Here is a 576716-nt window from a genome sequence, read left to right as displayed (position 1 = left end):
TCCGTGGCTGGTCCATCAAAGGCATTGTGGCTTCCACCTCGGTTTCTTAGATCACTTGTTCTGGGGGAGGTCAGCTGCCTTACTGTGAGTGCACCCAAGCAGACATGTGGAGGAGCCCACATGGTGAGATACTAAGGCTACCCACCAACAGTCGCACTAACTTGCCAGCTATGTGACTGCATCATTTTGGAAGTAAATCGTCCAGACTCAGTCAAACCTTCCAATGACTGCAGCCCATTGCCCACCCAAGCCACGGTGATAGGAGGTATTTATTATAGTTTAAACTACCAAGTTTGGGGATAATTTGTTATCCAGGAACAAATAACTAATATAGAACATCTCTAAAAAACTCCACATGTATGTTCTCCAGTTAGTGGATAGCATTTGAACACCGAAGAGGTTGCATTTAGAGAATCACAGTTGCAGCTGGAAAGAGGCCTTAGGAATATTTAGCCCTGAGTTCCCAAACCCTGGCTCACAGATCTTCATCTGAATCTTTTTGGGAACTTGTGAAAATACATATTTTTCTGGTTCTTATCCAGGGAAGTTTGTATTCATGAGGTCTGGAATCCAGGAATTGACATTTTTTTAAGCTCCCCAGGAGTTTCTGATGAACCTGAGAGTTTGGAAGCCAGACCAACATCCTCATTTTACAGATCAGGAAACTGAGGCACTGAGATGGGAAGTGACAACAGTCAAAGGCACAGAGCAAGGCAGGGGCACTAAACGTAAGTCTCCTTCTCCAAGTTCACAGCTTTCTGAGTGGAGTTCAGAAGCCAAAAGAGGAAGGCAGCTAGGGAACAATTTATCTCAGGTGTGGAGACACAGGGCTATTTCCTCTCAGGATGTGCTGGGTGGGCCGGCAGGCTGGAAGGCAGGCAGACTGGCTCCTTGGCCTCTGGCTGGGCTAATCACACTCATCTCTGCACCAATGCCAGGTAATGGCATTATAATGATCCTGCTGTGCTTTTAAGTTTGCACTGAACACGGCATTTGAGTGAAGATGGCAGCTGCGTTGAGGATGGACTCCCATCTGCCAGTCCCAGCCAAATGCTGCAATAACAATTGGGATTGCTGTGGCCATGTTTACATAAGTATGTGGGTGAATGTGCATCTGAGATAATGCATGCGTGTGAGGAAAGGCCTACCTGTGGGCCCAAAGGCATGGTTGTGTGCCTATGAAAAACGTGAGCACACACATCTGTGTGTGTGTTTGTTCACTGTTACCATCGCTTCCTGTGCTCCAGAAAGCACGCATGATTTGCAAACCAAGGAAATGTCTTTGATGTTGTGCATGCTTTTTGTCCTTTCTCGGCGCCACACATGGTGATTTACAAAGCCGACATCCCATATTTGATCTGAGCGAGACCTAACATGGAGCCATCAACCCGGTGGCTTTGTAAATATTTTCAGTGCTCCAGTCAAAACTGGCACTGAGCGCTCTGGAGAGATCAAAGGCCTCACCTCTTCCGTACTTGTAAGAGGAACTGATGCAGTCACGTAGGTGTGAGGGTGTGCGAAGGAACAATGTTAAGGAAGGGTGGGGGGACAGAGAAGATTGCCTTCCAAGATTCCCCTCCTCCTTGCTCTCATCCCCCCAGCTTTGGCTTTAACCATCTACCTGTGGGCCGCTTTCCAACTGAAGTAGGGAAGGGTGATTTTAAGGTGCTCTCTGCAGTGCTTGGCAGCTCGGGTACTCATTAGTCTCTGATTTTAATGTCCTAGTTCTAACAACTAATTGCTGGTGATGCCAGCAACTGCTCTTCTCTTGCTCTTCCTGAGGCTTTTGATATATATGCTTCTGTGAGAGTTATTTATCATGCTGTATTACAGAAATTTGTTAATGTGCCTGACTCTCCTGTCTCCTCCAAGTCCTGGAGCTCTGAGGACAGTGACTTTAGCTTGTCCACTGCTGTACCCTTAGCCCCCAGCTCAGCGCCTGAAATCCAAGTGATGGTCTGTCAAGACTGGCAGAAAAGATTCTGAATTGGGGCCTTGTTCCTACAGTCAACCTTTTCCTTGAATCCTAGAGCTTCCATATCCAGATCTCTGTCTTAGAACCTCACCTCAACCCATGCTGGATTCCCTGCTCAGTGACATGTCTGGGAGTTTTCCTTCCGGGTACCAGACAGTGTCCTCCCTTTTTCTTGCCAGTTCCCGCAGAGGCTGAGGTTCTGTCCTGCCTTCTAACCTATGCCACGCAGCAAACCCTGAGTGCCAAAGTAGGGTGCCACCTAGGAACTGCACTGTGCAAGGGGCATGGGGCCAGGTCTGGGGTCACTGCCCTCTAGATGCCTGTCTGGTGTCTCAATGGTCATAGCTGATTGCAAGTTCTTAGCCCTCCAAGTGCCGATGAAGTGCTGAGGTCCTGTGCCAATAAAGGTAATAATTAAATTATAGTAATAGCACAGAATTATAATGCTGCAGTATATTTGGTGCAAAGTGTTTTTCAAACTCAGTTTAATTCTCACAGAGAAGGTCCTATAACTCTCACTCTATAGATGAGGAAACTGAGGATCAGAGGGGTTAATAATTTGTTCAAGGTCACACAGATTCTGAAGTTAAGACCAATGAGGGAGGTACAGTGAGGATGAAGGGACAGGGGCTCTGATTTACCCTGGATAATGCACTTGAGCCCCCTGGAGCCTTATCTATAGAATAAGGAAAACAGTAGCTCACTTGCTGGGTTATTATGGCAACCCAATGAGTTGGGTCCGCAAAGGGTCTAGCACGGAGTTTGACACTTAGTAGGTACTCAGTAAGTGTTCATTGCCACCTGTCCTCTTCTTGGTCTCTTCTGATTCCACCTTGAGTTCAAGGGCCCTGATAAAGAGAAAACACATTAATGTAATTTCTGATCAGACCTGTCAGAATGCCACTTTCCTCTTGTCACCTCTTTATTCCTTTGTCTCTAGTGGGACATAACAAGAAAACTGGTATTCAGCAGCCTTTAAAAAATTTTCCCCATGACAGTAAATGTATGTGTCACCCCCCTCAATATTAGATCATTGTGAATGTGACTAGAGAGAGTCTTAGGGAGAAGCAATTATCCTGAGCAAATGAATTCCACACGGATTGAAAGGGAAAGATTACAATGAGAACAGAGACGTACATTATTAGGAAATTAAAGTGGAAACCAAATAAGGATTAGGAACCCTGAGTCTCAAATATTTAATTGTCATAATTGCCTAATTAAAATTGGTTTTCAAGCACTCCTCCCCCTCGCCCACGAGTGCTAGAAGGGCTTTATTGCCAGGAAGACAATTGCAGTACTTACACTTATCATAATATGAAGGCTGACCCCTGGCAAACCTTTTTGCTGAAAGAAAAGTTATGCTGCCTATTCATTCATGCCTTCATTTAGCAAACACACCAAGGAGTGACTACTGTCACTGTTCCATAGGCTGCCTCGGGCCCCTTTGGGGGTGGGGGGAAGTCTCCAGGACCCAGCTGAACTGACTGGCACTGCCTTAAAGACTGTTCATCGTTTAGTCAAGTCAGGAGGAGCCTGTATGTGAAACTGGGGAGTGGCCAGGTGGTAGGTCAGACGGGATGGACCAAGAGGACCATAAACTGAAATGAGTCAAGAAGCACAGCAGAGAAAGCTGAAAGAATGGAATAGATGAGTAGGGGGGTAATGGGACAGTCGAGAGCTGAATATGCAAATGCAGATATTCCGCAGGACATGCTTATGCTGTTTGTCTTCCCCAACCAGACCAAGACCCCTCTGAGGGCAAAATTGTGCCCATCTGATTTGCTGTACCCCCAGTGTCAGCACATAGTATGGGCTTTAAAATGTATTCTTTAATTTAATTTGTTTGTTTCAATTACTTTGAATTAATGTGAATTTTAATTAATTGAGTTTGATTAAATTAATTGAATTCCTCTGATGTAGACTTTATGCACTTCAGGAGGACAAGTGTCCTTGAAGAAGTTGAGCCAAGATAGACACCTACTATGCCTGTCACATAGTAGATGGTCATTAAAAGTGTTAAGTGAATGAATGCATGAATAAATGAATGTCAAGCACTGTTCTAGACACTGGAATAGAATAATGATTAGTATATGGCTCTCACCCTTGAATAGCTCTTAGATGAATGAGGGATGACACAGATTTGGGGCCAGTTAATGAGAACTCAACCTAATCTGACATGAGTCATATCATTTATCAAGTATGAAAACAGGCATCTCATTTTCTTTAGTCTGGGGACTGCTGCTAGAATAATTTTTGTAGGTCTACAGAGTATATCCTCAACTTGAGTGGAAACTTTTTGAAAACAGAGATTTGAATCATAGTAGCCAATCATATTATATGTACTGGATGAAGGCATGAATGAAAAGGGAGAGCAATCTTCCTTCAGTGGGAAAGTTTTCCTGGGGCTGCTTCCATATCATATTTACTCTCATTGTCTTCTTGAACAAATCCTATGCATTGCATCCAAGTTTGCCTCCTTGCTTAACAAGTATTTTTTCTCGGATATTCCAGACACCTCTAAAAATTGGGTTGGAGTGCTAGCAATAAATTTACTTTAGACACTATGTTAGAGACTAAGGGGAGAAGCAAGGAAACATAGGGTTTAATCTCTGCCTTAAAAGGTTTATACTTTGGAAGCACCAAAAAGGTTATGTTAGCAGGACCCAGGTAGAGAAAATGAGATGCCAGACAGCCCATGTGAGATATTATGACCTGTACTCTGCCCCCCATGCACTTTGCCTACCTCACCATCCCCACACTTAAGTACTGCTGCCCTGCTAATAAGTAGGCTAGAAACATTGATTTATTGGAATAAACCTACATTTCCATCACCCTGTGTTAAAAATAAAAAGTCTTGGGAGCTAGGACTGTCACAAAAGACCTCAGGGCAGAATGGGAGGCCCCATGAGATGTGTAATAACTGATGCTGTAGGATGTCAGAGGCAGGTCAGGAAACACTTTAGCAGGGAAGGGTATTTGAACTGTGTCTTGAAGGACAGATAGAATTCTATATGGGGAAAAAGTGTGAGCTCATGGGGAAAAGAGAGGAATTATTTTTAGACACAGTGCTATGATTTGACGTGCATGCATTATCTTAGTTACCGTTATACATGAACAACAGTCACTACAACCACCTTTTTGCATTTGAGGAAGCTGCAGGTCAGCATGTTGATGCACTTGTTCTCAGACACACTGCTCAAAAGTAGTCAAGTCCGGCTGGGAAGCCAGTTGTATGTCTTCGAAGCCCACTCTCCTTCCCATATGCAGGGGAACTGGGGATGATAAAATTGGAAAGTAAGTTTGAATTCACTGAAAGCAATAAGCTAGAGTTTATAAAAGTAGAAATGGAACCCTTTTCTAATTTACTATCCCTTTCATTTGCTTTCATTTGACTGAGTTGTATAGTTATTTTTGCCTTCACTTTGAAAGTAAAATCTCTGCAGGTTGGGGAAGCAGTCATATGACAGACAACTCCAGTTGCATTCACACTCCATGTCAGCTATTTTCCATTTCTGACTTCTGAAAGAAAACCACCTCCTTTTAGGCAAAATTAAGAGAATGTGGTAGAAGCTGGGAAACAGGGAGAAAAGGGAATGGGGTCACAGGAACATATGATAAACATTATTTTCATTTTCTGCATTCATGTCAGTCATTCACAGAGAATTTCCTGCAAAAACTGGGAGTGTGTGATCTCTGTCATTTTCTTAAGAGGAGCTCAAGTGACAGACAACCCAAAGAATTGCTCCAAGTGCCCAGAATGAAGGTCTGTGAGTAGAGCTAGAAACAAGGCTCAAATGAAATAGCCATGATAGTTTTCAGAGTAGATACAGAGATGTTTAATAATTTACTTCATTGCAGGAGCCGATGTAACACTTGAAAGCTTCAATAAATAATCATAATGGGCTCCCTTTAAAAATGTATTGGTTGGCAATTTATTTACTCATGTATATGCATCTTATGGTATGTGACATGCCGCCCTTCCTCTCTTCGAGGAAAAGTACTTCATAGGAGCTTTAATTAGTGCTGGCAGCTAAAGCCAGAAACTCTTTCTTTCCATACTTATTTTCTCTCATTTGAAAGTCTTCTATGTCTATCTTTCCTTCTCACTTTTAGTTTCTTCTTTTTTCCCTCCCTCCCTCCTTCCCTTCCTTCCTCTCTTTCTCTCTTACTTTTTCTGTCTGTCTTTCTTTTCTCTTTCTTTTTCTATCACTCATTCATTCATTTATTCATTCATTCATTCACTCTTCAACAAATTTCAACAAATTTGGTCCCAAGATCTCACAATACCTGGGGAAAACATACAGGAAAAGTACAACATTGTGTTATTGTAGTATAAACAATGTTTGTAGGAGGTGCATGCATTAGGGTCAGGCAAAATCCCAAGCACACAACTAATATAGAAGTAAAAATTAGTACAAACTTCCTGACTAGCAATTTGAAGATATATAGCCAGAGCTTATTGGAATTGTCCTGCATGACATTGCAATGATGGATACAGGCCATTATATATTTTGTCATAATCTACAAAATTGTATGGGATAGAGTGTAAACTGGAATGTAAACTATACTCCACAGTTAGTAGCAATGCTTCAATATGCATTCATCAATTGTAACAAATGTACCACACTAATGAAGGATGTTGTTAATGTGGGGAAATGTGGGATGGTAAGGGAGTGGGGCATATATTTTTAATGTAGCATTTATGTAATCAAAGTTTCTTTAAAAATAAAAATTAAAAAATGACAGACTCACTGAACCAGTAATTTCACTTTTGGAAATCTATCCTAAATGAGGGGAGAAAATAAATCCCTGGACATCAAGAAAGCTTTATACAAAAGATTTTTTTCATGATTTCATTATTTATTACTAAAACAAAAACCTCCAAACTTAGGAGCAACCTAAATTGTTTAAAAAATAATGGGGAAGCGGATGTGGCTCAACTGATAGAGTGTCGGTCTACCATAGGGAGGGTCCAGGGTTTGATCCCCAGGGCCTCCTGACCCATATGGTGAGCTGACCCACGTGCAGTGCTGTTGTGTGCAAGGAGTGCCATGTCATGCAGGAGCACCCCTGCATAGGAGTGCCCCACATGCAAGGCATGTACCCCACAAGGAGAGTGGCCTCATGTGAAAAAAGCATAGCACACCCAGGAGTGGCACTACACACATGGAGAGCTGATGCAGCAAGATGACGAAACAAAAAGAAACATGGTTTCCCAGTGCCACCAGATAATGTAAATAGATGCAGAAGAACACACAGTGAATGGACACAGAGAGCAGACAATGGGGGGGGGGGGGGGGGAAGGGGAGAAAAATAAATAAAGCTAAAATAAATAATAATGGTGCAGGAGCAGATGTGGTTCAAGCAATTGAGCTCCTGCCTCTCACACAGAAGGACCCGGGGTTCAGTTCCCAATGCCTCCCCGGGGAGGGGGGGCGGAGCAGCAAGTAAAACAAATGGAAAAACTAATTCAGGAAAGCTGATGTGGCTCAGTGATTGAGCTCCAGCTTCTCACATATGAGGTCCCAGGTTCAATCCAGCCCCCTGTATCTCAAAAAAAAAAAGTGCATATACTTACGCAGGTCAGTTTTATCTGAGGTAGTGGTGGCAGATGGTTCTGGAAATGCTTCCTGGAAGAGTTGACAAGTAAGCAAAGTCTTCAGTCAATAAACACATGGTTACTCAGAAATAGTCAACAAATAATTTTGTGCAACTGCCAAGTGACATGCAATTGCTAGGTGTTTTGACCTATTTGTATTTTACTATCCTTTACTGAACACCTATACTAGTGGCTAGTAGTTGGTTAGATTTTTAATTTGTGCTTTGACATATATATTATTTAAACCTCCCAAGATTTCTGAAAGATTGGTATCAGTATCCTTTTTATAAATGTCATGAAAATAAAGATCAGAGAAGGGAAACAACTTACCCAAAGTCTAAAACAAATAAAACTGGGATGTATGCACAGGTATTTTTTTTCAAAGCTTGTTGCTCATTTCATGAGGCCTTTGCTAACCTGACAGAGATTTATATATTGGCACATAAAGTATGCAAAAATCAAAGCCACCTACATATATGGAAGTGAGGCTGGGTTTGTTCCTCAGCCACTGTGTTAATTTGTTTCCCAAATGGGAAAAGGCTGTGTACCTTTCTTCGGAAAGCCCAAAATTAAGAGAATGGTTACTCAAATCATGAAGTCAAGGCAATGGTTGCTTGCTGCAGTTAGTCTGAAATCCTAGTCAAGGCCACAATGTACTGATAATCTTAGTTAAACTGTGTGTCCACAGTTTGTACCATGGGCAGGCTTGGCTGTAAGAAGGGTCATGTTTAAAATACCATCCCTGACTCCAGATGCCATTTGGCTGAATCAGATGCTCCCATCAAAGCAAAATGACCGCAATGGTATCTCATGTGGCAATTTCCAAAACATGTCCACATACATTTTAATTCTCACAATCATTGCATGAGGTAGACTGATCAAACTCTAGTATCGTTATTTAACAGATGAGGAAACTGATATCGGGTGAATGCAAATGCTTTGACAGTGCTGGAAATTGGTTCAATCACTTTGGAAAGCAATTTGAGCAAACATACAGAGCAACTTAAAACTACTCATTCTCTTTAAGCTCAGTAACCGTTTTGGATAAACTATCCTAAGGAAAGAAGCAAAAAATATATAAAAAGCTGTCTGCCTGAAGGTGTTTATGGCAATATTATTTAAAATAACCATATATTGGAAACCACCGCCATGTCCAGACTAAGGTAAAGATGAAGAAAACTGTGGTAATTCACTCCATAGACTGTGATAGAGCAAATAAATTGGTCTTTTACCAAAAAGGTCTTTAAATAAATGGGATAATGATACCTTATATTGCCAAACTAATAAATAAGTTATATATATACCAGAAGTGTGATCACAACTATGTGTAATTACTGAAAGGAATATTTCAAAGTATTAATGGGGATTGCTTTAGGGTATAGGATAGTAATTTCTTAACAATAATAATAATTTTAAACTAGCATCTGGAATAATTATGTCAGGCACTGTTCTAGCTGATATATACATATACATTTCTTTAATTCTCATATCGCTGTGAGACAGGGACCGTTATTACAGATGAAGCTAAGGCACAGAGAGATTAAATAACTGCCCACTGTGTCACAGCAGGTGCTAGAATCTGGCTGCAAACCTGGGAATTTCAGCCTCTGAGTCCATAGTCACCACAATGCTTTGCTGCCTCTGACTAATAGCTAATGTACATAGAGTACTTAATAGGTTCCAGTTCTAGATCTTCTCATTTTATCTTCCCATTATCCCTATGAAGAATAAATCATATTATTTCTATTTTACAGATTAAGAAACTGACTTTTGAAGCAATGAAGTGACTTGCTCAAGGTTCCACAGCTCTGACCCAGGCAGACTGGCTCCAGAGTCTTTGTCCTTGACCACTGCAAAAAACTTCCTGCTGCTTATTATTATTCTGTCATTTCCCCAACATTCTGCAATGAAGAAACTTTGTATTTGTGATGTAAGTCAAGAGTTACCTAACCATGCCCCTCAGGTCCAGTCTGCTGCTTATTTTTGTAAATAAAGTCTTACTTTATAGCCCCACTACTGGGTTGTTTTTTTTTTTTTAATTTTTTTAAATTTTTTTATTTTTTTATTTTTTTTAAATTTATTGACTTTGTAATAATATTACATTAAAAATATATATGTGAGGTCCCATTCACCCCCACCCCCCACCCCCCCTCTCCCCCCCCCAACAACACTCGTTCCCATCATCATGACACATCCATTGGATTTGGTAAGTACATCTTTGGGCACCTCTGCACCTCATAGACAATGGTTCACATCATGGCCCATACTCTCCTCCATTCCATCCAGTGGGCCCTGTGAGGATTTACAATGTCCGGTGATTACCTCTGAAGCACCATCCAGGGCAGCTCCATGTCCCAAAGACGCCTCCACCTCTCATCTCTTCCTGCCTTTCCCCATACCCATCGTCCACCATGTCCACTTTTCCCAATCCAATGCCACCTCTTCTATGTGGACATTGGATTGGTTGTGTCCATTGCACCTCTATGTCAAGAGGAGGCTCAGATTCCACATGGATGCTGGATGCAATCCTCCCATTTTCAGTTGTAATCACTCTAGGCTCCATGGTGTGGTGGTTGTCCTTCTTCAACTCCATCTTAGCTGAGTGTGGTAAGTCCAATAGGTCAGATTGTAGGTGCTGGAGTCTGTTGAGGCTCAGGACCTGGCTATCACATTGTCAGTCCAGAGATTCAAATCCCCTAAATATATCTTAAACCCCAACATTAACTGCACCTCCAGCACATTAGCATGAAAGTCTTATGAAGGAAGATCCCATCTGAGTCCAGATTCATCACACATAAACACCATTTCCAAAGAGGGGCCATCTGACCTGGTAGTTAACCCCATCGGCCATGTCCATAACTCCCATGGGTCTCTTTAGCCCTCAAAGGAACCAATATCTGGGGGTTGTATCTGCTTTATCTGTCTCTCTGACTCTGCTCAGTTTAATTGTCTGTGGCTGTTTTTGCTGCAACAGCAGAGTTGAGTAGCTGACACAGAGATCCTCAAAAATTTTCTATCTGGCCCTTTACAGAAAATGTTTGCTGACCCCTGCTTTAAGGGAACTAGAATCTCAGGTCTTCTAAGTATCAATTGGTAGGAATAGATAGGAAGGGATATTAGGAAGCATGCATCTCTATACATTTGTAGGTATGCTATGGTCTTGCTCCAAATCTGCAACTAGCCTTCTCTCTTCTCAGAACAGGTCAGACTAGCAAAATCTAGAGCTAGTGGTACCAGCACCTCGCTTTCACTCTTAGAGCACTCCATGGAAAGCCAAGACAGTCATAAAAGTAGCAGTGAAGGACTCCAGGAACCTTCGTAAATTGCCAGCATTAAAACCACTTTGCAAGGTTTGGGTGTACTCAAAGGATAAAAAATTTGGGCAGACAAGTGAGAATTGAGAATGTTTTTAAAGAAAATTCCTGTCATTTAGAAGTTCCCCATCTAAGGAGAAAGGCAGTAAATGGACAGACACACCCTTCAGAACTAAAAGAGTCTTTCTGCCACAGTGGGCTTTGGGGGTATTCTAGATTTGAAGAGGGGAGGAATAATAACACTGTCTGCAGTTCAAGTATGGTGTCTGGGGGGCTAAGGGACAGACTATGCAGCCTTGGGACAGGAGCTCAGCTATAAGTGTCTAGAAAATTATAGCCAAGTTAGGTTTTGTGCTGGGTAAACATCTACCTCCTTGGGCTAGTGATGTTCTCATAACTACAGAATTCTAGAGTTTAAGGAGATCTAAAGGAGAGAGAGAGCAAAAGTGGGGGGGGGGAGCAGGAGGGAGAGAGAGAGGGAGAAACATTTATTGAATTCTACTGTGTATGTTTTACATACTATATCACATTTTTCCATGCAGTATCACACAACCTATTTAGTGCTATCTCCAATTTACAGGTGATGAAACTATGGCTCAGAGAGACTAAAAATCTTGTTTCACATTCAATAATAGCAAGACTTACAAAGTGCTGCACAGTATAGTGACTTTTGAGGATGGATTCAGAAGCCAAGTCTACTGGGTTGGCATCTCTACACTGCCACTTACCCTGGGTAACTCAACTTTTCTGCAGCTCATTTTCTTCACCTGTAGAGTCAGGATAACAAATATACCAACCTCCTAGAGATGACATGAGAAGTAAAAGTTAATATTTGTACAGTGCATGTTATCCTAATAACAACTCTCTGAGAGATGTACTCCTCCCAACGTATAAATGAAAAAGCCGGATGTCCTGAACAAATAAGCAAACTTCTCAGTTGGTAGAACCAAGGGTCAAATACAAATAGCCTAACTCCAAAGCTGGTGCTCTTAACTATGTCACCATACACCTGAAGAGTGGTAGAGGTCTCTGTTTCTGATGCTCACGGGCTAGATGTTTTATGACTTGTCACTCTCCAGGGTGCTGCAGCTGCTTGGACAAATGCTCCCTCATGGAAGATCCAAAATGGCCCCCAAGCCTCGGAGTCTGGCTCACCTTCCAGGTTACCTTCTGTCTCCTGTCTGGGTTTACCCTATGTCTGGATGTTATTGTTCAGTCAAAAATCCAGAAGGCTCTCTGTTTTTGTCATCTCTTAGAAGTTGTGTACCATTTCTGCAGGGACAGTGAGAACCTTGCTCAGAATAGTTTCCATTTAGGGCTTTTTAATGTCTTGAACATTCTCTGAGAAGAGAATAGTCCAGGAAGGAAACTAGGTAGGAGACTGTATAGTAAGTGGGAGAGAACATTGTAATTGGAATCTAAATACGAGGCTCAAGACCAAATTCTACCACTTTACAGTTGTATGACTTTGGACTAGATATATAATTGCTCCAGTCTTTATTTTTGCTAACCCTATAAAATGAAACAAGAATAAGGCTTATCTTGCTGGATGTTTGTGAAAATCAAAGGTGACTCTAAAGTACTATACCAACATTTGGACCTGCAAGTTTATCTTGCCTCCCAAGATTATAAAACAAAAAGGGATGATGGTAAACAAACTTGGAAACTCTAATTTTGATTATTGTGCTTTTTTAAAAAAATCAGAAAGTTGGGGGAGGCATCAGAATACAGAAGTGTCTGGAATAGAGGACATAGAAAGAATAGTTGAATAAGCCATGATATTTAGTCTGAAGAAAAAAACGATGGTAGGGGCAATGGTGAGACTTGTCTTAAAATATTTGTTTACTAACAGCATTTTTCACTGAACTGGAAAAACTAACTATGAAATTTATTTGGAAGGGAAAAAGGCCTTGAATAGTCAAAGACATATTGAAAAAGAAAAATGAAATTGAAGGAATCACGCTACCTGACTTTAAAATATACTACAAAGCTATAGTGGTCAAAATGCATGATATTGGCACAAGGATAGACATACTGACCAATGGAACCAAACTAAGAGTTTGGATATAGATCCTTACATATACAGACATCTTACATTTGACAAGGCCACAAAGCCACTCAACTGGGAGAGAACATCCTCTTCAACAAATGGTGCTTGGAGAACTGGATATCCATATGCAAAAGAAGGAGAGAGATTACCATCTCATACCTTATAAAAAATCAACTCCTGATGAAGCAAAGATCTAAATATAAGAGCCAAAACCATAAAGACCTTGGAAGACAGTGTAGGGAAGCATCTACAGGACCTTGTAATAGGAAACGGCTTCATGAACTTCACACCCAAAGCATGAGCAGTGAAAGAAAAAAATAGATAAATGGGATCTCCTCAAAATTAAAACCTTTTGCACCTCAAAGAAGTTTATCAATAAAGTGAAAAGACAGTCTACCCAATGGGAAAAAATATTTGGATATTCTGACAGGAGCCAAATATCCAGTATATATAAAGAAATCCTATATCTCAAAAATAAAAAGACGAACAACCAATTTTAAACATGGGCAAGAGATTTGAACAGATGCTTCTCTGAAGAAGAATACAAATGGCTAAAAAGCACATAGAAGATGCTCACTAGCTATGGGATAACATGGATGAATCTTGAGGACCTTATGTTGAGCAAAGCAAGAAAAGCATTAAAGGACAAATACTACATGACCTCTCTGATAAGAATTAAGCAAATCAAACTGTCTCAGAGAGCCAGAGACTAGAAGATAGGCTTATAGGAAATGGGGGGTGAGGAGAGGAAGGATGTGAACCAGGGCCCAAACAGGTGAAATCTATGATAAAGTGGAGGTAAGTAGTTGTGCAGTGAAGGGAGAAGATGGGGGCATAGGAATACTATTGAGTTGGGTTTTGCAGGCTTGAAGGGGGCTAGGGTTGTGAGGATGGGTCAGATGGTCCATAGAATTGGAGGGAGGGTTATGGGGAGCGGGTGAACACAGGAAATTGTTGGGTATGTGGTTGAAACTATAATGTTGAGGAAACAGGTTAGAAAATATACCAAGGAAGGGATACTGGTTTAAGGTGTTTGATGGGGGGCATCCGGCACAGAGTGCACATGGGACAGAATTCTAGGGACTGTGTAGTGCTCATCATGTCATAGTGTGTTATATCAGTGGGTGGAGACCCATACAATGAGTGGGAAGGTGTTATACCCCCATCCCAGGGAGGCCTGATATTCTCAAATAGAGGGGAGAGTGTGTCATGAGAGCATGGGTGACTCTCAATGGGGAAGGACAGACTAGTGTGTTAATCCCTCAGCATTGTCGCAAGTATCTAGGAATCTTGTCCCTCAAGCAGTGAAGACTGGTTGTCACTGTGGGTCCTGAAGGGAGGGGGTGAGAGGAATAGAATAGTTGGAAGAGCGGGTAAATGTGGGGGGAGGGTACAATGTAGGTGTTCTACATGATCCTGCAATGATGGATACAAGCCATTTTAAACTTCACCAAAAATTTCTAAGAGTGTATAGTCTAAAATGTAAACCATAATGTAAACCATAATGTAACTAAAAATTTATAGAAAGTGTACAGTCTAAAATGTAAACCATAATGGAACCATGATTGGTAGCTATGTTTCAATATTTGTATTTCAGTTGCAGTAAATGTAACATCCACATGTAAAAAGATCATTGCTGGGGAAGGGGGAAAAGCATTTGATGTTGGGTATATGGGACTTCTCTATACTCTATGTGTGACTGTACTGTGACCTAAAACATTTTTTTCAAGATTTATTTACTTGTTCCAACCCCACCCCCCACCCCCATTGTCTGCTCTCTGTGTTCAGTTGCTTTGTGTTCTTCTTTGTCTGCTTGTATTCTCATTAGGTGGCTCTGGGAACCCATCCTGGGACCTTCCGGAGTGGGAAAGGGGCGATTACTCTCTTATGCCACCTCAGCTCCCTGTTCTGCCACATCTTCTTATTTCCTCTCCTCTGTATCTCTTGTTGCATCATCTTGCTGCGGCAGCTCTCTGCATCAACCAGCACTCCTGGGCAGGGTGGCATTCCTGAGCCAGGTGGCACTCCCACGTGGGTGGCATTCCCACACAGGCCAGCACTCTGTGTGGGCCAGCTTGCCTTCACCAGGAGGCCCTGCCCATCAAATCCTGGACATCCTATATGGTAGATGGAAGCCCAACTGATTGAGTCAAATCAGTTTCCCCCAAAACTTTTTAGAAGACATAAAAAAAAGGAATGTAGACACTGAGGAAGAAATAGAAGAGACTACCTTGCCACTGTACATACAGGACAACATATATTACAGTGAGGAAAGGTAAAACATCAAAATAATTTTTGATATTTTTCATTTTTTAATACCCTAATTTATTTTTTACTTTATTTTAGTTTTTCTAAATTATTATATATTCTATTTCTAATCTTTAAACCTATCATTACTATTTCATTTTCCTATCAGTTGAATTCAGCAATATATTAGACTTGATTTTTGAAGAAGTTTTGGATCACAGAGGAGTTCACTATGGCAGGGGAGGAGCACTGATGGGGGAGTGTCATTGATGGGAGATGCATGGGTGAGAGGGAGTTCTCCGGAGCATGCATATCGGGTATATAGATATGTTCAGATGTTCGTTGGGTATTGACATAATGGGTAGAGTTTCACATGACAACTGAGTGAGTGCTGTGTTCCCATTCTGGGGAATTCTGTTGCACTCCCCAATGGAGCAGCAACAATCACTCCAGTGCAAGGGCAAAGACCAATGAAGAAGGATGGTCCAATGATGAGCCCTTGATACTGATGACTATGCTCAGGAGCCTGTGTGCTTGAAATTTCAACTAGGCCTAGAGCTGCAGGGTGCCTAAGAGTTACCTCCTGAGAGCCTCCATGTTGTTCCAATGTGGCCACTCTCTAAGACAAATGCAGCATTTAAATGCATTACCTTCCCTTAGCATGTGGCATGACTCCTAGGGATAAGCTTCCCTGGTGCCCAGGAATTTCTACCAAGCACCAGCTAGTGATGCAACTAGAAAAAGACATCGAATAAAAGGAGGAAACAGTAAAGTCAAATGAGTTTATATGGCTAAAAGAGTTCAAAGTGAGTTGAGAGGTCATTAGAGGGGTTGCACTTACACACATCTCAGAGACAGCCAAAGTAGATACAATCCCAAGTAGTGGTCCTCCTGAGGGCTATGGAGACACCCAGGCCCTATGGTCATGACAGATGGCTCTAGAGTTCAGTGCCTGGCCAATGGGCCCTACTTTGGAATGTGTGCTCCTGAGTGTGATGGAGTTGGACTCAGATGTGACCTCTCTACTTATGCCTCTTCTGTCACTTTCATTGAACCTGTGGTTGATACTGGGGTTGGTGTATGCTCAGGAGACATGCATCTGTAGACTGACTGTGTTCCAGCTAGGCCCAGAACCTCAATGGAATTGCAGCACCTACTCTTCATATCATTGTACTTGCCCAGGTCAGATAACAGGGAGGTGGGGATGGTCAACCACTACACCAGGGAACCAAGAGAGTCTACATCTGAAAGCAGGAGAATTCCATCTATCAGTCATGTGGGATCTAAGCTCCCTCTTGATTTAGTGGTAGAGTGGACATCACCATCCCAGGGTCCTCAGGATGGAGGAATAAAATATGGATTAGAGTGGACTTAATGGTAATCTACTATAGAATTATTATGACTCCAGCAATGGAAGAAATTGTATCATTGATGAGGAGACAGTGGTCATGGGAGTTGCTGAGGGCAGGGAGAGGGAAGAAGAGGTGCGATATGGGGACATTTTCAGAACTTGGAGGTGTCCTGAATTATATTGCAGGGACAGATGCAGGACATAATATATCCTGCCATAAATCACTGAATGGACTGGGAGAGAGTGTAAACTACAATGTAAACTATAATTCATGCTGTGTAGCAGTGCTCCAAAATGTATTCATCAAATGCAATAAATGTAGCACACTAATGAGAGAAGTTGTTGATGTAGGAGGAGTGGGGGGTGTGGTGAGTGGAGTATATGGGAAGCTCTTATATTTTTAAATGTAACATTTTGTGTGATTTACGTTCTTTAAAAAAAGATAATAATAAAAAATATTTTTTTTAAAAAGCTGAGAATAGAATTTCTGTTTTAAAGGAAATGCAATTACAGATGAAATGTTGTTGTGTTCCAGAAAAGTTTTCCCACAGTAGTCTTCTTTGAAAGCTGTGTCTTGGTATCTGGGTAGTGAAAAGAGATGTCTAGAATATTCATGATGTCACAGCCTCCATGGGACCAAATGTGTCAGAACTCGATCACATGGGCTGACACACTGGACATATGTATGCAAAGTATGTTTGTAAACTAATCTACTAGTTTGTAATGTTTGTAATGTTTGTAAACTAATCTATTCCTCTGGGTGTGATACCCTTTGATTGTAATAGATTCAGCTGAGATGTCTTTGATTGAATTGTATTATGATTGGGGCTTTGATTCAACCATATCAGTAGTGCATGACTCTGGTTGAGTCCCTGTCCCCTTGGTGGGCTGATATAAATGGACACTCACTCAAGAAGACACAGGGAAGAGAAGAGAGCTTAGCCATTTGCCTGATAGTTTGTAGCTGAGCAGCTGGGAAGTCCTGGAAAGAAACAAGCCCTATGCCAAACTGATATAAGAAGCTCTGAGAGATGATCTCTATGCTAGCCTACAGCTGAGTTCGGAAGAAGCTGGGCCCATGGACCCTTGAGAGAGAGAAGGAAAGAGAGATCAGGCAGAGACCACCTGCCATCTTGCTTCAACACGTGGCAACTGACATTGGTGAGAGATGAGCCTTGAGCTGGACTCTTTAGGGTCTTGTAACTATAAGCTTTTATTCCAAATAAATACCCTTTATGAAAGCCAGCAGATTTCTGGTACTTTGCACCAGCACCCCTTTGGCTGATTAATACAAGAGGAAAGATCCAATGATAAAAAATTATAGGAAGGGAAACTTTGGCCCAATAAGGAGAGGAGTTTCTAATAGTGAATTCAAGTTGAGGTAATGAGTTTCCTGTCTCAAAAAGTATAAGAGCCTCAGAAGAGGTGCTTTTTTGAGCAACTGCTCTTCCAAACACATCACAAATAGAGGATGAGAGAGGGTCCTGAATTGCATGAGAGGTTGAAAGAACGGTCCCTGAAGTCTCTGTAATTTGAGATTCTTCTCCCTTAGACTTACAAGGAGGAAAACGCGCACAAGCAAATTTTAATGAAGGCATATTATAAGAAAATGGGGATTCTCATTGCAACTTAGGACAAAAAGTATAAATGTCTCAAAAAGAACTGGGACTGGAAACCACAAAGTTTTCAGGATAGAAGTTACCCACATTTCGTCTTTTTCACTATGGATGGCTCACAAAAGACGCCCTTAGCCTAAGACTCCAATTCAATTTTCAGGGCCTGCAAACTCAGCTACTCAACTAGAACTTCTGATTTTCAACTCCAAAGGGACTCAGTTTGAGTAAGATACCCACACTTCATTGAATGAACCATGGCAAGGGCAGGCTGAGTAGAGGGCTCACATGGTTCAGGAATCCATGGTGACACACCCTTAGAGAAGTGAGTCAAAGCTTTCAGAGCATAAAACATGGGTTTGGTGGCTCCCCAAAATCGTATTTGGCATCAAAATTTCTAAAAAATCTAGGTAGATATTTTCCAGCCCCACTCTATCTCAGAGACTCTGATTCAGTAATTATTACATGGAGGTTAGATGAATCCCAGTACTACACTGTGATTCTGTACTTCATGTTGTTAACTTTCCCATTTCTCCATCAAAACACACCCTTTGTCTCATAGGAATGCTTATATCACTCATATGACATGTATCAAACTACACCCATTCTACTTTTGTCTTATATCCTCAACTCAGTTACATGGGCCAGGATCACAGGGATTATTTCTTCATCTTGCCAACTTCTACAGCCTACCATAGGGCCTGGCACAGCGTTGCTTTCCCATAGAACCAATATGGCTCTGAGAACATACAGAAATAGGATCTTTTCCACCTCTCTGACCCAGGCAGGGGAATCCACTCAGAAAATTCCTAATTGCTCTGTGATTTGACATAGCAGGGTGGTCAGGCTGAGATGAGGGTGATGAATTACAGGCAGCACCTGTGCTGCCCGAGAGGCTGGTAGTCTATGTTACACAGTCAATTAGCTACCCGACACAGCCCTGTAGGTTGTTATTTATGACTGGGTATATCTGAGCAGTGAATCTTGTGAGGCAGAGAACAAGTGAGGGGATCCGTTACAGTGAGCCTCCAGGCAGAAAAATGAGCGAACATGGAGATGCACCTGGGACCTCTGAGCAGGTTCCAAGTCCTCCCACCTACAGCTCTCAACACACAAGGTGAGGAGGAGCTAAACAAATTCAGTTCAACCAGGGTGTGCAAGGCATCAGGGAGCCCCGAGGTAGACAGCACAGAATATAATAAGATCTGTGCATGAGAAATTTATGAGCTTGTGGTTGAGGAAAAAAGAATAAACTAAAGAAAAGGGAGATCACAATAAAAGCTCCAAAGAGTTTTATCTGGCCACAGAAGATCAGAAAACAAAAGGAAGCTCAGGAGTGGTGTGAAACTTTGTTGTGGGAAGGTCAAGGGGATGTCAATGTGGACAAGGGTGGTCTGGTGGGAGGTAGGACATCATCCAAACCTTGAGGGTAAAGGAGAGGGGATTGCAGAAAAGAAGGAAACAAGGCAAACTTAAGCATTGGAGACATCTCCTCTCAGACATTGTGCAAATATTGTGAGAGGCATGGTGGAAGCAGTATGGATATTGGGGCAGATTAACCCTGATATTGAAAATTCTGGTTCTTCCAGTTACCTTGGGCAATTTTTTAAAAACCCATCTGCGGTTGTCTCTTAATCTTTAAAGTGGGAAGGGGGGATATATTTATCTCAATGTGTGGTCCTTAAGACGGATTGAGATCATCATGCATGTGGAACACCTGACAGGTCCTTAAAAAGTGGTAGCTCATATTAATATCATTTTTGTTCAAAACAGACTCACAAAACTGGCTTTTCCTTTCTGCAGATGAAAAATACCAAGGCTTTGAAAAATGATGGAATTTATCCAAGATTACCCATCTGGTAAGCGGTAAAGTCAGAATTTAAACTCATGATATTGATTCCATGTACATGCATTTTCCAGTACATCTTGAAAAGAATGGGGCAATGTAGAATATATTTAACAAAGAATGAGAGCAACATTTTGTGGGGAAGTGAGAATTCATTGTGGGGTTGCCTTTGCTCATGCTAACAAATTGGTCCACGATGACAGTCATTACTGGTTTTAATAACTTTATATGTTCTGCCTACCTCTTTCCACCTCTGCTGCACCCTCTGACCCATGGCTTCCTCTGGTCTTTGCTAATCTGAACAGCTTTGCTTCCATTGGCTTCTATTGGCCCCTACCATTCTCATGTCCATAGTTTTTGCATGGTCACGAGGAGATCAGGACAACTTGGCAGGACCTTGGGTAATTTTCCTTCCTTCATAATAAGGAAGAACATCATAGTATTATCTCCTAGGTCTCAGAGATTAGAAACACAGATCTGTCACGTGACACTTGGCTCTTTACTGCACAAGAGGATCCTACACAAGTGGAGAAGCAGGAAGAATAGATTTAATAGATTTATAGAATTCAGAACTATGGCTCCTCTGCAATCCTCAAGCCCTGTAGCAAAGTCCAGCTCCCTAGACTAGACTCCTGTCATTGTGACAAATTGTCTTTCAGGTGTCCAATCATGAGCAATTGCAATTTTTCTCCAGAAACCTCTCCCATCACCACCCCCATATGAAAACTATGCCTACTTGTGTTTGACTCCGAAGGTTTTCCTCTCTAGGATGCTCTTCATTTTAGAAAATTATCACAAATAGATATCATGGCAAGGTGATTAGGTAGGTCCACTTCCTAGTCATCTCTGAACGTAGGTTCCAGCATAGCTGTTTCCCCTGTTGCAATATTACTACTGTTGTTACTTTTTTAGTTGCCAGCAGCACAAGCTGGTTTTCTTGGCCAGGAAGCCAGGGTTCAATTTTTTTTTTTAATAGATGGTTGTATTCCTGAGTCTCCCAAAGATAAATTCCTGCCATTTCCTTCAACATGATAATGACTAATATGGAGATAAACGTTCAATCCCTAAACCAACACTTGGAAAAAACTTAGAATTAAACTTCTGCGAGGCCCACTGTGATCGTTAATTTCATGTGTCAACTTGGCTAGGTTGTGGTATCCTGTTGTTTGGTCAAGCATGCATGGCCTGATTATTACTGTGAGGGTATTTGGTAGATGAATTAGCATCTATAGTCAATTGATTGCATCTACAGTTGATTATATTTACAATCAACAAAGGAGATTGCCCTCAGCAATTAAGGAGTCTGCTCATCCAATCAGTTGGAAGTCTTAAAGCAAGGATTGAGGATTTCAGAAGTCAGAAAGAATTCCTTTCTGCCTATCAGCTAGCTAGCTTCTCCTAGGGAATTCCACCTCACTTTCACTGGAGTTTCCAACTTGTGGCCTGCACTATTGAATTTGAATTTGTCAATCCCTGTGATTGTGTGAGTCAATTCCTTATAATAAATCTCAATACTTACATATTTAGTATATACATATTCTGGTTCTGCCACCCATCTAGGCAGAAACATATTTTGGACCTTGAGGAATCTTACATGGGGTGATGGTTGTAGAATCTTCTGATAGACCTGTAGTTCTCAAAGTCAAGTGTGCATCTGAATTACCCAGAATTTCTGATTCCATAGATTTAGGACTAGGTCCAGGAATTTGCATTTCTACCAAGTTTTTCAGGGATACTGCTGCTGCTGGTTGGGGGACCACTTTGAGAACCACTCTATCAAAAGACTTCAGTACTTCTGCATTGTTGAAATCTAGCCAGCTGTAATAGGACCCACACTTCTACCTTCTGCTGTTAATTAGGACCAGGAATGGCTTCTAGTGGGCTTTTCCTCAAATGGCTGATACACTCTCCCTTTGGGCACAACTTAAATGGTACCATAGAATGACCCAAAAATAGCTGACTTCTCAAACTGAAAATTTCCTTTAGGTTCAATAGTCAGGGGAATGCAAAGTGTGTAAATTATAAGCAAGTCTTGGCCAACAGAGTGTCAATATGGAAATACTATTAGCGATGTTGTGTTGCTTTTTCCTTTGGGTTCTGATATTAAAAAGGGGGACTTTAACTTACTTTGCCAATTCATATTTATTGTTTAACAACCTCCTCTCTTGTGCTTTATTTGTGTATGAGTGAGTGCACATGGCCAGGGGCCAGATGCATACTCTCCTTACCAAATGATCTAGCATAGTCATCTTTTAAAATTGAGCTAGGAATTCTGACTTGCATAGGAAAAGAGCGAGCTGGGAAGGAAAAAAGATTTCCCCCCAAATGGACACAGAACCTAAGGTGAGACAAAAATTGATTCTTTTTCTGTAGGAATCAATCTAGAAGTTATTTCCCTTGAGCAGGATTTTACATTCATTACCTAGAGCCCGGGGTAACACTGGGCAGTTCAAGGCCCTGAGACAGTGTTTTCCATCACAAGGTGCACAGGAAGATGTGAACAGGTACTCAGTGGGAAAAGGGTCTCAGAGTCAGATATGTTTGGGAAAGTCCAAGTTAAATAGTTCAACAGGCTTGTTAAATACAGAACTTCTCAAGCCTTTACCTTGATTGTGTTCATTGTAGATCTCTTAGAGCAAGGATAATTCTGTACAAATCTTTTATAAATTTAATTTTTGAATACATAATACAGTCACATGGCTCAAAATTCAAAAGGTATAAAAGGGTATACACGAAAGAATTCCTCTCCTTTAATCCCCAATCATCCTTTACCTTACCACAGGCAATATTGTTATTGTTTTCTTTGTATCCTTCCAGAAATATTTTATTCATGTGTAAGTAAATACATATATTTTCTTTCCACTTCTAAACAAATGATAGCATATTATAAACATTAGTGTGCACATAATTTTTTCTCTTCAAAATATTTTTCCATGTTATTACTTAAAAAAGCATCTTTTTAAAATGACATCATATTATTCCATTTCATGGATGTACTATTTCTTTTGAGGATATTTAATTGTTTTCTAATTTTCAAGCTATTAAAAGCATTGCTGCCATACATAAATAATCTCATGCATACATAGTTTTACACAGGTGGGAGAAACTCCCAGAAGCAGAATCCCTGCATAGAGAGTATATGCTTTTGTTACTTGAGAGACATTGCCATTCCCTCCCAGAGTATAAGAAAGTGCCATACCAAATTTTTGGAGCTGTGTCAACAATGACAGGAAAAATATGTTTTTTTTCAGTGTAGCAATAATTTGCATTTTTCTTATGTATGAGATTGAACATTCTTTCATAATTTAGAACTATTTATATATCGTTTTCTATTTGTGAACTTTGTCCTCTTCCCATTAGGTTGTTAGTTTTGTTTTCATTGATTTGTAGGAGCTCTTTATGTATTAGATAAATTAGCCCTTTATTTTATATGAGTTGCCTATATTTTTCCCAATTTGTTCTTAGTCTTTCATACTTGATTATGGTGGTTTATTTTATTTTATTTTATTTTATTTTTTGCCATTCAGAATTTTTTACCTACTCAAAATGATTAATACTTTCTTTTAGGCATGTAGATTTTGCATCATAATTAGAGAGGTTGTTCCTCATTTTCATACTTAAATATTACACTTAAATATTTTATTCTTTTGAAATGTATAATATGGCAAGGTGTGGTTTATACATCCATTTTTCCCAGATGATTAACCAGTTAGACCAGCAACCATTATTATAATTCATTTTGTTTCCAATTATTTGAAGTACCACTTTCATTGCATATTAAGTTCCCATATGTAATTAGGCCTATTTCCAAACTTTTAATTATGTGACATGGATCATTTCCTATTATGCGCCAATAGCACACCATTTTAATATCTAAGACTTTAGAGTATGCTTAATATTTGGTAGGTCATGTCTCCCTTCTCACTCTCTCAGAATCTTCCTGGCTCTATAAAACAAAAAGTTTATTTTTCCAATCTTCAGAACTAGCTTGTATGGCTCCAAATGGAATAAAATTTTACAATTGGTGTATTTATGGGATTATATTAATCTTATAGATTATCTACTGAGAACTGACATCTTTTAAAGGTTGAGGCTTCTTTTCAAAAGGTATAGATTGCTTTTTCATTTGCTCACATCTTTTTGAATCCCTCAGAATTTTCAAATTTTCAACATATAGATTTCATACATTTCTTGTCAAATTTATTTTTATGTATTTCATCTGTTGCTATTGTAAATGAGGTCTTTTCTGCTATGATATAAAGCTTTTTTGAGTGTCTGTAAAAGGAATCTTATGGTACTTGTGGTATGTGGGTCCACTTTGGGAAATTCTACTCTGCTTTGAACATCTCTTGTACTCTAAAAAGAATGGGAGTGGTCATCAAGAATTGGCAGTATGGAAGGGGAAATGACATTTCAGAGCACCCAGAAACTGTGGGAGAAAGGGGACAAAAAAGACCACCCTTTTACTTGGTGCAGCTTGGAAGACTTAGATTTATTTAGCATCATTCCATGTTGTGTAGGAGCACTCATAAGAACAGCTGAACTGGAAGGTCACTAAAAGAGGAAAAAACAAATGATTGAAGAGGGAAAATGACCTGCTAAGGGTGGGGAGAGCCTGGACTCTGGTCAAAATCTGTAGATGTCCTGAGCTTCTTGTAGCTGAGCTTCCTTGCCACCAATAGAAGCAACTTCTCCTATTCTGTATTGAATTTCCTGAATTTCCTGGAGTGAGTTTATCCAACATCTATTTTGCCATTGCCATGTGCTAAATAGTATTTCACCTACCATATATATACTGGTCTTAATGACATTGCACACCTTCATCTCCTTGCCATGGTCCGTGTTGGTAAAGCTATCCCAGCAGGACCCTTATTTCTTTTCTAGACCCAGACAAATGTTAGAGTTATTTTGTGACCATACCTGCTATCAGAGTTGGTTATCTGGGTGTGTGTGAACCATAGGTGAGGTGAAACAGGGTTGAGAAAAGAACTCACCTACATAAAGAGGCTCAGAAATTTAGGCACTGCCTGAGTTCTCCGATTACTGCCTACCTTGGCCAAACTTCTGGAGTAGCTGCTCTAACTGAATAGGGGTGGGGTTTAGATCCTCACCTACTCTGTCTCTTCCTTGGTACCTTAACCCCTCCAAGTTCAGATAAAAGATGTTCAACCATGGACTTTCTGTAATCTTGATTTAGAGTTATAGTCTCCTTCCCTCTCCTCTTTCCAATTATTTTTCTGAAGCAGGAGTTGACTGAAATTTACCATAAATATCTTTTAGTGCAATAATCATGTTAACAAGTTTTTTTTCCCATACAATCTAGTGGAGGGAGTACTGACTTGGAGATTCAAAAGGTCTGGGATGAAGTCTTGCTCTGTTGGTTCCCAGTTGCATGACCTGAGGATGGTCACCTAACCTCTCCAGACCTTTTCCTCCTTTATACAATGGGAATATATTAGGTTGAAATATGAAAATCCCATATTTTGGATACCAGCAATTTTTTACCGGCCCTGTCTACCTCATATAGAATTGTGAGGTGCAAAGAAAATAATGGGCATGAAAGTCTGGTTTGAAATGCTTTGAAAATAATCCACAAATATATGGGATTACTATTTATACCCTTCCCAGGGTCATTAATAGTAGAATTTCAAGTAGATTTAAAATTAAATGTTCATGTATACTCTTTATGATAAACCTCTCCAAATATGTGCACATGCCCACCCACAGAGCCTTATATGGCAAGAGGATCTTTGTAAATGTCATTAAGTTAATGAACTTGAAATGGGGAGATTTTCCTGGATTACCTGGGTGGGACCAGTTTAATCATAATGATCCTTATATGAGGAAGGAAGGAAGAATGAGAGGAAGAGAAATAGACATTGTGATGATGGAAGCAGTTGTCTTGCTTTTTAGTGTCCTTCATCTTGAGCAGTTTCTCAGTCTGTCTTTGATTTTCATGGCCTTTACACTTTTGAAGATTATAGGAGAGTTATTTCATAAAATGTCCCTCAATGTAGGTTTGTCTGATGTTTTTCTCATGATTGTATTTAAGTTATGCATCTTTGGCAAAAATATCCTAGAAGCAATGCTGTGTTCTTTTTGTTGTGTCATATCAGGCACATGGTCTTGATTTGTCTCATGATTGATGAAGTTCAATTTGATCTCTTGATTAAGGAGGTATCTTCCAAGCTTCTCTTGATGAAATTATCCTTTTTCCCACTAGCAATATAAAAACAAGTAAAAAATAGTGTGTCCAAAGATTATAAACACTATAATACCCTCTTATCAAGTTAAAAGTGACCAAAGTTTTAAAAAAAATTCCTTTTAGGAATTCGTATAGATGAGATAAAAACCATATAAAAAGGAAAGTAAAAGACTATTGAACACAGAATTCAAGTTGGTGACCACTTTGAGTTGAGGGAGGTGGGAAGATGGGAGTGCAAGTTATTGGTGTGGGTGGTGGATTCAGGGATGCTTATTAAATTGTTAAAGACAAAAAAAGTAAGAAATCAAAGAAGGTCATGCTTGGACTAACAATGAAAATGAGTCATGAAACATGGATAATGATTAATCCAATTCAATGCACTTCAGGTGCAATTTTAAAAATTAAAAAATAAAAACTTTTAAAAATTCTTTTATCACAGATATTGAGGGGTAGAGAGAAGAACTTCCAGGGCCCACTTCAATAACCACTTACCCCATCTCCAACCACAGTGATATATTTTGTGTTTCTATAAGGGACCCATGTGACTATTTGCCGAAAACTCAACATCCTTTTTCTACATAGCCATAGCCAACTGGTGCAAGCCCAGAGAACAGACAGGAAAGTTATTAAAACTTAGAACATTTTGATAATCAAATATAGGAGAATCCATCTCCTTCCTGGGGCAATTTTGCATTCCCACAACATTTACATTTTCCAGCTGCATTTCCCTTTTGCAAGAGCATGTACAAATTTGCCAGTCCTCTACCTCCCCCAGGCCCTGGCTCTCCCATGCATGATTTTTGCACAGTCAGCAGAGAGAGGCTGTTATGGAAAAAGTCCTGGGTTCTAATCCCAATTGTGTGTTTAATTCCTGAGTGGCCTGAGGTAAATTATTTCCTTTCCATGTGCTTCAATTTACCCACCTAGGATTATGTATCTTCATTTTTTTTTTCTCCTAGAAACTCTGATTTGGTATTTCTGTTGGAGCTCAGGCAAGTATATTTTGAAAAAGAAAAAAAGCTGAGACAGGAATCATTATACTTAATGGCCTTTAAGTCTGTTCATACTCTAATGCTCATACTCTAATTCTTTGATGCTATTGTCTTTCTGGGTGTTCCATTCCATGTGGTTGCCTTTTGGGTCGAGTTTATCTCTGAGAAATGACCGCACATTCCAGAAGTGGGCAGCCGGATTCTTGCCTTATGACCCTACCCTTAGTTGTAGCCAATTAGTGTAGGGGAGATCACCGGGCTTAAAATAGGTCAATCAGTCTTTTCTGGGAATTTGGAATTGGGGCAAATCAGTTCTAGTCTCCATCTTGGCCACTCTCTTGAGTCTCAGAGGAGATTTCTACATTATAAGATGGGGTAACAGAAAGAAGAATGAAGCTGAAACACCGGAAGGAGACGAGCATGGAAGATGAGAAAAATGCAAATTGTGATCTCAGTTGTTTTCCATTTCTTGGTTCCAGTCTCTCTGAATGTCTGAATTCCTTCCTATTCTTGGGTAATGAGGGATGAGATAATAAAGTCTCTTTTGATTAAGTTGCCTCTTTAGAAACAATTTGCGTAGTACATGCTATCTCCTCTCTACTCCCCAGCTAGTTCTCTTCCATCCTAGACTGGAAAAACTTGTTTGGGTTGATTGACTCTAAACTCCTGAACTGGGTGTAGGAGTCAGGGAATCAGAGGGATGTGAAAGTGTACTAGAGTTCTTACTTTGTCAGAGAGTAGTAGATACTTACTGCATCTAGACATTAGAAAAATATGCTGGAATATGTGTGTTTAAAATTTCAGGGTAATGACTGGAGGAATGGATATTTATCTTTCAAATAAGTTATGGGAGAACAAAATGGAAAGAGCAAATTTTAGACCTTTTGGTATTATGGAGATCCTCTTTAGAAAAACAGAAATCAGAAGTCTCTTTCAATGAAAAGCAGCATTGGTATTAAAACAATAATGAGATACAACTTTTGACACACCAAATTGACAAACGAACAAAATTGTAATATCTAGTATTGTCTAGGGTGTGGAGAAATGAAATCTCTGTTCAGCTTCTGCTGTAAATATATATTGCGAAAATCTTAGAAGGAAATTTGGCAACATATGCTAATAGCCTTGATTTATGTCTCTGACTTTTAACCCAGAAATTCCCCTTCTAGGAATATATCCTGAGGAAATAATTAAGAATATAAATACAACTATTCATTCTAGCATGGTTTGTAATAGTGAAAATATTAAAATTGCCTAAATGTCCAAAATTATGGCATTATTATAATAAATCATGGCCCTGCCATACTTCAGAATAGTATGCAGCCATTATCAATTATAGTGCAGTTCAGTATATATTGGCACAAAATGGAAAGACTTTCACTAGAGTTTTTGAAGTTAGAAATAGCAGGACACAAAGCAGTATGTACTGAGGTTTTTAAAATATATTTTTATTTAAGTATATCATTCATACATGAACATGCATAAACAATAAGTGTATAGTAAAGGTTGTGAACTTATAAAATAAACATGAATAACATCATAAAGGGGTCCCATATATCACCCCTCCACCAATACCTTGCATTGTTGTGAAACATTTGTTACAAACTAGGTAGTAATTATTACAGAGGCTGTGAACTTACAAAACAATCATGTGCATGTGTAGAATTTCCATACAACATCCTTTCACCAACACACCACACCATTGTGGAGCGTTTATTAAAGATTATGAGATAATATCATCAAATTATTATTAGCAACCATGGTCCATAGCATACATTTGGCACACTTTTTCCATACCCCTCCCCCATTATCAACACAATACATCCTTGGCATTGATGCAAGAATATTAAAGTATTGTTGTTAACCATAGTCCATAGGTCACACCAGTTGTATTTTTCCCATCTTTCTCCACATTCCCACCACCCTGAAATAGTGATATACATCTGCTCTAGCTCACAGAAGGACACTCTTGCATCTGTACCATCAACCACAATTCTCATTCACCTCTGGGTTCACTGTGCTATTCAGTCCCTATATTGTTCTCTAGTTTTCTTTCAAATGACATTCACTTCCCCAGACTACCCTTTCCTGCCACAATCCCATTTACAAAATAGCTGCTACTTGCTATAATGTGTTACCATCAACTATATCCATTCCCACACTTTTACAGTTAATTAAAACTTCTACATACATTAAGCATCAATAGTTCTTCTCAACCCTTCTCTTTTCTCCTAATAACCTAAACTCTAGGTTTTAACTCCATATGCTTATTCTTTGTATTTAGTTTATATTAATGAGACCATGCAATATTTGTCCTTTTGTGTCTGGCTTACCTTACCTAGCATATCTTCAAAATTCATCCATGTTATCATATGTGTCTCAATTTCATTTCTTCTTACTGCAGCATAGCATTCTATTGTATGTATATACCACATTTTGTTTGGCCATCTGTTGGTTGATGGACACTTGAGTTGTTTCCATCTTTTGGCAATTGTGAATAATGCCACTATGAACATCAGTGTGCAGATGTCTGTTTGTGTCATAGTTTTTAGTTTTTCTAGATATATTTCTAGTAGACAAATTGCTGGCTCATATGGCAGTTCTATATTTAGGTTCCTGAGGAACCATCAAACTATTTTCCACAGAGGCTGCACCATTTTATAATCCCACCAACAGTTTGGGAGTTTTCCTATTTCTCCACATCTATATCTCCAGCACTTCCTGTTGTTTGTTTTTTAAATAATGGCCATTCTATGCAGTGTTAGATAATATCTCATTGTTGTTTTGATTTGCATTTCCCTAATAGCTAGTGATATGGAACATTTTTTCAGGTGCTTTTTTGCCATTTGTATTTCCTCTTTGGAGAAATGTCTATTTAAATCTTTTGCCCATTTTTTAAATTGGATTGTTTGCTCTTTTATTGTTGAATTATATGATCTATTTTGTTTTATTTTATTTTACTTTATTCTTCCCTCACCCCCATGTTGTTTTGCACTTTCTGTGTTTGTTTGTCTTCTTTGTTTCTTAGGAGGCACCAGGAACTGAACCCGGGACCTCTGATATAGGAGGGAGGTGCCTAATTGCTTGAACCACTTCTGCTCCCTTGTATGATCTCTTTTTTTTTTTAAGATTTATTTTATTTATTTCTTCCCCTGAATTCCCCCCATTGTCTGTTCTCTGTGTCCATTTGCTATGTGTTCTTCTGTGTCTGCTTGTATTCTCATTAGGCAGCTCCAGGTGTTCTTCTACGTCTGCTTGTATTCTCATTAGGCGGTTCCCCGAACTTCCAAAGTGAAAGAGAGGCAATTACTCTCTTGTGCCACCTCAGCTCCCCTGTTCTGCTATGTCTTCTTATTTTCTCTCCTCTGTGTCTCTTGTTGCATCATTTTGCTGCACCAGCTCTCCATATCGGCTGGCATTCCTGCATGTGGTGGCTTTCCTACACAGGGTGGCATTCCCACACAAGGCAGCACTCCTGCATGGGGTTGCATTCCTGTGTGGGCTGGAACTCTATGTGGGCCAGCTTACTCTCACCCAGAGGCTCTGGACTCAAACCCTGGATCTCCTATATGGTAGGCAGGAGTCCAATTGGTTGAGTCACATCCATTTCCCTAATCTCTTCATATAGAATGGAAATCAAACTCTTATTGGATGTGTGCTTTCCAAATATTTTCTCCCATTGAGTGGGCTGCCTTTTCACTTTCTTGATTAATTCCTTTGAATCACAGAAATGTTTAAGTCTAAGGAAGTCCCATTTATCCATGTTTTCTTTTGTTGGTCGTGCTTTTGGTGTAAAGTTTAAGAATCCATCACTTACCACAAGGTCTTGAAAATGTTTCCCTACATTTTCTTCTAGGAGCTTTATGGTTCTAGCTTTTATATTTAGGTCTTTCATCCATTTTGGGTTAATTTTTTTATAAGGTGTGAGATGGGGTCTTCTTTCTTTCTTTTGACTATGGATATCCAGTTCTCCCAGCACGATTTATTGAATAGACTGTTTTGCCCCAGCTGGGTGGGTTTGACAGGCTTGTCAAAAATCACTTGGCCATAGAGTGATGGTCTGTTTCTGAACCATCAGTTTGGTTCCATTGGTCTATGTATCTATCTTTATGCCAATATCATGCTGATTTTAACCCTGTATCTAGGTAATATGATTTAAAGTCTGAAAGTGAGGATCCTCCAGCCTCACTTTTCCTTTTAAAGATGTTTCTGACTATTTGGGGCCTCTTACCCTTCCAGATAAATTTGACAATTGTGTTTTCCATTTGTTTCAAAAATGCTGGTGGAATTTTTATTGGAATTGCTTTGAATCTGTATGTCAATTTGGGTAGAATTGACATCTTAATGATATTTAGTCCTCTAATCCATGAGCATGGAATGTCCTTCCAATTATTTAGGTCTTTTTAAAATATTTCTTTTAGCAATGCATTGTAGCTTTCTGAATACAAGTGCTTTACATCCTTGGTTAACTTTATTCCTTAATATTTGATTCTTGTAGTGCTATTGTAAATGGAATTTTTTCTTTGGCTTCCTCCTCAGATGGTTTTTGCGTATTGATCTTGTATCTTGACACTCTCTTTAAATAGTTTGTTAGTTCTAGCAGCTTTGTTGTAGATTTTTTGGGACTTTCTAGATATAGGATCATATCTACAAATAATGAAAGTTTTACTTTTTCCTTTCAATTTGGATTCCTTTTATTTCTTTTATTGCCTGATTGCTCTAGCTAGAACCTCTAGCATTACATTGAACAACAGTGGTGACAGTGGGCATCCTTGTTTTGCCCCTGATCTTAACAGGAAAGCTTTCAGTCTTTCACCATTGTGTACAATGTTAAGTGTGGGTTTTTCACATATGGCCTTTATCATGTTCAGAAAGTTTCCTTCAATTCCTATTTTGTAGTATTTTTATCAAGAAAGGATGCTGTATTTTGTCAAATGCCTTTTCTGCATCAATCACTTAGATCATGTGATTATTATTCTTTGATTTATTAATGTGGTGTATTAAGTTGATTGATTTTCTTGTGTTGAACCACCTTCGCGTGCCTGGTATAAAACCCACTTGATTATAATGAATAATTCTTTTAATGTGTTGATGAATTTTATTAGCAAGTACTTTATTGAAGATTTTTGCATCTGTATTCATAAGAGAAATTGGTCTGTAATTTTCTTTTTTCATAATATCTTTATCTGACTTTGGTTATTAGGGTGATATTGACTTACAGAATGAGTTTGGCAGCATTCCTTCTTGTTCAGTTTTTTGGAAGAACTTGAGTAAGACTGGTATTAAATCTTCTTTGAATGCTTAGTAGAACTCACCTGTAAAACCACTGGGTCCTGGCCTTTCTTTTGGGGGTACTGTTTGATGACTTATTTCAATCTCTTTACTTGTGATTCATTTGTTGATGTATTCTTTTTTTTTTTTTAAGATTTATTTTATTTATTTCTCTCCTCTTTCCCCCTCCCACCCAAGTTGTCTTTCTCTGTGTCTATTTGCTGCATGTTCTTCTTTGTCAGCTTCTGTTGCTGTCAGTGGCACCGGAATCTGTGTTTCTTTTTGTTGTGCCATCTTGCTATGTCAGCTCTCTGTGTGTGAGGTGCCATTCCTGGGCAGGCTGTATTTTCTTTCATGCTGGGTGGCTCTCCTTATGGGACGCACTCCTTGCACGTGGGGCTCCCCTACATGGGGACAACCCTGCGTGGCACGGCACTCCTTGCACACATCAGCACTGCGCATGGGCCAGCTCCACACAGGTCAAGGAGGCCTGGAGTTTACCTGTGGACCTCCCATATGGTAGACAGATGCCCTAACCACTAAGCCAAGTCCGCTTCCTGTTGAGGTCTTCTATTTCTTCTAGTGTCAGTGTAGGTTGTTTGTACATTCCTAGGAATTTTTCCATTTCATCTATATTGTCTAGTTTTTTGGCATGAAGTTGTTCATAATATCCTCTTCTGACCTCTCTTATTTCTGTGGGGTCAGTAGTAATGCTCCTGTTTTCATTTTTTATTTCATTTATTTGCATCTTCTCTCTTTTTTTTCTTAGTCAGTCTAGCTAAGGGTTTGTCAGTTTTGTTAATCTTCTTGAAGAACCAACTTTTGGTTTTGTTAATTCTCTGTATTTTTTTTTCCCCAATTTAATTAATTTCTGCTCAGATTTTTGTTATTTCATTCCTTCTACTTGCTCTGGGATTAGTTTGCTTTTCTTTTTCTAGTTCTTCAGCTACGTAGTTAGGTCATTGATTTTAGCTCTTTCTTCTTTTTTAATGTAAGCATTGAGGACTATAAATTTCCCTCTCAGCACTGCCTTCATTGAGTTCCATAGTTTCTGATATGTTGTGTTCTTGTTTTAATTTGTGTTGAGATATTTATTGATTTCTCTTGAAATTTCTTCTTTAACCCACCGATTATTTAAGAGTGTTGTTTAATCTCAATATATGTGTGAATTTTCCCTTTTTCTGCCTCTTGTTGATTTACAGCTTTATTCCGTTATGATTACAGAAAGTGTTTTGTATAATTTGATCTTGCTGAATTTATCGAGTTCTGTTTTGTGACCCAACTTATGGTCTATCCTGGAGAAAGATCCATGAGCACTTGAAAAGAATGCATATCCTGCTGTTTTGGGGTGCAATGTTCTGTATAGGTCTACTAGGTTTAGTCCATTTATCATATTATTCAATGGACTAATAATAATAAATTCTCTGTTTCTTTATTGATCCTCTGCCCAGATGTGCTATCCAATGCTGAGGGTGGTGTATTAAAGTCTCCAACTATTATTGTAGAAATGTCTATTTCTCCCTTCAGTTTTGCCAGTGTTTGCTCATGTATCTTGGTGCATCCTGATTAGGTGCATATACATTTATGATTGTTATTTCTTCTGGGTGAATCATTCCTTTTATTATTATGTAATATCCTTCCTTACCTCTAATAAAAGTTTGGTTTTTTAAATCTATTTAATCTGATATAAATATAACTACCTCAGTTCTTTTTGATTACTGCATGGAGTTTTCCAACCTTTCACTTTCAATCTATTGGTATCATTGGGTCTAAGGTGAGTCTCTTGCAGACGGCATATACATGGCTCATATTTTCTTTTCCATTCCATCAGTCTGTGTCTTTTGATTGGGTAGTTTAATCTACTCACATTCAATGTTATTATTGTAAAGGCACTCTTATTTCATCCATTTTGACCTTCAGATTTTATCTGTCATTTTATTTTCACCACACTTTTGACACTTTTTTTTACTATTACTGATAAAACCATCATTTGAGATTCTCTTCCAAGCCTCTCTCTCCTATCTTTTCTTTTCAGGCTGTAGCAGTCCCTTTAGTAATTCCTAAAAAGCTGGCCTTTTTGTTATAAACACTCTCATTTTCAGTTATCTGTAAATATTATAAACTTGCCCTCATTTTTGAGAGATAATCTTGCCAGATATAAAATTCTTGGCTGGAAGCTTTTCTCTTGCTGTATCTTAAATATTTCATACCACTGCCTTATTACCTCCATGGTTTCTGATGAGAAATTGGCACTTAATCTTATTGGATATTCCATATATGTTATGCATTGCTTTTCTCTTGCTGCACTCAGACTTCTCTCTTTGTCTTTGGCATTTAACATTCTGATTAGTATGTGTCTCAGAGTTGGTTTATTTGGGTTTATTTGGATGGAAGTATGAGGTGCTTCTTGGACATGGATATCTATGTCCTTCAATAGGGTTAGGAAATATCCTACCATTAATTTTTCAAATATTCATTTGGTCCCTTTTCCCTTTTTTTTCCTTCTGAGATACCCATGAAATGTATGTTTGCATGTCTCTAGCTTCCATTTAGTTCCTTGAAATCCTTTTCAACTTTTTTCATTCTTTCCTTCATCTATTTTTTTGTATGTTCACTTTCAGAGGCCATGTCTTCAATCTCACTGATCCTTTCTTCTTCCTCCTCAAATCTGCTGTTACATGCCTCCAGTGTATTTTTAATTGCATTTATTGCACCTTTCATTCCCATGAGATCTGCTATTTTTCTGTGTATGCGTTCAAATTCTTCTTTGTGCTCACCCAGTGTCTTCTTAATATCCTTAATCTCTTTAGCCATCTCAATGAATTTATTAAAAAGTTTTATCTGAGTATCTATGATTAGTTGTCTCAATTCCTTTATGTCATTTTCAGGCTTATCTTGTTCCTTTATTTGGACCATATCTTCCTGTTTCTTGGAATAGATTGTTTTTTTTGTTTTTTTTTTTTGGTTTTTTTTATTGGTGTCTTCACATCTGGCTTACTAGATGTATTTATTTTGGATTCAGTTTCTCCCTTTATTTTAGGACTTTCTTGTCTTTCACCCTTGCTGGTTGTGTAGGAGGAGCTGAGGATGTAGTTGGTGCTGTAAGCTATGGAAGCTGAAGCTACCCATGTTGCCTCAGGAATTGATGAAGCTTCTCCCACCTCTCTCCACTGCCTGGAGTAGGGAAAGAGCTGAAGCCATGTGTAATAATCCAAGGTGTGCAGGACAAGACAGTCTGTAGTTGCCAGGAGAGACTGATGAAGCTTCACAACCCTTTCTCCCCTACTTGGGGCAGCAAGAGAGCTGCAGTTGTGGGCAGAATCTATGCCATGTGGGTCCAAAATGACCATAGTTGCCCAGGTAAATTGACATAGCACTAGCCCCTCCTCTCTGCTGGTGGTGGGGACGGACCCTCTACAGTGCTTAACAATCTAATCTGTGTGTGCTGAATAAGCCTGCAGTTGCCCCGAGAGGCTGAGAGATTACTGTCCCTTATGCCCTTTAGGGGTTGGGAATAGAAACACGGACACCCAACAGTTCAGTCCCTGTAGGCCAAAATTATCTACCATTGCCTGGAGAGCTGAGGAAACACTAGCCCCCTCCTATCCTATTGAGTGGTGGGGGAGGATCCACAGGCATCCAACAGTCCAGTCTGTGCAGGCTGAAAGTGCCTACCTTTCAGAAAGGCTGAAGAAACACCAGCCCCCTCCTTTCCTCTTGGGGTATGGGGGTGGATCCACAAGTACCCACCAGTCCAGGGTATGTGGGTCAAAAGCACCTGCAGTTATCTAGAGATGCCGGGCAAACATATTCTGTCTCTTGTCCTATTGGGGGTGGTGGTAGAGCCACAGGTACCTGACAGTTGAGTTTGTACAGGTCAAAAGCACCTGCAGTTGCCCTGAGAAGCTGAGGGAACACCAACCCCCTCCTATCCTATGGAGCAGCAGAGGTGGAGATGGACTTGAAGGCACTAAACAAACCAGTTCGTGTGGGTTGAAAATGCCTGCAGTTGCCAAGGAAACCCAGCTCCTCTCCTATCCTACTGGGATGGGGGAATGAAGCACCAGGTATCCAACTATTCAGTCTATGCTAGCCCAAAGCACTTACAGTTGCCTGGAGAGCCTGGTGCAGGTCCTGCCAGCTTCCTCCCTCCTGGAGTTGGGGCTAGAGCCTAGGCTAGGCTGCAGTCTGATCTGGGTGGAAAGAAGCCAGTCCCTAACTTCACTGAGATTTTTAATCAGCATGGCTTCTCTCATGCCAGGAGAGAAGTCAAAATGGTGGCTACTGTCCTCTTTCCAATTTGGACAGGTTCAAACCCTAACTGTTCCTAGGATTATACTTTTGCCAGCCAAGTCCACCAATCAGTAGCTGAGGTCAGTGGACAATCGTCGCTTCCTCTCCCATTTATGGGAAATGGAGTTCCTAACTCCAGTCACAGAACAGTTCCTGAGGTGACTTACACTGCTAGAGGAGGGGCGTCGGCGTCCATGGCGTGGCTTGCAGCTTCCCAGAGAACTGGTGCAGGTCCCCCAGCTTCCTCCCTGCTGGAGAAGGGACTGGAGTTTAGGCTAGAGCTGCAATCTGATCTGGATGGAAAAAAGCCTATCCCTACCAGTTTATTTTCAATCAGCCCTGCTTCCCTTCATGTGGGGGGTGGAATTAAAATGGTGGCTACTGGCCTCTTCCTGTTGGACAGGTTCAAAGTTTAGCTATTCTTAGGATTATACTTTAGCCCACCAAATTTACTAATGAGTAGCTGAAGTCAGTGCCACACTGTTTCTTCCTTCCCCATTTTGGCCTAATGGGGTTTCCAACTCTAGCCACAGAATAGTTGCTGAGGCAGCTTGTACCATGGGCACTGGCCTCCTTGGCATGGTGGGCTCCACCAAGAATTTTCTCTGCAGATAAGCAGTCTCCTCCTTCCATATTTTCAAGGATGTTGCAGGATGCTTTTCTGGTCTCCTGGGGCCCCAAGTTGCTTTAGATAACTCTGGGTGATGACTAACTAACTGTATGTAGGATGAGCTGACTCTAGGAACTCCTTACTCTGCTGCCATCTTGGCTTCCTCTGTATACTTTTTTTATGTACTGAGTTTTTAAAAAATTAATATGTACCTCTATATGCATAGGAAAATGTTGGGAAGGGTTCATACCACAGTATTAACTAATGTGTTTTTCTTTAAGTAATACACTTGAATGTTCCTTTTCTTCTTTTTGCCTGTCTTCTACAGTAGTGCCTTTTATAATAATAATACCCTTTTTGATAATTATTTAAAGAGTTTGCCCAGTATTTTCATATGCACAATTCCATTTGAGCCACATAATAGCCCAGGGAGTTCAAGGAAAATATTATCACCATCTACTTTTAATCACATATACCCACAAATAGACATAGCTAGTAAGGGGTATAACTGACATTAATCCTCAGCACTTCTTCTGAGACCAGTTGTCTTTTCACTGCACTGTAAGAGAATGGCAAAAAGAAGTGACTAAACATTTGAAACTTGGTTAAGCAAATTGAAAAATCAATAAAATGTAGTATGATATGGATTAAATGTGCATGGAACTGTAGACATGGCAGGAAAGGATACTAAGATCACAAAAAAACCAAAAAGTATGTGCATATAAAAAGTAGCTATGTAAAAGTATGAACATGTGTATATACACACATGTGTATTTATACGCGGGTGTGTATGTATATATATATGTGCATGTATATGGGTTTGTACACACATATATAAAATCACCTTGGGAGTATATTTATAGGGATATTAGGAAAGTTTGGAATTTTCTGCATAGTATTTGGCAAGTACAAGGACAAGCCAGGGTACAAGAAGTTGGACAAAGTTAAGTAGAAAGAAGGGCAATTGCTTGGGATGAAAAATGGAGGGTAGGATGACCAATCATATCAGTTTGCCCTGGACAGAGAGGCTTCCCAGGCCCAGGGACTTTCAATGCTAAAAAGGGAAAGCTGTGGACAAAACAGGATGAGCTGGTCCCCTTAGCACTGGCAGGAAATTGGAAGGGGTTAAGGCAGAGCTCAAAAATCCAGAAAGCTACAAAAACAGTAAGCAGAGCAGAAAGCATGGCAGAGGCTGTATCGCCGTGTTAGCCTCCTTTAACTGAGTATGCAAACGTTTGCTGTTGTTCATTGGTTGTTAGTAGGAGAGAGGACATGCATGAATACAGCTAGTCTATAATTATGGTAGGGTGAGAGGAGGGACTTGGCTAGGATTTTTGAAAGGTCTTTTATTTCATAACTGGGCTCCAGCCTCAATTTACAGTAAAGCTGTTGACTTGGGTGCTTGATGCCCTGGGTTTACAACTTGGCTCTACTGCTATCTGGCTCTGTGACCTAGAGCAAGTTACCTAACCTCTCTTTGCTTCAATTTCCTCATCTTTAGAATGGGGATAATCATAATCCCACTTGATAAGATTGTAATAAGGTTCCAATGAGATAATACTCGTAAGTGTAATGCTTCACATATTTGATGCTCCCCAAATGTTGGCTATTGCTATTAACACAGTCATGCTCAATATGGAAACAACAGGAGGCCCAGAGGAGTCCGTGGGCATTTGTATTTATTGTCCAGGCACCAAAGTCATTCCATGCCGAAAACAGTCTCCTAATTTCCACTTCCCATTCCAACTTCTTATGATCGTATTCATGCTTTGTTTCTAACTCTCCTCCACCCTCTCAGCCAGGATCTTTCTTTGTACTTTGCCCCTTAAAAGTCCTCAAGCTCCATTCTGTTAAGTGACGTCCCCATTTCATCCCTCTCCCCCAGGTAAAGGAAAATAAAAAACGAAAAACCCACCAGTTCCAAGGAACATGTTTGTATTAGTAGGGAATTTATAGGGGAAAAACATGTCTTTATTGAAAGAAGCTGTTGAGTTTTGCAAGTAAACTTTTGAAGACCTTCCACTGATAACCTAGGCTTCTCCACTCTTAATCCCATGGAACCTGGGAGGAAGGTTGGTCCTGCTTATTTAGCCTCGGACTTGGTCTTCGGGTGGCCAAGAGATAACGAACAAACATAACTGGGTTAAATCTGAATTGGGAATGCATTAGCAATTACACATAGCCCAAGAGGGGAGGTGCAGGGAAGGAGGAATGAAGGTGATTTTTTGACCTGACCTCAGGGAAACTCAACTCACAGATGATTTTTAAGTCTTTGGAAATTCTCTAACCTCAGTTGCAAATGTTATTTCCAGTGGAAAATAAACAAGTGAAAAATAAATGGCCATGTGGATTTTGTTGTAGAAGATGGATTGCCTTCAGGGCTATATGGGGGCATTTCCAGAGAATTTCCTGTGAACATTAGTCAGACAAATACCAATGGTTGGAAAATGCTAAAGCCGTCTAATACAAGTAGGAAACAGGATGAGATCTCTCTGGTCTTACTTGGTGTTGAAACAAATTTGACTGAGCATTATTTTAAAGAGGCATTTCCCTGCCAAGTCTAGGTCTTCTCTATGAGAATTTGACAACAATACCCAAAGCATTCCAGACTTTGCTTGACTTTCCAAAGGGCTCTTATTCAATCATTTGTTCATTCACCAAACATTTATTGAAGTACTGGATTGGCAACGGGGATACAGGAATCAATGAGACACTGTTCTCCTCTTGAGAAGCTCACAATCTAATGTGGGAGACAGATAAGTAATCAGATAATTCTTATTAAAACTCTATAAAGAAGATCTGGCAACACATGAGGAGAGTATGGTAGCCTGAAAGGGGTACACATTGGGATTTCAAGGGATGTTTTTCAGAAAGGAGAACATTGCATCCAACTTCAAATTGGAGTCTGTCAATTTAGACAGGGATGCTAGTGAAGGTTTGATGTTGTAATTGGAAGTGTCTTTTAGAAAGACACCGAATATGAAATTCATGGAGTAAGAACAAGGCATGTGTGGGAAAGATACGTGTAGAGATTGGAATGGAATATGTAGGGTTATGTAAGACCAGCAAAGTACTGTGTACTTTATTCTACAGGTGGTGGAGAGCCATTGAAGGATATTATACAGAACCAATTCCTTTTAAGAAATTCACTCTGTTAACATTGTGGAAGATGAGTTTTATGGGAGTAGAAATGGAATTAAGATCTGTTATGAGTCTCTTGTAATAGTTAAGAATAATGATGGCCTAAACTATGGCAATGTCAGGGGCAAGAAGAGGGGTCTAATTTGAAAATATATAATTATCATCATCATAATAGCAAACAATTTTATAACATTTACTGTAAGTAAGACACTGTTCTAGTGCTAAAAACAAACCTGTGACGTAGGTGTTATTATTATAAGGTGTTATTATTTATATGTATCTTAAAGACAATGAAACTAAGACCAAAGAGGTTGCAAAATTTGCTCTAGGTCATTTGTTACTGCATAGATTAGCCTAAGTGGCCTAGGGTCAGGAGGCAGGGATGGAATTGTACCTGCAGTCAAAACTTCATCATCTTTGCGTGAATTAACCAGTTTAGGAGACTACGGGGATCTGAAATGAGCGCACCTCCCCAGTAAAGCTCAAAATACTAGGCTTCTGCCTAGATTATCCAGGTAGAGGTAGTCCATCAGCTGTTGAATATAGAAAACTAGTTTGAAAAATAAGTCTGGGCTAGAAGGATAGGTTTAGTTATCAGCAAACAGGTGATAATTGAAGTCTTATGAGTAAAAGCGATTATCTAGAGAAAAGGAATAGAAAAAAGATGAGACAAAGACGAACTGGAAGAGGGTTGATGGTTCCACGGAAGATCAAAATTTAAGGATCTGATAGAGGAAGAAGAATCCATAAAGCAAGCACTCAGAGAGGAAAGGAGGCTGCTTTTAGAGTGAGAGTTGATGGAAGCCTAAAATAGGAGACCTTTAGGAAGAAGGGAGAGGACATCTGTGTCAGAGGCTGCAAAGATACAAAATAAGAGTAAAACTGAAGTGTTCATCAGTTTTAACAACAAAAAAACCCAACCAAACCAAAGGAAAAAAAAAAAACTTTGGACCAGGTGCAGGAGTTAGATTTCAATGGACTTAAGAATGACTTGAAGGCAAAATCTTGGAGGCAGGGAGTGCAGACCACAATTTGAAGAAAGGTATATTAGACAGGGTTCAGTCAGGAAAACAGAGTCACTGCATGAAAATTAGGGACTCATATAGGGTTTAGTCTTTTATAAAGCTGGGAGCAGATGGGGAAGGAAAAGTCCAGAGAGAAGGGGCAGGAAGATCAGAGAAACAATCACTAACCAAACTACCACAAAGGAGAGCTCATGGGAAGATCTGTGGAAACTTCTGACTCTTGGGGCAGTTGTTACCTATGTGTAGCTACAGCCTCTGTGGGTCTAGTGGAGGGCCTGAGGCAGCTGTAAGTCAGCAGGGCTAACAGTCTTAAAGATGAGCTAGATGAAATAGAGGAGTACTAGAACAAGCTGCAGTCTGTTGGGTCCCTTTTTTTTTTTTTTTAAGATTTCATCTTGTTGTGTCAGCTCTCTGTGTGGGCGGCGCCATTCCTGGGCAGGCTGCACTTTCTTTCGTGCTGGGCGGCTCTCCTTACGGGGCGCACTCCTTGCGCATGGGGCTCCCCTACGCGGGGGACACCCCTGCATGGCGCGGCACTCCTTGCGCGCATCAGCACTGCACGTGAGCCAGCTCTCCACGGGTCAAGGAGTCCTGGGGTTTGAACACGGCCCTCCCAGGTGGTAGACAGACGCCCTAACCACTGGGCCAAGTCCACTGCCCTTTTGGGTCCTTTGTCATCTTGTCCAACCAGGGTGACTTTCTGAAAGTAATGCCTTCTACTTCACCTCTGCCTTTAATCTCATGCCAGTTCCTTTATTGACAATCACCCAAGCTATGCACAGAAAAGCATCCTGGGAAATATGGCCCTCAGCCTTAATCAAGTTGACAAAACACAGTTCATCATGGAAGAGGAGGAGAAAGAGTGTAGCTTTGCTCTAATTGGAGGATCCTAGGGAATGTTGCAGAGGGTAAAGTTACGGCATTAAGGCGATGACTCCAAAGAGATAGGAAGCGGTACAATCCAGGACATCTGTGGAAGGATTAAGTTATTCTAGGAGAAAGGACTTTGAACTCTGAAAGAAAAAAGGGAAGATGGCAAGGATGTATGTGGTCTTTGGCACCTGCATTGGAGGAAAGGAGGGTAGAAATTACAGAGCCCCCATTGAAAGGGGGAAAGGAGTAAATGAAATCCAGCATGGAGAATAGAGTGACTCGTAAGTAAAGCTAAGACATTGGAATTTTTGTGGAGGCCAGGATGAATAATGGTGGACTTAAGTGTGGCTCCAAGAGTACATTACTGCAGACTAATTGGGAGTTTATTTGGTAAGAGCTTTGTGGGCAAGGGAAAACACAGTGTCCACTGATCTGGGAAGAAGAGTTTTTGCCAGACAAGGTGTGAATCAGTGCAGGAAAGGAACTGCATCTCTGTCATTTCTGTGTCCTGCACAGTGGTCTATTTGTTTTACATGAATTGAAGTGAAAGGACAGCAATAAGGAACTATGAACCACAGAGATCCTCCAATAGACCACTCTCATGAATTGATAACAACAATTAGACAAATATTTAGAGCATTGTTTCTAAACCTCAGCACTACTGACTTTTTTGGCTGGACAATTCTTAGTTGTGGGAGCTGTCCAGTGCATTTGAGGATAGTTAGCACCGTCTGGTCTCTACCCGCTAGACTGCAGTTGTGACCCTTCAGACATGGCATGGAGAGCAACATTTCCCCTGGAAAGTAAAATCACCCCAGTTGAAAACTACTGGCCTACGGGAGGTTTAGGGTGAAGATCAAAAGGTCGTTCCTGAAAATAGGAAACAAGACCTAAATTCCAATAGATGATTGGCCAAATTAACAATGGTATATCTATACAATGAAATATTATGCAGCCATTAAGATAATAGGATAAAAATATATTAACATGGAAATATGCTCCAAATTATATGAAGAAAACATGTATGTACAGATGTGTATAAATTTGGCTTAAAGGAAAAAGGTATGAAAGAATATACATCAAAATGTTAACAGGAAAAATCTTAACTGGGGGTGGGGCAGAGCTTTTCTTCCTCTTTTGTTTCTGTGTTTTCTATAAGCATACACAATATTTTTAATGCAATAATTATTATTGCAAACTGTGTTTTAAAGAAATTGTTTCCATAATATTCAATTAAAAAAAATAAGCAACAAATTTCTTATTCATAACTCACTCTACCACAAAATCCAGAACGACAAATCAGGTTAAATAAAACATCAGTTGGAAATGGCTAAATAGGTTTAAATGAAATGCCTGTACAATAAATTGTAGAAAATGAACTTAGTCTGCTTATATTTGCATCTCTTTATATAACATGATATTTGTATAACTACCTTCCTAAGATATAATATTTAGCATCAATTGTCAGTGGGTTTTCATTTAGGTTTTGATTACTTCATTCTTTAAAATATATGGACTGTGAGCACGTACTTTAGTCTCTATAAGACACCCAAAATATATTATCTATATACATATGGCAGTATGAGCACATTCATTCTTTGGCCGAAGTTGGCTGGAGGCCTCTCCCTGCAATAGTCGCTCATAGAACTTCATGCATGTCTTTAATTACCTGCCGGCTCCAGCAATCAGCTCTTTCTCTTCCCTAGAGGCCAGAACCCTGAGGAGGCAAAGCCTACAGGCTTAGTGAGTCAGCCTGATAGGGCCAGCAAGGAACTGGATGGGGGGTGGGGGGAGGCTGCTCTGGGGGCCCCTGGACTCCTGAAGCCAGCTAGGCTGTCAGCAGCCAGGAAGTATGTACCTCTTCAGCAGGGCCTTTTGTTGAAGGGGCTCAGAGTGGAGGCCAGCAGGGAGGTAGAGGAAATGAGGAGCATTCTCAAAAGCTACAGAAGTGATTTCTTCATGTGTATTTATAAGGGCAAAGATTTTAAAAGTGAGATTTATTTGATGGTGAGTCAAACCCAACATTTGATGGATATGATTCAGATGACCTTCCCTGACAGCATATTCTGAAAATACAGGCTAAAGTTTCCTGATTTTTCAGAAACCCTCAAAGAGTTCTAAAAAGCAGAATCATCAGCTTGGGTTTTTTTGGGTTTTTTTTGTCTTTATATTTTTAATATTACATTCAAAAGGTATGAGGTCCCCATATACCCCCTACTCCCCTCCTCCCCCCATAACAACAATCTCCTACTTCATCATGAGACATTCATTGCATTTGGTGAATACATCTCTGAGCACCACTGCTTGGTTTTCAATCAACCATATTTTTGCTGTTGTTGATAGGTTCAAAGCAAATAATAATCTCCTGACTTTTCTGGAAGAAAGGGATACTAGCCATACTTAAGCTGCTATAAGATGCAGGGCAGAGAAATATTGTTGAATTCAAAGACCTAAATTCTAAACCCCATCTACCAATAATAACCACTGGGGTGATCTTGAGTAAGACACTACCCCCCAGGTTTTTGTTTGAGGGTAGAGTTGGATGACAGTGTCAAGGTCCTACCAGACTTCCTTGATAGCTCAAAACTCATCTATGTTAAGTATCCATCTTCTGTGCAACCTTAGTGTCTTGTGTTTATCACTGAAATAACACTTATTACAGACTATTGCCATGTCCTTGTTATACTACAGACAGAATCTCTACCTTGCTCACCACCATCTCCCCAATCCTAACTTGACATATTGTCTATATATAGCAGGTAGTCAATAGATATTTGTTGAATGAAAGCATGCCACTTTCCAGCCTCCAGTCTCAGTCTTTCACCTATTATTTCTCCTGCCATCTCATTGGGTCTAGAAAAAAAAATTTCCACCAAGCTTTGGGCAACCTGTGAACTGCTTTGGGTAATCAGCTACACTAGACACCTTTTGGGTGTTCACCTTGTTCTCAGCGACCATTGTTGCCATCCAGCCACAGAGTATAATCAACCCAGGAGCTAAGCTGCCGAGCTCAATGGATTGCCATGTTTATTCCAAGGCCACTCTTTCCAAGGACTGCTTCCAGCCCATAACTGAGCACAGCAGGGATACTAAAGCAAGTGCATTCCTGGTAGACACAGGGTTCCTCTCCTGGGCAACTTTGGCTTGAGGACTTCCTGATGTCCTTGCTGAAGTCTCCTTAGAACTTATTTGGAATCAGTCTAAAAACAGTTCCACACAGCCCTCCTTCCTTCTTTCTCTCTTTCCTTCTCTTGGGGTCAGATTTACATTGTGGTCTGATGACTCTCTTGGCTCCCTTCCCCATTCTATCCTGTAGTCATTTCTCTTAATACATTTAATTCACATTTAATCCTGTCTTGGCATCTGCTTCTTGGAAGACCTGGACTAATACAATCACTTTCTCTGAGACTTTTCTCTATTCCCACTGGGAGGTCCCCCCAAGTCTTCTTTTTGTCCTTTGCCCCCACCACTAGCAATTTGAAGCAGAGATAGGCCAGTCCCATTTTCTATTTAAGGAATTTATAATTAGGAGTCATAGATAATAAGTTAAACTTTGTCTGCAACTGATGGAAACAAAAAATTTTTTTTTTTTTTTTTTTTTTTTTAAAGATTTATTTTTATTTATTTAATTCCCCTCCCCTTCCCCGGTTGTCTGTTTTCTGTGTCTTTTTGCTGCGTCTTGTTTCTTTGTCCGCTTCTGTTGTCAGCCACACGGGAAGTGTGGGCGGCGCCATTCCTGGGCAGGCTGCTCCCTCCTTCGTGCTGGGCAGCTCTCCTTATGGGCGCACTCCTTGCGCGTGGGGCTCCCCTACGCGGGGGACACCCCTGCGTGGCAGGGCACTCCTTGCGCGCATCAGCACTGCGCACGGGCCAGCTCCACACGGGTCAAGGAGGCCCGGGGCTTGAACCGCGGACCTCCCATGTGGTAGACCGACGCCCTAACCACTGGGCCAAAGTCCGAAACAAAAAATTGTAATCATGTGGCAACCAACTTCTGACCATCATAGGATTGGAAAAGCAGAGAAAGCCAGTCTAGAAAGAAAGAAAATGGCATAAAACTCAGAAACCTAGAAACTGTAGTGCTTGGGAAACTGACAGCATTACTGTCCCTTTTCCAGGCCTCCAGAAACCTAGCTTCCCTTAATTTTTTCAAGGTACTTTGCGCACCTTTGCAATACATCCCCTTTGGGGCTTACGCTAATTTAATTGAATTCTGTTTGCACAAATCAGAAGAGGCTAGACTGAGTCAGCATTCAGGTCTAATGCAAGTTCCAACAACAAAGTAAGCCCATTGTTAGCATGAAATGACAGGAGGTGTTGGAAGCTCCCTTTCCAGGGAGAAGCCATATGCCCTATTGTGAGAGTGGCCATATAATTTATCATCCAAACAGCAACACTTCTGAGAGTGAAAGGAAGTGCTGTTCATACCTCATTGGAACCAGAGACTTAAACTGGTAAGGTCCTGGACAATTGAGGATGTCTTATAGCCACACTACTTCTATAAGGAGAGTTAGCTGACAGAAGAATTAATGGGGCTGGACACAATTGTGGTAAAACTCCTTCTAGTATCTTATTGAAATTCCAGTTGTCTCTGACAAAAGAACTTTTGAGATTATTTTGTCCATGCCTTCAATTTGTAGGTGAGGAATCTGAGGTCCAGAAAGAAGTGATAAGCTCAAGTTTATCACTTAAGTAGAAGAGCTGGACTCAAACCCACATCTCCAGTCCCCAAGTCCAGTGTGCTCTTTCCTCCATTCAATAGCCCTCAGAAGTGTTGACTTCCTTTCAGGGTGAGCTGAATGCTCTCCCTGCCTGGAATACCAACTTCATTTTGAGCACATATTCTGAAGAATATATTCTGAAAACATTCTTTGGGAGTGAGTCCTCTTTGTGCCAGTGTGACAGATTATATTTTCCAAAGATGGTCACAGTGGTATCTGCAGTCCCACATTCTTTACTACAGTGGATTCTTGCACCTTCCCCATCAAGAAGCACAGCTTATTTTTCTATCACTTTGAATGTGGGTGAATCCTTTAATTGTTTTGGCCAATAAAATGTGTTGCAAGTGATGCTGATATGGTGTGACTTCCTTGCAATTTCTGCCTGGACTGCTTAGAATGCTTATTCTTAGGAAGTTCCGTTTTGGAACCCAGTCACTATGTTGTGAGATGCCCAAGCCACCTGGAGAGGCTCTGGTCTATAGCCTAACTGAGCTTTCAGTAAACAGCTAGCATCAACTCCCAGCCATATGAGTAACCATCTAGGACACCCAGTCCCACTGAGCCCTCAGATGTCTATAGCTCAGCCAACATATAATTGCAGTCTCATGAAAGTCACCAAGTGAGGATCACCCAGCTAAGCCCAGTCAACCCATGGAACCATGACGCATGAAAATAAATTTTTGTTTTAAGTTATCAAGTTTCAGGCATGGTTTGTTAGGTGGCAATATATAACCAGAACATCCAGAATCCCCTCTTGAACTCCAAACCAGGTTCAAAATAGGGAAGGGCCTCCCTTTTGGGATAAAGTACTCGATCCTTAATTACAGCCATTGTAGAGAATTTGCTGTTTGTCAAGAGAATTCTTTTTTCATTTTTTCTTCATTTTTAAAGAAGTTTTAGATTACAGAAAGGTTACATCAAAAATATAGGTGATTCTCATATACCCCACACCCTTCCTTTCTCACATTTCCCTTATTAATAACATTGTTAATTAGTGTGGTACATTTGTTACAATTAATGAACAAATATTGAAGCACTGATACCAACCATAGTCTATATAGTTTACATTATGGTTTACACTTGGCACTGTACAATTTTATCAGTTTTGGCAAAATTTATAATGACCTTTATCTATCATTGCAATATCATGCAGAACAATTCCAATGTCCCGAAAAATGCCCTATTTTACATCTAATCTTCCCGAAAGAACTCTTTATGGAGAGCCTGAGGTACCATTCATCTGAGATTTTAATACCTGATATTGGAATTCTGAGTTTCATTGAGATTTTACCAAGGTAAAATCCAAGAATGTCTGGTACTTCATCTGCAACTTGGCCCTCAACTTACCTGCCTCATCCCCTAAACTCTGTGCTATGACCTGGCATTGCCTCATGGCCTGTAGTTCCTCACTGACAGCTGACTGTGCTTGTGTAGTGGCCCCACTCTGGAATTCCAATCCTACCTTGATTCACTTCAATCTGACTCATCCTTGGTATAATATGACACTTTGATATTTTCTCCTTCTCTCAATGAAGTCTCCTTGAATACTTTGCATTTGTCTATCAAAGCAGGTAATATATTTGATTGGAATTATGTTTTTATGTGTCCAACTTCTCAGGAGAGATTTAATCCCCTGGGCAACAGGACAGTCTTTATCTATCTATCAATATCTGTCTATCTGTCTATCTATCTATCTATCTATCTATCTATCTATCTATCTATCTATCTATCTATCATCAATTATTTCTTTTTAAGTTTGGCCAGAGGGAAGTGGATGTGACTCAAGAGATTGGGCTCCCACCTACCACATGGGAAGTCTATGGTTTAATACTTAGTGCCTCCTAAAGAAGTCAGCAAGCTGGTGCAACAGGCAGGAGTGGGAAGCATTATGCAACAAGATGACACAAGAGACACAAGAAGAAAAATGTAATGAGAGATACAATAAAGCAGGGAACAGAGGTGGCTCAAGCGATTAGGTGCCTCCCTCCGACATTGGAGGTCCCAGGTTTGGTTTGCAGTGCCTCCTAAGGAAACAATGAGGGGGTGGGGAGAAATAAATAAAATAAAATGAATCTTAAAATAAAGTTTGGCTAGACACAGATCTAAAAATGTTTGATGAAGTAGCGGTGGACTTGGCCCAGTGGTTAGGGCATCCATCTACCACATGGGAGGTCCGCAGTTCAAACCCTGGGCTTCCTTGACCCGTGTGGAGCTGGGCCACGTGCAGTGCTGATGTGCGCAAGGAGTGCCCTGCCACGCAGGGGTGTCCCCCCCGTGTAGGGGAGCCTCACGCGCAAGGAGTGCACCCCATAAGGAGAGCCGCCCAGCGCTAAAGAAAGTGCAGCCTGCCCAGGAATGGCGCTGCACACACAGAGAGCTGACACAAGAAGATGACGCAACAAAAAGAAACACAGATTCCCGTGCTGCTGACAACAACAGAAGCAGACAAAGAAGACGCAGCAAATAGACACAGAGAACAGACAACCAGGATGGGGGCGGGGGAGGGGAGAGAAATAAATAAATAAATCTTTAAAAAAATAAAAAAAATAAAAATGTTTGATGAAGTAAAACCAAGAAGATTCAAAGAAAACAAATGGAAAGTTTTCAAAGAATGCCTTCTCTTTTAACCAGTCCCTCTGGTCAGCAACTGCTTTATCCACCTATAACAATAACAGCAACAAATGCAAATATTATAAAGCATTTACTTTGTGCCAGGAACTCCTCTAAGTGTTGGACATACATGATTCATACGATACTCACAACCTTGTAAGGTGGATATTATTATCCCCATTTTAGAGATGAGGAAACCGAGTCTTAGTGAGATGAAATAACTTGCCCAAGAACCCATGTTGTAAGCAAGGTAGGGAGTAGGGTTGGGTTTTGAACCTACAAACCCAGGTTCTAAAGCCTGAGTTCTTACATATCCTTCAGCACTGCTTCCCTGGCACTAATATCCATGGCCTGAATCCCTGGGAGTGCTTGGGGTTAATCTTCCCTGGTTCTGCTCTGCTGTGCTCTGGCTAGGGCAAGTGCTAGTAATACTGCTTTCCCATAGGGAGGTGTGGTTAACGAAAGAGGAGAAAAGACAGATAAATAATTTACCTCAAGCACTAAGAAGAGATTTTTTTGGATTAAGAGTCGGGAAATTCAAGACACAATTTAGACAATAAGGTAATAAATGACACAATTATTACCCAATTGATGGCAAGCTCTGGAGTCTATATATCACCTGATGTGCCTGCTGCTTTTGCCCCTCCCACATAATCCCTCTGCAAATAGAGGCAGATTTCCTCCCCCCACTCTATCAAAATGAATTTGCCTGTATAGCCCGAATCCTATATTTTTAAAGGAATGAATTTCCTAAGTTATTATGTGATGAGCTAGTGGGAATAGGAGCAGAATGGGGGGCTAGAGAGAGAGAAAAAGAGGAAGAAAGCAGAAAGACTTCAAGGGATCAGCAGAGGGAGAAAGAAAGAATCAGTGACAGAAAGAGACAGAGACACAGAGATATCATGCTGCTGTTTAATATCACTTCTTGCTGGGCTGGGTACTCACCTCACGGGGGTCACTCAGGAACTGTGACAAGTAGGCAATAGATTTGTTGAAGAACTCAGACAACTTCCAAAACAAAATGGAAACCCCATTTCTTACTGTCTAGTAATAGAATAGGAATTATTCTTACTGTTTCTTTGTACCAGCTGGTGGGGAGGGAACACTGAGTAGAATGAGAGTGTGGGCTTCAGACCAGCTTGTCTGGCCATGCTGCTCGCTAACTGTGGGAGTTGGGGTAGGTTTCCTAATCTTTCTGTGCCTCATTTTTCTCTTTTGTAAGGCGACGTTAAGAACAGCACCTAATTCAGGGGTGTTGTGATAAGCATGTGTGTAAACACTTAGAGCAGTACCTGGACACTGGAAGTACTTGATAAATATTAACAACGGGGAAAACAATCAGTTTTAACAACATATATGAGACCTAGAGTTCATCTCATCCTTAATGAGCCAAGGTTGTTTCTCTCTGCTGCCAAAGGTTATGGTTCAGGGAGGAGGGTCCCACCTGATGGAGTGGAAATCAGGGGAAAAGAATTGATGAGGCTAGAGGGTCATCACTTGGACCATTATTCACCCATATATCTAGCCGCTTATTTATTAAATACAAGTAATTATTGCATTCTTAGCAAGGCCTGTGCCAGGAGCTAAGGGCGAGGCTTAAATAGTCTTCAATGAGAAAATTCACATAAGGTGCTTAACAAAGAGCTTGGCACATTTACACACTCAATAATGACAGCTTTGAAAGAAAAGTGATTACAATAAAGTATGACTAAAGAGCTACGGAAACAAAAAGAGGAGTATAGGTGTTAATCTCATGGTGGAGTAAGAGAAGGTGGGCTGAGTGGGAGAGTCTACAGAGAAGAGGGACTATTGGAACTGGTTCTTTAAAAAAATGATTAGGATCTTATTCAGGGAGAAAAGAGAGTCATTCCATGTAGAGGGAATGGCAGAAACAAAGGTACAGAGAAGAGAAAGGGGATGGCAGGTTCAAAGAAGGGAAACTCATGGAGACATGGAAGGGAAAGAGTGGTCAGTGATGATATGGGAAGATAAATCAGGCCAGATCATAAAGGAGACCTTGTTTAACAAAATATGGAGTTCAAACTTTATGCTGTAGGCCAACGTTTTCTAAGATCTGTTCTGTGAAACAAGATGTTAACAGTCTTTATGTCAATGAGGTCTGCACTCCCATAAATTTTGGAAGTGCTGGGTTGAACTAAGGTGAAGTCTTTATTCCCAGATTCCCTAGTATCTTTAATATCCTAAGTAGCCTCTCCCCTAGGGAAAAGGAAGGGTATTTCCTGTAAACGTTTGTCCGCATTTAATCAGATCATGTTGGCAGCAGTTTGAAGAATGGATTGGAGGTGGCAAGCCTGGAGGTGGGAAGACTAGCAAGGCTAGTTCAATGGTGCCTGTGACAGAAGTTGATGCTCCAGGGCAATGTCGGTGTCAAAAGGGAGTAGCAGTAGACTATGGATTCTGCAACCAAACTACCTTAGTGTGAATCCCAGTTTTGTCTATAATTAGTGAATGGCCTTGGACAAATGACTTCACCTCTCTGTACCTTAGTCTTCTCCTTTGTAAAATGAGAGCAATAATATGCTCATAGGGAGATTATGAGTATTGAATAGGAATCGAATGAGGTAATATTTATAAAGCACTTAGAGTAGTGCCTGGCACATATTAACACTGCAAGAGCATTCTGTTAATTAAACGGAGAGGACAGGATAGAATTCTCAGAGGGGTTTTGTTGGCACAAGCTAGAAGGAGAATGTGTGCTGTAGAAAGCACAACTCTCCTCTCTTGTTCCATGCTGATTCCTTTTGTATTTCTCAGGGCTCCCTTTCTCCCTTCCTAGTTCTGTTTTTAGACCACAGCAGTCAAACCTGCTTTCCAAAAAAGCAAACTGGGGCTTCAGATAGGCATTTAACTCATATGAATTAAAATAAAATAATTTAAATAGTGATAAACACATATGCTATATAAATCCATTGTATATGACTATAAAATATGTAATAAAAATAACTGCATTATAAAAAGAAATTAAGTGCTATAGGCCATTCTGCCCACCATTGCAATCCATGATCTACCGTGGGGGCTGTGACTCTGCTGTTGGCTCAGCAGATCTCGCTTCCCATGTGCTGCTCAGAAAGGAACACCTCGCCAAGATGAGGATGAGTCTATGGTTTGGAGCTAAGCATTTTTCTTATGACATATCTCTTAAATGCAAGCCAACTTGGTCTGATGCTCAATTTGGAGAAATAAAGATATGTTTCTAGAAGAAACACTGACTATGTTGATTTCATCTTTATAAAGAGTTTCAAGGGTAATTCTGATCATGTATTATTTTTGTCTAACACACTGAAGAACATCACTGCCATGTAAGTTGAGACTCTCTTGGAATGTACAACTGGGATTATGACCTCAGTCTTCTTAACTCCAATGTTCTTGCTTTTTCAACTCCACAGACCTTTCCAGACATGGCTTGTGATTCACCCACTCATTAATTCAGGATCTACTGATTGGGCACATGCAACAAACCAGGAGCTGTGCCAAATGTTGGGGATAGCATGGAGAATAAGCCAGGTACAGTCCCTGTTTTCATGGGGCTTCTAGACTATGAGGAATGTGCTATGGGAGAAGTGAGCTAATGCAGGGCAAGATGTTGAGAAAGACTGATCCACTCATATGGCACTCACAGCACTCTGTACTAACCTGTTTAGGAAACCAAGACCTAAGTTAGGGTCCTGGATGTCATAATGATATCAAATCAAAACCATGGCTAACTCTTGGAATTTTAGGGTCTCTGGAAGCAAGACTTAACCCAGTGATCTTCAACCCTGCTGCCCATTAGAATCATCTGGTTTAATATTCTCAGGTCCCATCCCAAATAAATGTAATAAAATATCTGTTTAAGATAAAGACTAAGAGACTTACAGCTGACCCAAAGCCTGAGTAGATGCTTGGCATCCACACACATCTTCCCTTTTACTCCTGCACAAATGCCCAATATTTTGGAGACAGTGTAGAGATACTCTTAAACACTATGGAATAGAGGTGATTCATACCAACTCTGGAATTCTAGCTCTGCTCTTTGCTGCCTATGTGGTCATGGGCATGATATATAACCTCTTTGGGTTCCATGTTACAATTAAGAAGAGTAAATAAATATATAGATGTAAACCTCTTAAAACAGAAAATGATGTATAGCAAATGATACCTGTTAGTTCTTGTTATTTCTCTCACTATGAGAAAATCCCTCAAATCTACATGAAGCCCTGGAGATGAGTCATTAAATTTCTCTTTTCTTGAGCTGTTTGTATGTCCCTTCTTCTCTGGTTTAGATCTTCTCATTATTTGAGTCTCCTTTCATTGGGTTTTCTAAATTACCACATTCTGTATGCTAATATATCTTTTATTTTTGTCTTTATTTATTTTTTGATGTTACATTAAAAAAATATGAGGTCCCCATATACCCCTCTTCCCCCTCACCCCACCCCTCTGCCCATAACAACAACCTCCTCCATCATCATGAGACATTCATTACATTTGGTGAATACATCTCTCAGCACTGCTGCACCTCATGGGCAATGGTCCACACCATAGCCCACACTCTCCCACAGTCCACCCAGTGGGTCATGGGAGGACATATAATGTCTGATAACTGTCCCTGCAGCACCACTCAGGATAATCCCAACCCCCGAAAATGCCCCCACATCACATCTCTTTCTCCCACCCCCAGCAGCCACCATGGCCACTTTCTCCACACCAATGTCACATTTTCTTCGATTACTAATCACAATAGTTCATGAATAGAATATCAGTAAGTCCACTCTAATCCATACTCTATTCCTCCATCCTGTGGACCCTAGAATGGCTGTGTCCACTCCATATCTATATCAAGAGGGGGCTTAGATTCCACATGGATGCTGGATGCAATTCTCCTGTTGCTCAAATGTGACCAGTCTCGAAGCCAAACTCAGCATGTAAATGTGTTGCCTTCCCCCCAGTGTGGGACATGACTCCCGGGGATGAGCCTCCCTGGTGCCAAGGTATTACCACCAAATACCAGCTGATGATGTAACTAGAAAATGACCTTGAATAAAAGGATCAACTTGGACCAGCAGAATATCTCAGTCTACATGTAATCCCAGGAGTTAAAAATGCCTTTTGACCTGAATAAAAGGGGGAAATGGAAAGGACAAATGAGTTTATATGGCTATGAGTCTCCAAAAAGAGCCAGGAGGTTATCAGAGGGGTTGCTCTTATGCACACCTCAGCAGAGTCCCAGAGACAGATAAAAGTAGATGCAACCCCAGGTATTGGATCTTCTGAGGGCTGCAGAGACCCACAGGTTCTGTGGTCATGGCAGACGGACTTCAGTGCCATGTCAGTTGGCCCTACTTTGGAGTTTGTGTTTCTGTGAGATGGAGCTGGACTGAGATGTGATCTTTGTCCACAAGCCTCTCCTGTTACTTTTACTGGATCTGTAGTTGGTGCTGGGGTTTAATGTATACCCAGGGGACCTGAATCTCTGGACTGACCATGTGAGAGCCAGGCCCTGGGCCTCAACAGACTTGCAGCTCCTACACTCTGGTTTATTGGACTTACCCCACTCAGCTAACATGGAGGTGAAGAAGGTCAACCACGACACCAGGGAGCCAAGAGTGCCTACAACTGAAAGCTAATATATCTTTTAATAGATACTCTACTCGTTCTTTGGCTTGGGGGTATTGTGGTAAATTAAAAATGGCTTCAGATTCTTTTCTACTCATCCTATTGAGGAGTAGAGTCATGAATCTGGGTTGACCTTAGTGTCTTGCTTGATCAAAGGAATGCTGTGGAAATGACTTCCTAAAATTCTCATGCTAGGTGATAAGCTTTGCATCTTCTGCATGGGTATCTTTGAACATTCACTCTGGGGAAGCCAGTTGCCATGTAAAAAGTTCACCCATCCTAAGGCCACCATGCTGGAAAGAGCCATGGCAAGACCACAGGGAGAAGTCCTTAGACTGCATGAGGAAAGGGAGGCATCTGACCAGCCAGAGGTGCTCCAAGCCCCAGCCATTCTTTCAGTGAATGCCGTAGAATTTATGGAGCAAGGTGATCCAACCACTATCAACCGCAGATTCATGAACAAAGAAATCATTCAGGTTTATGGTGGTTTAATCTGTAGCAATAGATAACTGGAATGGGAATTTATAAACTCAGATTCTGGGAGCGGCTTCTTTGGCAGAATGGGACTGGGTATGAGGCATGACATGGGATGTCATAATGAAGAGACAATACACATCCTGTGATGCTGAGGAAGGCTGGTCTCTGAAACTCTGTTGGGCACCTATATATTGCTTATCTAACTAGAGATGAACCTCAAGATTTTTCCCACTGCTGTAAAATTTGCTCTTGCCTTCTCTACAGTTAAAAACACATCCTGGAAGAGGGATGCTGAGGATAACTGAGAGGCAGAGCTGATTCACAAAGCTGAGGCTAAAAAAGGAAATGATTCATATGTTAAGGATGTGAAATTCCATTCAACAAAACTTTATTGAGATGAATTCTCCATGGGTGCATGGCTGGGGGTGGGACATACAAACCAATAATTCTCTTCCATCCTGTTAAGGCCTATACCAGAGGCTACGTGCCGGTCACAGTCGGGACCAAAAGAGGATATGACACAGTTCCTGGCCCTATCACCATTAGTTTTGTGAACTAGGACAAATTGACTTCTCTGAGCCTCAGTTCATTTTTTATAAATAGGAGCAACAATATTGGTTGTTCTGAAGATTAAAAGAGTTAAAACATATGACACTTAAAATAACATCTAGTGTTTTGTAAGAACTCAGTAAATATTGACTCAAATGGAGGAAATGGCATATGCAAAAATATAGAGACAAGAATAAGCATGGCAGGGTGGGTGAACTGCTAGCATTTCACAATGACTAACAAAGGAATTCATGGCGGCACAAGGAGTGAGGTCGACAGGAACCAGATTAGGAAAAACTTTGTATGCAATGGATGGATTTTATCTACTAGGGCAGTTATTATTCACCATGATATGCCCCTAGAAATAAATTTCGGAGTTGTTGTTTGGGCAGTACATTTTTAAAAAGCATTTTCAATATTATAAAGCCCTATTGCATTTTTCACCTATGTAAAATAAAGGTATGCAGACTCTGCTTGACACACAGGTCTATCTTTAAGTAACTGGTAAACTGCCACTTCATAGAAAGGAAAGAGGAGGCCACACTATGGAGTAGATCCAAATCTTGACAGGAATAGGTTTTTTAAAAGTTGCTGGTATGAGGAGCTGGGTATCAAAAGCCTGAGAACACTGTGGTGAGAAATATGGAGTTATTGAACTATCATCAGATGAGAATCATGATTAGTCTTGCATTTTAGAAATATCACTTTGGTGGCAGTTTGAAGGAAAGTTTGGGACAGTGGAGGAAGCTGGTAAATGCTGGAAGCAGATAGATGAATTAGGCAAATAATGCAATGGTCCAGGCTATGGAAGCAAAGGGCTTTAATTTTTAAAAGGAGTAGTTAAAGGAAGTGGATTTGGTCCAGTGGTTAGGGCGTTCGTCTACCACATGGGAGGTCCGCGGTTCAAACCCCGGGCCTCCTTGACCTGTGTGGAGCTGGTCCACATTCAGTGCTGATGTGCGCAAGGAGTGCCGTGCCACACAGGGGTGTCCCCCGCGTAGGGGAGCCCCACGCACAAGGAGTGCATCCCTTAAGGAATGCCTCCCAGAGCAAAAGAAAGTGCAGTCTGCCCAGGAATGGTGCCACACACATGGAGAGATGACACAAGATGACGCAACAAAAAGAAACACAGATTCCTGTGATGCTGACAACAACAGATGTGGTCAAAGAAAAAGATGCAGCAAAGAGACACAGAGAACAGACAACTGGGGTGGGGAGAAGGAGAGAGAAATAAATAAAAATAAATCTTTAAAAAAATAAATAAATAAAAGGAGTAGTTAAGATGCAGAGGAGAGGGCATAGCCTTTAGAATGGGGTAGTTGGAGAGGTATGTTATAAAAACCCCCAAACAGCTGGGTATTCATGGATTCCTCAACCCATATAGGGCCTACTGGCCCTTATGGTGACCATCTCCCTTTGTCTCTCAGACCAGCTGGACGGATTCCTTCTTTGAATTCATCTTTCCCAAGTGAGTACCTGCAACATGGCAGGCCTTATGCAAGGCAGTAAAAGGGAAGATTAAAACTGTTCTCCCTAGACCACAAATAATCTCTACCCACTAATTTGTGGGTTTTGTCAGCTGAGAGACAACGACAGGAAGGTCATTTTTTAAAATCTATAAGCAGGCAAATTTCCCTTAGGCAGTTTTTGGCAACCAGGTGCAAGACTGATTTCTGAATCCTACCTGACTCAGGAACCCTGCCTTCACTGTAAAGCAGAGATGTGAGGGAAGTGGAGGGCAGCCAAATCCATTCTGTCTTCACACGCGAATCTCTGTGGATTAGACTCATCATCATATTGTGACTGGAAGCTTCTGACACGAAAAGCCAAGACATAAATCCCCTCCATTGTAAAACCACGTGGGAAGTACGCCAGCCTATGTTTGAGAGCCTCATTCACAAAATCTCTCTGATCTCCAGGAGTTTCACTCAGCTACGTGATGTCTGTGGTTTCCCACCTATAAAACCATTGGCACGGCCTGCTTGATGCCGCTCTCTTCTTCCCAGGGGAAGAGGAAGATGCTTCTAGCATCTTGAACTCTGAGCTCATTAGTAGAGGATTCTTGGAAACATGTCTTGTGGTGAAATAAACAATTCCTTTTTCATAACTTTCATTTTTACAATGATCAAGAAGATCATGCCATTAGTCCACACAGGCCAAGGATAAAAAGGAGGTTGGGCAGGGGGTAAAAAGGGAAAACAGAGTATTGATGATGAATTTCCCTTCATGAAAAGAGGAGGCTGAGGGTCTAGGTTCCTGGCAATGTTTGAGAATCTGACAGGGGCAAAGGGTTTGGAAGGAGGTTTCAGAAGGGGGCATCATTTGCTTGTTGCCTCCATCCAATTCATGGAACTGCTCAAGCAGTAAACAGAGAGGGAGGGTGGGAGGGAGATGAGAAAACCAGTTCAGAGTAAGAAAATTTGAAACAAAAGATGTGAAGCCTGGATAAACTCTCTCTGAACTATATAACTTCATGACAAAGGCCCTGAGCATGTCCAGTAAAAGAGCTATATGAGTACAAGACTTGCATAGATACCGGGATCTGACCCTAGATGCCCCCATCCACCTGAGCAATTAAGGAACCAGAGTTCAGAATTAATTCCTCCACTTTACAGATGAGAAAACTGAGGTTCATGAAGATGAAGCACATTGCCCAAGATCCCACATCTACTGAGTAACAGAGCCAGGATTTAAATCCAGGACATGTGCCAAAATATCATGTCCTTTCCACTGCACCAAATGCTTTACAAACGTCTGAAGAGGGATGGGAAATTTTAGTACCCAGATTCAAAAATACATGTGAACCAATCAGACAGATAATAAAGTTTGCAAGTAGATGCCAATAACTGGAAATGGGTTGGAAACAGGAAGTTATTAAAGATTTTGAAAGGGATTACAGAGCTGTAGAAGACAGGGGTATAAGCTGGAATCTCTAAGATATGCAGATGTAGGAGATTGGGTGAAAGATTTTGAAAGTAGAATGGATACAGAAAAGGAGCCAACCTCTGAGAGATGTCACAGGACTACAAAGACAGATAAGCACTTGCCTAATAGCCAGGGACATAATATGAATGGCTGACTCTATAATTTGAGGGTCACAGTGCAAAATGAAAATCTGGATCCCCTTGTCCACAAATCACAAAAAGGTGCCAATAAAGGTAATAACATATAACACTCTCTCAATTTGTCATGGTGGTTTTGTTAAACTTTTTTTAGGGCAGTCGTAGGTTTACAGAAAAATCATGCAGAAAGTGCAGAGTTCCTATATACCTCCTCATGCAGTTTTCCATATTATTTACACTTTGCATCAGTGTACCTTTGTTACAATTTATGAAACAATATATTATTATAGCTATATTATTAACTATAGTCCATAGTTTACATTAAGGTTCACCCTTTACATTGTACAGTTCTATGGGATTTTTAAAAAATTTGCATTCTGGTGACATGTATACACCCTAAAATTTCCCATTTTAACCACTTTCAAGTATGCAATTCAGTGGTGTTAATCACATTTACAATACTGTGCTACTATCACCATTGTCATGGTACTTTCTGGTTTGCTATTTAACATTACACTCACTCAGGCACGGGGATTCTCGCCAGCTGTGTGCAGCCTGTTTCAGGTGCCTGGGCCTCACTCTGCAACTTGTCAGGCAAATGAGCAGTCCACCAGCTGCTGAGTTTATCCTCCTGTCAGTCAGTGGGTCGATGCACAGTGCCCTGGCAGGAGTAGGGAAGTCAGTCTTCCCTTCCCACTGTCCAGCTCACAGCACAGGGCCAGTCCCCGAAGGGATTGCGACCTCCATGCCAGGACAAGCTTGGTACCTATGTCAGAGGTGGCCATGGTACTATTAGCCTGCTGCCACTGTGCCTTGCCCCAACTCAAACCTGTACCCAGGCACTCACTAGAGGCACAGGGTAACAGCAGTCCCTGGGCAGGGATGGGAAAAAGGAGGCCAGGCAGCTTGATGTTGGGGAACAAGGACATACTCAGCAGCCATCTCCTACCTTGCCTGTCCCCCTCCTTTCCCCCTCATGCTTCTTTTTGTGCAGGTGTTTGTAATATTTCCACTTGTGTTTGTTTGCATACAGATGTTTGCTATGTTCCCATTTGTGCTTATTTGTGTGCAGGTGCTTGGTATATTTCTATTTCAAAAGAGACTGCAGGTAGCCAGGGGAGCCAATGAATCTTATTCAGCTCCAGCTTTTTGCCAAGGCTCAAAGGTTACTCATTGTCAGAGCCCCTTCCCCCCCTGGAGTGTATAAAAGCACAGCACTCACTCAGTGCAGGTGTCCCTCATCCTGATGCAGAGAGGCATGGAGAGCTGCCAAGAATTTGGCCTCCCTGGGGGATCAGCCCCTAATTGGTCCCTTATTTCCTACTTGAAGAGAGGTGGGCAGTTACCATCCACTGATCCTGATCTGAGCAGTTGGCCTACAAGGGGGACCAATCAAGGTGGGATCTTTTCTCCTATTCTTTTGGGACCCTTTGTGCTGTGCAAGCAATAAAGCAGTCATTTTCTGGGATTCTCTGTTTTGCCTGAGCCTGTGTTCCCATGACACACTGTATAGGAACTTGCTCCACAACTGGCTCCTGGGCCTGGGGATTTGGTGACTGAGAACGCCCTGAGAAGGTGGGAAGGCAGAGGATGGTAGAACACACTTGAGGTGAAACTCTAAGTCCCTTGAGCAAGCTCTACTCTTCAATCAGACTCCACTTAAAAATACAATAAAATATTAAATTAAGAATTTCAAGACGGCAACCAGGGAGCATTAAACCCCAATGCTCTGGTTACATGCTTATAAAGCTGGTCCTGCAAATATGCAAGCTCCAACAGCATGGTCTTTTAAAAAAAACTTTATTTCTAAAGATGCTTTAGATTACATACACGTTACATAAACAATAAAAGGGATTCCCATATGCCCCACTCCCTCCCCACACTTTCCCACGTTAGCAGCATCCCTCATTAGTGCGGTGCATTTATTACAACTGATGAACCCATATTGAAGCATTGCTACTAACCATGGACTATAGTTTACATTATAGTCTACACACCGTCCTGCAAAATTTGGTAGGTTATGACAAAATATATGACGACCTGTATCCGTCACTGTAGTGTCATGCAGGACAACTCCAGTGTCCCCCAAACGGCCCCATATTACACTTATTCTTCCCTCTCCCATCCCTCAGAACCTCTGGTGGCCACTGCCTTTACATCAATGATAAGAATTGAGGATTTGGGGATGGTGATACCCACTCCCAACAGCATGGCCTTAAACTGCCAGTAACACCCAGTAATCTGAAGAGTGTTATGGTCTTCCAAGCCTTCTAACATCCCCACTGCCTATGTCCAGATGGCTTCCATGATGCCCTTGGTAGACATCAAAATTTCCTTCTGTTGTCACTGTTTCTACCGTCTTCTATGTAGATGCTAGTGTCACTTCTACTATTGCTGCCTCCCTCACCAAAATAAGGAAGGGCTCTTTCCATGCCAGTGTTTATGTGTCACTTATTTTGTTCTAGAAACTGCAGTCTGGCTTTCGCCATTTCTATTATGCCCTTCTTGGGAAAAGTCTGCTAGAGCAAATGTGCCTATCTAATTAACTTATCCTCCCTGCCCAACATGGAAGAGTTTAATTAATAATTACACTAGGACAACAGAAGTAAATGACATTGTTTCAGTCAAAGTAAAACATATGGGTCTGAATAGGATGATATTTAATTGGCTTTATACACAGGCACACTGAAAAATTCTGATGTTGCTACCTCAAACTAATTTGAGATGAAAATATTTCAATTCTTTTCCTCTTCAGGGGAGCTTCCCAGTCCTTTCAAGAAAAGGGTAAGCTTTCCCATACTCCACCTCTATTCCCAATTAATATTTTTACTCTCAGTGTCTATGAATCTAAATGACAGTCACAAAGTCCCCTATGTTCTTTTTCTCCCAGGAAACCTAAAAGGTTATTATTCTAGTTGATTCCTAGTGGGCTGTCTTGAAATTCCAGCATTTGGGGGGTGGCTATGAAAGTGTTTCCTTGCTGAGTCTGTGAATGGACTGATTTTTCTCTACTTTCCAACAGCTATTGGGAGGTATTGAGCTCCACACATACTTGTTTCCTGATGCTTTTTCAGTGTCGGAGGATTGCTGTCACTGGTAAGAAATCCTAATTGGCCTTAAATAGCGTCTTTCAGAGTGCAGAGGCATTTGGTTAATGATTTGATTCTAAAGGTAGAGTCACTGTTGCTTAACTTTTGATGTAAAGGTAATTGCTCAACCCAAACTATTTTTCTAAGAGGGTGAAATTATTTTTAACCTTTTTGAAGAGACTATTGATAACAGAGAGATTTACTTTATACTTCTACATCCCACTTTTTTCTCAGACTCTACTCTCCTTTATGGGAATGTAGTAAAAGAAAGTCAATTCATTAGGTCTCCCATTTGGCATCTGAACTTGTTTCTATATTCATAATATTTCCTTAAACAAGAAACACCTTTTTGGGGAGTGCTATTAATGCCATGAAATACAAATACAACCTTTTTGGTTCCTTCTTGGGAAAAAAAAAAAACTGCAAAGAGATGAAACTTCAGTATTGTCAGTCCTTAGCACTTGGGAATTTTCTGGTTTAGAAAATAGGGTTCTCCAAATCTTCCCTTACAATGGGATAATAATGGAAATCTTATTCTTGAGGTTTCAAGAACTAAATAATAGGGTACCCAGAATCTTGACACAAACAAATAAGATGTTTATCATCACTTAATAATTTCATTTGAAAGTTTGCCATTCAACCATTTTCTCACTCTTCTTCCCTCCAACCCCAGACTCCCTTATTGTTATCTTTTTTCTTTTCAAAATTAAGCTATAATCCATAGAGTGGAGGCAAATATTTTGTTTTGTTTTTTCTTTTTTTTTTTTAGTTGTATTTTTTGAAGATACATATCATGAAAAATGTTACATTAAAAAATATTAAAGTTTCCCACATAACCCACACCCTACCCCACCCCCACTCCTCCCACATCAACAACCTCTTTCATTATTGTGGCACATTCATTGCATTTGGTGACTACATTTTGGAGTACTACTGCACCATATGGATTATAGTTTACATTGTACTTTACACTCTCCCCCAGTACATTCGGTGGTTATGGCAGGATATATAATGTTCAGCATCTGTCCCTGCAATATCATTTAGAACATTCCAAGTACCAAAAATGTCCCCATATCACATCACTTCTTCCCTCTCCCTGCCCTCAGCAAATACCCTGGCTACTTTCTCCACATCAGTGCTACAATTTCTTCCATTACTAGTCACAATAGTCCATAGTAGACTATCATTAAGTCCACTCTAATCCATATTTTATTCTTCCAAACTGTGGACCCTGGGATGGTAATGCCCACTCCACCTCTATATTTGGAGGGGGCTTAGACCCACATGGTTGGTGGATGTGATTCTCCTGCTTGGAGCTGTAGGCATTCTCAGTTCCCTGGTGTGGTGGTTGACCATCTTCACCTCCCTGTTAGCTGACCTGGGTCAGTCCAACGAACCAGAGAGTAGGAGTTGCAACTCTGCTGAAGCTCAGGGCCCAGCTGGCACATGGTCAGTCCAGAGATTCAAGTTTCCTGGGTATACACCAACCCCATGTTCAGAAAAGGTGACAGAAGAGGCATGTATAGAAAGGTCACATCTGAGTCCTACTCCATCTCACTCAGGAACGCAAATTCCAAAGTAGGGCACTGACAAGGCACTGAACTCCAGAGCCAACTACCATGACTGTAGAATCTGTGTGTCTCCATTACCCTCAGGAATACCAGTACCTGGTGTGGTATCTACTTTGGTTGTCTCTGGGATCCTGCTGAGGCGCATAAGTGTGACCTCTCTGATGACCTCCTGACTCTTTTTTGAAGACTCTTAGCCATATAAACTCATCTGTGCTTACCGTTTCCCCCTTTTATTCAAGGTCTTTTTCTAGTTGCATCACCAGTTAGCGATTGGTAGTAATCCCTTGGTGCCAGGGAAGCTCATCCCCAGGAGTCATGTCCCATGCTGGAGGAAAGGTAAAACATTTGTATGCTGAGTTTGGCTTAGAGAGTGGTCTCAGAGACTCTCAGGAGGTAACTCTTAGGCACTCTGCATCTCTAGGCCTAGTTCAAATTTGAGGTACACAAGCTCATAAGCATAGTCATCAGTATCAAGGGCTCATCATTGGAACATCCTCCTTAACTGGTCTTTGCCCTTGCATTTGGGGGATTGTTGCTAGTCCATTGGGAAATATGACATAGCTCCCCTGGCTAGGAAGCACTCCCTCAGTTGTCATTTGTAACTGTAACTATTATGAAAATACCCAATGAATATATGAATGTTTTTATATACTCTATATACATGCCCTGGAGAACTTCCTCCTAACCATGTGCCTCCCTTCAAAAACACCCCACACCAGTGTTCCTCCCCTGCCATAGTTGTGTCCCTCTGTGGTCCAAAACTTCTTCAAAAATGAAGCCTAATATATTGCCAAATTCAATTAGTAGGAAGATGAAATAGTAATGATAGGTTTCAAGTTTAGAAATAGAATACATACTAATTTAGAAAAACTAAAATAAAAATAAATTGAGCTATTAAAAAATAAAAAATATCATAAAAGTTTTTTTGACATTTTGCCTTTCATCACTGTAATAGGTATTGCCCTGTAAGTACAGTGGCAAGGCAATTTCTTTCATTTCTTCCTCAGTGTCTACATCTTTTTTTTTCTTTTAATTTTTAATTTCTTCTTCAAAAATGTTTTAGATCACAGTAAAGTTACATATACTATATAGGGGACTCCCATATGTACAATATCAAATCCATTTCCCCCTTCCCCAGCAAAGATTTTTTTCTCTTTATTTTTTTAATGTTACATTAAAAAAATATGAGGTCCCCATATACCCCCACCCCCCTCACCCCACTCCTCCGCTCATAACAACCTCCTCCATCATCATGAGACATTCATTGCATTTGGTGAATACATCTCTGAGCACTGCTGCACCTCATGGTCAATGGTCCACACCATAGCCCACACTCTCCCACGTTCCACCCAGTGGGCCATGGGAGGAAATACAATGTCCAGTAACTGTCCCTGTAGCACCACCCAGGACAACTCCAACCCCCGAAAATGCCCCCACATCACATCTCTTCCTCCCACTCCCTACCCCCAGCAGCTACCATGGCCACTTTCTCCACACCAAAGCCACGTTTTCTTCGATTACTAATCACAATAGTTCCTGAATAGAATATCAGTAAGTCCACTCTAATCCATACTCTATTCCTCCATCCTGTGGACCCTAGAATGGCCATGTCCACTCCACATCTATATCAAGAGGGGGCTTATATTCCCCAGCAATGATTTTTTACATGTTCATGTTATATTTGCTGCAGCTGATGTATAGATATTGAAACATAGCTACCAAACATTTTGGTTTACCTTATGGTTTATATTTTAGATCGTACAACTTTCTAAATTTTTAGTTACATTATGGTTTACATTTTAGTCTATAGACTTTTACATATTTTTGGTGAAATTTAACATGTCCTATATCCATCATTGCATGATCTTGTGGAACACTTCTATTGCCCCCATTACCCTGCTTCCATCTATTCTATTCCTCTCCCCCTCCCCTCAGGACCCATAGTGACCACCAAGCTTCACTGCCTGAAGGACCAGATTCACACATAATTGCAGCAATGCTGAGGGCTTGACATACTAGACTGTCCTCCCCCATTGGGAGCCACCAATTGTCTCGAGAGACACAATTCCCTCTATTTGAGACCCACAAATTGTATGGGTCTCCACCCGTGATATAACATGCTATGACAATATGACCACTCTCACACTCCCTAGAAGCCTGCCCCTGTGCCAGATGCTCCCCCTTAAGCACCTTAAACAAGTAATCCTTCCTTATAATATTTTCTAAGGAGTTTTCTCAACATTTTAGTTTCAACCACATACCCAACAATCTCCCATGTTCAACTGTTTCCCCCAACCCTCCCCCCAATTCCTTGGGCCATCTGACCCATCCTCCCAATCTTAGCCATCCTCAAGCCTGCAAAGCCCAACCCAACAGTATCCCTATGACACTGTCTTATCCCTTCCCTGTATCAGTACTTACCTCCACTTTGAGAGTCCTGAGGCACTCCAGATGAGCCTCACCAAAATTACATGCTTTTAAAAATCAACTTTATTGAAAGATAATTTGCCTACAATAAAATTGTACCTATTTAAGTGTGTTTGTTTTGAAAAATGTATATACCACATCAAAATAAAAAACATTTCCTCTAACCATAAAAGTTTTTCCATGCCCATTTGCAGTCAATCCCTACTCCCCAACTCCAGGCAAAACCCAATCTGCTTTCTGTTACAATAGAGGTATTTTACCAGTTCTGGAATTGCATATGAACAGAATCACACAGTACATGCTCTTGTATCTTGTTTCTTTCTCTCAGCATGTTTTTGAGACTCATCCATCTTATTGTATGTATCAGTATTTTGTTCCTTTTTATTGCTGAATTTTATTCAGTTGTATGAATAAACACATTATTTATTCATTCACCTGGTGATGGGCATTTGGGTTATTTCCAGTTTTTAGCTAATATGAATAGAGCTGCTACGTACATTCATGTGTAAGTTTTTGCGCAGATATCTATTTTTACTTCTCTTGAGTAAATAATTAGGAGTACAATTGCTGGGTTGAATGGTAAATATGTGCTTAAATTATTAGAAGGAGTGGAAAGAGGAAAGGAAAAGAGGAAAGGAAAGAAAAAGGAAAGAAGGAAAGAATGGAGGAAAGGATAGAGGAAAGGAAAGGAGGAAAAGAAAGAAAAGAGAAAAACCTCCCCAACTTTTTTCCCCAGAGTTTATTCTATTTTACTTTCCCACCAATAATAAATGAGAATACCCTTGTATTGTCAGATGTTTTGTTTTATTTTAATTTTAGCCATTCCAACAGTAATATAGTGATCTCTCATGTGGGTTTTTTGTTTGTTTGAAGCAGGTACTCAACCACTGAGCAACACCCACTCCACTCTCATGTGGTTTTAATTTGAATTTTCTCAGATGACTAATGATGTTGAACATCTTTTCATGTGCTTATTATCTGCTTGTTTATCTCTTTGGAGAAATATCTGATATAATCTTTTCTCATTTTTAATTGGATAATTTATTATTGAGTTGCAAGTGTTCTTTATATATTCTGGGTACAAGTCCCTTGTCTGATACATGTATTGATATGTTTTCTCAGTATATAGCTTACCTTTAAAAAAAAAAAGATTTATTTTTAATTTATTTATTTCTGCTGCCCCCCTCACCCACTACCTTGTTTGTGCTTACCGTCTGCTCTCTGTGTCCATTCGTTGTGTGCTCATCTTCTTTTTAGGAGGCACTGGGAACCGAAACCAGGACCTCCCAAGTGTTAGGGAGGTACCCATTGGCTTTAGGCACCTCTGCTCCCTGCTTATTGAATCTCTCGTGTTTCCTCATTGTGTTTCCTCATTGTGTCTCTTCGTTGTTGTCATCTTTTGCATCAGCTCACCGTACCAACCCACTGCACCAGTTCCTTGTCTTGCTTGTCTTCTTTAGGAGGCACTTGAACCAAACTCGGGATTTCCCATGTGGTATGTGGGCACCCAACTTCTTGAGCCCCATGTGCTTCCCATAGCTTACCTTTTGTTCTCCCTAGTGGTGGCTCTTTTATTTTTTCATGTATCACAGTGTTTATTAGTAGATACAGTTATATAAAATCAGGGCATAAACGACTTGATAAATTAGACTTAATTTCAATATTATAATAAGAATAAATTCAAATTCTCACAATTTGTTTCACAACCACCAAAACCACTTCAAGGGCATTAATGGTCTCTCAAAACTGATCAAATTTATGTAAGAGTAAACTATGTTTCTTTTAAAAAGGCTGAGTACTTTCCCAGGCTCAAGGATATTAAAATCTAGCACATAAAGCTCATTACTAGAGGTAGAAATACAGGCAATATACTATTATGGCAACAACTATCAATTAAAATTGAGAATCTTTCTGTAGCAATCGAATGATAATCAAATATCGCAACAATTCAAATAATGCTGAGCAAAGTGTATTTCTACAGCATTCATTGTTGCTATTCAGTTACAAACTAAAAACAGCCTATAACAGGCAGCAAAGGTCCCTGCAATAGACTGCCTCTGCTTGAAGAATTATGATATAATTACTGCATGCTGCTAATATACTCTCTAAACATTAAAGATCTCCTAAAATACTTGATGTTAGAGTATGATTAAGACATTACAACACACACACACACAACCTTATGCATAAGGAAATCCTACTGATGTGCTTCTGTTTTAATTACTGTGAAAACATTACAGTGGAATATGATTTTTCCCAGTGGTTAGGTCAAATGCAGTTAGTGGTGGATTTTGATAAGCAAGCTATAATTTTAGTGAAGAACATATTTACCAATTTTCCCTTTAATAATTAGTGACTTATATGTCCTAAAAAATCCCCAAATTTTCTCCTATGTTTTTTTCCTTAAAGTTTTGGAGTTTTAGTTTTTACATTCAGGTTTATGATTAATTTGAAGTTATTTTTTTGTGTGTAATATGAGGTAAGAGTCATGGTTGTTTTTGTGTGTGCACGTTGTAAGGACTTTTCTTTTCCCATTGAATTACCTTGGTACCTTTGTCAAAATTAACCCCATTGTGTGGATCTATTTTTGGACTCTTGTACCATTGTTCTATATGTCTATCATTATGTCAATATCACACTGACTTAATTAATATAACTTTATAAAAAGACTCAAAATCAGATCGTTGAAGTCCAACTTTATTCTATTTCAAAATCATTTTGGCTATTCTAGATCCTTTACATTTCCATATACATTTTATTTATTTATTTATTATTTATTTATTTCTCCCCACCCCTTGTTGTGTGCTCATCTTCTTTTTAGGAGGCACTGGGAACCAAACCTGGGACATCCCATGTGGAAGGGAAGCACCTAACTTCTTGAGTCACCTCCATTACCTGCTTTTTTGTGTGTCTCTTATTATGTTTTCCTTCTTGTGTCTCTTGTGTTATTTTGTTGTATCATCTTATTGTGTCATCTCACTATACCAGCCCATCATGTCAGTTTGCTGTCTTGCTCCTCTTCTTTAGGAGGCACTAGGAACCAAACCTGGGACCACCCATGTGGTAAGTAGGAGCTCTGTCACTTGAGCCACATCTGCTCCCCCATATAAATTTTTTAATTAGCTGGTCGATTCCCCAAAAGCCTGCTAGAATTTTGATTGATATTGTGTTGAATCTATGGATCAATTTGGGGAGAATGGACATTTTAATAACAATGAATCTTTGAATGCATGAACATGATTTTTCTTTCTGATTATTTCAGTGTTAATCTCTCAGTGACATATTTTAGTTTTTACTATAAAGGTCTTGTACATATTTTGTTAAAATTATCCTGTCTTTAATATTTGCTGATGTATTATAAGTAATATTTTTAAACTTTTATTTCCCAACTGTTTGTTGCTAGTATATAGAATTACAATTGAGTTTTATATGTTGACCTGTTTTCTGAAGCCTTGTTAAAACCCTGATTATTTCTAATAGCTCTGCTGTACATTCTCTGGATTGTCTATGCACCCAATCATGTTGTTTGTGAATAAAGGCAGTTTTACTTCCACCTCTCCAATCTGTATGTCTTTTATTTCTTTTTATTACCGATTGCACATGCTAGGACTTCTCGTGCAACACTGAATAGTATTTGTGAGAGGAGAACTTCATGCTTTGTTCTTGTCCTTAGTGTGAAAGCATTCATTGTTTTGACATTACTTTGATGTTAGATTAAGGTTTCACAGATGTCCTTTATTAGGTCGAGGAAATTTCCTTCTATTCCTAGTTTGCTATGACTTTTATCATGAATAGGTGTTGGATTTTGTCAAATGCCTTTTGACATCTATTGAGATGAAATGTATTTTTTTCCCTATAATTTTTAAAAATGTGGTGAATAAAAATTGATTGCTTTTCAAATACTAAATCAAACTTGAATTTCTTAGATAAACATACTTAATCAACAGGTATTATATTTGAGGTGATATTTGATTTGCTAATATTTTTTATTCATTTAAAGCAATAAATTTTCCTAAATGTTACTTTAGCTACATCCCACAATTTTTGATATGTTGCATCTTAAGCTTCATTCACTTCAAAATACTTTCTAATTTCCCTTGACTTTTTTGATCCAATGGGTTATTAAAATATATTACTTAATTTCCATGTATTTAGAGATTTTCTTGATATATTTTTGTTATTGACTTCTAATTTAATAATATTATGGTAGAAAAATATATTCCATATGATTTCAACCCAATTCTCAGAGCCCACAAAGGGCTGGGAGAAGTGTAAGTTCTAATCAAGCAGAGTAGAGAATCTTTGTATAAATACAGATAGATTTATAGCTTAGTACAACTAACTAGTCCTAGAATAAAGATTATTTTACACTTGCTGTTTGTTACACAGCTTAAAAACAAAATCTTAAAAGATATATCTAAACCACAGTATCTTATCTTCTTTCAAGAAAAAACATCCCAAAATTTCAAAGATAACAAAAACTAAAATTGAAAATGAAAATTTCACATTGTCTAGAGTACAGTTAAGATTTATTAGACATGCAAATTGGCAAATAAAAAATGTGATACATAAGTAGTGGAAAAACTATCCAGTAGGAACAGACCCAGAAATGACGCAGATGGTGTAATTATCAAACAAGGACTTTAAAAGAGTTATTACACATTTGTTCAAAACTTTACAGTAATATGTGAATGAGGAGATAAATGGCAGATACAAGGAAAGGATCAAATGAAATCTCTAGAACAGAAATATATATCTGAAATTTCAAAAATTCATTAGTTGGGATTAACAATGAAAAGATCAATGAACTTGAAGACATGGTGATAGTAACTATCCAAACTAAGCACAGAAAGAAAAAAGACAAGGTAACAACAACAGCAGCCTCAGCGACAGGGAAGCTTCATGCTATGACTAGAGTCCAGTTATCATTTTATGCCCTTTAGTTCCTATCCACCCTTTTACATCCTTCTCTCTGATGGTGTGACCAAGATGCTGCAAACTGTGTTCCCAGACTCTTATGCCAGTTAGCTTCCTTTTAGATTTTGCCCAAAGGGGGTATTAGAGGGAGACTGTAAGACAGGGAAGAGGGAAGGGACTTGTTTTATTTCACTTTTTCTTGTTCTCATCAAGTTTGCTCTAGTAGTGGCAGTTGGTTCCAACTTCCAACCTCTCTTGACAATTCCAGACCAGCCTTTTGTTGCCCCCTCAGAAGTACCAGCAAAAGTTGAATTGAGACTCTTTCTCAGAGGTTTGAGCATCAGCTCTGCAGGACCCTTCCTCATAAGTATGCAGGCCCTTCTGAGAGGCCTGAGAACCAAGTATTCAGGATCAATCTTCTGAACAACTCGTTTCTGGTAATCCCACCTTCTCCTTTTCTCATCCCAGCCCTAGGGCTCATGGTGCCTTCATAAAATAATGGTTTCTCAATGTTATAAATGACTTAAAAGATCATTTAGTGTAACCTATCAGCCAATGAATAATCCTTACTACTATATCTCAGTTAAATGGTGTCATAGTTTGAAGCTTTATATATCATAGAAAAATATGTTCTTAAATGTAATCCATTCTTATGGGTGTGAACCCATTGTATGTAGGACATTTTGATGAGGGTGCTTCAGTTAAGGTGTGGCCCACTTCATTCAAGATGGGTCTTAATCCAGTGGCTGAAGTTCTTTATAAGCAGAGTGAAATTCAAACAAACAGATAGCCACAGGAAGCATGAGGCTGGATATTGACAGAAACCAGAAGTGAAGGGAGAAACCAGGAGATGCTGCCATGTGCCTTGCCATATGGCAGAGGATCCATGGATCACTGGCCGACAGTCTTTGAGAAGGAAATATTGCTTTGATGATGCCTTGATTTGGACATTGTCTTGGCCTCAAACTGTAAGCTAATAAATTCCAATGTTTAAGCCAACCCATTTCATGGTTCTGCTTTCTGCTGCCTAGGAAACTAAAATAAATGGTCATCCATCCTTGGCTCAAAGTCACCTGGAACTGGGAACTTAGTACAACTACTTCCTTGAATAAAAATAAGAAAATCAAGCAGATTAAGAGAAGGTGCTATGTGCTTTCCTGGCTAGTGCACAATTTAATCTATTTCAATGTTTTTTAAGTTGGGGGTTGCAAACTCCCATGGACATATACCCATTATTTCTTTATAGAAATAAAAAATGTTCTATTTTTGTCTCATGTGGCAAGAATGTCATATTACTTACCAATTATATATATTCCACTGTACTTTCTTACTTGAGAAAAAAATTTTGGACAGAAAAGCTTTATGACATTTTCCTTGCTTGTAAGTCATTGACATATATTTATAAATAGACACTAAGTTTATCAAAGAGTATATTCTTATGTGAATTGTGATATTTCATCATTTGCCTTTTGCCCTTTGCCAATATTTCTCACTGGGATTTTGAGAAGAGAGTTTGAATTAAGGGAGACCTGTAGTAAAACAATAAAATCTAGATTTGGATAAAAAAAGTAATATAGGCATATCCTGAATCACAATGACCACCTTTTAACAGCACTGTCAGACATTTTCAATGCCCATGTTCACTTTGTGTTCATATTTGAGAGACCATTATTGTTTAAGAACAATGACCCTGAATTCAGAATGCCTGGGTTGGAAATCCAGCTCAGCACCTTGTTCTGTGTATCACTTTGGGCAACTTACTTTGTCTTTCTGTGCCTTAGTTCCCTCATTTGTAAAATGATGATAATTAAATTATTTCATTCATAAAGTAGTGTGATGATTAAATTAATTAATATATTAGAATGATGCCAGGCACATAATAAGTAAATGCTATATAAATGTTTGGTAGTGTCATTAAATAGTGCTAATTTAATTATTTCCAGCTATTAACAGAGACAGACTTAATATGTAAATAATCATTACGCACCAAGTAAAAACTAAATAACATCACAGCATATCATACAAAGGATTCATACTACTAGTAATAGGTAAAAGTGGTGCAAGAATTAAGTGATTATAAGACATACAGTAGTGTAAGTATATTCTGAAACAGAGATTAGCCATTTAGGTTCATCATTTGTCACATTACTGTTTTTCATTTAAATTTTACTACATTTATGGTTTACTTATATTTAGTTTTAAATTGGTTTTCTATATATAGTGTCATGACTAGAAACATATGCAGTTTATGCTTAGTTTCATATCGTATCTATTAAATACATGCTACTAAAAATAATTTGTCCACATTGAAAGTCCATGAGATAACTTTTCCCTTTAAAGTAGGTACATACATTACTCAAATTTGAGAAACACTGATACAGTGTTCTAGCAGAACACTACCCCAGGGGTAATCCTAAGTGGGTAAAACATGAGACAGGCCATTTCTGGCTAAGGCCAGCCACAAGGGGTATAGTGGTGGGCATTATGAAACTTCTGAAGCAAAGAGGCTCAGTCACCATATTTAGGATTTGAGGTATGAATTTAGGAGAAAGATACATTTAGAAGAGCCAAAGTACTGGTGATGGGAGAAAACTGAAGAGCCAGGGGGGGATGGGAAACTAACAAATGTTTGAATGCCTTTAAGTGCCAGGTACCATCTTCATAACAATTCTGGAAATTGATGGCCTTATTCTCTACTTGCCAGATAAGGAAAATGTGATTCAGGGATGTTAATAACTTGGTTAAGGTCACATAACTAGAAAGCAGCAGAGGCTGTTGCTATGTCCCTGAAGACTGCAAGCAAGCCGGGAAGAGAAGACCTATGACCAGAACTCCTGCTCAGGAATTCCAGAATGCAAATCTTTTTGGAACTGAAAGACCAGAAGGGCGCCTCTGAGCATTCCTCAGCTTCTCATACACAAAGGGAAGAGATCTACAGGCCTCTGGCAGAGGCAGGTAGAGCAGGCTGGCTCTCAGCATCCTGAAAATTCTAGCTGCAGCCCAAGCTGGGTGAGCATCAGCATCCCTACCAGACGCTTCTTCTCTTCCCTTAGTCAAACTGCATTAGGAACTACTGGCCATTTATCTTTACAAGTAGGTTCATGACCCTAAACAGTTAGAGATACACATATGCCTGGGAAAAATAAACTTTCCCTTCCTCAGTTTACAGTCATTTCTGCTAAGAAAATGAAGGTGTCTGTGTCTTAATGCTGGAGAATCCTTTGCTCTTAGAATAGAGTGGATGCTGGAAAAATCATGGAGGCCAGTGCCTCCCCCCTCCATCCAAACTTTTGCAGTTTTCTTCTCTTTTGGAAAGTTACATGCTAAACCTTTCATCTTCAAATGTTTAGTTACTAGAGTCCAAACACTCCCAGATCATCAAGATTCAGAAAGCTCAATACAGAGGTTACTTAAGTGAAATTGTTTTCAGTTTATTTCTCCTCTATGGTTGCAGCTTCCCCTTGGGGGTTCCAGAGATATTTGAAAGCCAAGTTCCCCAGGCCAAAGCTCCGGGGTTCCTCTACTATCCTGTGTAATGGGCACATGGCATTTCTGCTGTGGCTTTACTCTATTGTTAAGGGCAGAAGTGGTTTTTATGGAATACAGTTAATAAAAATTTTTTAAATTGTTGTCTGCTTAGAAGAGTTTCTTTCAGCTTTGCAACTCATTGTAGGTACTGTCTTATAAATTTTTAAAATTACCAAATGTAGACAAAATTTTTATCAAGCTGTAAAATTTAGAAAGGTTTTCTACAGACCGGCTCCTGGCTATGACTTGGAAGGGGCCAATGCAAATCAGGGGTCCTGAAGCTAACACTTCATTAGTTTCAGAAGTTTCTGCCATGTATTTTGAGTGTATGGATTTCTTACTCTTCAAAGTCCATTTCTCTTTAGTATTCATTGTGTCTTTAAAGATGTCTAAGATATTTTTTATTTTTTTCATTTCTGTACCAGATGGCCTTCTCAGGTTGTTGAGAAGAAGAATTAGGCATTTAATTATTATTTAAATAATTAATCCCTGCTGCAGTTTACCTTGATGCATGTTACAGTGTTGTCCATAGAAGAAGCAGCAATTTGAAAGGTATGCGTTTGTGTTTTCAATTTGGGACCTAAATTTCAAACTGAGGTCTGTTATCTCTGACCATGACGTCTCAATATCTGGAGTATATCTTGGTTTGGCAATAGTATAGACCCCATGTGCCTCAGTTTCAGCTGCTCAGGAGGTTACTGCCCATCTCTTTGATGTGTCCCTGAGATCATACCTCCCCAAAGTGAATTTTATGCACAATAAACATTGCTTGTACAGTTATCTCTTCCACATTGTGGGGGTGTGGCAGTTTGAGATTATTTATGAATTCCAAAAAGAGAGATTATATTTGTAAATGGGTCTGTTCCTTTGGATATGATACCCTTTGATGGTATTAGACTGAGCTGAGATGTCTTTGATTAAATTATGTTAAGATTAGGGCTTTGCAAACTGATTTACAAATTTGACACAATTCCAAAACAATTACCACAGCATTTTTTTCTGAATTGGGAAAACTAACTATGAAATTTATTTGGAAGGGCAAGGGGTCCTGAACTGCCAAAGACATTGAAAAAGAAAAATGAAATCAGGGGAATCACACTATCTGACTTTAAAACATACTACAAAGCTATAGTGGTCAAAACTGCATGGTATTGGCACAGGATAGACATACTGACCAATGGAACCAAATTGAGAGTTCTGATATACTCCTTGCATATACAGTCAACTGATATTTAACAAGGCTGCCAAGCCCACTTAACTAGGAGAGAAGGTCCTCTTCAACAAATGGTGCTTGGAGAATTGGATATCCACATCCAAAAGAATGAGAGCAGAACACTATCTCATACTTTATACAAAAATTAACTCAAGATGGATCAAAGATCTAAATATAAGACTTAAGACAATAAAGATCTTGGAAGAAAATGTAGGGAAGCATTTACAGGATCTCGTATTAGGGAATGGTTTCATGAACTTAACACCCAAAGCATGAGCAATGGGAAAAAACACACACATAAGTGGAACCAAACTCAGCGTATAAATATAATACCTTCCGCCTGGCTTGGGATATGACTCCTGGGGATGAACCTCCCTGGCACCAAGGGATTACTACCAAGCACCAACTAGCAATGCAACTGGAAAAAGACCTTGGCCAAAATGGAAAAAGGGTAAAGACAAATTAGTTTTTATGGTTAAGAGACTTCAAAGTGAGTCAGGAGATCATTCTGTCAAGAATGCACATCTCAGCAGGATCTCATTGACTGCCAAAGTAAATATTGTCTCAAATAACAGGGCTCTTGGTGGAACTGAAGACATCCAGACACTATAGGCAGGTTAGACAGCTCAGGAGTTTGGCACCCTACCAGTGGTCCTTACTTTGGAATTTATGCTTCCTAGTGTGACAGTTGGCCTCAGTTGTGGTTTCTCTACACATGGCTCTCTGTCCCTTCTATTTGAACCTATAGTTAGTACTAGAGTTGATAAGTATATGTCCAAGAGAACTTAAATCTTTGGATTGTCCATGTACCAGTTGGGCCCTGAATCTCAACAGAATTGCAACACCTACTCTCCAGTTCACTGGACTCACCCAGAACAACTAACAAGGGGATGATGATGGACAACAACCATCCCAAGGAATGGAGAGAATCTGCAACTGCAAGCAAAAAGGTCCCAACCACCTGCCCCATGGGATCTAAGCCCTTCTCAATTAGAGGTGGAGTTGGCATCACCATGCCACAATCCTCAGGATTGGGGAATGGGCAATGGAGTAGAGCAGACTTATTGTCATTCTATTATAGACTTATTGTGATTCAAGCAATGGAAGAACTTTTATCATTGATGTGGAGGCAGTGGCCACCAGAGGTTCTGAAGGGAGGGAAAGAGAAAAACAGGTGTAATGTGGGGACATTTTTGGGACATTAGAATTGTTCTAAATGATGTTGCAATGGCAGATACAGGCCATTATATATCTTGTCATAGCTTACAAAATTGTTCATGGGAGGGTATAAACTACAACATAAATTATAATCCATACTTAGTGGCAATGCTCCAAAATGTATTCAGCAATTGTAATAAGTGTACCACACTAATGAAGGATGTTGTTAATGTGGGAAAATGTGGGAGGGGTAGGGAGTGGGGCATACAAGAATCCCCTATATTTTTATATAATATTTATATAATCTAAATATCTTTTCTAAAAAATAAATATATATATATATATAAAAACAAAAACTGCAATGAGATGCCATTTCAAACCCACCAGAATGACTATTATTTAAAAATACTGAAAATAATGAGCATGGGAAAGGATGTGCATAAATAGGATCACTGGTTCATTGTTAATGGGAATGTAAAATGGAGCAGTTGCTGTGGAAAGCAGTTTGGCAGTTCCTTCTGTAAGTATATATAGAATTACCATATGACCCAGCAATCCCACTTCTAGGTATATATTCAAAAGAATATTAAGCAAGGACTCATGCAGATATTTGCAAAATATTGTTCAAGTGTCCATTGACATATTAATAAACAAAATGTGATATATACATACAACAGAACATTGTTAAGACATAAAAAAGATTGACCATTTCATACAAGTGACAACATGGATGAACTTGAAGACATGTTTGAATGAAATTAGGCAGACACAAAAAGGGCAAAAATTGTATAATCTCACTGATATGAAATAATTAGAATGTGCTAATAATAGAGTAAGAAACTAGAGTATACGTTACCAGGGAATGGAATGGATTAGTGGTAGGAATGGGGAATTAATGCTGAATTGGTACAGTCTTTCTGTTCAGAATGATGGAAAAGTTTTGATATTGGATGATGGTGAAGGTAGCACAGTATTGTGAATATAATCAAAACCAGTAAATTGCATATTTGAATGTGTTTAAAGGGGGGATTTTATTATATATATTATATATTTAATAACATTTTAAAAATAAAAACAAAAAAAGATTAGGACTTTGATTTGACCACATCAGTAGAATGTAACTCAGTTTGAGTCCCTGCCCTCCTTTGTGGGCTATATAAATGGACACTCAATCAAGAGACACACAGAAGTAGATAGAGAAGATGCACAGAGGAATAGAGAGAACTCCATAGACACCAAAGAGAAGAGAACTTGTCAGTTATGATTCTGTGGCCCTGGGAAAGAGATGAGCCATTCACCTAATAGTTTGCAGCTGAAGAGACCAAAGCCCTGAGCTGCTGAGCAGGCCGGGAAGAAATGAGTCCTCCAGCCTACAGCTGAGATTGGAAGAAGCTGGAACCACAGAGCTTTAAGAGGAAAGAGGACTGACCCTCACAGATGTCACCTGCCATCTTGCATTGACACATGGCAATAGACTTGGGTGAGGAACTAACCTTGAGTTGAACAATTTAGGACCTTATAACAGTAAGTGTTTAATACCAAATAAATACCTTTTATAAAAGCCAACATATTTCTGGTACTTTGCATCAGCACCTCTTTTGGCTGACTAATACAGAATTTGGTACCAAGAAGTGGGTGGTACTTTTGCAATTACCAAAATGCTGGAATGGTTTTATAAAAGGGTAAGGTTTTTGTGTTTTATTTTGTTTTTTTCTTTGGAGGAATTGTGAGATGTTGATGGAAAAGGTCTAGATCACTTTGAAGAGACTGTTGATAGGAATGTGGAGCCTAAAATTATTACCAATAAAGCCTTAGAAGGAAATGATGAAAGTATTATTGCAAACTGGAGGAAAAGTAATACATGTTTTAATGTTTTAAGTTGCAGAGAACTTAACAAGATTGAGTCCTGATGTTATATGGAAGGCAAAATTTGAAAACTATGAGATTGGACCTTTAGCCAAGGAGATTTCCAAATTAAATGTGGAAAATGCAGCCTGGTTTCTCCTTGCAGCTTACAGAAAAATGTTAGAGGAAAGAGATAAGCTGATAAGAGAATTGTTGGGCAGAAAGAAAACAGAAACTGATTCAGGAAATTCCAATCCTCTGGAAATCAAGCCCCAGATGACATTGCCCCATTTAAGAAATTAACTAAACTTGGAACTTGTAAGTCAAGATTGAAAATGCAGCTATCCAGGAAAGACTTGTGAAATGTTTTACTGTTGGATGGCTTGTACCCCTGCTTCCTGCATGCTAAACCAACAAGCTTTTTGAGAGAGCTGTATGAACAAAACCACTGTCATCCTGAACTAAAAGGCACATGGAAGGGAGAGATACAAGGGAAAAATGGCCTTAAGAGGAAAACCATGTAAGTTGAGTTCTGGAGTTAAGACATCTCCTTGGGCCAAGAGAGGAACCCCACCCACACGTACAAAGAAGTTGAGTTTGCCCCTTCAGTTGAAGAGGGTGGATGTTCCAGCCTACTGTTCAGGGATAGTTTTGCTGCCCCAGACTATAGAGAGGGTAGAGCACATTCCCCAAGGGTTGGGGAGAGTTGAGGTCAATGCCCCATAGGTCTGAGTGGTGTGTCTGTCCCTCATAAATTAGGTAAGTGAAGTCCTGGTCACCAACTCATTGCTCTGAGTGCGTTGGGCTTGTATGCCAGAGATTATGGAAAATGTTGCCTCCACTTCATTGTACTAAGGGGGTTGAGACTCTATCCCAGAGATTGGGTAAAGTGTGGCTATCAACCCAGTGTTCTTGGAGGGTGAGGTCTGAATCTCAGTCACCACCAGATATTTGATAAGCATGGAACCAAGAAAACAGCCATTGGGCAAGACTGTTGAAAGGGTGGGTCCCAGGGAGAAGAAACTATCATCTCAAGAATGACTCTCAGACTTTGAAATCTAATGAAGTATGCTCTGCAGGTTTTTGGAATTGTAGGGACCCAGTGACCCATGTTTCCCTCCAAAATTCTCCTTATGGTAATGCAAATGTTTATCCTTTGTCTGTCCTTTGTATATTGGAAGCAGATAAATGGTTTTGTAAATTTCAGAGGTCTACAGTCAAACAGGATTTGCCCCAAGACAAACTGTATTTCTATAAAGTGATTATGATATGACTTTCTATTTAGCATTGTTAACTGAAAGGATTTAAGGCTTTTTGAATATTGTAATATCTTTTTGGAATTCAGAGGTTGGAGTGTGACAGTTTGAGATTACTTATGAATAATGCAGGAGGTTAGGTGTGTGATACCCCTGTGATTTGGAAAGTCTGCATAAAATTTTTTGGCTCTCTCATCATACCAGAGAAGAAGTTGGAATTTTTTCTTTTCCTTTTATGGGGTATTTATAGTAAAAATTGGGTTAAGTATTTGATCATAGGCAATATACAACACTCTACATATCCATTTCTGAGTTTCTAAACTTTTTCTTTGTTGTCTGCTAGACTTCATGCATCATCTGTGGTTTCCAGAAAACTCCCCCAAAATTCCCATTTAATTTGTTATGCTGACCCATGATATATCAAAACAACAAAGGGGCAAGTTGCAATGTGGAAGGCACAACTGCATTTTAGGTCGTACAGTCCCAAACCTCCAAACTTGGTGTTTTCACAGGATGTGTTTACAAACCAGAACCACACTTTTATTTCCATGGTTTTGTACCCTATATAATTCCCTAAAGAATTTGAGGCAGTTGATGATTATACATGTTTTTTATACTTTTTCCTTTATAAACAGAACAGAAAGAATGAAAAATAAATAAATATGAGAGGAGAAGGATGGTCAGAACAGAAGGTTTATACATAGATGTGCTGAGCTGCAAGCATTTTGACCACATCTGGGTTACTAAATCAACTCTGAGTTTCTTTGTGAATAAAGTAAAAGGAAAACATGATTATTTACAAGATGCAAATGTTCAAAATATCAAACCATCACTGCTTTTCAGAAGCTCTCCTTTTCCTTACTCAGATTTAAAAAAAACTTCTCTCCCAAGTCTTCCATAAAGATTGTCCTGTGTAATATTGGGTCGTGGCTCTGCAAACTAGCTGTTCTACAGATTTGCTTGGGAAGTGAATGAAAAAATTCCTGAGTCTTACTTCTGGATAATCTGATTCAGTAGTGATGAGGTGGGACCCATCACTACTAAAATCCCAGCTTATTGGATAGTACCTGGCAATTAGTAAACACTCATTATGTATATATTTGTTGGAAAAATCAATAAATGAAATGAATGTTTGCTTCCTCTAATAACTTAAAAGTTATTTAAAGACCTGTTCTATGCCTCATTCATCTTTACATTCCCCAAAGCAATTACAATGATCCATTCATTCATTCATTTATTCAACAAGTATTTATTGATGACCAATTATATACAAAGCATTGTTCTAAATGTTAGGAATATTGTAATGAACAAAATATTTTGGTGAGAAGATAAAAGACAAGACTACTGATATATATATATATATATATACATACACACACACATATACATACACCATATATTAAAAATATTAGATGTATATAAGATATATATAGACATAGATGTATATAATATATTAGATGGCAAGAGTGAGTACTCGTTAAGTATAGTGAGCATATGCTTGAATTTTTGTATGAATTCCGAAAGCAACCCCATTCTCCAGAAAACCCTAATATAACAACAGAGTCTGTGGAATGGCTTCACTGGAGGCCTTAGAATGGACCCTAGATTTTTATTTTATTTATTTATTTTTTTATTGACTTTGTAATAATATTACATTAAAAATATATATGTGAGGTCCCATTCAACCCCATCCCCCCACCCCACCTCTCCCCCCCCAGCAACACTCGTTCCCATCATCATGACACATCCATTGGATTTGGTAAGTACATCTTTGGGCACCTCTGCACCTCATAGTCAATGGGGAATGGACCCTAGATTTTGTGACTGGTATCCCTTTTGAAAACTCTTAAAGGTCGTAGTGGAAATCCTTGGAGCCCATATGCTCTCTTGGGAAACACTGTCCTTAAATTAAGTAATGAAAGCCTAAACTAAAAGCAATTTTAGAAACAGAATCTTCTTGGAGACCATTTATAGCACTGAACCATTCCGCTTCCTACTAAGGGAACGCCCAGAGATGGAGCTGCCCCACCCAGCCAAGCACAGTTATTAGCCCCCTGGCAAATGTTCCTCCCTCCTCTTCTTTGGCTCTCCTGCAGGATACAGAGACTGCTCCAGCATCCCTGTTATTTGCAGCGCTAAGAAAACTAAGAGGCTTGTGACAGCTGGAGCCGTAGGGCCCGCACTGAAGCTGCCTGATTGCCAGGGATCATTAACCTCCTCTTCCAGCTCATTGTTTTACAAGTGGTCATCAGCACCTCACCGCCCAGCCAGAAGCAAGTATCAGCTTTATAGCCTACTTACAGAAAGTGGCTCAGCACTTAGGCATTTTCTGGTGCCCTGGGGTTCAAAGTGAAATTAATTTCCATTACCTCCCGTAATAAATCACCTCACCCAGCACATGTATGAAATTCCATTCAGGAGACTCAAGTCGTTCTGGGGCCACACAGAAAAGCATACACACTTCAGCTGCACTTAGTTAATTTCCCTGCTTGGGATAGAGGTGACGGGGCCCTTCAAACAGGTTCCAAAAGAGCCAATGGAATGTGACACTGCCTTAAAATGCTCGGACAGAAGCTGGCCTAATGATCCTGAGTTTATTTCCAAGAGGAGGGGGAGTTCATTCCCTTGGAATGAATGCTCTTTGGTGGTCTAACTCTCTCTGGGGCCTTTCTTGCCATAGGCACAGATACACAGAGCCTGAGACTAGAACCCGCAGTAGCCCACTCTGTTTGACTTCAGAATCTGGCCTGGATGGAAATGTTTTGGGGCCTTTGGGGGCATGCGTGTGGCTAGTCATTCTACTTCTCAATCTTTTACAAAAGAAGTCCTGAATGATCATAAGTACAGCACACAGTTCAATAATGAAGGAAGTAAATCACAAGGTATGTGGTCACTGAGACAAACCCACAGAGGTTGACAGGACAGTGAGTGTGACTCACCCCCAGGGAATCATGCCTGAGGAATTCAAGCAAGAGAGGCAGAGGCAGAGAGAGGGAGAGAGGCCCAGAACCTTCAAGCTGGACAGGGTCTTAATAGTCCTGACTGCAATCCCCACAGATTACAAAGAGAGAAGCAGAGACACTAGATTGTAATAGTAACCACTACTGTGCATTGGGTACCCACTTTGTGCTAATAAGGTGCTAATTTGTAATATTTGTGTTGCAAAATCTCAGAGAAACACATCAGGTAGGTTGTTTTTTGTTGTTATTGTTGGTAATAGATTTTGTTTTTTAGAACAGATTTAGATTTACAGAAAAAATTGATAGTGCAGTGTTCACATATACCATATCCAGTTTCTCCTATTATTAATATCTTATATTACACAGTGTACATTTGTTACAATTGAACCATATTAATGCATTATTATTAACTAAAGTCCATAGTTTATTCAGATTTCCTTAGATTTTACCTCTTTTGTTTGTTCCTGAGCTGTTTTTTGTTTTATTTTGTTTTTACCTCATTTTGTCCTTTGTCTAGTCCAGGATCCTATCCAGGACCCACACTATGTTTAGTAGCCATGTCTCCTTAGTCACCTCTGGTCTGTGACAGTTACTCAGAATTTCCTTATTCTTTGGTGACCTTGAGGATTAAGTACTGGTCAGTATGTTGTAGGATGCTCTTCTATTGGAATTTGTCTGTTTATCTCCTGATTAAACAGAAAAGCACTATGGGTTTGGGGGAGGTAAGGTAAGTATTTTTATCTTCATTTGCAAATAAGAAAACCCAAGACACAGTGCAATAAGGGTAATCACCCTAAGTTATGCCACCAATAAGTGATGAAGTTGGGAACGTGGGTCTTTCTGAATCTAGAGATCATGTTCACACTGCTTCCTGGTAATCCAATGAGTTGGAAGCCCAAATGTAACTTAAACCTGAAGCCCAAACTGGTATTCTTCCACAGAGATGGATAGAATGATGGAGAGATAGATAGGTAGATAGATAGAAACCTTATAATTGCATTCTGATGAAAAAAGTAACTAGTCTCACTATAAAATACTCAAGCATTATGGGATACGTATGAAGAGAGAGTGTCCCTGAAATAACTGCAGTTGTTGGAAAGCCTCCCAATATTTTTCTATGCTTATGCCATAAATTATGCCAACATATATTTTATAAAAATGAAAGCACATTATACATAATTTCCTGCAATTTGTTTTTTCCTTAGGAATGTATCACACACAATTTTATGAGTCATGTATTATAGCTTCATCTCAAACTATTTACCAACTCTTAATTAGCCAGCTCCTTATAGATGCACAGTAAGTTTCTCAATAGCTGATGCTCTTTCCGTTAGCATGGTGGGTCTACAATTTCTGTGTGCATAAGCACAGTGTAGAGAGTTTATTAAAATGCAGATTCCTGGGCACACTAAGACCAGAGGTTCTCATTCAAATGGTCTGAAACAGAACCCAGGAATTTTGATTTTTAGTAAACACAACCTCCTCCTCCAGGGGATGATAGATGCAAGTGATCAAGAGATCATATTTTGAAAAAACATTTAATCCCCTTTTGTATTTTAGGAGTATAAATTAGGAAAGTGGTAATGTATGCAGGTATTCAAACTTCAGCTACTCCAACTGACTGTCTAGAGTGAAATAACTCTAAATATATGACTTTGAAAAATATATACTGTCTTCAAAAACTTTCATGTATCAACTATACCTACAAAGAAAGTGTTTCTTAATTTTGCTCTGAATGGACTTGCTTTAATGGCTAGCCAGATATTATAGGGGGTTTAAAGGAGATGGTTTCTTTACATTTCTGTCTCATTTGAACCTTCCAACAATTTAAGGGGTAAGCAGAACAGGTGTCTTGTGGCATTTTTGTATAAAGTGCTTGAGGCTCAGAGGGGCTTGTCAAAGTCACAAAGGCAGTAGTCCAACAATAAGGGTATCAGACCATGTTGACTTTGAGTTGTGACTCAGTCCGTCTTTTGTTAAATGACTTGAATGACTCAAGTAACCAACCTATAAGAAGAATTTGACCAAGTCCATCGCTGCCGAGACACTCACTCATTACAGAAGGCATTTTTCCACACGGTGAGAAATCTGTCTATTGGTAACTTCAATCTTATATCTGCGGTATTGTGAGGTAGAGAAAAGTTCTTCCACCCAGTTTTAGTATTAAAAAAAAATCCAACAGAATGATTCTGATTGGTGACATGCATCTAGATATATGCATCTAGACCCAGCTCTATAGCCAAGGGGGTAAAGAAGTACATTACCAGATCTGGATCACGAGTCTTAAAAAGAAGCCCCACTAAGATAACAGGTAGAAGAGAAGGTGATGCTGGTCCCTTCAGCAAGGGCATGGTAATCAAATCTGGGCACAGTTACCACAAGAAGGGGGAAAAGGTGCTGGCCAGACCCAAACGGCCCATGTCCATCATAGTTTCTCTCCACATAGCACTTTGCATTTGTAGAATGGGGTCATTTTCAAGACACTTTTATTGTCCTGTATGTAGAGTGACATTTTCTTTCATTTATTCCCCAGTGTCTTACTTATTTTCATTTTGCTTTCAAAGAAGTTTTAGGTCACAATAATGTCACATACAGAATACAGGGAACTCCTATATGTCCAACATCTTCCCCCTTTGCCCCTTTCCCATGTTAATACCTTTTTATATGTGGATGGTACCTTTGTTACAACTGATATACAAACAGTGAAACATAGCTACTAACCATGTTCAGTGGTTTACATTATGGTTTAGACCATATACTTTTATAAATTTTGATGATATTTAACATGGCCTGTAGCCATGTTCATTGCAAGATCATGTAGGACACTTCCACTGCCCACTGAATACCCCCTGTTCCATCCATTCTATTTCTTCCTTCTCCTTCCTTCAGGGCCCACAGGGACCCCTCCCCCCCCACCCCCCACCCCCGCCCCAGCTTCACTCCTTGGATGATAAGATTCACAGTTACTTGCAACAACACTGAGGTCTTGACACACTGGTGTTTCTTCCCCTGTTAGGAACCGTTCATGCTCTCAGGAGACTCCCACCCCTCTGATTGTGAACATATTGATCCTCCCCAGGATGGGAGTCCAACTCCTTTCTGCTCATTATGTGGGGCCCCACCCATTGATACAACACAATATGACAAAATGATCATTCACATACTCTCTAGAAGCCTGTTCCAGGAATGCCCCCCTCCCATCCAACACCCTAAACCAGTAACACTTACTTGTCATATTGCCATAAGAGCATGCCCAACTTCATACTTTCAACCACATGCCTGCCCAATCCCCAGCGTTCACCTGGTCCCTCTCCCAACCTTTCCCCAGTTCCATGGACCTTTAAACCTACCCTCCCCAATCTACCCACCTACCACACAGGACAATAGCTATTACAGTGATGAAAGGCAAAACATAAAAATTTTTTTTAACATTTTCATTATTTTTTAATATCCCAATCTTTTAATTTAATTTTATTTCTAGTTTTTAAAAATTTTTATGTATTTTATTTCTTATATTTAAATCTATCATTATTATTTCATTTTCCTATTAGTTATATTTGGCTATTTTATTGGCTTTATTTTTGAAGATGCTTTGGATCACAGAAGGAGTACAACTGGAGCAGGGGAGGATCATTGATGTGGGGTGTCAGTGAAGGGAGATACATGGGAAGAAGTTCACCTGGGCATACATATAAAATTATATACGTTTAAATGTTCATGGAACATTGTTACAGTGGGTGTAGACTCACATGGTAACTGAGAGAATACTGAATTCCAATCCTGGAGAGCTCTTCCTCATTCTCTAATGGAGCAGCAAAGTTCCCCAAGGGGGCAATGACTGGAGAAGGAGAATGGTTCATTGATGGGCCATTGATATTGACAACTATGCTTGTGAGTCTTTGCTCTTGAAATTGAAACTTAGCCTTAGTGTTGTGGGGTGCCTAAGAATTGCCTCCTGAGAGCCCCCTTGTTGCTCAAATGTGGCCTCTCTCTAAGCCAAACTCAACATATAAATGCATTGCCTTTCCCCCAGCATGGGACATGCCTCCTGAGGATGAGCCTCCCTGGCACTGAGGATTACTACCAAGCACTGACTAGCAATGCATCTGGAAAAAGACCTTGAATAAAAGAAGGAAAAGGTAAAGACAAATTAGTTTATATGGCTAAGAGACTTCAAAGTGAGTCAGGAACTCATCCAGAGGTAATGCTCTTGCACATCTCAGCAGGATCTCATAGACTGCCAAAGTGGATACTACCCACAGTAGTGGTGCTCCAGAGGGCTCTGGAGACACCTGGGTCCTACAGTCAAGGCAGATAGCTCCAGAATTTGGTGCCTTGCCAGTCAGCCCTACTTTGGAGTTTGTGCTCCTGAGAGTGACAGAGTTGGACTCAGTTATGGCTTCCCTACATATAGCTCATCTTTTCCTTCTACTTAAATTTATAAATGGTGCTGGAGTTTATAGGGGTATGTCCAAGAGACTGGAATCTTTGGGCTGTCTATGTGTCAACTGTGCCCTGAGCCTCAGTGGAGTTGCAGCACCTACTCTCTTGTTCATTGGACTCACTTAGAACAACTAACAAGGAGGTAAGTAAGGGTTGACAAACATCATACCAAGGAAACAAGAGAGCCTACAACTGCAAGCAAGAGAGTCCCATCCATCAGCTATATGGAATCAAAGCCCCCTTTCAATTAGAGGTGGAAAGGACATCACCATCCCAGAATCCTCAGGATTGGGAATGAACTATGAACTAGAGTGGACTCACTGGCATTTTACTACAGACTTATTGTGATTCTAGCAATAGAAGAAATTACAACATTGAGGTGGAAGGAGTGGCCACTGGAGGCTCTGAAGGCAGGGAGAGGGAAAAACAGGTATAATATAGGGGTTCTTCCAGGACTTGAGAATCATCCTGAAGGACATTGCAGCAACAGATATAGGCCATTTTATATCTTCTCATAATGTGTAGAATTGTGTGGGAGAGAGTGTAAATTACAATGTGAACTATGGTCCATGCTCAGTGGCAATGCTCCAGGATGCATTTATCAATTGCACTGAATGTACCACACTAATGAAGCATGTTGTTTATGTAGGAGGGTGTGGAAGGTATGTGGAGTGGGGCATATGGGAATCCCTGTATATTCTGTGTAACATTTATATAAGCTAAGTATCTTTTTAAAAATAATACATATATATGTTTTTTTAAAAGTCAGTTTTACATGTAATCTCACGATAAAAATCCATTGTTAGTTAGCAATACCTATTGGCATTAAAACAAAAATTTAGTAAGTTTGGTTTTTTAAAGAAGGTTGCTTAAACTACATCCACATTTCCCAATATCTTTCATAGTCAAGTGAGCATTATGTGTTGATTTACTCTTGGAGATATGCACTTAAGACTAGTGTATTAAAGCCTCTGAGAAGTCCTGCAGTAAAGAAATCTGTTTTGCTGACTTATCCAATTGTTTCCCAAAGTAATTTGACTATGGATTTTTCATTCTTTGAATTCCACTATAAATTCACTTGGAACTTGAGTTCTACAGAAATAATTGAAGGAAATGCTGTACCATTTGACTCATCAGCAAAATCTCCTTTATGAGCAATTAGTGGTTAACTTCAGTCAAATCAAACTATAACAATTTTTCTTAGATACATTCTCTTCAGTAATGTTTTACTGCAGACAACAAGATTTTGCAATTAGCTTCACTATGTCAGAGCATTCCAAATCTATCAGACAGAATGACTCCTTTCTATAAATGATACAACACTCTCTTTATTATCCTAAAAGGAAATTCATAGGTAATGTAGCCTACTTTTACTAAGATTTCACCAAAGATCAATATGATGCCCTAACTGTAATACAACAGTAATTAAAAGAAAGTAATTTAGAATAAATGAACATCTATCTCAATGCTTTAAGACTACACTAAAAGATCCACTGGAGTAATCAGAGGCTTGCACTAAGATATGGAATCCTAGGAAGGAGACAGCTACAGATGCGAATGGCAAGGAGGTATTGTATTGGTAACTCTGATTGATAACTGATACCCTGAATAATGTGATTTTTCTCAAAGGATGAACTACTCTTGGTAAAGTTCTCAGAGGATCAAGTAAAGCCTTCACCCTATTTCCATGGTAGCTGCCTTGCTGGGAAATTCAAAGCATGCTTTGTGTGAATATGTGAAAGTCAGGTAAATTGAAAGCTCAAATAATTATAAACAGATTGTTTATAGTGGAGTATGGTCGCAGATATTATCCCAACCAAGAGAGGAAATGAGGACCTTGTTTTATTTTTCTATATGAAAGCCTAGTGGAACATTAAAAAGTCATGCAGAACAGGGAACAATTCTTCACAGGTGTAACTAGCCACTCATTGAAGATATTTAGAATCCCTGGCCCCACACACTAAATGCCAGTAATGCCCCCCAGTAATGTGACAAACAAACACCCTCAAATGCCTTCCAGGAGAAGGAACTACCTTGACTGAGAAGCAAGTTGTTCTTTGCAGATAGAAAGGAAAACTGCAGATAGAAAAATCTCTTGCCCCCAAAATATGTTTCCAAATATTTTATGAGGAGGGAATAAGGCCGTTATTTTCTATCTGGAAAACAAGTTGATTTGGAGTTGGATCTTGTGCCCTATGAGAAACACCAGCCTTCCTTTTAATTCTGTACAAAATCCTAGCCTCAGCAATGAGATAGAAATATGCAAAGAGCAGGGCAGGAATCAGTAGTTATGGCTTGCTCCCTGCATGACAGCAAAGTACACTATATTTCTTGTCTCTTTAAAGGAACTTTGTCAGGAAGGCATAAATATCCCCTTTTATGGTGAGGTTACCGATGCTACTGCATCTGATAAATTTGGCTTAATGCCAAAACCTGTGCTGTTTCTCTTCAGCAGTGAGGAAACAGTGAAACACCAAGGATATACGTGGGGTTCTAATCCTGATTCCTCCACTACATGAAGATGGGACACGTACTTAATCTCTCTCTGCCTCAGTTTACTAATCTGTAAAATGGGAGTGACAATAATACCTATTTTCGTAGGGTTGTTATGACTATTAAATAGGGGGAAACTCTTAAAACTGGATTTGGTATATACTAAGTCCTATAATAGCAAATATGTTTCTTTTTCAATGGTCTTTGACAGCTTTGAAATTTCTACCCCTGGGCCCAAGCTCCTCTGTTGGGGTCCACATTTCTTCTCTTGTTCAGGATAATGTCTGCCACTACACCCCACTATAAATCATGACCTAGGGCATTTCATAATTCTGACATAGCTTCTGACTTCCCCCATCCACTAGTCCTTGAGAAAAGAGAGAAAGAGTTCCCAGCTCTGTCTCAAACTTGCTGGATGACCTTGAGCAAGTCACCTAACTTCTTCAGGCCCCTACTCATGCACTTGTAAAGCCCAGTGTCCTCTAAGATACTTTTAGGCACTCTCCTTCACTACTTCAACAAGAGAGAATTCCAGAACCGGACAAAAGAGGTACTCAGAAGCTTTTGTGGGCTGCTCATTCATGCAGCCTCAGGTATTTAAGTGGCCTCAGTACCCTCAGAACTTAATGTTTATCAGCCTATTAATTTGATCCCCAGTCAGGAAAAATGACTGCTTGAAATGCAGAGACGCACTTGCTAAAAGCGGAAAGCAGGCCATTCTAACAGCCAAACTCACTGTTTGAAGCAGTCACTAATTATCCTTTTTATTTGCACAATGTTCTGTCTTTTGCATACACACACACACACACATACACACACACACACACACACATGACTGGCCATCTTTTGAGGGAAAGACGGTCAGAAATTATCATCCCAAATTTGCAAACGAAAAGACTGAGGCCCAGGGAGGTTACATGGCTCACACAATGTCCCCGAGTCAGATTTTGTCAGAACTCAGGTCTGCTGACAGCTAGTCAGGTTCTCTTTGCATCAATAAGAGTAAGCACATCTAGAGTTCACAGTCATTACTTCTGATGTATTATATTATTCAATATTCACAATTGCCTTAGAAAGAAAGTATTAATACCCTATTTTATAAACAGACTCAGAACCACACTAGATTTAAAATTCCTTTGGGGCAGGGAACCACGTCATATTTATCTGAAAACTCACCCAAATTTACCTAGCTTGAAAGTGGCAGAGCTGAGACCAAAAGCCAGTCTCTGTTCAATAAATACTTATGGAGTCCCAACACTAAGACTGGAAGGATTGATTTGTGTGCAAACTAAGCAGCCACCTGTGTGGTGGGCTTTGGAAGGGGCAGGGGCTGCAGAAAGGGTAGAAGAGGAAGAAATGGTTTCATTGATCACCTACTACATGCCAGGGGCTTCATGTCCATTACTGCATAATCTCCATGAGAACTGATCCCTCTGGAGCTCCTTAATAATGGAGTCATCTAATTTTTATATGTTAATTGATACATTAAATGGGAGGACTCATATTCTTCCCTCCAGTCAAAATCTGAGTTAGGACAATATATAAGGGATAACTTTTTGGGAAAAGGTACCATGAATTGCCCACACCTGAAGAAGATCCAGGTTGGAATGGAGAAAGTTTAGAGACTGGTTGTAGATGGATCTCAGTTCAGATCAAGCATCATCAAATTCAATAAACCTCCACACAGTACTGCCGCTGTGGCATGTCCACATTAAGCACTAGCAAGACTGCCACTGCCCTCAGTCTAATAGGGGGGATGGATATGAAGACGTGTAGGTTGTGGAGGCAGCATACCACGTGGGCTCTAGAGCCAGATGGCCTGGGTAGAATCCTTGTTCCAGCCTTTACAGTCTGAATGAGCTTGGGAAAATTTCCTAACTCTCTGTGCTTTAGTTGCTTCATCTGTAAAAAAGGAGGGATGATAGTAGTGCCAACCTTATTAGAATTGGTGCAAGGATTAGTGTGAAGGGTTTAGAATAATGCCTCGCCCATCATAAGTGCCACCAGGAAACCATTACAAGATAGGGTGAGAAGTACAGAGACAGAGCTAAATCCAAGGCATGAAGGAGGGGAGGGTAAACTCTTTCCACGGTCAATGGGGGTCAGGAATGGGTTTCCTTGGTTTGGACGGATGATTAATAATTTTCCTCAGAGATGGCAGAAAAAGTACAGATGATACTATTACTGCCACTCAGAAAAAATACAGCTCTCTCTATTGAGCACTTACTGTTTGCAGGCCCTATCCTGGTGCATTACATGAATTACCTTATTTAATCCTTTCAGTAGTAACCCCATGTAATTGATACTATCACTATTCCCACTAGACAGATGAGGAAACAGAGACCCAAAGAGGTTATATAACTCAGAGGACCACATAGATTATGGATAAAAGAAGTAGATGTTGAGCTGCTGACTTGATGTCAGAATAAACTTTCTTAACCATTAAGCATTGTTTCAGCGGCCCTCTACCACACCCACAATTACTGAAAACTATTTTCCTTCCATCAGGGTTTGCCTTCTAGAACCTGAGGCCCACCCATCCGTAGCCTGTCAGTCTGTCTCTACTTGCCCAGTTTCTCACATTGGCTGAGTCTCACTATTTGAAAGGCAGAGCTCTCAGAGGGCAAGAAAGAGGAGAACAGGAAGAGGGCTGACAGGAGAGCCTTCCAACTTTCCTCCCAGCCTCTTTGACAGGCACCGCCTTCCCTCCACCCTTTCTCTGAGCGACCCTGTGACGCCTGATGAAATTAAACCTGCTCCAAAAGGAGCAAGCTATGGGCGTCTGGTTCCCTAGCACTTTTAGTCTAATTGCTGCCCAATGAGTATCATAGCTCCCTGACTATCTTTTCAGCAACACAGGCTTCTGAAGCCATTCAGAAAGGGCTGAACACCAATACACTCACTCTACTGTTTGAGGCTTGAAATCCAATATCACTCAGACGGTCCTATTTTACAACTTAGTTCATCTCAACAGGGTCCCTTAGTCTCAGGTTTACTGTCCAGTTGCTAGACAGGAGCAATCTGTGACATCCTCCTAACCTCTCTTCTGCTTCTCATGTCCCAGGGCTACTGAATTCAGGATAGGATCACAGGATTACTTTTCAGGCTGAGAACAGGAGCTGCAAACTCCAGCTGAAACTTACTGTGTTGAGCTGTTACCTATTGACCTTGAAGAAGCAACGGGCTCAAATTGTTTGAGGTTCAAGTTTGGAAACCAGATGGAGGCTTTGGCTAATTAGTTGGGTCTCCTAGAGCAGTTGGCAAGCATGGATCTAACATTGGAATATGCCTTCAGGTAGCTGCCTCTCTTTGCCCTAGATCAGGCAAGGAGCCAAGAGAAAACTCAGCTCCTGATACCTAAATCTTAGATACCACAGTGCTTTGGTTGTCAGTTACAGGGACACAAAACCAACCACTCCAAAATGTAGTGGTTTAAAACAGTAGCTATTTTGTTATCTTGCACACTTATGTGGGTTCACTGGGCTCAGCAGGGCAGTTCAACTGTTATCTCACTTGGCATCTCTCATACAGTTGAAATCAACTGAAGGCTGGGTCTGCAGTCATCTGGAATGTCCAAGGTTACTCACTTCTATGCCCAACACCTTGGTAGGGATGGTGGGAAAGCCATGGTCAGATGGGACCTGAGACAGAAAGACCTCTCTCTCCATAAAGTCTCAGAGCCTCTTTCTCTTTCTATATATCTCTCCAACTGGGTAGCCAGACTTCTTATGTGGTGACCTGAGGTACCCCAAAGTAGAAGCTGTTAGTCCTGAAAGCTGAGGGCCAGAACTGGCACAGTGTCACTTCTGCTCTATCCTGTAAATTTAAGTTACAGGACCTTCCCATAGTCAGAGAGGAGACCACACAAGGGTGTGAATACCAGCAGATGTGGCTCAATGGAAGCCTTCTCTGGAGACTACCTAGTACACTAAGTTATACATTCATCACTATAAACAAGGACCAGATCATATTCTCTTATATAGGTGGACTTCCATCTTAACTAGCTACCATTTTTTAAAGCAAAGTGGGTTATATCATCTTCTCTTTTATATTTCCCAAAACTGAGAGAGCAGGATATTAATATCAACCTGTAACAAATGAACAAAGAAAGACTCAGAGTGGTTGAGAACACATTCTAAAATTACCATAGCTAGTAAATGGTGATGTTAAGATACAATCTAAAATCTATATGCCTGAAAATTCTATTTATATATATACAGACACAAATGACAGCAGTATCTCTTCTTATCATTCTGGTACATTAAAAAAGTAGCCACAGCCAGCCAAGTTGAGACTATTGTTCTTTTGCTTGGGAGTCCAAGGGTTTTGAGAAAAATGTGGCTACATGCTCAGAAGCTCATTGTTTCATGGCTTGCCAGGCATCCCTCCCACCACAGGGTTCCTCCTAGCTTTGCTGTGTGGGCTCTAGGTGAGCTCTGGCCCCAGGCAGGCATGTAGCTCTGGTCAGCTCCTCTTGTTGGACCTGTGAACTCAGTTTCTTAGCTAGGTCCTGACCTCTTATTGCCCAAACTCTGCCTAAGTTTTTTATCTCTCTCATCTTTGGCTGGATCCCTCATTCTTGCCATTGGTCCTTCCCATGTCTTGGACATTCCTGCTCAGGCCTAATCTAGGTGTCTACCCTTCCTTGCTTTACCTGACCTTGATGATTTCTTTTTAAAATTTTCTTTGCTTCATTTTAAAAAAATATATTTTTATTAAAGAAGTTGTAAGCTTACACAACAATCATGCACATGTGTAGAATTCCCCTTCTCCCACATGACATCCTGTGGTAGAATATTTGTTATAGATTATGAAATAACATCATCAGACAATTACCACCAACCATTAAACTTGATGAATTTGATGAATGCCCATCTAGCCAGACTCCTGTTTCTAGTCTACTTTGATCTGTTCCTTCATTCAGTCTTTTATTCAGTCAGTCCATAGTTATTTATTGAGGTCCCATCATGCCCCAGGTTCTATTCTAGGAACTGGGATGTGATGGAGACCAAGAATGATATGCTTTCTGCCCTCATGGACCTAAAACTCTGGTCTGGAAGATAATTAATAGAGAAGCAAATAAGCACAATGAAGATTGCTTGTGCTAAGGAAATAAACAAGGATGGGCAAGAAGAAGAAACTGTTCTCTTTGAGGCAGTTGGGGAGGCCTTCTCTGAGGAGAGGATATTGAAGCAGAGGCCTGGGTAAGAAAGAGCCAACCAGTAGGAGGTCGGGAAAGTGGTCATTTTAGGCAAAGGGACCAGCAAGAGCAGAGGAAAAGAACTTGGCCTGTTAATGTCCTAAAGGTCAGTGAGGCTTAGAAAAATAAGGAAGGAAGAGAATTATCACACTTTGCTGAGTCCAATATCCTTATCTTTGATCCTAAATTTCATTAAGATGAAAGTTGTCCACAACAGAGAACACAGAAGGAAAGCTGAGAACTTCCAGGTTGGGTGGGGTGCCCTCGCTATGTGATTTCACTTTCTGTGTTTCCCAATTTATTGCCCTTACACATTTTGATGTTTCCTATTTGTCTGTCTCTCTTATTAAATTGTGAATTATTTCCTCTCTTTATAGAAAGGCTATCACAGTGTCTATTCAGTAAATATGTGTTGATGAAAGGAGGGAAGGATGGAAGAAAGGATGAAAGGAAAGAAGGAACGAAGGAAGAAAGGGAGGGAGGTAGTGAGGGAGGGAGGGAAGAAATCTTACAGAAACTGGTTGGTGATGAATTGCTCATTCATTCATTCACTCATTCATGTTAAGTATATGCCCCTTGTCATCTTTTGTCTCTTGGACTTCTAGTTTCTGTTCCAGTATTTCTTCAATCATTTTATCATGGTCACTGTGTGGGCAGACAGCTATAAAAGAACTTTCTGAGAAATTTTTCTAATGCAATCTCCATGGCTTTATACTTTACTCATCAAAGAACTTTGAAAAAAATGTAACTTCCATTAGTCACAGAGAAATTCTTAGAATTCGAGAAGGTAAAAGTGGGGAGAACAAAATTCTGAGTGTGTACCTCTTTAAACATCTGCAAACCAAGACCAATACAGATGTCATCAGTGTAATTCATCTTCTGAAACTGAACTATGACTTTCTCATTATCTTTACATAGGGTCAACCAGACAATTACTATAAGTTTATGTCAGAAAAACTAAAATTTCCAAGAAGTATTCTTTCACTGAAGAATTTCAATGTTTTCATTCTTCCTTTCTTTCTTGAATCATATATTTACTGAGCATGTACTATGTGCCAAGACTAGACACTGGAGATACAGTAGTGAATAAAACAAAGTCACTGCCCACATGGACCCAACAATTTAGTGGAGGAAAGGGACAATAAACAATTAAGTGGTGCTAAGTGCCATAGATAAAAAATAAACTAGGGAAAGGATCATAAAGACCCTAAGTTTGGTTAGGGAAGGTCTTTTAATAAGGCTTAAAAAATGAGGGAGGGGAAAAAGGCATGCAGATTCTGGGACAATAGCATACCAGGCAAAGGAAATAGAAAGAGCAAAGGTTTTGAGGCAGAATCCCCCTTGGAATGTACATAGAATCACAAGGAGTCTAATGTGACTACAGAGTGTAAGAGATAAGAGAATTAAGAGATGCTAAGACATGGGAGGGCAGGGGGCAGTAATGTAGGGCCTTGTAGGCCATGGTAAAGACTTTTACTTTAAGACAGGGTGAGATGGAAAGCAGTTGGTGCAAAGAAGTGGTATGATCTAACTTAGGTTTTAGAAGAATGACTCGGGCTACTGTATTGAAGACAGAATTGGTGATAAGGGCAGCTCAAGAATAGAAGCAAAGACCTCAGCAGCTATTTCAATATTCTAGGTGAGAAATAACTATTTGGCCAAGGTTGGTAGCAATGGTAGTAGTGAGGAGTGGTCAGCTTCTAGCTATATTCTTTTTTTTTTTTTTTAAAGATTTATTTTATTTATTTCTCCCCTTCTCCCCCCCACCCCAGTTATCTGTTCTCTGTGTCTATTTGCTGCGTGTTCTTCTTTGTCCACTTCTGTTGTTGTCAATGGCACGGGAAACTGTGTTTCTTTTTGTTGCGTCATCTTGTTGTGTCAGCTCTCTGTGTGTGCAGCGCCATTCCTGGGCAGGCTGCACTTTCTTTCGGCTCTCCTTACGGGGCGCACTCCTTGCACGTGGGGCTCCCCCATGCGGGGACACCCCTGCTTGGCACAGCACTTCTTGTGTGCATCAGCACTGAGCGTGGGCCAGCTCCACACAGGTCAAGGAGGCCCGGGGTTTGAATCGTGGACCTCCCATGTAGTAGACAGATGCCCTAACCGCTGGGCCAAGTCCGCTTCCCATCTGGCTATATTCTTGAAGGAAAAGAGGACAGGATTTGCTATTGGATTAGATAAGAAGGAAAGGAGTCAAACTGGGCCTGGGTTTTCCATCCTGAGCAAATGAAAGAATGAAGTTTTCATTTACTGAGATGGGAAAATCTAAGACATGTTAAGTTAAAAATGTCTATTAGAAAAATTTAGAAAGATTAAAAAAATGTCTATTAGACATTCAGGTTCAAATATCAAGTTGTATATATGAGTCAAGATTACAAGGAAGAAAACAGGTTGGTAATTTATATGTTGGTGAGAGGAAGGCATCATCTAACTTATAAAGTGAACTGGATTCCACACTAGGATGTTTATAATAGTTTTCACCATGCATTATAAAAAGTTTTTTGGAAATGAACAGAATATTGTAGAAAAAGGAAGTTTTTCAGCAGAGTTAAAAGTAGTTTCTTATACTATGACACTCAGAACTTGATGATTATTTCACATAAATGAGAACTGGTATTCTAATAATATTAGCTCAGAATTGACCCAAATATATTTTTCTAACCTTAGGCAAGGTTTTTGACTAAGTCCCAGTACTGGGGATTGGACCCAAGACTTCATATGTGGGAAGTAGGCACTCAACCACTTGTTACATCTGCTCCCCAGTTCATTCCATTTTATTCCACTGCATAAATGTGTCAGGAATTATCAGGGACTATACAAAGATGAAATTTATAATTATGCTTCAAGGAAATAACAGCCAAGTAGCTGTGACTGATACAATATCCCAGCTAGAGGGCACTTCTTGATGAAGTCAGTTCTTAAGAAGTTCAAAGGGGTCTTCAAGTAGGGTTTGTGTCTACTGAGGGCCCAGCAGGGGAAATGTTTCTCTTTATGATATTCAAATAAATAAAAAGTAAAGTAACTCAGAGATACTATTTTAGATTCATTAAGTTAGCAAGAAGAAAATATCAGTACTGCTAACACCTAGTGCTGTTGAGGTTGTGGGAAAATGCAACATTTGTGAATATGGTTGAAAAGCAACTTGGTGCAATTTTTGGTAAGTACATATTTGGGTTTTGGATTGTTGTTTTTTGTTTTTGTTTTTTTCTTTTTTTTGGAGTGTTTTTTTTTACACAGTATTTTTGAAGTACTAGCCAACCGGTATACATATCAAGAGCCATTAACTATGTTAATATTCTTTGATTCTCCAAATACACCTTGAGAGCATGTTCAGATAAATTCACATGTGTAACAGTCAACATAGGTTATATTATCCTACCATGGCATACAGGCCTTCACTCAAAAACAGTGTATATCTTATTCATGTAAATCAGATATTAGAAAACAGTTCTAATGTATTCAGAGGCAGACATTCTGAATCTGAGTAATGTCTACCCATAGCATACAGTTGTAGCAGTAAGGGGTCAACTACCTAGACAATCATAGGAGTAGAATAATGATAACAATCAGAGGGCTAACAGATTTCAAATCATTCTCATTTGACATAGCAATTCTTCTGTATATTTAGCCTAAGGAAATAATTTAACAGAATAAAACATTTTTTCAAAACTGTCAATTAACCTGTTATTTATACTTATACCTATAATAGTAGCAGAATTAGAAGCAACCTATTTGTCCAACTAAAGGGGAATAGAGAAGTCAATTATGGTTCATATGGGATCAAAAAAGATATTTACAGCCTAAGATCAGGGAAAATGTAGAATAAAAGTTACTAAAGTACGATTTTTAATTTTAAAAAATATTCATGTAAATGAACAAAGTCTAGAAGAAATATAACATAAGAAAAAAATACAGGTATTATCAGTCAGTTATTTTTCCTTTAAAAAACCTTTAACCATATTTTATGCTGTTATAGTAAAAACAGAATGACTCTCAATAAACATCCTTCAGTGCTGCTTATCTGGGGAGCAACTAGTTAGAAAATACATTTGCTGTGGAAGGCTAGCCTCCTGGAGAAATGAGATAGTACCCATTTAAACATCTTAAGGGTATCAGATGCTAAGGTGTAGTAACTTGCAATCAATACCTGTAACTTGATGAATAGGTAACCAAATCCATCCACCTGAATCCAATCATTTTTTTCACCATAGACTATACCAAAAAAAAATAAGTTCTTAATTTGTCAATTCAGCTGAAATACAGAATTTGATCTTTGATAAACCTTAAACCACAATCTATACAAAAAAAGAGATCATTTGCCCAGAAAGTGAGCAACCCAACTACTGAACCAGGACATCTCCCCAGGGCAAGAGCCAACAGAGACGAGGACGTTCTTACACGTTCAACACCATTCAGCAACCTTCCCCTCCCCGCGGCTCCTAGATCAAGAGCTAAGTTTCCACCTCCCAGATGGGTTATTACAAAACCACAGGTACATTTTTCTTTTTTTTTTTTTTAAAGCTTTCTATTGTGAAATATATAAACTCAAAATTTGATAAGTTAAGGTCAGTGATTTGGAGAAAAATTCAGAAAGACCCAATATATCTAAACATTATCTGTTATTTTTCAATGTTCTACAAAAGGATATAAAAATTGAACTGGATTTTTCAGAACTGTAAACAAGGGAATTCTTAATTGCTGGTGTCCTGAGAGATGTGCTGATTTCTCAACTTTTTTTTTTTTTTTTCCAGAATAGGCTTTCATTCATTCACCACCAAAAACAATCCATATTCAGTATCTAATTTATGCTAGAAACTAGAGACATGGTAGGAAACAAGGCTGACAAAATCCCTACATTTATGGAGCTTACAGTCTAGTTAGAAAATACAGATTAACTATGTTCTTTCTTTCACATCTTAACTAGGAAAACCATAAGAGGTGAACATCCAAAGTAAATGTTCATATTGATTCTAAAGAATGATGATGAATGAATTCTCTGTCTGTAGCACCTAGAAATATAGTTATTATTTAGTCTCAAATATCCTATTATCAGTCAATTATATAAACTCACTCTGTCCAGAGAAGAGGGCAATTCATATATGAAAATTTCGGGATCCTTCTAAAGAACCGATCATGTATGGATTGAATCGAGGTTCAGAATCTAATATTCTCTCTCTCTCATATTTGTACCAGGAACTATGCTGACACAAATTCTTTTCCAGTTCAATCCTTACCACTAATCTGTCAGGTAGGTATTTTATCCCATTGTACAAAGACAAACAGAAGTGCTGATGACTACCTGAAAATGGGACAATAGATATTGTTGAATTCAAAGCTCAAATTCTGCCTCCTGCCGAAGACTCTGCCCTCCCGACAACTTGACGCTCATATATTTTGTGGTTAAAATAGGTGAGGGACTTTGGATAAATTGTATGCTTATTAACATGTATCAATAAAATTGACTTGTTAAAAAATACAATCATAGGGTTAGAGCAGGATCTGGCCCATTTAAAAAAAAAAAAGAAAAGTGAGGAAACTTCTGGGGAGAAAAAAGAAAAGATAGGAGATGATTCTGAAAATAATCATACCTAAAGGTTTTGTTTATGTGGCTGGGTTGGCTGGGCATTTTCATACTGTGCAGCTTGATACAAGGGAGAGTGTGAGGCTTCGCGATCAGCTCCTCCAGTTTCTAGTATTACCTGTGACCTTGGAAAAGTTGCCTTATGCGATGGAGTCCATTTTCCTTTATCCAGTGGTGATGATATTTAACTTCCCAGACTTTGGGGGAGGATCAAATGAAATAATGTTTGTAAAGCAACTATTAGAGTGCTTGGCATGTAAGTTATAAAGTAACTAATTAATTTAACAAATATCTTTCCCAATTCTCTTTCCTACATCTGTCTTTCAGGTAGCTTAAATTTTTAAAGAAGTTTGTTTGTAAGGCCAAAAAGGCATTTCCTGATAAAAGATAATTTCCCATTCCTCATTAACATGAAGTGGAACCTCTAAGATTATCTGTTTGTTTATGTGATAATTTTTGTTTGTCAAATTGTGATCTGGATCTCAAATGATAAAATTTACATGTATTTCTTTAAAATGCGCCTTGGCAATCCTTGCACACCTGCCCCTCAAGACCTAGGCACCTGAAGGCTCTCTAGATTAAGAAGGAGACAAAGACTTTTAAATGAGTACCAGGTGGCTGGTTTTATTTTAAACTCTATTTTGTGGATGAGAAAACTTCCCATGGATAATAAAGTAATGAAAGGTAAAACTGAGAAATATAAGCTATCTGACTCCAGACTCAAACACTACCACATCAACTACCTCCTCAGCATGTCAGATATCACCAATTCATAAAGCTGTTTTTATTGTGGACTGGATATTCTATGTTTGCCCCTCCAGAGCCATTCGCCATCCTGCTTTGTGCTCAGGGAGACTGGTCTCCAGAAACAGATTCATCAAGGCTCTCCTGCACTCTGATTTACATTTTGGTTTGTCCAATGGGAGGCACCCACATGAGACTGGGAGGGTGTAGTGGAGGGAGAGTAGAGTGAGGTTGGAATGCTCATCCCCCAGTTTCCATTTCATCGGGTCATGAGTCGGCAAGGGCCAAGTTCCCCTACCAACACGATGGCTGTTATCATAGGGTCACTTCTGGAGTTACAGCTTGCTCCATGTACCAGTAACCACCCCCATTCCTTGCTGCTTTGGGCCTGGGGCTGGTAATGGCTCCTGGACCCTAGTTGTTATTAATACTAGTTGCTTCACATCCCTTGTTGGTTTTCGTCATCCTGCCCACACCGTTCTAATAGTCCCTTTATTAAATGCTTCTAAATTACCCCATTTGAGTTGCCATCTGTTTTGTTTTGGGACCTTGATTGATAAAGTCTAGAGAAATGGAACCTACGAGCTAGGTGGGCAGTTATTTCCTCTAAAACAAAATTAACTTACGTGGCACAGACCAACCCTAAATGGAGCCCTTCATATACTCAGAGCAGAAAATCTCTTTAACTCTTCTATTTTCATTTCTCCCTGAAGGTGGAATATATCTCCCATTGTCTTCCAGCATTACCAGGGAGACAAAATTATTTTACTCATTCAGGGTATTTTCACTTTAAGTTTGGTATTTCATCATCTAAAAGTTTGAAAAGTTCAATAAAGCCAAAGACTAGAACAGATGTTAACATTTTAGTATTAAACCTTAATGTAATCCCTTTTGGTGTTACTAATGATGCCTGATTGCCTTAAGTTTGAGAGTAAAATAAAAATCAGTTTGACTTCACTTTAGAATGATGGAACATATTGAGGTCACATACTATTATTTCAAAAGAGGCTACCAGTAGAAGAGATAGGCAGAAGTTAGTAAGAAAAGTTACCACTAGTATCCCCAGTCAACCATCTTAATAATAAAAAATGGTCTGCTTAGGAAGTCAATTAAAACCTCCTTCATTCTCCTTTATTGACCAGAATTAGATGTTTTTTTAAGCCAGTCCATGTACTGATATTCTTATTCAGTTGGAAAAAGGAAATATTCCCCCAGAAAAAATACACCAAAATTTCTCTGTATTACAAAAGTACATTCCAAATGCAGCATTTGACTCTGACTTCACCTCTCCACCACTGCCACTGCTTTACTTCCACAGTTTCCTAATAGGTCTCTCTGCCTGTATTTTTGTTCCTCTTCCATGCTTCAACCAGAAAGTTCTTTCTAGAAAGTGAGTCTGACCACCTCTTCCTGTGTCAAACCTTCAGATGGCATCCTATGGTCTACAGAATAAAACAAATTCCTTTTTTAAAAAAAGCAACCTAGGTTTGCCTACTTCTCTAGTTTCACCTGCCTTGTCTCTCCTCCCCTCTGGCCCCCAGGACCTAGGCTTTAATCACTTTGAATGCAAGCCTCCTTCTCTTTTCTGTGCACAGCTTGCTCTATCTTTCTTCCTGTGTCTTGCCCATGCTAGTCCCTCTACTTAGAAGGTTCATTCCCATCATCTACTGTAAGCCTCCTGAATTCCTTCTCATTCTTGTGAGACCAAGTTAAATGTCTCCTGCTGGCTATTCCCCAAATACCTCCCCACAAGAAAACAACTTTCTATCACCATTCATTTCCTTCTTGAAGTTTTTTTGTTTTATTTTTTAATATACTGAGGTTCTTATACCCTTGTTCAGAATCATATCCTTTCACAGATAGGGAAAATTACTAATTACTAATTCTCTTTTATAATACCATGTCCTTCCAAGTCAATGAATTCTAATTATATATTTAGAAAGATAAGGCATTTGAGTGCCTACTATATATTTGGCATTGTAACATATACTTTCTTTACACATACAATTTAATTTAATCCTAACAGCATTATATAGAGAAGCCCTATTATCCCATTTTGTAGATAAGGAAACTAAGTCTAAAAAAATGAGAAAATTGGGGAGCTGATATAACTCAAAGGGTAAAAGCCTGCACCTGTTTCCCATATCCTGGGTTAGATCCCTGATTCCTCTAAGACCAAAAACAAAAAAACAAGTAAACAAACAAAAAAGCCAGCTCAGGGGAGCTGATGTAGCTTCATGATGCCTGCTTCCCACATATGAGGTCCTGGGTTCAATCTCTGGCCCTGGTTCCATAAAAAAAAAGCCCAAGAAAATTCCTCAAGGCCAAATAGCTTGGAGTGGGGAATCCAGAATTTTGAACCCGGCTTTCTATCTGTCTCAAAATTCATGCCTTTTCCAATTTACCACATTTTTCCCATGGAAAAAATTGTATTAATTCGACTCTTATTTGCATAGCACTCTACAGTTCACAAAGTACTTTCACCAGCTTTATCTTATTTAATCACCAAATAAACCTTCCAGGTAGTTAAGGTGAGTTGAGGGGCTTCACTTTATAGATGGAAGGGTCAGAGAGAGTGAATGAATCTCTCAAGATCATTAAACTGAAAAATGGAGGGACCGAGACTAGAAATGTCTTCTAAGTCAGTATTCTTTCTATAAAACACCATCTTCTCCATCACTGATATATTTATTCCTGGCAGGAAAGAGAATTTGGATCTTCAGATCAATTATATTCTCTGCAGAGTTTCCAACGAATCCTCCGCACATCTTGATCTTTTGTCCATCTTAGCTACCTACCACTCAAGCTCAGACCTTACTAGTAGAATTGCCTCAGATAAGCTCTAACCCTGGGGTTACAATGTGGCAAGCCAGTAGCCAACTCTGACCTCAGATGTGTGTGTGTGTGGGGGGGGGGGGGGGGAGTGGACTGTTGCTGTATACAGTAATTTTTAAAAATGTAATTAGTTCCTAATCTTTAAAAATCAGGAGCTTTCAAAAACAGAAGAAAAAGATGAACTGTCTAGCTTCTCTTAAAAATACTATATCCAGTACTCCCTCATGGCCACAATCATCCAGATTTGAGGATGAGATGAGATAAGCATTCTCCATTTCGCTCCATATGTACCTGCTGGCCCTGGTATGCTTCTGAGTTTCCAGCACAGGTCTCTCCTCTGAAGCATACCTTTGACTTTAAATGGTACGAGAGTGCTTGCAGGAGCATTGGCCATAAACTAGTCACCTTTTCCAGCTTTCTTTTCAAAGTTTAGCTCAAAGCACTGCCTTCCTGGAATGATTCCTTTCTCCCTAGCACTGAAGAACATCCTCTACGAAGACAAACTCTATCCTCTGTGAAGAAATAATGATATTGGATATCACCTACTTCTGCTGGTGACCCTTTATGAAATCTTATTCCACCTGGATGGTAACTACTCTGCTCTAAGTGCTCAAGGGAAGAGGGGCATTTGTGAGTGAAAGAGAATTTCTCATGTCAGGAGCTGAGAACTTACTTCTGTCTACTAGGCGTCTGCTCTTTGTCTCATCTTCTCTGTTTTTGAATGAGGTTCAAGAATTCTGAAGATACAGTAGCATAATACAATTGGCAAAAAATAATCCTTATTTGTCCCTCTGAACTTCAGTTTCCTCATCTGTAATATCAGGGTGTTGGATCCTTCTCTAAAGGTCCTTCCAGATCTAAAATCCTCTGGTGCCATTGGAGAGCCATCTTGAATGTTTTTGGCATAACAGTGTTTAACTTCCCAAGTTATAATTAAATATGTACTCCAATTTTCAGACAGCAAAGCAGCTTGATGAACTAACAATACTTTGGTTGCCCACTGTTGGGGAATGAATCATACCCACACCCCCCAACATGTTCAGGTCCCAACCCTTGGTCCTGTAGACTGTGAACCCATTTGTAAATAGGACCTTTGAAGATGTTATTAGCTAAGGTGTGCCCACATTGAATGAAAGTGGGCCTTAGTCCAATTGGATACAGAAGAAAAGGTCATGGGGAGCAGTCAGAAGCTGGAAGTCAATGGAAGCCAGAAAGAAAGGGGAAGACACTGTCGTATGCATTGCCAAGTGATAGAAAAGCACTTAACTAAGGTTTGCCAGCAGCCAGCCCCAGAATGCCACAATCTTTAGGAAGAAAGCATCACCTTGCAGACATCATCTCAATTTGGGCTTCACCTGGTCTCAAAACCATAAGCTAATAAATTCCCATTCTTTAAATCAACCCATTGTATGCTATTTATTTTAAAAGCTAGGATACTAAGATACCCACAAAGACAGGGTACTTCTTGGACATATATGAGGCCCTATGGTTTAATAGGAATAGCCCCAGGCTAAAAGCCAGGAGACCCTGGCTATGTCACTTACTTCCTATGTGATCTCCCTTTTTCTCGGGGAAAACTACCCCATTTAATGGTGGATTGAATTCAACAAATCTATGGTTTTGGATGTAAGAAATACATATTTGATGAACTTCAGTAGCAGTGGTAGTGGATAAAACACTGGATAGAAAGTCAGGATACCTGGGTACTATTAATAATTCACCTACTAACAGCTTTGTGACTTAGGGGGATTCATGCACACTCTGGACCTAAATCCTAATTATGTGTCACTTTTGGGCTGTGTTTGCTTGTGTGTTTGTTTTTAATCTGGCCATCACCATTCATTTTCCCAACTGGATTCTATAGGCATCTGAGTTCACTATCCAGTTCCCACTCTGGAGTTACCTTCATTCAGCTATAGTCATATCTTGGTATTTGACTGTTTTAAACTTGTTGAATTTGGTACTGGATGCATTTTGTCCCGGTACTCATCATTTGTTTGGTACTCAACACACAAGTTAGAACTAGTCAGTGTCGGTTACACTTTCCAGCTGAAACAAAAGGTCATGCATTCGTCATGCTGTAGTTCTTGCCCTGTACACATCCCATTGTGATTTTATCTTAGTTTCTGTGGTCGTTTTGTGTATTTTTGCTTTTTTTTTTTTTTTCAATTCAGCGATAGTGCTGAGCAGAAAAGAAAATTACCTCACACCACCATTGAGGAAAAAAAAAGAAATAATAGGTAAATATGAGAACTGTATTCACATTACTGATCTTACTAGGGAATATGGTATGCCTAGAATAGTCTCCACCATCCTTAAGAATAAAGAAGCAATAAAATAGGCTGATGTTGTGAAGGGAGTTAAAGTAGTAACAAAGCAGCATTCCCAAACACTTGAAGAAGTTGAAAGCTGTTATTAATTTGGGTAAATCAGAAGCAGTTAGTGGGTAACAGTATGTTGGAAGTCATGATATGTGCGAAAGTGAAAGTGTTGCATGTCGATCTTTTGAAAAACAAACTGGAACTGAGTGATGAGAGTGTTGAAGTTTTTAAGGCCAGCCACCGCTGGTTTGATAATTTAAAAAAGGGAACCAACCAACATCCATAGTGTTGTGAGGCACGGCGAGGCAGTGAGTGCTAATAAAAAGGCTGGTGATGAATTCATCAGTGAATTTCAAGACTACATAGAGGCTGAAGGTTTTTTCCCACACCAGCTTTGTAGCTGTGATGAGACCCAAGTTTTTTGGAAAGAAGTGCCAAGGAGAACAAAAGAGGAGATGGTGGGAAACGGACTTTGGCCCAGTGGTTAGGGCGTCCGTCTACCATATGGGAGGTCCGCGGTTCAAACCCCGCGCCTCCTCGACCTGTGTGGAGCTGGCCATGCGCAGTGCTGATGCGCGCAAGGAGTGCCGTGCCACGCAAGGGTGTCCCCCGCGTGGGGGAGCCCCACTCGCAAGGAGTGCGCCCATGAGGAGAGCCGCCCAGTGTGAAAAGAAAGTACAGCCTGCCCAGGAATGGCGCCGCCCACACTTCCTGTGCCGCTGACGACAACAGAAGCGGACAAAGAAACAAAAGCAGACAAAGAAACAAGACGCAACAAATAGACACCAAGAACAGACAACCAGGGGAGGGGGGTGAAATTAAATAAATAAATAAATCTTTAAAAAAAAAAAAAAAAAGAGGAGATGGCATTACCAGGCCAGAATTTGTGGCCAGAAGCTGTGATTCAGAGAGACTTCAAAAGGTTTAAGGCTGACCCCATGCCTAAAGGTGGAGAGGGTACAGTTGTGCAGGATATTGTATCTTTGGGCCAGTCCATGGGTCTGGAGGTTGATGCTACTGATGTTGATGAGTTAGTGGAGGAACATCATGAAGAGTTCAGCACTGAGGAGCTGCAGGATCTACAGATGGAGCAACAACAAGAGGTGGTTGAAGAGATTTCTTCAGGTGAGGAAGAAATAAGGCAGGATGTCCCCAGTTCCTTGATAAAAGAAATGTGTGCAAAAGGGGCAGAAGTTCAAAACTTTGTGGAGAAGCACCATCTGGACAAAGCTCTGACAAGCAAAAATGTGAATTTATTGAATGACCAGACATTTTCACACTTTCAAGGAATTCTGAAAAGACGACAGAATCAGTGCTCATTGCATAAGTTTTTAGTGAAGGTAACAAAGAGTGTGACAGAGCTCATGGTGCAAGTTGAAAAAAGGCAGAAAAGAGAAAGAACTCCTGGAGTTCAAGTGCCTGATGTTCTGTTGGAGGTAGACTCTCCTTCCAAGCAACACTCCAAGTAAACTTTCCTCCTCATCACTCTTCTCCCACCCTCTCATTAGGTCAACGATCCTTTTCAGTGCAAGTAAAGTGAAGTCTTTATTTAATTTAATCTAAATATTTATTAGTTTTTAGGTTATTTCTCATGTCAAGTAATGATATACAACCCTATCTTTTTACATATTGCCTTAAAATGTGCATTGTCTTTGGTTTGGGAACACAAATTTATTTACATTATTCCTTATGGGAAAAATATGTTTGTTACTCGTCATTTTTGGTACTCGTGGTGCCACCCAGAACCAATTAACAACGAGTACTAGGTACCACTACAAATGTTTACTGAGCCTCTCTTGGAGTGCCAGGCCTTTTTGAAGAATTGGTGATATAGACAGCTGTGAAACTGAACTTCTGGTAAAGCCTGAGAGTGTACCTAGCACATACAACAAGAAGTCTGGCTGCTTTTCTTTATACCTTCTTACCTTCCCCTTCAACACTGTATCCTCATCCCCTACTCTTGTCTCCACCCAGTGGTCTGTAAAGCCCTCATGTCCTTTCCACTGTGCATGCTGCCTGCACTCACACCAGTCCTTACATACCGCCACCCCCCACAAACAGCCAATGAAAGCAAGCATCTGAGTAAATACTAAAAGTAAGTGCACACGATTCGATAATCCTTCATTCCAAAGTAATGACGTGAGCAAGGGCTCTGGACTCAAGAAATCATGCATTCAAACTGCTTTGAAGCTAGTTACTAGCTGTGGGACTTTGGTCAAATTACTTAAACCTTTCTGAGTTTCAGCTTCCTCATCTGTAAAATGGGGATAACAATAGTACCCACCACACAGAGGTTTTGTTAATGGTTCAGTAAGATAATGCATGTAAGTGTTTAGCACAGTGTCTGACCTGGCAGATTTTAAAGACTCAGCACATGGTTGCTGCTATGACCACGTGAGATCCAGAGAATGGTGCTTGTGGTCAGACTGATGCCAGAGATATTATGGGAGAAGATGAGACCTTCCCACGACTCCTAAACTCATGCAAGGGCAGCACAAACACAGCCTCATTTTAGCCCATCACCCTCAGTGAGACTGCTCAGGTTGAGAGACTCAGCATCAAGCTTGCAATCCCACCCCCATACACTCAGCATGGGAAGGAAGCCCTTTGCTAGTCCTAGAGGCAACTTGGCATTCCCCATACACATGGTTTTGACTTCTAGTGCCAAAACACAAGACTCTACACAAAACCCTTGTTTCTCTGCCGACACATTTTTCAGGGGTCTTGTTTTGTAGAGAATCGATTTACAAAGATGCCTGTTCTTCTTTTCTGGCACCTTGAAAGGAGAGAATCCCTGAATAGGAAGAAGGATCAAGTGGCTGCTTAGCACATACAGCATCTCTTGCCTACAGATTGAACCACAGTGTTGGAGGCTAGGTTTCCATAATTACACAGTGCCAATTCACAATTACCCACAATTAGGCTAATTATATAAATACACTATGATTATCTGAAAGATAACATTAAATAACACACAATTAGGATGGATGCCTCTGAGGTAAACCTGAGGGGACTCCGAAGGGAGTTAATGGCAGTTTGAATGGGATGGCAGCACCGCACACCAGAGGAAAGGTGCCAGCTTCCCTGCCCTAGCCTCCCCTCCTCCTCATGTTGGACCAAGACCTTTCCATGGCTTTAGTGGGCTGTTCTCCCTGCAGGTAAGGTCAGAACCCTCCTTTTCTCATCTCTGTCTGCTACCATAACAAATCATAAAGGGCAATTGGATTGGAAACAATATCTAAATTTCAGGCCAACATCACAACCACACTGCTGACATTTAAAGACAAGCTGTGGGTGCATTCCATATTTCCACAAGTTACTGAGGGGCTTCTCATTCTCAGATGGTCAGGCCAGAGCAATTAAGCAAAGGTTGACACATCATAAAAGCTATGGCTGACTGACAGAGGGTCAGTTCCAGAACCTCTGGCCTGCTCTGAATATTGGCTGCCAACTTAACGTTTTCATAGATGCACGTTGAGCTCTGGAGGAAAAGTCAACTTCCCAATTACACACAAACAATATTTTAGGTTAGTATACCTGGTGTTTACTTTCTACTCTCCTGCATCAGGAAACTCAATATCTGTTCAACATTTACTGAACACTGATTTTTTGCTAGTCTCTAAATTAGATGCTGGGTGTAGAGTAAGGAACAAAAAAAATATAATCCTTGCCTACCAGGAGTTAATATACCTGCTATGAGGAGAGCTGAAAGTTGTGCTTTCAAATGGACTTGCTCTTGTTGTAATTATGGAGGACTGACTTATTGTTCACCCCTCCCTCTATCCATGCTCTTTGTCATGTTACTTGGCAATTCTTCTCCCTAGATATAGGTTAGTTCTGTTGTGGCATCGAGGAGGAGTCTATGATCATGGTATTGAAAGCCAGGACTCGAGACCTTCATGGGAAGGAAGTTTATTACAGCCATCCAGGCCCAGCAGACTTCAGTCCAAAATCAGAGCCCTGAGCCAGTCTTTAGGTTGCTTTTATTCAGAGAGTAGGGGAGGGGTGGAGTTAAGAAGCATTTGGTACGAAAGGTTTAAGTTTTGGTTTCTTGGGACCTGAGGACTTTCCAGAAACTAGGTAAGTTTGAATACACACACAGCCCATATCATTCTTGAATACACATACAGCCCGTATCATTTCCCCATTTGATGCCTGCTTAAACTCAGTAAGCTTCAGCGTCACTATTGTTGGAGTTCTCCTGGACTGGCAGGTATGTATACAGGGCCATGAGATGGGCAGCTGTTTGTGTTTTTACCATACTATTTATTAGGGTTTATACCCTGTTTATGATGAGGGAGAGGAGACAAGGGGGTATGGTGCATCCTCCAATGAGGAAGGCAACTATCCCTGCTAGAAATTTGAAGTTTTCTACTATTGACTGCCACCCCCTAAAGAGATTACCTGGGTTCCATTCCAAGCTTGCCCCAGAACATGGGCAACCTTTACCATTTTGTCTGTGATCTCTTCAATAACTTTTCCAGTGCTATCTAGTTTGAGGCAGTAGTTAGAGAGATTAAATTTTCCACAGATCCCTTCTCCAGTTGCCGAAAGAAAGTCTAGGGTGAGGCAGTTTTGATAGATGGCATTCCTGAATTTGGTTTGTTGCTGGAACAGCAAGGTTAGAGCACAGACAGTTTCATTAGTTATTGTTTCTACTACTGCTTGTAGGTGAATGATATGGTTTAGCAGGTAAATGGGGATATGTAGCCCCACAAGCCGTCTTCTGCCCATGTGGCTGGCCCGTAATATTGGATTATACATTCAGGGGGCCATTCATTACCTGCTCAGGAGGTAACGGCTCTTTTTCCCCTTTTTATTCCTTGGTACACAGGTTAGCTTAACATTTCTTCCTCCTTTAAGGGAATTAGGAAGAAGGAAGTCTTTATCGTACCAAGCATGCACATGCTACACCAGTTTTGGGGAAGGTCTCAGAATTCACCCTTCCCACAAATCCAGTGCAGACTGTTTGGGGAGGTAAGGGGCCTCTTGCAGTGGAGTTCCATACTGCAATTAATTTGGGGAAAGTACAGTTTATGAGAATGAGGTCAGATTCAATCCACTTCCCCCGGGCCTCGGGTCCATTGGTAGTGTGATCTTGAAACCTTCCTCCTGTACATGTTAGGTTTCTGACAGATATAGAGGAGTTTAGGCATACCCTTGAAGCACAATATCTTCCTATGACAGAAGTTTGCAAGGGCCATACACCATCTTGAGGGACTGCTGGGAGGCCAATTTTGTTATGTGGTTGGCTGTAGTTGTATTCTTTTGTCTCCCAGGGCCATTGGTCTCCCATGTTAGTATCCCCACACACATAGCATAAGGAGACATTTAGGGTTGCTCCTGTAGTTTCAGCTAAGCTTATGAAGAGGTTTTTTGCTACCTGCAGAATGGCAAAGGGCCTTTCTATCTCTTCATAGAAGGAGTGGAACACAGAGTGGGCTTGTGAGGGAGTGTTCCTGGTACCCAACCAGATGTAGACTCCTGGGTCTATTCCTTTACCATAAATCGGTCTGCCAGGATTCAGGGTCTAGGATGGTGAGGTTTAAGAGGTTACATTGACTGAGTGGACAGTTGGTTAGGGCCATTCCTTTGGTGAGGATGGGTGTCTGTCCAGGTTTGATTGTATCCCAGGTTGTCCTGGTGACACAGGCCCAGTAGGAGCAATAGTACCAGCCTAGGTGGTGACAGTCACCATGCAGGTGATGGCTGACACTGCTTGGATGACACAAATACTTATCGTTTTAAGTATATTCCTGCTCCCACTTGAGCCCTCCATAAGAGCTCCATGTGCTGGAGTTTATGACCTGACAGGCATCAAGCAGGAGGGACACTCATTGATTCCATCTAGTGACTGGGGTGGAGTTAAGTTGCTTGCCATTTTGATCAGACACTCTTACTTCCCACTGATAGGAGACTGCTGGGACTTTGGGGTCAAAGCAAGTTATTTGGCCAGATATGTTACAGACATTATAGGAGACTCTCTGAACCTGGCACATGGTCTCATGGCCCTCACAGGTGTAATGGCTATGGTATATTAATGTATTATTGCCATGGGCTCCCATTTGCACCTGTTGGATACATGTCCCACACTCTGTGGTGTCCACGCAGGACTAAGGGAGGGCCAGGGCCAGAATTAGAGGAGCAGGTGATGGGGCATTTTTATCCAAGGTTGGACTGGTTTCCTGATTTTTGGCTGTGTGTAGACCAATCAGCTTCCGGGGTGTGACTGGAGCAGGGCTTGGCATCTTGTCCTTTAGCAAGATGAGTTTGGTTGAGCTGTGAGTATTCAGAATACAGGTCCAAGACTCTGCGGCAGCTCGTTTGACCCAGCTTTGGTGTATTCATGGGGTGATCTCTGCCACCTTAACTGCAGCAGGGATAGGTAGAATGACAAGATAGGGTCCTCACTGTTGAGGGGTTAGGGGGGGTAGCTTTCCAGCCTTTGACCCAGACTGCATCTCCTGGTTGGTACGGGTGTATGAAGCTGCTTAGGCTATTATGGGCCCTTTCTTGGACACAATGATGTAAGTTTTGTAGGGTTTTTCCTAAGCTGGTCATTTGCTGAGCTATTGATAAATTCCCTCTTTCTTGGAGGTCCTTTTCTATATTTTGGATTAAGGTAGGGGGCCTCCCAAAGAGGATTTCATAAGGGGTTAGGCCTAGCTTTCAACTTGGGCTGGCTTGAACTTGGAGGAGGGCACTCAGGAGCACTTGTACCCATGTTAGTCCAGTTTCTTGGCAGATTTTGGCAATATAAGTCTTTATTGTACAGTTCATTTGCTCTACTTTTCCTGAGCTTTGAGGATGGTAAGTGGTGTGCAGTTTCCTTTGGATGCAAAGTGCTTTGGCAATCTTTTTGGTGATCTTGGAGATGAAGGTGGGTCCATTGTTGAAACCAACTGAGAGGGATGGCCCGTAGCAAGGAATGATTTCCCTGAGCAGAACTTTGGCCACTTCCTCAGCCTTCTTGGTTCGAGTGGGGAAGGTATCCACCCAGCTGGAAAAGGTGCAAATGAGGACTAGGAGGTATTTGTAGCCTCTGGATCAAGGCATTTTGGTGAAATCAACTACTAGATCTTCAAGAGGCATGTTACTGATTCACTGGATTTCTGGGGCTCGCTTGGGTCCTGGGCAAGTATTATTTTTTGTATGTATCATGCACCGCTGGCATACAACATGGGTGATAGCGGCCAAACTTGGGGTGTAAAAGAATCTTTCCAATATTAGGATGAGCTTTTCCTAAGTGTAAGCCTTTGTGGTAGTCTTGTACCAGACAGTAATATCTGAGGCATGACTATTCTGTGATTCGGTGGTGTCCACCATCCTTCCATTTCCTGGGTTCCGCCCTTAGAGAACATCCATTCTTTTTCAGCTTGAGTGTACTGCAGTTGCCAGTGATTAAGGGCTTGGGGAATGAGGGCAGTTTGTGTATACTGAAGTTTCTGGTAATTTAGAGGTTGGGGATGAGGGCAGCAATTAGGCCTTTGGTTGGTCTCTATACATGCGCTGCTTTCTTTGCCTCACCATCTGCTCTTCAGTTTCTTTGGATCACCAGACCATGGCCCATCTGGTATCCTCTACAGTGAATCACAGCAACCTCGGCAGGTTCCCAAACTGCTTCCAGCAAATCAAGAATTTGTGCACCATGTTTAACATCTTTACCTCCCGAGTCAATGGGCATACTTGGAGTCTGTATAGATGTTGACCCTGGCTCTAATCACAAGTTGTAGGACCCAGGTGAGGGTGACAAGCTTAGCCTTCTGCACTGAGGTGTTGTCTGGGAGATGCTGAACTTCTACTGTAGACTTGGAGGTTACTACAGGATAGCCCACTCATTAGTTATTCCGTTGTTCAAAGCTACTCCCATCTGTGAAGAATTCCATGCCAGGGTTGGATAATGGCTGATCCTCAAGATCCAGCCTGCTGGAATACACTTCTTGCAATGTTTTGAGACAGCTATGGGTAGGAGTTTCTGGGTCGACAGGTGGGAGAGTAGCAGGGTTCAAGGTCTTCATGAGTTCCATTTGAACAGATGAATTTTCACATGGTAACGTTTGGTATTTGGCCAGGCAGCTGTTGGTGAGCCAATGTGTTCCTTTGGCTTCTAAGATTGTGACCACTGCATGTGGAACTCGAAAAGTCATGGGTTGCCCAAGAGTTAATTTCATGGCTTTCATTATTAGCACTGCTGCAGCACTTACAGCTTGTAGGCATGAGGACCATCCTTGGGCTACAATGTCCAATTGTTTGGACAGGTAGGCTACAGGTATTTCCCAGGAACCCAAGTACTGAGTGAATACCACGACTGCGATACCCTGGCGATTACCGACACAGAGATAGAATGGTTTACTGAGATCTGGAAGCCCGAGGCTCGGCACTTCCATTAGGGCCTGCTTGAGAGTGGTGAAAGCATCTTTCTGTGGGCTCTCCCAGAGTAGGGGCATGATCTCCCCCCTTTGTGGCCTCATACAAAAGGTGTGTGATGACCAAAATTAGGGATCCAAAGGCGGCAGAATTCAGCTGCTCTGAGGAATTCTTGTAGCTTTTGGTGAATGCTGGGTTCAGGGAGGCTGCAGAATGCCCCCTTTCTTTTAGGTCCCAATTCGCAGAGCCCCTGTGCTATCCTGTAACCCAGATATATGATTTGAGACAGGCAGATTTGGGCCTTCTTTTTGGACACTAGGTAATCCTTTTATTGCAGGTGCTCTAAGAGGGCATGGGTTCCACTGGCACAGTCTTGGTAGGTGGGACATCTGAGGATGAGATCATCTAAATATTGGAGAGGGAAACAACTATGGCTTTTCAGTTCAAAGGACTTAAAATCATTGGACAGGGTTTGTCCAAAAATAGTCCTTTTAATCCTTGAGGGAGCTATGTCTAGGTGAGTTGTTTCTTTTTGCCAGAGCTCAGATTGTGCCATGTAAAGGTGAAGATTGGTTGACTTCAGGGTGCCACCCGAATGCAGAAGAAAGCATCCTTGAGGTCCAGGCATGAAAAGTAGGCTGCCAGTGAAGATATCAAGCTGAGGAGACTGTAAGGGTTGGAGACTGCTGGATGTAGGGTCACTACCACTGAGTTGACCTCTCAGGTCCCGAACCCGGTGATAATCCCTGTCGGCCTTTTTAACTGGGAAGAGCGGGGTATTCCATGGGGACTGGCATGGCCTCAGTATGCCTTTGTGCAGCAACCTTTGAATATGTAATTGAATTTTTTCTTGTGCTTCACATGGAATGGAATGTTTTATGCTTACTGGGCTGGCAGTGGGCTTTATTTCAACAACAATTAGGAGAATGACATGTGCAATCCCCATTGTGTTGCTTTCTGCCCATACTTCGGGCACATTTTCACAGGGGAGCAAAATGGATGTGGATTGGCCAGCTTCAGTGAGGCAGAACAGTATCCATTCTTCCTGCACAGGGAGGGTTAGTACCACTGTTGGAGACTTTGGTGGTCTGAGTGTTAGCATGGATTGGCCTGTGGCATCAAAGGTAATCTGAGCTCGTAGTTTAGACAGCAGGTGCTGACCCAGAAGGGGGACTGGGAATTCTGGGAGATACAGGAACTCTTGAGTGACTTTTTTACCCCCAATGTTACAGGTTCTGGCGTGGAGGAAGGGCTGCTGGGTGCTTTTACCAGTTGCCTCTATGATAGTGGCCTGTCTTTTTGATAATGGCCCAACTAGCCTGGTCACCACAAAGTGTTGGGCTCCAGTATCGACCATCATATGTATGGTGCAGCCCCCAATTCAGACTCTGACCACGGGCTCCACAGGGCCAAGAGATTAGGAGCCCAGTCTGTCCTAATAGTCCTCATCAGAGTCCTCTATTCCTGCAACTCTGATGAGTTGATTTGCAGGCTTTCCTTCTGAATTTATGCAAGCCTAGGGTTGAGTTTGCTGTGCCTCATTTGCTTTCCTGGCCAATGTTTTGGCCACCATCTTGGAAGCAATGGGGTCGAGCAGTATGTTGGGACACTCCTGCTTCCAGCCCTTCCTCCTTGCAGTATGTACATTGATTTCATCCTAAGGGTTGGTGGCCCCTCCTTGGTACATGGGCATCCTGGTTCACACTTCTTGGTCCAAGATTGCTTCTTTTGACTGTTTCTGCTGCAAGAAGGTCTGCTTTCTTTTTCATTTTCTGGTTTTCCTCCCTCTTTGTCTCTACATCGTGGTTGACATAGACCTTGGTGGCCACCTCCATGAGCTGGGAGATGTTCATACCATCCAACGTTTATAGTTTTCTTCAGATGTCAGCCTGTGATTGGGTGACAAATGCCACATTGACCATCATTTGGCTCTCAGAGGCATATGGGTTGAAAGGTGTGTATAACATGAAATGTCTCATATAACCACTTATAGAACTGAGCAGAACTTTCATCAAGAGTCTGTAGGACATGGGTGGTCTTGGCTATGTTATCTGCTTTTTGGCTCCCAACCCTGAACCCTTTGACTAAGGTCCTGTGGAAGGTTTCTAGTCGATTGAGTTCAGTAGCGTCTTTGGGATCCCATCAGGTGTCCTCATCTGGGAACTGTGTATGGACATATTCATCACTGTCCAGGGTTCTCACAGGTGGGTGCTCTTTGAGCCAAGTCTCCTTGTTTGACCCACATTCTCTCCTTGAAGTTGAGTAAGGTAATGAGGAGTTGTTTGTAGTCAGCCCAGGTGGGTCTGTGGGTTTGTATGATGGACTGGAAGAGATCTGTCATGGCCTGAGACTTCTCCAAGTATGATGGGGTGTGACTTTTCCAGTTAAAAAGGTCAGTTAGGTAGTGAAGGGTTGGTGAACAAACATTCAGTTTCCTCCTTGGACCTGGCCATTGGCATCGTAATAAATTGGAGATCAGATTTCATGGAGAGATAGATATAGGGCACCTTCCTCTCTGATGCACCTGTTTCTAGGGCTCCCTGTGGTCTGAGTTGTCATCTTCCAGGGGCTCTTTCCTGACTGCCTGCTGGTGCTTGTGCCTGGGAGGATGACACTATGCCTCTGGGGGACAAGATTTGTGGAGACAGTGGCTGTGGCGGTGATGAGGCTGTGCTATTTGGAGAAGGCACCACATCCTCATTCCTTGGCACTGGCATGGTAGGGGTAACTGCATAAGGCAGTGGGAGGTCATCTTTATCTGGCCCCTTCAGAATGGGTGGGTCAGGACTAGATTTTGAACTCACTTTTTCTAGACTTTTCGTAAGGCACTTGTTTGACCTAGTTCCCTGGATAGCACCCCTGGGCCTTTGTATCAGGCAAATCCTGGCTTCTTTTTTTTTTTTTTTCTTTATTTTTTTTTTTTAATGTTACATTAAAAAATATGAGGTCCGCATGGACCCCCTACCCCCCTTCCCCTACTCCTCCCCCCATAAAAACAACCTCCTTCATCATCATGAGACATTCATTGCACTGGTGAATACAGCTCTGAGCACCCCTGCACCTCATGGTCAGTGGTCCACACCATAGCCCACACTCTCCCACAGTCCACCCAGTGGGCCATGGGAGGACATACAATGTCCACTAACTGTCCCTGAAGCACCACCCAGGACAACTCCAACTCCCAAAAACGCCCCCACATCACATCTCTTCCTCCCACTCCTTACCCCCAGCAGCCACCATGGCCACTTCCTCCACACCAATGCCACATTTTCTTTGATTACTAATCACAATAGTTCCTGAATAGAATATAAGTAAGTCCACTCTAATCCATACTCTATTCCTCCATCCCGTGGACCTTAGAATGGTTGTGTCCACTCTACATCTATATCAAGAGGGGGCTTAGATTCCACACGGATGCTGGATGCAATTCTCCTGCTTTCAGTTGTAGGCACTCTTGGTTCCCTAGTATGGTTGTTGACCTTCTTCACCTCCATGTTAGCTGAGTGGGGTAAGTCCAATAAGCCAGAGTGTAGGAGTTGCAAGTCTGTTGAGGCCCAGGGCCTGGCTATCATATGGTCAGTCCAGAGATTCAAGTTCCCTGGGTATACATTAAACCCCAGCGCCAACTACAGATCCAGTAAAAGTAACAGGAGAGGCTTGTGGTCAAAGACCACATCTGAGTCCAGCTCTATCACACAGAAACACAAACTCCAAAGTAGGGCCAACTGATATGGCACTGAAGTCCATCTGCCATGACCATAGAACCTGTGGGTCTCTGTAGCCCTCAGAAGAACCAATACCTGAGGTTGTATCTACTTTATCTGTTTCTGGGACTCTGCTGAGGTGTGCATAAGGGCAACCCCTTTGATAACCTCCTGGTTCTTTTTGGAGACTCATAGCCATATAAACTCATTTGTCCTTCCCATTTCTCCCTTTTATTCAGGTCAAAAAGCATTTTTAACTCCTGCTTTTATATGTAGATTGAGATATTTTGCTGGTCTTTTATTCAAGGTCATTTTCTAGTTACATCATCAGCTGGTACTTGGTAGTAATCCCTCAGTGCCAGGGAGGCTCATCCCCGGGAGTCATGTCCCATGCTGGGGGGAAGGCAATGCATTTACATGCTGAGTTTGACTTTGAGACTGGCCACATTTGAGCAACATGGAGGCTCTCAGGAGGTAACTCTTAGGCACCCTGCAGCTCTAGGCCTTGTTCTTATTTCAGGTGCACAGGCTTACAAGTATAGTCATTAGTATCAAGGGCTCATTGCTGGACCTTCCTTCTTTTTTGATCTTTGCTGTTGCACTTGGGGGATTGTTGCTGTGGGAATGTGGGGAATGTGATAGAGCTTCCCTGGCTAGGAACTCAGCACTCCCTCAGTTGTTGTTTTTAATTGTAACCACTATGAAAATACCCAAATATTTTTATGTACCCTGGATATCTGCCCTGGACAACTCCCTGCCAACCATGTATCCTCCATCAATAACACCCCATACCAGTATTCCTCCCCTGCCATTGTTGAACCTCTGTGATCCAAAACTTCTTCAAAAATGAAGCCTAATATATTGCCAGATTCCATTAATAGTAAAATGGAATATAGTGATGAGTTAAAAGGTTAGATATAGAATACATATTAATTTAAAAAAATTAAGGTAAAAATAAATTGGGGTATCAAAAAATTTAAAAATGCAAAAGCTTTGTTTTTGATGTTTTGCCTTCCATCCCTGCAATTAGTGTTGCCCTGTATGCAAATTGACAAGGCAACTTCTTCCATCTTTTCCTCAGTGTCTACATCCTTTCTTTTTCTTTTTTCCTAATTATTAAGCTTGTCTTCACAAAAGTTTTAGATCACAGTAATTCATATATACAATATACAGTACTCCCACATATCCAACATAAAACCTTTTCCCTTCCACAGAAATAATCTTTTTACATATTCATACTATATTTACTGAAACTGATGTACAGATATTGAGACAATAGCTTTCAAACAAGGTAACATTTGGGTTTACATTGTAGTTTATATTTTAGGCTATACAATTTTCTAAATTTTTAGTTATCTTATGTTTTACATTATGATTTACATTTTAGTCTATCAGTCCCTATACATTATTGGTGTAATTTAACATGTCTTATATCCATCCTTGCATAATCTTGTGGAACACTTCTATTGCTCACACAGTTACATTGATTCCATCTATTCAATACCTCTTTCCCCTCCCCTCAGGGCCCACAGTGACAGTCAAGCTTCATTGATTGAAGGACCATGTTCAGAGATACTTGCAACAATGCTGAGGGCTTGACAAATTCTTGCTTCTTTAGTCATACATTTCTTCAAACAGGGCAGATTTTGACCCACAGTGTCCTGCCAGGCATCAATGTATGGGGACTGGTCAAGGTACCCCAGTTTTCTCGTCACCACATTGTAGACCTTATGGATGATCTGAGGGTCCAAGGTGCCCACCGGGGACCAGTCCACACTGAGAACTGGCCATTCTAGCTCACAAAGGGTTCTGAGTCTTCCTGGTTGGAACCTTATGCCATATGCATCCCTGTTGAACACTTGGGGGAAGTTTTTCAGCATGCAACCTAATGGGGTCCTACTTTTTGTGTTTCCCATGTTCCTGCCCTGTGTCAGCACTGTGCAACACATGTTTAACCTTTTGCTTTGTCTCTGGCTGCTCCCCTCGCAGGGACTTAGAGCCTCTTAGTATGGCTGGACAGTATAAGCCCCCATCTTGGATGAAGGGCCCTTAACAAAGCCCCTCCATTGCCACTCACCATATGAGGTTGCTACAGAACCACGGATTAGGACTCTGCACTCGCCCTGCAAAGGTTCTTTGTGTCTTACATGTTCTCACTTCTCAATCACATGCATATAACTATCCTTCTTCCCTTCCTTTCTCATATCGGGAGAAGATGGTTTCCTCCCCTCCTGGGAGTATTCGGGTCTTCCTGGTAGGTGATCAGGCTCTCTTTCTGACTTCTAGTGTCAGGCTTTCCCTACACTATGCCCCTGGGGGACTTACCTGTCTGACATGCAGAGTTTCTCTACTTTGTTCACAGGATCTCCTCCAGACATTTGGGTGCCCCCGGTTCCCTGGGAGTTCCTCAGCACAGTCTGCTACCTTCTACTAGACTAAGAGAGTCCAGAGATGCCTTGGGCAGGGGGATTCACCTGGGTCCTCCTGGTCTCAGCAGTGGTTCCAAGAGGAACAACTAAATGTTACCATCTCTGACTTTCTCAGGGGTCCTAGACAAGTCCCCAGAAATGTTGCAGCATTAAGGAGGATTCTATGATTATAGAACTGAAAGCCAGGACTTGAGACCTTCATGGGAAGGAATTTTATTACAGCTGGCTAAGCCTGCTGGACTCGAGTCCAAAAACCTAGCCCCGAGCCAGTCTTTTAGCTTGCTTTTATACAGAGTATGGGAGGGGTGGGATTAAGAAGCATTTGGCACCAAAGTTTTAAGTTTCATTTTCTCAGGACCTGGGATCTTTCCAGAAAATAGGTAAGCTTGAACACACACACAGCCCATATCATTGTTGTTGGTTTTTTTTAAAGATTTATTTATTTATTTATTTCTCTCCCCTTCCCCCCCACCCTGGTTGTCTGTTCTCTGTGTCTATTTGCTGCATCTTCTTTGTCGGCTTCTGTTGTTGTCAGTGGCATGGGAATCTGTGTTTCTTTTTGCTGTGTCATCCTGTTGTGTCATTTCTCCATGTGGGAGGCACCATTCTTAGGCAGGCTGCACTTTCTTTCGCACTGGGCGGCTCTCCTTATGGGATGCACTCCTTGCATGTGGGGCTCCCCTACGTGGGGGACAGCCTTGCGTGGCATGGCACTCCTTGCGTGCATCAGCACTGCACATGGGCCAGCTCCACACAGGTCAAGGAGGCCCAGGGTTTGAACTGCAGACCTCCCATATGGTAGACAGATGCCCTAACCACTGGGCCAAGTCTGCCGCCCCATATCATTGTTGAATGCACATACAGCCCATATCACTCCCACCCCATTGATGTTGGGCTTAGTCAAATACTTGGTTTTGGATGATGGAATATGTGCCGAATGACAGTGAGCCAGTCCCATGTTTCCACTCATCTCCTAGGAAATTTCCAACTCTGCCATGAAAAGAACATGCCCCAAGTGCTCTGCTAGTCCCAAGAGAATGAAAAACACATGGAGCAGACCTGAACTGACCTGGAGCCAAGTCCAATAATGTGGAGCAGACCCAAAGGGAACCTGCTACCTGGAGCCCAGCATAGGCAAAGGTACCCTGACATCAGCAGAGCCACCCCAGCTTCCCTCAGAGGTATGAGTGAGAAATAAATGCTAACGGTTGGGTCACTGAGATTTTGTGTTTGTTCTGTTATGCAGCATTTTTATGACTACAGTTGACTGATACAAAGACTTTTTGAAGTTCCACATAAGAACGCCAGTACACCTAAAAAGATGAAGAAAAATTTCTGGAAGTTTATACAACAGACCAAGCTATTAACAGTGCTTTCCTATAACAAGAAGTTTGGGGAAAGAGGTTTGAGATATGCTTTTTAGTCTATATTCGTTGACACTCTTTAAATTTCAGCAACTACCGTTATGATCTTTGTAATTTAAAAAGAAGTGCATTTTTAAAAAGTTAAAAAAGGGAAATTGGGGAGAAGTCCAGCATATATCAAACCCTTACTTTGTTCTAGCACTGTGCTATAACTTCATATACATTATCTCATTTAACTTTCACAACAGCCTTGTGAGGTAGTGCCCCAATTTAGACATGTTGTTAATCACAGAGGGTATAAACTAATTATAAATAGGAGCTCCTAAAGATGTCATTCTAGTTATGGTGTGACCCAACTCAATAATAGAGGCCCTTAATTCAGATTACTAAAGTCTTTTGTAAGCAGAAGAAATTCAGATATAGTCTGAGAAAACCACAGGGAGGAGACAGGAGTCAATGGAACCTGGAGAGGACACTGCCATGTGATGACAGGAAACAGAGATACAAGCCAAGGAACTCCAACAATCATCCGCAGCCAGCAGCATGTTACAGACTTTGGGGAGAAAGCCTCATCTTGCTTGTTCCTTGATTTTAGCCTTCTCCTAGCTTCAAACCTGTGAGCCAATAAATTCTCATTCTTTAAGCCAACCCATTGTTTGGCATTGCCATAGCGGCTAGGAAACTAAGACAGCTAGATAACATTATCCCTATTTTTAAAATGAGGAACCTGGACTCTAAAACTTCTAAGTGCTTGCTTAAACCCAAATAGCTATAATGCTGGGAAGAGATCTTTTGAACTCAAGGCTACAAGTCTCAAAACTGATACCCTTTCTCTCATATCATATAGTTGCATGATACTAGAGATGAATAAATATTTAGGGCCTTGGTTTCCTCACCTGCACAGAGGTATGGATCCCATCATTTCTAATGTTCCTGAGTCTGTGATTCTATGAGTAAGAATTCACATTATGCAATGAAGATTCTTTACTTTCAGAGGAATACAATAAAATTTTCCCTAAGTAGAGTGCTCCCCTAGCTCACATAAGTGCTTATTATTTCCAGATCATTAACTGTTTGACATAGAGACTTGGCTGAGAAACTTGAAGCTCAAGTGTTAGAGGCCTTTGCCAATTGAAGATCAGTCAAATGTGGCTAATGGCTTCTGTTACTATAATGCAAGTCTACAGGAAAAATTGATTCAATTTATAAAAATTCTATCAAATGCCGCTTTTCAGAAATTCATCTGTTGGGTACAAGGTACATCTGTGCTATATTATCCAAATAAGTTCCACCTGGCAGACAGATGATGGTAAAGACTTAAATAGGAAATAGAAATAAATAAATAAAGGACTTTTAAACAAAGTATTTCCATCTCTGTTCACTCTATTTTAACTTATTTGAGTCTATTTCAACCTCATTTCTAGGGAAAGCAGAGTCATTAAATTTGGCCAAGCAATGGATGATGCATTTTCATTAGTAGACAGAATTGATTTGGTCATGAGAAAATCCTTTCAAATGTCATTCTACAATATGGAAAATTGGGAAGGGGAAGATAGGAAAAATTCAAGATCCCATTCTTTGTCTAACCAGCTTTGCTTGTGACAAAATTAATAAAGTGATCATGGAAGCTGTAATATGAGTCTCCTGAGGCTTGCTCTACCTCCTGCTAAAATCAAGGGTTCTAAGAATGCCAAAGGAAAACAAGCCATTAACAAAGCTCACAGTCACTTTAGGACATTATGAAGATCAAGGCATGTTATTTGGCTGTCTGGGAAAGTTGGACTTGAAAAATACTGTCCAGGTTAATATGATTTAATGCACAGGATCCTTATTGTAGTCAGTATTCTGCCTTAGGTGACAACATTTTAACTTTCAGCAGGAGATCCCCTTCCCCTTTCCCTGTCCCCTGCTCATTTTTCCTCTTAGTCTCTGTGGTTTCACACAAGACAATGTCATCCATTCTTATTTGGGCCTTTGTAAACCCAAATGCCTTCAGACTAAGGTTAGCCTCAAGAGCCAGACATCGATTTCATTTTGAATATGTCTAGACATAAAAGGGGTCACTCAGCACTGCTTCCCATGATCCTGGGGGCGCCATAGCAAAGGCAGACCAGCACAAGACAGGCACACATGCCCCATCCACACCACCCCAAGCCCTGACTAGCTTTAGCAGACTCTATCTGCAAAAGAAGTAAACTAGGAAATAAGGAGGCTTCTTGGTTGATAGATCTAACAGTGCCATGCACAAAGAATGCTTTTATCTCCTGAGTTTGTGGTTTCCCTTCTAAAACTGGGTGCTTTCCTATTTTTCAGGGAAGTCTGACTCGTTCAGCCTAGTTAGTACTTGGATTCATGATCAAACGAGCAAATGGAAGATGTTGGTTGAACGATTATTCGTCCACAATTGGAACTCTTGTAGAATCTTGATCCATAAATGAAGTGTGGAAATATAATTTTCTGGGAGCTCATAAAGCTCCCTCTCTCCATCCCTTCTACAAAATGGTAGACCACCTAGTGTTGGTAAACACCGCATAAAGGCTGTAGGGCAGAGAATCAAGTCCTTTGCCTCTGGACAAAAGTTTTCTCAAGAGAAGTTTTCATTTTCATCTACTTTGTTACTGAGATCTCCAGAACAACTTCTCAGTCTTTTAATTTGCATATTCACAGAAACAGCCTCCTTAAAATATATTTTTTCTACTCTTTTTTTCTTGAGGAGACTGAGCTATAACTATCAATACTCAAACTAGATTTTAGATATGATGTTAATGAAAATAAGACTTGGAAAAAATACATAATACCCAAATTAATCTTGTTTCCTTCAAAGTTATCCCATTGGGTGGCTACGTGCTAATTTTTTTTTCGAGGCTTCCATTGCTCCTAGCCCCCTTAAGTCATGCAGAAAAATTAATCTAAATACCTCAGAATATTTTTAAAGCCAAAAAATTACATTTCCTATGTTGTTCTACATTTACGTGAGATTTGGCACCTAAAGATGCTTTAATATATCCAAGTGTCAAATCCACCATCAAAAAATTGTTTGCATCTATTCAGGGCACTCCAAATAATGTGACACAGTCCTTTCTTTAAGGTCATCCCAAAGGTTTGAACAAGGTAGTATTTTGGGATTAAGTATGCAACTACAGAAGTGACTATTTAAGGAAGGCTCTGTTCGTTTGATGCTTATGTTCGGATCACCGCTCAACTTGATGGCAGAGGGTTCCAGTCTCATTGTATTCTATGTAAATAGCACCCCTTGGAATTCTGTAACACAGTAGTGCACATCTTGCTCTGTTTGGGAAAATGTAGCTCTATCTCTTCATATGCACTCTCCTACTCTTTAGGAAGAATCCTTTTCATCAGTCAAAGCCAGAATATCATATCCATGAGGGTTACAGTTTGTTTGTTTTTTTCTCTCTTTAAATTTATTTAGTCTTGTGGAATTACTGACAAAATCTCTTCTTTATTGTTAATTATTCTTTGTCATGTTTAGGAGACTTTCAAAGTAATAGGCACTGCCTTCTGGAGATGGTTAGGTTTTGTATATTTTTACATCACACTGTAATTTTTATATGACAAACATGGCAAGGTTAGAAATATTTCTATCTTGAATTTAGAGAGACAGTCTAGATTAATATTAGTCAAAAGGCTTGGAATTTAAGCCTCAGATGTGGTTGAGAACTTTACTGCTGGTATAATTTCCCTTTAATCTTTTCATAAACCAAAAAACCACCAAGAAGCAAACAAACACCATTAAAAGAGAGTGTAAAAAATGATGAAAAATCTCTTTAAAAATCCAGGAATAGGAATTGGTCATTGGCCCCACTTAACCAGTTAAGTTTATAGGTCACATTAATCAATATTTGGTTTCACAGCAGATGTGGAGGAAGTGAAAAGTCTGGATTCCAAAAGAACCCAAAAACACTGAAAAGTATCACATTTCACACACATGGAAAAAATGGAGAGGGAAAACAGATTTATGTTCTGAAAGCAATATCTGAAAGCAATAAGGATGAAAAAAATACAACTCAAACCATCAAAATCACCGTTGAGCAACAACTTTTGAACGCTGCTTAGAATTTTCTTAACCAAATTTCAACATCACAAAGCCAGGAATAAAAAGTACACAACTTAGCAGAATGCCATGTGGTGTCTCACCGTGCAGCAGAGCACTTTAAAATCATACATATAAATACCTGCACAAAGGCATGTATTTCTCTCCCTCCCTCTTTCTCTCTCTTTCCCTCTCTATTACGAAACATTCAAAATTTAGCCTCCTGTATCTTTGGCAGAAGGTCTTTTGCATCTTTTGTACATTTAACCAACATTTCCTGAACCCCCTCTGAGAGCCAGCCTCTCCAGTAGGTGCAACAAGAAATAAAAAGAGGAGTTTGACAATGGGAATAAAGAAACCCAAATGATGAAATATATTAAAAATATTGGCAGGGTCTTAAAAAGGATTTTTTAGGGAGGGAAAACACTTGCTTCCTTCCTGGCATTCACTCAAGTCAGATGTATTTAATAATGCCTATTGTGTACTAGGCTCACTCTAGGCGCCCAGGGGAGCACAAGGAGAGCAAGACTAAGTAACACGCCTGAGGTCCGACAGCTGACAGACAGTGGAGCTTGTGCCTGACACCAGGGTTTACAGCTTTCCATCAAACTTCGGTTATCATCAACCTTGAACACAACTTCTCAAGTTTGGTGACCATGTTCTTTCCAAGAAACTGATTCTTGCATTCGCCCAATCACACAGCTGGATGCTAGGATCCATGTCTGTTCATTTCCAACTAGATTGACTATTTAATGCAATTACAGATATCCTACTAATAACTTGAATCAGTTGTTTACCAGTGCAGTTATTTTAAGGCTGGCATGTGACTGCTGCTGGAAGTTTGGTGAGCAGATGAAAACAGGAAATGAACTCAATCATTTATTAATATTGAAAATGACAAATTGAAAGGTGTTAGGTCCTGGGTTAAATAGCACATGGCTGCTGCAAATGAGGGAAGGGGAATTTTCCAAATAAAGCACTTACTGAAAGAATTTTTCCAAAATTTGGCTTTGGTGTCATGGAAAAACACTGATTTTTAAATTTTAGGTTTTTTTCATTTTAAAAAATTTTATTGAAGTATATCATTCATACATGAGCATACTTAACCAAAAGTGTATAGTAAAAGTTGTGAACTTACAAAACAAACATGCATATCTTCATACAGGACTCCCGTATGTTACCCCACCACCAACACCTTGCATTGTTGTGAAACATTTGATACAAACAATGAAAGAGCACTGTCAAAATATTACTGCTAACTATAGTCTACAGGGCCTTTTCTTTCCTTCTTTTTTGTTTTCTTTCAAAAAATTTGTAGAAATATTCACTGTAAGAGTCAGGTTTTACTGAATCTTTATTTTATGTGAACCGGTATACTAGTGTTTTACATCAATACCCTAATTTTAACCTCACAATCAATGGGGCAGGTATTACTATTACTCCTATTATCAGTTGAGGAAATGGCAACTTGGAAAACTTAAGTGCTTGCTCGGTGTCACCTTTCTATTAAGTGGACAAAATTGGTTTGGTCTATGGCCGTTTTGTTTGTTTGTTTGTTGTTTTTTTAAAGAAGCTTTAAATTACATAAATGTTACATAGAAAATACAGGGGATTCCCATATACCCCACCCCCTTCCTCTCTCACACTTTCCTCATTAACAACATCTTTCATTAGTATGGTGTATTTTTTACAACTGATGAACACACACTGAAATATTGCTAATAACTATGATCTATAGTTTACATTATGGTTTATACTTTGCACCACATGATTTTATAGGTTTTGACAGAATGTATAATGGCCTGTATCTGTCATTGTAATGTCATGCAGAACTCTTCCAATGTCCCCACAAGGCCCTATGTTATACCTATTCTTCCCTCTCCCTCCCCTCAGAACCTCTGGAGATGACTGCTTTTATATCAATGACACAAGGTCTTCATTACTAGAATAATAATAAGTCTACGTTAGTCCAAAGTTGCATTCCCCTCTTATATTCATTCCTCAATCTTGAGGATTTTGGGATGGTGATGCCCATTCTCTTCCATTTGAGACTTAGATCCCTTGGGGGAAATGGATGTAACTGTCTTGCTTGTAGTTGTAGATATTCTCTGTTTTGGGGAATTGGCATTGTTCATTATCAACCTTTTGTTAGTTGTCCTGAGAGAGTCTGATGAACTGAAGAGTAGGTATTGGCTGCAACTCTGCTGAGATTCAGGTCTCAACTGACATATGAACAGCAGGAAGATCTCTGGGACACATATTTCATGGGTATAGTGCTAATTATAGGTTCAAATAAAAGGGACATAAGAACCCTGTGTAGGAAAATTATAAATAAGTCCAACTTGGAAACATTGGAGGGGATAGGTTATCATATATTCCAAGGTAAGGACCACTGACAGGGTGCTGAATTCTTGCAGTTATCTGCCTTGCCTATAGTGTCTAGATGTCTCTAGAACCCTCGGAGCCCCCCTGCTTGAGGCACTGTTTACTGTGGCAATCTGTGAGATTTTCGAGATATTCATAAGTGTAACCTCTTAAATGACCTTCTGACTCACTTTGGAATCTCTTAGCCAAAAACTCACTTGTATTTAATATTTCTCCCTTTTGGTCAAGGTATTTTTCCAAATGCATTATTAGTTGGAGCTTGGTAATAATTTCTTGGTGCCAGGGAAGCCCATCCCTGGGAGTCATGTCCAACATCAGGGAGGAGGTAGTGAGATTAAATGCTGAGTTTGGCTTAGAGAGAGACCACATTTGAGCAACTAGGAGGCTTTCAGGAGGTAATTCTTAGCTGATATATAATACTAAGCTAATTTACAATTCATAAGAACCAGGTTCATAAATTCAAGCATCAACATCAGGGGCCTCTAGCGATTCCTGCCGCTATTAGAGAATGTAGAAGGACTCCCAGACTGGGAATTCATTATTTTTCTGGTTATTGTATGGCTCTCCACCCACTGAGAAAATACCCACATTCATATTCCATAGAAACATGCCGCCCAGGTGTTCCCTATCTGAACCAGTAACCCTCACCTGCCATATTTGCCAAAGAACATTCCCACCATTGTAGTTTTTTTTTAAAGATTTATTTATTTAGTTATTTCTCTCCCCTCCCCCCCCATTGTCTGTTCTCTGTGTCTATTGTAATCTGTGTTTCTTTTTGTTGCATCATCTTATTGTGTCAGCTCTCTGTGTGTGCGGTGCCATTCCTGGGCAGGCTGCACTTTCTTTTGCGCTAGGTGGCTTTCCTTATGGGGCGTACTCCTTGCAGGTGAGGCTCCCTTACGCGGGGGACACACCTGCATGGCAGGGCACTCCTTGCACACATTAGCACTGCACATGGGCCAGCTCCACAAGGGTCAAGGAAGCCCGGAGTTTGAACTACGGACCTCCCAAGTGGTAGACAGATGCCCTAACCACTGGGCCCAGTCCGCTTCCCCCACCATTGTAGTTTTAACCACCAACCTACAAATCTCCAGAGTTCACCTGTTTTTTCCTCCAGCCCTTCCCCCAGTTTCATGAACTCAGCCTCCACCACACCCTTCTCACCCTCACATTCCAGCACCATTGACCCCATTCACATCCCTGCCCCACTATCTCCCACTTCCACTGCTAAACCACCCCTTCCAATTTATCATAAGTTTTGCCCATATTGAGCATCAGCTCACCACACTCTACTCCCTTTCTGTCTCTTGATAACTTATCTTTTCCATTCTCTAGCTCTGTGAGAACACTCAATTTATTTCAATCCTATCAGTGAGGTCAAGTAATTTTATCCTTTAATGACTGGCTTACTGCATTCAGCATAAGGTCTTCATGATTAATCCATGTTGGCATGTGTGTCAATACTTCATTCTTACACCTGAGTAATATCCCATTGTATGTATATACCATTATTTGCTAATCCATTCAACCACTGATGGACACTTGTGTTGCTCCCAACTTTTGGCAATGGTGAACAATGCTGCTGTGAACATTGGTCTGCATGTGTATTAGTCAGCCAAAAGGGTGCTGATGCAAAATACCAGAAATTGGTTGGTTTTTATAAAAGGTATTTATTTGGGGTAGGAGCTTACAGATATCAGGCCAGAAAGCATAAGTTACTTCCCTCACCAAAGTCTATTTGGAGCAAGATGGCTACCATTGTCTCTGAGGGTTCCAGCTTCCTGGGTTCCTACATTCCTGGGGCTTGCTTTTCTCCGGGTTCAAGGTTCCTTCCTTCCTGGTGCTGGCTTCTCTTTCCTCTTCATGTTGACTTTCCAGAGCTCCAGCTTAAGTCTTCAGCATCAAACCCCCAACATCAAAATGCCAAGATCAGAAAACCTCAACTCTGTTCTTTGCCACGCCTTTTATCTGGTCCCCTTGGTGGGTGGGGACTCAACACCCTAATCATAACTCAATCATGTCCAGGTACAGATAAGATTACAAGCATAATCCAATATTTCTTTTTGTAATTCATCAATAATATCAAATTGCCCAGCAGTGGGATTACCGGATCATATGGCAGTTCTATATTTAGCTTCCTGAGGAATTGCCAAACTGTCTTCAACAATGGCTGCCCCATTCCACATTCCCATTAGCACTGGATGAGGGTTCCCTTAACCCACATCCTCTCCAACATTTGTAGTTCTCTGTTATTTTAATAGCCAACAGTCTAAAAGCTGTAAGATGATATCTCATCATAGTTTTGATTTGCATTTCCCTAAGCTAGTGATGTTGAACATCTCTTCATGTGCTTTTTAACCATTGTATTTCTTCTTTGTGTCTATTCAAATCTCTTGCCCATTTTTTAAATGGGTTGAAAACACTGATTTTGAACTAATTTTGCTGTTTGCTGGACTTGTCATCAAGAATACAAGTACTTATTAAGAACTATGACATGAATAGGATCATTCAACATTACTGCAGGCTTTATGTCCTTATGCAAGTCTCACTTTCTGAATAAGGGCTTCCCTGACTGCTCCTATTTAAAATTTCAACCTTCCAGTGCTCTCTATCCTTTCCCCTGCTTTCTTCTTCTCCATAGTGTCTATATCCATTTCACATATCATATAATCTTCCTATTTATTCTCTTTGCTGTCTATCTCCCTCATTAGACAAGAAGCCTCATGCAGGCAAGTCTTTTGTCTTTTTGACTGTCTTCCCAGCTGTAAACCCAGCAATTAGAAAAGGATAGATGAGTGACAATACCAACATACAAAACTGTCACCACATTATTACATTTCACCCATGTTCCAGCTCTATGAGGAAGGTGAAAATAGTGATTATTAAGAAAATGAGGCCTAGAGGTATTAAGTGATCTTCTCTAGATCAGAATAATCATAATGGTGATCTTTCCCTAGACTAAGCATCTTCCAAGTTTTTGTTTTTGTTTTTGTTTTTTTACATAACCCTCACAATAATCTGACAAGATAGATTAGGTCATTACTTACCTTTTAAAAGTGAGACTAATACATGCTAAAGACTAATTATTTCATTCATTCAACAAGTAATTGCTGAACTCCATCTAAGACCAGCACTGTACAGAATAGAATACTAAGCAAGACAGATGAAATTCCTTTCCTCATAAAACTTACACATCAGTGAGGACTAGGGAAGTGTATCAGATGACTCTGATGCCTCCTCACAACTCCACAGCCATACCTCTGAGTCCAGCTGCTTCCTGAAGGTTTTATTTATTATTATTTTTTAAACATTTATTTTATTTTATTTTATTTTTTCTCCTCACCCCCTTGTTGTTTGCACTTGCTGTGTCTGTTCATCTTTTTTTTATTTGTTTCTTTAGGAGGCACCGGGAACTGAACCCAGGACGTCTGATGTGGGAGGGAGGCACCTAATCATTTAAGCCACTTCCATTCTCTGCTTTGTTGTGTCTTTCCTTATGTTCTTCCTCCTGTCTCTCTTGTTGTGTCATGTTGTGTCAGCATGTCACACCTGCCTGTCACATCAACTGGCTGTCTTGCCTGACTTCTTTAGGAAGCACTGGGAACCTCTGCTCTATGCTTTGCTGTCTCTTATCATGTTTTTCTTCTTGTGTCTCTTGCCATGTCATCTTGTTGTATCACCTTGCCTCCCCTGCCATGCCACCTCACAGTCTTCTTTGGGAGGCACCAGGAACCAAACTATGGACCTCCCATGTGGTAGGCAGGAACTCAACTGTTTGAGCCATATCCACTCCCTTCCCTGAAGGTTTTAATCACTTGGCACTGATAACATCTCAATAGCCTCTTCATTTTCTGACCCTGGAAGCAGCTTGGCCCACAGCAGCTTAGAACTGGGCAAGGAGTTAACACTCCTGGATGCAACCTTTATTCAACAGAGGATGAGTGCTGATGGAAAAAACTTCTAATTCCCATTTTTAGGCAGACAATTCTGGGAGGCAAAGAATCAGAGAATCAGAGCAGAAGTATAAATGCCATAAAGAATGCAAGGCAAGATGAAGGGATAGAGTGATTCACTATTATTCCCTAGGGAAAGGGGAGGCCCTACTTGAGATCAGGTGGTCAGAGGGGACCTCTCTGTGGACCACAAACTAAGATCTGATGACAAGGAGCTAGTTCTTAAAGATCTGGGCGTGGTAATGGGTAGGAGTGTTTCAGGCAGGTAAAACAGCAGGTGCAAGTGTCCTAATAAGGAAACAAATGTGGTTGAGCATAATATGAGAAGTGGAAGCTAAAAGGAGTCAGAGCAGAAGGAGTGTTGTTGGTCTCGTAAGGAAGTTAGAAATTATTTTCATTGCCGTGGCAGAATTTGGAGGACTGAAGAGACATCCAGTGGGCTGAGACATCATCCAGCATGCCTTGAGGAATGTAATATGATATGAGGTTGGAATGATGAGTTGGGGCCAGCTGGCTACAGCCTGAAATCCCTCCCTGAAGTGTTTTTACTTTATTCTGCAGGTGTTGAGGTGTCATGGGTTTGTGAAATGGGGAATGACTGGATCTTATTTTTGTTTTAGGGCAATTATTCTGGCAGTGTTGTGAATTGGGTGGGGAGAGATTGCTTAGAGGATGATTAGACCCCACCCACCCACCCACCTTTGGAAATGTTTGCCCCTGAGCCTGTCAACCGTTCACTTTTCACACTGATAGCTCCTCTCCGGAGCTTCCCAGAATGTCGTGGACTTTCTGGAATTTGAAGACCTTCACTGCTGTAAATATGAATCATTCTGAACATGGAGCATGGAGAGCTTGGAAAGAACAAAAGCATCCCATTTAACGCCTAGGGAATACGGCACCTATAGGTATTTTTCACAGCCCTTAGGCAAAGATGTGGCCTTGGGCAACTTCTCTACTTTAGCTCATAAAAAGGCAGAGCCCAAGGAATTGCCAAGTCATCAAGTCCAGTTATGAATCCATGGCTCACAGAGGTGAGGTGATTGCCCAGTTCACAGAGATTCAGGACAAGAACCTAATAAATAAGGTATGCTTCTCATTTCAGTGCTTTATGCAACAGCCCAAATCATAAAAGGTCTTCCTCACACAATAGAGTCTCATACTTATAATAATTTGGTCCAAACTCTTGGGCTAGAGTAGACCAGGAAAAATTAACAGATATTGTTTCTAGTAGCTACCCCAAAACACAAAGCACATATTTTTCAGAACTAATGATATTTGATCTCAGCACATTTCTAGTCAAATTACAAAATCATTGAGTCTCTGTCAGGGACTTTAAACGTCATCTTGTCCAATTATACAATTTCCAGAATTCTGTAATTTGGCTTTTATGAAAGGCATAAGGACTTGAAAAGATTTTTTTCTTTGGTTAAGAATAAAAATGTATTTGCTGCATCATTCATTCAGTCAACAAGGGAGGGTGTCAAAATAAGTCCTACCCTCAAGTTGCTTATAGTCCAGAAAAATAATTTAAGTAATGTATATTTAGTTAATTCTTAACTTTATTGCCCTCAAAATCCTTGTTGATTTGGCCTGCTTGGAAATTTTTAATACTTTTTTCCTGGATTTATTCAACAGCCTGAATATGACTTTAGGCAGAAGTAAAAGGAACTCAATAGATGTTTCTCAGCTGCCTTTCTCCCACCCCAAAGCTTGCAACCCACCAAGCACAAACATCTGTTGAGGCTGGAGTTTTTGCTTTGTTGGCTGTGTTTGCTGGAGAGACTCCAGCAGGGACCAGTAATCATTGACAGGCAATACGGAGACCCTTGACAGGGCCTGGAAATAAATTGTCCCCGTGAAAACCACACCAAACCTTAGCCATAAATTACCCTGACAGTGGCAATTGGAAAAAGGCTGGCTCAATAAAGATGTATTTGCTCCATGTTGGAAACTCACATCTTCCTGAGGCGAAACCCCTGGAGTGAGACCAGCATTGTTGTCACTTGAGACTTTTGACTCTTTGAGGGCCATTCACTCTTTAAGTGCGGACTGGCTGGGTCAATGTATAAACTCCAAAGATAGAAACAGCAGTGGTAATAATAGCAATAAACTTGGACAAAACACTTTGTTGCTCACAAAGTCCTTTCTTTTTTATGTATCTTAAAGTGAAGGGTAGGAGATCGATGGCAGTTGAGGCTGGGATGTAATAGAGGTATGTCTTCCTCCCTTCTGCCATGTAATGCCAATGTTTCAATTGCACAGTGCAAGTCTTACATATCATTAGTGCTTGGTGCACAAAAAGTTGTGTGCAGAGCTATTCAGCCTAGAGAAATACAAGCTTCTTGGGATCTGTAGCCCCACAGCTGTCTTGTCAGGTACAGTAGCCTCTAGCACATGTGGATCCTGGCCATTTGAAATGGGCTTAGTCTGGATTGAGAGGTACTGGAAATGTGAAATACACACGAGATTCTGAAAACTTAGCATGAAAAAGAATACAAAATTACTCATTAATCCTTTCTTATATTGATTGCATGTTATACTATTTTTGGTAGATTGGGTTAGATAAAATTTACAATTAAAATTAATTCCACCTGTTTCTTTTTGCATTTAAAACTGTGTCTACAAGATCATTTAAAGTTAGACATGTGCCTTGCATTGTATTTCTATTGAACAGCGTTATTCTAAAATAAGTCTGGGAATGAGCTCGTTTTAACCTCCCTAACCCCTCATCAGTTATATGAGCTGGGGCACCAGGGATTTGCTCTCCCTATCATGACAGTATTGGGAACACTTTAAGAGGATCCAGTCAATAGACTGGAGTTGTCCAGATAAATACCTTATTCCTCACTTTCCCCAGCCCCAGGAAAGGAGTCTGGTTTGGGGTCTCTGCCCTGAGGAAAAAAGCCACAGAAGAGGTGTTAATGACTCTCTGAGTCTTCAGTAAATACATGGTGGCCCCTTATAACCATGAGCTGAGGATGGATGGGCAGGGAAGGCAGCCATCTCTGTGGTCACCAGGATGCCTAGGAGTCTCACTCTAGACCAGAAAATTTTGCAACCTGGAAAATTAAGAGGGAGTCATCTTCTCATCAGCTTCATGCTGTGACAGTCTTCACTGGTCAGCTCAGATGTGACCATTCACAGTGTGGTCCTTGGCACTTGTTCCTGTTTAACTGCATGGCTCTGTAGGTCTTCCTTCATAAATTGGGTCTTCCTGCTTCTAACCTTGCCCCAGTCAGAGTATTCCTTTTAAATGTAAGCCCAATAAAGTCACTCTTCTACTCAGAACCTCCCTGAAGCTCCATATTAGTCTCAGAGGAAAAGCCATGTCACCTGGCTCCTCATCTCCACCCTGACCTCATCACCTACTCCTGCCCCCAGCTCATCTAACTCCTGGCTAGACTCCTGGCTTTCCCCTCTGTTTGGTGATAAACTTCTCTCAATAGCTAATTTCCTTGTCTCTGTTAAGCCTTGCTCAGATTTCACTTTCTCAGCAAGACCTCTCTGACCACCCATTTAAAATTGCAACCTGCCCCACTCCCATATAGATACTGCATGCCAATTTCCCTTATCATCTTCTAATTTTTCCTTTTCCCATAGCACTTATCTTCTAACATACTTTAAAATCTACTTATCCTTCCACTTAAATATAAACATCCCAAGAGCACAGACTTTTTTTAATCTTTTTTTTTTTGTTATTGATATACCCCTAAGCATCCAGAATAGTGGCAGGTACTTGTTTTAGCTTGTTGCTAAATCAAATACAATGCAATGAGTTGGCTTAAAAAATGGGAATTTATTGACTCACGGTTTCGAGGCTAGGAGAAGTCCAAATCAAGGCATCATCAAGTCCATGTTTTGTCCTGAACGCTGGCATTCTGGTGCTGGCTGCCAGTGATTCTTGGTCCTGGACTTTTCTGTCACATAGCAATGCTCATGGTAGCCTCATCTGGCCTCTCCCTTCTCTTCTGAGTTTCATTGACCTTCAGCTTCTTGCTTCCCATTACTTTCTCTCTCTTTCTCTCTGAGTCTGAATTTCATTCTTTTTATAAAACACTCCAGCAGTAGGATTAAGACCCATCCTGATTGATTTGGGCCACACCTTAACTGAAGTAACATCATCAAAAGGTCCTACCTACAATGGGTTCATATCCACAAGAATGGATTAATTTTAAGAACATGCTTCTCTGGGGCATATAGCTCCAAACAATTATAGTAATTTATTCAATATATTCAATAAATATACATTGAACAAATTAATGAAAGTACATAATGTTCATCATTATTTTCATTTCTGTGGCTAACTTTTTAGGGCAAACCATATCATCTGATGCTGAGAAAAACTCAGTAGTATCTCACTTTATCTTTCTGGCATATAGGACTTTCTAGGTCCCTTTCAGCCTAGATTCCTTCCAGACCTTCCTTAACAAATCCATTAGATACTTGCCAATAGCCAATTAGCCTTTGGCAAGTGCTGGACAATGGTTAGTTTATGATGGAATTCTCTAACAAATCTCTGAGGTATAGCTTTTCTACTATAGAATATTTAGTTTTAAACCTGTAGGTAATGGAGAATCATTGAAACCATTTTAGTAAGACAGAGGTGTGATCAAAATGGTGCTTGACTATTCATTCCTTTGGGTCTTCACAGCAATTTTCTCAGAATCAATTTTGATAGTCATAAACTAATTGATTCTGAGTCTCTCTGTCTCCCTCTACATCAGACCTAGCAAGAGGGTGGAGACTCAACATAAATCAGGCCCCACTAACATATTCCAGTTAAATGGATCTCACACCCACAGGAATGGATTAGTTTAAAACACAATATTTCTCTTTTTGAAATTCATAAAAATAATTTCAAACTGCCGCAAGAGCTCAAGAAAATTGTAGTGTACTTATCCCTAAGCTGTAACTTTCTACAGGAAAAGGGAAATTTCTTATACTTCTTTGTCATTCCCCAGTGCAGAGCATGAGACTGTACATACATACAGCTGATGCTCAATAATTGTCCAAGCAGTGATGAAAGTAGAAGTCAGTAGAGCCTGTAGCACTCGTCCACCTATTGCAGTTATCACCAGTCACCTATGGCTGACCAAATATGGCCGTCTGGTCTTCTTATAAAATATCAGCACTATACATGACTCTTTCAGAAATCCCATAAATATGGGGCTTTTGACATGACTTTCTGCATATATTCAAGCTGGCAAGAACTTGTACTCCTGAAACCTCTTGGAGGTTTGTAAAATTCGTAACTATTCTTATGTTTCTTTGCAAAGTTGATTTGGAAGTTATATTTCTCTTTCTCTCTCACACACACACATGCACATACACTCACATATACACATATACGCACTGAGAAACATCTAAAAACATAAATGCCAAACTGTTAACATTATTTATTTTTCAGTGGTGGAATTAGGTATCTTTCTTACTTTCTCTTTTTTGCTCAACTGAATATTCTAATTTTTCCACAAAAAATAAAAAAATTAATAAAATGTATTTTACTGAGAAAATGAATGAGGAAAGAGAGATTGGAAAGGATTGAATATTGAAATTTGAATTCAATTTTTTTACCTAATAGATTTTCTCTGAAGTCCTTGAAATGCTGTCATCTACAGCTCTCTGTGTCCTTAGTTTACCTCCTGCCAAATGAGGATATTTGTACCTTCTCTGCATCCCTGGAAGACAGGTATGGTAAGTCAATGGCAATGACATGCTTTAAGAATTACAAAGCAGTCTTGCAAAAGCTTTCATGTCCTTCATAAACAAGCCCCTGAAAAGTTGCAAATCTGAAGTCTGAGGATTTTGCATATTATTTTCATTTGGACCTTACCATTTTTTTTTTAAACAACGGAGTCATTGAATTTTGGAACAGAGATGCAGAAAAGAGAATTTCACTCCATCCCCTCACCCTAAGGCAAGTGAGGTTTAGAGGTGGACACGATTGGCCCAAGACAATCTATCTCTTCCAGTAAGAGACTGTTCTCCAACCCTTCTTGGCTTCCTAACTAAATCATTACAGTTCTGTATTCTCAGTTTTCCCTTTAACTGGTTTTAGGAGCTGTACTTTTACTATATTTTCTAGGTAAATAAGACCAAAAGCAAAAAATACTTTGGAAACCAAGCTGTATCACATTTCTACTGCCTTGGCTCCTTTGCTTAATGACCTAAATGTGTCATCACTTTGGTTAGTATATTGATTTATCAAAGAAGAGGGTATTATGCATGCAGGGAGACATTGTTCAGAACATGATCCCAGCCCAGGGGATGGGGAGAGGTGGAGGGGAGTGGCAGACAGAAGTTGTGGAAAAACAAAGGACTTTTCTATATTTAAGACACTGAAAGGAAAAATTACAGTCATCGATCTGCTCAGTTCACCAAGGCTGTCTGCATTAGGCCAAGGGTTGTCATTGGAACTTCTTGCTTTTGAAACAAATTCCAGCCACACTGTTCCAACAGATAAGGCTTGAGCTGCTAAACTGTTTTTGCACTGATTTTGATGAAGGGGAGCAATGGGCATGCTTCCTTAATTGAAAAGAGGGCAATGTCCAATTGGAATGATTAAGTGTTGCAACTTTGGCATTGATTCATGAGCCAGAGCTCCTGAAGACAGGACAATGAAGGGAATACTCAGGACATTTATGAGAAGGTGAGTAAGCCTGTAATGGCTGCAAGGTTTAGGCAAACTGATGGAGTGAACAGGGGAGTTGCCTTTGTCAGTAGTTTCTAAGGTACACAGACATCTCAAGAGAAGAGTGGGTTGTTGGAAGTCCAAGAAGGCCCAGGGAATCGAGGAACTTGAGCTCCCTAGTAGAATTTTTGAATTGGATGGGATCAACTGCTCCCATGAGAACTCTTGCCTAGGTTTGCCGACTGCCATTCTATCTCTCTTAAGTATCCTTGCAATTGCCTGAAAAAGCCACTGTGCTAATCCATTAGAGCCAGGATTGCAAATTAAAAGAACTACAGAGGCCAACAGATAAGAGAAATAAATGAGCTGGGCATAGAATTCTGGAAGTCCTTAAATTCTCAATAGCTTAACTGACCCTGGGCCTCATGCTGCTGAAGCTTAAAGGAATGTTAGGGATTGTATCAAACCAGAGCACATTCCACATCTGCAACTGTGAGGCACTTGGCTAGAACAACCTGATGCTATTGTGTGTGTTTTACACTGCATAAGGGCATTGGCTAAGGAGGAAGGTGGGTGAAATCCAGCCTGCTCTCCTCTCACCAAGCCTTGGACCTGTTGCCCTTCACCAGCTTTCTGGGGCATATTACCACAAACTTAATGGTTTAAAACAACATAAATTTATTTACAGTTCTGGAGGCCAGAAATCTGAAATCAAAATGTTGGTAAGGCCACATTCCCTCTGAAACCTCTAGGGATCAATCCTTCTTTGCCTCTTTCTAGCTTCTGGTGGTTTGCTGGCAATCCTTGCTTTCTTTTGCAGATGCAGCATTTCAATCTTTGCTTCTGTTTTCACATAGTATTCTCCCCTCTCATGCCTATCTGTTTGTCTTCTCCCCTTCTTATTAGGATTTCAGTCAGATCAGATCAGGATGCACCCTAATCCAGTTTGGGCTCAATTTAACTAACTTGGTCAACTTAACATCTTCAAACACAACATCTTAACATCTTCAAAGACCCTATTTCCAAATAAGGTCACATTCATGGGGCTGGGGGCTAGGCATGAACATATCTTTTGGAGGGTTACAGTTCAACCCGTAACAGGCAATTTTTTTTCTGATTTGTGCAAAGGTGTAGCCTAGGCAGGCAGCAACCCTGGCTCTAGCTCCTTGTTGCCAGGCTAGAATGTAGGTTCAACATTTCTAGAACTTTTGATTTTTGAAGAGAATCTAGAAACCTGCATCTTTATGTGTAATCTCCTAATTTTTAAATGTTGCTTCTAATGTTGAATCTGTGTCAGCAAGCTCTGTACTCCCAATGTGTGACTCTCTTGGAATAGGAATGAGGGAGGTGGCTCAACTTTGCTGTCAAAGGGTCACAGCTAGGTTATTTACAACCCCTATCTCCTAGAGGAATGCAAGGTGAATCATGTTAGCCAGTGTCTTAGTGGAGAGAGAGGTGCTGGCTTTGTCCCAGCCCCTAATATCAAAGCACCCTCTTTGAATGCCTTGTGAACATGAATGACTATGTGAATGCCTGTGAATTACCAGCTATGTTATGCTGGGCAAGTCCCTTAACTTTTCTGGTCCTTTGTTTCAGCATCTGAGTCAGGTGTCTCCCAAGCTTCTTACAATGATTGAATGAGATAGTTTGTGAAGTTCCTGGGACATGACTGTTTCAATACATGATAGCAGCTATTGTTTTCAAGATTTGGTTCTTCATCAGGAAGGGCTGGAACTGTATCCCTACTCTTGTCCCCATCAGATTGCCTGTTTGAGAAACAATGCCTAATAACCCTACCCATAATCATTACATTACACAACTGAGGGGATCAGAAATACATGACCTAGTATTTACGAGGATAACATAAAATAGCTATATTCAGTCAAATGAAAGGACCTGAGAGCTGATCTACTTCAATTTCCTCCTTTGCCAGATTTAGAGTAAGAGAAATATCTATGGCCACAAAGCTAAATATCAACAGAGCATAAACTATAGTTTATATTTTCGTTTTGATTTTGAACTTGAAAGAACATTATGCTTTTAATTGAAACCAAACATTGCAGGTATTATTTTGAACAATGTTAAGCAATAAATATGCTCTTGATTGATTTGGCAATAAAATACAAATATTAAAGTTCAAAGTATTAATAAAATGTCAAAATAAAAATATATTGTTCAAACCCCACCTTGATCCTCTACTACCTTCTTGAAGGGAATAGATTATATTCTTGCATTGGAAAGCAACAAAAGGTGTATTTAGTGTTTTTTTCAAGAGTAGGCTTTGCTTTGATTTCTTTTATGGAGACCCGGGGAGCAGCATGCTGGGAACGTATGGAGTGGGTAAGAATATTGGGGCAGGGCTCACCGCTGGATATGTGTTGAGTACATGTGTGTGCATGGTATGGTGCTTTTGAGCAGTGTGTGTGTGTATAGTAAGTGTATGTATGTGTGTTATGGTGTAGAGTGTGAGATGTGTGTGTGGTATGGGGGACTATGTGTGGGGGTGGTGTGGGGGGTGTGGGGGTGGTATGTGTCTAGGATACATGTAGTATGTATGTGGGTGGGGTGTGTATATGGTATGGAGTGTGGGCTGTGGGGGGGTGTGGGAACTTGTGTGTGTGTGCATGTGTGGTGTGTGTGCTATATATGGTTTGTGTGTGTGTAGGAATGAAGGTGACTGATTTTGAAAGGGAAGCAAGTCCATTGGGTGAAGAGGAGTTTGAAGACAGGGAAGGCAGAAGAGATGTTAGAACTCTGTTCTTTCAACCTTGTTAGGGAGCTAGGAGGAAGTAAAGTTAAGGGCAAACACACTCCTTTCCTTCCCTTATGTTCTATTAGAAAAAATTATAAGTGTAATAGCTAAGAAAATGGGCTCTGGCATCAGGCTGTCTAAGCTGAATCCTAGCTCTGCTTCTTACTATTAATTTCATCACCTGTAAACTAGGAATAATAAAAGTACCCTATATAGAAATACTGTGAGGATTAAATGATCAGTGCCTGGTACCTCATTAGTCCTTGATAAAATCATAGTTCTGAACCCCCTCTTTCACCTCCTCACATACTGTACCTATGCCCCATTCCTTGCCAGAGAAGAAACATGGACACTATGCTTTTACACTGCACTGTGAGCATTTTGGGACCACATCTGTCTTTCATTTTGGAATAGATCTGGAGACTAATACAGGACATGTCACAATGAACATACTCAGTAAAAGTTTGACAAGTTCATTGATTATTATATTCCATTCAACTGTAAGAATTCAGGTTGCACCCAGAGCACAAATTCATTTGCATATTTGTTTTTATGCCTATACCCCACTGTGGCAGTTTGAGATTATTTTATGAATCTCCAAAAGAGAAAAACTATGTATGTAAATAAATCTATTTCCCTGGGTGTGTTACCATTTGATGGCATTAAATTCAGTTAAGGGACCTTTGATTAGATTGCCTTTTAAGACTGATTTAGGGCTTTTGATTGGGCTACGTCAGTGGGAGTGTCTCAGGTTGAGTCCCCACCCACTTGCTGGGTCTGATATAAAAGGACACTCACAGAGACAGGCACAGGAAGAGAGAACTGTCATTTTTTATCCTGCCATGTGACAGAAAGGAGAAGTCTCAAACAGCTGAGGCCCTGGAGAGAGATGGACCATTTTTCCTGATAGCTTACAGCTGAAATTGGGAAAAGAGAAGTCAAGACTGATATAGAAGGCCTGGAAAGAAACAAGCCCTATGGCAGGAGAGAGAGGACTAAAGGATCATTTAAGCATGAAGCTTCAAGAAGCTGGGTCCATGGAGCTCAAGAGGAAGAGGAAACCTGGAGCGGAAGAAGAGACCAGGCAGAGATTGTCTGCCATCTTGCTTCAATATGTGGCAGCTGACTTTGAGAGAAAGCACCTCTTATGGTGCCTTGAGCTGGGGTTTCCATGGCTCTGGGGCTGTAAACTCTTACCCCAAATAAATACCCTTTAGAAAAGCCAATAAATTTCTGGTCCTTTGGATTGGGACCCGTTTGGCAAACTAATACATGCACCATGTACTATAAAGTGTTTAAGACTATACAAACTAATAACATAAAAATGATTCCAAGAGAACTTGAGTTGTTTAAATTAAAACCCAGAATAAAAAAACAAGTATTTATTCTGGAGATAACTACCTCCATGAATTCTGAGGACTGGTGGCTTCTCTCAGAAGGTAGTCATCAAATGATGACTTAAGGTCATGGCCTGGAGATTACAAGTAAGGAGTCTGGGGATAGTCAAAGTTCTCCAGGTCTTCCTCAGTACAATGAAGGTAAGTGTTCCCTGAATCATAATTAGGTTCCTTGGAGAAGCATAGGTTTCAGTGGTGGCTTGTTTTAAATGTTGTTCCCTCTTCCAGATAGCATATCTCTCATGACCAGTATGTGTTTAACCAATCATTGGGAATGTGTGTTCTCATTCAGGCTCTACCAACCAGACAGAGCAATGAAGATATGTTTTTGTTAATAGGGCTTTTCCAGAAAAAGAGATACCAGAGGAGAATTTTTCCAATGAAGCCAATTGGAGGTATGATGATAGGCAACACATCTCTGCAGATGACAGCAGAGACAGGTGATGATTGAGAACCAGGTACCACTTCTGATGCCATGATACCCCATAAGCTCCTTCAGAACATAGGTGAAACCTCTGAACTGACTGATTTGCCCTTAGTTGACCAAAATTAAGTTTCCTGTCACAAAGGGGAATGAAAAACATTACATATAAATTAAGCTCAGTGTGATAGTTAAGTTCATATGTGAACTTGGCCAGGTTATAATGTCCAGTTGTTTGGTCAAACAAGTGCTGGCTTAATTATTACTTTGAGGGTATTTCAGGGATTTACATAATCATGTAGTTAATTGCATTGTATAGCTGATTGCATCTACGATCAACTGAGGATATTGACTTCAACAATGAGAAAAGTCTCATCCAATCAGTTGAAAGCCTTAAAAGGAGAACTGATGATTTTAGGAGTCAGAACAGAGAATTTCCATCTCTACGTCAGTCATCCAGATTCTCCGGAAGAATTATTGAAGTTCCCAGCTTACAACCTGCCTATGGAATTTGGATTTGCCCATCCCCATAGTTGTATGAATCAATTCCTATTTTAAAAAACTCATATTTACATATTATATCTATATGTGTGTGTGTGTACATATATACCATCTGATGGCTCTGTTTCCCTAGAGAACCCTGACTAGGATCAGCAAGAAATATCTGTCAATAGTATGTGATTTTATAAGAGTCTCTCGCGTGACGGTGGGGATGCACAAGTCCAGGTTCTGCAGGCAGGCTGCAACCAGGGGCTCCGATGAAAATCCAGCAAAGGTTCTTGATGAGTTCTGGGAGATGTTGGCTGTTCAAAGACAAGCTGGGAAATCCTCACTGAATGCTGGAATCACTTCCCCTTTTAAGGCATTCAACTGACTAGATAAAGCATCACTCATTGCTGATGGCAATCTCCCTGATTGATGTAACTGTAATCAGCTATCTATGATTTACCACTGCAGTAAAGTTAATGGTGACTAGAGTCCATAAATGCCCTTGTTGTTGTTGTTTTTTTAAAGATTTATTTCTTTATTTCTCCCCCCACCCCCCCGCCCACCACCGTTGTCTGTTCTTTGTGTCTATTTGCTGCGTCTTCTTCTTTGTCAGTTTCTGTAGTCAGTGGCATGGGAATCTGTGTTTCTTTTTGTTGCATTATCTTGTTGTGTCAGCTCTCAGTGTGTGCGGCACCATTCCTGGGCAGGCTGCACTTTCTTTTGCGCTGGGTGGCTCTCCTTACGGAGCACAAGCCTTACGCGTGGGGCTCCCCTACGTGGGGGACACCCCTGCGTGGCAGGGCATTCCTTACGTGCATCAGCACTGCGCATGGGCCGGCTCCACAGGGGTCAAGGAAGCCCGGGGTTTGAACCGCAGACCTCCCATGTGGTAGACGGATGACCTAACCACTGGGCTAAGTCCGCGTCCCCATAAATGCCCTTGTATTACAGTTAGCCCAGTGCTAGCTCGACCAAACAACTGGGCATAATTACCTGGCCAAGTTGACACATTAGCTTAACCATCACACCTGACTAACACACTTAGTTCTAGAAAAGGTGCATGTTGTGCACCTGAAATTATAGCTTGAAATTTACATCAGCTACATACATGTAGATGGATGTAAACCTTTATTTTTTCTGATTTTTATAGTGACACGTTCATTATGAAAAAAAATAACTCATATTTACACAGAAATTTATCATTTAAAAGTATTTTTCACATTTTAATATTTCATTTAGTACTCATAAAAACTAAGTTAGGAATCTAGTGCCACATCATCGACAAGGAAACTGAGGTTTATGAAGAGTTTATAAATTACCTGGGATCAATAGCTAAAAATGGACGGAGACAGAATCAAGCCCAGTGCCACCTTTTTTTGTTTTCTTCTTTTCTTTAGCTCAGTTGCCTTCTTTCCTATAGCTCTTTGTGACATAGCCTCACCTTTATTTCACAGGGAAGGTTACTTGTTTCTCTTATGACAAATAAGACAATAGATAGAAAAGGACTTTGGGAAAAGTGAAAGGAATCCCAAATATTATCATTCTTGCACTGACACTCCCCAAATTTGATGAAGTCATTTTTCCCCCTGAAACAACTGATACCTACAAATTCTTTAGGATTAAGTCTTATAACATAATCCCCCTGGAGTAAATTACTCATTTACTCCAGGCCTTTTGCCCATGTCTTCTCAAGAGCCCAATTTACTAAAGGACATCAGGTAACAAGAGGATTGATGAGAAGTCCAAAGGCCACATATGGGTCAATGAACAGAAAGAAACAGATACCATTTCCCCTACACAAGAATTTTAAATTCATTCACTTCCCCAATCCAAGGGTAAAATCTCAAGTTTATCATTGGAACTCATATGACAATTCTTCTTCCATTTATTTATTTACATATTTACCATTTATTGAACACTAGCTATGCACCAGACACTTGATGCAGAGCATTTAAAAATGAATAGAACTGGGAAGTGGACTTGGCCCAGTGGTTACGGCATCCGTCTACCACATGGGAGGTCCGCTTGCTCAAACCCCGGGCCTCCTTGGCCCATGTGGAGATGGCCCACGTGCAGTGCTGATGCACGCAAGGAGTGCCCCTTCTAACCATTCTCCTTCATTGAAGGGTTTAGAAGCCTGGAAACAACATTTCTTGGAATCCTTGCAAGCAGAGGCCAAACTTAGATTTCACCAAAGTACTAGTGTCTAAGGCTAAAAGGTAGAAGAAAAGTGCAAGTTATATTTTTGCTTCATGGGCAGTGGCAGAGGCACATGCTCCTTAAGACACATTAAATTTTATAGTGGCTTCCAGATATTTTACTATGAATCATCCACTTTGGTACTGTGGTTCCTGCATCTTCCCAGATCCCTAAAAGCTAGCAGCAAACCCAGGAGTTAAAGCATTTGTTGTTTCTTCTACTGGGGATGCTCCTCTCATAGTTTATTGTGTTTAGGTGCTTAGGCTTCTGCCCAAATGCTGCTTCCTTTGCTGACCACTTTCTATAAAATTGCACCCTCCTCCCATGTCAATCTGTATCTCCATATCTTTTTGTATTATTCTTCATAGTGCATATTCCATTTTAAAAATTACGTTTTTATCAATCTTCTCCCACTTGAATGGCAGCTCCAGGAGAGCAGGAACTTTGTTTTTTGCTCACTATCCTCAGCTCTTAGAGCAGTGCCTGGAACATTAAAGGTACTCAGTAAATATTTGTTGAGTGAATGAATGAATAAATGAATGATTGAATACAGGAATATGTAACAAATTAGTTAATAATGATAATAAGAGCTAACAACTATAAGCATATCTATATGCCAGCACTGTGCTAAGTATTGACATATATCATCCCGTATAATCCTTCCAACAACTCTATGGTATAGGTAGCATTATGGTTTATCTCCCAGCATCCAATTCTCCTTGACACAGGCTTTGGTTTAGGGGTAAAAGTGACATCACCAAAGGGAAGCCCAGAATCTTTGTTTGATGGCTAAAGGGGAGACTTCTCTCTTATGGATAAAAAGAAAGAGGCATGTGATACAGGATACTGCAGTAGTCATTCTACTCTCACAAGCAGAGTCAGTCTAGGGACAAAGCCAATATGACAGAAGGCAAAGGAAAGAGAAGAAAAGAATTGGGTCATTGGAGCTATCACTGAGCTGCTGGATCAAACCTTACCTGAAGTTTACCCTACTTCTTTCAGTTTTATAAACCAATAACTTCCCTTGGTTTTTTAATCCAGCTTGAGGGATTTTGTTGTTTGCAGTGGAAAGCATCTTAACAAATTCCCTAAGAAACTATTGAGTAGATGTGATCTAAGGCAAGTTCTTGAGCCTCCCTCTACTTCTGTTCCCTCACCGTAGAATAAGGAAAAAAGTAGAATTTAGTTCTAGATTTGCAGTGGGAATTAGAGACAATGTAAAGTAAAGCACTGAGCTCAGAGTAAGAAATTGATACAAATGGGCTAATATTACTTCAAGAAATTTTCCAATAAAAGGAGGAATGGAGGACTATAACTGCTTTTAATTAGATGAGAGAAACCTGACCATATTTATGCCCATGGCAAATTTTAGATGCCTATGTTCTCATAAAAATATACTTTGGTATTTTGTTTACTTATCAACCCCTTAAATTACACAGTAAGCTTCTCAAATCTAGAGGGAAAGACAATGTCTTGGTGTTCTTTGCATCTGTCCTAGTGTCCAGTGTTGTGTCAGGTATATGGCAGACATTTAATTGGCATTTATTGGATTAAAGAATCAAGTTGTGAGAAAGAAATCTAGAGAAGGAGAGAGATCAGGTGGCAAGTGAGAAAGGATGTAATTGGGAACATGTTTAAAGAGATAGGGGAGGTGGGAGCCAGAGCACAGGCAGAGGAAGTAGCCTCAGAAAGGGAGAATGTTAACAATGAGTGGGATACGATTTCTGTCCCCGAATGACTATCATCATCTTTCTTTTAGGGCTGCACACAGCCAGGCACTATATATTGCCCAGTGATTATTACCAAGGAAAGGCCTGGGAAAAACATTTGCAACAGAAAAAATATATCACAGGGAAATTTCCTCTGAGAGGGCTGGGACCATTGAATCTGTGTTTATGTTACAGACTAAACTGAATACAACTTTTTAAAAGAGAATTTTAATATTTTCACACAATATTAATCTTCACTACATCCAATACAATATTAATATTGTGAGACTGGAACAGCTCCAACAGAAATGAGGTCCCAAGTTACAAGAATAATAGCAGGAATAAATATATTTACTCTATCTGGCAGTATTTTTAGAAATATTTCATTTTTTCTTCACTAAAACTTATGTTGGGAGGAACAAGGCATATATTGTTACTTCCCTCCAAACATGGAATCTTTTGCAGTAGATCAAATTCAACAAAACCATTGTTTATGAATTAAGCAGTCCCAAAAATATTCCAGGACATGGCTATCCCTGAGGCTACAGAGATAAATGAGGTATGAAACTTACCCTTACAGAAATTACCTTTTAAAAATCTGAAACCCAACTAATTGGAACTTGTACGCACTCAAGTTTAAGCAGAAAATAAAACACAAATAAGATAATGATAAGGTCAATTTGAGGATTCTACATTTTTTAAAATAGAGGGAAACCTGGGGCTAGTCCACAGAGAGCCCAATCCTCCACGCAGTTAGCTAACATTTTCAGTTTCACTGATGGACCATGGTTCCCATAAAACCCTCCCAGACTGCACTCGTGGGCATATTTTCCCCTCAACCCCATCCTCAGAGACTAGAAATGCATGTATAAACCAAAAAGTGTCATGGAAATACCTGTTAACCTCTCCTGAGCATAGGTAATTGGTGCATATATTTTTTCATCCTGGTTTCTATGTATTGAAGGATCTATTTCTAATTTGGACCCTGAGCAAGAAGTGGCTTGTATTGCCAGAGGGAATTTAGATGTTCTTTTCCAACTTCTTCCACAAGTGCTCTCTGATAGCCAAGGCTCCAGCAGAAAAGAGCTTTTCCATTAGAGAGAAACCAAGCTGCAGCATTTTTTCAGAGCGAGAGAGAAGGAAAAAGGCTTTTCCTCAGTGAATAAAGCTCTAGAATGTAAATGTGCACCTTAAGTGCAAACTTTGGGCAATTGCATCAACAAAACACGTATCAATAGAAAGATTCTGTGAATAAAAGGGGGAAATGGTAAAGACAAATGAGTTTATATGGCTAAGAGACTTCAAAATGAGTCGGGAGGTCATCAGAGGGGTCCTGCTTAAGTATGTCTCAGCAGGATCCCAGAGAAAACCAAAGTAAATACAACCCCAGGTACTGGTGCTCCTGAGGGCTACGGAGACCCACAGGTTCTATGGTCATGACAATGGCTCTGGAGTTCAGTGCCTAGCCAGTGGACCCTACTTTGGAATTTGTGCTCTTGCTTGTGATGGAGTTGGACTCAGATGTGACTTCTCTACACATGCCTCTTTTGTCACTTTTACCAAACCTGTGACTGGTGCTGGGGTTGGTGTATACTTAGGGGACTTGAATCTCTGGACTTTCCATGTGCCAGCTGGGCCCTGAGCTTCAGCAGAGTTGCAACACCTACTTTCCGGTTCATTGGATGAACCCAGGTCAGTTGACAGGGAGGCAAGAATGGTCAACTACAACACCAGGGTACTGCGAGTGTCTACAACTGCAAGCAGAGAATTGCATCCATTAGTCTTGTGGGATCTAAGTCCCCTCTCGATTTAGAGGTGGAGTGGACATCACCATCCCAGGGTCCACAAAATGGAGGAATATAATATGGATTGGAGTGGATTGCTGGTATTCTATTATAGAATGGTTGTGACTCAAGCAATGGAAGAAATTGTATTGTTGATATCGAGATGGTGGCCACAGGAATTGCTGAGGACTGGGGGAGAAAGAGTGTACTATGGAGCATTTTTGGGACTTGGAGTTGTCCTGAATGATATTGAAGGGACAGATGGAGAACATTGTTTATCCTGCCATAACCCACTGGATGAACTGGGGTCGAGTGTGAACTACAATGTAAACTATATGATCCATGTGGTGTGGCAGTGCTCCAGGGTGTATTAACCAAATGCAATGAATGTGCCTTACTGATGAAAGGGAATGTTGATGTGGGAGGAGCTGGGGATGGTGGGGAGTGGGGTATAAGAGAATCTCTCTTTTTTTTTAATATTGGATACTTGACTTTTTAAAAAAAATTTTCTCCCCTTCCCCCCTCTGCCCTCATTGTCTGCTCTCTGTGTCCATTCACTGTGTGTTCTTCTGTGTCTGCTTGCATTCTTGTCAGGCAGCACCGGGAATCTGAATCTGTGTCTCTTTTTGTTGTATCATCTTGCTGTGTCAGCTCTCCATGTGTGCGGTGCCACTCCTGGGCAGGCTAATTAACTTTAATTTCGTCTTTATAAATGGATTTATATTTACATTTTATATAAATGGAATCATTCAATATGTAGTACTCTGTGTCTGGTCTCCTTCATTTAGTATAATGTGTTTTTTTGGTCTGATATTAACATTTTGTAGCATTAACCTACATTTGTTCAACTTTAAAGCAAAATGGTCTTATATATGCAATTATACCCATATTCATATTTCACATAATATATTTATATTTCACATAATATATTTAGTTCATAGTAGTGCAATCATACAGTATTTGTGCTTTTGTGTCTGGCTTGCTTTAAGGACAGACAGTATGACCAATGGAAAGGAGTCAAGAACTCCGAGGTCGACCCTCGCATCTGCAACCACGTGATTTTTGACAGAACCGTTAAGCCCACCCAGCTGGGCCAGAACCGTCTACTCAACAATTAGTGCTAGGAGAGCTGGATAACCAAATCCAAAAGAAAGAGGAAGGATCCCTATCTAACACCTTGTACAGGAACTGACTCAAGATGGATCAAGGACTTAGATATAAAAACAACAACCACGGGGTTTCTGGAAGAGAATTAGGAGGGCATCTTTGGGATCTTGTGGTGGGCAGTAGTTTCTTGAACATTGCACCCAAGGCATGAGCAACAAGGGAAAGAATAGATAAATGGGATCTCTTTGGAATTCAGCACTTTGGTGCGGTCACCCCTCGGGCTCAAGTGTGGTTTGCTGGCCTGGCGGGGGAGCAGCTGCAGTAGGCCTAATTCCGATGCCCCCATAATAGGGTGGCTGGTCAGACTCACCGCCACCCCCGAAGGAAGCTCGGCATGGGCGCAGAGTGCCCTCGGGTCTCCCCTTCTCGGCAGCCATGCTTCCGCGGCCGCTCCTCCTCCCGGATGGCGCCACACGATGCCTGTGGGGCGGCACCTTTCTTCTTCTTTCTCCCTGCGCAGGCGCAGGGCGGAAAATTTCCCCTCCCCCGACAGCAGCAACAGCCAGGCGTGGGCGGAAAAATCCAGTCTGCCCTTTTCCCTCCCCCTGACAGCAGCAACAGCCAGGCGTGGGCGGGAAACTCCAGTCTGCCCTCTACCCCAGCAACAGCAGCCACCAATCACTAAACCCTGCCACTTCCCCCAGCAACAGCAACAGCCAATCCCTAATCACCACCCCTCCCCCGTCCAGTACCGCCCACTGACCTTTCTCCGCAACCAATCAGAACAGGGTGTGGCTTCGACCAATCAGCCTTCCCCAGCCCCTATAAAACTGTTGCCTCTCCCTCAATAAAGTGGACTTGCGTGTTTACCTTGTCTCCGCGGTAGTTCTTCTGCCGTGCGCCCTCCAGTCCTGAGAGTCCCCGACAAGGGCCTGGCCTCCCTTGTCCCCAGTTCGTTGCCTGCTTCTCCGGGCGACCCCTTCGTCGCCGGCTTCGCCGGGCGACCCCGTCAGCCGAACCGCGCAACCCCTGTGAGACCGACCCCTCGTCTGCTGCCGGACCGACCCCTCGTCCTGGGCTGGACTGACCCCTCGTCTGCAGCCAGACCCCACCTCTACCGACCGAGCAAGCCGCCGCACTTTGGCACCTCAAAGGACTTTGTGGGGGTGGGCAGCAGACTCAATGGGGGAAAGTGTTTGGTGGTCACTTATCTGATAAGGGTTTAATATCCATTATATATAAGGAGATTGTACAGCTCAATAATAAAAGGGCAAACTATTCAATTGGAAAATGGGCAGAAGACAAAAAGACAACCATCCAGGGAAGAAATACAGGTGGCTAAGAAGCACATGAAGAAATTTTCAACATCACTAGCAAACGGGGAAAATGCAAATCAAAACTATGGTGAGATATCATTTCACACCTATTAGAATGGCCAATATTAAAAAGTTGGAAAACTGTACATGTTGGAGAGAATGTGGAGAGATAGGAACACTTATTCACTGTTGGTGGGAATGTAGAATGGTACAGCCACCATGGAGGACTGTGTGGCAGTTCCTAAGGAGGTTGAATATAGACTTGCCATGGGACCCAGCAATGCCATTGCTAGGTATATACCCAGAAGATCTGAGAACAGTGACACGAATAGACATCTGCACACCAATATTCACAGCAGCATTATTCATGATAGTCAAAAGTTGGAAACAACCCAGGTACCCAACAACTGAGGAGTGGTAAACAAATTGTGGAATATACATACAATAGAATATTATGCAGTGGTAGTACTGTGCTCACTTACTCCACATCAATGCAATAATTTCTTTTATTACTAGTCACAATAGTTTTATAGTAGAATATCAGTAAGTCCATTCTAATCCATATTTTATTCCTCCATTCTGTGGACCCTGGGATGGTGATGTCCACTCCATCTTTATATCAATACGGGTCTTAGATTGCATATGGATAATAAATGCAATTCTTCTGCTTTCAGTTGTAGGCACTCTTCGTTTCCTGGTGTGGTAGTTGACCATCTTTACCTCCCTGTTACTGACCAAGTCCAACAAACCTGAGAGTAGGAGTTGCAACTTTGCTGAGGCTCAGGGCCCTGCAGGAAGCACTGCGATCCAAACCCGAGACTGCCCATGTGGTAGACGGGAGCTCAATCTCTTGAGCCACATCCACTTCCTGGCATTTCTAACTAATACAATATGTGCAAGCAATCAAGACCTGGTTATTTTCTAAGACATTATCAAGTATTTGTAATAATGGTTAATAAAACTGCAGAACAGATTTTCTATTATTAAGTTTAACTTGTAAAATGGGAGGAAGGGGTGTAACTTTATTGATTTCAAAAACAGAACAAGAATCAGTGGACCAAAATTTTAGTGGGACAGGTTTTGGTTCAACCTTAATTAGAATTTTCTAACAATTGTAGTATTCCATTAATGGAGGGTGCTGTCTTGCAAAGAGATACATTTCCTACCCATTAAAATATTCAAAAAGAGGCAAGAAAGTTAGATGAGAAAAAGTACAGTTCAAATTTTTCAATAGGAGTCAAAATGAAAGAGGCTTTTCCTTCATTAAAATTGTTACACCCTAAATTCAAATAACAGAGCACTCCCGTTCCTCAATTCCAGTTGAGATTATACCGGGTAATTAGAGATAATGGTAGTTTTATCAGATTCCCATTAGTGAAAATGAAACATTTTACTTACATATAAAATATGATTATATTTTCTTTCTTCGAAGAGTCAATAGGCAAAGGTATATGGGACTATAGTACAAAACCTGGACTTTTAAAAATATTGAAAGGGTAAATTTGCACAAGATTAATGAAAGCTGCCTACTAGAAAATAATTCTTTACTTTTAAATACCCTGTAAACAAGTAAAGTTATAATTCTAGGTGATTATTTAATAATCTTCACATTATAGGAGAGTCCAATATGTTTTCTTAAATTTCAACAAAAGTTATGATTTTTAAAAAACCCAATACTATGTTTAGGGATAAAATGAGAGCATTGTCAAGAATGGCAGAGCCACACATCCCTCTGCCCACACAGAGGGGAAAAATGGCTCACATCTCTCAAGTTTTATGACTCACTCATTACCTGAAAGATATAGAACATATGACCCAGGCCACTCTGGAGGAGTCAGAATATATTTTACAAGATAATTGTAAGAAATAAATCACTTTTTTTTTATTGCTGGTTAAAAAAAAAAATCACTGTGCCATTTTTATAGCCTAGGATTGTGTTTCACTAAATTCAGCCATTTGTTTCTCTCTGGAAATGCCAAACATGAAGCATAATAAGGTTCCCTTTTAGATTTCCTGAAAACAGGACAACAGAACCAGGTACTGTGCTAGGTACTGGAGTACAAGGGGGAACAGGAGCAACATGATCTTGGATTTCATAGAGCTTAGTCTTGTTGCCATGAACATCACACAACTAAAATGCACTGAAATCTGAAATTAGACTCACTCCCAAGAAATGCGAGCTTATCCTCAAATGAGCCAATGGGTTCTGCCCAATATTTATGACTACACAGATCTATTAGACTATTGGCTCTGATTTTACCTAAGCAAAATAAACATAGCAGGCACTTTTGAGTTCTATGTATATAAATTAATTTTATAAACCAATTCTAAGTTTTCAAAGGTTGATTGCCTCACAAATATTTACAATGGGTATTTTTCTATTATGCTTCTTGTTCTTGTCTGAAGTATAGGTGGTTGTGTGTTTGAATCAATGATTTATTTTTCATTTACCTTGACATTTCAACCACTTATGAGTGCTTCTCAATGTTGTACACCTGTGGATAAGGCTGATTGGTCCCTTTACATATGGTATATTTGAGTACAAAAGGTTCATTTTGGTACAGGTGGGTAAGTAATGCTACAACTGGCTTCAGCAATATAATGGACTGGAAAATTGGTTATTCAGGAAACGGTTTCCTTCCTCCCCTAATCCTTGCATTTTTCTTTTTAATGACATTTCTAATTGAAAAATATTCAAAATCTAAGCTGCTTGCATTGCTGAGTCAAGCTAAGTTATGCAATATTACATTACATTCCATCTGGCATTTTAGCTAAATAATAAGATATGATGTAGGATCCTGAATTTTTACTTAAATATATACTTCAGGTATAAGTACACTTCAAGTTGCTACATATAATTCAGGATTTATCTTGCAAATGTGTTCTACAGATAGCCTTTATGACGGCTACTAAAATGTAAACATTTTAAATATTCATTGCACCAAATGTGCTTTTGCTATCCAAATGTTAAAAATTATTGGCATTCATTTGAAGAACTTGTTAAGCATCTAAAATTTTGTACCAGTAAGTATCTGGACTATGCCTTGAAGCAACTACTGTTTATAGACAAAGTCTGTAAGATCTCCAAATACCACTGGGATGTGTTTACAGTTTATAAAAGAATTAAATATCAAGTCTTTTTGGGTGCACATTTCCAAATAAGCATGAAATGAATTGGAGGGTGGGGTCTAGAAAATTTTCATATCTGGAGCATGTCAAATAAACTATTGGATTCATCTTCCCTTTACAGGTTACTTTTGGTTAATGAAGGACTTTCTCTAATGGTCATTAAGGTCATTGCTAGGAATTAGTTTACTTTTGTAAATGAATTTCACCTGGAAATGTCATTTCTATGCAACCAACTGTATCAATGTAGGTCTGTGAGCTATTATGCTGAACTATTGACAGATGGAGAATTTTGAAATGAGTTTCAACTAATTCTGACAGCCATCACTTCTCACCACCCCTTAAAAATTAACTTCCAACGGTGTGAAGAAAGATGATGAAATCTACCAAATACCTGCAAAAGATATTTAACATCACAAATTGTCATCATAATTTCTTTTTTAGGGGGAGGGAGAATAAGTGAATCTAGGGAGTTAAGATGACTACTAAATAAAATTAAAAGTGCATTATACCATACCTCCTGTGAAGTTAAACTTATAGGCATGAGGTAGCAGCCTCCTGAGGAAGGTCACAGGAATAAAAAAGTATTGTGTTGATCAAAAAGTAAAAACTTACCTGCAGTTTATCTAGTTCAGTTTTTTTAGATTCCAAAACACTGTAATGAGCACTCAGAACAAATACTATGCATAAAAAAAGTACAACACAATTAAAAACAAAACAAAACCCCCCAAAAACCAGTCCACCAAGAATGAATTTCTTTTCAAAATTTAGTTCAGCTAGTTTTTAAGGTTTGTCTTTTAAATCTTTCCATGAAATGGAGAAGTGCAATGGTGCATTTCTTCAAAAACCAAGACCAAAATATTCAAAATATTTAAAAGAACACTTTTGGCTGGCTGGGCACTACAAAGAGCTAATTAGGCTTAGTCACTGCTTTAAAATAGAAAAGGTAAAGGATAGAAAAGCCTCTATTATTATAGGGTCTGAAAATGAGTTAGGATCATGGACATTTAGCCTTGAATGCTTATTCTAGACTCAGGGACATTTTTTAAAAATCAATTTAAAAGCTAAATAGATGACTTTAGCAGAAGTATTAACTTGGAATTAAGTACTAATTTTGGAAAAGTCTATGTGAAAGATGGTCAGGATACACAAACCTATGCCGTTATAATTACCAATGGGCTTTCTGCCTTTCCCACTACTCACAGCTTTCTTTGATTCCTTCTTTTTCCTTCTGGATCTGTTACTGATGTGCCAGTGATGGCGAACTAGGGATACCAATCTTGAATTCGATTAGGTTATTAGGAAAGGATAAAAGAACACTTTGTGAGGGAGAACTCGTGGAATTTTGTAAGATAAATAAGTGAAGAACAGTAATATGTAAACAAAAATGGCATCACTGATCATTTTGATGAGTGTGTTTGTGCTGGGATAGAAACTTGAGGATAGATACTCTGTAGATGGAGTCATGTGAAATTGAATTACATAGTTTTGGGACATTTGTGCATGGGAAGTGACTTAATACCTAAACTTGGGAGACAGTGTTTGGAGTCTTTCTGTGTGTGTATGTGTGTGTATACATAGAGAGAGAGAGAAGAGAGGAGGTAAGGAAGGAGGGGAGAGGGAAGAGATTAGAGTTCAAGGGAAAGTCCTAATACAATAACAAATTTCGGTTTAATAATGGAAAACAAACTTAAATATGGCAATATCTTTGAGGTCATGTAGTACATGTAAGCATTAGATCAGAGTGGGAGTAGTAACACAGTATAGGGCATTCTACTACTTTCCCCAAATTTAGATCTTGGAATTCTTACCCACTAGCCCTATGAAGGCACATACCTACTCAACGCCCTTGGAACACAAACTAGCAAGAGTGGAAATGTAGAGAGGACAGTGGGGCTCTTGGCCTTTGTCCTGACCCTGGCTATGCAGGGCATGAAAGTCAAGCAGAGCTTCAATAGAATGTAGCAAGAGGCCAGGCCACAACTGTAATGACATTCTACACTTTAATCTGACCCAACAGAGAAATGTGGAAAAACAGATGTTGGGATTCTACTATCTCAGATTGGATAAATTAACTGTCTTCAGGAAAGAAAGAAAAATAAGATGGAGAAAAAAAGCAGGCACTTCTCTAGTTCTTCTCACAGAGGAAATGTTGGAAAAAGTTCCTAGTTCATGGGAAAATGAAGGAATGTGTAAAGATGAAGAAAAATGTTCTTTCACACTCTTTTGGCATTTTTCTGTGTGTAATATTTAAAGTTTTCAGTTGCAAGTGGCAGATAATTAAAAGTAGTTCAACACATAAAAACCTGTACATTAATGCTTTAGAGAAGCTTTATTTATAATAGTCCAAGATTTGAAAGAACCAAAACAGCCTTCAACAGGCAGATGGTTATACATTTTGGTACACCCATAAGATGAGATTTATTCAGCAAAAAAAAAGGAATGAACGATTGATGGTGTTGGGGATTGAATCATCCCCAAAAAGACAAGCTAAAGTCTTTTTTTTTTAAGATTCATTTTATTTTTAAGGAAGCTTTAGATTACATAAACGTTACATTGAAAGTAAAGGGGATCCCCATATACCTCACCTCCTCCCCTTCCCACACGTTTCCCAATTAACATCTTTCATTAGTGTGGTCCATTTGTAACAATTGATAGAATACATATTGAAGTATTACTAACTATGGCTTATAGTTTATATTATGGTTTACACGTTGTGCCACATGTTAAAGTCTTAATCTGCATTCTTGTGAGTGTGAACCCATTTATAAATAGGACCTTTGAAGAAGTTATTATTAGTTAAGGTACAATGAGGTCCTTGAAGATCCTATTTAGAAGAGGCCAAACTGAATTGAGGTGGGCCTTAATCCACATCACTGGAGTCCTTATAAACAAAAGGAATTTGACGGTCAGAAGCTGGAAGTTAGCAGAAAGCAGAACAGAACAAGGAGAGAGATTGCCATGTGATGGAGGACTGCTAGAATCTACAGACTGTGAGAAAAATAAGCCCTGCCAATACCTTGATGTTGAACTTCTAACCTCCAAAACCATGAGACAATAAATTGGGTTTAAGCCAACCCATTTTGTGGTATTTGTCAGAGTAGCCCTGGCAAACTAAGACAGATGGATTTTAAGAACATTAAGCTGAGTAAACAAGGCCAATCTCAAAAAGTCACTGTTGAGGGAAACTGGCTTACCTGTTCCCTATTTGTTGCACTTATCCCCAATTATTGTAAATGTTGCTGTGCTGATGAGGAACAGCTGCTTTGGAGTTCCTAATAAATATAATGTGGAAACTAGGGTCGAGGCTCTCAGTTCCTGAAGCTGAGTCCCCTTGTCCTATCTTTGTTTCCTTTCTTGTGTCCTTCTCTCTGTCCTTTATTTCTTTAAGTTCTACATTGCCTTTCCTTCAAGCCAACCTATAGCTGAGCTGGTTCTCAGCAACTGGCGCGCAACATGGACCTGAAGGGAAGCTCAACAACTGGCTGCTGAACAGGGACCTGAAGGGAAGCAGCAACTGGCACCCAGGGTGGGCCTCGAAGGGAAGAAGGTTCACAGCAGGCCACATACTGTATGATTTCATTTATATAACATTCTTGAAATGAAAAAATTAGAGAAATGAACAACAGATTAATGATTGCCAAGGGTAAAGATGATGGGGGGAGGAGGTTGGTGTGATAATAAAGGGTAGTACAAGGGAGGTTTTGTTGTGATAGAATAGTTCTACATCGCAATTGTGCTGGTGGTTACATTAATCTACATGATGCAATGGCACAGAACTATACACATACATTTTACCAATGTCAATTTCCTGGTTGTGATAGTTACTGTAATTACATGAGAACAACAGTGAGAGTACACAAGCTCTCTGTACTATTTTTTCAACTTTGTGTGAATCTATAATTATCTCAAAATAAAAAGCTAAAAAAAAAGTGGCTCAAGTGAAAAAGGAAATTCAATGGTTTATGGACTCGAGACCTCCTGGAGTTGAATCTAGCTATCTTCAGACAAACCTGGATTCAGGGGCTCAAGCAATGTCATCATGAGCTTTCCTTTTTTTTCTAAATTCTCCTTGGCTTTCTTGCTGACTTCATTTCTGCAGACAGATTTCTCCATGAAGATGGAGAAGACTCTAGAGATCTAAGCTTAAATAATCCTTATACCTCATAACGCAGAAGGGAGACAAATTCTTCTCCAGTGTTAGGGAGGACACATCAAATCAAATGTCCTCTTGAACCAATGACTATTGCCTGGAGGACTGGCCATGATGAGCTGGGAAACAGGGAGTGCAGGATCAGCTCCATTAGGTTCTCACTGAGGACAGGAGTGTTTTCCCCAAGAAAAAGTGAGACATTTTCATCAAACTTAGGTGAGCTGGGCAAGACAGCAGAGATCTACTAAAATGTCACAACAATTCTGCTGATATATGTAAATACTTGACAATCTAATTTGTCAAACATTTGGTTGTTGCTATAATGTAACAAGGAGTAGGTACAATTGCCATCCATGCCAATATTTTAAAATATCCACTTATGCACTTACACCTGGACCTGATACTTTTTTTTCATAAGCAAAAAAGTACAATGAGATTAGTTCCTATAATGTTCGGTGGTAGCTGGGGACTTTTTTCTGAGTTGGAGCCATGTTAGGTAGTATTCTGCAGGGCAAGAGAGTTGTTGGTTGCCAGGGATGCACTTGAGTGAGATTTCTCTTCAACCTGTACAGGCCAAAGTATGAACTAACTAGGGACAAGTAAAAGTTCAGCTGCCTTGAACTTGCATAAGTGGAACACACAGGTAGACTTATTTGGAGAAAGCCAAGGAAGCAGATAGAAAGAACAAATAATAAGAGCAATCTTTCAGACTTAGTTTGAGTAGATTATATTTTTAATTAGATATGAAGAATTCAGGGAGCAATGCACTTGGGATGTAAGAGGCTTCTGAGTATTTTGAGCATTTTGAACTGCGTAAAATATTTGGCGGAAGATGGAACCTAAATTAAAAATTGCTATTGGGATGACTAGGAAAGAATAATAATTAAAACTATGATTCTGAAAAAGCCTCATAAAGTGGATAATGGGAAAGGGGTATGTGCAGAAGGTGGTGGGGTTAGGAAGGCCATGCAAAATTTATTTGAGAAGTGACTGAGGAATGAAAAATGAGGCTGAGGATGTAGTATTTTTGTCCAAAGTTCTGATCACAGAACTTCTTTCTTTTCATGTCTACTAACCATAATTATACCAAACAGATATCTTTCACCTTCCATCTGGTTTGGATATATGAGCATGAACTACTTTTAAAAATTGTGACTTCTGGGAAATTTTGTCTTCTATCTGCTTTAGCTATCTGTCAACTAGTACCTTTTGGGGGAAGTTGGAGTGATAAATTCAGTACTCAACATATATAATCCAGACAAACAATGATTTTACAACATATTTTACCTTGGGTGGTTGCCAACAACTTATGAGCAAGCTGTGAATATGCAAAACATAATGTGCATATGATATTTTGATTATAAAAGGAACAGAACACCCCTTGCAAGATCAACCCAAAGGATATGTGAATGCCTTCAGTGATGCTAAAGACTTTTCTACATGTACTAACATTTTAAATTATTTTTTTTACATAAACAATTTACACTAAATATATTTTGTTATAAATATTATAAAATGTATTGCATAAATCTTTCCAGCAAATCTGGGGTGCAATCAATTTGCTGACCTTCATTCACAAATTAAAATGACCAAATCACAGGTGAACATATGTAGAAGAGATGATTTTGTACAGTTATTCATAATGCATGATGTTAGGCACAGTGTAAATGGAGTCAGTGTATAGTCTAGAAACAAGAATAGCAACTTTTACTACTAATCTGAGTTCAAAATTCCAACTTCGTTGTTTCCTATCTGTGGTTCTAAGTTGCTGCTGCTTCTTTTTAAAATTAGTAAAATAAATATATATCATCTAAAAACTGTTACCTGACACCCCTTTTGGGTGGATATGATGGAACTCAGTCTTTTTTTTTCAGAAAGGCAATATGGGGCAAATGCTGTATTAATGTAATACCCCCAGTGGAGTCTGGGGGTATTACATTAATATAACCAAACACTAACACTTCTACAGCAAAACCTTTGAATGTTTACACTAAGTGGGATAAAGACTATCAATAGTCTCACATTAGCAGTCAGGTTTTACTACCAAAAACAAAATATTTTCAAAATCCTTTGGAATTTTGTAATTATTAATGGGGATTGTGGGTTTGTGCTATCTACTTTATAGGCTTGTGAGAAGTGAAAAATTCATTTAAGACACATCACATGATAAGAGTTCAAGAATTTGTGGCTATTATGTACTCATTAAGAGCTTCTGACTGATGGCCTCTTCACAAATGATGGGACATTATAAACTCATAAGGCCATGTCTAGAAAAGTCTCTCTCAAGGTAACTTGGAACTCCATTTATACCAAAGCTCTTATTGAACAGAGTTATCTTAGATATTGCCAAATTATTTAAATATGAAGGAACCAAAGGAGAGTTTAAAATAAGACCTTTTCTTATGAATACTAATCCCTATGCAGATTCTTAAGCATAAATTCAATATATATGTACAATCAATTCTGCTGTAACTTTTGTTCCAGTGCCATTGATATATTAGGGAACAATTTGAACATAATGTGAATGTTAATTTTGCTTATTCAAGATTTCATCTGCATGAAATACTATGTGAACACAGAAAATGACACAAAGTTGAACTCAGTTGTGTAGGAATATGCAAAATACTCACCACTCATAGGGACAGGGAGCCAAACCCATGCACATCTGGTTATACATTTCCATCCTATTTTAGATAATGGATTCTTTCTATCACTGCAAAATAACTCAACAAGCTGCACAACTTATGATGACCACTTCCACAAGCAAATTTTGGGTCTTTTTCAAGGTAGAGTGTCATAATTATTGCGGCACTTTTTTTCTTTGCCATTTAACATGTGTAAAACTGTGCTGCTGTCTTTATTAGGCTTCTCTCTTTTCTTTTTTAATGTGTCACTGACAAAAGTTTTTGAGTGCTGTACCCCAATCCCATTTCACCCCGTAAGTTCTTTGGTTTTATTACATGATTTTGTATAGCATGGTGACTTTCAGGAACACACGTACTGAACTACAGCAGCGCTGTTTTTCATGGTGTTAGTCTTCTATACCTACTTGGGGCATGTAAGGCAAGTCCAGGCATATAAGAACCTGTTCTCCAGTTAATTTTAAAAACTAAGAAAGCATAACATAAATTTACTTTTAAAAATGTTACTCTACAAAAAAATTTTGCTTTAATTAGGTCTTAATAAAAATGAATGAGAAAGAGGGGTGGAGTTAGTGGTAATATGTTGAAAACCAATTATTTCAACCTGGTAAATAAAAGGACTCTCTTGAATATATTCCACTACATCTCTACCATTATAAGTAATCTTCTATTAATTATGTAGCCACTAATAATCTAGAACATTATTCAAAGTGTGTTCTTAGGGATATTATATATATGTTTTTAAGATTTATTTATTTATTTATTTCTCTCCCCTCCCCCCCACCCCGGTTGTCTGTTCTTTTTTTTTTTTTTTTAGATCACATTTTTTTTTTATTGACTTTGTAATAATATTACATTAAAAATATATATGTGAGGTCCCATTCAACCCCACCCCCCCCACCCCCCCTCTCCCCCCCCCCCCCCCAACAACACTCGTTCCCATCATCATGACACATCCATTGGATTTGGTAAGTACATCTTTGGGCACCTCTGCACCTCATAGACAATGGTTCACATCATGGCCCATACTCTCCTCCATTCCATCCAGTGGGCCGTGTGAGGATTTACAATGTCCGGTGATTACCTCTGAAGCACCATCCAGGGCAGCTCCATGTCCCAAAGACGCCTCCACCTCTCATCTCTTCCTGCCTTTCCCCATACCCATCGTCCACCATGTCCACTTTTCCCAATCCAATGCCACCTCTTCTATGTGGACATTGGATTGGTTGTGTCCATTGCACCTCTATGTCAAGAGGAGGCTCAGATTCCACCTGGATGCTGGATGCAATCCTCCCATTTTCAGTTGTAATCACTCTAGGCTCCATGGTGTGGTGGGTGTCCTTCTTCAACTCCATCTTAGCTGAGTGTGGTAAGTCCAATAGATCAGATTGTAGGTGCTGGAGTCTGTTGAGGCTCAGGACCTGGCTATCACATTGTCAGTCCAGAGATTCAAATCCCCTAAATATATCTTAAACCCCAACATTAACTGCACCTCCAGCACATTAGCATGAAAGTCTTATGAAGGGAGATCCCATCTGAGTCCAGATTCATCACACATAAACCCGGTTGTCTGTTCTCTGCGTCTATTTTGCTGAGTTTTCTTTGTCTGCTTCTGTCGTCAGCGGTACAGGAATCTGTGTTTCTTTTTGTTGCATCATCTCCTTGTGTCAGCTCACCGTGTGGGCAGCGCCAGTCCAGCAGGCTGCACTTTCTTTTGCGCTGGGTGTCTCTCCTTATGGGGCGCACTCCTTGCGCGTGGGGCTCCCCTACGCGGGGGACACCCCTGCGTGGCAGGGCACTCCTTGCGCGCATCAGCACTGCGCATGGCCAGCTCCACACGGGTCAAGGAGGCCCGGGGTTTGAACCGCAGACCTCCCATGTGGTAGACGGACGCCCTAACCACTGGGCCAAGTCCGCCGCCCTAGGGATATTATTAGGACCTCTTTGATGCAAGCATTTTTTTGTATTAAATAAGAAAATGGCATATTTTTTAGAGATGCATAAATAAATGTGTAGGGATGAAATGAAATGAAATCTGGGGTTTGCTTTAAAATACTCCAGCAAAGAAGAAATGAATAAATTAAACAAAAAAACAGATACTTCAGGCAAATGTGGCAAAATTTTGATAATTGGGTTCTGGTTACATTAGGGTTTATTATCTTCCTTATTTTGATGTATGTTTGTAAATTTTCCTAATCTAAACTTTTTTTTTCAAAGGAATTTGGGAATTACTGGGATAAATTAAGCAAGATTCTTGACTGCAAGACTTCAGGGGCTTATAGGTCAATGTATATCAGTCACTCAATATACTGTGTTTCCCAATCTTCTTTGACATGGAACCCTTTCTTGGCCAAGTATCCCTGTTAAGTCAGATTCTGTGGAACACACTTTGGACACAATGATGTAGAAATAATAATGTATATTACAAAGCATTCTCAGAAATGTTGTAAAGTATTTGTCAAAAGAGACTGTCTCCCTGAGTACATGGGCAGTGCCTAATGAAAGAGGAGAGACCAATATGTGAGACCCTTGATACTAATGGTTGTACTTACACACTTTTTTCTTGTGAAATTGAAACTTAGCCTAGTATTAAATGTTTGCCTAAGAGTTACCTCCTGTAAGCCTCCTTGTGGCTTGAATGTGGTCTCTAAGCCAAACTCATCATATAAACATACTACCATCCCCCCCGCATGGGGACATGACAACCTAGTCCTGAGGATAAGCCTTACCAAGCACCAACTAGTAATGCACTTGGAAAAAGACCTTGACCAAGGGGGGAATAGTAAAGATAAATGAGTTTTAATGGCCAAAGTGAATTGGAGGTCATTTGAGAGATTATACTTACATATGCCTTAGGAGGATCTGCCACAGTAAAAATGCCTCAAGCAAGGCTGCTCGTGAGGGCTTTAGAGACCCCTACACACTATATGGCAGATAATCTCAGGAATTTGACACCCTGTCAGTTGGCCCTTGGAATGTAAGCTCCCCAATGTAACAGAGTTAGACTCATTTATAATTTCCCTACATGTGGCTCTTCTGCCCCTTTTATTTGAACCATATATAGCACTATACTCATTAAATATATGTCCCAGAGACTTAAGTCTTTGGTCTGTTCATATGTTCTTTCCCCCCATTTCTCAATAAATTCTTTTTACTGGCCTAAATATGCCACCTTATACATATATATTTAACAACAACAAAAAAGATTCTGTCATCTAGGTTTCTCTCTGATTTCATTTGCCATGTAAAAATTATACTGGGAAGTGGAGGTGGCTCAAGCAACTGGGCTCCCGTCTACCATATGGGAGGTCCAGGGTTTAATTCCCGGGGCCTTCTGGTGAAGGCAAACTGGACTGAGCAGAGTGCTGCCCTGTGTGGAGGGCTGGCCCACACAGAAGTACTGGCCCACAGGGAGAGCCAGCCCGCGCAGCAGTGCTTGCCCATGCAGAGTGCTAGTGTAGCAAGATGACACAACAAAAGGAGACACAGAGGAGAGACAATAAGAGAAGCAGAGACCAGGAAGCTAAGGTGGCACAAGAGATTGTGTGCTTCTTTCCCACTCAGGAAGGTCCCATGATCGGTTCCTGGTGTCACCTAAAGAGAAGACAAGCAGTCACAGAAGAACACACAGTGAACGGACAGAAAAAGCAGACAGTGAGAGCAAAACAACGAGGGGTGGGGGGAGAAATAAATAAATCTTAAAAAAAAAATTATACTAAGATTCATCAACTTGCAATAGCAGTATTTATAAAATTCACATTTAAAAATTTTACAAAGATGTCCATACTTTAAATGTGAATAAAAATGCAAGTTACAGAGTAATATAAATAGTATGATCCAATTTTTATATTAAAAGAAAAAAAAAAGAACCCAAAACAAAACAAAAAACCCACAAGAAGCATATATGTGTGTATATGAATAAGATAAATGACTTGGCAAGGTACCCAAAGTATTAACAATGCTTATATCTGGGAGTGATATTGGCAAGGGGTGAGGAGGAAGCACATTTTTACTTCATACAATTTTGTATCATTTTTTAAAAGAATAAGATATTGTTTCTTTAATAAAAATTAAGGTAAATTGCTAGATGTCAGGATAGTGGTTATCTTTGTGGGAAGTGGTTACTAGAAGAGGCACAGAACTGCTGCTGGTATAGTGGTAATTTTCTATTTCTTGATCTGAGTGTTAGGTGGGTGGGTTTATGAAAATTCATTGAGCTATATACTTATCATTGGTCCACTTTTTAGATAAAGTGCATTTAACAAAAATTTGTTGCATTTAATAAATAAAGAAGCCAAACAAGGCAGCAAGTTTACATAACTAAGTTGCAGCTCCATGTACTTCCTTCCCGTAGTAGCTGGAATGAATAAGACATTTTCTCACTATCATTAAAGAAGTAAAGATTATTTTTAGATTTGGCTGTGGTATCACGTATCTTGCTCTAATATGAAATACAAATCTACAAAGTTTATATCCTATATAAAATAAGAGTTTAAGTTATATAAGGGATATTAAAGGGACAAGAAACCAAGCACTTCAAAATCTACATCTTTAATATATCAAGTGTCAAGGAACAATATTAGTATTTTATTCATCATGACTATTTAAATAATATTTATGACAACTTTACAGGCACATATATCTATCTACATTTGTACATCAAAATATTTTTGGAAAGGGAAGCCATATGTATGATTAAAACATTGTACAGAAACAATAGAAGACCAAATATATCCTAGGCCATAATTATATCATGTCTCAATTCTCATTTTATAAAAATAATAAGAATATAACTCACTATTGTTTTCTAATTAATTTGTTGCAACATAGTAAAACAAACTTTCACAATGCCGATTTAAGCATTTTAAAGGATAACAAATATTTTAGGCATTCAAACTCTTCTCTGTTTAAAGTTAATACTTGTTCAAAATACAAAAATGGAGAACACAACAGAGTTTTACTTTCTGTTGTTTAAGGTATTTGTGTGAACCAGCTTTAAGGCAGTGTTTCTTTCAAATATCCTAAAATAAGTTTCTAAAAAGGCACAGACAATAAATACTTTTAAAACCAGACTTGATCAAATTCATTTTTTTGATTTTGAAGTAACTTATCTTAGATTTTCTTTTGAAGTGCTTCTTCCAAATTTTCTAACCATGTTTGCATTTATGTTATGGATGTTTCTTTTATATTCTAGAGAACAAATAAAAAGATATATAAGCATAATTCAAAAAAATTTTCACCATTTATTCAACTTATAAAAATTTGTTGAAAATTATAGCCCTAAAAAGGAAAACTTATTCTTGAGATTCATAGTTAATAACATGAGTTTTAAACTAACAACAATAAAGAAACATCTTCCTTTCCTCATTTTCCTGAGATCATTTCCTCAGGTCTTTTAAACCTCAATCTTGTACTTCTTCAAGTGATGATCTTGCTCTCAAAACCCCTTTTCCTTTCACTGTCACTTTTAAATGTGTTCTTTCGGTTCTTCATCAGCTTTCATAAGGATTCTCAACTAAACAAAATACTCTTACAACAAGGTGAGATTGAGCTCTTCTTGGATCAGTTTAATCTCTTACCCATTTTCTTGATCTCATAAGGATTTAATTTTAAGGACCATTTTCTCTTGATATTATTTCTTACTTCTCTAACTTCTCTGGTAACAACAGTACCTTCTTTTCCACTGTTGGCCCTGTAGATTTTTTATTTCTCTACTGTTAATTGGAGAATTTACTTGAATACACTCCAAATAAGGTAGGACCAATTCTCTACTACTTTTCCAGTAATTCCTGATGTCTGTTAGGGCATCTTCACCTGAATGCCCTAATGTACATAAAATATTGTCTTCCTTTACAGACTAATACCTTTTTGTAAGCACTCCATTATTTCTAAAACATGTAATCTTTTAGCTTTAGCTCTTTTTCCTCTTTGGCAAGCACTGTGGTTTAGTATCAACTCCCACTTTTTTCTCCATTGTAAATTTTTAATTCACCTTTCTTTATCCACGAGATTGCTGATGCATTTTATACTATGCTAGAAAAATAAGCAATTAGGAAAACTGAATATCTATGTTTTAAGAGTTTTCATAAATTTTTATTATTTGTTTTTCAGAATTATGACTTCTTGGAAAAGCTTTTCAGGAGATTATTAGGGTAGTACATATCTACAATAAGTAGACACTCATTAGGTATTATTAAATGTGGCATATCAAACCAAATAATCACAGTAAATTTTACTTTTCAGGACATTATTGTTTGATTGTTTAAAATGCATGAAAGCCATTACCATTGAACTTAAGGTATAACAACTGCCACTGTCTACCACAGGGAGTAAATATTAATCAACAGCATGGCAAAGCTATTGAAATATTTTATATTACTCTAATGAAAGAGCACTGACAGAAAGAAATAAAAGTTTTCATTTTATTCTTAGAAACACTCTTCATCTCAAGAGACTCTTGAATTCCAAGTACTGTTGTAAGTTCCTTTAAAGAATAAACCAAAACTAGGTCTTATTGACCTTTGAATTCATCACAGAACCTAGTACATGGTAAGAACTTAGACAATAAACACTTTTTGAATGCAGTCTTAGGAAATGTGGTATGAGATGAGACCCAAAGATCTCAACACCAAGGCCTTGAACCTTGTTGGTGCTATATACCTCTAGTTTTACTGAAGATATGGTTTTGTTATCATGGATTTACTCATGTTACCTTCTTTTATGATTGAGAGAATGTAGCTACCCCTTTCAGCATCTTTTTAAACTTATCAATGGGCCACAGAAATGGGAGTATATGATTCCAACAAGGTATAGAAACTAGAAATTGGAACAAATAAGTTAGAGGCCAAATTATTAAAAATAAAAAGGCAAGTGCCAAAGCAAAACATCCCATGTTCTTGCCTTCTTCCACCCTGCCTGGAACAGCATGCAAGTAAACTTGGGCATTTGTGATCTGTAAGGGGGAACTGTAGTCTGTAAATCAGCCCTCTTTATCACTTGCCAGCCTTTTCCTCTCTACCTGGGACCTTTAATTTGTGATTTTCTCCCATTTCTCTTTCCTCCCTTCCTTAATAAATTACTGGCCTAACTAATCTGAAAAAAAAAAAAAAAAAAGTAGGCTAAGAGCAGAGTAGGCGTAGCTCAGTGGTTGAGCACTTGCTTTGCATGTATGAGGTCCCAGGTTCAATTCATGGTACCTCTTAAAAAAAAATGGCTAAGAGAAAAACTTCAAGAGGACATAATATTAAGGGTGAATCTAAAACCCATTAAGTAATACATTCAGCTAATTGTTCTAGATATTAGCTAAATTATTTACCAAATTCTACTGTAATCTGGGGAGTAGGGTATAATGAAAAGGGTTGGGAATGTGGAGTTGGGAGATCAAGTTCAAAGTTCTGGCTCCACCACAAAATATTTGTGTGATCGTGGGTATGTGCTTTACATTTTACAACTCAAGTTTCCTTATTTGTAACATATGGATAAAAGCACTTGTTCAACCATGTAATAATGGTGATGAGTAGATAAAAGGAGATGCTTACAAAAACACTATAAAATATGTCAAGTATGACTATGTATGTTTAGGTAATCATGTAATTAAATATCAGAATAGGAGTTGAGACATACCAATTGTTGGTCTGTTTTCTTGAAAATGCTTATCATTTGAATTATCTTGTCGAACACGTTTGGCAAATCCAGAATTTACTGCAGCAGTTAACGGAGTACTTGATGCAGAACTACAGGGGAAAAAGTTTCATTTAAGTAAAGTATTTTTTACTCTGTAAGTTGTAACATGTATTCTACATGCAACAAAGATTAAAGAAGTAAAATACTAAAATATTAAGTTATGATATCCCATACAAGTAATTGGAGGTACTAAATGCACTGTTGGTCCACAGACAAATTTAGCTGTGTGCGATTTTAATGATGATTATTCAAACTGTATATTATGATTGTAGGTATATATAACAATTCTGGAGCAAGACACTTCCAGGTGTTCTGCTAGAATACAAATTATTTCAATATACTCAAAGTGTAGAGATAAGTCCTACATAATCACAAGAGGTAAAAAACGGCTCATATTATAAATCTAGAGCAAGCACCCCAATCTGGGATGGGGGGTGGGTGCCTAAACAAGTGAGATATTTTGTAAACCTTGTTCTTAAATTACAGAATGATAAAGATACTGAAAATCTCTCACTGATTACTGCAATTACAGAAACTGAAATGGAAAAAAATGACACTTTCATTTTGTTCTATCTTCAAAAATTTTTATTGATCTCACATGGTTAATGGGTCAGGTTTCTAACTTGACTTGAGTGGACATATTAAGAAATACCTATTATGGTCTCGTGCTACAAGATGTACAAATGAGCAAGCCACAAACAATATGCTTTGAAAGCTTATTGAACAGATATACAGTGCAGATAGGGAAAAATAAGACAAATACACAAAATAATACAAGACAGAATAAAGAATAGTGCTACAAGTTTTCACACTACAAGGATCTATACTGAGTTTAGGGGATGGGAGAAATGGAAGATTTTGTGGAGATGAGTTAGATTTGGGCCCTGAAAAACAGTAACTCTCCCTAATCCTACAGAGGAGTGAATTTTAATTTTTTTTCTATGCCTAAACTGATTCAAATAAGCTAATTATCAAGGAATTTCTAGCTATTAAAGTTACTAATAGCATTTTACAAGTAGCTACTAATTTGATTGTTAGATTAACAATTGGAGGCTTCCCTTTTATGGCAGCAACTTGTTCTTCTGGTAATCCAAACTATGCAGTAAACTGGTGTGGGTGTATGGTGTTTGTGGGAAAAGGGAAAATGGGCTGGTGGTATACTCATTTAAGCAGTCAGAGAGGACAATATGATAGATAAGGAAATCAGGCATGAGTACACTACATGCAGGGAAAAATAACTCAGCAGATACACTTCAATTTACCAGAGTCCCTGAGACAAATGACTATGGTGTTCATAATGGTGATCATACCTAATCTGTTCAAGAATGCAAATGATACCTACTCAAAATGCTTATAATAAAGTACTAGAGTTATAGAAGTAAACAAATTTAGCTGTACAAATTTTTCATTCCTAAATAGTGCTAAATAAATTATTATTGTTGTTTTGGTAATGTATATATCAGCTGGCCAAGGGAGAAATTCTTTTTCAGTTATTTGGTGATTTTATTCTTCAAGGATAGACATCAATACCATTGGCTACTTTTGAAAAACACTTTTTCCCTACAACTTATCTTAAAGTTGCCTTTATTATTTCATATGATTTTTCACTTTGGTTAGTTCCAGGATCTTAATTTCTATTTATCGCATGTTCTCACTTGAAAATTAGTTTCAATAAATCCATGAATAAAGCTCATATTTCTAGGAATGAAAGCCTAATCAAATAAGTTGTATATTTACATAAATGCAAATGTACAAAAACATTTTTAGGATTGAGATAAAGTAGTCCGCTGATGAAATCAGATGATAAAAAGATATAAAATTGATAGGAGTGCAAATTCAAATTATGCTAAAGACTATATTGAGGAGATATCTGAAAATTCTGCCAACTCTGTAATAATTATATTTCCACAATCATTAATAAAAGTTAAAAACTAACCTTTTGTTCCCTTAAACAAATAAGAATATTTCTGCTTACTAAAAACAATATATCTCGTATTCTTTCAGTTAAGTTAATTTCTAGTTGGAATAATTAAACATATTTAAAAACAAACTAAAAATGTATGGTGAGTGTGAGACCATTTTTGGGTGCCAAGAAAGATTGTGGAAAAAACAAACAGAACAAACAAATAAACATCCAATCAAATAAACACAAAACAAACATCCAAAACTTTGATGAATATAACATATAAATAAAACCATATATATATGTATAAATAAAAATTTACACACACACACATAAATATATAAACCAATCTACCAAATACATACTCTCTAGAGAGAGTATATTTGGTATTTTTGTTATTTAGTAAAAAATCTGGTACAGTGATATTAAATAAACTGATAAGATTAAAAATCTAACGCTTCCAATTTAAGTAATAAGTAAAAATTTAGTTTGGTAAGTTTTTCAAACATCTAGTGCTTTTGGATTCTAATATTTTTCAGAGAGAAAAATTGATGCAAAATAAATAACATATATATACATTGAGTCTTCCTATATTAATTTTAAAAACCATATTAGAATATATAGACACCTGAGGATGTATATGAAACTGCTAAGTGGAAAATACCAGAGCTTCTTATTCTCAAGTTCATGCAGATTTAATTAGGGAAAAGGAAGATAAAAAAAAGTAATTATGTACATTTCTAGCATTAATCTTTTTTAACTTTAGTTAATGGCAGGATCTAATTATTGGTATCAAAGGGAATGTAATAGAACAATTAATAGGCTATGAGAAATCAAGTTACTTTCTTTACTTGTTCTTTAATATTATTTCACAATATTAATTGCTTGCATGAAGTCCTTTAACTTAAACCACTCCAAATACACCAATTCACATACCTGGATATTTTCTGAAAAATAATATGATTTTGTCTATGGTTACATTTAACAATTACTCTTAGCTATAAACTTCAGACACATCTTACTTAACACAACAGAGTGTACTATCAGTGAAGGACTAGAAAACTCACCAACATTAATTAATGAAAGGAATGAAACAATTGACACAATGAAAATTAGTAATAAAAAATTGATGAAACAGATGATGGTGGTTAGCTAGGCTTGCTCATTAAGTGACTCACTCCCATACATGAGCCTAATTGCACAATTAAAATTTGTGCTTTAGCAAAATACAAATTTTTAAATGTCATGGATAGAGAAATTCAGGAAAAATGAACCTGTGAATTTCTCTACTACACATTACAAGGCTCTGCTGTACTTTCTTTTGGAGGGATAAGGATAGATCTAAAATTCACTTATGTAAGATTCCTTATGTGGCACAAATAAGTGAGCTATTTGTAGATTTGTTTCCTTTAGCCCAAATGATAACAGGTCCATGGTGAAAAATACAGGATTAAAAACAATTATCTTAAGGTCTGTACTCTTCTCCCCATAATCACATGGCAAAGAAAAAAAGGAAAGTAAGTCAGATCCACTTTACATTCATTGAATACATCCTGTTGCATTCAATGCTGTAGGATTACAAAAAATGTATAATGGACTTAATGTCATAACTCAGTATATTTAAGATTTTCTCTGTCTTTGGTCTTTAGCTATTTTGTTATCATGTACCTAGGTAAGTTTCTCTTTCAAATAATCCCACATGTGGTTTTCAGTACTTCTTGAATCTGTGATTTGATGTCTTTTGACAGATTTGGAAAACTGTCAGCCAGCATCTCTTCAAATACTATTACACCCCACTCTTTATCTCATTTCCTTCTGAGACTTGAAATTCATATTTTTAGATCTTTTGAATTGTGTTCCATATGTCTCATTTATTTTCTTCCACCTTTTTATCTTTCTTTGTATTGGTTTGGATATTTTCTATCAACCTAACTTCCAGTTCACTAATACTTTTTTAGGTTGTATCTAATCTGTTAAATTTACTGAGTTCCTAATTTCAGCCAATTCTATTATTGAAAACAATAGAACTAAAAAGTTCCAGAATATTCATAAAAATATATATATATTTTTTGGAGGTACCGGGGCCAGGGATTGAATCTAGGACCTCATGTATGGGAAGCTGGTGCTCAGCTCCTTAGCCACATTTGCTCCCTGAGTTGTTTTTTTTCATTTGTTTACTTGTTTGTTTTTTTGTTTTTAGGAGGTACTGGGAACCAAACCCAGAACCCATGTGGGAAGCAGGAGTTCAACCGCTTGAGCCACGTCTGCTCCCCTCATTTGATTTATTTTAATATTAATAGAATCTAGTTCTTTAGTGAAAGGCTCTACTTTATCATTTACTTTGTTGAACTTAATTACAGTTACATTTTTAAAGTCCCTCTGATAACCCCCATATCTGTATCATGTATGGATCACTGCTTCTCTAATTTATTTTGTTCTCATTTTTAATCATTTGTTGCTGTATCCTCGCATATTTGGTAATTTTTGACTAAATGCCAAGTACTATATATAAAAAAACTGTAGAGGCTCTGGATGATATATTCTTTTAGAGAAGGCTTACTTTACTTTTGGCAAGCAGGCAGATTACCTAGCTCTAATCAGGGAATGAGATGATCTTTCAAGAACTGGTCTATTTCCAGTTTGCCCTCTTCCTCAAGCATAGCCACTCCAGGGGTTATAAAAATTCCAGGGTGCTTAACAGGGTCTCTCCTTCACTGAAGCTCCTGAACTTCAACTGTTGTGGCCCAGCCCCATTAGAATGCCAAAACTCTACTTAACACTTTAGCCTTTTAGCACTGCTTTTTGCTTATTTATTGGCCTTTTATTCCACATAATTTAGAACTTGACAAATACTTCAAGGGTAAAAGCTGCAGGGAATGATTTTTTGTTTCTGTAACTCAGTGACACTCTGATAGTGGTAGGTTTCCATTTTCTGCTTGGTCTCTATGCCTTATGCCATGATTTGGCAAGTGTGCAAATGGGGAAAAACAAAAAGGCAGAGGAAGTCCAGCTCTCCACAGTATGTTTTCCTTTTTCATGTGATTTTTGGGCCCTCAAGTCCTAACTTCCTTGGTTGTTCTTCAGTGCCTTCACTATTAGTTGTATTTTATGCAGCTTTTACAACTGTTCTTTATGGGTGAATTGGTTTGATATAAGCTATACTGTCATAACCAGAAATTTGAGACTCTTTATATTATATTTAAGTCTTACATTAATGTATGATTAATAGTATGATTTCAGGACTGAAGAAATTAAGTAATGTCTAAAAGGAAAAATATCCAAATAAGTAAAAATTGTCACTAGAAGAAAGTTAAAATTAAGTAACATTTTTGAAAGCTGGAAGACTTTTTGACTTATTTTTAATAATCTAAAATATGGAATATCTTATATAAATATGAAGTAAAATACTTGGGCTCTATCAAGTAGGGTCTTTCTTTGATAATATGAATCCAGTGCTTCATTCAGGGCAATTTATCATATGTATGCTAAAATATGAATTGACATTCTAAGTACAAGAAACAAAAAACAGCTGTAGGAAAGAAAATATAAAGACATTTTACATAGGTATGGGGAGGGAAATAATTTGTGTAATCTTAATCATACCTTGTTAATTTCCGTTTCCTTTTGGCAGCAGTAGTCATTGCCATGTAGGATGGCACTATGCTTGGTATAGGCATAGAATGTTTAGTTGAGAAAGAAGAAGGGTCAAGCCTGTACATTAAATAGTGAAAAATAAAAATAATTTTGATTTATACTCTGGAAAAAAAGGGGAAGACACTTTCATAATTAGAAAGCCATTTGGCATTAATAAATAAACACATTTTTCCTATAATACCTCTCTCTCTTGCTTTGGGGTTTTCTTTTTTTTTTTCTTACACTATAGTAAAACTGCTATTCAAGAGATTTCTGTATTCCCTAGAGCATAGAAAAGTAAAGGTATTTTTCTTTCCATTTTAGATTAGGTGTTATACAGATGAAGTGAGAAAGATATATTTGCCTGGAAGACAAGCAGTCAACCATACCTTAGACATATGACCATATCTGACTAAGGTGAAGTTTGCTAAATACGAACACAAACTGTAGAACTTCTGTCAGGGAAGATATTAATGAATAATAAGCTTGGTAACCCTCTGATAATGGCTTGCATTATTTAACTTTGGAGAATGAAGAATAAACTAAGTATAATTTAAGGTCTCTTCTAGCCTAGTAAGAGTTAATATACCTAAGATACAAAATTTAAAACTAACATGTTGCAATAGTGAATTAATATCTGGAGGAAAAGAGAATTAAGATTTTATGAAAGTAAAATACTGTTTTGTAATCAAAAAAGTATACTTCATCTTTGAAATAATCCTCAAATATATTTAAAGAAAGAAAAAAAGGTAATAGTATAAAAATTATGTAAAAAACCAAGAAAAAAGAATTGGCAAATATTATTCTTTTGTACCTTTGTAAAATATTACTGTCTGGCAGTGATTCCTGTTCAGGTAATTTACTCTTCAAGTTCCTGGTATCTTCACATACAGTATAAGTAGAGTCCAAATCTTCCTCTCCACATTCTGTTCTTCTGCTAAGAGGGATATCTATTTCACATAACATTTTCAGAGAGTTATCAAAGTTTATATTTGAGCTGATGGCCTGAAAACTTGTAGCATGTGATGATGGTTTCAGTAAGGTCACAGCAGATGGATTTTGAAAAGATTTTCTACAGTCTTCTGGAGTATATACAATTGGTTGAAGTTCTTTGTTGAGAGAATCATTGAGCTGCATACTTTCAGAAAGGGCAGACTTTTGGGAATGTTTTGCTATCAAGGGAGAAGGCATTAGTTTTCTCCGAGTCCTTTTTTGTGGAGGAATTTTAAGCAGATTAGATTCATTTGAAGATGTACCTGGTCAACAAAATTAAAGAAAAGCTCAATAATGTTCCCAAAATGCTTTTCCAGTAACTCTAGCAATTAAGAAAAAGGACAACAAATGAAGTACATTTTCTGCCAACTGAAAAGACTTTGGAAAAAAAAAGTTGGAAAGGAGAAAAGTAGTTTATTGCTTTTAACTATAAAGTTATTCTAAGGGAAAAGAAATAATGGCTATATTAACATTAATTTTATAGATAAAGCCATTTGGAGATATTAGGTAATTATGAAAACAACCAATTCCAATAAAATTCACAATTTTTTAGCTTTCATGTTTGATTTGGGTTTAAGATAAAGAAAAAAAGGGTTCAACATTTATAGAGGCAGAGAGTAGTAACTTCTATTGAAAAATATCACCTGTTACTAAATGAGTGGAAGTTTACTCTGGATTAATAAGGACAGTAGTGACCAATAAAGTCCTACTGAATGAAAGAATTGCACCTCTCATTCATTCATTCATTCATTACCTCCTATTATCGCAGGTGTGGTAGCTAATTAAATATACCAGTGATTGATTTATCTTCTATATCACACATAATTCATAGGTTTACAAGGAATTAGATTTAATACTGAAAAAAAATGAACATAATTTATTTCTTTTTGAAGACTTCAGAGTGTTCTTTCTTTGACCCTCCCCACCCTGCAAAAGAAAATCTCTCAAATGTCAAGAGGTCACTAAGTTTAATGGTCTTTTTTCAGATCTATTATACAACTTATATAGTTTTTCAAAGTGATATCTGTACTACTTCCTCAATGCCTGTTACCCTATCTGTGTCTGCTTCTACCCTCATCCAGTAAATGTATACATTTCCCTAAGGAGCTGTACTTGACCGTTTTGATCTTTTTACTCTACACTCTGTTATTTCTAATAACCCTCTTGTCATTACCTTCTCGTCACCTGGGCCTCGCTAACTAGATTCTTAGCTTTTCCTTTCCCAACCAGTTCTATGTCTTTCCACATACAGTTAAAACATAATTCTGATGTTATTTTTATGATTAAAGACTTTTATTAATGCAGAAAATGAATTGACTACATACGTAATAATAAACTTGACTCGCTCCAGTGTGCTTGCTTATCCTATATTTCTTAATTAATTTTCTTTCTGTTCTCCCTATTTAATTCTCCTAAACTTCAGTGCCTGATATGAAATGTCTTGCTTGGAATGTATTGCCCAAGGAATAAACTATAATGTGTAGTTATGCTCATGTTTTTTAATCATGAAGAATGTTCCCAATTAATGTTTTATTGGCTTTACTATATAATGCTACCTTATATATTACTCCAAACTGAATAAAATAGGTATTATGTATTTCAATAAAGCAAGTAAAACTTTCAGCCAAGTTAGAAGGTACACATACAGCAATCACCAATGGTACACGCATTATCTTTATATGTTAGTTGACAATAGGCTCTATTATGGCTAGGTTGACAATTATCCTCTAGGAAATACAATTTAAAAGCAGGAAGAAAAATATGATTGCTGTTCTACTAAGGAATTTTACTTTTCTGAGAACCAGATAAATGAGATCCAGATCTTAAAATAATTTTCCACTCCCTTTAACATGACATTTGTCAAATTTTCCATTACCAGATATTTTTATACTAATGCTGCAGTGTAAAGACAGTTACTTTTCTCCACTGTGCTGCTACCACCAATTTGGGGACTATTAATAGCTAGAAGATTAACTTCTTTTCCCACGAGAGGGAGAAGGGGTATAGAGGATAGAAAACTATATCAAGGATACAGAACTGAATTGGGAGTCAGGAGACTTGGATTCTATTTCTGACTCCACCAACAACTCATTGAGTGACCTTGGGCAACTCACTTAAGCAGTGTGGGCATTAATACCCCTAGAATAAAGGGGACACGACCCTTTTATGTGTGGGTACTTTTCTAGCATTAGATGATGGCTATGAAACACTTAGGGTTCAAGGAAAGGCTCTAGAAATAAAAATATGCTTCAATTATTACCATTACCTCTGTCACAGGGAAAGATGAAATTTACTTTCTAACATTCTATCATTAATTAACTCAAAGTTATCTCTAAAATAACACATTTAAACAGTATCTCACTTTCAGTTTATCAGTATATCAATTTATCAAGGCTGATGATAAATTGTAATATAAAGGAAAAGTACTGTTAAAGCAGGCACACTATTATTTGAAAATGCAGATTTTATAACATTTCAAAATTTAGAATACAATGGCACAATCTCAAGGAATAAGGATTATCCAGAGTCACTATTTTTCTTGCAACATTTCTAGAGGACAATCACTGGAGTGACAATTGGACAAATTCCCATGACAGTGTACTACTTCCCCCCTACTGCTAATAAAGAACATGAAAACAGGGGTCCTCCCATAAGACACTGAAGAAATACCCAATTGACTTCTGCGATAATTTAAATATACACTCAACATCAAATTTTTGACATGATCAGACTAACAATTTGTCGGTGAAAGGAACAGTAAAGTCACAAGTATATATCTGTAGCCAGAATTATGCTCACCTGGCAGAATATCATAAGCTGAAGGAGAAACAGGGAGACATAGTACTTAATGTGGACTCATACACCTTTGTTTTATTGGCTTGGAAGAAGAGATAGTACAGGCAGATAGCATGTATGAAATTCAAATCTGGAAAGTTCTTTTCTGTTTTTCACCTCAATTATTAAATGCAGACCAAATAATAAGAAGCCAATATAATGCAGATGGTCAATTCAGGACTACCTAGGCAGACTAGCCACTAAGAAAGGTTCAAGAGATGATGAGACGCAAACATGATACTTAATAGCTTAAACAAAAATCGAGCTGAGAGTTCACTGTAACTATAAATATAAAGGAATAGTAACTCTTTACTAATGAAAACTGAAAGAGCACAATAAATACCTGAGATTTCACTTTGAATCTGATTTCTAGGATATATATCACAATTATAAAATACTTATTTTCCTTTGCTAGGTAATGGAGTACTTTATATAAGTATGACAACTTATGGGTTGGGTTAGGGTTTTGTAGATTTTAAGAGGGTTTAAGAACTATTGGACATGACTGATCTAATAAAAGTGATTTGTTGTACTTTTCCATTAGAGGGAAAGGATGTTCTGTAACTTTCCAGAAAAGCAAGCTTGGGGCAGTTGTACATGCTCCCCCTGATGAAGCATGGGAAAGTATTATCTAAGTAGATTCCACAGTTCTTGTGTCCACAGAGTGCAAGTGATAAAGAAGAAACCTTTTTCTAAGGTTCCATTAATATGGGAAAAGGAATCAGACAGCTGTAGACTTTCAGAACAAGGGACACAATAGATGACTGTGAATGAAATAGCCTAGCAATGTGTGTGCTACACAGGAGAGAACAGGAATTAAAAGTGTATTCTTCTAAGTAAGGCTCATGTAAACTGGAAGAGAAAAGTTTGGGAGCCACATGGGAAGAATGCATGTCTTTTTTCTAGGGTCTGTCCATCTAGAGGATCAAGTACAAAGAGACACCTATGGATGATTTTTGGCATAGATATGATGTGATTTATGTTTTTTAAAAAAAAGATGGCTTTGCCTGCTGTGTGGAGAATGGATTAAGAATGGGCAAGAGATAATAAAGAGCCTGGACTAGAGTGGTAGTGGTAGAGACGAAGAGCTGTGGGAAGGATGTTCTCATTAATAACTGGATAAAAATTATAGAAACTAAATTCAGAAAAAATTTAATGGCATAAGTATGATTAGCATTATGATGACAGTGCATTAACATAAGGAGTTCACACATATGAATAGTATATATATTGATTTTATACAAGTTAATCAGTAAATTGACAGCTATCTGTGAAACCATGAACCACGTGCACAATTACAGAAAAGGTCTTAAATGTCATTCTCAAATTTGGCACTCTCTTGTTACTAATAACCTTTTCCCATTACCCACCTGTCACGCTCGAGGTCCTGTCCTCTCTATGGGAGCTGTGATCCTAGCAACTGCAGGTGTCCTGAATCTACTCCCCAGGCTCTCAAGTTTGGCTGCTCATGTACTCGAGGCAGCAGAAATACCCTGGTGTTTGAGGATGTGATTTCTTGTTCAGTGATGATATTATTATTATGCTGAGATAGGAAAAAGGAAAAAAGGGGAGTGAAGCTAAGTAGAAAATGGCACTAGAACAAGGGTGGCTCCTAGGAAGTTGAACAAAGAGGAACTGGAGAGGAAGAACTAGTTAGTAGAATGATGTGAAAAGGACATCTCTTTTCAGGTCAGACACTCCATTTTCTCCATAAATTTATTTCTAGACACCCCCAAACAACCAAAGCAGGTTAATCTTTAATTTCAATTATAGATACACTGTGATTTTAGACACAAAGATTCACTGCCCCCTACTTGATACCCTGCATTCTTTTATAAGGAACCAATGCCATAAACCCATGTTTAGTGAAAATAAGCTTGAAAATGCAAAATGCAGTCCTGTTTGAGTTTTGATCAAAGGACACATATTAGAAAGGGGATGAAGTAAGAAAGGCAGTGAGTACTTGTGAAGAATTTCTCACTAGAGAGACCAGCAATTGGCTGTCTTCCTCTTGCATGTCTTATGTTAGAAATATCCCCAGTATAAGGGATATGAAGGATAATTTTGCAAAAGACAATCAATTTTAACCAAGACAGTAACTTGAGTAGAGGTCATCTTGTTCTCTGTCCAGAGTTCCTTTTATATAAAATTACCAGTATGATAAAAACAGGAGAAAACTTACCCTAATACTGGTAATTAGGGAAGTGTACCATAGAACATTTAGGAGACTTTCTAACAAATATCATGTAGCTAGGATTGGAATAAAGGAAGGCTTGGAAAATAACTTGTAATATTCCCCACCCTTCGTCTCTTGGTGCTATCCATGGGAGTGAAGTAAAAAAGACATAGGCAGAATGTCACTAAAGTCTCTTAAATTAGGGAGGGGGGTAAGGGAGTGGGTGGAATAGGGGCAAGAAGTGTGAGACAAGGCTATGAGATATAGCAGAATCACAGTATCTGAATATTAGCAGTAGCACTAAGAAGATTCAGGATTCAGTCCTGGCCAAGCTGTCTCAGTGCAGAAAGAAATTCTAAACTGAAAGTACCCAACCCTATGGAACTTGCTCTCAGGATTGGCAGCCATACCACAAATGGACAAACAGCTCCTGGACACAGGTAAAGTTTCTAGCTGAGATTACTAGGCTGTTATATCAGTTAACAGGAATGCATCTTCTCCTTATTTCTGGACTTTATTAAGTTATTAATTAGGAAGTTACGAGCAAGCATATTTATAATAAACAAAAAACTCACTGGCCCTATAATTGGATAATGTAAAGAAATGGCAGAGCTGGCATACAAACTCAGGACTTCTGATAATTCAGATACCATGTTCTTCACCACTAACACCAATTCTGAGTTATTACCACAGGAGAATTAAACCAATCAGGGCAACAGCTAAATAGAACATGGAACATTCACAATTATACTGTTATTATCAAATATTTGATATGGGAAAATGTTCACTATATCAAGTAGTATACAAATTTCATATACATGATCCCAATATTGAAACACAACAAAACAAAACACACCAGAGACTTCGGAAGAAAAAAAGTTTCAGATAAAAGGAAATATGGTATAATTCATCAAAATATTAAGATAGATTATAGCAGACTAGGAACAATATGAGTATTTTCTTTATATATTTTATTACTTTCACAGAATGTAAAGATACTGTTTTTACAAAGTTATAATAGGTGAAAGTCTGTATAAGGAAGTTATATTCCCAGATTCCCCATTCACCACCACCTGCACTTCCAGGTGACTGCTCCTTTTTCAGAGTACACATTAACCTTCTAAACTATGTACAGGTATAACTTTGATAAAAATGGAATCTAGATTTAGGAAATTGAAGAAAGGGTGAAAGAGGGGGAGGTGGAGAGACAGAGACAGAGAGAAAGAGAAAAAAAAAAAAAAAGAGAAAGAGGGAGAGAGAGGTACAAGCAGATGCTTTAAATGAAAAAGAATTAAACTTTGAGGCCATAAGGAAAAAAGCAGAATAACACATGCCTCTATTGCTTTGGGATGTACTCAAAACTGTGAACTCTTGAGTGGGATCAACTAGCTAAGGCTATGAAGCTTGACATTCAAAAGTCTAACTGAAACAAGCAAGGAAATGACATGGAATGAATGGGAAATCAAAGTGAAGGATAGAATGAAAACTCTAGGTCTATGAAAGGTGAGAGTCTTTTCTTTATTTAGAGCCACTCTCCACAGATTTACCACCTCATTTCCCTATTCATGTTTTCATAGGAAGGCTGGACAATTTCTTACCTAGAATTTTAAGAGGGGTAATAAAAATGTGAATCAATTGATAACCAGAAATTATTCAAGATAGTGCAAAATGGGCAAAATAAATGTGAAGTCACAAGTCCCAAGAATGAAGGAAATTCCTTTTCTTCATGGACAAGAGAAACCATATGTAGAACCTGAACATTAGCATGTCTCATTTTTATGTGCTGAAAGGTTCATATAAAATAATAGAAATAAAAATAAGGTTTAGGATAACAAAAACTATAAGACATAAAGATATACACTATGTAATGTACTTTTACTGTCCTAAAGATTTGTAGCTTTATAATATTTCCTATATTTATCTTTGTCATTGGATTCCATATGAAGAAAGCTATACCTTAATTTCTTTAAAGGTTTTTGAGAAATATCCAGATGATTAAACAGAAGTAACCTCACTTTAAGGACAGAGCAAAAGATTTGCCATCACTATATTCAAATTAACAGAATGTAAGTAGCTTGGGAAACTATCTGGGGAGAAACTGTTCATTGAAAATTAACTATGACATTGCTTTATTTATACATATCTAATTCAGCTATCTTGAAATTCAAGATAATCTTTTTAGGCTTTTTACAATTTCACATAGATGAAGGCTCATATTAATGAAATAACAGTATCATGCACCTGACTGCCATTTTAAGACTCATGAAGCTTTTCTTAAAAACAATATGTTAGGAACAATGCCTATATAATGATAGAGCTCTGCATTTTAGATTAATAAGCTCCTAATTTACGTAAGAGGATGGGCATGAAATAGCTGTTTTTATTTCTGCTTTCTCCTGGAAATATTATAGCATTCTCAGCAAAATCTATGAAAGATAGATTTACTGAAGTAGATCTGATTGTGTTTACAAATGGAACTAAATAGCTTAAAAGCAATACAGACAAAAAATCCAATTTTAGGTATTTCTCTTGAGGAATAGGCAATTGACAAAAGTTGATTTATCAAAGGTCTTTCATATATTTCTTATTCTTGTTTAATGTTTATTTTCCTAAAAGTAATTTTAAGAAATGCCAGTATACTAAACTTCTAAAATATCTTAATATTAGGAAAACGGACTTTGGCCCAGTGGTTAGGGCGTCCGTCTACCACATGGGAGGTCCGCGTCTACCACATGGGAGGTCCGCGGTTCAAGCCCCGGGCCTCCTTGACCTGTGTGGAGCTGGCCCATGCGCAGTGCTGATGCGCGCAAGGAGTGCCGTGCCACACAGGGGTGTCCCCCGCGTAGGGGAGCCCCACGCGCAAGGAGTGCACCCATGAAGAGAGCCGTGCCACACAGGGGTGTCCCCCGCGTAGGGGAGCCCCACGCGCAAGGAGTGCACCCATGAAGAGAGCCGCCCAGTGCGAAGGAGGGAGCAGCCTGCTGAGGAATGGCGCCGCCCACACTTCCCGTGCCGCTGACGACAACAGAAGCGGACAAAGAACCAAGACGCAGCAAAAAGACACAGAAAACAGACAACCGGGGGAGGGGAGGGGAATTAAATAAATAAAAATAAATCTTTAAAAAAAAATAAAAATAAAAATAAAATATCTTAATATTATATAATAAAGTTCATTAAATAGGCCTGATGATTAAATGTTATACATTTAAATATATATATACACACACGAATAATATACACAAATCCAAATACATTCTCTGTATTTTATACTCTGAATCTTTGTAACCCTAGTTAATAGCTAACTTCCCTTAGCCTTTAGGTATATAGTGAAGATAAAATCTACTTTATTAGGATCCTATAAAGGTTAAATGGGATAACATATGTTCTCAGTAAATACTGATTTCCCTTTTCTACCTAGAGATCAGTCTTTGGGCTGATCAACCTAATTTCTAAGACCGACCTCCCCTTTCCCAGGTGATCTTAAATGGACATTATTCATGAAAGAGAATTTAGTTAACAGATTATAACAAACTTCAACTGTGGCTTTGTTATTATGTCAAGTTAACTGGTTCACATTTAAAATAAAAATAGTCTTTACATGAGCCCTGCAACTGGATGATAGAATGAAGAGTCAAGACATTGCTGAACAAACTTCACCACTGCAGAAAGGAAGATACAGAATTTTAAAAAACAATTTTATTAATTTAAATTCTAAGAACATTTTCAAAGGACTATAAATTTAAAAAGACTTCCCAATTAAAATCTCGTGCAATATTCTGTAACTCTAAAATATTTATTTCTAGCCCTTATGAAATCAATAAGCACATGTATGACTTTATAATTTATCATACAATTGTATATTACCTAATTTAAAATATTTTATGAAGTAAACGTCATGACATTGATGTATCTAAAGGTAATGAAATAGGAAAGTGGACATGGCTCAACTGATAAGAGTGTCGGTCTACCATACGGAGGGTCCAGGGTTCGATCCCCAGGTCCTCCTGACTCATGTGGTAAGATGGCCCATGTGCAGAGCTGCCGTGCGCAAGGAGTGCTATGCCATGCAGGGGCACCCCCGCGTGGGGGAGCCCCACGCACAAGGAGTGTGCCCCGCAAGGAGAGCCACCCCACATGAAAAGTGCAGCCTGCCCAGGATGGCACTGCACACATAGAGAGCTGATGCAGTAAGATGACGCAACAAAAAAGAAACACAGATTCCTGGTGCCACTGAGAACGCAAGTGGACACACAAGCACACAGTGAATGGACATAGGGAGCAGACAATGGGGGAGAAGGGGAGAGAAATAAATAAATCTTAAAAAAAAAAAAGGTAATGAAATAGAATCCAATTAATAAAGGCCTAATACTAAGATTCCTTACTTTTTTAAAGGTTTAGAAAAATGTAATGAGGTTGAAAAAAACTTTTTTCAAGAGAAAAAATAGAAATGATAGGTTATATGACATTTGATTTTGTGAGAAAAAAAAAGAACAGGAAATATTTTATAAGTCTTTTAAAGCATTAGGAAAGAATTAGTGTTAGATACACAGGAAAAGAAACCTTGAAGAAATTAGGCATGAGACTGCCTACAACTGCCAGCAGGAGCATTGCATCCATCATCATTGTGGAATCTAAGCCCCCTCTCAATATAGAGGTGGAGTGGACATCACCATCCCAGGGCCCACAGAATGGAGGAATAAAATATGGATTAGAGTAGACTTACTGATATTCTACTATAAAACTTTTGTGACTACTAATAGAAGAAATTGTATCATTGACAGGGAAAAAGTGGCCACAGTAGTTGCCAAGGGCAGGGAGTGGGAAGAAGAGCTGTGATGAAGGGGCATTTTGGGGACTCTGAAATTGCCCTAAATGATACTACAGGGTCAAATGCTGGACATTATATATCCTGCCATAACCCACTGAATGTACCTGGGAAGAGTGTGAACTAGAGTAAACTATTATCCATGTGGTGCAGCAGTGCTCCAAAATGTGTTCGCCGAGTGCGATGAGTGTGCCACAATGATGGGGGAGTTTGTTGGTGTGGGAAGAGTGGGGGGGGGGTAGGGGGTATACTGGAACTTCCTATGTTTTTTATAATGTAACTTTTGTGATTTATCTTCAAAAAAATACAATTGACAAAAATGATGGGGGTGGGTGAGTGGGGTGTGGACTATATGGGAACCTCAATGTTTTTTTAATGTAACGTTCTATGTGATCTATTAATTTAATAAAAAGTGTTATAAAAATAATAAAGATGAAAAAGAAAAGGAAAAGAAATTAGGCAATGATTAACTTCAGGAAAAAACAAAAGTTAAAAAAAAAAAGGAAACTAACTGCACTATACTACTTGGTTGAGCAATAATAAATATTTACCGATTAATTATAAATCACAAGGAAAGTCACAGTAGGGATCATCTCAAATACATAGGAACCAGAACTTAGTACTAGGATGACACTAGTGATCATTTACACTTCCTCTTTTTATATTTTGTTGCTCACAGCAAGAAAGTAACGTGTTCAAAGTTGTAATAACAATTACATCTATTAATGGCAGAGACAGATTCATGCTTTACTTCCCAATTTATTTTTCATTTACCAGGGGGAAGTCAGGTAAAGAAACAAAGCAATACAAAGAAGTAAGATATATTAATGTAAAAAAACTTAAAAAATTTTTTCTTCTTCAATTCAAAAATATCTGTAGAAGGCCATAAACCACTTTATCCCAAAAAACTGTTATCACATGAGAACTGGTACTGGAAAGAGAAAGTAAGTTGATGGCATATGGATACCTTCATAACTTAAAATTGAGTTACATAAAAATTAAGAACCACCATGAATAAAAGAAAAAAAGGGAAAAAATAAAAAATACATATAACATATAATAAAGAGTTTAGAGCTCTTGTACATATACATATGCATATGTTCTGTATTTGTGCATATATATGTATATGTACATAGATACATAGAAAGAACCCTTACAAAATAAATAAAAGAAAGATAACATAGAAGAATAAGGCAAAGGAAATGGGCAGGCAAATATTCAGAACAAACAACAATTATACAAAAAGCATAAGAAAAAAAAAGTTCACCTACATTATCTATTTCTGCTGATAATGTTATAACCTTTGGGGAGTAATTAGATAATACTTCTAAATACTTAAAAATGTATAAAACATGATGTAGCTATTCTATTTCTAGAGGCTTAAATAAAGGAAAACATAAGACAAACTGGGATACATATGCACATACACAAATGTTTAATGGAGTGGTGTTCATAACAGTAATAAAGTGAAAACAAACTAAACATTCATTAACAGGGGATTAAATAAATAGAATTAATATACAGCTATTAAAAATGACTTAAATTCACATTTCTTGATAGGAAAATGTGTCTGCAACAAGTGGTTAAAAAAGCTGGTTATCAACTGTATGTATAATAGATATCATTTTTTGGTTTGTTTAAAAGTATAAACCACATTTGGGGAAAATGTCCTATAGGCTATTAATATAAATACAAGTTTTTGGGTGATATTTTTCAATGACTTTTTCAAATTTCAATAAATGAACATCTATTACTAAGATAATAACAAAGTTAAAAATAAATGGGAGGAACAAAATATTAAAAAATTGTGAAAAAAATTGGTTCTTATCACGGAAGTTATAGTCTGTTGGGGACAGGGAAGGAAATGTGCAACAATTACTACAATAGTGGAATGAAAAATAAATAGGAATGAAAATATTATGTGCAGATAAAGGGGAGTGGATCAATTAAAGGGAAGGTTTCATAAACAAGTCTCAATGAATTAAGAGTCTCAATGAAGAGAAGAATTTAAAAGGCCAGAATGTGGGATAGAGGGAGAGGAAGCAGCATTCTAAATTGAGGGAAAAGCTTGAGAAACTGCTGAGGCAAGAAACACAAAGTATGTTTAAGGTAAGGTAGGGATACCAGGTGCTGGATTAAAGTGGGTCTGTAGCTTAACATTGGACTGGGAAAGTCTTTGAAGACTCTCCAAGTAGCCTGCACTTTATTAGAATCGCTTTGGTGGCAGTATGAAGGGTAAATTTTAGAGCGGAGAGACAAGAGAAATGGAAACTAGTTTGGATGTCACTATATTAATTTCTTACATCAAATATTCTCAAAATCCTTTAAAAATAAATTGAATTAAGAATATTGTTTTCTTTTGTTCTGTTTTACATAAATCTCTAAAACCCCAATACTAACTGGCAATTTCATATGGTTTCTTAGGTAGGGTGGGGTCTATATTTATTTTTAGTTTTTTGAAATATTTCACAGATGGTTCCTTTAACAAAGGACTAGATAATTTATTATTAGTGAGTTAAAAATCTATCAGAAAATGGGCAGGCCTTTTGGGGTCATCTTTTGATGTGCTGTATCATGTGTCCTGAATTATTTTACCCAGAGGAACTAATTTATCAAAAGCTTAAGATGCAAACATTAAAAAGTTTACAGAGCTGTATGTTAGTGTAAAAAGTAGAATGAAATATTTAGCAAACATGAGTCACAGGCTGCAAAGTAGGTTCATTACAGGCAGACATTGATGAATGGGATTAGATCTAATTGAGGTTTGGGACAAAATGATGGCACGGATTTTTCTTTTGCTAGTACATATTAATTTATATGTAAGTAGGTATTTTGGGAAACTATGCTAAATTAAAATTAGTTGGCAAAGTTCTAAAGTGAAATCAAGTATTAATATATGCATTTCAATAAACATTATTAGGCTACAAATGATTGATACTGTACTAATCATAAAGCTGGATTCTTTTAAACAGCCTTGTGACTGATGGAATTCATAGTTGCAAATGATAATGGTGAATGATTTTTAACTATTTAATGATACATAACCTTAAGATACTACTAACTTAAACCAACTGATAAACATTTTATAATGCATTCATGAGACACTATCCTGATTATTGTAGTATTAATGCCTAATCAGATAACATCAGCTATATATTACAAAGTAAGAATACCTTTAACCCATATATTAAAGATTGTTAAAATTCTTTAAATTAATCCATGACTTTGAGTAATAAATCATCTTTAATCTTTTGATATTTAGCTCTGTGGGAAAAAGTAGATACCATGTTTTTGTTTAGTTAATTTCATTTTCCCCCACTATACATGCTTATTTAAAATTGGAGGGGAAAAAAAAGGACAGTGCAAAGAGCCCTTTAATTTATAGTGATTTTTGCAGTTATTGATGAATAATTAAACACTGTCTTATACACATGGGGACTTAAGGATCAAATAAAATGCATTTAGGACTATAAGCATGACTTCTATTGTTTATTGGTAATGGTAAAATTTAGATGCCAAAGGGAAAAATATGGAAGACTTAGCTCTACAAACATTTTTGTTGCTTAATGAGATTAAAATGAGAAATCACGTTAGAGATTTCCTGTTGTCTACATGAAATTTCCTTATTTCAAGCAATTTTAGTGGAAACCTAAATTTATTCTGGATCTCTATATTCAATTAGAATATCTGTACTATAAAAGACTAGTTCTACTAATGCTTTTCTTTTATTGGGCTTTACAATAAAAGGGGCAAAATTTAAGAAAAAGGTTAGAAAGGGAAATATTACTAAATGGAAATTTCCAGATGGTTAATAAGGACATTTTGACTTTCAATGCCAGAAATTTAATCAGTTCTATAAATAAATGTTGGATCAGCACTCCTATCCTGCACAATACTCCGAGAGTGCTTTTCCTATTTTTTCATACCCAAAAAAGGTACATGTTTTACTCCAAGTCAGTAGACATGGAGTTTGGAGATGAAGACTTCAAGTCAAATATCTATCCAAAAATCTAAAGTATAGAAATTGACAAAGTCTTGAAATGAAAAAGGAGGTAAAAAACATATGATAGGAAAAGGGTTTAGTATCTCTGGTTATCTCATCATCTAAATATTAACTACTCCTAAATTTTATTTTAACTTAGACTTCTCTCCTGAACTCCAGATTCTTACATCCAACTGCCTATGTGATGTCTCTGCTTGGATATATCTCAGACAAATTTCATATGCCCAAAATATAACTCCTTATCTTCTGCCATCTTCAAGCTGTAAACTTGCTCCACCTGAAGTCTTTTTCATCATTAATAAGGTGACTCCATTCTTTCAGGTGCTAATTTCAAAAATTTTGGAGTCATCATTGACTCCAAAAAATTTGGAGTCATCATCCCTTTTTCTCACATCCAAAATTCAATTTGTCAGGAAATGCTGTGCACTACCTTCAAATTATATTAGAATCTGACTAGTTCTCACTAGCTCCACTACTACTCTCCTGGTCTGACTCATGTACTCACCACCATCTTTTACCTGGATTATTGCAATAGCCTATTTTTTAAGGTACTGGGGGACAGGGATTGAACCTGGGAAGCTGACACTCAACCACTGAGCCACATCAGCTCCTGAGTTGGTTTATTCATTTGTATTGCTTGTTGTTTGCTTTTTGCAGCAAGCACCAGGAACTGAACTTGGGACCTCCCATGTGGGAAGCAGGTGCTCAGCTGCACGAGCCACATCCACAACCCTGCAATAGCCTTTTAACTACATTATTCCTTGCCATTCTAGTCTTTTCTCAACACAACAGCCAGAGAGATCATTTTAAAACATGACTGAGGTATGTTATCTTTCTGTTTAGATCAGGTCATGGCTCCCTGTTTTATTCAGGGTGAAAGCCTAAGCCCTTACTAATAAAGAAATTCAAATGGAAAGGAGAACATCTTTATGACTATTAAATTAGCAATGAATCAACAAATAATTAGCAAAGACAGATGGTGGGGGGGGGTTCCCAGATAAAGAAAGGTTTAATTAGATACATTAATTTAACAGGTATGGACCTTGTTTGGATCCTGATTTGAACAAAGTATAAAAAAAATCACTTATGAAACAATGGTAAAAATCTGAACACTGATTAAATATCTGATAATTAGGTGAAGGTGTGCAAAAAGGGCACTGTATTTTCTTTTAGAAACTACTAAGATGTAAATGGAAGAAATATGCTGAGATTTCCTTCAAAATAATCCAGTTTATAGGATAGAGTGGAGGAAAGCTGATGAAGTTATAGCTGAAACATTAGTCATGAGTTCATCTTTAAAGTTAGGTCATAGGTACATCGGTCTTATTGTAGTATTCGTTGTACTTCTGTGTATGATTGAAAACTATTTGATAAAAAGTGAAAATTAAAAATACTCTGACACTAAAAGCTGGTGAGGCCAAAAGGAGAGAGGACCCCTTTTCTTATACTGCTCATGGGAGTTAAAATTGGTGTAATCATTGAGAGTGGGAGGAGTGGGGAATTGGGGGAATTGGGAGGATATGTGACAACATACATTACAAGCTTAAAAAAATACTGTATATTACTTGAGCCAGAAATCCCACTTACAGGATTTTATCACAGCAATAATCAGACATAAGCACCAAGTTAAACAAAATTTTTTACTGCAATTTTATTTATAATAACAAAAACTTATTGCGTAGCAGATGTAGCTCAGTGGTTGAGTGCCTGCTTTGTATGTATGTGATCCCAGGTTCAATTCCTGTTTTCTCTTTAAAAACAAATACAATACAACACAAAACACAACCTTATTAAACAACCTAAATGCCCAATAATGGAGTACAGGGTTAAATTAATTATGGTTAATATCCTCAGGCTGTACATTTGTTGTGTGTTTTAAATAAAAAAAAACACAGAAAAGTAAATATTCTTTAGAGGCCCTTAAGGCACCTGAGGGGGGAAAACATTCAAATCCCACAGCATTTAGTGTTTTTGATTTTAACAAAAGAACTGCCTGTTATTAACTGTTTGTGAGAGTACAGGAGAAAACAAAAGTCAAAGTCACTGATACATGTCTAAGCCTTAGGTGAATGAGACATATTTGATTCACAGTTTCAGTAGGTTGAATCACTTCAATTTTACTTCTAAAATTTGCTAATAACTGCCATTCAAAATTTTAGTAATAATTCTATCTGGTATTGCTTCATATCTTTAGAATGCAAATATAAAAATATTATTTAAACTTATTTCTATGAACAATTCCTATGTTCTAGGACCAAGAACAATAAATATTTATGTGAATTCATTTATATACACCTTGCTTGATATTTCTTCTTTGAGCCTTTATGCATAATTCATACAACATACATAATTCATGGAACAGACAAGACATACTGAACAATTTGTGAAATTATTAGAAAACATAAAAACAAAATACATCCTCTAGTTCAGATATGTTCTAAAAGAAAAAAAAAAACAAAATATAACATGACTTCAAGAGTCTTTCCTTTTTAGAATGTTAAGAAAAGGAATTAAGTCAATAAATGTTTTGTATTATTGTTAACAAGTGCAGTCTATACAATTATGTTGTATGCGAAACATGGGTTTTTAAATAAGGAATAATGACCATCATATAAAAAAAAGGTGGTCAGTATTTCTCAAACTTGGTGTGAAAATCCTATTTCCTCTCGAAAATCTTGAACACATTATAAAGAAAGAATCAAGGCCCAAAAGGTGTAAAGGAATATGAATAAGTCTTAAATTTTGCTCTCCAAAAATAATGTCAACTAGGCTGGGTGTAATAATCTAATGCATTCTTAAAAAGAAAGGAAGAAAGAGAGAAAATACACAAACACACATATATATGCATGTATACATACTTTCAGGAAAGAGAATCTATATAACTTTTGTAATCTTAAGTAAAATTATAATTTGATCTGGAAGACTTAAACAGAATACTGCAACCTGCAATCGCAAAATAAACATCTTTAAAAACATACATGAAACATTTACACCAACTAACTACTGGCTGGGCATAAAGTAAGATCCCCCACAGGATATTTGAACATCTAGCAAAACTGGCATAGTCATCTTCTTCAAAACTCCAAAAAAGACTTAAAGAGTTGCAATTACTGGGTGAATGTTGAATAAAGAAAATGCGGCAATAAAAAAACAGTAGGGGAACATCATGGTGGACTTGCTAGCCACTCCCCAGCCTCTCCCTGGTGCAGTGTGGAGTTAGCCAGCAGTTCCATTGTGGGTCCCTGGCCATGTTCCCAGGGAAGCAGAGTAACCACTATGTACATTATGGGATATCTGTATCTTGGTGCTAGTCTATTGGGTGGCAGCCTGAAAGAATGAACCAGGAAATTCCCCACTGGCTTACCTTTCTAGAACTTGCTCTGCAGGCAAAGCCGCTTGCAGATATCGAAAAGAGGAGGAGAAACAATTAAGGTTAAGTTGCCTGGGGCAAAAGATTACCTGATTGGAAATTTGTAACAGAGAAATCAGAGGTTCCTAAAGCCAAAAGCAACCAAAAGCCCAGGATAAGAAAAAGCTTCAGAAAAAATAGAAAGGACCCTATATTTCAGTTTTACCTAGGGCTCAACTTCTTGATAGGAGAGCCAAGTTTTGAAGGAAGGAACTTGAAAACACAGTCAATTTGCAAAGTCTACAAAAGATGTTTTTTATGTATTAGTTTATTTTTGTTAGTTGCTGGCCTTCAAGGTAATTTGTCATATAGTAGCTGGAATCAAATTTAAGTACAAACAGCTCAGGGACTAACTCTAAAAGTTAACAAATTAAAATATTTAAATGTACAGTGGGTGACAAAAGATTAAAAGACAAATTTTATCTAAGATAAAAATTCAGAAACCACCAGTGAGGAATACCAGACTTTGGCGGTAACAGACAAAAACTTAAAAAATAAAAGATCTTCAACATGCTCAAGAAGATAAAGGAAAATACAGAGAAAGAACTAAAGGATATCAGGAAAACAATGACTGAACAATATGAGAATTTCAATGAAGAGATAGAAATTTTAAAAAAGGAGCCAAACAGAACTACTGAAATGAAAATTTCCCTACAGGGTTTCAACAACAGATTGGAACTGAGAGAAGAAAGATTCAATGAACTTGAAATAAGACAAGTGAAATGATTCAGGCTGAGAAGCAGAAAGAAAAATGAAGAAAAGAGTGAACAGAAACCAAGTGACTTGAGGGACACTGTCAAACATATCAATATACACATTATGGAAGTCCCAGAAGAAGAGAGAAAGCGGCAGAAAGAAAATTCAAAGAAATAACAGTGGAAACCTCTCAAATTTAATGAAAGACATGAATATAGTCATTCTAGAAGCCCAATGAACCCAACAGGATAAACTCTAGGAGCACCATGACCAGACACATATTAGTCAAATGGTCAAATGCCAAGGCAGGGAAAGAGTTCTGAAAACTACAAGAAGAAAGTAACATATTATATACAAGGTAGTCCTAATAATATTAAGTGCCAATTTTTCCTCAGAAATCAGAGAAGTGAGAAAGCAGTGGGATGAAATATGTAAAGTGCTAAAGAAAACAATTGCCAACTAAGTATTTTATAATATCGGGCGAGACTATTATTTCAAAAATGCAGGCCACATTAAGACCTTCCCAGATAAACAAAACCTGAGGACCTTCATCAGCACTAGACTTGATCTCCAAGTAATGTTAAAGGGAGCTCTTCAGTTTGGAAGGGAAGGACATTATAATATGAGTCAAAGTGACATAAAGATAGTAAAGATCTCTGATAAAGATAGCCATATGGACAATTATAAATTATAGGACTGTTGTATTACATTGTTTTTGGTATGTAACTCCAATTTTTACTTCTTATAGGCTGTAAAATGCAAATATTTAAAGAGTAATTATATATCTAAGGTTCTGGACAAATAATGAATAAAGATATAATTTTAACAAGTACAACAAAAAAGAGAGGAGGGATGGAAATTGGTATCAAATCAAATGTGATTGTTAGAGATTTAAAATATTAAATGCCATGGTAACCACAAAGAAAATATCTGAAAAAGACATACAGAAAAAAATGAGAAGGGACTCAAAATTGTACACTACAAAATATTAAATAAATATGAGAGCAAGCATTAATGGAAGACTAGAGGGGGGAAAAAAGGCACATGACTTACAAAGCTCAAATAGCAAAACGGCAGAAGAAAGCCCTACATTTTCAGTATTACTTAAATGTAAATGGATAAAGCTCTTCAGTCAAAAGGCAGAGATTGGCAAAATGTATTACAAAAAAGCATGACCCAACTATATGCAGTTTCAAGAGATTAACCTAAAATTCAAAGACACAAGTAGGTTGAAATAGAAAGGACAGGAAAAATATACCATGCAAACAGTAACCAAGAGAGATACAGGGTGGCTATACTAGTATCTGATAAAACAAACTTCAAGTAAAAAAAGAAAAAGCATTATGAGGGGCATTAAGATCACTATATACTGAGAAAGGGGTCAATTCAACAAGAAGATACAACAATTATAAAAGTATATGTAACTAACAGGACAGCCCTGAAACATCTGATGCAAATACTGGGCATTTGAAGGGAGAAATAGACAGGTATACATTAATAATAGGAGATTTCATTATAACACTTTCAACAATGGATAGACCATCTACACATTAGATCAATAAAGAAACAGAAGATGAGATGATACTATAAACTAACTAAAACTAATAGACACATATAGAACACTTCACCCAACAGTGGCAGAATATACATTCTTCTCTAGTGCACATGGATCATTCTCCAGGAGAGCATGTTAGGACACATAAAAATCATAATAAATTAAAAAATATTGAAATTATACAATGTATATTTTTTGGCTAATAAAGAATCAAACTAGAAATCAGTAAGAATGAGAACTTGTAACCCCAAAATACATGGAAATTAGATACACTATTAAATAATAACTTTTCTTTTAAAGAAGACATTACAGGGAAATTAGAAAATTTTTAGGCCAATAACAGGGAAAACACAACATTACAAAACTTATGGGATGCAGCAAAGGTAGGGCTAAGAGGGAAAATTATAGTTCTGAATGCTTACAATACAAAATAAGATTTCAAATCAGAGACCTAAACTCCAAATTGGAGGATCTAGAAAAAGAGCAAACTAAGCCCAAAGAGAGCAGAAGGAAGGAAATAACAAAGATTAAAGCAGAGCTAGGGAAACGGACTTGGCCCAGTGGTTAGGGCGTCCGTCTACCACATGGGAGGTCCGCGGTTCAAACCCCGGGCCTCCTTGACCCGTGTGCAGCTGGCCCATGTGCAGTGCTGATGCGCACAAGGAGTGCCCTGCCACGCACAAGGGGTGTCCCCTGCGTGGGGGAGCCCCACGCACAAGGAGTGTGCCCCGTAGGGAGAGCCGCCCAGCGCAAAGGTGCAGCCTGCCCAGGAATGGTGCCGCCACACTTCCTGTGTCGCTGACGACAACAGAAGCAGACAAAGAAACAAGACTCAGCAAATAGAGACAGAGAACAGACAACCGGGGGAGGGGGGGGCAATAAATAAATAATCTTTAAAAAAAAAAAAAGCAGAGCTAAATGCTATAGAGTATTAAGAAAACAAGACAGAATCAACATAAACAAAAGTTATTTTTTTAAAGGATAAAATTGACAATCTTTAGGTAGAATGAAAAAGAAAAAAAGGACACAAATAATTAAATTCAGAAATGAAAGGGGGGGATGACATTATTACTAACCCCACAGAAATAAAAAGGATTATAAGAGGATATTTCAAACAATTATACATCAAAAAATCAGAAAATCTTGATGAAATGGACAAATTCCTAGAAACACACCAATTAGCTACAGTGAAACAAGAAATAACAGAAGATCTCAACAGATCAGCAACAAGTAGAGAGATGAATCAGTGATCAAAAACTTCCCAACAAAGAGAAGCTCAGGACTAGATGGCTTTCCATGGAATTCTACCAAACATTTCAAGAAGAATTAACATCAATCCTATTAAAACTCTCCCCTAAAAAATAAAGAATGGGGAACATTTCCATTCATTCTATGAGGCCAACATTCCCTAATACTTTAGCAAGATAGACAACACCAGAAAAGAAAATTTACAAATCAATCTCCCATATAAATATGAAGCAAAAATCCTCAACAAAAACAAAAACAAAAACTAGCAAACTTAATCAAACGGCACATTAAAGAATTATACACCATGATCAAATAGGGGTTATCTCAGATTTGCAAAGGTGGTTCAACATAAGAAAATCAATTAACTGAGCACTCCACATTAGTAAGACAAAGGAAAAAATGCAAACTGCATGATCATCTCAATTGAGCAGAAAAGACAAACGACAAAATCCCGCACCACTTCATGATAAAAATACTCAGAAAACTGGTAATAGAAGGAAACTTTCTCAACATGATAAAGGGCATATATGAAAAAATCCACAGCTAACATCACACTTAATAGTGAAAGACTGGAAGCTTTCCATCTTAGATCAGGAACAAAACAAGCATGCCCATTGCCACAACTGTTATTTACTACTGTACTGGAAGTTCTAGGCAGAGAAATTTGGCAAGAAAAAGAAACAAAAGGTACCCAGATTGGAAATGAAGAAGTAAGACTCTCCCTACATGCAGATGTCATGTTCCTATATTTGGAAACCCTAAAAATATTCTCAGCAAAAGGACCAGAGCTAATAAACATATTCAGCAGAATGGCAGGGTACATATTAACATGAGGAAATCAGTAAGGCTATTATATACTAGTCATGAACAATCTAAAGAGGAATTTGAGAAAAAATTTCTTTTACAACAGCAACTAAAAGAATCAAATATCTAGGAATAAATTTTATCAAAGATTTAAAAGGCTTATACATGGAAAAGTACAAAACTTTGCTAAAAGAAATCAAAGAAGATCTAAGTAAATGATCTCATAGATTGTGCTCATAGGTTGTAAGACTAAATATTGTTCAAATGTCAATTCTAACCAAAACAATTTACAGATTCAACACAATCCCAATCAAAATTCCAACAGCTTTCTTTGGCAAAACCAATCACTAAATTTATATGGATGGATAAGGGGCCCTGACTAGGCAAACCACTTGAAAAAGAATTAAGTTGGAAGCCTCACCCTTAACACTTTTAAAACTTAACACAAAGCCATAGTAATCAAAGCAGCATGATAGTGGCAAAAGGACAGACATATAGACCAATGCAATCGAATTCAGAGTTTAGAAAGAATCACTCACATCTACTGCTATTTATTTTGACAAGGGTTCAAAGTCCACCCACTGGGGAAAGTTATAGTCTCTTCAACAAATGGTAGGGGAAAACTGGATATGCGAAAGAATAAAGGTAGACTCCTACCCTCACACCATATATAAAAATAAACTCAAAATGGATCAAAGACATAAATATAAGAATCAAAACTATCAAACTCTTAGAAGAAAACTTGTGTTAGGTGATCATTTCTTGGATTTTTCACCAGATGCATGAGTAACAAAAGAAAAAACAGATGAATGGGACTTTTATCAAAATGGACAACTTTGGCGCATAAAAAGTCATCTATCAGTCCCGCATACATTTGGCTAACATGAGAAATATGAACTGCAGTTGAGAGTCAAGATATAGTAAACACCTTTGGGTTGCCAGATTCGCAAAAAATTCTCCATAATGGAAAATAAAGCTAGATTTGACTACATAAAAATTAAGAATCCCAGAATAATTAAAGGATTGATAAAGATGAGGGAAAAAAGCATCACACTAAGAATGAGTTCTTATATAATGAGTCCAAACCAAAAAAACAAAATAAAAAACCCAAAACAAAACAAAAAAAGACACTAACTCAAATGAGTAAAAGATATATCACAGAAGATGAAACAACCTCACTAGTAATCTGAGAGTTGCAATTTAAAAAAAATTATACTGCTTCCCATATGGGAGGACCTGGGTTCAGTCATTAGTACCTCCTAAAAACAACAAAAACAAACAAATGAAAAAACCAACTCAGATGAACAGATGTGGCTCAGTTGTTGAGTGCCAGCTTCCCACATGTGAGGTCCCGGGTTCAATCCTTGGCCCAGGTACCTCAAAAAACAAACAAACAAACACAAAAAAGAAGGATAAAAAGGAAAAAAAAGAGTATAATTGCTATTGGTTGCAATGTTATCATTTTGTAGGCGAAGGTGGAAGGAAATGCACGTTCTCTCATACACTCTTGGTTAGGAAGAATTTTTATGGAGAGCAGTTTGAAAGAAGGTGCACTTAAAAAAAAGTCCTTTGACTCAGCAAATCAGCTTCTACGAATCTGCTAGGCATGCACAAATGTGAGTATACAAGCATGTTTTCTAATGTACTGTTTTAACTGTAAAAAGGAATGAACAATGCAAATGTTCACCAACAGAATAATGGTTAAGTAAAATTATGGTACATCTATTATCTTGGTTCTCAAAACTGCTGGCTTCTTTATGTAAATACCCTAAAAATGTCCACAATAAACAAAATAAACAAAAATTTCAGACTAATAGCCTAACAAAAAGCTAGAGTTAGATTGTCTAAAACCAAAATTACATACACACACACACACACACATTACAAGGGCAACCTAACTGTTATAGCATTTATTTTGTGGTAGGGCATAATAAGATTGGGGCTCTTTGGAGAGTCGAAGTAGGCATGCTACTTCTTAAGTCATGTTCTTTGAATTTTTTAAAGCAAGATTATACGTTTGCTTTGCAATTACAATGTCCCATATATATTTCAATGAGAGAAAGAGATACCAAGTGATCTAGCAATAGAAAAGCAGCAAATTCTACCCTTGTAGTCGATCTGAAAATCAGATTATATATTATGCAATATCACATTCATATCTATAGACTTCAGTCCTTATATAGGGTAAATTTAAAGAAGGATGGGAAATAAAACCACTTTCATAAAAAATGGGTAAATATACTTAAAATTATTTAGAACATCAACGCACATCTGCTTTTAGATCCTTGGATGATACTGGTAAATTGAAAGGATTCTGAAGCTAATTTTCCCATTAAATCTGACAAAATGTCAAACCTATTTAAAAAGTTAACTTCTGTAAATTAATATATAAAGGAGGCTACTCTTTTGAAATAAAGTTACTATTTACTCAATAAACAAAAAGTTATACTTACAATAAGGAGTAGACTGAACTTGTCCAAGTTGTGGAAAGGTCATAAGAACAGAAATCCCTGGTAGATCATTTTGCTTTGGGTGCTCACTAGTTTGGTCAGCCCAAACCACCACTTTTTTCCTCTCAACTAAATGTTCAATCTCTTTGAAGTCAGAATCAAGAGCAGCATTTAATAGGTCAGCTTCTTTTAATGCACAATATTGTTTTCTTAGGACTGGAAGTAAAGCATTCAATACTCTATATACAGAAGGTAATAAGAAGAGAGAGATAAAAACTAAATTTTAAATTCAGTATTCCAATTCTTCTATGTATCACCAAAGGATTAGCATATCATTAAAACGATCCCATGTGTGAATATGCTATTTCAAGGTAATACTTCCAAATATCCTTAATATATTAAGTATAAGGTAGATAATCTTGGATGGGAATTACTAATAATTATCAGAAAGAGTCTCAGCTCCTCTGCCCTTGCTCTATGACCTTAGTTAGACAAGGGGCAAAGTGAAGTTTCTTCCTCTGTGAAGTGGGGACAACTGGACAATGCTCTATTTATAATAGATTGTTTTGAGGACTAAGTGGGTTAAATATGTATCAAAGCTTTTTGCAAAGCATAGTGTACTTTACAAACCAAAGATACTGTTATTGTTATTAATTATCATGGGATTGAAATGAAAAGTTAATACACTAAGTCAAATAAGACTCATATTTTAGCTATAAACAAAAAATAAATAAATAAAAGAAAACCAACTCTCCTTCAAGTTAGTTCCTCACCACCTAAACCAAAGACTTTCAGAATGAGATTCAAAGGTTTCAAAGAGAAAAGTCGTAGACAAGGATAGTGAATGATAAGGAATGGTTGGGGTACCAGATTCGCAGCTCTGATGCAAAAGAACAATTAGCCATTAATGGGAAAAGAACAATTAGTCATTAATTTTAATTCACAGGGAAATGATTATTTTACTATCTAGGAATCTTAAATATTTGGAAAGCAGTACAAATAATGTTACTTTTTTGCAGGGAGGGGTAGTACATATTCTATTTAAGTCAAGAAGGTAAAATCACAAAACAGGAAGTCAATAAGAAGAACCATTTATTGGGGACCTACACGAATCAGGTACTGTGCAGAAAAAGTTAATATGGGAGGCCTGAGACTGCTATCCTTAGAAAGGCCTGCTTGCAAGGTTGGATCTTGGCTGGTGTCTGGATACTTGGATTTCTGGATAGTTCCTACCATTGCCATAACTCACAGGAATGTCTCACTGTGCTTAAACTGTACAATGTGGTTTATGCTGAAGACCTGCTCTCCTTCTAGGGGTCTGGAATTTTGGTACATGCTAGGCAGAGAGTGCCTACATGACCAGCTCCCAGTAAAAACTTGGGGAAAGTGGGTATCTAATGAGCTTTCACAAATAGATAACATTTTACACATGCTGTCATAACTTTTTGCTGGAAAAATTATGCTCATCTTGTGAGATGCCACTGGGAGAGGACTCTTAGAAATTTGTGCCTAGTTTCCTCTGGGCTTTGTCAAATGTGCCCTTTCTATGTGCTGATTTTGCTTTGCCTTTTTTTTATGTAATAAATAACAGTTCTGAGTACAACTACATGATAAATCCTATGAGTCTTCCTAGTGAATCACTGAACCTGGAGGTGGTCTTGGGACCCCTGATACAGGTACTATATCATGTGATTTCATGTCATTTAGTCCCTTTCAAAGTTCATAAGGCAAGTATTATGACATATTTTTATATATAAGAAAACTATGCTTAGTGAAGTTAAGTAATTAGTCTAAGGTTACATTTTTAGTATAATTCAAACCCAAGACAGATTTCTAAGCTCATACTCTTCTTAGTATGCCATATTGCTTCTGTTTGTGATACTCTAGTTCACAAATTGTTGAAATAAATTTTTCCATTCTTGCGATAAAAAACGTTTCTTAAAAGTACTAATCTATTTGTCTGATATAACATATATAGGTTGAAATAATGTTTCTTTGATGATGACTTTGGCTCTTGCAGGTGGTATTAATGCTAGTAAATTAATTTTTAATGTCTATTTTGAGTATATGAAGAAATTAGATTGAGCTTCTAGTCACAGAAAGCTTCCCTGAAATTTTTCTGTTCCTTTCTTTTCTTCATGGCTATGCCTAATATTTCTTCTAAATAAAAAATACTGAAAATTAATTACCAGTTATTTGACTACACAAGTATAACACGAATAGAATTTTAGAGCTGCAATAAGTCCTTATAGAAATAAATTTCCTGTTTTAAAAGAGCATGAAAGTAATACCAAAAGAATTGACTTATCTAAGATCACAAAAATAAAGATTAAGTTGAACTTTTATACTATTATGTCTCAAAACTCAAATGATTAAGTTATTACTACTGAGTCAGTAGAGAGAGCATAAAGAGCTTAGAGCATCACATGAAAAACTGGGGTATCTGATTTTGAAATACAAATAATTTCAGTAGTCACTTTAATGATAACAAAACATCATTATGGAATAACAAATGCTTAAAAGTTGTCTGCTTAAAAAAATTCAGTTGTTAATAGTAATTGCCTCTAGAAGGGAAAATGATTGTAGGATATAGGCAGAAGACAGGTTCATTTTCACACTGTAGGTTCTTTTGAAATTTTGTATTATGGGCATATAGTCATAACATTTTTTTTTAAAAGAAAAAGTACTCTTAAAACTATAAAGCACAGTAATAAATTGATTGGAAGGGAGGAACCACATCTCTTTTTAGTCTCTTGATGTTTCCTAACACTGCATGTTTTCTGCCACTAGCAGATACATGAAAAAAATAATGTATGCCATACAAGATAAACTCAGTGGAAAAATGAAATTCTATGCTTCAGGTATCTTGTGTCTGCAGTGTTAAAATCTGTGAAGCAGGGAAACCCATGTACTTACACCTCAGTCTGCCTGTGTTGCTGTTCTTGTAAACAAGCTAAATCCAACATATGCTTAATTTGTACTTTCAAATCTTTGTTCTGAAGGCATAAATGGTGACACTGAAGATCTTTATTGAGTTCCTGGGGAAAACAATGCAAAATATACTTCAGATTCTGTAAATAATATTAAAATAAAATCAATTTTAAAAAAACTCATTTTATATTGGTGCCAATTGTTTACATTTTTTAAAGATCTGAAATGATATGTTTAGCAAGAGTTTGAAAAATAAAGAGTTTTTGGATAGGTGGTTCATAACTTACAAGCAAGATAAATTTCAAAAGTTTCCTTAGAAACTGAAAATTAGGAATTCAGAACAAATTTTACTTGTAGTTTCTTGGTCTATCTAATTTGCTCAAAATGCTGTACTTTATGTATATTATGCTTATGATGAATATGGACAGTTTTTGCTTGAATTTCAGGGAGCCTTTCCCTGAGAATTGTATTTGCGGACTGAGATCCTCCATACCATATATTCCTTGTTATAGCACTAATTAGAAATAATTTCTTTCATTGATTGATTCATTCATTGTTCCTTCACTCATCAATTGATCGACTGATCGATTGACTCATTTATTTGCTTTTAGTGTTTCTTTCTGTGCTAGTATATACCATGACGGGATTGGGTGAAAACAGTTCAGTTTTATGGCCCTAGTGTACTGTTTCTGCAGTGCATGTATTAAGTATTTACTGAATGAATGAACAAACAATATTAGTTGGTGTTTGGTAGCTTGGAAACAGAGATTGTATGAAAGAAGAGAGGATTTTTTTCCCTCATCTATTCTTGGTATAAGCTTCATCCTAGGCAAAAGTGTGAAAAGATATGAATTCTGTCTTTTGTAGGCTTCCGTTTTCCTAAACTTCACTTGTCTAGGCCCAGGTACACTCTAATCTACCACCTAAAATTACTAAGATTACCTATTAAAAGGGAGTGAGATTTTTCTGAACATTATGAATGCCTGAGATAATAACCTTTCAAGGAAGTGAACTGTGCCATGACACTTCTCCTACGGAGATTTCCCATAATTCATTTTAGTTTTCAATATTACTTCCCAATCTGCTCTTGACTCATTGATTTAGACATGGCTAAAAGCTTAAAGTTGTTTTTCTTTTCTTTTTAAAAAATATTTCCTAGGCCAATGACAGAGATAATGGCAGGCAAAGCAATATAACTCTCAGTGCCCGAGATATACTAAAGTTGGAGAATGTCTACTTTCATAATTCATAATTATACTTCAAAAAATACAAGCAAATATTTTAGAAAAAAACTCTCCTTAGGAAATCAGAATGATAATTGTTAGCGCACAGGCCTATGAATCAGCCATAGAGATGATCTCAGCACTGACACAAACACAACCTCATGTCAAACATTTGGCTTTTATGGAGATAAGTTTAGGTGACTAAAATTTAAGAGATGAACTAGTTGATTTCTTTAGCTCTTTCCAGTTAGAAAATTCATTGGTACTAATATTATGAACATATTAGCTAAATAGTCCACAGTCTTTTCTCCTTTAAAAAAAATCCCTTCTTACATACTTTCTCTGATAATCTTCCTGTATCTTCTTAAATCACTTTTTAATAAGAAACAAAGTTTGATTCTCTAATTACATCAGTTAACAACCAGTTTTAGCTAGTTTGTTATCTTTGGAAAACCAAATTTATAATCTGAGTCTTCTTTTGCCTTGACACAAATGACCAGATTTGATTGGAAGAGCATGACCTTCTTTCAGAACTACATGTAGGCCTGTAATGACTAAAGGTAGAGTATAATAAGATATAATACATAAAACTTGAGAGAGATACATGTGCAAGACCAGGCTAGGCCTGGTCAATCATCTCCTAGGGAGAAGATATTAAAGAATAATGTGAACATGGTTATCTTTTAGAAATTTCATTTTGTTTGCAGTTGAGAGAATGAATTGCAATGAAACATGAATGGAAACAGGAAGAATAAATGTAGGTGAAAGGGCTGGAAGTCTGAATTAGGGTACAAGAAGATGGAGACAGAGAGAAGTAGATAGATTTGAGATGCTAAGAGGTAGATAATGAAGATGCATTTAGTGAAATAAGTACAAATTTGAAAATCAGAAATTGTGTGACCTTGTGTTAAGTCCCTTAACTAAGTTATGTCTCAGTTTGCTTACTTAGGAAAAAAATGGTTTATCGCTAGGAAATTATTTCACCTGTTAAAATACCTACAGAAAGAATCAAGGAGGGTGGAATTAGGATGGGAGGAATGGAAACAAAGTTTTAATACCAAAGTTTTACAAAGTATTTGTAATAAGATGTATAAAAAACAAGGACTTTAAAAAAGAATTCTAGATTATTTAGATGTGCAAAAGTTCTACTTTAGACGATTCTAGAAGGTAGATTCGTAGAAAAATAAGACTTTACTGAAAATAACCCAAACCATATTGACTAATTTAAAAATGGCTAAGTAGACTAATAAAAACAAAAATAAATCACCAATAATGATAACAATAATAAAGAAAGGATAGCATACCATTTTTTAAATTGGGAGCTTATGATCATGGGAATATAAAGGTAAACTAGTAAATTTCTATGATTGACTTTTCTTGCCTGCTTTAATACCAAATGACCATAGGCTCTAGTTGGGGTTGGACTATAAATTAGAATATTAATTCAATGCACAAATGTGCTAGATTAATATAAATACAAAGTAAATTAAGGCTCTTGAGAAGTGAAAATAGTAGTAACATTTTAAATTTATGACTACATTTATAACAATTTTTGCACAAAACATAGTTTTAAAAGAAACTTAAAAAGCCTACATGGCAATTTATGATTTATGAATTCTAAAAAGAGAGACTATGTTTGCAAACTGGTCTGTTCCACTGGGCGTGATAACCTTTGATGACTGTATTAGATTCAGCTGAGATGTTTTTGTTATGTTAAGATTAGGGCTTTGATTTGAACATGTCAGTTAGGATCTAACTCAGGTTAAGACCCTGCCCCCTTGGTGGTCAATATAAACCAACATTCACTCAAGAAGACACAGAAGAAGATGCATGGGAAGAGAGAGCTCTATAGATGCCAGACAGAAGAATTTTGTCTTGACATGGAAGAGGATACAACTTGGCTCCTGTGGGCCAGGAAGAGAGACAAGCCCCACGCCATCCTGTAGCTGAGAGAGGGGAAGACTGAATCCTCACCAACCATCTTGCTTCGACATGGGGTAAGTGACTTTGGTGAGAAACTAACCTTGAGTTGGACTCTTTAGGGCCTTGTAACTGTAAGCTTTTACCCCAAATAAATACCCTTTAAAAAAGCCAACAGATTTCTGGTACTTTGCATCAGCATCTCTTTGGCTGACTAATACAGCCTACATGATAAATCCTCAAATACAGTCTGAAATAGAATTACTTTATTCTAACACAAAGGAGCTACCTCATAAAATGGCGCAATAAGAATAACATTTAAAAATAACACTACGCTTCTGAAAGGCATATGTAGCAATAATTAGAAAGAAGGTATATTCAGGTAAAAATTGCAAAATGAGTTTATGAAAATGCATAGAGATTAGATAATAATTGCCTTATGAATGATATTTACTCATCAATAAACACAGCAGGTTTAAAGAATTCATTTCTTATGCAATAAATCTGAACATACACATACATCTGTACCTTTGGAATATGACCATTTCGACCCAAGAGTCCAATTTCATTTTCAACACGACGGAGCCAATTAGTATTCTCATCAAATTGTTTCAATTCTTCCTCCCTTTTCTTCTCCAGGTAGCAGCGACGAGTTTTCAACATTGCAAGTCTATGATCTCGTTTGCAAGTGGCCTGAAACAATGCATTTAACAGTCAACCCAATTTTATGATATTGGATAAGTGTAATATTAGTAAAGTAGCTAAATCAAATTATTTTCATTTTGCTTAAAATTAGTAAGTTTTGCAGGGACATTTAGAAACAAGGCAGGAAATGACCTGTTGGTCTAATGACAATATTTGAAATTGGGAAGATCCTAACTGAAAATACCTAAGAGTATGTTTCTGATAAAACTTCTAATGCCTATCAAATGTATAATGTGTGATGGTGCTCTATGGAGACATTTTCCATCAGGGAACTCCTATTGAGTCACTGTTTGGAAATATTTGGCAAATACGTATTTTGGAATATGTTCTAAATATCATGTTAAATCCTAATATTAGAGGAAATTGTTAACAAAGAGGAGGAAACACTACTTAGCCCTTTCTATGAGGTCAACATCACCATAATACCAAAGCCAGATAAAGATATTACAGGAGAAGAGAGAGAACAATTTCAATTATAAATATAGATGCAAAAACCTTCAACAAAATTCTAGCAAATTAAATCCAATAGCACATTAAACAAATTACATACCATGCTCAAGTGGGAGTTATCTCAGGAATACAAGGGTGGTTCAACATAAGAAAACTAATTAATGTAATACAGTACATTCACAAAACAAAGGGAAAAAACACATGATCACCTCAATTGATAACAGAAAAGGCAGTATCCTTTCTTGATAAAAACACTTTAGAAAAATAGGATTAAAAAGAAAATTCCTCAAAATAAAAGGGGCATATATGAAAAATCGCTGCAGATATCATACTCTGTGATGACAGACGAAAAAGCTTTCCCTCTAAGATCTGGAATAAGAAAAGGATGCTTACTCACCACTGTTATTCAACATTGTGGGAGAAGTTTTAGCCAGAGTAATTAGGCAAGAAAAAGAAATAAAGGCATATAAATTAGAAAGGAAGAGGTAGAATGTTCACTATTTGCAGACAAAATGATCCTTTACACAGGAAATCCTAAAAAATCTCAATGAAGCTACTAGAGCTAATAAGTTCAGAAGTACAATATCAGCATGCAAAAGTCAGTAGTATTCTTATATGCTAGTAATGAAAAATCTGAGGAGGAAATAAAAAATTCCATTTATGATTGCAACTAAGACAATCTAATATGTAGGAATAAATTTAATAATGGACGTAAAAGTTTTTACACAGGAACATATACAACTTTGCTAAAAAAAAATCACAGAAGACCTAAATAAGTGGAAGGACAGTCCCGGCTCATCAATTGAAAAACTAAATACTCATAAGATGTCAACTCTACCCCAAATGATTTACAGATTCAACACAGTCCCAATCAAAATTCTACCATTCTTCATTGCAGAAATGGAAAAGACAATCATCAAGTTTATTTGGAAGGGTATGGGGCCCTGAACAGCCTAAACCATCTTAAAAAAGAACAACAAAGTTGGAGAATGCATATTTCTTGACTTTAATACTTATTACAAATTGGTCAAAATAGCATGGTACTGCCATAAGTATAGGCATTTAGACCAATGGAATCAAATTCAGAGATCAGAAATAGACTCTCACATCTATGGTTAATTCATTATCAACAAGGCTGCCAAGTCCAGTCCAATCAATTGGGAAAGAAGAGTCTCATCAACAAATGGTACTGGGAAAACCAGATATTCATATATAAAAGAATGAGGAGGGATCCCTATCTCACACCAGATACAAAAAAAATCTCAAGATAGATCAAAAACCCAAATAAAAGAACCAGCACTATAACCTCACTGAAGAAAATGTAGAGAAGCTTCAGGCAATGGTTGCTCAACATTTACATTTTAAGCATAAATGAAAAAATTAAATAATAGATTAATGGGATGTCAAAAAAAATTAAAACTTTTCAGTCTCAAAGCACTTTATCATAAAAGTGAAAAGATGACTTTTACTTAATGGGAGAAAATATTTGTAAACCACATACCTGGTAAGAGTTTAATATCTAGAATATATAAAAAATTCTTAAAACTAAACAATAAGAAAACAAACAGCCAAATTTAAAAATGGGCAAAAAACTCAAATAGACATTTCTCCAAAAATACATGTGGTGTGGGGGGGGGGGGGGGTGGAGAGAGAGAGAGAAAACGAGCCACAGAAGCAAGAAGCTGAAAGCAACAGAACCCTGAAAGAAAGGGAAAGACCATGAGACACCACCATGTGCCTTGCTATGTGACAAGAGTCCAGGATCACCACCAATTGTCTTCTGGAAGAAAGCATTGCCTGATGATGCATTGATTTGGGGCATTTTTCTCAGCCTTGAAGTTTTAAGCTTGTAAGTTAATAAACTCCCACTGTTAAAACCAACCCATTTTATGATATATATATATTTTTAAAGATTTATTTATTTATTTCTCTCCCCTTTCCCCCCACCCCGGTTGTCTGTTCTCTGTGTCTATTTGCTGCGTCTTCTTTGTTCGCTTCTGTTGTTGTCAGCAACACAGGAATCTGTGTTTCTTTTTGCTGCGTCATCTTGTTGTGTCATTTCTCCGTGTGGGCAGTGCCATTCTTAGGCAGGCTGCACTTTCTTTGGCGCTGGGCGGCTCTCCTTACGGGGTGAACTCCTTGCGGGGTGCACTCCTTGTGCGTGGGACTCCCCTACACGGGGACACCCCTGCATGGCAAGGCACTCCTTGCGAGCATCAGCAATGCGCATGGGCCAGCTCCACAAGGGTCAAGGAGGCCCGGGTTTTGAACCGCAGATCTTCCATGTGGTAGACGGACGCCCTAACCACTGGGCCAAGTCTGCTGCCTGATTCTGCTTTTAGTGGCACAGCAAACTAAAACAATATACAAACGGCCCAAAAGCACACAAAAACAGGCTCAACACCATTAGCCTTTAAGGAAATGCAACACAAAATCACAAAATAACACTTCACACCCACTAGAATGGCTACTATTAAACAACAGAAAATTATAACTGTTGGAGAAGATGTAGAGAATTCATTGTCTGTGGGAATGTTAAAGATGCAGATGTTGTGGAAGACAGTTGGTAGTTCCACAGAAAGTTAAGTACATAATTATCATATGATGCAGCAATCCCACTTGTAGGTAAATCCCTCAAAGAACTGAAAGCAGTAAGTCAAACTGGTATTTTTGGACTGATGTTCATAGCAGCATTATTTAAATTGCCAAAAGATGGAAGCAAACCAAGTGTCTATCAATGGATAAATGTGATATATTTTATAGCCAGACAATGGAATATTATTCACCCGTAAAAAAGAATGAAGTTCTGATACATGTGACAACATGGACCTCTTGAAGACAACATGTTGAGTGTAATAAGACTGACACAGAAGGGTAAATATTTTATGATCTCATAGATATAAAATAATTAGAATAAGCAAACTCATAGAGTCAGAATCTAGAATATAGGTTATCAGGGTCTATGGTGGGGTAGGGAAAGGCAAGTTAATGCTTAAATTATTGAGTTTATATTTGTGCTGATTGTAAAAAAAAAATAGACAGCTTTATGTATTCAACAAACTCCCCAGAACAATGCAAATGTTTTGAGAGCGAGCAAATACATAATTCTAAAACCTTAGGTGTTACTATTTCTTTGTACCAAAGAACTGCTAACACAGCAAAGATTATTTCATTAGGAATAATTTTGGAATTATAAGGATTATCTTTATGTAGTCAAAAAATTACCCATGAAATTAAATTTAATACTAATCTTACAGTCCATACTCTAGGAGGACTATTTTATGGCTGGATCAATTTATAAGACCCTTTTAGCATTTCTGATTGTAAACACCTTTTGGAGGAGGTTGAAGACAGTTATAAAATTCTTTGCCTTTGAAAGCAGTTCAGTATGTCTAGAGCTTGACATTTCTGAGCAAAAAAAAAAGTCAGTCCCTGTATGTCTTCCTATTAGTTAATAGTTCACAACTAATAAATTTTAGAATTTTTATCTCCATTGCTCACGCATCTTCATAAGAATGGTTCTAAGAACTGGGGACGTATGAATTGAAAAAGGCAAGTGAATAAGAAAATAAAAATAAAAAGGCTGTTAAGCAAAAGAATAAAGATGGAAACAAAGAAATTCAAGACATTTGTCAAAACCATTCCACTGTTCCAAGTCGTAATCCTTCTAGGCACTCACATTTGAAATTCAATTGGGAACTAAGAAATAGTAAAATAACAATTATCTCAATTAGTTTGGGATTAAATAAACGAAATGTATTAACATAACTAAATAACAAGTTCAAATATTCAAAAAAAAAAAAAAGGTACTTGGATTCAAAGGTTTCAAAAACTGTGTGTGTGTAGTTTTTTTTTAAGGTACTGGGCCCGGGTATTGAACCCAGGATCTTGTAAGTAGGAAGCTGGTGCTCAACCACTGAGCCAAATCCCAAATTGGTTACCCTGAGCTGGTTTTTTTGTTTGTTTGTTGTTTGTTTTTGTTTTAGAAGGCATGGGAACCAGACTCAGGACCTTCTATGTGGGAAGCAGGCACTTACTCGCTTGAGCTACATAAACTCTCCAATGTGTTTTGACTACAAAAATCTACAAAAAATAGATTCTAAATTCCTGGCAACCAAATTTTCTACAATCTGACCTATCTTCTCTGCTCTACTGTAAATAACTCTCAATATGGAAAACATGCTTTATTATTATGTGGTTCCTTGTTGTCTTCCTTTGCTGGTTGGCAAGATTTTCTTTTCCTAGTATGTCCCATTATGAAAGTTACAAACCTTTGAGGGTCCCAGCTTTCATTTCTAACTTCCTGTTTCCCTTGGGTCCCATACCCAAGTAGTGGTATACATCAAGGTCAGGGTAATGGAGTGTGCTGAGGGTGGGGGAGTACAGTATGTAAAATAATTTAAAAACAATAAAAAAGCTGACTAAAAGTTGTTCTGCTTTTTATTAGTACTACAACCCAGGCAATTTCAAACAATGTGAGTGATAAAATACCCTTCCCCTGGATAAAATCTTCATTGGTCTATGCTGTAAATTATTGCCTGCATCTGGGGTGAATTGCTACCACTGAGGACCTCACTTTCTGAGTGTGTTAAAACCCAAGTATTTCATATGAATGAGTTTAACAAATTTTCACAGAAGTAATGGTAACAATATTTTTTGTTTTTGACACTTAGGAATTTAACTTCTTTCTTCTGTATTTAACGTTTAAAAATCATGTTTGCTACATTTCCTCCAGAATGTCCAGATGTCCATAGAAATTGGCTGATAAGTAACCTTGCCTATCACATTTCTAGAATTAGAAGCCTCTATGTTTTTAAATTCTCTAAAGTTTAATTATAAAATTGATTAATACCTTCTCCACTTTGTCTTCAGAACACATCATTTCTATTTGCTTATGGCACTGCTGTTGATAGAAAGTTTTAAGTTCATTTTCTTTAAGTAACATTTCCAACTTCAGATATTCTTGCCTGATTTCTTCTCGGTTCTGGAACAGGCAGTTCAGAATTTCTTGATACCTAACAAAAATAAAACATTATAGACTCTCACTAATTTTGTAGTAAATTATACAAAGTTTACTTAAATGCAAAAGAAAAGAATATGCACTACTCATAGAGTCTGACAATGAGAAAAAGCTGGTGGGCCATAGTGACTGTTTCCTTATTTAAACTACAAAAATATTTAGAAAAATTATTACATTTTATTTTTACCAGGTTAGTTTCTCATCTCCTACTTTGTCTACATGAAATTTAACTGCTTATCAAAGATATTTTAAGTCTTTGGGAAAAGGATGTTGACCACGATATGTACTATCCAAATTTACAAGTTCCAGTTAGCTACAAAGCATTGTGTTTTCTGATGCTGGCTCACTATGAAGAAATAAGCAGTATTTGGTGCCTCTAAGGCGCCCTAGGGAAAGAGAGATCACCAGTTTTCACTTCAGAATTTGCTATCGTGAAAAAAACACCACACTGTTAGGACTACCTACAGCCCAGCATAAAAGTCAGTTGACATTGTGCTTTTAAGTCACTCTGAGCTATAATAACAGTCATATATACAAAAATCTCAAAGGAAAAGTTAGTAGTGAAAACTTTAAAATTGCAACAAAGTATATGCATTTAAAAATAAATGCTCTTTAGCAAGAATTTTAGATACATTTGTAAGGATCAGTCATAAAAACACTACCAATTTACATCAGTAGTTCTTAAACAAACTCTGTTGGGAATGAATATATGCCACAACACGTTGACTTTACCGCATTTTGCCAAACTTATAAATATTTCATAAAAGTATGTTTGGACATTGCAATTTCATTGTATTGGATTACATCAATGTTAATGACAGTAAGTGAATTGATGTTATCTTTAGATTATGCTCAAAGATAATTTCTTAGTTTCTTTGTAACATTTTAATCAAGGACATAGTTAAATATTTGTGAACTTCCTAATTTTGTGGTCCAGACTTGTTCTAGAATTACTCTGTATAACGAACCATGTTGTCTTTTCATGACTTCCTTTTGCATATTATCTATCCAAATAGCTTTGACAAATAGAAAATACTATCTTTTCTTTTTTTATCTGTTTAATCTTTCAGACACTTTTAAAATTCATGGCATTTAAAAGTCTCATGTAGCAGTACTATGATTGATATGAGAAAAAGAAATATATATGTATTTTTTATGAGCCAGTTACTTTTAAGGGAAAATGACAAAGGTTATATGGTGTATACGATTTTATCATATTCTTTATAAATACAAGTAATATTAACATGTTGCCAAAAACTAAAACTCAAAGCTTTTAATTGTTGGCTAAAGGTAAGGTTGAAATGTGAAAAATATCTAAATAAATGCTTTCTCTTAACTGAATCATTTCACCAGAAGAGAGGATTGAAAATTTAAAGCCATCAACTCTAGAAAAGTTTAATAACCTGTAAACTTTTAATTGATAAAAGTTGACCCAGTTAAGTAGTTCTGAGCAATTCCATTTTGTGCAATCAATGATCCAAATTTAAGTAGTGGTAACTTCTTTACTTGTCAAGAAACTTGCATTAACAGAGATATCTGAATGGATAAAGACCAATCCTGGGGAGTAGATATAGCTCAAGTGGTTAGTGTCTGCTTCCCATGTACAATGTTCTGGGTTCAATCCCCAGTACCTCCTAAAAATAAAGCAAACAAACAAATAAAAAAACCCATTGGGGAGCAGAGTGGTGGAGTGCTTGCTTCCCACATACGAGGTCCTGGGTTCAATACCTGATACCTCCTAACAGAAAAAAGAAAAAGGAAGAAAAAAACCCAATCCTATGTTTCACTTTAACAAATTGAAGTTATACTGAAAACAATAATAAACAAGTAATATATTTTAAAACTTTCTTTGATGAGTCTAAATGAATATAGGGAAGGATTTTTACTTATTATTTTTCAAAAGACATTATAAAATTGGTGGGATATAAGAAAAGCATCATAAGACTAATAACATAATTTTATGTTGAAAATGCATTCTTAGAGGGATTAACAGATCCGAAAACTTGAGAAAAATCTCCAGTATAAACACAGCTCATGTAAAATATCGATATATTATCCACCTCAGGCTAAATGAAAAACTGTTCCATTGCTTTTGACAAGAGACAAATACCTGGTATAAGTATTTATGATGTTTGTAAACTTACATCATAGCACGGGAGTAAAAGATTATAATTTGAGAAAAGTGATTTATCTTTCTTGTCTTAATCAGTAAGTCAAAGTATAAATACCTCTTTATGCTATTTCAATGGGTTGCTCAGTAATTAGATGAGATTAATGTAGGTTTAAGAAATCATCAAGGGAAGTGGACTTGGTCCAGTGGTTAGGGTGTACGTCTACCACATGGGAGGTCCGCGGTTCAAACCCCAGGCCTCCCTTGACCCGTGTGCAGCTGGCCCATGCACAGTGCTGATGGGCGCAAGGAGTGCCCTGCCACACAGGGGTGTCCCCCGTGCAGGGGAGCCCCACGCACAAGGAGTACGCCCCATAAGGAGAGCTGCCCAGCGCGAAAGAAAGTGCTGTCTGCCCAAGAATGGTGCTGCACACACAGAGAGGTAACACAACAAGATGACACAACAAAAAGAAACACAGATTCCTGTGCCGCTGAAACAATAGAAGTGGACAAAGAAAACTCAGCAAATAGACCCAGAGAATAGACAAAGGGGGAGGGGGGAGGAAGGGGAGAGAAATAAATGAATAAATCTTAAAAAAAAAAAAAATCATCAAAAACATCAAAGTCATATACAAAAAATAAAGTATTGTTATTGCTAAAAATACTTATCTTAGCATCTAGGGTCACTTAAGGCAGGAAAAAAATTATATTCTTTTTTCCAAATAAGAATTTTTTATATAAAACCTCAATATAAAAACACAATAAAAAAAAAAGTTTTTCTGTCTGAAACGAGGTGTAAGACATTGTTGACTACTCTTCCTGTCTCCATTACAAACCTCAAGACCCTCTACAAACTAGTGGTCCAAAACTGTGTGAAAAATCATTGGTTTATGATGTAGTTAACTTCTCATCCCTGTGATTATAGAAAATTGGCTTTGGGGATTTTAAATAAGTTTACTTTATTCAACTTTAATCAAAGTTGACGAGATTCATTTACTACAGGACTTTTAGAGCCTTTAATATGCTGGTGCACTTTGTAAATTCCTTCAGAAAGTAGTAATTTAAAAACAAGTTTAGTTGAGGAATCCTTTCCTGTCTTCCCAGAATGATTCAAATATTCTTATCTCTTGAAATAGTGTCCTAATGGGACAATTTGAGAAAATGTTTTAGTTCTCTGGGGGAAAAGCATTTTTGAGTACTATATTATTAACTGCTTTCTTTTTTATTTATTTGCTAAGAAGCTTAGTGGGAACTATCAAAATCCTGTATAAATTTATAACAGAAATACATATGCAAATAATCATTTAAATTCAGTAAGTAGATTACTAAAGTTATACATAGTCAATAAAGAATACATCAGATTTACATGAACTATACAAATAAAATGTCAGAAAAGAAAAATATGGGCATACTGGAAATCAACTAACCTCATAAACAACATATAAAGCATTTATGTGCTTTACAGAGAAAATACATGTTTTAGATAAGCTTTGTTCAGGCATGAGTTATAGTATTGTAAGCCATGAGTTCAATATTAATAAATCAACAATATATATTAAATGAGGTGTTCTTAAACAGAAATACTTATATAGCAAGGTAGCATATTAATCAGTTGACAAAAACGTTGTTTGTATTTCATCTAGGATCAATGGCTCAATATTCCTTCAGTGTCTATGGCAAATTATAGACCATAACCACTGCAAATAATGAGAAATGACTGTAACTAGCTTTACCTCAATATCTGATAATCATGACTAAAATCATGTGTCCTCCAAAATCTGCAATTCAAAGGGAAGTCAGTGATTAAATGAACTTAGTTGGGAATGTATATTAAAGGCACACAAACAACAAATGGTGATGACTGACATTAAAAATCTGGTTAAATTTTAAAACTATGTATTCCTTGAACCTGAAGGACATTACGTTGTATGATAAAGTCACGCACAAAAGGACAAATATTGTATGACTGTGTTACCATGGACTAAATATACTGTGACATATTGTATGGTTCAAAAAATTTCTACGTATCCGGCGCATCTACTTGAGAAATGTATGTTTTTATTAAAAACAAAACTAAAAAAACCCCAAAACTATACATTTCTCAAAATGATAATGATATCTTAATGTCATTTTTACCTTTCAACTTCTTTTTCCTGAGGGCTTGAAATCATTAACTTTGTTTTGTTGTTTTCATCAGGAAAGGGTTTCTTTTCTTCATAGGCTTTCAGTTTTTCTTTTAACATTAATATCTAGTAGACAGAAAAAGTAGTTAAAACACAAAACAAGTTATCTGTCTCCATTATATATGACCATCATGCTAAAAGCACTGGAAAATTTTAGCTATGAAAAATAACTGAATAAATGAGATTTCAGTTATAATAGGAAAATGTCAAATTTTTAGCCAAGTAGGATTGCAGAGTCCTATGAATGAATAATTGAAAGAAATTAGCATATACAATGTTTATGAAGTAGGAATAGACATACCTCTTTCTTCTGTTCATTACAGATTTTTACATATTGAGTTATATGGTTGTCCAAGCTAAGAACATTGCTCTTCAACTGTTAAAAGATAGAAATGATGATTGCATATGCAGAAATAATAATCTCATCATTATACACATGAGCAAAATTCACTAATTCAGTTTCCACAAATTTAGAATTTGTGACAATCGTGATCAATATGATGCTCTTGTTTAATATCTATGACAAGAGTCTATGCTGAATGTGTTAAAATATAAGTGAAATAATAAAAAAAGTGCTGTCCTACTTGAGAAAAGTTACTTTTAAGTGTTTGAGAAGCATTCATTCAGAATGTAATATAAATTGATCATTTTCTTTTATGTTTGAATTCTAAGAAATTCAGAGGTAAGTTTATGCCCAATCTATTTACAACTAGTTTTTACTGAGTTTCACTAGGTTTACTATAAATTTTACCCTTTTTATAATAGTATGTGTCTTTTGGCATCTATGGAATAATGGAGAAAATATTAAACATAAAAGTCCAAATACTTGGTTTAGAGGCCTGTCTAGTTTTCACTTAAGTGACTTAGAAAAAAGCACTCAAAAGTCTCTGAGCATTTGGCTTCTTCAATTGCAAAGTGGACTTAAAAGTGCTTTCCTGATAAAAGACAATTTAAAAAAAGTACTTTCCTGAATGGTTAGTATAACGATTACAAGGCTTTCGTACCCCCTTATAGTATGACCTTTCCCAATTCAATATATAAACTGCTTTAAGGATGACAATAATTTGCTCATTTCAGATATTTAAAGGGAATAGCAGGGGAGTGGGTATAGCTCAGTGGTTGGGCGCCTGCATCCCATGTACAAGGTCCTGGGTTCAGCCACCAGTACCTCCTTTTAAAATAAATAAATAAATAAATAAAGGGAATAGCAGAGGGGTAAGGGGGAAGAGAAATCATCATACCAGTTCATCTCTAGGTCCCTTCCAATCCTGAGAGACTGTGATTTTAAACACGCATCACATTTTGACTTACATATTTTTCAAGTACCTCAAACTTTTGGCAAAAACACTGAAATTAACCAATCATCAGTATATCTAAATAGAGATTCATTATACCAACATCATGAATGAAGAAATAAATTATTTAGAAAAGACTATTTACTTTATAAACATTAAAAATATCCCCAAAGAAAATAATTTCTTGTGCCAGGTATTGCTTCTCATAATTCATAAGCTTTTTCATTTGGTCTTTATTGCTATTCTGCAAGTCAAAAATTATACCAGTTTTACAGATGAAATAACAAGATTTAAAGAGATGAACTAACACGTCCAAGATTATACAGGTAGAAAGTGATGAGGATGGGCTAGAGCAGAATTATTTCCTTTGCTATTAAAAATGTGCTATAGGGGACAACCAGCAAGATGGCAGCAGAGTAAGGAGCTCCTAGATCAGCTTCTACTCCAGGGCAGTTAGTAATCACCCAGAGCTGTTTAAAGCACCTGTTTAGGGGCTCCAGGAGACCAGAAGAACATCCAGCAACATCTTTGAAAGAATATAAGGAGACTGCCCATCTGCCAAGAAGATTTATAAGTAGAGTACCCCACACCCTGGAGGCTGGTACCCATCCTCCACTGGAGGCACAAGCAGCCTCAGGAGTTACTCCGCAGCTGGGATTGGAAGCTCCACTTCCCAAAAATGGGGGAGAAAGATGGTTGGGCACCAACTTCAGCTACTGATTAGTAGAGATTAAGGATATTAAGAAGACATTGGATGAGCACAAAGAAGAATTTAAAAGCACACATAGAAAAATAGTAGACCTTATGGGAATGAAAGGCAAAATAAATGAAATAAAAAAATACACTGTAATCATATAATAGCAGATTTGAGAAGGCAGAAGAAAGGACTGGTGAGCTTGAAGACATGACCTCTAAAAGTGAACATACAAAAGAACAGATGAAGAAAAGAATGGAAAAAAATCGAATAAGGTCTGAGGGACTAAATAAAAGCAAGAAATGGGCAAACATACGTGTCATGGGTACTACAGAAGGAGAAGAGAAGGGAAAGGGCAGAAGGAATATTTGAAGAAATAATGGTAGAAAATTTCCCAACTCTATGAAGGACATAGATATCCATGTCCAAGAAACACAAGGTACTCCCATCCAAAAAAATCTGAACAGACAAACGCCGAGGCACATACTAATCAGAATGTCAAATGCCAAAGACAAAGAGAGAATTCTGAGAACAGCAAGAGAAAAGCAATATATAACATATAAGAGATACCCAACAAGATTAAGTGATTTTTCACCAGAAACCATGGAGGTAAGAGGACAGTGATATGATATAATTAAGATACTGCAAGAGAAAAACTTCCAGCCAAGAATCTAATATCCGGCAAGAATGTCTTTGAAAAATGAGGGTGAGTTTAAAATATTCACAGATAAACAGAAACTGAGAGAGTTTGTAACCAAGAAACTGGCTTTGCAGGAAATACTAAAGAGTGTGCTACAGCCTGAAAAGAAAAGACAGGAGACAGACGCCTGGAAGAGAGCACAGCAATGAATAATATACCAATAAAAGTAACTAAAAGACTCAAAAGAGTGGTGAAAATAAAATATAACAGATAAAACCCAAATATTCAGGAATAAACTTAACCAATGATGTAAAGTACTTGTATTCAGAAAACTACAACTTATTGTTAAAAGAAATAAAAAAAGGCCTAAGTAATTGGAAGACCATTCCATGCTCATGGTTTGGAAGATGTCAATTCTACTCAAATTGATGTATAGATTCAATGCACTTCTGATAAAAATTCCACCAGCATTTTTTAAATAAATGGAAAACATAATTATCAAGTTTATCTGGAAGGGTAAGAGGTCCCAAATAGCCAGAAACATCTTAAAAAGGAAAAGTGAAGTTGGAGGACTCTCACTTCTGGAATTTAAATCATATTACATAGCTACAGTGGTTAAAATGGCATGGTACAGACATAAAGACAAACACATAGACTAATGGAACTGAACTGATGGCTCAGTAACAGACCCTCACATGAATGGTCAAATGATTTTTGACTAGCCTGTCAAACCCACTCAGCTCACGCAGAACAGTCCTTTAACAAATGGTGCTGAGAGAACTGGATATCCATAGTCAAAAGAAGGAAAGAAGACCCCTATCTCACACCTAACACAAAAGTTAACTCAAAATGATTAAAAAACCTAAATATAACAGCAAGAACCATAAAGCTTCTAGAAGAAATTGTAGGAAAATATCTTCAAGCCCTGGTGGTAGGTGGTGGATTCTTGAAGGAGATAAGGGAAGACCTGATATGGATTATTGATGTGTAACATATGAAGAAGTTTTAATTAGCTTTACTGTAAAAGTGTAGAAATGTACAGAGTTGTTGGTAATACATTAGAGTAACAGCTGGTTTATAAATGGGGATGTGGCTGAAAATGGTAGTCTAGAGATGTAAAAGTCAACTGACAGAATACTAGAGAATAATCTAGGGACTGAAAAGCACAGTAAACCCAAAGGTGGATGAGAATTGTCATTGGTGGGAATGTGGAGAAACATGGGAAAAATACAACTGGAGTGACCTATGGACTGTGGTAATAATAATGGAATATTCTTGCATCTATGTCAGAGATGTAATATATTGATAATGGGGGAGTATGGAAAATATGTGTCAAATGTACACTATGGACCTGTTAATAATCGGATGTTATCTCATAATGTATGAACAAATATTCCACCACAGTGTGGTGTATTGATAGGGGGTGTTATTTGGGAATTCTGCACATGTGCATGATTGTTTTGTAAGTTTACAGCTTCTGTCATAAAAATATATTTAAAAAATACTAGGGTAGGTTGGGGGAAAAATACACTAAATGTAATATAAGGACTTAAATTAGTAGTATGTTTTGGACAATATTCTTTCATAATTTGTAACAAATGTCTCATGGCAATGCAAGGAATTGGTGGAGGGTTGATGTATGGGACTCCTGTATGATTTATGCATGTTTGCTTAGTAAGTTCACAACTTTTACTATATAGTTATTGTTTATGTATGTTCACGTATAAATGATATAAAAGTAGTAATAATAGGGTGAGTTGGGGGAAAAATACTTTGGTTAATAGTAATATTTTAAGGATGCTTTTTAATCATTAGTTAAAAATGTTTAACAACAATGCAAAGAATTGGCATTAAGGTGAGGTATGAGAGCCCTGTATGATGTTATGTATGTTTGTTCTGACGAAAAAAAAATGTGCTACAGGTATTTTGAGAAATTGATCCCTCAGGAAAGTCTATGGCAGTCAAAATCTTGACTGATTACTCTCGGATGTTGTCTAAATATCAAGTGTGTGACATGACGTGAAAGAAGTTGGCAAGAAAGGCACTAAAACATTCTATAAAAGACTCAATACTAGTAATTTTTATACCTGTAACCAATATACTTACTGGTTTATATAAGTTAATATTCAATTAGCCATGTTAGTAAAGACATTTCTAACTCTCAATTTCCTAACTTATTAGTAGAGATGAAACCCTAATTAATTATTTTACTAGAATTATTAAAGTAATATGCACCTAATACCTTGACAACAAAGGCAGAGTAAACATACTTACAGAAGATTTAATGTCCTTTGCACGATTAGCATACTTAAGAGTGTTGTATGTGTCATCATAGAAAACAGAGGAAGGACTAACAGCAGCTATCATTATAGTTTGACAGTTTCCTCCAAGAGAATCCTTTAACAAGCGAGTGAGCTTACTATTTCTGTAAGGAATATGCAGATTCTTTCTCTGAAAGAACAAAAAAAGAATTCATAAGTCACTCTCCACATTTAAATGCAAACTGTTACCACTTCACTATAAGAATTTAAGCACTGCCCAACTTTGCCCATATTTATGATATAACTGGTAATCAAAATAACGGACCTTATAGGACTTGAGTGAAAAGATAGAACAAATATCCTCTTTTTAAAAAATTACATCTCTATTTGAATAAGTATGGACTTTATTTAACAATAATGTATTAATATTGGTTGGTTTGTTGTGATAAATATACCATACTAATGTGAGATTTTAATAATAGGGTAAACTGGATATGGGACATATGGGAAACTTTCTGCACTATCTTTACAACTTTCCTGTGAATCTAAAACTAATCAAAACAAAAATTATCTAAAAATTTTTTTCCATTCATCTTTTGAAAGGAATTAAAATACAAAAGTAAAAAAAAAAAAGTGCATGTGCCCCATACAAATATACTAGAGGAATAAAAATTCTCCATGGCATAGAGCTACTTCTCTCATTACATAAGCACCATAAATAGATACAAAATAAATTATAATTACAGTATTATAGATACTTCACTTGAAACCACAACATAGTTCTCTTACAACTTATATTTTTCAGGTTTTATTTTACTTAAAAGATATAGCTTTGACTTTAACAAACACATCTTCCAAAAAGTACAACCTGTATATAAAACTAAGACCATTATAATGCTAAGCTAAAGGCAACCTTAGATTATCCAATATAAACCTTCCATATTACAAAAGCAGAAAAAAAAAGAGAGAGAAAAAAAGTGAAATCACTTGCCTCAGGTCACAGAAATAATTCACAGAGCTAGGAGAAGGCATTAGGTCCCCTGACTCCCAATAGTACTATGCTATCCATTATAGCAGTCTTCCCTAAAAAGAATGGAAGGTGGGGAAATGGACTTTGGCCCAGTGGTTAGGGCGTCCGTCTGCCACATGGGAGGTCCGCGGTTCAAGCCCCGGGCCTCCTTGACCCGTGTGGAGCTGGCCCGTGCGCAGTGCTGATGCGCGCAAGGAGTGCCGTGCTACACAGGGGTGTCCCCAGCGTAGGGGAGCCCCACGCGCAAGGAGTGTACCCATAAGGAGAGCCGCCCAGCGCGAAGGAGGGAGCAGCCTGCCGAAGACCGTGCCGCTGACGACAACAGAAGCGGACAAAGAAACAAGACGCAGCAAAAAGACACAGAAAACAGACAACCAGGGGAGGGGAGGGGAATTAAATAAATAAAAAAAATAAATAAATCTTTAAAAAAAAAAAAGAATGGAAGGTGCTCTGCTGGTGCTACTTGAAATTATCTTACATGTATAAGCCATGCATTAAACACTGACTCACAGTGATAAAGTTGTTTCCTTTGAAATTTTCCTTTAATTTCTTCTGTTTCTTCCAAGATAAAGATATATGCTACTATCTTTAGTACCTCTATAACTCTTTCTCTTAGAAAGCTGGTCTCAGACTCAAAGCTTTCAGTCTTTAAGAGTATATGCTCAGAATTTAATAAAATTGATTTTGTTTTCATTGTACTTATTTTATGGTTGTCTATCATTAATGGCAGGTAATACTGGTTTTCCATTAGTGGTAGTAATATATAGTATTTCTTAAAAAGAAATTTAATTAAAAAACAGGAGTCACTTATAAAAATTAAATATTAGCAGGAATATTATGAAGGAAGGCAGACTTGGACCAGTGTCTACTGGCATCCGTCTACCACATGGGAGGTCTGCGGTTCAAATCCTGGGCCTCCTTGACCATGTGGAGCTGGCCCGTGCGCAGTGCTGATGTGCGCAAGGAGTGCCATGTCACGCAGGAGTGTCCCCGCTTAGGGAAGCCCCACACGCAAGGAGTGCACCCCATAAGGAGAAGTGCCCAGCGCTAAACAAAGTGCAGCCTGCCCAGGAATGGCGCCACACACACACAGAACTGACACAAGAAGATGACGCAGCAAAAAGAAACACAGATTCCCGTGCCACTGACAACAACAGAAGCGAACAAAGAAGACGCAGCAAATAGACACAGAGAAGAGACAACCGGGGTGGGGCGGGGGAAGGGGAGAGAAATAAATAAATAAATAAATCTTTTAAAAAAAATCTTATGAAATGCCTTATGTTTAGAAAATCAGTTTCCATATTATGCTGAATCCCTGTTTGAGATGATATCATAGAGCATTGTTTTTGCAATCTTCACATGATTTTAGTAATTTGACTTTTTTTTTTTTAAAAAAGACTGCCCAAATTCTCATTTTAATACATTTTAAACTAATTAAAAATGTTAACATTTTGAGAAGTTTAATAGTAAGTAATTCTCCTAAAGCATTTGTGACTGGTTTGAACTTGAATTAAATTATCAAACTTTATTTAAAAAAAAAAAGGAAACTGTTTTGATGCTGTACTCTAAAAAGCATTTCTGGCAGGTAATAGAAGCAAAATAATTTTAAATTCCCCAAAAGCATATAGTAAATATCACATATTAGGTGATTGCATTACATAGTATAATATGCATATTAAGCCACTCCTCTCTCTTGAAGAAAAATCAACACACTTTTATATTTAACTAATTTTAAGGTATATATAATAATGACCAGAATAGAATTTGGCTTTTTGAAAATATAATTTTGTTTTTGTGCTAATCCAGCTATCATACTTGCTCTGATATAATGAGCACTAAATTTAAAAAATCAAGTTCAAAATAAGTGATGAGAAAGGTACCATAACGTTAACTATCGACCTAACATAATTCATTACTTTTCATTCAATGAATTCTGATTATAAAACTAGAAATTTAGGGAAAAAACCAACAAAACAGCTCTATTTGATACAGTAGGCTCTGTAAGGTTTTTGATATGTATATAAACATTTATTACATACTCTTGAAATTTGATTTGTAATAAACATGCTTTTTAAAATAAAATTCAACAGTATCTTTCTAGGAATTATATTTTTCAAATAAAATATTTAAATAAATAAACAAATAGTACCTACCTTTGTATCTGCTAAAGCATTGATGACATTCCCAAGAGCTAAAAGTGATCGATTAATATTTGTGCCTTCTATAAACCGGTTACCTTTAGCACTGGTAGCACTGGCACGCTCAGACCCTGCCAGGTCAATGAGTGCCATCTTGGCAATACGGACATTTTGATTGATGCTTGCTGTTTTGTCTTGTTGTCGTAAATATATCTTTTTGAAATTTCAGAAGAATGGGAAAAATGGGGATAAGATTTAAAAGTAAAAGGGAAATGCATACATTATATTTTAAAAAGTATAAAATCAAAATTATTTTCATTAAAAAAAAGAAACTGGATTCCCACATACCACCCTAGTATACGGTAATCCTAAACTTTATGCATGATTGTTCTGCAAACCCACTTCTGTAATAACTGTGTTGTGCATATATATATATATATAAACAGACTGAAAATGTGAGATCCAACTGATACCAAAGAGTACCAAAAGTAATTAGCAAAGTTTAGAAAAATATGAGGATGAAAAGACTTCCTTTATGAATACCAGAGGGAATATACCTCTTGACCTGAAAGAAGGTCAAAACAACTGCCATTTGATGTAGGAAGATGGCAGAGTAGGAAGCTCCAGTAATCAGTCCCTCAGTAAAACTACTAAACTGGCAGGAATGGCCTAGATCAACTTTTAAACTGCAGAGTCCAGCAGAACATTGTGCAGTATCCAGGGAAGAACAGGAGGAATAGGTTGGCACAGCTTGCTGGTGCCAGGGTGGGATATAAGACCTAGTCCTCCAAACTCCAGGGGTGAGTGGTAGGATCATCGACCTCTCTCTACTTTTGATGAGCTATTTCAGATCAGTGGGGGCTGGCTCTGAGGGTGGCCATTGTTCCAATACTTCTACAGCAAAGGCTGCAGAGAAATCTTAAATACAGTAACTTTGCTCAAAACTATGGAAAGCAGTTAAAGTACTGCATTAACTGGGCATGTACTGACTCAAGAAAACAGATTTAAAAGACACAGAAGAAACTCCTGGCACCCCTGCTGGTCCCTTCTCATCCTCTCTACAACATAGGGTGAAGCCAACGTGTGTGCTCTCATTTTGGCTTTCTGGTCCTGTTCCAGAGGGAGGAGAGTGGCCCCTGTGTGCATACTGGGATGCATGTATGTCAATGCCTATCTATCAGGTAAAAGCCTGAGAGAATGAGCCTAGGAACTTGTCTCTGGCTCACCCTACCAGAATTTGTCCTGAGGGCAGAGAAGGGGTTTGTAGATAGCTAGGGCAGTAAACAAGTAAGCTGAAGAGGTCTGAGGCAAAGAACTACCTGAATTAAAATCACTCATGAGAACAGGCAGGAGGGGATGGATGTAGATTTCCAAAGGAGACTTGAACTTCTGTAAACTGTAAATAGGGAATTCCTACAGTTTTTAGTAATACAATTCCAGGAAAAGAAGCAGGATCCCCAGTTCTGGCTCTATATAGGCTCAGGTAAGACAGAGAATACCCTCTACTTCCCATTTGCGTCAGGCGTATCTGATCTTCTTCATAGGAGGGCTAAACTCTGAAAAAGACCACCAGCCAAAGGAGAGAGAATTTGTAAAGACATGAAAAGTGCTTTTTGCTTTAGTTTATGTTGATTAGCTCCTGGGTTTCAAAAACAATTGCTATCAAATCAGTATCTGGATAAAACCTATGGGACAGACAGTTCAGGGACTAAATCCCAGATTTAACAATATAAAAGATTAAAAAGTGTAGCATGCAAGAAAAGATTATAAGACAAAGACATAAGAAATGATGGCTCATCCAAAGGAACAAGAAAAAAATGCAAAAACCATCAATTAAAAGGATCAGACTTTGGAATTACAGGAGAGGGACTAGAAGAAAAAAAGATCATCAGTGTACTCAAAGACATAAAAAGAAAACATAGAGAAAGAACTAAAGTATATAAGGAAAAGAAACAAAAAAGTTGAGAAACACAATAACTGAAAAATTGCCTAGTGGTTTCACCACGAGCCTGAAGGAAGAAGAAAGAATCAATGATCTCAAAGACAAGATAACAGAAATGATTCAGATTGAGCAGCAGACAGAAAAGGGAATAAAGAATGAACAGAGGAGGCGATGAGGCTCAAGTGGTTCAGTGCCTGCTTCCCACATGGGAGACCTTGGGTTTGGTTCCTGGTGCCTCCCAAAAACAAACAAACAAACAAAAAACAACTCAGGGGATCCAATGTGCAATGTAGCCCAGTGGTTGAGCACCATCTTCCCACATACAGGTCTCAGATTCAAACCCCAGCCAGGGACCTCAAAACAAACAAACAAACAAACAGAAATTGAACAGGGTCTAAAACAACTGCTGACACCACCAAATGTACCAATATACCCATTATGGGAGTAGTTTAAGGAGAAGAAAGACAGATAGGGACAGAAGGAACATTCAAAGACATAATGGCAAAACATTTCCCACATTTAATGAAATACATGAAATTAATGTATTTCATTAAATATAAGAACCCCAAGCAGGATAAACTAAAAGAAAATCATGCTGAGACACAAAGTAGTCAAATTGGACAACAAAAAGGGAAAGGAAAGAGTTCTGAAAGCTGCAAGAGAAAAGCAAAAAAGTTATCTAAGGGAATTCCAATAACTGAAGTGCTGCTTTCTTATTAGAAATATGGAGAGAAGAAGGCAGAGGTATGAAATGTTTACGGAGCTGAAAGAAAATAACTGCCAACCAAGAATTTTATATCTGGCAAAACATTTTTTCAATAAAAAGGCAGAGATTAAGATATTCCCTGATAAACAAAAAAGCTGAGGTAATTCATTACCCCAGACTTGCCCTAAAAGCAATGCTAAAGGGAGTTCTTCAGAGTGAAAGAAAGGACACTATACAGTGGTTCAAAACAGCATAAAAAAATAAAGACCTCTGGTAAAGGTAAACATATTTGTTACGTAATGCCACTTCTTACTTCCTACAGGTGCTAAAATGTAAATGCATAAAAATTAATGACAAATTGATAGTTTTGGACATACAATGTACAAAGGTAAATTGTAACAAGTTAAAAAACTGAAGGGATAGAGGCACTTCACACCTGGAGGCAGGTCCCATTCTCCACTGGCGGCACTAGCAGCCTTGGCAGCTATTCTATGGCTGGAGTTCGAAGCTCCAATTCCCAAAACAGGGGAGGAAGAGATGATTGGGCACTGACTTCAGCTACCGATTAGTAAATTTGGCTGGCTAACGTATAGTCCTAAGAACAGATAAAGTTTGAACCTGTTCAAGTGGGAAAGAGGTGGGTTGCTACCAACTCTAGGCAACTGCAGGTGCTTTTGACATGACATGCATAGACTGATTTGTTGAGTGCCCTTGATTCCATCTTTGTCCCCTCCCCATAGGAAAGGAGGAGTCTGGTGTTTCTTCAGCCTCTCTGGATAACTGCAGGAGCTTTTAGCCTACAAAGTCTGAAACTCAGACAACTATAGCTCCATCCCCAACCCCAACAGAATAGGAGGGGAGCTATGTTCCTTCAGCCTCTCTTGGTAACTGCAGGCACTTTTGGACTGCAACCAACCCCATCCCCCCCAAAGGATAGGTGGGGGCTGGTGTTTCTTCAGCCTCTTTGAGCAGTGGCAGGAACTTTTGGTCTACATGGACTAGATTGTTGGGTGCTTGTGGAACCATCCCCAAACTGTAAAGGGCAGAAAGGACAGTATTCCCTCAGCCTCTTAGAGCAACTGCAGGTGCTTTCAGCCCACATGGATTAGATTGAAGGGCACTAAGGAGGATCCATTCCCATCCCTGGCAGGGGAGGATGGGGGCAGTGCTACATCAGTCTCCCTGGGTGTATTAATCAGTTAAAGGGATACTGATACAAAACACTAGAAATCAGTTGGTTTTTATAAAGGGTATTTAGGTGGAGTAGAAGCTTAGAGTTACCAGGCCATAAAGAATAAGTTACTTCCCCTCACCAAAGTCTTTTGCCACGTGTTGGAGCAAGATGGCTGCTGATGTCTGCCAGAGTTCAGGCTCCCTGGGTTTCTCTCTTTCCATGACTTGTTTCTCTCCGGGCTCAGGGTTTCTCTCTTCCCAGGACTTGCTTCTCTCTGGGCTCAGGGTTCCTCTCTTCCTAAGGCTTGCTTCTCTTTCCTCACAATGAAGCTCCTTTGTGTGCTTACAATGAAGCTCCTTTGTGTGCTTACTTTTTGGGATTCCAGCTCAAGACTCCAACCTCCCTTCTCTGTGGTGCAGTTTCTCTGTGAGTCCCTGCCCACTCAATGTCCTACTGACATGGCCCAATCAAAGCCTTAATCATTATTTAATCAAGTAAAAGTAAAACCTCTGAATCCAAAACACTCTAAAACACCCAGAGGAAAAGATCAGTTTACAAATATAATCCAATATTTTTTTGGAATTCATATCAAGCTGCTATACTGGGCAAGTGTGGTCAGTTTTGACCATCACAGCTTATTTTGCTGCCCTTATCTGCAGCTCCATCCCTACCCCAGGTAGGGGAAGAAGGGGTGTAAAGCTTCTTCAGTCTCTCCGGGACACTAGATGTTCTTGGCCTATAGGACTTGGATTACTACACAGAGCTCTGACCTTACCTCTGGCAGAGGAGAAAGGTGGGAGAAGCTTTATTGGATTGTGGGACAACACGGGTAGCATCAACTTCCAGAGCTTACAGTACAACTATATCCTTGGCTTCTACTACACAACCAGGAAGGGAGAAAAGGCAAGAAAGACCTCAAAAGAGAAACTGCACCAGAATAAGAGTATCCAGCAAGACAGAAAGACACCATCAAAAAATTAAAATCCATACCAAGAAAGAGGAAGCTATAGTCCAGTCAAAGGAACAAGATAAGACTAGAGGTGACATAAAGGAGTTGAGACAACTATTCATAGATGTTCAAACACATTTCCTTAAAAAATTCAATGAGACAGCTATAGTGATTAAGGATATTAAGACGACACTGAGTAAGCATGAAGAATTTCAAAGCATACATAGAAAAACAGCAGGTCTTATGGGAACGAAATTAACAATAAAGGAAATTAAAAGTACGATGAAGAGAGAGCGGACATGGCTCAAGCAGTTAAACGCCTGTCTCCCATGTGGGAGCTCCTGGGTTCAGTTTCTGGAGCCTCCTAAAGAAGACAAACAGAGCAGACAATGAGAGGACATCAAGCAGACAACAAGCAAAGACAAGATGACAACGAGCAAAAACAACAAGCAAGACAAGGAGCAAAAACAAAGGAGAGTGGATTCCGCTCAAGCAGTTGAGTGCCCACCTCCTTCGGAGACCTCGGGTTTGGTTCCTGGTGCCTCCTAAAGAAAAAACAGATAATGAACAGACAATGAGCAAAAAACGAGGAAAAACAATGTGCAAACAGAGGAGGGAGACATATAGGGGTGGGGTGTGGATACATTGGAGGCAAATACCAATAGATGTGAGGAGGTAGAAGAAAGGATCAATGAGCATGAAGACATGGCCTTCAAACATGAACTTACAAAAGATGAAGAATAGAAAAAATTGAACAGAGTCTTCTCAGAGAACTAAATGATAGTAAGAGACATGCAAATGTATGGTCATGGGTATCCCAGAAGAAGAGAAGGAAAAAGGGGTAGAATGAATATTTGAAGAAATAATGGTTAAAATTTTCCCAATCCTATTAAATCACATAAATATCCATGTCCAAGAAGCACAATGTACTCCCATTTGAATAATTCTGAATAGATCTATTTCAAGATATGTACTAATCAGAATGTCAAAGACAAAGAGAGAATTCTGAGAGCAGCAAGAGAAAATCAATGCATGACATACAATGGATACCCAATAATAGTAAGTGCTGATTTCTTATCAGAAACCATGGAGGAAAGAAGGCAGTAGTCTGATGTATTTAAGATACTGCAAGATAAAAAATGTAAGCCAAGAATCTTTTATCTTGGAAGACTGTCTTTCACAGATAAACATAAATGGTGAGAGTTTGTAACCAAGAGCACAGCTTTGCAGGAAATACTAAAGGGAGTGCTACAGCTTGCAAAGAAAAGAGAAGAGAAAGGATTAGAAGAGAGTCTAGAAATGAAGATTATATCAGTAAAAGTAACTAAAAGTGTAAAAAAAGTAGTAAAAATAAAATATGACAGATGTGGCACTTTGGTATTATTTATGAATTCCAAAAAAAAAAAGATATTTGATTACATTTGTAAGCTGGTCTGCTCCTATGGGTGATATACTTGTTAACTGTATTAGATTCAGCTGAGATGTCTTTGAATTTATCAACCACATCATTAGGGTGTGCAAAGTTGAGTCCCCACCCCTTGGTGGGCTATACTGGCGGATATTCAATCAAGGAGACAGAAGAAGAAATACACAGAAGCAGATAGTGAGAAAAGAGAAAGCTCCATAAACACAGAAGAGGATCATGTGGCCCCCCCCAAAAATTGAGTCATTTGTCTGAGAGTTTACAGCCAATCTTGCAAAGAGAATAGAGCAGCTGAGTCCAGAAAGAAATGAGCCCCAGGAAGAGATGAGCCCTATGCCAGCCGATGGGTGAATTTGGAAGAAGATGGTCCCATGGAGCCTTAAGAGTGAAGAGGAAGGCTGAACCTCCGGAGACATTGCCCACACTCTTGTGTCAACACGTGACAACAGACTTTGGGTGGAAATACTTCTTATGTACCTTGAGTTGGACTCTTTATGGCCTTTGTAACTTTATTTTTAGGGCTTCTACCCCATATAATTGCCCTTTATAAATGCCAACAGATTTCTGGTACTTTGCATCAGCACCCCTTTGGCTGACTAATATAATAGATAAAATCCAAAGGTCAAAATAGGTAAAGAACTGCTTTTATAGTAACAACATTCAATGTTAATGGCTTAAATTCCCCAATCAAAAAATACAGACTGGTGGGAAATATAAGAAAATATGAGCCATCTACACACTGTCTATAAGACTCAACTTAGACCCAAGGCTATCAATAGACTGTGAAGGGATGGAAAAAGATTTTCCACACATGTGGTAACCAAAAGAAAAAGCTGGAGTAGCTATAATTATAACTTATGAAATACACTTTATAAGTAAAACTGTTATTAGAGAAAAGGAAGGACAATATATATTAATAAAAGGGGCAATTCAGTAGTAAGAAATAACAATCATAAATGTATATGCACCTAATCAGGATGCCCCAAATTATATGAGGCAAACACTGGCAAAACTGAATGGAGAAATATATGTCTCTACAATAATAGTTGGAGACTTCAAAACACCACTTCAATACATCAGTTAATAATTCAATATATTAAAATAGAATATATTCAATAGAACATCTGGGCAAGGATCAGTAAAGAAAAAGAAAGCTTGAAAAATATGATAAATGTACTAAACCTAAAAGACATCGGTTTATTCCCAAAAAGCAGGATATACGTTCCTTTCAAGTGCTCATGGATCTTTCTCCCAGATAGACCACCGGATAGGTAACAAAGCAAATCTAAAACATTCAACAAGGTAAAAATTATACCAAAACACTTCTCTGGTTCTGAGGGGAGGAAAAGGAAGTATAGGCATAATATGGGGGCATTTTCAGACACTGGAATTGTCCTGAATGATGTTGCAATGACAGATACAGGCCATTATAAATTTTGTCATAATTCAACAAATGGTCCTGGGAGAACTGGGTATCCATAGCCAAATGAAAGAAACAGAACTCCTACCTCACACTTTAACCAAAAATTAACTCAAAATGGAACAAAGACCTAACAATAAAATCTACAACCATAAAGCTCCAATGAAAAAATGCAGGGAAATATCTTTAAGACCTGGTGGTATGTGGTGCATTCTTAAACCTTACACTAAAAGCACGAGCGACAGAAGAAAACCTGGATAAATGGGACCTCCTCAGACTTAAAAGACTTTTGTGATTCAAAGGAGTTTGTGAAGAAAGGCAGCCCAGTAAAGGGGAGAAAATATCTGGACTCCACAATAGACATTTCTCCAAAGAGGATATATAAATGGCCAAAAAGCACATGAAATAATGTTCAATACCAGTAGCTATTAGGGAAATGCTAATCAAAATGACAATCAGATATCATCACACACTGAAGAGAATGGTCATTATTAAAAACAAAACAAAACAGAAAACAATCAGTGTTGGAGAGGGATGTGGAGAAACAGGAACAGTGCAACACTGTTGGTGGGAATGTAAAATGGGGCAGGCTCTGTCAAAGACAGTTTGGCAGTTCCTCAGGCAGCTAAATATAAAAGTGCCAAACGACCCAGTCATTCTTCTACTAGGAATATATCTAGAAGAAATGAAAAGAGTGACACAAAAAGACATATGCATACCAATGTTCATAGCAGCATTATTCACAGTTGCCGAAAGATGGAAGTAACTCAAATTTCCATCAACAGATGAATGGATAAACAAAATGTGGTATATACATATGATGGAATATTATACTGTTCTAAGAAAAAATGAAATTGAGACATATATGATAATATGGATGAGCCTTGAAGACATTATGTTAAGTAAAGTGAGCCAGACGCAAAAGGACAAACATTGCATGATATCACTAATAAGGACTAAATACAACAAATAAACTCATGGAGTTAAAACCAGAAGTATAGGTTATTAGGAGATAAGAGGAGGGCTGAGAAGGTGTAGTGATGCTTAATGTATATAGAAGTTTTAACTAAATTGACTGTAAAAGTGTGGAAATGGATAGAGTTGATGTTAACTCATTAAAGTGAGTAGAATCATACAGCTGGTTTATAAATGGAATTGTGGCTGAAAAGAGTGGTCCAGGTATGTAAACATTAACTGAAAGAAAACTAGAGAATATTCTAGGGACTGAATAACATACTGAACCCAGAGCTGGATAAGAATTTTGGTTAATAAAGCAAATACAGAATGTTCTTCTGGGAGCAAATGTGGCTCAAGCCTCCCACATAAGAGGGTCTCAGGTTTGATTCCCAGTGCCTCCTGAAAAAAACAAAACCAAGAAGCTTAACAAACAAAAACCAACTAAGGGAAGCTGATGTGGCTCAGTGGCTGAGTGCCAGCTTCCCATATACAAGGTCCCAGGTTCAATCTATGGCCCCTGGTACCTCAAAAAAAATAAAATAAAAGAATGTCCTTCTATGAACAAGAAGAAATGTACATTACTAATATAAGATAGTAAGAATGTAGAAAAATGTAAACTATGGATTATAGTTAACAGCAAAACTAATATTCTTGAATCAATGCGAAAGATGTACTCTGTTAATAATGGGAGGGGGTGATATGGAAAAAATATACCAAACATATGCTATGGACCACAGTTAGTGGTAATAGTCTGATGATATTCTCTCATAATCTGTAACAAATGTTCCACAACAATATAGTGTGTTGGTAGAGGGTTGTTGTATGGGAATTTGACACTTGTGCATGATTGTTTGGTTAAGTCCCCAACATCTCTAATAAAAGCATATTTTAAAAAATTCATATGGAATGCAATGGACCCTGAATAACCAAATGAATATTATAAAAGGAGAAGAAAGTGAGTGACTCACACTTCTCAATGTCAAAACTTACTTTAAGAGCTAAAACTATAAAACTTTTAGAATAAAACATAAAAATAAATCTTTATGACTTTGAATGTGGCAGTGGAGTCTTAGATAAGACACTAAAAGCATAAGCAATGCAATAAATAATACAATCTTTTGACTTCATCAAAAGCTAAAGTAAATAAAAAATGAAAAGGAAAAAAATTTAAAAAGGAGATAAACGGGACTTCATCAAAATTAAAAATTATCAAGTACCAAAGGACTTTGTCATGAAGTAAAATAACATACAGATGGGAGATAATATTTGGAAACTGCATAACCAGTAAGGTTTAATATCCAGAATATATAAAGAAATCCTACACTCAACATCAAAAAGATAATACAATTAAAAACTTGGCAAAAGATTTCTGTAGCAGTTTGACATAATTAATTGGAATTCCAACAAGAAATATTATATTATGTTTGTAATCTGATCTGCACCTGTACATGGGCATGATAGAGTTATGATTAGGGCATTGTGTCCCTACCCCTTGGTGGGTGGGGACTCACAGATAAAAGGCATGGCAAAGAACAGAGTTGGGGGTTTCTGATGTTGGAGATGTCTGATGTTAGAGTTTGATGCTGAAGAGTTAAACTGGAGCCCCGGGAAGTCAGCACGTAGAGGAAAGAGAAGCCAGCCCAGAAAGGAAGGAACCATGAACCCAGAGAAAAGCAAGCCCAGGAAGCCTGGACCCTTGCAGATGTTGGCAGCCATCTTGCTCCAAGTAGACTTTGGTGAGGTAAGTACCTTATGCTTTATGGCCTGGTATCTGCAAGTTCCTATCCCAAATAAATACCCTTTATAAAAACTAATTTCTGGTCTTTTGCATCAGCACCCCTTTGGCTGACTAATATAACTTGAATAGACATTTCTCCAAAGAAGATACACAAATGGTCAAAAAGGACATGAATAGATATTCAACATCATTAGGTATTACAGAGTTGCAGACCAAAACCACCATGAGATACCATCTTACATACAGTAGAAAGGCTATGATTGAAAATAATGGAAAATTACAAATTTTGGAGAGGAGGTGGAGAAATAGGAACAATTCATTCTTTGCTGGTGGGAATTTTAAATGGTGCAGCCACTGTGGAACACAGATTGCCAGTTCCTTAGAAAATTAAGTGTAGAATTACCATATGACTCAGCAATCCCTCTTCTAGGTATATACCCCAAATAAATGAAAGCAGGGATTTGAACAGATATTTGCACACAGACAGATATTTGCACATAGATGTTCATAGCGGCATTGTTGTCTATTGCCAAAAGATGGAAGCAAACTAAATGTCCATCAACTAATCATGGATAAATGAATTGTGGTATATACACACACTACGGAATATTTTCCAGCCCCAAAAAGAAATGGAATTCTGATACATGCAATAATGTAGATGAACCTTAAAGATATCATGTTGAGGAAAATAAGTCAAACACAAAACGACAGCTATTTTATTAACTCAGTGATATAAAATAATTAGAAAAAGAAAATTCATAGAGTAAAAAACTAGAATATTGGTTACCAGGGTCTGGGATGGGGGCAGGGAATGGGGAGTTAATATTAAAGTGTACAGTTTTCTATTTGGGGTGATGGAAAAGTTTTGGTAATGGATGGTGGTGATAGTAGCACATTATGAATGTAATTAACAGCACTAAATTATATATTTGAATGTAATTAAAGAGGAAATTTTAGGTTGTATATATGTTACTAGAATAAAAATGAAACAATAACAACATAGGGCTGTACAACACAAATAATAAACCATAATATAAGCCATGAACTATAGTTAATTGTATAATTATAAAAAAATCTTCCTTCATCAATTGTTACAAATGCACTACACTAATGCAAGTTGTTAATAATAGGGTGGCATATGGGAATTCTATTTTATGCACAAATTTTTTGTAAACATCTAACTTTTCTAGTAAAAAAGTCCTGACAAACACCATAAACATCATGAAGCTAAAAAAAAAAAAGCATGACCCAACTATTAATATATGATTTTATACGAGACTTACCTTAATTTCAAATACTTAAGCAGTCTGAAAAGTGAAAGGATGGGAAAAAGGTCTATCATGAAAGCAATACCCAAAGGAGATCTAGGATAGCTGTACCAATATCACATAAAATAAAGTTTAAGCCAAAAACTTAGGAAGGACAGAGAAGGTTATTATATACTGATCAAGATGACAATTCAACAAGAATACCCAACAAATAAAAATACATATGCATATAACACCAGAGCCCCTAAACATATGAAACAAATACTGATAGGTTTCAAGGGAGAAAGATGGTTGTACTTCAATATGCCACTTTCAATAATGGTAGAAAATCTAGAAGGAAGATCTATAACGAAGCAGAAGACTTGAACAATATTCTAAAAGCAAGTAGGCATGCACTGAAACTTTCCCTCAATAATAGCAGAATATAGTTTCTTTTCTAGTGCACATGGAACATTCTCTAGAATAGACCATATGTCAGTCCACAAAACAAGTCTCAATAAATTAAAGGCTACTGAAAGCATGCAATGTATCTTTCCTGACCACAATTAAATATGTTAGAAATCAGTGATGGGAAGCGGACTTGGCCCAGTGGATAAGGCGTCCATCTACCACATGGGAGGTCCACGGTTCAAACCCTGGGCCTCCTTGATCGATGTGGAGCTGACCCACATGCAGTGCTGATCTGCACAAGGAGTGATGTACCACGCAGGGGTGCCCCTGCATAGGGGAGCCCCATGCGCAAGGAATGCGCCCCGTAAGGAGAACCACCTAGCGGGAAAGAAAGTGCAGCCTGCCCAGAAATGGTGCCACACACATGGAGAGTTGACGCAGCAAGATGACGCAACAAAAAGAAACACAGATTCCCGTGCCGCTGACAACAACAGAAGCAGACAAAAAGAACACACAGCAAATGGACACAGAGAACAGACAACTGGGGTGGGGTGGGGGGAAGGGAGAAAAAAAAAGAAATCAGTGAGAGTGGGAACTTTAAAATTCACAAATATATGGAAATCAAATAACATACTATTAAACAATCAATGGGAAATCAGGAAGTATTTTATGGTGAATGAAAATGAGAAAACATACTAAAACATGGGAAGCAGCAAAAACAGTACTGAGAGGAAAATTTATAGCCTTCAATGCTTTTTAAAAAAAAGAAGTAAGATCTCAAATCAGAGACCTAAACTCAAAACTGGAGGGTCAAGGAGATCCAGCAAGATGGCATCGATTTGAGTGGGCACTCACCAGCCCTCTCGCAAGAAACAGCTGAGAAGGGTCAAGATCCTGCATGAGTGAGCTGTTTTTGGAACTCACAGAGCAGGAGACTGCAGGGTATCAATCTTGAGGGAACTGGACAAAGAGATAACAAGCCCAAGGGAAAACTGAGATTCTCGCCCTGGTGGCAGGAAATGGCAGGTGGCTAAGCCCCATCCTCAAGGCAAAAACCACTGTGAATGCCCCGACTCCCACCAGCCACTGAGTGGGAGGGAGTCTTCTCCAGCACTAAGAGGGTTCTGTTGAAGGGTGAAGAAAGTTTCCTTTCTGTGGGTTTGGTTACCTGGACCTTCTTAAACTTTAGGGAGCATACCAACTGGCAAGAGGTGGCCCCGGGAATAGGAGAGAGGCCAATCTGCTCAGGCAGCCTCATTTACCTAGCTGACCAGGAAGAGAGGAAATTGGGCTGGGAGAGGGTGGAGTCAAGCAATTGACTAATCTGGTGATGAAATCTATCAAAATTCCAACTCCCCTAGGGAGGTGGGCAACAGGAAGCACCTAATAACATTCTAAGGGTCTATTCAGGGTCCCCTGGGAGGAGGGGGAGATCTGGAAGAGGTCTGGTATGTGCTATGGAGACACAGATTCTATGGTCATGGCAAATGGCTCATTTCTCTGTGATGAGTTTGGATACCAGGGTCCCATTTGAATTTGAGAAGGGAACTAACCTGACCAGGAGAGGTGAAGAGTGGATCAGATCACACAGGCTACCATGTCCTGCTACCCCGGGAGAGAAAGCAATAAGAACAGAAAGGAGTCAGGGACAGAGAGACTCCTAATCAGCAGGAATCTACTCAACTGAAAGGAGTCAAACCTGCCCTAGTGAAAGTGATTGGATAGCTCTCTAGCTAACTGATCCAATGAGAAAGTTTAGCTCAGTGGAGAAGTCTCTGCTTTGAATATACTAGGTCCCTGGTTCAATTCCTGGCTATCCTTAGAATAGTGATCCACCGGGTTATCAAACACCCAGGTGATAGTTTAGGACAGGGAATGTACTGACATTATTTTTGTATCAGCACCTCCTGGTCTCTTACTTTCTTAAAAAAGGCACCTTTTAAAAATTTAGTTTACTCATTAAAACACGATGCAAAACCACCATTGGGAAGGTTGCAGGCCAAGTGACTGATGAACACTGGCAGCCTGAGAAGCTCCTCAGGGGTATCTTACACAAACAGTGGGTCAAGGAGGAAATCACAAAAGAAATAATTAAGTACCTTGAAATGAATGAAAATGACAACACAACATATGAAAACCTATGGGATGCAGAAAAAGTTCTATGGAGAGGGAAATTCATAGCCAAAAAGGCACATATCAAAAAAGAAGGAGCTAAAAGCAAAGACTTAACTGCACACCTAAAGGATGAGGATTTTTTAAGTTAGTATTCTATTTCTAATCTTTGAACCCATCACTATATTTCATTTTTCTATTAAATGAATTGGCAGCATATTAGGCTTCATTTATGAAGACGTTTTGGAACACAGAGGTGTTAACTATGGCAAGGGAGGAACACTGGTGAGGGGTGTTATTCATGGGGGGAACATGGTTGGGAGGCAGTTCACCAGGTCGTGTATATAGGGTACATAAAAATATTTGGATATATGTTGGGTATTTTCATAGTAGTTACAGTTACTAATGTTAACTGATGGAGTGCTGATTTCCTAGCCAGGGAAACTCTATCACATTCCCCAATGGAACAGCAACAATCACTCAAGTGCAAAGGCAAAGACAAACAAAGAAGGATGATTCAACAATGAGCCCTTGATACTAATGATTATGCTTATAAGCCTGTGTGCCTGAAATATGTGAACTAGGCCTAGAGCTACAGGGTGCCTAAGAGTTACCTCCTGAGTGCTTCCATGTTGCTCAAATGTGGCCACTCTCTAAGCCAAACTCAGCATGTAAATGCATTACCTTCCCCCAGTGTGGGACATGACTCCTGGGGATAAGCCTCCCTGGTGCCAAGGGATTACTACCAAGCACCAGCTGGTAATGTAACTAGAAAAAGACCTTGAAAATCTTAGACCAGCAGAATATCTCAGCCTACATGTAGGATCATGTGTTCAAAACTGCTTTTCGAGTGGAAATGGCAAAGACAAATGAGTTTATATGGCTAAGAGTCTTCAAAAAAGAGTCGGGAGGTCATCAGAGGAGTCATGCTATGCACACCTCAGCAGGACCTCAGAGACAGCCAAAGTAGATACAACCCCAGGTACTGGTTCTCCTGAGGGCTACGGAGACACACAGGTTCTTTGGTCATGGCAAATAGCTCTGGAATTTGGTGCCATGTCGGTTGGCCCTACTTTGCTATTTGTGTTCCTGAGTGTGATGGAGCTGGACTCAGATGTGACCTTTCTACACATGCCTCCTTCTGTCACTTTTATTGAACCTGTGGTTGGTGCTAGGGTTGGCATATACTCAGGAGATTTGAATCTCTGGACTCTCCATATGCTAGGTGGGCCTTGAGCCTCAGGAGACTTGCAGCTCCTGTCCTCTGGTTCATTGGACTTACCCAGGCCAGCTAGCAGGGAGGTGAAGATGGTCAACCATCACACCAGGGAACCGAGAGTGCCTACAACTGCAAGCAGGAGAATCACATCCATTATCCATGTGGAATCTAAGCCCCCTCTCGATATAGAGGTAGAGTGGACATCATCATCCCAGGGTCCACAGGATGGAGGAATAAACTATGGATTAGATTGGACTAACTGATATTCTACTATGGAACTATTGTGACTAGTAAAGGAAGAAATTGTAGCACTGATGTGTAGAAAGTGGCCATAGTAGTTGCTGAGGGCAGAGAGACTGAGGAAGAGATGTGATGTCGGGGCATTTTTGGGACTTTGCATTGTCCTAAATGATACTGCACAGATGGTGGACGTTATATATCCTGCCATAACCCACTGAATGGACTGGGGGAGAGTGTACACTACAATGTAAACTATTTATTATCCATGTAGTGCAGCAGTGCTCCAAAATGTATTCACCAAATGCAATGAATGTGCCACAATGATGAAAGAGGTTGTTGATGTGGGAGGAGTGGGGTGAGTGGGGTGGGGGGTATATGGGAAACTCTTATATTTTTTGAATGTAACATGTAAAAAAAAAATAAAGAGATCATAAGAAAAAACAAGAAAACCTATGGGATGCAGAAAAAGTTGTACTGAGAGGGAAATTCATAGCAAAAAAAGGCACATCTCAAAAAATAAGAAAGAGCTAAAAGCAGAGACTTAACTGCACACCTAGAGGATTAGAAAAGACAAACAAACCCCAAAGGAAGTAGAAAGAAGCAAATAACAAAGATTAAAGCAGAACTAAATGAAACAGAAAATAAAAAAAACACTAGAAAACCAACTGACAGAAAGCTAGAGAATGGACTGAAATGCACAACAAACCTAGAGGTGGATGAGAACTGTGGTTGATGGTACAGATGCAAGAGTATCCTTTGTGAACTAAAGCAAATGTACTTCATAATTGCAGGGTGCTGGGAATGGGGAGAAGCATGGGAAAAATACAACTGGAGTAACCTATGGACAATGGTCAACAGTAATAATGTAATATTCATACATCTATGCCGAAGATGTACTGTGTTGATAATAGGGGATTATGGAAAAGTATCCCAAATATTCACTGTGGACCTGGTAATAATCTCATAATGTGTAACAAATATTCCACCACGGTGTCATGTGTAGACAGAGGGGTATTTGGGAACTACGCACGTGTGAATGATTGTTTTGTAAGTTTACAACTTTTGTCATATAAATGTATTTAAAAAATAATAATGGTGCATTAAGGGGGAAATATACAAAATGGAAGATAAGTACTATATTTAGTAATAAGATTTTGACAATATTCTTTCATAATGTGTAACAAATGTGTCACAATACAAGGTGTTGGTGGTGGGTTGATGTACGGGACTCTCGTATAATGTTATGCATGTTTGCTCTCTAAGTTCACAACTTTTACTATTCAATTATTGTTTATGTATGTTCATGTAAAAATGATTAAAAAATAACACTAGGGTGGGTTGGGGGAAGAATACTTGGTTAGTAATAGTATTTTGAGGATGCTCATAAATAATTATTTAAAAATGTTTCAAAATAATGCAAGGTATTCATGGTAGAAGAGTGAGGTATGAGAGCCCTGTATGATGTTATGTAAGTTCACAATTATTACTATAAACTTACAGTTTATGTATGTTTATGTAAGACTGGTATACTTCAAAAAACCTAAAAATGTTCTTTAAAAAAATTGGTAGGTTGAAAAAAAAAAACTAGAAAAATAAACAAAACCAAATCTGGTTCTTCAAGATCAGTAAAATTGACAAACCTTAGCTAGACTAATAAAGTAAAAAAGAGAGTACTTTAAATACACAAAATAAGAAATGAGGAAGGGGATATCACACTGACCCCACAGAAATAAAGAGTATCTTAAGAGGATACTTTCAGAAGTTACATGCCAACAGGAAGGATAATATAGAGAAAATGGACAAAATCCTAGAAAAAAGCAGCCAACATCGACAAAAGTAGAAACCAATGAACTCAACAGAACAATCACAAGTAACGAGATTGAATTAGTCATAAAAAATCTCCCAACTAAGAACGCAGGACCAAACGGCTTTACAGGTGAATTCTATCAAACATTCTGGAAAGAACTAACACCGATCCCACCTAAACTCTTCCAAAAAATAGAAGTAGAAGGAAAATTGCCTAATTCATTCTATGATGCCAACATGACCCTAATATCAAAGCCAAACAAAGATGCCATAAGAAAGGAAAATTACAGACCAATCTCTCTAATGAACCTAGATGCCAGAATCCTCAACAAAATACTTGCTAATCGTATTCAACAACACATCAATTGAATTATACATCATGAACAAGTGGATTTTATCCCTGGTATGCAAGGATGGTTCAACATAAGAAAATCAATCAATGTTAATACACCACATAAACAGATTGAAAGGGAAAAAAAATCACATGATGGTATCTATAGATGCAGGAAAAGCCTTAGAAAAAATACAGGGAAGTGGACTTGGTCCAGTGGATAGGGCGTCTGTCTACCACATGGGAGGTCCACGGTTTAAACCCCAGGCTTCCTTAACCTGTGTGGAGCTGGTGCACATGCAGTGCTGATGTACACAAGGCATGCCCTGCCAGACAGGGGTGCCCCCACATAGGGGAGCCCCATGTGCAAGGAGTGCGCCCCAATAAGGAGAGCCGCTCAGCGTGAAAGAAAGTGCAGCCTGCCCAGGAATGGTGCCGCACACAAGGAGAGCTGACGCAGCAAGATGACACAACAAAAAAGAGAGACACAAGATTCCCATGCCGCTGACAACAACAGAAGTGGACAAAAGAAGAACACGCAGCAAATGGACAGAGAACAGACAACTGGGGTGGGGGGGTAGTAAATAAAAAAATAAATCTTTAAAAAAAGAAAAAATACAGTATCCTCTCCTGATAAAAATACTGCAAAGGATAGGAATAGAAGGAAACTTCCTCAACATGATAAGGGATAAATATAAACAACCCACAGCTAATATTATATACAATGGTGAAATACTAAAACTTTTCCCTCTAAAATCAGGAAAAAGACAAGGATGTCCACTATCACTGCTCCTATTTAATGTTGTGTTAGAATTACTTGCTTGAGCACTTAGGCAAGAAAAAGATATAAAAGGCATCCAAATTGCAAAGGAAGAAGTAAAAATTTCACTATTTGCCGATGAAATGATCCTATACATAGAAAACTCTGACAAATCTACAACAAAGCTTCTAGAACTTATAAATGAGTTCAGTAAGGTAGCAGGATCAATGCACAAAGAAGAGTAGCATTTCTGTACACCAATAACAAGCAATCTGAGGAGGAAATCAAGAAAAAAATTCTGTTTACAATAGCAAGTAAAAGAATCAAATACGTAGGAGTAAATTTAACTAAAAGATGTAAATGACTTATACACAGAAAATGACACAACACTGTTAAAGGAAATCAAAGAAAACTTAAATAAACGGAAGAAAATTCCTTGTCCATTTATAGGAAGACTAAAGATCATTAAGATGTCTATCCTTCCCAAACTGATCTACAGATTTAATGCAATCCCAATAAAAATCAACACAGCATTTTTTACTGAACTGGAAAAAGTAACTATGAAATTTATTTGGAAGGGCAACAGGCCCTGAATAGCCAAAGACAGATTTAAAAAGAAAAACAAAATTGGAGAAATCACACTACCTGACTTTAAAACATACCACACAGCTACAGCGGTCAAAACTGCACGGTGTTGCCACAAGGAAAGACATACCGATCAATGGAACCGGGGTGCACCTGGGGCAGTCTTGTAAGTGAATGTGCGAGTGATTATTTTGACATAGTGTGTGGTATGCCTTGGTGAAGATCCACATAGTGAGCAGGAAGGAGTTCGACTCCCATCCTGGGGAGGTCCACTATGTTCTCAAACAGAGTGGTGGGTGTCTCTCCAGAGCATGGGCAGTTCCGAATAGAAGAGGACAGACCAGTGTGTCAAGCCCTCAGTTTTGTTGCAAGTATCTACGAATCCTGTCCTTCAAAGAATGAAGCCTGGTGGTTGTTGTGAGTCCTGTGGGGAGGGGGAGTGAGGAATATAATAGATGGAAGTGGGGATACTTAGGGGGCAATGGAAGTGTTCTACATGATCTTGCAATGATGGATACAGGCCATGTTAAATTTCATCAAAAATTTATAAAAGTGTAGGGTCTAAAATGTAAACCATAATGTAAACCACTGACTATGGTTAGTAGCTATGTTTCAACATTTGTACATCAGTTGTAATAAATGTACCATCCATATATAAAAAGGTTATTAATATGGGAAGGGGAAAAGGGGGAGGATATCGGGTATATGGGAATCCCCTATATTTTGTATGTGGCTTTACTGTCACCTAAAAGTTCTTTTAGTCAAAATGAAAAAAAGTAAGACACGGAAGAAATGGAAGGAAATGTCACTGTACATACAGAACAGTAGATATTACAGTGATGAAAGGCAAATATCAAAAAAAAGTTAAAAAAATTTTTCATTTAAAAAAAAATCTTAATTTTAAAAATTTTATTTTAGTTTTAGTTTTTCTAAATTATATATTTTATTACTTAAGTTTAAACCTATCATTATTATTCCATTTTCCTATTAATTGTACTTGGTGATATTTTTGGTTTTGGATCACAGAAGGGCTACAACTGTGGTAGGGGAAGATCACTGGTGTGGGGTGTCAGCGAGGGGTATACCTGGGATGGAGTTCACCTGGGCATATATATAAGGCAGATAAATGTGTTCAAATGGTCATGGGGCATTGTCACAGTGGGTGGAGATTCACACAATAACTGAAAGAATATTGAATTCCTATCCTGGGGAATTCTGTCACATTCTCTAATGGAACAGCAACAAATCCACCAAGTACAGGGGCAATGACTAGTGAAGACGGATGGTCCATTTAAGGGCCCTTGATATTGACGACTATGCTTATGAGCCCTTGCCCTTGAAATTGCAACTTAGATTAGTGTTGCAGAGTGCCTAATAGTTACCTCCTGAGAGCCTCCATGTTGCTCAAATGTGGCCTTTCTCTAAGCTAAACTCAGCATATAAATACATTACCTTCCTCCCAGCTTGGGACATGACTCCTGCGGATGAACCTCCCTAGCACTAATTAGCAATGCAACTGGAAAAAGACCTTGAATAAAAGGGGGAAAGGATAAAGACAAATGAGGTCATATGGTTAAGAAACTTTAAGGTGAGTTGGGAGGTATCCCAGAAGTAACACTTTATGCAACATCTCAGCAGGATCTTATAGATTGCCAAAGTAGATACTACCCCAAATAGTGGGGCTCTTGAGGGTTCTGGAGACACCCAGGTCCTACAGTCATGGCAGATATCTCTGGAGATTGGTGCCTTACCAGTGGCCTCATAGTGTAGTTTGTGCTCCTGAGTGTGACAGAGTTGGACTCAGTTGTGACTTCTCTACACATGCCTCGTCTGTCCCTTCTATTTAGCTGATGCTGGAGTTGGTAGGTATATGTCAAAGAAACTTGAATCTTTGGGCTGGCCATGTGCCAGCTGGGTCCTGAGCCTCAGTGGAGTTCCAACACTTACTCTCCAGTTCATTGGACTCACTTGGTACAACTAACAAGGAGATGAGGATGAACAACCACTATACCAAGAAACCAAGAGAGTCTACATCTGCAAGCAACAGAGTCCCATCCATCAGCTGTATGGGATCAAAGCCATCTCTCAATTAGCGGTGGAATAGGCATCACCATCCAGAATCCTCAGGATTTGGGAATAAAAATGGACTACAGTGGACTTACTGATATTCTACTATAAACTTATTGTGATTCTAGCAATGGAAGAAATATCATTGATGTGGACACAGTGGCCACTACAGGTGCTGAAGGCAGGTAGAGGGAAAAAGAGGTGTAACATGGGGACATTTTAGGGACTTGAATGACACTGCAATGACAGATATAGGCCATTTATATATCCTGCCATAACCTACAGAATTGAGTGGGAGTGTTAACTACAATGTAAACTATAATCCATGCTTAGTAGCAATGCTCCAAAATGTGTGTACCACACTAATGAAAGAAGGGGAAAAGTAGGAGGTGTGGGGAGCGGAGCATATGAGAATCCCTTATATTTTTTAATGTAACATTTTATGTAATCTAAGTATCTTTTAAAGCAAATAAAAAATACATTTAGAGAAACAAAGAAAGAACACTAGAGGATTTAAACAAAGATGATGAATGAAACACAGAGAGTGCAGAAGGAAGAAAGAATAAAGATGAGAGCAGAAATAAATGATATAGAGAACTGCAAAACAATGGAGAGAATCAACAAAGCCAAAAGTTGGTTCTGTATAAAGATCAATAAAATGAACAAAGCTTTAGCTAGACTGACAATGAAAAAAGACTGAGGACATGTAATTAAAATCAGTAATGAAAGAGATATTACTACTGAACCAAAAGATATAAAAAAGATCACAGAGGATACTATGAACTATGCACCAACAAATTAGATAGCCTAGATGAAATGGACTAATTCCTACAAACACATAAACTATCCACAGTGACTCTAGAAGAAACAGATGATCTCAAAAAACCAATAACCAGTAAAGAGAGAATCAGTAATCAAAAACGGCCCAACAAAGAAAAGTCCAGGACCAGATAGTTTCACAGGGGAATTTTACCATACATTCCAAGAAGAATTAATATGAATACTGCTCAACTTTTTCCAAAAAATTGAACAGGAGGGAATATTCCCTAACTAATTCTATTAGGCCAATATCATCTTAATCCCTAAACCTGATAAATAAAAAAGAATAGAAAATTATGGAACAATATCCATTATGAATATAGATGCTAAAATCCTCAGCAAAATACTGGCAACCCCAGGAAGCAGATGTGGCTCAATCGACTGGGCTCCCGTCTACCATATGGGAGGTCCTGGGTTTGCTTCCCAGGGCCTCCTTGTGAAGGCAAGCTGGCCCGAGCCCGCTGAGAGCTGATGGCCCGCACCTGCAGAAAGGAGAGCTGGTGCAGCAAGATAACGCAACAAAGGGAGATATGCAGACAAAGAAGACAGCACAGCACATGGACACAGAGAGCCGAGAGCAAGCAAGTAGCAAGGGGAGGGGGAATGAATAAATAAATCTTAAAAAAAAAAATACTGGCAACCCTAATCAAACAGCATATTAAAGAATTATAAAAGCATAATCGAGTGGGATTGATCCCAACTATGCAAGGGAGATGAAGCGTAAGAAAATAAGATATGTAATACACATTAGCAGAACGAGGGGGAAAAAATGATTGTTTCAACTGACGCAGAAAAGACATTTGACAAAAAGCTAGTATCCCCTTTTTCCTTTTCTTTTGTTTTTTTTAAAGCAGTTATATTGAAATATATTCACATACCATACAATCTATCCCAGACATACAACCAATGGCTTTTAGTATAATCAGAGTTGTGCGTTTATCACAATAATCAATTTTAGAACATTTTCATCATCCCAACAAGAAAAGACCCGTACCCTTTATCAATCACCACGCAATCCTTCTATCCTTCCCTGGTCCAACATCACCACTAATCCAGAAGTTCTTAAATTTTTTTGTTCCACGTACCCCTTTGCCAGTCAGGTGAAATGAATACTACTGTAATTTATTTATTGTGTGCATTCACAAGTAAAAGAAATGCTAGATTTCAGTTAGAGGTTAGAGGAAAATAAAGATAATAAGTTGATTTTTTCTCCAATTCAAGCTCACGGACCCCTGGTTCAGAACCCTTGCACTAATCTATTTCTGGCTCTATGGATTTATATTTACATTTTATACAAATGGAATCATTACATATGTAGTACACTGTTGTCCAGTTTTTTTTTTTTTTGCATAGCATAATGTTTTTTCTTAAATTATCATAATTTTAAAAAATTAGACAAGTTGTAGGTTTATACAAAAGTACCATAAAAAATAAAACATTCCTATGTACCCCTCTACTGTTGACAGTTTGCATTGGTATGGCACTTTTGTTTCAGTTGATACAAGATCATTAAAATATTACTATTACAGTCCATAGTTTGGATTAGGTGTATTTTCACCCATATACCACCCTATTATTAACACCTTGTGATAGTGATAAACGATTGTTAAAGTTCATAAAAGAACATTCTTACATTTGTACTATTCACCACAGTCATCATCCACCACAGGCTTCACTATGTATAGAGATCATACAATATTTGTCCATTTGTGATGGCTAATTTCACTCAACATAAAGTCCCCAAGATTCATCCATGTTATTGCATGCATCAGGACTTCATTCCTTCTTACAGCTGAATAATATTCCACTGAATATGTATCCCACACTTCGTTTATCCATTAATTGGTTAATGGACACTTGGTTTTGCTTCTATCTTTTGGCAATTGTGAATAATTCTCTATGAACATCAGTGTGTAAACGTATGTTTGTGTTCCTGCTTTCAGTTCTTCTGGGCATATATCTAGTAGCAGGAGGGCCGGATCATATGGCAATTCTATACTTAGTTCCCTGAGGAACCGCCAAATTGTGTTCCAGAGTGGCTGTGCCATTTTATATTCCCACCAGTCTATCACCCCTTCATGATAAAAACACTTAAAAAACTTGTAACAGAAGGAAACTTCCTCGACATGATAAAAGGCATATATGAAAAATCCACAGCTAACAACATACTCAGTGGTGAAAGACTGAATGCTTTCTCTCTAGGAACAGGACAAGGATGTATACTATCACCACGCTTATTCAACTTTGTACTAGAGTTCTAGCTAGAGCAAATAGGCAAGAAAAAGAAAGAAAAGGTATCCAAATTGGAAAGGAAGAAGTAAAATTCACCCTACTTGCTGATGACACAGTCTATAAACAGAAAATCCTAAAATATTTAGAACAAAGCTACTAGAGTTAGTAAGCAAGTATAGCACAGTAGCAGGGTATAAGTTCAACATGCAAATATTAGTACTGTTTCTTCAGACCAGTCATGAGCAATATAAAGAGTAAACTAAGGGGAAAAAAAATCCATTTACAACAGCAACTGAAAGAATCAAATATCTAGGAATAAATTTAACCAAAGATGTAAAGGACTAATATTCAGAAAACTACAAAACATCACTAAAATATCAAAGAAGACCTAATCAAATGGAAGGACATTCCATGTTCACAAGTTAGATTATACAGTAAAGATGTCAATCCTAACCAAAGTGATTCACAGATTCAAGGTAATACTAATCGAAATTCTAACAGCCTATTTTGAAAAAATGGAAAAGCCAATAATCAATTTATATGGAAAGGTAAGGGGCCCTAATTAGCTAAAGTCACACTTGAAAAAGAAAAAATGAACTTGGAAAACTCACACTTCCTGATCTTAAAATTTAATACAAAGGCACAGTGGTCAAAACAGCATTGTAATGGCATAAAGACAAACATATAGGCCAGGTGAATAAATTGAAAGTTCAGAAATAAATCCTCATTTATGGCCAACGTACTTCTGACAAGGGTACCATGGCCACTCAATTGGAAAAGAATAGTTTCTTCAAAAAATTATACTGGAAAAACTTTAAGTATATATGTTGGTCCTTACCTCATAGAATATATAAAAATCAACTCAAAATGGATAAAAATCTAATTATAAAAACCAGAACTATAAAACTCCTAGTGGAAAACATTAAAAAGCATCTTCAGGATCTTGTGTTAGGAATGGTTTCTTAGACCTTCTACCCAAAGCATAAGCAATATATGAAAAAAATGTTAAAATGGAACCAAAACTTTGTTGTATCAAAGGACTTTCCCAGGAAACTAAAGTGACTTAACCAATGATAGAAAATATTTGGAAACTACATATCTGATAAAGGTTTAATATTCAGAATAGAGAAAGAAATCCTTCAACTTAGCAACAAAAAGACAATCTAAGCACAAAATGGTCAAAAACCTGAATAGACTTTTCTCCAAAGAAGACATACAGATAGTAAAGAAGCCCCTGAAAAGGGAAGTGGCTGTAGCTCAATCAGATGGGCTTCCATCTACCATATGGGAGGCTCTGGGTTCGCATCCCAGGGCTTCCTTGTGAAGGCAAAGCTGGTCCATGCGCTGATGGCCCGTGTGCTAGGACTGACAATCAGTATGCCGTGGAGAGCTGGTGTAGCAAGATGATGTAACAAAAGGAAGACAAGCAGATACAGAAAAAACATGCAGCGAATGGACACAGAGAAGAGAGAGCAAAAGAAAAGGAACAAGCTGCAAGGGGGGGAATGAATGAATGAATAAATAAATTAAGTAAGTAAAAAAAAAAGTCATTGATTAAAAAAAAAAGCCCCTGAAAAGATGCTCAGTAGTCTTCATGATAATGGAATTGCAAATCAAAACAACAATGGATACCATATCACGCCCACTAAAATGGTTACTATTAAAACAAGAGAAAATTGTAAGTATTGGAGAGGACGTGGGGAAATAGGAACACTTGGTTCATTGTTGGTGGGAATGTAGGGCAGCAGAGTAGCTATGGAAAACATTTTGGTGGTTCCTCAGTAAGTTAAACATAGAATTACCATATAACTCCACTTCCCACTTCTAGGTATATCCCCCAAAGAATTGAAATCAGGGACTTGAACAGATATTTCCATACCAATGTTCATAGTGGCATTATTCACTATTGCCAAAACATGAAAGAAAGTGAATTTCAAATGAAAATTGATAAACATAATGTGATATACATACAGTGGAATATTATTCAGCCTGACTTTCTGTAACAACTTGGATGAAATAACTGAAATGAGTGAAATAAGCCAGACACAAAAGGACATAAATTATATCATCTCACTGGTATGAAGCAATTAGAATAAGAAAATTCACAGGGTCATAAACTAGAATATTTGTTAGCAGGGGCTGAGGTAAGGGTAGGGAATAAGGAATTAAGGCTGGAATTAAGGAATTAAATTAGTTTCTTTTTGGGTTGATGAAAGAGTATTGGTAATGGATGATGGTAATGGTAGCACAACAATGTGGAAGTAACTAATAGCCCTCAATTACATAGATAAGGTATTAATAATAGGTTGGCATATGGGAACTTTGTATTTTCTGCATGATTTTTCTGTAAACCTCTAACTTCTCTTTAAAAAAAAAAAAACTTCATGTTTAAAAAAATAATAAAACAAACAAACTGTGATTTACATTTTGCTACTCCTTGAACCAGAACATGGAAATATCAGAGGTGGTGGTAAAGGTACATACAGGTCCTTAGAGAAAAACAAATGAGTGAAGAATGCTTTAGCATGTCTCCAAGGATTAATCTCAAAGCAGAGCTGAATTTGAGTTTTGACCCAAATTGAAGAGCAAGTTTTTTCTAATTCTCATACTTATTGAACATTATTATAATTAAGAACATATTACATATAAAGTGATAATACAGTAAAGTATACCATTTTACAGTAAGGCTTAATATATTCAACTTGTGCAAACTACTTTGCAGCATTTTAAATGAAATAAATTAGGTGGAAAACTTAAAAGAGACAAGGAAGATAAGCCCTTACTTGTCATGTAATTCTTTTGTTGAATTTTCTTACAAAGCAGGGTCTAAGACACAGCTCTATTTTAAATTCAATTTAAAGAATGAAAGTCTAGTTGACTGTTACCTGGAAAACAGCATGAGAACGAGAAGATGTAGCATTCATATCAGTGGGATGCTGTGTCCTGTTTTTATTGCCGTTATCCAATAACTGTAAAATTTCTCCTGAGGATTTGGGCTAGAGAGGTTTGTAGGAAAAAAATGCACAAATTAGCAATTTATGTTTAAGTTTTTCAATGAACTTCCAACCTGCAAGAAGAATTTCAATTGTAAAATAAAATGCAAGAAGTGTTTACTATAAATTCAATACATTAAATATCGACTATTCAAGTGGATATTTGAAAGAAAAATTCATCTATTTCAAAGGAAATAAAAAGTATATATCCTCATCATTTTATTTCTGCATTTCACTAGTTTTCTTCTTTCTCAAACAAGATAGAAAGGGATAATATAAAACAGAAATAAAACAAGTTTAATTTACATACCTGGTGTAGCGTCAACCCTTGAACAACCACTCCTTTTTGGGCATCTTCCCGGACAGCAAGTGGCCCTGAATTTACTAAGAGGTCACGAATCTGTTCATTATATACCTCAAAATAAAAAGAACTGCCTTAGCACTATGCCAAAACAATAGTGATAACACCACATACACATACTACTGATGTAAGGCTGTATTAGAATCCGTATATTAAAGACAAGTAGTAGCTCGTTTTCCCTTACGTCTTTTACCTTATATTGTCATTAATTTTCTATCATTCCAGAAAACAGAAGTGTTTGATTACTGAGGTTTGAACCTGAAATTTTTTTAAATTTAAAGCTTTTTTTAAAAAAGATTTACTTATTTATTTTATTTATTCCCCTCCCCCTCTCCCCCCCCCCCCCCCGTTGTCTGCTCTCTGTGTCCATTTGCTGTGTGTTCTGTGTCCGCTTGCATTATCCTGCAGCACTCGGTAACTGCGTCTCTTGCTGCATCAACTCTCCATATATGCGGCTCCATATATGCGGCACCACTCCTGGGCAGGCTGCACTTCTTTCAAGTGGAGCGGCTCCCCTTGTGGGGTACACTCCTCGCATGTGGGAGACCCCTATGTGGGGATGCCCTTCTGTGGCATGGCATTCCTTGCGCATGGCAGCAGCACTGTGCATGGGCCAGCTCACCACATGGGTCAGGAGGCCCTGTGTTTGAACCTTGGACCCTCCATATGGTAAGTGGATGCTCTAGCAGTTGAGCTATGTCCACTTCCCTGAAACTGAAATTTAAAGCTGGAATAATTATATCCTTAACTCATAATTCCTGACAATGATTATGATAAAACAGAAATAAGCAAGACAGCTGGATTTGTCTTGGGAAATTCTTGTTGATCTGAAATGCAGGTTGTAAGGAGGTTGGATGGTTTTACTGGAGAAGAAATTATTTCATGATGCACAGCAGTTTGGAATTTTTATATTTTAGAGCTTAAAAGCTAAATAAAACCTATACTCAAGAATGAACAGTATTTTATTTATTACATTAACATAGAATTCTTAGTGATAAATTCCATATAGGGATTTCCTGCTTATTTGAACAAGGAAGGAACAAAGGTCCTAAAAAGATAAGTGATACATTCATTGTCACAAAGGTAATGACAGAATAGGAATTAGAGGCTGGATCTCTGTGGCCCTCTTGCTCTACTCCAAGGCATACAATGCATAATCTGCACTTTGAATCCTAGGTATTTTTTTTTTTACTAATTCATGGAAACAGTATTATCACCTTGATTTTATGAAGCTATTAAAAGTACAATGTTTACTATTTGACAGCCAAATGCCAATTACAATTACCCGTAAAATTTTTAAAAACCTATAAAATTTTTCTTTAAAAAATTATTTAGTGTAAGTTATTTCCATATCCTAATAAAAAGCCTAGTGATAACTAACTGATTGCTGCCATAATTCTCTATAATGAAGGAAGGCCATTTTTAAATGTAATAAACTCTTATAAGCAGTAAAATGGCAACAAGGTGAGATAACTTTTTAGTTATTTTTCTAATAAGCAGTAGCAACTTTTGTATTGCTTCTTCTTATCCATGGCAGTCATGGCAAACATACATCAATTATTCTCAAGCCAGTCTATACAACAGAATCATCTGGGAGCCTTTAAAAAACATACTGTCTAGGCAACGCTCAAGACATATTAAATTTAAATATCCAAGGGGTGATGCACAGTCATGTGTGTTTTTTTTAAAAAAAAATTATAGGCAGTTTTGGTGCATAGGCTGAGTAGAAAACTATCAGATTGGAAATAGTCTTACCACTAATAAATTGAAAGCAGATTAAGGGGGGAAAAAAGGTATGAAAATAACCAAACTTCAAAATTCCTCCAATTATAAAATGACGAATGTTGCTTCCATCTTTTTCTACTTGAGTTCAGAACAATTCTTTGTACTACTTAACTACAGAAAATGTATTTTAATTTTCTTTTATCTCCAAGTTCTATAGACTGAAAAAAAAAATTCCTAGCAATGTATAGGATCTTAATCCATCTTTGGGATGTGAAGAAACCCTTTCAATAAGGACCAAACCACAAGATATAATTAAGAGAGTTGTTATTATAATTTATTGTTTTTAGAAATGAAAAGGGAGTAAATCATTGTTTTACGTCTGTGCAATGGTTTCTCAAACACTACCTATATACAAAGTTAGAGTGTGTGATATGTGAAATACCAGTTATCATTAGGAAGGTAGGAGGTCTCAAAGAATGAAGGGAGTATGTCAAAAGTACACAGGAAACAGCTTGAAAGAGCATCAACTGGCCATATCTGGCAAAATTTGAGCATATGAATAAATAATTACAGCAAGGGATTTTAATCTGTTGAATAAAGTAAGGATCCAGGAGTCCACATTGATATAATACAGGGAAGAGAAAAGATCTTTCTTATAGTAGAAAGCCAATGAGTAAATGTCAAAGGAATTATGGAATTTAAAAATCACTATTACCTACAATCACAATAATACTAATTGATTCAGGTAAGAATCATCAATGGATGTTAAAACTGCAGAAAAAAGTTTGAGATGTAAGAGGATATTTACATTGACTCCTCATAAGGTACCTATTAATTATAATGGATTAAATAAGTATCTTTACAGCGAAGAAACCTTTCAGACACCAGCGTAATCAAATTGAACAAAGTTAACATTACCAGTAGTAGGACTAACCAACAGCATAAGCCTCCTGAAATGATGCATTAAGAGTAACTCAGCATCACTTTCATTGTGTTCCTACCAGTGCATAACCTAAATTTAATTATGACAAATGCAAACTGAGGGGCATTTTATAAAATGGCAGTGTATTAAAATATAAAGACTCCAAAACATTTCAGATTATAGGAGACGAAAGAGTCATGATAAGGAAATGCAATTCGTGATCTTGGATTTTCTTTTTCAAGAAAGAGTGGTATTAGAATAATCACAAAATCTCTTTAAGTTCTATAGATTAGACAAGAGTATTGCATTAATTTTCACATTTTAATAATTATACAGTAGATATTTAAGAGAATTTCTTGTTTTTACAGTAAATCTGCAACTTATTTTTAAACAGTTCAGAGGAAAAAATACATACACACACATACAGGGAGAAAGAAAGCAAATGTAGTAAAATGTTAACATATGGGAGGTATCTGGAAGTCCTTTGTACTATTCTTGCAAGTTTTCTGTAAGACTGAAATTATGTCAAAATAAAAACTAACCAAAGAGTAAGATGTATAACAAAGATTCTAAACCAGGAATTTTAATGATTTTATGTATTCACGAGAAAATTCCTGTATAATAAAAACATTGTAATGGTCTATGTGCATCTTAAAGAAATAGATCTCAACAGTATTGATAAATTAAAAGAATGAGTATTGCCAACTTACCTCCAAATAAGAAACTGCAATACTACATACTTTTTCTTCTTTAATCTCATCCATGGATTTGTAAAGGTCTAACATTGTTAGATACATCACTCCAGGTTCTGCAGCTGATCCTAGCATTGTGTGGGTCTTCCCAGCTCCAGTGGCACCATATGCAAGTACTGAATTTTCATAAAAAGAGATTAAAGGCCTTTGCTATGACATTTAACATTACCATATCCACTGTCCAGTACATAGTTTTTTCAAGATATCTTGAACAGTAACTTTAAACCGAACAGATACAAAATTAACAGTCTTATCCTTAAAATCTTGGAGTTTTAGCACCTATTTATACTTCCTACTATACATTCTCTACCTTGATATACCATATATACCATCATCTACTCAACCTTTCTTTTTTTTTTTTTGGTGGCAGCGGTGGGATTCGAACGCTTACTACCTTTCACACCTAGAGGATATTGCTTACACAGCAATCATAAATTCCAATCAGCCAATTATTAGTCTCCCTATTTTTAGTTGCAGTCTTCTCTAACCCATCCTTTGAAACTTGTGGAGAGTTATCTTTATGTAAAAGAAATCTATGTTAAACTTTCTTAATTGCTCCATAATGCTTGCTATAAGAGAAAGTCCAAATTCCTTATCTTGGAATATTATAAGGCACTCTAAGAGAGGACTCCTGGTTATCTCTCCAGTCTTATTTCTTCCTTAGGATGATCTAGGTATACCTGATATTCCCTTGCACATGCTGTTCTTTTCCTGTTCCATTTTGTCTTTGCCCTGGAATGTTCCTTTGCTTAATGCAGCTGGGAAATTTCTACTTGGTCCTAAATACTCAGCACAAATACCATTTTTCTGTGCCTTCCTTAATTTTCCTAGGTAAAAATATCCACTTTCTCATTTGAGCCTTAGATGTTGCACATCTGATTTTGGCATACATCACACGGTATTTCCAAATGTGAGCTCTAAAAGTCAGAGGCCATATTATCTTTAGCACCTAGCAAATCACTCGGCACAAAAGAGGTATTTAATACAAGTTTACTGAATAAACGAATTCCAGGTGGAAGGCAGTTGTAAAATTCATTTTTAAATTATAGTTTTAGACAAATCACTTTCTTCTCCAAATTCTATCCAGGAACAACATAAATGTCACATGTTTCTTCCAATGCATAAAAAAAATCCACTTGCCGAATTACATATGATAAACACTCAATAAAATATTCAGTTAAAGCACTGTCTTCATACTATTACTAGTTGTTAACATTTTTATTAATTAAATCTCTCTGCTAACCTAAATATTAACAAGCTATAAAAATCCTTTTTAGTAGAATGAATTTAACTGATACATGTTTTACTTTGTTCTATTTTAAGCCAAAACATGAAAAAGTCTTAAGACAGTTGAATAACAATATAAAGTAAAGCCAAGGATTCATTATCAGTTTGGTGGAATTTTTTTCTTCTATAGTTAATAAAAATTTTAAAAATCTCTAGAGACAAAAGAGTTTCATGAAAGAGGAAAATAGTATAGTCTTAATCAATAAACCACATGCCATTCTTGGTTGACCAAGAGGATAAGTTTTCTGTAATAAAACTGTGAAACCTGTTTTGGGGAGTCTTAGGAGGAAAGTTCATCAATAGTGAGAATTTTTAAAATGAGGTAATAATGTTAAGTGCCCTAATAAGCATTGAATTTATTATTTTGTATATCACTTTTTTTAGGCAGTCCACATGGCAATTAGGTAGGCAAATTATTATGGTACTATAAAGAAATTGCCAAATGTTCAGAAATGTCTATCGATTCCTCGTGGATATTCTATAGGTAAGTAGTAAGAACATTTATGAATATAAATTGTGAGAAATCTGATTTTGAATGTAAGAACCACATGGTTAAAAATAGGAAATTGAAAGTATGCTAGATATAAAGGGAAAAGATAGGAATCTATTTGTTAGTTATGAATTTAATAATGCATAATATTACCTGACTATCTATAAAGGCCATCAAGACCCTGGAAGAGAAAATTTCACAAATAAGTTATATATAACTAAATTTCAAACAAAGGCTACATTTAAAGTGTAATCAACTCATAAAGCAAGAATTTTTAGCATATAAATATCTTAAAATTGATTATATTTAGAAGAAAGGGATGTCCTTCCCAATGTAAAAGTGAAATCAGATAGAGAAATTAAATCCCAAACTGAAAGAATTACCTGTACAATTGTATCCATTCAAAAAACTATGAAGAATTGGCTTCGTAGTATGTTCAAAAACTTCCAATTGAGTTGAAGTTTCATCAAAAACAGCATCAAATACAAATTTAATATCCTTATTTTGTCTCTTTGTAATATCTCTATTTGTAGTTTTCTTTCCATGGAAAAAACTGACTTCTTCTTGTTTTGGATCAAAAACTAGAATATGTTTATCCACAATATGGACCACTTTATGGAATCCAGCTGCCTTTTCTTTTGTGTTTTCAGGACGTACCCGAACAACTACTTTCATATGGTAACAAAGGTCATCTTCCTCAGTGACAGACATTGTTGATAATTCCTGATTCTTTTGTTTATATGAATTCTGAATACTTATCTGACATTAAAAGGAAAAATAAAAGTCACAGCATTAATTCCACTTGTATGCAAATTGACCAATATATAGAACTCATTAAAAAAAATCTTTAATTCTGCTTTGTTAACTTGGTAAATCTTATTGGGAATATATATAGGCACTCAAATATAAAACCCCAATAAATCTCTTTACCTAAATCTTAGTCAAATCCTAGACTTAACTTAAACTCAAATTCTAGCTATATCATATTTAAGTACAAATAAGCTACCCCAAAACCCAGCTTGGATTTTTACAAGGGCACCAACACTATTTTAGCTTGAGTCCTGGGAAGGGATGGGAAAGTATCTCACAGAATCATATCAAGATAATGAAGAGAGAAACTTGGCTTGTGAACTATTTTTTAGCAAAAACAACCTTGGCTGCAACATTCTTAGCAGTGGAAAGTGAAATATCAAGGTTGGTCTCCACCTGTATCTCAGAGACCCACAGGGTTAAAAACAGTTCCAAGGATTCATCAGTTAGCTAACTTAGGTTTGAAGGTGATCAAGATGGTACATAACCTAGAGTGCACTAAGAGACCCTAATTTCTCAATATAGAGCTTAGTTTCTTGTGCTATAATATGCAAGTTTGAGGAATTTGCATCAGTGACAATAGATTTAAAAATTATGGTCTGACTATGACTGACTCACATTAGACAGGAAAAGTAAAGATGAGCTATACTACAGTAATATCACTTCTTTAAGGATCAGTGATTCAGGAGCTTCAACTATGCAGAAAACAATCTAGCATCTAAAAACAAGGACTCTCCCTCAAACCAACAAAAAACCACTAATACAAACCACACACACAAGAAATACAAAACTTTTCAGTATTCATTCTTTTATTTATTCATTGAAAATAAACATAAATTTAATAAATATCGTTAAATTATATAAAGTGATAGAAAGTATACTATGTGCTAGGCATTGTTTAGGCTCTTGGAATACATTGATAAACAAAACAGACCTAAAAAACAAACAAAATGAAAAATATCTGCCTTTAAGGAACTTACAGTCCAACTGGAAGTGAGAAAAAAAACAAATACAATAAATAAAACTAATATATTTGGAGGTGATAAATACTATGGGATGAAATAAAGAATAAAATGTGATTAGGTATGGTGGGGTGAGGGTGAGGTTGGTAATTCTAATAAAAGTGGGCACGGTGAAGAAATGAGGGAGTTAGTTATTTAGATATTGAGGGAAGCACTTTCCAGTAGATCAGGAATAGCTAGTAGAAAGGCCCTAAATTTTTATTTGGAAAGGAGTGAGCAAAGGGAAGAGAAGACATGAGGTGAGAGATGTAGACCATTAAAAGAACTTTCGTGTTTTATTCTAAATAAGATGAAGAAACAAAGGAAGGTTGGGAGTGACATAATCCAATTTCTTTTTTTTAAATATATTTTTCATTTTTAAAGAAGCTTTAGATTACATAACTAACATAGAAAATATAGGGGATTCCCATATACCTCAACCTCTCCCCCTCCCACATTTTTTTTAAAGATTTATTTTATTAATTTCTCTCCCCTTCACCTCCGTCCCAGCTGGCTGTTCTCTGTGTCTATTTGATGCATGTTTTTCTTTTGTCCGCTTCTGTTGTTGTCAGCGGCATGGGAATCTGTGTCTCTTTTTTTGTTGTTGTTGCGTCATCTTGCTGTGTCAGCTCTCCGTGTGTGCGGCGCCATTCTTGGGCAGGCTGAACTTTCGTGCTGGGCGGCACTCCTTACGGGCGTACTCCTTGTGCATGGGGCTGCCCTACGCGGGGGACACCCCCGCGTGGCAGGGCACTCCTTGTGCGCATCAGCACTGTGTATGGGCCAGCTCCACACGGGTCAAGGAGACCCGGGGTTTGAACCGCGGACCTCCCATGTGGTAGATGGACGCCCTATTCACTTTGGTAAGCAGACTTGGCCCTCCCACACTTTCTCCCATTAACAAAATCTTTCGTTAGTGTGGTACATTTATTATAATTGATGAAGACATATTGAAGCATTGTCTGAGGGGTATAATTTACATCAGTTTGCATTTTGCCCTGCATAATTTTATAGGTTTGACAAAATGTATAATGGGCTGTTTCTGTCATTGCAATGTCATGCGGGACAATTCTAATGTATCAAAAAAATCCAATTTCTTTCACTGCTGTATAGATAATATGCTAGAGAGAAAAGCTTAGTTAGGTCATTGTAGTATTCAGGTAAGAGATGATGGTGTTTCAGCCCAGGGTGGTGGCAGTAGAGGTAGTGAAAATAGATGGATTCTGGAAATATTCTGAAGGTAAAGTGAAGAGAATTTCCTAATAGATGTGGGGTATAAGAGAAAGAGAGGATTCAAGAATAACCCCAAGGTTTTAGACGTCAGCATTTGAAAAAGAGAATTGCCATCAACTGAGGGTGGAGTAGATTTTGGGGAGGGGGGAGGAGATCAAGAGTTCAGTTTTAGGTATCTTAACCTAAGAGTTGTAACAGACATCTAGGTAGAAATGTCAAGGCAGTTGGAAGCCAAGTCAAGAAAGAAAGGCTATTCCCCAGAGTATTAAAGCACTATTAAGCTTTTAAAACTTTTTAAAGCTTAAATCTATTAAGACTTTAGAAAAACCCTGATAACTAGGAGAGAATGATCAATTGTTTTAAATGCTGCTAATAGGTCAAGGACTCACTGAGAATTAATCATGGCATTGAGTACCAGGGAGGACAATGAGAAGAGCAATTTTGGGGGAGTAGTGCTGACAAAGCCTGAATGGGAGAAGAGTCAAAGACAATGTACACAGACAACTCTTTCATGAACTACCACTCCAAAAGAAAGCAGATTAATGTGTGGTTGGAAGAGGAAATGGGATCAAAGAAAATATATATTTTTTTAATGGGAGAATTATCAGCAATGTTAAAGTTAAAATACGTCACAAAAACATGTACTTTTGTTCATAATTCAAATAAGGCCAAAGCAGTCTAAAAGCAGCAGATGCTGGACAAAGCTCTGCCTTTTTAAGACTCTGACTTTCTCCCAAAATAGAATGCTGGAGCAAGGGATTGTCATTTGGATTTTTAACAGTCACCTGGAGGTCCAGGTGACTTATTACTCTGTTCTTTTCTTTATCTTTGAACTCTAGGTTCTTTGACCTTGAACCCCACTGAGTCTCAGGTTTTATTGTTGTGAAATCTAAAAGACAGAAGGTATTCAATAAATGCCAGTTCTCTTCCCTATTTGTTCCTACTCCCACCTCTTCTTCCCAAAGTGACTGCATACATACTTTCAGGGTTTTTCAATGGGCAAATCACTGGCACTTTAAGTGGGACAAATTTTCCATGTTTGGAACTGTCCCAAATATTAAGAAGGTTTAGCATTCTCAGTTCCTATGTATTATAGGAAGTAGGGTCCCACAGTCCTTGTACAATAAAAAACTCCATACCACATTTCTGAAACTCCAACTATTTCTAAAAGCTTTTAGAAATATTCATTGACTTTAACAGATTTATTTCAATAACATAAAATATACACAAATGAAATGGTTAAAAAATAAACACATATAAAACACTATATGATTACTTCAAAATAAACCTTAAAATTTTAAGGTTGACAGGTACTGCTTGCTAATTAAATAAGTAACTATTAGATATCAGAGCCAAGCAGCCTAGATTAAAATCCCAGCTCTATCACTTACTATTAGCTGTGATACTGGACAATTTAATTAACATTTTTGTGGCTTTATTTTCTTATCTGTAAAGCAGAACTATGAAAAGTACCTACTTCATACAGTTGTGGTGAGGATTGAGTTAATATTACTACATATAATATTTAGAAAAATGCTTGGCACAAAGCATGTACTATAAATGTTCACTACTATTGTTATTACTTTTATACAGTCTAGTGAGGGAAATAGACACCAATCAAATACTGACACTAACATGTAAAGCTGTAATTGCAACAAGTGATATAAGAGAAAGATTAACAGTGTTACATATAAGAATAAAATGGATTAGTATGGTTAGAAAGGAGAGTAAGTGACTAGAGCTGAGAGATGAAAGATGGATTATTATTAATCAGATAAAAAAGCATTTCAGGAAGAGTAAAACTTCATCAATATTTATTAGAATGCTTTCTACTAGACATTTTTGTAGGTCCTGAGATAGAGAGGGACAGGAGTATGTGCATGCTCCTATTTTAGATAGCACTGTCGAGAAAAATTTTTACAGAGACTGAATGAAATAAGGAAGCAAGTTGCTCTCTAAGCAAGAATATTTCAGGTGACATTGTGGTGAGAAAGAGTTTGTGTAGAGGATACAACCTAACTGGCTGAATGATAAACTTATGCAAGCTGTTGGTTTCTTTTAAGTGTTTAGTTTTAGATGAGTGGCTGTAATTTTCTCTACAGCATCTACAGAAATGTTCAATTTACTTTTGTTCCCTCTTTCTGCAGCTGGAGAGACAGAAGGGGAAGTACAAGTGTTGCATTAAAAAAAATTAAATTGGATAAGCATGGGACCAGGTTTAAAACACCTTGAATCCCAAGCTGAAGATTTTAGAGTTGATTCTGAAGTTAATTGTGAATTATTGAAGGCATCTTAGAAAAAAAGTGATAAGTAACTCATCAACGAGAAATTCTGACAATAACCTAAGGGGTTTAAGAAATAAGATGATCAATATAACTTTCACAAACTGTTACACATTAAGAAAACATATGTATAACATGGAATTTACTCTCTGTGTGCCTCATTTAGAATCAACTAGATGTTCATTTCTTTTAGTCTGCCCTGTTAGAAGAGACAAGGCATCATGTATCATGTAGGAGTAACCTCCATAATCCCTGAGTATAATTGAACATAGATTGTTTTTATTTTTTTGATGATTTTGTTGACATTAGGCTTCTTTATTAGTTATAATCATTTATTTGTTTTGAGATTATTTATGAATACCTAAAAGAGAAAGATTATGTTTGCAAACTAATCTGTTCCTCTGGGTGTTAATACTTTTTTATTGTATTAAATTCAAAGGATTTAATTTTACTTAATAAAATCAATGTAGGGCTTTTGATTTGACCATATCAGTAAGGCATGACCCAAGTTGAGTCCCTGTCTCCTTGATAGGCCTATATAAATGGGCGCTTACTCAAGAAAACAAACTCCAAGAGAGAGTTCTGCCATGTTTGATCCTGGGGCCCCTTGGAGAGATGAACTATTTGATAGCCTACAGCTGACCTTGGGAAGACAGCTGAGACTGATACAGGAAGTTCTGAGCCATGAGCCCTAACCAGGAGAGAAGACTGGAAGATCAAAGGAAAGGAGAGACAGAAAAAAATCAGCAACCACCTTGCTTCAACATGTCGCAACTGGCTTTAGTAAGAAAGCAACCTTAACTTGGACTCTTAACAGTCTTGTAACTGTGAGCTTATACCCCAAATACTCTTTATAAAAGCCAACTGATTTCTGATACTTTGCATCAGCATCCCTTTGGCAGACTAATAAATACCCTTATATTCCCCTATAGTTGACTATTAGAATTGACATAATTTCTTAGCCATTGCTGCAAAAAATATTATACTACTACTGTTAAATATCATTCATAAGTTACAAATGTTATAATTTTCATGTCCATAAGCTAGAAATGTAATTTTCTCGTATATCACTGTATCCTTAAGACTTTGTAAAAGAACATTCTTATTTTTATACTATTAGCCACAATCTTCATCCACCTCCAAAATCAATGTTATACATACCCTAGATTATTCTCTAGTTTCCTTTCAATTGACATTTATGTCCACAGACTACCCCTCTTTCAGCCCCAATTCATTTACAAACTAGCAATGTTAGTTATACTCACTATATTATCATCAACATTAATCATTTCCACACTTGTGCAATAAACCTTATGAAAAGTTCTACATACATTTGAGTATCAGCTCTCATTCTATTGAATCACATTTTATTTCCTAGTAACCTAAACTCTAGAGTTGACCTCCATGAGTTTACTCATCATATTTTGTGCATATTAGTGAGATCATATGATACTTGTCCATTTGTGTCTGGCTTATCTCATGGAACAAAATATATGCAAGATTCATCCATGTTGCAATATGAATCCCAAATTCAGTTCTTACAGCTGAACAGTATTCCACTGTATGTACGTACCACATTTTAGCCATTCATCAGCTGATGGACACTTGGGCTGGCTCCATAGTTTTCTGAATAATGCTGTCACCAACATTGGTGTGCAAATGTCAGTTCATGCCCTTGCTTTCAGTTCTTCTGCATATTTTACACAAGATTGCTGGATCATATGGCAATTCTGTATTCAGCTTCTTGAAGCAGTGCCAAACTGCCTTCTATTGGGGTTTCACCATTCTATGTTCCCACTAACAATGCAGGAGTGTTTCTATTTCTCCACATCCTCTCCAGCATTTGTAGTTTTTTTATTTTTTTGATGATGTCCATTCTATAAAGTGTGAAATGGTATCTCATTGTGGTTTTGATCTGCATTTTCCTAATAGCTAGGGATGCTGAACATTTTTTCATGTGCCTTTTAGCCATTTGTACTTCCTCATTGGAGAAATGTCTATTTAAGCCTTCTGACAATTTTAAAAATTGGGTTGCTTGGTTTTTTATCAGATCTCTTCATGTAACATGGATGTCAAACCATTGTTGGATATGTGGTTTCCAAATATCTTCTCCCATTGAGTATGCTAACTTTTTACTTTCTTGACAAAGCCTTTTGATGAGCAAAAGTGTTTAACTTTGAAGAGGTCCCATTTCATTGCTTGAGCTTTGGGTGTAAGGTTTAAGAAATTACTGCCTACCACAAGATCTTGAACATGTTCCCTACATTTTCTTCTAGAGCTTTATGGTTTCAGCTTTTATATTTAGGTATTTGATCCACTTTGAGTTAATTTTTGTATAGGATTTTCTTTCCTTATTCAGCACCACTTGTTGAACAGACTGTTCTGGTCTAAATGGGTGAACTTGATTGCCTTGTCAAAAGTCACTTGACCATAGATGGGAGGGTCTATTTTTGAGTTCTAGATGAGGTTCCATTGGTCAATATTTCTATCTTTATGCTAGCACTATGTTGTTTAGTACTGTGTTAAGTAATATGTTTTAAAGTCAGGAAGTGAGAGGCCTCCAACTTCGTTCTCTTTACCATTCCAAATAAACTTGATAACTGGTTTTTCCTTTTTGGCAAAAAAGGCTTTTGGAATTTTTATTGGGATTGCATTGAATCTATAAATCAGTTTGGACAGAATTGACATCTTAACAATATAGTCTTCTAGTCCATGAACAAAGAATGTCCTTCTACTTATTTACATCTTCATTGGTTTATTTTAGCAATGTTTCATAGTTTTGTGAATAGATTCTTTATGTCCTTGGTTAAGTTTATTCCTAAATGCTTGATTTTTTTAGTCATTGCTATCAATCAAATTTTTTTTTTACTTCCTCCTCAGGCTGCTCATCAGTAGTGTATAGAAATGCTACTGATTTCTGCATATTAATCTTGTATCCTGCCACTTTCCTGAACTTGCCTATTAGCTCTAGTAGCATTGTCGCATATTTCAGGATTTTCTAGATACAGGATCATCAACAAATAGTGAGTTTCACTTCTCTGCTTCCTGTTTGGGTGCCTTTTACCTTTTCATCTAGACTAACTGCTCTAGCTACAACTTCTAGCACAACGCTGAATAACAGTGGTGGCACTGGGCATCCTTGTTTTGTTCCTGATCTCAGCAGATAAGTTTCCAGTTTTTCACCATTCAGTACAATGCTAGCTGTAGATTTTTCATATGTGCACTTTATCATATTGAGAAAGCTTCCTTCTATTTCTATCTTTTGGAGTATTTTTAATCAGGAAAGGGTGCTGTATTTTTTGAAATGCCTTTTCTGCATCAATCAAGAGGATCATTTGAATTTTCTTCTATAATTTATCAATGTGGTTTATTATACTAATTGATGTTCTTGTGTTGAACCCCCTTGCAAACCTAGGATAAAACCACTTGATTGTGGTGTATAATTCTTTTAATGTGCTTTTGGATTGGGTTTGCAAGTATTTTGTTGAGGATTTCTGTATCTATATTCATTATAGATATTGGTCTATAATTTTCTTTCTTTGTAGTATCTTTACCTGGTTTTGAGAGTGATGTTGGTTTCATATAATGAGTTTGGTAGCATTTTTTCTTGGTGAAATTTTTGGAAGAGCTTGAGCAAGACTGGTATAACATTGTCTTTGAATGATTGCTGGATTTCACCTGTGAAGCCACCTGGTCCTGGGCTTTCATCTTTTTGAGGTTTTTGATGACCATTTCAATCTCCCTTCTCTAGTGACTTGTTTGTTGAGGTCTTCTATTTCCCTAAGGTCAGTGAAAAGGCTGTTAGGAATTTGTCCATTTCACCTATATTGTTGTAGTGGGAAAAAATTAAGCGAGTATTATTCAAAGCTAAAAGTGAAACATCATGCAGCGAAATTTGTTAATTACCAAACTAATGCCTTGTTGGTCAGCACTTTTCATATTTCAGAAGGAATGATGAGAACTAGTATAGTGGGCACATTAGGGATGTTTTGTAACAAATAAGAACCTAAAGCCAACATTGTTTACAATGGTGAAATCCTGAAATCCTTCCCTCTAAACTCAGGAACAAGACAAGGATGCCCACTGTCTCCGCTCCTATTTAACATTGTCTTGGAAGTACTTGCTTGAGCACTGAGACAAGAACCAGATATAAAATGCATTCAAATTGGAAGGGAAGAAGTCAAAATTTCATTATTTGCAGATGACATGATCCTATATATAGAAAACCCTGAGAGATCTACAACAAAGCTCCTAGAACTCATAAATGAGTTTAGCAAAGTCGCAGGTTATAAGATCAATGCGCAAAAATCAGTAGCATTTCTGTACACCAATAATGAGCAAGATCAGGAGGAAATCAAGAAACAAATACCATTCACAATAGTAAATAAAAAAATCAAATACTTAGGAATAAATTTAACTAAAGAGGTAAAAACTTATACATCGAGAACTATACAAGATTGTTCAAGGAAATCAAAGAAGACCTAAATAAATGGAAGAATATTCCCTGTTCATGGATAGGAAGACTGAATATTATTAAGATGTCTATCCTACCAAAACTGATCTACACATTCAATGCAATCCCAATAAAAATCAACACAGCCTTCTTTAAGGAACTAGAAAAACTATGAAATTTATTTGGAATAGAAAGAGGCCCCGAATAGCCAAAGACATATTGAAAAAGAAAAACGAAATAGGAGGAATCATACTTCCTGACTTCAAAACATACTACAAAGCTACAGTAGTGAAAACAGCATGGTACTGGCATAAGGAGAGACACACAGACCAATGGAATCGAATTGAAAGTTCAGATATAGAACCTCATGTATATAGCCATATAATATTCGATAAAGCCACCAAACCCTCTCAACTGGGAGAGAATGGCCTATTCAACAAATGGTGCCTGGAGAACTGGATAGCCATATGTAGAAGAATGAAAGAGGATTACCATCTCACACCTTATACAAAGATCAACTCAAGATGGATCAAAGACCTAAATATAAGAGCCAAGACCATAAAGACCTTAGAAAGCAGTGTAGGGAAACATCTACAGGACCTTGTAATAGGAAATGGCTTCATGAATATCACACCAAAAGCACGAGCAGCAAAAGAACAAATAGATAAATGGGACTACCTCAAAATTAAAGCCTTCTGCACCTCAAAGGAGTTTGTCAAGAAAGTAAAAAGGGAACCCACACAATGGGAGAAAATATTTGGCAACCATATATCTGATAAGAGACTTATAACTTGCATATATAAAGAACTCATAATCTCTAAAACAAAAAGATAAACAACCCATTTAAAAAATGGGAAAAGATTTAAACAGACACTTCTCCAAAGAAGAAATACAAATGGCTAAAAAGCACATGAAAAAATGCTCCAACTCTCTAGCTATCAGGGAAATGCAAATCAAAACTACAATGAGATACCATCTTACTCCCATAAGATTGGCAGCCATGAAAAAAACAGTAGAATACAAATGCTGGAGAGGATGTGAAGAAAGGGGAACACTCATCCATGCTGGTGGGAATGCAGAAGGATCCAACCATTCTGGAGGACAGTTTGGCGGTTTCTCAAAAAATTATCCATAGATTTGCCACTGCTGGGTATATACCCATCAGATCTGAAAACAAGGACACAAACCGATATATGTACACCAATGTTCATAGCAGCATTGTTCACTATCGCCAAAAGTTGGAATCAATCCAAATGTCCATCAACAGATGAGTGGATCAATAAAATGTGGTATATACACACAATGGAATACTACTCAGCTGTAAGAACCAATACACTACAATCGCACGTGATAACATGGATGAACCTTGAGAATCTTATGTTGAGTGAAGCAACCCAGGCATTGAAGGACAAATACTATATGACCTCAATGATTTGAAATAAGTTAACTGCCTCAGAGAGCTAGAGTCTGGAAAAGTGGCTTACAGGAAATCGGGGGGTGGAGGAAGGATGTGTTAATGTCTGCAGGGGTGGAATCTGTGATGAGCTGGCGGTAAGTATGAGCACAAAGAAGGGACAAAATGGGGGCAAGGGGTTACCTTCGGGTGGGTTTTTCTGGGTTTGAGGGGGGCTGGGGATGGGAAGAGGGGTAATATGGTTCAAGAAATAGGTGGGAGGGAGGGGCAACATACGAACATGGGAGAGTGTCAGAAGTTCGTTGAGAACTAAATGTTGAGTAAAACATATCAAAGTATAAGTAGGAGGGTTACCTGGCTAGGACGCTCAGGGGGTATGGTCTGATGCGGGACGGACTCCGGAGGGAAGAGCTGAAGGCTCATTTTGCCAAGGTGGGTTCTACCATTGGGTGGGGTGGACCCATATCCTGGGGAAGACTAATGCCGTCGAATAGAGAGAACTGTATCTCTCGTGAGAAAGGATGGCTCCCAGGGCATTAGATTGGCAGGCGTTGTGGGCCCTAAGGGGAGGGGAAAATGGATGTGCAATGGATGGAACAAAGGTAAATAAGGGGGCAAAAGAGGAGTTATGTGAGAGTACACGAGGATGAATATAAAACAGCTAATATTACACCAAAAACATATAGGGGACGACAGACTAATAATGAAAACCATAAGACAAAACATAGGATAACTAAAAAATTTAGAAAACTGTACAACCTAAAGTATGGACCACATAGTAAGCACAAATGTCACCTTGTTTGAAAACTATAGTTTCGGAATCTGTACATCAGTTTCAGGAAATATGATATGAATAAGTTAAAAGATTATTGCTGTGGAAGGGAAAAGGTTTTATGGTGGATCTGGGGAAATACTGTATATTGTATATATGAATTTCGGTGATCTGAGACTCTTCTGAAGCTGACATTATGTTGGGATTCACTTTACGGGAAGTTTTGGATCACAGAGTGGTTCAACAATGGCAGCGGAGGAATACTGATATGGGATGTTATTGACAGGATATATATGGTTGACAGGGAGTTATACAGGGCATATGCCCAGGGTATATGGTAATGTCTATATATACTCATAGTGGAAACAATTAAAAACAACAGCTGGGGGGGTACTGGGCTCCTGGCTGGGGGGTCACTGTTGTGGGCCCTGGGAGAGCAGCGGCAATCCTCCAGGTGCAACGGCAAGAACCAGGAAGGAAGGAGGGCCCAACAGTTGGCTCTTGATACTAATGGCTACACTTTTGAGCCTATACACCTGCAATAAGAACAAGGCCTAGAGTAGCATTGTGCCTGGGGGTTTCCTCCTGACAGCATTCATGTTACTCAAATGTGGCCACTCTCACAGCCAAACTCAGCGTGTAGATGCGATGCATTCCCCCCAGCGTGGGACACACGACACCCGGGGATGAGCCTCCCTGGCACCGAGGGATCACTACCACATACCAGCTGAAGAAGCAACTAGAAAATGACCTTGAATTAAAGATTCAATGCGGAACAGCAGAATATACCTGTCTACATATAATAACATGACTTCGGGAAGCAGTTTGACCTAATGTAAGGGGGAACTGGAAAGGAGAAATGAGATTATAAGGCTGTGAGTCTCTAAAAAAGAGTCTGGAGGTTGTCGGAAGGAATACCCCTATGTACAACTGAACAGAGTCTAAGAGACAGATAAGGTAGATACAACCCCAGGTATTGGTTCTTTTGAGGGATAAAGAGACCCACGGGTTCTATGGTCATGGCAGAAGGGGTTCACTGCCATGACAGATGGCCCTTCTTTGGAGCTGGTGTTTCTGCGTGATGGAATTGGACTCAGAGGGGATCTCTTTTCACAAGACTTGCATGCTACTTTATTGGAATTGTAGTTGGTGCTGGGTTTAAGATATATGTAGGGGATTTGAATCTCTGGACTGATAATATGACACCCAGGCCCAGAGCCTCAACAGACTTCAGCTCCTACACTTTGATTTATTGGACTTACTCCACTCAGCTAACATGGAGTTGAAGAAGGTCAACCACCACAACATGGAGCCTAGAGTGTCTACAACTAGAAGCGGGAGGAGTGCATCCAGTACCCATGTGGAATCTAAGCCCTCACTTGACATAGGTGTGCAATGGACACAACCAATCCAATGTCCACAGAGAAAATGTGGAATGGGTGTGGGAACGGTAGCCATGGGGGCTGCTGGGTTTGGGGAATGGGAGGAAGAGATGAGATGTGGAGGTGTTTTCGGGACATGGAGTTGTCCTGGATAGTGCTTCACGGACAATTACGGGACACTGTAGATCCCCCCAGGGCCCACTGGATGGAACGTGAAAGAGTCTGGGCTATGATGTGGACCATTGACTATGGGGTGCAGTGATGCTCAGAGATGAACTTACCAGGTGCAATGGATGTGTCATGATGATGGGAGAGAGTGTTGCTGTGGGGGGAGTGGGGGGTGGGGGCGGTGGGGTTGAATGGGACCTCATTTTTTTTTAATGTAATTTTAAAAAAAAATAATAAATAAATAAAAAAAAACAAACAAAAAAAAACAGATAGGGTGCATTCTAGGGAGTACTGTGATCCTCCCTGGGAAGGCTGGCCACTTTCTCGGGGAATGACGCTCAGAGAGTGTTATACTTCTTCCTGAGGAGGCTGGCCACTTCCTCGGGAACTGATGCAGTACTTGCAAGTTGGTATCTATAGTATCGAGTTCACTGATTATAAGCATAAAAGGGACAGTCCCTGGTCAGGTCAGTTAAGTTCCACCCTGGGAGAAGGTGTTCTACATAGGTGTTTTTAATCAAGACTCTGGTACTGGCTGCTGATTCTGGGATTCCCAGCCCAGGTGATGATGTTGGTGAGTTTGTATGTAAAACTGTTAAATTTTTCTGTCGTTTTGTGACTCCGTTCAATATTGACTTAATCTTTTGACTGGTTATGTTATTCTTGTTTCTCACTCTAATTGTCAGGATAGACATATTAAACTAGATATGCATGTAAATATTTATATTGTATCCAACTGGGACTCTGGCCAGAGATGGGCCATGTATGTTGGTGCATTCCCCAGTCTGGTGAACTTGTATCTACAGTTTGTATATTATAAAGGATTATGATGCATCAGTGGACCCCTGTTTGTGGACAATCCTTTGCTTATTATATATTCTCTCAATTATTAACAGACATTTAAATAAATGTCTGTGTATTGCTTTCTTATGAATGAGTTAAGTCATATCAATCTATATACATACATATATATATAATATATATATATACAGCAAAGCATTTTATTTAGCAGAACAGCTGTCTAGTTTGTTGGCAAACAGTTGTTCACAGCATTCTTTTATGATCTCTCTTATTTTTGCAGTGCCAGTGGTAATGTACCCCTCTCATTTCTTATTTCATTTGCATCCTCTTTTATTTTTTGTCAGTTTGGTAAAGTTCTGTAGATTTTCTTGATCTTCTCGAAGTACCAACTTTTGGTTTTGTTGGTTCTATTGGTTTTTGTTCTCAATTTCACATATTTCTGCTCTGATTTTTATTTCATTACTTCTGCTTAGCTTGGGATTTGTTTGCTGTTCTTTTTCTAGTTCCTCCAGGTGTGCAGTGAGGACTCTGATTTTAGCTCTTCTTTTTTTAATGAAAGCATTGAGGGCTATAAATTTCTCTCTTGGCAATGCCTTTGCTGTATCCCACAAGTTTTGATATGTTGTGTTCTTATTTGTCTCAAGATATTTACTTTTTTTTCCTGCGATTGTTTCTTTGACCCACTGATTATTTGAGTGTGTTGTTTAATCTCCATATATTTATGAATTTTCCCTTTTTCCTACTGTCATTGATTTCCAGTTTCATTCCATAATAGAGAAAGCAATTTGTATAATATCAATCTTTTTACATTATTGAGACCTGTCTTGTGACACAAAATATGGTCTATCTTGGAGAAGGATTCAAGAACAGTTGAAAAGAAGGTACATTGTGTGTTTGGGGGTGTAATACTCTATAAATGTCTAAAAATGTCTGTTAGGTATAGTTCATTTGTCACAGTATTCAAGCTGTCTGCTTCCGTATTCATGCTCTGTCTTGATAAACTATCCAATGATGAGAGTGGTGTATTGAAGTCTCCAACTATTATTGTAGAGACATTTTCCCCTTCATATTTGCCAGTGTGTGCCTCATGTATATTGGTGCACTGAGATTAGGTGCGTAAGTATTTATTACAGTTCTTTTGTCTTGGTCAATTGCCCTTTTATTAAAATATAATGACCTTCTTCATATCTTAGAACAGATTTGTATTTAAAATCTATTTTGTCCAAATTAGTATCACAAGTTTTGCTCCATTTTGTTTCTATTTGTATGGAATATCTTTTTCCAACTTTTCACTTTCAACATGGTTGTGCCTTTAACATCTGAAATGAGTCTCTTATAAACAACATATAGATGGCTTATATTTTTTATCCATTCTGTCAGTGTACTACCTTTGACTGGGGAATTCAATCCATTAGTGTTCCATGTTATTAATGTAAAGGCTTTAATTACTCTGTCCATATTATTCTTTGGCCTTCTGTTGTCATATCTCACTATTGTCTTTTTACCCTTTAATTTACCTTTCCTAAAACCGTCATTTCTACACTCTTCTCCAAATCTTTCAAACTTGTTTTTTCCTTTTAGACTGCAGCACTCTTTTTAGTATCACTTGTTTTTCTGGTCTTTTAGTAACATACTCTATTTTTGTCTGTGAAGACTTTAAATTCACTCTCATTTTTGAAGGACAGCTTTTGTGGGTAAAGAATTCTTGGCTGGCGATTTTTCTCTTTCAGTACCTTAAATACATCGACTTTCTGTTCACATCCATGGGTTCTGTTGCAAGATCAGCACACAGTCTTATTGAATTTCCCTTGTATGGGATGCATTGCCTTTCTCTTGCTGCTTTCAGAATTCTCTATCTATGGTATGTCATTCTGAATGGTAGGTTTCTTAGACTAAGTTTACTAGGATTTATTTTGTTTGGGGTCCACTGTCATTGGATATTGATATTTATGTCTTTCATAAGGGTTGGGAAGTTTTTGGTCATAATCTCCTCAAATATTCTTTCTGTCCCTTTTCCATTTTATTCCTTCTGGGGTACCACTAAAGCATATGTATGTGTGTTTTGCTTTGTCATTCAATTCCCTGAGGTCCTGTTCCATTTTTTTTCATTCTTTTCTCCTGTCTTTTCAAGTTCAGATGCTCTGTCCTCCAACTCACTAATTCTGTCTTCCATCAATCACATCTGCTATTAAATGCCTCTAATGTATATTTTATGTCATCCCATATGTCGTTCTTTCCCATAAGCACTGCTACTTTTCTTGCAGGCCTTCAAATTATTCTTCATGTTTATCCAGTGTCATCTTCACATCCTATATCTCTTTTGTCATATTTTCCTTCAGCTCCTTGAATGGGTTTAGATTTAATTATTAGTTGTCTTAAATTCTGTGTCTCATCAGGATTTTTGGTTTGTTCCTTTGGCTGGTCCACATGTACTTGTTTCTTAGCATGGCTTGTTATATTTGCTGATGTCAAGGCATCTGAATATGTTGGTGAATTTCTTCTGAATGGTCAATTTCTCTTTCTTGCCTAGTGGTTTTGTTTCATGGCTCTTCTTTGATTTGGATTTAACTTATTACAAGTCTTTAACATTGTCCAGCTTAAGTTAACAAAATAGGGCCAGAGCCTCACTGATGGGGTGCAGACTAGACTAACAGGGTGCACGACAAGAGGAAACTAAGTGGTATTTCTCCTTGCAGTTTCCCGGCTGGCCAGCAGATGGTGCTCCTCAGTGAATCTCTCTGGAAAAGTATTTCTTTCAACCTACACTAGCTTGTGATTATAGTCTGGTGAGAGCTAAGATTCAAAGAATGCTCTGCTGACCAAAGTAACTGAAGAAAAACCACTCTCCTCCCTCTGCTGCACCCTTCTTCTTCCCAGGAAGATGTTTGTTGTCTTCCAGCTGGCTGCAGTGAGACATGTGTTTTATCCACCTTGTTCACTTTGAGGTGGGTGATGGGTGTCATTCCTGGCCACCAAAGCTCATAGTTTTCATTTTGGTTTGTCTTTAAGTCCCTCACTCTCCTGGGGGTTACACAGCACTCTCCTGGTCTGCAGAGCCCCAAAGCAGGTCCTTTGGACAGCTTTTTGTTCTTCTGCCATTGTTTTTGTGAGAGAGTCTTGCCCTGCCTACCTATTCCAATGCCATCTTCCTAGATGTCCTCCCTACTCTCTTTTAAGACAGCTTCACAACAATCTTCTCTGTAGAAATGTCAAAATGAATCACCAAATTTATATGGAAGGGTAAGAGACGCCGAAGAGTCAGTCATCTTGAAAATGAAGAATGAAGTTGGAGGATTCAAACTTACTAATCTTAAAACTTATTACAAAGTCACAGTAATCAAAACAGCATGGGACTGACACAAGGACAGACTTATAGATCAAGAGAATCGGATTGAGAACTCAGAAAACAACCCTCACATTTATGGTTAATTGATTTTTGATAAAGGGGTAAAGACCACTCAATTGGGAAAGAATAGTCTTTTCAACAAATGGTGCTGAGAAAACTAGGTCTCCATTTGCAGAAGAATGAAAGTGGACCCCTATCTAACACAAAAATTTACTCAAAATAGATGAAATTCCTATAGAACATTTGAAAGAAAATGTAGGGAAGCATCTTCAGGACCTTGTGTTAGGCAATGGTTTCTTAGACTTACAGCTAGAGCACAAGCAACAAAAGACAAAATAAATAAATGGGACCTCATGAAAATTAAAAACTTTTGTGCTTCAAAGGAATTTATCATGAAATAAAATGATAACCTACACAATGGGAGAAAATACTTATAAACCACATATCCAAGAAGAGTTTAATAATCAGAATATATAAAGATTCCTTCGACTTATCAACAAAAAGTCAAAGAACCCTATTAAAAATGGGCAAAAGATTTGAATAGACAGCTCCCCAAAGGAGCTACACAAATGGCCAGAAAACACATGAAAAGATGCTCAAAATCATTAGCCATTAGGGAAATGCAAATCTAAACCACAACAAGATACCATTTCATACCTACTAGAATACCTACTATTAAAAAAATAGAAAATTACAGTGTTGGAAAGATGTGGAGAAATTAGAATACTCATTTATTGCTATTGGGCATGTAAAATGATGCAGCCGCTTGAAAGACAGTTTGGCAGTTCCTCAGACCAGGCAATCCCATTTCTAGGTGTAAACTCAACAGAATTGAAAGCAGGGACTTTAATAGATATTCGCACAGCCATGTTCACAGTGGCATTATTCACAATTTGCCAAAAGACAGAAGCAACTCAAGAGTCCATCAAGCAATGAATGGATAAACAAAATGTGGTACAGACATACAATGGATTATAATTGCACCACAGAAAGAAACCAAGTATTGACATATGTGACAACATGGATGAACCTTAAAGATTTCATGTTGAGAGAAATAAGCCAGACCCAAACAGAAAAATATTATATGATCTCACTGAGAAAAAATTAGAATAAGCAAACTCATAGTGCCAGAATCTAAAATATAAGTTACCAGGGGCTGGAGTGGGGCTAGAGAAAAGGAAGTTAAGGCTTAAAATGTACAGAGTTTCTATTTGGGTTGATGGAAAAGTTTTGGTAATAGATGGTGGAGATGGTAGCACAACACTGTGTAATTTACCGGCACTGAATTATATACTGAAATGTGGTTAAAAGGGGGAAATTTTAGGTTTTATATATGTTACTAGAATGAAAATAAAAACATAGGCCTGCGGAGAGCGCTGGGGGCAGGGCCCAAAGCCGCGTTCTCCAGGCTCCCCGGATGTCGCTGGCCTTTGTACCAGACTGGCTGCGGGGCTAGGCTAAAGTCAACCAAGAGAGTATCCAGCGGCTCCTGGAGGAGAATGACCAGCTGATCCGCTGTATCGTAGAGTATCAGGACAAGGGCTGGGTGAATGAGTGCGTCCAGTACCAGCATGTTACACAGAAATCTCATTTTTTTTGGCTGCCATTGCAGATGTCAGCCCCACCAGTACCTCAAAACCGATGGAATAATCTTCCAGCTGGCTATTTCGAGGTATAATTGAATATAATCCATCTCCTGTGCAACGGCAGACAGGATCTTTACCAACTCAGCTGCTTCAAATGTGAATGAAACCTCTGTAACTTTGTAAAATGTGAAGAAAGCTACTAAACTAACTGTATACTTACTGCAAGTATTTATTTTAATAGTTTAGCAGATCTGTCAATAGTGTCCTCCTTCCTGAAATTGGACTGTTTAAGTAACAAAGACATCACCGTCCCCTTCAATCCTACCTTCTTAGTTTTCACCTGAAAAGACCACCAAGTGGGTAGTGGGCAATCAGGAGGAATGGGTGAGATATTCAGCTGAGACTTGGCAATTAGACCTGAAACTGAGGCTCCCTCCTCCCAGTTCATAGCTGTGGTCCTTCTTGCTGCTCTTTTCAGGCAGCTCTGAAATAAAGCTTGCCTTCCCACAAAAGATGGATGTGGAGGAGTTGAACTTTCCATGGAATAAGTGTTCCTAAATGCAAGGACCTTGACTGTATGTAAAAAAAGTACCATTATCATACCTAACAAAATTAATAATTATCTCACACCATCTGATACTAATATATGTTCAGTTTTCCTCAAAAAAATTAAAAATAAAAAAATAAACACAAAACAAAATCCATGGAACTGTACAACATAGTGAATCCAAAGTTAAACCAAAGGCTCATAGTTTTCATAGAAACAGTACAATTATAAAAAGGTGATTTCATCAATTGTAACAAATGTACCATACCAATGCAAGGTGTTAGTAATAGGGTGGTATATGGGAATCCTGTATTTTATGCATGGTTGTTCTGCAAACCTGCAACTTCTCTACAATAAAAATTAATAATAAAAAGAGAGCCTGGTATATAGTTCAGTCTTCAAATACTTGATTTATCACTTAATAAATGATTAAAAGTGACTTAAGGATCCAAGAGGGCAATTTATCCATTTAATCAGAGATAAATACACAATATATGTCTCTAAGAAAAACATATTACAGTACAGTCGATGATTGGCAATAACAGTGAGGTTGCTGAGACAACAAAAAGTGAAATAATGTGCCAAACTTCAATTAAGATCACATTTTACTTTAATTTTCGAGGGTAGGTTAAAATACCTCATCACTTAACAAGGGTTGACATTCATTTTTCTGGGAGATTCACTTATGAAGAACAGCTCATTCCTCTGCAATGTTTAGTGAAGTAGTGTTAAAGTGTAATTCTCCTCAACAGTTGCAAGTTAATGTAAACCAAGTTTGTGGGCATATCCTTAACTTAAAGCATATCTAGCCACTGCTCGCCCTAGATAAAATATAAGCCAATAAAGTTAAAGAGTCACACTAATTATATGAAAGCACAATTATAAATTTTATTTAAGTAAATATTGATACCTTCTTCAAAAGCAATCAGATCTTGTTATGTATCTTATGTCATTCTCTGCTGTAAATTCTCCAATTTTTCAGTGTAATAAGAATAAAATATAAACTTCTTAGCATGGCCTATAAGTTTCACATCTATGCTTTGCCTACGTCTCTCATTTCTTCTTATGGTATCTGTCCTTGATTATTCCTCCCCAGTCACACTGGCCTTCTTAATGTTCTTAAACATTTCAGCTTTGTTTTGGTCTCAGTCCTTTTTTTTTTAAGTAGGTAGTAGAGACTGAACTCAGGACCTTGTATGTGCAAAGCAGGTGCTCAGCTACAGAGCTATACCTGCTCTGTCCTCATAGTCTTTGAACATTCTATTTCTTTTGCCTGGAAGCCTACATCTCCAGATAACTACAAGTCTTACTCCTTCACTCATTATTAAGAATATTATTATATTCTCTGTTCAAATGTCCCTTCACAGAGGCTTTCCCAAAAGAATGCATAAAAAATGCCATCCTGCCTTTGCTCTCAAAATCCCTTACATGCTTTATTTTTATTTTTCTTCACACCATCTAGCACTAATTGGAAAATAAATATTATTTGCTTACATACCAATTGCTTATTTCCCCTTTAGAATGTAAACACTCTGAAAGCATAGACTAGAACAGTGCTTGACAAATAGTAACGACTCAATACATATTCCAACAAATATGTAATATAATGTAATTGCATGTAATATTACAAGAATAAATGAACTGATACAGATTTTCAAGATAAATGTGCAAAAAACAAGTGTAGAATAGCAGACATAATATGCTGCTACTATTTGTGTTTTAGAACAACTTTTAAAAAATATTTTTGGGAAAGCGGACTTGGCCCAATGGATAGGGCGTCTGCCTACCATACAGGAGGTCTGCAGTCCAAACACCTGGGCCTCCTTGACCCGTGTGGAGCTGGCCCATGCGCAGTGCTCATGCACATAAGGAGTTTGTGCCATGCAAGGGTGTCTCCCCGTGTAGGGGAGCCCCACGCACAAGGAGTGCACCCCGTAAGGAGAGCCACCCAGTGCGAAAGAAAGTGCAGCCTGCCCAAGAATTGACGCCGCACACATGGAGAGCTGACACAACAAGATGACGCAACAACAAGAAACACAGATTCCAGGTGCTGCTGATAAGGATAGAAGTGGTCACAGAAGAATGAACAGTGAATGGACACAGAGAGAAGACGGGGGGGGGGGGGGGGGGATAAGTAAATAATAAATCATAAAAAATAAAAAAAAATATTTTTGAAGTTTTGAGGCCAGGGATTGAACCCTGGACCTTGTATGTGGTAAGCAAGTGCTCAACCACTGAGCCACTTTGGCACCCCTATTTATGTTTTAAAAAGATACATGGATATGTGTATAAATGTATGGGCTCTCTTTAGAAAAGTACCCAAGAAACTTGTAACATAAGCTGTCCCATGGAGAGAATAATATGGAGGGCTGGGTGGGAGGCTTACATTTCATTTTAAAACCTTTCCATACTGTTTGGATTTCAAGTGAGATCTAGGTATTTCTATTTCAAAAACATAAAGCCACTATTAAAATAGATCTTCATCACAACTTCTAATTTATTAATAATAACAGTTAGTTATATTTATGTAATACTTTCTAAGGAGCTACTATTCCATATATTTTTAACTTATTCTCAAAGCACCTCTATAATATAGGTGTCATCCTTCCTATTTTACAGAGGTAGCCAATGTAGTACAGGGATTAAATTAACTGCCTAAAGTCACACTACTGGAAGGCAAATATGAGATCTGAACTCTGATTGAATCTAAAACCCAAATATTTAATCACTACTTTCTTTTAAATAAGTATACTGTGATGGTTAATTTCATGTGCCAGTTTGGCTAGCTTATGATGTCCAGCTGTTTGGTCAAGGAAAACTGGCCTGATTGTTGAAGTGAGGGTATTTTGTAAATGGATTTACATTATTAGTCTGTGGGTTGTATCTATGGCTAATTGCATGTACAATCAACAATGGAGATTGCCTTCAGCAATGAGGGGAGTCGCCACATCCAATCTTAAAGTTGGATGTCTTAAAGCGAGACCTAAACATTTCAGAAGACAAAAGAATTTCTGCCTCTTCTTCAGCCAGCCGGGTTTTCCTGGGGAATACAACTTCATTTTCATTGGCGTTCCAGCTTGCGGCCTACCCCAGAGTTTGGACATGCCAGATTTCTGAATCACCTTTTTCAAAGTTTCCATTTTGCAGCCTGTCCTATGGAATTCTAACTTGATAATCCCTATTTATATATTTCTCCTGTTGCCTCTGTTTTTCTTTAGACTCCTAATACATATATAATCACCAGAAATTTTATAATAGAAGTACTTAAAAATATATTTGCCACTGGCAACATAAGCCTTGGGAAAAGGCCAGGGAAGGAGCCCCTCAAATGGTATGGAGGAAAAAAAATTGCAAACTTTAGACAGAACCTCAGGGTCTAGTATAGGAGCTGACTATACGAATGAATATTGATCAGACTGAAAGTTTATGATTTCCATGTACTTGTCAGATATTATACAGTAGTCACCCTTAACAAATGTGCTTTTATTAGGGAACTCTTGGATTTTGTCAAATAGTATAACTAATAATGACCAACAATGATTACTATTTGAGCACACTCAATGTGCCTGGCTATAGGCTAAACATTTGATATTCATCATCTCATTTAGTCCTTATAATAATCATATAAGACAGGTCCTATTATTGTCTCCATTTCATAAAAATAAGAGACTTAACCTTAGAAAGGATAAGTAATTTTTTGCTAGATGGCTTAGCTAGTAAGTATGGGACCAAAATGCGGAGCCAAGTCCAAATCCAAAGTCAAAGTTCTTAACAGCTTGGCTCTACTGGAATCAGAAGAGAATGCTTCTAAACAATAGTACAGAAATTTTGCACAAATTACCTTAAATGTGGAATGATACAGTTATGAGTTGTTTCTTAAACACAAATTCAAATATGAATTAGATTTAGATTCAACAAACATTTTTAGGACTGGAAACTATCCTTGACACTGCCTTTTACAGTCTCTATTCAATGTCAACCTCACAGCACCTTGTTGAAATTATTACCATAATCTGTTGATGAAAAAATTTAGGCTCTGAGTTGTAGGACAGAGATGAGATTAAACTTTTTGATTCAAAGTTCAGTATTTCCCCCGTAACAACACACCTATCTTGAAAGGAGGTTTATGGCATATAATTGCCCTGTTCTTTCATGGCATTTTAGAAATAACAGATTACAAACACTTTTCTAAGAGTAAAGGTATGGGTCTTATTTATCTTTCAGAGACCCACATCTGTGAATACACTTATAAAACACAGGGTAGGCATATCACTTCAGAATTAAGTCATACATGTGCTATAATATATACAACATATATCAAGAATGGGCCAGAGTACTTAGATTCAGCATATTTGATGAAGCTGTGTCTGTTTAAGCTGGCAGAACACTAGAGTGAAATAGAATTACTAGCATCTCTGAATCAATAAAATCAGATTGTGTAGTATAACAGATGTGAGGGGACTGGGTAAACCATCAGCACTTCCAGAACCTGATCATTTATATTTTCCCCTCTCTTTGGAATAACCTTAGCATTAGAACCACTGCTTCTTCTGAATTATGAGCATCAGGGAAGATCAAAGAGTTCAGATGGAGGGAAAGGCAACACCGAAAACTGGGCAGTTTTTCCCACCTAGTGTTCAGAGTTGACATCATGAAAGTCATTTTCCTGTGTACCTTAACTGATTGGTGGCATATCTACAGTGGATCAAGATACACTTTTCAAATGAAAATTGTACAAATTTGTTCAGAAACATAAAATGTCATCAATTACTATTATTAAAAGGCAGATAAATTTCGTTTACTTAAAGACAGTTCTTACAAAATAATATGCACTTAATAATAAGCATGATCTTCTTTTCAGACTTTATATTCTTTAGCTCCACACTGCATAAATACCTCTCAAATTCCAAGGTAGGAGGCTGGATGAGGTAGAACAACACTAACAAAACCTGTAGAATGCCTTTACATTCTACCCAAGTGTTTCATAGCTAATAACTCTTAAGACATATTAGACAACACATTTATCCAATTCTGGTCAAATAATCTCTTCTCACATTGTAAACAGTCTTGACTTCTCTGTAAATGCGAGCTTAATGAGATTCTAGAGGTGTTTTATAGAAACTAAGAACAAGACAGTAGAAGGACTGATTTTCAATGCTTAAAATTCCTGTCATTTCCAGAGCACTTTGTCAAACAGTATCACTTCCATACCTCATTTGATCCTCAGCAATCCAGGGAAGCAAGTTTTAATCTTGATGCTACAAAGGCAGAACCTGGGGCTCTGGGACAGGTTCCGAAATGAGCTGTGCCAGGCGAACTGAACCTCACCGGACAAAAAGTTTCAGTCTTGGTGAACAATGGCTCTTTCCGTTTTATTTAATCCCAGAGATACACTTACATCTACTTCCGAAACAAAGACACTCCGAATTTGAAGACCGGTAGGGACTTCATACCACAAAGTTAAAAATGCTCTACCAAAGTTAGGGAATGGGGTCAAGATGCCCTTTAAAACTTCCTATTTCCTACCAGAATTTAAGGACAGTAATCTCTGCCCTGAGCAGCCGAGGACTCACGATCAGGTAAAAACCATGCACTAACAGGACCTCGAGCCCTTCTTTCACTTTCTTCCTAGTAACCCTAAGCACTCAAAGTTCCTGTGTTTGTCAACAAGCGCCACCTGGACTGACCTTTAGACGGGAGGCGGCGGGACCCTCTACTTCCAAGAGGACAGGCCATCCAAAGGAACGTTCCCAAAACCAGAGTTTTCTCCTCGCGTACCCTACACTCACCTCAGGCCCACCAAAGGGCCCTGCGACTACTTCTAAAGCCGACGCACGGCGCTTCAAACCCGGACACCAGATTCAAACGCAAGCCTGCTTCCTCACCGCCTCGTTTCATTGGCTGGCTCCCTTGTGATGTCATCACGCCGGACGTTGCCGCGGCGCGCTACAGCTTGGCGCAGACAGGGTCAACCGCGCGGCTGGGTGGAAGCAGGCTCTGTTCTGCGTCGCTGTGGTAACGCGCGCGGCAGTTTCCGGAGGCGGTGGCCGAAGTGGGAGGAGCTAGGCCGGAGCCACAGGTTGGAGGCAGCTACCTGGGGTCGTCAGGTCGCCTCCCGGCCCTCGGGCATAAGGCGTGGGGTTCAGAGGGTGTGGGTGAGCCGATTGCGAGCTGAGGTTGGCATGCATCTTCTGCTAGGGCGAAAATATGGAGTCTCTTGGAGGTGGACTAATGGGTTTTGGGTGTTTTATTTTCTCCTTTTCTTTTTCTGAGTAGCGATGCCTCCAACGCGTAGGTCCCAAGCTCTGAAAGGTGAGGGACCTGTTCTTCCAGTCACATTTACCTGGGCTGAATTGAGGTCTCTTCACCTGAATTAACTGCAAGTAAAGGCCTTTTGGTTTGAGGTCTCAGGATTCGTTTCTCAAGACTCTTAGGTCTACTCTCTTTAGTGCTGACAGTGAAACTCTTTGGTGTTTGGCTGCTTTATATTTTCTTTCTAAATGATGGCATTACCAAATAAATTAATTTACAGTCATTGATCTAGTTTGTTATTGGATGAAGTGGATTTTTAAGTCCCAGGTGGTATATATGTTACTTCAGAATGTGCACTTTAAAAAGAGAAAAATACCTGAAAAAGAAATAGGAAATATATTTGCTTTGCTAAGATGATATCCTTTAATAGTATGATCTGAATTTCATTGTTCTTTATATTTCTGTTATTGTATTCATTCATTCAACATTTATTGAACCTCGTATACATGTGTCAGGCACTTTTGTTTACTTTAGGGACACAGTAGTACACAATAGAGTTTATCCCTGTCCTCCTAAGGCTTATGTCCTGGTGATTGAATATCACTGTAAAATAAGATGGCACAACACTAATGCAGTATATTATAAATGAAGAAGTGTATGAAAAAACACAAGGACATTTCCCTTTCAAAGAAAATCTGAAGCACTGTACCCTGTATATTGTATATAATGCATATTATATACTGAATAGAACACTGGGTAGAGCATCAGTAAAGCTACTTATTTCTGGCTCTATTACATGTTATCTGAACTGATGCAATAGCTATTTGTGTGTTTGGTAATAAAATTGAGAAGCCCTTTTATTTTCTTTGAAATATGGACTCAGTGTATAGTACTTTATATAGCTTTGGTGTCCTAGACATTTTATTAACCACTTTATGCATAATATTTAAGTTTCAAAACAGGTCGTGAAATTTAGGTACTTTTACCTTCATTTTAATGAGGAGAAAACAGAAGTCCTTAAAGGAAAATATTTCTCTTAAATTGTACAATCCAGCCATTTCAAAATTGAGTCATTTGTTTCTGAAATTTTTTTTTTGATTGTGACAGTAAGATATCTTAATCTAGTTTGAAAATATGTATATTTTACCATTCTCTTGTAAAATTGCATTGGTCAGTGGTGAGTAAATAGAATTACTTAACATTTCATTATTTTTTTGATACCCACATTGTATAATACAGTTTACTAATCCCACACCTAATCCAACTGGTTATTTTACACTTAACTTTAAATTCTGTGCTGCACTTGCCATTTAGCAGTGTTCAGATGATGAGGTCCAAACTCTTACGGTACTGTACGGATAGTCAAAAGAGATTTGGACATTACAGTCAATGCCATTACTGTGTCGTTGGCGTTCACTTTAGTTCGACAAGCCATGAAGGCAGTATAACAAAGAATTAGAGAATGGTGTATTTTCTAATGAAAGGATGGATAAAGAAGCAAATCTTTCGAAACATGCAGAGCTAAGGAGACAGAAATCCCCACCTTTTGTTAGAAATTGGAGTATTACTATCTGCAGTGTTAGAACACATAAATAGAACTATCACTGTGTAAGTGAACTAACACTGTAAAGTGTAGAGATAAGAATATAAATGGAAAGTTAGATTTAAAGCTGCCTCGGACATTAAAGTAAAAAAATTAAAGGTGAATTTAAACATGGCAACGGTGAGATCTTATTTATTCCCCTCAGGTTTGTCCGTCGGAAACCTCAGTGCCTGCAAGACCGTTTGGCAGCTGGGGATTAGAAATAGCGGAACGAAAGGCAGACGACTTTGGTTGTGGGGCGGAAGCAGCTCAATCTGTACGTTCTTTCAAGTTCCCCCTGGGCTGGGACTTAGACGTGCAGCAAATCCGGGTTCTCCGGCACTGTAGTGATCATCGCGGTCCGAGATAGAGGCGTACTGGGAAGTCTTCGTGCCTCAGGTGAGGAGAAAGTTGTCGGAGTCCCAGGAGCCCTCCCAGCGACCGCCCCAAGTCTTTGGGAAACTCCGGGAGCTCCCCTGGTTCTTCCCCGGCGAAGAAAACGCGTCCCTGTCCCGCTAGCTCGCAGCACGCTTTCAACATGTGTTTAGAAGTTTCCCAACAGTTTTGCTTTGTCAGAGTATCATTTAGAGATAAATTCTTAGCCGAAAAGTTGCATACCTCCCATTCTCTTTCACTTTCTTTGCATTCGGGTGTCGGCCGCCAGGTCATGCTTTGATCTCACGGATTATTTTTAGACAGATTGCCCTGGCAGTGGAAAACTCACTGCGATGATGATGATTGTTTTAACATCTTTCAGGAGGTACTTTTCTAAGGCACCACTCGCTTTTGTGTTGTACAATTAAAGAATGCCCTGCCCGATTGCATGATCTCAACAGCTTCAAATGCACTTTGCTCGGAGAGAATAGTGAAATGATTTACCTAGGAAACCAGAGTCAGCTCTAGAAGCCAGATTTTCAGTCTTCCCGCATCCTTTTTCTATTCAAAGGGAACTTTAACATATTATATCGTTTACAGTGTCTTGTTCTAGTTGACTGTAACGGGATCTGAGTTGTATAGTAGGTTACTGGCCTGCAGACAAGAGAGAAGGGGCTTCTTTTAGCAAAGACCTCTTCTTCTTTAGAGGGGTATTCCAGGAAACAACCAAAGAGGAAAATGAATTATTTGTGCCCCTTTCCCCCTGTCGACCCACATTATTAGCCAATTATTCATAATAAAATCTTTACATTTTGTATTTTGAACGTAGTTGAATAAATACATAGAAAGTACCTTAGGTAAAAATAATTAAATGATGATGATGGCAATCTTTGCTTCTTGTGTGGTTCTGATTCCATATTGGAATTGATGCTCTTTTTTTCAATTGCCAAAACATGGACATAAAGGATGGGATGTTTCAATATTCCAAATTCCACTATTTAAGCCTATTATACATTATATGTCTTCTTTTGGGTACCTCGTAACATAGTTATTTCTAAGTGGAACAGGACCAAGTAATAATATGTTGGCTCCTTAGAAAACAAAACATAAAAAAGCCAGAACACATTTGAATCTAATTCATGAGATTCTACAAATTTATAGCCATTGTAACTAAAGTACCATTAAATTACAAGAACGCATTAGAGCGGGCTATCTTTCAAGCATGCCAGTTAAGATTTCAGGTTCTAGTGATAGACTGATAGATTGAGTTAGAATTCTAGCTCATGACCTTCTGTAAATTGCTTAACCTCTGTTTTCCCTATTTGTCAAGCGGGGAGAATAGTAATACCTAGCTCCTAGAGTTGCTCTAAGAATTGAATGAGTTAATACAAGCATTGTGTTTAGATTAGCAACTTGCATGGTAACCACTCAATAAATATTAGCTCTTATTTTGAAAAAAGTGTTAGAAACACTAAGTTAGAGCTAGTTAGATTTAGTTGGTATAAACTTTATGGAAAACATAGGACAAAATTTAGGCTCGTTTATTACTGCTGAACATTCTAAAAATTTACCTAAGACAGTTATATCCAACCTTTTTTTTTTTTAGCATCTATTTTTATTGTATTTTTTTGAAGATACAGAGATCACAAAAAATGTTACATTAAAAAATATAAAAGGTTCCCATATACCCCACACCCCACCCTACTCCTCCCACATCAACAACTTCTTTCATCATTGTGGAACATTCATTGCATTTGGTGACTACATTTTGGAGTACTGCTGCACTGCATGGATTATAGTTTACATTGTAGTTTACACTGTCGTCCAGTCTGTTAAGTGGGTTATGGCAGGATATATAATGTCCAGCATATGTCCCTGCAACATCATTTAGGGCAACTTCAAGTCCCGAAAATGCCCTACATAACATCTCTTCTTCCCTCTCCCTGCCCTCTGCAACTACTGTGGCCACTTTCTCCAGATCCATGCTGCAGTTTCTTCCATTACTAGTCACAATTTTTCTATAGTAGAATGAAAGTAAGTCCACTCTAATCCATATTTTATTCCTCCATCCTGTAGACCCTGGGTTGGTGATGTCTACTCTATATCGAGAAGGGGCTTGGACCCACATGGTTGATGGTATATCCAGTCTTCACTGAGCTTTTTGCCACATATGCCACATAATTCTGTGGATTATATTTTTGGTAAAATCCGCTAGGTACCATCTTGTTGATGTTATATTTATACAACATCAAATATATATGTTTCTGTTCTAGTTACTACATGTGTTCAACTTTCAACATTACTTTTCATTTTCTTTTTCAAAAGGAAAGGAAAGCATATTTTAGTGGGATTTATGTTTCCTGAAATATTTTGACAATGTGTTTTTTGGTAAGGTGGAACAGACAGGTGGGTGAACTTTTTTAAGGTGAGGTTCTTACAATGTTTATTCTGTGCATCTGATTTTATGGATCCTACTCTTAAATAACTCATGAACCCTGAGGAAAGAAGAGAAGTGTTAACTGCATATTTACTATGGTGGTATTCAAAAATGTTACTTGAAACCAATTTGGTAACATGTTTTCAAAAGGTCTTCTGTTAAAATACGTATATTTTATTTTGTAGTCAAATGCTCTACCTCTGAGCTACAGCCTCTATAGTAATACATTTTATATCTGCCTTTTAAAGAGTTACAGATTATTTTAGAGTTAGTATGAAGAATTCAAGGAATGTATCAACTGTTTATATGCTTATTTAAAACAAAGATAAATGTGAAATGCCAAAGAATACGTAGTGAAGTGTTTCTAAAACTATAATTTAAATTGCTGTATACTTCACTAATATAGGCTGCAGTGAAACGATCTCTTAAAGGAATATCCAGGACAAGTCTGCAAGATTTTCACAGACTGAACATACCCTTTTCTTTACGTATATATATGCGTAGTGTTATTTTTAGGGATGCTGTCTTGTACAGAGCTGAATGAAGAAGAGGAGAATTCAGCATTTAGTGAAAAACAAATAGTAAGCTTGAAATAAAAGACCAGCAGAACCTAAAATAGGATAATACTAAAAATCCCTTCACTGATCTAATACACTGAACTTACTCTTTAGATTTAATTAAAATTTTAAAAGTATATTTCAAAGAAAAATGATAATATAAGCATTTTCAAAACCCTGATGGTTATAGTGTTAAATGGGCTTAGAGCTTATCAGGACACTTTTAAAAAAGTATGTTTTTAGATTGTTTCTTTTAGTTCCTTGCATTGCATAAGAAGGCTACTTGCTGTCATTTAATATATTCAGATTTAGTCTTATAGTTACATTTCTGCTTTCATTTTTTTCCCTCTTTTAAAAATTGTATATTAATTTAGTTTCTCCAAATTGTTACATTCTTTTAAAAATCTAACATTCATATAAAACATTTTTTTTCTAGATTTGTTGACATATAGAATGCTTCGATACACATATTTTTGTAGAGTCTCTAAACAACTTCTTTTATGCTGGTTGGAATCTGGCATACTTGTCTGGCCAAAAAAAATGCACACTACAGCAAAAAGATATGAATGTGAAGCCCAGCACACAGATGAAACTGGAACTCAGGAGTTACACATATCTCAAGATGGAGATTCTGAAGCTGTGACTAAATTACATATTCCAGTAATGGTGGATGAAGTTGTTCATTGCTTGGCACCACAAAAAGGGCAGGTGAGTTGGTTAGTTGTTTTTTTTTTTTTTTTAGTTTTAAAATGGAGATATAATTCTCATTCCATAATATCACCATTTTAAAGTACATAATTCAGTGGTTTTTGGTATAGTCACAAGATTTTAAAACTATCACCACTGTCCAATTCAGGAGTATTTTCCTCACCTCTATAAGAAACCCCATGCCCATTTGCAGTCACTCCCCTCTTGCCCCGTCCCCCAGCCACTGACAACCACTAATCTACTGTCTGTCTTTATGGATTTGCCTATTCTTGACATTTCATATAAATGGAATCATACATTAGATGACTGTTTGTGTCTGACTTCTTTCCCTTGGTATAATGTTTTCAAACTTTATGTTGTGGCATGTATCAATACTTCATTCCTTTATATAGTTGAATCATATGCCATTGTGTTCAAATGTCACACTTCATTTATCCATTCATAAATGAATGGGCTACTATGAATTATGCTGCTGTGAATATTTGTGTGCAAATTTTTATATGTACATATTTTCAGTTATCTTGGGTATATACCTAGGAGTGGAATTGCTGGGTCACAAGGTAACGCTATATTTAACTTTTTGAGGAGTTGCAAAATTGTTTTCCAGAATTGATTAGTTTTGTCAAACAACTGTTTTAAAAGTAAGGAATAGTACACTGATTGAGTGGTTAGGGTATGAAAACTAAATTCCAATGTGGTTTCTTGAGAATTTAAGAATCTTTTCAGGAATGACTAGAATTCTGAATTCCTGTTCCCTGTTTTCTTAACCTTAGTTTTTCAACTACAGTGCCTAAATCATAGTGTAGTTGGAAGCATCAAATAAGGTCTTAGAAATGAAAATGCTTTAAAATCTATAAAAAAGACCACAAAAATGTTAGGTGATATAATAATATCCCAAAAGAAAAAGCTAGAAACTTTCTGATAATTAAACATGCTTAAAAAAGAAAAATAATGCTTTTATCGTTATAAATTTTCTTCAAATACCTGTTTAGAACTTAATGCTGATACTTCTTAGTGCATGGACTTCAGAAATTTGTTCCCCTATTCTATGAGTTACTGTTTTTACCTAAATAAGTTACTTTTAGTTTAAAGCCACACCTTATTTCTTTTTTCAGCATATAGGAGAAGTTGTTTAGCTTAGTGGTTAAGGACAAACATTCTGGAACTGGAATGCCTAGGTTTGAGTCCCTTCTTTGGTGCACATGCATGTACACACACAGACATAAAGTTCTTTAATTTTTGTGTGTTTTTTTTTGGCTTCTTTAAGTTGGATCTGACAGTTTTCATGGACTAAACTGTATTCATAAGGTATACCGACTGGCTGGATATTTTTCATACAAAACTATCAATTATATGACTCAGGTTACTTCATCGTAAAAATACTGCTTATCGCTCATCACACAGTATATCCATAACAAAATAAACCCAGTACTCTCTTTAATTAAGAAAATGAGTTAAGTGTGATTATGTGTTTAAAGCATCTAGCTCAATGCTGTCACATAATAGACTCCAAAAAACCCACGAAAATATAAATTTTTTAAACTTTATTTTGTACATTTAACAATTGATAATATAAACATTAAAAACTAGAAACAGTTGAATAAAACATACGTTTCTCAATTAAATGTACTGGATATCTATACTTTTTTTTAATCATACAATGTGTTACACAATATATTTGTTTCATAGTAATGCAGTCATATGGTATTTGTCCTTTTGTGTCTGGCTTGCTTCACTCAACATAATGTCCTCCACGTTTATCCATGTTGTCATACACTTTATGACTTCATTTCTTACAGCTGCATAATATGCCATCATATGAATAGACCACAGTTTGTTTATCCATTCATTTGTTGAAGGGCCCCTGGGTTATTTCCAGCTTTTGGCAATCATGAATAATGTTGCTGAAAATATAAATTAAAATGATAAATTGGGTAAAACTTCTTATTGAATAAGACTTCATCTTATTCAAATCCTTTTCATTTTCTTTAAGGATCTAAAATTCGGATATAAGAAATTAAATCTTTACCTAAGTGTGAGTTTTTAAAAAGGTATAAATAAATAGAATTATATTATGTGTATTTCTTTCTCTATATTTGTGTGTGTGTATATATGTAGGTATGTATGTATTTACTATAAAATATGTGAGGGGGGCAGTTAGTAAAAACATGGACCTGAACTCAATGGATTGAATTTGACTTCTAGAACTAGAAACCAAAGAACATTGTATCAATTTGGTGAACCCTAGTAGCAAAGCCGAATATTTATTTTGTACTAACCCATGAAGAAGGAAAACAAACAAAAACAAGTCCCACCAAGTCCCCTAGTAAATCAGTTTTGGGTCTGTCTGTTTTCTATAACCAAATGGAATAAAAATAGACCATTCTACAACTTGACCTACTCTGTTGTTTCATTCTGTTCAAGTTCCTGACAAATGTAATGTTGGTTCATTTATTTTGACATTTCCATTATTCTGATTTGAGTTGAGTTTCGCAGTAACTTTTTATAGAAAGTTTAATTTTCTGAGTGTTTTTTTCTGAAAACTTTAATCTGAGGAACACTTAGAGACAATATTATTTCTTTTTCTCCTGTCTGGCAGACAGCTTTATTCACTATTTCCTTAATCTTCAAGTAATAAAGAACCAGTGACAGTCCTTGGACAAGAAAGTTCTTCATTTCATTCAAAATCCATTATTTGCTTCTTTTCTTCCTGAGCCTTTTCCTCAAAATTATTTTCTTTTGCAACTGTGAGTCATATACTCACTTGTATCAATCACCCACTTAATTCTGTTTTCCACATCACCCACAGTGGTTTTACAAGTGAAAATTTTGATCATAAGAGGAATTTAAAACAAAATCTAAATGTTATTTTGCATGAGGCTTAGAGCATTTTATATTTATGTATTTTTCTTTAATATTTAAAAGATGCTTACTGAAAGAAAAAAACTGATTTGAGGAATTTCTTTATCCTCATAGCCAGTTTAGTATATGCTAGTTTTGCAAATATACTAAAAATATTTACTAGCTTGAATTAAAAGGAAAATAATCCTCTTTCTTTCCCTTGGGAGGAAAAGAAAAAATTAAGTTATAGTTGTTTCTCCCTTCTCAGTTTTCTTTATTTCATATTCTGAGTGAATAACTTTTTGTAAGAATGTATTAATTATTCCAAAAACATTTGTCTCTAAAGATGTTTAAGTTCAGGTTATATTAGTTAATTTTTCATTCCATGTTTGTGATAACTGAAGAAAACAGGGATGATCCTGCCTGTCTTCAGATGGCCACAGTTTGGAGTATACAAGAAACTTAGTATTCTTTGCCCAGTAACATTGCTAATTCAGCTTGATGTATTGGGGTTTGTGTAAGAGTGGTAAATTATAAGGGAGATGATGTACATGTAAGGACTGGTACCTGTAGCTGTGTAATTTTGGGCAAGTAACTTGTTATGTATGTGCCTCAGATTACCTGTAAAATGAGAAAATAGAACCTATCACATAGGATTATTATAAGGATTAGATGAGTTAATATAGGTGTATTGATTAGAATATCTTTCAGATATATGGGGAATGGGAAAATCAGGGTTGCTAACTAGATAAAATTCAGGAGAAAAATATCAGGCCATAACAAAGGTGAAAATAAAAAGCAAAGGCAGAGCCAAGGTATCTGGAATTGAAAAAGTGCTGTTTCCTCTGTCTGAAATTCTCATCACCATCCCTCAGTTCCTCCTGGGTCAAATTTTACTTTCTCAGGAAAGCATTTTCTGAGCCCCCAGAAGAAAACAGGTCTCATTATATATTCATAGATTCATATAATTTTCTTGTATAGCTCTTAAAGTCATTTATAATTATATATGTTTAATGATATTATTTGTTCAGTGGTCGTCTTTCCTATTGGACTGCCCTCTATGAAGTCAGGGGCATGTTTTATCTTGTTCACCAATACATCATAAGTGTCTAGCATAAGACCTGCCACATGGTGGTTTTGTAATGATTTTTAAAGTGAATGAATGAAAGTCACAGTTAACCAGAGGACAGATGTGAGGCAACAATAACAGGCATGTCCCATAGTTACTGCGGTAGCTTCTCTGACTTAAAACTTATATTATTCTAGCCTGAGTGTAATATGTCCAGTCTGATCAAGTAACTGGAGCAGATACCAGGGCAGAGAAAATGAGCTGGCACCTAAACTTATGCAAAATAGATTATGATGACAAATAACAGACTTAGGTGGCAAGATTGGGTTTATAAATATTTGAAAACAAATGTCTTACCCATTTTGGTATTCTCACACTTAATATTGATTTTGTAATTGTTAGATTTACCAAAGTGTCCTGGTTTGATAATTTTCTTGTTCCAAAAATGTGCCATGTTTTATATAATGGAATTTTCTTAAGATCAGTAGCAGCATTTTATTTGTTTTGCTTGGAAATCTTTGCAATCTTCAATGGAGAGTAAACATCACAGACTTTTGTTTATGAGACTGTGTTTGCTATGTTCAAATATTGGAGATTGATTACAGAGAGGTGGAGTTTATTGTATTTTGTTTGACTACAAATTGTTGAAAGGGGTAAGAACATCCCTAAGGGACAGGACTGATTGAATTTTTTTTTAAGAAAAAATTTTTAAAAAATTCAGACAAAATGGACTATCAAGATGTAGTGAGTATCCTTTCAATTTTTTTGAAATACAGGTTTTTTTGGAAGTAAAGTTTTATTTTATATTGCATTCTACTTTTTTATTTGAAGCAAGCATTTTTCTTAAAAATTCATATAGTAAGATTAAGAGATTTTTGTATTAAAATACCTTCTGGAGTTTGACGTGCCCAGTGCTGTGCTGGTAAATGTTTAAAAATTAGCTCTGGAAGTGGCAGAATAGGGGATTTAAAAAAAAACGACACACATACAACAATCTTGAACTTTGGTATTTACAGTTTTCTGTGGTTTAAATACTCCGAATGTGACCCATTTCAAGTTACCATCATGTCGCTGAATGTAGAGTTAGGAAGAAATATGTATGATTGGCTCTCTCTACCTTGTACGATCACCAGTGTGATTCTCATGATATCATGATATCTGTGAATTATGCAATAGTCAAAAATTTTACCTGTTTTGAAAATTGGTGTAGTCTGTAGAGTTTTTAGCTCATTTGACTTTTCTCTGTTTAATACCCATATTTCTCATATTTGTACACTGGAATGCACAATGGTGTAGCTGTAGAACACTGGTTTCATACATTTTTTTAACAGCAGAATTTTTCTTCTCTCTCATACATAGGATTTTACTGAAATTCATCTCAAATATAAAATAAAACAGTGTTTTATAATGTACATTTCATATTATTTATTTCTTATAAAGTCAGTTGTCAAATACTGTGGCTTTGAGTTGAGTGTAAAACCTTTAAATCAATATCAGTATCTCTTTTGTGGTTTTTTTGCAGTTTGTTTTTTTCCCACAATTTGGATTCACACAGGCATAATTAAAAAATGTAATAGTGTTTTTATTTTTTGAAACAGATTTCCTGCAATCTCAGCTTAATTTTTCAATTAAATAGAAGTAGTAAGAGAAATTTTATTTTGAGACATAGCTGTGAAGTGAATAGTTTGAATTCTTGAATAGCCAATAGAAATACAATTGTTCCACTTTGAATAATAATGGTTACAAAAATGATAATAATAGAGACTTATTTTTGAGTCCTGTCATGTGTCCGGCACCGTGATAGACTTATTATCTATATCATTTCATTTCTTTCTCCAAACAATTTCATAAATGAGAAAATTTAGATTTAGAGAGATTAATATTTAGATTTAGCAAGATTAAGTAACTTCCCCAAGTTTAATGAGCAGTTTAGTGGCAGAGCCAGAATTCAAACTTGGCTCAATTTTTCTGACCTGGGCTCTTAACCAATATGTTATCACCTCTCAAGTTACCAGAGTAATTTCTAATAAAGACTTAAAAACTAATCCTGAAAGAAGAAGGTTTTATCTGTTTTGAAGAATAGATAAACCTAGTTTAATATGTATTTTCCCTAATGATGTGGTACTGATGAAAATATTGTTCTTCATTATACTATATAGTCACTTATTTGTAAATAAATACATATAATTTCATTTATTTTCATATTAAAATCTTTAATAATTGAAGTGTATTTCTTGAATGTGTACTCAACCATTTTCAGTAAGTTTAGCATCTGTGAGCATTTGCTTACTTTTCTACAGTGAATTAATTCAATTTTTGTCACTGTATATAATCCTCATTATTAGAGTTTAGAAACAAATTATAAATAGACGACATTGGATAAATATGTAAGATCAACAACTTAGTCAAGTCTTTCGTTTATCCAATGTCTTTAAATTATCTTCTCCAGTTTGGTCATTTTCATAGTCCAGTGCCGAATCTGTGCTCCCTTTTTGCCTAGTAAAATCTGAAAATTTGAAATATTTTTTTAAAAATTCAGCTTCAAAGATAATTAGAAACTACGGTTTTTAAAGTTACTGGTTCAAATATAGCCAGGAAATAAATATGGTTCCACAGTTAATTGATGCTTTTTCATGTTTGAGTCTGAGATTTACACTGAATTTTAAATTTATTTAGCAGCTATTTTTTTCTAGTTCAATAAATAGAGACCAAAGAAGAAAACAGAGCTCCATTCCATAAGGGGAGCTCATAGAAAGAAAAAGAAGAAGAAATATGCAAGGTTTTTTGTTAACAAAGCAAGTTCACATGACTCATCAGGGGTACTGGTTACTCTATTTAGGTCAGCATTTGTCCCTGATCAGTAGTCTAATCATAGTTATTGCAAAGGCTAGGTTCAGTGGTTTTGTCTTTTCTCATTGTTCTTCCAAGTCCCATATTGTTTTTGTGAAGAGTGGTAGGAAGTGTTCCTTGACCTTGTGATTTCTTAAAACATTTTATTTTACTCTTCTTCTACTACCTTCTCCTCATATAACAAACTACTCAGCTGTAAGTAGCATACTTAAAATATTATTTTATAATAATCCAAATTACAAAGCTTTATGGAGACTCATCTGCAATGTTCTGTGATCTCTCTTTCTCGTCTGTTTTTTTCTTTTTCAGTTCTGCATTAATTGTTTTCTGCTCTGAGTGAAACAAATATAATTTACCAGGAGGTAATATGCATTCATATATTTTATTTCTCTTGATGAAGAGTGTTGTTTTAGAAAGTATTTATGTGCATTTTTTGTAGCTACTGATTTTCTCCTATTATATATAAACTACTCAGTTTGAGTTGTCAATATTTGTGAGGTAATTTTATCTATCACGTTATATACTGATTTAAACATATATTTTATCCTTGTCCTATTTATCTGCTCTGTGCAGTATAAGTATTTTTCTGTATTTATCATTGAATTTCAAGATAAAACCTAATTCCTTTTATTGTAAATTTTTTTTCTGGAAAGCAAGAGAAATTAACTCTGGATATGAAATATATTCATGAAAACAGTCACTTGCAAGCCAATGTATGCTGGAAAGAATATTACTAATATTAACAAAGTTGTATAAGATTTTACTGTTTGCAAAGCACCTTATTATATTATCGACTCTGGGTTTTGTTAGTACTGATCTCATTTGTACAAAGTATCATGTCAAATGTAGAATGAAGGAGCGGAATATCTTCAGTGCTTCTGTTCTCTTGGAACCATGTTGTAATAAAGATACTTGTTGGAGTCAAATGCCTCTAGCTAATAAAGAGATTATTTGGTGTGTTCTTTTCCCTCCACCGTGTTAGTTCTCATGATCTTTCTATTTAATGGTCACCCTACAAGATGTTCAGGGCTTTTATCAGGCCCCTTACTCCCTTAGGACAACCAATTTTGCCTAATATCCCTAGAGAGTAGCTCACAGCCTACTGAGCACACCTGCCACTATGCCAGTGCTCAACCACTTGGAGCACGTTATTCTACTGTGGCCTTTACAGCCGTCTGCAGAGACATCTTTCTGACTTCTCATTGTTCAGAGCTTGATCCCTGATTGACCTTCCAGTCTGGTAAGTAAAGCTTATATTTCCAGTGACTAGAGAGGAACAGAAATTGCTCAAAGAAAGATTGACCTGGAGCCATTAGATGACTATGGCTTAGAAATGAAGATAGAGGGAAAGGATGGTGTCAAGGCTAGAAAACTGTAAGAGGATGATTGGAGGATCAGTATTATTATGAAAAGGGAAACAAACAAACAAACTCCATGAATTTCTGCCTTCTCTCTATATTTTTTCTCTGCTTTCTCCAGTACCTCTCTACTATGTATGTCTTTGATGATGAGAGAACAAGAATTAGTTAAATGAGAAAGTAGTAAACCGGTCTTAAAGACAAATGCTTCATTTTGAGTGAGGAGTATTATATATTTCAGGTACCACTTTAAGTGCTATAATTACTTTGTTTATTCTTTGTTTAATTTTGCTTTTGGATAAAAAGACTTCTAAAATCTCATCTTTCTAAAATTTAAAGTATACTCATCTAAATTAAAATTTTCTTCATTGACTTAAGGTGGTAACTTTGAATATTTGTTATTATTCTGTTATGTAAAACAGATATTCTCAATGACTTCTTTATTTCTCTGTCCTCTAATTCCCTACATGGTATATATTTTTGGTTACCTTTTTTTCTTCTTTGCTGATACTTTTTTTTTTTTTTTTTGATAAAGATTTATTTATTTTTATTTTTCTCCCCTTCCTGCCCACCCCCTGCCCTGTTGTCTGCTCCCTGTGTCCATTCACTGTGTGTTCTTTTGTGTCCACTTGCATCCTCTTGCATTCTTGTCAGTGGCACCGGGAATCTGTTTCTCTTTTTGTGTCATCTTACTGCATCAGCTCTCCATGTATGCAGTGCAACTCCTGGGTAGGCTGCGCTCCTCTCCATGTATGCAGTGCAACTCCTGGGTAGGCTGCGCTCCTCTATGTGAAGCTCCTCTATGCGGGGGACACTCCTGTGTGGCATGGCACTCCTGTGCACATCACCACATGGGTCAGGAGGCCCTGGGTTTGAGCCCTGGACCTCCCATATGGTAGGCTGATGCTCTGTCAGTCGAACCAAATCATTTCTTAATATGTCTACTTCCAGTGAGGTCACTGGTGGTTTGGTGCTGTATATACTCTCAGAAAAACATGTTCTTAAAGTTAATCCAGTCTTGTGTGGGTAAACCCAGTGTAAGTAGGACCTTTTAATGAAGCTATTTCATTGAAGGTGTGACACCTCATTCACCATGGGTCTTAATTCGATTACTGTGGTCCTTCATAGATGGAATGAATACACACACACAGAGAAAGCCACAGAAATGAGGCTGAAATCAAGGAAATACAGAAGAGAAGGGAGAGACCAACAACAGGCACTGTCATGTGTCTTACCATGTGGCAGAGGAGCCAAGGATTGCCGGCAACAGGTCTTTGGGAAGAAAGCATTGATTTGATAATGCTTTGATTTGGACAGTTTCTCAGCCTCAAAACTGTAAGCTAATAAATTCCCATTGTTTAAGCCAACCCATTTCATGTATTTATCAGCTTAGAAAACTGAAAGAGATTTTGCACCAGGAATGGGTGCTGCTATTGCAAATACCAAAGAAATGGAAATACTTTGGATTTAGGTAATGGGTAGAGACTGGATGAATTGTGCGGTGCCTAATAGAAAAAGTCTAGATTGCTTTGAAGAGACTATTGGTAGAAATACAGATGCTGAAGGTACATCCAATGAGGCCTGAGATGGAAATGATGAATGTATTACTGGAAACTGGAGGAAAGGCAATCCTAGTGTTAAAATGGTAGAGAACATGGTGAAATTGAGTTCTGATGTTGGCTTTAAGGCAGAAGTTGAAAGTGATGAACTTGGGATATTTTAGCTGAGGAGATTTCTAAGCCAAATGTGGAACGTGCAGCCTGGTTTCTTGCAGCTTAGAATTTTGAAATGACAGTCAAAGGATAAGGTGAGAACTTACTCCTGGGTTTAAAGAAACCAGAAATTGATGACTTGGTGAATTCTGAGCTTCCAGAAAGTAAGTCCCCAGAGAATAGGGTTCCATGTGAGGCTTTAACTGAACATGGAACCAGCCAGCAATTTCCATGGAAGTCAGGATTAGAGTTGCAGTTATTCTGGCAGGATCTGTGGGAGGTCCTATTATCTGATGATTTGGATGCCTATGTACTGCATGTGAGATCTGAAAATCACTGACAAGCTGGGGTAAAAGGGACAAAGAAGTGACAACTTGAAGGAAAGGGCAGAACCATGGAAGCTGAGGTCTGTACTGAAGACATCTTATGCCAAGAGAGCGGATCCACTTGTGTGTGTAAAGGTGAATCTACCCAAGGCCAAACCCATTCCCACTGACTAAGCATGTATCCGCTTATAGATGTACTGTATAAATTCATGGCTGCCTCTGACAGAGGCGGGCTGAAGTTTATTCTTCAGACCCCCTCTGTTGGGAGAGCTTCCCAATCCTTGGCTGAATTCGCTGGTCTCCACATCCCAAATATCTCACTCTGACATCTAACAAGCATCATTTGTTCAGTGAGGCAAAAGTTCAGAACATTAGGGAATATATACGGTATGCTAAAGCTTTGAGACTATCTTATTGGAGATGAGAAGCATTGATGCTTTCCTATCTCTCGTCCTCAGATTTGACATGAAATCCCAGGAATTCAGGCTGATTTGGGGTTAGAGATGGGAAGGTGGACTTTTGGGTTTGAGGAGATAATAGCCTTCATTTGAAATGTCCAGTAACAGAAATAAGGGGCTGAAAATAGGGATGAGAAATGGAGATCGAGTATACCACACAGGTGATGTTCAAACCCTTGAGAATGGATATAATTGTCAAGAGAGATGGAAGAAAACCTTGGTTAACACTTACATTGGATATAAAAGCTGTGAAAAAATTTGACAGTAAAGGGATGAGACATGTAGATATGTAAGGTAAATTGCAACAAAAACGGCTGCCCAGTCTAATCTATTTCATTACTTTGAGCCTATTTGACCAGAATCTGAAGAAAAAGCTTATATTTTGGCCTTGTGAATAGCTGGAGTAAGAGGTAAATCATGACTTACAGTACCTTCAATATTTGGACTGTTTTCTTATTCAGTATTTAGGCTTAACACTTATTTGTGCAGTATAATGTTTCATCTAGAAACCTAAATCTTTTAAGGTGACTTTCTTTTATTTGAATGAAGCTTGTTGTTGCTATTGTTTATGTGGAATAAAAATTACCACACATATTTAGCCGCTCAAACTTAATATTATTGTCATGTTGAATCTTGACAGACTTATATACATGAATGCATGATAAACCAATTGCCAAAGAGACAATTCAGTGTCAGCCATCCTGGAAAACAAGAGGTTACCCATCTCTAGTCTGCCATTTGGATTTTGCATATTTCTTAGCATTTGTTTATAGCTTCATTTGGGGCTGGCCTGTTTATGTGCAGAGTAAATTAAATGACAGGGAATACTCATTTGAGTTGTGAATATGATTTCCTTATTATATTTTTTCTGACTTAGTGAATTATAATGTTCATACTTAATGAGGAAGTGAGAAAGATCTTCTTTCATGTAAGTTTCTATTGCATGCTCTTTAGGCATTTCCTTCTAATCAAGGTCCACATGTCTATGAATAGAAGAACTGTGGTTACCCTATATTATTAGGAATAGTAATATCTCTCGATAAATGGATGTTATCAGAAAAGTGTACCACAACATATTCTATAAACATATTTAAAATAATAGCTCAAATTTAATTTATATAATGCTAAAAAATTGACAGTTTTTATGGGGTTCAAGAGAGGCATTCAGGTCTTACTATTTTTGTAAATGTTTTTATTTGCTGAAAATTAACATAAGATGTATTTACTATATGTTTTTTATTTTCAAGATTCTTTTAAATATGTTGTATTTCATATAGTTTTTTCCAGTGGTATACTAGTGATAGAATCTTTTTTTTTTTTACAGTGGATATTTTATGGAATTTTGGTTTTGATTTTATTTATGTTTTGCCTAAAAGTTCAGAAGTGAATGGAAACTATGCATTTACTGTTTTCCTTTTGTTGAATTCAGGGCTTTGTGACTTTCTGTAAAAATGTTAATAGGAAAATTAAATTTCCTAAAATTAGTTTTCTGGTCATTCAGATTTCATAGATAAAGCTTTATTATTTAATTAGTCTTTGATTAGGGGATGTGTTGACCATTGTGGCAGTTTGAGATTATTTCATGAATGCCAAGGAGAGAAAGACTATGTTTGTAAACTAATCCATTCCTTTGATTGCATTAAATTTAGATGAGGGGTCTTTGATTAGATTACTTGATAAAATTACTTTAGGGCTCTTGATTAGACTACATCAGTAAGGTTTAACTCAGGTTGGATCTCTGCCCCCTTGCTGGGTCTGATATAAACAGGAACGTGGAGAAAGACTGACTGAGACTGAGACAGGAAGAGAGAGGTCTATATCATTTTTGATCCTGCCCCATAACACAAAGGAGAAGGCTCAAACAGCTGAGGCCCCAGGGAGAGAGAAGCCATTTCGTTGATAGCTTACTGCTGACATTGGGGGGAGGTTGGAACAGCCTGGACTGATATGGGGAACCCTAAGAAACAAGCCCTATGCTACCTTGCTTCTGAAATTCAGAAGAAAGTGGAACAGCTGAGCCACAAAGAGGAAGCCCAGCGGGGAAGGTGAGACCAGGCAGAGATCACCCACCATCTTGCTTCAACTCCTGGAAGCTGATTTTGGTGACAAAGCACCTCTTATGATGCTTTGAGTTGGACTTTTTGTGGACTTGGAACTGTTAACCTTTTTATCCCAAATAAATCCCCATTATAAAGCCAACAGATTTCTGATATTTTGCATAGGCAGACCTTTGGCAGACTAATAGAACCATCAACTGCCTTTTTAGCCTGTAGTTTAAAGATGTTTTAGGAGAGTAAAAAAAAAAAAAACATGAAATTGACAATACTGCATCAATTAGCCTTTGATGGTTTTTGTTAATTTATTCTCATGTCTTAGAAATGAGAGATGTTTTCAATGCTATTCATTTACACAGCAGATCAGTAAACTTTAGGGCCACATGTCTATGAATAGAAGAACTGTGGTTATCTTGCACATTTGAAATTACTTAGATTTTCCCCCAGTTTTCGTTATGTTTTATATATTGATTTTACTAGATTGTGAAGGAAAAGCATGCATATACTTTGATACTGTTTTTGAATTTTTTTCTTTCCAATATAAAGACTAGGGGAAAAATGGTTAAGTCATATCAAAATATTTCTGGGTCTTTTGTTTATGTGTATTGGGTGATCTAGGGAGTATCAAAATAGTGGGTGAATACGTGTGGAGCTGGCCCATGTGCAGTGCTGATGCACGCAAGGAGTGCCCTGCCACGCAGGGGTGTCCCCGGTGTTGGGGAGCCCCGTGCACAAGGAGTGCGCCCCATAAGGAGAGCCACCCAGTGCGAAACAAAGTTTAGCCTGCCCAAGAATGGCGCCGCCCACACAGAAAACTAACACAAGATGATGCAACAACAACAAAAAAGAAACACAGATTCCCGTGCTGCTAACAACAACAGAAGCGGACAAAGAAGATGACGCAATGAATAGACACAGAGAACAGACAACCGGGGTGGGGGGAGGGGAGAGAAGTAAAGTAAATAAATCTTTAAAAAAAAAAAACAGTGGGTGAATAAACATGAAGTGAATAATCAAAACCCAGAAGATTAAATGGTCTTTGCCTTTTAATTACAGACTTATTTTGTATGTGTGAAATGCCAGCATTAAGAAGACAGTGAATATAATTTGGTCATCTTGGTTTAGAATTGATGGAGAAAGAGCCAGGGTGTGAAGTAGGTTGGGAATTCATAAGGAAAAAAGGAATAGGCTTTCTCTCTCCATGGAGCTTGCTACATTGGTGTGTTTGGGGATAGATTTAAAGTTCTCAGGGAATTTATAAGTCAATAGCTGTGAATAATCCATCCATCTCTGATCATAACAGTAATAATAGTTGAGAAGATAAGTGGCATAATAAAGGTATGCTGTTTAAATTAGAAGAGGAAGTGATTATGGAAATTGGGGCCTTGAGGCTGCACAATAGAGAAGGTAGTGAATCCAAGAAACACTTGGAAAGATTAAGATTTAGAGGAATTGAGTATTTCTTTGTTTAGTGGATGCTCACAGAGGTCATGAGGTATAATAGAAGTTGTCACCTAACTTGACCAGTTCAATTATTACTCCTAAATATTGATGTAAGCTTGAAAATGTCACTTAATTTCTTTGAGCCTCAGTTCTTAATATGGAAAACAAATATTTTGGAAATATATTCTCCCCAAGAGTCCTTATAGCAGATTATTTATAATAATCAGAATTGACTTTATAAATGAGCTGGATATCTTCTGTTTGCTTTTCTAGATCTGCTGTGTATCCTTCTCCATCCTTCATGTGTCCTGGAAGGTTGATCTATATTAACTCTATTATCTGGTTTCCCAGCTTCCCTGACCTTTGACTTCTGGTTGGGTAAGGCCAATGGGAGTTACCAGGAGAGCAGAAAGTGAGAGGAGAGTAAGCTCATGGTACTTATTCCCCTCACTTCCTTGTGTTCCCTTCATTTGGCTGCTTTCCTCTTCCAAAGTCCATAGTTCATCTAAGGAGCCCTTCTCTTGTGTATCTGAGGTGCCTAAAGGATATCTAAGTTTTCTTGTCTAGCAGGCAGTTCAGTGGAATAGTCTGAAGCATGGAGGAGAAGACCAGGTTAGAAATGAGAATTTAAAGAAGTTGTCAGCAAGACAGTGCTGAAGGCAAAAATGGATGAAGATAATAAAAAATTGTGTATTTAAAAAAAAAAAAATGTGGAAGCTGATGTGGCTCAGTGGTTGAATACTGGTTTGCAGCATACAGGGTCCTAGGTTCAATCCTTGGCCCCAGTACCTCAAAACAAACAAACAAACAAACAAACAAACAAACAAAAAATGTTATACCACGAATGAAAACCTGGAGAAAGCTAATATGAGTTTATTGGAGTAAGCCGACCTGAGGAAAGAGAGAGAAAGAATGGTTAAAGAGATTTACAGAGAGCCAGGAGATTGGTGGAATGGAAGCCAAGGGAATAGATTTTAAGATATAGGCTATCAGCAATTGCAAATGTATCAGAATTTCAGAAATGTGTAAAATATTGTAGCAAATGTTGTTTGGAGTTTATAATTAAGTGGTTACCTTAGGGACAGCAGTTTCGATGGAGTTCTGGGAGTAGATATCAGGTTCCTGTGTAGAAGGCATAGGAAGAGAAAGCAAGTATAAATTACTTGAAAAAAATTAAATGAGAAAAGGAGAAAATATGAATGGTAGCATGTCAAGGGTGGGTTTTATGTATGTGCAAAGTTAGATAGATAAGTAGGTATTTACTTTTATGAACGCCAGAGAGAAAATTTGAAAACACATAAGAGAGAATTTCAGATAAAGGTTGGGGAGTCTTGGGTCAAGGGCACAGGTACAAGATTGGGCTTGAACAGAGGAGAATCTTTTCATCCTTCAGGACATGACATAAAGGTAATATAGTTGAAGGTAATTTTGTAGGTAAAGGAGAAAAACTGAAATTCTAGTCTGAAGGCCTCCATTTTTATTATGAGATCAAAGACGAGGTTGACTGTATATCTGATACGTTGTTTAGCGAGATTATTGAAGTAGGGGTTTGAGAAGATTGTTGAGAAGATTAATTTCAATGAGAAATCCTGTAATTCATTCGAGTAGTAATTTAGCTGTTCAAATAGAGGAATGATTTGTGTATTTATTATGAGATTATGGTTTTGACCTAAATATGGAACAATCTAAGCATTAATTCAAAATTATGGTTGTGCTGGTGAAGCAGAAGTATAGGAGTTCAAACAAAAGAAAGGTGGTAATGAAGAAGTGGTTCTGGTGACCACCATTGGGATCTAGGCTGATTAGGGTTGAAAAGAATCCAGGAGTGCCCTTGTAGACTGTGAGTATAGGGAAGGAATTAGCAGGTTTTGCTAAGTGCTTGCTTGCTGATGAAGAGACTCTAGAGGGGAGGTAAAGAGGAAGCAGTTGGTGTGGTAGACCAGAGACAAAAAAGCCAATGGAGCAAGAGATATAGGGAGATTTAGATAGAGAGCAAAGGAGCTAGTATAGAGTAATAATGGGTAAGAGCATGGACCCTGGAACTCCAGTGCTGTCTAACTCTAGCTCTTCTAGTGGTTGGTTGTGTGACCAAGGGCAAGTTATGTTATTTTTTTAATACTTCCTACTGCATAAGATTATCGTGAAAATTAAATGAATGTTTATATAAAAGTTCTCAGAATTATGTTTGGCACATAATAATAAATTAAGTTCTCATTAGTGTGGGAGAGAGAGAATGAGACAACACAACTTGGCAACACATGAATGAGGACTGGAGTACTTGTGGTTAAAAAAGATTATTTGAATCTAAAATTTTAGAGTTTCAAACATGTTAGGCTGATGAAAAGGTTCAGAGACCAACTGAGAGATAAAGGACATTGGGTCTGAGATGGAAATAACATCCAAGTATCAGAGGTTTGTACTTATAAAAACTGTGAAAGCAACATGCAGACTGACAAAGGTGTGTTATATTGACCACCTAAATATTATGAAAAATGGCATTGCTAAATGTGACTTGATTTTCAGAAATGGAGAGCTACTCTTGGAAAAGGTTCAAAACAACAAAATACAGTCTTTTCTCAATTTATACAATAGTTAATTCCTAGAAAATTCAGTGATAGTAAATCCTTGTAAAAAGTACTATGTAATTATATGTAAAATAAAGTTTCAGGCTTAGGTAATCATTTTTTCTCCCTTCATGAATGGACACTTGTAAGTCATGTTTGTTGTGCAGCACTGTGCGGTGTATTGCAGGACATCTAGCATCCTGGGCCTCACCCATTATATGCTAGTGGTGTCCTCTAGTTCTATGTTACAGACCAAACAAAGTTTCAGAATACCCCCATTGAGCATGACTGGATTAAGGGAAAGACACAGAGCAGTATGTGGGTTAGAGCCAAGGAGAACAGTCCTATTTTGCCCAGTAGTGAAGTATGATAGAATTACCTGACAAGATTTCAGTAGAAACTTGGTATAAATTTGCATGGTTAAGGTAGTAAGGATTTCTTACTACCCCAGCTTTCTGTCCTTGTTATATCCTGCCCCCGAGCTACCCCCAGCCCAGATGTAGTTCATGGCCTCGTACAGTGAGATTTTTTTGACTAGAGTTGCTGAAGAGTATAATTTCAGCATAATTTCTCTTCTGTTTAACTAAATTAGCATTTTCCTTCCTTTCTACTATATACTTACTAGTACATACTATGGTTTACTCTGTGGTACTTCCTTTCTACTATACACAGGTGGAGATGCCTGATCTTTCCCATTTAAATATTTAATTTTTTCTTTCCATAGGTAATTGTATTGCATAAAAATGTTAGCATTGAATTTTTATGTCTACTTGAAAATACTAAAATGCAGTGGTATCAGTGAAGATGATAACTGCAGTTTCATCTTTAGTTCAAATTAATAAACTTTTAAGAGTCACTGTTGGCCAACTTTAATAGTTTTGTTATTTTGGAAGAATCATCTCATTTGCAGCAGTTTATTTCTGGCAATCCAAATCAATCAGAAGTATTGCTTTTAAAGGATTAATGTTATAAAGTCTACTCAAGTTGAGCTTTATTAGATAATATATTTTAAATTAGGAGATTTTTTGTAATATGATACAGTATTTTTCATTTTAAATAAAAATTTAGGATGATAAAAGGAATTAAGCAAGGTATGAAAGTTTTAGCTTCATTTGAGAAGTAAAACCCCATTCCAGAAAGTAAAAAGTTATAGTTGGTGATATTTATTAAAATAGGTCATGTTATAAAAAACAAATATATTAACTGGGGAATCTGCTTAAGAGTAATCTGATTGAAAGAAAAGACAAAAGGTAAATCTCAATACAGTAATTTTGTAAATTTTTATTTCTTGGCATATTTAGAAAAAATTGACTTTAAAAATGTTTCTTGGAGTAGGTGGGCTAGAAATGGTTGTTCAAGGGTGGGAGGCGGTGGCAGAATGCTTTAAAAGGAATAATTCTGACTATATTGGCAGGAAATGTGGCACTTTCGGAATGGGAATTGTAATTTAGATTAACCAAAAGACTTCAAGATAATTTCTAGCAAGCTATAGTTTATTCTAATCTGAGAATTTATTCAATATTAAATTAAAAAAAAGGAAAAAGCACACCGTGATAGCCTGTCTACAGGATGGCTTCCATTGATCCTGGCTTCCTGGTATGGTATTCATGTCCTTACAGAATTGGACTGACTTGGGTAAACAATAAGATATTGCAGAAATAATAGTGTGTCTTCTGAGCTGTCTCTTGGATTGCTCACTCTGGGAGGCCAGCTCTCATGCCATTAGGATGCTCAAGCAACCCTTGGTAAGGCCTACATGGTGTGGAATTAGGCCATCTGCCAACAACCAGCACCAGGTGATGAGCCATACAGCCTCAGAAAAGTCTTCAGATATATTCAGCCCTGACCAACACCTTGATAGCAACTTCGTGAGAGACCCCAAGCCATAACCTCTCAGTTAAATTGCTTCTGAATTCCTGACCTGCAGGAACTGTGAGGTAATAAATGCTTATTGTTCTAAGTCCCTAAATTTTGGGGTAATTTGTTACACAGGTTAAATGAAGTAATATATGCACAAATTAAAGCAAAGTTTCCACTCTGATAACAACTATAAAAAAATAGGACTGCTATAAGCATAAGCTTAGATCTAAAGACCAGAAAAGAACTTTCCTGGCAGAGGGAATAGCGTGTGAAATGGTCCTTTTGTGGAGAAAGCAAGGCACTTTTAAAAAGCCAGAAGGCGGCCAGTATGGCTAAGTGTAGACTTCAAAGAAGAGATGTATTGATGGTAGAGGAATCAGAAAATGTTAGACCTGAGGCCATGTTAAGGATTAGTTCTTTATTTCTAAAACAGTGGTAATTCATTGAAGAGTTTCAGTAGTCACAAATTTGTTATAATTAGATTAGATATGTATTTTGTGAAAAACAGAGGGCCTTATGGAGAATAGTTGAGAGGTGGTAGATTGGAGGTGGATTGTGCCACAGTAGATGAAAGGGGGAGGACCATTTATAAAGCAATTGTATTTATCCAGATATATGATGATATTTTGAACTAGGGTGGTATGGCAGTTTGAGATTATGAATCCCAAAAAAAGAGAGATTATGTTTGTAAACTGGTCTGTTCCTCTGGGTGTCATCTCCTTTGATTGTATTAGATTCACCTGAGATGTCTTTAATTAAATTACCTGTTAAGATTAAGGTTTTGATTGTACCATTTCAGCAGGGCGTGGCTTAGGGTTGAGTACCCACCGCCTTGGTGGGCTGATAAAAATGCATACTCACTCAAGAAGACACAGGAACAGAGAGCTCAGTAGACACAAAAGAGGAGTGAACTTTGTCAGTTTTGATCCTGGAGCCTCAGGAAGAAGTGAGCCATTTGCCTAATAGTTTACAACTGAAGAGAACAGAGCAGCTAAGAAGGCCTGGAAGGAAACAAGCCCTATGGCAGAGACTGATAGAGAAAACCTGGAGAGAACAGGCAGCGATCACTTGCCATCTTGGTTTTTTTTTTTTTTTTTTAAGATTTATTTATTTATTTATTTCTCTCCCCTTACCCGCCCACCCCAACCCCGGTTGTCTGTTCTCTGTGTCTATTTGCTGCTTGAGTTTCTTTGTCCGCTTCTGTTGTTGTCAGCGGCACGGGAATCTGTGTTTCTTTTTGCTGTGTCGTCTTGTGTCAGCACTCCGTGTGGGTGGCGCCATTCTTAAGCAGGTTGCACTTTCTTTTGCACGTGGGGCTCCCCTACGCGGGGGACACCCCTGCGTGGCAGGGCACTCCTTGTGCACATCAGCACTGCGCATGGGCCTGCTCCACGCGGGTCAAGGGGGCCCGGGGTTTGAACCGCGGACCTCCCATGTGGCAGATGGACTCCCTAACCACTGGGCAAAGTCCGCAGCCGCCATCTTGTTTCAACATTTGGCAACTGACTGGTGAGAAAGCAGCCTTCAGTTGGACTCTTTAGGACCTTGGGACTGTAAAATTTTATCCCAAATAAATACCCTTTATATAAGCCAACAGATTTCTGGTACTTTGCATCAGCATCCCTTTGGCTGACTAATACAGGTGGTGACAGTTTAAATAAAGGTGGGCATATTTGAGAGGTTTTCAATGTAAAGTGTGATGAGGAGTTAGTTATGGGAAGTGAAGAGAGAAAGAGCTGATAAGGTAGATGTTTGGCTTGGTAGTTGAATGGATGAGGACCCAACTTTTTTTTTTTCACAAAAGATGTTATATTTTGTTTTTGACATGTTTTGAGATGCTTTTCAGACAACTAAAATGGAGTTACTGTTCTGGAACTCAGAGGACAAAATTTGTATGAGTGGGGCAAAAATTTGTCAGATTTCATTCTTATAAGTCATAACCTGTGTGATAGATCTCTTAAGGGGTGCTATGGGCAAAAGAATACAGTCCATGAAAACAATAATCATTTCAAAATAATGCAAGTCCTTTATGCATTTCTCAGACACTCTTCGTTCTCAGCAGCATTTTCTGATATTGCTCTTTTTCCTTTTCCCATCCTCTCTTCATGAAATGCAGTTGAGCCTCCATCCCTTTCTTCAGAACTCCATAAGAATCTGCTCTTCTAATCCCAACCAGGCCAGTTTATATTCTAATTGGTCCTTTATCTTTTGTTTTCTTCTTTTTATTATTTAAAGTGATTTAACTGTTTGGGAGCATCATGCCAGAAGTTCTTTTGATGGCTTGGAGAGAGAAAGTCAGTTTACATTTATAGAAATAATGACACATCAGTGATTTTTGCAGTGTCACAGAGTTGTCATTGTCATTGTGTAAGTGAAAATTGAAGCCATAGGCTTAGATGAGTTTGCTTCATCATTGAGTAGATGAGAATCTGTTTTGATCCTTGAGTAGTTCCATGGTTTAATGTCTGGGTTAAGGATGATGAGCCTAGTGTGGGATTGCTTTTGACTTCTGCCTGGAATCTGTGATCTAACTACTTTTAGATAGTTGAGATACTGGATTCTTTGGAAAACCTTTGCTGATAGTTTATTTCCTGGTTAGGTTCTTCTTATAGCAGGTACTCAGCACCATATTATTGTCCTCATCGTAACTGTTATTTATTTATTTGTATGTGATCCCCAATGGACTGTAGGCTCTGGGAGGGTGGGAGATGAGTTCAATATTGTATCTTTAGTTAAGTACTAGTTTATCTTTTATGTAATGGGACTCAGTAAGCACTTGCTTAATGAAGTCAGGCAGAAATTCTCATCAGGCTCATTAGGTTTTATATGTGTGTATCAACCACATTTCTTGCTTAGCTTATTGTCCAAATAGTAAACTGCATAAAATGGCTATATTTCAGATTCTTGTCTTGGATTATGACTTTGAACTCTCCTCTTCCTAGTACCTATAAAAGTTTGGGGAAAATAAATTTTTTGAAGGACTACAGTGCCATATCATTTTGGTGCTCCTAGAGATGTTTTTATTAAATTCTGTTTCACTGTTCTTCCATAGCTTAAATTGAGGAATATTAAAAGTATCACAACTTTGAAATTCATTGTTGTGTCAACTCTAGGGTTAGAAGGGGTGGTAATTTATGGTGATTTCTTTATGAGGACTGATAGAAATTTTTTTTTCATGGAGGAGTACTAGGGAAGCTTATTTCGAGTGACTAGGATTCATATGTATTTGTGTGTTTAATTTTTTATAGATATGAATGATGCAACAGTTCATGTTTCCCTCTTTGCACTGGCATCTGGGAAACTCACATAAATTTTGTGGCCTGCCTTTATGATAGATATAAATACTTTATATCCTGTGTTTCGAGTAATAATAACAATGACTTTAATTACACTATTTTTTAGTCTTATCTTTATTGCCATCTTCATCATCTTCCTGTCTTCTTTTTTTTTTTACTTTCTTTAGTAATTTATCTTTGTAATCTCAAATTTTCTTTGAATGTTGGGGCATTGACAAACTGTATGCAGACATTGATAGCATAGTAGATCTTCTTGTGGTAGTAAGTATGGAAACTGACTTAATGCTAACCTTGACTTCTCTCTTTGGATCCTCTATCCTCTGCAGGCTATGGAGACTGACTGTAGCCTGCTGAATACCCTCTCTCCTAATTTCCATTTCCTGATCTTTGTTTTTCTCTACAAGGGGTGGTCTTTCCATTTTTTCTCTAGTCTTCCAAGTTCCACTCTCACAACCCAAAAGCATTTCTAAACTATTAAAAAAAAAAAACAGTTGCCTATATTATAACTATGATTTCATAAAATGTTTGAATTAGGTAGAGGTAAATTTTATAATAAAAGTGAGAACACTTGCCTTTTTATCATATTATGTTTTGTAGTTTTTCCAAGAACCATTTAAAATATTTAGGTCATTTCTAGGAAAGTCAGTAATCTTGGGCCACACTAAGGATAAGCTAAATCTAAAAATATATAAGTTCCTATGGACTCAATGTATATGATATGTTTGGAGTTTTGTTCATGTCTAAATTTTGTTTCCAGTGTTATTTTAAGTAATTGGGAAAATGGGGTATTTATGTATAATGAATAGGTGAAGTTAATTGAACACTTTAATGTTGATAATTATTTGTATCTTTTATATAATTTATTTTAAAACTAATACTAGCTTTCTTTATAGATATATTTGCAAAACTGATTTTAAAGTAATATATTTTCATTGTTTTGTTAAACAATCTATTTTTGACTATTAAACCTTTCTGGAAAGTTGTTCCATATCCTTCCGGTCATCTAAATTTGTCACAGGGCTTTAACTAAGAAGGTTGGTGAACGTTTTTCCTTTTGATCTTGCATCCTGGCGGGTGCTTGGATATTTTTTCTGTAAGAAAAGTTTTGGTGGATGAGTCAGTACCCTGAGTCATGGACAACATGAAGCCTCTAGTGTTCTATAGTAACTAATTGGAAACAGTTTCAAAATTAATTAAGGCACAGTTGTCAACTCAGTGTCACTGACTGACATCTCACCAAAGCATTTTGTCTTTTGGCAGCTTGTTTAATTTTTTCTTTGGTATTTAGGTTTTTGGTTTGCTTTACGATTGTTTTTTAAATCTATTGAATATTCCTATAGTTTTTTTTTAGAGCCCCTTTTTGAACCTTGGTCATTTGTGTTTAATTTCTTCCTCGTGTGATGCATTTTTCCCTTAAAAATATTCAGTGCAATTCCTTTTCTTTTTAGTTTACTAATTTATCAGTCTATGAGGGACGTCTTTTATGCTCCATAGAGACTAATGCATACAGTAGTAGTATATTGATTTGTCAAATAAGAGCTCACTTGTCAACTAAACACTGTTTCATTTAATGAAAACAAAATTAAATGAGTTGTTTAGATTTCTTTACATTGCATTAATTTGACCTTGATAAGTTCATTTTAAATAACAGATTTTGAAAGATTCTGTTTCTTCATTGTGTTCATTTGTTTGAAAAGTATTTTCATTATATGAAAATAAATATTTATAAATATAAATATTTTCATTATATGCTTTTCCTTGTCTGTTCCTTGTCTTGTTTGTTTTTTGCTCCTCTGCTCATTGTTTTTGCTCCTTGTTTGCTTGGTGGTTTTTTTTTTTTTTGTATTTTTTTTGCTCAATGTCTGCTCATTGTTTTTCTTTTTTTTTTTTTTTTTTTAAGATTTTTTATTTATTTCTCTCCCCTTCTCCCCCAACCCAGTTGTCTGTTCTCTGTGTCTATTTGCTGCCTGCTCTTCTTTTTGTCTGCTTCTGTTGTTGTCAGTATTTCTTTTGTTGTTGTTGCGTTATCTTGCTGCATAAACTCTATTTGTGTGTGGTGCCATTCCTGTGCAGGCTGCACTTTCGACACTGGGTGGCTCTTCTTACGGGGTGCACTCCTTGCGTGTGGGGCTCCCTACATGGGTGGCACAGCACTCCTTGTGTGCATCAGCCTTGCACATGGGCCAGCTCCACACAGGTCAAGGAGACCCAGGGTTTGAACCATGGACCTCCCATGTGGTAGGTGGACGCCTTATCCACTGGGCCAAGTCCGCTTCCCTGTTTTTTCTTCTTTAGGTGGCACAGGTAACTGAACCCAGGACCTCTCGACCTCCCATATGGGAAGCTGGATGCTCAACTGCTTGAGCCACATTTGTTCCCTCTGGAGTTTTATTAAGGATTCTAAATAGCCAGCAAATTCTTGGTAATATATAAACTGCAAGGAAAATCTGTTTTCTGGTGTTTATGACATCTAAAGGTCAGTAGGTTATGAGAGCCTCATTACTATATCTTATGCTTATCTCTTCAAAGGCATAACATTTTTCACTTTAAGTACTTACTACGGAGTAAATCACCATTCTGTTATTTTTCTTGCCATTCTTTCCCCTCCCCACCTCCCTTGCCCCAATAGCCGGTCTCTGTTTACTTACCAATTCTGTGGTCCAACAGTATTATTTAATTATTTAATGCAGTAATACTAGGTCATGCTTATTCCTAATTATAGTCTTCATTTTAATAATGTTGTTTCTGGAGCTCTGCTTTTAAGATTTCTGTACAAGAGATCCTGCTTAAGTCTTTAACTTTTTATACTCACACTAAACTAGTTTCTTCTTACCAGTTTCTCTTTTGACCAATAGATCATCACAAGTCTGCAAATCACAAAGATTGAGAAACTTATCTTATACTGATTTTATTGAAACCTTCTAATTTCTTCCTTATCTATGGTACTTGTAGTTGGTTCTATGCTTGTGCTGGTAATTCCTACCAGCAAGTATTCTTGAGTGTGTGTTTGTTCCTAGCACTGGTGGTCACCATGAAGTTTACATATTCTATGCTTTTAAGCACCCTATCTCAGAGATCTCAGAGAGGAAAAACCCATTAATTCATAACTTATTGCATTCATAGAAAATAGAGGAGACCCAAAGAAATATAATACTGCATGAAAGAGTACAGGAAATTATATTAAAAATGTTGTTTGGTGCCAGATTGTATAGTAATTTGACTGCTGGGCTAAGACTGGTAGGCTAGGAGAGTTTTTGAGCAAGGGAATACCATGCTTCATTTTTCCTTTCATGTCATATACTTTGCCTGAAGACTTGAATTTATTCAAATAACTTGATGCTTTGTTTACCATCACATCTTTTGGGCTTTATCTTCTTTTCTATTTTAAAGATCCTTTGTCATGGGTTCTGATGATTTAATTAAACACTGAACATTTACCACAGTGCTTGGTACATATTGAGATGACAATAATATAATGACTAAAAGTATTGGATGTGGATTTATCTCAGGGATGTGTGTGCTGGAAGGTGAGGAGCCAGCATGGTTAGGTATCTGATATACCATACCAGGACCAGTCTTAAAGCTTGCATTCTCTTGAGTGGAAATCAAGAGACCTGGGTTTTGGTCCCAACTCTATGTGACTTTGTAGATTACCTTCCCTTGCAGACCACAGTGTCTTCATGGAATTTGGATAAAAGGTCTAATTTGGGACCTAAAATATCCTTTGAGGATGGCTTTAAGGGAACATGAGGGTGGGGTCATCTCTTTTATCTCATTTTACTGTTTCTGTTGAATTACAAAAACCAAACTGGTAAATGACTGTTAAGAATTCTTTTGCTTCCAACAGAAAATCTGCTTTAACTATAAAAAGGACCTATAGCAAAACACTGCTTAAAGTCCATTTAAAATATGCTTGGCATTTGTTAAATTGAGAATTGGTAAAGAAAATTCTAAAGATAGAAAACATGTCTGAGATACTCTCTACAAAGAGAAACCACTCTTTGAGATAACTGAGGAATTTAGAAAAAGAAGTTGTGTAATATCTGATGCTTTATCTCCCAGACACATAAGGCCTACATAAGGCCAATGCAGCCTCTTCAAAATTCAGATATACAGACTACAGACCTTGCATTATTCAGAGTACAACCCATGGAAAGGCAATTCTAAATTCCCAGCAAGGTTAGTTTTGAAAGGTATAAATCAACCTCCATTCCCCCAGTTTCCCATAGCGTTCCTTCATGTCTTTCTGTAAACAAAGTGGTAGGACTAGAAGATTTTTAAGATACCTTCCAATTCAGTAATTATACCATGTCAGAATAATACAAATCTTTAGCATGGCCCATGTTTTGTTATTACTGGTATATTTATCTTTTCTTTCTTATTAATGCCCTTTTCTCTGTTCTTATTCTCTCTACTTGGGTTATGGCATTTATGTGGAGTTGTGTTCGATATTGAGGGAACAAACGAATAGGGGCAATATCTTCTCACTAATACCTCATCTGCAAGGAAACACAAACTATTGTAGCCATTATTTTGGATAGGGAGAGAGGAAACAGAAGAAAAAGGAGGGAGGATTGTAGGAAGATAGCATCAGACTAACAATCAGAGCTCCATGCTCTCACAAAAACAACGGAGAAAGCCAAAAGCTGTCTGAGGGACATTCTTTGGGGTCTGAAGACTAGGACAGTGCTATATAACTTCCAGGAGGATGAGGGAGAGCTAGGTGAAGAAGCTGAAATAACAAATGTGAATTACCAAGCCCCTGTGGCATCCAGAAATGTCTCCCCTCCCACACCCCCAGGTTATTAAGCTGGGATAAAACCACTGGCTCACTACAGTGACTGAGAGGGGAATAGACATCTTCCTTCCTGTCACCTGTTTCAAGGGAAAAGGGAGGGGGAGTTGGGGGCTTTTTCTCTGTGAATTCAGCCAGCATTCCCACTTTTCATCTCTGCTCTAGATTTTTAACACAGGAGCACAGGAAAACCCAGAATGAAACAACTCCCTGGAAAGGCATGCTGATGAACATCATCTGTTGGCCAGTCTGGAAATTGCATGGGCAAAAACTGTTCTCGCTTCTTTCTGTATCCTTACCTGTGGGACAAGATCTGCATCCCACTACAGAATCCCTGGCCCAATTTTGATAACTTAAGCCAGGCACTTAAATTTTATTTTTTAGTTTTCTTTCTATATTTTTAATGAATTAATTTATTTTAAAGAAAATTTAGATTATATATAATATATATATAATATTATATAAAAAATATAGGGTATTCCCATATGCCCCATTCTGTCCCCTCCCACACTTTCCCACATTTACAACATCCTTCATTAGTGTGGTACATTTATTAGAATTGGTGAACACATATTGAAGCATTGCTACTAACCATGGATTGTAGTTTACATTATAGTTTACACTCTGTCCCACTCTATTTTGTAAGTTGTAAAAAATATATAATGGCCTGTATCCATCACGCAGTGTCATGTCGGACAATTCCAATGTCCTGAGAATTACACCTATTTTTCCCTCTCCCTCCCCTTAAAACCTCCAGTGGCCACTACCTCCACATCACTGATAAAATTCTTCTATTGCTAGAATAACAATAAGTCTATAGTAGAATAATATTAAGTCTACTTTAGTCATTTTTCATTCCCCAATCTTGAACAGTTTGGGATGGTGATGCCCACTTGGCTTCTATTTGAGAGGGGGCTTATATCCCATGGGATAGATGGATGGAACTCTCTTGCTTACAGTTGCTGACTCTGTTCCTTGGGAGGGTGTTGTCCATAATCTTCACCTTGTTAGTTGTCCTGGGTGAGTCCAATGAACTGGAGAGTATGTCTTGCAACTCTGTTGAGATTCAGGGCCTGACTGGCATATGGAAAGCCCAAAGATTTAAGTCTCTTAGACATAAACCTATCAAGTCTAGTACTGGCTATAGGTTCAAATACAAGGGGCAGAAGAGCCAAGTATAGGGAAACCACAGATGAGTTCAACTCTGTCACACAAAGGAGTGTAAATTCCAAGGTAAGGCCTGCTGGCAGGGTGACAAACTCTTGAGCTGTCTGCCCTGCCTATACAGTCTGGATGTCTCTAGACCCCTCAGAAGCCCCAATATTTGAGGTAGTATTTACTGTGGCAGTCACTGAGATCTTGCTGAGACATGCATAAACATAACCTCTGGAATGACCTCTTGACTCACTTTGAAATCTTTTAGTCATAAGAGATTCTCACTTATGGTCAGGGTCTTTTTCCAGGTGCATTGTTAATTGGTACTTGCTAATAATCCCTCGGTGCCAGGGAGGCTTTTCCCCAGGAATCATGTCCTATACTAGGGGTAAGGTAGTGTGTTTTTATGCTGAGTTTGGCTTAGAGAGACTCTACATTTGAGCAACAAGGAGGACCTCAGGAGGTAACTCTTAGGCAACACGTAATAGTAGGCTAAGTTTCAATTTCAAGAAAAAGGTTTGTAAGTACAATCAATAATAAAAAGAACCTGGCACAATGGTGTGTCCTTCACTAGGCACTGTTCCTGTACTCGGGGAATTCTTGCTGTTCCATTAGAGAATGTATCAGAACTTCCAAGCATCAGAATTCAGTGTTCTTCCAGTTATTGTGTGGATTTCCACCCACCATGACAATGCCTCATGAAGACTTGAACACATTTATGTGCCTTAGAGACATGCCCCAGATAACCCCCTTCCCATTCATCCCCCATCACTGACAACCCATACCAGTGTTCCTTCCCTGCTACAATTGTGACCCTTCTATGATGCAAAACCTCTCTAAAGATGAAGCCAAGAAAATAACCAAATAAAAAAATAAGAAAATGAAATAATAATGGGTTTTAAAAATAACATATACAAAAAATTTTTTTTTAAATTTTAAATAAACACTTTTTATGCAATATGTTTTTCATTGCTGTAAGATGTTTTCTTATATGTACAGTGAGATTTTCTTCTGAATATTCCCCCAGTATCTTTTTTTTTTTTTCATTTCATCTTCAAAGAAGTTTTTGGTTATAGAAAAATAATACAGAGAATATAGGGGATTCCCATATATTCAATGCCCTACCCCTTTCCCCTCTCCACTATTAATAACACTTTACATATGGATGGTACTTTTGTTACAATTGATATACAAATATTAAAGCATTGCTATTGACCATGGTCAATGGTTTACATTATGATTTACATTTTGGACCATACATTTTTATAACTTTTGATGAAATTTAAAATGACCTGTATCCTCTATTGTGAGATCATGAAACACAATTCAAATTCCCTTAAAATGCTGATGTACTATTAGAAAATTATTACTAAGAATTTTGAATTCATAAGCTTTTAAATTAACAGTCTCTGCTGTTTATTAGAATTGTGAATGATTAACTTGTCCTTTGTCCTTTGAAATGTTGTAACTCTGCTATGCCGGCAACCTTGTCACCTATTAACTAAAAACAAATGCTTATAAGGAGCAAGTTACCAAACATGATATTTTCAGATCCTGTTTGTACCCCTATGAAGTTAATATCAAGTTAAATCTGATGTTAGTGTACCATAAACAGAATACAACAAAAGACCCCTTGAAACACTGCTTCTCTCATATGGAGGGCTGGCCACCCTCCACCAGTTACTTTCAGTAAGGTCATTCCTCATGAGTTGCAAGACTCATTGGAGTGCTGAGGTTCAGAACTCCTTAAAAGGGATGGTCCCCAAGCTGCCACTTGAAGTCTCACCCAGGTGGGGATGCTCTGCCAGACTTGAATTGCTTGAAGACAGAATTAGTGATTTTGAAGACAGAACATCTGAACTCGAAAAAACAGGAGAACAGAAAGAGAAGAGAATGTAAAAAAATGGAAGAGTTTCAGGGAATTAAATGTCAATGTGAATCGCACAACTATTTGTGTTATTTGTGTCCCAGAAGGAGAAGAGAACAGAAGAGGGACATAAAGAATATTTGAGGAAATAATGACTGAAAACTTTTGAACCCTTATTAAAGACATAAATATCAACAGTGCACCCCAAACAGAATAAATCCGAATAAACCCAAGACACCTACTATTCAGAATGACATATATCAGAGCTACAGATATAATTCTGAAAGCAGCAAGAGAAAAGCAAAGCATCACATACAAGGGAAATTATAAGATTAACTGCCAACTTCTCATCAGAAACCATGGAGGCAAGAAGAAAGTGGTATGATGTATTTAAGGTACTGAAAGAGAAAAACTGCCAGCCAAGAATTTTGTATCCAGCAAAACTGTCCTTCAAAAATAAGGGTGAGTTCAGAGTCTTCACAGACAAACTAAAATTGATAAAATATTTTACCAACACAACAGAAAAAAAAAGCTAAAATTTGAGATCTTGCACCTGGAAGGACTAGAAAAAGAAATAATCCCAAGTCACGCTGCAAGAAAGTGATAGTAAATGCAATTGAGACCAATCAATAGAAAAAGAGAGAACAAAAACAGAAGTTAGTACTTTGAGAATATTACCAAACTGACAAACCCTTAGCTAGACTGACCCAGAAAAAAAGAGAAGATGCAAATAAAAATCAGAAATGAGAGGGGGGACGTCACAACTGACCTTGCAGAAATAAGAGTGATCATAAGAGAATACTATGAACAACTGTATGTCAGCAAACTAGAAAATATAGAGTAGATGGACAAATTCCTAGAAACACAAACCACCTACACTGATCCTGGAACAGTTAGAAGACCTCAAACAAACCAATCACAAGTGAAGAGATTGAAACAGTCATTAAAAGCCTCCCAAAGATGAAAAGCCTGGGACCAGATGGCTTCACAGGTAAATTTTATCAATCATTCAAAGATGATCTAATGCCAATCTTGCTCAAGCTCTTCCAAAAAATTGAACAGGAAAGAATGCTACCAAACTCAATCGTTGAAGCCAACATCACCCTAAAACCAAAACCAGATAAAGATACTGCAAAAAGAGAAAATTACAAACCAATACATATAATGAACATAGATGCAAAAATCTTCACCAAAATACTTGCAACAGAAATCAGAAGCACATTAAAACAATTATATACCACGATTAAGTGGGTTTTATCCCAGGTATGCAAGGGTAGTTCAACAAAAAAATCAATTAGTGTAATAAACTATATTGGTAAATTGAAGAAGAAAAATCACATGATCCTCTCAAGTATCACATAATCCTCTCAATTGTGGTAAAAAAGGCATTTCACAAAATACAGCACCCTTGATAAAACACTAAAAAGGATAGGAATTGAAGGAAAGCTTTCTCAATCTAATAAAATGCATATATGAAAAAACCTACAGCTAGCATTGTACTCAATGGGAAAAGACAAAGTTCTCCCACTAAGATCAAGAATAAGACAGGGATGCCTAGTCACCATTATTAGTCAATATTGTACTAGAAGTTCTAGCTAGAGCAATTAGGCTAGACAAAGAAATAATAGGCACCAGAATAGGAAAGCAAGAAGTAAAACTCTTACTATTTGCTGATGGCATGATCCTATATTGAGAAAATCCTGAAAAATCCACAACAAACCTACTAGAACTAATAAAGAATTCAGCAATGTGGCAGGATTCAGGATTAATACACAAAATCAATAGTATTTCTACACTACGCTACTGATGTACAATCTGAGAAGGAAATCAGAAAAAAAATACATTTATAATAGCAACCAAAACAATCCAATATATAGAAATAAACTTAATCAAGGACATAAAGGACCTGTATTCAGAAACAAAACATTGCTGAAAGAAACTGAAGAAGACTTAAATGGAAGGACATTCCATGTTCATTGATTGGAAGACTAAATATCACTAAGATGTCAATTCTCCCGAAACTGATTCAATGCAATCCCAATAAAATCACAATAGCCTTTTTTTGCAGAAGTGGAAAAATCAAATATCAAATTTATTTGGAAGGGTAAGGGGCCCTGAGTAGCCAAAAATATCTTGAAAAAGAAGAATGAAGTTGGAGGATTCTCATTTCTGGACTTTCAAAGCATATTACCTAGCTACAGGGATAAAAACAGCATGATATTGGCATAAAGACAGTTTGATCAGTGGAACTGAATAGAGACTCAGTAACAGACCTTTACATATACAGTCAAGTGTTTCTTGACAAGGCTGTCAAGCCCCCCCAGCTGGGTTGGAACAGTCTTTTCAACAAATGATGCTGGGAGAACTGGATATCCACAGCCAAAAGAGAGAGAGGACCCTCTCCCCCCATTTCACAGCTTATACAAAAATTAATTCAAAATGGATCAAGGACAAACTACCCAATTAAAAAATGGTCAAAAGATTTGAAAAGACAGTTGTCCAAAGAAGAAATACAAATGGTGAAGAAACATATGAAAAAAATGTTCAACATCACTCATGATTAGGGAAGCATTAATCAAAACTACAATAAGATACCATTTCACACTTATTAGATTGGCTGCTATTAAAAATTTGGAAAACTGTAAATGTTGGAGAGGATGTGGAGAAGATAGGAGCCCTTGTTCATTGTTATTGGGTATGTAGAATGGTACAACCACTGTGGTGGACTTCTGAGAGTTCCTAGGAAAGTTGAATATAGACTTGCCATATGACCCAGCAGTACCATTACTGGGTGTATACCCAGATGAACTGAGAGCACGAGACACGAACAGAGATCTGCATACTGATGTCTCACTGATGAAACAACCCAAGTGTCCATCAACTAATGAATGTATAAACAAATTGTGGTGTATACACATGATTGAATATTTTGCAGTGGTAAGAAGAAATGAAATTGTGAAACATATGACTACATGGATGAACCTGGAGAACATTATGTTAAGTGAAGCAAGCAACGCAAAAGGATACTGTATGGTTGTACTATTAGGGACTAAATATATTGTGTAAACTCATGGAGTTAATAATTATCATGGAGGTCACCAGAAAGTAGAAGGAGGGTAGAGAATGGCATGATAAGGGTTAGTCTGTTCAGAAATGTGAAAAAGGTTGGTTGTAAGTCTTTGAAATAATAGAAATGGTTAAAGCATATCACGGTGTTTGTAACTAACAGTGCTATATTATATGGGTATGAGAGTGGTTGAAAGGGAAAGTCTAAGGTCATGTATATTACTAGAAGGAGATAAAAGCTAACATTGGATGGGAAGTGCATTTGGCTCAATGGATAGAGCATCTGCCTACCACTTGGAAGGTCCAAGGTTCAAACCCAGGGCCTCCTGACCTGTGTGGTGAAGCTGGCCTATGTGCAGTGCTGATGTACGCAAGGAGTGCTGTGCCATACAGGGGTGTGTCCTCCCACATAGTGGAGCCCCTCACTCAAGGAGTGCACCGTGTAAGGAGAGCTGCCCCATGTGAAAAAAGTGCAGCCTGGCCAGGACTGGGGCCACACACACGGAGAGCTGATGCAGCAAGATGATGCAACAAAGAGAGACACAGATTCCTGGTGCTGCTGACAAGAATACAAGTAGGAGAAGGGGACAAGATGGCATTTGAGTGAGTGCACCTCACAGTCTCTCCTGCAAAGAAGCAGCCGAGTGGGGTTGGAGTCTTACTGGAGCAGGCTGTTTTGGGGGCTTGCAAGGCAGGAGGTGTATGGATGTCAATTTGGAGAGACAGTGATAGAAGTAGTGCTTTCTAAAGGTATAACTCTGGGTTACAAACACAGAGATCAGAAGCCGTGGGGAGGTGGGACTCTTCCCCCTAGGGCTGGCGGCAGCAGTGTTTCCTGAGAACTGTCGGTTGTGTGGCAGTGTTCCTGGGCCCTGTGATCCCCAGATGTGTGGTCACCAGGTCTGTGTCCCCTAAGCCCCTGTAGCCAACGTTCCACAGACCTACAAACCCTGAGTCTCCAGTGTCCCAGACTTCCCTTTCTTGAGTCCAGTGCTCCCCAAGATCTGGTATTGCCCTAGTCTTTCAGTTTTGGACTGACTCCATGACTCGGAGGGATTCAGTGGGAGGTGCAACAGAGGGGCTGGGCGAGTGCAGGATCAATTTTCTGGTCCACCCCCCTCCCCTTTTTTTTTGCACTTGGAGAAGCATACCAGCTGGCTTGGGGAGAGCCTGTAAAGAAAGGAGTGACAAATCTGCTGAGAGAGCCCAATGTCACCTAAATACCCTGGGATAGGAAACTTAGTCTGGGAGAAGGTAGAGTCAGAAAGTCAACTAGCCCTCTGGTAGCACACCTAAAGGAGAGGGACTGTAGGAGGTACTTTCCAAGCTTCCAATAGCATACTTGGGGTTCCTGGTGAGGTGTAGGTGCTTTATCTGAAAATTAAGAGTCATCGTTTTCTATGCAGAGTTGGTTCAACAAGGACCCACTTGAATCTCCTACTGGACCTCTCAGGCAGCTTTCCTGCTGGCCTGGGAGAGAGGGAAGTGAGGAAGGGAGACAGGGAGAATGTAAGATACCTAAGCATTTTATTTAACTGCAAAGAGGATTCCTTGCTTGAAACTTTGTCTGGTATTTTGTTGGTTTGTCTTTTGTTTTTCCTTCCTCTTTATCTGTCCAAGGTCCTTTTTTCTTTCTCTCTTCTTTTTTTTTCTCTTTTTCCTGCTTGGTTCCCCACTCCCTTTTGTCCCTTTTTTTCCTTTTCTTTCTTTCTCCTCTTTTTTATTTTTTTTATATTAGGTGCTGCAGGGAGTGCTTCACATTGGCTGTGTTTCCTCATCCTCCATTTTCTCTTTTCTGTGTGTATTGATTTTGGCCACTAACACTATCCCCTTTCCTCTACATCTTTCTATCCCCCATCATTTATTGTTTCTCTTATATTCTACCTCTCTTGTGTGCCACCCTGTTTTTCTGACTTTTTATTTCTAATACCTTTGTTCTGTTTTCTGTCTTATATTCACTCTTTATATTATTGTCCTTTCTTTTCTCTTTCCCTCTCTCCTGAACACACTTACCTTTTAATTCACACTATATTCCTCCCCATATTCAGTTTACTGCCTCATACATACTCTAGTTTTCTTACTGTTATAACTCTCCATACCTTACATTAGTCTAATATCCCTTCCCCTAGATCTGACATGGTTCCTCTGTTAATATTTATTATCAATACTACTATTATTCACTTTCTTTTCCTATCCTTTTGCTTTCTCTGGCCCTAATATTTTCCTTCAAGTGAATTTAGCCAACAACAAGGAAATAAAATAAGAACAAAGTGAGAGAAGACTTAACACACATGCAAAAACAACTAAACAAACCCCAAACTAGACAAAGGAGCTAAGCAACTGATTAAACCCATCAAGATAAAATGATGACCAGATAGCAACAAAAACTACAAACCAAACCAATAATCATGAAAACATGCCCTATTCCAATGAACTAACTAAAAACCAGGAAGAAGAGCAGAATGTTGAACAAGTATTTAAAGCTCTCAAAGCATATATTTGGGACCAATTTGATGACGTGAAAGAAGAGATTAAGAATATGAAGAAAACACTTGGACAGAATACAGAAGAAATTGCAATCATACACAAAAAGATAACGGATATGATGGTGGTGAACAGCATGATTCAAGAAATCAAAAATACACTCTCAGCAAATAAGAGCAGATTCGAAGAGGCAGAGGAAAGAATTAGGGATGTGGAAGACAGTACATCTGAAATCAAACAGATAGTAGAACCGATCGATAAAAAGATAGAAAAATCCAGCAAGAATTTAGGGACCTGAATGACAATGCAAAATGCACAAATATATGCATTATAGGCATCCCAGAAAAAGAGAAGGAAAAGGGAACAGAAAGGGTGTTGGAGGAAATAATGGTTGAAAAGTTCCCAAACCTATTGAGGGAGATGGATGTACATGTCCAGGAAGCACGATACACCCCACACAGCATAAATCCCAACGGGCCTACCCTAAGACGTATACTTGTCAAATTATCCAGTGTTCAAGACAGAGAAAATGCTAAAAGCATCAAGAGAAAAGAGAACTTTCACATACAAAGGAGGCTCCATAAGATTAAATGCAGATTTCTCATATAAAACCACGGAGGCAAGAAGGCAGTGGTATGACATAGTCAAGGTACTAAAAGAAAAAAATTTCCAGCCAAGAATATTCTATCCAGCAAAGTTAGCATTCAAAAATGATGGAGAGGGCGGCGGACTTGGCTCGGTGGTTAGGGCGTCCATCTACCACATGGAAGGTTTGCAGTTCAAACCCCGGGCCTCCTTGACCCATATATTGCTGGTCCATGCACAGTGCTGATGCACGCAGGGAGTGCTGTGCCACTCAGGGGTGTCCCCGCATAGAGGAGCCCCACACGCAAGGAGTGTGCCCCGGGGGAAGAGCTGTCCAGCACGAAGGAGGATGCAGTCTGCCCAGGAATGGTGCCGCACACACGGAGAGCTGACACAATAAGATGACGCAACAAAAAGAAACACAGATTCCCGTGCTGCTGACAACAACAGAAGTGGACAAAGAAGAAGATGCAGCAGATAGACAGAGAACAGACAACTGGGGTGGGGGGGGGGAGGAGAGAGAAATGAAGATAAATCTTTAAAAAAAATGATGGAGAGTTCAAAATACAGATAAACTAAGAGAGTATGCCAAAAAGAATCCTGCCCTTCAAAAAATACTAAAGGGAGTCCTCAGGGAAAAAAGAAGAAAACAATCATAAACATTTATGCTCCTAACAAGGGTGCCTCCAAACACATGAGGCAAACACTGGAAAAACTAAGTGAAGGAATAGATGCCTCTACAATTACAGCGGGGTACTTTAATATACCACTATCAACTTTGGACAGAACATTTCAAAAGAGAATCAATAAAGAAACAAAGACTTTGAACAATATATTAGAAGAGCTGGACCTAATAGAATACAGAATGTTACAGAATGTTACACCCAAATACAGCAGGATATACATTCTTCTTAAGTGCACAGGTGCACATGGGTCATTCTCCAAGATAGACCACATGCTGGGCCACAGAAAAAGCCTCAATGAACTCAGAAAGATTGAAATCACACAAAATAATTTCTCTGACCACAGCAGAATGAAGCTGGAAATCTGCAAGGGCCAGAGACCCAGATTTGGCACCAAGATTTGGAAGTTAAACAACACACTCTTAGAAACCCAGTGGGTCAAGGAGGAAATCTCAAAAGAAATTAAGAACTACCTTGAAACTAGTGAAAACGATAACACAACATAGCCGAATTATGGGATGCATCAAAAGCAGTATTGAGAGGGAAATTTAAAGCCATAAATTCATACATCAAAATGAAGAAAAAGCTAAAATTGAAGAACTACCTGCACACTTGGAGGAATTAATAAAAAACAACAAACTAAACCCAAAGGAAGAAGAAAGAAAGAAAAAACAAAGAACAGAGCAGAACTAAATGAAATAGAAAATAAGAAAGCACCTGAAAAACAAAACCAAGAGCTGGTTCTTTGAGAATATCAATAAAATTGACAAGCCCTTAGCTAGACTAACAAAGAAAAAAAGAGAAGATGCAAATACATAAACTAAGAGATGAGAAAGGAGATATCACCACTGACCCCACGAGAATAAAGACTATCATAAGAGGATACTTTGAAAAACTATATTCCAATAAGAAGGACAATTTAGAGGAAATGGACAAATTCCTAGAAACACATAAGCAGCCTACATTGACAAAAGAAGAAACTGACGATCTCAACAAACCAATCACAAGAGACAGAATCGGTCATTAAAAACCTTCCAACTAAGAGCCCTGGGTCAGATGACTTCACAGGTGAATTCTATCAAACATTCTGGAAAGAATTAACACCAATCTTGCTTAAACTCTTCCAATAAATCAAAACAGAAGGAACATCACCTAAGTCATTCTATGATGCCAACATTAGTACCAAAGCAAACCAAAGCACAAGAAAGGAACATTATAGACCAATCTCTCTAATGAACCAAGTTGTGGAAATCTTCAACAAAATACTTGCTAATTGTATTCAACAACACATTAAACAAATAATAGACCATGACCAAGAGGGATCCATTCCTGGTATGCAAGGATGGCTCAATATAATAAAATCAACTAATGTAACACACCGTATAAAGAGATTGAAGGAAAAAAATCATGATTATATCTATAAATGCAGAAAAAGCATTTGACAAATTACAGCACCCTTTCTTGATAAAAAAACACTGCAAAAGATAGGAATAGAAGAAAACTCTGAACATGATAAAGAGTATATATGATAATCCCACAGCTAACATCATCTACAATGGTGAAAACATAAAATCCTAAAATTTTTCCCTGTAGGATCAGGAGCGAGACAAGAATCATCCCCACTCTCACCCCTTCTATTTAACATAGTCTTAGAAATAGTTGCTTGAGCACTGAGGCAAGAACAAGACATAAAAGGCATCCATATTGGAAAGGAAGAAGTCAAAATTTCACTATTTGCTGATGATATGATCCTATACATAGAAAGCCCTGAGAAGTCTACAACAAAGCTTCTAGAACTTATAAATGAGTTCAGTAAAGTTGTAGGTTACAAGATCAATGCACAAAAATCAGTAGCATCTCTGTACACAAATAACGAGCAATCTGAGGAGGAAATCAGGAATCAAATACCATTTACAATAGTAAATAAAAAAGTCAAATACCTAGGAATGAATTTATATAGATAAAGAACTCCTGTATCTTGAAAATAAAAAGGCAAACAGCCCTTTTGAAAAATGGGAACAAGATTTGAACAGACATTTCTCTAAAGAAGATATGCAAATGTCTAAAAATCACATGAAGAAATGCTCAGAATCCCTAGGTATTAGGAGAATGCAAATTAAAAGTACAGTGATATACCATCTTACTCTAATAAGACTGGCAGCTATCAAAAAATCAGAAGACTACAAGTGCTGGAGAGGATGTGGAGGAATGGGAACACTCATCCACTGCTGGTGGGAATGCAGAAGGATCCAGCCATTCTGGAGGACAGTTTGGTGGTTTCTCAAAAAACTATTTATAGACTTGCCATATAACCCAACAATTCCACTGCTGAGTATATACCCAGTAGAACTGAAAACAAGGACACAAACCGATATATGCACACCAGTGTTCATAGCAGCACTATTCACTATTGCCAAAAGTTGGGATCAGCCCAAATGCCAATCAACAGAAGAATGAATAAATAAAATGTGGTATATACATCAAATTGAATACTACTCACCTATAAGAATGAATACTGTACAAACACATGTGATAACTTGGATGAATCTTGAGAACCTTATGTTGAGTGAAGCAACCCAGGCATTGAAGGACAAATAGTGCATGACCTCCCTGATATGAAATAAACAAGCCAAGCTATCTCAGAGAGCTAGAGACTTGGTGATAAGCTTAAAGGAAGTTGGGGGGTAGAGGGAGGTTGCAAACTCATACCTACATGGCTGAAATCTATGATAAACTGGAGATAAGAATTTTTACAGGGAAGAGAGAAAATGGGGGCATAGGGATACCTTTGGGTGGTGCTTTGTGGACTTAAGGGGGCTAGGGATGGGGGGATTGGTCTGATCACCCAAGAAATTGGGGGGAGGGTGGGGGAACATTTGAACATAGGAGATTGTCAGGTGTGTGGTTGAAATTGTGATATAGAGAAAACTTCAGAAAATACAATAAGGAAGGTTTCCTGTTCAAGATGCTTAAGGGCTCATCATTTGAAGTTTCTACCCTCATTTGGATTGAGAAGAGAATTATCCCTTCTGTTCAGACAGAAATACAGTGCTCAGAAAATCGGTAATATGATTGCCCAGTTTGAGATGTGCTTTTTGTGCATGAAAGGTTTTCATTGGAAGGAATTGTTTGCTTTCACATGAAAAATATTTGTACATGACAAATATTTGGAATGTAATTAAAACCAAACTTATAGCTCTAAATATTTCAGTATATAATTCTACTTGTTTTGGTTGGTACTTGAACTCAAAACCCAGGTGATATTTGATGGTTTAATATTCCCAGCCTTCCCCCCTTCAAAATACCATATCTCAGCACCTTATCTTTTATCAGAATGACTACAAGAGCCTCTTTTTTTGATCACTAACTTTAATACATCTTTGCTATTACAGAATCTGACTTTATTTCTTATCATATCACTTTCCAGCTCAATAGTCTTTAAATTTCTGGCAAAATGTTTAAGTTCCTTTGCTACCGGATCTATTCTACCTTTTCAGTGCATCTTCTGCCACATGCCCTACTTGCCATCCACTTCAGACACAGAATGATCTTTCAGGTCCCTGTGACTTTGCACATGTTTCTGTCCCTTCTTTGTTCTTTCTTCCAGGATGATGTTTGTTATACTGTTTGTAATTGTCAGCTTGACTGTTTCTCCTTTAAAACTGTGGAAGAATCATGACTAGTCTATATTTTTCCAGTTCCTAGCACAGTGCCTCATTCAATAAATGTTTATTGAATTACTGTTCCTTCTTTGGCATCTTGTAAATTTCAAATGTTTAGGATTCCAGGTAAATTTATGGTTTATTCCTTAAGGCCTGTATGTCCAGAATTGTCCCCTTAGAAGGAATCTTTTGTTTATAAATATGCCCCTACTATTAGGTCCCACCTCTTCTTTAGATTTCAGTAATCAGCTCTAGTTATTTGCTTCTGAAATAGGTTCAGACACCCCTGGCAGGAGTTCTGTAGCTTACTTACACTATATAACATTGACCAGTGAATATATTTCTGTTTTTATTTCTGATACTTTTAGACTTTCCCTCTATACCTACCATATTTTCTACATTATGTTCTTTTTTTTTTTTTTTTAAAGACTTATTTTTATTTATTTAATTCCCCTCCCCTCCCCCGGTTGTCTGTTTTCTGTGTCTTTTTGCTGCATCTTGTTTTGTCCGCTTCTGTTGTCGTCAGCTGCACGGGAAGTGTGGGCGGCGCCATTCCTGGGCAGGCTGCACTTTCTTTTAGCGCTGGGCGGCTCTCCTTACGGGTGCACTCCTTGCGCGTGGGGCTCCCCTACGCGGGGGACACCCCTGTGTAGCATGGCACTCCTTGCGCGCATCAGCACTGCTCATGGGCCAGCTCCACACGGGTCAAGGAGGCCCGGGGCTTCGAACCGCAGACCTCTCATGTGGTAGACGGACGCCCTAACCACTGGGCCAAAGTCCGTTTCCCTCTACATTATGTTCTTTTGGGATAAGTGTGTGGAGGTTTAGAGAATTGAAATGAGTTGCTCATGATCACGTACCTGGGAGGTGGTAGAATTAGTTTTATGTGGCCTCAAAGCCCATAGGTGCTTTTTTTGTTGTTGCACCACACAGCTAACCTTATAAGCACCAGGCCTAAGCTGATCCCTCAGATCTTCCTCTCTCCTTCCCTCTCTTGAATTCATTTCTCATTTCCAAAGAGAGGTCAGGAAGAAAGTGTGGTTTAGGATACAGGATTTCTCTTTTCAGACAATGTTGATGAAAATGTTATGTTTAAATATTCAATGATAGCATGGCCACACCACATTCTTTTATAGTGTGACAGTACATAGAGAGTTAAAGGGGGGACATGTTAGGAACCATTTAAAATTTAGTTTTTAGTACTGAAAATAATTTTTTAGAAAGAAATATTCTAATGTGATTTTTACAGCTGTGATTGGGTGAGTAGGTGGGGGAGAATTATAGATGAGCCCATGAAAATATTAGTCTGTTGGATGCTTGTGAGAGAACATTTAAAGAATTAGAAAATTTCATTTTACTGCTATCCCAAAGGTTTGTATTGGTGACCCAATCTACTGAATGGGCAAGAGAGTATGCTCAGAACATGATGGAATTGGCATTTAAAAAATCCAACAGATAAAATATTACACCCCCTGACTTATGAAACAGAAACAATTAAGGTTCCAATTTAGAATGATTCTGGACAGAGGCTCTAATCTTTAGGTTCATTTAACAAATAAACACATGGTAGAGTTGGAAGTATAAGCTAAGTGCAGAAATAAGTAATGCTAGGCAAGGTCTTGATTTAAAATTTGAGCCTCTTTATCTCCATAAATGGACTCATATGTATTATAAATAAATAATGGAGCTGTTTGAATTTTCAAACTAGGATTCTTATTTAATGTGTCTCTTACTAATTATTTTATGTGTAACTTATAAGTGCAAAGTTTATCTTATTTTCACGTAAGCATTTTTATTTAATGAGTTTCCAGTAAAAGGAACTGAAACGGGAATTAGAAAATTTACCTTGTGACTGAAAGGCAGATTCTAGCATAGTGGTTAAGAGCACGTGCTGTGAGACAGACTGCTTAAGAACAAATCCCTGTTCCTCCCCTTGCTTTATGATCTTGGACAAGTCATCTAACTTCCCTTTCCATGTTTGTAAAATGTCAGTAGTAATAATATCTACCTTATAGGTTGTAAGTTCTCTATAAGTAGTAACAATTTATAGTTTCTGCTCTGACATTAATTAGTTCTGTAATATTAGACATGTCACTTTAAATCCTTGGATTTGTTTACTTATTTATTTTGTATGAGGAACTAAATAAGTTCCAGGTTCCATTCTAGTCCTAGACATATAGCAGCTTACAGAATAATGAAAAGTATATAGATTCTAATACTAAATAATTAGATAAAACAGGGTTCTGATCTCTGACTCTGTGACTTTATATTATGTTACCTTGGACAAGTTAGTTGGTTTCTTTAGGCTTTAGAATTTAGAAGTCTTGCCTATAAAATAAGGCTATATGAGCTATCTCATAGGGGTGTTATGCACATTTTATATAATACCACATGAAAATACCAATTTTAATGCCTGGTATATAGTATTGATAAAATAAAAACTTTTCATTCAATTTTGGATAGTACAGCTTTATTGAGCTATTCATGAATTAGGCAGCAGTCCATTCAGAAATAGAAGGGAGCATCACCAAGGGAGGTGGAAAGGGGAAGCTCATATAGGGTGAACATAAAAAGTAAGTGAGGAAATGTTCTGATTGGTTGGCATTAAGTTTCCATTTTACGGAGGTGGAGAAGCTATCCATTGATTAGTGTAGTATGCTTGTTCAATCTGGTAAACTCTCTCTACTGGACCTAAGCTAGTTTTCTTACCTCCTTCTTATCAGCTACTCTATAAGGGTGTGTTTTTGGAAAATCTCAGCAGTTCAATTGTTTTTGTCTTTAGAACAGCCCATGTTGGAAAGGGGTCCTCTCCCAGGAATGCCCAATATAGGTAGCCATTTTCTTTTACTTAACAGTATATATTCAAAAGTCCTAGTGCCCTTAACTCCCTCTTACACACAATCTATTTCTCTCAGTTCTCTCTTTCTCTCTCTCTCTCAGAGGAACCTCATTCTAATTTGTAAATTTGAATTTGTGTTCATTCCCAGTATGGGATGATATTAATATATGACTTAAGTGAATTTGTGAGTTGCCAGTGAGTTTTTGAGACAAGGCTGGGAAAGTTTTATCCAGTCCTTTATGGAAGGGAAAGCCATATTATGATTGCTAAAACTTAGACGTTAAAAAGTTAGAAGTGTCTCATGCCATTTTCCCTGGCAGGATTATAATTGAGAAAACAGGTAAAAGAAAATTGATAAGACTGGGTAATGTGGTCTCTAGGTGTCTGTAGCATTTCACAGGAAAAAACAGTTGCAGCCCATACTTGTAGAACTCATTAATTTTTTTGAGGTCTTTCTGTTTCTCTCAGTATTGACTATATTAATTAATTGCCCAATAAAAAGGACTTGGTACAGTTTATTACCCTCCAGTATGAATATGACATTGGTTCAATAACTGGTTTTGACACTAGCTTTTTAGGCCTTTAGAAAAACACCTACATTTTCTAAGTTTCAGTCTCTTCTGTTTGTGGCATTTAGAGTTGGGACACAGAAGGAGGTTGAACTAAATTATTTAAATGCCTTCTGACTCTACATTGTTATGGATCTTAATATTAGTCTTAATGTATTTTCCTGCATAGTGTGGAGTAATTAATCTTAGGATCATCCTTAACCTTTATTTCAAAAAAGTTGCCTTTAGAACCAATTCTTGATCTATCCAAGAATATAGGTTTTATTACTTTATAGTTTTAGTGATGTAATTTAGTAATTTCTAATTTAGAAATTACTAATTTCTTTCTTAAATTATGAATTTGTTAGAATTTACTTTCTCTTTTCCTTCCTTCCTCTGCAAGTTTTCCAAGAATATAGGTTTTATTACTTTATAGTTTTAGTGATGTAATTTAGGAATTTCTATTTTAGAAATTACTAATTTCTTTCTTAAATTATGAATTTGTTAGAATTTACTTTCTCTTTTCCTTCCTTCCTCTGCAAGTTTTCCAAGAATATAGGTTTTATTACTTTATAGTTTTAGTGATGTAATTTAGTAATTTCTAATTTAGAAATTACTAATTTCTTTCTTAAATTATGAATTTGTTAGAATTTACTTTCTCTTTTCCTTCCTTCCTCTGCAAGTTTTCTGGAATGGTTCTGCTTAACTTAACAGCCTATAGACCCTCTTAGTAAGAGTGGGAGGAGGGAGGAGGAAGGTCACATTGATCCTAGGACCTGGAGATTTGAGAAGGAAGAAATGGTAATATAGTTTTGGGAAAACCTAGTCTGAGTTCAAGCCTTAACTTTGTTGCATGCCTCACTTCCCTTAAATTTAATGAGAATAATAACTACCATAAGGTTGTAGGAATGAGATTATACATTTGATAATCATGTTAAAACCATGCTTGGTGCCTAGTAAGCATTAAATAAATATTGCAGTATTAGCTATTAATATTTTAAAGCTTTTTAAAAACTAAACTCATAAGGATTATGTCAGGAAGCAGGTTGAGTAATTTATGTAAATTCATTTGTATGCCATTTAGTAGTAAGTGCAACAATTAATAGCATGGGTTTCATTTGTGTCATAATTGTGACCTACCAGAAACTGGTATGCCAGAAGTTGAATACTATATATGAATAAATACCCTATTTTAAAATAAAATAGTATTCTGCTTGTAAAATTTGTATGTTCTCATATGTATCTAAAAACATTGTGTTATTGCATGATAATGGTAACAATAACATTGCCCTATCACTTATGTATGTAAAATTAACTAAATTTTTATAATAATAAAAAGTCCAATAACAAAACATTCCTCCCTTTTATAAACCTAGCAGGCAATAGAATTTATTTAATAGCTGTTCATTTAGTGTTCTGATTCTCAATCCTAACAGACCCAATATCCTCTTTTTATAAGTATTTTATAGCATTTCCTTAACCTGAAAATAGTAACCTAATGCATACAATAAAAACATCAATATAATGTCCTAACTGTAATTTAAAGAAATAAAAGGACATTAAATCATATTAAATATTAAATATTGCAGCTATGTAAATGTTAGAAAATAATGATATAGTCAGATTCTTAGACACCCACTTATAGTGAATGTTTGTACTTAAGAGATCTAGTGGGAAGCTGATGTGGCTCAACTGATAGAGCGTCCGCCTACCATAGAGAAGGTCCAGGATTCAAACCCAGGGCCTCCTGGCCAGTGTGGTGAACTGGCCCGTGTGCAGTGCTGCTGTGCACAAGGAGTGCCATGCTACACAGGGGTGTCTCCGACGTAGGGGAGCCCCACGCGCAAGGAGTGTGCCCCTCAAGGAGAGCCACCCCACGTGAAAAGTGCAGCCCACCCAGGAGTGGTGCTGCACACACAGAGCTGACACAACAAAAAGACACAGATTCCCAGTGCCACTGAGAATGCAAGTGGACACAGAAGAACACACAGTGAATGCACACAAGAGAACAGACAATGAGTGGGGGAGTGGGGGAGAAATAAATAAAATAAATCTTTATTTAAAAAAAGAGAACTAGGAAGCTCATAAAATATTCCATACAAGAAAGATAGGAAATTGAAAGATCTGTTGTACAAATGGACACTGCAATAAAAACCTGATGTTAGAATAAGTTTTAATATTTTTTATTAGATTTTTTATTTCAAAATGGAGGGGAAGTTGAATTACTTTAGCCAAAGTAGAGACATGATAAGACAAATTATATCCTGTCATATTGGAGAAAATGAATTGGACCTTATTTTAGTATTGTATTAAAATAATTCTCAGTTATGACATAGCGTGGGATAGTAATGAAATACAATAGGAAATATGACTCTTATTTTGAACTACATATCAAGTTCAGTGTAATACTTCAGCATTCTTACACAGATGGCTGGTGGAACATTCAAAAGTCATGTGGAATATAAGAACTTTCTTTGTTGTTTGAGGCTGTCCCACAGATTGCATCATTCCTATCTCCTCCCTCAACCTGGGAAAAATGGTAGTAGTGCCCCCAATAATGGTGGCAATCAAAATGTTTCCATAATTTCTAAAATGTCCACCTAGGGTGTAGTACTGCTGCCATTAAGAACCGTTGATTTGGTGGAAATTGCCATATTTTACAGTAAAAATTTAATTGGTTTTCTCTGGAAGAATTACAAAAGCATATTTGTATATTGAGTGGGTTCTTGTACCCTAGCTCAAAAACCAAATTTTGGCAGTAGTACTTATCTTTGTATCATACCAACAGCTGATTTCTATCTTAACCATAATTTTATTAGATCTAGCTAGTTAAGCTTCCATTTTATATTAAATTTATGACAAAACATCCTGCTGCCACCATCCACAACCCTATTCGTATTATGATCATTAGCAAACTAGATGAATTTGATAACCTATCTCATGAATTTCCCTTGTGAAGTCCTACGTTTGGATAGTGGGTAAGAAAGAAAGAGATGGACTAAAGGTAGATACAAAGAGGAATTAGACTGAATCCTGTCTTCAGGAAGCATGAAGTCAAATAGGGTAAGTAAAACCTATATAAATTTACTGTTATACAAGGAAGAAAGTGATATATGTCTGAAGGAATACATGGATGAAATCCTGGAGAGATGGTTGGGAGGGCAAGATGGATTTTTGCTTTGGTGCCCAGGAACATTCGTGGAAAAAGTAACATTTGCTAAGGCTCTTGAATAGTGAGTAGGATATGATTACTATATTTTAGAAGAAAAGCATTTCAACTGGATATTACATATGAGTAATGGCATAGATGTCAAAAGACATAGTGCATGTACAGCATCCAGCAGTGGTTTATTTTGGCTCAATTATAGGTTTACTGAAGAGGAAGGAATAGGAGAAAATAAGATATGAAAGGTAAGACTAGCCAGAACACAGGGACTGGTCATTCATAGTTTTCACATAGGATCAGATCAATTCTTCAGGAAGCTTATTCTGGAACATTATTATTAAGTTACCTTCAGAAGAAGAGACTGTGGCTATAAGGGCTAGTAAGGAGAATTTTATGAAGGCCTAAGGAGGCCTAAATTAGAAGGGTGGGAATGGTGATAAGCTGAGCACAAACCTGTTAAATTCATGCTGTTGTCAAGGCACTGTAATGGAAATATTCAGCAGGTGGTTGAAAATGAGAATCAGAGCTCCAGAAAAAGGTTGCATTAACAAGATTTTTTGGTGGTCGCTCACCAAAGCAAGAGTTATTAAAGCCATATTAGATGATAGTACAAATGAAGAGGATAATAGTAATTAATATCATCATTGCTAACATTTGTTGGTGTTTATTATGTGCCAAGCATTGTAAATATAATTGGCATATATTTTCTCCTGTATTTCTCACAAAACCTCTAAAAATATGTACTATTATTACCAACACCTTTTATTATATTATTTTTATTCCCCCCACTACCACCACCACCTCATGCCTCCCTCATCTATCTGCCCGTTTTCTTTAGGATGCACCAGGAACTGAACCTGGAATCTCCCATGTGGGAGGCGAGGACCCATATGCTTGAGCCATATCCATTCCCTGCTGGTTGCGGGGTCTGCCGGTTGTGGTGTGGAGTTTGCTTGTTGCAGTGTCTGCTGATCATCTTTAGGAGGCCCTGGGAGCTGAACCTGGGACCTCTCATGTGGGAGGTGGGCACCCAACAGATTGAGCCACATCCCAATATCTCATTTTTACAGATGAAACAACTAATGCGCAGAGAGGTTGCTCAAGTTCACATAGTTAGTAAGTGGCACTCTGGATACGAGCTCAGGCAGTCTGGCTCTAGAACCTACTTCTGAGAAATGCTTCTTAAGGAACACATTCATTTTGGAGGCAGAAGAAACAAGAGAAAATAGCATTTAATGAAGATAGTAAACCAGAGTATATATTGTTGTTGTCATAGAATGCCAAGTGTGAGAGTATGGTAATTAATATCACATGCTTCAGAAAAATTTAGAAAAGGCTGTTTGATTTGGTGGTTAGGAGATCCTGGGAAATCATCATTCAGCAATGTTACAAAGCCCAAGAAAATTTCCCAAGCATTATCTATGTTTTCTTGAGAATTTCCAGAATTTTTCAAAATTCTATTTATTTTTCCTTACCTATTCTGAACTTTGATATACTCGATCAGATTTTATTTTGAGTATTAGCAATGATTGTATTCCCATTAAAAAAAAATCCTGATTTCATTCTCAGATAAAATCTATCAGAAATAAGCAATCTGAATTTTTATTTGTTTGGGGCAAGAGAATTTCTTGAAAATACCAAAAACTATGATTAAAATAGTTCTTAAAGAAAGTACAAATATTGTGGAAAAGTTTAGTGAAAAAATTTAAATATGAATTGTACTATGTAGTCAAGAAGAAGCAACTCATCATTCTTGGGTGTGATAATGAGGAGAGAAACATTCATGTGGGTGTTTGATGATTAATTAGTTGATGTGTGTAAAATGCTTGAAGAAAAAAATTATGGCATAAATTCTAAATATTATTATTTTTTCCCAGAATTTTCATGGCTGTCTTCCATGTGCCCATCTTTCTGCATCTGGTACCAGGACTTCATTCCACAGCAGCCCTTCTTTTGCCTTCATTTGAAATTTGTTCCAGATTTTCCCTGACATATCTTTCTCCACATACCCTTACTTGGTTATCTAATTAATTTTTATAGATCTCATACAACTCTCTTTTTCTCTCTCTATGTATAAATAACATACACACTTAAATACATTTCCTCACCTTTATTGGCTTAGGTAAAATAATTTTTCCTGTATAATTGTTTCCAAGATGGGGAAGTGGACTTGGTCCAGTGGTTAGGGCATCCGTCTACCACATGGGAGGTCCGCGGCTCAAACCCCAGGCCTCCTTGACCCGTGTGGAGCTGGCCCATGCACAGTGCTGATGCATGCAAGGAGTGCCCTGCCACGCAGGGGTGCCCCCGGTGTAGGGGAGCCCACGCGCAAGAAATGTGCCCCGTAAGGAGAGCCGTCCAGCGCGAAAGAAAGTGCAGCCTGCTCAAGAATGGCGCCACACACATGGAGAGCTGACACAACAAGATGATGCAACAAAAAGAAACACAGATTCCCATGCCGCTGACAACAACAGAAGCGGACAAAGAACACACAGCAAATAGACACAGAGAACAGGCAACTGGGGCGGGGCAGGGGACGTAGAGAAAGGGAGAGAAATAAATAAATTAATTAATTTTAAAAAAATTGTCCCCAAGAATCAATTGCCCTGAAAGGTTTAGTCCCTCAAATTTTTATATTCTTTATTTTTAATCTTTAAAAATTAGTGAGCTCTTTGTTAATTCTTCAGTGTTCATTTCTTTCTGTTGTTTCAAATCCTTTTCCTTGTCCATTTAAGTAGGAGCCTCATCTTGAAAACTTGCCACAACTGAACATATGTCCCCACTTTTAGTGGAAATAATTATAACTTTAATAGATTTTCTATGTTATAAATTACATCTCTTTGAGAGTTTTTTGTTACTTTTTGAAAAACCAAGTCAAATTTTTTTTTTTATAATTAGTGGGCTTAAATTTTGTCTTTAAAAAATTAAATATGAATTTTAGAGGTAATTGTAGTGTCTAAGAAAATACAAACATCACAATATATGGATTGGATAGGGGAAAACCACTTTGTTTAGTAGTAATATTTTGACAATGCTCTTTAATCATTAAAAAGTTTAAAAACAATGCAAGTTATTGGTGGTAGGGTGAGATGTTATATATGTTTATTTGATGTTATATATGTTTGTTTTGTAAGTTCACAACTATTATACACTTATTGCTTATGTATGTTTATGTATGAGTGATATATTTCAATGAATTAAAATAAAAAAATTTTAAAAAGATATAACATATATAGCTCTTTTAACATGAGCATTAATTATCCTTGGTGATTAATCATTGCCAAACTTAAATTACTATATTTTCTTGATAGGTTATTTTGATATTTATTACATACACACACATGCACACACATACATATTATGATTCACTATTGTACTTTATAGGTCTATGACTAGGCATGCATTTTCTTTTGAAAATGACTTATCTATGAGCAAAATGATTATTTAAGCCAAAAAGGCACATTAGAGGGTGATGTTATCATGATCTCTTCATTCTCCTGGGAGTCATAAAACAAGAAATACCTTAGGCTATGATGATTTTGTATCCACTGTTTTAATTCTATTATTGGTACCATAAAATGTATTCAGCTGGAATGACTATGTTTCTTCTTGGAAGAAGGTGAAACTGACATTATGCCTTAGTTTGTAGTTACCCCCAATTTAGCCATATATGATTTTCTTTTGTTTTGAAAAATGTGTTTATAATTATCTTAACGTTTTTTGAGTTTAGTGTTACCATTATCTAATCTATATATCTTCTGTTGCTCCCACTGTCAAATGCTACTTTGTGCTCATTTTCTAAATCTTTGCCATTAGTAAACTTGGATGATGAATAAAGATTAATTTCTGTGTTGTCATTCATGATGTGATTTATGTTAGTCTTGAAAACAATGTAAATGCATAGTAAATATATTTCCAAGTAGGAGGAGTTATTCTGTTTCTCATTTTCCTAGCTTATTGATTAGCATTCCCATTTCTGATACTATGGGCTATTATATATAGCTTAAGACCTTGAGTCTGGAGGACTTAACAGTTCCAGTCTCAGATTCAGCAGTGATTTTTTTTTAAGATTTGTTGCATTTATTTATTTCTTCCCCCACCTTGTTTTCACTCGCTGTCTGCTATCTGTGTCTGTCATTGTGTGTGTGTCTTCTTTCTTTTTAGGAAGCACCAGGAACTGAACCAGGACCTCCTATGTGGGAGGGAGGCACCCAATCCCTTGAGCCACCCCTGCTCCCTGCTTGTTGTGTGTCTCATTGTGTTTCCTCATTATGTCTCTTTGTTGCATCATCTTGTTGCATCAGCTCGCCACACCAGCCCATCACTTCAGCTCCTTGTCTTGCTCATCTTCCTTAGGAGGCACCAGGAATCAAACTTGGGACCTCGCATGCGGTAGGCAGGTGCCCAAGTGCTTGAGCCACATCTACTCCCTCCCCCCCCCCTTTTTTTTAAAGTAATTTCAAGGTTCTGAAATCCTAGGTTGGGATTTCATAATCTAGTAATAACTGCTTGGAACTAAAAATATTTATTTCTTCTGTTCTTTCTATAACCAGCAGTTCTTATCTAAACTTTTGATCATGTATGTTATTATTACTTTTTTGTCTCCTGAATTAACTAGTTATAACATACTTATAATGACATAGTCATTAAATCATGGAGCTTCCAGGGACTATGAAAGATATTTGCTTGTTATAGTGAAGCAAATGGATATGCTAATTGTCAAGGCAGATGGTTGGGTGGGGGCATTTTGGTGAATCTGAGTCAGGACTCTTGAAAGCAACAGGATAATGACCTTGGCTATCTCAAGGTAAAAAGGATTTTACTGAAGTAAATTGCATAGCTCTCAGAGTAACCAAGAGCAATGGAATACCAGACTCAGAAAATAGGCAGTGACAGACACAACCAGGGTCATGCCACAGAACAGTCCAGGTTGGGAATTTGTCAATCGGTTCTATTGGATTCTCAATCATGTTGCTGCTATTGAATTCTTACCACTGTTGCCACCACTAGGCTCTCATTCCCACATGGATAACTTTGAAAGTGTCTCTTGAGTCATAGCATTACTCCTTTACAATTCAAAGTCCCAATTGGAAACATCTGATTGCCTGAGTCTGCGTTACTTGCTACCAGGAAATAAGAACAAAAGGGATCATCTGGATCCTGTGGCTTGCATCTAAGGAGATGGGATACTGCTTCCTTCCAAGGAAGGCTACACTGTGGTATTCATCCACATGTCTATGGAAGGGTGTTCTGATGCTGGAGATACACACACACACACACACACATATAAAATAAAATAAAATTTCTACTGTAATGAGAAATCAAGACCCTATAATCTTTTTTGGATGTTATTTCAATATCTTATTGTTGTGTTCTGCTACTTAGACTTTCTTTTATGTAACATAAATTAACTTTTTAAGTGATTTTATTTTCTTCTTTAGTCCTTTAAAATTATGGAGCATAACTGGTTAGCATCTGCCTTATGAAATTTTTTATATTCTGGAAGATAATAATGTAGCCAATCACTCTTAAGAATTGAAATGAGCACAAGATCAAAATGAAAACTAGTTAAAACCTCTAATTTAATATTATGCATTCATTTTGGGAAAGGTTCTTATAGTGACATCAATTTTTTACTCTTTCTTTCTCCCTGCCTTCCTCCTTCCTTCTTGCAATCCTCCTCGTGTCCAACCCTCCTTCCTTTTGTCATATATTTATCATCTACTTTCATGTTCAGTCATGGATGACTAAAAAGAAAATAAGACAATTATTCCATTCTTCCCAGTCCACCACTGAAGCAGTTTATAGTCCAGTATAAAAGAGTAGATAAATATATATCTAAACTAATTGCAAGTGATTGCTATATTTGGGATGAAAAAAATGCAATAAAAATATGAAGTTTGGTTTATATAGGACATATAGGATAAGGTGATTGAGAAACATCTCCCTGCTTTCACTCTTGCTCTTTGAGAACTAGTAGTCTAAGTGGTGCTTTTTTTTACAAAGAGGAATTTTAGAATGTAGAAATACAAAGTGTATAAGTAACACCCATATTTCCATCCCTCTTAATATTTTTGTCTTATTTACCCCTTTTTTTAAAAGAATTAAATCATTATCATATACAACTGAAGTTCCATTTAACACCCACCCACAGTTCCACTCTCAACCTCTTTTCAACAAGGACAACCAGTTATTTATCTTTCTAGTTTACTACTTACACTTTCTAATTTACTACTTAAATTTTTATAAGCATACATAGTTTTATATGATATATACTATGTTGTGTGTGTGCATGACATCTGTGTGCATGGCCATATTTAAACTTATATGGAAAAGAAATTGAAACAGAGAAAAGAGCAGATAGAAAAACAGACACCGAAAATGGCAAGATTCATAGAAGTCAGGGTGTAAGATATATGGGAGATAGAAGCAAGTGACTAAAGACAAATGGGGACCAGATAGGACCTTTTGCTCCATAGTAAGAGATTGGACTTCAACCTGTAGGTAACAAGAAATCATTAGGGTTTTAAAGACAGTGGAGTAGGAGAATGACATGCTCAGATTTGGTTTGTTAAGAAGATGTATTAGAAGGCAAAGTGGAGGTTGACCAAAATGGGGAGAGACTGGTAGAGAGACCTGATAGAAATGCTTGTGTAATAATTGAAGCATCTGATGACTTATGATAACAGCTTAACTAAAGTGATCACTATTAGAATGGAGAGGGGAGAATAGGTTTGAAAAGAATTCTGAGGGTAAGTTGAAAGGACTCATTTTAATTTGCTGAAGACTGCCAATGAAAAGTTACCAGAAATGCATTGGCTTTTATAATGGGGATTTATTGGGATAACTTACAGTTCTGGGGTGGTGAAAATGTCCAATTCAAGGTACCTTAGAGATGCTTTTTCACCAATGGTTGGCTGCTGGCAGATCCTGGAGTCCTGCCACAAGGCAAGACAAGATGGTGGCTTTCCATATGGGTCTCTGCTGGCTCTTCCTCAAGCTCAGCTGTGAATGATAAAGCACATGGCATGACTTCAGCTTTGAGCTGCTTCACGTGCCTAGCTTCTCATGGGCCTCTTTCCATGCCTCTGTGTTCCTCTGATCTGGCCTCCGGCTTCTCTCTCAGCTGTAGCGGATCCTGGAGTCCTCTTTGACAATGAAGGATAAAAATTGCAGCAGTCTTTCTCTGTTTCTGCTTTCATCTCTCCACTAATGTAATACTCCAGAAGAGGTCGAAGACTTTACCTGGGTCATGCCTCCCTAGTGTAGTCCAATCAAAGCCCTAAATCTATCTAATCAAAAGTTCCTTTAACTGGAAATCTACACATATGTATGATTGTTTTGCAAGTTCACAGTATCTGTAAAATAGATGAAAAAAAATAGTATGGGTTGGGGGAAAATACAGTAAATGTGTAAGATAAGGAATATAGTTGGTAGTAATATTTTGACGAGCTCTTGCATCGTTTGTAACAAACGTTTCACACCAATGCAAAGAGTTGGTGGAAGGGTGATGTATGAGACCCCTGTGTGATGTTATGTATGTTTATTTTGTAAGTTTGCAATCTTTACTATACAATTATTGTTTATGTGTGTTCATGTATGAATGATATACTTCACTAAACATTTTAAAAAATAGAAAAAAAAAAAAGATCCCTTAACTGAATTTGAGCAGGGGTTCTTAATAAGGGGTCCATGAGCTTGAATTGAGATTCAAAAAAACCCAATATTCTTGTGGGGACATGTTGATGCGGGTGTGATATTTTTATTAAACAATATACAGTGTAGTTTGGACTTAATAAGGCATCCATAGTGTTCACCTGACTGGCAAAGGGAACCGTGGAACAAAAAGGGTTAAGAACCCTTGATCTAATGCAATCAATAGGTCCCACACAGGAATGGATTAATTTAAGAACATGATCTTTTCTGGGATTCAGAAACAAACTTAAAGCTGTTACAGGACTGGATAAATGGATATTAGTGGGAAGTCAGTTTGTGAGTGTTTTGAAAACTTCAGGGAAGGAAGAGGCTCCAGATATAATTCTCATCTTAGCTGTTTGAATCTCTAAAAGCTTCGTATTTAAAATTGGTATTTATGAAAGTTTGAGGGTTTTCCTACTTTTGTTCTATAATGTATTTTATTTACAAAATTATTTTAGAAATTAAAGGCAAGTGTGATAGATCAGAGTACTATAAAACCACTAAAATTTTGATGCAGTCTGTACGTTTGAAAAGTCGTACACCAAAATTACTGGCTGGTTTGATCATAGGAGATGATTTCTATTTCATTTTTGGATTTATTTATTCATTATCCTTAATGGTGAACATTAGTTTCAAATGGAGAAAAAGATAATGAAATAAAGAATGTTGATTCAAGTGTCATGCAAAGAGCACTGGACCTAAGGCCAGCTAACCTGGGTTTGATTCTGGCTCTGTGTGACTTGTAGTGTGATATTAGGTAAGTGGCCTTACTTTTTTGAGCATATGTTTTCTCATCTGCATGATAGAGACAGCATTACCCCTCACATTAAACACTGAAGAATGTATGTGAAAAGGTTTGCCAAATGTTCTGATAGATTATTAGTTTTTACGTAACAGGAAAGTGAGTGAGAGAGGTGTTCTTAGTTGCAGGCAATGTGGACTTCTTTTTAATCTCACTTTTAAGTAATGTTAACAATGAACAGTATTGTAAACATTTTAGGCAACATTTTACTTGAACACATTTTATTAGTAGCAAGCTAGCATCTCTTGAGCAGTGCTAAATATAGTGATATAGTAGTGCTTCTAACTGAAAGTCACACATTTCATAATTTGAATATTAACATATTTTTTAAACTTTCAAATCTTCATTCCTTTTAAATATATCTCCAGCACAATCAGGGAAATTATTTCCAATTCAGGAAGGATGTTGCTTTGTCATTCCTCAAACAGCAAAATGTGACTTCAGAAATGAGGAATCTTATATATCCTTTGTGCTCACATAAAATCCATTTCAAAACTGGTATAGCTTTTTATTAAATATAATGGTAACTGCTCTATTTTGCTCACATTTTCTTCATTATCCCAGGAATGTGGAATTTATTATGAAACTAAATTTTCTATTCTTTCATGTAAGATTTCTCTTCCCTGACTTTTTATTTTGCATATTATTCTTGCTGTGTCGTATCTTGCCTGTTTTGCCTTGTCTTTTCTTTTTCTTTCCATTATCTTTTCCTAGGCACCAAAGATGTGTTTGGTTTTTTTCAAAGATATATTTTTTTATTTATTTATCTCTCCTTCCCCACCCCCCAGTTGTCTGCTCTCTGTGTCCATTTGCTGTGTGTTCTTCTGTGACCGTTTCTATCCTTATCAGTGTCACCAGGAATCTGTGTCTCTTTTTGTTGTGTCATTTTGCTGGGTCAGCTCTCCATGTGTGCGGCACCATTCTTGGGCAGGCTGCACTTTATTTCGTGCTAGGCAGCTCTCCTTATGGAGCACACTCCTTGCGCATGGGACTCCTCTACATGGGAGACACCCCTGCGTGGCAGGGTACTCCTTGCACGCATCAGCACTGCTCATGGGCCAGGTACACACAGGTCAAGGAGGCCCCAGGTTTGAACCATGGACCTCCCATTTGGTAGGTGGATGCCCTATCCATTGGGCCAAGTCTGCTTCCCAAAGATGTGTTTGCTACTAAGAAATATATAAACATTTGCCAGACTATCAGAAAATTTTGCCCAAACCATTTGCAAACATCAATTCCAAATTTATGTCTTTTTAAGACCTCCATTTTGAACTCTAGAACCATATATCTGTCTTTGTATTGGACATTTTCTCTGGATTTCTTGCACACGCCTATTCGAAATATTCCAAACAACTCATTAACTTTCTCAAACCTATACTTCCTCTTGTCTCAACAAATGATATGGCTACATATTCAGGCCAAAAACCAGGGTCAAAGCCCAGAAAATTTTTACTTCTTTCTCACAATCTTTACCTAATTAAATGCTAAGCCTTTTTGAGCTTAAGTCTTGAATATGTCTCAAATATATTTATATTAGCCCTCTTAGGCTTCCATTGCCCTAATCCAGGCCAGTTTCTTGCCCTCAAGAAGCTCACATATTTGTTAAAGAAATGGGTTAACAATGATATGTGTGTATATAATTTTTCAGGTGATGATAATATGATCAATGTAATCAAAGTTTTGAATTATATATATTTTTTTGAATTATATATATTTTTAGGAAGGTTACTTTAGTGTTAGTATGGTGTGTAAAGGGAAAGAAGACGGCATGAGGAGATTAGTTAATAGTTAAAAGGTAATGAAGGTCAGATGTAATAATGGCATCAGTGGAAAAATATACCAATTTTTAAAAACTTGTAAAAATGTTTGTAGTACTTTGATATTTCAAAAGAAGTATCTTAATTTTAGAAAATTTAGAAAATATACAGAGGCTTGGAGAGAAAAAAAACAAACCCTTGTATATCAAAGATAATCAGTTAATCCTTTATATATCTTTCCAAGCAGTTTTCCTTTTTCCTATGAATTTGCCTTTCTTACAGCATTAGAATCATACTATTTATGCTTTGTACTTAACAGAAATTTTAAATGTCTTTTTCTGTAGTGTAGTTGTTGAAAGCCTGCCATTAGAACCAGAAAATCTTGTTGTGCTGTGGTCGTTGTAGTCAAGTGGACCTGGCAAGTTCTACCAGTTACTACTTATGTGACCTTGAGCAGTTGATTTTTACTTCTAAGAGATTCATTTACCTTATTTGTAAAATGGGATTAATGATAGCACTGTGTAGGGTTCTTGTAGAGAATAAATTAAAGAATTTGTATAAAAGACCAACTTAGAAAACTTCCTGGCACAGAATACATTCTCAGTGAATGTTACCAGTTATTCTTTTCTAATGGAATTTTTGTTTAAAAAGGCATTAAAAGTCTAAATTTTTAAAATAATATTTTCAAAATAAAAAGGCATGACTTTGATACACTTCTTGTCTTTTCAAAATGTAATAATTCTTAGCTGAACATACTTGAGGGACGTTCTCTATAAATGGAAGCTGATTTCCATTGGGATTATTTCTTATACTTCTATGTATCAATTTAAGATATTTGGAAAGGTGTTTTAGAAATGAAACACTTGGATAATGTCTTAAAAATGTGTATGTTTGAAAACATTTTATAAACTTGTACTGAAACACCGAAATGAAACATTTTATGCAAAGAAAAAATTAGCACCTTTTTAACATTTGGTTGTACATATAGGTTTCTACCAGAGAATAAGGGCTCCCCATTGAAAATATTTTGATGGAGTAAATTTTTATTTTGTAAGTGCTTGGCCTCAAATCAAGAAAAATGCTGGTTTCTACAAAGATGATTGAAATAAATGTTTTCAAATTTTAAACATTTGCTGGCAAAGCAGATGTTTTATTTGAGACAAGTGTTTAGGGTTGTGTGTAAACACTACGTAAAATGTTTTTTCTATGTGTGTAAAAAGCTGTATTTAATATGAAATATGGCAATGTAAGCACTACGTTTGGGTTGTATGGATTTGGTAAGTAAAAGTGATTTGTATTATGAAAATTAGAAAACAAACTGGGCAACTTGAAAGTGACATTACTCACTTTTATGATGAGAGGAATTAGGAAGTCATTTGAAGTTAGATGCTTTCCTGGTTTAATTTATTAATATTTGTGGTTCTCTGGCCGTTGCTTTCCTTATCTGGTATGATAGGAGTGATCTACTATAATTCATTCAAGTCCTAAGCAGGAACATTTAATGTGAATGTCTGAAGAGAAGCTTCTTTTGCTTCAGATGGATGGATGGATGGATGAAATAAAAAGTTGAACAACCCTTCATGAGTTTACTGTGAACATATTGGACAGAAATTTAATCTTATATAACTAAAAGATATATATTTTTACATGTATAATTTGGGGTTTAAGTGCATTTGATTTCAGAAGAAGGAATATTTAAGTTATCTGTTTTTTTTCCAATTTCTGTAGAAGAAGAAGAGGTTTGATTAGTAAACTTCCTAGTTTACATCTGCTGTCATTCTGGCTGCCCAGATATTAAGAGGACTCTTACTGGCATGTTGGTTCTACAGAATTATGCCATTAGGAATATACATACTATACATACACTCACTGCTTTTAAACCAGCATTTTTTACTTGACAGTTTATCATCAGCACTTTTTAATATAAACAAACATAAATATAGTATGTTTAGGGCATGGTATCCTTTTGCAAAAATAGACCTCAATTATTTAAAAAATAATTCAACTCTGTTAGAAATTCAACTCTGTTGTTTTTGCTATTATTCACAATGTTGGAATGAAAATTATTAACACACTTATATAATTTTACTACTTTGGGATTAATTACTTGACATAGACCAAAAAGCATATGAACATTTATGCATTGTTTGCATATTACTAAATTGTCCTCCAGAAAATATCTACCAGTTTTTATTCTATCAGAGTATTATCAGTACATCTTTCCTACAAGATGAGATATTAACATTCTTTCTATAAATAAGAGTAATTCATTGCTGTTTAATTTGCTTTTCTTTTATTATATATTAAGTTGGACATTTAATCGTCAATGTTAACTATATATTATTATTACATTTATCCCCTTTTAATTTTTTTGATTATACATCCTTTTTTCTATAGCTTTAAAAAATCAAGTGAAGTCTAACATGCATGCATGAAAATACAGGCATTTTAAGTGTTCAGTACTATGCGTTTTTACAAATGAATACACACTTAAAAAAAAATTAGAGATGTGGGTTTACAGAAACATCATGTAGTAAGTACAAAGTTCCCATGTATCTTCCCTCTCTGACACACAGTTTTCCCTATTATCAACATTTTGTGTTAGTGTGGTAACTTTGTTACAATTCATGAAACAATATTATTATAATTAAGCTATTGTAACGCACGGTTTACATTGTGTTGTATAGTTCTACAGGTTGGTGTGTGTGCATGTGTGTAGTAACTTTTAACTTATATGTAATCTAAAATTTGCTTTTTTCCCTTTTGAATTATATAATTCAGTGGTGTTAATTACATGCATAGTCATGCCTCCATTCCCATTATCTCTTGCCAAAACTTTTCCATTGCGCCAAATAGAAACTCTATACCAATTAAGCATTAATTCCCTATTCCTCTCCCCCTCTTTATTTTTGGTAACCTGTATTCTAGTTGTTTTACTTCATGAATATACTTGTCTTACTTATTTCTTACTAGTGAGATCATACAATATTTGTTCCTTGTTGCCTAGTTATATCACTAAACAGGATGTCTTCAAGTTTCAACCATGTTGTAGCATGCATCAGAACTTCATTCTTTTTATGGCTGGATACTATCCCATTGTATGTATTTACCACATTTTATTTATCCATTCAGCCTTTGATGGACACGTGGGTTACTTCCACCTTTTGGCATTTGTGAGAAATGCCACTATGAACATTTTTATGCAAATGTCTGGATCTTTGCTTTCATTTCTTTTGGGTAGATATCTAGAAGTGAGATTGCCAGGTCATATGGTAATTCTATATTTAACTTTCTGAGGAAATCCTATACTGTTTTCCAGTGTCTGCACTATTTTACATTCCTGTCAACAGTGTACAAATAATCCTATTTCTCGAAAACACCCTTTTAATCACTGTCCTGATGATCTAGAACATCATTAGACCCTAGAAACCTAACTCAAAGGTAGTCAATATTCCTTTATCACCTCCTTTTCTCTATTTGTGAATTTCATTTAAATCAGTAAATGTACACATTTATGGCTGACTTTCTTCATATAACGTGTTATGGCTGTCATTTATATATTGTTGATAGGATTAGTAGTTCATTCTTCTTTTAAAAATTTCAGTACAGTATTCCATTGGATAACTACACAATTTATTTGACGATTCCCTTGTTGGTAGGCTTTTGGATAATTTCCAGTTTTGTTTATTATGCATAAAGCTGATACGGACATTATTGTATATATCTTTGGATGGTCATATATAATTTTTTTGTGATATATTCTTACAGTGAAATTACTGATTCATAGAGTAAGCATATATTTAAGTAAGTGCTAATAATAATACAAAGTGATTATTTTTTCACTTTAATTAGCAATGTTGAGAGCTCCAGTTACTCCATATCTTCAACAGCACTTGGTTTGCTATTGTCAGTGTGTTTAATTTAGCCCCTTTGGTGTGTATGTAGTAGTATCTCATTGTGGTTTTAAATTGTAATTTCTGATGAATAATGTTGTGTTACCCCAGCATACTCAATTAGTTCCAAATCAGGTTTCTCATCGCCTTACTCTGTTTCTTCTTACCTTCCATTTTGCAGTTAATAGAAGCATAAGTGCACACCTAGTTGTTTAAGTTAGGTACTTGTAATGTCTTATATGGCATTAGTAGACCATAAGATTCTGTAAGAATAAAAATTATATCTTAATTGTTGAATGAATGAGTCCTTCATTTTAAATTCATGTAGTTGCAGAATTGTGTATCATAAAGGTTTTTATTTGTTTTTGTTTTTTAGGTACTGGGGGTCAGAGATTGAACCCGGTACCTCGTATGTGGGAAGCCGGCGCTCAATCACTGAGCCACATTGGCTTCCCTGAGTTGGCTTTTTCATTTGTTTTGCTTGTTGTTAGTTTTTAAATAACTGTTTCCTCCCTTTCCTCTCTGTTGTCACTATTACCTTAATCTTTCCATGAGCCAGTATTCAGCAAAACTGAATTAAAAGTAATCTGAAATTGTGACTAATTTTCTGCTTCCTTTCTCTTTGTCTTATTTGGTCTGCTAAATGAGGATTGCTGTTTGTTGTTTTTAATCAGAGAAGCTTTTACTTGCAGAAAAATCATTAATAAAATACATGATTCCCATATATTACCCTTTTATTAACAACTTGAATTGGTATAGTATATTTGTTACACTTGATGAAAGAGCCTTTTTACAATTGTTCAATTAACTTAATTTTTAAAAAGTTTTTTAGGATTTTTAAAAATTAAAGTTAATAGATCACAAAGAACATTACATTAAAAAACATAAGAGGTTCCCATATAACCCACTCCCCATCCCCCTACCCCCATCATTTTTGTAAATTGTGTTTTTTTGAAGATATATGCCTCTCAAAAAATGTTACTTTAAAAAACATGAGGATCCCGTATACCCCCCACCTCCCCACCCCACTCCTCCTGCACCAACAACGTCCCCCATCATTGTGGCACACTCATCACACTTGGTGAACACATTTTGGAGCACTGCTGCACCACATGAATAATAGTTTACCCTGTAGTTCACAGTCTCCCCCAGTACATTCAGTGGGTTCTGATAGAATATAAAAAGTCCAGCGTCTGACCCTGCAGTATCATTTAGGACAACTCAAAGTCCCCAAAATGCCCCCACATGACATCTCTTCTTCCCTCTCCCTGCCCTCAGCAACTACTGTGGCCACTTTCTCCACCTCAATGCTACAATTTCTGTTATTACTAGTCACGATAGTTTCATAGTAGAATACCAGTAAGTCCACTCTAATCCATATTTTATTCCTCCATCCTGTGAACCCTGGGATGGTTATGTCCAGTCCCCCTCTACATCAAGAGGGGGCTTAGATTCCATATGGATGATGGATGCAATTCTTCTTGCAGTTGTAGGCACTCTTGGTTCCCTGATGTGGTGGTTGACCATCTTCACCTCCCTGTTAGCAGACCTGGGTAAGTCCAACGAACCAGAGAGTAGGAGTTGCAACTCTGCTGAGGCTCAGGGCCTAGCTGGCACATGGCCAGTCCAGAGATTCAAGTCCCCTGAGTATACACCATCCCTAGCACCAACCACAGGTTCAGTAAAAGGGATAGAAGAGGCATGGTCACATCTGAGTCCAGCTCTATCACACTGAGGAACACAAATTATAAAGTAGGGCCCTCTGACATGGCACAAAACTCCAAATCCATCTGCCATGACCATATACTCTGTGGGTCTCCATAGCCTTCAGGAGAATCAGCACCTAGGGTTGTATCTACTTTGGCTTTTTCTGGGTTCCTGCTGAGGTGTGTGTAAGCACAACTCCTCTGATGACCTCTCGACTCTTTTTTAAAAAAACTCTTAGCCATATAAACTCTCATTTGTCTTTGCCATTTCCCCCTTTTATTCAAGGTCAAAAATCAGTTTTGAACACATGATCCTACATGTTGGCTGAGATATTCTGGTGGTCTGAGTTGACCCTTTTATTCAAGGTCTTTTCTAGTTGCATCACCAGCTAGTGATTGGTAGTAATCCCTTGGCACCAGGGAGGCTCATCCATGGGAGTCATGTCCCACACTGGGGGGAAGGTACGTTTACATGCTGAGTTTGGCTTAGAGAGTGGCCACATTTCAGCAACATGAAGGCTCTCAGGAGGTAACTCTTAGGTACACTGCAGCTCTAGGCCTGGTGCATATTTCAGGCACATAGGCTCATAAGCATAGTCATCAGTATCAAGGGTTCATTATTAGACCATCCTTCCTTGTTGGTGTTTGCCGTTGCACTTGGGGGATTGTTGCTTTTCCATTGAGGAATGTGACAGAGCTCCCCTGGGTAGGAACTCAGCACTCCCTTAGTTAACATTTGTAACTGTAACTACTATGAGAATACCCAGTATATATCAGAACATTTTTATGTCCCCTATATACATGCCCTGGAGAACTCCCTCCCACCCATGTGCCCCCCCATCAATACACCCCACACCAGTGTTCCTCCCCTGCCATAGTTGAACCCCTCTATGGTCCAAAACTTCTTCAACAATGAAGCTCAATATATTGCCAAATTCAATTACTAGGAAATTAAAATATAGTGATGGGTTTAAAGTTTAAAAATAGAATACATACTAATTTAGAAAAACTAAAATAAAGTAAAAATAAATTGGTGTATTAAAAAAATGAAAAATACTATAAAACTTTGTTTTTGACATTTTGCCTTTCATCACTGTACTGGGTGTTGCCCCGTATGTACAGTGGCAAGGCACTTTCTTTCATTTCTTTCTAGTGTCTACATCCAGTTTTTTCTTCTTCTAATTTTTAGTTTTGTCTCCCAAGAAGTTTTAGATCATAGTAATTCACATATGCCATATAGCGGACTCCCATATATCCAACATCAAACCCTTTTCTCCTTTCCCCAGCAATGATCTTTTTATATGTTCATGTTATATTTGCTGCAGCTGATGTACAGATTTTGAAACATAGCTATCAAACATAGTTCCATTTTGGTTTACAATATGGTTTATATTTTAGACTGTACATATTTTAAATTTTTAGTTTCCTTATATTTTACATTATGGTTTACATTTTAGCTTATACCTTTTATACACTTTTTGTGTAAGTTAATATGTCCTATATCCAATATTACGTGATATTGTGGAGCACCACCATTGCCCCCAGTTGCCCTGTTTCCATCTATTTTATACCTCTCACCCCCTCCCCTCAGGGCCCACAGTGACAATCAATCTTCACTACTTGAGGGACCAGATTTACAGATACTTGCAACAATGCAGAAGGCTTGACATACTAGACTGCCCTAACCGATTTCCCTCTGTTTGAGAGCATCAGGTCTCCGCAGGATGTGGGTACACGTTCACACTCATTGTATGGGTCTCCACCCAATGATATAACACACTATGATAAAATGAGCACTCACACACTCCCTAGAAGCCTGCCCCTGTACCAGATGCCCCCCCCCCAAGCACCTTAAACATGTAATCCTTATTATATTTTCTAAAGAGTTTTTTCAACATTATAGTTTCAACCATATACCTGACAGTTTCCCATAGTCAACTGTTCCCCCATCCCTCCCCGCAATTCCATGGGCCATCTGACCCAACCTCCCAACCCTAGACCCCCTCAAGCCCACAGAGCCTCACTCAAAGGTATCCCTATGCCCCCATCTTACCCCTTCCCTGTACAAATACTTACCTCCAGCTTATAGTTTTCACCCACGTAGGCATCAGCTCACAACCTTCCTCTACCTGCCAAATTCCTTTAGCCTACTTCCAGTTTCTAGCTCTCTGAGACAGCTTGGTTTGCTTGTTTCATATCAGAGAGGTCATGTAGTATTTCTCTTTCAATGCCTGGCTTACTTCACTCAACATAAGGTCCTCAGGATTCATCCATGTTATCACTTGTGTTTGTACTTTATTCCTTCTTATAACTGAGTAATATTCCATTGTATATATATACCACATTTTATTTATCCATTCTACTTTTGATGGGCATTTGGGTTGATTCCAACTTTTGACAATAGTGAATAATGCTGCTATGAACATTGGTGTGCATATATCAGTTTGTGTTCTTGTTTTCAGTTTTTCTGGGTATATACCCAACAGTGGAATTGCTAGGTCATATGGCAAATATATAGCTAACTTTTTGAGAAACCGCCAAACTGTCCTCCAGAATGGCTGAATCCTTCTGCATTCTACCAGCAATGGATGAGTGTTCCCATGCCTCCACATCCTCTCCAGCACTTGTAGTCTTCTGTTTTTTTGATAGCTGCCAGTCTTATGGGAGTAAGATGGTATCTCATTGTAGTTTTGATTTGCATTTCCCTAAGAGCTAGTGATTTTGAGCATTTTTTCATGTGCTTTTTAGCCATTTGTATTTCTTCTTTAGAGAAGCGTCTGTTCAAATCTTTTCCCCATTTTTTAAGTGTCTTTTTATTTTTGCGATATATGAGTTCTTTATATATGCATATATAAGTCTCTGATCAGATATATGGTTACCAAATAATTTCTCCCATCAAGTAGGCTCTGTTCGCTTTCTTGACAAATTCCTTTGGGGTGCAGAAGGCTTTAATTTTGAGGAAGTCCCATTTATCTATTTGTTCTTTTGCTGCTAATGCTTTGAGTGTGAAGTTCATGAAGCCATTTCCTATTACAAGGTCCTGTGAATGCTTTTCTACATTGCTTTCCAAGGTCTTTATGGTCTTGGCTCTTATATTTAGGTCTTTGATCCATCTTGAGTTGATTTTTGTGTAAGGTGTGAGTTGGTAATCCTTTTTCATTCTATTACATATGGATATCCAGTTCTCCAGGCACCATTAGTTGAAGAGGCCATTTTCTCCCCATTGAGAGGGTTTAGTGGCCTTGTTGAATACCATATGGCTGTATATATGAGGACCTATATCAGAACTCTCAATCCGATTCCATTAGTCAGTATGTCTATCCTTGTGCCAATACCATGCCATTTTCACTACTGTAGCTGTGTAGTATGTTTTGAAGTCAGGTAGTGTGATTCCTCCAATTTCATTTTTGTGTTTCAATATATCTTTGGCTATTTGGGGCCTCTTTCCTTTCCAAATAAATTTCATAGTTAGTCTCTCTAGTTCATTAAAGAATACAGTGTTGATTTTTATTGGGATTGCATTGCATGTATAGATCAGTTTTGTAGGATAGACATCTTAATAATATTTAGTCTTTCTTTCCATGAGCAGGGAATATTCTTCCATTTATTTAGGTTTTCTCTGATTTCCTTGAACAGTGTTGTGTAGTTTTCTGTGTATGTCTTTTACATCTTTAGTTAAATTCATTCCTAGGTATTTGACTTTTTTATTTACTATTGTAAATGGTATTTGATTCCTGATTTCCTCCTCAGATTGCTCGTTATTTGTGTACAGAGATGCTACTGATTTTTGTGCATTGATCTTATAACCTACAACTTTACTGAACTCATTTATAAGTTCTAGAAGCTTTGTTGTAGACTTCTCAGGGCTTTCTATGTATAGGATCATATCATCAGCAAATAGTGAAATTTTGACTTCTTCCTTTCCAATATGGATGCCTTTCATGTCTGGTTCTTGCCTCAGTGCTCAAGCAACTACTTCTAAGACTATGTTAAATAGAAGGGGTGAGAGTGGGGATGATTCTTGTCTCGCTCCTGATCCTACAGGGAAAGATTTTAGGATTTTATGTTTTCACCATTGTAGATGATGTTAGCTGTGGGATTATCATATATACTCTTTATCATGTTCAGAGTTTTCTTCTATTCCTATCTTTTGCAGTGTTTTTTTATCAAGAAAGGGTGCTGTAATTTGTCAAATGCTTTTTCTGCATTTATAGATATAATCATGATTTTTTTCCTTCAATCTCTTTATACGGTGTGTTACATTAGTTGATTTTATTATATTGAGCCATCCTTGCATACCAGGAATGGATCCCTCTTGGTCATGGTCTATTATTTGTTTAATGTGTTGTTGAATACAATTAGCAAGTATTTTGTTGAAGATTTCCACAACTTGGTTCATTAGAGAGATTGGTCTATAATGTTCCTTTCTTGTGCTTTGGTTTGCTTTGGTACTAATGTTGGCATCATAGAATGACTTAGGTGATGTTCCTTCTGTTTTGATTTATTGGAAGAGTTTAAGCAAGATTGGTGTTAATTCTTTCCAGAATGTTTGATAGAATTCACCTGTGAAGTCATCTGACCCAGGGCTCTTAGTTGGAAGGTTTTTAATGACCGATTCTGTCTCTTGTGATTGGTTTGTTGAGATCGTCAGTTTCTTCTTTTGTCAATGTAGGCTGCTTATGTGTTTCTAGGAATTTGTCCATTTCCTCTAAATTGTCCTTCTTATTGGAATATAGTTTTTCAAAGTATCCTCTTATGATAGTCTTTATTCTCGTGGGGTCAGTGGTGATATCTCCTTTCTCATCTCTTAGTTTATGTATTTGCATCTTCTCTTTTTTTCTTTGTTAGTCTAGCTAAGGGCTTGTCAATTTTATTGATATTCTCAAAGAACCAGCTCTTGGTTTTGTTTTTCAGGTGCTTTCTTATTTTCTATTTCATTTAGTTCTGCTCTGTTCTTTGTTTTTTCTTTCTTTCTTCTTCCTTTGGGTTTAGTTTGTTGTTTTTTATTAATTCCTCCAAGTGTGCAGGTAGTTCTTCAATTTTAGCTTTTTCTTCATTTTGATGTATGAATTTATGGCTTTAAATTTCCCTCTCAATACTGCTTTTGATGCATCCCATAATTCGGCTATGTTGTGTTATCGTTTTCACTAGTTTCAAGGTAGTTCTTAATTTCTTTTGAGATTTCCTCCTTGACCCACTGGGTTTCTAAGAGTGTGTTGTTTAACTTCCAAATCTTGGTGCCAAATCTGGGTCTCTGGCCCTTGCAGATTTCCAGCTTCATTCTGCTGTGGTCAGAGAAATTATTTTGTGTGATTTCAATCTTTCTGAGTTCATTGAGGCTTTTTCTGTGGCCCAGCATGTGGTCTATCTTGGAGAATGACCCATGTGCACCTGTGCACTTAAGAAGAATGTATATCCTGCTGTATTTGGGTTCTGTATATGTCTTTAGGTCCAACTCCTCTAATATATTGTTCAAAGTCTTTGTTTCTTTATTGATTCTCTTTTGAGATGTTCTGTCCAAAGTTGATAATGGTGTTTTAAAGTCCCCTGCTGTAATTGTAGAGGCATCTATTCCTTCACTTAGTTTTTCCAGTGTTTGCCTCACGTGTTTGAAGGCACCTTTTTTAGGGGCATAAATATTTATGATTGTTCTTTCTTCTTGAAATATTATCCCTTTCACTAATATGTAGTGTCCATCTTTGTCTCTCACAATTGTTTTGCATTTAATGTCTATTTTTTCTGATATTAATATAGCTACTCCTGCCCTTTTTTGGTTCTGGTTTGCTTGTAAGATAGTTTTCCAGTCTTCACTTTTAACCTCCTTGAATCCCTGGGTCTAAGATATATTTCTTGTAGACAGGATATAGATGGGTCCTATTTCCTTCCAGTCTGATTCTCTTGACAGGTGAATTTAATCCATTGACATTCAGTGTTATTACTTTCAAGGAATTATTCATATTAGCCATATTTTCTTTGGATTTGTGTTTGTTATACTTTAATTTTTATTTTACTGTTTTTGTCTTTTTAGTTGCCATATACTCTCCTCTGTGTCTCTCTAATTTTTTTCTTTCTTCCTGCATTACTCCCTTTAGTATTTCTTGAAGAGCAGGATCCTTGTTGACATACTCTCTTAGTTTCTGTTTATCTGTGAATATTTTGAACTCTCCATCATTTTTGAATGCTAACTTTGCTGGATAGAGTATTCTTGGTTGGAAATTTTTTTCTTTTAGTACCTTGACTATGTCATACCACTGCCTTCTTGCCTCCATGGTTTCAGATGAGAAATCCACATTTAATCTTATGGAGCCTCCTTTGTATGTGATGCTTCTCTTTTCTCTTGCTTCTTTTAGAATTTTCTCTGTCTTGAGCATTGGATAATTTGACAAGTATATGTGTTGGGGTAGGCCTGTTGGGATTCATGCTGTGTGGGGTGCATTGTGCTTTCTGGACATGTACATCCATCTCCCTCAATAGGTCTGGGAACTTTTCAAACATTATTTCCTCCAACACTCTTTCTGCCCCCTTTCCCTTCTCTTCTCCTCCTGGGATGCCTATAATGCATATGTTTGTGCATTTTGCATTGTTATTCAGGTCCATATTCTCTGCTGGAATTTTTGTATCTTTTTATTGATGAATTCTACTATCTGTTTGAGTTCAGATGTACTGTCTTCCACATCACTAATTCTTTACTCTGCTTCTTCAAATCTGCTGCTATTTGCTGAGAGTGTATTTTTGATTTCTTGGATTGTTCTGTTGATCCCCATCAAGTCCATTATCTTTTTGCATATGATTACAGTTTCTTCTGTATGCTCTCCAAGTGTTCTCAATATGCTCAATCTCTTCCTTCACTTCATTAAAATGGTCCCTGATACATGTTTTGAGAGCTTTGATTAGTCATTCAGTGTTCCACTCCTCTTCCTGGTTTTTCAATTTGTTCATTAAATTGGGTCATGTTTTCCTGATTATTGGTATGGCCTTTAGTTTTTTGTTGCTTTCTGTTCATCATTTTATCTTATTGGGTTTATTCAGTTGATTAGGTTCTTCATCTCGGGGTTTAATTAGTTGTTGCTTTTGTGCACGTGTTATGTCTTCTCTTTGTCACTTTGTTCTTCTTATTCTATTTCCTTATTGTTAGCTAAGTTCCCTTGAATGAAAATATTAGGGTCAAAGAAAGGAAAAATAGTAAGAAAAGAAAAATATTATTGTAGTGCTGATAGTGAATGTTAGCAGAAGAATCATGTGAGATCTAGGAGAATGGATATTGAAGTCATATAAGCTGTGTAGTTATAGCAGTAAAAAAGTGGAGTACGTATAATGAAATAGTAAAACTGAATATGGTGAGCAATATAATATGAGTTAAAAGACCAGTGTGGTCAGGAGAGAGGGAAAGAGGAAAGAGAGGACAATAATATAAAGAGTGAATGAAAGATAGAAAACAGAATAGAGGTATTAGAGATAAAAAGTCAGAAATACTGGGGGCTAAACAAAGAGAGGTGGAATGTAAGAGAAACAATAAATGATGGTGGATAGAAACATGTAAAGGAAAGGGGATAGTATTAGTAGCCAAAATCAGTACACACAGAAAAGTGGAAATTGAGGATGAGGAAGCCAGCAAATAAGAAATGTTGCCTGCACACCTTTAAAAAAAAGAAGGAAAAAAAAAGGAAAATCAAGCAAGAAAAAAGAGAAAGGAAAAAAAAAAATGGGGCCATGGGGTGACAAAGAGGAAGGTAAAAGAAGAAAACAAACCAACACAAAAGACCAGACAAGGCCTCAGGCCAGGAATCCTTTTTGCAATTGAATAAACTGCTTAGGAGTCTGACCTTCCCCCTTTCTTCCTTTCTCACTTCCCTCTCTCCAGGGCAGTATGAAGGCTGTGTGAGGGTTCCCATAGGAGATTCAAATGGGTCTCTGGTAAACCAACTCACCTCAGAAAATTATGTCTCTTAGTTTCTTGAGAGAGAGCACCCACCCCTTTCCAGGAACCTAATTATGCTATTGGAAGCCTGCTAAGCATGTCTTATTGTCCCTCTCCCTTAGGTGTGTTACAGGGGAGCTAGTTAATTTTCTGATTCCACCTTCTCCCAGACCAAGTTTCCTATCCCAGGGCATTTAGGTAAATCAGGCTCTCTCAGGAGATTCACCTCTCCTCTCTTCCTAGTCTTTCTGCAAGTTAGCTGATATGCTCCTCCAAACTCAATAAAATGGGGGAACCAGAAAATTGAACCTGCACTCCTTGGGCCCCTCTACACCTGCCACCTAAACCCTCCCACTCTCCCAGTTAGTCCGGGAATGGAGAGCTAGGGCAATGGCTGACTTTCCAGGAGTGCTAGTTTTGGGGAACATAGGCGCAGGAGAATGTGGACTCGGGATACGTAGGTCTGTGAAATGTGGGTTGCGGGGGTTTAGGGAATATGGGGTTGGGGTTCTCGCATTTGCGGAACATGGGACTTGGGGATGCTGCCTCGCAACTGGTAGTTCTCAGTGAGCGCTGCGGCCCTTAGCCCTTCCCAGGCGCCTGAGTTCAGTGTTAGAAACCCACAGTTTTACCTTGAGGAAGCACTAATTTTGTTGCAGTCTCTCCAGATTGACATCCACACCCCTCCTGCTTTGTAGGTTCCTGAAACAGCCTACTCCAGCAGGATTCTTTCACTACTCAGCCAGTCCTTTGCAGGAGAGATGATGAACTTACTCTGACGCCCTGTACTATTAACTTTAGTTCATGGTTTAACATAGGGTTCACTCTTTGTGTAGTGAAGTTCCATGGATTTTGTTTTTTTTAAATTTGTAATTAATTATCATATGTAAAACCTAACATTTCCCCTTTTAGCCACATTCGGATATATATTTCAGTGCTGTTAATTACTTTCACAATGTTGTGCAACTTTTACCACTATTCATTACCACCAATTTTTATTGTTCCAAATAGGAACTCAGTACATTTTAAGTCTTAACTTCCCATTCCCTGTCCCCAACCCCTCCCTTAATAACCTATATTCTAGATTCCAACTCTCTGCGCTTCCTTATTCTAATTATTTCTTATCAGTGAGATCATACATTATTTGTACTTTTGTATCTGTTCTGTTTCACTCAATATGATGTCTTCAAGGTTCATACATGTTGCAGGGGTCAAAACGTCATTCCTTTTTATGGCTGAATACTATTCCATTGTGTATATATGCCACATTTTGTTTATCCATTTATCTGTTGGTGGACATTTGGGTTAGTTCCATTATTTGGCAATTGTGAATAATGCTGCTATGAACATCGATTCCCTGCTTTCAATTCTTCAGGGTATATACCTCGTAGTGGTATTGCTGTGCCATATGGTAGATCTATACTTACCTTTCTGCAGATTCACCAGACTGTCTTCCATAGTGGCTGCACCATTTTACATTGCGACCAGCAATGAATGAGTGTTCCTATTTCTCTGCAGCCTCTCCCAAACTTGTAATTTTCTTTTTCTTCTTAATAACAGCCATTCTAATGACTTTGAAATGGTATTTCATTTTGACTTTGACTTGCATTTCTCTGATGGCTAATGATGTTGAGCATCTTTTTCTTTGTGCTTTCTAGCTATTTGTGTATCCTTTTTGGAGAGGTGTCTATTCAACTCTTTTGCCCATTTTTAAATTGGTTTGTTTGTCTTCTTGTTTTTTATGTTGGAGGAATTTTTTTAGTATTCTGGATATTAAACCTTTATTGGATATATGGTTTCCAAATGTCTTTTTCCATTGTATATGTTGTTGTTTTACTTTCATGATTAAGTCTATTGAGGCACAAACGTTTTTAATTTTGATGAAGTCCCACATATCTGTTTTTCTTTTATTGCTGTCCCAACTTATACTCAGTTTTGTTACAAATGCATTGTTGATAGCAACTCCTGGCTTGTGTTTTAAATAAATAGGAAAACTAAGAAGCCATTGTCTAGCACAAGCTCCTGAATATCCTCCCCTATATTTTCTTCTAGGAGTTTGATAGTTCTAGCTTTTATATTTAGCTCTTTGATCCATTTTGAGTTGATTTTTGTATGAGGTAGTGGGCTCTTCTTTTTTTTTTTCTTTCTGCAATGGAGATCCAGTTTTTCTAGCACTATTTGTTGAAGAGACTTTTCTTTCCCAATTTAGTGGTCTTTGTCCCCTTTATAAAAATCATTTGGCCATACATGTGAAGGTTGATTTGTAAGGCCTCAGATTATTTCCATTGGCTTGTATGTCTGTCCTTGTGACAGTACCATGCTGTTTTATTTTGAGTTTGTAGTAATTTTTAAGATCAGGAAATCTGAGTTCTACAAATTCATTCTTTCTTTCAAGATGGCTTTAACTATTCATGGCCCCTTCTACACTTACATATAAATTTGATGATTGAGTTTTCCATTTCTGTAAGAAGATTGTTGAAATTTTAATTGGGATTGCTTTGAATCAATAAATCACTTTGGGTAGAATTGCTATCTCAACAATATTTAGTCTTTCAGTTCATGATTATCAGATATCCTTCCATTTATTTAGGTCTTCTTTGATTTCTTTTAATAATGTTTTGTAGTTTTCTGTGTGCAAGTCCATTACACCCTTGATTAGATTTGTTCCTGGGCATTTGTTTCTTTTAACTGTGACTAGAAATGGCATCTCCCCCCTTGAGTTCTTCTTTCAATTGTTCATTACTTGTGTATAGAAACACTGCTGAATTTTAGGTGTTGATCTTGTACCCTGACATATGCTGAATTCATTTATTAGCCCTAGGAGCTTTATTTTTTATTTTTTTCTGGATTTTCTTTAAATAAGATCATGTCATCTGTAAATAGGTAAAGTTTTACTTCGTTTTTCCAGTTTGAGTGCCTTTTATCTCTTTTTCTTGCCTAATTGCTTTGGCAAAAACATCTATACAGTGTGGAATAACAGTGGTAACAGTGGGCATCCCTGTCTTGTACCTGTTCTTAGAGGGAAAGCTTTCAGTCTTTCACCATCGTTAAGTAGGATGTTAGCTCAGGGTGTGTATATATAGTGTTTATTATTCTGAAGAAGTGTCCTTCTATTCCTAGTTTTCTAAGTGTTTTTATCACTAAGGGGTGCATCTTTAAGATTCTTATGCCACAGCCTTTGTCTATGGAATCTTGGAACAATGGCCAACATCAGAGTGGGGCCCTCAGCGATCCGAAGTCACAAATCAAAAAATGTGCTCAATTATGCATGATTATTTTGTTAGCTCACAGCATCTCTAATTAAAAATTAAAAATATTTAAAAAGCATGCTCAGTGATTGGCCATGACCACCCTGGTCTTGCGGAAGAGGATTTTTTATGTCCTTTTCTGTGATCACTTAGCTAACCAGGGGTTGAATCCGAGAATGGGGAATGGGTGCTGGTGCCTGCTGCATGAAGATAACATTTTACTGGTCATTTTACTGTAATTTACCAGCCTCACCAGCCTTGTCTTCTAGCTCTTCCCTGGATGCTGTACAGTGTTTATTGGCCTCTGGAATTTTGAAATAGTTGCTTCAATTTCTGCCTGCCTAATATTTGTTCTAGTGGAGTTTCCTACTCTGCCATCTTCCCAGAGAGGATTGTTTTTTATTAGGATTAAGTGGGTCTGGGACCTCTACCATTGAAGGATACTAGTGTTTATTAGAGACATATTTGACATAAGTTGTGAAAATCCACTCTTTATCTTTCACCTTTATTCTGAGGCTGAAAAAGATGAAATAGGAATAAGGTGATTTAATGAGCAATATGAATGAATAGAATAACATTTTTATTTCTCCATCTCTCATATGCTTTAATTTTGTATGCCTTTTCTGTAATGGGTGGTCTCTAGGAGTTAAATAAGAAAAATGAATTCTGACAAGTGTTATTACATTTTTTTAAATAATCAATTTTTCACATTTATTATTGGTAAAGAAAGTAAAAACCTGAGTAAATGAAATTTCTACATACACTAACTCTTTAAATTTTTTACTAGTTTTAGTTTCCTTCCTCTCAACTCTTAAAATGGCTACTAGAGGTAATAACATCCATTGACGTAAATTTAGTTTCTATTCTTTTCTGTTTGTACTTTGGTAGAAAAATGACCAAAAAGCACTGTATAACTAATCTGTTATGTAAAGAGGTCTCAAACATATGTGTAGATTCTTAATCACTTGTAAGCGATTTTTGCTAATAATATTTAAAGATAGTCCATATAAAGTATGTATTGTACTTGGCTTATAATTCTGCACATTCTCTATTATTGTTACTATTATGAACATTTGCAATATTTTGCTTTTAAGTTTTTAAAATTGTAATTGATTCAAGTTTATGTTATAAAATGTAACATTGATTTGTAATTATATCCATATATATTCTTATCTGGGACAGAAAGGGTAAATATTAGGTACTAGGTTAGGAATTATACACACCCATAGTTGTCTAATTTATTTTCTTTACAATAATAGCCTCCTAGGAGTACTTGTAATTGGTGAAAGTCATCTTCCATCAAATATGTTCCAGGGAGAATTATTGAAAATGTTATAGTAGAAATTCCTGGGTATAGATCCTTAAAATATTTCCTGATTTGGTATCAGTTTTGAACAGTTCATTAAATTATATATTATAAGTCCATAGGACCAATAATCATGTCTTTTTTATATTTGTTTAATACCCTGCACAGTGTTTGACATTTTAGCTGTTCACTTATTGCTTATTGGATTAAATTGAATCACATTTCAAATGAGTAAGCACTAAAATTAAGAAGACAGCTATAGGGCAGAATTCCTTTAAAAGCTTTGAGTTTTGAGTTGGAATGATTTGGGCCCAAATCCCAGCCCCACATCTTAGGGCCCTGGGTAGATTGTTTAATCTTGATTCTTACCATCACCATCTGTCCTTATAAATTATCGCCATTTGGGAAGATGATGATACCTATCTTTTACAATTGTTATAAAGATTAAATATATATAAAGCATCTTTCTTCAAACGTGTCTAGCTCATAGTAATATTTAGCAATTTAACAATTTGTAGCTAGCATCATCATCATTTTTATTGTCAGGATCAATTGATCTCTGCTTTGAAACAAAAGAAATCCATTGTTTTATTAATGTACAATAAAATACTTTATCTGTTATTACCCTCTGATTGTTTTAGATTTAAACAGTTTTGCATTAGAAAATGCCCAAGGCAAAAACAAAGTGAAGAAGTATTAATTCTAATTTTGTATGTTATTTAGACATTCATTCACTAAATATAAAGTTACAGCTGTGTTTCAGGTACTGGTCCCAGACCTGAGGATATACCAGTAAATAAAACAATGTCCATATTTTTGTGGACTTTGTGATTTCCTGGGGAAGGCATCATTAATTAATAACCAAATAAATAGATATTGTAATGTAGAGATATAATCATATTTATATTTAATATTTTAAAATATATTTACATATATAAATATATAGTGGGACCAGGAGTTCTCTTTTAGTCATATTAAGTTTTAGATTCTTAATAGAAATCCAAAGAGAGGTGGTAAATGCATTTGGGTTTCAGTGTCTAGAAAAAAGGGAATGGTTAGAGCACAGACTATCTTTTAAATTTTTTTTTTTCAGGCAAAATTGCCTTTATTTAGCTTTTCATGCCTTGTTATGCTTTGTTGCATCATAACCTGAAATCTGCCCACTTCCCTAGCAACAGCTAACAGCACAAAACCACAAGTCCGCCCACAAGTTTCTGCCAATCCCCAGCCGCCCCGTAGCCCTCACTCCTCCTGCTTTACCCCGCCCTCCTCATTCTCTATATAACCCACTGCACTTCCTTAATAAACCGGACTTGCGTACCAGACCTGGTCTCCGCGGCATTCTTTCTCCCCTCGCCGCGCGTCCTCCACGCCTGAGAGCCCCTCTGAGGCTGTCTGCCGCAGCCTCAGACGCCTTTGCAGCCAGCTGACCCCTCCAAACCCCCCCGTCAGCGTCGGGGTGCAAGCCGCCCCAGCCGCAACTGGCGCCCAACGTGGGGCAAGAACAACCTTTTATGAAGACGTACAGTTAATCTTGTCAATCAAGACTTATGATTTCTATTATTGTAGATATCTTATTAACATTTAAGCTCATGTATTGATATAATAAACTTAAGTATTAATATAAGCGCTTATTTAATTTTTGGCCATTTGGATAGAGCTCTTTTATAAATTTTTATTAATTTATATTTACCATCCGGAGGTATCAAAATATACACTGACATTGAACGAACAGACAAACACAGAACAATCACAACACAGTAACAGAAACATACAGTTTACAATTAATTCATAATTCTTAGTTTTTTAGTATAGCTGCTTTTAAATCCTCTGTTATATAGCACATTTTAGATTGTACCTTTCAAGATTTTCTCTGGAATCCATGCTGCCTGCAACACGAAAGCCTGTGCTCGGAAACATTCCTATCAGTTATCAGCAATCAGCTAAAATAACTTGAGCAGCAGTTAGGCAGACCATTAGCACACATTTTTGGATAATTACTGTAAGACTATAGTGAGACTTGAAGTTCAGGAGTAAACTATTGATTTACAACTGAAAATTTCTTTTTAAACCTTGATAAAATTTTTGTACTAATTTTAATATCTTGGTTAAAGAAGTCTAATTAGAATTAGCATGGAAATAAAACAGAACACCAATGTTGCCATGTTTTTCTCTCATACCAGTGGATTAATTATATCAGCCTTCACTAGCCCAGAGATACATTGTCATGTAGATAGTAGGGAGCCCAAAGAGTTGTGAAAAGGGGTGGGCGTTTGCTGGAACAGAGTTGATTGCTTTATAATCTTGTGTGGATTTTCCGGCTTGTGGCTGGCCTTGTTGATAGGCGGGGCCAATTTCAGGTAGGTATCAGGGCCCGAGAGATTGGCAGTGAAAGCCAGGGGTTGAAGGGGACTAGTAGATCCCAGTAAGCCTGGAGTTGCCTGCCGGAAACTTTACATTGGTGGCAGGCTAGTAGGCCAGCAAGTGCTCTGACTTGCGGCGCTTGGCGGGAAGATAGACGCCCGCCCATTTTTCTGCCGGGGGCCGATAACGGGGGTCTTTACTTTGAGAGCGTGGCGAAGGGGTGGGAGCGAGGTCCCACGGGGGTGAGGCAGTGGTCACGTTGGACCGGACTTGAACTGCCACTACGTTGGGCGCTAGTTGCGGCTCTATCTAAATGGCTAAAAATTAAATAAGCGCTTATATTAATACTTAAGTTTATTATATCAATACATGAGCTTAAATGTTAATAAGATATCTACAATAATAGAAATCATAAGTCTTGATTGACAAGATTAACTGTACGTCTTCATAAAAGGTTGTTCTTGCCCCACGTTGGGCGCCAGTTGCGGCTTGCACCCCGACGCTGACGGGGGGGTTTGGAGGGGTCAGCTGGCTGCAAAGGCGTCTGAGGCTGCGGCAGACAGCCTCAGAGGGGCTCTCAGGCGTGGAGGACGCGCGGCGAGGGGAGAAAGAATGCCGCGGAGACCAGGTCTGGTACGCAAGTCCGGTTTATTAAAGAAGTGCAGTGAGTTATATAGAGAATGAGGAGGGCGGGGTAAAGCAAGAAGAGTGAGGGCTACGGGGCGGCTGGAGATTAGCAAAAACTTGTGGGCAGACTTGTGGTTTTGTGCTGTTAGCTGTTGCTAGAGAAGTGGGCAGATTTCAAGTTATGATGCAACAATGCTTTTTTTTTAAAAAAATGTGTTTTCCATTATTTTTAAAAGATACTTAGTTTACATAAAATGTTACATAAAAAAATAAGTGGGGAAGTGGACGTGTCCCAATGGATAGGGCATCCCTCTACCACATGGGAGGTCCTTGGTTCAAATCCCAGGCCTCCTTGACCCGTGTGGAGCTGGCCCATGTGCAGTGCTGATGTGCGCAAGGAGTGCCCTGCCACACGGGTGTCCCCTGCATAGGGGAGCCCCATGCTCAAGGAGTGCACCCCGTAAGGAGAGCTGCCCAGCATGAAAGGAAGTGCAGACTGCCCAAGAATGGCACCGCACACACGGAGAGCTGACACAACAAGATGGTGCAACAAAAGGAAACACAGATTCCTGGTGCTGCTGATAAGGATAGAAGCAGTCACAGAAGAACACACAGTGAATGGACACAGAGCAGACAACTTGGGGGAGGGGAGGGAGAGAAATAAATAAAAAATAAATCTTTAAAAAAAATAAAGGATTCCCATATGCCCCATTCCCCACACCTCTCACCCCTTCTCACATTAAAATCTTTCATTAGTGTGGTACATTCATTGCAATTGATGAACACATTTTGGAACATTGCCACTAATATGGATTATAGTTTACATTGTAGTTTACACACACTCCCACTCAATTCTGTAGATTATGGCCATATATATAATGACCTGTATCTGTCATTGCAGTGTCACTCAAGACAATTCCACGTCCTAAAATTGCCCCCATATTACACCTCTTTGTCCCTCTCCTTGACTTCAGCACCTCCAGTGGCCACTGTCTCCACACTGATGATATAATTTCTTCCATTGCTGGAATCATAATAAGTATAGTAGAATACCAGGAAGTCTACTTGTCTATATTTTATTCCCCAATCCTGAGGATTCTGGATGGTGATGTCCACTCCATCTCTAATTGAGAGGGGGATTCTATCCCATACTTCTGATGGATGGGGCTTGCTTGTAGTTGTAGACTCTCTTGGTTCTTGGTGTGGTTGTTGTCCATCCTCACCCCCTTGTTAGTTGTCCTGGGTGAGTCCAATGAACTGGGGAGTAGGTGTTGCAACTCTGCTTAAGCTCACGACCCAACTGGCACATGAAAAGTCCAGAGATTCAAGTCTCTTGGATGTACACCTACCAAATCCAGCACCAACTATAGGTTCAAATAAAGGGGAAAAAACAGGAATGTGTAGAGAAGTCATATCTGAGTCCATCTCTGTCACTCTTGGGAGCATAAACTCCAAAGTAGGACCCACTGGTAAGGCACCAACCACTGGAGCTTTCTGCCATGACTGTAGGACCTGGGTGTCTCCAGAGCCCTCAAGAGCCCCACTATTTGAGGTAGTATTTACTTTACCTTTGGAAAGACCTCCCTACTCATTTTGAAGTCTCTTAGCCATATAAACTTATTTGTCTTCACTTTTTCCCCCTTGTATTCAAGGTCTTTTTCCAGTTGCATTGCTTGTTGGTGTGTGGTAGTAATCCTTCAGTGCCAAGGAGGCTCATCCCCAGGAATCATGTCCCATGCTGGAGAGAAGGTAATGCATTTATATGCTGAGTTTGGCTCAGGTAGAGGCCACATTGAGCAACAGGGAGGCTCTCAGGAGGTAATTCTTAGGCACCTTACAACACTGGGTTACAATCCAACTTCAAGAACAAAGGCTCATAAGGGTATTTGTAAATATCAAGGGCCCATCAATGGACACTAGTCATTGCCCTTGTACTTGGGTGATTGTTGCTGTTCCATTAGAGAATGTGGCAGAGCTCCCCAGTATGGGAATTCAATATTCTTTCAGTTGTGGTGTGAATCTCTACCCACTGTGGCAATGCCCCATGAATTTTTTAGCACATTTGTATACCTTATATATATGCCCAGGTGAACTTCCTCCCATGCATCCCTGTTCACTGACACCTCACAGCAATGATCCTCCCCGGCCATTGTTGGTATTCATCTGTGATACTTAACTTCTTCAAAAATGAAGCGCAGAATATTGCCAAATACAATTGTTAGGAAAATGAAATAATGATGATAGGTTCAAACAAAGAAATAAAATATGTAATAATTTAGAAAAACTGAAGCTAAAAGTAAAAAAAAAATTGGATTAAAAAAAAGGAAAAATATTAAAAAAATTTTTTTGATGTTTTGCCTTTCATCACTGTAATATCTGTCATCCTGTATGTACAGTGGGATTTTCTTCCATTTCCTCCTCAGTGTCTTACTGTTTTTGTTTTTTGTTTTACATTTTGTCATCAAAAAAGCTCTAGGTAACAGTAAAGTCGCATACAGAATATAGGGGTCTCCCATACACTCAACAACCTCTCCCTTTTCTATCCTCTTGTATCAATAAACTTTTTACATGTGGATGGTACATTTGCCACAACTGGTGTACAAATATTGATGCATAGCTATCAACCATGGTCAATGGTTCACATTATGATTTACACTTTTATAAAGTTTTTGATGAAATTTAACATGACCTGTACCATCATTGCAAGATCATGCAGAACACTTCCATTGCCCTCTAAATACTCCCTCTTCCATCTATTCTATTTTTCACTCCCCCTCCTCTTGGGGCCCACATCAGCCACGAGGCTTCAGTCCTTGAAGGACAAGATTCATAGATACTTGCAAGAACACTGAGGATTTGACATACTAGTCTGTCCTCCCCTATTAGGAACCGCCCATGCTCTCTAGAGACATCCTCCCCTATTTGAGAATATCAGGCCTCCCCAGGATGGGAGTCCAACTCCTTCCTGCTCATTATGTGGGTCTCCTCCCACTGATACAATATGCTGTGACAAAATAATCACTCACACATTCTCTAGAAGATAGCCCCAAGGGTGCTCTCTCCCAAATGCCCCCTATCCAACACCCTAAACCAGTAACCCTTCCAAGTGAGTAGTTGTGCAGTGAAGGGCTATGACAGCAGTGTAGTGGTACTTTTGTGGTTATGTGGTACAAGCTTGATGTGGGAGTGGTGGGGAGGATGGGTTCCATGGTCTGTGGAACTGGGGAGAGGGCTGGGGGAGGGAGCAGCTAAACCAAAGGCTATCTTTAAAGCCATTGCCAAGAAGACAGTGACTGGAGGAATGAATGATCCAATGAAATTGTTAAATATTTTAGTCAAGAAAGATAAGAAATGAGTTTTGCCTAGATTAGAGGTCATTGGTTAGTTTGTTAAGAGATGTTTCAGAAAAGTGGTTAGAATTGAAAACCATACTGAAGCTGAAGATAGAATGATGGTTAACTTTATAGGAACAGCAAATATAGCTAACTATATCACAAAATTCTGTTATACCATCAATATTTGTGAAATATTTTACAGTCATCAGAAAATAAGTGATTGCTTAATGTTAATGTACTCAAGGATTCTTTTTCTTTATGTGCATATTAATCTTTATGTCAATGTTATTACTGATCGATTGGGGTGATTTTATGAATTAGAATTTTATTTTTCTGGTAAAAATAATTTTACTGATTGATTCTTTGAGATTAAAACATGTTCTTTCATGAGATTTGCTTGACCTAATTTTAAATAACCATAATTACCTTCTTTTTCATTATATACAATAATTTAAAATACCTACACTAGAAATGAAAATGGTACAGGTAATAGTGTAGAGGGAGATTTAACTCTGTTTCATATATTTTAGTTGGATAATAATGCTATGTAAAAGTTTGAAAAAGAAAGTGTATTTATTTTTTATCTTTAATAATTGTCTTTACTTTTAAAATTTTACCCAATATAATCAGCAACACCACAGTAATATAGGTTGCTTTTTTTTTTTTTTTAAGAAGATGCTGTGGTTAAGTAAATTTACTCCATGTGCATAGTGTCCTTGTTAGAAGCAAGAGAATCCCTGCATAGGATAGTGGACCTGTGAAGACATGCTCATATTGACTAATCTTTAGGTTTACATTTTTAGAAATAAAGCACTTTAACAATCATTTATTTTCAACCCAATAATCAGATTGCATGACCACAGTGTTAATATACTTTGAAAGACACCTCATAAAAATATAAAAACAATGTTATCATTGAGAAGCTTAATGAAACTGAACATCCTTTAACCAATTTAAAAACAACAGTTAATAAATATAAAAGTAACTATTTTTATCCACAAATCTAGAAGGTGTTCCAAATAAAGGTAGGTGAGTTTGAAAAATTTCACATTGGCTATGATCCTCTTTGACTGGGTAAATAGATCCCCGCTGAACTTTTTTTAAAATCAATTTTATGGATACATATTAATAAAGCATGTACACCTCCAAGGTGTACAGTCAATGGAATTTGCTATAATCACATAGTTGTGCATTCATCACTTCAATCATTATTAGAACATGTTTCTTTATTTCAATATTAATAATAATAGACAACAAAACAAAGAAACAAAAAATTCCTCACCTTTCAAACTGTCTATGCTTCCCCCACTGTACATAGCTGCTGTTTCTGGCTGTTCTATCCAAAGTATATAATCAATGGTTTTTAATATAATCACAATTTTGTACATTTATCCTCTTAAAAATTCTAGGACAATTTCATTACTTCAAAAGGAAAGACTCCACACTCCTTAATGTTCCTTCTTCAGACCTATATAACAACTAATCTTTCATCTTTATGTATTGATATATATTTACATTTTATATAAATGGAATCATACAATATGTAGTACTCTGTATCTGGTCTTCACTTAGTATAATGGGCTTTTTTTTGTCTGATATTAACATTCTGTAGTATTAAATTTCACTTGTTCAGCTTCAAGGAAAAATGGTTTTATATATACAATTCTACCCATATTCATATTTCACATAATATATGTATATTTCACTTAATATATTTAGTTCATAATAGGACAGTCATACAGTATATTTCCTTTTGTGTCTGACTTGCTTCACTCAACACGGTGTCCACAGGTTCATCCATGTTGTCATATGTTTCACGACTTCCTTTCTTCTTACCACTGCATAATATTCCATCGTGTGTATACTCAATTTGTTTATCCATTCATAAGTTGATGGACACCTGGTTGTTTCTAGCTTTTGGCTATCATGAATAATGCTGCTGTGAAAATCAGTGTTCAGGTATCTATCCATGTCACTGTTCTTGGTCCTTTTGGTATATACCTAGTTATGGTATTGTAGGGTCTATATTCAACTTCATTAGGAACTGCCAAACAGTCCTCCACAGCGGCTATACCATTCTACATTCCCACCAACAGTGAATAAGCGTTCCTATCTCTCCACATCCTCTCCAACATTTACAGTTTTCCAACTTTTAAATATTGGCTGGTCTAATAGGTATGAAATGATATCTAATTGTAGATTTGATGTGGATTTTCCCAATTGCTAGTTATGTTGGACATTTTTTCATGTGTTTCTTCACCATTTGTATTTCTTCTTTGAACAGTTGTCTTCTCAAGTCTTTTGCCCATTTTTTAATCAGATACCTTGTCTTTTTATTGTTGAGTTGTATGACCATCTTTTAGATCATGGATATTAGACCCTTATCAGATATGTGATTACCAAATACTTTCTCCCATTGAGTTGGCTGCCTTTGCGCCCTTTTGACAAAGTCCTTTGAGGTTCAAAAGTATTGAGTTTTGAGGAAAGTCCCATTTATCTACTTTTTCTTTTGTTACTCATGCTTCGGGTGTAAGGTTTAAGAAACTACCACCTACCACCAGATCTTGAAGATGTTTTCCTACATTTTCTTCTAGGAGTTTTATGGTTGTTGTTTTTATATTTAAGTCTTTGATCCATTTTGAGTTAATTTTTATATAAGGTGTGAGATAGGCGTTCTCTTTCTTTTGTATATAGCTACCCAGTTCTCATTGTTGAATAGGCTGTCCTGGCCCAGCTGGGTGTGCTTAACAGCCTTGTCAAAAACTTCTTGACTTTAGATATTGGGGTTCATTTCTGAGTTCTCAATTCCATTCCATTGGTCAATTTGTCTGTCCTTATGCCAATACCATGATGTTTTCATCACTGAAGCTGGGTAATATGCTTTAAAGTCAGGAAGTGAGAATCCTCCAGCTTCATTCTTTAAGACATTTTTTTGCTATTCAGAATTCCTTACCTTTCCAAATAAATTTGATTATTGACTTTTTGATTTCTGCAAAAAAAGGCTGTTGGGATTTTTATTGGGATTGCTTTGAATCTGTAAATCAGTTTTGGTGGAATTGACATCTTAATGATATTTAGTCTTCTAATTCATGAGAAAAGAATGTCTTTGCATTTATTTAAATTTTCTTCAGTTTCTTTTAGCAATGTTTTGTTGTTTTCTGAGTATAGGTCCTTTATATCTTTGGTTAAGTTTAATTGTTTTAGTTGCTATTATAAATGGATTTTTTTTTTCTGATTTCCTCTTCAGATTTCAATCAGTAGTGTATTGAAACACTTGATTTTTGCATGTCAACCTTATATCCTGCCACTTTGCTGAACTTGTTTATTAATTCTAGTCACTTTGTTGTGGATATTTCAGGATTTTCTTATATAGGATCATGTCATCAGCAAATAGTGAAAGTTTTACTTCTTGCTTTCCTATTCTGGTGCCTTTTATTTCTGTGTCTAGCCTAATTGCTCTAGCTAGAACTTCTAGTACAATATTGAATAATAATGGTGACTAGGCATCCCTGTCTTGTTCCTGATCTCAGTGGGAAAACTTTCAGTCTTTCACCATTGCATACAATGTGAGTTGTAGGTTTTTCATACATGCATTTTACTAGACTAAGAAAACTTCCCTTTATTCCTATCGTTTCAAGTGTTCTTATCAAGAAAGGGTGCTATATTTTGTCAAATGCCTTTTCTGCATCGATTGAGAGAATCATGTGATTTTTCTTTGTCAGTTTATTAGTGTGGTTTATTACACTAACTGATTTTCTTGTTTTGAACCACCCTTGCATACCTGAGATAAAACCTACTTAATTATGGTATATAATTCTTTTAATGTGGTTTTGATTCCATTTGCAAGTATTTTGTTGAGGATTTTTGCATCTATATTCATTAGAGATATTGGTAGTTTTCTTTTTTTGTAGTATCTTTATCTGGTTTTGGTATTAGGGTGATTTTGGCTTCATAGAATGAGCTTGGTAGTGTTCTTTCCAGTTGAATTTTTTGGAAGAGCTTGAGCAAGATCAGTGTTAGTTCATCTTTGAATGATTGAAGAATTCACCTGCATAGCCTCTTGGTCCCAGGCTTTTCATCTTTGGGAGTTTTTTGATGACGGTTTCAATCTCTTCATTTGTGATTGGTTTGTTGGTCTTCTGTTTTTTCTAAACTTAGTATAGGTAGTTGTGATGATTAGGCTATTGTGTCAAATTGGACAGGTAATTGTGCCCTGTTGTTTGGTCAAGCAATACAACTGTAATACAAGGGCATTTATGGATTTTAGTCTCATTGACTTTGCTGCAATGATAAATCATAGATAGCTGGTTATAATTACATGAATCAGGGAGATTGCCATCAGCGATTAGTGGTGCTTAACCCAATCAGTTGAATGCCTTAAAAGGGAAGAGATTCCAGCATTGAGAGAATTTCCCAGCTCGTCTTTGGACTGCCAACATCTCCCAGAACTCGTCAAGAACCTTCATTGGACTTTCATCGGAGCTCCTGGTTGCAGCCTGCCTTTGGAACCTGGACTTGTGCATCCCCACAGCTTCATGAGAGACTCTGATAAATCTCTTACTATCTACAGATCTCCCTTGTTGATTCTGTTTCCTTAGAGAACCCTAATACTGTGGTTCATGTGTTTCCAGGAATTTGTCCATCTTGTCCACATTTTCTATTTTTTGGCATACAGTTGTTCATTGTATCCTCTTATTATCTCACTTATTTCTATAGGGTCAGTGGTAATGTCCCCCTCTCTCTTTTCTGACTTTATTTATTTGTGTCTTCTCTCTTTTTTCTTTGTCAGTCTAGTTAAGGGTTTGTTGATTTCGATGATCTCAAAAAACCAATTTTTGGATTTGTTTATTCTCTCTTTCGATTTTTTGTTCCAATTTCACTGATTTCTGCCCTGATCTTTACTCTTTCTTTCATTCCGCTTATTTTGGAATTAGTTTGCTATTCTTTTTCTAGTTCTTTCCACTGAACTTTGAGTATATATATCTTCAGTTATATAGCTGGAGATTTTTAGAATGCCTGAGAATTAATCATTCAGGAAATCCTTAAGTCGAATGGTAAGATTGTGCAATGGTACACCATGTAGCTTTTAAAAATGATGATGTAGGATTGGTAGGTGAGGCCAACAATATTAATGAAATATAATTCAGGATCTTTATGAGGATTTAGAAAGGAACACATTTTGGACAGTCACTCACCACTTAGAAGCATCCAATAAATCCTAGCTATTATTATTATTTTTTACATGAAAAGATGCCCATCTTATATTATTAAGAGAATAAAACATATTCACCTCATAGTTGCAACACCAGACATATAGTATATTTTATTTTACTTTTGTAAGGAAAATCATCTATTTATGTATCTATATTTAAATATGTGTATTTATATTAGCACACCTATAGAACAAGGTATGGAGAATCACCCCTAACTTTATATTGGGCAAGGATGGTGGAGGAGGTAAAAGTCACAATTTTACTTTTCGTTGGTATTTATTGTTTTAAGTGTTAAAAAGTAGTAAGTATTTTTAATTAAAACAAATAACATATACAGAAAAATGTATATCTTCTGATCTGGAAGGATCTTTGAGATGATAGCATCATAACTTAATTTCATATATGTGGACACTTTTCCAACTGGTTGACAACAGTTATTAATAGTTTAATTCCTGTTTAAAATTGCTTGGCTGCTTCTACAAATTACCTAACTGATTATGTGAGGGATAGTTTCACTGTATTCACTCTGAATGAGAAAAATCTATATCAGCTTTTAACTTATGACACACAAGTATTGGTCAAGTATATGGAAAAAATATTCCTTTGATTTTATAAAATGGTGGACTGAAACTTAAAATATTAACATTATAGTTTTGAGTATATATTAATTTTCAGATATACAGGCATTGTTCTCTTGGACATTTTTCACTATAATCCATGTACTCTTTATAGATTTCCACCACGCTTGTCCCATGGTCAGGGAGAAAAGCTAATATTCTTTTCTTTTTACTTTACTCTATTTTATTTTATATATTTTTTTAATTTTAAAAATTTAATTGCCTTTTTTTTCAAAAGATACATAGATCACAAAAAATATTACATTAAATAAATATAAGAGGTTCCCATATACCTCACACCCCACCCCACTCCTCCCACATGAACAACCTTTTTCATTATTATGGCACATTCATTACATTTGGTGAATACATTCTGGAGCACTGCTGCACCACATGGATTATAGTTTACATTATACTTTACACTCTTCCCCAGTCCATTTAGTGGGATATATAATGTCCAACATTTGTCTCTGCATTTTCATTTAGGACAACTCCAAGTCCCAAAAATGCCTCCACATCACATTTCTTCTTACCTCTCCCTGTGCTCATCAACTACCATGGCCATTGTCTCCACATCAATCCTACAGTTTCTTCCATTGCTAGAGTCACAGTAGTTGTATAGTAGAATACCAGTTTAAGTGCACTCTAATCCATATTTTATTCCTTCATCCTGTGAACCCTGGGATGGTTATGTCCAGTCCCCCTCTACATCAAGAGGGAGCTTAGATCCCACATAGTTGATGATTGCGATTCTCCTGCTTGCAGTTGTAGGCACTCTCAATTCCCTGGTGTGGTGGTTAACCATCGTCACCTTCCTGATAGCTGACCTGGGTAAGTCCAATGAACCAAAGAGTAGGAGTTGCAACTCCGCTGAGGCTCAGGGCCCAGCTGGCACATGGCCAGTCCAGAGATTCAAGTCCCCTGAGTATACACCATCCCCAGTGCCCACCACAAGTTCAGTAAAAGTGACAGAAGAGGCATGTGTAGAATGGTCACATCTGAGTCCAACTCCATCACACTCAGGAACACAAATTACAAAGTAGGGACCACTGACAAGGCACTAAACTCCAGAGCCATCTGCTATGACCATAGAACCTGTTTGTCTCCATAGCCCTCAGAAACTGGGGTTGTATCTACTTTGGCTGTTTCTGGGATCCTGCTGAGACATACATAAGCATGAACCCTCTGATGACCTCCTGACTCTTTTTTGAAGACTCTAAGCCATATGAACTCATTTGTCTTTACCATTTCCCCCTTTTTTTTTCAAGGTCTTTTTCTCATTGCATCACCATCTAGTGCTTGGTTGTAATCTCTTGGTGCCAGAGAGGCTCATCCTTGGGAGTCATGTCCCATGCTGGGGGGAAGGTAATGCATTTACATACTGAGTTTGGCTTAGAGAGTGGCCACATTTGAACAACATGGAGTCTCTCAGGAGGTAACTCTTAGGCACCCTGCAGTCTAGGCCTAGTTCAAATTTCAGGCACACAGGCTCATAAGCATAGTCATCAGTATCAAGGGCTCATCATTGGACCATCTTTCTTCACTGGTCTTTGCCCTTGCTCTTGGGGGATTGTTGCTATTCCATTGGGGAATGTGACAGAGTTCCCCTGGCTAGGAACTCAGCACTTCCTCAGTTGTCATTTGTAACTGTAACTACCATGACAATACCCAACGAATATCCGAACATTTTTATATACCCTATACAAATGCCCTGAAGAACCCCCTCCCTACCATGTGCCCCCCATCAATAACACCCCATGCCAGTGTTCCTCCCCTGCCATAGTTGAACCCCTCTGTGGTCCAAAACTTCTTCAAAAATGAAGCCTAATATATTGCCAAATTCAATTAGTAGGAAAATGAATTAGTAATGAGAGGTTTAAAGATTAGAAATAGAATACATACTAATTTAGATAAACAAAGTTAAAAACAAACTGGGGTATTAAAAAATGAAAAGTATCATAAAGCTTGTTTTTTGATGTTTTGCCTTTCATCACTATAATAGGTATTGCCCTGTATGTGTAGCGGCAAGGCTGTTTCTTTCATTCCTTCCTCAGTGTCTACATCCTTTTCTTTTTTTAATTTTTAATTTTATCCTCAAAATGTTTTTAATCACAGTAAAGTCACCTATACAACATAGGGGACTCCCATATATCCAACATCAAACCCTTTTTCCCCTTGCCCAGTAATCATCTTTTTTCATGTTCATGTTATATTTACTGCAGCTGATGTACAGATATTGAAACATAGCTACGAAACGTGATTCCATTTTGGTTTACCATATGGTTTATATTTTAGACTGTATAATTTCCTAAAATTTTTGTTATATTATGGTTTACATTATGGTTTACATTTTAGCCTATAGATTTTTAAATATTTTTGGTGAAATTTAACATGTCCTATATCCATCATTGCACAATAATGTGGAATACTTTCATTAACCCCCAGTTAGCCTGTTTTTATCTATTCTATTCCTCTCACCTCCTCCCCTCATGGCCCACAGTGACAACCAAACTACACTGCTTGAAACTTGCAGCAATGCTGATGGATTGACACACTAGATTGTCCTCCCCCATTGAGAGCCACCAATTCTCTCGAAAGACACAATTCCCTACCTTTGAGAATATCACGTCTCCCCAGGATGGCGGTACACCTTCCCACTCATTGTATGGGTCTCCACCCAATGATATAACACACTATTACAAGATAAGCACTCACACACTCCCTAGAAGCCTACCCCTGTGCACATGTCCCCTATTAAGCACCTTAAACAGGTAACCCTTCCTTATTGTATACTCTGGTTTCTCTTCAGATTGTATAAATCTTTCACCTTTTACTAATATTCTTTTCATTGCCTTCTGTTACACTAGTTTTGGTGGCATTTAAAAATATAATGAGTATCATATCAAAATTTTATTCAATTAAATTTTTAAATGGTAAAATACCTTGGGACACATAGCTGTTTCCACCTATTTCTGGCATTTTTAATAATATATATTATAAATAATTTGGATTTTTATTAAAATTTTTTAGGAATGAAAAGCATCAAGTCAGATAATATTCATTTAATAGATAAGAGTATGTAATGACATTAGCAAATATTTTAAAATTTGACTCATGTGCACATGTTAACTTACTAGTTCATAACATTTATAAGAAGAAATAATTGTTGAATAGAATTACTTTATTTTTATTTTTTTAGTATTTTATATTATTATTATTTTATTTTATTATTATTTTCATTTAATTTTTTGGCTTTGTTTTGGCAGAGGTTTTGTATCACAGAAGAGTTACAGTTTTGTCAGGGGAAGATCACTCTTGTGGGTGTGTGAGGTGGAGTGCAGGGGGGTCCATGCCATGATTCTATGGCATATGAATATGTTCAAGTGGTCGTGGGCTTTGTCTCGGTGGTGGAGACCCACACAGTAACCAAAAGGATATCAAATTAACATTCAGGGGAGTCCTGCTACTTTCTTTAATAGAGTGGCAATAATCCCCCAAGTACATGGGCAGTGCCTATGAAAGGAGGACAGACCATTTTGCCTAGCAAAGGAGAACAGACCATTATGCCAGACCCTTGATATTGATGGTTGCATTTAAAAACTTTTTCTTGTGAAAATAAAACTTAGCCTAGTGTTATGTATTTCCTAATAGTTACCTCCTGAAAGCTCCCTTGTTGCTCAAATGTGGCCTTTCTCTAAGCCTAACTCAGCATATAAACATACTACCTTCCCCTGGCATGGGACATGACTCCTGGGAATGAGCCTCCCAGGCACCTAGGCATTATTCCCAGTGCCAACCAGCAATGCATTTGGAAAAGACCTTGACTAAAAGGGGGAAATATTGAATACAAATGAGTTTTTATGGCTTAGAGACTTCAAAATGAATCCAGAGGCCATACCTCTGGTTACGCATATGCATTTCTCAGGAGGATCTCATTGATTGCCACAGTAAACAGTGCCTCAAACAGCAGAGCTCATTAGGGCTCTAGAAGCATCTATACAGTTTAGGCAGGACAAACAAATTCAGGAACTCAGTACCCTGAGTTCCTTACTTGGAATATATGTGCCCCAATATTAACAGAGTTAGACTCATTTATAATTTTCCTACACATGGTTCTTCTGCTCCCTTTATTTCAATCTATAATTAGCTCTCTAACCATTTAATATATGTCCCAGAGACATAATCTTTAGTCTTTTCTTATGCCATTTGAACCCTGAATCTCAGCAGAGTTGCAGCCAGCGCATATTCTCCAGTACATTGGACTCTCACAGAACAACCAACAAAAGGTTGGTGATGGACAATGCCCATCCCAAAAAACAGAGAGTGTCTGTGACTGCAGGCAAGATAGTAATATCCATCTGCCCCATGGGATCCAAGCCCCTTCTATATCAGAAACAGAGTGGGCATCACCATCCCAAGATCCTCAAGATTGTGGAAACGTAAGATTGAGCAAACGTAAGACATAAGGGGGGAAATGCAACTATGGACTATAGTAGACATTATTATTTTAGCAGTGGAAGAACTTATATCATTAATATAAATGCATGATCACCAGAGGTTCCGAGGGGAGGGAGAGGGAAAAATAGGTGTAAAATGGGGGCATTTTTGTGCAGGGTAAAGTGTAATCTATAGTGAAAACTATAGTCCATGTTAGTAGCAGTGCTTCCATATGTGTTAATCAATTGTAACAAATAACGAATGTACCATACTAATGAAAGAGGTTGTTACTGGGGAAAGTGGGGGAGGGGAAAGGGATGGGATGTAAGGGAATCCCCTATTTTTTTTCTTTTTTTAAAAGAAGTAATGGGTACTGAACACAGGTAACGAATGTACCATACTAATGAAAGAGGTTGTTACTGGGGAAAGTGGGGGAGGGGAAAGGGATGGGATGTAAGGGAATCCCCTATTTTTTTCTTTTTTTAAAAGAAGTAATGGGTACTGAACACAGGACTTTGCATGTAGGAAGCACACTCAACCACTGAGATTCATTTGTTCTTTAATGAGAATTGGTTTTATCGTTTGCTTCATTTTTGTTTTTAGAACGTACTGGGAATCGAACCTTGTACATGGGAAACAGGCACTCAATTCCTTAAGCTACATCTGCTCCCCTCCCCTCTGTTTTTGATGTAACATTTATTTAATCTAAGGCTTCTTTTAAAAAAAGAGAAATATATAAGAGACAGCAAGATATGGAATACCCTTCAGAAAGTGAAACACTTTATCAGTGGTAAAACTGACATTAGCACACACCTAAGTTTGCAGTCAGTTGCCTAATTTCAGAACCTTACTGTCTCCATATATTCTTTTCACCAAGCCATACCTTTTACAATGTCATTTAGAACATGTTTATTATGGTATTTTCCCAAAGTCAATATAAATGATATAATTATAGGTGCCAATTCTTTCTTGCCTTCTCTCTCTCTCTCTCTCTCTTTTTTAAGGTGACACTGGGGACTGAGCCCTAGACTTCATACATGGGAAGCAGGTGCTCAACCACTGAGCTACTCATGCTCCCCTACCTTCTCTTTTTACACTGAGAGATGTCATCACTAATTCCTATTGGTATAAAATAATGCTTATTTCATAAAAGAAACTGCCATTGTTCATATAAAAGTATAAAGCATATAAACTTTTTCCTTAGGAACCCATTCATCTTAGCTTCTTTTTAGTGTTTACATTTATGAAATATCATTTACCAGAATCTGCTCAATGTATAATTTAGGCACATGGCTTATTTCATTGTTGTTTTATTTCCTAGAACACATTTGAACTTGCAATAAGCATAGCATATTGGTGATATTATAAACTGAAATAGTGTGCCTGTCAGTATATTACTAAATTTTCATTTCCCTGAGAAGCCCACAAGAAATATTCAGTTTTTAAATGTTGATTCATAGTTCCTGGTTTCATTCATTTCTTTAACATACTATTTTGACATTTGGGGATGTAAAAATTGCTATAAAGTCAATAATAACTTGAAAAACAAAGTGAGATTTTATGTGCTTGATTTAATAGCATTCTATCTTGTGTGTTTTCATCTTTCATTTCCCAAAAAGAAACAAGCATACAGAATATAATTGATAAATATAAGATTACATCTGAAGTCAGCATCAAATGTTTTTTGTAAAGACAGAAACCATGGAATGCATCCAAATATTTTTCCTAAAGCTCTAATTTTTCTTCTGTACTTTTATTTATAAACTCCTTATATCTATTCCTTGAGTTCCTGTTGTGACAAATGCAAGGAAGTATGGATTGATTTGTTAAAGTCTCAATTAACCATGGAATGAGTAATATAAATGGGGAGAGATCAGTTTAAATTCAGTTTGAAAACCTCTTGACTCTATCAGTACTCCTTGAGTTGAAGTGTACAATTACTGAACAGTTATAGAGGTAAACTTTCATGAGAGAATCATTTCCATTTGATGACTCCCTGTAGTGATTAGCCAATACAGTATACCTCACATTTTATGAAATATCACTAGAATGTCATAAAAGAGTATTTTTTGATTTGTTCAAACAACAGTGTAAAGGAAATTTCAATAAAAGGAAAGACTCCCAAATTGACCAGAGTCAGCTGGTTTTCATTGCAACAGCACTTAGTTATGAAGCAATCACTACAAAGTTCTTTGAAATAGATTCATATATATTTTCACTGCTGTTGATTTATAATTTCTCTTTTCAGGGATCCTGCTGTTGCCTACTATGGTGCTCTGTATTTTGAGTTAATGCTATTGATCTGCTCTTGAATGTTGATTATACTTTATAGACTGCTTTAATTTTTTCTTGGTCAATAGTTATTCAAAAGTTGATTTAAAGCCGTTTCCTACTGATGATTTTCAGATTATTTCTCATAAAGAGAAACCTCTGGCTTCTAATTCCCTTTAAAGTCATGTATTTCTTCTCTTACCTATGTCTTTAACAGTTTATTTAGAGAAGAGAAATAGACTGCCTCTTTTTGCATTTATCCTAGAACATAGATAAAATCCCTTCCACACATGAATCTGTTTTTTTCCTGTGGCTAACAATAACAAAAGGAATGTGTGTTTTCATTACTGATAATAAAGTTCAACTGTTATTTTCTAAAATCGTAGGAAGAATCTTTTCAAATATTTATCAATCTTTTCATTACCAACTCTTTGGGATTTAAATTTCCAGTTTACTTGACATGATTTTAAGTTATAATAGTTATTTCAGGTCCACCTAACACTCTTAAGAATGCAAATCAGATTTCTCTTAGTTAATATATATGTTTAGATCTTGTTTATTTTAGAATCACAGAATATTTGAGTTTGTTCAATCTCCTTTTTGTTAAGAAAATTAAGTCCTAGAGATGTTAAATGACTTGCCTGAAGTCATGTAGCCATATTTTTATATAAAGAGCTAGTATGATGTTTTTAGATGAAATATTCATGTTGAATTAAATGTGTATCAAAACCTGGATCAATGATCATGACAGAAAGAGAGACATGTTTACATTAGGTGGAACTATAATATGTACTTACACAAATGGAAACATCAACAAAAGTAAGATAACTTTTTAAAAAACATTTGTAAAATGGAATAAGGCAATATTTGCTATACTTAATTCATTTGCTTTAGTTGCAACTTGTTCAAAGTAATAGATGTAGACTGGCACTAATGAGAGTTATCCTAGGTTTCATTTACATTATATTATATATTGAGGTTATAATACTGACTCTGTTAATAACTTTGTTTGACTATAAAGAGATACTTTATATCTCCCAGAAGGAAATTAATGCTGCTTTCATATGATTATCACAGTAAGGTTTATATTTTACAGTTATCCCTAAAATTATAAATTGTTTCTAGAACTAAACTTGTATGGGTGCTTCTGCATTTAGCTCTAGAATTTTAATATTGGTGACAGTACTTGTTTGTACTTAAAATTTTTTGTCTGAAATTTTAAAGCAAATATTTACTCTGTAAATTGATGAGGTTTGTGATTATTTTCTTTTACAATGTCTTTGTCTGGCTTGGGTGTTAGTGTAATTTAAATTGCATTTTTCTTTTTCCTTTATATTTTGTTCTTTGTTAGATATTATTGATAATTCAATAGTAACTAAAATTTGGAACAGTTAGAGAAAATCTGGAATAGAGGTTGAAGAAATAAGAAGATTTGAGTTTTTTTTTAGTTCTTAATAGAGTTCATTTGTATGAACTTAAAGAAATGTACCTTTCAAGGGCTGTATCTTTCTCTAACCTTTTTTTCTTTCAGAAAAGCAGTTAGTAGTAATCTCTTACAACATAAAAGTATTTTTATAAAAATAGTATATAACATAAATATGTATTGTATTTCAGGTTTTATGGGTAGTAATCTAGTGTCTATGAGTTCCATATATAAACAAACAAGTGATGATGTATTATGGCAGAGTTCTTTTGTCACAGAAGTGTTTTAGGAGGTTAACAACAATTACATGTCTGAAATTAGATAAGTTCTGAAAAGGCAAAAATAATTTATTTTTAAGCACATTGTGAAAGGTAATAAAAAATAGTGCTGCATTGTGCTCTGACAGTAATATACCTTAACTAATAGAGAGCCCTGGTTGTTTCTACCTAATTTTCTCCATCTGACAAGAGTGAAAGGAATTTTCTTCAACTGGGTATTTTTTTAATTTTCCATTAGAATATTCCTGACCTTGATTTGATATGCTTAATGTTATATATTTAGAGTCTTTTTCATAATGATTAACGAGTTCATTTCACATTATTTGAGGTATTATGTTTTACCTCCACAATTAGACTTTCTTCTGTGTTTATTCTGTATATGTTTTCGCAGGATTCGTAATTCAATCCCAAGACTATTTTTTTTTCTATCTTGTGGTATCTTCTATTAAAACTACTACATCACATAGTGCTTGATAGTTTGTATTACAAAGACATAAATGATAGTTTGACAGAATATGATAATTCATATTCTATCCTAGAAGCATGCAACACTGTGCCTCTCATACTGAACTTTGAAGCTTTTCTTTCTGTGACTCCAGATTCTTTAAGACAGATAGTTAAATTGATGTCTACCCTCACCTCTATCCTATAATCGATTACACACTGTTAGAACTACGATTTCAACTGATTGACACCCCAGAGAGTTGTTTTTATGTTCTGAAAAGATTGTCTTTATCTTCAGGGTGGCTATGAGAAGAAATCCAATGAAAGAAATTGCTCTAAATGTATATATATCCCATGCTCAAGTTTCTATGTTTCATTGTGTCATTCTCTTTTAATTCATGTCACTCTTTAACACAGGACTGCGAAAGATTTATTAGCTATAATTTAAAGTTCAGCCTCTCTGGTTTGACATTTAAGGCCTCTATATCACCTATTCCTAATGTATTGTTTCAAACATTTTTCCTATCTAAATTATTTTCCTCAGCCAGGCTTATTCATTTGCAATGTTGAATGAAGGTTGTTCTCAGTACCCATTTACTATCTTTCATATGTTTTTTTTTTTCCCAACTCCTTTTCCCATTCTCTAAAACAAATGTTTGGACATTTTCTCCTCTCCTTTAACTTCCTAGTGCCCCCTTTTGAATTTTACCTTCTCCTTCACTGACAATATGAGTCTATCAAGACATTATTATTACTATGACCACCCATGACAAAATATGTAGATAGATAAAACTTCACAGAAGGAAAAGACATCTTTTCTAAAATGAATATATCTCTTTTGATAAAGAAAAATGAGAGAAAGATTTTTTAATGAAAAAGATATGAATGAAATGTTGGACAAAGTCAGATTAGAATAATAATTTTAAAGTAATATTTTTATTACTGTAGTGATCAAATAACATATTACTGCAGAAAGTACAGAACCTTTTAGAAATGCAAACAAAACATTATAGAAATGTAATTGGAGTGTGAAATTACTATATTTTAGCGCATGACATATTTAGTGGATAAATAAGGCCTCAGAAGTTTAAACAATATGGTAGACTAAGTAGTCCCCAAGTTGTATACCCCGTAAATAGTTAATACTCAATCTTTTGAGATGTCCATGGAACATCTGTTAAAATTAACATCATTATCATAAAGAAAGCCTTAGTAACCTAAAAAATGAAATGACACTATCTTAGTACTAGGCCATACAATGAATAAATATCACAATAAAAATTATCCAATGTGTAGAAATTTAAAACAAACAAAAAACAATATTTCCCTAAACAAATTTGGATTAAAGGATAAAAATATATAGTAACAAGCTAATGCATTGTGAAAAAAATGTCACTCATGATCTTGGTAAAAATCATTAAATATTTGCCCTTAGTAATATTTTCTTACAAGTTTTTTAAACTGATTTAGCTAGCATTAAATTTCCCTTATTGTTGGCACTGGGGTTGGAGTATACTCAGGAGACCTGAATCTGTGACAGCCAGGCCCTGAGCCTCAGCAGACTTGCAACACCTACCCTCTGTTTATCGGACTTACCCCGCCAGCTAACAGTGAAGAAGGCCAGCCACCACACCAGGGAGCCAAGAGTGCCTACAGCTGCAAGCAGGAGAATTGCATCCATCATCCATGAAGAATCTAAGACCCTTCTCGATATGGAGGTGGAGTGGACATCACCATCCCAGGGTCCACAGGATGGAGGAATAGAGTATGGATTAGAGAGGACTTACTGATATTCTACTATGAAACTATTATGATTAGTAATGGAAGAAATTGTAGCAGTGATGTGGAGAAAGTGGATATGGTAGCTGCTGAGGGTAGGGAGAGGGAGGAAGAGATATGATGTGGGGGCATTTTCAGGACTTGGAGTTGTTCTGGGTGGTACTGCGGGGACAGATGCTGGACACTGTATGTCCTGCCATGGCCTACTGGGTGAACCGGGGGAGAGTGTAAACTACAATGCAAACCATTATCCATGTGGTGCAGCAATGGTCTAAAATTCATTCACCAAATGCAGTGAATGTCCCATGATGATAAGAGGTTGTTGATGTGTAAGGAGTGGGGTGAGGGAGGTGGGGGATATATGGGGATCTCTTATATTTTTTGAATGTAACATTTTAAAAAATAAAGAGAAAAAAAATTCCCTAATTAACTCATTTACCTTTTATTTACTTTTAAGTCATTCAGAAAAAAATATATCCATATGTATGAGTCAGCCAAAGGGGTCCTGATGTAAAATACCAGAAATCTGCTGGGCATTATAAAGGGTATTTATTTGGGGTAGGAGCTTACAGATACCAGGCCATAAAGCATAAGTTACTTCCCTCATTAAAGTCCATTTGGAGCAAGATGGCTGCTGATGTCTGTGAGGGTTCAGGCTTCCTCGGTTCCTATGTTCCTGGGGCTTGCTTTTCTTTTTTTTGTTTTTTTTAAGATTTATTTTTTATTTATTTCTCTCCCCTTCCTCTCCCCCTTCCCCTGCCCCAGTTGTCTATTCTCTGTGTCCATTTGCTCTGTGTTCTTCTTTTGTCCACTTCTGTTGTTGTCAGCGGCATGGGAATCTTGTGTCTCTTTTTTTTTGTTGCGTCATCTTGCTGTGTCAGCTCTCCATGTGTGCGGCGCCATTCCTGGGCAGGGGCAGGCTGAACTTCCTTTTGTGCTGGGTGGCTTTCCTTACAGGGCATGCTCCTTGCACATGGGGTCCCCCTACACGGGGTACCCCTGCATGGCAGGGCACTCTTTGTGTGCATCAGCACTTTGCATGGGCCATCTCCACACGGGTCAAGGAAGCCAGGGGTTTGAACTGCAGACCTCCCATGTAGTAGACGGATGCCCTAACCACTGGGCCAAGTATGCTTCCCTGGGTTTGCTTTTCTCTGGGTTCAAGGTTCCTTCCTTCCTGGTGCTGGCTTCTCTTTCCTCTGGGTGCTGACTTCCTGGGTCTTCAGCATCAAACTCTAACATCAGAAATCCTCACATGAAAATCTCCAAATCTGTCCTTTGCCATGCCTTTTATCTGTGAGTCTCCACCCACCAAGCGGTGGGGACTGCGTGGGGACTCTATGCCCTAATGATAACTCAATTATGCCCAGGTACAGATCAGACTACAAACATAATCCAATATTTCTTTTTGGAATTCATCAATTATATCAAACTGCTACACCATATATCTAGAATTTGGAATGAAGTATGGAGGGTTGAAGCAATTGATGAGAAAAATGAACTTTCTTGCCAGTTTAATACTGTTTCCTTCTTAAATTCAAAAAGCATGATTTAAGATGATTTAATTTAGGATGTATTGAAAATATTAGTCTTTTTAAATTTGATAGAGAAAAATCACTTGAAAACTGGAAGAAAGCATGTTTATTACAAAGTCTTACTTCCTTTTGCTAGATTTATCACAGTGTATAGTTATTTTGGTTTCTTTTAAGAGGTTCTTTCTCTTTGTATTCTATCATAATGTAGCCATAATATTTAGAAAATACATTGGTTTGTATGTTACACTTACTCTTTAGAAAGCCCAAATGGCCCCTGCCATAATGCTGACACCTGTCATTAAGTTATCTTTAACTCTGAGATACTTACATTAACTCGGGCAGGTTGTACTATTAACCACAATTCACACCCATCTCTGGGTTCATTGTGTTATTCAGTCCCTAGATTATTCTCTGGCTGTCATTTTCAATGAATTTTGATAATACTATACTAATTAAACAAGATCTTCATTTAATACCAATCTAAGTTTACTTAAACAGTTCTTCCTAAAAGATACTTTTTTTCTTTCAGGATTTTCTAGACTTCCTCTCAGCCTCTTTAAGTAAGCCATCTATTTTTCATCTGTACTTAACAAATATTTATCAACTAGTATGTGCATACCATTGGAATTTCTATTTTGGCCTACTCATTTTTTTCAGACATATAGATAATACTGTTTGTTTTAAAAGTTCCCTAAAATTGCATCCCTTGATATGACTATGATGAGGCTTACACAAGGAGATATTTTTAAAGATTACTGTTAGATTAGATGCATAATCCTGGCTGTCAGTTAAAATGCATTATAAGTGGCATGGTAATCTAGCAGGAAGCTCATGGAACCTCAATCACAAAGGCTAAGGTTCATATCTTGGCTCCATACTTACTAAAGTGTGATTTGGGAAAAGCTTGGTTTTAGTATGAGTTTAACTTCTTTTGAGACAACTGACCACTTTGAAAGTAGTGTCAGTCTTCCTGGGTGTAGCAGTTTGATATCATTATGAATTCCAAAAATAGATACTGGATTATGTTGTAATATGGTCTCTAGGCATGATTAAGTTATGATTAGGGCTTTTGGTTGGGCCATGTCATTAGGGTGTTGAGTCCCTTTGGTAGATGGAGACTCACAGATAAAAGGCACGGCAAAGGACAGAGTTGGGGGTTTTTTGATGTTGGAGTTTGATGCTGAAGCCTTAAGCTGGAGCCCTGGGAAGTAAACTCACAGAGAAAGGGAAGCAGGCCCCAGGAAGAGAGGAACCCTGAGCCAGGAGAACAGAGAGGAATAAAGACGGCTCCTTAGACACGGCAGAAACCCCAGCTGATGGTCTACAGCTGACCTTGTGGAGAGAGGCAAAATCTAGAGAGGCTCATAGTCTACAGCTGACTTTGTTGAGAAAACAGAGAAGCTGAGCCCAGAGGAACCCAGGAAGCTTGAACCCTTACAGATATTGGCAGCCATCTTGCTCCAATACGTGGAAATAGACTTTGGTGAGGGAAGTAACTTATGCTTTATGGCCTGGTAACTGTAAGCTCCTGCCCCAAATAAATACCCTTTATAAAAACTAACCAATTTCTGATATTTTGCATCAGCACCCCTTTGGCTGACTAATACACTAGGCAGTAAAAAATCGAGGTTTCTGATTCTTTGTACCTAGTAACATGTCAGAGTATGAATGTAGTAAAATTGGCCCCACTGTTCATTGTCCCTGCATAGTGTCAAAAGATTATTACTGTGATAAGATTTTAGAATGCAATATAATCTTTAAAAGTATTAATGTCCGAGAAAGAAAAGTAACAATGTTTGCATTTTTAAATATATTTTTAAAGATTAAGTATTTTAAAAGATCATTTTGTAAATTGTTTTGTTTTTCAATTTTAATGAAAAGTTAATTCAGGAGCATTTTTTAGTTTTAAAACCAAAGTTGGATCACTGGTGAATTTTATTGAAGTTAAAACTCTGAAGATTTTCTTCCTCTGGAAATGTGGTATTATTAAGAGATTTCTTTTTTTAAAATATATTTCTTATTTATTTTTAAAAGATACTTACATTACAAAAAGTGTTCCATTAAAAAAATATGAGATTCCCATATGCCCCACTCCCCACACCTCCCACTTTTCCCCACATTAACAACTTCTTTCATTAGTGTGCTACATTCATTGCAATTGATGAACACGTTTTGGGACATTGTAACTAATCATGGATTATAGTTTACATTGTAATTTACACTCTCAATTCTGTAGGTTATGGCCGTATATATAATGACCCGTATCTGTCATTGCAATGTCACTCAGGACAATTCCAAGTCCTGAAAATGCCCCTGTATTGCACCTCTTTGTCCCTCTCCCTGACTTGAGCACCTCCAGTGGCCACTCTCTCCACATCAATGATATAATTTCTTCCATTGCTAGAATCATAATAAGTCTATATTAGAATACCAGTAAATCCACTGTAGTCCATATTTTATTCCCCAATCCTGAGGGTTCTGGGATGGTGATACCCACTCCACCTCTAATTGAGAGGAGGCTTTGATTCCATATGCCTGGTGGACGGGACTCCTGCTTGCAGTTGTAGACCAACAGATTCCCATTTGCTGATGGTTAGTATTAGTACCTGTTAGTGTTTCTTCAAGTTGAGAAACCATGAAACATCTTCTTTTGTGTGATAAAGTACGCTTGAATTTATTATTGTAGATTTTAGGCCTTTTGGGGGCAATTGTTTTCTTAATTAAAATGTATTTTATTAATAATATTTATATAGCACTATATTGTTTTTAAATTTCCTTCATGTTGATTGTCTTGTTTGCATATCCCAGTAGGTTGGTAATATGGACATGAGGAAATTGAGTTTCAGAGAAGTTAAGTAACTTTTATGGTTATTAAAAATGGACTCTGGAAAAAAACAGGTTATTTGACTCCTTTATATTTCACTGCCTCATTTATACCTTGTTTTTCAATTCATATAATACTTGATAATAACAAAATCATTTTGCTATAAAAGTATTCATGTATTTTGTTGAACCTGACGTTTCTCTTTATTTTGAATTATTTTACAGGCTCTTTCTTGTTTATTTTCCCCTTACTAACTTAAAAAACTCCTCATGCCTTAAATTTTACTTCCAAACATCTGTTCCACACAAGGATTTTCTGGTGGTGTTATGCCCTATTTGGGTCTGAAACTTGTCTAACCTTGAGTCATTTGTTTAACCAAGTCAAAGAAATATGGAAGTTCCTACTGGCCCATCCTGGTACGCATGCATGCATGTATGTGCACACACACTCAGGACTGGAAACCAGCACTAATGTGTATTGGCCTATTTTGATTTGTACAAAATTAATGTTAATTGGAGGTCATGTTATAGAAAATCTCACTGTCATTGCTTTTGTTTTAATATTCATGATAAGAATTTAATATTAGAACCATGTGGAAACTGCCATCAATAAAACAATCTGCTGGGAAGCGGACTTGGCCCAGTGGTTAGGGCGTCCATCTACCACATGGAAGGTCCGCGGTTCAAACCCTGGGCCTCCTTGACCCGTGTGGAGCTGGCCCACGTGCAGTGCTGATGTGCTCAAGGAGTGCCGTGCCACGCAGGGGTGTCTCCCGCGTAGGGGAGACCCATGCACAAGGACAGCCACCCAGCATGAAAAAAGTGCAGCCTGTCCAGGAATGGCACCGCACACATGGAGAAGTTGACGCAGCAAGATGACGCAACAAAAAGAGACACAGATTCCCATGCTGCTAACAACAACAGAAGCGGACAAAAAGAAAAATGGACACAGAGAACAGACAACTGGGGCAGGTGGGGGGGAAGGGGAGAGAAAAAAATAAAATAAATCTTTAAAAAATAAGAAAATAAAAAATAAAACAATCTGCTAAAAAAATAGTACTTGCCAAACACATTGATAAAAGAGCTCAATATTGCATTAACTTATTTTTTCAAATGTTACATTCTACATATTTAATATTTCCTAGGAATATTTCCTAGAAATACCTGTTATTCTCCGTAGTCATAAATAGGCATAGAAAAATTTGTCCAGAATAAGTTATGTGAACTTCTTGATTAATGTAAATAAAAGCTGTTTTTCTTATTTTAAAATGTGTTGAAAAACTGACATTGTCTGTGCTAGAGACCTCTGTGAAATGAAGCTTATTAGATCACCCATGCCATATTATTTTTACCTATTTGTGTTAATTCAATTGTACCTGCAAGCAGATCTAGTGGCAGGTCCACTGTATATACCTGGAACTTATTATTGAAATTGATTTTGAGTTACAAATAAGAGTTAAAGCTACTCATCACAAAGTAGGATGGATATTCCAGTTATTTAATTTTATATAATTGAAGAGCATACTTTAAAAAAGAGAAGAGAAAAAACGAGTTGTGTAAGACAAGTGAAGATTTCTTTTGTGAACTTAAGTTACAAGATGCAATATTTGCAGAATGAGTCATCATAGTAACACTAATACTCATGATAAAATGGGAAAAGATAAATTTATTTCAGTGTATTGATTGTTTCGTTTGTGTTATAACTTTTATATTGTTTTAAGATTTTCCCCCTTTACATAAGGCCATTTAATAGATACAGATAAAGCAAAATAAGTACTTAGCAGACAGATACTCGGTAGAGCTTGACAAGACAATAATAAATCAAGGGTTTTGGTAGGAGAGATGGTTTTGCAAAATGTTACAGTAAATGCATTGATGTGATTGATGTCTGCTTATCAACAGATTAGATAAAACATAGGTAAATCCTGAAAGTTGTCTGTGATTGTCTGGAGTGATTCAGCATACAATAGTAGAATAGCTTTTCCTAGCAGTTTTATAGGTTGGTAACATTACAAAGCAGATAACTCTTTCTAGTGATTTATTTTTCTATTTTAGTCAGATATGCAAATAATCTTTGTCGGACTAGCTCATCTTTCTTACCATTTCCTACATTAAAAACATCGAAGGGGCCACCCTTCTGTTGCCTTTAGTAAATATGTGCAAGGTACACTCTCTTTGGGCCTACAGTATTCCCAAAGGCTGCATAATATAATTTAGATATATCTTGCAAGTAATTTATCTTAGTTTCTTTTTTCACATGTCAGTGTTTTTTTATTAGAATGAACTTTTAAATATATAATTAGAACTTAATGTTCTTTAAGCATGATCAGAAACCAAATTTTTCATACAACTATGGATGGATCAATGCTATTATAATTGGCCCTATTTCATTTATTGATTTATTTTTTTAATTCTCTTCAAAATCTCTACCCAGAAAATGACCCTCTCTTCACAGTTATAGGTTTACTACAAAGGGATTATTCTACCTGTACATAAAATTCTTTAATCTCTTCGAACTCCCTATCAAGATACCTGTATCTCCTTTACTCATACATTTAGTCTTTTCTGGCATAAGAAGTTGTTTTGCCTTTTTAACACTAATTGGGAGGTAGGAGGTGGGGTGGAAGGCAGGAAAAGAAATGTTTTCCTTATTTTTGCCTCTCTAATTGTATGATCATCTCATGTTTTCTTAAGTAAATGGTCCCAATATACTTGTCTTAAAATGGGATTATTGTGTCTACCTTAAAAATCTATTATAAGAATTAAATTATTTCCAGTTCTTAAAGTGTGTAGCATAGTGAGTGTTGGCACATAATGATTGCTTAATAAATGGGTGTCTGTTATTCTCTAGTTATCCAGATGGCACACATGGGGTCATTTTTGATTCATCTCACTTTTCCACTGACCATATCTAATTAGACTATTCTACCTCTTTAAGAAAAATGGAGTGATTAAAATTAGTTTCAGGAGAAAATTGTTTTTGCAATCTGTATCCACTATTCATTAACTATGCCTTAGAAAATTTACCCAGTCCTTTCTAAACCTTTGTTTTCTTTTCTGTAAGACAGTGATAAGAACAGTAACTCATCTCAGAGTGTGGTTTTATGAATTACATTAAATTAACTGAAATTGTGTTTGTATATGTATATGTGTGTGTATATATATATATGTATATTTATACCTATGTATAAAAGGAATGAATAATGCAGATAAAATGTTTAGCAATCTCCTTAATCTAAAATAAGCATTAATAAGTGCATTATATTGTTACTTCTCTTCGGTTTTCTTACCAGTTAAGGCTGTTGTTTTCTCTTACCTGGGTGCTCTACAATAGTAGAAGACTCTAGTTTACCACTGTCTTTTTACATCCTATTATCCATCTTCCATACTATTGGCAGATAATTTTATTCATAATTTTAAAAAATTCTGAAAGCTGTTTGTGATCTCGCAAATATAATACAAATTACTTACCCTGACCTTTAAGAATTGCCACATTTCTACTTCATACCACCTTTTCAGCTTTATCTCCTAATTTGACTATCTCACAGGGCTACCAGGAAGAAGACAGGGATCATGTTGCAACACATATCTGGCACATATATAAAGCTAAAGCATTTCCAGCTCTTAGAATAGTGCCATGGTCATATTAGTGTCTAATAATTATTAGAGAATAAAATATGAAGAAATGGAACAAAGGAAAAGGGAGAGAAAGTTGAGGCAACTTTGGCCTGTTTGACAACTATACATACTAATTGGATTTGGAGAACAGGGCAGAGAGAAAAGAAAGGGTAAAGTCTGAGCTCTGCCCAGCCTTCAAGGCCCAGCTGAATTGTAACCTCCCTTAGACTACCTCTAGTCTATCTTTCTACCAATTGGAATAAATTTCCAATTTTTCACTCCCTGTAGAACTTTATGTATGCTTTTCTTATATTGCTTATTTCTTTCTACTAGTAATGTAGTTGTTTGTGTGCATGGCTAAATTCCTTCATGAGATTAGAAGGCCTATAACTTGATATGTTTGTATTACCCCTATTTTAGTTTGCTATAGGTTGCCAGGGCAATATATCAGAAATGGACTGGCTTTTATAATGAGAATTTATTAAGGCTAAAGATTAAAGTTCCAAGGCTGTGAAAATGTCCAAATCAAAGCATCATCAGAGATGCTGTCTCACTGAATTGTAGCTGAGGGCCATCAGGCATATGGGAGTGTCATCTAAAGATTCTTTCTCTTGGAGCTCAGCTGTGGGTGACCAAGCACATGACTGGGAATAATTGTGGCCCACTCATCTCTCCCCTGGCTTCCAGGCCTGTCTCTTTTAGCTTCAAGCTGCTCCCCGGGCCTCATCTGTTAGGGGCATCTTTCCATGCCCTTGCATAACTGATTCCAGCCTCCAGGACTACTTCTGTCTCTTGAGACTTTTTTTCCTGTGTTTTTATATACCCTTCCATTTATAAAGGACTCCAGTAAGAGGATTAATACCCACCCTGAATGAGGTAGGTCACATCTCAAGTTAGGATCCTACTTGCCAAAAGATCCTATTTACAATAGGTCCACACCCACAAAAATGTAATAACTACAAGAACATACTTTTCTGGGGCCCATACAGATTCAAATCATCATAATCCCCTATGCTTTATCCATACTTAATGCTCAGCAAATATACATATTATTAATTCCATGCATTTTTTAGAAATCTAAAAATTTAATTAAATGTCTGAGGCATTTCAGTATTTCAAAGGAAACAAGTTACAAATAAGTGAAGTTTAACTAAAATATTTTCAAAAGCACTTTAATTCTAAAAATTCAAAATTAGTAATTGCCAAAAAATAAAATATTCATAGGAAGAAATTTTAAAGTGAAGTAAGGCCATATTGTTTCCAAATTCAGATGAAAGCTTACTATTAAAAATCTTGCACAGATTGGGAATGACTAATCACCATTAGGAAAATGAAATTGGAAAATCTGCCCTCATATCATTCATGGCTAAAAACATTTTTATGTCAATTTTAATAGAATTGTTCCAATGTGAAAATTTCAATGATTTGAATTGTTGGGTTGCAAAATATAATAAATCATTTATTTATCTAGTCCATGCAGTATGCAGGATGATCTTGAGCAAATCCCTTGATTTCTATCAGTTTCCAGCTTCAGGGAAGAGTCTAACTCGAGTCTTAAAGTATATCAAATTTGAGAGATAGAATAGTATAGGTCAAAATATGTTCTAGAAAGATGGAACAATAAAGGAATTAAATTTGGATTATTTCTGAGTTCCTTTATCCATGAGTCTACAATTCTAACTTTTAATTTTTTTTTTCTTCATTTAAAGATCACTTTGAAACTGTGTAAACTGTGTAGACCAATAGCTATTACGGATTATGGACAGAAATTTTACCATGTGACCTACAACATAATTGTCTTTGAGATTTAATTCAGCAAATTTATCCTCATAAAGACAAACAGATTAGAATGGTAGAACAGCGATTATTTTTAATTGTGTTGGCAGCTTAAGGTACAAAGTTCCCATGTGTATCCTTAGATTAAGAAACAGAATACCTTTTCAAGGATCGTTTTTATTTCAGTGTGATTATATAATTCCAATGAGGGAGTATTATGAGATGAAGTGGAAAGAACACAAGATCTGGAATTTAGTATTATCTTTGCCCTTAACTAGCAGCCAGCTAATCTCTCTGGGTATTGGTCTCTTCATAAATAAATTGAGGGGGTGGAATAAATAGTCTGTTATGTCCCTCTGAGCTTTGAAGTTTTGCATTTGTACTCTGCCCAAAACTGATTTGCAGCTATAGTTCAACTATAGAAGTATGACTCATCATGGAGAAAGTAAGTAAAACTTAATCATTTCTATAATATTTAGAAGATCATTGGGATATAATGTCATTTAGTTGTATTGGATTAAAAAGAGTCAGCCTAAAGTAAGGAAAGTTCATTTTCTCATTTCAAATGCAAAGTAGACTAATCAGCAAATAAAAACATGGTGTTATCAAATTAAATAATATAATCATTTACAGATCATTATTATTAATATTCTGGATGAGTTCTGTTCATTAAGGAAGCAATATTTATTATTAGGAATACATTAATATTAAATGACTCTTTGAGCTATTAAATGATTCTTGGATGTCTTGGGCTGAGTAAGCACATAACTGTTGATTAATCCTGTGATTATTTTATGTTTTTCTATGTTAATGAGTTATATATTTTGAAGACTATTTCTGGATTCTTATGGACAAGTGAGCATTGTCATCTTCAACATAGTTACCCCAAGGGGCTGAGATCCTTATTTCATGTCAACACTAAATATATACTACTGTGTACTGATGTAGGCAAAGTTGGGGGATGTAGTTATGAATCTTCCCCCTCATCAGATCCTAATTTTTCTTGTCTTCCAGTTACTTTCATTTTGATTTTGAGTCCCCAATCCTGTGCAGAGGAGTCGTCAATCTTAGTGCCTTGTTCTCCTTTCCCTCATGCAGAAGCCCTGCATCTTCTTATTTACCTCATATTAAGCTTGATTTCCTGGAGATGTCTTTCATTTTAACACACTAGGGCCAAAGTCCTGCTGCTTCTGTGCCACAGAGGGCCATGGAAATCTCTGATGTCATTGTGAACTCTGTGCTTGAGGGACCATTCTACCATACTTCACCATCTAGCCAAGTATTCTTTTGTCACTTGTTAGTCACTTCATTGGTCCTACACCTTTCTGGAATTTGTCCATCTTTTCCATCTTTCTTCCTAATTTCAGAGAAATCTTCCTCTCCTTTCCTTAAAGATACTACCACCCAAGACAGCAAGTATTCTCTCTTTCTGGGCTTTTTTTTTTTTTTCTTTTTTACAAAAATATGAAAGTCAAGAAAGTGGTTGTCTTCATATTTTTTGCTTTCTGCTATGCAGAAGTCTCGAACATATATTCTGAAGTTCTAGGTACCTAGACACCTGCTTAAAAGAGAAGGGGCAGAGAGACGCACATATATCTCAAAAAGTTATCCTGCCACTTTTTTTTTTTTTTTAGATAAAGGGCATAGTTTTCAATGGCTTAACTTCCACTGTGGATCTATAAAAAAACTAAACTTTCCTTGTATTACTTTTAAAAAGCCATTTCTGCCATATTTTATTATTTATCTCTTCCTGTCTTTCTTCCTTCCTGTCCTTTCCTCCTTCCCCCCTTTCCTCTCTACTTCCCTCCCTTTCCCTTTCTTCTAGTCCTACATACTTCCCTCTCTTCTTTCTTTCCTTCCTTCTCTCTTTCTTGCTGTCTTTGTCTTTGTCCCTCCTCCCCTTCCTTTCTTTCAAAAAGAGTACGAAATTTAGAATAGGCGAGACCTGGCTCAGGGTTCTCTTCCCTTCACTTACTAGGAATATGATCTTCATCACGTCGCATTATCTCTCTGAGCTGGATTTTCTCTTTTGTAAAAGTGGGTATAATACCATTTGTCCATACTCCTTGACAGGGCTTTTGTTAGACCGATTGGGAAAACAATATTTGATATACCAAAAAGCAATGGGCAAATATAGACATTCTTGATTTAATGTGGAAGCAGGATGGTGAGAGAAAGAACACAGGTTTTAGAACCAGGTACACCTATGTTCAATTCCTGCATTTGCCATTTACGAGCTGAGTATAACTTTAGTCTCCATATATGTAAAATTCCCAAGGTTATATAGATAGTAAGTGAAATAATGAGGATAAACTTTCATTTCCAAATATGGGTTTGGTTTTTTTTTTTTTTTTTTGTTCATCTTGTTGTGTCAGCTCTTTCATGTGTGTGGCACCATTCTTGGGCAGGCTGCACTTTCTTTTGTGCTGGGCGGCTCTCCTCATGGAGTGCACTCCTTGCGCATGGGGCTCCCCTACGTGGGGGACACCCCTGCGTGGCAGTGCACTCCTTGCATGCATCAGCACTGTGTGTGGGCCAGCTCCACATGGGTCAAGGAGGCCTGGGGTTTGAACCATGGAGCTCCCATGTGGTAGGCGGACGCCCTATCCCTTGGGCCAAGTCCGCTTCCCGGGTTTGGTTTTTTAAATAACTTATGGTCATTTATTTCAAAGAAAGAGTTTCATATATGTTTGGGCTATTTTATATACATTTGAAATAAATGTGGAGGTGAGATCCATAGAAAGATTAGTTGGAAACATTTTGAATTATTTGTTCTTAAGCATTTGTTAAGCAAAAAACTGGCCAGGGGAGTAGATATAGCTCAGTGGTTGAGCACTTGCTTCCCATGTACAAAGTCCTAGGTTCAGTCCCTGGTACCTCCGAAAAATAATAATAAAATGACCAATATCCTTATTTTGTTATCAACTTGTACAAATCAAAAATTGTGGTCACAAAAAGAATTGTGGTCACATGTCATGTTAATGACCCACAAGCAGGGAAAAACTAATTGGTTCCTTTTTCATTTGTAGCACTGAGTGCCTCATGAGATCTAGATGTCACTATTACATTTGATGAACATATGCATATTAGAATTTTTCAAGTGAAAGTTGATTGCTTCAATCACTTGTTAACCTAGGGTAAATGGTAGGGTTTACATCAAGTTCCATAAATCCCATTTGTCTCTCACTTTTAGCTTTTGGTGTTACACTTGAATGGTAATAAATTTTTCTCCCTATGAAAACTCTTGATTGTCAGTGCGTCTCCAAGGGCATAGTCACGATATATTAAAAAATAATCATGTTAATTATAATCATAATCTCACATTTTCTAGAATATTCTTAATAATTAGGATCTTATTTAATATTGATTGAGACTTCCTTGGCTTAGGATAAGGTAATTGTATATAAACTATTTTATTTGATGTAATCTTAATTTAAATCTAGTGTTATAGCAAAACTTAGAATTGTTGTCCTAATAAGAAAATAGTTTATAGTTTTGCTTGGGAAAAATTATTTGTTTAAATCATGCTAAAACCCTAACAATTTTAAAACCGAGTTGGAAGATTGCTACCTATTCATAGATGAATAAAATCAGTTTTCAAATTGGAGAAGGAAAATTATTTGATCTTTTTCTTCTTTCTTTTTGTTTAGTATTTTTTTATTTTTCTATCTATCTATTTATTTATTTATTTATAGGAGGGATGAGAGATTGAACCCAGGGCCTGGTTCATGGGACGCAGGCACTCAACCATTGAGCTATATCTGCTCCCCTGTTTGATCTTGAGATTTAAATGTGTGCTGATAACAACCATGGAATAATAAGAATTAAAGCATTATTTTAAAGTTACTGTTTAAAATTATGAAAAATATATAGAGCTATGCCTTTTGTCCTGACAGTGATAGAAGTATAAAATTAAATTATACTAGTACATTTTTGTTAAAAAGCAGTGCTTGTATATTTTTATCACATTTATATCCATCTTATATTTTACTTTTGCCTCTTCCCAATGTTGATAAAAAGATTTCCTGCCTGTTATTCCTTGAATACCAGGCTGACTTTTCCAAGAATTTGATCAGAGGATGGGACTCAGCATGGTAGCTGGAAGGAGAAAAAAATCAAACCATAATTGTGCCCTGTTTCTGATCACTTTGCCTGACATAAATTAATAAATTTCAGGGCTGAGGAAATATTCTAATCCATTGCAGGAATTCTCACTTCCTGTGAAATGGAACTATTTTTGTTATATTTAAAAAAATTTTTAAAGTCTGACTGATAGTGTGTTATTTTTCATGGTATTAGATATTATTAGAGTTGTTGCTTATATTTTCATAATACCAGTGAAGCATATTGAAAGGGCATACTAAAAGCATAACTGTGATGGGATGTGCTGAGAGTCTCTTGACTTCCAAATCAACCACAATCAACCAACTTGTACAGACATATGGTTTCTTGCCCAACTGTGACCTGACTATTCTCTTTAGAGTATGGCCAAATAGCCAGGAGGTAAATTTCATATTCAATTAACTTTTGTTGTGTATCTGGAATGATTCAAGCATTTTAAAACATGCATTTGTATACATCATATCTTATTATCCTGGTAGTAATTATGACTGGCAGACCTTTCACTCTCAAAAGTGCCTTGGTTTAGATGAGGAATTATGTCACCCTACATCATTGGTAGGTGGTAGTGGTATCATCTTTTTGTCTTCATCTTCTTTTTCTTTTTAAACACTGGAGAATCTACAGATACCAGAAATTTAAGTACTTTCCCAAAGATATAGCTACTTAATGTCAAACCTAGAATTTACCCTAGGTGTGACTTTTGTAGAAATTATAGCATTTATAGAAATTTACCTGATATAAAGTGAGCACCACTGATTGTTAATGACAAGAAATTGTTGGAAATGTTATCAGCTGGATGCTGGAAAGCTTATGGCTATGAGTCTCCCAAAAAGAGTCAAGAGGTCATCAGAGGGGTCGCTCTTAAGCACACCTCAGCAGGGTCCCAGAGACAGATAAAGTAGATACAAGCCCAGGTATTGATTCTTCTGAGAGCTACAGAGACCCAGAGGTTCTATGGTCATGGCAGATGGAGTTCAGTGCCATGTCAATTGGCCCTACTTTGGAGTTTGTGTTCCTGAGTGTGATGAACTCAGATGTGATCTTTGTTCACAAGCCTCTTTTGTTACTTTTACCGGACCTTTGGATGGCGCTGGGGTTTGGGGTATGATCAGGGGACCTGAATCTCTGGACTGTCCATGTGATAGCCAGGCCCTGAGCCTCAACAGACTGCAACTCCTACCCTCTGGTTTAATGAACTTACTCCAGCTAGCTAACAGGGAGGTGAAGAAGGTCAACCACCACCCTAGGGAGCCAAGAGTGCCTACAACTATAAGCAGGAGAATTGCATCCATCATCCATGTGAAATCTAAGACCCCTCTCGATATAGAGGTGGAGTGGACATAACCATCCCAGGGTTCACAGGGTGGAGAAATAGAGTATGGATTAGAGTGGACTTACTGATATTCTACTGTGGAACTATTGTGATTAGTAATGGAAGAAAATGTAGCATTAATATGGAGAAAGTGGCCATGGTAGCTGCTGAGGGTAGGGAGAGGGAAGAGGAGATATAATGTGGGGGCATTTTCAGGACTTGGAGTTGTCCTGGGTGGTACTGTAGGGACAGTTGCTGGACATTGTATGTCTTGCCATGACCCACTGGGTGGACTGGGTGAGAGTGTGAACTACAATGTAAACCACTATCCATGTGGTACAGCAGTGCTCCAAAATGTATTCACCAAATGCAATGAATGTGCCACGATGATGAAAGAGGTTGTTGATGTGGGAGGAGTGGGGTAAGGGGGGTGGGGGCTATATGGGGACTTCATATTTTTTCAATGTAACATTAAAACAAATAAAAATAAATAAATAAATTCTTCAATTAAAAAAAAAGCTAACAGCACAACAGTGTCACCAGTTTGACTTTATGGAGGAAAATGTCATTGTCTTGAATTAGCCAGCTTGTACATAGGTTTAGCATTTTACTGATACACTATCTCTGTTTGACTGATCGTTCATAATCGAGCCTCATCTCAAGTACAACCAATTGAACTCTAGACAAAAAGATTGTAGTTATTTTTCTATTTGCTATCAGTTCTAATGAATCATTATGTGCTTCCAGAAATTAAGGTAATTACTTGACACGAATATGTTCTGTTCATGGTAAATGCTAATTTTCTTTTTCTGGGTGGTTAGATTTTTCTAGATATGACATTTGGTTCAGGAGGACACACAAGAGCCATTCTACAGAAGGAGTCAAATATTACTCTGTATGCCCTTGATAGAGACCCAACAGCTTATGCAATAGCCAAAGAACTTTCAGAATTGTATCCGTAAGTATTCTTCTTATATATTTATTTAATTTTGATGCTGGAAAGTTTTGTAGAGCTTGTTTACCACCTTGGAATTTGTGCTACCTTGCATGATGATATCCCTCACTTCACTAGATAGCCCCATCCTTTTGTTTCCAGTAAAAATTGATCATACACTTAAAATAATGTTATGACTGCTTTATTCTTTCTGAATGCATAAGAATAAATACAAAACAACTTCTGGTTACAAGACTAAAGGTATGTTGAAATCCATTCATGAATAATATTTTGGCAACCCACAGTTAGAAAATAATTATTAAATAATTTTATGAGTAACAATTTTCAAGAATTTAATGGAGTAAATTAGCCTGTGAGAGTTCTGCAGAACTTTTGAAGGCAAATATATCAAAATAATGCAGATTTTTCCATAAATGCTTTCTGAAATTCAAAGTTAAATTTAGAGTGATCTATTCCTCTGTCACTCAAAATAGGTCAGAATTAGTGAGCTTTCACTATATAGAGCATTTAGAAAACATAAAATAGTATTGAATAGTAAAAGCATCTTCCTTTAAAGGAAAAGAATGAATTAGGGATTTAAGTAGATACATTATGTTCTTTTAAAGCCATCATTCTAAAAAGAAAAATATCTTGGAACTAACTAAGATGGCTATCATCAAATACATGAAGTACTGTTTTCAGGAATGGGAAATTGTTCTATTCTCATTTGCTCCAGAGAGACTGGACACCAGAAAATAGTTGGTAATTAGAGAGAGAAATTTGGACTGGATTTAATCAAGAGTTTTTACTAGGTATAGCTGTCCAACAATGATTAGATCTCTTTGGTGAAGTAGCGAAAGTATGACCATGGAAAAGTTTAATCGAAGACAAAGGGTAGAAGGTTGGATTATAATCTAGAATAGTCTTTAGGTCCCAGACTCCATAAAACTAATGAATGTGATTATCTCTCCCAATAAAAATGTAAATATATTTAGAGGATTTAGAGGATATTTTTTGTTTGTTTGTTTGTGTTTATGGGGGTACCAGAGATTGAACACAGGACCTTTTGCAAAAGAAGCAGGTGTTCAACTACTGAGCTACACTGCTCCCCTATATATAGACTTTTGTTTGCAAAATCAAGGGGTTTATGAAGCCCTTGAAACTAACATTTGACCCAAGGTTAAATTTTCTAATAATAATACAAGGATATGGTTAAATTACATGATACTAATTTTTTATTGAAATAAAAAGTTTAATCTTTCTCTGTCATTCTGAAATGTAACTGAAAGGTAACTTCTTTAAGATGATCTTATACTTTGTGGAACATTTTATGATTCTATTTGACCTGAGGATTTATAAAGTATAAGCCTCCATTACATTTCACTGTCCCAGAAAAACTTAATTTTCTTAGGTATTTTTGTTTCTTAAACTGATGGTTCTTAGTCCAGTTGTTCTAAAATTTCGTATTCCTTCAAACACCATACTTTCTCAGAACAAGCTTAAAATTTTACTGATTTTATCAGTTATGATTTTATACCTAAAAACAACTTTGAGGCTTTATATTCTCTCTTACATTTACAGATGCAGAAACTATGAGATAGAAAGAGGAAATGATTTGCTCAAGATATATGTGATTTAATAGAAATTAAACTACATGTATTCGGACCCATAACTTAATACTCTCATTTTATTAAATTATATATATTACTTTGGCACAAATCTTGTTTAGCCTTTTGGATTTCATCCACAAAATGACTCCTTTCCCAAACGTAATAAATTAGATAAAGTTTAACAAAATAAATCAAGAATAAGGGATTAATACAGCTTAAAACTGGAATACCTAGTAGAAAAGCTAAAGAAATCCCAAGAGACCATTCGTTGAAAATAGCACCATCCCTTTTGAGCCTGATTGGGGTGGGGGGAGAGGGAGAGCAAATCTAAATGATTAGAATTGAGAGCAAAGACAATAGATAAATAATAAATAATTCCAAGGTAATTTAACTGCAGTTCTGTGGTAAAAATATATGAAAACTTGATGAAATGGATGATATCCTAGCAAAATATAAATTACTGAAATGGACTCAATTGTAAAACTTGAATAGGTCATTACCATAAAAGAGATTAGAACAGTAACTAAAGTACATAGAAAACTGTGCCATTACCAAATGGATTCTTAACTGCTATCTAATTCTTCAAAAATAGATAAGATAATGCTATTAATACTAGTCCTAACATGATAAATATGGAAAGCTCTTTCAGTTAGTTTTATGAATCCAGCATAATTTTCATATAAAAAGAAAAAAACAACCTCACTGGTGTATATAAAGGCAAAAATATATCTAATCTGTCATTTAATCAAAGGAATAATACCTATGCCCTAATAGCATTTATTTCAGAAATAGAAGGGGAGGTTCTAAATTAGGCAATCATAGATTGATAAACATTATAGTGATCAGTCATGCTTAATAAAAATTCTAAAATAAATGGTAATAAATAGAAATTTCTTAAATGTATAATGTCTTATTAACTGAGGACAAAGAGCAATTATTTCCTTAAAATGTAAAATATAACAATTTAAATCAAAATCAGTATGTAAGTAAGGATTAACTTCTATAAATATTACGGAATACTTTTTGGGTAGTCTGGCAAATGAAATTTAGATAAAATAAAGAAGGGTTAAAATATTCAGTTTTTAATAATGATTTGTCTGAATACCTAAAAATCCTTTTATAGTTAGGTGGTTGGATAAACATAAAAAAAATTCAAGTAGTTAGTACCCAGAAAAAGGCGTGGAAAATAGTATTCCATTCATGAAAAAACCTAAAACTATGTAAAATACTTCGAAATAAATTTAAGAATAGAGGCACACTTCCTAAATGAAAAAGATAAATAAATTTTTTAAAACAAGATCTGAATTAAAGGAAAGACATACTTGTTTTTGGTAGAATTAATACTGTAAAAAATGTCAGTTCTCCCCAAATTTGTTTAGACAATTAATGTAATTCCAAGAAGCATCTTAATTGATTTGTCTCCTCTTTTTAAATTTAAATAATATTTCTTGAATTTATATAGAGAAAAATTGACAAGGTCCTTTTGAAAAAGAAGAAAGTCGAGAGGAAACTTGCCTTACCAGATGTCACCTCATACTATAAAATCACTGTAATGAAATTTATATGGTATTAGCATGAGACTAGACAAAGAGATTAGTGGAAGAGAGAATCCAGAAATAGATTCCACTATATAAAAGAATTTAATAGAAGACAAAGTTATTTACATTCATTGAGAAAATAATGAATTATTAAATAGATGGTGCTGTTAAAAACTGCCTGTCAGTCTTTAAGAAAATAAAATGGACTCTATTGTAATTAAATTTAAATTAAATCAAAGAAAACTTAAATCCAAAATAAATTCCACGGGGAGTAAAAAGGTGAAAAAGTTAAAAAATCCTATGAGAAAGTTGAGGACACAACAAATAAAATTTGGGGTGAGGAAACTTCCTTAATCTAGATTAGAAACCATGTAACTATTAAATAAACAATAAAAATATCTGATTATATAAAATTTTTATAAATATATGCAAAGCAGTATGGTAAAATCTGCACTGTTAATTTGGAAAAGAAATATTAGAGGCGATGGACTTTGACCAGTGGTTAGGGTGTCCATCTACCACATGGGAGGTCCGCGGTTCAAACCCCGGGCTTCCTTGACCCGTGGACAGCTGGCCCATGCACAGTGCTGATACGTGCAAGGAGTGCCCTGCCACACAGGGGTGTCCCCTGTGTAGGGGAGCCCGACGCACAAGGAGTGCACCCTGTAAGGAGAGCCGCCCAGTGCAATAGAAAGTGCAGCCTGCCCAGGAATTGTGCCGCACATACGAAGAGCTGACACAGTAAGATGATGCAACAAAAAGAAACACAGATTCCCATGCCGCTGACAACAGCAGAAGCGGACAAAGAACACACAGCAAATAGAGAGAACAGACAACTGGAGTGGGGGGGAAGGAGAGAGAAATAAATAAATAAGCAAATCTTTTTTAAAAAAAGAAATATTAGATGTGTAGAGGAGAGAAAACGGTTTCATATCTATTTTATGGAAGCTGTTCATATAAAATTGAAAAGAAGGTGAAAATCCAATTTGAAAAATGGGAAAAGGATTTAGAAGGGTTATTTATAAAAGATTAAGACTCAGTTGCAATCAGGGAAATGAATTTTAAATAATAGTGGTGTAATATTTTTCATTTATCAGCCTGGAAGCAATTTTTGCTTGTGTGAATGTGGGAAAAGGATAGTTCATCCATTTTTGGAAGATATCTTGTAATATTAAAAAGTACATGACTTCGTTATGTCTAAATAAAAGAATTAATAGGTAAGAAAGTATATGAATGGATTTACTGCATCATCTAGCAGAAAGCTAGAAATAAAGTGAATACCCATAAATGGAGGAATATTGAGTATAATATGTAGCCTTTAAAGAACTAGTACTGGGGAGTGGATGTGGCTCAAGCAGTTCATTGCCTACTTCCCACATGAGAGGTTCTAAGTTTGGTCCCTAGTGCCTCCTAAAAACAAAACAAAAAAGCAAAACAAAATGAAAAAACCAAATAAGGGAAGCCAATGTGACTCAGGGGTTGAATGCTGGCTTTCTGCATATGAGGTCCCAGGTTCAATCCCCTGCCCCATAGAACCAGTACTTATATGCCACTGATTTGGAAAGACATCTAGGAGTTGATGTTGAGAAAAGCAAGGTACAAATAAGTGATGCTGGTTTTGCAAAACAAAGCTTTCAAAAGCCTTATTTAAGTATTATTACAAACTTTGTGATACATTCGATTATTATGGCAAACTTAAGAAATAAGGGGTGAATTGGTAGTACAGTCATACCCTGATACTCAACTGCTTTGAAACTCATCGAATTTGATATTGATGCATTTTGAACACTAAAATTTTGTCCCGGTACTCATTTGTTTGGTACTCCACGCCAAGCTTGAACTTGTGTCAATTGCCTCATGACTTACTACACTTTCCAGCCAAAACAAAGGGTCATGCATTAATCACACGGTAGCTCTTACCCTGTGCACATCCTTTTGCAGTCTTATCTTAGCTTCTGTGGTCATTTTGTGTATCTCATCATGGGTCCTAAGAAAAAAAAGAAATAATAGCTAAATATGAGAGTGGTATTGGCATTACTGGTCTTGCTGGGGAGTATGGTATGCCTACAACAACTATCTCCACCATCATTAAGAATAAAGAAACAATAAAAATGGCTCATGTTGCAAATGGAGTTAAAGCAGTAACAAAGCAATGTTCCCAAACACTCAAGGAAGTTGAAAAGCTATTATTAATTTGAGTAAATGAGAAACAGTCAGTGGGCATTGGAAGTCATGATATGTGAAAAAGTGAAAGTGTTGCATGCTTATCTTTTGAAAAACAAACCAGGACTGAATGATGAGAGTGTTGGAGTTTTTAAGGCCAGCCATGGCTGGTTTGATAAGTTAAAAAAAGAGAACCAGTATCCATAGTGTCATGAAGCGTGGTGAGGCAGTGAGTGCTAATAGAAAGGCTGCTGATGACTTCATCAGTGAATTTCAAGATTACATTGAAGCTGAAGGTTTTATTCCCTACCAAGTTTTTAACTGTGATGAGACAGGAGTTTTTTGGAGAAAATGCTGAGTAGAATCTACATCACAAAGGAGGAGAAGGTATTACCAGGCCACAAACCAATGAAGGATAGGTTCACTCTATTGTTGTATGGGAATGCTAGTGGTGATTTAAAACTCAAGCCTCTACTAGTCTATCATAGTGAAAACCTGTGAGTTTTCAAGAAGCATAGTGTAGTAAAAAGCAAACTCCATGTAATGTGGAGGGCAAACAGCAAAGCTTAGGTCATGAGGCAATTTTTCACCGAGAGTATAGATGAAGTGTTTGGTCCTTCAATGAAAAAATATTTGCTGGAGAAAGATTTGCCTCTGAAAGCTCTCCTACTTTTGGACAATGCCCCTGCCCACCCTCCAGACTTGGAGGATGACTTACTGGAAGAGTTCAGCTTCATCACTGTATGGTTCCCACCCCCCAACACTACTATTCTCATCCAGACCATGGACCAGAAGGTCATTTCAAACTTCAAAATGTTGTACACCAAGGTGCTTTTCCAGAGGTGCTTTCAAATCACCTCTGACACCCAGCTGACCCCAGCAGAATTCTGGAAGAAGCATTTCAATATCCTGCACTGCCTTAACCTTATTGATAAGGCCTAGAATGAAGTCTCTTATAGGACAGTGAATTCAGTGTGGAAGAATTTGTGGCCAGAATCTGTGACTCTGAGAGACTTCGAAGGGTGTGAAACTGACCCCAATCCTGTAGGTGCAGAGGGTACAGTTGTGCAGGATATTGTATCTTTGGGCCAGTCCATGGGTCTGGAGGTTGATGCTGCTGATGTTGAGGAGTTAGTGGAGGAACATAGTGACGAAGTCAACACTGAGAAGGTGTAGGAACTATAGAAGGACCAGCCACAAGAGGTGGCTGAAGAGATTTCTTCACGTGAGGAGGATCTTCAGGTGAGAACAGATAAGGGAGGATGTTGCACTTCCTTGATAAAATAAATGTGTCCAAAATGGGAATAAGCTGAAAACTTTGTGGAGAAGTACCATCTTGACAAAGCTCTGACAAGTAGAAATGTGAATTTATTGAATGACCAAACAATATCACACTTTCATGGAATTATGAAAAGAAGACAGAAGTAGTCCTCATTGGGCAAGTTTTTAGTGAAGGTGACAAAACGTGTGTCAGAGCCCATGGTGCAAGTTGAGAAAGGGCAGAAAAGAGAAAGAACACCTGGAGTTCAAGTGCTGGATGTTCTTTGGAGGGGCCTCTTCTTCCAATCAACATTCCATGTAACCTCTCCTCCTTACCACTCTCCTCCCACCATCCCATTAGTTCATGGACTCTTCTCAATACAGGTAAAGTTTTTATTTTATTTAATCTAACTATTTATTAATTTTTAGGATTATTTCTCATATAAAGTAATGATATACAACCCAATCTTTTTACATATTGCCTTAAAAATGTGCATTGTCTTTGGTTTGGGAATGCATTAAATGTACTCACATTATTCCTTATGGTAAAATTTGTTTGGTACTCATCATTTTGAATACTTGTTGCAACTTTCAGAACCAATTAATGGTGGGTACTGAGGTACCACTGTATTATGTAAGGGGAAAGGGAAAGGAAACAAAGTTAAAATTTTTTAAAAAACACACAAACAGATTATATGATCACATCTCTGCATGTGTATGTAAAATAGAAAATGTAAAGTAATGCCATATATTATTTATGAATACCTACATATGTAATAATAGTATAAAATATGCATGACATAGAATAACACAGAGTAAGGCCAGAAATTATTTCCAGAGAGGATGGATGGATGGATGGATGGATGGACAGATTAGGTGGACTCATCATCATCTTACTAATGTATATATAATTACCGCTATAGTAAGTGAGCTATAAAGGGAATGTTTTTATCATTTTATTGTAAATTTCTTTTGCGGAAATATGGTATCTTAATGCCTTTTCATTTATTTATTCATTTTGCTGTTTTTGTAAAGGAGAGTTTACACTTCTGAAAATCCTATGTTCTTTACTCTATCAAACTAAGTCAGAAATAGACAATAACATTTTCAATGAAAACTAAGCCATTCATAGGAAAGCTGAATTTTAGGCTTACCCATTTTAGCTCTTTCAGAAAAAATGACATGTCAGATCACCTGTTGTTTAAAAACTGAAACTTTTCCTCATTGCCTCTGAAAGACTTCTACAAGAGGAAACACATTTAAATTGGTACAGTGGGATTTTGACAGACTTGTACTGTAAAGGAAAAAGCATGTTAGAAAACAATTTTTAAAACCAATGTTTTTCTTTGAATTTGGAAATATGTGCTCTGTATATTGAGTTTGAAAAATATATACATGTATAAAGAAGAAAATAAAAATAATTGATTCTATCTTATGACTATAATTGAAAGCAGAGTATAAAAATGTGATAATCTTATTTCCAACAGTTTATAAAAGTCGATATGCTTATTGGGATAAATTAATAATATACAGAAAAATATAAATGAAAAAATTAACCTCACCTATAATTCCATAGCCTTAGATGATTAATGTTAATGGTTTTGTGTGTACCATCTTTTAAATTGTCAATATTCATCATGTTGCATATACTATTTCTTGTTTGAATTTTCTTGGGAATTTTTGCTTTATGATTAAATTTATAAAACTCAGAAAGATATTAAGAAAATTAAATTAAAATAATTCATAATCCTTCCATAAAGATTAACAGTTTGATATCTATGTACAAGTATTCATATATACGATTTTACTTATACATGGTACATTTCTACTTCATTAACTTATTTTAAAACACATAATTTTTTGGTTGTAGAGTACTGCCATCATGTAATTATAAATTTATTAGAATTCTAATTCTACCACCATTTTATCCATATTTATAATGTATTTTAAATCTTTTTATGCAATATTATTTTATATATACCTCCTATAAAGAACCAATACAAGATGTGTTTTATATAAATGAATCTGATCATCCTTTCTGTAAAAGAGTATTATTTTCTAGTGATTTTTTATTATTACTTTATTTTTTAAAAGATACTTAGATTGCATAAATGTTACATAAAAAATTTAGGGGATTCCCATATGTCCCACTCCTTGCCCCTCCCACACTTTCCCACATTAGCAACATCCTTATTATTGTGGTACATTTGTTAAAATTGATGAATACATATTGGAGAATTGCCCTTAAGTATGGGTTATAGTTTACAATATAGTTTAAACTCTCTTCCACATATTTTTGTAAGTTATGACAAGATATAGAATGGCCTGTGTCTGTCACTGCAACATCATTCAGAACAATTCCAATGTCCCCAAAAGTGCCATCATATTACACCTATTTTTTTTCTTTTTAAATATACTTAGGTTGCATAAATTATACATAAAAAAAAATAGGGAATTTCCATATACTCCGCCCCCTACACATCCTACATTTTCCCATATTAACAACATCCTTCATTAATGTGATACATTCATTGCAGTTGATGACCACGTTTTGGAGCTTTGCGACTAAGCATGGATTAAAGTTTACATTATAGTTTACACTCTCTCCCTCCCAATTCTGTAGGTTATGGCAAGATATATAATGGCCTGTATCTGTCATTGCAGTGTCATTCAGGACAATTCCCAAGTCCCAAAAATGCCCACCATCACACCTGTTTTTCCCTTTTCCTCCCCTCAGAACCTCCAGTGAACACTACCTCCACATCAATGATATAATTTCTTCCATTGCTGGAATCACAATACGTCTATAGTAGAATGCCAGTAGGTCTACTTTAGTCCATAGTTCATTCCCCAATCTTGAGGATTCTGGGATAGTGATGTCCACTCCACCTCTAATTGAGAGGGGGCTGCAATCCATTAGGGCCAATGGATGGGACTTTCTTGCTTGCAGTTGTAGACTCTCTAGGTTCCTGGGTATGGTAGCTGTCCATCATCACCTCCTTGTTAGTTGTCCTTGGTGAGACCAATCAACTGGAGAGTAGGTGTTACAACTCTGTTGAGATTCAGGGCCCAGTTGGCCCATGGACAAGCCAAAGTTTTAAGTCTCTTGGATGTACACCTACCAACTCTAGTACTAATTATAGATTCAAACAGAAGAACAAAGAGCCTTGTGTAGGGAAACCACAACCGAGTTCACCTCTGTCACCCTGGGAAGCATAAATTCCAAAGTAGGGCCCACTGGCAAGACACCAAACTCCTGAGCTATCTGCCCTGACTATAGTGTCTGGATGTCTCCACAACCCTTAGGAGCCCCACTATCTGGGGTAGTGTCTACTTTGGCAGTCAGTGAGATCCTGCTGAGATGTGCATAAGCACAACATCTGGAATGACCTCCCTACTCACTTTGAAGTCTCTTAGCCATATAAACTCATTTGTCTTTGCCTTTTCCCTCTTTTGGTCAAGGTCCTTTTCCAGTTGCATACTAGTTCATGGCTGGTAGTTGTCCCTCGGTGCCAGGGATGCTCATCCCAGGGGTCATGTCCCATGCTCGGGGGAAGGTAATGTATTTACATGTTGAGTTTGGCTTAGAGAGAGGCCACATTTCAGCAAAAAGGAGGTCCCCAGGAGGCAACTCTTCGGCACCCTATAATACTAGGCTAAGTTTCCATTTCAAAAGTAAAGTTTCATGAGCACAGTCATTAATATCAACGGCCTATTAATGGACCATCCTCCTTACCTGGTCATTACCCCTGTACTCAGGGGATTCCTGGTGTTCCATCAGAGAATGTAGTAGAGCTCCCCAGGATGGGAACTCGACATTCCTTCAGTTATTGCGTGAATCTCCACCCACCATGACAATGCCCCATGAACATCTGAAAACACTTATATGTCTTATATGTATGCTCAGGTGAGTTTCCTCCCATGTATTCATCATCACTGACACCCCGCATCAATGATCCTCCCTTGCCACAGTTGTAATCCTTGTGTGATCCAAAACTTTTTAAAAAATGAAGTCAATAAAATAGCCAAACACAACCAATAAGAAAATGAAATAATGATAGTTTTAGAAATAAGAAATAAAATTTTTAAAAATTTTAAAAATTCAGGATAATAGAAAATAATGAAAAGATATTTAAAATTTTTTGACATTTTGCCTTTCATCACTGTAAGATCTCTTGTCCTATATGTACAGTGACATTTTCTTCTGTTTATTCCCTAAGTGTCTTTTTTTTGTTTTGTCCTCAAAGAAGTTTTAGGTTATAGGAAAGTCACTTACTGAATACAGGGACTCCCATATATCCAACGTTCTCCCCCTTTAACCCCTTACCCTATTAATATCATTTTATATGTAGAGGGTTCATTTGTTACAACTTCTATACAAATATTGAAACACAACTACTAACTATGGTTGATGGTTTACATTATGTTTTCCATTTTGGGCCATGCACTTTTATAAATTTTAATGAAATTTAACATGACCTGTATCCATCATAGCAAGATCATGTAGAAATTCCCATCAGCCCAAAAATGCCCTATTCCATCTTTTCTATTCCTTCCTTCCTCCCCTCGGGACCCATGGCAACCACCATGCTTCACTCCTTGAAGGACGAGATTCATAGTTACTTGCAGCAGCGCTAATGGCTTGACATACTGGTTTGTCCTCCCCTATTAGGCACTGCCCATGTTCTTGACAGACTCTCACCCCTCTTTTTGAGAACATAACAGGCCTCCCCAGGATGGGAGTCCACCACCTTACCACTCATTATGTGGTTCTCCACCCACTGATATAGCACACTGTGGCAAGATAAACACTCACACACTCTAGAAGCCTGCACGAGGTGCGCCCTGTCCCGAATGCCCCCCACATACAACACCCCAAACCAGCAACCCTCACTTGCCATATTCCCAACAGACCATTCCCAGCATTGTAGTTTCAACTATGTACCTGCCAATCCTCAGTGTTCACCTGCTCCTTCTCCAACCCTCCCCTCAATTCCATGGACAGTCCAACTCACCCACCCCAACACTCTGACAAACCAGCACTGCCCAACCTAACAGTATCATTACACCACTGTCATGCCCCTCCACTGTACAACTACATACTTCCACCTTATCATAGATTTTGTCCATATGGGCATTGGTTTATAATCTTCATCTCCCTATGTATTTCCTGTAAACCTATCTTTCAGGTTCTAGCTCTGTGAGTCTGCTAAATTTGTTTAATTCATATCAGTGATGTCATGTAATATTTGTCCTTCAGTGCCTGGCTTGCTTCACACAACATAAGGTCTTCAAGATTCATCCATGTTATCCCGTGTGTTAATACTGTATTTCTTCTTACAGCTGAGTAATATTCCATTGTATGTATATACCACAATTTGTTTATCCATTCATCTGTTTAAGGGCATTTGGGTTGATACCAACTTTTGGAAATAGTGAATAATGCTGCTGTGAACATTGGTGTGCATATATCTGTTCGTCTCCTTGCTTTCACTTCTTCAGGGTATATACTCAGCAGTGAAATTGCTGGATCATATAGTAGTTCTATAGTCGGTTTTCTAAGGAACTGCTAAACTCTTCCACAATGGCTGTACCATTCTACATTCCCATCAGCACTGGATGAGATTTCCCTTTTCTCCACATCCTCTCCAACATTTGTAGGTCTCTGTTATTTTAATAGCCACCAGTCTAATAGCTATAAGATGATTTCTCATTGTAGTTTTGATTTGCATTTCCCTAGTAGCTAGTGATGTTGAACATCTTTTCATGTGCTTTTTAGCCAATATATTTCCTCTTTGGAAAAGTGTCTATTCAGATTTCTTGCCCATTTTTTAAATGGGTTGTTTGTCTTATTTTTGAGGTATAAGGTTTCTTTACTTATGGAGAATATTAGGCCCGTATCAGGTATATGATTACCAAATATTTTCTCCCATTGAGTAGGCTGCTTTTTCACATTCTTGACAAATGCCTTCGAGGTAAAAAAAAGTTTTAAATTTATTTTTAATCTCTTTTTCTCTTTTGCTGCTAGAGCTTTGGGTGTGCAGTTCATGGAACCATTTCCTATTATAAGATCCTGTAGTTGCTTCCCTACATTATCTTCCAAGGTTTTTATGGTCTTAGCTCTTATATTTAGATCTTTGATACATCTTGAGTTAATTTTTGTATGAGGTGTGAGATGGTGTTCATCTCTCATTCTTTTGGATATGTATATATGGTTCTCCAAACACCATTTGTTGAAGAGGCCATTCTCTCCCAGTTGAATGGCCTTGGTGGCCTTGTTTAAGATCAGTTGACTGTATATGCAAGGATCTATATCAGAACTCTCAGTTCAGTTCCATTGGTCAGTATGTCTATCCTTGTGCCAATACAACTTTGTAGTATGTTGTAAAGTCAGGTAGTGTGATTCCTCTAATTTCATTTTTCTTTTTCAATATGTTTTTGACGATTTGGGTCCTCTTGACCTTCCAAATAAATTTCATAGTTAGTTTTTCCAATTCAGTAAAAAATGCTGTGGTGATTTTTATTAGGATTGTGTTAAATCTGTAGATTGGTTTGGGTAGGATAGACATCTTAATGATATTTAGTCTTCCTATCCATGAATAAGGAATATTCTTCCATTTTTTGAAGACTTCTTTGGTTTCCTTTAACAGCATTGTGTACTTTTCTTCTCAAAGTCATTAATGTCTTTAGTTAAATGTATTCCTAGGTATCTGATTCTTTTAGTTGCTATTGTAAATGGGATTTTTTTCTTTATTTCCTTCTCGATTGCTCATTATTAGTGTAGAGAAATGCTACTGATTTTTGCACATTGATCTTATAACCTGTGATTTTACTGAACTCATTTATAAGTTCTGGAAGCTTTGTTCTAGATTTCTCAGAACTTTCTATGTATAGGATCATGTTGTCTGCAAATAGTCAAATTTTTACTTCTACCTTTCCAATTTGGATACCTTTTATATTTTTTTTCTCTAAGTGCTCAAGCAAGTACTTCTAACTCAATGTTAAATAGGAACAATGAAAGTGGGCATCATTTTCTTGTTCCTGATCTTAGAGGGAAAGCTTTTGGGATATCTCCCTTGAATATGATGTTAGCTGTGGGTTTTTCCAATATACTTCTTATCATGTTAAGGAAATTTACTCCTGTTCCTGTCTTTTGTAGTGTTTTTACCAGGAAAGTGTGTTGTATTTTGTTGAATGCTTTTTCTGCATCTCTAGAGATAATCATTTTTTTTCTTTCAGTATGTTTATGTGGTGTATAACATTGATTCATTTTCTTATCTTGAACCATCCTTGCATAACAGGGATGCAACCCACCCGGTCATGGTATATAATTCATTGGATGTGTTGTTAAATATGATTGGCAAGTATTTTGTTGAGGATTTTAGCATCTAAGCTCATAAGAGAGATTGGTCTATAGTTTTCTTGTGGTGTCTTTGTCTGGCTTTGGCATTATGGTGATGTTGGCATCATAGAGTGAGCTAGGCAATATTCCCTCCACTTTTATTTTTTGGAAGAGTTTAAACAGGATCTGTGTTACTTTTTTCCAGAATATTTGGTAGAATTCATCTGTGAAGTGACTGGTCCTGAACTTTTCTAAGGTGGGAGGTTTTTGATGACTAATTCATTTTTTAAATTTGTGATTGGTCTGTTGAGTTCATCAATTTCTTCTCTCATCAATGTCAGCTGCTTGTGTGTTTCTAGGAATTTGTCTGTTTCCTCTAAGTTACCTATCTTAGAATATAGTTTTTCAAAGTATCCTCTTATAATACTTTATATTTCTGTGGGGACTGTGCTGATATCACCTTCCTTGTTTCTGATTTTATGTATTTACATTTTTCCCCTTTTTCCTTTGTTAGCCTTGCTAAGGGTTGGTCAATTTTATTGATCTTCTGGAAGAACCAGGTTTTTATTTTGTTTATTTTTTCTAACAGTTTCTTATTTTCAATTTCATTTATTTCTACTCTAATCTTTGCTATTTCCTTTTTACCACTTCCTTTGAGGTTAATTTTTCCTTCATTGTCTAACTCCTCCAGATGTAAAGTTAGGTCTTTGATTTTAGCTCTTCTTTTTTAATATAGGCATAAATTTTTGCTATGAATTCTCCTCTCAGTACAGCTTTTGCTACATCCCATAGGTTTTCATATATTGTGTTGTCATTTTCATTCATTTCAAGGTAGTTACTGAATTCTTTTGTGATTTCTTTCTTGACCCACTGTTTGTCCAAGAGTGTGTTTTTCCACTTAAATATCTTTGTGCCTAATCTTGTTCTTTGTCCCTTACTGATTTCCAGCTTCATTCCATTGTGATCAGAGAAATTGCTTTGTATAATTTCAATTTTTCTGAATTCATTGACAATTGTTCTGTGGCCTAGCCTTGTCTATTCTGGAGAATGATCCAAGTGCACTTGAGAAGAATGTATATCTTGCTGTATTTGGGTGTAATGTTTGTATATGTCTGTTAGGTCCAGACCCTCTTATGTGTTATTCAAAGTCTTTGTTTCTTTATTGATTCTCTGTCAAGATATTCTGCCTAATTGTGATAATAGTGTATAAAATTCCTCCAGTATAATTGTTTTTCTGTTTGTTTGTTTGTTTTTAGAGATATATTTTTTATTTATTTCTCTCCCCTTCCCCCATTGTCTGCTCTTTGTGTCCATTCTTTGTGTTCTTCTGTGTCCACTTGCAGTCTTGTCAGTGGCAATGGGAATCTGTGTCTCTTTTTGTTATGTCATCTTGCTGTGTCAGCTCTCCATGTGTGCTGCACCACTCCTGGGCAGGCTGTGCTTTTTTTTCCACGTGGGGTGGCTCTCCATGCAGGGTGCACTCCTTGCATGTGGGGCTTCCCTTTGCAGAGGACACCCCTGCGTGGCATGGCACTCCTTATGCACATCAGCACTCTGTGTGGGCCAGCTCACCACATGGGTCTGGAGGCCCTGGGCTTTGAATCCTGTACCTTTCATATGGTAGGCAGATGCTCTATCAGTTGAGCCAAATCCACTTCCCTCCCCCAGTATAATTGTACAGGCATCTGTTTCTCTACCTAATTTTTCCAGTGTTGCCTCTTGTATTTTGAGGTGCTCTGGTTAGGTGCATAAATATTTATGATTGTTCTTTCTTCTTGATACATTACCCCTTTTATTACTATATAGTGTCTGTCTCTTACAATAGTTTTGCATTTAAAGTCTATTTTGTCCAATATTAATATAGCTACTCTCACCCTTCTTCATTATTGTGTGCTTGTAAAATTCTTTTCCAACCATTTATGTTCAGCCCCCTTGCATCCCTGGGTCTAAGGTGGGTTTCTTGTAGACACCATAGAGATGAGTCATATTTCCTTCTCCATTCTGCCAATCTGTGTCTCTTGTCTGGTGAGTTTAAACCATTAACATTCAATGTTACTACTGTCAAGGACTATAGTTACTTTAACAACATTTTCTTTTGATTTATTTATGCCATATGTTGTCTCTATTTCTCTTCTTATCTTTTTAATTGTTTTTACATTCTCCTCCAACTCTCTTTCCTATCTTTTTCCTTTCATCCTGCAGAATTCCTTTCACTATTTCTTATTGACATACCCCCTTAATTTCTGTTTATTTGTGAATATTTTGAATTCTCCCTCCTTTTTGAATGCCAGTTTTACTAGATAGAGAATTCTTGGTTGAAGTGTTTTTTTCTTTTAGCACCCTAATTATGTCATACCACTGCCTTCTTGCCTCCATGGTTTCAGAGAAGCCAGCACTTAATCTTATCGAGCTTCCCTTGTATGTGATAGTTCTCATTTCTCGTGATGCTTTCAGTTTTCTCTCTTTGTCTTGAGCATTGGAGAATTTAACAAGTATATGTGTTGGAGTAGGCCAGTTAGGATTTATACTGTTTGGGGTACACAGCACTTTCTGGACATGTACATCTGTCTTTTAATAGAGTTGGGAAGTTTTCAGACATTATTTCCTCCAACATACCTTCTCTTTCCCTTCTCTTCTCTCTCTGGGATGCCTATAATGTTTATGCGTTTCTTGTTGTCATTCAGATCCCTGAGTCCCTGCTGTATTTTTCCTATTTTTTTTTAAGATTGATTTATTTATTTAACCCCCACCCCCACCCCCACCCCCACCCCCACCCCGGTTGTCGGTTCTCTGTGTCTGTTCGCTGCGTCTTGTTTCTTTGTCCACTTCTGTTGTCGTCAGTGGCACGGGAAGTGTGGGCGGTGCCATTCCTGGGCAGGCTGCACTTTCTTTCGTGCTGGGCAGCTCTCCTCACGGGCGCACTCCTTGCGCGTGGGGCTCCCCTACGCGGGGGACACCCCTGCGTGGTGCGGCACTCCTTGCACGCATCAGCACTGTGCACGGGCCAGCTGCACACGGGTCAAGGAGGCCCGGGGTTTGAACTGTGGACCTCCCATGTGGTAGACGGACGCCCTAACCACTGGGCCAAGTCCGTTTCCCTATTTGTTTTTTTATGTATCTGTTCTACTATCTGTTGGATTTCAGCTGTACTGTCTTCCACATCACAGATTCTTTCCTCTGCATGTTTTAATCTGTTGTTATGAGCTTCTGTTGTATCTTTGATATCTTGTATTGTGCCATTCATCACTGTCATATCCGCTATCTTATTGTGTATGTTTATAATTTCTTCATTGTGTTCTTCCAGTGTTTTCTTAATATCCTTGATCTCTTCCTTCATTTCATAAGTTCATTCATGATATTTATTTGTATATCTCTGGTTAGTTGTTTTATGTTCTGCATCTTCTCCTGTTTTTCAGTCAGTTTGTTGGACTGTGCCATATTTTCCTATTTCTTAGTGTGGCTTGTAATTTTTTGTTGTCATTTAGACATCAGTTTATCTTGATGTGTTTGTTCAGTTGATTAGCTTCTTTTTCTAATCTAGGGTTTTATTTTGTTTTTGGTTTTGTGGTCTGTTTTCACTTTGAGACTTTGTACCTCTTATTCTATTTCGTTGCTGTTGTCTATGTTCTGGTTTTCCCTTTCCTGTCGGCTCTTATCTGTTTGTCTAGTTCCCTCCAGATCGATGCCCTGAAACTTTCTCCCTTGTGGGTTCCCAAAACAGCTTACTTGGGAAGGATTTTGCCCTTTCTCAGCCTTTCTTTGCAAGAGAGCTCGGGAGTGTCCACTTAAGCTGATGCCATCTTGCCCTCCTGTGATTTTGATGAGACCTTTTTTAAAATTTATTACTGTCTGTCTTTAGGACTTTTCTTCAGATAAAAATATTTGAGAATTTTTTATTAAGTATGCCAAATAAAACTAATATTTATTAACCACCCCCATATAAGATGAGAAATTAATGCTTTTTCATTTCTATTTGCCTTTCTCCCACCATACTTCTTGACTTTTAAAATATCATCTTAGATTTTAGATATCAGTATCTACTCTTATGATTATTAGTTAGCAATTGTTTTGTTTGACCATCATTCTAAAATAATTATCTATATTTAGACCTGTTTAATTCACTTTAAAGGAGTCTGCTAGCCCATTTATATTATGACATTTCCCCATTTTGAGTTCATGTGAGGTCACATCTCTGTTAAGTGATTACAGTATTTTTTCTGTAAGTATTCAAAAGGGAAATATCTGAGGCTTTGTGTCTACCTGAGATTGTTTTCCTCATGCCTTTATACATAAACATCATCTTGATTTAGTATAAATTTTTGAAATTAATAGATATTAACCTTTTTCTTTTTTTTAAACAAACTAATTTTATTGGTACATATTAAGAAAGCATACAATTCATCCAAAATGTATAATCAGTGGTATTTGGTATAATCACATAGTTGTGCATTCATCACTTCATCAGTATTAGAGCATTTCATTAGTTCAGTAATAATAATAATAATAAAGAAAAATAAACAAGAAAATTCTTCACCTCTCAATCTCTCTGTTTCCCCTGTTGTACATTGCTGCTACTTCTGACTATTCATGCACAATTATTTACTTATTTATTATGCAGTTTTATTGAGACATAGTCACGTACCATATGATCTATCTAAAGTGTGTAATCAATGGCTTTTAGTAGAATCACAATGTCATACAATTCTCTCCACAAAAAATTTCAGAATCATTTCATTACTCCAAAAAGGAAAATCCTATACTCCTTAGCATGCCTTCTCCTGCCCTACAAAGCCACTTATCTAATTTCATCTTTATAGATTAATTTATATTTATATTTTATATATATAAATAAATGAATATATAACAATATGTTACACAATATACTTACTTCCTAGTAGCACAGTGTTACAGTATTTGTCCTTTTGTGTCTGACTTGTTTCACTTAACATAATGTCCTCCAGGTTCATTCATATTGTCATATGTTTCACAACTTCATTTCTTCTTACAGCTGCATAATATTCCATTGTGTGGATACACCACATCTTATTTATTCATTCTTCAGTTGATGGACACCTGGGTTGTTTCCATCTTTTGGCAAGTGTGAATTAAGCCACTGTGAACATCAGCGTGCAGATGTCTGTTCATGTCACTGCTCTCAGTTCTTCTGAGTTTATCCTAGTAGTGGTATTGCAGGGTCACTTGGCAAATTTATGTTCAACATTTTTAGCAACTGCCAAATAGTTCTCCACAGTGACTGTACCATTCTACATTCCCAACAACAGTGATTAAGTGTTCCTATCTCTCTGCATCCTCTCCAATACTTATAGTTCTCTGTCTTTTTAATAGTGACCATTATGATAGCTATGAAGTGATATCTCATTGTAGCTTTGTTTTTTATTTTTTATTTATTTCTCTCCCCTTCCACCCCCCCTCCTCAGTTGTCTACTCTCTGTGTCCATTTGCTGTGTGTTCTTCTGTGACTGCTTCTATCCTTATCAGCGGCACCAGGAATCTGTGTTTCTTTTTTTGTTGCATCATCTTGCTGTGTCAGCTCTCCGTGTGTGCAGAGCCATTCTTGGGCAGGCTGCACTTTCTTTCATGCTGGGTGGCTCTCCTTATGGGGCGTACTTCCTGTATGTGGGGCTTCCCTACATGGGGGACACCCCTGCCTGGCAGGGCACTCCTTGCATGCATCAGTGCTGTGTATGGGCCAGCTCCACACAGGTCAAGGAGGCCCAGGGTTTGAACCGCGGACCTCCCATGTGGTAGAGGGGCGCCCTATGCATTGGGCCAAGTCCATTTCCCTCTCGTTGTAGCTTTGATTTGCATTTCCTCAGTCACTATGATGTTGAACTTTTTTTTTTTGCCATTTATATACCTTCTTTGGACAAATGTCTATTCAAGTCTTTTACCCATTTTTTATTCAGGTCATTTGTCTTTTTATTGTTGAGTTATAACATCTCTTTATAGATCATGGATATTAAATGCTTATCAGACATGTTATTTCCAAATATTTTCTCCCATTGAGTCAGGTGCCTTTTTACCCTTTTGACAAAGACCTGTGAGGTACAAAAGTGTATAATTTTGAGGAGATCCCATTTATCTATTTTTCCTTTTGTTCTGCATGCTTTGGGTATCCTTATACCTAGAAACCATCATGTATCACAAGGTCTTTAAAATGTTTTCCTACATTTTCTTCTAGCAGTTTTATAGTTCTGGCTTTTATATTTTAGTCTTCAATCCATTTTGAGTTGATTCTTCTGTAGGGACTGAGATAGGGGTCCTCTTTCATTCTTTTGATTATAGATATCTAGTTCTCCAAAGCACCATTTGATGAGAGACTGTTCTGTCCCCTTATTATGGACTTGATAGGTTTGTCAAAAACCATTTGGCCCTAGAGGTGAGGGTTTTTTTCTGGACTCTCAATTCTACTCCACTGATTGATGTGTCTATCATTATAAAAGTACCATGTTGTTTTGACCACTGTCGCTTTGTAATATCTTTCAAGTTCAGGCAGTGAAATTCCTCCCATGTTGCTCTTGATTTTTAGAATGCTTTTGACAATTTGGGTGCACTTTCCCTTGCAAACAAATATAGTAATTGACTTTTCTGTTTCTTTGAAGTAGGCTGTTGGAGTTTTGATTGGTATTGCATTGAATCTATTAACATAAATCAGTTTGGATAGGATTGACATCTTCACTATATTTAGTCTTCCAATCCATGAACATGGAATGTCTTTCCATTTGTTTAGGTTCTCCGATTTCTTTTAGCATTGTTTTGTAGTGTTCTGAACATAGGTCCTGAGTCTGTTTTAAAATTTCTCTCCCCTCCCCCCCCATTGTCTGTTCTCTGTGTCTATTTGCTGCATGTTCTTCTTTGTCTGCTTCTGTTGTTGTCAGTGACATGGGAATCTGTGTTTCTTTTTGTTGCAGCATCGTGTTGTGTCAGCTCTCTGTGTGTGCAGCACCATTCCTGGGCAGGCTGCACTTTCTTTCACGCTGGGTGGCTCTCCTTATGGGGCACACTCCTTGCGCGTGGGGCTCCCCTACATGGGGACACCCCTGCGTGGCACAGCACTCCCTGCGTGTATTAGCACTGCACATGGGCCAGCTCCACACAGGTCAAGGAGGCCCAGGGTTTGAACCATGGACCTCCCATGTGGTAGACAGATGCCGAACCACTGAGCTAAGTCCGCTTCCCGGTATTTGAGTCTTTTTGTTGCTGCTATAAATGGAAATATTTCCCTGATTTCCTCCTCAGATTGTTCAGTCCTAGTTTACAAAAACGTTACTGGTTTTTGTGTGTTGATCTTGTATCCTGGCACTTTGCTGAACTCATTTATTAGCTCAAGTAGCATTATTGTAGATATTTCAGAATTTTCTAAATATGGGATCATGTCATCCACCTATAATAGTGAGAGTTTTACTTCCTCTTTTCCTATTTTATTTCCTATTTCCTCTAATTTTTTGTTTTGTCTAATTGCACTAGCTAGTACAATGTTGAATAACAGTGGTGACCATGGGCATCCTTGTCTTGTTCCCTTAAAGGGAAAGCTTTCGATCTTTCTGCATTGAGTACCATGTTGGCTGTGAGTGTTTCATATATGCCTTTTATCATATTGATGAATTTCCCTCCTATTCCTACCTTTCAAAGTGTTTTCGAGAAAGAATGTGGAATTTTGTCAAATTCCTTTGCATCGGTCGAGAAGATCCTGTGTTTTTTTCCCTTCATTTTGTTAATGTCATGTATTACATTGATTAATTTTCTTATATTGAACTAGACTTGCATACCAGGAATAAATCCCACTTGGTTGTGATGTAAGATTTAAAAAAAAATTTTAATTTATTTCTCTCCCCATCCCCCCGCCCCCAGTTGTCTGCTCTCTGTGTCCATTCACTGTGCATTCTTCTGTGTCTGCTTCTGTTCTTGTCAGGAATCTGTGTCTCTTTTTTTGTTGCGTCATCTTGCTGCATTAGCTCTCCGTGTGTGGTGCCACTCCTGGGCAGGCTGGACTTTTTTTCATGCTGGGCGGCTCTCCCTGTGGGGTGCATGCCTTGCACATGGGGCTTCCCTACGCGGGGACACCCCTGTGAGGCACGGCCCTCCTTGCGTGCATCAGCACTGTGTGTGGGCCAGCTCTATATGGGTCACGGAGGTCCTGTGTTTGAACCGCAGACCTCCCATATGGTAAGTGGATGCTCTATCAGTTGAACCAAGTCCGCTGCCCACTATAAGTCTTTTGATATGCTGTTGGATTCTATTTGAAAATATTTTGTTGAGAATTTTTGCATCTATATACATTACAGAGATTGGTTTATAATCTTTTCTTGCAGTATCTTTATTAGGAATTGGTATTAGGGTGATGTTGGCTTCATAAAATGTGTTGGGTAATTTTCTCTCCTCTTTAATTTTTTTGGAAGAGTTTCAGCAGGATTGGTGTTAATTATTTTCAGAATGCTTTGGTAGAATTTACCTGTGAAGCCTTCTGGACTCTTCTTTGTTAGAAGATTTTTGATGACTGATTCAATTCCTTTAATGTGATTGGTTTGTTAAGTTCTTGTTTTTCTTATAGCATCAGTGTAGGTTGTTTGTGTGTTTCTAGGAATTTGTCCATTTCATCTTGGTTGTCTAGTTTGTTGGCATACAGTTTCTCATAATATCTTATGATCCTTTTTATTTCTGTAGGATCTGCCATAACTTCCAGTCTTTCATCTCTGATTGTATTTATTTGCATCTTCTCTCCCTTTTTCATTAGTCTAGCTAGAGATTTGTGAATTTTATTGATCTCAAAGAACCAGTTTTGGGTTTTGTTGATTTTCTCTTTTTGTTGTTGTTGTTCTCAATTTCATTTATTTCTGCTCTAATCTTTATTATTTTTCCTTCTGATTGCTTTGGGATTGGTTTTGCTGTACTTTTTCTAGTTTCTCCAATTGATCAGTTAGATCTTTGATTTTAGTTCTTTTTTTAATATAGGCTTTTAGGGTTATAAATTTCCCTCTCAAGACTGCCTTTGCTGTATCCTATATGGTTGTTGTGTTTTTTAAATAAATGCAATTTCTTTATTAAAAAGCTTCCACTCTTCTTTGTTTCCTTCCAATTTGTTTAACTATTCTGAAAGTGAAATATATGTATGTAAGTCTGGAAAGAGTGAAAATTTTGGATATGATAAATGCTTTACAGGTTACTTTCAAAAATCTGTCTGCCACAACTGGTCCTTTACATTGTCATCTCTTTTGATCAAAATATTTTGATATAGACTTTCTTTCCACTGCCCTAAACAATAAAGCATTCTTTTTAAATGACTTGAAATTAAGGAAGGATTACACCTACTACAAAAGAAGAGAAGAAAGTTCCAAGATCAGGACTAGTATCTTTGTAAGGAGTAGGCCGGGGCCCAGATAGCGTATGAGTATGTGCAGGTAGCACCCCTGAAGTGTATTCCATAAGTTTTGATAAGTTGTGTTCTCATTTTTATTTGTCTCCAAATATTTACTGATTTCACTTGCCATTTCTTCCTTGACCCACTGTTTTTTTAGGAGTGTGTTTTGCCTCATACATTTACAAACTTACCTCTTACCTGTCTATTATTGATTTACAGTTTCATTATGATCTGACAAGATGCTTTGTATAATTTCAGTCTTTTTCTATTTATTGAGAGCTGCATTGTGACCTAACATGTGGTCTATCCTGGAGAAAGGTCCATGGTCATTTAAGAAGAATGTATAACCTGCTGAGTTTGGGTGCAGCCTTCTGTATATGTCTGTTAGGTCTAACTCATTTATTATATTGTTCAAGTTCTCTGTTTCTTTGTTGATCTTCTGTCTAGTTGTTCTATCTAATGATGTCAGTGGTGTGTAGAAGTCTCCAGTAGTTATTGTAAAGGTGTCTATTTCTCCCTTCAGTTTTGCCAAAGTTTGCCTCATGTATTTTGGTGTACCTTGGTTAGGTGCATAGATATATATGACTTACATCTTCCTGGTGGATCATCCCTTTTATTATCTATAATGGCCTTCTGTATCTCTTATAATAACTGTATTGCATTTAAAATCTGTTTTGTCTGATATTTGTATAGATACCACTATTCATTTTTGGTTACTATTTGGATGGAGTATCTTTTTCCAATCTATCACTTGCCACTGGTTTGTATCCCTGGGTCTAAGGTGAGTCTTTTGTAAGCAGCACAGGCTTATGTTTTTTCTGTAGCCATTCTGTCAGCTTATAACTTTTGATTGGGGAGTTTAATCCATTCACATTCAATGATATTATCTTAAATGCAATATTTACTTCCACTATGTTATTCTTTTGTTTTCCTGCCATATCTTATTTTCATCTGTCTTTTTACTCTTTTGTTTATCCTTTCTGCTCTTCTTTCTTCCATACTCTCCTCCAAGCCTCTCTTTCCTGTCTTTTTCTTTCAGGTTCTGGAAATATTAAAGTATTCTTTTAATATTTCCTGCAAAGGTGGATTCTTTTTTTACAAACTCTCTTAGTTTCTGTTTATTTGTGAATATTTTATACTCACCTTCATATTTGAAGGACAGTTTTGCTGGATAAAAAATTCTTGGTTGGCAGTTTTTCTCTTTCAGTATCCTAATTGCATCAAACCATAGTCTTCTTGCTTCATAGTTTCTGATGAGAAATCCTCACTAAGTCTTACTGGGCATCCCTTGTATCTGATGGTTTGCGTCTCCCTTGCTGCACTCAGAATTTTCTTTTTATCTTTCATTTTTGACATTCTGAGTAATATGTGTCTTGGAGTAGGTCTATTCAGATTTATTCTGATTGGGATATCCTGCATTTCTTGGACATATAAGTTCATTTCCTTTGTGAAAGTTGGGAAATTTTCAGGTATTATTTCCTCCAATGCTCTTTCTGCCCCTTTTCTTCTTCTTCTGAAACTCTCATGACATGTATGTTGTTGTGTTTCTTGTTGTCATTCAACTCCCTGAGCCCCTCCTCAATTTTGTCCATTCTTTTCTTTCTTCAATTCCAGCTTTTCTGTCTTTGGTATCAATTATTCTTTCTTCTATCATTTCTAGTCTGTGTGGTGTGCCTCTAAATTTTTAAGGAAGCTTTACATAATATATGCATTACATAAAATATATAGGTGATTCCCTTATGCCCTCCCTCCTCCCCCTCCTTCACTATTCCATATTGGAAAAATATTTCATTAGTGTGGTGTATTCATTTCCACTTATCAACACATATTAAAGCATCACTACTAACCATGGACTATAGTTTACTTTATAGTTTACAGGGTTTTTTTTGTCATTGTTGTTTTGTGTGTATGGTACCATGGCTGGGGATTGAACCTGGAACCTAATATATGGGAAGGCAGCGGTCAACCACTGAGCAACATCAGCTCCCCTGAGTTGGTTTTTTGTTTGTTTGTTTCATTGCTGTTTGTTTTATTTTTAGGAGGTACCAGGGACCAAACCCAGGACCTCCCACATGGGAAGTAGGTACTCAATTGCTTGAGTCACATCCCCTCCCAGTTTAGTGTTTTTGATCTCACCTATTGTGTCTTTCATTCCCATGAGCTCTGTTACTTTTCTTTTCAGGTTTTCACATTTTTCTTTGTGTTCACTAAGTGTCTTTTTGATGTCATTTATCTCTTTAGCCATATTGTCTTTCAACTCATTTATTTGATTTTGGAAATTTCTGTGCATCTTGTTAATGAGTTGTCTCAAATCCTTCATCTTTTCTGGAGCTTTGATATATTCATTTTCTGGGGCCATTCTTCCATTTTCTTAGTATGGTTCATAATTTTTTCTTGGTATGGCTTATAATTTTTTGCTGATGTCTATTCATCTGATTAGGATAGTGAGTTTACTCTGATGTTCAATTTTTCTCTCTTTTGTAGGGACTTCATGGTGGGAGACTGTGTGTCATTGCTGTTCTTTGATTCTTGGTTCAGTCTGGGTCTTTAGGATTGTCCATGTTCATTGCTTAAAACTGGCTCTGGAAGCAATAATGGGTTGCAGACCTGCTACCTAGGGCCTTGGGGTTGGAGGATATAAAGGCCTGGTAAAAACCTTTCTTATTTACTTTTAATTTCCTCATGTCTACTTCCTTGGTCTGCCAGCAGATGGCACACTTTGGCAGCCCTCTCAGTTCAATGCCTGGTCAGAGTGTATTTGCTGCCACACAGATGGAGCAATATTGATGGAGGATCCTGCCTATAAGGCAAGAGCCTTGTAATTCAAACTTTCTCAGAGAAAACTGTCCAGCCTTCACTGGCAACCTCCTGCCTTTTCCTGGGTAGGAAATAATTCCACTCCCCTCTGTGTCCTCAACAATCAGTCCTGGTTACTAGAGAAAGAGATTGAAAGGGTCATATCACTTTTGTCCTGGGTCTCTTTAGTCTCGAGCTGACTCCCAAGACAAAAAATGGCATGGCCCCACCTGGCCTGCAAAGGCTGGTAGGATAGAGAAGTCCAAATTTGGGGGTCAAAAGCTAAGTCAGCCTTAGGCTGTGTCTCTCTATCTCCTCTTTCCTGCCTAGGTACGTCCTCAAGAATCAGTCCCAGTTAGCAGAGAGGGAGATTGGAAGGGTTGGATTTCTTTAGTCCCAGATCTCTTTACTCCTAAGCTGGCTCCCAAGGCAAACAATGGTGTGCCTCACCTGGCACGGAAGGGTTCATGAGACACAGCAGACCAAATTTGTGGATCAAAATCAGAATCAGTCTTAGGTGTGTTCCTCTATCTCCCCTTTCTGGGGGAGATGGGTCCCTGGGGTTCCCTTTGTCTGTAGCCATGGACCCAGAGGCCTGAGTATTCAAACTTGTTTTTAGTGTGGAGGAGGGTGCTCACAGCTTTTAACTTCCAGTTTTGCTGATGCAACTCTTTTCCTTTGTCCCACTCTCTTCTGGGAGGGGTACAGCCTTCCCCTGGTGTCCTAAACCCTAGAAGATTTTTTTTCCTAGCCATTTCTGCCTGTCTTCTAACTCTTTTTCTTGGAGAAAAGAGAGTCCTGTGTCTTTGTAGTCAGCCATCTTCCCAGAAGTAGATCCCTTTTTCCTCTTGAATGTATTGCAGAGAAAGCTCAGGGTCAATCCAGTTTATCTTTTCCCTTTTTAGGTAATCTATTTCCTACTCTTTTCCCTCATCCCCAGCTGGATACTTACAGGATTTTTTTTCTTTGAAAATTATGATATTCATGAATTTCACTAGGAGATATCACTATTCTCTTTTCATTAATTTCCCATGTACTCTCTGAACAATTTTTGGCCTATCTATAAGGTATTTCCTTTACCCAAAAAAAAAGCTCGTGTTTCAGTAAACTCTTCTTGTCTTTTTTTTCCTCCTAAACTAGGAGCCTTCATTATCTGTCAGCTGGAGCTGTATTATCTGTCTTGAATACCTCGTATTTCTTTGCTTAGTATTTTCACTTTACCTCAGTATTCTGTGATATCCATTCAGATAGTTCTTTTTGTGCTACACATTTGGTTTTCTACAGTTGATTCTGGTTTTACTGCCCCAATTCAGGTTTTAATTCCATTGTAGAAGTGATCTTTCCTTGTAATCTTTCTTTTTATTTATTTATTTATTTATTTATTTATTTATTTATTTATTTATTAATCGCCCCCCCCACCCCGGTTGTCTGTTCTCTGTGTCCATTTGCTGTGTGTTCTTTGTCCGTTTCTGCTGTTGTCAGCGGCATGGGAATCTGTCTCTCTTTTTGTTATGTCATCTTGCTGTGTCAGCTCTCCGTGTGTGCAGTGCCATTCCTGGGCAGGCTGCACTTTCTTTCACGCTGGGCGGCTCTCCTTACAGGGCGCACTCCTTGTGCGTGGGGCTCCCCTACGTGGGGGACACCCCTGCGTGGCAGGGCACTTCTTGCGCACATCAGCACTGCGCCTGGGCCAGCTCCACACGGGTCAAGGAGGCCCAGGGTTTGAACCGTGGACCTCTCATGTGGTAGACAGATGCCCTGTCCACTGGGCCAAGTCTGCTTCTCTGTAATCGTTCCTTATTTACTTTGTTCACCTATTCTTCTCTGCCTGTTCCTTTTTATCTTTTTGTTCTCTTATCATCTCATTTTCATGTTTCATTTCATAATCTGCTGACTACACTCAACAAGTAATTTTTTTTGAAATTCATGGGATCTGAAGTATGTGCCTTCTAAGCTTTTTGGTTTTTTTTGTAATAAACACACTTCAAAAGTTTGCTTTCCTATCTATGTTAATACATAGTTCTCCTTTTCTCTTTTAGAATCTTTTCATAGGATCCATCCTGTTTGTGTGTTTGTGTGTATAATTTTTACTATTTGTATGGAATCTCATTTGATCTGCTCATTGTTCACTGATATGGGGCTTCACTTCAGATTTTAAGCTAGAAAATTTGTTCAACCAAATATTATTCTGCTCCAGAAATTTTAGTATTTAGGAGTCTTTTGTCTAGGATCTGCCAAAAGGGGAATTTTCCTGTTTTCTTATTCTTACTAGAGAATGCAATCATAAAATTTACTGCTCTCACAATATTACTTCTGCAGCTCTAGAGAGTCATCACATCTCAGGGCATGTTTTGAACACCTATCCATTGTTGTCCCTACTGTTTTGACTTGTGATCCCTAAGTGGATGTAGTAATAATGGTAGTGGATTGTTATGAAGAGGTGGTAGAGTAAAACTGTCCCAGTAGCCTCATATTTATATCTAAAAAGTGTAAAAGGTTCCTTCAGACCCTCTCTGTGTCTCTGAGACAAGGGTGTGAACAGAACTTTCTTAACCTTTTTTCTACCTGGCTCCACTGCCTTGGATTGGGGTCCACAGTCACCTTTGATTTGAAGAGATTTTTCTTTTTTCTAAATCTGGCACATCCTTCAGGAACAATTTTAGTTATTTATACTATTTTAGCTTAAATCTTTTTTGGTTGTTTTTAGAGAAAATGAAAGGCAACATTAGTTGGTTTTCATCTTTTCTATTAAAGTTTGCTCCATGGGCATTGAATTGGAGAGCTACAAGTATATTGACTCATATGATATGATCTGGCGTGATCTATTTTAAGTAACCAGTATGATCTATTCTAAGTATTGTAGTCCATTCTCTAGCACTTGAAGTTAACATTTACTTTTTTTTTTTCCCTTTAAAGCTGACTGTTTTAGTTTGCCAGAGGCTGCTGATCCAAAAATATCAGAAATGGGTTGTCTTTTACAATAGGTAATTTTTAGAGGAAAAGCTTACAGTTCCAAGACTGTAAATGTCCAAATCTAGGCACCATCAGAAATATTTTCTCACCAAGATTGTCTGCTGACAGATCCTGTAGTCCTACCATATGGTGAGGCAAAATGACACCTGTCTTTCTCTGTGTCTCTCTGTGTGTTCTCTGTTTATGTAAGACCCAGTAAGAGGGCAGAGACCCAACCTGAGTTGTCCTCACTGACATAGTCTAATCAAAAGTGATTTCAAGTGATCTAATCAAGGTCCCTCAAACAAATCTAATACAATCAAAGGGGCTCATACCTACAGGAATATATTAGTTAAAAAACGTAATCTTTTCTGGTATTCACCAAATTCAAACTGTCATAGTGCCGTTTCTTATTGTTGATCAGATTCACACAGGAAGCAGGGAAAGGCAAGTCTAGAACTCATGACTTCAGGCTTGTAGCCTATGTTCTCTCTACCATGCTATTTTATAACAAAAGCAATTTACTCTTATTCTTTTGTAGAGCCAGAACTCAAACCCAGGCATTTTGACTCCAGGGCCAGTGTAAAACTCCTTATAAAAGAACACACTGTATTATATTGCCTATTTTACCTAACATCTAGAAAGCCAGGATAATATGTGAGATATAGCCGCTATTAATTTTACTAACCATAGGTGATCAGTTCTGCTATGCTACAACAAAGTGAAAGAATTCCCATAAATATAAATAAATATGAGAAAAGACAACTAGAAAAAATTAACTAGACCATTTTGAACTATTGATGGTCTGTCACCTTTTCAATATTTTTGGTAACACAAACATTACTGAAGTAAGATGTTCTTTACCCTATTGAATATGATTAAATATAATCTTTGTCCAAGGAGTATCAGGCAAGATAAAGTTGTTTATTTGGGGAGGTGAAAATATTTGACTTTCTGGTTTATTAAACATTTAATTCCAAGTCTTGAGAAAGATATGTTCATTCCATAAACATGTATTGTACCAACTAGTTTTCTGGCATTCTGTTGTTTCCAAGGGTTCCAGAGGTATTCAGAATATTGTCTATGCCTTCATAGTGCTTACATTGTAAATGGAAAATAAATAGGAAACAAATAATTTTACAGTTACCTACTTAATTGCAGGTGTGATCATGGCTAAAAATGAGTACTGTATGTTCTAAGGTCACTATGACATTGGGATCTAAGTAAATCTAGAACATCTGTGAATACAAGTCATTGCCTATGAGTGATTGTTAAATTAGTAAAGGAGGGGAGGATGGCAGAGTGAGAGGATTTATAGTGATGGGAACAGTATATTCAAAGATCGTTACTAGGAAAGCATATTGGAGGAGTCCTAATATGAACAGTGTGAATGGATGATGGAGAGAAAGAGTGACTAGAGGGGTAAACTAGGACTCAATCAGAAAGAGCCTTGTTTTGTACTTAGTCCTAAGAGTGATATAAAGCTACCAAAGTGCTTGAAACATGAACTGACATCATATTTGCATTTTAAAAATATTATTCTGCCTACTAATATGAGAATGATCTGGAGGACAACAAAATTGGAAAGGATTCTGTGAGAACATTTAAAAGTCTTTGATTTTCATTATATGTGTAAGCTGATGATGGTTGGACCTAGGTACAAGACTTTTCTTCTGATCATCCTATTAGAAATTCTACTTTGCTGTGATGATCTCCAGCTTCACATTTTAATGAAATTCTATATATTTATATTCTTATTGTTGATCATTTAGCTTATTACTAGTTAAAGTAATGAGACAGAATATGCAAGTGTTTATTTCAAATAACCTCCTTGTTTTTTATTTTATGACAAATACAAACTTTACTGTAGGCCTATATAATTAGCACCTCTATAACCAATCCTAAATTGTATTATAGATGTATTATAGATGTATTTGTCTTAAAAGTTTATAAAACTGATTCACTGATGTCAACATGTATATTTGAAATGCATAATGATAATTTATCTTATGATATCTATGAGAAAATAAATTTCCACTTCACAAGCTTGAGGTAATTCATTTTTATTGCCTACGTCATTTGAGCATATCCATATGGTACTAGCATAAGAATAGCAGCTTGTCAGCACAAGAATGACTATACCTAGAAAGACTTCATTGTATTTTATCTTAGGACAAACAGTACTTATTTAGAGACATGCTATTACATATGAGAAAATTTTAGTACAAGCCTTTATGTTTGGCTTCTGTGTTATTAAAAGAATGAAAACAATAATCGTATTTTCTCTAACATCATAAGCTAATTAAATCAAGATGAGTTTGCTATAATTAGATGTGTAATCCCTCTATTCTTTACACCCCCACTTTTGTTTGATATTTAAAGTAAAACTGAGACAGCTGCTGGATTGGATTATTTACTTTAGCATTTTTTTTCTTGTTTTCTGAGAATAAATAAATTTACAATCTAAATTTCATGTACAAGTGAACATTCATTAAGTGCCTGCTGTGTATGGGGAAATAGGCTTGGCATAGAGAATGCTCAGAAGCCAGAGAAAAGGTCTCTGTACCACAAGAGAGAGCTCATTATCTAATAGATAAACAGGTGCCTTAGTTTGCCAAAGGGCTGCTGATGCAAAGTACCAGAAATGTGTTCACTTTTATAATGGGAAACTCATTAGGGTAAAAGCTTCCAGTTACAAGGCATGAAATGTCTAAATCAAGGCACCATCAGAGACACTTTTTCACCAAAATCAGTTACTGGTGATCCTAGTATCTAGCCACTTGATGAAGTAAGATGGAGGCTCATCTCTGCTGAGGTCCCTGTCTTCCCCTCTGGGCTCACTATTTCCTCATGCTTGAGCTTCTCCATGGTCCCAGCCTCTTTGGGTCTTTATGTGTTACCTTCGGCTGCTAGTGATCTTCAAATCCTCTCTCTCACGTGGCAGGGTCAAAATTGCAGAGTTTCCTTTTCTGTGTCCTCTTTTTTTCTGTGCCAGCAAGAGGGTGGAGACCCAATCTGTCATGCCTCACTGATGTAGTCCAATCAAAAGTGATCTAATAAAGTGATCTAATTAAGGTCCCTTAACAGAGTCTAGTGCAATCGAAGGATCTCATACCCACAGGAATGGATTAGTTAAAAAACATAACCTTTTTGGGGGATTCATCAAATTCAAAATGAAACAACAAGTAAACCACTAATAAGATCAAGTAGGTCAATCTGCAAGGGAAAATACCAAACATTGTAAACTCAAGCTTAAATTGTTTTGGGAATATCTTTTCTTATTTTCTCTGTTAACATTGTTTTTAACTCATTTCATTCAATTCAAGAGACACTATTCTGGGGCAGATACTAAATCACATTCTGGGGATACAGCTAGAAAAAAACCAATGTAATCCCTTCCCAGTTTATAAAGAAAGACAGGTATTTTAACAAGTTGTTAATTAGAAGGTAATAAATGTCAGAAAATATGAGATATTATGTAAATACTTTTTATGGCATGGAAGAACTGACTCTTAAATAAAATACCTTTACAATAAATATTTGCAGAGAAGGAAGAGTACTCTTTACATAGGGCATTTCATGGATATTTCATAGGACAAGTAAAATGCCTAAAATAACAAGATATCACTGATCAAATTAAATGAACTATTCAAGTAAAAATGCTTTTATACAATAAGCTTTTTTCCATATGTTTGTTTGTTTTTGATGATGCTCCATAGCTTTCAAGATAAAGTTAGAACCTTTTGGTTGACCACATGAGGCCATTGAAGAGCTAGCCTCTATCTTTTCTCTAGATTCATCTCCTGGGACTCCACACCTTTCTCCTCATATGCTCCATGGCCTTCTAAACTACTTTCACATAAAGTTATCATCTTGTATCATACCTTTCTCCATGTATACATTCTATTCCTTTACCTAGAGTGCTATTTTCCCTGCTTATCTTTCAAGACTAAGCACCATCTCTTCTGGGAAATTGTCCCTGTCACTCCCAGTTTGATTTAAATACCTCCCCTCTGTTCCCAATCACCCTCTGGGTAAACAAGCTTTAACATACTATTCTGTTGGTTTACTTCTGTATATGTGATCCTTGAGGTGTGGTTGTGTCTTACCTGACTTATGTCTCTAAAAACCTTAAACATTTCATTTCATATAATGCAATATAAATGGATGAATGGATGTGTAGGTACATGGATCAATGATGATTTTCCATTGTATGCATCAAATAAACAGAAGAAGAAATTAGATATATTGTGCTGAGTTTATCTTGCTGCAATGAGCTAGACCTCTTGTAAATCTCCAAAGCACCCTTTAAAATATTATAAGTCTAGACTAGGTTCTAGAGATAATTCAGGGGTTATTACAGATTCAATTTCTCATTAATATTTATAAAGAAATATTTGCTGATAAACTCTGTTTAGATATACTGTACCTTTCAATTAGCTGAATGTCCTTATTAGCTTTTACTGTAGAGAGGCTAGTTATCAATTGTTTCCACTTTAGGTCCTGTACAATGAGACTTTGATATATAGTCCCAAAACAAAAAGTATGTTTAGATGCCCTATGTTCTGAAGGAATTTTATTTTATTCTCCAATAATGCTACTCTGAATTGTTTTTTTTTTCACTCCCTCCTATGATAAATCATTTCCTTTAAAAAAAGAAAAGAAAAAGTCAATACTCTATGACATTAACTTACCATGCAATTATTTGTTTATTTTAAAGATTTATTTTTTATTTATTCCCCCTCCCCCTATCTGCTCTCTGTGTCCATTCGCTGTGTGTTCTTCTGTGTCCACTTGCATTCTTGTCAGCGGCACAGGGAATCTGTGTCTCTTTTTGTTGCATCATATTGCTGCATCAGCTTTCTGTGTGTGTGGCACCGCTCCTAAGCAGGCTGTGCATTTTTCACGTGGGGTGGCTCTCTGTACAGGGTGCACTCCTTGTGCTTGGCGTTCCCCTATGCAAGGGACTCCTCTGTGTGGCATGGCACTCCTTGTACACATCAGCACTGCACATGGGCCAGCTCACCATATGGGTCAGGAGGCCTTGGGTTTGAACCCTGGACTTCCCATATGGTAGGCAGATGCCCTATCAGTTGAGCCAAATCCTCTTCCCACCATGTAATAATTTAAAGATATCAGGAACCATAGAATAATTTAGAGAGTACTTTCTGTATTAACATCCTTACTTATTTTGTATCTTGGACCATTATTTTTCATACCAGCAAGTACATTAAAAGGAACATATTGCGTGCAATGTGTAGGCTCAGCATAGGATTTTCTGCAGTAGAACTTTGCAGTTATATTGGTTAATTGCCAGATTTTGGGCACCTTTCTAACTTTTTTAGTGGGTGCTAAAGTGTTTATTTGTAAGAGATATTGCCACTGACAATTTTATGTTTTTCTCCTGGAATCTCAACAGCAATTCCATTGTTAGAGGCATCCCCAGAAAGCTCATCAAAGGATTTTTCCACCTATATTCTGAATATCTAACAGGGCTTGACCCATTTTCTTCCCCTTATTAAGGTAGCACCATATGCATCATGGGGGGAAATGGAATAAGAGCTACTCTAAGCTTGGCATTTTTAAAAATTATATACCTGTTTGCAAAAAGTCAAAATGGAAACAAGCATTAGTTTCTATTTCTTATTATGCCCTTAATAATAATCTAAATTTCTCACATTAAGGAATTATATTTGAATTTATGAATATGGTTTTCAGTAGCTTCAAATGTATATTTATACAATGAAATGGAATGAATGTAAATGCCAAAAATGGAGCAGATTATAAATCAAGAATTCTCCTTTGTACCTGATTTTTACAGCACAAGTATTTGCCTTACTGTTTAAATAATATAGATAGTAGTAATTACATAAAAACTAAAACCTTGAATAATAATACTAATAGAATTATTTTGAAATAATCAAAATAATTAAAACAGAGAATAGAAAAAGGTATATTTAAAATAATTTCTTTCATATAAATGATCATGTTCCAATATTAATTGCTTTATCCATATAACCATGAAACTATTAAAGAAATGTGTTGATTTTATTTTTTGCTATGGCATCCAAATACTTATATATAGAATACAAGACTGTCTTCCTTCTTATTAACTGTCTGACCTGGGCAAATTGCTCTATTCAGTTACTTCATTCTTTTCCTGATGAGTGAGGTAAACAAGCAAGAAAATAATATTTAATTATTTAAATAATCATTGTTACTATATCAGTTGCTGCTCTGCTATTATTAATTTGGAGCCAGTCACCCATCGATCATCCCTGTATAAATACTTGAGTGGTGAGCAATACTTCTCTTTTGTAATTAGTCCATCATTTGTCTGTGCTTGCTGTCTTGAATGCCTCTTCTTCCATTCTTTCTTGGACCCATTTAAGGCTTTGTACTACCCCTACCACCTCCTCCCCCAGCTCCACCAAAAGTCCTGTAAAAGACTTCAGTGATCTCCACATTGCCAAATTGAGTGGTCATTTCTCATTTCCTTCTGCCCAACTGTTAGCTCCTTTTCAAACTCCTTTAAAGTTTTCCTTATCATCAACCCATACATTTGTGCTCCTCCAGGGCTCAAATTAAGACCTCTTTTCTATTTACTGTCACTCTTTCAGTAATATCATCCAGCCTTTGAGCTTTGAGAACTACCTATACATTGATGACTTCCATATTTTTATCTCCACACACACATTCAACTGCTTAGTTAACATTTCCACTTAGCTTCTAATAGAAAAATCTATTACATCCAAAAAAAGTTCTTGGTCTTCTCCAAATATGCTTTGCCCTCAGCCCAACCCATCTGTTAATGGTAACTTCACTTTTCTATTTACTCAGGTAAATAAAAATTTTAAAAGATTAAAAAATAATTGTGGGTGTTCTTTCGGTCTGGAAATCCTATTGTCGTAAACTATATATGGTGTCTGACCACTAAATGCATGCCATTATCATCTTCTGAGTTTTTGTCTCCTAATTGGTCTCCTGGTTGCTGCCTTTTAGTACCTCTACAAAACATTCTTAGCACCAGGACAGGTTATCCTTTTTTAAAAGCAAGTTAGTTCTATATTAATTAGCAGCCTTTCACCTCTACCTTATATTTTGTAACTCCTAACCTTGCTTTATTTTTTTTTCCATAGCAGTTATTAACTTCTGACATACCACATAAATGTTGTAAATAATAATTACATATTTATTTTGTTTCCCCCAACTAGAATATAGGTGCCATGAGAGCAGGAACTTTGTTTTCTTCACTAATATAGATCCAGTAAATTACTAAAAGTGCTTGGCAGGATGTAAGGTATTGATAAATAATTACTGAAGGAATAAAGAAATCAATCAATCAACAAAGCAAGTGAAACAGAAGAGATGTCTACAATCTGTGGCATAACAAAAGATAAAATTACAAACACTCCGATTAAAGCTGCAAAATAATACTTGACTCTTCACATGTTTTATTTCAGTTTCATTAAAAATAAATAAATTCATACATTTTTTCATTGATTAAAAGCACCTAGGACTTTGTAAATATTTAAGTGAGAAGAATGTGCTTTGTTTTAGATACCATGAAATTATACATTCTACAAAGATTTCTGACTAATCAAGTGTTTTAGTCTAGATTAAGTTTGAATTCTATATGGTTTACATTTTCTACGACCTATGATTGTAAGAATTAAAATGTCCTAATTTTTAAAATCAGTCAATAATTTGTAAATTGTTTTCATATCCATTTGTTTCATTTGATTATCACAGTGACTCTATGGAAATATAGGATTTGTATTCCTATGCCACTTTTTGAGATAAAGACCCAGAGTTCCATGGTAAGGCAGTAAATAACTTGTTCTGCTGGAATTTAAACCTGACTTACACCTAAGAACTTAAAGGTCTTTCCACTGTGATACAGTGCCTCTTTTGAATGAGTGATAGGCATTTATGCATTGAGATATGTTATAATTTGTTCTGGGTTTCTTACTATTCTAACATAAGTTATTCCTCCATAATCAATTTTTTCATCAGGTTATAAAAATTTTTTTAATTGGAGAAACATAGATGATAGAGGAAAGGAAAAGAGAGTAGCCAAGTTTTGGAAGAGAAAGAGATATAGATAAATAGGTACCTAGATGGAAGATTGGATAATATTAGTGGTCTGGTATGTCCTGAACTTTTTTTTTTTTAAGACATAAGCAAGATATGATTGTCAGACAGTGAAAGATCTATTTTTAATGAGATTACCAGATTTCTCAAAATAGTGAAATATTCTGGAAACATTTTTTTGAAATATTGTTTTATTCTAAAGATAATGTCATTAGTTCGTTATTCAGCATCTATTTGTTGAACACCTATAATGTGCTTGGAATATATCAATGACCAAATCAGACAAAGATACCTGCCTCATAGAAGTTAATCCTAGGAGGCTAGAACCCATAATAAACATCATGTAAATATATATTAAGTTATGTCATATGTGAAAAAGTGGTACATGCTATAGAAAACAACCAGACAGGGGAAGTGGATGTGGCTCAAGTGATTGAGCGCCCACCTACCACATGGGAGGTCCCAGGTTCAGTTCCCGGAGCCTCCTAAAGAAGATGAGTAAGTCAGTGAGCTGATGCAACAGGCAGGCATGGCGAGCTGATGCAATAAGAGACACGAAGAAAACATGAGAGGCACAACAAAACGGGAGCAGAGGTGGTTCAAGTGATTAGGTGCCTCCTTCCCACATCTGAGGTCCCAAGTTCGATTCCCCGTGCCTCATGAAAAGAAGACCAGCACACACAAACAGACGCAGCAAATGCAAATGCAAACAATGAGGGTGTGGGGAGAAATCCATAAATAAAATCTTTAAAAAACAAACTAAAAAAGGAAACAACCAGAGTTGCAATTTTTGAGAGTCTTCTTCATTAAGAATGGGGCATTTGAGCAAAGGCTTGGAGATGATGAGTTAATGTGTGAATTGCTTGTAAAAGATGAACATTAAGCAGAGGAACAAGAGTAAAGACATGAAAGTTGCACCACCCATGCCTGATGTGTTCAAGACAAATGAAGAGGCCCATCTGGCTCCAGTAGTAGATAAGGAGCAAGATAGAGAGCAGTAAGAAATAATGCCAGAAAGCTCATGGATGGAAGGGGTTTGGGGAACAGTGTTCATGACAGATCATGTAGTTTATAGGCCAATGAAAGAACTTTGGCTTTTATTCTGAGTAATGTGGGAAGTCATTGCACATTTTTGAGCAAAGAAATGAGTGACATAATCTGACATTTTAAAAGCATCACACTGTCTCCTCTAGTTTCAAGCAGCCAAGGGAAGAAGCAGGGAAGCTAGAAACAGGTCCATTGAAATAATACCTGTAAAATTCACTGTGTAAGATTATGATCTTGACTAGAATTTTGACGATGTCAGAACCAGGTATTTGGTAAAAGCATGTTTGCATGTTATTAGTATATACTTATTTTTTGATTGCTCTTAAGTGTTTGTATTAAAATTGTTCTGTTACTATACTTAGATTTTTGTATTTCCTCTTAGGTTTTATACCATCTCTGTTCTAGTTTGAGCTCCTCCCAGATAGGTGATGTCTTATTCATCTCTTCTTCCTCAGCGCTCAGAATTTGTTTGTTGAATTAAATTAGAACAGCCCAAATACACAATTAATATGCAAAAATTATCCAGAAGATATAACGAACAAAAGGACAAGTTCCAAATAGTCAATTTTAGTAAAAAACATCATTCTTTGAATATAAAAATGTTCATTTCTCTACAAATATCAGATTATAAGGCCATATGGTAATTTCCATTATTCAGAGTTTATTTTTCCATTATATTATTGCTTTTCATTTTCATCAGTGTCGTTCCTTTTTTTAATAAAAATAAATTCCAGTTTCATCTTACTTGGACTTCTGTGTCTTTTTTAATTTCAAGTGACAACATAAATATTGACAGTAGTCTTCAAGAATTAGGAAACAGGACCTTTGAACAGATCCAGCTAGTGGTTTTCAAACTCCTCCAACTAGTTGGAGGAGTTTTTTGAGGCTGCAGTGCTCAGTGGGGATAGTAATGCTGAGCTGGCAGAGAACTAAATCCCACACCCAATCTGAAGCAGCTCCTTCGTTTATCTGTTTCATGTATTTCTCATTGAGGAGGACATTTATTTGAAAAAATGAGTTGTCTAAAATGAAGACCACAGATTTAGCCCAACCTTCAACAAGAGGTGATTATTAGTAGAGACCAGATCTTCTTACATTGTTTTCCAGACATCAGATTGCTTTAATAATTTTGATATCAGTATCTGTAATTGAGTGAGTACTTGTTCTTTTAAAAGGGGATAATACGGATTAAACTTTACTGCCAAAATTGACTATTTTTATTTTTATAATCTCCTTAATAAAGACATGATTGAAGAAAACAATATAATTCAGTCTCAAAATTGAAAGATAAGAAAAAATAGTGTGGGAGTAAAACTAGTGTATTTTAAAACTGACATTCTAGAGGGACTCTTAGATGATTTTAACATAAATGCCAAAGAGGAATTCTAAAAATGTATGGAATTTTAGTGCCATCATTGGATTAAGCCTAGCATTCTACCTACAGCTCTCCTCCAATCAGGGTATTCAGTTAGCTGTACAAAAGTTGGTATGGTAAGAATTAGTTTCATTACTTCTGTTTATACCTTTTCGCTTTTAGCAATAGAAGTTTATGTGATATTGTATTTGCTGCAATTAAAATAGTTCTAGTGAGAAAGAATACCTAAACATATAAACAGATGTGTTTGCTGCTCTGGGCCCTTTTATCTACTTACCTAATTTAATAATATGATAAACATCATAATTGGCATTTCAGCTCCTTTTTTTAGAGGAAAATGGTTTTATTTTGTTCTTTCTTTGCTAGTGTTCAAACACTTAAAGTTATTAGTATTAAAGTTTAAATCAAAAAAAGCATACCAAGATCTCACAGTATATAAAGTAAGAAACAAATCATCAATTTTACCGACCACTGAAAGCTTACCCTACCTATGCACACCCTAACCTCATTCAATCCAAATATTTCTGAGGTTTCCTCATCAGTATTTCCCTGGAGAAGGTCATATTCAAAGAGTAATAACTTTCTAGTAAAGCCTTGTTTTAGTTAAATTGTGCTGCATAGCAAGTCATCACATAACTTAGGGTTTTAAGACAGTAAACATTTTATTATATTCATGATTTAGTGGGTCAGAAATTTGAGCAGGACACAATGAGCATATTTCATCTCTGCTCCATAATGCCTGGGGCTTCAGCTGGGTGGTTCAAATGGCAGGAGATGGCTAAGATAGTCAGCACAGAAATAAAGATTTTAAAGTTCAAAAGCAGGTAACCAAATAATATTATTTAGGGATGTTTTCACATCACATTAACACAGAATTCAGGATCTTGATTATATCTGGATGTATGGCAAGGAAATCAGATTGCAGAGGGTAAGGTAACTTAATTTTCTGTTGCTTGGTCTGACAAGTGTATGCAAGGGTATTATGTACTCTTTTGTTACTCTCTAATCTTAAAAGAATCATTTCTTGTAACTATTGTTTTTTTTTCCTTGTTCTGATTTATTTTTACTCTGCCTGAATTTTAACATAACATAATTTTCCTAAGAGTCTATTTAACAATCATTTGTATATGCTATGGAGTTTAAATAGTTCCAATATAAGCTACACGAGAATGATTGTGGGTGGTTTTATATAAATTCCTAGGCCCTAACTCCTCCAATTAATTTTCTCTGGGTATGGCTTGAGTATGGTTTAGGAATCTGCATTTCTAAAAGCTCCTCCAGGTTATTTTGACATGAATTCAGGTTTAAGGACTACTGCAGATATCATCCAAACTTTATATTTATTGGGAAGAATATTAGTATGTGACAGGAGGATTCTAAGATGAAAAGTTGCTCCTTCAGTGAGGGGTTTTGTATATAGTGATTAAAGAACTGAGAAGCCAGACAGATTATCCAGGGATTAGCACAGCCAGAAGCCACTACTAGGGCTGGAGGGACACAGGGAAGAGATTGTGCCGGAGCTCAAGGACCTGGGTCCCCTTGAAAAGAGACTGAAAGGAAGTAGCAGAAGTATCCTGGCATCTCCCTTCATCATGCCTTCTGATCTTTTGTCTGCATCTTCTGTTAGCTAACCTCATTTGATAAGATCTTGGGAAATCAAACCTACAGGGTTCAGTCTCCCAGAAAGTCAAAGCAGAGCAGAAGGGCAGTAGGTGGATCTGAAGGCAAGTATGCCTAAAACCTGCATGTGTGTTCAGCTAGATTGAGGGTCTTATGCTTTCTTAATTGATTTGGCTTCTCATCATTGGGCCACATCATTTGGGAATTAGAAATACAGAGTGATTAAAATCACAGACCATGAACAACGTGTGTTCAAAACCCAGCTCTGTCCTTACCTACAATGTGACTTTGGGCAAGTTACTTGATCTCTGTGCCTGTTTCTCCATTTGTAAAATGGGAAGAGTATTTGTCTACCTTCCTACAGTGCCCAGACTCTGTTGAGGCTATAACCAAACTCACATAGCCACAAAAGGATATTTTTAATTTTCAAGGAAACACAGTGATTTTCAACACCTTTTGGACACAGTATAAACTACTAGTTCAAGGTAGTTCACAATTTCAGCATTAGATCACACATTATTTCTTCCAATGATGCCTTATCTTTACAAAGTTGAATTTCCAGTGGTTATTATGATTTAAAAAAAATTGCATAAAAACCGATGTGGAATGGGGAATGAGAGTGATAGTGTTCAATTTGATTCCAAGATTTGAAAAGTTGTACAGTGTCTAACAGACATACATATCCCTTTAGTAAGTAACTATGATTAAGAATAAAATAAAAATATTTCTTCTTTCAGTTGATGCACATTTCAAGTAGCTACTTGATAAATGTACTGCTTAGATATTTCTTTTGGCCTGACACATTAAGAGTGAGATACAGTGAACCAAACAAACTTGGTAAACTCTTACCCTCTTTGTAGTGCTCTTAGGAGAATGAAGTGACTTAATAAAAATAAAACTATTAGAAAAGTTTGTACCAAGTATAAGTGTCACCTATTATAGGTCAAAAGAAATGACCAATGTAACTGAACTTTTACCACTACTTTTCTATGAAAACCAGAGAAAACTGACATAGACCATTCACAGTATTTGTAAGACACACCATTCAATATTTTCAAGTTCACATCTCCTACTTAAATGTTAGAATGATGAAATACATAAGTGATACGTATGAAGTATGAACGATGTCTGTGAGCAAAGATGACTATCTTTGAGAACTGCACTATGTGATACAATTAGCCACATGTGTCAAGGAACTGAATTTTTAATTTGAGTTAATTTAAAATTTAAAAACTGCTACTTGATTTAGTTACTAGAAAACTTTCAAGTATTTTTGGAAAAACTTAGCTATGTGAATTTGTTCTTTCAATTGTAAATTTTATGAAATAGATATATAGATGAAAATATGGAATCTCAGATATTGAAATGTGTTATAAATATAAAAACTTACATTGAATTCCAAAGAGTTAGTATAAAAAAGAAAATATAAAATATCTCATTAATAATTTTATATTGATTAGAGGATGATATGATGGACATATTCATACATATAACTTTTGTACATTCCTATAATTTCCAAGTAGGCAATTATTGAAACTGGAATACATGGATCAAAATGTATGTGTTTTTAAATTGTGATAGGTATTGCAAAAATTGTACAATTTTTAATAACATAGTTTTAAATCTGTTTTGTGCTGATTTCCTTAGTTTCTCTTGTTCAAGAGAAGGAGCTTTTTAAAAAATGTGATTTGTTTGCACACTTTTCACTGGTTTATGAAATGAGTTGATTCAATACTTCCATGCTATAAATATCAATCAGGTTGGCAGTTTTTATAGTTTGACCCACAAATCTAGATTTACATATGGCCAGAACCTCAGACCATTTTCAGATTGATTGGTAATTTGAACAGAGCTTCCTGGGAGTGAAAAAAAAAGTACGACGCTGGAAATCCGGAACTAAAAACTCTCTCTCTTTATTGGGTTGCTGACGTCTATGTCCCATAATCAACTTTTAGAGGTACAGCAGGTGGCTTAAACTTAAAGTGAGTTAACGATTAATAAGGCTTTAAAAGGCTTTTTGCATCAGTTATTTTCAAGTCATTTACTAAGAAGTCACCCAGGGGTTTGGATCAACCAGAAAAATAATCAAAGAAAAATTATTGAGCAGCTTATTTTAACCAACAATGGCTAGATGAAAGAAGGTAAAATAGAAAAACTATAATACTAATTTAATTTTTTTAACTTGTCAAAATAGTTTTTTTTAAGTTCAGCCACGCCTTTTATCAAATTCTTGGTAATTCATATTTAGTTGAAGAAAGCAGTGGCACTATTTGAAGGAGAGAATGCTATCGATTTATCCTACACATTTATCTAATCCATTAAATCACTGGTTTAAAAATCTTAAGTGTTTTCTCACACTTTTCATGATGAAATCCAAAGTCCTTTGTCATAGGTTAAACCACTTATGTCAACAGTTCTTGTCTACCATGCCACCCCTATTTCTTATCCCTCTTTTATTTCAATCTGCAATTCTTTCTGTCCAGTGTAACAAAAACACCTTTCCTCCTACTTTTTCTTTATGATACCAGCAAACCTTCCTTTATCTCCCAAGTCTAAACCAGGTGTCTTGTTTGTGTTCCCTTAGTATCTATTTCTTATCTCTGTCATAGCACTTACTATAGAGTTATTATCTGTTTACTTAATCTGTCTCTTCAACTGCATGTGAATATTTTGAAGGCAAGGATTTTTTTTTTTTAACTTCATTGCTTCAAACATTATTTGGCATGTAAAAAGAGCTAAATAAATGTGTGGGTATGAATAAACTGGAAAATAAGGCATTTTACTTGAAAATGGATCAACTATAGATGGATTTAAATATAAAGCATGACACTTTTTACCCAGAGAAGCTAAGTATTATAGAACTTTGTTTTCTGATTTCAGTCATTTTCTATTGTAAATAGAAATTGGAAAGCATTTGAAATTAAAGTAGTACAAAAAAAAAAAAAACACAAAAACTCATAGTCACCTTAATATAAAACTCTGTAGCATTGTGATATTTTTCTGTCCTGCCAACAGTGGCTTATTCATTTAATTTTTGTTTCATTTTGTTGTTTGAGGATTTCTTTTCTTTTCTTTCTATGCAATCATACTATACCACAAAGTCATATCTTTTCCAAGGGTTAGATTCTAAGGGCAGTCCTAAAGACAAAATTCATACATGACAAAATTGCCATTGAAAATTACTTGGGCTGATGTATTATTTCTCAGTTAAGTGTTAAGTATTTTTCTTAAATACAAATTGCTCTTTCTTCAGTTGATGAAGTTGGTGAATTAGGTGGCTTAGGTTTAGGGTTCCTGTGGTCTGAAAATACATGTTTTCAAACACTGGGATTATACTCCTATGAGAAGTGGTTCGGGGGAATGAGATAATCCAAAAAGAGCACATGCCCATCACCTATGTTGGTTTGCTTTGGTATGTAGACTCAGTATGTGGCATGAGAGGTAAAATCAACTACAGATTTTAAATCATTTATTCTCTCTTGATCTCACCTTCTCCACCACTTGAATATAGTTGAATGAATTCATGTAATCAAATGTTCATATTATATGTCTAACTTATACATAAAATATTTATATCCTGCTTTTAAAATTATCCTGTAAGAGAGCTAAAAGCAATGAAGTGACTTTATAGAAAATTTGAAAAACATGGAGAAGTATAAAGAATTGAAAATATCATCTACTTCTAAGCTCATTATTCAGCAATCTCTATTGTTAATGGACTTCTCTAATAGGGATAACACTCAGAGATAGCTCTATCAATGTATTCTTCCTTTGCAAATATAGGTTGTTTTATTCCTAATAACATTGGAAAAACATTAAGTAGTTTTATTTATCCTTTATTTGACATTATATCACAAGTACTTTCACATAACCTTAGGCTTCATGAGCATGATTTTTTAAATAAATTTTTTGTAACATGCTATATATATCACAAAAATGAATATACTGATAGTATTGATCTTCATAAACATTTTCTGATGTTTAACAGAGATAATACCCATTAGAGTTCTTATTCAAGGATTTAGCACATAGTATGTGCTCACCAAATTGTAGTTTAGATAATAATAATTATTATTGCTTCTTCTATTTCATCCCATTTGTCACTTAACTAAAAACTGAAATATCCTCCAATTATTCTACCTTGTAATGTATTTAATATGTACATGTATTATCTACTAAAATCTTAAATCTTGTTATCTCCTTAGTGCTTTGTATTTTGTAGGGGGTTCAATAAGTGTTAGTTAATGGATCTGTCCTTACTTACATCATTAAACAGTAATACTCACCATTATACATCTTATTATGTTGTAGAATTTAGCTTCCTTGCCTTGTTAAACAGATAATGTTGTGTGATGTTGCACAAATTTGATACTACACCAAGGAAATAACTTAGAATTTACTTTCCTTTAAAAAATAAAAAAATAAAAAGTTTCTTCTACATCATTTGCATCTTCTAAAAGTCAGGGAAGAGGAGCCTAACTACATAATTTTCTAGCCTGTATTCAGCAAGATTAATTCTTGTTTGAAAGACCAAAACAATCTTCTCTCCCTTAGTTTTCTTATCCAGAAAATAACCTTCAATTCTGTTTTCACTTTCCAGGAAATGCATTTTCTCTCTTATTATCAGTGACCTTTGACTTGTCAGTAGCGTTCAAAACATTGTTATTTCTGCATCACTAATAAAATGCATCAGGTCAACCACCTTGTCAATTTTAGCACTTCACTTTCCTATCCCACTTGCATTATTTGTGGTTGGGGTGTAAGAGGAGTTTTGGGGATTTCTGTAGATATTTTTGGGAAAGGGTAATTCTTGAATCAAAACCATCATATGAATTTTTCTTTCATTCTTTCAAAGAAAGCCATCACTCAGTCATATATGAAATATATCTTGTTCTTTAAGGCTCTCTGACTTTCTGATCTCCTGTTTGCTTCTCAGTGATATTCTTACTAACTGGAGAAATATTTGAGGTAAATTTGAAGAGATATAAAAATTATTCCCTTTCCTTCTTGTATCATTCTCTCCCCCTTTCTCCTACATCTATTCTCTAGCAAATTGAGTGAATGAGAATTATCTTTTTTTTTTTTTTTAATCCAGTCCCCCCACCCCCATTGCTGAATTAAAACTTTCTGTTTTGGCTAGAATTTTCCTCATTGTTCACAAACAACTCTCTCAGCAGTATATTTTATAATTCATAAAGCTTCTAGCTTTTAGGTAGGAACAAGTCTTTTTTTTTAAAGATTTTCAATTTTTAAAAATTTGTTTTCTCTCTGCCCACCGCCACCCCCCTCCCCGTCTGCTGTCTGTGTCCATTCGCTGTGTGTTCTGTGTCTTCTTGCATTTCGGTCAGTGGCACCAGGAATCTGTGTCTCTTTGTGTGATGTCATCTTGTTGCATCAACTCTGTGTGTGCGGTGCCACTCGTGGACAGGCTGTGCTTTTTTCACACATGGTGGCTCTCCTTATGGGGCACACTCCTTGCACATGGGCTCCCCTACACGGGGGACACCCCTGCATGGCACAGCACTCTTTGCACATATCAGCATTGCACATGGACCAGCTCACCACATGGGCCAGGAGGCCCTGGGTTTGAACCCTAGACCTCCCATGTGGTAGGCAGATGCTCTATCTTGAGCCAAATCCACTTCCCAGGACCAAGTCTTTCTACTAGCTCCTAACTCTATCAAAAAATTGACAAACCAATTTTATTCTCCCTAGGTCATCCATTTTCTCATATAAGTGAGTCATTGCTACAGGCTCTGAGATTGCCCATACCATCCAGAAGTAATAAAATGCTATAATAGATATTTCTTGTAATAACTCATGAAGCCCAAGATGCTTCATATATACTAGGTGCCAGGTGCTCTAGAAACCAACAATAGAAATGTCACCGATCAGTCTCCGTACATCTATTCCATTCAACACCCTCGTCTCTCAGTTCCTAGCTTCCATAAATCTAGTGTATTTTTCTTCTATCCCACCTCAACCATTCCCTCACATGATCATACCCTCTATCTTATCACCAATTACTACATCTCAAAAGTTTCCATTTCAATTTCTCTGACATTACTTCCTATCCATCTAGATCCCCTACTTAAATACTGTCACTGTCCTTCAGCTTCTTGGGGACCTCCAGCCTCCGGTCAACTTCCAGTGGATTTAATTCTTTTTCACTATTCATTACCCCATTATGATCTTACTTCTCTTTACTAGATGTATTCCATGGCCAAGCTCTGTTAACACTTTCTTGCAAATACTCTTAACTTTCTTCTCTCTTTTCTTTTTGTCATATTGCCTATTAAAACTCCCAACTCTCATTAAACCCAACTAACTCCTTATTCTACCCCTGCAGCTGAACATTACTAGAGAAAAACATACAACTGTACTGTCCAGGGTAAATTCAGATATACTACCAGAGATTGATTCAATCAACTAATATTTATTAGGCACCAACATGTGCCAGATATGGTCTGAGTACTGAAGGTAGAGTAGTGAACAAAACAATGTAAAAATCTTTGCCCTCACAGGGTAGAGTATGGTATGGTGGGAGATAGACACAATAAATAAAACATAAAATCTATATTATCAACAAGTAGGGAAAGGGGATAGAAAATGTCGTTGGGAGGAGGGGGAAAGATTGCAGTTTTAGCTAGCATGATAAAGGAAAGCATCAGTAATTTCACAGGGACATTTATTGCTGCCAATGAATTCCTGTTCTCCTAGGCAACAATTTCAGATTCCACACTCTTTAATTATCTGACTCCATTCTCTCCTCAGTCTTGACACCCCCCTAATTCACAGATAAAAGGCATACAATAAAATATGAACTATCTCATCTTTCTACCACCAGTTCCACCATCTTGCATGCATTTGTACCCATCTGTTATGTCTTTCCTTCAGCTATAATGAAGAAGTGTATCTTATCTAAAGCCAGACCCTTTTCCTAAGCATAAATCCCACTTCTATTCCCTTCTCAAAAACTTTGCTCCTGTCGTTTTCCTCTTTCCTGCATTTTCAGTCTCTCCCACTCTATGGGAACATCTCCATCAGTAGACATCTTTTTTTCATTTAAAAGCATTCATTCATACATGAACATACATAAATGATAACCATGTGGTAAAAGTTGTGAACTTACAAACATGCATAACATACAGGACTCCCATACATCCTCTACCCCAATACTTTGCATTGTTGTGGAACATTTGTTACAAACTATGAAAGAGCATTGTCAAAATATTACTACTAAGTATATTCCATATCTTACATTTGGTGTATTTTTTCCCAACCCACCCAATATCACAGCTTAAAAAAAAATACTCCCTTCATGGCTTTGCTTCACTTTTCTCTTACCCTCTACAACAAAAAGTTGTCCATACTCATTTGCTCTACTTCTTTACTTCACATTCACTCCTTAAACCACTCTGGTTGATCTTTTGTCCTCACCATCTTATTGAAATATCCACTTCTTCCTTCTTGGTACAGTGTTTTCTCTAGGCTTCTATGATCTCAGAGTCACTGGTTTTCCTTATTAACTCTACTTCTTGGGCTTCCTCCCCCTAACTTCTAATATTGGAGTGTCTCTAGCCTTTGTCCTTGGATTTCTTCTGTCCTCTATTTATACTCTTTCAGGGTTTAACGCTCTGGCTTCTGAGGCTGTCTCTTAACTGATGGCTCTATAATTAATATGCCCAGCACTGGCTTTTCCCCTAAGCTCTTCTCAGGTTTACTTTAGTTACTTGAAATTGCCACTAAACATGGCCAAATCTGTGAAATGTTTTCCTCTCCTACCAAAAATCATCCTCTATTACCTAACTCTATAATTGGAACCCAGTAGTTTGGGCCAATAAACCTAGAAGTCATCATTGATAAGGCTCTTTCTCTTCTCACCTTCCCTACTGCCATAAATTTAGTATATCTACCATCATCTCTAGCCTCACTTATGGTAACAACCTCCTAACTATACTGTCTGCCTCAAATCTTGTGCCTTTACAGACCCAACAGCCAGAGCCATGTTTTAAAGGTGTAATCACATTAAATTGCTCCCCTTTCTAAAACCCTTTCATGGCATTCATAACACTAGGATAAAACAATTCCATATTGATGTGGGCCTTGCCAATCTGTTTGACCCAATTTTTCTCTAAATTCCTCCTTATTCACTGTTTTCCAGCTATACTGTCCTGTCTGTACTAAGGATATACCAATTTCATTTCCATAGCAGATACTTACCTCATGCTGTTCCTTTGGTTTAAACATTCTTCGCTGGGGTTGTTGCATGTATGCCTCTTCCTAATCCTTCAGGCTCAAGTGTTTCTGCTTTTAGCTGCAGTATGAAGACCCTACTTTCATTCCCAACTGAAGTCACATCTAATCTCATCTCCTCTACTATCATTATCCTCTGCTTACCCTATTTAAGTTTGTTTATTATACTTACCAGTATCTGGAATAATTTTCTTTATTTCTTTATATGTTTAATTGTTTATTATCTCATTCCTCCTACTAGAATTACAAGCCCTCAAGCTCATGGGCCTATTTTCTTCTTTAGTTCTTTTCTCTGTTGCCTGGGACATAGTAGGTGATCAACAGTATTTACTGACTGACTGATTCCCAGAGACACAAAAGAGCTCTCCCCAGTCTCCCTACAGTGGAAAGGTCACATGGGTTAGAAGAAGAAAATGAAACTATTATAAACATGTAAAGCCTTTTCTCTAAGAAAAACTCACAAGATGTTTGTAAAGGCAAGGAAGATTATTAGGACTCCAAGATTATGAGAACACGTATTATTAAAGTAGAACCTGGAGAGATTATAAATGCTGGGCTGCCAGTCTCACTTCTTAAGCCGATGTCAAGAAAAAATATATAATTTACTTTGGTTGAACCATAGTCATAGGCTATGGAGCACGGATGACAAACAGACTTTGAGCATTAAGGCCTATTACTTGGTGGTTCTGTCCATGGATCATTTTGTTGACAAGGACTTAGAAGGAAAACCTGCCATAGATCCATAGATGTGGGAAATGACCTTTTATTAGGCCAAGCCAAGGAGTGGGTTATAAGCAATGTTACCTTTACTCATCCATAACCATGTCAGCCCATATCTATATAACAACATCCCACACCTTCTCTTCTAGATTAAGAGCTATAATTTCTATCATATTTCAGGACTGTTGTTTGTTTGTTTGTTTGTTCGCTCTCCTGGCTTCTCATGGATCATAGAGAAAAAGGCAGAGAATCGTCTAAATATCAAAGTCTTCCTGGCCTTCCATATGTGAAACTTCAAACCTGCATCCAAAAAGAGGAAGCTAATATGTAATTTCTTATATGTCTTCAGATTTTAATATTTTTATTAATGGGTTTTTGGTTTTTTTTAAGGAGGTAGCTGGAATTGACCCCAGGACGTTGTACAAGGGAAGCTGGTGCTCAACCACTGAGCTACATCCACTCAAGTTTTAATACTTTTATTTTTTTTTATTTTTTATTTTTTTTAAAGATTTATTTATTTATTTAATAACCCCCCTCCCACGGTTGTCTGTTCTCTGTGTCTATTTGCTTATTCTTGTTTCTTTTGTCTGCTTCTGTTGTCTTCAGCTGCACCGGAAGTGTGGGCGGTGCCATTCCTGGGCAGGCTGCACTTTCTTTCGCGCTGGGCGGCTCTCCTTAAGGTGCATTCCTTGCATGTGGGGCTCCCCTATGCAGGGGACACCCCTGCGTGGCAGGGCACTCCTTGCGCGCATCAGCACTGCGCATGGGCCAGCTGCACACGGGTCAAGGAGGCCCGGGGTTTGAACCGCAGACCTCCCATGTGGTAGACGGACGCCTTAACCACGGGCCAAGTCCGTTTCCCTTAATACTTTTAATGTTAAAAGTACTTAAAACCTTTTGATTGGATTTTCCTTTTTTATTAGTTTATTGCATCCACTTCCTTCCATTTCACTTCATTGACCTTTTGGCCAACAAACCATTTAAAACATGATCCTCTGTACTGCATGTAGTATGTATTGTGACCCCCATAGAGTATAGTAACATTCTTTCTTCTGGTGTTTGAAAATAAGCCTCCAATTAATAAGACATAAAAGGATCCTTTTATTCATTTCATGAAGGATAAATCTTATTATTAACTATATCTGTTTCTGACAAGTTAGATAAAATAATGTAAAATGAGACTTTCTGTAGTCATATTTTATTGCCATTCCTTTTATCTCTTGGCTGTATAGGCTTAGATAAAGTTAACAAAATACAACTTATTTTATAATCAAAGACAGACTCTATATATGTACACATTTAATTTTGTTAAAATAGAGAAATTGATAAAGACTAAAACTAAAGCATGGAGTTAAAAGTATATAAGTTTTTGGACTTTGAATTTTATTGAAAACTTAATATGTGTTGATTTATTTTTATAGAGAGAAGGATAAGAATTTAGATCTCTCTTAATTTTGAAACACTGTGATTAATCACTTTGTATTGTAATTGTATTTATTCCCATTAGAAAGCACGATAGTTTTTTATCTTTCCATCCACTGTTTTTTCCAGTTTCTGGAACTTAATAGATATACAGCATGTTTAATGGACTTATGCTGAATGGAAACTTGCTATTCAAAGGCTCTATCGGATTTATTGAAAATTTTTAAAAAGCTTTCTTTCTATATACATATGTATGTTAGTTGCTTGGCCTCAACCTCATCTTGCTTTTTCCTTCATGCCTTCCCTTTTATTTACACATAAGGAATAGGCTTTTCTTCCCACCAAGTATTATTTTTAATATGAACAGAACATACAGTTACCCCAAGAAGATGGTAAGTACTTTGAGCTCAAGGGTCATGTTATAAGTTTCATGTGTATCTTCCATCAGGCTGACCACAATGCTACACACAGAGCAGTGAACTTTGTACACTTGGATTAAATTCTTAGCTATGTTTAGCCACATAGGACTTTAAAGTTGAGGCATAGAAAGTTTTCATGACTTTGCCAAACTATATGGTTGACTGAATCTCTACCCACTGGTTCACAATGTGGGAAGAAAAATCTTTTAAAGATATGAAAGCATTTCATTCACCCTAATTCTCTAGCATAATATTTTGGATAATTGTCCATTAACTAGTTTTGTATTTGTATTACTATTTATATCACAGTTCGTTTTTATTTTTTACCTAAATTAATGCTTAACATATGATAATCCTCATTGATATCTCATTAGAAGTAACATTTCCCCTATTAATTATAATGCAAATTTTATGCACATTGACAAATGGATAGAACTAGTGGTTGTCAAGATTTTTTTGTCTCACAACTACTCAAAAGTCAAAATAGACTAAGGACTCTGCCAAAGAATATATCCTCTGATGAAGAACCTCACTTTACTGTCTTCCCAGATCCTGTAGTTACCCTTCATCTAGTTATTTATCAATTCAAGGGTCATTTGTGGGGAAACTGATGTGGCTTAAGCCATTAGGTGCCCACCTACCACATGGGAGGTCCCAGGTTCACTTCCACTGCCTCCTAAAGAAGACAAGCAAGACAGCAAGCTGACGCGAAGGCCTGGCACGGCAAGCTCTTGCAACAAGATGATGCAATGAGGAGACACAACAAGCAGGGAATAGATGTGACTCAAGCGATTGGGCACCTCCCTCCCACGTGGGAGGTCCCAGTTTGGTTTCCAGTGCTTCCTAAAAAGAAGAGAAGGAGACACAGAGAACATAAAACAAACAGACACAGAGAGTAGACAGCAAGCCCAAACAGTGGCGGATAAGAGGAGAAATAAATAAATTAAAAAAAAAAAAAGAATCAGTTATGATACAGGGATTCTGTAATGCAGGAACCAAGAAAAACCATTGTATACCAAGATTTTGTTCTGAGATATAGGTGTAAAGAATTGGAGTGCTCTAGAATGCATTGTTTTAATATGTTCTTTTCTGTACCCTCTTCAGAGGATCTTCTAAATATTATAATAGGCCTCAATTCTGAATAGAATTGGTTCCTCCACTAAGTAGCCATTTGAACTTGGAGAATTTCTGTCTCCTTATCTGTATGATGAGGGTTAGTTTGGATATATGATCTCAAGGATCTTGTGTAGCATTTAAGCATTTAAGTTGTAAATTCTGAATACAGAGGGATATGACCATATATATGGGCTGTAAATGGGGGAAAGCATCCTTCTTACTCATCTAAGAAATTATTTGTGGAATTTCTTTGGATCAATAATAATAGCTATAATTTATTGGTCATCTAAAGTACAAGCCTCTGTTATTGATGATAGTCAAAGCAGTTGTAAAATATGGGATAAGCCAATCAGAAACTTTATGAAATGAATCTCTGTGATGTAATGGCTATGAGTGAATGTGAATTACCAAAGATGGCTGATGCTATAGAAAGTAGCAGCAAAACAAAACTTATATTTTACAGTCTTTATATGTAAGTTTAGAAACAGACTCTATTTAACGAATCATATGTGGGCATGGTCTTCTTTCCTTTCCAACTGCCTTTGCCCCTTCCCTTTCTCTTGTCTCCTAAATTCACAGGGTCTAAATTATCCAACCATATTGATAGCCTATGGAATGTGATGATGAAGTCTGTACCCTGCTAATGTAGAAGCTCACTGGTACCATCATAGGAAGGATGAAAGAAAGAACTTTCTTTGAGAAAAGCATAGAAAGAGTTGGTAAGAAAATGAAACTCTCAGTTCTGTATGCTTTCCCTTTATCTTCTATATAGAGTCTAGACACACGGGCATAAAGGTCTCAAATACATCTCAATGAATATTAACATATAACGTGTCAATCATAATTTCATCAGTGCTCCTTCCTCAGACTTAATTTTGGAGTTCCTTAGTCTTCCTTCTCTGTCTAGACCCATACTCTTGATCTATCTATCTATCTATCTATCTATCTATCTATCTATCTATCTATCTATCTATCTATCTATCTATTACTCTCCCCTTCCCCCTGCAGTTGTCTGCTCTCTCTGTCCATTCACTGTGTGTTCTTCTGTGTCCACTTGTGTTCTTGTCAGTGGCACCGGGAATCTGTGTCTCTTTTTGTTGCGTCATCTTGCTGCATCAGCTCTCCGTGTGTGCGGCGCCACTCCTGGGCAAGCTGCACTTTTTTCACATGGGGCAGCTCTCCTTACGGGGTACAATCCTTGTGTGTCGGGCTCCCCTACACAAGGGACATCCCTGCATGGCATGGCAGTCCTTGCGTGCATCAACACTGTGTGTGGGCCAGCTCACCACACAGGTCATGAGGTCCTGGGTTTGAACCCTGGACCTCCCATATGGTAGATGGATGCTCTATCAGTTGAGCCAAATCTACTTCCCCCACACTCTTATTTAAATACCATCTTCAGACTAATTGTTCTTTTTGAACTCCAGACTTGAATATCTAAATACTTTCTGGCATCTCCACTTGGATACCTAAAGCAATCTCAAAATGAATATAAAAAATGAACTGAACTTCATCCCAAAACTGCTTCATGAATAGTTTCCCCAGCCTTCCCATTGCTCTGGCCAAAATCCTTACAATTATCCTTGACTTCTCTCTTCCTCTCTCACTGACGATATCCAATCTATCAGAACTCTGTTGGTCCCACTTTCAAAATATATTCTGAGTACATAGACTTCGCACCACCTCCATTTCTACCACTCTAATCCTAAATACCATCTCTTACTTGGATTACTGCAATAGCTAGTCTTCTTGCCTCCTATTCTGAACATAGCAGCCATGAATAATCTTTTTAAAACATATGTCTCTATTTTGCTCTAAACTCTGCAACCATATCTGTTTTCCAGTGTGTAAAGAACTTACTTCCAAAGTCCTACAGTCTCTAACCTCCTCATTAGTCTCTGCTCCTTGATCATTTTGTTCTGGCCACTCTGGCTTCCCTGCAATTGCTCAAAATTGTGAGGCATGCCTCTGAATTAAGGCCATGCCATTAGCTGTTTCCTCCACCTAGAATGTTCTTCCCTCACCCTTTCCATCCGACTGAGTCTTTGCTCAAACATCTCCTTTTCAGTGAGGCCTGTACCTAACCATCTTATTAAAATCACAACTCCCATACCTCTGAGCTTTCTTACTCTTCTCAACTTCGCTTTAGTTCACCTTTTTCACTAGCATTTCTCACCTGTTAAACTGTATACTTATTTATAATATTTAGCACCCCCCATACTCACTACACTATAACTCCATGAAAGTAGAGGTCTTTGGTTTTTTGCTAATGACTTTCAATAGCCTTGGACAATGCTCAGAACAATGTAAACATTCAGTAAGTATTTGTTAAAGTAATTTTTCTACTTAAGATATACAATGCACTGCTAGATACTTTATATAAACTATTTCATTTAATTATCATCTCTACATTTACATATGAAGAAGTAAGACTCAGAGTAGCCTATCTTGGCTGAGGTCAAGTCTTATAAATAGTGGAGCTAGGATTTGTCTTTCTAAAGCTCCTGCTCTTTGCATCCCTTATACAAAATATGTGAAGACAAGAGAAAGGAATAATACATCTCTCCCCCTCTCTTTCCCCCAGCCCTGTCTTGCATGTACTCTCTCTCTCTATTTATATATTACATATATATATTATTTCATGATCAAAAACCTTTTATATGAATATCTACATATAAGACTAAAATGTTTACAACTTAATGTAGAGATAATAATTGAAAAATGCTAGAATTTAAATGTTTTGTTACACTTAAATTGCTGGCTACATAAATAACCTAAAAATGCATTTTGTTTTATTTTGATATTATTTCAGTAAATGTTATTACTGAAATAACTAGGAATTTTATTTTTTCCCTCCTCTAAACAAATACATGTCTGCCGTGAAGCCCAAAGCAAGATACTGGTATAGAAAGGCTATGAACACTGTGATTGTACATTCTATTAGTGGATTGTTCAAGCCTTATAATATCTCATTTGCATTCACTTTAAAATGAAACTAGCTGCGTCAATTACCATCTTTTCATTACTAAATATAAAACATAATTAGCGCACATCTTTCAGGGGTTTTCAACTTATAGTTTCAATTCAAGTTCTAGAGTAAGTGGTACAATTTGCTCTCTTGACTACAAATTTCTACATTCATTTGAGCAATATCCTTTATAAAAAAATGAGTGAATCTTCCTATTTGAACTAATATAATCCTTTTATTTTTTTGCATTCTGTAGACTTATCGTTCCTCCTTGCTCAATATCCTTGGTTAGAATATTATTATTATATGTATCAAAGGAGATTTACCAATGCATGAATCACTTTGCTTTGGGATATGTAAATATTTCTAATTTGACACTTGTGCTAATAGTGGCTAACTCAGTTGTATACCACTTTAGGACAGGATGAAGTAAAATGTAAAATTTTTCTCTCTGAAATTTAAGAAGCTGGGCATCCTAAACCACCAGATACTATTTTGGTATAATCTATCACCTTTGTTAACATTTTATTGGATATAAATCATATCATATCAGGTTGCATAGCGACAATGTGGTTCACCAGGCAGTCTATTTTTATAACTTTATTTAAAACTGACATGTAACTTGCTGTACCTGAAACCCCAAGTGAGCCAGTTATTGGAGTGTAACAAAGTTTTGACGTCAGAGTAGCTATTTATTCCACTGAAAACCATTAGCAATGCATTACCCTTTGCCTCTGCTGTTTCTTGCAGAAACATGGTTAAAATTTTATGACTGATTTTGACCAATTAGATTTCTTTCTCTCTTAGAAATAGAAAGTGTTATATATAATATAAAATGTGTATGCATTGTGTATATGTATATATATAAAATATGCACATGCTTTATATCTGAAGATGTGTAATATATATTTAAATATATGTTTATATATGTGTATATATATTTTAACATTCTTAATATATAACCTTTTAAAAATTCCTTCTCAAAAGCCAAGAATTATTGTTTTATTTTTCTTAACGTCAAAACTGGTAAATATTTTATAGAAGGGGATTAACTACATATTATTAATATTACTATTGTTTATTATCATGAATTTGAATGCTGATTAGTTGAATAGTTTTACCATATTTATTGGTATTATTGCTGTTGCTATTATTTTAAATGCACTCCTTAGCATTTCATTTGTTTACTACCAGCAGTAGATTCTTTGGAAATGACGGGGGTAATACCATTTTGTACAAATGTAATATAATCAGTAACAGACACGTTTCCTCCTGCTTAACTTTGACTGTTTTTCTCCCTAAGGTACTAAAATATGCACTGTGCATCCATGCATGGACTTAAAGTCCCTTGACTCCTGAGCTAGCCTGTGCCAGCTTACATGCTGAGCTCTGCCAGTGCATTTCAAATTGGATCTGAAGGGACCACCTTTCAGAATTGAAGGGAGGAAAAGATTTCATTTTTTAATTTAGTGACCTAGCTGCTCTTAAAATGCTGTAGAAAAACGTTCTAGAATTGTGTTTGTGGAATAACTCAGTTGTGTCATCTATGGAGATACCTGCATTTAATTTGAGAAAATGAATTCTTTCAAATTCCAGTGTGAAACCTCAAATTCAACAATTATTTCTACTGTTATTTGTAATGTATTTTTACTTATTAATCCTCACATGTTATTGGATTAATTGATTTTCCTTGGAAAATTCAAATGCTTACCAATATAATAAGAGAGCTCCATAGTATTAACTCTTTCATAAGTTATAGTTAATTACAATTCCATCTTTTCTTTCTGAACTCCATCAAGAGTCTTTTGAAGGGCACAATGTATAGGATGAATTCCAACTTCAAAAGTAGTATATTTCTTGCAGAGAATCATAATATATTGCTCGGCGTTTAAGAATATAGGTGTTGACATTGTATGTCCTCTCATGGCCCACTGGGTGGACTGTGGGAGAGTGTGGGCTATGGTGTAGACCATTGACCATGAGGTGCAGTGGTGTTAAGAGATGTATTCACCAAATGCAATGAATGTCTCATGATGACAGAGGAGGTTGTTGTTATGGGGGGAGGAGTGAGGTGAGGGGGGTGGGGGACATATGGGGACCTCATATTTTTTTAATGTAACATTAAAAAATCAAAGACAAAAAAAAAGAAAAAAAGAATATAGGTGTTGGAAACAGCAACCAAGGTTAAAATTTCAGCCTGCCCCCTACATGTGACAGTAGACAGATTGCTTCATCTCTTCTCAGTTTCCTAAACTGTAAAATAGGTATAACAAGAACAACTCAAAGGTTATTTTTTGTGACGATTAAATGAAATAATAAACATAAAGCCCTTAGTCTAATGTCTGGTATATAATAATAACTCAATAAATTGTGGCTATCATTTATAATATTGTACTCAGTGTCTGTTACTGTAGTTTGGTATAGTGACTAATAGCATTGGACTTGAAACTAGACATTGAGTTAGAATCCCATCTGTACTACTTACTAGCTACGTAGCTTTCAAGAAATGACTTAGTCTCTCTGCCTTAGGTTTCCCATCTATAAAATGGAAGAATATAATAATATCTACCTAATTGGTGTGTTTGATGATTATATGGACTAATACAAAGAAAAAGCTTAGAATAGTATCTGGTACCTGCTAAAGGTTTAATAAATATTAACTATTATCCAAACGTCACTTCATATAAACTTCCTGGTATTTCAGAAATGATATACTCAAAGTCATATAGCATTGTTGGACATTGTAACATCCTGCCTAGCAATCCCACAAATACTTATAATACTTGTAAATTCTTATTGTAACTCATTTAAACTCAAATGAAATAAAAATAATTGACACCAAGTGAATTCATTTAAGTCCTTGTTGCAAAATCATGTTATTTCAGATTTTATTATTCTTGTTCTTTTTAAAGTAGAGATGTGTAGTCACTTTAGAAACCTAGTTGTACTAGTTTCTGTCTTCTTCTCTCTCTCTCTCCTTTCTCCCCCCCCCCCCCCCCCAATCTTTCTTTCTCTCCTTCTCTTCTTTCTTCTCATCACACAATAAAGTATATCTTTGGGCAGGTGCTTTCATCTGATAACTCCCGGCCAGTCACCTAACCTCCACATTGGTGACATAGATGTAGATCTCTATAATTCCATTTTTTTACTCCCCTCTCTCCTGCAAGGGTGGATGCTAAAACTAGAACCATGAATAGACTTGTTCTCCTGGGATATCATTCTACCATTTTAAAAAATGTATACATAGCTCAAGAATTACTATATTAAGAAGTTGTTGAATCAGTTTCATCAGAGAGGTGTGCATACAGATGCCCTGAATCAACCTCTCAAAGCTATCTATAGTAATACTTTGACATCTTGGTCTTAGAATTGACTTGACCTGAGTTTAATTCTTAGCTTCACCACTACTAGCTGTGTGACCTTGAGCAATATTTTTATTCATTCATTATTAAATATTTATTGAGCATCCATTCTGTTCCCTATCAGGGTGCTGGATAATCTTATACAAAGATGGACAAGAAAAATATTTTTTAAGGCCAAGTTTCTATAATTACAAACTGAGGATAAAAATGTTTATATTATGTACTTTATAGGACTGTGATGAAGGTCAAAATGTGATCATCCAAGTTAAAACATTCAGTTACTCATAAAATTGTGTACTATTATTACTGTGAGTTCTTTGAGGATAGATGCTGCATCTTACCTTTGTTACCTCAGTATCTAACTGAGGTTGACACATGTTAGAAGTATCTAGAAAAATGTCTTTTGAATAAAATCTATTCCAAAGAGTTGACCGAATTTTTTAAAATATCTCAAATGTATCTACCTGTTATTGAGTATAGTATTGAGAATAGTAACATTTCAAAATTGAATCTAAGCATAAAAAGGTTTAGTCTTTTGACTGTCTAACTATATTCCTCATATACTCAGAATTATGTGGAACATCCCTGTTGGATTTCCAAAAGAAAATCTGGTCTTTGATAAAGTCATTTTTATTATTTTCCACTGTGTTTTAGTTTTCTCATTGTTAAAGCAAATACCATGCAATGGGTTGGCCTGAACAATGGGAATTGGCTCGCGGTTTTGAGGCTAGGAATATCCAAAATCAAGTCGTCATCAATATGATGTTTTCTCCCACAAGACTATAGTTCTCTGGGACTGGCTGCCATTGTCCTTGGTTTTGGCTTCTCTGTCACATGGCAATGCACATAGTGGCCTCTCCTAGCTTCTCCCTTCTCTTCTGGGTTCCACTGATTCTTAGATCCTGGCCGTGTCCTCTCTCTTCTGTCTAAAGTTCACGTTGGTTATAAAGGACTCCATTAATCTGGATTAAAGCCTAACCTAATTCATTTAGGTCACACCTTAACTGAAGTAACATTTTTTTCCTATTTATGAGTTAATAAGATTGCTCTTAACCCATAAATAGATACTATATGAAATAAAAAAGGAATATAGAAATGTAGAAGTGGAGAAGTGGAATCAAGCACTATGAGGACTATATATGCCACATCAAGATTAAAAAACTAGTTCTTTTTTTTTTTTTTAGGAGGTACTGGTTATTGAACTCAGGACCTCATATGTGGGAGGCAGGCACTCAAACCACTGAGCTACACCCACTCCTTATGAAGTAACACTTTTACGAGACTATATTTACAAAAAATACCCACAGGAATGGATTAAGTTTAAGAACATGTTTTTCTGAGGTACCTTTCTCTAAGCCACCACACACTTATCGGCAGGTCTAATTTTCTGCAATGTAATATAGGATTTGAATTAAAAATTATTTAAAAATTGATTAGCACTATTATGCCCAACGACTGGTATTATTTTACAGTCCTAGAGCCACAATTAACATACAGATTTTTAATAATTTATTTTATGTATCACATATAGAAATATATTCAGTGACTGAAAATATATTTTATAACCGAACTTAGTAATATTTGAACAGTAAATCTACTTAATTGGCATAGTAGTCAACTTCTTCAATTCTTTCTAATTATTTGGATGCTGTGTTTATTAATATTTTTAAATGGATTAGAAACACACATTCCAACACACTGTACCACACCTAAAAATCTTTCATGCCTGGTAATCTTCTTTTTAAATTATCTATTTTAAAGAAACTTTAGATTGTATAAATGTTACATTAAAAATGAAGAGGGTGTGGCTCTAGTGATTGGGCTCCCTACTACCATATGGGAGGCTCTGGGTTCAATTTGAGTGCAAACAACAAGGGGGGGAGGGAGGAAATAAAAAAAGTAAAATAAATCTTTAAAAATATATGTATTTAGGGGATTCCCATAAGTCCCACTTCTTCCCCCTCCTACACTTACCCACGCTAACAACTTCCTTCAATAATGTGGTACATTTGTTACAATTGATGAACACATATTGAAGCATTGCCACTAACTGTGGATTATAGTTTACACTCTGTTCCACACAGTTTTGTAAGTTATGACAAAATGTGTAAAGGCCTGTATTTGTCATTGCAATGTCATGCAGGATAATTTCAATGTCCCAAAAATGCCACCATATTACACCTATTTTTCCCTCTCCTCCCCTCAGAACCTCCAGTGGCCATTACCTCCACATCAATGATAAATGTTCTTCCAATGCTAGAATAACAATAAGTCTATAGTAGAATAATAGTAGGTCTACTTTAGTCCATTGTTCATTCCCCAGTCTTGAGGATTTAGGGATAGTGATACCCACTTGGCCTCTGTTTGAGACGGGACTTAGATTCCATGGGGCAGATGGATGGAGCTCTCTTGCTTGTTGGTGCAGACTTTCTCTGTTCCTTGGGATGGGTGTTGTCCATCATCATCACCTTGTTAGTTATCCTGGGTGAGTCCAGTGAACTGGAGAGTAGCTGCTGCAATTCTGCTGAGATTCAGGGCCCAACTGGCTCATGGACAGACCAAAGATTTAAGTCTCTTGGGCATACACCTATCAAGTATAGTACTAACTGTAGGTTCAAATAGAAAGGACAGAATAGCCATGTGTAGGGAAACCACAAATGAGTCCAACTGTCAAATACATGAGTGTAATTTCCAAGGTAAGGCCATTGGTAGGGTGACAAACTCCTGAGCTGTCTGCCCTGCCTGTAGATTCTGATGTCTCTAGAGTCCTCAGGAGCCCCACTATTTGAGGCAATATTTATTTGTGGCAGTCAATGAGATTCTGCTGAGACATGCCATGCCTGGTATTATAAGTTAATAATGATAAGTAGCAAAAACTTGTAGACCAAAAAGTATAGTTATTAGGTAATGTTAACCTGACAAAAAATAAAAGTAAAAAAATCCAGTTCCAAGGGTTATACCTTCTCCTTCCAAGTTTGAACCCAGTCACCCAATCCCTTTTTGTAAGATAATGGCAATCAAGATAAAAATAAACTAAATTCTTGCTTGACTTGAGAGATTGTTTTCATGCTAATATCCACTTGCATATTCTTTTAAAATAAGAAATGATGCACAGTAGTCACAAGAATAAAACTCAGCAACTGAAAAGTATAGAAAAGCTTGTGCAGAGAGACTTGGAAATAGCGTAGCTAAAATCTCTTCTTCTGAGATACACCCAGGTAATTATTTACAGAGGGAGTGACTCTTTCCTACTCCCACTGAACTTAAAGAAAAGGAAATGAAAATCCCCTAAAATCTCACACTCTTAATTTTAAGTTTTAACTTTTTTCAAGAAGTCAGAAAGGCTGTATTTTTTTTTCTTCCATTAAACCATTAGCTACTTGCTATAACCTTCCTGTTATAATATGTAATAGCCACATTGATGAGAACCACCAGTATGAGAAGGGTTTGCATGCCTTCCTTTCCTTCTTGGGATGCATCATTTCAATATGCTAGCAATTATTAGTAGCTTTGCCAGTGAGTAATCAACACTATAGAAAAAAACATTCCTGAAGCATCAGTTTTACTTAACAAATAAATTGAAACATTACTATTATATTAAAATGAAAGCAGATATAACAAAAAGTAGAGTAAAAAATGTACATCAATTTTAAATTTCAGACTCCAGACTTCATGGGTTGTAATTTCGAGCTAATGGCTCATCTCTTCATTTGATAAGCACTGCTGACTTCCATTATAGACATTCCCTTCATTTTTAGACAATTATATTTAGTGGTTTTTTTCATCCCTATTTAAGTTGAATTTAACTTGCCATTTTGGATTCTATCCATCAACAGAATACTAGATGGGTAGGAATTGGTAATTTTAGACTTGCCCACTGTAGTTAGGACCAGTTGATGCATGAGGACAGGGTAGTATCCTCAAACCACTTCCACCATGTCAGCAACTTCATTGCTCACTGATAGGACCTGGAGTTTCTCTCTTCTCTCAAGGTAGATGACACACACACCTATTTCCAAAGCATCAGTGCTCCTAGCATCTGCCATCCCTTGCTTTATGGTAACCATTATTCCTTACCATAATATTAAGCATTTTATTTGCTCTACTTATTTACTTTATGGTTGCTTTGTACACTTAGTTTATAAAAACTGTCATCAGCCTCGAGAGGTTACCATTTCATATGTTCTTGGTAGACATGCCTAAATGTCTTCTAAATGTACCTAACCATTGCTCCTAATCTTCAAAATATAACACATGTGGCTTGATGTTGATTCTTTGGATCAGTGGTAAGAATTCCATAATTTATAAACACTCTCCAAATAATTCTTAAACAAAGACCACTGGATTAAACCATCTGCCCTCTTTATTTATTTATTTTATTTTATTTTATTTATTTATTTTTATTGAGTTAGGCCAGTAATTTATTCAGGTAGGGAGGGACGAGAAATGGGAGAAAATAACAGATCAGGGGTCCCAGGTAGAGAAGAAGGGACTGAAAAGTGATAAAGAGGACTGATTTACAGGCTGAAGTTCCCCATTATAGATTATAAATCCCCCAGTTTTACTTGCATGGCCACATGGCAGAGGGAAAATGGTGAGTGCAGGTGCACAGAGGGAGGACAGGGGTCCATAGGCTAGAGAGCACACAAGAGAGAGCTCAGGACTTGAACCTGGCTTTTGAATTGTTAATTATCCCACCTCTTTTCTAATGGCAGGGGAGGAGTTCCAGCTGTTTACTGTTTTGATTGATTGTCTCTCCCATCAATCTCCCATTAGGGCCCAAAGATAAAGTCCTTGGGGAATATCCGGGGCTTCTCCTGGCTTCTGGAGGAATTCTTTTTCTGAGTGGCAGAATCTTGGGGAGGGTCTTTCAGCAGCCATCTCGCCTCTTCCGACCTGGATTTGGGCACTCAGACAAACACCCTACTTCAACAATGTTAAGCATTCACCTTATTAAAGTTCCAGTTGTGATAGAATTCCCTGAATTACTGATAATCAGTGTGGTATTTTGGCAGTGTACATGCATGGTGATTGTTTAGAAGTTGAATTCATCTAAATTACTTTGGAAGGTATAAGAACTGTTATCTTGTAACTTATGGTAGTTATCTGTAAAGTTGCTGTGAATATAAATTTGCTTCAAACACTGAATTGGCAAATAATAAACTATCGCCCCTCGGGGTTAGGTTTCTACAAGCCAGTGGTCACATTTCCTCAACAGAAAACTATGTAAGTTTGTTTTATATATATTTCTGTTTGACCCTTTCTGTCTTTTACTTCCTTCAGTTTGCATGCTGTGAAGTTCCATCAGTCTTTTAGGGACTGCCCCCATTTAACACCATCTAGAAACTGTATCCCTGTCTTCAGAACATTTTAGAGAAACATTTAAACAAAACCTCTGAACATGAATTGAATTTTATCATAAATAGCATGGGAGACAGATGATTGGAGCTCATTAAATAAGATATTGACTGATTAATGTGAAACACATGTCTAATAGCACAATAGATAATTGATGCTAGAACAAAACTTATCTACACATATTTCCTCCATGTTGTTTCTCTACTTGTTTATAGTAAGAGACCTGAAACAAGAAGACAGTGCATTGCTTTATTCGTCCTCAGCTGGAGATATGTGCATCTGGCAACTCAAAATTTTTGCCTCCTCTTCTAAGCACGTCGAAAGTGCCACAAGTATTGATTTTGCAGTTACATGTAAATGTTATCAGATAGGGAAATTTGAAAATATGGCATGGTGGCTTGGAGTTGTATACTCCAGAAAAACATGTTCTTAATCTATTCCTGTGGGTGTGAACCCATTGTAAGTAGGACCGTCTAATGAGGTTACTTCAGTTAATATGTGGCCCAACTGAATCAAAATGGGTCTTAATCCTATTACTGGAAATCTTCTAGAGAAGTCCATGGGAAGCAGCCAGAAGCTAGATGTCACAACACTTTAGAGGAAAAGAGATGCTGCCATGTCCAGTACCTTGCATAGAAAACCCAAGGACCAAGAATTACTGGCAGCTAGCCCCAGAATGCCAGTCTTCAGGGAGAAAGCGCTACCTTGCTAACTCCTCAATTTTGAACTTCTCCTAGTCTCAAATCCGTGAGCCAATAAATTCCTTTTGTTAAAACAATCCATTGTATAGTATTTGTTTTAGCAACCAGGAAACAAAAACAGGGAATCCATGCATAATGAGAACTGACTGTATTTGAAAGAGATGCCACAGGGAGATGGACATTTTTTATTCCAGCTTTCTAGAAAATTCGTCAAAAGGGTAGTAAGAAAGAAGTGGGGTTATACTGTAAACGTAAGCCAGACATATCAGAAATCATAGAGAAGCAGTTTAAGGACTAATTTGCAAATACTATCTAATAATTATTACCTGGAGAAAAACATACTGACTAAAATAAATCTTTCTGCATAAGAAATAAAATGTATTTTTCCTGGGATTTTTTAAAGTATCCTAGAAGGGGTAAAAGAACACTCCAAAAGGAATTTTGCTTCAATAGTATTGTGAGTATAATAACATCCTTCAAAGTAAAGTACTTTAATGTTTTCTTCACTCAGTGAGTTAAATTTAACCTTAACTGATTTCACAGGCTTTGGTTGATAGAAATTGTGAATTTTATTTTCTCTGTTATTAGAACATGCATTTTTTCCTTTGAGTGTATTTAAGTTCTGCTGTGAAATTGTAGATGGCAAGATACCATGAACAAAAACTTGAAACACAAATTCTTCTAAAAATCAAACCAAAGGGAGAAAGCAAGTTTTGACAAGAAATTTTCCTTATCAAAATTTTTCTTGTCCCATTTTCTAATCTTTTTTTAATTTTAAAGTAGATAAACATCCCTGTGATGGGCCCAAGTATAAGGAAACCTTTTTTAGGTCGTGTATTTGGGAAACTGCTTTTCTCTTTGGTATTTCTTTAGTATATGATATCTGTCTCCTATGGACATTGCCTCCAAACTGAAACCAAAAGAGTTCTTCCTTGGAAAATTCTGTTATATATTAATTTAATCAATATTTACTAACTGCTTACTCTTCTAAGGCAATTAGAAGTCTTCAACCCTGACATCTCTACTTAGTCCAAAATTGTGTATTCAACTGCTTCATGAATCTTGTCAAATGGATGTCAGCCTAGTAATATAATCCCGTATTTATAGCTGAATTTGGTCTGCTCATATTAAAGAATTTTGGAAACTGTCCAGAAGAGATAGGCCTTTAGTTTTCCTTTCTTTTAATGACCTGTTGAATTTTGTTTCATGGTTTTGCTGCCTTCATGAAGGGTGTTAAAATTCTTTTTCCTCTTTTTTTGATTCTCTAGGAGACTTTACGTGATATTGGTGTTATTTTTTCTTTAAATGTTTGGAAGAATTTATGTTGAAGCCATCTGGACTGCTGTTTTCACTGTGGGAATTTTTATAATTATAGATTTAATTTTTTAATAGGACTATTTATAGTTTACATTTCTTTTTGTGTCAATTTTGATGAGATAGGATTTTTTATGGAAATTATTTCATTTCATACACATTTCAAATTTCTTAGCATAAAGTTGTTCTTAATGTCCTTTTATATTTTTGATGTCTGATCTGTAGTGACATGTTCTTTTTCATTCCTCATATTGATAATTATTGCATTCTCTTTTCTTCTTGATCATCCTTTTAACAGGTTAATCAATTTTCTTAGTATTTCAAAGAACTAACTTTTGTTTTTTATTTATTCTTTCATATTTCATTAATTTTTTGCTTTTCATACTTTTTCTCCTTTTGTTTTTAGAGTTTAATTTGCTGCTGTCTTTTAAATTATAAAGATGAATATATAGATGATTGATTTCAGCCTTTCTTCTTTTCAAATATGTGCTTTTAATTGTATGAATTTTTCTGTAAGCATGGCTTTATGAGCCTACCAGAAGTTTTGATGTGTTGCATTTTCTTTGGGTGATAAGGTATATTGCACTTATATCATTGTTCAGCTTAACAAATTTTCTAATTTTCATTGTGTTTTTTTCCTTTTCCCCATGAACTATTTAGTATATTGCTTAATTTCTAATATATTCCTGTTATTAATTTCAAGTTGAATTCCACTGTTTATAATTTAGTACTCAGTATGCTATTAGGCCTTTAAAATTTGATGAGAACTAGTCTTATAACCCAGCATGTAGTCTACATTTGTATATAATCCATGTACCCTTAAAAATATGTATATTTTATAGTTTTTGGGTGTGGAGTTCTTTGTTAATTACATCATAGTTGTTAATTGCATGGTTCAGATCTTCTATATGTCTGCTTATTCTATTTTTACCAAGACTGATATTTTAAAATCTACCACAATAATTGTGTATTTATCTATCTGCTTTTTTAGGTATATTAATTTTTGCTAAAGTATTTTGAAGCTCTGTTATTAGGTATATACATTTATAATTAACATGTTATTATGGTAGATTTGACCCTGTCATCATAGTAAAAACCACTTTTGTTTCTAGTAATGGTTCTGTTTTAAAGTCTTTGTGCCTGATAATACTATAGCTTTCTTTGGCTTAGTGTTTCAATGACATTTTATGCCATCTTCTTACTTTTGACTTCTCTGTGTCCTAACTTTTATCACTTATAAATGCCATATAGTTAGATCTTTTAAATATATATGACTCTCTGCCTTTGAATTTGGTATTTAGTTCAGTAAAATTTAATGTAATTACTGATAGGTTTGGGTTTAGATCTACCATCTTCCTCTTAGCTTCCTATTAGTCCATCCTATTTTATATTCTTTTTTTTCTTTATTGATTTCTCTTTTTAAAATTCTGTTTTCTTTCTTTGTTTGCTCATTTGTTATATGTTCTTTAACCATTCTTTTTGAGGTTACTGTAGAGATTGCATCATATAATTGTCTTTTGGAAAGTCTAATATAAATTAGTATTTCTGTCTCCTACTGGTCTTTGCAATTGCAAAGACCTTAAAGTATGTTAACTATATTCACAGCCCTCTTACCTTTTGTGCCACTGTCGTATATTTCACTCTCTCTATATATTGAAAACACAAGAAATTGTTTTATACAGTCAATATTCATTCAGATTTACCTATATATATACACACACATATTTCATTGTCTTCATTCCATTATGCATTTCCTTGCTTCCATTTGGGATTATATTCCTTCTGCCTGAAGAAAACTATTTTTAGCATTTTTTTTTTAGTGTAGCTCTTTTGATGATGAATTATCTCTATTTTATTTACCTGAAAAATATTTATTTCCTTTTATTTATTCTTGTTTATTTTAAAACAGTTTTATTGAGATATATTCACATTCTATACAATCTACCAAAGTGTACTATCAATGGCTTTTATTTATTTATTTATTTTTTAACTCAGTGGCTTTTAGTATACTCACAGTGTTATGCGTTTATCACCACAAAAAAAAAAATTTCATTACTCCAAAAGAAGAACTACCACCCCTTAGCAGTCACCCCTAAATCCCTCTACCATTCCCCAGCGTTATATAACCACTAATCTAATTCCATCTTTATAAATTGATTTATATTTACATTTTATATAAATTGAATCATACAATATATAGTACTTTGTATCAGGTTACTTTCACTTTGCCTAATGAGTTTTTGGTTTTTGGTTGGTTTTTATGGCCGGATAGTAGCATCTTGTAACATTAACATACATTTGTTCTGTTTCAAGGAAAAAGTTTTGCATATATATGCAATATTATCCATATTCATATTTCACATAAAGTTTTACTGTGCTAGATAGTCCCATGTTACATTTTTTAGCTTTCCTTCTAGTAATATACATGACCTTAGACTTTCCTTTCAACCACTGTCATACCCATATAATAGCATGGCTAGTTACAAACAGTATATTGTGTTTTCATCTTTTCATTTCCAAAGATTAATAAACAACCCTCTTAGCATTTTTGTACAAGTTAAACCTCAACTTTCCATTCTGTAAACTCGTTCTATTTTCTGGTGACCTGTATTCTAGTTATTAAGTCTATGGGTTTACATAATGTATTTAGTTCAAAATTGTGCAGTCAAATAGTATTTGTCCTTTTGTGTCTGGCTTTCTTCACTTAATATAATCTCCTCCAAGTTCATCCATATTGTCATATGCTTCATGACTTCATTTCTTCTTACAGCTGCATAATATTTCATTGTGTGTATATACCACAGTTTGTTTATCCATTCATCAGTTGATGGACACCTGGGTTGTTTCCATCTTTTGGCAATTGTGAATAACACCACTGTGAACATCAATGTGCAGATGTCTGTTCATGTCACTGCTCTCAGTTCTTCTGGGCATATATCTAATAGTGGTATTGCTGGGTCACATGGCAAATCTATATTCAATTTCTTTAGGAACTGCCAAGCAGTCCTCCTCACTGGCTGTACCATTCTACATTCCCACCAACAGTGAATAAGCATTCCTATTTCTCCACATCCTCTCCAACATTTACAGTTTTCCAACATTTTGTTAGTGGCCATTCTAAATAGGTGTGAAATGATATCTCATTATAGCTTTGATTTGCATTTTCTTAATTGCTAGTGATGTTGAACATCTTTTCATGTGTTTTTTTTTTTTTGCCATTTGTATTTCTTTTTTGGACAAATGTCTATTCAAGTCTTTGCCAGTTTTTTAAATTGGGTCATTTTTCTTTTTATTGTTGAGTTGTAGTGTCTCTTTATATATCATGGATATTAAACCCTTATTGGAGTTCCTAATATTTTCTCCCATTGAGTTGGCTGCATTTTCACCCTTTTGTCAAAGTCCTGGGTGGTACAAAAGTGTTTAATTTTGAGGTATTTACTTCCTGGGCTCCAGGATCAAAACTCCAACTCTCCCTCATAATTTTTATCTAATTTTTCTTTTGTTGCTTGTACTTCAGGTATAAGATACAAGAAACCACCACCTTCCACAAATTCGTTAAGATACTTCCCTACATTTTCTTCTAGTAGTTTTATGGTCTTGGCTTTTATATTTAGATCTTTGATCCATTTTGAGTTGATTATTGTATAGGCAGTGCGATAGGGGTCCTTTTTCATTCTTTTGGTTAGGGATAACAAGTTCTCCTCGTTCCATTTGTTGAAAAGACTATATTAGTCAGCCAAAGGGGTGCTGATGCAAAATATGAGACATTGGTTGGTTTTTTTTTTTTTTTGTTTTTTTTTTTAATTGACTTTGTAATAATATTACATTAAAAATATATATGTGAGGTCCCATTCAACCCCACCCCCCCACCCCCCCTCTCCCCCCCCCAACAACACTCGTTCCCATCATCATGACACATCCATTGGATTTGGTAAGTACATCTTTGGGCACCTCTGCACCTCATAGACAATGGTTCACATCATGGCCCATACTCTCCTCCATTCCATCCAGTGGGCCCTGTGAGGATTTACAATGTCCGGTGATTACCTCTGAAGCACCATCCAGGGCAGCTCCATGTCCCAAAGACGCCTCCACCTCTCATCTCTTCCTGCCTTTCCCCATACCCATCGTCCACCATGTCCACTTTTCCCAATCCAATGCCACCTCTTCTATGTGGACATTGGATTGGTTGTGTCCATTGCACCTCTATGTCAAGAGGTTGGTTTTTGTAAAGGGTATTTATTTGGGGTAGAAGCTTACACTTACCAGGTCATCAAACATAAGTTACTTCCCTCACCAAAGTCTATTGCCACATGTTGGAGCAAGATGGCTGCCAGTGTCTGCAAGGGTTCAGGCTTCCTAGGCTTCTTTTTCTCCAGGCTCAGCCACTCTGCTTTTTCCACAAGGCCAGCTGTAGAGCACCAGAGGGACAGCTCTGTCTCTCTCCCTGGAGCTTGATTCTTTCTATGCTCTGCTTTGTACCATGGTTTACTTCTTGGGCTCCAACTCAAAACTCTAACTATCAGGTGAATGACTCATCTCTTTTCCTGAGACCTCTGCCTGTGTTTAATAGAGACTTCTCTCCTTCCTCATTTATCTGCTTCTCTGTGTATTTATTTCCCAGACTCCAAGATCAAAACTCCAACTCTCCCTTCTCTGTAATGTGGGGACTCAACGTCCTACTGACGTGGCCCAATCAAAGCCTTGTTCATTAATTAATCAGTAAAAGTGAAACCTCTGAATCCAATATAATCTAATATGCCCAGAGAACAAAATAGTTTACAAACATAATCCAATATCTATTTTTGGAATTCATAAATAATACCCAGCTGCTACAGACTATTTTGTCCCATTAACATGGACTTGGTAGGTTTGTCAAAAACCAGTTGGCCATAGAGGTGAGGGTTAATTTCTGGGCTCTCAGTTCTGTTCCACTGATCAATGTGTCTATCTTTATGTCAACACTATGCTGTTTTGACCATAGCCTTGTAGTATGTTTCCAGGTCAGACAGTGAAATTCCTTCCACATGGCTCTTCTTTTTTAGAATGCATTTGGCTATTCAGGTGCACTTTCCCTTCCAAACAAATATGGTAAATGCCTATTCTATTTCTGTGAAGTAGGCTGTTGGAGTTTTGATTGGTGTTGCATTGAATCTATAAAACAGTTTGGGTAGGATTGACATCTTCACAATATTTAGTCTTCCAATCCATGAACATGGAATATCTTTCCATTTGTTTAGATCTTCTTTAATTTCTTTTAGCACTGTTTTGTAGTTTTCTGAACACAGGTCCTGTCCTTCTTTCATTAAATTGATTCCTAGGTATTTGAGTCTTTTTGTTGCTGTTATGAAAGGAATTTTATTCCTGATTTCCTTCTCAGATTATTCAATACTAGTGTACAGAAACATTATTGATTTTTACATGTTGATCTTATATCCTGCCACATTGCTGAACTCATTTATTAGCTCAAGTAGCTTTGCATAGACATTTCATATTTTTCTAAATACAGGATCATGTCATCCATCAATAGTGAAAGTTTTACTTCCTCTTTTCCAATTTGGATACCTTTTTGTTGTTGTTGTTTAATTGCTGTAGCTAGAACTTCTAACACAATATTGGATAACAGTGATGTCAGTGAGCATCCCTGTTCCTGATTTTTGAAAGAAAACTTTCAAACTCTCCCCACTGAGTATGATGTTGGCTGTGTGTTTTTCATATATGCTCTTTATCATATTGAGGAATTTTCCATCTATTCCTGTCTTTCTAAGTGTTTTTTTTCCTAAGAAAGAATGCCGGATGTTGTCTAATTCCTTTTCTGCAATGACAAGATGATCATGTGGTTATTTTCCTTCAGTTTGTTAATGTTGGTGTATTATGTTAATTTTCTTATGTTGAACCACCAGGAATAAATCCCACTTTGTCATGGTGTATAATTCTTTTGATATACTCTTGGATTCTATTTGCAACTATTTTGCTGAGAATTTTTGCATCTATGTTTTTAGAGAGATAGGTGTATAATTTTATTTTCTTGTAGTATCTTTATCTGACTTTGGTATTAGGGTGATGACAGCTTCATAATATGTGTTGTATAATTTTCCTTCTTCTTCAATTTTTTAGAAGAGTTTAAATAGTATTGGTGTTAATTCTTCTCAAAATGCTTGGTAGAATTCACCTGTGAAGCCATCTGTTCCTGGACTTTTCTTTGTTGGGAGATTTTTGATGACTGATTCAAACTCTTTAAATGTAATTGGTTTGTTGAGTTCTTGTATTTTTTGTAGTGTCAGTCTAATATAAAAAAAGAGTAGCTCAATATATTTATTAATTTCACTTACAATTTCTTCTTTGACCCTCTGATTGTTTAGGAGTGTGCTGTTTAACCTACACACATTTGTGCATTTTCCCCTTTCCCGTCTATTATTGGTTAGCAGTTTCATTCCATTATGATCTGAGAAGGTGCTTTGTATAATCTCAGTCTTTTTATATTTCTTGAGACCTGCTTTGTGATCTAACATGTGCTCTATCCTAGAGAATGATCCAAGAGCACTAGAGAAAAATGTGTAACCCGCTGATTTGGGATGCAGCATTCTGTATATGCCTGTTAGGTCTAGCTTGTTTATGATATTTTTCAGTTTCTCTGTTTCCTTGTTAATCTTCTGTTTAGTTGTTCTATCCAATGATATGAGTGGCATGTTGAAGTTTCCAACTATTTATTGTAGAGATGTCTATTTCTCCTTTCAGTTTTGCCAGACTTTGCCACATGTATTTTGGGGCATCCTGGTTATGTGCATAGATATATATGACTATTATTACTTCCCAGTAGATTGTCCCTTTTATTAATATATAATGGCCTTCTGTATCTCATAGAACTTTTTTGCATTTAAAGTCTCTTTTGTCCTGTATTAGTATAGCTACCCCTGCTTTTTTTTGTGGGGGGGGGGGCGGAGGGGAAGGTTACTGTTTGCATTCAGTATCTTTTTCCAAGCTTTCACTTAAGCCAGTTTGTATCCCTGCTTCTAAGCTGAGTCTTTTTTAGGCAGCATATAGGTGGCTCAAGTTTTTTTCTCCATTCTGTCAGTTGATACTTTTTGATTGGGAAGATTAATCCATTCATATTCAGTGATGTTACTGTAAACGCATTATTTATTTCTACTACTTTATTTTTTTTACTTTCATTTGTCATGTCTTATTTTCATCTGTGCTTTTACTCTTTTGGTTATCCTTTCTCCTAGTCCTCTCTTCTACTTTCTCCTCCAAGCCTCTCTCTCCTATTTTCTTTTGGACTGTAAGACTCTATATTAGTCAGCAAAAGTGATGCTGATGTAAAGTACCAGAAATCTGTTGGCATTTATAAAGTATTTATTTGGGGGTAAAAACTTACAGTTACAAAGCCCTAGAGAGTCCAACTCACAGTACCATAAGAGGTACTTTCTCACCAAAGTCAGTTGCCACATGTTGAAGCAAGATAGTGGGTACTCTCTGCCTGGTCTCTCCTTTCTTCCTCTTGAGGCCCTCTGGGCCTAGCTTCTTCTGATCTCAGCTGTAGGCTGGAATAGGGATAGTCTCTCAGGGCTTCCTATATCAGTGTGGCATAGGAATCGTTTCTTTCTGGGCTTTCTCAGCTGCTCAGCTGCAAATGTCTGGCTAATGACTAAGCTTTCTTCTTGGGACTGCAGGATCAAAGTTCTCTCCTCTTCCATGTCTGTGGAGCTCTCTCTCTTCCTGTGTGTCTTCTTTGAGTGAGTGTCCATTTATATCAGCCCATCATGGTGTGGGGACTCAACAAAAGTCATACCCTACTGATGTGGGTGAATCTAAGTCTTAATCTCCCTTTTTTTTTGAGGCTCCAGGGGCCCGGGATTGAACCCAGAGTTTCATATGTGGAAACCTGGCACTCAACCACTGAGTCACTTCCCTGAGTTGGTTGTTGTTTTTTCTTTTTTAATTTGTTTTGCTAGTTATTTGTTTTTGTTTTTTTAGGAGGCACCAAGAACGAAATCTGGGACTTCACATGTGGGAATTGGGAGCTCAACCACTTGAGCCACATCCACTCCCCAGCCCTAATCTTAACATGATTTAATTAAAGACATCTCAGCTGAATCTAATACAATCAAGGGGTATCACACCCAGAGGAAAAAACTGGTTTACAAACATAATTTTTTCTCTTTTTGGGGGATTGATAAGTAATAGTAAACTGCCACACATTCCCATTAATACTTCCTGCAAAGGCAGATTCTTTTTTATGAAATTTCTTAGTTTCTGTTTATTCGTAAATATTTTAAACTCACCTTCATATTTTAAGGACAATTTTTTTCAGTTAAAGAATTCTCAGCAGGCAATTTTTCTCTTTCATTTTCCTATTTTTATCATACCTTTCTAATGAGATATCCACACTGAGTCTTACTGAGTGTCCCTTTTATGTAATGGTTTGCTTCTTCCTAACTGCTCTCAGAATTTTCTCTTTATCTTTGAAATCTGACATTATTAGTAGTTTGTGTCTTGGAGTAACTCTATTCAGATTTATTTTAATTGGGTTATTACAATATATGAACATTTCTTGTTCATTTAAATTAATTCCTTTCATGAGTATTGGGAAATTTTCAGGCATTATTTCCTCAAATACTCTTTTTGCCTCTTTTCCCTTCTCTTCCCCTTCTGGAACTCCATTACACATTTGTTGATGGTGAGTTTACTCTGGTGCTCAATTTCTCTGGCTTTCATACAAATTTAGTGGAGGAAGACTGTGTGATACTGCTGTTCTTTGATTCTTTCTTCAACCTATCATAGATCTTTAGAATTGTCCTTGTTAGTCACTCAAATATAGACCATGGACCCAGTAATGAGTTGCAGGTGCACTTCTAAGGACCTTGAGGAAGGAGGCTGTAAAACCCAGAAAAAGCCTCTCTTATTTATTACTTTTAATTTCCTCACATGCACTTCCTTTGTTGACTAGCAGATGGCACTCTTCGGCAGCCCTCTGTGTTCAAAGCCTGGTAGGAGCATGTTTGCAACACTCTGACAGAGGATCCTGTCTGGAGGCTATTTGGAGACTTAAAATTCAAACTTTCTCAGAGGCTTTTCTCCAGTCTTTGCTAGCAGCCCCTTCCCTTTCCCAGGTAAGAAATAGTTCCACTCCCCTCTGCATCCTCAAGTAGGGAGGATGTTGAGAGGATTGGATCTCTTTAATCCCATGCTGGCTCCCTGCAAACCACAAGTGCTCATGGGACACTGTAGACCAAATTTGTTGGCCAAATGCTGAATCAGCCTTAGCTGCCCCCATCTTTCTCCTGTTTCCTGGGAAGATGGATCCCTGGGGTAGCCAAATGCCTGAGGCCAGAGAATTCAAAATTGTCTGCTCTAAGAGTGGGAGAAGGGCACCAATGTCTGCAGCTTCTAATCACAATCAGTCCATTGAGATTTTTTCCCCATGTCCCTCTCTCCCTGAGTAGTGTCCAGCCTTCCCTTGGTGTCTTAAACCTTACAACATTTTTTCTAGGCCATTTCTACCTGTCCTCTAGCATTTTTTCTGGGAGAGAAGAGAGTTCTGTGTTTTTCTAAACTGCCATCTTCCCAGAAGTCTGCCTTCATTTTTTAAAAATACACTTTTATTATACAAGTTATTAACCTTTAAACAATCATTCACATGTGTAGAATTCCCATACAATACCCCGTCACCAACAAACCACACTGTTGTGGAACATATCTTACAGGTTATGAGATATTATCATCAGACTATGAACTAACTATTGACTATAGCATACATTTGGATTATTTTTTTCATACCGCCCTGTTATTAACACAGTACCTCTCTGGCGTTGATGCAAGATTATTATAGTATTGCTGTTAACTATCATCCATAGGTTACATTAATTGTATTTTTCTCATTCTTCTCCACATTCCCACCACCCTAAGATACTGACATACCACTGTTCTAGTTCACAGAACTATCAACCACAATTCTCATCCACCTCTGGGCTTCATTGCATCATTGAGTCCCTAGATTATTCTCTAGCTTTCTTTCAATTGACATTTACATCCATAGACTACCCTTTCAGCCACAACCACATTTAGAAACCAGCTGCTACTCACTATAATGTGTTAATGTCTTACCATTATCTCTATTTCCACACTTTCACAGTAAAGTTCATTAAAACTTCTGCATACATTAACATCAGTACTCCTTTGCATCTCTCCTCTTAACTCCTAATAACCTATACTCTAGGTTTTAACTCCATGCTTTATTCTTCATATTTAGTTCACATTAGTGAGACCATGCAATATGTGTCATTTTGTGTCTGACTTACTTCACTTAGCATAATGTCTTTAAGATTTATCCATATTATCATATGTGTCCCAATTTCATTTCTTCTTACTCCAGAGCTGGTGGGAACTGACTTCTTCCCATCTAGATCATATTGCAGATCTAGCCTAGGCCCCAGTGCCACCTCCAGTAAGGAGGAAGCTGCAGGGATCTGCAGCAGCCTCTCTGGGAAATTACCGGCCAAGGCGCAGAGGCCAGTGATTGTCCTACTTTGGTGGCACAAGCCACCCCAGGATCTGTTCTGTGATGGGAATTGGAAGCTCCATTTCCCAGAAACAGGGGAGGAGGAAATGGTTGGCTGCTAATTTCAGCTACTGATTGGGACTTGGCTGTCTAAGAGAAAACGTTGGGAACAGCTGGGGTGAGAACCAGCCCAAGTCAGAAAGAGGCCAGTAACCGCCATTTTGACTCTGTCTCCAGCCTGAGAGGAAGTCAGGCTCACAGTTTCTTTCATGCAGAGCAGCCTTCCAATCAGCCTGCAGCCAACCTAGGCTTCAGCCCTGCCTCTGGCAGGGAGGAGCCTGAGAGCCCTGCACCAGCCTATACAGGTAACTGCAGGGTACTTTGGCTGGCATAGACTGAAAATCACAAGTCTACCTGAGCAACCGTGGACATCTTAGGACCTGCACTGTATAGATTGCTGCCCACACCTGCAGCTCCGTCCCTGCCCCAGGTAGGGGAGAAAGGGATGTGAAGGTTCATCAGTCTCTCTGGGCAGCTACAGTCTAGGCCTGCACATGGATTATTCCACGTAGCTGTGACTCTGTCCCTACCCCTGGCAAAGGAGAAAGTTGGAAGAAGCTTCATTGGTCCCTGGTGCAATGAGGGTAGCTTGAGCCTCCACATCTTACAGCACCAACTACATGCTTGGCTCCTACCTGCATAACCAGCAAGGGAGAAACGATAGGAAGCCCTAAACTAGAGAGAAAAACTGCACCCAGAAAAAATATTCTAGTAAGTCAGCCACTAAAACACCAACAAAAAATTACAATCCATACCAAGAAACAGGAAGCTATGGCCCAGTTAAAAAAAACAAGATAAACCTCCAGATGACATAAAGGAGTTGAGACAACTAATTACAGATGTTCAAACAAATCTCCTTAATACATTCAATGAGATGGCTAAAGAGATTAAGGATATTAAGAAGACATTGGATGAGCACAAAGAAGAATTTGAAAGCATACATAGAATAAAAGCAGATCTTATGGGAATGAACTATGCAATCGATGAAATTTTAAAAAACCATTGAAATCATATAATAGTAGATTGAAGGAGGCAGAAGGAGGGATTGGTGAGCTTGAAGAAATGGCCTCTGAAAATGAACATACAAAAGAAGAGATGAAGAAAAGAATGGAAAAAATTGAACAAGGTCTCAGGGAACTGAATGACAGCAAAAGGTTTGCAAATATATGTGTCATGGGTGTCCCAGAAGGAGAAGAGAAGGGAAAAGGGGCAGAATAAATATTTAAAGAAATAGTAGAAAATTCCCAGCCCTATTGAAGGACATAGGTATCCCTGTCCAAGAAACACAATGTACTCCCATCTGAAAAAATCCAAGTAGACCAACTCCAAGACACATATTCATCAGAATGTCAAAGGCCAAAGACAAACAGAGAATTCTGAGAGCAGCAAGAGAAAAGCAATGCATAACATATAAGGGATATCCAATAAGTTTAAGTGCTGATTTCTCACCAGAAAGAAGACAGTGGTCTGATATGTTTAAGATACTACAAGAGAAAAACTTCCAGCCAAGAATCTTACATCCAGCAAGACTGTCTTTCAAAAATGAGGGTGAAATTAGAATATTCACAGATAAACAGAAACTGAGAAAATTTCTAAGCAAGAGACCATAATTTCAAGAAATACTAAAGGGTGTGCTAAAGCCCAAAAAGAAAAGACAGGAGAGAGAGGCCTGTAAGAGAGTCTAGAAATGAAGATTATATCAGTAAAAGTAACAAAGTATTAAAAGAGTGGTGAAAATAAAATATGACAGATAAAACTCAAATAGTCAGGAATAAACTTAACCAATGATGTAAAGCACTTGTATTCAGAAAATTGCAACTCAATGCTAAAAGAAATTTAAAAATTCCTAAATAACTGGAAGAACATTCCATGCTCATGGATTGGAAAACTAAATATCATTAAGATGTCAATTCTAGTCAAATTGATATACAGATTCAATGCAACCCCGATAAAAATAACACCAGCATTAAAGAAAAAATTGAAAACACAATCATTAAATATTTTTGGAAGGGTAAGGAGTCCTGAATAGCCAGAAACATCATAAGAAGGAAAAGTGTACCCTCATCTCCAGACTTTAAATCATAATACCTACCTATAGTAATAAAAACAACAATGTACTGGCCTAAAGACAGACACAATAGACCAATGAAACCAAATTTATTGTTCAGAAACAGACCCTCACAGGTATGGTCAAGTGATTTTTGACTAGCCAGTCAAACCCACACACCTCAGGCAGAACAACCCATTCAACAAATGGTGCTGAAAAAATTGGACATCCACAGCTGAAAGAAGGAAAGTGGACCCCTATCTCACACCTTATCCAAAAATTAACTCAAAATGGATCAAAAAACTAAAAATAAAAGGAAAAACCATAAAACTTCCAGAAGAAATTTTTGGAAAATATCTTCAAGACTTGGTGGTAGGTGGTGGATTCTTAAAGGAGATAAGAGAAGGACTGAGTGGACTACTGATGTTTAATGTACATAGAAGTTTTAATTAGCTTTACTGTAAAATTGTGGAAATGTGTAGAGTAGATGATAACACACAGTAACAGCTAGTTATAAATGGGGATTGACTGAAAATGGTAGTCTAGTTATGTGAATGCCAATCTATAGAAGGCTTGAGAATCATCTAGGAACTGGATAGCACAGTAAACCAAGAGGTGGGTGAGAACTGTGGTTGATGGTACAGATGCAAGAGTGTCCTTTGTTGGCTAGAACAAATGTATATCACTACTGCAGGGTGATGGGAATGTGAAGAAGCATGGGAAAAATACAGCTGGAGTGATCTATGGACTGTGGTTAGTAGTAATAATATTCTTGCATCTATGCAAAAGATGTACTGTGTTGATACTGAGGCAGTATGGAAAATGGGAGCCAAATGTTCACTATGGACATGGTAATAATCAGATGAAATTATTTTATCTGTAGCAAATGACACACCACATTGTGTTGTGTTGATGGAGGGGTGTTGTTTGGGAATTCTGCACATGTGCATGATTGTTTTATAAGTTTACAACTTCTGTCATAAAAAAATATATTTAAAAAATAATAATTGTGTGGGTTGGGGGAAAAACACACCAAATGTAAGATAAGTAAGATTTTGACAGTGTTCTGTCATAGTTTGTAGCAAAGGTCTCATGACAATGCGAGGTGTTGGTGGAGGGTTGATATATGGGACCCCTGTATGACGTTTGCTTTGTAAGTTCACAACTTTTACTACACACTTAATTGTTTATGTATGTTCATATATAAATGATATAAAAATAATAATAGGGTTGGTTGGGGGAAAAATACTTTGTTTAGTAGTGATATTTTGACAATATTCTTTAAATCATTAGTAAAAATGTTTTAAAATAATGCAAGTTATTGGTAGTAGGGTGAGATGTTATATATGTTTGTTTGATGTTATATATGTTTGTTTTTTAAGTTCACAACTATTATACTTTTATTGTTTATGCTTATGTACGAGTGATATATTTCAATAAATTAAAAATAAATAAATAAAATGCTGGTGGAATTTTTATCAAATTGCATTGAATCTATATATCGATTTGGGTAGAACTGACATCTTAATGATACTTAGTCTTCCCACCCATGAGCCTGGAATATTCTTCCAATTATGTAGGTCTTTTTAAAATTTTTTGGCAATGAATTGTAGTTTCCTGAATACAATTCCATTGCATACTTGTTTAAGTTTATTCCTAAATATTTTATTCTTTTAGTCACTATTGTAAATGGAATTTTTTTCCTAACTTCTTCCTTAGATTACATATTGCCAGTGTAAAGAAACACCACTTAGTATTGTGTATTGATCTCATATCCTTACATTCTACTGAAATAGTTTATTAACTCTAGCAGCTTTGTTTTAGTTTTTTTGGGACTTTCTAGTATAAGATCATATCTGTGAAAAGAGAAAGTTATACTTCCTACTTTCTAATTTGGATGTCTTTTATTTCTTTTTCTTGCCTGATTGCTCTAGCTAGAACCTCTAGCACTATATTGATCAACAGTCATGACAGTGGGGATTCTTGGTTTGTTTCTGATCACAACAGGAATTCTTTCAGTCTTTGACCATTGAGTACAATGTTAGCTGTGGGTTTTTCATATACAGCTTTTATCATGTTGAGAAAGTTTCTTTCTATTCCTCTTTTGTAATATTTTAATCAAGAATGGATGCTATATTTTTTAAATGCCTTTTCTGCATCAATCGATAGGACCATGTGATTTTTCTTCTTTGATTTATTAATGTGGTGTATTACACTGATTGATTTTCTTGTGTTGAACCACCCTTGCATGCCTGGTATAAAACCCACTTAATCATGATGAATAGTTATTTTAATATGTTGTTGGATTCAATTGGCAAGTATTGTGTTGAGGATTTTTGCATATGTATTTTTTTAGGAAATTGGTTCTGTAATTTTCTTTTTTTGTAATATTGTTATCTGACTGTCTTCATAGAATGAGTTTGGTAGCAGTTCTTCTTGCTCAATTTTTGGAGGGGCTTGAGTAAAATTGGTATTAAATCATCTTTGAGTGCTTGGTAGAAGTCACCTATGAATCTGTCTTGACCTAGGCTTTTCATTTTGGGGGATTGTTTGATGACTGTTTCATTCTCTAATTCTGACTGGTTTGTTGAAGTCTTCTATTTTTTTCTAGGGTCAGTGTCAGTTGTTCATATATTCCCAGGAATTTTCCATTTCATTTACATTGTCTAGTTTGTTGTCATAGTATCCTCTTATGAACTTTATTTCTGTGGGATCAGTAGTAATGTCCCCATTTTCATTTCTTTTATTTGCATCATCTCTCTTTTTTTCTTTGTCAGTCTACCTACCTGTTTGTCAATTTTTTAAATCTTCTTGAAGAAACAACTTTTGGTTTTGCTAATTCTTTTTTTTTAAAGATTTATTTATTTATTTCTCTCCCCTTCCCCCTGCCCCAGTTGTCTGTTCTCTGTGTCTATTTGCTGTGTCGTCTTCTTTGTCCACTTCTGTTGTTGTCAGCGACACAGGAATCTGCATTTCTTTTTGTTGCATCATCTTGTTGTGTCAGCTCTCCATGTGTGCAGCATCATTCCTGGGCAGGCTGTGCTTTCTTTTGTGGTGGGTGGCTCTCCTTATGGGGATTCTCATATGCCCTGCTCCCTACCCCTCTCACATTTTTCCACATTAACATCCTTCATTAGTGTGATACATTTGCTGCAATTGATGAGCACATTTTGAAGCATTGCTACTAAGTGTAGATTATAGTTGACATTGTAATTTATACTCTCTTCCACACAATTTTGTAAGTTATAGCAAGGTATATAATGGCCTGTATCTGTCATTGCAGTGTCATTCAGGACAATTCCCAAGTTCTGAAAATGGGATATTACACCTGTGTTTTACTCTGTCCCCTCAGAACATCCAGTGGCCACTGCTTCCACACCAATGATATAATTTCCTCCATTGCTAGAATCACAATAAGTCTGTACTAGAATATCAGTAAGTCTACTCTAATCCTTCGTTCATTCCCCAAACCTGATGATTCTGGTATGGAGATGTCTACTCCACCTCTAATTGAAAGGGGGCCTCAATCCAGTGTGGCTGATGGATGGACTATCTTGCTTGCCATTGCAGACTCTCTCTCTTCCTTGAGATCATCATTTCCCTCATCACCTCCTTGTTAGTTGTCCTGGGTAAGTCCAATTAACTGGAGAGTAGGTGTTACAACTCTGTTGAGATTCAGGACCCAATCTCTGAATCTTGGAACAGCCCAAAGATTTAAGTCTCTTGGACATATCCCTATCAACTCTAGTACTAACTCTAGATTCCAATAGAAGGAACAGAAGAGCCATGTATACGTTAACCACAACCGAATCCAACTCTGTCACACTGGGGAGCCTAAATTCCCAAGTAGGGCCCACTAGCAGGGCACCAAACACCTGAGCTGTCTGCACTCTGTATAGTTTCTGGATGTCTCCAGAACCCTCAGGAGCCCCAGTATTTGAGGTAGTATTTACTTTGGCAGTCAATGAGATCCTGCTGAGATGTGCATAAGCGTAACCTCTGGAATGACTTCCTGAATCACTTTATAGTCTCTTAGCCATATAAACTCATTCATCTTTACTTTCTCCCCCTTTTGGTTAGGAACTTTTTCCCAGTTGCATTGCTAGTTGATGTTTGGTAGTAATCCTTCAGTGCCAGGGTGGCTTATCCATGGGAGTCATGTCCCATGTTTGGGGGAAAGTAATGTATTTATATGCTGAGTTTGGCTTAGAGAGAGGCCACGTTTGAGCAACAAGGAGACTTTCAGGAGGTAACTCTTAAGCACCCTATAATAGTAGGGTAAGTTTTGGTTTCAAAAGTAAAGTTTCATAAGTACAGTCATCAATATCAAGGGCCTGTCAATGGACCATCCTCCTTTACTAGCAACTGCCCCTGAATATAGAGAATTCTTGCTGTTCCATTAAAGAATGTGGCAGAGCTTCCAAGGATGGGAATTTGATATTTTTTTGGTTATTGTGTGAATCTGCACCCATCGTAACAATGCTCCATGAACAGTTGAACTTATTCATATGCCTTATAGGTGTGTCCCAGATGAACCTCCTCCCATATGTACCCAATCACTGATACTTCATACTAATGATTTTCCCCTGTGATAGTTGTAACCCTTCTGTGATCCAAAACTTATTCAAAAATGAAACGAACAAAATAACCAAATGCATTTAATAAGAAAATGAAATAATTATAGTTTTAAAAATAAGAAATAAAACACAAAAAATTTTTTAAAAATTAAAAACTTTGGAATAATAAAAAATAATGAAAAAATATTTAAAACTTTTTGACATTGTCTTTATCACTGTGAAATCTTGTACATAGTGATGTTTTCTTCCGTTTATTCCCCCAGCGTATTATTTTTTAATTTTGTTACAGAAAAGTCACGTACAGAATATAGGGAATTCCCATATACCCCACTTTCCTCTATTAATAACATTTTACCTGTTGATGGTACATTTGTTACCATCATAGTACAAATACTGAAACATTTTTACTAACCATGGTCAATGATTTACATTATGGTTTACATTTTGGACCATGCACTTTTATAACTTTTGATGAAATTTAACATGGCCTGTATCTATTATTGCAAGGCCATGTAGTACAATTTCATTGCCCCCAAAATGGCCCATGTTCCATCTACTCTATTCCTCCCACACTGTCCCCTCAGGACCCACAGCAACCAAAGCTTCACTCCTTGAAGAACAAGATCCAGAGTTACTTGCAACAACATTGAGAACTTGACATACTGGCCTGTCCTCCCCTGTTAGGCACTCTTGCGAGACTCTCACCCCTCTATTTGAGAGCATAGTAGGACTTCCCAATATGGGAATCCAACACCTTCCTGCTCATTATATGAGCACTGATACAATCCATTATGACAAGATGAGCACTTATACACTCCCTAGAGACCTGCCATAGGTGTGTCCTGTCCTGCATGTCCCCCACATCCAACACCCTAAACAAGTAACTCTCCCCTGCCATATTTGCCAAAAGAACATTCACAAAATTGTAGTTTCAACTACATACCCACAAATCCCCAGAGTTCACCTGCTCCCTCCACCCAGTTCCATGGACAGACCAACACACCCTCCCCACCCTAACCCCCTCACAAACTAACACCACACAACCCAATAACATCACTGTCGTGCCCATCCACTGCACAACTACACCCTTCCACCTTATCATAGATTTTGCCAGATATAGGCATTGGCTCACAACCATCTTCTCCCTTTCTGTCTCCTATAAACCTATCTTCCAGACTCTAGCTTTGTGATTCTATTCAATTTGCTTAATTCATTTCAGTGAGATCATGTAATTGTCTTTCAGTGCCTGGCTTGCTTCACTCAGCATAAGGTTTTCAAGATTCATCCATATTATCCTTTGTGTTAACACTGCATTCCTTCTTACAGCTGAGTAATATTACATTATATGTATATACCACAGTTTATTTATCCATTCATTTGTTGATGGACATTTATTTGGGTTGTTTACAACTTTTTGGCAATAGTGAATAATGCCGTTCTCTCGCAGTTGAGTGGGCTTGGTGAATATCTGTTGACTGTATATGTGAAGATCTGTATAACTCTCAGTTCGGTTCCATTGGTCAGTATGTCTATCCTTGTGCCAATATCATGCAGTTTTGACTGCTGTAGTTTTGTTAACTGTCATACTACTGCCTTCTTGCCTCCCTGGTTTCAGATGAGAAATCAGCACTTAATCTTATCAAGCTTCCCTTGCATGTGATGGATCTCTTTTCTCTTACTGCTTTCCCTATTCTCTCTTTGTCTTGAGCACTGGACAATTTGACAAGTATATGTCTTGCAGTAGGCCTGCTAGGATTTATACTGTTTTAAGTGCACTGCACTTCCTGGGCTATATGTCCATGTCCCTCAATAGAGTTGGGAAATTTTTAGCCATTATTTCTTCTAATACTCTTTCTATTCCCTTTCCCTTCTCTTCTCCCTCTGGGATGCTTATAATGCACATGTTTGTGCATTTTATGTTGTCATTCAAATCCCTAAGTCACTGCTGGATTTTTTCTGTCTTTTTATCTGTCTGTTCTACTATATGTCTGATTTCAGCTGTACTCTCTTCCACATCACTGATTATTTACTCTGCCTCTTAACATCTGCTGTTATGTGCTTCCAGTGTATTTTTTATTTCTTGCATTGTGCCATTCATTACCATCATATCCATTATCTCTTTATGTATGTATGTTTACAATTGATTCAGTATGTTCCCCATCTTCTTAATGTCTTTTATCTCTTCCTTCATTTCATTAAGTTGATTCATGATATTTGTTTGGACAGTCCTTTTTTTTTTTTAAAGATTTATTTTATATTTATTTCTCTCCCCTTTCCCCCCTGCCCCCCCATTGTCTGCTCTCTGTGTCCATTTGCTGTGTGTTCGTCTGTGTTCACTTGCATTCTTGTCAGCAGCACCAGGAATCTGTGTCTCTTTTTGTCGTGTCATCTTGCTGTGTCAGCTCTCTGTGTGTGCAGCACCACTCCTGGGCAGGCTGTACTTTTTTCACATGGGGCAGCTCTCCTTATGTGTGGGGGTCCCCTACATGGGGGACACCCCTGTGTGTGACAGCACTCCTTGTGCACATCAGCACTGCACGTGGGCCAGCTCACCACACAGATCAGGAAGCCCTGGGTTTGAATCCTGGACCTCCCATATGGTAGGCAGACACTCTATCAGTTGAGCCAAATCTGCTTCCCTGTTTGGACATTCTTAATTAGTTGTTCCACATTCTGTATCTCCTTCTGTTTTTTTCATTTGTTCATTAAAATGAACCATGTCTTCCTGTGTCTTAGTATGACTTGTAATTTTTTATTGGTGTTTGGGCTTCTGTTTATCCTGATGGGCTTATTTGTTTGGTTGGCTTTTGTTTCTACTCTAGTGTTTTATTTTGTTGTTTCTTGTGTGTGGTAAGGTTGATTTTTGATATTTGTTTCCTCTTATTCTGTATCCTTGCAGTTGTCTGTTCCCTTGAAAAAAATTATTATGAACAGAGAAAAAGGAAAAGATAAGAAGAGGAAAAGAATAATAATAATATAAGAAAAGGTAGAAGAGAAATTGTGCAAGAGCCAGTTAACAAAGTAATACATGTAAAATCTCAAAAAAAAAATACAAAGGAATAAGAATAAAAAGAGGTGGAATAGAAAAAAATAAAATAAGAGACAAAATAGAGAGAAAAAAATAGAATGAATTAAAAGTCAGATAGATGAGAAGTAAGGAAAGAAAAAAAAAGTAAAGAGAGAGAAGAAAAATGAAGACCAAACAAAAGTGATGGAATGGAAGAAAAGCAACAGAAGTCAGAAGACCAAAAAATGAAGGCAAGAAGAGAAAGAGAGTAAGTTGAAAAAATAAGTAAAAGAAAAAAGGTAACACAGAAAGGGAAAACAACAAACAAGAAACAAAGTAGTAACAAATAAGGAACGCAGGAAAATCAGCCTTCTCTCTTTGGCCCCTAGAGACCTACTCAGGCTCCTGGTGCTCATCAAGTAATCAACCTGCTCTCTGCCCTCTGCAGAAGATGATCTAGTTTTAATGAATAAAATAAAGGAAAAAGAAAGAAAAACATTTTTTTTTAAACTGCACAACAAAACAGTAGAAACTCAGTCTATAAGTTCCCTGTCATAAAGTGTAAGCTGCATGCCTTAACTCTTCATGGATCCCTTCTCTTAGGAGGTATTGGGACTTGACTCAGTGACCTTCTACATGCAAGGCAGGAATTCCCCCACTGCACTACAGCAGCTCTATGGATTAAATAGGCTTTTGAAAGCATATTGGACTCTTCCTGCCCCCCTTTTCTCTTAGGCAAGTTGGACTTTTAATAATTTTCAGTGGTTGGTCTAGTTAGTTTCCTGTCTTCTCCCCCTCCCTGTCCAAGTGCCTTCTCCCAGAGTAGCTGGATGTGACAGCCTGCCTGAGCAGATTTCCCTCTCCTCTCTCACCAGGGCCACCTCAGTGCTAACTGGTATCCTCCCTGAGATTCAAAAGGGGCTCAGGTGTCCAAACCCATGGAAAAGAAACCACTCTCCACCCTTCACCGGACCGCTCTTCCTCCCAAGTAATGCTCGCTCCCACTTAGCTGGCTGCTGAGAGCCAGGGAGTTCATGGAGGCTATTTGCCTTGAGGGTGGGGCTTAGCCACCCACTCTTTCCAGCCACAGGGGCAAGCAACTCACAATTTTTGCTTCAACTCTTTATCTCTTTGTCCAGCTCCCTCCAGATTGATACCTTGAAGCATCCTACTCTGTGAATTCCCAAAACAGCTCACTTGGGTAGGATTTTGCCCCTTCTCAGCTGTTTTTTGCAAAAGAGCTAGGAAGTGCCTACCTACACCATTTTCCTGTAACTCCTTCACTCGTTTTGACCTTCAGGTTCTATCTGTCATATTTTATTTTCACCACTCTTTTTATACTTTATTTACCTTTATTGATATAATAGTAATTTCTAGAATCTCTTCTAAGCCTTTCTCTTCTGTCTTTTCAGGCTAGCACTCCCTTTAGCACTTCCTGTAAAGCCAGTCTCTTGGTTACAAAATCTCTCATTTTCTGTTTATCTGTGAATATTCTAAGCTCGCCCTCATTTTTTAAAGACAATCTTAACAGGTTTACAATTTTTGGCTGGCAGTTTTCTCTTTTAGCATGTTACATATATCATACCAATGCCTTCTTGTCTCCATGGTTTCTAATGAGAAATCAACACTTAATCTTATTAGATATCCCTTGTATATTATGCATCACTTTTCTCTTGCTGCCCTCAGAATTCTCTCTTTGTCTTTGGCATTTACCCTTCTAATTAGTGTGTGTCTCTGAGTTGGTATATTCTGATTCATTTGGATGTGTGTGTGCTGTGCTTCTTGAACATGGATATCTATGATATCTATATCCTTCAATATGGTTGGGAAACTTTCTACCATTATTTCTTCACATATTCCTTCTGCCCCTTCTCCGTTCTCTTTAACTGCTGGGACACCCATGACACATATGTCTGAAAATCTCTTCCTGTCATTTAATTCCCTGAGTCTCTGTTCAATTTTTTTCCATTCTTTTCTTTAACTGTTCTTTTGTAAGTTCTCTTTTATAGGTCATGTCTTCAAGCTCTTCAGTTCTTTCTTTTACCTCCTCAAATCTGCTTTTATATGCCTCCAGTGTATTTTTATATATATCTTTTATTTATTTTTAAACAATACATAGATCACACAAAATGTTACGTTAAAATATATAGGAAGTTCCCATATGTCCCACTTCCCACACCCCCTACTTTTCCCACATCAACAGCTTCTATCATTAGTGTGGTACACTCATTGCAATTGATTAATACATTTTGGAACACTGCAACACAACATGGATGATAGTTTACATTGTAGTTTACACTCTCTCCCAGTCCATTCAGTGGGTTATGGCAGGTAATATAATGTCCTGATCTTTTCCCTGCAGTATCATTCAGGACAACTACAAGTCCCCAAAATGCCCCCATATCACACATCTTTTTCCCTCTACCTGCCTTCAGCAAGTCCCATGGCCACTGTCCCCACATCAGTGATACAATTTCTTCCATTTTTAGAGTCACAGTAATTCTATAGTAGACTACCAGTAAGTCCACTCTTGTCCATATTTTATTCCTTTATCCTGAGGACCCTAGGGTGGCAATGCCCACTCCACCTCTCAATTGAGAGAGGGGATTTGATCCCACACAGCTGGTGGACTGGCCCCTCGTGCCTGCAGCTATAGACTCTCTCGGCTCCTTGGTGTGGTGATTGTCCATCCTCAGCTCCCTGTCAGCTGACCTTACTAAGTCCAACGAACTGGAGGATAAGTGCTGCAATACTACTGAGGCTCAGGACCCAGCTGGCACATGGACAGCCCAGAGATTCAAGTCTCCTGGACATACACCAACCCCAGCACCTATCAGAGGTTTAATAAAAGGGGCAAAAGAGGCATGTGTACAGATGTCACATCTGTCCTCCAGTGTATTTTTTATTTCATTTACTGTACCTTTTATTACCATAAGATCTGCTGTTTTGTGTATGCTTTCAAATTCTTCTTTGTGCTCACCAGTGTCTTCTTAATATCCTTAATCTCTTTAGCAGTCTCATTTACTTTATTAAGGAGATGTATTTGAACATCTATGATTGGTTTTCTCAGCTCCTTTTTGTCATCTGGAGGTTTATATTGTTCCTTTTGCTGTGCCATATCTTCCTTTTCTTGGTATGGATTGTAAATTTTTGTTGGTGTTTTGGCATCCGGTTTACTAGATGTATTTACTCTAGGCACAGCTTCTCCCTAGGTTAGGGTTTTCTTGCCCTTTCTCCCTTGCTAGTTGTGTAGTAGGGTCCAAAGACGTAGTTGGTACTGTAAGCTTTGGAGGCTGAACTGCCCACATTGTCCCAGGAACCCATCAAGCTTCTCCCAACTTTCTCCTCTGCCAGGGGTGGGGACAGAGCCACAGTCCTGTGTAATAATTAAAGTGGTGCAGGCCAAGACTGTCTGTAGTTGCCCAGAAAGAAAGATGAAGCTTCATGCCCCTTCCTCCACTGCCTGGGGCAGGGATTTGCTGCAGGGGTGTGCAAGAATCTAAGCTGTGTGGGTCCAAAATGACTGGAGTTGCCCAGGTAGACTGACATAGCACCAGCCCCCCTCCTTCCCTGCCAGGGGTAGGGATGACCCCTCCAAATTGCCCAATTAACAGTGTTATCCTTATGGACTGAATGTCCCTGACATTGCCCTGAGAGGCTGAATGAGTACTGTCCCTTCTTCCCTTTAGGAGCTGGAGATGGAACCACAGGCACCCAACAATTCAGACCCTTTATGCCAAAAGTGCCTGCTCTTGCCCAGAGAGATGAGGAAACGCCAGTCCGCTCCTACCCTATTATGGTGTGGGGGGTCGATCCACTGGTGTCCAAAGGTTCAGTTCTTATATGCCAAAAGTATCTACCATTGCCCAAAGAGGCTGAGGAAACATCACCCCCCACCTAACCTTCTTGTGGGTGGGGAACAGAGATAAGGTGTACAATTTTTCAGCCTGTGTGGTCGAAAGGATGAGTAGTTTTTCTTGTCTTCTGGTTTCCATCACTTCAAATCTGATTATTTCCTCAATTGTAATCCATCTTTTTTCTTCTGCCTGTTTTTAATGTTTCATTTCCTTTTGAATTTTATTATGATGGGCCTAGATGGTTTTTCCTTGTGTTTATCCTTCTGGGAATTTATTGGGTTTTTTAATCTGTGGTTTGAAATCTTGAATCTTTTTGGAAGTTTTTGGGCATTGTCTTTAAACATTCCTTCTAACTCCCTCTTCCTCTCTCCTTTGGAATTCCAGTTATACATAAGATAGATCTCTTATCTTGTAAGCTCTTTTATTTACTTTCCAAATTATTACCTTTTCCTTCTTCAATATGAATATTACAGTTATCCTTTCCACATTGTGGCTTTCCCCATCATGATTTTGATATATCTCAGATTGGCATAAGAAATTTAATGGGTATTTGGGGGAAGTTTTTTGCGGGAGCTGAAGATAATACGCAAAAGCCAGCAAATGACACAGAAAACTTTTAGAAACTATATATGTATAGTATTGTAAAATATCACCTTTGACCAAATACCTAACCCAGATGTTATGGTAAAGTACTGTAAACTCCCCATAAAATAAAAAGAAAAAAATTAGACTTCTCTGGTATGAAGGGGGGAGAACCAAAAGGTTTTATGTGGATTTTCCAGATCACAGTGGGTACCACAGCCTTAAACCTCACAATATGAAAGGGATAACTGTGTCTACTGAACTCTCTTCCATATCACTAATCCTTTCTTAGGCTGTTCATAAACTTCTCTTAAACATATCCATTGAGCTATTGGTTTCCATTTTTGTATTTTCCTGTTTTCCATTATATCTGATTTTCCTTTTCATTTTATTATTTTTCATGGATCCATTTTTCTGCTGATATTATCTAATTTGTCCTTCACAACTACATGATCTGTTCTTTTTAAGAATGTTCTGGCCAGCAGTTAGAATCCTCCTATTTGCTGCCTCACTTCCTTGCTACCAACATGACTAGGTTCTTACACATTGCCTTCTTACGGACTCCCTACTACTATATGCTGCCCCTCCCAGAATATCATGGGTTAGCCCTTGTCAGGCCTCAGTATTACAGACTCCTGGTGAGTATCTGCCCAGATTTGTTTTTCTAGTACCAGAACTCAGTCCCTGAGTCTACCCTCTGAGTTTTATGATTAACCGCTAACCAACATTGCATGTTTCTTGAGATGCCATTAAAAGGAAAATACCCTTTAACAAAAAGATCTCAGTCAACAGAACAGACTGATAGTTGAGAGGAAAAAATATTGTATCTTCCTTCCAAATTTTAAATTCACTCCTAACTACAAAGAGTGCTATATATTGTTTGCAAAAATGTCCATTGTATTTCTTCCCTTCCCTGTGTGTAGCCCTTGAAATGTGTCTTTACTGCCCTTTCCTTCAAGAGGTAAAATCCGTTGCTACATCCCTTGAATTTGACTGGGCTGTGTGACTTGCTTTGACTAGTGGGATATTAGAAAATATGGTACAAGCAAATTTTTAAAACGTGCTTATGCAGTGAGGTTATCCAATCTCCCTACTTTTAGAAACAGATCCACTGTATGAAGATAGCTGGGCTAGCCGGCTAAATGCTGAAGACACATGGTTGGTTGCCATTTTCACCCCAACCAACTTCCCGAAATGTGAATAAGGCCATCTGGGACCAACCCACTATTTAAAAAACGAAAAAGAAAAAAGAAAAACAATTAAAAAAAAAAAAAAAAAAAACCCAGCTGAGCCTATCCCAAACTGCCAATTCACAGAATCATGAACTAATCCATAATTATTGTTTTAAGTTACTAAGCTCTGGGGTAGTTTGTTGTTCAGAAAAAGTTAACTGATTCAGGGAGAATCAAGACTATCAAATTAGTCTTTCTCATGGATCACCTTTATTTTTTTCACCTTTGTATATCTGGATTCCATATTTGTTTGCATACTTTGGTAATATTCATTATTGTACTTGTGTTTTGAGATAAATAATGAATTCCAGCATTCATTTAAAATTGTTGCTTAATATGAAAGAGTGTTCAGTCTTGGGAGGATGAATATAATAGTGATGTTTCTCTTCCCTGGGCAGTCTCATAGTTACTTTCCACATTCAAAATTTTTCTTGAAAATCTGTGTTCAGACTTCATGTTTTTAAATTGCTGATACAACAGCCCAGTTTTGTATACAATTTTATATTAATAGGTCTCTTTCAATGAAATGGATATCAACCATTTTCTAATCAATGGCAGTTTCAAGTTTCTACAGCCAAGATAGATGAAATACTTACATTAACTACAAGATGCTCAAACCTTTAAGTTAGATTCAATTTTATAATTTGTGGGGTAACTTATCCTTAATCCCCATCATTAATCTCTACACAGTTAGAAGAATAATGAAGTTCCATGTTCAATCCTAAATCAAGTACACAGTCAGTAATAGCTATTTTTCAGCACCAGCCTCAGATATATAGTATAATACCTTAGTCCTTTATAATAAAACAGACCCAAACTTGTACTCAAGTGCAGATGACTTGTCCGGGTTAGTATTAACGATACTTACTGCAGTCAAAGAACCTCCAAATGCTGCTAGCTACCAAGGTATTATTGCCACTTAGTTGCTAAATTCCTTGATTTTTCTTGGGTTTGGCATTCGCATTTAGCATATACTTTGAGGCAGAACAAACAACATTCTACTTATATCCTGGGGAACATAGGATAATAAATGACAATGGTGATAATTTGAACAAATTTGTACTTAGGATTTGATGTTTAGGTTTGACTTTATTATTGTGATCATTATGATCCTCCCTGGCTAACTCACACTCTTATGTTACTTGTTTTGTAATACTTGTAAAATATACATGCAAAAATATTGAACATTAAAGTTTTAATAAAGAGAAAGAAAGAAAGAAAAGGAGGGAGGAAGGGAAGTAAGAAAAGATGAAGTAGGCATAGACACTGCCTGTCCAGGAAAGTAGCCTCAACATAATTTCATATATGAAGTAATACCCAAAGGTCTGAAGTTTGGGCAGAGTTTTCAACAGATCAGTTAGTAAACTCATGTATGATTCCTTTACTCTGAGAACAATCCAATTCTAGACACCTATCTGATACAGCATCAGAAAATTCTGCCTTAAACACTTGGTATACTTTGTGGTGTTGCCTCTTGGATTTTTGGGTTTTTTGTTTTTTTTTTTTCCATATGATCTTCTCATACTTGTATAGCATTATTATGAGTTTTGTATCATATAGTTTACATTTTTTAATTTACTCACACTGAGCATGAAACTTTATGAGTACTGTGTATTAAGCAGTGACATTGAGGGCTCCCAGGAAAGCAAACAGATCTTATATTTGTGTATGGGTGGGGAGGGAGAGGAGTCTTTAGTTTTTTGTTGTTGCTCTTTCTTTTTTTCTTATATTTATTTTATAAGTTTTTTGACTTCAGGTAAGATAACAGCTTTAATGCCTAAGGAGGTAAGACTGGGCAATAGTGATTTGTTTGAGGCTTTTGCTGCAGTATAAAGAAGATCCTTGTGGTTAAATGCCTGGATTTTAAAAGGACTATAGAAACTGTGTAGACTCATCCATTGCTGGTGGGAATGCAGAAGGATCCAACCATTCTGGAGGACAGTTTGGCAGTTTCTCAAAAAATTATCCATAGATTTGCCATATGACCCAGCAATACCACTGCTGGGTATATACCCATCAGATCTGAAAACAAGGACACAAACCGATATATGTACACCAATGTTCATAGCAGCATTGTTCACCATCGCCAAAAGTTGGAATCAATCCAAAAGTCCATCAACAGATGAGTGGATCAATAAAATGTGGTATATACACACAATGGAATACTACTCAGCTGTAAGAACCAATACACTACAATCGCACGTGATAACATGGATGAACCTTGAGAATCTTATGTTGAGTGAAGCAACCCAGGCATTGAAGGACAAATACTATATGACCTCAATGATATGAAATAAGTTAACTGCCTCAGAGAGCTAGAGTCTGGAAAAGTGGCTTACTGGAAATCGGGGGGTGGAGGAAGGATGTGAGTTAATGTCTGTAGGGGTGGAATCTGTGATGAGCTGGGGGTAAGTATGAGCACAAAGAAGGGACAAAATGGGGGCAAGGGGTTACCTTCGGGTGGGGTTTTCTGGGTTTGAGGGGGGCTGGGGATGGGAAGAGGGGAAATATGGTCCAAGAAATAGGTGGGAGGGAGGGGCAACATACAAACATGGGAGAGTGCCAGAAGTTCATTGAGAACTAAATGTTGAGTAAAACGTATCAAAGTATAAGTAGGAGGGTTACCTGGTTAGGACGCTCAGGGGGTATGGTCTGATGCGGGAGGACTCCGGAGGGAATAGCTGAAGGCTCATTTTGCCAAGGTGGATTCTACCATTGGGTGGGGTGGACCCATATCCTGGGGAAGACTAATGCCGTCGAATAGAGAGAACTGTATCTCTCGTGAGAAAGGACGGCTCCCAGGGCATTAGATTGGCAGGCGTTGTGGGCCCTAAGGGGAGGGGAAAATGGACGTGCAATGGATGGAACAAAGGTAAATAAGGGGGCAAAAGAGGAGTTATGTGAGAGTACACGAGGATGAATATAAAACAGCTAATATTACACCAAAAACATATAGGGGATGACAGACTAATAATGAAAACCATAAGACAAAACATAGGATAACTAAAAAATTTAGAAAACTGTACAACCTAAAGTATGGACCACATAGTAAGCACAAATGTTACCTTGTTTGAAAACTATAGTTTCGGAATCTGTACATCAGTTTCAGGAAATATGATATGAATAAGTTAAAAGATTATTGCTGTGGAAGGGAAAAGGTTTTATGGTGGATCTGGGGAAATACTGTATATTGTATATATGAATTTTGGTGATCTAAGACTCTTCTGAAGCTGACATTATGTTGGGATTCACTTTACGGGAAGTTTTGGATCACAGAGTGGTTCAACAATGGCAGCGGAGGAATACTGATATGGGATGTTATTGACAGGATATATATGGTTGACAGGGAGTTATACAGGGCATATGCCCAGGGTATATGGTAATATCTATATATACTCATAGTGGAAACAATTAAAAACAACAGCTGGGGGGGTACTGGGCTCCTGGCCGGGGGGTCACTGTTGTGGACCCTGGGAGAGCAGCGGCAATCCTCCAGGTGCAACGACAAGAACCAGGAAGGAAGGAGGGCCCAACAGTGGGCTCTTGATACTAATGGCTACACTTTTGAGCCTATGCACCTGCAATAAGAACAAGGCCTAGAGTAGCATTGTGCCTGGGGGTTTCCTCCTGACAGCCTTCATGTTACTCAAATGTGGCCACTCTCACAGCCAAACTCAGCGTGTAGATGTGATGCATTCCCCCCAGCGTGGGACACGACACCCGGGGATGAGCCTCCCTGGCACCGAGGGATCACTACCACATACCAGCTGAAGAAGCAACTAGAAAATGACCTTGAATTAAAGATTCAATGCGGAACAGCAGAATATACCTATCTACATATAATAACATGACTTCGGGAAGCGGTTTGACCTAATGTAAGGGGGAAATGGAAAAGAGAAATGAGATTATAAGGCTGTGAGTCTCTAAAAAAGAGTCTGGAGGTTGTCAGAAGGAATACCCCTATGTACAACTGAACAGAGTCTAAGAGACAGATAAGGTAGATACAACCCCAGGTATTGGTTCTTTTGAGGGATAAAGAGACCCACGGGTTCTATGGTCATGGCAGAAGGGGTTCACTGCCATGACAGATGGCCCTTCTTTGGAGCTGGTGTTTCTGCGTGATGGAAATGGACTCAGAGGGGATCTCTTTTCACAAGACTTGCATGCTACTTTATTGGAATTGTAGTTGGTGCTGGGTTTAAGATATATGTAGGGGATTTGAATCTCTGGACTGATAATATGACACCCAGGCCCAGAGCCTCAACAGACTTCAGCTCCTACACTTTGACTTATTGGACTTACTCCACTCAGCTAACATGGAGTTGAAGAAGGTCAACCACCACAACTTGGAGCCTAGAGTGTCTACAACTAGAAGCGGGAAGAGTGCATCCAGTACCCATGTGGAATCTAAGGCCTCACTTGACATAGGTGTGCAATGGACACAACCAATCCAATGTCCACAGAGAAAATGTGGAATGGGTGTGGGAACGGTAGCCATGGGGGCTGCTGGGTGTGGGGAACGGGAGGAAGAGATGAGATGTGGAGGCGTTTTCGGGACGTGGAGTTGTCCTGGATAGTGCTTCACGGACAATTACGGGACACTGTAGATCCCCCCAGGGCCCACTGGATGGAACGTGAGAGAGTCTGGGCTATGATGTGGACCATTGACTATGGGGTGCAGTGATGTTCAGAGATGAACTTACCAGGTGCAATGGATGTATCACGATGATGGGAGAGAGTGTTGCTGTGGGGGGAGTGGGGGGCGGGGGCGGTGGGGTTGAATGGGACCTCATATTTTTTTTTTATGTAATTAAAAAATAATAATAATAATAAATAAATATTAAAAAATAAAAATAAAAATAAATAAATAAAAAAAAAAAAAAAAGAAACTGTGTAGAGCAGAAATTGTACTTAGGTTTTTAAAATAAACAAAACATACTGCACAGGTACAATATGGAGAAAACAGACTCAGCATGTGAAAAAGACTCAGGGATTTTAGGCAGTGTACATCAACAGTGTGAATAAATTCTAAAACCCTTTTGATCTTGAGCTCTATTAATATAATAGCTACAATAAGAGAGACAAGAATTCTACTTCATTCTCATTGATCATTATGGAATTCAGATCAAGGAATGTAGGCAAATTGGAACACATACAGAAAAGGGCAATTAGCATGGTCAAACTTTTGTTGTATTGAAAATGGCTGATGAAACGAGATATTCAGTATAGAGAAAAGAAAGCTTGAGAAGCATGATAGTTATTTAAGGTAAGATGTTTCAGTTGCAAGTAAAAGAAAAACTAACTTAAACTGGTTTTATAAACAAAGTTAATATTATATGAATTTGGTTCATATAACTCAAAAGTTTAACAGCAAGGTAGGCTTTTGGTGAGATTCAATCCAGTGACCTGACTAATCTTTCTCCTCTGCCTTCTACAGTGTTGGCCTGAACTAGCTTGCTACTCCAGCTTTCCTTTGGGACAAGATACCTGCTAGCCTGCTAGCAATAATCAGAGCCATTTGCTTGCTGTTTCATATTAAGTGAAGATCAGAAAAATCTTTTACCCACAGTAGCTCATGGAAATGTCTCCTGTATCTCACTGGCCAGAATTGTGATACATGCCTATCTCTAAATAAATCGTCAGGGCCATGGGGATGGTGTGTGCAAAATAGTTTAAATCAAATAGCTAAAATCAAAATCTACCTCTTGAGCTGAGCTTTGCTCAATCTCTTTTAAACTACGTGGCTGAAATTTGAGGTCCTGTTTGAATAGAGATTGGCAACAAAGTAACCAACAAATAATCCCTTACAGTATCTGACAGAAGACGTGTGAAAGGTTGCCATGAAGAAAAGGTTTTCAACTTGGTTTTCATGTGGCAAAAACTGTAGAAATCACAAGGAAAGAGCTATTAACTTAAAAAAGAACAAGCTAACAGTCTAAAGATTGAATACACTGCCTTAAAAGTAGTGAGTTATTACTTTTGCAAATGTTCAAAAGTTAGCTAGATGACCCTTCTCCCTTGCCCTGCCCCAGCAATGATTTTGGAGAGGGGAAAGATTCAAACACAGTTAAGTAATTGGCATAGATGACTTTTGACTTGCCTTCCTATCCCAAGATTCTATTATTTCTGTGATTCCAATGCTAGTATTAGGAATCATTTTATATTTTGCAAACATAGACATGGCAATTTTTTTTTATCTCTATTATCAGCACATGTCAGGTTGTTTTGTAAATTTTTTGTATATATATATTTCTTTTCCAAGGTTAAGGCTTTCCACCTTAGTTTTCTCAAATATGACTAGCCTGGCCCTGTACCTCTAAGGAATACTTCCTGTTCTAACAGAGTACTATTGGTTCAACATAAAAGGACCATTCTAACAATATGCCCAATGTTTCATGGACTTTGAATCCTATACTTTTCAGTCCAACTTGCTCCAAATATTTTCATACCCTTTACTATAAGCCTTTCTGTCCATTTAGCATTACATCTTTACCTTACCCCATCAGCTCCATGAGCAATCCTACTCCAAGGCTTCACAGTTTGGCTTTCTTCCCCAACAACTGTCTTTCCATCCAAATTTTAGGACTTGCTACCCAAATCCGTGAAGATAAAGAAGACATGGTTCTCTATATAAGTTGGCAACCCATGTTCCCATCTTTGTATACAGTTTACCCAGACAGTCCAGAAAGCTATGTAATATCTTGGGAAGCAGAACTCTTATGTCCGTGCCTCAGCCCTATTCCTGGCCTTTTACAAAGCACTTTGGAAACTGGAAAGAGACCTTGACTTTTGGGCTTCCTTAGTGAAAACTTAAATGAATGCTAGCATACTGGATGACAGTTTTTGCTGAAAGCTGAGGACTACCTGTCTACAGACAAGGATTAAAAGACTATTTTGGCATCCAGTCTTTTGGTATAGCTGCTGAAACCCTGTGTTTTGACTGATTGTTTCAAAAATGTAGCAATTAAAATAAGCCTACTAAAATCAAACTAAGATGCATATTTTCCCTTGAATTTTTAAGAACCCTATTGTAAGTTATTAGCTTACTATTGTCCAAAATAATCAGTGCATATAATTTCTTCCCAGAAGAAGTTTACCCTTTCACATATTATTAGTAATTGTTTTAAAGAGCTGCTTTCTCTAAGGGTTTATGGAAATCAAATGGATGTTTTGTTCAATTTGCTATTAATTTTCACATTATACTTCTTCTGTTTAATTTTCTTTATGTAATTACTTTATCAATTTTAATAACCATATTACAAAAATCATTTGGGGTAACTGTATGTTTTACTTCTATTTCTTGTACCTTAGTGTCTTTTTCTTTCTTAGATTAATTTTGCTGGAGTACAACCTCAAGTAATTTTTTCAGAAGACTATGTTGATGATAACCTTTCCAGGATTTTTCTTATCCAAAAAATGAACTTTATTTTGCTATTAGTTTTATTCATAGGACCTAAGTTCAAAAAGTTTTGTCTCAGCATTTTATAGACGTCACAGTGTTTTCTAACATTTCCATAAATTATAGATTTTCCTTTAAGTTCCCTCTAAAAGGCATTGTGACTTTCTATCTATAGAGTTCTTAAAATTTCCAAGACTATCTCCAGGTCTGAGTCTGTTTTTTAATTTTTCAGTAATACACTGAGAAGGCCATATCATTACGATGGCTTAGCCTTTTTTCAATTCAGTGAAATCATATTTTCATTTTTAGGGTTTTTTTCCCATTTATTTAATCTATGATATCCTTCTGGAACATAACTTTGACAGATATTGAACATTTTCTATCTATATTGCATGCCATTTTGCTTTTATACCATATTTCCAATCTTTTTATGCTGCTTTCTAAAATAATCCCCAGTTTAATCTTCAAAAGCACTACATTCAGCCTTCTACCATTTCTACAATGCTGTTTTGGCCATCTAAAGTGTTTTTTCCCAATGATAGGTAGATGATAGGTAGGTAAGTAAGAAGAGAGGCAGAGAGGCAGAGAGAAAATATCTTTAAATTTTTTACCCTAGTTATTTTTATGAGAACCTTCTTTTATTTTATGAATATGCTATTCTCTTATAATTAAAGTTCTCTGTTTCTTGCATTAACTGTTTATCTTTTTGTCCAGTCTGCTATCTTTACTTTAAATTGTCAGTTTTTTCTAATGTTTAGTGATTCTTACTCCTTTTTATTTATTAAAAAAAGTTCCAGAATAAGCAGTGGTCACTAGAGGTTTTTTTGCCAGCCTAAGTAGAACTCTTATATATTTAATCCCGCCTCTTCATGCCTTGTTTCTTAGATTCTGTTGAAAAAAATCAGCTTGTCAGAGTATATGTTATTATTGCAGTTATTTTAGTACTGCTCCTTCCATCTTCTAATCAGTCTTTGAAACCAAAAATGTATAGTCTCCATAGCCATATGTCTTTATATATTGCTAAACAAGTGGTTGGCACTCAGTAAATATAAAAATATATATTGGTTAAATCATCTGATAATAGGATGTGCTCCCTTCCATTGATGATAGACTTTAAGAAAGACTTTAATATCACAGAAGCATTTTCTCTCTCTTGGGTTTCTTCACAGTAAACAGATCCAAGCTATGCTAGGCCAGTTCAGCCAGGCAGAAGCCTTATTACTGAAAGCTGGAGTACAGCCAGAAACTTTAGATGGAGTTTTTTTTGATCTTGGGTGTTCCTCCATGCAATTTGATAATCCTGAAAGAGGTTTTTCCCTTCGGAAGGACGGCCCCTTGGACATGAGGATGGATGGTGGCAGGTGAGTATTGATAAAACATTTCTCCTCACAACAAGAAATCAATTCCTCAAAAACACTCTGAATTTAATTTCCTTTTAAGACTACAGAATTCCTATCACACACCCACACCTAACAGTACCCATACATAATAAATCAATTTTGTTTGCTGATCATCATAGACTTTAGTGTTTCTCTGTATTTGGGATTCTAAGACAAATAATTTTTAAATTTCTAAATAAAAGAAAAATTATTGCTATCTTTACACAAAATAATGAGGAACATAACTTTCATACTGATTATATATTTTACTGATACAATATGGGGTTTATAAAATGGCTAACAGTATGGTACGTATCATGATATTAAAACAATGGTTTCATTTTATACAGGCACAACTGCTTGTGAGAAACTAATGGAACTATATTTAATGCATATTATTTTAGAACACTACATAAAAGACAAGATCCTAGAGGTCAGCAGTTGTGTGTTTTGTCTTTTCTCTTGTATAGTCACTTTGGTTGAACCTTCTCCAAAAAAACTGCAGTTTATGGTACTATATCAAGCACGGCTTTTACACTTCCTCTTCATTCTTCATCACCCTTGAAATACTAACATTTGATCTCCATTATTCAAGTAGGTACATATTTGTTAAAAACACAAAGAAGATCACTTCTAGTAATATATAGGAATCAGTCCTTTTAAATCTAAATCTTAAAAGTTTAGATTAGCATCCATCTCTTTTTGCCCAACACGGTCCGGGGATGGGACAGCTTGTACCTACAAAGTTTAACTGTGCTTTTCTCCCTCATATCCCCCTTGCCCCCACCAAATTATGCATCATGCCCCCTACCTTTGGGAAACTTACCTTTTAAGAAGAACCTTAGACTTTCTTGTTTCTATAAAGTGACCAGTTTTTTATTGGTATTAATCTTCAATTCTAGACCTGCATAAACATTTCTATTGAAACAAATAGGTTTTTAAGATATCTTCAGATCTATTAGAATCTCCTACTTGTAATGAGTTTGCATGTTCTCTCTAAGTGAGCAAATTAATATTGAGTTGCATTTGATTTCTGCTTCCACAACCTGTTTTGTCCTGTGGTAATTTTTCACATATAGCCTTTATCCTATGTTGTAATATGGACTGTGAACTCAGATTGTGACTTATACTCTTTGGAACTCTTTTTGTTTCTGAGTCTTTTTTTTTTTAAATTTATTTATTTATTTAATTTCCCCCCCTCCCCTGGTTGTCTGTTCTTGGTGTCTATTTGCTGCGTCTTGTTTCTTTGTCCACTTCTGTTGTTGTCAGCGGCCGGGGAAGTGTGGGCGGCGCCATTCCTGGGCAGGCTGCACTTTCTTTTCACGCTGGGCGGCTTTCCTCACGGGCGCACTCCTTGCGCGTGGGGCTCCCCCACGCGGGGGACACCCTTGCGTGGCACGGCACTCCTTGCGCGCATCAGCACTGCGCATGGCCAGCTCCACACGGGTCAAGGAGGCCCGGGGTTTGAACCGCGGACCTCCCATATGGTAGATGGACGCCCTAACCACTGGGCCAAAGTCGGTTTCCCTGTTTCTGAGTCTTATACCTTCTTTTGCATTTTATTGGCATTCATAGATTGAAGAATGCAATCATAAAAATATAAAATAAAAATCCCTTAAAAACCAGTGACTAATAGTAAAGTTCAAATACCTTCTCTTATTTAGTGACTGAAATTGTTGTACAGAGGTGATAAAATGTCAAGCAAATATCTGCTATCCCTATGTCTTCCCTTATAAGGAGGATGTCTTCTGAAATACAATGATCAAACTTTCTAGTTAATAGTAGTAAATCCCCATATTGTTAATATGAAGACTTATCAGCAAATTGTTGTCTGTGAATCAAGTCCCTGAGGTTCTCCCAAGAATTTGAAAATAAGATTGCCTCTAGGGATTAAACTCTAAGTCAATACATGATGGATGAAATTAGAGTTGAGCAAATACATCTTAAAAAGCTCAGAAGGGCCTCTATGTAGATAGTATGGACTGTAACTAAATCAAATATATTAACAGATCTTAAGAAAGTATGTGGCAGTCAGTAAAGGAGCATTGGTTCATATGAAGGCATAAAAAAGGAGAGTCAGAGAGGAAAATATGTGAAATTCTAACCCAATCAGTGTTATGGAGACAGGTTGTCCAGGCCAAAAAATATGATTGATCATATTCTACAAGCTGATATATCCCTGTGAATAATATGGATGCAAGAGGCTTTCTTAACCTGTTGCTATGTAACAGTAGAATCATTTAACATAATGTCTTCTATGGTGATCCCAAGTTCAATAATAGTTTTCTGATTAAAATAAGGCTTCTCATGTAGCAGAACGAAATTCACAGTTTCAAGGACTTGAGGGTCTAGTTCTGATAGTAGGTGTATTCTTTACTAGAATATAATAAACTGCACTTATGTTAATATTTCCTTTCTCTTGTAATTTTAGTCATTGTAAGCCAGTACATTCCAGAGGCCTGACAAGATCAAGTTTCTTGATCTGTTAAATTGAGAGGCAGATCCTGGATCTTGCCCTCTTCAGCATATGTATACTTACTCAGAAGCCTCCTAATAACCTGCCAGCCTTCCATGGTAGCACTATGAAAACTTTGCCTTGTAGTATCTTCACCATATGAATACCTACTCTGAAGCGTCCTAGTAACATGCCAACTTTCCACAGTAGCACTCTGAAAACTGTTGCCTTATAGCACAATGGAAACTTTCACATGACTATTCAATGATAATATGAGAGTAAAACACAATTATGCTTATTGTCTACTAAAATCCATTTGAGGAAAATACCCATTCACTTATCTTTAAGTCAAACTTGTATCTTCCATACTGAAAAAACAAATCAAGCCACAATTTAAATTATGAACATGCTAAATCCAACTATTTTCCATTATTTTAGTGTAGAGGAAATCTATACAGGCAATAACACAATAACAACTCTTCTTTATGAACTTAAAGGTTAATAAAATATATTAACTTCTTGCTGCCCTTGAACATGACAAATGCCACACACATTCTCTTCTTGCCATATGTATTTAAATGGAAAATCTATTTCCTTCATGTAAAATTTCAGTCTTTGACTTTAAAAACCTCAGAGCTCTCCTGTGTATGTGTGCCTGACTTTATGTCTCAGTACTCTGAAGTTTCACCTCTTGTCAATGAAAACTGACGTCAGTAAACTAATTGACTCTTCCTGTGCGTAGGTACCCTGACGTGCCCACCGCTGCTGATGTTGTGAATGCTTTAGATCAACAGGCACTTGCATCCATCCTGAGAACATACGGAGAGGAAAAGCACTCCAAGAAAATCGCTTCAGCAATCGTTCAGGCACGCAGCATCTATCCTATCACCCGAACCCAGCAGCTTGCCAGCATCGTTGCAGGTACCCTCATTAAATCTGAACAGTGTCTGAGAGAGGAAAAAACATATATATACATAAACTTATATATGTCTATAAATTTATATAAACTTATATATATAAATCCACCAAACTCCCAGAGGGATTCATTAGTACTTGAAATAATGCAGCTCATTCGTACTTGAAATCATGATGCAGGATAGAATCTTGTCTGTCTTTCCCTAATGTCAGCTTTCTTTTGGACTTGTAAGCTTCCCCTCTCCAATACCTCTCCCACATACAAAATTAAAAGCAAAAACAAAAAAACCTGTAGTGTGCTGATTAGTTTAATAATAGATTTTTTTTTGTTTTTACATGAAGTGATTTATCATATGTACCTATCAAGGTGGAATGAAAAGAAGAGAAAAAAATTCTTGATCCATCATAGTGGTTGATAAGCCTCTGGTATAAGATCTGACATTACTTCTCTTACTTTCACATTTCTGCATTTTAATATTTTGGGCAAAAGGAGAATTGCATTGCCCAACTGCTAAAATAAAATCCAGTGACTCATACATCTATTCTAAACAACCAGCTAACAAAGGGTATATGATGTATAGGTTATTCCACTTTGTGAATGCTAACTAAATCAGCCTGAGGGACTTATTGAAACATTTCATCTTCTCTGCTATTCACCACCATAAACCTCTTGAACCTAAGTCTAGCTTGGAGGTGCTTTATTATAGCCTTTCTGTTTGAAGCCAAAGTTGTTTGACAGCTGTGTTCCATGATGAAAGTTTTCCAAGGCAAAAATACAAATCCTATAGTTATTTAACAGAATTCCAATGGTGAATTCTTCATCTTATTAGGCTATCTGAAATACATCATTTTTATTTACCAAATGTATTATGATTTCTTTGCAATGGTTCCTATTAAATTACTTAAGTAGCTAAAGAAGTAAAAAAGAAGAAAGAAAAGAAATATTTGTGTAATTTATAAAAAGAACCTGATATTGACTGTTTCTATCTTAATTGTTATCCATAGTTTAGGGAATAAAAATTATAAACTCAGATAATTAATAGAGATCATAGGGTAAATTGTTTCATGACATAATTTAAGGCTATATTCCACTTAGTTATGATAATAAAATATAAAGAATTGACTAATCTTTGTTTTTTTAACCTTCATATCTCAGGACCCTTCCAACTAACCACTGAGATTCCTTTAGGCAAGTAAGAGCAAATTTCTTTTGGGTTAAAATATTCCATGGTACTTTTTCCCAAAAAGAATTTACACTAGCATGCTGACATTCAATCTATACTCTGTCTTGTGCCCCTTTCTTTCTTTCTACTTCATACTCAGTAGCATTCTCCTCCTTACCCTTTTTGTGATACTTTATTCTACTATACTACTATATGATATACTTTCTAGCTATATGTTATTTCCTATCTTTTGTCTCAGAAAGAAGATCAGTAAGAAGTCACATTTTATATTCATAGGAAAATCCTGAATTTTCTAATTCTGAAAATGAGAACTCAGGGCTAAAGGACATCCTACAGTTCATCCAGTCAAAAGGCTTCATTTTGGGGAGCTGATAGAGCTCAAGTTGTTGAGTGCCTGCTTTCCATGTACAAGGTCTCGGGTTCGATCTCCAGTACCTCCTAAAAACATGAAAACAAAAAAAACAAGCTGTCATTGGTGAGTGGATATAGCTCAGTGGTTGAGCACCTGCTTCCCATGTATGAGGTTCTGGGTTCAATCCTTGGAACCTACTGAAAAAAAAAAGGCTCCATTTGATAAATGAAGAAACTGAGGTAGGGAAGGTCAAAGCTTTGCTCAAGGTTACAGTCTAGTTAATTGCAGAGTCAATACTAATCTGGAATTTGGAACCTCACAAATTTGAGGCATAATTGGGACTCTGCCTTTAAGAATTTATGTTAACTTTTCTGTCACAGAATCCTAATTTGAAAGCTTGGGGAAATAACACTGTTGCATTGAGTAGAAATTATATGTAGATAAAGACTAAAAATAATTTAAGTACTTTCACAAAGATTATGATATAAATAGCGCATTAGTGTTATGACAAATGATACAGTGAAAGTGAGAATATTCATGCATGTGTAGGTAAAACCCCATTTTAGTAAATGCCATTAAAACTTTGAGTCCTCTATAATGAATCAATTTATATGTTTAAAATATTGGCTTATAATAATACAGTTTTACTGATGAGGATTTATTTCTTTGAAAGACAAGAAAAAAGGAAAAAAATGTTTCCTTTTTTAACTCATAATAAATTTTGAATAACAAAAAATACTTTAGGAGAGATTTCTATGTGCCAGACACTGTACAGAGCCCTCAAGGCAGAGTGGGGAGCCAATCAGATACAGCCTCTGTGTTCATGGAATTTTAGTCAAGTGATTAATTACAAATATAGTGTGATAAACCTCTATATGTAATGGAAACCCTCTTTCTTTTTTTTTGAAAGCATTTTTTTTCTTCCTCTCCCCCTCCCCCATCTTTCTGTTTTTGCTGTCTGTGTCCCTTTGCTGTGTGATCTTCTGTACCTATTTTTCTTTTTGTCTACTCTTCTTGTCTTTCTCCTCTAGGATTCACTGGGACTCGATCCTGGGGACCTCTGATGGGGAGAGAGGTTCCCTGTCAGTTGCACACCTCAGTTCCTGGTCTCTGCTACACTTCACCTTGACTCTCCCCTTTGTCTCTCCTTTGTTGCATCATGATCTTGCTGCGTGATTTACTTGCGTGGGCACTAGCTCACCACATGGGCACTCGTGGACACTCAGCTTTCCATGTGAGCACTCATGCAGGCAGTCAGCTCATCACTTGGGCACTCAGTTCACCATACAGGCACCCACATGGGCACTTGGCTCACCACACAGGCACTGGCTTACTGTGCAGGCATGCTTTCTCATCTTTTTTTTTCACCAGGAGGCCTTAGGGATCAAACCCGGGTCCTCCCATATGGTAGGCAGAGGCCTTATCACCTGAGCCACATCTGCTTCCCCCTTCTTTCTTAATTCATTGTAGTCTGGAGTATATGAGTATGTGGTTGTGTTAGTCAGCCAAAGGGGTGCTGATGCAAAATACTAGAAACTGGTTGGTTTTTATAACGGATATTTATTTGGGGTAGGAGCTTACAGATACCAGGCCATAAAACGTTAAGTTACTTCCCTTACCAAAGTCTATTTTCATGTGTTGAAGCAAGATAACTGCCAACTGCTGAGAGAGTTCAGACTTCCTGGGTTCCTCCCTTCCAGGGTCTTACTTCTCTCTAGGTTAGGGTTCCTCTCTTTCCAGGGCTTGCTTTTTCTGGGGCTCAGGGTTCCTCTCTTCCTGGGGCTTGCTTCTCTTTCCTCTGTGAGCTTACTTCCCAGGGCTCTAGCTTAAGGCTTTAGCATCAAACTCCAGCATCAAAACTCCAACATCAAAAACCCTCAACTCTGTCCTTTGCCATGGCTTTTATCTGTGAGTCCCTACCCCTTGGGACTCAACGCCCTGATGATGTGGCCCAGTCAAAGCCCTAGTCATAACTTAATCATGCCCAGGTACAGACCAGATTACAAACATAATCCAATATCTATTTTTGGAATTTATAACCATATCAAACTGCTACAGTGGTAATAGAAAAAATTTGTTGAAAGTAGAGTATAACAAAACCTGATATATGTGCATGTGTGTGTGTGTGTATACCCAGATACACACACACATACACACACACACATACACACATAAATATATGCATACACATATACACATGCTTGGATCCAATTAGCAGATCCACAAAGTCCATTCTTATATAAAACATACCTGACATTACCACCTGTGAGATCTGGTTATATCCTATTAAAGTGAAGTAAGGTTTTAAGGCACTTGTAAAGCACGTTGAATGAAGATATTTTTCCCTAGATTTTCATGATTTTTTTCCTAGATTTACATGATTTTTTTTCAGTCTTATATAATTGCCTTGCCCACATCATATTTGATTGCATTTTTTATCACTCACCTTTATCAAGAGTTTCTGAAGGAGACTTCTGGGAAGGTGGAGGATTAGAGAGGCAGAGGGCTCACTTCTCCCCCTGAAAAACAGCTGGAGGATGGACAAAAACTGTCTGGAAAGCTGTTCTAGGGCTTAGGCCATCAGGAGTTTAGGCACTACACAGAACAGAGAGGGAAAAAGGGAAGGAGTCTCATTTGGCTGGAATAATTCCATGAGAAAAGCTGCAGCAGCTGCTGCTGTTGCCCATCCCCCCACCTTTGGAGCAAACAGCACTGGGTCCTTCAGCCCCTGGCAGGCAGCTATGGAGTGAGTCGTGTCAACTTGTCCAGGTAGTGGTGCCCAGTTGTTTGGTCAAGCAAGCACTGGCTTATTTGTACTGTGAGGACATTTCTTGGACTTAGTTATCAGTGAGTTGATGGCATCCATGACTGATTATACCTACAGTCCACTGAGGAGATTCCCTTTAGCAATGAGAGACATGTCATGCAATCAATTGAAGGCCTTAAAAGAAGAAGTGATTTCAGCAGTCAGGAGAGAGAATTCCCATCTTTACTCCAGACAGCCAGTTACTCCTGGGGAATTTATTGAGGTCCTTTATTGGAGTTCTTGGCTTGTAGCCTGCCCTATGGAATTTGTACATGTGCATCCCCACAGTTTCACAAGACAATTTTATAAAATTTCATAATATTTACAAATATCTCCTGTCAGTTCTGTTTCCCTAGAGAACCCTGACTAACACAACTAGTAATAAGCAATCTGAGGAAGAAATCAAGAAAAAAAATTCTATTTACCACAGCAATGAAAAGAATCAGATATCTAGGAATAAATCTAGACAAGGATATAAAAGATTTATACATGGAAAACTACCAATCTCTCTGAATCCACATCTCATAAAAATGGAAACTTCCTAATCTATGATGCTTTTTATTCCTTTTATACATTAACATGGAAAAAATATTTATTATATGTCTAACAAGGGTCAAACACTATGCCAAGCACTAGGGGAGACATGATGAGTAAGACAGTCATGGCCAGTGCCCTCATGGAACTTTTGGTCTAGAGTAGTGCTGTCCAGTAACAATATAATGCAAGCCCATGTGTTATTTAGTTTTTTATAGAAACAGGTGAAATTGATTTTAATGCTATATTTAAGCCAATATATCGAAAGTACTACCATTTCAACATAGACCAAACAATAAAAATTATTGAGAGTATTTTACATTATTTTTCAAATGTACATCTTCAAAATCTGGTATATATTTTACATTTATAGCACCTCTCAATTTGGAGCAACTACATTTCAAGTGCTCCATAGCCACAAGTGGCTAGTGACAACTGTATTGGACAGTGACAGGGCTAGAGAAAAAGGTGAATAGTTAAGCAGGCAATAAGATACAGCATAATAAGTGCTATGGGAGCACAGAGCTCTTCAACTAATCTTAATAAGACTGAGAAAACTTCTTGCAGGAAGTGACATTTCAACTGGGGTTGAAGGATTAGTTGGAATTAGCCAGATGAAAGAGTTGGGGGTGGCAGGAATATAGAAAGTGTAGGAAGGTGAATATTCCAAGTGGAGGTATATCCAAAGTCTGCAGGTGAGAATGATCATGGTGTGCTGGGAAGACTGCAAAAAAAAATTGAATAAGCCTGAAACAGAGATTATTAGGGATAGTGAGAGAAATGAAGATGCAAAGTTAGGTAGAAGAGCTTTGCAAATCATGTAAAGGAGTTTGGACTTTTTCCTGAAGATTCCATCCTTTCCAAAGCTTCTAGGCCTGTATTTATGGAACTAGTGATTTCAGGCTGAAATGTGCTGTTCTTAACTGGAACTCTATGGGGAGTGATATAGATGAAGATGAAAAGACTAAAGCTGGATGACCATTTATAAGAAGTGTTGAAGAGTCTATTTCTAGGATTATATAGTCCCTCAAGCCATTTTCAACTCCTAGGTTTTATGAATCTAACTCTTCAGCTATAACTATATTTGAATAGAAATTATGTGCGAAAGAATGTGATTTGTTATGTATAAATCATTTTTTGGAGGAGACACTGTATATAGTGTTAAATATTTGTATTAAAATTCCTGAGTGTTGGTTCTGAATAATGGGTCAATACAATGAAGTCCTAAAGGATATTTTTGGAATTATCTAATAAATTGCTTATAATTACTGATTTGGAAATTACAAACTAATTTGCAGTGGTTATAAATGTTCTGTTCCAACTTGGACACTGGAACCTGTTTTATTTATCTCCTATATTATTAAAGAGTACTAGAATCATAGTTGGAAAAGGCACTAGGCTCTAAGTTGTATAAATCATAGCTTAACCAGTTTGAATAACTGTAGAATTCTACAAAGTATATTGTGATACCAAGTGTGGTGGTAGTCTTTCTCCTGCTGGATGATTCACGTTTCTTTTCTTTTTCATTATAGAAGTTGTACATTTAAAGAAAACTCATATAGAAAATAATGGGCTTCCATATACCCCACACCCCCAGCTTTCCCCACTGTTAACAATTCTAATCAGTGTGGCACATTTGTTACAACTGATGAATCAATATTATTATAATTTTACCACTAACTACAGTTTATGTTAGGGTTACATTGGGATGATTGTACAGTCCCAAGGTCCTTTAAAATAAAATGATTATAGTAATAAATATCCAACCTATTGTATATAATCCCTTTTCAGCCACATTCAAATATACAGCTCAGTGGTGCCAATCACATCTACAATGTGGTGCTACCTAGAAGTGGAATTGTTGGGTCATTTCTATACTTAATTTTCTGAGGAACTATCAAACTGTTTTTCACAGTGGTTGCATCATTTTACATTCTCACCAACAATGAGCCAAGAATGTTCCTGTTCCTTCATATTCTCTTTAACACTTGTTATTTTTCATTTTTTGGATATTAGCCATTCTAAAGTCTATGAAATAGTATCTCATGGTGGTTTGGATTTGCATTTCCATAGTGGCTGATGGTGTTAAGCATCTTTTCATATGCTCATTGGTCATTTTTATATCTTCTTTGGAGAAATGTCTATTCAATTTTTTCCCATTTCTAATTGGGTGTCTAGTATTTTGTTGAGGATTTTTGCATCTATATTCATGAGAGATATTGGTCTCTAGTTTATATTCATGAGAGATACTGGTCTCTAGTTTTCTTTCACTGTTGTATCTTTATCTGATTTTAGTATGAGGTTAATGTTGGCCTTGTAGAATGAATAGGAAGTATTCTCTCCTCTTAAATATTTTGGAATAGTTTAAGAAGAATTGGAGTTAAGTCTTCTTGGAATGTTTGGTAGAATTCCCCTGGGAAGCCATCTGGTCCTGGGTTTTCCTATTTTTCTTAAAGAAAAAAAAATATTTATTTTATTATTTCTTTTTGTAATCCCCCTTCTCCCCCAGATGATTCTCTCATGTGTCTGCTCATTACTCCCTTTCAAAAGAGGGCACCAGGAACCAAACCCAGAACCTCCTACATGGGAGGTGAGTGCCCAACAACCTGAGTTACACTGCTCCCTGCAGGCTGTGGTATCTGCTGGCTTATGGTATCTGCTCGTCAAGGCAGGGGCAGCACCTACCTGTTTCGGCCAGTGTGGCGTCTAGTTTGTTGTAGCAGGTGCGGCATCTGCTAGTCTTCTTTAGGAGGCACTGGGATCCAAGCCCAGGGCCTCTCCTATGGTTTGACAGGTGCCCAAATGATTGAGCCACACCTGCTTCTCTTGGGTTTTCATGGGGGGGGGTGGTATTACTGATTCAGTCTCTTTACTAGTAATTGGTTTGTTGAGATGTTCTCTTTCTTCTTGAGTCAATTGAAGAAGTTTGTGTGTTTCTAAGAATTTGTCCATTTCAAAGGACCAACTTTTGGTTTTGTTGATTCTCTCAATTGTTTTTTGTTTTCTATTTCATTTACCTCCTGCTCTATTCTTTCCTTCCTCCTGCTCCTTTTGGTTTAGTTTGCTCTTCTGTTTCTATCTTCCACTTTTGAAGTTAGGACTCTGATTTGAAGTCTTTCTGTCTTTTAATATAAGCATTTAGAGCTATAAAATTCCCTCTTAGCACTGCCTTCACTGAATCCCATAAGTTTTGGTATGTTACATTTTCATTTTCATTCACCTCAGGATATTTCCTGATTTCGCCTCTTATTTCTTCTTTAAGCCATAGTTTAAGTTTGTTTCCCACATAGTGGGAAAATTTCCATTTCTCACTCTGTTATTGATTTCTTGCTTAATTCTATTGTGGTTGGAAAATATACATCATATTATTTCAATATTATTAACTTTACTGAAGCTTGTTTTGTTACCCAACATGTGGTCTATCCTGGAGAATGATCCATGTCCACATGAGAAGAATGTGTATTCTGTTTTTGTTGGGTGAAGTGTTCTATATATGTCTGTTATATCTGGTTGGTTTAGAGTATCATTCAAGTCTTGCACTTTCTTAATGATCTTCTGACTAGATGTTCCACCTATTATTGAGAGCGGTGTATTAAAGTCTCCTATTAATGTGGAACCATCAATTTCTCCCTTCAAAACTGTCAGTATTTACTTCATATATTTTTGGGCTCTGCTGTTAGGTGCATATATATTTATGATTGTTACATCTTCCTGTTGAATTGTCCTCTTTACCAGTATATAATGGCCATCTTTGTCCCTCATAACTGTTTCTGACTTAAGCATATTTTATTCTATATTAGGGTAGCCACCCTACCTCTTTTCATTCCTATTCACATAGTATACTTTTTTCTATCCTTTTACTTTCAACATAGATATGTCTTTGAATTTAAGGTAAGTCTCTTGAAGACAACATACAGTTGGGCCATGCTTTTTATCCATTCTGCCAGTCTCTGCCTTTTGACTGGACAGTTTAATCCATTTACATCTAAAATCACTGTATTAGGGTTCTCTAGGGAAACAGAATCAACAAGGGATATCTGTAGATAGTAAGAGATTTATCAGAGTCTCTCACGCAGCCATGGGGATGCACAAGTCCAGGTTCCGCAGGTAGGCTGCAACGTGGAGCTCCGATGAAAGTCCAGTGAAAATTCTTGACGAGTTCTGGGAGATGTTGGCTGTCCAAAAATGAGCTGGGAAATTCTCCCTCAATGCTGGAATCACTTCCCCTTTGAAGAGATTCAACTGACTGGGTTAAGCGTCACTCACTGCTGATGGCAATCTCCCTGATTGATGTAATTATAACGAGCTATCTATGATTTACCACTGCAGTAAAGTCAATGGTGCCCTTGTATTACAGTTAGCCCAATGCTTGCTTGACCAAACAACTGGGCACAATTACCTGGCTAAGTTGACACAATAGCCTAACCATCACAATTGCTAATGATAATACAGGGCTTCTGTTATTTTGCTGTTCAACCTTTGTAAGTCTAATACCTTTTTGTCCCTCAATTCTTCAGTTAATGCCTACTTTTATGTTTATTTGATTTCTTTTTTTATTGTACCATATTGAATGCCTTCTCATTTCTCTTTGGATAAGTTTTTGGATATGTTTGGATATGTTCTCTTTGGATATGTTTTCCATATAGTTACCATAGGGTTAAAATTAACACCCTAAATAGATAACAGCCATATTTGGGTTGATACCAACTTAAAAATAATAGCATGCACTTTTACTTTTCCTGTATCCCTGCGTTCCTCCACCATTTTTTTTTTTTTTTGGTACTTGTTCCCACTTTTATCTTTGTACCTTGTATATCCAAAACCATAGATTTATCCTTATTTTTTATGCATTTGCATTTTAGCAATTGCAGTAAGTAAGAAATAGAGTTGCATACCAAGCTGTACACTACAGTAATACTGAAATTTATAATTACCCAAATGGTTACCTTTACTACGGGTCTTTATTTTTTTTTATGCCCCTTTGAATCACTCTCTAGTGTCCTACCCTTTCATTCTAAAGAACTCCCCTTGGCATTGCTTTTAGGGCAGAGTTAGTGGTAATGAAATCCCTCAGCTTTTATCAGAAAATGTTTTAATCTCTCCCTCATTTTTGAAAAAAATCTCTCCAGATAATAAAATTCTTGGCTGGATGTCATTTTCCTTCAGTTCTTTATGCATTTCAATCTGCTACTCCCTTGCCTCCATGGTTTCTAATAAGATATTGGCACTCAATATAATTTATACTCCTTTATACCTAACACATTGCTTTACTCTTGCAGCTTTTGTAACTCTCTCCTCATCCTTTGCTTTCAATAGTGTGGTCAATATATGATGGGTATATTTTTCTTCTTGTTTATCCTGTTTGGTGTTCTCTGGGCTTCTTAGAGGTGCATAGTCATGCCTTTTGCCCAGTTTGGGAAGTTCTCTGTCATTATTTCTTTGAATATCCCTTCTGCCCCTGTATCTCTTTCTTCTTCTGTGTCTCCCTTAATGTGTATATTGTTGTTCTGGATGGTATCTTAGGCTATTTTTACTTTTACTATTTCTTTTTTCTTTCCACTTCTCAGCTTGTCTCTTTTCAAGTGTCTCTCTTCAAGACCAATGACGCTTTCTTTTGCCAGCTGCCAGCTCCAGTCTTTTCTTGAAATCTCCCTGGGCATTTTTCATTTCTTTTATTGTGGTCTTTAACTGTGGTAGTTCTGTTTGGTTCTTTTTTAAAATTTATATCTTTTTACTAAGATTCTCTCTTTTTTCATTCAGTGTTTTTCTAACACCCTTTAGTTATTTCTCTGTAATTTCCTTCATCTCCTTGAGCATTTTTAAGATCTTTTTTTTCTCTTCAGGCTTTGTTCTGTATGTCTGTATTCTGTTCTTCTTCGTTGGTGTTTTCTGTATTTTTATCCTCTCACTTTGGATGGGCCATCATTTCCTGGTTCTTTGTCTTTTACTCTCTTGTTGCACACTGTACGTTTCAGTATTTTGAAATGTTAACTCTGGAATTTATTCCGGGCTGTCTCCTTGATTTGTAACCAGCTGGTGAAAAGAGAGGTTTTCTTGAGCTTTCAGCCCTCCTATCAGAAAGGTCTGCCCAAGGTGAATGCATTGTGCTGGATTTTCTCTATCTTTCTGGGTCTGTATCTTGTCCTAGGCTTTTGCTTATTAGTTGTTTTGGAGTTCCCATGTTTATAGGAGTTTGGCTGCCCCCTTTAATTCCCAAGTGATAGACCTCCCTCTCTCAGGTGTTTGTAACTGGTAAGCCTTTGTACCAGACTATCTGCCTCTGTAGTTTCTTATGCTCCTTTTGTTCAGTCAAGGGGCTTTTGCCTATAGGGCAAATTCTGGCAGGATGGGCATGCTGGAGAGAACTTTCCCAAATTAGTCTTTTCTAGCTGAAACAGGGCCAGGAATCCACGAAGAGGGGATCAGGAAAGGCATGAGAGCTTCTTCTAAAGCTCTCCAAAGTTGAACTTTCTTACCTCGTCCAGCAAATGCAGTCCTTCAACCCCTGCAGTCATGAGGAAGCATAATGTACTTAAGTCTCCTCCATGGCAGCCTTGGTTGGGGACAGTTTGAAATATTGCCCCCGCCACTGTCAGAGCTGGGCCCCCAGCAATCCAAAGTTTCTAATCAAAAGCCATGATAATTGATGGACCATGCCTTCCCCTGGTCTTGAGGAAAAGAATTTTTATGTCTCTTTCTGTCACCTGAAAGTTAACCAAGAACTGAACCCCATAGTGACCTGCTGCAATAGCAGGATATGGATGGGCGCTGGTAGCCACCCCTTGTAGAGAGCCATTTACTATTCTTCAACATAATTAATTATTCACCACTTCCCTGGATGCTTTACAGTGTGTTCTTCTGGACTTTCGAGTTTCAAAATAGCTGTTTTACACAGTTTCTGTCTGATTAATAGTTGTTCTGGTAGAAAGACTGAGTCCTGGAGATCCCTACTCAACCATCTACCCACAATCCTCTCTCTATATGGCTTTTTTTTTTTTTGGAGGGTCCTGAGAATTGAACCCAGGACCTTGTTCGTGGGAAGCAGGTACTCAACCACTTGAATTACACCATTCCCCATTGCATTTTTTTTAAGATTTATTTTATTTATTTATCCCCCTCCTCATTGTTTGCCGTCACTGTCTGCTCTCTGTGTACATTTTCTCTGTGCACTCTATGTCTGCTCATCTTCTCTTTAGGAGGCACCTGAAACTGAGCTCAGGCCCTCCCATGTAGAAGAGAGGCACTCAATGTCCGGAGCCACCTCAGCTCCCTGGTTTGTTGTGTCTCTCATTGTCTTTCCTCTTTGTTTCTCTTCTCTTATGTCATCTTGTTGCAGAAGCCCAATTGCTTGAGCCACATCCACATCCCATCCCATGTCATTTTATATAGAACATTCTTTATAATCAACTTAGTGTATCTGTTAAGCTATACCACTCTGGTTGTTGACTAAACATTTCTACTAAAATTTTGAAATATGAATAAACCAGGACTGCACTGCTCTTTTGAATCTAGCATTTTTTATTCTTTCCTCTAGAGATAACTTCCGTTTATCTACTTTCCTTGTATTTTAGTCTATACACACACACACACACACAAACACACACTGTCACGGTTGTATGTTCATAAGCAGTCTAAATACTAGTGGGAAATTGGACAGCAAAGCAAATAATTCTAATATAAGGCATAATATTTTGCCACTCCCTCTATTGTGTTTTTGACTCCCTCTGCCTTCCTTCTTGGCTTTCATGATAACATATTCTTCTGTTTCTCTCCATCCTGCCTCTCTGTATTTTTTCTTTCTGTATTTTTTCACTTATTAATGCCCCTTCCTCTGCTTATACCTTGAGTGTTGGTGTTCTCTGGGGGTTCAATCCTTAGTTCTCTTCTCACTGTCCACATGATGCTAATTATATCCATTTCCAGAAAACTAACATTATCTTTATGCCCACCTGTAGCCCATTTCTTTCTTCTGATATCCAGCACAATATTTGCTACTACATTCTGAATACATCAATCTGTTTATCCTACAAGCACATAAAATTCAGTATTTCCAATTCTAACTTTATTTAGTACCACTGGTCTGCCTCTTTTCTTGTTTCCCTTGCACCTAGTCATGTCTAACTAAATGCCAAAATCAACCTTGAGATAAAGTGAAATGGTGCATCACTAAGACTTTTCAATTTTGCCTCCTAAATATCTCTTAGGTCCCTTTTTCCTGTATTTCCACTGTCCTTCCTTTATTCTAAACCATCATTTTTTTGCCAGATTACCCTAAACTGTACTCTATACCTCTGTGTCTCCCAAGTACCTCTAGTCCATGCTCTACCCTACTCTAGAGTTATAAAATACAGACCTCATAATATCATATTTCTTCTTAATATCCTTAATAGGTTCCTCATTATCTGTAGGACAAAATCTAAACTTCTTAAAGTAGAAAACAAGGCCCTTCATGATCTGGCCTATCCTTTCAATATAATTTCTCCAACACCCTTATCCCTACACAGTGCCCATGTCAGTACCAAACTGCTTACCATGCAGGTTCCAAGACTAGCTTTTTCACCTTCAAGCTTTTGAACGTGTTCTTCCTCTGCAGAATATACTTTTCTTCACCTCTTCCTCCTCTGCCTCCTCCAAAATCCCATCTCGTCTTTCAAGATTGGGCTCATACATCACTACTTTGGATCCTTCCCTGAATTCTCCTTTTTACCTTCCTCCTGAAGTTGTTCAATTTTTCATTATATATTTAATTTTGTCTCCCTAGTGAATCTTGTGAGTTTTTCAATGTTAGAGTGACCATGTCTAATTTATCTGAATACCATCATTACCCATCTCTATGATATTTAAATAGGGGGTCAACAGACTGGGTTAAAGAAAGCAAGAACTTTTTTTGAGTCAGGTAGATTTGATTTGGCTCTGTTATTTACTAGCTTTGCAAATTTGGACATTTATTACCTTCTCTGAATCTCTGTTTTCTTATATAAAAATGTGCATAATAGCTACCTCACAGGATTCTTGTATAACTAAATCAGGTAATATATTTTTAAATTCCCTATAGAGAACCAGCTCTAGGAGATACCTATTTTTAATTTTTATTGAAAGAATGCATAAGAATGAGTTAGTGAGTGGGTGATTGAGTGAGGGAATGTCTCTCAGTAAATAGGACAAATGCAATAAAAATGTCTATAATAGAGTCACTAGAAAAACTTCTGATATAAGCAGCAGCTACATTGCTTTTTGAAAGATGGTTAAGATATCAACAGGCAGAAAGATAAAGCAATCAAGGGATTGGGAACTTAAAGCATGAGAAGCAATTTGAGAAAAGACTAAGAATGGGGAAAGCATCCCTTTTTTGTTGACAGTATCTTTTTTCCTTGCTGCCTCTTCTCCATACCCCTTTTTTTTTCACATTAAACTTTTAAAATAGGCTGCCAATTCATTCAAGATGCATTAGCATCTCAGTAGTCAGGTGACAAGTTAGGCCTCACACAATAGGCTCAAGACTTGGATTTTGAAAGGAGTATGCAGGCTAAATTATGATTGTTGAATGGAAATTTCCTTTGCCTAATTATTATTCATTGAACTGTTTTAAGACAGCCTACATAGCAGTGATTTTCTTCTTTAAAAAGAAACAAACAAAAAACAATGTCAATAGTACATTAACAATATGCGCAATCCATGAAAAAGTATAGAATCTTGTACCTATCTCAGGTACCTATCTCAGAAGTTGAAGCTGCAAATGATAATCTACCAGATAGTATTTATGAACTGTAAACTTCATCTCTTTACTGTTTTGATTGAAAATGTACTTTTGGCAACAGTCAACTTACCAGGCTGGTCTTCTCTATTGCTGTAATGTTTTGCCCATTTTTCTTTACCAGTCTTTTTTTTTCTTTTTTTCATGCCTCATCACCCATGTAGTATTTGTCAAGATCCATGTCTGTGCTTTCTCTTTTGTTACTGAGGAATGGAAAAAGATATGGGTTCTTATGCAAAAACCTGGGTTCAAATTCCAGCCCTGTCATTCACTAGCTGTGTGAACTCACACAAGACACATAATTATTCTAAGCCTTTCTAAGATAGGAATAATGGTTCCTAACTTATAGGATTGTTTCAGAAATTACCTTTTAAAAATACCTAGCCTAGTGCTGGGCATGTGATAGCCACTCAACAAAATGAACTCAGTACAAAGAATTTACTTTATCTGGTTGCTGATAGACTCTACTCCATAAGCACAAGTGAAAAAAATAAGTAATGTTCATGGTCATAGAGAAAGTATACAACATCTAGCAAATTAATTGTTTGTAGCACCTGCCTAAGAGGCTTCAATCACTCCTTAAGGAGTCAACAGTTAAATTTATGTTGACAACCTAAATAAGTAATAAAAATCATGATTCAGTTTGAGCCCTTCCATTTGTTTACAACAGTAATATAGAATTCATTTTATTGAATAATAATAGGTAAAGAAATTTCAATCCTTTCCTTCAGTTCTGAGCCATGGTTCTTACATCCTACCAGTTGGTAATGTTCCTCATTACCTTTTTCCTCAAGTCTGTAACTTGAATTTTTCCCAATTGCATGAAGATCTGTAAGCCTCAACCACCCATAGTGAGAGCATGTTGTCATTGATTTAACCTGGTAGGAGTTGGGGATTAGATGAGATTCTAAAGAAGTTTAAAAAGAACCTCACTGAGTAAAGCTAATTTTATCCAGAACCATCCAAGTTCACAGATTTTAATTACCAGTTTGAAATTTCTAATATTACTTGAATTTCAGATGGATGAGAATTTAACACTATATTAAAGACACCCAGGCAAAAGGACATGAGTTGCGTCACAAAGACTTATTAAATGTGATGGAAATTCAACAGATGAATGCTGGCAAACAGGTGCAAGAACTGAATTAATTTTAAATCCTACCCCTCAGGGGGAATAGCAGTGCATCACATTGACAGCCACAGCACGTTGCTAATTTCATTCACAACCTTAAAAATTTCAATACATTTGAACATGTGGGTGTATTAAATTTTAAAAAGTGTAAGTAGCATAAGGGTATCCCAGAACTAAAAATGATGATTTCTCTCTGGGACTCCAAGTCATTTATCTAGCCAGAGCATGGTGATTTTTATGAATGAAATCTATCTTACCACTTTCCCATACAAATTGTGTTCTATTATTATATTTAGTACAGACTTCCACTAAGCAAGGTTTTCTTTTACTTTTAATGTGAAATCCTTTGTGAGTCAGAGGAAAATTGAGTATTCACTAATATAGTTATCAGCTTTTCCTGTCATTCATAAACAGGTTTCTCAATCAGTCGTTCTGATGGTGATAAATGGTGAAATATTCTTGGAGTTAAAGTAAAATACAATAAAAAATTCAGCCATTGCAGAGGCTTTTTGGAGGTACTGTTAAAGGTGATAGATTCTAGGCAGAAAACTTAGCTAACTCACAGTTTATTTTTACTAGAACTTTGCCTAATTTGGGGTCCTGATTCATCTGAGAATTTTATAGAAGCACTGGAGCATTGCCACATAAAACTGCACATACATACAAACTCTTGCAAATATTTCAGGGTGTTTGTGGATTTCCAAGTTCAGAATACCATGTTTAGTATGCATTAATCTTTGGGATTGAAAGAATAGCTCTTATTTAGTAAACTTTCCCCTTGGTCAATTAGTGTCCATCATGCCCTAGGCTTGGGAAAGGTAATATAGGGAAAAATAAGAAAAGGTCTCCAGACTTTTTATGGCTTAATAGAGGCTGAAAGATAAATAGTACAAGGTGATAAATACTTTGATGAAATATATGTAGAAAGGTCACTGGAAAAGCTTCCTAGAAAAGGTGCATCTTAGTGATTATGACAGATAAGTAGACATAAACCACAAGAAGAAGAAAAGGATGAAGGATGTTCCAGGCTGTGGAAGCTATATGTGCAAAGGCACTGTGATGACAGCAAGGAGCATTGCCTTTTTGTTGCTTAAAAGCATGTATTTACAAGAAATGTGTAACAACAAATGTATAGAAAATCTTTGTCTCCTTTATCATTTCTCAGAAAGCTTTAAAAAAAATAAAAGGATTTGGGTTTAATTTCTCAAGATTTTAGCCACCTGAGTCCTTTATTCCCATTTCTGTACTAGCTTGTCCCCCCTCACTTTGCTTAGCTGGAGAATATTAAGCACTCATTTTTAGAACATAAAACGACTGTAAAGGTCTCTTTTCCTAGCAAGTGAGTCAAGAAAAGCCCAGTATGTAGTGCATTAGATGAGTCTAAATTCTTAATCAAACACATGTAATCAGTACCTGCCTGAAAGTCTTTTGATAATGGCAGCACTAACAACTGTTTCTTTTTTAAACCCACTATCAATGAAAGCTGATGAAGAAGAGAGACAAATGCACAGCTTAATAACCTGAGCTAACAATAAGTTATTTTCAGTAGACTGAAAAGGACAAAAGCCAAAGGTATTCATTACCATTCCCAGGGTAAGAGACCAGGGTAGTTGCCTCCTTCACCAGATGTGCAGTCTTTAGGCCTGACAATGCACATCTCCCTAAGGGAAATGGGGAGAGAAAGCAAACTCTTGCAACTTGATGCAAGGTGATTTGGGTTCCATTAATATATCTCTCAGTAAAAACCTTTTCAGCCTTAGAGTAAAGATTCTATACTCATGTCCTCCAAGAAAATGAGATCATTATATAAAACACCAGACATGGAATCAGAGCTTTTGTAAATCACTCTAAATCATGTGATATCATCTTAACTTCTTTAAGTTCTAATTAGGAAAAAGATGAGATGGTTTGTTGAACATACCATCTTAAAATAATGTTGCATTGTTTGGGGCACACTTAAAGACAGGGAAACTCAAGAACATCCCAAAGAACTTAAAAACTTACTAGCCTATATAATAAAATAAGTTTAAAAACATGCAAACAATAATAACAACAAAAACTAACTAAAAGTGATTTGGTCTTCCCAGAGGATGCATTTCAGATGAACTAGACACAATTGTTATGCCTTTCTTCTGGGGAATTTAGATGTACTCTTTATTGCAAGGGAAAAATAGCAGATAGGGGAAGTATATATGGCTCCAGCAGTTGAGTGCTCACCTCCCACGTGGGAAGCCCCGGGTTTGGTCCCCAGTGCCTCCTAAGAAAACAAAGACAAACAACAAGCAAAACGAATGATAAAACCAACTCTGGTTGCTGATGTGTCTTGGTGGTTGAGCACCAACTTCCCACATTATGAGGTCCTGGGTTCAATCCCCAGTCCCCTGGTACCTTAAAAAAAGAGCAGATTGATGTAAGGATGGACTTCATGCTTCATGTTAAAAATACCTGAATTTGTTTCCATTAGACTAATCCCTATGAACTTCAGAAGAGAAATTTAATGCCTCAGTTCTTACACCTTTAAATGGAAATAAAAATATCTACATTCTAACCTCTCAACATTATTGTAAGAATTCAATGATATAATTAAGATATGTGGAAAGTCGTTAACCAAAACTTACTTACAGCATTTTCCCAAGTGTGTTACCTAGAAAACAGGTTCTATGGAATGGATAATTGTTAAAAACAAAATCATGGGAAACAGATATGGCTCAATCAGTTGGGCTTCCATCTACCATATAAGAGGTCCAGGGTTTGATGCCTAGGGCCTCCTGGTGAGGACAAGCTGGCCTGTGTGGCAGACTGGCCCATGCAGAGTGCCACCCTGTGTGGGAGAGCCACCTGGTACAGGAAAGCTGCCCTGCACAGGAGTGCCGGTAGACATGGATAGCTGACACAGCAAGATGACCAACAAGAGACAAGAAGAAAGAAAATAAGAAGACATAGCAGGGAAGCAGATTCGCCCCAATGGATAGGGCATCTGTCTACCACATGGGAAGTCTAAGGTTCAAACCCAGAGCCTCCTGACCCGTGTGATGAGCTGGCCCATGCGCAGTGCTGATGCAGCTCAAGGAGTGCCGTGCCACACAGGGGTGTCCCCTGCGAAGGGGAGCCCCATGTGCAAGGAGTGCTCCCTGTAAGGAGAGCTGCCCAGCATGAAGAAAGTGCAGCCTGCCCAGGAATGGTGCCACACACACAGAGAGCTGACACAGCAAGATGATGCAACAAAAAGAGACACAGATTCCGAGTGCCACTGACAGGAATGCAAGTGGACTCAGAAGAACACAGAGCGAATGGACACAGAGAACAGACAACTGGGCTGGAGGAGGGAGCAGAGAAGGGGAAGGAAATAAAATAAAAAATAAATAAATCTTGAAGAAAAAAAAAAGAGATAGCAGAACAGGGAGCTGAGGTGATGCAAGAGAGTAATTGCCTCTCTCCCACTCCAGAAGGCCCCAGGATCAGTTCCCATAGCCGCCTAATGAGAATACAGGCAGACACAGAAGAAAACACAGTGAATGGACACAAAGAGCAGACAACGGAAGGGAACGGGAATGGGGGAAGAAATAAATAAAATCTTTAAAAAAAAAGAACAAAATCAGTTTCTATAGTCAACAGTTATCTTCAGAACTTTACATACAGATGGATATTGTGAATCTCCAAACTTGGCAACAGAGACATTGGTGTTCTGTTGGGGGTTAAGGGCGGTATAGTTCACAAGGTCACTATTTCCTGCTACACCTTATGGAAGTCAAGGTTCAGTTTTTCCCTTTTTGATCCCATAATGTGTGCACAGTCCTTCTTTATAGCAGTCATCACAATAATATGTTTTCTCATCATTGGATTTGAATTTTTTTAATGCAAGGACTATGTCTTCATAATGTTTTAATCCCCTAGGTTTAGTAAATTTGTGGGTAATATTGGTTAAAAGTATTACTAAAGGAATTATCAAATATTACTAAATTCTTGCCATGCTAATGGTAGCCTAACTAACTTCTACTGGCCTCAATGAAAGATTCCTTTTCATTTCAGTCAGAAAACTAAATAAGCTAGGTTTTTTGAACCATGAAAACAACAGAGCTTGGTTTAAAATGACTCACAAATATCTTTTATCTTTGTGGAACTGTGCTTCAGAAAGAAGATACCTGTTCCAGAAAGTGCACCACAAAATTTATAGTAAAGGAATAATAAAAGAAGAAAGAGAAAAAAAATTTGTGTGCCTAAAATGCCAGAATACAAGTTGTATAACTTAGGTGGCAAGAAAAATCTGAATTTTAATTATAAAAAATAGGCTCCTGGTAGATTGTTGTAAAGAACTGGAAAGGTTTGAATGAATGGGCTAGAGGTTCTTACAATTCCTCAGTAATTAAATAGAAAGGGCCATATATTAAAAAAAAAAAAAAAATTCTTATTCTTAAGCCATTCTAAATTTTCATACTTTAAATGTCTTAGTACTACTTTGTAAATTCGGAATGCACCATGAATTTATACATAAGTAAAATTTCATACTTCACTTTAGATGCTGAAGTCTTTTAGTCAAATAAGAATATGCAGATGTTTAAAGATATTTCCACAACTCTCTATCTGACCTACTCTCCTATAGTCCCAGGATGAAGGTAAATTTAGCTCAACAGAAACTTTTCTTTTTAAAAATTTATTTTTTATTTATTTCTCTCCCCTTCCCTGCCCTCCCCCTCCCAGTTGTCTGCTCTCTGTGTCCATTCACTGTGTATTCTTCTGTGTCTGTTTGTATTCTTGTCAGCAGCACCAGGACTCTGTGTCTCTTTTTTTGTTGTATCATCTTGCTGCATCAGCTCTCTGTGTGTGCGGCACCACTCCAGGGCAAGCTGCACTTTTTTGCACTGGGTGGCTTTCCTTAGGGGGCACATTCCTTGTGTATGGGGCTCCACTACGCGGGGAACACCCCTGCGTGGCACGGCACTCCTTGAGCGCATCAGCACTGCACATGGGCCAGCTCCACACGGGTCAGGAGGCCCTGGGTTTGAACCCTGGACCTCCCATGTGGTAGGTGGACATTGTATCCATTGAGCCAAATCCACTTCCCATCAACAGAAACTTTAAAGTAATACAGCACATCCTCTCCCTATCTACTCCATTTTACAACTATGAATAGTATGGAAAGGAGTGAATCCCATTCATGAAGTGGTTGTTTTATGTACTAGTTGCTCAGAACATTTTTTCTCATTGATCTTCACAATGAATCTGTGAGGGGCGTTATCATCCCGTTTTATATGGAGAAACAAACTCAGAAGATAAATGTGTTGTCCCATATTAGATAACCATAACAAAGTGAAAGATCTGATAATTGAACCTAGTTCCCCGTTAAGTTCAGTAAGATTTTTATGACACCATGTTGGTTTAATATAAGTATTGTCATTTTTTATGTTTTTCCATAGGGTGATCAAAATGTGTACATATATGTATAAACACAGTATTTATAAATAGCCTGGCCATGACTTATAAGAAATACACCCAAAAATATATCAGAAAAATATAGAGTTGATTATAATCTTGGAGTGGGGAAAGCCTTCCTAAACTTGACAAAGCCTAAGACATGAACCAAGAAAAAAAATAGCTGTGTAAAAAATTTTAACTTTTGTATGGCAGAAAAATTCTACAAAATAGAAAGACAGCCACAATCCAGGAAAAATATTTGCAACTATATGAGAGACAAAGGATTAATATCCTTATATTGTATATAGCTGTTCCAAATCAATAAAGAAAAGAGCAACATCATTACATTAAGAACTTGGATAGAGGGTTTGTTCAAGCAATTCATAGATTAAATCAAATGGCCATTAGATTTGAAAAGATGCCCAACCATGCTAATTGTTAAAGAAATACAAATTAAAACAACGGTAAGCTATCATTTGTCTGCCTGCTATTAGATGAATCACGGTTAGAAAGTGATCCTTTCTGCTACTGATGGGGGTGTGGGGAAATGTGCTTGCTTATATATTACTGATAAAATTAAATTGGTACAATCTATTTAGAGGGTAAATTTAGAAATATTGATCTAACTTTAAATGGGTATAAATACCCTTTGACCCAGCAAAATCCACTTCTATAGACACACTATCACTGGTTCACAAAAGTATATGTTTGGTACAGCATTTTTTGTATTAGCAAAAATAGAAAACATCCTAAATATTCCTGCTTTGGTGGCAATGTGAGCTCTATCAGAACAGAAACCACCTCTATTTTACTTGCTATTGTGTTCACAGTTGGCTAGTACTGTGCCTAACAAAATAAACATTTATTAAATGAACAATAATTATAATACATCTAAATATCTGAAATTATTTCAAAAAGTGAAGTAAGTAAACAGAGCAAGTTACAGATGATTGTGTAGTCTGTCTCTTCTTATAAATATATATACACAAATACACATTTATATGCATTATATATTTATATATTACATATGTATTATATATAGATCAAGAAAAAAGTCAAGAGTTATACCCTTGTTTGGCTCTTGTGGCTGAATTTAAAGGGTCATAACTTTGACATTTCATTTCAATACAACTCATAATTCTTTTTGGAGGTACTGAAAATTGAACCCGGAACGTCATACATATGATCCAGGCAGTCAAACCACTGATCTATACCCACTTCCCATTCTTTTTGGTTTTTAACAATGATAATGTTTGTATCCTTAAATTTTAAATCTAATCATTCTTTCAGTATACCATCTCTTCTTGGTGCAAAGGTTATAGCAGACTGCAAACAAGATAAAGTCCCTATTTTCACTGAGTGTATTTTCAAATAAAGGAAGACAAATGAATATCTGTCACCTGATGATATGGTATCATAAAGAAAAGTGAAACAGCATAAGGGGAGGCTAGTGACACAGTGCTGTTTATCAGAAGTGCAGTAAGAATCTACCTTTCTGATACTGTGATGTTTAAGAAAAGACCTAAATGAAGTAGAGAGTAAAACATCTAAGTATATGAAGGCAGATATTCCAGGTACAGATTAAAAGCAAGAACAAATGGCCCAAGGCAGAACCATGCCATGAGCACAAAGCACGGAAAGCAAGATCAGGAGATGAGATCTGAGAGATGGCGGAGGGAGCAGGCAGTGTTTGCCTATCACATAGGGACTTTTGGCCAAGGTAAAAACTTTACTTTCTATTTTGTGTGAGGTAGAAAGATACTGGTAGTGTTGAACAGTGGAGGGGCATGTTCTAAGTTTTGTATTAAAAGGCTTAGTCTGATGGCTGTGCAGTAAAGATGATGATGGTTTGAACTAGAGTAATAGCAGTGGAATTGGTGAGAAGTGGGGAAGTTCTAGATACATTCTAAATATAAAGCCAAGGGAATTTGCTGCTATGAGGTGTGATAAAAAGAAGAGGTAAAGGATGCAAAACTGGCAGAACGTAAAAAACACCATTAACAACAAATCTGACCTGGAAAGAGAGTACAGAGTGTCTCCAATGAGGCAGAACTCTTAATTTTCTTGCATGGCACAGGTCAATCTGTTATGTCATGAATTTTACCAGCATTTCTGTGAGATGGTAAGTGCCAAATAATGTTTCAAAATTGTATTGAGATTAGAATGGAACTTTATTATTCCATGCAAGGTTTTGTTTGTTTTGTTTTTAGGAGGCACTGGGGATTGATCCCGGGACCCCATACATGGGAAGCAGGCACAACTAACTGAGCCACACCTGCTCCCCTAATACTAGGTTTCATGTACATTTACTTTTCAATGTACATTTTTAAAGTGTGTATATATTTTAATGTGGAAACACCTTGCTATTAAATCATATTAGCCTAAAATTTCCTTTCATAGTCAGTTTTACTGACTATAATTTTGCTATTTTAAAATGCTAGGAGGAAAACAGTTTTGTTAATTTGAAGTATTAAGATGGTTGTGGTTTAGGATTTCATAAATGTTAAATAAAATAAAGCATACATAAAGTTTTTACAATATTGTGCATTAATAGTCAGGAAAAACTACCTATTAATAAAAATATCACTTAACTGAAGACCTTGATGACATTCAAATTTCCAATTACATACTCAAGCCACATGTTATTGTGCAGAAAAAAGACGGAAAAATAAAGTTCATCTTGCACAGTTGTTTGTTCTATTTCAAACAGTAAAGGCTCGAAATCTTGCATTTCCTGAGGTTAAAATTATTTGCAGGTGCTCCACTGCATGTGCAAATGATTGCATAATTAAGGACATTCCCAGTCATCAGGTATAATTAAATACATGCAATCAGTTGTATTGAAACCATGAAATTGCTAGCAAATTTGAGAATTCAGTTGCCTCATTAAAAGTATAATTTGGTATCCACAGTCACAGTTGGCCAAAAAAGTAGAATATGAAACTGGGGACTATTCCATGACATTGTTTTAAAATTCTTTTTTATCTACCCAGTGATGTGAATAAAACTATTTATAGGTATGGTCCTGGATTTTTATTCACTCATATATCCATTTATTTTTTTCATTCACTATCTATTCATTATCTTTTCAACAAACATTTACTAAGTGTTTACTATAGTAGTTCTTATTCTTGGCTGCATGTCAAAATCTTCTTTAAACCTTTTTAAAGGTAGTGATTCCCAGGTAATAAACCCCAGAAACTGATTCAATAGGTCTGGACTAGAGCCAGACATACGTATTTTTTCAAAAGCTCCACCAGTTTGCTTTGATGTGCTGTCAGGGTTAAGAATCATAAGCCTCTCTGTCAAACGCTAGGAATAAAAGTGGACACAAAATAGTTTCTGTTCACAAGGAGATCAGAATCAAGTGAGTAAGACAGATAAGTAAACTAGTAATAAACTAGTAATAACAATAGAATTTGATAAGGGCTACACTAGGGATAAGCACACCTCTTCCCATTTAGAATGAGTACACATTGGCTTTTTGTTACCTAGGTCCATTGGTGGACTGTAAAACACTGAAAGAAGGTTTTCTTTCTTCACTAAACCCAAATTGTGATGAGTCTGTATTTTCTATCTTACCATCTCTATGCCTTTATGAACTGAATTAGCCATACTACACTCTGTGGTTAAACTCAGGGAATGGAAAAGCAGAGGCCAGTTTCTAATTCTCCTAAAAGACAATGGGAGATGGCAAGGAGGTAAAGAAAGGTTGCAAGATGGTAAGCTCCTCAAGGGCAGGGACCATGTTCATTAATATTTTTTCTCCCATGGCCTAATTCAGGATCTAGCACATGGGTTTTCATTGAAATTTTCGTTGCTGTTGAGTCTTTTCTTGTGTGATGACTTGTAGGCAAGTATTCTACCTACTCTGTGCTTACTACCTAAGAGAACTCTGTCCTTGGCTCACTGACCAATGACCTTCACAAGAAAACCCATTTGAGCTGCCTTAGAGGCACAGGACATTTCCTAGTTGTCTTTAAAGTTTCTAATTCAGACAGAGGACCTCACTTAATCCTTCATTGTAGACCTGTTTTTTCTTTTCTTCTTGCCTAGTCTGTTTATACCTTTGCCAGTTGATGTTTTCTTTTGTTTTTACTACTGTAATTTCCATCGCCTTATGCTATTTTATATTATTTTGTTTCTTTTCTTTTCATTTTGCACAGTCTGCATTTTCACCCTTTCTTCCTTTTAAATTACAGACATGGAGTGCTGGTATAACTAGGATAGCCCTGGAAATTGAACCTAACTAAACTAAGCACCAAAAAGTTCCATAAAACATATTGCCTCTTGTAGTCCCTGTTATTTCTAAGATGGGATTTGGGGAGGTTGACAGGATCACACATAGAAATCCTTTTTCCTGTTAACCCATTGAACATGATCTATATCAGAAATCCCTAAACAGAGAAACAGATGTGACTCAAGCAGTTGTGTGCCTGCCTACCATGTGGGAGGGCCCATTTGCAGTTCCCAGTACCTCCTAAAGAAGACAAGCAAGACAGCAAGATGACGCACCAGGAAACAAAGCGAGAGACACAACAAGCAGGGAGTGGAGGTGGCTCAAGTGATTGGGCACCTCCCTCCCATATGGAAAGTCCCAGGTTTGGTTGCCAATGCCTCCTAAAAAGAAGACAGAACAAACAATGGGCAGGGAATAAATAAATAAAAGTAAAATCTTAAAAATAATAATAATACTAACTTAAAAAAAAAAGAATTCCCTAAACAATGGTAAGAAAAGCCTCTGAAGAAAAGCTTCACTGTGGTTATGAATTAAAATTATCCTATTATCTTCTGAATCCATCAGTTTCTCCATGACTTTTTGACATTGGCAAGACCAGATTAAAACTTACAAGGAAAAGGTTCTCCAATTGCAGTGGTGTTAATATATCAGCTGCATATTCATATGTAGTATGGATATATTTAAAATGAACATGAATTATATAAATTTGAAATTATGTGACATAAAATATGAATTTAAGCACATTCTTTGAAATAAAATGCATTCCACAAATTTCACAAATTAGCCAGGAACCTCATTTCACAGTGGTTGACTGAGTGAATTCAAAACTAAATTATATCTATCCTGTTGCCACAGAAAGGTGTCACTTTAGCTGTAAACGGAAATGCCAACCATGCTTTGTCACATCAAATGAACCAACTCTGTTATTTATATTAGAACTTCTATAGTGATTTCAGAGATTATTGTATTTTAATATTCCTTTTTTTAAAAATTAAAAATATATTCAATAACAATATGCAAGTATTTATTAAGATACCGGCTGATTATTTCATGAATTTGGTTAACAGAGCCAGCTATGGCTAATTTAGTGCTATTTTAAAACTACTTCCACAAATAAATATATTTAAATGGATGTTGTATGATAAAATGGCAAGAAAGCTAAGCGATTACCATGACAAGCCATGCTTTTAATTTCTGCAAAATATTAGAAAAAATGCTAAGAAAATTTAAAAAACATTAAAGCAAAATTATCCTGCAGTGCTTGTTGATTATGTGCTCTATGAGTGTTTACCTCCTATTTTACATTAAAATTCATTTCACATTAAAGTTACATTTCTCCTTTGAGATATTACTCTTGAATTGTGCAAGGTTTAAATTACGTGAGATCTTTAGGAATGCAAACTTCCTGAAGGTTCCTCTAAATCCAAGTTCCAAAATATGAATAGATGTTTTTTGGTTCAGATCCTCAGGATATTTTGAAACAAATTTCTTATTGACCAAAACTCTTCCTCTGGAAATCAGAGAAATTGAACACCAAAAGAAGCTGACCTACCTCATCAGCTTTGACTTTGACATCTTGTTTCTGAGAGACCTGGTTGTTAAAAGATACATTCCCCAGTGTCTAATGTTTTCAAAATAATTTTTGTGGGGCAAAAGTAAGTCTATCATGTTAATTTGGTTAACTTTAGACAGACAGCTTTTCAACCCCTGGTACATGAAAGATACTATTTCTCCCTTTCCTTGATCTAGTTTCTAAGAAACTAGTGTTACTTTACTTCTGGACATAGAGATTACTAAAATGTGAACTAAGTTGCCTGTCTATGTACTTTATTCTTCTGTAAGAAGCATGTTAAAGGAGGCACAACTGCCAGGATTGCTGTCATTCTTTGAGAACTTCATTCACAGGAAACCTAGAATGGGGTAATTACTTCTTTATGGGCTGTATTCTCCAATTATAGGCTCCTAAATTAAAGAAAAATTCCTATGTAAATAATCGAACATTATATGTTAATATGTTTGTATACCAATGGAATAAGTCAAAAGAAAATTGTGTTTATTGGTTATTTAAAAATCAACATTTTTTGTTTATTCTTGTACTCGATGGGCATGTCTGTTTTAATGTGCATGTTTTAATTGTAAATAGTATCACACTTGTATCATTCTGAAACTTGCTTCTTTTGTTCCACGTTTTGCTTTTCAGATTTATTCATACTGATTCATCTAGTTCTACTTACTTTGACTTCTGTATAGTATTCCTCTGCATAAACATATCATAATTTATTTTTTCATTTTGATTTATATTGAAATTTTTCTCTTTGCCCTATTACCAAAAATAATATAAAAATAATAATAAGGCAGAACAAATAAGCAGAAGCTGAGTGTACATTCTTGAAGATGTCTCTTTTTATCCATGGAAGAATTTCCCTAAAGCAAAGATTTTTCATTCTAATGTCTGCCCATTAGTATCATCTGTGGAGCTTTTAAGATATTCTAATGCCTGAGATACATCAAATACAAATGAATCAGTTTCTAGAGGTGGATTCCAGTTTTTGGTACTTTTTAAAGCACACCATGTGATTATAGCATGCTACCAAGATAGAAAACTAGTGTCTTAGTGCTAAGGACCACACTTTGAATAACCAGGTATACTTGAATATACACTTAGAATGTAATTGTTGTGTTAAAGACCATGCACGTGTTCAGCTTTACTAAATATTTCTAAATTTTCTTTAAACCTTTTGAAAATCTTTTTCCTTAAAGTAATACCTATATCTATGTATTTTATAGGTTTTTTTATGTCATCATAAAGGCATTTTTAGCTTCATTTCTAATTGCTTAAGACTAGCATATATGAATCCTGTTGATTTTGCTGAAATTTATTGGCAATATTGTTTTAAGTTAATCATACTGTCTAAAACTGGCTAAAAATGATGAGAGCAGGCACCCCATTTACTTTTTTCTCTTTAATGAGAATGTGCCTAAAGTTTTATATTAATTACAATGTTTATCATAGATTTTTAACAGATGCTCTTTATCATGTTAAAGAAGTTTCCTTAGTCTTCTGGTATGCTAAATGGTTGTAATACAAACATGTTAAATTTCATTAATTCTTTTTGAGACCTATACATGTTACATATATCAGCAATTCATTATTCCTTCCCCCAAGATGGTTCCCTCGTGTGTTTGCTTGTTCTTTGTGCTCGTTTTTTGTGGGGTTTTTTTTGCTGATTGTTTGCCTTTGTTGGTTTTTTGTTCATTGTTTGTGCTCATTGCCTGCTCATTGTTTTTTGTTTGTTTGTTTGCTTGTCTGCTGGGTGGGTTTTTTTGTTTGTTTTTTGTTTATTTTTTCATTAGGAGGCACTGGGAACTAAGCCCAGGACCTCCCATGTGGGAGGTAAGTGCTCAACCTCTTGAACCACTTTTGCTCCCTGTTTGTTTTGGGTTTTTTTGCTCATTGTCTTGCTTGTTGTTTTTGCTCATTGTCTGCTTATTGTCTGCTCATTTTTTGTCTTCTTTAAGATGCACCAGGAAACGAACCCAGGACCCCCCATGTGGGAGGCAGGTGTTCAACTGCTTAAGCTGTATTTTTACTTTTTTGTCAATAAATGTTATTTGCATCCTTTCTTAGACTTTATTTTGTCTGATATTTATACAGTCTCTTCAGCTTTCTTTTGATTACTGTCAACATGTTATATCTTTTTTCTCTTTATTTTTTAATTTTACATTAAAAAAAATATGAGGTCCCCATATATCCCCCACCCCTCTCACCCCACTCCTCCACCCATAACAACAACCTCCTCCATCATCATGAGACATTCATTGACCATGAGGTGCAGTGGTGCTCAGAGATGTATTCAACATGTTATATCTTTTCCCAGACTTTTACTTGCAACCGATTTTTGTTTTTGTATTTAAAAGTTCATTTCTTATTGACAACATATACTTGGGTCTTGCTATTTTTCTAGTCTATCTCTGCATTTTTATTGCAGTGTTTAATCCATTTATATTTAATGTATTTATTAACATATTTTCTATTTATTGTCTTCCATTTTTCTTTTTGTCTTCTCTGTCATTTTTTCCTCTGTTAGCTTGTTAGCTTTATTTCTTTACCTTTTTTGTTGTGTTTCAGTGGTTGCTCTAGGATCACATTACACAAATTTAATATCCAATAAAATATAGGGACCTTGCACTAGTATCATTCCATTAGTTCATCCTTTGTGCTATTTTTATAACATATATATAGTACACATCTGTATTTATTTTAAACCCAAGGATATATGTTATAGTTTTTGCTTAAATAGTCTTGTATCTTTTAAAGTAGTTAAGTAATTTGATATATATAGTCTTTTATATTTGCTACCTATCTGGAACTCTTCTTTCCTTTCTCTATGTCCAAGTTATCACTTGATGTGATTTTATTTCAGCATGAAGGATTTTGAAAATATGTCTTTGAATCTGTATATTTTAAGGATAGTTTCTCTGGATATAGCCTTCTTAGAATATGTTGTCCCATTGCCTAATAGCCTCTGTTGTGCTTTTTAGAAATTAGCTGTTAGTCATATATTTTTTCTCCTTTTATAAAAGTGTTGGGTTTTTGTTTTGTTTGTTTTTGCTTAATTCAAGAATTTTTTTTTATATATATATGACTTGTAGCAGTTTGCTTAAGATGAACATGTGTAGCTTTCTTTGCTTATTCTACTTGGAGTTCACTGAGCTTCCTCTATCTGTATGTTAATGTTTTTCACTTAATATTTGGAAGTTTTTTAATATTTCTTCAAGTATTTGTCCACCCCTTTCTTTGACTCCTCTCATTGTTCAACCCTAATTACCCTACAAGTTATGAAAGATATTTCTGAGGCATAATTTTAAATCTTGGGAGACTTCTTGGCTATAGGAGGGGTGTATTAGTCAGCCAAAGGTGTGCTGATGAAAAATACCAGAAATTTCTTGGTTTTTATAAAGGGTATTTATTTGGGGTAGGAGCTTACAGAAACCAAGCCATGAAGTATAAGTTTATTTCCTCACCAAAGCCTGTTTTCACATGTTGGAGCAAGATGGCTGCTGATACTGTGAGGGTTCAGGCTTCCTGGGTTCCTCTCTTCCCAGGACCTGCTTCTTCCTGAGCTCAGAGTTCCTCTCTTCCTGGGGCTTGCTTCTGTTTCCTCTGTGAGCTTACTTCCCAGGGCTCCAGCTTAAGGCTTCAGCATTAAACTCCAAAATCAAAATTCCAACGTTAAAAACTCTTCAACTCTGTCTTTTGCCATGCCTTTTATCTCTGAATCCCTACCCACCAAAGGGCGGGGACTCAACCCTACAAACACAAGAGGTTTACTTGATTAAGTGGTTTACCTGATTAAGTAATCAAGTAAACCTCTGAATCCAATATAATCTCATATGACCAGAGGAAAAGATCAGTTTACAAACATAACCCAATATTTCTTTTTCGATTTCATTAACAATATCGAACTGCTACAAGAGGTAAATAAATATGAATGAAATGCCACAATTTTCTAAGAAAACTTAGTTCCTTAAATACATATGTGTGCAACAAAACCTGATATATTTATAGTGGAAAATATTAATGTTATCTCTCCTTTTTTCCTTGTTTTAACAAAATCTTTTCCTAGGTGCATTTCCTGCCTCTGCAATTTATGCACGAAAAGACACACTCCAGCGATCTACACATATTGCTACGAAGACTTTCCAAGCTTTGCGCATATTTGTGAACAATGAGCTTAACGAACTCTACACAGGACTGAAGACAGCTCAGAAGTTTCTGAGACCTGGTGGTCGCCTTGTAGCTCTTTCTTTCCATTCCCTAGAGGATCGCATTGTCAAGCGATTCTTGCTTGGTATAAGCATGACAGAAAGATTTAATCTAAGTACCAGACAGAAGGTGATACAAGCATCAAGACTGGGTTTGGGTCAAGAAAAGAAGGAAGAAGTTTCTCTAGGAGGGGTTCCTTTAATGTGGAAATTAATAAACAAGAAGGTACTTACCCCAGAAGATCAGGATGTACAGAACAACCCCAGAGGACGCTCAGCCAAACTAAGAGCAGCTATCAAATTATGAGAATAAAAATTACTATCATTTGAGCTTCAAATTTTTCCTCATTTTCTTTAATTTTTTTCATGTGATGTTACTAAACAGCTTAATATAAAAAAGTGTGGAGAAGTTGAATTTTGAGGTTATTTAGGATTATTTTTCTCTCAAAAAAAGTGTAAGAAATGCTAAATGACATGGAAAGTTCAAATCAGAGAGCATCATTTCAGGACTGAAAAAAAATGTGTTTATTTTAAAATTACATTTGTCTTTGTGAATGCAGTTTTTTCTATGACCAGGAAATTTTAAATTAATTAATTAATTAAAAATATTATATATGTTGTGTTTATTATCTAAATATGTAGATTCAGACACACTGGCTATGGCTCAAGTAATTAATAATGATCATGGATTGAATTTTAATTTACATTCTTTGGGAATAATTCATTATTATTGTGGCTATATCAAATATTATCATTATATGACTTTAAAAATTTCAAGTATTTTGGAAATGTATTATATTGGTACATTTCAGTGCTGATATTTTAGTGTTCCTAAGTTTAAACGGATTTTTCAGTATATTATATGCCATGTTTTCATCTTTGAAGCCAATTCCTGAAACACCAGGTTTCAAAGAGAGAAAAAATTTAATTGGTTTCACAAGCAATGGAGCACAGTGACCTCATGGCCCAAAACTGCCTCCCTGATCTGCAGAATCTCTAATATTTTATACTATCAGGGTGCTAATGAATGATTGGGATAGAGGAGTTGAACACAGTTTCCTTCATTAATAAGCATTAAGGAGCTATACAGTACAGATAAGGGTGGGGTAGCAAACTAGGGTCAATCACAAGGATTTGGGATAGGGGTATACAGAACAAAGGTCAGTTATAAGATCTTTCATATGGATGTTAAACATTGCATGCAGTGGTTACCATCCCAATAATAGGTATACACAAGGGTAAGGTTAAAGTCTAGACTAACTGTAAACAGTGGGAACACTCTAGCCAACTTCAGTAATTTCGGGTATTAACTTTTTGCTATTTTATAATATAAGGGCATCTGTATAATTATTTTGTAATCATAATTATTTGTTAATTCTAAGCCTTCAGTTACAAATGTGGTATTTGATTTGCAACCTGAAAGATAAGTATGAGTTAATTAGGCAAAGGGTACCCTGGGAGGAGTGTGAGGCATACTGATTAAAACTGATATGAGGGAGGGGTTGGGGTATATGGGAATCCCTTATGCTTTTCTATAATCTAAAACCTCTTTTAAAATAAAATTTATTACATTTTTTAAATAAAAAAGTATACAAATGTGTGTTCTCTTAAGTTATCTTTGAAATTGTATTTATTTTATTTATTCAGTAAACTATTTCCTCAAATACAGGGAAAATTAATCTGTTCTATTATGTCTATAATTTCAAAATTGTTGTGTCTAAAGGAATGAAATTTCAGTACAAATAAAAGGGCAAAATAGATAAATACTTTCATTTACTTCAGTCTTGTTATTTTATCTACCTCTGTAATATTTAACCTTAGTTCTCAAGTTTGTTTACCACTTTTTAAAAGGTTTTATTCATTCAGAACAACCCTGCAGTATAATCAAAATGAGAAAAAATTCTGGTGGGTAGTGTTCTCAGAATGGAAACAAGACAGTGTGCATACTACCTGAAGAATCGCGTGCATTTCTCTTTTCATATAAGGTGTATTTGTGAATGAGAAAGTAAGAACCCCAAGAGTACATTCCCTCTGAGCACTGACTGAAAAATAAGAGACTATCCCTTTACATTCAACATGATTCATCTATTTCAGCAATCATTTTTTTAACCCTGTATAGAATGGGAATCTTTTTCTTTCAAAAAAGGAAACTGACAGAAAAACATCTTCAATAATGTGCATAAGAAAAATGTGAATTCAAAAAACACAATATTGGCCTTAAAATGGTTTAGCATACAAATGGATTACCAGTTTTCTTTAATTAGGCTGTTTACCACAATCATTCTTGCTTACATCTTAGTTTTTGCTGTAGGGTGCATAATGGAACACATGAAGGAGTTTTACATGGTTAACTTGGGAGAATATTTTTTTGTGAAATTCAACAATACATATAGAAAATAAAAGTTGTTAGAATATACATTGGTTTTCTAATAAAATAGAACATAAAACAAATGATTGTTTTACATTTCTGAATTTATATTGACTGCCTTTTACCAACTATTTTAACATAGCATCAATGTTGCGTACTTCAGTTCTTAACAAATTTTCAGCTCATCACTTATTAAGATGATTAATTTAATAATGCCACACAATTTTGAGTTGATACCCCTATTTTGTATATTCCTTTTGTTTCAAAAATTGTACATGTTACAAAATAATCTCTATTAAGTTTCTAGAGGTTTTGGGGGGGAATCAATCATATTTATATATCTTTTCTATTTTTATGTAATATGTGATGCAATTTGTATGAACATTCATTTATATTAAGTGATTGGTTACATTGTAACCAATTTATAAGAGAATACAATATGCTTAGTTTATTAAAATTAACTATCTTAAAATTCACTATCAAATATTTGAAAGTCGTATTTTTTTTTTTAAGATTTATTTATTTATTTATTTCTCTCCCCTTTCTCCCTCTTCCCCCACCCCGGCTGTCTGTTCTCTATGTCAATTTGCTGCATCTTCTTTGTCCGCTTCTGTTGTTGTCAGCGGCACAGGAATCTGTGTTTCTTTTTGTTGCATCATCTTGTTATGTCAGCTCTCTGTGTGTGCAGCGCCATTCCTGGGCAGGCTGCACTTTCTTTCGTGCAGGGCAGCTCTCCTTACGGGGCACACTCCTTGCACGTGGGGCTCCCCTGCACGGGGACACCCCTGTGTGGCATGGCACTCCTTGCGTGCATCAGCACTGCGCATGGGCCAGCACCACACAGGTCAAGGAGGCCCGGGGTTTGAACTGTGGACCTCCCATGTGGTAGATGGACACCCTAACCACTGGGCCAAGTCCACCGCCCATATTTTCTTTAGTCTGCAGAGTATTACATATTTTCAGAGGTTTCAAAAATCCTTTTTCTTTTTTATTTTAAAATTTATTTTTATTTCTTTATTCCACCTCCCCTCCTCATTGTTTGTGTTTGCTGTCTGCTCTCTGTGTCCATTCATTGTGTGCTCTCTGTCTGCTCGTCTTCTCTTTTTTAGGAGGCACCAGGTACTAAACCTGGGACACACCAGGTACCAAACCTGTGACCTCCCATATGAGAGAGAGATGCTCAGCCACTTGAGCCACCTCCATTCCCTGCTTGTGTCTTTTTACTGTGTTCCTCTTTTTGTTTCCTTGTTGCATCATCTCTGCTTGCTCGTCTTTTCCAGGAGACACTGGGACCTCCCATGTGGTAGGTGGGAGCTCAGTCATTTGAGCCACATCCACTTCTCTTTTTTTTTAAAATAAGAAGCAGAGATAATGAGTCTGTCCTGCAGACTTATAAAGATAATTTTAATTTCATTTGAAATCCCTCATCCAAAAAGTATGTGATAGTTCTTAATGGAAAATTCCAAATGTACAACTAACAAGAAATTTATATAAGCATTTTCACTTGGTTAAAAAAAAAAAAAGAAATATGTAGATATTCATTCAGCAAACATATTTTAAAGTCTTACTATTTAGGAAGAAATAAAAAGTATCTCTTTTTTAATATTCCCCCTCCCTTTCCTCTCTCTGTTCACATTAGTCTATGAATTTCTTATACCATTTGATTATTTAGCAATATAAATCCTCACCTTGTGCAAGACAAACAAGTATTACAGGCTAAAGTGTAAAGATGAGTTTTAACAGACCAATTATTTGGCAAGCAGAAATGGAACATGCCCTCTGTTTTTTCAGCTTTGTATTCTGCCATATGAGCAATGATATATTTAATAGGACACCTGTAACTGAGGTAAGCATTATTTTATGTTTCAAGGTCATCCTGCTAAAAGAAATATTAGGCTCATACTGGCATGTGTTATCACAAACTAAGCCCCTTCTACTAGGATCTTTATAACAGATAAGAATTGACTAAAAATGGCTTCCAAGTACAATTCTGTAATATATATTTTTTTATTTTATTTCTCTCCCCTTCCCCACCCCTCTCCCAGTTGTCTGCTCTCTGTGTCCATTTGTTGTGTGTTCTTCTGTGTCTGCTTGTATTTTTGTCAGCGACACTGGGAATCTGTGTCTCTTTGTGTTGTGTCATCTTAATGCATCAGCTCTGTGTGTGTGTGGCACCATCCTGGGCAGGTTGCACTTTTTTCACACTGGGCGGCTCTCCTTACAAGGTGCACTCCTTGCGCATGGGGATCCCCTATGCAGGGGACACCCCTGCATAGTACGGCACTCCTTGCATGCATCAGCACTGCGCATGGGCCAGCTCATCTCAAGGGTCAGGACGCCCTGGGTTTGAACCCTGGACCTCCCATGTGGTAGGCAGATGCTCTATCCATTGAGCCAAATCTGCTTCCCTGTAATATTTATTTTAATGCAGCTATTTTGCCATTGATTTTTTTTAAATTGCTGCATTGTTTTCATGGATACTTTTTGTGTAAGCATATTCTTTAATAGAAAGGAATAAGCATTAAAATGTAAAGGGAGTTCTGCGAGTTCCTTGACAAATATAAATTTAACAACAGAAATCCTGATCAGAGATAATTTTTTTCTCAGAATCACAATACCATATGTTTGAGGTTGAATGAAGCATGGTTTGTAAAACTCAGCATCGTATTCTAAAGAGGCTGGACTATACGCCAAGCATAACTTTTTATACTATTTTTTCAAATTTCATTGCTTTATGGCTCCAATTTCAAGACAATATTTGATAATACATGGCATAGTCTTTAATAATGCTAAGAGAAGTTTTAAATAAATTATTTTTAAAAGTCTAATTATAGCATAAATTTTCAAAAACATTAAAAGTTAATGAGAACTCTTAGAAATAATTATGTAAAATACAATGGTGATAGTTCATAATGCTAATCATTTGGATAGACCTTAAAATTCTTCCACAAACTTTTTGACCACCCTGCCTTTTCCTCAAATAATCTACCCAAATTATTAGACAACTGAGTAAAGAAATCAAATTTAATGCTTTCATGTGAAAAGTAAGAAGTTGTCTCTTTGGTAATATTACATCTCTTTAGTCAATCCTTTAACTTAAATACTGACCAAGTTTTCAAACATAAGTAGCTGCCAATGCACATATGGCAGAAATCAGAGCTGAAGTCAAACAAGAGGGCATGTTCCACTTCTGATTATTGAGTAATTGCCTCTGTTAATTCATCCTTATACTTTAGCCTGTAATGCTTGTCTGCATTGTGCGGGGTAAGTAATCACTGCAGCCAACTGGAAAGGGAAAGGACATCTTCCTCTCTGGGAAGAGTGAGGGTGCTGTGGAGGGCAGAGAGAGATTCTCTGGTGAATTTTATCCATTTTAAATTTCTGCTCTGGCCAGACCAGAATCACCAGCAAGTGGAGGTTGAAAGACAACTCCAAGGAAAGGTTTGCCAAAGAGCTTATCTGCTGGCAAGAGGGGAAATTGCAGTAGGTAAAAAAAGTTTTTTGAAGTCTCTCTTGTCCAGGAACTCTTGAATCTGGTCTCCACCCATTAGCGGGTCCCTGGTCCTGTTCTGATTACTTAAGCTGGGCAATCTTAAAGATTTAGAGTAAGTTGAACCAAAAATCATGAAGAGCAGTGAAACAAAATCCCTAGGCAACAGAGAGAAAGTGGCCATCAGAGTAAACTCACCAACATAATCAGATACCTAGATATCAGCAAAACATTACAAATCATACTAAGAAACAGGAAAATACAAGCCAGCCAAAGTTTCAAATCAAAAATCCTGACACAGAATTTAAGGCAACTAATCAATGATGTTCACACCAATCTCCTGAATCAATTCAAGGAATTGAAAGAAAATATGGCTAAAGAGATAAAGATATTAAGAAGATACTAAGTGAACATAAAGAACAATTTGAAAGCCTGTAAAGAAAAATAACCACTTATGGATAAACACAATGCATAAGATTAAATATACATTAGAGATTCTTGGTAGATGGCATTGGAGTAGGCAGGCCAGGCTCAGCTCTCACAAAAACAATGGAGAAAGGGCCAAAAGCTGTCTGAGGTACCTACTTTGGGATCAGCAGACCGGGACAGTGCCACACAATCCCCAGGAAGGCAAGGCACTTAGAGACAAAGAACCCTAAATGACAACAGTGAGTTACTAAAGTCCATGGCAGCCAGGAAGGGTACCCATCCCCCACTCTGAAGGTGTGCAGCCTGGACAAGACAGGTGGCCCACTGCAGCTGACTGAAAGTTAAACAGACATCTTCCTCCCTGGTAAAAGGGAGGGTACAGCAGAGGGAGGAGAGTACTTTCTCTTCGGTGAATTTGGCCAGTTGAACCTGTTCTGAGTTTAGCTTTGGCCAGACCTGAAACACTGGCAAGCAGAGGCTAAACGAAACACCTCCATGAAAAGGTTCACTAATGAGAGTCATCTGCTGGCTGGGAAACTACCAGGTGAAAACTACTTTAAGGTCTCTCTTAACTCAAACTCCTGGGAGAAAATCCGTGCCCCATTAATGATTCCCTGTCTTGTTCCTGATCTCAGCAGGGAAGCTTTCTGTCTTTCACTATTGAGTACAATATTATCTGTAGACTTTTCATACATGCACTTTACCATTCAAAATACTTTGTCAAGAAAGTAAAGAGTTAGTCTACCTGATGTGTGAAAATATTTGGAACCACATATCCAATAAAGATTTGATATGAATGTTATATAAAGAGATCATACATCTTAACAATAAAAGGACAAGCAATCCAATTTAAAAAATGGGCAAAAGACTTGAATAGACATTTCTCCAAAGAGGAAATACAATAGGCCAAAAAGTACATGAAAAGTACATCACTAGCTACTAGGAAAATGCAGATCAAAACTACAATGAGATACCATTTCATACCATAGAGAAGGGCCATTACTAAAAAAACAAAACTGCAAGTGCTGAAAAGGTTGTGGAGAAATAGGAATACTCTTTCACTGTTGGTGGAAATGTAGAATGATGCAGCTTCTATGGAAGACAGTTTGGCAGTATCTCAAGAAGCTGAATATAGAATTGCCATATGATCCAGCAAACCTGCTACTAGGAATATATTCGGAAGACCTGAAAGCAAGGATGTGAACTGACATTTGCACGCTGATGTTCTTAGCAACATTAGCAATTGCTAAAATATGGAATCAGCCCAAGTGTCCATCAAATGATGAATGGATAAACAAAATATGATATATACACACCATGGAATACTATTTAGCTATAAGAAGAAATGAACTTGGGATGCATATGACAACATGGATGAACCTTGAGGACATGATGTTGAGTGCAATAAGCCAGACACAAAAGGGAAAATACTGTGTGGTCTCACTAATATAAACTAAATATAACGAGTAAACTCACAGAAGAAAACTCTAGAATATAGGTTACTAGGAAATATAAGGTGGGTTGAGAATGAGAGGTAATACTTAATGTATGCATCATTATTAATAAGGTAAATTGTAAAAGTGTGGGAATGAATAGAATTGAGAGTACACATTATAATAAGTACACCTAACACTTGATTAATAAATGTGATTGTGGCTGAAAGGGGTGGTATATGTAAGTAATATCAGTTGAAAGGAAACTAGAGAATAATCTAGGATATGTATAACAGTGATGTCAGTGGATGAAGATTGTGGTTAATAGTATAAATGTAAATGCTTTTCTTTTACAAAGTGCTAAGAATATGGAGAAACATGGTAGAAGTACAACTAATGTAACTTATGGATGAGAGTTAATAGAAATATTGTAATATTTTGCAACAATGTCAAGAAGATATTTTTTCCATGCTAAGAGACAACAATGAGGGGCTTAAGGGGGATGGTGTTTTTCCTTTTGGAGTAATGAGTATTCTAAAATTCACTGAGGTGATGACAGCACAATTCTGTGATGAAAATAAGAGCTATTGAGTGTACACTTTGAATGGATTGTACAAAGCATGGGACTATATAACACAGAGAGTCCAGTGGTGGATGATGGACTATGGTAAACAGGACAAATATAAAAACATTCTCTCCAGAATAACAAATATATAATGATAATATAGGGTGTTATAAATTGGATTGGGGTAAAACTACATCATATGTAAGATATGGGCTATAGTTTATAGTAATATTTTGATGATTTTCTTTCATAGTTTGTAACAAACATTTCATAATATGCAAGGTGGTGGTGGGGAGGATTTGGAAAGCACCAAGAGGAAAGCAGTGCATCACATACAAGGGAAGCTCATTAAGACTAAGTGCCAGTCTCTCATCAGAAACCATGAAGGCAGGAGGGCAGTAGTTTGATGTATTTAATGTTCTAAAGGAGAATAACTGTTGGTCAAGAATTCTTTATCTGGCAAAACTGTCCCTTTAAGATGAGGATGAGATTAAAGTCCTCATAGACAAACCAAAACAGAGTTTGCTACCATAAGACCAGATTTACAAGAGAAACTAAACAGAGTGCTGCAACCTGAAAGGAAAATACAAGGATTAGAGACTTGGAGAAGAGTGTAGGAATGATTATTCAACAACACATTAAAGAAATTATACACCATGACCAAGTGGGATTCATTCTGGGTATGCAAGGATGGTTCAACATAAGAAAATCAATCAATGTAATACACCATATAAACATACTGAAGGAAAAAAATCACATGATTATATCTATAGATGCAGAAAAAGCATTTCACAAAATACAGCATCCTTTCTTGATAAAAACACTGCAAAAGATTGGAATACAAGGAAATTTTCTGAACATGATAAAGAGTATGTATGAAAAACCCACAGCCAACATCATTTACAATGGTGAAATCCTAAAATCCTTCCCTCTAAGATCAGGAACAAGACAAGGATGCCCACTCTCACCCCTTCTATTTAACATTGTCTTAGAAGTACTTGCTCGAACACTGAAGCAAATACCAGATATAAAAGGAATTCAAATTGGAAAGGAAGAAGTCAAAATTTCATTATTTGCAGATGACATGATCCTATACATAGAAAACCCTGAGAGGTCTACAACAAAGCTTCTAGAACTCATAAATGAGTTCAGTAAAGTTGCCGGTTATAAGATCAATGTGCAAAAATCAGTAGCATTTCTGTACACCAATAATGAGCAAGCTCAGGAGGAAATCAAGAAACAAATACCATTTATAATAGTCAATAAAAAAATCAAATACCTACGAATAAATTTAACTAAAGATGTAAAAAACTTATACACAGAGAACTACACAAGACTTCAAGGAAATCAAAGAAGAACTAAATAAATGGAAGAATATTCCCTGTTCATGGATAGGAAGACTAAACATTATTAAGATGTCTATCCTACCCAAACTGATCTACACATTCAATGCAATCCCAATAAAAATCAACACAGCATTCTTTAAGGAACTAGAAAAACTAACTATGAAATTTATTTGGAAAGGAAAGAGGCCCCGAATAGCCAAAGACATACTGAAAAAGAAAAATGAAATTGGAGGAATCACACTACCTGACTTCAAAACATACTACAAAGCTATAGTAGTGAAAACAGCATGGTATTGGCACAAGGAGAGACACACAGACCAATGGAACTGAATTGAGAGTTCTGATATAACTCCTCATATATATAGCTATATAATATGCAATAAAGCCACCAAACCCTCTCAACTGGGAGAGAATGGCCTATTCATCAAATGGTGCCTGGAGAACTGGATATCCATATGAAAAAGAATGAAAGAGGATTACCATCTCATACCTTATACAAAAATCAACTCAAGATGAACAAAGACCTAAATATAAGAGCCAAGACCATAAAGACTTTGGAAAGCAGTATAGGGAAGCATATACAAGAACTTGTAATAGGAAATGGCTTCATGAACTTCACACCAAAAGCATGAGCAGCAAAAGAACAAATAGATAAATGGGACTTCCTCAAAATTAAAGCATTCTGCACCTCAAAGGAGTTTGTCAAGAAAGTGAAAAGAGAGCGTACACAATGGGAGAAAATATTTGGTAACCATATATCAGACAGGAGACTTATAACCTGCATATATAAAGAACTCTATATCTTGAAATAAAAAGATAAACAACCCATTTTAAAAATGGGAAACAGATTTAAACAGACACTTCTCCAAAGAAGAAATACAAATGGCTAAAAAGCACATGAAAAAATGCTCCAAATCTCTAGCTATCAGGGAAATGCAAACCGAAACTACAGTGAGATACCATCTTACTCCCATAAGATTGGCAGCTATGAAAAAAACAGAAGAATACAAATGCTGGAGAGGATGTGGAGGAATGGGAACACTCATCCACTGCTGGTGGGATGCAGAAGGATCCAACCATTCTGGAGGACAGTTTAGCTGTTTCTCAAAAAAATAACCATAGATTTGCCATATGACTCAGCAGTTCCACCTCTGGGTATATACCCAGCAGAACTGAAAACAAGGACACAAACCGATATATGCACAACAATGTTCATAGCAGCATTGTTCACTATTCCCAAAAGTTGGAATCAACCCAAATGCCCATCAGCAAATGAATGGATAAATAAAATGTGGTATATACATACAATGGAATACTACTTGGCTTTAAGAACAAATACACTACAAGCACACATGATAACATGCATGAATCTTGAGAACATTATGTTGAGTGAAGCAACCCAGGCATTGAAGGACAAATACTACATGACCTCAATGATATGAAATAAGTAAACCAAGCTGCCTCAGAGAGCTAGAGACTGGATGATAGGCTTATAGGAAATCGGGGGATAGAGGAAGGATGTAAGCTGACACATCGGTGAAATCTTTGATAAGCTGGAGGTAAGTATATGTACAAGGAAGGGATAAAATGAGGGCATAGGGTTACCTTTGGGTGGGGCTTTGCAGGCTTAAGGGGGGCTAGGGATGGGAGGATGGGTAATATTGCCCAAGAAATTGGGGTGAGGGTGGGGCAACATACGAACACAGGAAATTGTCAGGTATTTGGTTGAGAGTATAATACTGAGAAAACTTTTTCAAAAATATAATAAGGAAGGTTACCTGTTTAAGATGCTTAAAGGGGATAATCTGACGCAGGACAGGCTCCTAGGGAATATGTGAATGCTCATTTTGCTATACTGGGTTATATCATTGGATAGAGACCCATATAATGAGAGTGAAGGTATACCCACATCCTGGGGAGGACTGATGCCATCAAATAGAGGGAACTGTATCTCTCAAGAGAAATGGTGGCTCCCAATGCATTAGCGCAGTTGAGCATGTCAAACCCTCAACACTGTTGCAAGTATCTCTGAACATGGCCCTTCAAGCAATGAAGATTGACTGTTACTGTGGGCCCTAAGGGGAGGGGGAAAGAGGTATTGAATAGATGGAACCAATGTAACTGTGTGGGCAATAGACGTGTTTCACAAGAGTACACAAGGATGGATATAAGACATGTAAAATTACACCAAAAATACATAGGGGCTGATAGGCTAAAATGTAAATCATAATGTAAAACATAAGATAGCTAAAAATTTAGTAAATTGTATAGTCTAAAATATAAACCACAATGTAAACACAAATGTTACCTTGTTTGAAAGCTGTTGTCTCAATATCGGTACATCAGTTTCAGTAAATATAGTATGAATATGTAAAAAGATTATTGCTGTGGAAGGGAAAAGGTTCTATGTTGGATATGTGGGAGTACTGTATATTGTATATTTGAAGTACTGTGATCTAAAATTCTTGTGAAGATAAGTTTAATAATTAGAAAAAAGAAAAGAAGATAGGATGTAGAATTTTTCCAAATTAATATGTATTCTATATCTAACCTTTAAACTCATCACTATAATCCATTTTACTATTAGGGAACCTGGCAATATATTGGGCTTCACTTTTCAGGAAGTTTTGGATCACAGAGAAGTTCAACAATGGCAGCAGAGTAATGCTGGTGTGGGATGCTATTGATAGGGGACACATGGTTGGGAGGGAGTTCTCCAGGGCATATATCCAGGGTACATGAAAATGTTTGAATATTTTCATAGCGGAAACAATTAAAAACAACAACTGAGGGAGTGCTGAGTTCCTAGCCAGGGGAGCTCTATCACAGTCCCTAAAGGAATAGCAACAATTCCCCAAGTGCAACAGCAAAGACCAAAAAAGAAGGAAGGTCCAACAATGAGCCCTTGATACTAATGACTATGCTTGTAAGCCTGTGCACCTGAAATAAGAACAAGGCCTAGAGCTGCAGTGTGCCTAAGAGTTACCTCCTGAGAGCCTCCGTGTTGCTCAAATGTGGCCAGTCTCGAAGCCAAATTCAGCATGTAAATGCGTTACCTTTCCCCCAGCGTGGGACATGACTCCTGGGGATGAGCCTCCCTGGTGCCGAGGGATAACTAGCAAGTACCAGCTGATGATGTAACTAGAAAAGGACCTTGAATAAAAGGGTCAACTCGGACCAGCAGAATATCTCAGTCTACATATAATAACAGGAGTTAAAAATGTTTTTTGGGGAAACGGACTTTGGCCCAGTGGTTAGGGCATCCGTCTACCATATGGGAGGTCCGTGGTTCAAACCCCGGGCCTCCTCGACCCGTGTGGAGCTGGCCATGCGCGGTGCTGATGCGCGCAAGGAGTGCCGTGCCACGCAAGGGTGTCCCCCGCGTGGGGGAGCCCCACGCGCAAGGAGTGCGCCCGTGAGGAAAGCCGCCCAGCGTGAAAAGAAAGTGCAGCCTGCCCAGGAATGGCGCCGCCCACACTTCCCATGCCGCTGACGACAACAGAAGCGGACAAACAAACAAAAGCAGACAAAGAAACAAGACGCAACAAATAGACACCAAGAACAGACAACCAGGGGAGGGGGGGAAATTAAATAAATTAAAAAAAAAAAAATGCTTTTTGACCTGAATCAAGGGGGAAATGGAAAGGACAAATGAGTTTATATGCCTATTAGTCTCCAAAACAGAGCCGGGAGGTTATCGGAGGGTCGCCCTTATGCACACCTCAGCAGAGCCCAGAGACAGATAAAGTAGATACAACCCCGGGTATTGGTTCTTCTGAGGGCTACAGAGACCCACAGGTTCTATGATCATGGCAGATGGAGTTCAGTGCCATGTCAGTTGGTCCTTCTTTGGAGTATGTGTTTCTGTGTGATGGAGCTGGACTCAGATGTGAAATTTTTTCACAAGCCTTTCCTGTTACTTTATCAGAATTGCAGTTGGTGCTGGGGTTTAATATATACCCAGGGGATCTGAATCTCTGGACTGACCATATTATAGACAGGCTCTGAACCTCAGCAGACTTCGGCTCCTACACTGTGGTTTATTGGGCTTACCCCACTCAGCTAACATTGAGTTGAAGAAGGTCAACCACCACACCAAGGAGCCAAGACTGCCTACAACTGAAAGCAGGAGGATTGCATCCAGCATCCATGTGGAATCTAAGCCCCCTCTTGATATAGATGTGGAGTGGACACAACCAATCCAAGCTCCACAGGATGGAGGAATAGAGTATGGATTAGAGTGAACTTACTGATGTTCTATTCATGAACTATTGTGATTAGTAATTGAAGAAAATGTGGTATTAGTATGGAGAAAGTGGCCATGGTGGCTGCTGGGTGTGGAGAATGGGAGGAAGAGATGAGATGTGGAGGTGTTTTTGGGACATGGAGTTGTCCTGGGTGGTGCTGCAGGGACAATTACCGGACATTGTATTTCCTCCCATGGCCCACTGGATGGAATATGGGAGAGTGTGGGCTATGATGTAGACCATTGACCATGAGGTGCAACAATGCTCAGAAATGTATTCACCAAATGCAATGAATGTCTCATGATGATGGAGGAGAATGTTGCTATGGGGGAGGAATGAGGTGGGGGGGGGTTATACGGGGATCTCATATTTTTTTAATGTAATATTAAAAAATGAATAAAGACAAAAAAATAAATTAGGCCATCAAAGAAAAAAAAAAGGAATGAAGATTATTAGGAAAGGTAATTAAAAAAGTAAAAACACAGACAAAAGTAAAATATGACTGGAAAGCCAAAAGATAAAATGGATGAAGTAATTCCATGATAGTAATAATTTTGAACATTAATGGATTGAACTCCCCAATCAAAAGATGTAGACTGACAGAATGGAAGTGTGTGTGTGTATATATATATATATATATAAGCCATCTATATGCGGTCTACCAGGACTCACCTCAGAATCAAGGACATAATCAGGCTGAAAGTGAAAGTTTGGAAAAAGATATTCCATGCAAACAGTAACCAAAAAAGATCTGGAGTAGTGATACTAATATCAGACAAAATAGATTTTAAGTGCAAAACTGTTATAAGAGATGAAGATCATTATATATAATAAAAAGGATAATACAACTGAAACTGAAGAATTACCAATCATAAATACTTACGCACCTAATGTAGGCACCCCAAATTACATGATATACACACTGGCAAAACTGAAGGGAGAAATAGATGTCTCTACAATCATAGTTGGAGGTGTTAACATTGGATGCAACATCTGGAAAGAGGATAAGGAAACAGCTTGAATAATATGATAAATGAACTAGACCTAACAGACATTTTTAGAATATTGCACTCCAAAACAGCAGGATATGCATCTTCTCAAATGCTCATGGATCATTCTCCAGGAGAGACCATATGTTGGGTCACAAGACAGGTCTCAATAAGTTTTAAAAGGCTGAAGTTGGGGGGAGAGGTGGGGTGGGGGGGAGGGGTTGAATGGGACCTCATATATATATTTTTAATGTAATATTATTACAAAGTCAATAAAAAATAAAATAAAATAAAATAAAAGGCTGAAGTTATGTGAAGTGCTTTCACTGATCAAAATGGAATGAAACTGGAAATCAATAACAGGCAGGAAGGGGCGATATTTCACAAATGTGTGAGGGCTAAACATCACACTCTTACTCAGTGAGTCAAAGAAGAAATATCAATAGAAATCAGTAAATACCTTAAGAAGAATGAAAATGAGAATACAACATATCAAAATCTATGGGATACAGTGAAGGCAGCATTGACAGGGAAATTTATAGCCCTCAATGCTTACATTAAATAAGAAGAAAGAGCTAAAATCAAAGGTCTAACTGCACACCCGGAGAAACTAGAAAAATAATGGTAAACTAATCCCAAAGCAAACAGAAGGAAAGAAATAACAAAGATTAGAGCAGAAATAAATGAAAATTGAGAACAACAACTAATAAAGCACTAGAGAGAATCAACAAAACCAAAAGTTGGTGCTTTGAGAAGAGCAACAAAATCAACAAACCTTTACCAGACTGACAAAGCAAAAAAGAGAGAAGATGTCATTAAATGAAATGAGAAGGGGGCATTACTCCTGACCCTGCAGAAATAAAAGAGATCATAAGTGGATACTATAAACAACTGTAGGCCCACAAACTAGATAATGTAGATGAAATGGACGATTTCCTAAAACACAAACAATTTACACTGACCCTAGAAGAAATGGAAAACCTCAGCAAACCAATCACAAGTAATGAGATTGAAAGAACTCATCAGAGATCTGAGAATGAAAAGCAGGACCAGATGGCTTCACAGGTGATTTCTACCAATCATTCAAACAGGATTTAATACCAATCTTACTCAAACTCTTCCAAAAAATTGGAAGAGGAAGGAACACCCCAGACTCATTCTATGAAGCCAGCATTGCCCTGATACCAAAGCCAGACAAAGGTACTTCAAAAGAAGAAAATTACAGACCAATTTCTCTAATGAATATAGATGCAAAAATCCTTAACACAGTACTTGCTAACAGAATTGAAAAGCACCTTAAAAGAATTATATATCACAATCAAGTGGGTTTTATCCAAGGTATGCAAATGTGGTGTAACACAAGAAAATCAGTTAGTGTAATACACTACATTAATATACTGAAGAAGAAAACACGTGATCCTTCTCCATTAACACTGAAAAGGCATTTGACAAAATGCAGCATACTTTCTTTATTAAAAACATTTCAAAAGATAGGAATAGAAGGATGCTTTCTCAATATGATAAAGTGCACATATGAAAAGCCTACAGCTAACATTATACTCAACAGTGAAAAACTGAAACTTTCCTGCTGAGATCAGGAACAAGACAAGGATGCCCACTGTCACCACTGTTATTCAATATTGTGGTAGAAGTTCTAGCTAGCGCAATTAGGCAAGAAAAAGCAACAAACAGCATTCAAATAGGAAAGGAAGGAGTAAAACTTTCACTACTCCCTGATGATATGATTCACTACTCCCTGATGATATGATTGTATATCTAGAAAATCCAAAAAAAAATCCATAACAAAGCTATTAGAATAGATGAGTTCAGCAGTGACAAAATACAAGAGTATTATGCAGAAATCAGCAGTGTTTCTATATACTACTAATGAACAATTTGGGGAGGAAGTCACAAAAAATTTTGATTTACAATAGTGACTAAAGAGATCAAACATTTAGTAGTAAACTTAACCAAGGACATAAAGGACCTGTGTTCAGAAAAGTGCAAAACATTGCTAAATGAAACCAAAGAAGGGAAGCAGACTTGGCCCAGTGGATAGGGCATCCGTCTGCCACATGGGAGCTCCTTAACCTGTGTGCAGCTGGCCCATGCACAGTGCTGATGCGCGCAACGAGTGCCCTGCCATGCAGGGGTGTCCCCACGTAGGGGAGCCCCACACGCAAGGAGTGCGCCCCATAAGGAGAGCCTGCCCAGTGTGAAAGAAAGTTAAGCCTGCCCAGGAATGGCGCTGCACACACGGAGAGCTGATGCAGCAAGATGATGCAACAAAAAGAAACACAGATTCCTGTGCCACTGACGACAACAACAGAAGCGGACAAAGAACAACATGCAGCAAATGGACACAGAGAGTAGACAACAGGGGGTTCAGGGGGAAAGGAGAGAGAAATAAATAAAAAATAAATAATCTTTAAAAAAAAGGAAACCAAAGAAGACGTAAATAAATGGAAGGACAGTCTATGTTCATGGGTTAGAAGACTAAATATCATTAATATGTCAATTTTCCCTAAACTGATTCATAGAGTCAGCACAATACCAATACAAATTCCAACAGCCTTTTTCACAGAATTGGAAAAGCCAATTATCTAATTTATTTGGAAGGTAAAGGGCCCAAATAGCCAAAAATGTCTTTCTAAAAAAGAATGAAGTTGGAGGGCTCTCACTTCCTGACTTTACTTAGCTACAGTGGTTAAAAATAAAAATTAAAGTATGGTACTGGCATAAAGATAGACAGATTGACCCATGGAACTGAACCAAAACTTCAGATCCTCACAACTATGGTCAAGTGATTTTTGACAAGACTCTCAAATCAACCCTGCTGAGTCAAAATAGTCTATTCAACACATCATTCTGGGAGAACTGCACATCCATAGCTAAAAGAAAGAGGAAGAACCCCTATCTCACACCTTATACAAAAATTTACTGAAAAATGGATCAAGGACCTAACCATAAAACCTAGAATCATAAAACTGCTAGAAGATACTGTAGGGAAACATCCTCAAGATTTTGTGGTAAGTGGTGGTTTCTTAAATCTTATACTCAAAGCATGAGCAACAACAACAACAAAAATAGATAAATGGGACCTCCTCAAAATTAAACATTTTGGTGCTTCAAATGATTTTTTTAAGGTGAGAAGGCAGAAAATTTTGGAAACCACATATCTGATCGGGATTTGATCTCCATGTTATATGAATAGATAATACAATTCAGAGATAAAAAGGCAAGCAACCCAGTTGAAAAATGGGCAAATGAACAGAAATTTTTCCCAAGAAGAAATACAAATGACCAAAAAACACATGAAAAGATGTTCAACATCACTAGCTATTAGGGAAACCCAGATCAAACTACAATGAAATATCATTTCCTTCCTTACAGTATGGCCATTATTAAGAAGGCAGAAAACCTACAAGTGTTGGATAGGATGTGGAAACTGGGAACACTTGTTTACTGTTGGTGGGAATGTAAAATGGTGCAACCTCTGTGGAGGACTGTTTGGAGGTTCCTCAGGCAGCTACATATAGAATTGCCATATATCTAGCAATCCTGCTACTAGAAATACATTCAGAAGAACTGAAAGCAAGGTTGCAAGCAGACATTTGCACACCGATGTTCATGGCAGCATTATTCACAATTGCTAAAACATGGAAACAACCCAAGAGTATGTCAACCAATGAATGGATAAACAAAATGTGGTATATACATACAATGGAGTATAATCAACATTGCTGATTTATAAATATGATTGTGGCTGAAAGGGGTAGTCTAAAGTGGTTAATATCAACTGAAACAAAGCTAGAGGATAATCTAGGGATTGTATAACTGATCGTGGTGAATGATAATTGTGGTTAATAATACATACAAGAATGTACCTCTATCATAAGGTGTTAAGAATATGGAGATACATGGGAAAATATAACTAATATACCATATAGTTAACAGTAATAGTGTAATATTTTTACAGCTTTGGCAAAGAAGCTACTCTAACAATGCTAAGGGTCATTTGGGGGGGGGGGCGGTAAAGAAGGTACGGGATTTTTCCTTTTGGAGTAATGAAAATGTTCTGAAATAGATTGACCTGGTGACAACAGTTCAACATAACTCTGATGAAAATTAGAGCCACTGATGTGTACACTTTGGATGGATTATACAAAGCAGTGGACTGTATGACATAGCAAGCCCTGTGGTTTTAACAGTGCAAATACGAGAATGTTCTCTCACAAACTATAACAAATATACAACACTAATACATTGTGTTAATAATTGGATGATTTGCTGAGATAGTAATATTATGATGATGTTCTTTCATCATTTGTAACAAATGTGTCACAACAATATTAGGTGTTGGTGGTGGGGAGAAATATGGAATCCTGTATAGTATGCATGATTGTTTTGTTAACTTAAAACTTCTCAAATAAAATTTTTTAAAAAAAGTCATAATAAATGTAAAGGATTAGTTCTGAGCTTTCAGTTCAGTTACTTTGGTCCATATGTTTATGTCTTCCTTATACCAGTACCATGCTGTTTTGATTACGATGGCTTTGTAAAAAAATAGATCAAGAAAACAAAAACAAAAAATAAAAAAAAACAAGACACATTGGGAATTTAGACCCATGAACATTAATAAGTTCAAGGAAATAAATGATAAGAACTGAAAACTATAAATAATAAAAATTCTAGAGCCAAAATATATAGTACCCAAACTTAAGGACTCAGTGGATGGATTTAAGAGCAGATTTGACAGAGCTAAAGATAAATAGTGAACTGGAAGATACGTCAAAATAAAATATCCAGAATGAAGCAAGGAGAGACAAAAAGAGAATACAAAGAACATATGAGACATAGGCATTACAATGAGGAATTTAACTCATGTGTAATTGCAGTCCCAGAAGAACAGAAGAGAAAAAAATGGTACAGAAGCCATATGTGGAAAAAGGATGGCTCAGAATTTTCCAAACCTAATGGAAGACATCAAGCTATAGTTTCAAAAAGCCCTAAAACTTCTTAGGAACAGTATAGTAAAACTTGCTGAAAACTAAAGTCAATGAAAAAGAAATCTTATAAATGATGTCCTTTAAGTTTAAAGACAACAGGCATTCTTAAGGAAAATAGTTCACATGAACCATTTTTGGGGGAGGGTGGAGAACTAGATGAAGAAATTCAGCAAACAAAGATATGAAAAACAAAAACAAGAAAACACAAAGAAGTTTGGAAAGGGTATTGTGATAAGTATGGAAGCCATGTAAATGTAGAACTAAGAATAAAGAACCATGGGAATTACAGCTGCAGCACAGAACACAATGTCTTGAAAAAGTAAAAATAACAGAAATCACCGAAAGTATGAGGTTAAGGTGTTAAAAAATAGAGAAAATTTAAGGACACTATTGTCCTCATTTTTATAGCTGTAAATGAATACTCTCAAAATTTGAAACATGTACCTTCTTTTAAAAATTATCCAATTTTTTATACATTTCATAAATTTTTGTAACATTGATGAGGTTTTTTTGTGGTAAAGAAATATCTAGGTTCAACAATCCTTCACTCCAATTTCTTTTCTGTTAACTTCAAGTAAACTTAAATGTTATGCTTTTATTTAAGAATACTTAAAATTGATTTTTAAAGAAAATTTTAAAATATGCATTTAAGAATAGATACATAGTCTGATACCTCCCTGTAGCAGTTTCATATGGTTTATGAATTTCAAAAATAGATATTGGATTATGTTTGTAAACTGGTCTTTTCCTCTGGGCTTATTAGAGTGTATTGGATTCAGAGGTTTTACTTTTACATGATTAAATAATGATTAAGGCTTTGATTGGACCAAGTCAGTAGGGCGTTCAGTCCCTGCCACCCAGTCCCCTTGGTGGGCAGGGACTCACAGAGAAACTGATCCACAGAAAAAGGAGGTTGGAGTCTTTAGCTGGAGCCCCAGGAAGTGATCACACAGAAGATCTTGGTTGTGAGGAAAGAGAAACAAGCCCCAGGAAGAGAGGAACCCAGGAGGTCTGAATCCTGGCAGACATCGGCAGACATCTTGCTCCAACACATAGCAAAAAACTTTGGTGAGGGAAATAACTTATGCTTTATGGCTTGGTAACTGTAAGCTTCTACCCTAAATAAATAACCTTTATAAAAACCAACTGATTTCTAGTATTTTGCATCAGCCCTCCTTTGGCTGACTAGTACAACCCCCTTTTTATAAAATTTTTGCCGTTCTATTTATTCTCCTGTCCTTAGTGATGCATGAGAGATATTCTTTGTTAGTGATATTTAATTCTAAGTAGAGGGATTTGGGCTATTTAATAATTCTTTGTGGAATATTTTTTTGTTATGTGACTTTACTTTTGTTTTTTAACAAATCAATTTCATTGATACATATTAGTAAAGAATACAATTCATCCAAAGTATACAATCAATGGTATTTGGTATCATCACATAGTTGTACATTCATGACTTCAATCATTCCCAAAGCAATTTCATTATTTCAGTAATAATAATAAACAAAAAACAGACAAACAAGAAAATTCCTCACCTCTCAATATCTCTTTACTTCCCCTGCTTATGTGATTTTTTTTCATTTTGATAGATTTTATTTTGTATATATTTTTAAAAATACATGTATCATACAAAATATCATTACTTTTTATGCTCTTTCCTTTTTTTTTGGTCTTTATTTTTTTAATGATACATTAAAAAAATATGAGGTCCCCATATACTCCGTACCCCTGTCACCCCACTCCTCCCCCCATAACAACAACCTCCTCCATCATCATGAGACATTCATTGCACTTGGTGAATATATCTCTGAGCACCACTGCACCTCATGGTCAATGGTCCACACCATAGCCCACACTCTCCCACAGTCCACCCAGTGGGCCATGGGAAGACATACAATGTCCGGTAACTGTCCCTGCAGCACCATCCAGGACAATTCCAACCCCCAAAAATGCCCCCACATCTCATCTCTTCTTCCCACTCCTTACCCCCAGCAGCCAACATGGCCACTTTCTCTACACCAATGCCACATTTTCTTCGATTACTAATCACAATAGTTCCTGAATAGAATATCAGTAAGTCCACTCCAATCCATACTCTATTCCTCCATCCTGTGGACCTTAGAATCGTTGTGTCCACTCCACATCTATATCAAGAGGGGGCTTAGATTCCACATGAATGCTGGATGCAATCCTCCTGCTTTCAGTTGTAGGCACTCTTGGCTCCCTGGTGTGGTGGTTGACCTTCTTCACCTTCATGTTAGCTGAGTGGGGTAAGTCCAATACACCAGAGTGTAGGAGTTGCAAGTCTGTTGAGGCTCAGGGCCTGGCTATCACACGGTCAGTCCAGAGATTCAGGTCCCCTGGGTATACACTAAACCCCAGCATCAACTACAGATCTGGTAAAAGTAACAGTAGAGGCTTATGGACAAAGGTCACATCTGAGTCCAGCTCCATCACACAGAAACACAAACTCCAAAGCAGGGCCAACTGACATGGCATATGTGATTTTTTATAATGAGTATATACCTGTTTATAAAACCAATCTAGTTGTTGTTATTATTTTTAAAAAACACAGGCTTTGGAATCCAATAGATCTGTGTATAAATCCTGGTTCTAGCTCTAAGTAGCCTTGTAGCCTTAGAAAATAATCTCTGAACCTCAGGTTACTCATCTGAAAATTGAGGATGATAACACCTAGTTTATAAGGTGGTTATGAGTATTAAAAATAAATATGGATATATAATAAGACAGTGAGTGCAGAAAACAATAAATACTCATTATTGTATTTTAGTCCCAGCTATTTTACTCGTTTGTCATATAAGCTAAAATAAACCAACACCTTTCTATTTACTTACCTGTAAAATGAGGGAGTTTGTATTGGCTATACCTACATTCACTCCATGTTTCCTGGTCCTTACCACCATTCACAAGACCATTTTGGGATCTTCATGTTCTTCCATCACTACCTCCCTCCCCAAATCCCTTGCTCCACCCCATCACTGTTAAGTGACCCAGTGTGGACTCTGATAAACTAGCCTAATCCTAAGCATTTTGAGGGAAAAAGGAAACAGCGATTTGCAAGATATTTAGTGGGAGACTGTTAAAGGAGTAACAGTCTAGGCCAATATGTTCCTTTCCTGGAATTTGGGATGTAATGTGAAAAGGAGCTCTCTTGGTCTCTGCAATCTCTGAAACTGAAAGACATAAATCTTAATAGCTCTCAGGGCCACTTTTCCCACCATGTATAAAAGATTGACTGCAACTTGCAGGAGGGAAAAAATAACATAAACAAAACAAAAACCCAGGAGTTGGAGAGGTACTCCTGGGAGCATTCACATTCTTGTTCCCAGTTCTGTGAGTCCAGCTGTTTCCACAACTCTTCCCATGATTTGATTGTGCAATCCACTTTTTTGCTTCTACAACATGTTAAATTCCTTCCCTCTTCTACTATCCCCCCTTTATTTTTACTGAATCACTCACTTCAAGTTGAGTTTCTGACATTTACTACCAAACCAATATAGGATTGGAATAGATGATTTTTAAGAATTCTTTCATCTGAATGTTTCATGAATCCTGACACTATGTTCTTCAATTTTACTTGTGTTCCGATTCACCTACATGTGATTTTTCATAATCGTAATAAATCTTGGAGAAATTTGTACACTTAATTGTACAATTCACATCCTAGTTTCTAAGCAATAAAATAAACTCAGCAAAATTGTCTTAGTAGATGTGACATATTTTGTCATTAGTCTATCTAGACATATTTGAAAATGTACATCTGAAAAAGACTATCCAACTTGTGGAACTTTCACATAAATGATGACAAACATCTTACATTCCTGCACAGTGCTGATTTGTATGATAAGAAAATAATAATACACCCTCTTCTCATATTTACATATATTCTTTCTGAATCTGCTTTTCTCTTTTGAATGACATCATACCTACTTCTGAATCTGTAAATTTAGTGTTTCCATGCAGAAACCCCTTTGATCATGAAGAAAACCATGTTTGCAACAACCAGATGGTTTTCCCATTTCCCATTAGGTAATTACATATATATTTTCCATGGGGGTTGGAAGGGGTCAGGGAGAAGGGAAAAAAAAACAAACCACAAACTTTAGTGAATGTTAAACCTATCCAGTTATTCTAGAACCTATCATTGTTCCTTTGAAGAATTCAACATTTGCCTTACAACCAGAGAATAAACATCAGCTGCTAGAGAAAGCTATTGAATTTCAAAATCCCTTTGAAATGTCACATTAACCTGTTTTACTTTCAGTCAGTTCTTTAAAGTATCAAACATTTCCTGATGATTCCCAGATCTAAGACAGCTTATATTTCTCTAACTGAAAGTTTGTTGCCCTCACTAACAAACGAACTGTGGTGAATGAATCAGCACTGTTTAGGTCTGAAACGGTGTATGGCAACCGCAGTCAGTGTGCAGTCTTTCTGCAGGTTAGTTCAATTTGTGAATACTGAACATGGTCAGATGCTAAATCTAGTCGATTTAGCTAAAACCACAGAGTTCTAGCCTTTTATTAAACCATTCACCCCCAATTTAAATCTTTAAAACTATTTGTTCCATAGGTTGTATTTTATTTTGAAATGTACAGAACTCAATCATTAATTCATTTTTTCATGCACTCAGTGTTTAACTTCCCTCATTGCTAAAGCAAATACCATGCAGTTAGTTAGCTTAAACAATGGGAATTTATTGGCTCACAATTTTAAGGCTAGGAAAAGTCTCAAAGACTGCCATTATGGGGCTGGCTGGCGGTGATCCTTGTCCTGGTTTTTCTGTCATATGGCAATGCACATAGTGGTCTATCCTAGCCTCTCCTTTCTCTTCCGGGTTCTGTTGATTTTCAGCTTCTGGCTGTTCCCTCTGTGACTTTCCATCTGTATACACTTCATTCTGCATTCGGAGGACTCCAGTAATAGATTAAGACCCACTCTTATTGAGATGAGCCGCACCTTACCTAAGTAACCTCATCAAAAGTTCCTCCTTACAATGGGTTTGTATGCACAGGAATGGATTAAGTTTAAGAACATGTATTTCTGGGGAACATAGCTCCAAATGAGTACCTATTTGCTAGGCACTGGGGTTAAGAGTAAAAAGAAAAAAGGATTCTTTGTTCTTAATGAGCCACATTTTAGTATAAATTGAGACATAGATAGGTAAATCTGAAATTTTAGAATCAAGGAGGTAAATTCTATAATAGAAGTTACAGAGTACTAGGGAGCACAAAGAAATGAAGAAATGAATGAAGTTTTCTTCTTCCAGTGGTAACTGGATTTATAACTTTATAATTTATCCTTTATAGTGTGAGAACTATGGGAATTTTGAACTGGATCATCAATAGCCTAGTTTTCTAGGATACAACCAGCTTAATTCCATTTATAGTCTTCCTGCACTCCTCTTATTTAGTTATTCTTGTTTGTTGGTGTTCATGTACTTTGAATCCCATGGCATACATTTCTCAAACTGCTTACTGTAGGAGAACCAACTGAACCCCATTTAGATTTCCATGATATGTATATGCATGTGGTTGCCTTAATAGGAATACTAATATTCATCATCATGGATGACCACCTACCTAAGAGTAATTGTTAAATAATAACCATCTGGATGAGCCATTTCATCTTAGAATTAAGATTTCTAATATTTTTGGAGTTATGATCCCTTTTGAAAATCTGGTTAAAATTACAGAAGAAAAACGACATGTGCGCACAAAATTGTACATGCAATATTAAAGAACTCATGAATCCCTCTCATGTCTACCATAGATTTCAATTTAATAATTCTTATACTAGACCGATATCTCTCAATTCCAATCACATTTCCCAATTGTGACCCTCTGATACATCTTAGGATAAAGGCTGAACGTTTCTACTTTTAAGCTTCTGGTTCCTTCATTCCTATATGCTTCAAGCTCCACACAGTGTCCTAGTAGATCCCAATCTTGCCTTAATCAATCTTATCAGTGTCACAATGAGTCTAACCTGGGCTCCCATAAGCAGATTTGTGCTAGGCACAAGAAATATACTAGATTAAATGATTTTGAAGGACCTTCATAGATCAAATATTCTAGACAATGCTGCCCAATAGAAGCATAATGGCAACCACAAAAGTGAGCCACGTTGTAATTTCAAATTTTTGAGAAACCACATTTGCAAAAGTAAAAAGAAACCTGTAAAATTTATTTTAATAGTAGAGTCAATTTAAACCAATATATCCAATATATTATCTCAAATCAATGAATATTAAAAATATTGAGATATTTGGCATTCTTTTTTGCATGTATTTTTTGTACTGTCTTCAAAACCTGGGGTGTGTTTTACACTTTTATAGCACATCTCAACTTGTATTAGCTACATTTCAAACACTCAAAGCTACATGCATCTAGGGGCTACGTTATTGGACAGTACAAGTCTAAACCCAGAATAAAAGTCACTTTTTCTGCATATCTGCCTCTGGTATAGGAGTGACCAGTTTTTCATTCTTTAAAAAAAACAAAAACAAAAAAACATAAAATCTCCCCCACAATAGACAGTTTCTTATCTTTTCTAACTCAGGAGAAAGCATATCCTACCTCTGAAAAAAATGCTGATGTGAAGAAAAAGGTATAATATTTCCCTGCATCACACATGGAAGACTATGAGAGCCTTGTCCACTGCAACACTGCAGTGCAGATACCCTCACCCACAAACAACTGCAGCTTTTCATTCCTCTTCTTTGATGGACCAGGCAACTCAATGCAGCTATGAAACAGCCTTAACAAATAAAACAGTCAGAACAGAACTTTGTACCCTCATCCAAAATCAAGCAAACTCACCCTGATAGCCTTCCTCAAACTGTATCAGCTTGACCAGAAGATAAGAATTGCCTGGATTTATAACTTAAACTTTTAGAGTGAAAACTTCAGGAATTTTGTGCTAACTCATCAATAGCTTAGTTTACTAGGACATAACCAATACCAGGTGGCCTTTCCTCATTGATAATGTTCTTGTCCTACATTTATTCTATTATTTTGTTCACTGATCTCCATGTGCTTTGATTCCCAAGACACAGTTTTCTCAAAATTTATGATTGCCCTTCAGATCAGAATCAAAAGATGAGTGCATATTCTGCATAAATCAATGCGTTCCTGACCGGAACTAAGTAACCATAGCATATACAAAGCCAGGAATGTTCATCATGATAGATATTTAAAACAAAAGACTATGAAAAGGGAGGAGGGATTTCCCTCCCTACCTCCATCACTTCACAAAAAAAAAAAAAAATTGCATTTTTATGCAGGTATTGTAGAGATAAACTGTCTGCAGGACCGAATGTCAAAACTGCAGCTCATGTTCAGCAGCTGTTAATAGACACATCACTAGCGTGTTCCTTCAGTTAAACCATTTCTTGTAAGCATTTCATTTTAGAATAATGGTTTTCTTGCCAATGAATTTTAAAATCCCAGAATTATTTTGGACACCATTTTTCTTTTACCCAATTAAGTGCTCTGTTGGGTTTCAAAATGACATCACTTTGTAACAGATACATCATCCTTTGAGGAAAGGGCACATTTTGTTAAGTTTTTAAAAGCTATTCTGGGCATCTTGAATCTCTTTCTCAGAGTTAAAAAATCAGCTCTTGCAGTTAATAAATGTTAATAAGAATCTTTTAAAAACAGTGGCTACAATATTACAGTGTTAATTGCACTACTCACTGAAAAGAATGCAATGAGTCATATTTTATGACTGTTTCTTACGCAATTTGGAGAACTTTTCAGGCAGTTGAAAGAGAATGAGAAGACTTCAAACCTGATAAAATGAGTCTAGAAAGACCATTTCCTTTCTTTAATAGGGTCTAGGAAATTTGCAATTAAGAATAGGCTAAAGCAACTTGCAACTGTGTTTCAGATTGATACTCTTTTCCAACTCAACAGGACCTCAGTAGGACCTTTTGATTCAGTTGTTCCCAACCTTTTCACAATTGAGGATCCTTTTACTATTCCCCACTACCAAATTTCTCGTACAACAGTAACCTGGACTTTTAAAAGATATTTTTCTACCAAATAAAAATAAAATTTATTTATTTCTCTTTTTATTTATGAAAGGCACATAGAATTACCAAGTGGTTTCTGTTCAGTGTAAAATAACTTGTGTTACTAGTTGAATCAAAATAATTCCAGGCAGGGAAGTGGCTGTGGCTCAATGAGATGAGCTCCAGTCTACCATGTGGGAGGCCCTCAGTTCGCGTCCCGAGGCCTTCTTGTGAAGGCGGGCTCCACCACACACTGCAGAGCGCCGCCAGGCCTGTAGATGCTGTGGAGAGCTGACTCAGCAAAAAAAGGTGACCCAACAAAAAAGAAGGGAAACAAGCAAGAACACAGAAAGAGCCGGCAGCAAATGGACACAGAGAGCAGACAGCCAGCAAGCCGTAAGGGGGGAGGGGAAAATAAATAAATACAGACACAGAAGAACTATAGTGAAATGGACAAAGAGAGCAGACAGCACACAAAAAGTCAAAGGGGGGGGATAAAAAAATTATAACAGAATATGTTAATGTGATTATATCTTCAAATAAACAATGAAAATAATAATAATTCCAGGCAGAAGACAGTTATAATGATATCTAAGCTAGCCTCCACAGATAGACCAGGACTAAAGACAGAAGACTCAACCCCTTTGAGAAGCCAGAGCACGCTGGTTGGCTCTCCAGATTTTGGTGCCCATGTTTATTAACTACTCGTTAACAAATGTGGTCACCGCTCAGTTAAAAAATAACTATGACTCCTTTGAAACTAAAAGGAAATTGATACTTTAAAATGGACAAAGGTGAAGTACTAAATGCTTGAGTTTAAGCTCCTTGACACCTTTCCCTGGAATTTCCTTCACTTTCACTGATGAAATCCTTTTCATCAATCAAAATTAAAATGTGCCGGTCATGAGAATGCTCTTTGCTGCCCTCCTATGCATAACTAACCAAGGGTCCCAGCTGCTGCACTTTGAAGTCTCAGCCTGCGTTTGCACAGAAGCCATGCCTCCCCGGGGGCTGCTTCACACCAGTGATTGAGCGAAGCGGCAATACTAAGGCAGGAGGACCAGTTCCTGGGAGACACAACTCTACTTTGTTGGTAGACTGGGATTCAAGCACTCACTAATGGCTGTGCTGAACCTTTCTTGGACTGCCCCGCAGTGTAGGATTCTTCCATCCATCCTTTTTTTTTGGTTTCATTGACTTATTTTTTTTTTTTTTTTGTCTTTATTTATTCTTTAATGTTACATTAAAAAAATGAGGTCCGCATATACCCCCCACCCCCCTCACCCCACTTCTCCCCCATAACAACAACCTCCTACATCATCATGAGCCATGCATTGCATTTGGTGAATACATCTCTGAGCACTGCTGCATGTCATGGTCAATGGCGCCTACAACTGAAAGCAGGAGAATTGCCTCCAGCATCCATGTGGAATCTAGGCCCCCTCTTGATACAGATGTGGAGTGTACACAACCATCCATCCTTATTACCTTTCTCCTTCTACTGGGGTCAGACTTACATACAGCCTGATGGCCCTGCCAGCCTTCTGTGACTCCCTTCCTATTTCCTTTCATAAAGGCATCTCCCTTAATAACTACTTGCACATTTAATCCTATCTAGGTGTCTGCTTCTCAGAGGACCTGGACTAACACATCAACTCAAATGCCTTTTCCAGCTCTTCCAGAGTTAATCATCCAACTACGTTTGTTCATAACACTAGGTAATAGAAGACAGAGGAAAAAGTCCTTTCACGTTTTGGTTCCAAGTTATCTCCCTGGTACATCTCCCATCTCTCTGTGCTCAAAGCACGTTCCCTACAGTACCCAGGACTCTACAATTTTGCAAATGCTGTCTCCTGTGCCTACGATGATGTCTTCTCTAGTTTATATGCAAAAATTTTCATTCTACAAGACTCTGTCTAAGTCATCTCTTTTACTAAGCCTTCCCTGATATCTTCTCTTGCACTGACACTTTACTTGGCTTTCATAACCCTGGCATTTTTTAAAGAATTTTAAAGAATTGGCCAGTTATTTAAAAAATATTCTTTGATTTGTTTTTCCAGTGTTTCCTCATGATTAGAGCCAGGTTACATATTATTGATCAGACTGTCACTCTTGCTATATTCTTTTCATTATGTCCTATCAGATTTCACATGATATCTATTTGTCCCATTACTATATGGAAAGCACGTATATTCTGTACGTGGCTTTTCTGTAACCTAAATCTTCTTTGAAGAATGGTGATGCTCATTCTAATCAGCGGGATAAGATGTTATCCCCTGGATTTTTCTGCCTTTTGTTCTCTTTATAATTAACATATGTTTGGAAGGGAGGTACTTTGAATCTGTAAAATCTCATTCCTTACCTCATTTTTGCCTACTAATTTTAGTTATCCATTGACAATTCTTGCCTAGATTAATTATTACTATCATTATTTCAAATAGTGATTTTTCTAGACCCACTATTCCTTCTGCATTTATTTGGTGGCATTATACTGTCAGGGAAAGCTTTCTCTTCTCCAATTTATTTAGACATTTATTTATATCCTTGATGTACTAGTTTATTCAATGGGTTTTAATTTGTTACTAAAACATTAACTTTAATGCTCCAGTTGTCCTTTGGCCAGAGGGAGTCCCTTCAACCCTATTCTCTGTCATTTTGGTATGTCCTCATCATCCTTCAGTATTTCCTTACTTTCTGGTATCATAATCTAATCCAAATTCATATGTTCTTTCCAGCCTCAGCCCTGGATCAGCCATTTTGTCAAGGAGACTTGTTTCATTTTATTATTTGAAACCAAGATATAAGCACTAAATATGCTTATTTCTACTCAGATGTCTCTGCTCCCAGGCCCTTTCAGAAGACACTTAGGAGCCATTGACATCTACATTTATTTCTTTATCCATGCTCTCTAATGAAAACTATTAGCTCACACTGATACCTCCAAATTCAATCCAATACCTGCCAGGTTTATTCTAGCTTTATTTTTCCCCCATATTTGTAGCCTCCTTCTCCAAGAGTGAAAAATCTTACTCTCATTCATTAATATATTTACTTATTTATTCAGTATCCCTGGATATTGCCAATCTACCATTACTGAGCCACCACCCTCTTTGCACATGGGCCCTGCCCTTTGCTCAGGTCTCTACCCTGCACAGGCCTGCCTCTTCCATTCAGGCATCCTACCTTTTCAGGCCTGACTCATAGCTATTTGAGGAAGGAAGGAAGGAAGGGAGGGAGGGAGGGAGGGAGGGAGGAAGGAAGGAAGGAAGGAAGGATTTTTTTAAAGGAAAGGAAAAAAATGAAGGTAAGAAGAATACGCAGAGCTACAAGCATGTCTAACATAAAACACATCCATCCCTCTTTTAAAAGAAAGGGCAGGGAAGTGGACGTGGCTCAAGCAGTTGGGCACCCACCTACCACACAGGAGGTCTCAGGTTCAGTCCCTCGTGCTTCCTAAAGAAGATGAGCAAGACAGCAAGCTGATACAACAAGATGATACAACAAGAGACACAAGGAGGATAAACATAATGAGAGACACACAAAAGCAGGGAGTGGAGGTGGCTCAAGTGATTAGGTGCCTCCCTCCCACATGAGAGTTCCTGGGTTTGGTTCCCGGTGCCTCCTAAGAAGAAGACGAGCAGACAGAGCGCACAATGAGCAAACACAGAGAACAGACAATGAGCACAAACAATGGGGGGAGGGGATGAAGAAATAAAATAAATCTTTAAAAAAAAAAAAGGAAAGATACCAGTCAACCAAAATGGGGTATAAGATGCTTCAGGATGCCGTTTCCTTGCAGAATGTTGAACAACTAACAAAAACTGCCAGAGCCATCTTCCTCAAAACTCCAGAAAAGTTAAAGGGTTGCAGTAACTGGACAAATGCTAACACCCTTAGAAGGGTAGCCATGGTGGCTGCTGGGTTTGGGGAATGGGAGGAAGAGATGAGATGTGGAGGCGTTTTCGGGACGAGATGTCCTGGGTGGTGCTTCACGGACAATTACGGGACATTGTAGATCCCCCCAGGGCCCACTGGATGGAACATGGGAGAGTGTGGGCTATAATGTGGACCATTGACTAGGGGTGCAGTGATGCTCAGAGATGTACTTACCAGGTGCAATGGATGTGTCACGATGATGGGAGAGAGTGTTGCAGTGGGGGGAGTGGGGGGTGGGGGCGGGGGGGTTGAATGGGACCTCATATTTTTTTAATGTAACTTTTAAAAAATAAATAAATAATTAAAAAAAAAAAAAGGTAGGAGAAACTCATGGCACCCTTGTTCATCCCTTCCCCACCTCCTGCCCAGTGCAGTGTAAGCCAACCTGAATTCCTATTGTCACCCCTGGCTCTATTCTAGAGGGAGCAGAGTAACCCCTATGTGCATATGTCCACGCCGGTCTATCTGGTAGAAGCATGAAGGACTGAATCAGGTAAATTGTCTCAGGCTTGCCCTCCCAGAACTTGACCCACAGTCAGAAGCAGCTTGCAGACAGCTAAAACAGTATAAGCAACACTTAAGTCAAACTGGCTAGGGGCTAAGGATTATCTGCATTAAGTCAGATAATAGAGTACCTGGCAGGATGAGAAAGTTTATTTCATAGGGAATAGAGGGGACATTTAAATTCTTATTAATGGGGGAATTTCTAAGGCCACGAGTAAGCACAAACTCACAAGACACAGGCTCAGAAAAGACTGGGAGGACCCGGCACTACAATTTACCTTGGGCTGATCTTCTTGATAGGAGAGCTAAACTCTGAAGGAAAGCACCAGCCAGTGCACGTCCAATTTGCAAAGATTGTGAAAGGTGTTTTTTGCATTGTTCTGCTTGTTTCCACTAGCTCCTGGCACTCAAGGAAATCTCTGTCACATCCATGGCTGATACTTTAGAAATAGACAACTCAGGGACTAAATCCCGGAGTTAACACTTTAAAATATTAAAATGTATGATGTGAAACAAAAGATTGCATGGCAAACAAAGAAAAAGGAAATGAGGACCCATCCAAAGGAAAAAGATCAAAATCCAAAATCCATCAGTGAAGAAAACCAGACTTTGGACATACTGGACAAAGACATTAAAAAAAAAAAAGTGGTCCTCAATATGTTCAAGGAGGTAAAAGCAAAAAAGAGAAAGAACTAAAGGATATCAGGAAAGCAATTAATAATATGAGAATATCAATAAAGCAACAGAAATTTTAAAAAAGGATCAAATAGTAACACTAGCATTAAAGTGAAATGAAAAATACCCTAGAGGGTTTCAAGAGCAGGTTAGAGCTAGCAGAAGAAAGAATCAGTTACCCCTGCCTTGTGCTGTATTGGCTCCCTCTGCCACTGGCCAGCTGGGCACCGTGCTCTCCTCTGAGCCACTCACGCATGGTAGAGCCTGGTGCCACCAATGCCACCTGCAACCACCCCTACCCCCAAAGATCCCTACTGTCCCCTGCCCTGCAGCCGCCATTGGAACCACTGTCTGATTAGGCCACAGTCTTCAATGAGCAAACATATTCCTCAGTTCTGCAGTGTTCTTGGTCACACAGTTATCACGTTTCTGGAGAGCAGCAGAGATGTCCGCCAGGCCTAGCATGACCTCTACACAGACACATGAACTGTAGGAATGTCCTAGATGGGGTAAACCTCAGTGTACCTCATCTTGCCTCAGTATTGCTGGCTTGAAGAATCACTGTTTCTCATTAGGGGGTTCATTTCCTTTCCCACTACTCCCAACTTTGTACTCACAACCCTAAGAACTTCAAGTGGAGCATATTGAAGTAGATTCAATTTCTTTACATCATTTCTGTATTCAATTTTTAAAAATTTCTTTCATAACCCTAATGGATGTCTTTTAACTGAATTAGCATGGCTCAAATAAACCATGCAGCTACTGTGGAAGTCACATACAAGAACATGAGATTTCTTGTCACACACAATCCAATATAAGTAAATTTATAGAGAAACTTAAGTATGGAGTAAGAGTATGTGAAGCAACTTACAACACAGCTTTTGTGGAGAAAGAAGGTACCCATGTTCTTAAATGGCCTTTTTAAAAAATGAGATTATTTTTTAATGTATTTTTTTAAAGATACATGGATCACAAAAAAATGTTACATTAAAAAATATAAGAGGTTCCCATATACCCCACAAGCCACCCCACCCCCACTCCTCACATCAACAACTTCCTTCATCATTGCATCACGTCCTTTACATTTGGTGAATACATCTTGGAGCACTGCTGCACTGCATGCAGATTATAGTTTGCACTGTAATTTACACTCTCCCCCAGTCCATTCAGTGGGTTATGGCAGGATATATAATGTCCAGCATCTGTCCCTGCAATATCATTGAGGACAACTCCAAGTCCCGAATATGCCCTCACATCACATCTCTTCTTCCCTCTCCCTGCCCTTGGCAACTACCATGGCCACTTTCTCCACATCAATACTATAGTTTCTTCCAGCTTTGGTGGAGAAAGAAGGCATCCATGTTCTTGAATGACCTTTCAATGATGGTGCACCACCGTCCAACCAGATTACTGATGATTGGTTAAGTCCTGTAAAAACTAAATTTTCTGGAAAATGGCTCCATTGCCATTGGGTTGCACTGCATTTCGTTGAGGAGCTCCAATGCTGGTTGCCCCAGCATCGACAGAGGTGGAATGAAATACGAAGATGCAGTGCAGCTCATGAGACAGAAATGGTATGGAGTTTTTAACAACAAGCAGCTTTTGTATCTGGAGAAGTCTCATCCTAAAATGTGGCTGCGTGCTGCATGGAAGTAGAATTTGAGAGGGGACCTAACTTGTCAAAAGAATTAGCCAACATGTTGGTGCATAAGTTTAATGAAGCTTCCACAGGAGTATTGAAAAGCAGTTTTACCTTGCTACAAATTTGACAGAAGTGCAACCTCTCTGGGTTATAATCAGACTACTTGTTGGTTAGCATGTGGGTCTATCATTTGTAACAAATGACCTTTCTCGAAATCATGAAGTATTGAGTTATAAGTCTTCTTTAAATCTATTCCCATGCCAGACTCTTATCAATATGTAAGAAATATAGAGATTAAATACCACAATATCCAGCACAATACTTCTATATCTTTAGTATCATACAGAACTTAAAATCCCAGGAAGTATGAACACTCTAGACGGTAAGTGATTTATTCCTTCAGTCATTTCAAACAGTGAAAGTGGGGTCTATATGGTTGCCTGTTCACGTTATGTTTGTATCTCCCACATTTGCACCAGTATACATCGGGGTTGAATTTTGTTAAATTTTTACTGTGTTTTACAGTGATTATTTAATGTCTATCTATAAATCTTATTTTGTGACATTAGAGAAAACCTCCGTTTTGAAAATCTGCATTACACAGAAGCAAATGTCTTTAGTGGATCAAGAAAAAAAAGTTTTACAGTTAATTTAATGTTTGTACTTTGGGGTGCAACTTAACTGGGAGGGCCCAATGAATGGGAGGCAGCGATTAAATATTTTTAGAAAAATGTCTCTTTTGTCTTGTGCAAAACATGTAGAATATGTTCCTTAATTTAATAAATATTTTTTAAAAGGTAGAGATGCTTTGTTATGGTAGTTAGTTATTCTTTTTTTTTCCTGCTTATTTATTTTTACACTTTTTAAATTAAAGTTAATAGATCACAAAGATCACCCTCCCACCCCATTATTTTTGTAAATTGTATTTACAAAAATACAATTTTTGTTGTAACCAAGAAGAAAGGTTACAATAAAAAATATTAAAATTTCTGAAATTCTTGTAATTTTTCCATATCTATTGGAGGTTGTTTACCAACCATTATTTTTGTTTGAAATGTGTTATTTTTTCCTTCTCTTTCCAACCTCTTGCAAAAAATGAAGTGTGTTTCTGCTAATGAATTCAGCATACATCTAATATTTTATATGTTTTTTGAACATAGTAATAATATTTGTATACTTGATAATTTGCTTTATTATGTAATTGATAAAATGGCAATGTATATTCATGTTAGTTTAATCTTATATTTACACTGGGAATATATGGTTATAGTTTTGTGGGAGAAATAATTTGTCAGTGTTCAATAGCTTGTGAAAACCTAGTGTAGGAAAATTAAACATCTAAATAAATAATGAAATACAAAAAAAAAAATGAACTCAGCAATAAGACAATTGAAATGATTCAAGCTGAGAAGCAGAAAGAAAAAAAAAATTAAAAGCAAACATCCACTAAGAGACCTGTGGAACATCAACAAGCATAGCAATTTATGCATTAAGGGAGTACAAGAAGGAGAAGAGAGAAAGGGACTAATAGTATATTCAAAGAAATAATGACAGAAAGCATCCCAAATTTAATAAAATACATTAATCTGCACATTCAAGAATCCCAAGAAACCCCAAACAGAATAAACACAAAGAGAAGCATGCCAAGACACAGAGTAGTCAAATTTTTGAATGCCAAAGATAGAGAGTTGTTAAAGATCCAAGAGAAAAGTGAGGGATTATGTACAAGGTGTCCCAATAAGATTAAGTGACAGTTTTTCATGAGAAACCATGGAGGCAAGAAGGTAGAGGGAAGAAATATTTAAAGGGCTGACAGAAAACAATTGCTAACCAAGAATTTTTTAATGCAGAATTAGTGTCTTTCAAAAATAAGGGAGAAGATAGTGGATGTGACTCAAGCTATTGGCATCCTGCCTATCACATGGGAGGTAATTG

At 37.3% G+C, this 576716-nt stretch overlaps 2 protein-coding genes across 5 annotated transcripts; one reads left to right on the top strand and one right to left on the bottom strand.

Moving 5' to 3' along the window:
• Nucleotides 1-167535: 167535 nt before the first annotated feature.
• Nucleotides 167536-284171, bottom strand: KIF18A (kinesin family member 18A). 2 transcript variants are annotated; one of them, XM_058305614.1, is made up of 17 exons: nucleotides 284066-284171; nucleotides 258865-259240; nucleotides 256663-256820; nucleotides 253255-253359; nucleotides 252837-252947; nucleotides 225829-226026; nucleotides 222659-222835; nucleotides 218057-218131; nucleotides 217709-217821; nucleotides 213295-213457; nucleotides 207816-207980; nucleotides 204130-204251; nucleotides 201217-201452; nucleotides 177034-177475; nucleotides 176190-176297; nucleotides 170624-170733; nucleotides 167536-168190 (listed from the first exon to the last, which is right to left on the bottom strand). In XM_058305614.1, exons 2-17 carry the CDS (start codon nucleotides 259190-259192, stop codon nucleotides 168108-168110), a joined length of 2694 nt encoding a protein of 897 aa, XP_058161597.1. In that variant the 5' UTR covers nucleotides 259193-259240; nucleotides 284066-284171; the 3' UTR covers nucleotides 167536-168107. The 2 variants fall into 2 exon arrangements, with proteins under 2 accessions (XP_058161597.1, XP_058161598.1); XM_058305615.1 differs by having other exon boundaries at nucleotides 283964-284169.
• A 33-nt stretch (nucleotides 284172-284204) lies between these two features.
• METTL15 (methyltransferase 15, mitochondrial 12S rRNA N4-cytidine) lies at nucleotides 284205-541873 on the top strand. 3 transcript variants are annotated; one of them, XM_058305612.2, is made up of 7 exons: nucleotides 284205-284355; nucleotides 286277-286509; nucleotides 289916-290187; nucleotides 403992-404128; nucleotides 505348-505539; nucleotides 508755-508933; nucleotides 539969-541873. In XM_058305612.2, exons 3-7 carry the CDS (start codon nucleotides 289933-289935, stop codon nucleotides 540412-540414), a joined length of 1209 nt encoding a protein of 402 aa, XP_058161595.1. In that variant the 5' UTR covers nucleotides 284205-284355; nucleotides 286277-286509; nucleotides 289916-289932; the 3' UTR covers nucleotides 540415-541873. The 3 variants fall into 3 exon arrangements, with proteins under 3 accessions (XP_058161595.1, XP_058161596.1, XP_071074241.1); XM_071218140.1 differs by having other exon boundaries at nucleotides 284230-284588; XM_058305613.2 differs by lacking the exon at nucleotides 505348-505539.
• Nucleotides 541874-576716: the final 34843 nt, after the last annotated feature.

The sequence above is a fragment of the Dasypus novemcinctus genome, chromosome 10 (assembly GCF_030445035.2).
Source record: "Dasypus novemcinctus isolate mDasNov1 chromosome 10, mDasNov1.1.hap2, whole genome shotgun sequence".
Classification (NCBI taxonomy): Eukaryota; Metazoa; Chordata; class Mammalia; order Cingulata; family Dasypodidae; genus Dasypus; species Dasypus novemcinctus.
This window is presented reverse-complemented; position numbering and strand designations above follow the sequence as displayed.

What these genes read in the sequence shown, in the direction of transcription:
- KIF18A (XM_058305614.1), bottom strand. Translation starts at nt 259,192, where the DNA reads ATGTCTGTCACTGAGGAAGATGACCTTTGTTACCATATGAAAGTAGTT. An exon ending in TTGCAGTTTCTTATTTGGAG is followed by an intron (nt 253,360 to 256,662) that starts GTAAGTTGGCAA and finishes TTTTATTTTGAG; the next exon opens with GTATATAATGAACAGATTCG. An exon ending in AGAAAACAGACCAACAATTG is followed by an intron (nt 168,191 to 170,623) that starts GTATGTCTCAAC and finishes TTTGTTCTCTAG; the next exon opens with AATATAAAAGAAACATCCAT.
- METTL15 (XM_058305612.2), top strand. Translation starts at nt 289,933, where the DNA reads ATGCTTCGATACACATATTTTTGTAGAGTCTCTAAACAACTTCTTTTA. An exon ending in GAACTTTCAGAATTGTATCC is followed by an intron (nt 404,129 to 505,347) that starts GTAAGTATTCTT and finishes GTTTCTTCACAG; the next exon opens with TAAACAGATCCAAGCTATGC. An exon ending in ATGAGGATGGATGGTGGCAG is followed by an intron (nt 505,540 to 508,754) that starts GTGAGTATTGAT and finishes TCCTGTGCGTAG; the next exon opens with GTACCCTGACGTGCCCACCG.